Source organism: Aotus nancymaae, unplaced genomic scaffold (genome assembly GCF_030222135.1).
Source record: "Aotus nancymaae isolate 86718 unplaced genomic scaffold, 86718_ANA_hifiasm-v0.15.2.pri h1tg000053l, whole genome shotgun sequence".
In the NCBI taxonomy this organism is placed as follows: Eukaryota; Metazoa; Chordata; class Mammalia; order Primates; family Aotidae; genus Aotus; species Aotus nancymaae.
Window position 1 is genome coordinate 9,266,815 of NW_026988467.1, and position 574,604 is coordinate 9,841,418.

At 46.7% G+C, this 574,604-nt stretch overlaps 6 protein-coding genes, 2 long non-coding RNA genes, 1 other non-coding gene and 2 pseudogenes across 24 annotated transcripts in view; 5 read left to right on the top strand and 6 right to left on the bottom strand.

Annotated features, from left to right (window-relative positions):
- Positions 1-3,864: 3,864 nt before the first annotated feature.
- Positions 3,865-59,306, top strand: TNFRSF8 (TNF receptor superfamily member 8). Of its 2 annotated transcripts, XM_064363726.1 has the most exons (14): positions 3,865-3,946; positions 14,190-14,306; positions 21,769-21,921; positions 26,799-26,889; positions 27,276-27,439; positions 29,380-29,496; positions 34,678-34,830; positions 42,680-42,773; positions 43,273-43,385; positions 45,434-45,535; positions 45,655-45,708; positions 52,936-52,961; positions 54,839-55,052; positions 57,966-59,306. In XM_064363726.1, exons 3-14 carry the CDS (start codon positions 21,834-21,836, stop codon positions 58,214-58,216), a joined length of 1,467 nt encoding a protein of 488 aa, XP_064219796.1. In that variant the 5' UTR covers positions 3,865-3,946; positions 14,190-14,306; positions 21,769-21,833; the 3' UTR covers positions 58,217-59,306. The 2 variants fall into 2 exon arrangements, with proteins under 2 accessions (XP_064219796.1, XP_064219795.1); XM_064363725.1 differs by lacking the exons at positions 3,865-3,946; positions 14,190-14,306 and having other exon boundaries at positions 21,777-21,921; positions 54,842-55,052.
- A 43,888-nt stretch (positions 59,307-103,194) lies between these two features.
- TNFRSF1B (TNF receptor superfamily member 1B) lies at positions 103,195-123,233 on the top strand. Its single transcript, XM_012473711.2, has 9 exons — positions 103,195-103,336; positions 105,372-105,500; positions 105,951-106,100; positions 106,553-106,646; positions 106,915-107,150; positions 108,039-108,116; positions 108,641-108,675; positions 115,588-115,795; positions 120,755-123,233. The coding sequence occupies exons 1-9, from the start codon at positions 103,210-103,212 to the stop codon at positions 121,033-121,035; spliced, it is 1,338 nt and encodes a 445-aa protein (XP_012329134.2). The 5' UTR covers positions 103,195-103,209; the 3' UTR covers positions 121,036-123,233.
- Positions 123,234-141,279: 18,046 nt separating this feature from the next.
- On the top strand, positions 141,280-428,166 carry VPS13D (vacuolar protein sorting 13 homolog D). 7 transcript variants are annotated; one of them, XM_021669824.2, is made up of 70 exons: positions 141,280-141,366; positions 145,912-146,084; positions 153,486-153,563; positions 155,088-155,278; positions 155,379-155,459; positions 160,227-160,343; positions 163,730-163,834; positions 166,475-166,645; positions 167,442-167,542; positions 168,388-168,556; positions 171,069-171,170; positions 171,324-171,525; positions 172,283-172,462; positions 177,136-177,266; positions 178,095-178,170; positions 178,953-179,123; positions 181,605-181,735; positions 183,827-183,959; positions 187,809-190,022; positions 191,479-191,630; positions 194,740-195,768; positions 200,396-200,486; positions 202,898-203,024; positions 205,221-205,401; positions 217,242-217,424; positions 222,124-222,346; positions 227,128-227,338; positions 230,689-230,860; positions 231,048-231,160; positions 233,350-233,562; positions 236,938-237,203; positions 238,353-238,486; positions 240,707-240,862; positions 242,052-242,262; positions 243,191-243,265; positions 246,695-246,901; positions 248,934-249,023; positions 250,884-251,024; positions 253,634-253,756; positions 256,155-256,229; positions 259,695-259,800; positions 260,822-260,974; positions 263,278-263,413; positions 264,487-264,534; positions 266,430-266,580; positions 266,771-266,981; positions 271,359-271,606; positions 275,775-275,966; positions 276,269-276,395; positions 278,640-278,782; positions 282,862-282,992; positions 283,214-283,389; positions 288,393-288,516; positions 289,346-289,581; positions 293,613-293,721; positions 298,285-298,448; positions 299,411-299,519; positions 302,322-302,501; positions 302,670-302,783; positions 303,596-303,745; positions 317,551-317,700; positions 318,962-319,058; positions 321,151-321,299; positions 332,346-332,480; positions 333,924-334,091; positions 364,854-364,986; positions 369,243-369,438; positions 413,281-413,412; positions 423,076-423,316; positions 425,059-428,166. In XM_021669824.2, exons 2-70 carry the CDS (start codon positions 145,988-145,990, stop codon positions 425,188-425,190), a joined length of 13,164 nt encoding a protein of 4,387 aa, XP_021525499.2. In that variant the 5' UTR covers positions 141,280-141,366; positions 145,912-145,987; the 3' UTR covers positions 425,191-428,166. The 7 variants fall into 7 exon arrangements, with proteins under 7 accessions (XP_021525499.2, XP_021525498.2, XP_021525501.2 ...); XM_021669823.2 differs by lacking the exon at positions 141,280-141,366 and adding an exon at positions 141,768-141,858; XM_021669825.2 differs by lacking the exon at positions 141,280-141,366 and adding an exon at positions 141,778-141,858 and having other exon boundaries at positions 259,698-259,800.
- Positions 326,455-326,534, bottom strand: LOC135269583 (small nucleolar RNA U3; annotated as a pseudogene).
- LOC105731771 (protein S100-A10-like) lies at positions 386,922-387,251 on the bottom strand. The gene has a single exon (XM_012473655.2). The coding sequence runs from the start codon at positions 387,249-387,251 to the stop codon at positions 386,922-386,924; it is 330 nt and encodes a 109-aa protein (XP_012329078.1).
- On the bottom strand, positions 423,076-425,235 carry LOC110568057 (uncharacterized). 2 transcript variants are annotated; one of them, XR_010337699.1, is made up of 3 exons: positions 425,042-425,235; positions 424,824-424,884; positions 423,076-423,697 (listed from the first exon to the last, which is right to left on the bottom strand). It is a non-coding gene; the product is annotated as an uncharacterized LOC110568057 (long non-coding RNA). The 2 variants fall into 2 exon arrangements; XR_010337698.1 differs by having other exon boundaries at positions 424,739-424,884.
- On the top strand, positions 423,444-423,590 carry LOC135269581 (small nucleolar RNA ACA59). Its single transcript, XR_010337835.1, has one exon. It is a non-coding gene; the product is annotated as a small nucleolar RNA ACA59 (small nucleolar RNA).
- A 13,891-nt stretch (positions 428,167-442,057) lies between the features above and the next one.
- Positions 442,058-443,561, bottom strand: LOC105731733 (uncharacterized). The gene is made up of 3 exons (XR_001110810.2): positions 443,449-443,561; positions 442,580-442,681; positions 442,058-442,280 (listed from the first exon to the last, which is right to left on the bottom strand). It is a non-coding gene; the product is annotated as an uncharacterized LOC105731733 (long non-coding RNA).
- A 38,170-nt stretch (positions 443,562-481,731) lies between these two features.
- DHRS3 (dehydrogenase/reductase 3) lies at positions 481,732-539,474 on the bottom strand. 8 transcript variants are annotated; one of them, XM_064363289.1, is made up of 6 exons: positions 539,402-539,474; positions 495,925-496,068; positions 494,713-494,832; positions 494,136-494,374; positions 487,467-487,592; positions 481,732-482,245 (listed from the first exon to the last, which is right to left on the bottom strand). In XM_064363289.1, exons 2-6 carry the CDS (start codon positions 496,006-496,008, stop codon positions 482,161-482,163), a joined length of 654 nt encoding a protein of 217 aa, XP_064219359.1. In that variant the 5' UTR covers positions 496,009-496,068; positions 539,402-539,474; the 3' UTR covers positions 481,732-482,160. The 8 variants fall into 8 exon arrangements, with proteins under 8 accessions (XP_064219359.1, XP_064219358.1, XP_064219361.1 ...); XM_064363288.1 differs by lacking the exon at positions 539,402-539,474 and adding an exon at positions 539,273-539,356; XM_064363291.1 differs by lacking the exon at positions 539,402-539,474 and adding an exon at positions 539,329-539,350.
- Positions 484,269-484,368, bottom strand: LOC135269570 (U6atac minor spliceosomal RNA; annotated as a pseudogene).
- A 27,441-nt stretch (positions 539,475-566,915) lies between the features above and the next one.
- Positions 566,916-574,604, top strand: part of AADACL4 (arylacetamide deacetylase like 4) — a 23,669-nt gene continuing 15,980 nt past the window's right edge. Inside the window, 3 exon segments of the mRNA XM_012473608.2 lie at positions 566,916-567,045; positions 567,048-567,082; positions 571,819-572,035. Coding sequence (XP_012329031.2) covers positions 566,916-567,045; positions 567,048-567,082; positions 571,819-572,035 — 382 coding nt within the window.

Sequence of the window (574,604 nt, forward strand, 5' to 3'; positions counted from 1 at the left end):
TCCTCCCCCATTGAGCCAGGTGTGGTGGCAGGAGGCAAACAAAGCCAGAGTGCCCCCCACTGTGCCCCAGCAGAGTGAGCAGGGCCTGGGGCCATGGTCCCTCTAGACTCCGTAGCTGTCAGTGAGATGAGCAGGCAGGTCAAGAGGGGAGACCCAGGACAAGGACCCAGAATGTTCCCACACTCAGCAGGCCTAGCACGTGAGCCCTCACCTCCAGCCAGCCCCAGGTACAGGCTGCTGATGCTGTGGGTTAGGAGCACGTCAGGGGTCCTGGCAGTTTCTTACCATCTGGAGAGGCTCCCAGGAGCCCCCTGGGTGACTTGAGGGAGGACACCCTCCTCCCTACTGGAGGGAGGAGGGTGTCCCCAAGGCCCTGGGCTCTGGATTAAATGAGAAGGGAGACAATCCAAGCACCATGTGACTACTGGGCAAATATCAAGTTCATTTATTATTTCAAATTAATATGGCGACATGTTTCAGACGAGCAAAAAAAAAAAAAAAAAGAATGATATAGCCGAACACCCCATTTAGCCACCTTCCAGCCACGCTGCTGCTCTCTGCTGCTTCCTGAACATGCCGCGGCTTCACTGTTCCCTTAAGTGGAGACGAGCCAGGCAACCCCCTAGGCTGGCCAGGCCTCTCTCCTGGGGGCAAGTGGCTTCTGCTTCCCTTCCCCAAATCAAGAAAGCCCCTCATTGCAGCAGGGGCCACATCCTTTCTGCCAGGCACCATCTTGGATGCTGAAGACATGGAAATGTGACAAAGCTCCCTGCCTGACTCCTGCCTCACTTCCTGCCTGACTCCTGCCTCACTTCCTGCCTGACTCCTGCCTCACTTCCTGCCTGACTCCTGCCTCACTTCCTGCCTCCCTTCTTCTCCCCTTCCCCCACCCTAGAAGTTTCACATCCTGGATCACCCTAGAAAAGTGCTCCCCGTCATTTCATGTGGAAAGACAAAACTCCTTCCCTGGGATCTCAACAGAGAATTTCCTCTCTTGAACCCTTTCTTACAATGGGGCTTCACTTTCAAAGATCCCCTGAAACATGTGGGGGGCTTGTTAAAAACATCATCCTGAGGCCGGGCGAGGTGGCTCACACCTGTAATCCCAGCATTGTGGGAGGCTGAGGCAGGAGGATTGATTGAACTCAAGAGTTTGAGACCAACCTGGGCAGCATAGCAAGACTCAGTCTCTACAAAAAAATAAAACATTAGCTGGGTGTGGGGGCGCACACCTGTGGCCCCAGCTACTTGGGAGGCTGAGGAGAGAGGACTATTTCAGCCTGGAGAGGTCGAGGCTGCAGTGAGCCATGATTGTACCATTGCACTCCAGCGTGGGCAACAGAGTGAGACCCTGTTTCAAAAAAAAAAAAACAAAAAACCCACAAAACAAAAACCACACCTTCCTGAAAAGAGTGAGTTTCTCTGACCCCTGCTTTATGCACAAGAATGAAACTTGAATATGAAAGATTAAACAATCTCATTTAGAAGTTAATGTAGGAGAATATCTAAGTGACGTTGGGTGGGCAAATATTTCTTTTTTCTTTTTTTAAGACGGAGTCTCACTCTGTCGCCAGGCTGGAATGCAGTGGCAACATCTCAGCTTACTACAACCTCCGCCTCCCAGGTTCAAACAATTCTCCTGCCTCAGCCTCCTGAGTAGCTGGGATTACAGGCCTGTGCCACCATGCCCAGCTAATTTTTGTATTTTTAGTAGAGACAGGGTTTCACCCTCTTGGCCAGGACAGTCTCAATCTCTTGACCTCGTGACCCACCTGCCTCGGCCTCCGAAAGTGCTGGGATCACAGGTGTGAGCCACCGCTTCCGGCCTGGGTGGGCAAATATTTCTTAAACAGGACCAAAAAAGGAGCACTCACCATAAAAGAAAAGATTGGGACATGTACTTTATTAAAGCTAAGAATGTCCATTCATCAAAAGCCTCCATCAAGAAAGTGAAAAGGCAGAAGATGCAAGAAGATACTTGCAGTACATATATCAACAAATCTGGGTATCCAGGATGTGTAAAGAACTTGCACACATCAATAAGAAAAGCCAGACAACCCAATTAAAAAAAAAATGGCCATAAGACCTGAACAGGCATCTTACAAAAAGAATGCCTAAATGGTTAATAAACATGGGACAGGGCCAGGCACGGTGGCTCACGCCTGTAATCCCAGCACTTTGGGAGGCCGAGGCGGGTGGATCTTGAGGTCAAGAGATCGAGACCATCCTGGTCAACATGGTGAAACCCCGTCTCTACTAAAAGTACAAAAAATTAGCTGGGCATGGTGGCACGTGCCTGTAATCCCAGCTACTCAGGAGGCTGAGGCAGGAGAATTGCCTGAACCCAGGAGGTGGAGGTTGCTGTGAGCCGAGATCGCGCCATTGCACTCCAGCCTGGGTAACAAGAGCGAATCTCCGTCTCAAAAAATAAATAAATAAATAAATAAAAAATAAATAAACATGGGACAAGGTGCCCAACAACATTACTTATCAGAGAAATGCAAATAAAAGCCACAATGAGGTATCACTACAGACCCGCCAAGATGGCTAAAGTTTTAAAAACTGACATCAGCAAGTGCTGACAAGGATGTGGAGCAACTAGAATCCTCAGATACTGCAGGGAAGTGCCTACTGGTATGACTACTATAGAAGCCTGGAGGGAGAATCTATCAGAACTGAGCATATCTTATGCCCCAGCAATTCCACTCCTCAGTATGTAGCCAACAGAAGCATGTACATTGGGCATTAAAATATGTGTACAGAAATGTTCCCAGCAGCACTATCATAATAGCCAAAAAAGTGAAATATCTATTGAGAGCAGGCCCAGAGTGGTAGCTCAGGCCTGTAATTCCAGCACTTTTGGAGACTGAGGCGGGTGGATTATTTGAGGTCAGGAGTTCGAGACCAGCCTGACCAACATGGTGAAACTTTGTCTCTGCTAAAAATACAAAAACTAGCCAGGCATGGTGGCACACACCTGTAGTCCCAGTTACTTGGGAGGCTGAGGCACGAGAAACATGTAAGCCCAGGAGGCAGAGGTTGTGGTAAGCTGAGATCGCACCACTGCACTCCAGTCTGGGCAACAGAGAAAGACTCTGTCTCAAAAAAAAAAAAAAAAAAACCAGAGAGGGTAGATAAGACAAATAAATTGTGCATGTTTGTGCAATGCTATGCTGCAAAGCAATGGACAGAAGTGAGCGACTCTTATTTACAACAATGTGAATGATTCTCTCAATATAATGCTGAAATAAAGAGGCCAGTTGCAGGGAAACAGACTGTGTCATTCTACTTTATGTAAAATACAAAAGCAGACAGCATTAATAGAAGGATAGAAATCAGTTTAGTGGGTACCTTTTGGGAGGGAGTGTGTGGGGGGGGGGAGGAGGGAAGGGCAGGGGCTGCCTAGGTCCTGTTTGATGAGTTGGGTGCTGATCGCATGGTGTGTTCGCCCTGTAAAACTGCAGTGGGCTGTAACTTGAGATCTGCCCACTTTTTTGTACGGGTGTGTTAGACTTCAACAAATAAGTCTGCCAGAAATTTGTACTGGTGGGCGCATCCCAGAGACAAGGTAGGAAGCAACTATGTTAATGCTAGGGCGAGGGGATAGTGGTGATGATTATGGTATGAAAATGGCCGGGAGAATTTGCTGATGGGTTGTTAGAAAGGACAGTCGAGGGAGACGCTAAGGTTTAAGGTGGGAGAAAACCCAAGCGTGGTGTGGGTTGTGGAATCAGGAGTTCTTGCCCTGATTTCTCTCCTGTGGTACAAAGCTCCATCTCAGGCCTCCTGAGACTGGTGGGGACAGAGGGATTATGGATATCTGGGACCCACCTGGCCTCACCAGCTTGTCTGACCCGCCAGGATCGACCCTTCAAGGACACCTGTGGAAACCCCGGCCACTACTACAACGAGAGCATCAGAAGGTGCTGCTACCGATGCCCCGAGGGTGAGTGGGGGCGATGGAGGTGGGGACAAGGGGGAAGTTTGTCCTTAATGGATGACCCTCTGGGGGGATTGATGAGTGGGGAAATGGTGGCCAACCATCATGGTCATAACTGGCTGCAGTTTCTGCAGATCGTTCCCTGCGTCGCAGAGTCCAGAGACTCTCTCGGAAGGCTAGGGCTGTAGGATTGAGACTGTGTTTGTGCTGCCACAGGAAAGTCCATCTCTGTGAGTCTTTATTTTTAACCGAGGGCTGCCCCTTATTGGACACTTACTATCCATGAGTCCGAGACCTTTATATGCACTGTATCATCTCATTCAGTGCTTGCAATTACCCTTTATCACACTCATTTTGCAGATGAGGTTACTGGGGCTTGGCAAGCTTAAATTCCAGCCACTTCTCTTGATGACCAAGGTCACAGAGCTCGGAAATGCTGGAGTGATTAGGGCTGGAGTCGGGGCTCAGAGACCTCAGAGCCTGGGCTGTCAACATCCCCTGACCACCCCTCATTTCTGGGGCCGGGAAGCCCTTTGCAGTTCTCCTCCCTCCCTCCCTCCCTTCCTTCTTTCTTTTTTTGAGATGGAGTTTCTCTCTTGTTGCCCAGGCTGGAGTGCAGTGGCACAATCTCAGCTCACTGCAACCTCCGCCTCGTTCAGGTGATTCTCCTGCCTCAGCCTCCCAAGTAGCTGGGATTGCAGGCATGCACCACCACACCTGGCTAATTTTCTATTTTTAGTAGAGACAGGGTTTCACCATGTTGGCCAGGATGGTCTTGAACTCCTGACCTCAGGTGATTCACCTGCCTCAGCCTCCCAAAGTGCTGGGATTATAGGTGTGAGCCACCACGCCTGGCCTCTTTTTTCTTTTTTTGTATTAATTTAAAATAGAGACAAGATCTCTCTATGTTGCGCAGGCTGGTCCTGAACTCCTGGGCTCAATCAGTCCTGCCTCAGCTGCCCAAAGCACTGTAATTACAGCATGAGCCACCGCACCTGGCCCCTTTGCAGTTCTTAACTGCTCCAGCCCAGAACACACATTTATCTCAGAACAACCTGGACAATAGATTTCTCTGGGACTGGTCTTCTGGACCACAGCTCTCTTTCTGGAATACTCGATCACCCCCAGCACCATGACTGACTTCTAGTCGATTACCAGGAAATCCTTCTGGAGCAGGGGTGAGTGTTCTTCCCATTTTGCATGTGATGCTGAGGCCCGAGGAGGTGAGCAGCTGGAATAGGGTCATGAGGCATTTCTGCCCCTGTGGTTATCATCAAAAACCCCGAGGCACAACCAGTGGTCATAGATGGGTGGGGCAGGACATAATGATACCCCGTGGTCTGTGACCTCCAGGAACAGAGAGTGTCATGGGGACATCAGCATTAGCTGTGCTCGTAAGGGTGGGAGGAAGTCTGTGTGTGTCTGGTTCATCTTTGCTGCTTCTTGCTTTGAGGATGGTAGGCCATTGCAAGTGGGCGGGCATCGTCTGCGGGCAGAGGGGCCCATCCACCCATTACCTAATCCTCCCAGCTGTGCTGTCTGGAGGGTGGTGATGGGCTATGGCCATCAGGGGTATTCCACTGGAGCTGGGTGGGAACCTGGGTCCGTCTCTGCCACGAGATTCAGACCCCACTCGGGCTCAGGCCCCCAAAGGACAGAGAGAAACATTCTGGGAAAGAATTTGATGTTTTTGTATTTGATTTTGATTTGTTTGTACTTCCAACGATGATTTGAAGCAGTCATTGTGCGGGGGAAAGCAGTGGGTTGGATGCTATTGGACTTTCTTGCTTTTATTTTTGGTTGAGGGTTGATTTTGAATGATCTATCAGGTGGGTCCCCTGCTTTTTTCCGTGCTTCACTGGTCAGCCACTCACCCACCCATCCAAGTACCTGGCCCCCCTCACCCGCCCATCCATCCATGTACCTGCCCATCCACCCGTCTTTTCAACCACTCACTAACCCACCCCCTCCCATCCCCTTTCCATTTTCCTTCCCATCCAGTCCCCATCCATCCACTCATCTATATGAGTTTGCTGGGGCTGCCATAACAAAATACTGAAGCCTGGGTGACCTAAACAATAGACATTTATTTTCTTGCAGTTCTGGAGGCTTGAAGGTCCAAGATCAAGGTTTTTGCAGGGTTTGGTTTCTGGTGAGGGCTGTCTTCTTGGCTTGCAGATGGCAGTCTTCTCATGGTGGGGAAATCTTTCTCTCTTTCTCCCCCTTTTCACATAAGGCCACCAATCTCATTGAATTAGGGCCCCATCCCTATGACCTCATTTAACCTTAATTATCTCCTAAAAGTCCTATCTCCAAATACAGTCACATTGGGGGTTAGGGATTCAACACATTTAACATATGAACTTTGTGGGGGACACAATTCAGTCCATAGCACCATCTCCTTCCCATATCCCTCCAATTATCCTCCCTTTTACCCCCCACCCATACACCCACCCCTCTCCTGGCCATCTTCCCATCCATCCATCCATCCATCCATCTGTCCATCCATCCCCCATCCACAAACATTTATTTCTTTTTTTTTTTTTTGAGATAGAATCTCGGTCTGTGGCCTAGGCTGGAGTGCAGTAGTGTGATCTTGGCTCACTGCAGCCTCCGCTTCCTGGGTTCAAGTGATTCTCCTGCCTCAGTCTCATGAGTAGCTGGAATTACAGGTGCAGACCGCCACGCCCGGCTAATTTTTTGTATTTTTAGTAGAGACAGGGTTTTACCGTGTTGGCCAGGCTCGTCTCAAACTCCTAACCTCAGGTGATCTGCCCATCTTGGCCACCCAAAGTGCTGGGATTACAGGCGTGAGCCACCATGCCTGGCTTCTCATTCTTATGACGGGATCATCTTTCACCTTTCCAGCTGCTTCTCCCTTCGCTATTCTACAGGAACTGCTGCATGCTTTGAAGTCTCTGGGACTTTTCATTTATTTATGTATTTATTAGAGATAGAGTCTTGCTCTGTTGCCCAGGCTAGAGTGCAGCGGTGCAATCTTAGCCCACTGCAACCTTTGCCTCTTAGGTTCAAGCAGTTCTCTTGCCTCAGCCTCTCAAGTAGCTGGGACTACAGGCGCGTGCCACCACACCCAGCTAGTTTTTGTATTTTTAGTAGAGACGGGGTTTCACCATGTTGGCCAGGCTGGTCTCCAACTCCTGACCTCCAGTGATCTGCCCGCCTCAGCCTCTCAAAGTGCTGGGATTACAGGTGTGAGCGGCTGCAACCAGCCTAGTCTCTGGGCATTTGGACATGCCCGTCCCCATCTGGGATGCCCTCTCCACAGTCCCTACCTGCTGCAATCCTGGAACCCCTTCCTCCATGAGGCCCTCCCTTGCTAGCCTGGTGCCGGGTGGTGGCGCCCACACAGTTCTCCTGGGGCCCGCTTACCAGGGTTTTTACCCTCTGGAAAGGAGTGGCCACAGCGCTCTCGTTTTTTGTGGGACCCACAATCCCAGCCACAGGGAGAAAGAGACTTCCTTCTCATCCTCTTCTGGCCCGTTCGACCCCGGCCTGACAGAGCCTTGATGGGGACTGAATGGACAGAAAAGGACATCCCAGGTCCCAGGCTCCCTCCACTTAAAAGCTGTGACCTAGGAAGAGGGGGTCCCTTTTCCCTACTTCCCCTCTGCAAGGCCCAGTACTGGCTGGGGCTGAGCACCCCATATTGGTGTGGTAGGTGGGACATTTTACTGGAGTTTTATTGACCTTGTGCTTCTGGAAAGCCAGAGAGAAAAAATGAAAAACCCACAAAAACCCCTTCTTTGATCTCTTGGGGAAATTTCTTGACATTTTGCCCTCCATCTGCAGCCAGCACTCAGCTGTGTGACTGGGTTTGCGTGTGGGCGGGTTGGTGGAGGAAGGAAGCTGAGAGACCTTTGAGATTGAAAAGTGTAGATGTCATCGAATCCCTCCTTGCACCCAGGCCTGTGATGCCTTCTCCGGCATTCATGAGATCAGGTCCCCAGCCCTTTGTTTACATGCTCTCGGTGACGGGGAGCTCATTCACTGACTCATAACAGTGACCGTGATTCACACCAATGGCGCACGCTCTGTGCTGGCCACTGTGCTGGGCCCTTTACCCACCTTAGTTCCTTCAATCCTGATAAGAAACCCAGAGAGGAAACTTGGACGTCGATGGGTTCAGGGATTTGCTCAAGGTTATGTGCGAATCAGTGGCTCAGCTGGGCCGTGAACGTGCGCATCTAGCGAAGTCTAGCCGTAGTTGATACCAACCCCTGAGGCCTCGAATTTGGGAGGCAGAAGAGGTTACGAGTGAAGAGCTAATGCAGTGGCTACAGAGCCCTTCCTGTTCTCCACCTTCCCTCTGAAGGGGTCTCCCCTGTAGATGTTGGAGACCTGGCCAGGTTCAGCGGGGAGGATGTGAGGCCAGGCCAAGTGTGAGGTAGGGAGCATGGCAGGTGTATCCCATCTTGTCCCAGGAGCTGAGGGTTCCTCCGTGGGCTAGGAGGAGGAGGAGGGGGTTTGTGGGTTCCCCTAGCTTCCGCTGCCTTTGGGTAAAGCCCAGCTCTGTACATGGGCCCGCCTACCTGGCGTGACAGCTGCTGCCCCTGCTGGCACCACCCCCCCATCCCTCTTCATCTTGGGCTTCAGCTGAGTGTGTGGGTCCCCTGTGCCCTCTGACACTGTCCCAGCAGAGCCTCTTCACAGCACCTCCTGCCCTCCCGCCGTCCCTGTGTGCTTGACTCACCTCTGCATTCCTCATTCTCCGCTTAGTATGGACCCTCCCTGACCCCAAGCAAGCTCAAAGGTCTGGGCTCTGTGCTCCTGGTGTCTCCCATGGTTCCACTTTCCGAACACTCCTTCCACGTATCATGACTTGTCTATCGTCTTCCTGCAGGACCCTCAGCCCAGAGCCCAGAGCTTGGCACATAGTAGGTTCTCGATTTTTGAAAAAATGGATAAATGAATGAGTATGTCTGGCTTGCCCAGCACACTCTTCTGTGACAGCCAGCCCCTGCCTCACAGGGCCAAGCTTCCATTGTCCCCCTGGCACCTCCCTCTGCTGAAGTCAGACCAGCCTCGCTCACCTGCTCCCCTCACTCACAGGTTCATCCTAGTCTTGTCTTTATTTCAGCCTGAAAAATGCACCAGGGTTCTTTTGTGTAGGAGGAAGTATGTGGGCTGGGAGGGAGGAAATGGAAGGCAGTAGAAGGAATTAGGACTGGCCCAGTACAGCAAGCATTTATTGAGCTGTGTTGTATATAGGGTTCTTTCGGGGTGAGAAGGACAAGGTCCTGCCCCCTGGGAGCTTACCTACTGTAGAGGAGGTGACATGCTTATATATATCTGATACTTCAGAGGGTATCTGTGCTAAGATAGTTTCAAAGGAGGAAGAATGGGAGCTTATAGTGAGGAAAAGCCCCTATACCACTGGTCTGCATCCATCCATCCATCCATCTATCCATCCATCCACCCTTCCCCACCCATCCATCCATCCATCTACCCATCCATCTACCCATCTACCTGTCTACTCACTCATCCATTTTCCCCCATCTATCCATCCATCCATTCATCCATCATCCATCCACCCACCCATTCATCCATTCAGTCACCCACTCATCTATCCAGTCACCCCCACTCATCCACCTACTCATTTATCCATTCACCCACCCACTCACTCATCCATCCACTCACACATCTACCAACCCATCCACCCTTCCCCTATCCATCCATCCACTCATCCATTTATTTACCCACTCATCCATCCAGTCACCCACTCATTCATCCACCTACCCACTCATCCATCCATCCACCCACTCATTCATCCACCCACCCACTCGTACACCTACTCATTTATCCATTCACCCACCCACTCACTCATCCATCCATTCACCCATCTACCCACCCATCCACCCATCCACCCTTCCTCCATCCACCCGTCCATCCATCCATCCACTCATCCATTTACTCACCCACTCATCCATCCACTCACCCTCTCATCCATCCACCCACCCACTCATCTACCTACTCATTTATCCATTCACCCACCCACTCACTCATCCATCCATTCACCCATCTACCCACCTATCCACCCTTCTCCCATCCATCCATTCAACCATCCATCCATCCATCCACTCATCCATTTACTCACCCACTCATCCATCCAGTCACCCACTCATCCATCCAGTCACCCACTCTTCCATCCACTCACCTACTCATCCATCCAGTCACCCACTCATTCATCCACCCACCCACTCATCCATCCATCCACCCACTCATTCATCCACCCACCCACTCGTCCACCTACTCATTTATCCATTCACCCACCCATCCACCCATCCACCCTTCCTCCATCCACCCATCCATCCATCCATCCACTCATCCATTTACTCACCCACTCATCCATCCACTCACCCTCTCATCCATCCACCCACCCACTCATCCACCTACTCATTTATCCATTCACCCACCCACTCATCCATGCATCCACGCACCCCCTCATCCATCCACCCACCCACCCACCCATCCACCTACTCATTTATCTATTCACCCACACATTCACTCATTCATCTATTCACCCAATAACCTACTCATCCACCCATCTATCCATCCACCCACCCATCCACCCACTCTTTTTTTTTTTTCTTTTTTTTTTCTGAGACAAAGTCTTCCTCTGTCACCCAAGCTGGAGTGCAGTGGCATGATCTCAGCTCACTGCAATCTCCACTTCCCAGGTTCAAGTGATTGTCCTGCCCCAGCCTCCTGAGTAGCTAAGACTACAGGCGCACACCACCACGCCTGTCTAATTTTTGTATTTTTAGTAGAGATGGGGTTTCACTATGTTGGCCAGGGTGGTCTCGAACTCCTGACCTCAGGTGGTCCACCTGCCTCGGCCTCCCAAAGTGCTGGGATTACAAGCGCAAGCCACCACACCTGCTAAATTTCCCCTTTTCATGAGAATACCAGTCATATTGGATTAGGTCCACCCTAGTGACTTCATGTTAACTGGATTGCCTCTTTAAAACCCCTATCTCCAAATAAAGTCACATTCTGAGGTACCGGGGGTTAGGACTCTAGGTTATCTTTTTTGGGGAGATACAATTTAATTCATATCAACATTCAGGACGTATGAGGGGTGTTAAGGAAAAGATCAAGGTGCCCAGATTGGCTGCAGTAGAGGGTGCATGAAGTGAGCAATGTAATATAATGGTAGACTGGGAAGGTGCAGATGCAGCGGTGTGAGGCTGGGGAAGGCCATATTAATTAGGTTGGCAGAACATGTATTAATGAAATGTGTGTGAGGCCCTATGATAGAGGAATCATTGGTGAGCGGAAGTGGAAAGACTCATCCTCAAGGAGCTGACTTTTTTTTTTTTTGAGAGGAGTCTCGCTCTGTTGCCAGACTAGAGTGCAGTGGCGCTATCTCTGCTCACTGCAACCTCTGCCTCCTGGGTTCAAGACATTCTCCTGCCTTAGCCTCCCAGGTAGCTGGGACTACAGGCATGAATAACCACGCCCAGCTAAATTTTTTAGTTTTAGTAGAGATGGGGTTTTACCATGTTGGCCAGGATGGTCTCCATCTCTTGATCTCATGATCCGTCTGCCTCAGCCTCCCAAAGTGCTGGGATTACAGGTGTGAGCCACCATGCCTGGACTTTTTTTTTTTTTTGAGACAGAATCTTTCTTTGTTACCCAGGCTGGAGTGCAGTGGCACTATCTCCGGTCACTGCAACTCCTGCCTCCCGGTTTCAAGTGATTCTCCTACGTCAGCCTCCCAAGTAGCTGGAATTATAGGCGAGCATAACCACACCTGGCTAATTTTTGTATTTTTAGTAGAGATGGGTTTTCACCATGTTGGTTAGGCTGGTTTCAAACTCCTGACCTCAAATGATCTGCCCGCCTTGGCCTCCAAAAGTGTTGGGATTACAGGTGTGAGTCACTGCACCTGGCAGAGCTGACATTCTTATGGGGAATTTAGATACTGTGAAGATTGAGCTTACAAATAAATCTGTGATTACATCAGTTAGGTGTTGAAGGGCAAGGAATATGAGTCTTTGTTTTTATTGGGGATCCCGACCAAGGCTCTGAGGCAGTGATGCTTTGATGATGATGTAAAGTCTGAGTGGGAGTTACTAGGGGAGAGGAGCATTCCTGGCAGAGGACCAGCTTGTGCAAAGGCCCTGGGGTGGCGGAAGGGAGCATGGCCCTTTTAGGGAACAGGGAGATGCTGGTGTGGCTAGAGATGAAAGGACAAGGGGAACATGGGTGAGCTGAACCTCACTAGCCATGGTAAGGACCCATCCTGGGGGCCTTGAGAAAGTTTTTGCAAGTTTTCAGCAAGGAGTGATAGGGTCAGATTGACCTCTTGGAAAGCCTACTGGGGAACTACTGAAGTGTCTGAGTTAGAGAGTGACCGCCAGAAAGCTAGTATTTTTGAGAGGTTCTTGCATGTTGTTCTAGGGCAGAGGCTCTTACCCTGGGGCCTATGGACTCTCAAAGGCAGATTTCACGGGGACCATGAGCCTGAATGGATTCACTTATTTTAATTAGCCTCTAGCTAAAATTCCCTTATGAATTCCTTCTATTATGACTTAAGGCAACAAAGCACAGTGGTAATTGCAGTACACAGCTTTGTCACCAGCGGAAATCATGGATGTTCTCATATTATGATACAGTGACTGCAGATGTCATGAAATATTGTTTGGTCTCATCACTGCTTTGAAACTATGGAGTTATTTTACCTTATTATTTAACAGGTTTACAAAGAATCACGTTACTATATCCTATGTTATTTTATTTAATGCTTTGATAACCATATTCCAATATAGTTGGATTCCTCTGTATTCCTAAATATTTTATTTAGGAATTTATGATTCTATGCAGTGTACACAAGGCTTTCTTAGAATGATTAGGGGCACAAGAAATATTTGGAACCCCCAGTCTAGATTATTTTCATTGTAACTGGCAGAAGGGCTCAAATAAGACAAAGAGAAATAATTGGCTCCATCACAGAGAAGTCCATGGGTACCCTACATTCGGATGTTTGAATGATGTCCTCAGGAGCCCATTTCTCTCCAGCTCTGGCTTCTGCTGGCTTTTGAGTCACCTCCTTCTTAGGCAAGTCCTGTCCATACCATGCCCACGCTTAGGCAGTGATGACCTGGGTAGCTCTAGACTTACTCGGCCCTTTCAGCCAGGAATCCAGTAGATAAAGAGAGGACATCCTTCTGGATTGCTTTTGTGCAATTCTCAGAGATGAGGTTTATTGGCTGGCATGCCTGGGTCATGTGCCCATGCTAAACCAATCACAGTGGTGAGGAACATGGAGGGCTCTGATTGGCTTGCTTGTCCTGAGCCAATCCTGAGCCAATTATATTGATGGAAAGAAGTATTCTGATTGGCCTGCTTGGGTCACGTGCTCATCCTGGAAGCAAGGTAGGCAGCGATTGCTGGGTGACTTGTTTATCTCTAAATCAGGCTGAATTAGGGCCCTCCTGGCAGGGGTGTCTAATCTTTTGTCTTCCCTGGGCCACATTGGAAGAAGTGTTAGTGTGGAAGAAGTGAATTTAGACTAACACCAAGGATAGTGTTTTAGCTTATAGCTGATGAGCTTAAAGAAAAAAAAAGAATCACACATGCACACAACAAATCTCATAATGTTTTAAGAAAGTTTATGAATTTGTGTTGGGTCTCATTGAAAACCATCCTAGGCCAAACACGGACTCTCTTAGGTTGGACAAGCTTGGTCTAGACTTTCATGGTCTAAAGTTATGGCTTCCCTAATTCCTGTAGTGAGATAAGAAGACCCCTGCAGAGAATGATGACAGCCAGCGCTTATATAGTGCTTGTTGGGTGCCAGGGACTGCTGAAGTACTTTACACATATTTATCCTCATCGTCCATTCAGTCCTTTCGAGAACAGTAGGACAGAAGTCCTATAGTAACTTACTAGTGCTAAATATATACACTTACTATGCACCCCCCCCACACACACAAATAGTGCTGACAAGGTCATTGTAACTTGGCAAATGGCAGCCCTAGAATCCCAGGTCCAGCTTTTCTCTATAATTGTTGCTTTTCCTTGCCTGCCAGGTGACCTTAGGCTAGGGCTACCCCTCCTGTGTGTCAGGGCCTCCGTCTACAACACGGGAATTGGACTGACACATTTCTGGGGTTGGAGATGGAGCTGGGAGGGGCTTCAGGGATGAGAGGTGTGGGGCAGAGCTTGGGTCCTAAGGCCTTTGCTAAGTCAGCTTGGCTTGGAGTTTCTCTATCTCTTTCCTCAGGGCTGTTCCCGACACAGCAGTGCCCACAGAGGTCTGCTGACTGCAGGAAGCAGTGTGAGCCTGACTACCACCTGAATGAGGCCGGCCGCTGCACAGCCTGCGTGAGCTGTTCTCGAGGTAAGGGGCTTGTTCTCTCTCCAGGGCCTTCTTCTAGGGAGCATAAGGGGTCCTCAGAGGAGAGGTGAAGAATCTGGAAGGTGGAGTGCATCATGATTTGATGTTTGTTCTCTGAATTGTCCTCCTGGTACCTCAGTTTACCTCTCTGCATTTTGACTTGATGTCAGCCATGACCTTTTGCATCTGTACTTTCACGAGACTTACCATGTTTCCTGAAGAAGAGGACTCACATTTTTTTGAGTTTACTCCTCACCACAGTCCTAGGGAGGATTCCTTGCTTATCCTTCCTTTACAATGAGGAATTTGAGGATAGTGGGGTTAAGGGCCTTTTTAAAGTTACAAAACTCGGCCAGGCGTGGTGGCTCATGCCCATAATCCCAGCATTTTGGGAGGCCAAGGCGGGTGGATCACCTGTGGTCAAGAGATTGAGACCATCCTGGCCAACATGGTGAAACCCCATCTCCACTAAAAATACAAAGATTAGCTGGGTGTGGTGGTGGTCGCCTGTAGTCCCAGCTACTCGGGAGGCTGAGGCAGGAGAATTACTGGAACCTGGGAGGCAGAGGTTGCAGTGAGCCAAGATTGCACTGCTACGCTCCAGCCTGGTGACAGATTGAGACTCTGTCTCAAAAAAAAAAAAAAAAAAGCAACAACTCTGGTAAGCGGCAGAACTGGAGTTTGAATTGTGGCCTGACACCAAGAGCTGTGTTCTTTTTCTAAGACCACGGGACTTCCAGGAAAACTGTTTCAATATGGCCTTTTATTATTAGTTTCTTATTACGGTTAGAGAATGTGGTCTGTGTGCTATCTGGTGTTTATTTTTGTGTGAGTTTTTTTGGGGGGTAGGGTGGGGGAAATTTGTTGAGATCCTTTTGTGGTCTAATAAATACTCAATGATCACATTTTTTCAGAGTGTTCAGTGTGTGGGTGTTTTAAAATGTGTATTCTGTTTCTTGCATATAAAGTTCTCTATATGTCTATTAGGTTAAGTTTGTTAATTGTGTTTTTTAAATTATATGTGCTCTGTTTTCTTTTTTTCATAAGAGCAGTGGAGATATATGTGCTCTTATTTACTTTTATCACCTTTATTTCTTTTTTTTTCTTTTAGTTACATTCTAACTCAAGATATCACTTTATTTCTGAGACAGATGTGTTAAAATCTTATCTCCCAGTATACTTGTTCATCCATTAGATTTTCTTGGCTCACTGCAACCTCCACCTTCTGGGTTCAGGCAATTCTCCTGCCTCAGCCTCCTGAGTAGCTGGGATTACAGGCACACGCCACCATGCCCAGCTAATTTTTTGTATTTTTAGTAGAGACGGGGTTTCACCATGTTGACCAGGATGGTCTTGATCTCTTGACCTCGTGATCCACCCGCCTCAGCTTCCCAAAGTGCTGGATTACAGGCGTGAGTCACTGCGCCCGGCCTCATCCATTAGATTTTCGTTGCGTTCTATTTTTGCCTGATATATGTCAAAGCTATGTTATTAGGTGCATAAATGTTCATGAATATTATGGTTTTTTGGTGGGTTGGGCTTTTTATCCACGTGACTATGTCTCTCCACGCCTTGTGATGTCTTCTCCCTTAGTTTCACGTTTGTTTGGCATTAATATTACTATTCCTTCCTGGAAGAAATAGCAAAGGTTAAAAAGAAAGACAAGTAATAATATAATAATACTGCCATTTCTTCTTTCTTTACATTAGCATTTCTCTGGCATATCTTTGAATTTCTAAAAGTAATGACTGCATTTTATGAAATGAAAATTATAAGCAGGTATTATTAAAAATTCAAACAATAAAGAGAGTATAAGGAAAAAAATAAACATTGTCCTCCCCAACCCTCCATCTGGAGCTAACTACTATTATCATTAGATGTAGACATGCCTCTCTACCTCTCTGTATAGAGATAGGTAGGTTAATAACCAGACAGCCTGTACACACATACAAAGAAGGAATCTTAAGAGAATGGCAACATATTATTTATGGCATTAAAATGACATTTAATTTTAATCAAAAGTATCAGAAAAAGGAGAGACTCAAGTGAAATAGGAGAATGCCAAACCCCAGTCAGATTAATGTATTTTCAGCAAAATATATTGCAGTTCCTGTAAAAAGAGAAAAACCCGATAAAATTAAGAAAGGAGGTTATGAAAATCAGTAAGTGGTTAATAATCATTTCAGGAACTACTGTCTCTTGCAGTAAAGTCACAATCTACTTATTTTGAGTTTTGGACAGTAGAGAATAGATCGGCTCCCTGTAACGAAGGACAGAATAATTTTCCCCACCTCTGCATCCTCGACCTTTTATTGCTTACACAGTTTTTAATTTGTCATTATCTATAATGTTTATGTTCTCTTCTGCACCCATAAGTCCCTTGGCATGTTAGCCTTAAATTTTTTTATGATTCATGATGAGTTTATTTGCTACAGCTTCTCCATTCCTGAGTTTTTCACTTTGATTCATCACTTGAGTGACTGGATTTCACTGTCAGGTGGATTTTTCAAGAAGGGCTGGTCTTTGCAATATTCCCTGAGTTCTTTCATGTTTGAGGATACTTGTCTGTTGCCTGTATTTTTCTTTTCTTTTTGAGATGTAGTCTGACTCTGTTGCCCAGGCTGGAGTGCAGTGGTGCGATCATGTCTCGCCACAACCTCTGCCTCCTGGGTTCAAGCAATTCTCATGCCTCAGCCTCCTGAGTAGCTGAGATTACAGGCACACACCACCATGCCCGGCTAATTTTTGTATTTTTAGTAGAGATGAGGTTTCATCATGTTGGCCAGGCTGGTCTCCAACTCCTGTGATCCACCTACTTCAGCCTCCCAAAGTGTTGGGATGACAGGCGTGAGCCACTGTGCCCGGCCCAGTTTCTTATCTTTACATGTTAAGACAGGGTCTCGCTTTGTTGTCCAGGCTGGCCTTAAACTCCAGGGCTCAAGTGTTCCTCCTGCCTCAGCCTCCCGAGTAGCTGGGGCTACAGGTGCATGCCACATATTTTTTGTGTGTGTCTCTGAGGATATAAATTATAGTCGTGTATTGCTTAATGACAGGAATACATTCTGACAAATGTGTCATTAGGCAATTTTGTCATTGTGCAAACATCCTAGAGTTGTGCACTTACACACACCTAGGCGGTGCAGCCTATTGCGTACCTAGGCTCGATGGCAGATCCTTTTGCTCCTAAGCTACACGTCTGCACAGCACGTGACTGTTCCGAATACTGTAGGTAACTGTGACACAATGGTAAGTGTTTGTGTATCTAAATGTATCTAAGGCTAGGTGCCGTGGTTCATGCCTATAATCCCAGCACTTTGGGAGACCAAGTGGGTGAATCACAAGGTCAGGAGTTCAAGACCAGCCTGGCCAAGATGGTAAAACCCCATCTCTACTAAAAATACAAAAGGTTAGCCGGGCATGGTGGCGGGTGCCTGTAATCCCAGCTACTTGGAAGGCTGAGGCAGAGAATTGCTTGAACCCGGGAGGCAGAGAATGTAGTCAGCCGAGATCGCGCCACTGCACTCCAGCCTGGGTGACAGAGCAAGATTCCATCTCAGAAAAACAAGAAACAAAAACAAAAACAAGCAAAAAAAAAAAAAAAAATCTAAACAGAAAAAGTGCAGTAAAAATACGATATAAAAGATAAAAAATGGCACGCTTGTACAGGGCATTTACTGTGAATGGAGCTTGCAGGATGGGAAGTTGCTCTGGGCGAGTGAATGAGTGAGTGGTGAGGGGATGCGAAGGCCTAGGGCATTACCGTATACTACTGTAGACTTCAGAAACAGTGCTCACTTAGGCTACACTATATGTATGAGACATATTTTTTTCTTCAGCAATATATTAAACAGCTTACTGTAACTTTTTCACTTTATAAACTTCAACTTTTAAAATTTTTGGCTCTTGGAATAACACTTAGCTTAAAGCACAAACACATTGTACAGCTGTACAGAAATATTTTCTTTCTTTATAGCCTTATTCAATATACTTTTTTCTATTTTTAAATTTTTTTATTTTATTTAACATTTTTAAATTAAAAGCTGAGACACAAGCACCTCCATTATCCAAAGCCTACACAGAGTCAGGATAATCGGAATCAGTTTTCCTTTTTCTGAATCTTGTCCCATTGGCTGGGAGTGGTGGCTCATGCCTGTAATTCCGGCATTTTGGGGAGGCTGAGGTGGGTGGATCACTTGAGGTCAGGAGTTTGAGACCAGCCTGGCCAACATGGTGAAACCCTATGTCTACTAAAAATATAAAAATTAGCCGGGTGTGGTGGCATGTGCCAGTAATCCCAGCTACTTGGGAGGCTGAGGCAGGAGAATCACTTGAACCTGGGAGGTGGAGGTTGTAGTGAGCCGAGATCATGCCACTGTACTCCATTCTGGGTGACAGAATGAGACTCTGTCTCAAAAAAAAAAAAAGAGAATCTTGTCCCATTGGAAAGTCTTCAGGGGCAGTAAAACACATGGAGTGTCACTTCCTATGATGATGACAGTGTCTTCTGGATGCCTTCAGAAGGACCTACCTGAGGCGATATTACAGTTAACTGTTTTTTTTAATAAGTAGAAGGAGTACACTCTAATATAATGATAAGGCTCGGCTTGGTGGCTCACACCTGCAATCCCAGCATTTTGGGAGGCCAGGCTGGGAGGATCGCTTGAGGCCAGGAGTTTGAGACCAGCCTGAGCAACACAGTGTGACTCCCATCTCTACCAAAAATAAAATAAATTATCTGAGCATGGTGGCATGTGCCTGTAGCCTCAGCTCGCAGGAGGCTGAGGCGGGAGGACTGCTTGAGCCCAGGAGGTTGAGGTTGCAGTGAGCCGTGATCGTGCCACGGCACTCTAGCCTGGGCAATAAAGCAAGACCCTGTTTCAAAAACAAAATGATAGAAAGTATAGTACGGTAAGTGCATAAACCAGCAACGTAGCTGTTTATATCATTATCAAGTATTACGTACTACCCACAGTTGCATGTGCTATGCAGCACTTTTATACCACTGGCAGTGCGGTGGGTTCATTTACACCAACGTCTCCACCAACACGGGAGTAATGCGTGTGCTACGTCACTGCTATGACTATGACCTCACTAGGCAACAGGGATTTTTCAGCTCCGTTATAATCTTATGGGGCCATCGTCACGTACGCCGTCCATCACTGGCAGAAGTGCTGCTCTGTGGTGCGTGAATGCATCGTTGCTAATGTTTCGCTCTGTTCTCTCTCTTTTCTGCCTCCTTGAGTGTGGGTTCTCTTTGCATTCAGAACTCCTCTTCCTTGGGGCTGGTTTTCCTCTGATGTTTGGTGACTTTCGGTTCTGTGCACGTCGTGTCTCATGATGTGGGCAGACTGCAAATGGGGCTTCTGGAACCCACCTCTGAGGACCATGGGGCTGAGGTGGGGCTACAGAAGTCTCTCTGTGGGAGATGCGTGGCCTCTGCTGTGTGGCATGAGTAGATGAGGAGCTACCTGGCACCTCTCCCCTCTCTTCAGTGAGTTTCTCTTGGCTATATTCTGGGCTGTGGTCTCCTTTGCTCTGGTCTTGTCTGTCCTCTGCCTTCCGTATTTCAGGGAGTTGTCTTCGTTTCTAATCTGCCAGGGTTGCCCCTTCTTAGTCTCCAAGCCTGTTGCACATTAATTATTATTTTTACCAGTGATTTTTTTTTTTTTTTTTTTGAGATTGAGTCTTGCTCTTTCGCCCAGGCCAGAGTGAAGTGGTGTAATCTCTGCTCACTGCAACCTCTGCCTCCCGGGTTCAAGCAATTCTCCTTTCTCAGCCTCCTGAGTAGCTGGGATTACAGGTGCCCACCACACCCAGCTGATTTTTAAATTTTTTAGTAGAGGCGGGGTTTCACCATGTTGGCCAGGCTGGTCTCGAACTCCTGATCTCAGGTGATTTGCCTGCCTTGGCCTCCCAAAGTGCTGGGATTACAAGCGTGAGTCACCACGCCCAGCCTAGCTTTACTTTTTATGTCTGTTAGCCAACCTCTGATTTCCTGCTTTTCCTGCCAACACGTGTTATTAACTGTCTTTTTGATTCTAGTCATTCTAGTGGATATGAAGTGGTATCTCATTGTGATTTTGATTTGCATTTCCCTAACATCTAATGGTATTGAGCATTTTTCATGTGTTTATTGGCCATGTGTGTATCTTCTGTAGAGAAATGTCTATTCCAACTCTTTATCCATTAAAAAAATTAATAAACTATTTCTGGCTGGGTGCAGTGGCTCACGCCTATAATCCCAGCACTTTGGGAGACCGAGGCGGATGGATCACCTGAGCTCAGGAGTTTGAGACTAGTCTGGGCAACATGGTGAAATCCCATCTCTATTAAAAATACAAAAAATTAGTTGGACATGGTGGCGCATGTCTGTAATCCCACCTACTCAGGAGGCTGAGGCAGGAGAATTGCTTGAACCTGGGAGGGAGAGGCTGCAGTGAGCTGAGATTGCGCCACTGTACTCCAGTCTGGGTGACGGAGTGAGACTCTGTCTAAAAAAAAAAATTAATACACTATTTCTTAGAGCATTTTAGGTTTACAGGAAAAATGAAACAGAGAATACAGAGTTCCCATCTACCCTCTACTCCCTTCCCACTCTCCCGCAGTTTCTCCTATTTATTTATTTATTTGAAACAGGACATCACTCTGTTGCCCAGGTTAGAGTGCAGTGGTACAATCACAGCTCACTGCAGCCTCAACCTCCTGGGCTCAAGCGATCCTCCCGTCTCAGCCTCCCAAGTAGCTGAGACTACAGGCGCGTGCTACCATGCCTGGCTAATTTTTCTATTTTTTTGTAGAGATGGGATTTCGCCATATCGCCCAGGCTGGTCTGGAATTCGTGAGGGCAAATGATCCTTCTGCCTCGGGCTCCTAAAGTGCTGGGATTAAAGGTGTGAGCCACCATGCCTTACATTTGTGTGCACAGTCGTTAGAACTGATGACCTGATAGGGATGCGTTACTGTTACTAACTGGAGTCCGTAGTTGACATCAGGGCTCACTCTTGCTGTTGCAGATTCTAGGCTTTGGACAAACGGATGATGATGCGTAGCCACCATCACAGTGGCGTCTAGAATAGTTGCACTGCCCTGAATGTGCGCTGAGCGCATCGGTTCACCTCTCCCTCCCCCTGAACCTCTGGCTACTGATCTTTTTGCTGTCTCAATAGTTTTGTCTTTTCCAGAAATGTCGTGTAGTTGGAGTCAGAGTGTGTCGCTTTTTCAGACTGGTGTCTTCCATTTAGCAATAGGCATCTAAGTGTCCTCCATGCCTTTTTTTTCCATTTAAAAAATTGGTACATTAATTTGTTTTTATTTTTAATCCAATTGTTAGTAATCACCGGGGGGTGCGCTGGGAGGTGGAAGCTGCATTCCGGACTCTGCCTGCCCTCTCCTCCTCATCTCAAGAGCTCTCCGGAGAGATGCCTTCCTCCTGTTCCCCTCTGTGACCCCTGTCTGTGTCCCTTAGATGACCTCGTGGAGAAGAGGCCGTGTGCGTGGAACTCCTCCCGTGTCTGCGAGTGTCGACCTGGCATGTTCTGTGCCGTGTCTGCCGTCAACTCCTGTGCCCGCTGCTTCCTCCACTCCGTCTGCCCAGCAGGGATGATTGTCAAGTTCCCAGGTCAGTGTCCCCACCCTCGGCCCAGCACGGAGACCTATGCCATTACCACCTCACCTTCCGCCCACCCCAGTGCACTATTGACATCCGATCTCCCGCTTCCTGGAGGCTCCTTCTGCCATGGCCCAGGGATGTGCCCAGCACCCAGCGCCTCTGCTGCCCTCCCCAACCTTGTGTTCCAGGCAAAGAGAGACCCTGCTGTTTCCTGGCATAGACCTGGCTGCAGGAGGTCTTGGTTGGTTTGAGGCTCAAGGCAGAAGTTATCTGATGCCTCATAAGCAAGAAGCGACCCTGAAATCTCTGTCCTGGGAGTTGGCTTCCCGCTTTCAGATTCAGGGCTTTGGGAGTTAGAGGTGCTGAGAGATCGAGCCCCAGGCTCCAGACTGGAGAAACATGGGTTTCTTTTCCAACTTACCGTGTGATCTCAGACAAGCTTCTTACCTCTCTGACTTCTACTTTTCTGATAGTGCAAGGTGTCGGGGCTGCTCATAACCAGAGAGGGGTATGGGCCACAGAACCTGTCTGGGCGGCGTTAGGACCATCTTCCAGAAGGGAGGCATGAGGAGTGGGTGGTCTTGGAGCGCAGCACAGAATGGGTGCCGCAGCTGCGGGTACATGGAGCAGGGAGATGGGCTCAGAGGCAGCCCTGTGTCCCCTGGAAAGGGCCACCCTGGAGCCTGTGACCCCTCCCCCAACCGGGTCCTTCTCTGGAGTCCCATGCCCTGCTGTGCACACCGGGGGATTGGCAGTCTCCCCCATCGCCACCATTGCCTGCCCCTCCTCTTCCTCCCCCTTTCCCTCGTCCCTCACAGCCAGCCATCCTCGAGTCCTGTAGACAGTTACAGGACTCCATCTTCTCACCCCTAATTCCTTCTCTTATCCAGCCCCATGGCAGACAGCCAGAATGACCCTCGCAAAACCAAATCTGGATTTGATCCTCTCTGTCTCCCTCCCCAGCCACACACACGTATATACCTGAAATGCTTCAGTATCTTCCCGTTACTCTAAAGATAAGGACCCAAGGCCAGGCATGGTGGCTTATGCCAGTAATCCCAGCACTTTGGGAGGCTGAGGCAGGTGGATCACTTGAGGTCAGGAGTTCAAGACCAGCCTGGCCAACATGGAGAAACCCCGTCTCTACTAAAAATACAAAAATTAGCCAGGCGTGGTAGCAGGTGCCTGTCATCCCAGCTACTCAGGAGGCTGAGGCAGGAGCATCACTTGAACCTGGGAGTCAGAGGTTGCAGGTGGCAGTGAGCCGAGATCGTGCCATTGCGTTCCAGTCTAGGTGACAAGAGTGAAACTCAGTCTCAAAAAAAAAAAAGAAACTCCAGGGACTCAGCACTAGTCATTCTTCAGGTCCCAAGGCCCCCAGTCGACTTGCCTTCTTCTCTTCGTCTTTCAGAGTCTTCTTACATTTATTTGGTACATAATGTCCAGGGCGTTTAGCAGTTCTTAGCTGGAGGAAGAGGGAAAAGGGTGTCTACTCCATCTTCCCAGGATCACAGCCCCCTCCTTTCTCCCAGCCTCAGCTCTCAGCCCCAACCCCTCACTCTCTGCGCTCCACCTCGGCTGCCCTTCTTCCGGGTGGATGGACCTGTGCGCTCTCTGTCCCACCCGGCCTCTGCACACGCTGTTCTCTCTGCCGGGGACACCCTTCCCTCTCCATTCACTTAGTCAAATCCTACTCTGCCCTGAGCTCTCCATCCCACTTCCTCAGGAGGCCTCCCCTGGCCTCTCGCCAGGGAAGCTGGCAGCACCGTGTCCTTCGCAAGTGTGCATGCCTACCTCTCTCTCTGTCTCGTGGTTTGATCAATGCCTGTCTCCCTCCCTGGCTGGAACCTTCCCGAGGGCAAAGACCATGCCCAGGGTGTTCCTCAGCATCTCCCCACCGCCCGGTCAAACGCTAGGCATGGCATCTGCTCCCCATAGAGATTCGCTGAATCAAGGTATGGGGGCACCTGACAGGGAGATCCAAGCTGGGGGGTGGGTGGATTCAGATCTGGTCGAATTCCCCTTGGGTCAGGGGAGAGTGCTGTGCTAAGGAAATGATGAAGTCCTCCACCCACAGGCAGGGCGAGTGCTGGGGTGGACGTGGCAGCAGATACCTAGGGTTTTGCAAAGATTTGCAACTGTGGGCCGTGCTCCCACCTGTCTCTGGACCTCAGTCTCCCCATCTGTCAGATGAGGAGGTGTAACTGAAGGCCTTGGGGGCCTCTCCAAAAAGGCCAAACTTCCGAAAAGTTTCCAGCTCAGAAACTTGCATCTCTGGAGTCCGGTTGTTCCAGGCGAGGCTTCTGGCTGGAGGGACTGTCTGGGCAGTGTTCCTGAGACTGCCACACGGCGGCGCCAGAGGCCTCCCTTTGCTACCCAATGCGGTGCTACTGGCCCGCCCTATGTGGCCATTCACTTAAAATGCAGCTAGGGGCTGGGCTCAGTGGCTCAGGCCTGTGATCCCAGCACTTTGGGAGGCCATTGAGAACGGATCATGAGGTCAGGAGTTCAAGACCAGCCTGACCAATATGGTGAAACCCCGTCTCTACTAAAAATACAAAAATTAGCCAGACGTGGTGGCGCATTCCTGTAGTCCCAGATACGCAGGAGGCTGAGGCAGGAGAATCGCTTGAACCCGGAGGCACAGGTTGCAGTGAGCTGAGATCATGCCACTGCACTCCAGCCTGGATGACAGAGTGAGACTCCATTTCAAAAACAGAACAAAACAAAAACACAAAGCAATAAAAAATTTTTTTAAAATGCAGCTACGTCTGCATTGAGAAGTGCTGTGTATATTATGCACTGGATTTCAAAAACAGTATAAACAAGAATATAATTATTTTTTATACTGATTGCCTGCAAACATGATATTTTAGATATATTGGGTGAAATAAATATACTATGAAAATTAATTCCACTTATTTCTTTTTACCTTTTTAAATGTGGCTCCTAGAATATTTGAGCTGACATGTGTGACTCACATATTTCTGTTGGCTGGCACTGCTTTAGAAGTGTTCTAATCTCGGCTGCCAAACCCTGGTTCATCTCCGGGATCCCCTGTGGACTCACCCATGGGGCAGCGCTCAGGGCTTGTTTTTTTCCAGCTATAAAATGGAAAGCAGTTTCTGCCTCCAATCAGCTAAGCCTCACTGGCTCTCTTTCCTAAAATTCTCAAATCTCCCTAAGGCAGACAGTATTAGCCCTGTTTTCCAGGTGTGGAAATCGAGGTCCGGAGATGGGAGGTAAATCACCTGCAAAGACAGCAGGAAATATCTAAGCTTAGGTGTCGCCACCCCACCGTGCCACGGAACGCAAGAGGTCAGCATTGCTCACGCTCACCTCCACGGACAGTTTCAGAGTAAAGTCCCACACATCCCGTCACCTTTTAAGTGATGGGACAGGAGTCGAAATGGGGGCAAGGACACAGCATTTACCATATGTCACACGGTGTGATGGGCACCTCATGTACATTCTTCTGTTTATCCTGACAGCAGCCTGGTAAAGAGTGTCTCATTATAATCATTTGACTGGGCCAGGCACGGTGGCTCATGCCTGTAATCCTAGCACTTTGGGAGGCTGAAGCGGGTGGATAACCTGAGGTCAGGAGTTCAAGACCAGCCTGGCCAGCATGGTGAACCCCATCTTTACTAAAAATACACAAATTAGTCAGTCATGGTGGTGGGTGCCTGTAATCCCAGCTATTTGGGAGGCTGAGGCAGGAGAATTGCTTAAACCTGGGAGGCAGAGGTTGCAGTGAGCAGAGATTGCATCACTGTACTCCAGCCTGGGTGACAGAGTGAGACTCTGTCTCAAATAAATAAATATAAATAAATAGAATCGTGTGACTTGCCTGGCAGTTAGGATGTGGCAGGCAAACTCAGGGACACTGGATGGACGCTGTGTGTGCGTGTTCCTCTCCGCTCTGCTTCCATCCAGCACTCTTCAGACTCCTTGGATTGCAAGTGGCAAAATCCCCAATTTTTTAGCACATGTAGCTTAAAAGTCTGGAGATAGGTCTGAGAAGCTTCAGGCATGGCTGGATCCAGGACTCCGTCTTGCCGTATCTCTCACCTCTGTTTCCCTCTGTGTTGGTTCATCTGCAAGTTACTTACTAGCAGCTCTAGGTTAGCTTCCAGTCCAGCGCCAGTGGGAAGACAGCTTCCCTTTCTTACATCTTTAATATCCAAAACCAAAACCTTTAAATCCCAAACCAAAATCTTTAAATTCTGCCTCATGGGCTTGGGTCACATGTCCACTCCTGAACTGGCTCATCATGGCCAGAGGAAAGGGATGGATTGATTGGTCCAGCCTGGTCTCATGGCCACTCCTAGAAAGTGGGTTCAGTCGGTCCCGACTCCTAACCACAGATACTGAGATCACAGGGAGAGCAGTTCCCCAGGGCAAGTTGGGCTGCTTTACTCCAAAGGGGAACGGATGGCAGGCAGGCACCCCCTCCAGATGACCACTGCGTTTTCTTTTTTTTTTGTATGAGACATAGTCTTGCTCTGTTGCCCAGGCTGGAGTGCAGTGGCACGATCTCAGCTCACTGCAACCTCCGCTTCCCGGGTTCAAGCAATTCTCCTGCTTCAGCCTCCCAAGTAGCTGGAACTACAGGTGCACGCCACCACGCCCAGCTAATTTTTGTATTTTTAGTAGATGGGGTTTCACCATGTTGGCCAGGATAGTCTTGATCTCTTGACCTTGTGATCCACCCGCCTTGGCTTCCCAAAATGCTGGGATTACAGGCAAGAGCCACCGCGCCCGGCCAACCACTGTGTTTTCTAAGTGCCCCATCCCCAATTCTGGCTTGTGGTAGTGACGGGTGTATTCCTGGAGACTTTGGGTCCCCAGCACCGATTCTGAAGGCACTGCTGTCCCCCCTGCAGGTACAGCACAGAAGAACACTATCTGTGAGCCAGCTTCCCCAGGGGTCAGCACTGCCTGTGCCAGCCCAGAGAACTGCAAGGACCCCACCAGGTGACTCCCTGCCTCTGTCTGTCTCCTGCCCTTCCCCCAAGCTGACCTTTGGATGAGGCTGCCCTACCCCACAGGATGCCCAGGGTACAGTTGGGCTGGGGGCATAGGTGGGGTTCAGCTCACGGTGTCAGGACTCCTAGGTGCCTCTCTGCCAAGCCCTCAGATCATTTGAGGCCCTAGAGTGTGCCCGGCCCTGCCCTGAGCACACGGGAAACCCAGAAGGCCTAGAAAGCGCAGGCCTTGCTCCCAGGAGCTTACAGTGGGCCTGCCAGAGGCAGTGGACTGAGGCCCAGGACCCTGTCTCTGTGGAAACTGTTATCCCTGAGCACAGGCCTCCCTGGCCTCATTGGCAGAATTGTCAGTCCTGTCTCTGGCTTCTTCCCCAGTGGCACCATCCTCCAGGCCAAGCCCACTCTGGTATCCCCAGCAACCTCTAATGCCAGCACCATGCCTCTAAGCGGGGTCGCCCGCCTCGCCCAGGAAGCTGCTTCTAAATTGACAATGGCTCCCGACGCTCCCTCCTCTGCAGGATGGCCTAGTTCACATCCAGGTAATTTCCCCGTGAAGCTGTGGGTCGTCTCCCTGGGGTGCCTGATTGCTGGCTGGCCCATGAGTGGGGGTGTTTGAGGCAGGTGGGCACTGATCTGTGGTCTCTTCCCGGTGGGTGGAGAAGACAGTGGTAAGGTCTGATGCGGGGCTGAAAGCATCGAGGGCCAAAGGTAGACACAAGAGGGCTCATTCATTTGCCAGCAGTGCAGAGGGCCTGCCATGTGCCAGGCACTGGTGCCCACCTCTCACCTCTATTTCCCTCTATGTTGGTTTGTCAGAGGGAAATGGGCCCCACTCTACTGTTGTGCCACTTGTGATGCAGCTGGCCGGCCTCTGCACACGTCCACCTGATGCCCTTCTAGTCCCCATGGCAAAGGGCCGACCCTCAGTGTCAGGGTCGCCTCACATTGGGGTGCCACTGTCTGGGTCACTACTTGCGGGGGTCTGTCCTGCAGACCTTGACTTAGTGATGGGTGAATAAACTACACTGACAGATATTATGCTTTGCTAGTTGGGCTGAGGGTCTGGCGGCTTACAGACTCCCCAGAGAGTGCTGTAAAGCGATAGCAGCTGCCAACCCTCCTTAGCCAGCGAGACTCGTATTTATTTAGTAAAGTTTAATTGACAGAGGCTTGAGTCAACACCGCTAGAGGTTAAAGATCAAAGCACAGGTTCTGATGCTTAAAGCAAACACCATTAGAGGGTAATATCTTTGGTCTACTTCCTCTTGAGGGGACCGTCTGGCTTAAAGGTTAGTTTTAAGACTACATGAGTAAACAAGCTAGTTAGGTAAACTCCTTCACATACCTTAGCTACCTGCTTTACTAATTAACTAAATGTAAAGGGGATTTAGGCTGCCTTCAGCCAAGAACTATAGAAAAAACCTTTAGGCCTTCTAAAAGGGTTTGAGACTATATTCTACAACTTTCTCTAATATTTTTCCCACCACCCTGAGTTAATTCCCACAAGATAGTCCGTTTTTATTCCTGAATAGCCCTCCGTGGCGTAGATATGCCATGCTCTGTTTATCCAGTTTTTGGGTATTTGGGTTGTTTCTGCCTTTGGCTGTAATGAAGAATGAAAAATACATCCTCGTGTGCATGTGCTTTCCTTTTCTTGGGTTGGATTTGTAGGACTTCTAACAATTTGGGGTTTGAGCTCTTTTCCTACAGTTGTACCTTCTCCTGCCCTGTAGCTTGCCTGCTCATTCTTTCCATGGTGTCTTTTGTTTGTGGGGTATTTTTTTTTTTTTTTTTTTGAGGCAGAGTCTTGCTGTGTCGCCCAGGCTGGAGTGCAGTGGTGCGATCTTGGCTCACTGCAACCTCCGCCTCTTTGATTCAAGCGATTCTCCTGCTTCAGCCTCCCGAGTAGCTGGGGTCACAGGCATGCACCAACATGCCTGGCTAGTATTTTTTTGTAGTTTTAGTGCAGACAGGGTTTCACTATGTTGGCCAGGCTGGTCTCAAACTCCTGACCTCAAGTGATCCACCTGCCTTGGCCTCCCAAAGTCCTAGGATTATAGGTGTGAGCCACTGTGCCCGGCCCACATGGGACTTTAAAAGAGGGAGGCAGGAGAGGCACCCCCCGCCCCACCCAATACCATTCTGAACAGAAGTTATGCTAGTGTGCTGAGCTCTGAGAGAAGCTGTTCCCAAAGTTTTGAGCAGGGGGGTGACAGCACCATGAGACAGGGTTGGGGGAAGCTGTGGCATGGTGGGCTCAGGAGGAACAGTGGGCAGGGGCTGATGGGGGCAGTGAGCGCTCTTCACCCAGCATTCCTGTCCTCTCTGAGCTCAGAACTCCCTCTGAAAGGCTGGACTGAGCTGACGTGCAGAGTTTGGGAGCTGGCCATGGTGAGGGATGGGGGGCTTCAGGGCTGGGTGGGGAGTGAAGGCTTTGCCAAGGCAGCCTGGCCTGCAGCTTCTCCGCTTCTTTCCCCAGGTCTGTCCCCAACACAGCCGTGTCCACAGGGGTCTGGCGACTGTAGGAAGCAGTGTGAACCAGATTACTACCTGGACAAGGCCGGCCACTGCACGGCCTGTGTGAGCTGTTCTCGAGGTGAGAGCCTCATCCCTCTCAGAGTTCCTTTCAGGGAGCACGGGGCAGTCTTGGAGGGAAGGCTGAGACTCTGTGGGTGGAGAAACCCACCTTTGCTTTTGGCTGCTTGGTCCTTGGGAGCCTCAGTTTACCTCTCTGCATTTTTGAACCGTGAACCTCCAGTAGCTTGCCCTATGTCTGTGGGTTTTGATGGGGGTCTCTGCTTTTCAGAGAGCTCCCATCTGCATAGCCTTTCCTTCACAAAAGCATTTGTGAATCACCCGCCTGTTCCAAACTTGGCTCGTTAATGTTTGTAACCACTCTGTGATTCAAGGGTTGTGATCATTCCCGTTGCCTTTTTTTTTTTTTTTTTGATATGAAGTCTCGCTCTGTCGCCAGGCTGGAGTGCAGTGGCGTGATCTTGGCTTACTGCAACCTCTGCCTTCCAAGTTCAAGTGATTCCCCTGCCTCAGCCTCCCGAGTAGCTGGGACTACAGGTGCACACCACCACACCCGGCTAGTTTTTTGTATTTTAGTAGAGACGGGGTTTCACCATATTGACCAGGATGATCTTGATCTCCTGACCTTGTGATCCACTCACCTCGGCCTTCCAAAGTGCTGGGATTACAGGCATGAGCCACCACGCCCGGCCCATTCCCCTTTTACAGAAGAGGAAATGGAGGCTTTGGGAAGTCAGGGAACTTCCAAGGGCTGCAGGCTGGAGTTTGAACCCAGACAAGTGCCACCAGGTTCCAGGTTCTCATCCACCTCACTGGCCGCCTCCATGAGCCGTGTCTTTTTTTTCCCCAGACAGGGTCTCACTCTTTCACCAGGCTGCAGTGCGGTGGTGTGATCATAACTCACTGCAGCTGAGACCTCCCAGGATCAAATGATCCTTTTGCCCCAGTCTCCCAAGTAGCTGGAACTACAGGCGCACACCACCATGCCTGGCTAATTAAAACAAATTTTTTTTGGCCAGGCGCAGTGGCTCACGTCTGTAATCCCAGCACTTTGGGAGCCTGAGGCTGGCAGATCACAAGGTCAGGAGATCGAGACCATCCTGACCAACATGGTGAAACCTCGTCTCTACTAAAAATACAAAAAATTAGCCTGGTGTGGTGGCACATGCCTCTAGTCCCAGCTACTCAGGAGGCTGTGGCAGGGGAATCGCTTGAACCCAGGAGGCAGAGGTTGCAGTGAGCCAAGATTGTGCTACTGCACTCCAGCCCGGGCGACAGAGCGAGACCTCCATCTCAAAAAAAAAAAAAAATTTTTTTTTTTTTTTTTTGTAGAGATAGGGGTCTCGCTCTGTCGCCCAGGCCATTCTTGAAACTCCTGGGCTCAAACGGTCCTCCCACCTCAGCTTCCCAAACTGCTGGGATTACAGGTGTGAGCCGCAGCACCTGGCTTGGGAGCCACTTTGACCAGCACTTACTGAGTGGCCGCTGCACACAATGCAGGATGAGGGTGGGGGGCTTCCCTGTGCCCATCGCAACCTCCCAGCACCAGCAGCGCCCTGAGGGTCACGTGGGCAGGGGGAGTTGCTCAGGCCATGGCTGCTGGGGTTGTTAGAGGCCCCAGCTATTTACAGAGGCCACTGGGAATCCGTGAGTCTGTCTCCTTGTCCAGGGCTTTTGGGCAGCAAAGCAGACCGCAGAGTCTGGGGAGGCCAGAAAGAGCAACAGACCCTCTGTTGACCGGGGAGGTCTCTGTCCTAGTTACTAAGCCTGCATAGCAAATGGTCTTAAAACTTAGTGGTGAAAACAAACCATTCTTTGTACTCACAGATTCTGTGAGTCAGAATTTAGACGGCACTGCGGGGACAGCTTGTCTCCGCTTCACCATGTCTGGGGTCTTAGCTGGAAAGCCTGAAAGCTGGGAATCAGGATCCTCCGAACCCTTATTCCTTCACCTGCCGCGATGTTGGTGTTGGCTCCTGGCTGGGGCCTCGGGTCCTTTCCACGTCGGCTTCTTTACGTCTCACCTGGGGCTTCCTCGTGATCTGGTGGCTGGGTTCTAAAAGTGAGGTCTTTTTCCTTTTTTTGTATTTTTAGTAGAGACAGGGTTTCACCGTGTTGGCCAAACTCCTGGGCTCAAGTGATCCGCCCGCCTCGGCCTCCCAGAGTGTTGGAATTACAGGTGTGCGCCATTGCGTCAGGCCATAAAGGTCTTGAGAGAGAGACACGGGAGGGAAAGCGAGACAGAAACAGAGAGGGAGAGAGAGAAAGAGAGACAAAAAGAGGGAGAGACAAAAGAGAGGGAGAGAGAAAAGAGAGAGAGGAGGGAGAGAGGCGGCAGCCACATCTTTTATGACTAGCCTCAGAAGTCACATGGCAGAGCTTCTACCATTTTCTGTTTGTTGAGGCAGCCACAAATCTCACTTAAGACTCAGGAAAGGAAAACAGTTGTAATTCTTCTTTTTTTTTTTTGAGACGGAGTCTTGCACTGTCGCCCGGGCTGGAGTGCAATGGCATGATCTCAGCTCACTGCGACCTCCACCTCCCAGGTTCAAGCAATTCTCTTGCCTCAGCCTCCTGAGTACCTGGGATTACAGGCACCTGCCATCACACCCAGCTAACTTTTTGTATTTTTAGTAGAAGCGGAGTTGCACTTCTTGACTGGTAAGTGGCAAGGCTCTGGGAGGGCCAGAAACATCACTGTAACCATTTTTTGGGAAAATACAGTCGGCCACAACCACCGTGTGGACCCACAGAGAAAGAAGAGCTGGCTTTGGGCCCCATAATTCCTTTAGCTCTCCTAACTGAAGCCTACGAGGCAGTGGAGTGGAGTGTTAGTAGCTAAGGGCATGAGCTCTAGAACCCGAATGCCGGGGTTCGGATCCCGCCTCTCCCACTTGAGAGCCCAGAAGGCCAAGCAGGTTTCCTAACCTCCCTGTACCTCAATTTTCTCAGCTGCAAAATGGGCATAATGGTATCTGTCTCAGAGAACTGTGTGGGAATTAAATACATGATCGTAGGTTCATCTGGGTAGAGTGAGGAGGCTATAGTCTCACACATACTCAATTATCTTCAGATCTACCCTAATAATAATAATAGCTGCCGTTGTTCCACATGGTTTCATTCATTGCTGAGCTCACGCACACCCTCTGCACGAACTCCCCCAATCCCGCCCAGTTCCCTTGCTCTGGAGGTTGTGAGAAGAGACTGTCCAGCCCTCATCATTGTCATGTTGGATCCTTAAGTATCCTGCTGATTGAGAAATATTCTTTAGGAGAAGTCATTTGCCTAATCTGCTGATTCAGTTATTCTGCTTTACCTCTAAATGGAGCATGGCAAAATATTCCCAAACACATAAAAGTGTATTATTACACTTCTTAGAAATAATACCTCTAGCATTTTATTTTATTTATTATTTATTATTATTTTTTGAGACAGAGTCTTGCTCTGTCACCATGCTGGAGTGCAGTGGTGCGATCTCAGCTCACTGCAACCTCTGCCTCCCAGGTTTAAGTGATTCTTCTGCCTCAGCCTTGCGAGTAGCTGGGATTACAGGTGCGTGCCACCATGGCCAGCTAATTTTTGTATTTTTAGTAGAAACAAGGTTTCACCATGTTGGTCAGGCTGGACTCAATCTCTTGACCTCGTGATCTTCCTGCCTTGGCCTCCCAAAGTGCTGAGATTACAGATGTGAGCCACTGCACCCAGCCAACATTTAATTGTTTGCTTTTGGAGAAAAAAAAATCTTTTTTTTTTTTTTTTGAGATGGAGTTTCACTCTGTCACCCAGGCTGGAGTGCAGTGGTGCAATCTTGGCTCACTGCAACCTCTGCCTCCCGGGTTCAAGCCATTCTCCTGCCTCAGCCTCCTGAGTTGTGGAATTACAAGTGTGTGCCACCATGCCTGGCTAATTTTTGTATTTTTAGTAGAGACGGGGTTTCACCATGTTGGTCAGGCTGGTCTCAAACTCCTGACCTCAAGTGATCCACCCTCCTCGGCCTCCCAAAGTGTTGGGATTACAGGTGTGAGCCACCACACCCAGCCAAAAAATCTTTTTATCATTACAAGTTTCAAACATCGGCTGGGCGCAGTGGCTCACGCCTGTAATCTCAGCACTTTGGGAGGCCGAGGCAGGCGGATCACTTGAGGTCGGGAGTTTGAGACCGGCCTGACCAACATGATGAAACCCCATCTCTACTAAAAATACAAAATTAGCCAGGCGAGGTGGCACATGCCTGTAATCCCAGCTACTCGGGAGGCTAAGGCAGGAGAATTGCTTGGACCCGAGAGGCGAAAGTTGCAGTGAGCTGAGATCTCGCCATTGCACTCCAGCCTGGGCAACAAGAGCGAAACTCTGTCTCAAAAAAAAAAAAAAAAAATTTTCAAACATATTCAGATGTAGAGCGAGTCAGATACGGCTGTGTATCATCACCGAGCTTTAAACTGTTATGGAGTCATGGCCAGTCTCGGCTCCTCTGCACCCGTGCCCACTCACTCCATCCCTGGAGGACTTTCTTTTAACAGCTTTATGGAGAGGTAGTTGTCATATGGCAAAATGCACAAATTAAAGGATGTGATTTGATAAGTTTTGACAAATGCATGCAGCTGAGCAACCAGCCATATCCCCATATCCCCTTGTCACCATTTCCCACCCCCTACTTATGGTCACCATGCAATAGTATGCATTTTGTTTTTTCTTTTTCTTTTTTTTTTTTGAGATGGAGTCTTGCTCTGTTGCCCAGGCTGGAGTGCAGTGGTGTGATCTCAGCTCACTGCAACCTCCGCCTCCCTGGTTCAAGTGATTCTCCTGCCTCAGCCTCCTGAGTAGCTGGGACTACAGGCCCATGCCACCACGCCCGGCTAATTTTTGTATTTTTAGTAGAGATGAGGTTTCACCATGTTGGTCAGGCTGGTCTTGAACTCTCAACCTTGTGATCTACCTGCCTCGGCCTCCCAAAGTGCTGGCGTTACAGGCATGAGCCACTGTACCTGGCAATAGTTTGCATTTTCTAGAAATTCATGTAAATGCAGCATACAGAACGCTCTCCCTTTTGCCTGCCTTCTTTCACCCTGCGTAATTGTTTTGAGCTTGCGAGGAAAGCCGCTTGATGGCAGAGTCAGGCGAGTATTTGTTTTCTTGTTGGATGAACCCTGGACAGCTGCTTCTCTGTCCTTCTGGGGGCTCTCTGGACCCCCTGCTCTTGCCATCCTGATCTTTCCCCATGACCGTCGTCTGTGTCCCTTAGATGACCTCGTGGAGAAGACGCCATGTGCATGGAACTCCTCCCGCGTCTGTGAGTGTCGACCTGGCATGTTCTGTGCCGTGTCAGCCACCAACTCCTGTGCCCGCTGTGTCCCCTACCCGATCTGTGCAGCAGGGATGGTCACCAAGCCCCAGGGTAAGCAGTTCCCACCCCAAGCCTTGACCACAAGGCGATTCTGTGCCCCCACTGCTGAGCCTCTTCCCACCCCCAGCCAGGGGTGGGGGCAAATGATCAGCACCCTCAACTGTTAATTAGGTCAGATTTGGGCTGGGCGCAGTGTCTCATGCCTGTAATTCCAGCACTTTGGGAGGCCGAGGTGGGTGATCACCTGAGGTTGGGAGTTCAAGACCAATCTGACCAACATGGAGAAACCTCATCTCTACTAAAAATATAAAATTACCTGGGCGTGGTGGTGCATGCCTGTAATCCCAGCAACTCAGGAGGCTGAGGCAGGAGAATTGCTTGAACTCGGGAGGCGGAGGTTGGAGTGAGCTGAGATCAGGCCATCACACTCCAGCCTGGGCAACAAGAGCAAAACTCCATCTAAAAAAAACCAAAAATCAGATTAGGTCAGGTTTGGGTTCTGGTTATCCTCTGAGTGGTTAGACGCAGTGAATGAAATGATAAAATCAAATCCAGTTTTAGCATTCTGGTAAGACATTCTGTTGATTAAAAAAAAATTCTTCCTGAAATGATTGGGCTGGTAAGATCTTGCCCTGTTTGCAAGGCTGTTTTATTGACTCAGAGATGAATATCCGGTTTCTGAAGAGGTTTCCAACTCAGGACAGTTGGCTTTACCAGTGTGCAGGAAATTATAAAACACTGACACTTTGGTGTTTTTTTTTTAAGTGCTTTGAGAGATTTCAACAAATTTCCAGGTGGTTGAAAACAGGTGGAAGGGTGGTGACAAAACCAAGTGGAGGGGCTCGGCGCGGTGGCTCACGCCTGTAATCCCAGCACTGTGGGAGGCCGAGGCAGGTGGATCACGAGGTCAGGAGTTCGAGACCAGCCTGGCCAACATGGCGAAACCCTGTCTACTAAAAATACAAAAATTAATCTGGCATGGTGGTAGGCGCCTGTAGTCCCAGCTACTCAGGAGGCTGAGGCAGGAGAATTGCTTGAACCGAGGAGGCAGAGGTTGCAGTGAGCTGAGATTGCACCACTGCATTCCAACCTGGGTGACAGAGCAAGACTGTCAAAAAAAAAAAAACAAAACAAGTGGAGGAAAGGTCACCACGTCACCCCATGTGACTCTGTGAGGGCTGCTGGAGAAGTGAGGGGTGACTTGCTTCTAGGACCTCTAGAGAGTCTCTGGGCTAGGAACAGGCAGACACATGAAGAGCAGGAGGGAAGTGGAAGCTTTTAATCCCCAGTGTTGTCTTTTTTTTTTTTGAGACGGAGTCTCACTCTTGCCCAGCCTGGAGTGCAGTGGCGCAATCTTAGCTCACTGCAATTTCTGCCTCCTGGGTTCCAGCGATTCTCCTGCCTCAGCCTCCTGAGTAGCTGGGATTACAGGCGCCTGCCACCACACCCGGCTAATTTTTGCATTTTTAGTAGAGTCGGGGTTTTGCCATGTTGGCCAGGCTGGTCTAGAACTCCTGACCTCAAGTGATCCACCCGCCTCCACCTCCCAAAGTGCTGGATTACAGCATGAGCCACCGTGCCCGGCCAACAGTCATCTTTTGGAATCAGAACATTGAAGGAATACCTGGGGAAAGCTTGGGCCACCAGTGGCATGTTGTCACTCTGCTCGTAAAGCCCTCTTTATCTGGGTATTTGGAAGGGCACTTGTCGACAGGCTAGCCCCACCTTGTTATCCTGAAATGGAGGCTGCCGGCTCACACTCTCCGTCCATGGGCCCAGGGTTCCCAGGCTGACTTCCTACTCAGGGGAGAGACCCACTGCGAACAAGACATACTAACACAGCAGCAGCAGAAGCCCTCCCTCTCACTGGCTGGAATATTCAGTGCAGTCCTTAGGATTTCATTTTGTTTGTATAAATTTATGGGGTACAAGTGTAATTTTGTTACATGTTTAGATTGGGTGGTAGTGAAGTCAGGGCTTTTAGGGTACCCATCACCCAAATGGATACATTGTACCCAAAGCATACATTGTACCCCTTAAATAATTTCTCATATTTTTAGTAGAATTTTAAATCCCCAGTATTGTCTTTTAATCCCCACCTCTCACCCCCTCACCTCCACCTCTCACCCCCTCACCTCCACCTCTCACCCCCTCACCTCTCACCCCCTCACCTCCACCTCTCACCCCCTCACCTCCACCTCTCACCCCCTCACCTCCACCTCTCACCCCCTCACCTCTCACCCCCTCACCTCCACCTCTCACCCCCTCACCTCCACTTCTCACCCCCTCACCTCTCACCCCCTCACCTCCACCTCTCACCCCCTCACCTCCACTTCTCACCCCCTCACCTCTCACCCCCTCACCTCTCACCCCCTCACCTCTCACCCCCTCACCTCCACTTCTCACCCCCTCACCTCTCACCCCCTCACCTCCACCTCTCAGCCCCTCACCTCTCACCCCCTCACCTCCACCTCTCACCCCCTCACCTCTCACCCCCTCACCTCCACCTCTCACCCCCTCACCCTTCTAAGTCTCGTTGCCTTTTATTCCACTCTCCACCTCCACGTGGACACAGTATTTCACTCCCACTTAGAAGTGAGAACATGCAGTATTTGTCTTTCTGTCTGAATGTTCGCACTTAAGACAATGGCCTTCAGTTCCATTCATGTTGCTGCAAAAGACATGATTCATTCCTTATGATGGCTGAGTAGTATTCCATTGTATATAGAGGTCACATTTATCTATTGGTGGATGCATGGATGCAGCATAACTCTTCTTTTTTTTTTTTTTTTTTTTTTTGAGACAAAGTCTCGCTCTGTTGCCCAGACTGGAGTGCAGTAGCATGGTCTCAGCTCACGGCAACCTCTGCCTCCTGGCTTCAAACAATTCTCCTGTCTCAGCCTCCCAAGTAGCTGGGACTACAGGTGTGCACCACCACGCGTGACTAATTTTTTTATTTTTAGTAGAGATGAGGTTTCACCATACTGGCCAGGCTGGTCTTGAACTCCTGACCTCAGGTGATCCGGCTGCCTTGGCCTCCCAAAGTGTTAGGATTACAGGCATGAGCCCACACCTGGCCAAGCATAACCCTTTTAAAATAAATATGAATCAGCAGTGACTTATAAGGAAAACCAGCCCTACGAAGGAGAATAAAAAGGTATGAAACCAGAAATTCTTACCACACATGAAGCCATGGTAGACCCGGGAGTAGAAGAGAACTTAGCAACATGAAATTTGTGTCTACAGAAAAATTCACGAACTTGTTACATCCATAAGGTGAGCACAGAATGCTATGAAAAAGAACAATGGCCCCAGAACCTAAAATGCAATAATATATATAAAGAAAAAGAACAATGCAGGATCAGAGGACAAGAAACGGCTCTTTCGAAAGTGCTTGTGACCAGCCCATCCGCTCTAGGCTCTCCATTCACCTTTCCATCCCTGCCCTGCCATCAAGGACTGGGCTCCATGCTTGCCAGCAGAGGGCGCTGGAGGGCCATCGCGGGAGGAAGGAGGCTTCTGGCTGCGTTTCCTGCTGCTTGCTCCTGCTGCCTGGGCCTGGTGACCACCTCGATGTGACCAATGCAGACACTGGCATGTGCCAGGTCTCATGTCTGCAAAAGCGTCCTGACTCCCTCTGTGCATCCCCCACCAGCCACAGGTCTTTGGCACCCCAAAGTGCTCCAGGTATCTCCCCCACAGTGACAGCCCAAATTTGTCTATCTGAAGCATAGACTTCAGATCAAAAGGACCTCCCGAGAGCAAAGCAGGATCAGTGGAAGCTCCCCACGCTGCACGTGACAGATGTACCACCGTGTGTTCATCCACCTGCCAGCTGATGGCATTTGGATTGTTTCCCGTTTAGGGCTATTATGAATGAAAGCAGCTGTGAATATTTTTTAAAACATGTACGAATTTATTTTATATCTTTTATTTATCTATTTTTTTTAGCGATAAGGTCTCACTCTGTGTTCCAGGCTGGAGTGCAGTGACATGATCTTGGCTCACTGCAGCCTTGAACTCCTGGGCTCAAGCAATCCTCCCACCTCGGCCTCCCACAGTGCTGAGATTACTGGTGTGAACCACTGTGACTGGCCAATTCTTATACAAGTCTTTGGGTGGATGTATATTTTCATTTCTCATGGGTAAATACCTAGGAGGAGTGGTTGGGTCATTGTGCTGGTCACATAGTTAGAATGTTTCTGAGGACTAGTCAAAGCTGGTTACCTCTGGTCTGATCCAACCCTTTGGTTTTACACCCAGAGAGAAGCTCAGGGCTGAAGCTAGAGCCAGAATGAGGGATCCCAGGGGTCAGCCCTGGGTACTGTCCGCTGGAAGACACCACCCACTCACCTCCTTCTTAGTTCTGAACCTAGAATTTACCCAGCTAAATTACAATCACCCCAGCTGTATTACATTCAAGTTTGAAGGCAGTATTTTCAAAAGGTTCGGAAAGCTTTTCTCCCTATATTCTGTCTTAGGAAGTTATTTGAAGATGTAATTCAGCTAAATGAGGGGGCAAAAAAGAAAAAAACAGGAAGCCATGGAATCTAGAAAGCAGTACATCATCCTAGCAGAGCAAGGAAGGAGAGTCCCAGGATGGTGCGCCGTAGACCAGCTGAGCCTGATCAGAGCAGGAAACGGAAGGAAGGCTCCAAAGAAGTTTTCCTAGGAATGCAAGAGAGAATTGTAGTAAATTTCATTAGTACAGTTGAAAAACCTGAGGATATGGAGAGGGCACACTATCCTTTTATCAACACAAAAAAGAAAAAGAAAGGCAATTGAAAACTCCAGGGAAAAGAAAAAGCTGACAAGAAATATACAGTCCAGATATGAAGATAAAATTTCACCTGATTTTAAGCAATTGCTGGATGTACAAAAAGAGAATCCATTTGGCCTTGATGCTAAGACCATTCTTTAAATGGCCTAAGGATTGAGTATTTGGATTTAAAGAGAAGTATATCCATCTGGTAAATAATATCTTTTTTTTAGTTCTTAAATGGAGGCTAAGAGTAGGCAGATTCCTTTTTTCTCTTCCAATAGGCCCTTACCAGAGAACACAGACCGACTAAGGGCTAGACATTGCCTTCTCCTCACCTCCAAATCCAAAGGAGGAGGAAAAGGGGAGGATCACTAAATCAGGGGGAAGGAAAGTTACAAGTGAGGTATGGTCCATTCAGAGAGGGGATGAGAGGCACCCAAGGGTCTCCCCCTTCTGCACATAGAGGAGGGAGAGCAGATCTGTCGCTGGGTTTCAGCAGGTGTTTCAGTAGCAGCCGAGACCATGGGCCTGTCTAGTTACATCAGGCTGCCTTGGAGAGAGGGCAGGGGGCTCTCTCCTCTTCATGCTAACTGGGAATAGCCACACAGTTAGTGGGTTTGAGCACCAGAGCTCCAATCTCCTCAAAGTAAATGATCACTGAAACCCAGTGACATTTCAAACACTGATTCAAATACTGATTAACAAATATATAGAAACCATCACAACACATGGCATCATCTTCCCCATAGCCTCCAGGCTCCAACTGATTCAGCTAAGAGCCTAGTGACCTTCCTGAAAGAGGAGGATTCCTCAGAACCCTACAATCCAAGAAGGAAATTAATCCTGGCTTCACTTTTTTTGTCTGTTTCAGGGAAACTCTGAGAGGCATTGCGAGAACTTTCTAGAGGGGAGATGTGTGTATGTGTGGGGGGTTGCTTTGTACCACATCAAAAAGGGGTGCTGCCACCAGGGCTGTGGGGGCGGAGAGGTGTAGTGGCTGAGCATAACCCACTTCTAATGTGGGACAAACTTTCCTGCCCCAAAAAAGCAGGAAGCTTTGAAGAGGGTGCCCAGTCCCCAGGGAGGAGGCAGCGCTGGCCCGAGGAGAGTCCTGGGCTGCAACGCGCCGTCTCTGTTTCCTGGCTCTCACTCCAGCCCTGTGGATCTCTCCATCTGTAAAACAAGGTGGCTGGGTCAGACTAGTGGTGGCCAGCTTTGAACTGGCCTTCAAAGACGTTCCCTCTGGCCAGCACAGCGATCCAGCTACCCTTCCTGGGCACTCGAGGAATGAAATTCTATGTTCACACAGAGGCACGCACAAGAATACTCACAGCTGCCTTGTTCGTCATAGTTCAAACGGAAGCAACCCAAATGTCTGTCCACTAGTGAAGGGTATGTAAAGGGTGGTACATCTGTACCACAGGACGCCATTCAGCAACAGAAAGAAACGAACGTGAGTGAATAGTAAAAACAATATGCAACGTGAAGGAAGCCAGACCCCAGAGTACATACTGCATGATTCTGTCGACATGAAATTCAGATACGCTCCTCTATAGTGACAAAGCGGATCAGTGGTCGCCGGATCTGGAGGTAGGGGCAGAGTGAGTGAGGAGGAGCACTAGGGAACCTTCTGGAGGGATGAGAATGTTCTGTATTTATTTTATTTTTTTTGAGACGGAGTAGCTCTGTCGCCAGGCTGGAGTGCAGTAGTGCAATCTTGGCTCACTGCAACCTCTGCCTCCCAGGTTCCAGTGATTCTCCTGCCTCAGCCTCCCGAATAGCTGGGATTACAGGCACATGCAGCCACACCAAGCTGATTTTTGTATTTTTAGTAGAGATGGAGTTTCACCATGTTTGCCAAGATGGTCTCGATCTCCTGACCTAGTGATCTGCCCACCTCGGCCGTCCGAAGTGCAGGGATTACAGGTGTGAGCCAGCGCGCCCGGCCAAGAATGTTCTGTATTTTGATTGGAGTTACAGTTACCTTTATTGGAACTCACGGGGCTGTACACACTTAGGAACATTTTCTTTTTTATTTATTTAAAAATAGAGACAGGGTATTCCTATGTTGTTCAGTCTGGTTTAGAACTCCTGAACTCAAGTGATCTGCCCACTTCAGCCTCCCAAAGTGCTGGGATTACAGGTGGGAGCCACCATACCCTGCCATGGGGATACGTTCTTGTTTATAAATTATGCCTTTGGCTGGGTGCAGTGCTCATGCCTGTAATCCTAGCACTTTGGGAGGCCGAGGTGGGAGGATCATCTGAGGTCAGGAGTTTGGGACCAGCCTGGCCAACATGGTGAAACCCCCATCTCTACTAAAAATACAAAAATTAGCTAGGTGTGTTGACAGGTGCCTTTAATCCCAGCCATTCTGGAGGCTGAGGCAGGAGAATCACTTGAATCTGGAAGGCAGAAGTGGCAGTGAGCCGAGATTGCACCACTGTACCCTAGCATGGGTGACAAAGACTCCATCTCAAAAAATAAAAAAACAAATAATAGTAAATTAATTATGCCTTAACAAAGTTGATTTAAAAGAAAAAAACTTTAAAAATTGAGGCTGTATTTATACATTAGAAGATTTCAGGTTTCCCTTAAGTAAAAGCAAGAGGTCTAGCGTCACTGTCTCACCTTCCTGGGTGACCACAGCTGTCAGAGATGGGCAGTAGCTTCTCCACTTTGTTTTATTTATTTATTTATTTTGCGTCTTGCTCTGTTGCCCAGGCTGGAGGGCAGTGGCATGATCTCAGTTCACTGCAGCCTCCACCTCCCCGGTTCAAACGATTCTCCTGCCTCAGCTTCCTGAGTAGCTGGGATAACAGGTGCGTGCCACCACACCTAGCTAATTTTTGTGTTTTTAGTAGAGATGGGGTTTCACCATGTGGGTTGGCCAGGCTGGTCTTGAACTCCTGAACTCAAGCGATCCTCCTGCTTCAGCCTCCCAAACTGGTGTGATTATAGGTGTGAGCCACTATGCTTGGCCAGCTTCCCCACTTTGATCTTTTGAAACACAAATCTGACTGTTTTACCTCCCAGGGTGCTGCCTCCCTGGAAGCCACCAGTCCCTGCTGGTTAACTCTTTCCTGGACATACCAGCCTCCTTGGCGCTGGTTCTCAGCTGTTACCTCCCCTCTGCAGATATGGCTGAGAGGGACACCACCTTTGAGCCGCCAACCCCGGTGACCCAGCCTGACTGCATCCTTGCCCCAGAGAATGGCGAGACGCCCGCCAGGTGACTCCTCCGCCCTTCTCTCTGTTTGGCTGCTGCAGGAGGGAGCTGTTCCTGCCATGCCCAGGGGATTTCTGGGGGGCAGCTGGGCTGGAGGCAGCTGGGCTGGGGGTGGAGGTGGGGCCTGGGCTACTCTTTTTGGGAATGTGTGCCCATCTCTGAGCTGGCACCACTGGAAAGCCAGAAGACCTCAAAACCCAGTCTCTGCCCTCAAAACGCCTGGCAGAGGCTCGGCACAGAGGATCTAGGGACCCAGGCCCCGGCTGCACAGTCTCCGGGGACAGGGAATGATGCCTGGGCACACAGTTCCCTCTTCCCCTCCCTGTCCCTTCTGCCTTTGCACAGTCTCCAGGGACAGAGAATGATGCCTGAGCACACACTTCCCTCTTCCCCTCCCTGTCCCTCCTGCCTTTGCACAGTCTCCGGGGACAGGGAATGATGCCTGAGCACACACTTCCCTCTTCCCCTCCCTGTCCCTCCTGCCTTGCGCTTCTCCCTGCAGCGCCAGCCTCACCCTGAACTCCCCGGTGGATTCCCAGGCCAGTAAGACGCTGCCCATCCCAACCAGCGCTCCCATCGCTCTCTCCTCCACGGGGAAGCCCATTCTGGATCCAGGTAATGATCCCAGCCCACCCACCCCCATCCCAGCAGGGGCTTCCTCCTGGGGAAATGGGGGCCAGGAGGAGCCAGGAGGGAGCTTCTCCCTTGTGGTGTGGCCTGGGAGGGGGATCAAGGTCAACCCCAGGTTTCTGGCTTCTTGAGTTGGGGCTGTGACTCTGGCACTTGCTAGTGACTATTTTTTTTTTTTTTAAATAGAGTCTCACTCTGTTGCCCAGGCTGGAGTGCAGTGGCACCAATCTTGGCTCACTGCAACCTCCACCTCCTAGGTTCAAGAGATTCTCCTGCCTCAGCCTCCCGAGTAGCTGGGATTAGAGGCACTTGCCACCACTCCTGGCTAATTTTTTGTATTTTTAGTAGAGACAGGGTTTTGCCATGCTGCCCAGGTTGGTGTCAAACTAAACTCCTGAGCTCAGGTGATCCACCCACCTCAGCCTCCCAAAATGCTGGGATTATAGGCGTGAACCACTGCACCTGGCCGCTAGTGACTATCCTTTAATTCTTGTAGGCAGGAATTTTTTGCATAGCTTCATCCTCATGGCCCATAATTGCTACTCAGAAAATAGGTATTTGTTGATTGATTTCATGACGTTGACTAGTTGCTTAGTTCCTTTGAGGCTCAGTTGTCTCATCTGTGGAATGGTAATGGCAGAGAGCATGCAAGATTGTAAGCAGCGTAGCATTGTAGACAGTGCCTGTAAGAGTGCATCTTAGGAAATGATGCCAGGCTTTCATTTTAGGACTTGCAGTTCTAGTGACTGACACGAGGTGGCAGTAGTGCTCAGGCGGTCCTGAAAGCGCGGTCCTGTCTGGCAGCATTGGTACCGGCTGGAAACTTGTTAGGAAAGCAGATGGGCCCCATCCCAGACCTAGAGAATCAGAAGCATTTTAGCAAGGTCTCCAGGGGACTCATATGCACATTAATGTTTGAGAAGCACTTAACTGGCATATACTACTTTTTTTTTTGAGACAGTCTCGCTGTGTCACCAGGCTGGAGTGCAGTGGTGCAATCTCGGCTCACTAAAACCTCTGCCTCCCGAGTTCAAGCGATCCTCCTGCTTCAGCCTCCCGAGTAGCTGGGACTACAGGTGTGCGCCACCACGCCCAGCTAATTTTTATGTTTTTAGTGGAGACGGGGTTTCACCATGTTGGCCAGGCTGGTCTCGATCTCTTGACCTCATGATCCGCCCACCTCAGCCTCCCAGAGTGCTGGGATTACAGGCGTGAGCCACCGCACCCAGCCCATATACTACTTTTTTAACGTCTAAACATAGATTTCAATGAAGTGCAATAACTAGCTCTATGATCTCTGCATGCGACAAAAGGAAAAGAGGAAGCGCGTTTAGTACCAAGGTGTGAAGAAGGAGAACGAGATAGGGGTTAAGAAAGAACGTGGGCCCTGGGATCCACTCGGCCTGGGCTGGGCTGGGCTGGGCTGGGGCTCTTTATTCTTAGGGTGATCGTGGACAAGTTAATGAACCTTCATGAGCCTCAGTTCCCCTCATTTTGAAACTGGAGATAGGGAGGGTGCCTACGGCCTAGGGTTGTGGATCGTTTATCCGGGGAACGCTTGTAGGGGTGTTTTTGTGCAGGGGAGACTCTGCGCCTGACCTCATCACGCAGGTCTGGAGGGTTGGCCAGGAGGGGACTGGGTTCAACCCCTTCCTTCTCCTCACTGCCGGGCCTTCCCCACCCTGACCCGGCCATACCAGCAGCGCTGCCGGAGGCCCATCACACCAGGCCCTTCACAGTCCCCAAATTTTGGTCTTTTGAACCTCAATTCCTCCTACCTTCTGGCCCCTAGATGCCTCCGTTTCTCACCCTCTAGACACAGTTTGCCCTTCTCTCAGCTATGAATAGTTGATCAGCTTCCTGGAACCAGGTGAGGGAGGGCTGGATCAGATACAACCTTGGCTTGGAAAGGACCCGGTGTTATTAGCTATGATGGAATCTGTGTACCAGGGGAAGGAGGCAGTAGTCTGGGGCTGGGACTGTCCTGTGTGGTTATAGCAAAGCAAAGAGTGCAGAGCGTCTCTGTGTTTCAGGGCCGGTGCTCTTCTGGGTGAGCCTGGTGCTGGCCATGGTGGTGGGTGCCAGCGCCTTCCTCCTGTGCCACCGGAGGGCCTGCAGGAATCGAATTCGGCAGAGTAAGTGGCTGTGTCCTTGGGGCCTTGGGGAGGACAGGCTGCTCTCTGCCAGCCTGGCCTGGGTCCTTGCCCTGCCTGCTCCTGTCATCTCAGGCCTCCTCCTCCTGGTGTCGTTTCAGAGCTCCACCTGTGCTACCCGGTCCAGACCTCCCGGCCCAAGCTGGAGCTCGTCGGTGAGTGTGCGGCCATCCAAAGGGGCTGCCCGAGCCAGAGGAGCGAGCATATGGCAGCTCTGGGCCCGGGAAGTGGGCTCAGAGCATGAACTTCTAGCCCAGCCTCGGGGCTCCCTGTCTGTGGCTCCTGTGGCATTCTGTACCTCTGTAGGGATGTCATGCGGGTGAAAACTCACGCGGGTAAAGACTGCAGTGCGGGTGAAGACGGCACTGGGTGTGCCGACCGTGTAGCTCGCCCAGAGCAGCACCGGGATGGATGCTGGAATGAAAGTTTAAAAGTCTATCTTGTCTTTCATTTCTTCCTCCAGTACCCCCAGGGGGCATTCCTGCCAGCCTTCCCTTCCTCTCTACATTCTACCCTCCCTTTCTCCATCTCCCGTCTTCCCGTCTCTTTCCCTTCTCTCTCCCCATCTTCTATCACTTGGCAAGTCATCCCAGGGGCAGGAGGCATCCTGGTTCTGCCACTTACAAGCTGTGTGACCCCAGGCGAGTTACTGAATCACTCTGTGTCTCAGTTTCCTCATCTGGAAAATGCGGATGGCGGAGCCTCCTTCAGAGGCTTGGCCAGCGGGTTCGTGGAGGTCGGGCTGTTAAGTGCATGGTGGAGTGTCTGCCTGCAATTGGTGGCTGCTGCTGTTGACAGGCTGGCCTGGGCCTGGGGCTTTTTCCTTCCTGGAAGCTTCAGGCTTTCCCAAGTCCTGGGTGCTTCTGACCCACTCCCTGGTCCCTGCACTCTGATCCTTGACCAACGTCCGGACCAGCTCTTTCAGGCAGCCCTTGGGAGCTGGGACCTTCCCCACCTGTCCAGGCAAGGGTGTCTAGACAGGGTGTGTCTTCTAGCCCTCACCTGGGGCAGGGGGCTCCAAGCCATCATGTGTCAAGCACCTTTTCTCTCCTGGGCACCCCCTTTAAGGCAGGCTGGGGTCTTCCTCAGCACTGCACAGCATGGATTGAGTGCCTACTGTGTGCTGGGCTCTGATGGGAGAATTGTCTGAGCCTTCCTTTCTGATTGCAAGGTGGGCTCCCATAGAGGGTCTCCTGGACTCCCCCAGTGACAATCTTTGTTCTGCAAGGAGGATACAGGGCTCAGAGAGGTTGACAGCTGGCCCAGGGCCACACAGCCCAACAGTGGCACAGCAAGCCTCAGACACTGGTTCTAGGGGTTTTGGTTTGTAAAGGGCTCAGCCGTGTCCCCTTTTTCTTCCCCCGCCAGCTCTGCCCACCACCACAACGCCCACCCAAGAACCGCGTGCTCAGCCTGAGGCCAGGTCCTGGCCCCGACCCCCGATCTCCCCAGGACCTTTGGAGAGGTCCTTGCAGTAGGTTAGAGACTGTTGTCTTGGGCACAGAAACTCAGTCCACTGAGGCATGTTTTGAATTTGATGAGTTTCACAAGCAAGCACTTGTGGTCCCTGAGCAAGGGGAGTTTTTGTGTTTTGACAGTTTCAAGCCTGTTTCCATGAGCTGTCAGGCTCAGCGTCTCATTGAAACCGGCATTTGCTTTCTTGACATTTTTCTAGTATTAGAATTTCCATTGCCGTCAGTTTATTTTTTTCTTCAAACCTCTGTGAGAGCAGTTTTGTTACAAGAAGACGAAAAGAAAGACAGAAAACACCTTCCCCTAAGAAGCCAGATCTACAAAGCACGGAGCCCCGAGACTCCGTGGTGGACGCCCTGTCTCAGGCCGTTTTTGACCCTCTGGCTTCTGGTGGGCCCTTGGGGTCTGGGTTCCCAGGCCCAGGATGGATGGAACATGAAGCTAAGACAGGCAAGGTCACAGGGCACAGGGCGAGAACGGACCGAGCTGGCCGGATGCCCCTTTCCCTCCCGAGTCGTGGGTGGTTCGCTCATTCATCTGTTCACATGGTCTTCACGGAGCACTTCCTCCGAGCAGGCCCTGTGCTGGGCCCAGAAACTGTTCTCCGCAAGCTTTTAGACTAATTCAGACTGCATGCAGAGGCCAAAGGCAGGCAGGATGGGAGTGTGTGCCCCTTGGCTTCCCACATCCCAGACCTGGGGCAGGGGGTGCTCTTGGTTCCTTGAGCAGTGAGCGCATCAGGAATCTCCGCTCAGGAGTGATGAGATGCTCACCAACCAGCCCTCAAATTGATCCGACCTTCCCACATGTGTCCTTGGTGACAGGCATTTGCAAAGGACATATGTGATCTCATTCACTCCTCCAGTGGCCTGGGAGGTATCTACTATTATCCCCATTGCATAGACTAGCAGCCTGAGGCACAGAAGAGGAAGTAATTTGTTTAAGGCCACGTGCTGGGTGAGCAGTAGGACTGGGATTTTATCGTGGTTGTTGAGGTATTTGTAAAAAGGTTTTTCACCCTTGGCACCATTGACATTTGGGAATGAACCATTCTTTGCTGTGGGGGCTATCCTGGAGGAAGTTCTGCAGCCCCCTAGATGCCAGTAACACCCCCTAGATGGGACAACCAAAAGTATCTCTAGACACTGCCACATGGCCCCTGGGGAAAAACTACTCCTGGTTGAGAACCACTAATCTAAAATTCCTTTTTTTTTTTTTTTTTTTGAGACGGAATCTCAACTCTGTCACCTGGGATGCAGTGCAGTGGCGCGATCTCAGCTCACTGCAACCTCTGCCTCCTGAGTTTAAGCAATTCTCCTGCTTCAGCCTCCTGAGTAGCTGGGATTACAGGTGCCTGCCACTAAACCCAGCTAATTTTCAGTAGAGAAGGCGTTTCACCATTTTGGCCAGGCTGGTCTCGAACACCTGACCTCCTGATTCACCCACCTTGGCCTCCCAAAGTACTGCGATTACAGGAGTGAGCCACTGTGCCCAGCTTTAAACTTCTTTTAATCCTTCATTTTTATCAGCACTTGAATCATTATCAATTATTCCAGGGAGATTTAGGTTGAAAGAAATTTTTGTTCTGAAACCATTTCAAACTTATAGAAATGGTGTAAGCACAAAGAATTTATTTTGTCCTGAACCATTTGAGAGTAACTGACTGACTCAATGTCTATCACCCCAAAAACGTTAGTGTGTGTTTCAAACAGACAAGGAGGGTGTATTTTAATGATGTAGTAAGGATCGTCAGAATCAGGAAATTGACAGTGATATGTGACCAACAGCGAACTCTCAGGCCCTGTTCAAGTTTCTTTATTTGCCCCAATAATGTCCTTTATAGCAGAGGATCCAGCTCAGGGCCACGATTGCATTTGCTTGTCTGGTTTCTCGAGCCTCCTTCCATCCAGATCACTTCCCCAGGCTTTTCCTTCTTTGGGAAGAGTGCAGGCTGGCGATTCCGTGATGCTCCTTGCTTTGGGTTTGTCTGGTGTTTTCTCCTGAGTGGATTCAGGTCACACATCTTGGGCTGGAAGGTCCCAGAAGTGATGTTGGGCTCTTCTTTCTCGGGGCATCCTGCCAGGTTTCAGTTTGTCCCTTTCCTGGAGCTGTACACTTTGAGCACTTGGCCTCTCCACCGTGAGGTCTCTATTTGCTCCTCAGTTACTAAGTCTTTTTGGGGCGTTACTTTGAGACTGTCAATAACTCATTCTTCAGCAGACCTTCGTTTCCTTTTTTTTTGAAACAGGGTCAGGCTCTGTCACCCAGGCTGGAGCGCAGTAGCGTGATCTTGGCTCACTGCAACCTCCACCTCCCGAGTTCAAGTGATTCCCTGCCTCAACCTCCTGAGGACCTGGAATTACAGGTGTGTGCCACAATGCCTGGCTGATTTTTTTTTTTTTTTTTTGTATTTTTAGTAGAGACAGGGTTTCACCATGTTGGTGAGGCTGGTCTCCAACTCCTGGCCTCAAGTGGTCCTCCTGCCTCAGCCTCCCAAATTTTTGGGATTACAGGCATGAGCCACTGTGCCTGGCCCAGAACCCTTATTTTATTCATTGGGTTATATCTGTTACCATCAGTTTATATTTTGACGCTCCAGTTGTCCCAGATTAGGTCAGGGAGAGCCCCTGTGTTCTTTGGGGTATCCTCATCCTTCTGTGCTGTGAGCACTTCCCTATTCTGAGATGTTCCCAGCTTAACTTGTGCTCTCCTGCCCCGGGGCTGGAATCAGCTCTCTCTCCCTGAAGCCCGGGGTTTGCATCTAGGGGTGCCTGTTGCCAGAGCCTAGCTGAATCTCCCCACTTGGGCCCGTTCTGTTTCCCACAGCATTGGGGAATCACAGGCCAGAGAGGCGAGGGGACTGTAAGTGGAGAACAACAGGGAAGGAAGGGACCGAGAGCTTCACATCACGCGTCAGATCTCACGTGCTCCGTGAGCGTGGGCTTCAGAGCAGCCTATGACACCATGAACTTGCCCAGGCGGCCAGCCGCTGCCCAGCGTGTTCCTGGACTCATGGGGGGGTATCAGACGAGCTCACGAGAAGGTGGTGGTTATTCCAAAAAGCAAGGAAACGAATAAATAAGGCTAGCAGATTGAATCAACATTTTTAGGGGAAGAGCAGTTATGAAATCTGACCTCTGTACTTGGCGAGATTTGTCCTGTGTCTTTATCAAAATCCTCATAGGTTGTAACACAGCTGTAGTCACACGTCAGAGCCTTCCAGATGCCACTCTTTTGCCTCTGAGATTCTAACACTTGTTTGGGAGGGTCGGTATCGTACTCTGACTTACCATTCAATGTGTTGGAGCGCAGAGCTGTGTTAACATCCTGGGCTCTTCCTGCACCTGCTGTGGGCTGGAAAGCATCCTGGACACCTTCTTTTTTTAATACTTTAATTTTAAAAAATTCTAAGTAGGCTGGATGTGGTGACTCACGCCTGTAATCCCAGCACTTTGGGAGGCCAAGGCGGGTGGATCACTGGAGGTCAGGAGTTCAAGACCAGCCTGGCCAACATGGCAAAACCCTGTCTCTACTAAAAATACAAAAATTAGCCAGGTGTGGTGGTGGATGCTTGTAATCCCAGCTCCTCAGGGGGCTGAGGCAGGAGAATTTCTTGAACCCAGGAGGTGGAGGTTGCAGTGAGCCGAGACCATGCCACTGTACTCCAGCCTGGGTACCCCTGCTCCAGGGCAGCTAAGCGGCCTCATTGTTTTTGACATTTGGCTGGTTTTCAATTTGGCGGTTATTATAAACACCGCTGCTGTGCTCGGCCTTTTCGTTTTCTTTCGGGTTATTTCCTGAGGGTGTGTTCCCCCAAGAGGGGTGGCTGGATAAAGAGTGTGAGGTTTTCCTTGTGAGATGACTCTTGAGAAAATGGAACCAGCGCGTGCTCCTCTTCACCTACTTCGCTTTCGAGGCCGAGTTGTGTCATTTCTATTTATTTTGTTTTGTTACTTTGTCAAACATTTTTTTTTTCTGTTGGCCACTCCCAGTGACTTGGTACCAAAGAACAGTTGGCTGCTTGTAAAAGTCTGAATCACTCTGGAAGAACCATGAGTTAGTTTCACTGACATCATTTAAAAGAATGTGGCTCAGCCGAGCACGGTGGCTCAAGGCTGTAATTCCAGCACTTTGGAGGCTGAGGCGGGTGGATCGCCTGAGGTCAGGAGTTTGAGACCAGCCTGGCCAACATGGTGAAACCCCATCTCTACTAAAAATACAAAAATTAGCGGGGCATGGTGGCGCACACCTGTAATCCCAGCTACTTGGGAGAATCGCTTGAACCTGGGAGATGGAGGTTGCAGTGAGCCGAGATCGTGCCACTGCATTGCAGCCTGGGTGACAGAGTGAGACTCTGTATCAAAAAAAAAGAGAAAAAGGTTCCCCTAAGAGTGTTTCCCAAACACACCTAGTGTCCAACGTAGCATGTTCATACGGCCAGGCCTGTGTGTACTTCTCACCGATGCTTGTTGACTGAGCATCGGTGAGCATCTCTGCGAGGGTTCAGGGCTGGTGGCTCCCCAGAGCTGCTGAAATCCGAGACGTGTGCAGGAGGCGGTGTGGCTGGCATACAGGCATCTTGGAGGCAGAATTGTCTAGCCAGGGATGTGTGCCTGACACTAGCAGATTCCAGATCTCTGTAGGTGGCATTCTCGGGAGTGGTTGAAGGCTGGGCGTTCCTGGAGGATGGTCTGCTCTGGGAGTTGACTGGCCCCAGGATGGACTAGATGGCCGGGTGCCCTCTCACCTTTCTCAGATGGCTAGTGAGCCAAAATGTTAAATGTCAATGTGCACCTGGCCATGACCTGGCCCCTGTTTACTGTGGGAGAACAAGGAGAGTGGAGGGTAGGGGGTTGAGATGAGAAGACGGACCTTGTGGCCTGAGAATCTTTGCATCGGCGCCTCCTGAGCTCACAGAGGGATGAGTTGAAGGACATGAGATGACCTGAGAGCAGTTGTCCTCCTCAAAGGCTGCTGCCTGGGTGCTTTCAGGCACGTGAAAGAGAAAATCAAAGTCTGGCTGGAGCCAGAAGGGTTCCACAGTAGACTGGCTTCAGGCATGTCCCAGGCAGGGTCCAAGTAGCGTCCACAGGATCCCTCATCCTCTCTCCACCGCCTGCCTTGAGGTCCTCCATGTGGGTTTTGCCCGGTGTTACAGGGAGTTCGGGGCTCTCCACACCCTGGAGACAACAAGGTGTGGGGGCAGCATCCACAGACCAGCTTCTGACCCAGCGGAAGCCTCCTGGGCTCTGGTTGGGCCTGTGCTTCTCATGAACCAATCCTTGCATGTGCGCAGGGGTGGGGGTTGGGAGACGGTTTGGCGTGTTCATTGGTTTAGTCATTAGGAATGTGAGCCAGGCCCAGTGGCTCACACCTGTAATCCTGGCACTTTGCAAGGCCGAGGTGAGTGGATCACTTGAGATCAGGAGTTCAAGACCAGCCTGGACAACATGGTGAAACCCTGTCTCTACTGAAAATACAAAAAATTAGCCAGGCGTGGTGGCGTGTGCCTGTAATCCCAGCTTCTTGGGAAGCTGAGGCACGAGAATCACTTGAACCTGGGAGGCGAAGGTTGCATTTTGCTGAGATTGCCCCACTGCACTCCGGCGAGACCATCTCAAAAAAAAAAAAAAATTACAGAATGAGAGTGGCCAGGAGAGAGAGGTGGTCCCCTGTCCTCCATCTGCCACTGGAGGAGTAAGCATCGGGAAGTGAGCCTCCTTGCCTTGGGCTGGGGTGGGCACTGACTCTGAAACCCCTCCCAGTCCTCTCCAGACTGATGACCTGACCCCTAGGCTGAGTTCAGCGCCACCTGTGATCCAGGAGGACCGTTTGCCAGTAGGCGGGGCGGGCGGGGCCGGGGGCTGCCAGACCCTCCTCGGTGAAGTCGCTGCTCTTGCTTTTTCCAGATTCCAGACCCAGGAGGAGCTCAACAGTAAGTACCCGCCCTTGCCCCACCTCAGCTTCGTGCCCCTAAATCCGGCTCCTTCCCTAACATCTGCAGTTCAGAGAGCTGCTGGGGGAAGGGAGAGGGAGGGGATGGAAGGGCCTTTCCCCCTCCAGTGCCCAGGGTGCAGGCCCCTGCTGCAGGTTCAGGCTGAGTCTGCCCCACCGCAGGGACCTCTGTCACAGGGGCCTCGCCTGGGGCCGAGGGTGGAGAGCCCCACCCCCACAGCAGCCTCCAGCTCCTGGCTCAGCCTGCCGGGAGTTTCCAGAAGGGCCTGCAGACATTGGATTTTGTTTGCGCCACTTTTGGGTACCAGGTCTGGTCGGGAGGAAGACTGCGTTCATTTTCCTCTTCTCTTCACTCTTCATGAATCTCGTCCTGCAAGCTGGATGGCGGAGCAGGTGTCTACGGTCCACTCCTCTTTTTCTTTTTCCATTTATCACTTCTTCCATTACTTTCTTTCATTCAAGCATTGTACATTAAGAAGGGTTTCTATCCTTTCATTTTTCAATATAATATACAGAACCTCACACTAGTTCAGTTTCAAATTATGGGGCATCACATTCAAATATGCTTGGATTTGACAAGCGGCTGTGACAACGCTGAGAAATCCCACAAAAGAGGGTGTTCAACAATTTGTAAGGTGATACATTTGGTTTTGCTGCATAGGCCATTAATAGTAACTTGTTTTAAAATGCAGTCTTTTGGCCGGGCACGATGGCTCACGCTTACAATCCCAGCATTTTGGGAGGCTAAGGCGGACGGATCACCTGAGGTCAGGAGTTTGAGACCAGCCCGGCCAACATAGTGAAACCCCGTCTCTACTAAAAATACAAAAATTAGCTGGGTGTAGAGGCGCACACCTGTAGTCCCAGCTACTCGGGAGGCTGAGGCAGGAGAATCTCTTGAAGCTGGGGGCAGAGGTTGCAGTGAGCTGAGATTGTGCCACTGCATTCCAGCCTGGGCGACAGAGTGAGACTCCATCTCAACAACAAAAATCAAAACAAAACAAAACAAAAACAGTCTTTTAGCCTTCAAATTATTATAAAAAGTATTCAAGATGATGTATTAATAATGTTGGTGCCATTTGCCATTAAAAATAATGGCAAAAACCGTGATTACTTTTTCACCAATCTGAAAGATATGCTCTCTGTGCCTTGAGAATCATCGCATCAATATGGGCATTCCTGCCTCGTCTCTGAATTACTCAAACTCACTCCATTTTGAAGGCATCAGGACATTTAATGAGGCCACTTACTTGCATTTACTCATAAAAGTCAAAAAGTCAACCGGCACATTCCTCAATCCATAGCTGTTTTTAGAATGCATGAGTGTAATCATAAAAGACTGCTTTCCGGGATGTCGGGGCTAGGGAGCTGGAGGGCTGCTCCAGGAGGCGGTGGGTCTGGAGCTGGTACTTACAGACTTTGGTGCTCATGAGTGTGGATTGTGGAGCCAGATGCCAGGGTTCAAATCCTGGCTCAGGTGTTTACTGATGGTACAACCCTGGGCAAGTCACTCGACTCCTCTGTGCCTCAGTTTCCTCATCTGTAAAACGGGGAGAGGGCTGTTACCCACCTCATATGGTGGTTGTGAGGATTAACATACGTCAAGAACTTTAGGACAGGGTCACAGACATGGCAGGCGCCCTGTGAGTCGCTGACTGTTACCCTTACTATTTAGTACAAATTAAAAGCAACAGACTTCACCCAGAAAGCTGAGAAGCCCGGGGCAGCTCAGGGCAGCTTTAAAGCAGAAAGGGAGACTCACTGGCGTCTGTAGAGATGCAGAAAAAGGGGCCTCCCGGTTCAGAGAGTGGGGGAGGGTGGGGGTACCCTGCAGCAGCACCCATTCCTCTCCCACAGCAGGTGAGGAGTGGCGTGTCGGTGACAGAATCCGGCGCAGAAGAGCTGCGGTTAATGAGCCCTCCAGCGCAGCCATTGGAGATCTGCCACAACGTGGGGGCAGCCGGCCTGGAGAGCCTGCCGTTGCGGGATGCCAGCCCAGCCGGAGGCCCCTCGCCTCCCAGGGACTTTCCTGAGCCTCGGGTGCCCACGGAACACACCAATAACAGGATTGGTGAGTTGGCCTGTTTTGAGGGATTCTCTGCAGCCCAGGGGCAGAGGCGGGGATGAGTGCGGGGCCCTGGGTCCTGGAAGGGGCCTGGAGACTCAGCCGGAGCTGAAAGGCCCAGCAAAGGAGAGGTATAGATTCTTCACCCCAATTCAAGTGTCTGTAAGTAGGGTCAGCAAGGGCACTTACCTCATAGGCCCTTGTGCGAATTCATGAGCCAGTGCGCGTGAGGTGCCTGCTGTGATTCACATAAAAAGTGAAAGCCGTCCCAGCCCCCGACACCCGAGGGGACAGGAGGAGAACATGCCAGTGGTCATAGGACCTGCCACTTGTCTGGCACATTCCGGGCACTGTGCAGATGCCATCTCTTCATCTCCGATTGTCTCACCACCTTCTGAGGTTGGTGTCTTTCTCCCCATTTTACAGATGGGGAAACACCCGCTCCGCCTGGCAGGCCTTTCTGCTCCTATCCGTGTGCCTACAGCCAAAACCTGGGGTGACCAGCTTGTCCCATCTTTCTCAGGAACACTCCTGGCCTCAAGGTGATCTGTCCGCCTCGGCCTCACAGAGTACTGGGATTATGAGCATAAGCCGCTGTGCCTGGCCTGGGCAGTCTTTTGTAACAAACTGAAACTTTTGAAATTGTAGCTTTTAGTAAGTTTTATTTGAAAAGTATGTATTTTGGGAAATATCACCAAAGGCTTCTTCAGAATTCCTAAGAAGTCCTAATTGGAACATCTGAGTCCAGGCTGAGCGCAGTGCCTGGAATCCCGGGGGCGGGGTTCAGAGGGTGTTTGATGGGCAGGAGAAGGAAGTACCGGGCTCCCAGGTGGATGGCTTAGGTGTGGACTGACCCCCCACCCCCTGGCATAGCCTGCAGGCCTTGCTGGTGAGTGGATCAGATGGCAGGGAGGCCACCTCCGCTCCGCTGGGAAGTGGAAGGGCCTTGGAGGTTCTCTTGGGCACCCAAGATACAGACAACCCCCTTACCTTCCTGATGCCAGCCTGGGGGAGCATCCTCCCTTCCCATCCAGTTCCCAAGAGAGATCACACTGGGTTCTCCACATCACCCCTCTCCCCCTGGGAACCAGGCAAGGCAAGAACACCTTTCCCCCCAGCTTCCTCACCTGCCCTCCCCACCTGGCCAAGATGAATTCCCTGGACTCTGGAGCTCTGGGGAGGGGGCAGGAAACCCATGCAGCCCTTGGAAGCCAGCATCACAACCTGGGGTGTGGGAGGCCTGTGACGGGGGCAGAGCCAGACGGGGCAGACCCCTCGTGGCCGTCTCTGACATTTACTCTATCACCTCTGAGCTCGGTGGGAGTGGTTTCCTCACCTGGAGCAGCCAGTTCCGCTGCCTTGAATCCAGTTAATTCCGGATTTCCCAAGGACCCCTGCTTGTTTCCCTGAGGAATGTGAAGGACGAGCCTGTCTCCCAGCTTTGGCTCCTTCTCCCTAAACCAGCACCCCCCCCACCTGACCCCATCCGCTTCTCCTCTTCTCTGTCCATCCCCCTCTGGGCCTTCTCTCCCCTCCTGGGGTCTCCTCTCTCACCACCCCCAGCCCCCATCTTTTGCCCAGCCCTCTTCAGGGCTCCTAGGGGCAGGAGCCTGCAGGTCTTGATGGAGATGTGGGGGTGCTGAGGCCCTGCTGTCTGTTTTGGGGTCTGTGGGGGCACCCAGCCCACAGCCCATCCCACACTCTGGGCCTTCCCCTCCTCTCGCTGCAGTTCGGAGCACTTCTCTCTTTCCTGGGGGTATTTAAAACCAGAATAGGAGAGCCAGTGTCATGCAATAGAATTGAGGGTGCAGGGGATTTGAGAACATTTCTGGGGTTCCTGAATCCGAGGGGTGTAACCACATTACCCAGAGAGGCAGGGGTCCCTGCACCCCCACCCCACCCAGCTCTCAAGTTCCCTCTTGAGCTTCCCCATTCGGCCTCCAGAGTCCAGGGCAGAACAGCTGGGAGCCGGCCCACCCTGAGCCGGACGCCGTCAGCTGGGCAGAGGCCAGGCTTCCTCGGGCCACCGAACTCCCCTGTGCCTCTGTGTTCCCCTCTATCAGAAGGCCACAGCAGGAGCCCCCACATCAGACTGTGGCAAAGACAAGCCATCTGTTCAAGCTTCCACCGTGCGCTTACGGCACAGCCACACGGGCTGCAGGTGGGAGATCGGCTCTGAGCGGCAGACCCTGAAATTCACAACCTGAGCCAGGCTGTCTCGATCATGGGCTTCCAGGGGTTTCTGCAGGATGTGACCGGCTGGCTGGGTTTGCCCGGACTGAGGGGGCTCCCAGGACACTGGACTTGCAGTATTAGAACCAGGAATGTTGTCGGGCAAGATGGGACAGGTTGGTCACCCTGGGTTTTGGCTGCAGGCACTTGGATAAAAGCAGAAAGGGCTGCCAGGCAGAGTGAGGTTTTTTGTTTTTTGTTTTTTTTTTTATTTCTCCTAACTACATCTTGACCTTGGGCAGGTCATTTAACCTCTCCAGGCTGTAAGTGGGAATCTTGATGGGGTCGCCCTGCAGGAGGGCTGAGCACCCAGGAGCCGGTGCATGGCAGGTGCTCGCCTCTGCTGTGGCCGCCGTGCTCTGGTTATCCACGGCTTTGCCTGTTCTCTTCCACAGTTCACTTTCTCTCCCACTGTGTCCTCTTCTTCCTCACCCACCCCTGAAGAAGTGCCGAGAAAATCTTAAGTACAAGTAGGCTGGTTCTTAACGCCTCAAGGCCCAGCTCCTAGCTGTTATATTTCCTCTGAGCCCCAGGACGCCTGTAAGGTGTGTCAGAGAGGTTGTGCCATCAGCCTGAAGTCACCCAGAGGGCATGACAGCACTGGGCCTTGGCCCCTTCTCTGCCTCTTTGCTCCCATCCTGGCTGGCGCTCTGGCCTCCCTCGCTCACACATCCTTTTGTCTTGCAGAGAAAATCTACATCATGAAGGCTGACACCGTGATTGTGGGGACCGTGAAGGCTGAGCTGCCCGAGGGCCGGGGCCTGGCGGGGCCGGCAGAGCCCGAGTTGGAGGAGGAGGAGCTGGAGGCAGACCAAGCCCCACACTACCCCGAGCAGGAGACAGAACCGCCTCTGGGCAGCTGCAGCGACGTCGCCATGCTCTCGGTGGAAGAGGAAGGGAAGGAGGCCCCCTTGCCCACAGCCGCCTGTGGAAAGTGAGGCCTGGGCTGGGCTGGGGCTTGGAGGGCAGCAGGGTGGCCTCTGGGAGGCCAGGGTGGTACTGTTGGCACCAAGCTTGGTCCAGCATCTAGCGTGGACCGGCCCGTCATTGCAGGGGTCTGGTGGTCTCTGCTGGCATCCCCCACTTAGCTGTCCCCTGACACAGAGCCTAGGGGATCCGGGGCTTGTACAGAAGACAGTCCAAGGGTACTGGGTCCCAGCAGTGATGTTGGTTGAGGCAGCAGACAGATGGCAGGACTGGACCCTGCCAAGAATAGCATTGGCCCCAGAGACCTGGGCATCAGACCCTCACCACCAGCCCCAGAGCCCACCGAGGGAGAGGCCATGAGGCCAGCTCCCAGCACCCCCGAACCCTACTCCCTCTCTCCCTGGACATCAGAGACGACACCCATTGGGCCTTCCAGCATGCCCCCAGTTACTGTAAATGTGGTCCCCAGTGGGCACGGGGCCAGTGCCTGTGGCTGTCTCTCCTGAGTCAAAAGGGAAGTCCAGGGATGGGGTGTGGTCAGCTGGCACTGTCTTTGCTGCCACGGCCACACAGCACTCTGCACTGCCGTGAGGGCCCCTGCCCAGCCCCAGCCCTTCCTGGGCTGCGGGACCCTCCTGGTGCTGCCCACCTTCCCTCTGTCACCCCCTTGGTGGGCCCAGGATCAAGTCACTCATCTCAGAATGTCTCCACCAATCCCCAGCACAGCAGGCATCTTGGGACCCAGATGTCTGTAGCCCTCAGCAGCTGCAGACCGCCCCCCCACCAGCCCAGAGAACCTGCTTTGCTTTGCCCAGGGACTTCCTCCCCATGTGGACATGGGGAACTTGGGGTGCTGCCCAGGGTTCTTGATCACTGTCTGTGGACCCCACCCGCTCTGTCCTGGGAAATGAAGAGGCATCTTCCTTAGATCTGCCCTGCTTGCAAATCCACTACCACCGGCCCCGCCATCTGGTTCTGGCTCTGCACCCATTGGGGTGTGGGCATCGAGAGGCGTCACTGCCTCCCCCAGGCATCTGCCTTACTCTGGACCGTAGGAAACAAGACTGTTTGGAGGTTCCATCTGGATTTTGGGGGTTTCACATTTCACACTAAGGAGTAAATCGGCCCTGACTTCCAGTCCGCTGGCCGGCCTGCTCTCCAGGGCCTTCAGTGTTTAAGCAAAGGAGTGATGGATGAGGGTGAGTCTAGGAGTTGCGGGTAGCCTGGAGACTCGTGGACTTACCACCTGGAGGCAGGGCTGGGAAAGCTGCTGTTTACTCATCAGCTGGCCACGTGCTCTCTGGAGGAAGTGATAGTTTCTGAAACTGCTCAGATGTTTTGGGGAAAGTTGGAGAAGCCGCGGCATTGCGAGAGGTGGTTACACCAGAACCTGGACATTGGCCAGAAGTGTAAGTGGGCAGATGCTGTTTGCCCAGTGTTTTTGTGCAAGGATGGAGTGGGTGTCTCTGCATCACCCGCAGCCGCGGCTGTAAGGTACACTGGGCAGCACGCGCCTGCCAGGCAGGGTAGTCTGGCGCCCTTGACGGGAGAGATTGATACGTTTTAACAACGTAATGCACTTCTTCACCCCGTGGCCCTTCATGCAACTTTCAAATCCCTAAAAATCCATAAAATTCTTAAAAACAAAGAACTGTAAGGCTGAGGACGTGATCATTGAAATTGAGAGTATGTTATTAACAGAGCCTCTGAGCAGCGGTGGCTCTGGGGGTTTCTCTCCCCGCAGGGCAGGGATTCCCTCTGCACCCCCAGACACTGAGGTGGCTGGTCTCTGGTAGATTGGACATTTCTGGGTCCAGGAGCCCACTTCCTGCTGGGGCAGCCCTTCTCACTGCTGGAAGATTTCCTTATCACTCGAGGCAATCTCTTTCTCTGTGTAATTGCCGCTCCCTGGTTCAAGACTGGCCCTTTGAGGACACTTAGAATAAAGCCACTGATGGCCGGGCTTGGTGTCTCACACTGTAATCCGAGCACTCTGGGAGGCTGAGGCGAGTGGATCACCTGAGATCAGGAGTTTGAGACCATCAGGCCAACATGGTGAAACCCTGTCTCTACTAAAAATAGAAAATTAGCCAGGTGTGGTGGTGCATGCCTGCAATCCCAGCTACTTGGGAGGCTGAGGCAGGAGAATCGCTTGAACCTGGGAGGCAGAGGTTGCAGTGAGCCGAGATTGCGCCACTGCACTCCAGCCTGGGCGACAAGAGTTGAGACTCTGTCTCAAAAAATAAAAAAAAATAAAGCCACTATTGTCACAAAAGGGTCCCTTTAGGTATTTATAGAAAGGTTTCTGGGCCTTTCCATGGCCTTCTTCCCTCTGGGCTGGGCCAAGCAGCTCCATAGCTTTAGAGAAGGGAGTCTCTAAGGAACAGTTTGAGTGCCCAAGCCTTGGGAGGCAGGGGGAGGACCACAGTATTTGGGAGCGTCGGGCTTCTGTGTCTGAGCTGGGTGGAGCCCAGCCTGCTTCCCTGGGCATAGCTCAGTGGCCTTTGGAACCAGCCTCCACCCCAGGCAGCCAGCCTGGAGGCCCCCTCTGACTGTGGCTCCTGTGTGGGGTGGAGGAAACCCGCAGCCACCGACAGACCCTTCCCCCCACTCCCCAAGACGCCAGCCCACACCCAGACATCAGCCCGGCCATTGAACCAGCCACTGCCTGCCATTCACTCAGTCTAGGGGCCAGGGTGAATTTCCCCATCCTGCCCAGCAATGAGAGGACCTCTTCTATCCTCTGGCTGTGCTCGTGTCCAGGTTGGGAGACGGACAGAGCCCCCTGCTACTCAAGGTAGCAATTCCCAGGGTGTGACAACATTCCCACACACCTCTTCCTGGACATTTGTGATCAGAGCGGGACAGCAAGTGATAAGTATCAGATGGAAGCTGCTGCCTTCAAAGAAAAGCCATTGTTTCCCAAGGCACTTTTGTAAACCATTCTACAGTTCTTAGAATCTCCATGGCTTGGATCAGTCCCTAAAACGGAACGAGAGGACCTCCCTAGAGCGTCGCTCACTCCATCACAACCTCACCCTCCAACAGTGAGTTGTTAAAGACCCAAGACTGGGTCTCGGCCATCTTTGTTCCACGGTCACCAGGCACTGATTGGTTGAGCTAAGTAGAAATGAAAGCCTGTGACGGATGAGGTGGCTCTGCAGCCGCCGTTCCTCAGGTGCCTTCTCTCCTCCACCCACTTCCTTGATCCTCTGCAGTGAGGACCAAGTGTGGATGGGAGGGGCTTGGGCCCGAATGTACAGGGACACCAGATTCACAACCAGGGTGCAAGAGAAAAGCTTAGTGAAGGTGAGACTATCCAGCTTCAAGGGTGGCTCCTTGGGCCGAAGGAGAAACTGCTGAGGACACCTCGGGCCCCTGCACCCTGCATCAGGCCGCTCTGCCAGGGTCCTCCTCCTGAGCCGGCACCCCATGCTGGCCGAACACCCTGGGACCCTTGCCTGTGGGTGACCCAGGGGAGTAGGTCTCCAATGCTGTGGCCATGGGTGTGTCAGGCACTGGGCAGAGAGGCTTGCGCGCCATTCTCCGCAGCATGTGGATGGCGATGGCACTGTGGGGTCACACCCAGGTTCAAATCCCAGCTCTGCCATTTACCTGTTGCATGAGCTTGGCTATGTTCCGTGATCTCTCTAAGACTCGGTTTTCCTGTCCGTGAAATGGGGGTATCAATCTCTACCTGATGGGTCTGTGACACTTTCCTGACATGCCACCTGGTGTGTGGCTTTTGCTAAGTGGCAGGTTCTGTCCTTATTCCAGCCTGGTGGCCACTTGCCAAAAGCAAGCCCTTCCTATGTCTGCAGAATTCAGCCCCCTCAGACTTACAAGTGGGTCACCTTTAAAAGGGCACTGGGACCAGGCACGGCAGCTCACGCCTGTAATCCTAGCACTTTGGAGGTCGAGGCTGGTGGATCACCTGAGGTCAGGAGTTTGAGACCAGCCTGGTCAACATGGTGAAACCCCATCTACTAAAAATACAAAAATTAGCCAGGCGTCGTGGCATGTGCCTGTAGTCCCAGCTACTTGGGAGGTTGCGGCAGGAGAATCACTTGAACCCAGGAAGCGGAAGTTGCAGTGAACCAAGATCATGCCATTGCACTCCAGCCTGGGTGGCAAGAGCGAAACTCTGTCTCAAAGAAAAAAAAAGGAAGCACTGGAATCAGAACACTTTCTTCCCAGGAAAGCATTGTGGCTGCTGGTTGGTTCCAAGGCTAGCTCACCAAAGCTTGCTTTAGCCCATCAAGGTTGAGCAGAACTTTCAGATCAGCCTGGGGACCTGGCCGCCCTTGTGGCCACGTTGTTGTGGGAAGCCCTGTAGTGGGCGGGCCTCTTCTTGCTCTGTGGGCTACCTCAAGAACCCTTACATCACAGTCATATGGCTCATTATCCCACGTCTGTAACTCTGGGGATGTTGGCGAGGTGCTGTGGGTCCCTCCGGAGGGACGTCTCACTCGTGGTTCTAGCACATTCCAGATGGCACCATATTGCTGTTCAAGGTCTTTCCTCAATTAAAGAGTGGCCTCCCTTCCTCCCTTCCTTCTACAAACACCTCTGATGAGCCCGGCCCAGGTCTAGCTGCTGAGGACTCACGAGGCACAGACTTGCTCTTGTGGGTCCTGTGTCTGGTGGACGGGACAGACGGTAGCATCATCGAATCAGTGCACAAGGCCGTTGCAGAGTCGGATCATGCTGTGAACCACGAAAAGCCCTAGCCAGGTACTGTGGCAGAATGGGAGGGGAGGGCTACCCTAGCTAGGTGGTCAGGGCAAGCTTCCTTGAGAAGGTGCCCTTTGAACTTGGCCTGAGTGACGTCACGAGCCAGCGAGGTCTGGAAGGCAGAGCGCCACACATGCAAAGGACCTGAGGTGGGCACGCTCTGCCTCAAGTTTCAGGAAGAACACGGTGGTGGAAAAGGCACAGTGGGCAAGGCAGAGAAAGGAGGTGTGAAGGGAAGGCCTGGCCGTGGAGGGCCTGGTGTGCCACTGTGATTAGGCACTTCCATTTTACCGTAAGAGCACTGGTCTCTGTTTATTTCTGTTTTCTTCCTAGTAGAACAATGAACATCCTGGTATTATCTTAGCAGTGAGTGAGAAAGGCCAAGCCAGGGGCAGCAAAGTTTGTTTTAACCTATTTCAGAGGGAAGTTGGGCAAACAGGCAGCAGTTGCTCGTCGCCAGGAAGCAGTTAGATGTGTTTTCTCAAAAAGAACTAAGACGGCATTCCTGGCGATGATCACAGCTACGGGTAAAGTTAGGAGTCGGCCCGTCTAGCTTCCCCTTTCTCTGGGTGTCTTCCAGAGAGTAAAAACCAAACTGAAAATCCCTGGGAAGCCTGGAGGCCTCTGTTTATGTTTTGGTGTGCTGTTGGTTTTCCAGTCATGAGTCAGGGATTATTTCAGCATCACAGGGACAGCAGTGGCCTGCACTTCTTCTTCACGCTTTAGCCCTCATGGAGACAGTGACCATTTCCTTATGGTGGCCTGGAGCTGTGGCTTCCGGCTCGACCAGGTCCCAGCTCCTTGGTCCCAAGCAAAGCTCTTATATATGTTCACTGTGGGTTTTCTGGTCTGCAAAGTGGACCTAATAGGGCCAGGCACAGTGGCTCACGCCTGTAATCCCACCACTTTGGGAGGCCGAGGCGAGTGGATCACTCGAGGTCAGGAGTTCGAGACCAACCCAGGCAACATGGCAAAACCCCGTCTCTACTAAAAATACAAGAAGTAGCTGGGCATGGTGGCATGTGCCTGTGATCCCAGCTACTTGGGAGGCTAAGGTGGGAGAACTTCTTGAACCTGGGAGGTGGAGGTTGCAGTGAACTGAGATCATGCCACCACATTCCAGCCTGGGGAGCAGAGCGAGACTCTGTTTAAAAAAAAAAAAAGGACCTAATATTTGCCTTGTAAGATGGCTATAAGGCTGAGAGGAACTGTGGAAGCCAAGGTCTGAGCGCATATGCCATGTTCAGTAAACGACCAGGGCAGCATCTTAAGATCTGAGAGTTTGCCCAAGCCTTCCCACATTCTTTGTGCATCTGGGCTTCCTAATAGAACCCTGGACAGTAGACAGGCTGGGTGGCAGCACTCCATTTTACAAACCGAGGCTCAGAGGGGCAAAGCAACCGGCCCACTGCCACACAGCTGAGAAGTGCCAAAGCTGGAGTTCAACCCCCGACTCTGTGATTCTAAATCCCTGTTGGTGCCCAGGCAGCCTGGCTGCCTCTGTGGTCGGGTTGTGAGCATGTTGCCGTCATCCCCGGCACTTGCCTTCTAGACACGTTTCCTTTCATCTCTAGGTCGCCACAGCTGAGAGAGAGAACGGAGGCTGATTTTATTCCTCCCTTTACGGGAAGACAGGGACAGTTGCAAGAGGCTGGGTAACCTGCTCAAGGTCAAACTCCAGGCTGGGTGTGGCTTTCTGATTCCTCTGACTAGACAGGAAGGACACGGTGCTAACCCTGCCAGAGCCTCCTTCCTTGACACAGCTTTCTATGCATGGGTTTCTGGAGCCAACAACTCCAGGAGCAGGAAGTGGAAACATGCCACCATGCCCTGCTAATTTTTTTCTTTTTGGTAGAGACGAGTTTCTCTATGTTGCCTAGACTGGTCTTGAATTCCTGGGCTCAAGCAATCTTCCTACCTTCGCTCCCCAAAGTGCTGGGTTACAGGTGTGTGATTCTGAGGTCCAGGGAGACTTGGGGCTGGGTTGAGTCCAGAGAATCTCTGGGGGAGAACTGCCTGATGATAGAATTACCCTTTCCATCCCCAGTAACACCTCATATCCTGCTCTCTGCCCCACCTGAGGCTTCCTGAAGGAAGATGATCCAGAACAAGCATCCCATTTCACAGATGGAACAACCGAGCCCCATAGAGGTAAAGCGGTTTTCCCAAGGTCCCAGCTTGGTGCTGTGTGATGGAGACGGCTCTAGCTCTAGCTTTAAGTTGGGGCTGGGGTAGGGGAAATCACTCCCTAGTCCAAGGGAGCAGTAAATATTACTTGCTGATTTTCATTCTTCCTTTAAAAAAAATTGATGTTAAAAGTAACTGTGGTGAGAGGGTTGGGTTCTTATTTATAACGCAGCTTTGCAAGAATAAACAGTAGACAAATATATCCTATCAGCTGGGCTTCTGCAGCTTCACAAGCTACTGGTCTGTGCAGTCAGAGGGCCCCAGGTTCGGAAGGGCCCTGGGCTTGGTTTCATGTGCCACTGTCCCCATCTTGAAAGTGATTAATAACTTATGGCACAGGGCCCTGTGTTTTCATTTTTCATGGAGTTTTACAAATCATGTAGCTGCTCTTGCATGGGGGCAGGGAAATTGTTTATTCAGAATTCACTGGAAGCCAAAGCACTTTATTTCCATTGTCATGTGATCTCACAGGGACCTTATAAATGAGCATGCATGTCCGCATTTTTAAGTAAGTGTTAAATGACCAGTAACTGACAACTGTCCCAGTCATCTCTTGCTATGTAAAAAATCACCTCAAAACTTAGTGGCTTAAAACAATGGTCATTAATTTTGCTCACAAATCTGCAGTGTGGCCTGGACTTAGCCGGGAGGCACATCTTGGCTCACTCAGTACCAGAGGGGTGATGAGATGAGCTGGAGAATCCACCTCCAAGAGGGCTGGCAAGTTGGTGCTGGCTGCCAGTTTCTCTCCACGGAGCTGCTTGGGCTTCCTCACAGCATGGCCGCTGGGTTCCTGGAGCCAAAAACTCCAGGAGCAGGAAGTGGAAACTGCCAGGGTCATAAAATCTGGGCCTGGAAATATAATAACCCAGGGTCCTCTGGGCCTGGCACTGCATCACCTTTGCCACATTCTGGGTAGTCACAGAGCCCAGACTCAAGGGGAGGGGACACAGATCCCATCCCTCATTAGAAGGAGTGTCAAAGAATCTTGAGATCTTATGTGTCAACACAAACATTTCACATATTGTCTTATTTTAGCCTTTTGGTAATTTTGCCATTATTGTCCTTGAAGTTGGCTCAAGGAAGCTAAATAACCTGGTGGAATTGGAAATGCATCTGGCTGGAATTTGAATCCAAGCTGGTCTGTCTCCAGAGTGTGAGCTCTGGACTGAGTGGCTGACCTGTGCATTCAGGGACCCATGTAGTCAGAATGTGGCAGGACTGGAATGCAAGCTCACATCTGTCTGATTAGAGAACACTTGAGTCTGGTACCCACAAAAACTAGTCCCTATCTAGTTTTTAGATAGAGAAATCAAGGCTCTGAGAGGTCTTGCCAGGCCTCCCCTGAGGAAGAGGGCAGGGCCTGGCACCTTCCAGGGCAGGATGGGGCCTCCAACTTGGGCTGCATAGAACCATGTCAGGAAGTCACAGAGAGTTGTGGGCAGATTATGCATACAGGCTTTTGGGAGGGGTGTTGTTTTTCACTGCAATTACACTTCATTCAGGAAATATAGCTTCTGCACGTATCACGGGAGGGTTCCGGAGGGTTCCTCACCCTGTGCAGAAGACCTCCTGTGAATACTGGGGCACTCGCTGGGTGACCCAGGGTCCGCTGGGCCAATTGCATTCATCAAAAGTTCCCTGAGAGCCTCTCTGTGGCCATCTGGGCTGGGCTTTGACAATAGACTCGAAGAAGCTCTCTTCCCACAATGCACGGAGCCAAAGGTTAGTTTTAAGATGATAAGAACTAGACTTGAGGCTTTTGTGTGCTCTCATTTAAATCTCACAGTACACTGGAAAGTAGTTATTATATTACCCCTATGTTAACGGCGAGGAAACTGAGACACAGAGTAGCTAAGCCACTCTGTGTCTAAGCCACTCTGTGTCTTGCCCAGGGTCACACAGTTGCTAAGTGGTGCAGCTAGGATTTGAACACAGGCCACTTGGCTGGAGTCTGCATCCTCACCCACTTGGCCATGCTCCTCCGTTGTGGCTCAGGCCGAGGTCACCACTGTGCTGAGGCCCCAGCCCTGAGTCCCAGACTCTGAAGAACACTATGCAGGCATCCATGGGGTTCAGTAAATGCACAGGTAATGGAATTTGCCTCTTGGCTTTTATCCCACCTCTCCTTTCCAAAGCCCAGCTGTGGCCAGGCCACTCCCTCACAGAACCTTCGATGGCTCCCTAGTGCCTACAGGCCAGTGTCTGCCAATCCAGCCTTTGCTGCTACCTCCATAGTTCCTGTATCCAAACCCTTCCAGAGACCCAACTGTGTTCCCTCAGTCACCAAATACAGAGGGCATAGCCTCATCATGAAATCTCTGCTCAGTGCTCCAAGCCCTGAATTTCCAACCTCATCTTTCTCCTCCTCCTCCAGAAAGCCTTCCAGGACACCTAGGCCTAGGACCTCCAAACTCCCGCAGCACTGACTATGAAGGGGAACTGGAGGCCAAGTTCCAGAAGTCTTGCAAAAAATCTCTCTGAAAAAATGAATTCATTCATTCATTCATACAGTCGCTCATTTAATCACTCAAGCAACAGATCTCTATGGAACACGCACTATGTGTCGGGCACTGTGCTTGGCGCTGGGGAACACAGTGGGGCAGTGGCGGGGATATACAGCACTACTCTCAGGGAGTCACAGCCCAACTGGGAGACCAGCCTGGAGTCTGGTAATGGCTTAGAGCATGATATTTGCTTTGATGGAGACCAGCTTGGGGTTCATGGCCCCAGTGGATGGCACCTAGCTTAGATGTGGGCGAGGGGGGCGGTCTCTGCTTTCTCCTCTGTCTAATAAGAGCACCCACCCCAAAGAGTTGTTGTAAGGATTAATTTCATCCATTAATCTGTTCAATAAATATTTGTCAAGCTCAAACTATATGCTGGGGTGCTGGGGACACACAGCCCTGCCCTCTGCAGAGTGACAATGAAGAGTATTCGGGATAACACTGGCGGGTGGTAATTGCTATAAAGACAAAAAGGACAGTGGTATGTAGGCCCTGAGAGTGGGTGAGGTGTGCAGCCAGGGCTTGGGGATGCAGCACCTGCTGAACGAAGGTCCGGGAGAACGTAGCGATTCAGGGTGTGCAGGGGACAGTGAGTAGCTGTGATCATGAGTCTGGGGTAGACACTGCCCCATCCCTGTGTTTGCATCTCTGGGTTTCTACAGAAGAAACGGGCAAGGCGATGGGGAGAATTTCATGGGCGGAAATTGTTCTACGGGAGCTGAGGAGGGTGGCTGGCAGGACCGAGCCTGCTGCTTAGTGGGAAGTTGCGGCAGCCTCAGGAGGGGTGGGGAGCTGCAGGGGAATTGGAGCTCGAGGGGGTTTCCTTCCAGTATGCAGGGGAAAAGCAAGGCTGTGCACTTTGGGAACTTCTCAGGGAAACCCTTTCTTGCACCCCAGGGGACCCGGGCTCCATTCTAGGAAGGCAGAATGCATGGCGTCCATCAAGTTTTGGGTTTGCATTTATTAAGCACTTACTAAATGCCAAGCACTGCAGAGTCTCCATCTCGGATCCTTACAGCACCCCTGAAAAGCGGAGGTTATTTATCCCCATTCTACAGATGAGGAATTAGAGGCTCGGGGAGGTAAAGTGACTTGTCCAGGGTCAAGGTTGCATATCAGTCAATGGCCTGAGCTGAGACTTGAACCCAGGTCTAGGTGACGGCAGAGTTGATGCTATTTCTCCTTTTGATATGCCCCAACTGTGTAAAGCAACCCTTTTTTGCTAGGCTTCTTGGTGTTTGAAATTTTACCAACCATTCCTAAAGGTTCCTGGGTTTCTCCTTTGGGGCACATGTCTGGAGCAGGATCTCGAGATCTGCCATGTTGGCAGAGGGGCAGCCGCTGCTCTGTCTGCAGGGCAGGCAGGACAGGCCTGGGTTGGAGGAAGATCCAGTTTCCTGGGCTTGAGAGCTGCAGACCAACTTCACCTGGAGGACAAATGAGAGGTGGCCGAATCACTGCCACTTACTTCGGAAGCCCCCAGGGCACTTCAGCCAGGGTGGCTTGGTCCCTTTTCTAAGTCTCCTGCCCGCCCTGCCCCAGTTCCCACAGGGAGTGTGTCTGCTCTGACTCACCCACGTCCAGCCCTGCCCAGCTCTTTCGGGGGCTGCTGTAGGCACACATACTTGTAAATGTCTGAATAAGTGAAGATTGGGAAATTGCACTGGGGAAAAATTACTATTTATTCCTCTTTTGAATTGGGGAGGGAAACATTGCTCGGGAAATGAGGTCAGTGACGTGGCGAGCGTTGCCTGCTCCTTACTGATGAGCAGAGAGCCGCTCTCACGTGCTGTCTTCCTAGGAAGGGTTGGGTAGTGCGTCAGGGAAAGGGCCCAGAGCTGTGACTGGTCCAGTCTGGCAGGAAACTGCCCCCTCACTGGGCAGTTTCTTCTCTGCCCTCGCTCTAAGCTGCTCTCCTGGCTGCCCTCGCTCTGAGCTGAAATCTCACTAATGAGAAAAAAATGTACTGGTTTATGCCTCCATGGGCTGGCTTTGCTGGTGGGTCCCAGCGGGGAGGTGGCCCGCTGACATGGCCTGGAGGAAACAGAGTGCATGGGGCAGGGAGGATGTGCACGAGCAATTTGTGACTCCCAGGCCTCATAGCCTCATGCAGCCCCTCCCTCTGAGAGTACAGATGGGGAAACTGAGGCCTGAGAAGGCGAGAGATGTGCCTGAGGTCACACACAGAATCAGTAGCCTTCAGAACAAGCACCCAGGCTGCTGGTGACTTAAAGATAAAAATAAATTTTATAAATGGAAAAAATGAATGAAAGAAGAAACAAAGTACAAAGAATGTGATAAATATAATAACAATTACACACAATCTTGGTGAGTCACGGTGGCTCACACCTGTAATCCTAACACTTTGGGAGGCCAAATGGGCAGATCATTTAAGGTCAGGAGTTCAACAACAGCCTGGGCAACATGGTTAAACCTCATCTCTACTGAAAATACAGAAATTTGTCAGGCATGGTGGTGTGTGCCTGTGGTCCCAGCTATTTGGGAGGCTGAGGCACAAGAATCACTTGAACCCGGGAGGCAGAGGTTGCAGTGAGCTGAGATCGTGCCACTGCACTCCAGCCTGGAAAACACAGTAAAAGAATCAGTATTCCTTAAACAAATAAATCACACACAATCCCATCATCCATGATAGCACCTTTTTTTTTTTTTTTTTTTTTTTGAGACGGAGTTTCGCTCTTGTTTCCCAGGCTGGAGCGCAATGGCGCGATCTCGGCTCACCGCAATCTCCGCCTCCTGGATTCAGGCAATTCTCCTGCCTCAGCCTCCTGAGTAGCTGGGATTACAGGCACGCGCCACCGTGCCCAGCTAATTTTTTGTATTAGTAGAGACGGGGTTTCACCATGTTGACCAGGATGGTCTCGATCTCTTGACCTCGTGATCCACCCGCCTCGGCCTCCCAAAGTGCTGGGATTACAGGCTTGAGCCACCGCGCCCGGCCATGATAGCACCTTTAAACATTTTGGTTTCTTCCCTCCTAAGTAGTTTTTAAAAAGTATCCTCAATGGTTTATTTATTTATTTGTTTGTTGAATTTTCTAGAGATGGGGTCTTGGTCTATTGCCCTAGAGCTGGGGTCTAGATCCAGAGAACCAAGCAATCTGAGAAAGCTCTTACCTCTCCATCCTAAGATTTCATCTGAAAGGGTTTCATGGCTAGAAGTGTCTACGAATCTTTGGTTTAGCACATTCCAGTGCTGCTTCTCCAATGCCAGGCCACCTGCAGCCAGGGCAAGAGAACCCTGTGGGCTGGAGAGATCCTGGAGGGCTTTAATGAGGCGGTGGGGTTGGAGCTGAGCCATGAAAGATGGCTCAGCAGCAGGAATGGGAAGAGGGTGTCTTTCATTGTGGAGGACCGTTTGGATCTGAGCTGCCTAGGGGTGTAGGTGGGAGACCTCTGGGGAGGCCTTTGGAGGAAGCATCTGGGGAAGGTGAGGTGAAGACAGCCTCAGGAAAGCTGTTTGCCTTAGGAGAGTTCAGAGGGAGATGGGACAGGTGAGGCCTTTGCAGCCTGGCTGGGCTGCCTGCAGACCCAGGGCTGGCTGCCTCAGGGTGGGTGTACACAGCTGGGGATTGAGCAACGGAGGATGGAGCTAGAGGCTCCTGATAATTCGCCCCTCCCGAAGGCCTAGCCCTGGAGAAAGCCTTGTGTTCAGAGCTCATGAAGAACCCCTGGTTCCCCCTCTACGAAGTGGAACGTCTTTGTGATGAATGGAACAACTGCACCAGCAGCCCTTGCATCGGGGCCTGGCAGATCATTCATAAAACGGATGTTTGTGATTATAATGAGATTTTTTTTTTTTTGAGACAGAGTCTCGCCCTGTCACCCAGGCTGGACTGCAATGGCGTGATCTCCACTCACTGCAACCTCTGCTTCCTGGGTTCATGTGATTCTCCTGCCTTAGCCTCCCGAGTAGCTGGGATTATAGTCATACCACCACACCCGGCTAATTGTTTGTATTTTTAGTAGAGACAGGGTTTCACTATGTTGACCAGACTGGTCTCGAACTCCTGACCTCGTGATCTGCCCACCTCGATCTCCCAAAGTGCTGGCATTACAGGCATGAGCCACGGCGCCTGGCTATAATGAGATTTGCTGTAGAGAGATGTGTCCTGTATTCTGTGTCTGCACTCTGCTGACTGTGTGGACTGGGGTGAGTTGCTTAAAGTGGTCTATGAAATAGAACGATTAGGCCATGCCACTGGGCTTGCCTAGAGTTAGAAAGAATGTCAAATGGGGGCTCAGGTAGGGAGGCGATGAGTTAGGGAGGGGCACTGACACCTTTCATCCCTGCCACACCCAAACACCCAGAGAAAAGTGCAAACTACTAAAAGACACGGAGAAGCTCTGAAGAGATGAGGGGTGTGCCGTGTTCATGGACAGGTTAACTTAACATTGCAGAGATGTCCGTTGCCTTCCCAATTCACCTTAGCAACTCAGTGAAATCTCAAATCATAGCTGGAGTTTGAGGAACTTGACACATGGATTTAAAAATGTGTGCGGAAGAGTAAAAAGCCACATATAATTCAGTCCATTTTGAAAAATCAGAGCAAACAAGGAAAATTCACTCTACCAAATACTAAACATTCTCTAAAGCTGTAATAGTAAAAACCACATGAAACTACCTAGGAACAAAAGGCCAACAGAACAGAATAGATCGTTCAGCGATAGACCCAGGTACTTACGATAATGAAGGGATGAGCCGGGCGCGGTGGCTCATGCCTGTAATCCCAGCACTTTGGGAGGCCAACGTGGGCAGATTACCTGAGGTCAGGAGTTCAAGACCAGCCTGTTCAACGTGGTGAAAACCTGTCTCTACTAAAAATACAAAAAAATTAGCCAGACGTGGTGGCGCATGCCTGTAATCCCAGCTACTCGGGAGGCTGAGGCTGGAGAATCTCTTGAACCTGAGAGGCAGAGGTTGTAGTGAGCCGAGAATGCACCATTGTACTCAAGCCTGGGCGGCTAAGTGAGACTCTGTCTCAAAAAAAAAAATAAGAAGAAGAATGAAGGGTTGGACTCTTGGGCTGATAGGGTAGGAGAGACTGGCTGATTCTATGGAGAGAAATGAAGGTGGCTCCCTAAACCTTACACCCCATATGCAATCCTGACGTATTAAAGACCTGGATGTGAGATGGAAAATTACAAAGCTAGTGGAAAAAAATATAGAAAAGTGGCCACTCATGGTGACTCAAGCCTGTAAAGCATTTTGGGAAGCCAATATGGGTATATCACTTGAGCCTAGGAGTTCAAGAGCAGCCTGGACAATACAGCGAGACCCCATCTCTATGAAAGATACAAAAATTAACTGGACATGGTGGCATGTGCCTATGGCCCCAGCTACTCAGGAGGCTGAAGTGGGAGGATGGCTTGACTTAGGAGGCAGAGGTTGCAGTGAGTTGTGATTATGCCACTGCACTCCAGCCTGGGCGACAGAGTAAGATCCTGTCTCAAAAAATAAAAATAAAAAAAAAGAATAGACTCTTTAGTGACAGACCCAGGTATTTACGATAAAGAATAAAGAAATGGCCAGGCACGGTGGCTCACGCCTGTAATCCTAGCACTTTGGGATGCTGAGGCGGGAGGATCACCTGAGGTTAGGAGTTCGAGACCAGCCTGGCCAACATGGTGAAACCCCGTCTCTACTACAAGTACAAAAAAAATTAGCCAGGTGTGGTGGCAGGCGCCTGTAATCCCAGCTACTCAGGAGGCTGAGGCAGGAGAATCACTTGAACCTGAGAAGCGGAGGTTGCGGTGAACTGAGATTGCACCACTGCACTCCAGCCTGGGCAACAAGAGTGAGACTCCATCTCAAAAAAAAAAAAAAAAAGAATGAAGGGACAGACTATTTGGCTGATAGTTTAGGGGGAAACTCGCTCACTTTATAAGGGAAATAAAGGTTGGTCTCCAGACTTTATACTCCATATGCAGTCCCAGTGCATTAAAGACAAAGGCGTGAGATGGAAAATTACAAAGTTAAGGAACCTATGAGTAGCTCTACCTACAGGTAATGAAGATACTTTTCTGTATTTTCTTTTCTTTTCTACTTTTTTTTTTTTGAGACGGAGTCTTGCTCTGTTGCCAGGCTGGAGTACAGTGGCGCAATCTCAGCTCACTGCAACCTCCGCCTCCCGGGTTCAAGCGATTCTCCTGCCTCAGCCTCCGGAGTAGCTGGGATTACAGGCACTTGCCACCACGCCCAGCTAATTTTTCTATTTTTGGTAGAGACGGGGGTTTCACCATGTTGGCCAGGCTGGTCTCGATCTCTTGACCATGTGATCCACCCGCGTCAGCCTCCCAATATATTATCTTTCATTACCCAGAAGCAGGGAAATCAAATGGGATTCAAATGGCAAAACGCTGATGGATTCCACTGCATGAAAATTAAGGAGTTTTTGCCAACAATAAAGGCTACCATAAACAAGAATACCAGATAGGCGACAGAGCAGAGGAAGCATTTGTGATAGCTAAAAATGACAAGGGATTGATAACTAGAGTGTGCAAGGAACTATTGCAAAGCTACAAGAAAAAGACAGGAAATAGTAGAAATACGGTCAAAGGATGTGAATAGGCAGTTCACAGAAGGGGAAACCCAAATGACTAACAAGTAATGAAGAGGTGCTCAAACCCACGGATATTCAGAGAAATGCGAATGAAATAACGTGGCTTCCACTTTATACCCATCACATCGGCAACGCTGGCTAAGGGCGAGTTTGGGGGCAGAGGGTGATAGAAACTCTGTAGTCCTCCTAGTGGAGGCATCACTAGGGCGGTCATCTTGGAGAAATGTCTTTTCTTTCTTCCTTTTTGAAAAACCAGCTTCTACATCAAGAACCCAGTCCTGGAGGAATTTCCGGCAGTGTTAGTGAAATAGGTACACAAACCCTCCCCGATCCAGCAGTCCCACGCCAGAGAAATTCAAACATTTGCAAACACCACCACCATGTGTTTTATAAGGACGCATCAATTGTTGGAGAGGCATGGAGGAGGATGGGAACAGGGATGGAGGAGGATGGGAACAGGGATTGAGGAAAAAAATCGAGCCAGAGAGGAACCTTGTACAGCAATATCTGCGCAGTATGATTCACTCAGCCCTCTGTACCTGAGGTCCAAAATATGAGAGAGGAGTTACGCAAAAAAAAAAAAAAAAAAAAAAAGATTCCATTCAGACTCACCACAGAATTTTGAAATACCTAGGGATTATTGACAAAAATGAGGAAGGCGGGGAGGAGGAGGGACTACGTGAGGGCAGTCACGTTCCTTCCCAGGCCAGGGTGGCCTTGCTTGTGAAGAGATGGAGGAAAAGAGGGGAAATCAGGGGCAGCGGGGAAACTGAGGCCAGAGTTTGTAGAATATATGGGGGGGAGGCAGCTGTTGCTTGTCTTTGAGTCTTTGTCTAGAGATTTGTGGTCCACAGATGGGTCCAGCTGCTCCTTGGAGAGACCAGTGAGATGGGGAGGCTTTGGTGGGGCGGGGGTTTTCAAAGTGGGGGTGGGGGAAGGGGGACAGAGAGTGGGTTTGGAGGGGTTAGGGGTTGGGAGTTAGAGGTAGAGAGACCAGGATCCTGGAGAAGGTAATACTCGTTTGGTAGGGCCAGGGTGAGGCTGAAAGGAGACGGGAGAATTGAAAGCCCTTTGAAAATACAAAGGGCTGTAAAGGGAAACCCACTCACAAGAGCAGACACCCTGCCCCGCTGCAGATGCAGATGCCGGCACCAGGAATCTCACTCACTGCTGGCTGCCGGCAAGAGTGTCCATGGGCTCAGCCTCCTGGGAGAAGAATTTGGCAGGGGCCGGGGAAAATGAAAGCATGCAAACCCACGGCCTGCCGCTGCCCAGCAGGTTTACTTTCCAGGTTTATGACCTTGAGAAACGTTCACCTTGGGCCTCAGGAGACAGAGGCAGGAATGCACATCTGTGTGTGCAGCGGAGCCAAAGTACAAACACCCCAAAGGCCCATTCCAGGGCAGCGAGCAGTGGGTGTGAGACAGGCATGGGCGCAGCACCCGGCAGCAGCAGCAGGTAGAAACAATGAGCAGATCAACTCATCAATATGGAAAGTTCTCAGAAACACAGCCGAGGGGAAAAAAGCAAGGTGCAGGATGGAGCACCTGGCGTTCTGCTGTTCGTGTAGTTGTAGACCCGTGCGTCTAGAATAACACTCTACATTGGTACGTGGAAGCAGAAAACTCACTGGAGAGAAACACAACAAACCTAGAGGCATTGTTGTTTTTGGGGCAGAATCAAGGGCACGAACACTGGGGCCGGGGCTGAAGGACTCCATTTCAATTATAAAATAAAAGGATTTGAAGCAAAAAATAATTCAACGAATGTTTACTGGCAGCCTACTTTTTTCTTTTTTAATATTTAATTGATGGCCTGGTGCAGTGGCTCACGCCTGTAATCCCAGCACTTTGGGAGGTTGAGGCAGGCAGATCACCTGAGGGTAGGAGTTCAAGACCAGCCCTGACCAACATGATGAAACCCTGTCTCTACTAAAAATACAAAAATTAGCTGGATGTGGTGGTGTGTGCCTGTAATCCCAGCTACTCAGGAGGTTGAGGCAGGAAAATCTCTTGAACCTCAGAGGCGGAGGTTGCAGTGAGCTGAGATAACGCCATTGCACTCCAGCCTGGGCAACAGAGCAAGACTCTGTCTCAAATAAAATAAAACGAAATAAAAAGGCTGGGCATGGTGGCTAACACCTGTAATCCTAGCACTTTGGAAGGCAGAAGTGGGAGGATCACTTGAGTCTAGGAGATCAACACCAGCCTGGGTGACATGGCGAAACCCTGTCTCCATAGAAAACACAAACGTAAGCCAGGCATGGTGGCATGTGCCTGTGGTCCCAGCTACTCAGGAGGCTGAGGTGGGAAGATCATTTGAGCCCAGGAGGTTGAGGCTGCAGGGTGCTATGATTGCACCACTGCACTCCACCCTGGGTGGCAGAGTGAGACCCTGTCTCCAAAAAAAAAAAAGAGTTACTGCTGGGTGTAAAATACAGCAGCGTGGTTTGCGGTAGGATGAACAGGAGAATTTCCCATCAGGAAAAGGCCCTGTGTAAAGGGCAAACTCTGCACCCATCTACCTGGGCAGTCATTCCCATAGGTCAGCCAAGACCTACCTTGTGCCAATAAAGATAGGGGTTTGGAATCAAGCCTAGCCCTGCTGTGCCCCACTGAACACATCTGGTGCACTCACCCCACACATCTGCACCTCACTCTACACAACTTCAGGGCAAGAAGAACACCAGGTCTAATCCAGAGATGGCAAAGGCCAGGTGTTTGTGCTGAGGCCAGCCCCTTCCTGCCCAAGGCATGGCCTGGCTGCTCCCTCCGGAGTCCTTTCTTGTAGAGCCCACATCCAGGCTCAGAGTCCCCGACACAGAGCCCTAGGCAGCCACACACCAAGCGGAGCTGGTATATAGGGTGAAACCAGCCTGCTTCCCTTGAAATCCACTCCTCATGTTACAGATGAGGATGCCAAAGCCCAGAGAGGGGTAGGCACTGGCCCAAGGTCACACAGGAAGGGGGCTAGAATGGGGATTCCTAAGTCTTAGCTGGTCCCGCTTGCTGGGTTTAGAAACCAAGGGTCTTCTCCAGAAGGTCTGGGACTGATTCTGGGGGTCAGTCCTGGGAAGAGGCCACTCAGAACAGATTTCGGTGAAGCAAGGGGAGGAGGCGGCCTGCAGGCTTTGCCTGTGGTCCTCTTTGAGTGCTGGGAGAGAGGGAGAGCTGCACCCCCAGGCCCTGCTCTTCTTTGGAAGGGGTTGGGGACATGAGCGGGTGTTTCTCAGTCCACTGCTCCCAGCCCACAGCACGGTATGGCCAGTTCAGCCCAATATGTGGCCCCAGGGAAGGGAGGAGGGCAGGTGGGAGGGCCAGATGAAGCAGGCAGTTTTAGGGCTGCGGCTAACACCAAATGCTGCTTCCTGTTCGAGATTTTAGGACATGAGTCATCAAGGGGCTGGCCCGGTACATTCAGGGCGCTGAGATAAGCAGGACAGAGGGACAAGGAAAGGCTGCTTGCCCTGGCCGTGGGCCAGCCTTGGTGGGGAAGGAGCAGGGTTCCCACTGTCCAAGCAACCCTGCAAGACAGATTCCCACTGGGACCCTGAGGCCAAGTCAGATGAAGTTGGCTTTGTGGCTGGCTCTGAACGCTCACTCCAAAAAAAATATTGCGTGGAGACTTCCCCGCAGTGGAAAGCTTCCCCCCAGCACAACCACAGCTCAGCCTTCCAAACTGCCCTCAGCCACACACAACGCCTGCTGCACCTCAACCCTCTGTATGGTTTCTCAACAGTTGCCCCCAGTCACCAAGGGGTCCATTAAAAAGCCAGATCATCAGACCTTCAACAGATACGGGTGTGGGGCCCAGGACTCTGCATGTTTCACAAGCCTTCCAGATGATTCTTATGCTGGTTGAAGCTGAAAAGCCACTCCTCTAAAAGGTCCACTAGAATGCCCGGCACACAGTAGGTGTTCAATAACTGTCAGTATAGGTACACAGTAGGTGTTCAATAACTGTCAGTATAGGCACACAGTAGGTGTTCAATAACTGTCAGTAGACAGACTAGGTGTCCTCGCACATGTGGCCTGCCGCAGCCCTGCCTTCTTCCATCCTCGCTCGCAGGAGCGCAGTCATCAACCTGATGGGGTGGGAGATGGCAGGGGGCCCTCTGAGGGCTGTAGACTGAGCTAGGAAGTGAGAAAAGGCTCCAGGGAGCACCCGGCTAAGAATTCAGATTCAGCATCTGCCACCCCTGAGTTGGGGACCTGAAGGCCACAGTCCCATCTCTGCTGGAAGTCTGTGTGTTGTCAACAAGGAGCAAATGGGGACTTCTCTGCACTGTGGGACTGGGAGTCTACCAGATGCATGACTTGGGAGTCTGGGTTGGGTACTTAGGGCCTGGGAGTGATTGGGCTGGACCGGGTTCCTGAGCCTGGACCTGGACATCCATGTACTCATTCATTCATTCGTTCATTCACTCAGGTTTTCATCCGTTCATCACCTCCTGCGTACCCTTCGTCCTGTATTCGGTCCTTGTTCACTTCAACTTTACCAGGCCCCTCCTGTTAGGTATGTCCTGGGCCAGAGCATACAGGAGATGCACAAGAAGGTGCTCAATCAAGGGAAATAGACGGGAACAAGGCAAGTCCCCTACCCTCGGGTATCACACAGTCCAGCAGTGTGAGGGGCAGCCGTGCTCAGAGCTCCTTGGATATGGAGAGGCCACCAAACCCGGTTTGAACACACTGTGCCCCATACTAGCCAGATAAGCATACCATAAAGCTTGCTCCTCACCTGGTGCAAGGCAGCCTGTGTAAAACATCTTTCCATAACCACTAGTATCACAATTACTAAGAGAGGCCAGGGCCATGTAAGCGACTAATACCAGAGTGAGTGTTTTGCTAACGGTCTGTAGATATATCATGTTATCCTGCTCGGCTTGCTGGGTGGGGTATGGTCAAGGGTGGTTTCACAGAAGAGCAAGGAGTGGGGCTGTGACTGGAAGGAGAAGTAGGTGATCACCCAGCAAACAAAGAGGAAAAGACCCCTCAGGCCGAGGAACCTGCTTGGACAAAGGCATGGAGGTGGGAGCTCAGGGTTGCCCCGGACGCCCAGGAAGTTAGCGTGTCGAGCTAGGGGTCATGGCGGGGATCTGCCGGGCGGGCCAGCTGGGCCAGGACATGGAGGCCTTCAGTGTCTTGTGGGGGAGGCTGAACTCAGTTCTGAAGGCCGTGGGGAGTTACAGGTTAGGCTGCTTCTCAACCTTGGCGTTCTGGACAATTTGGGCTGGATGATTCTCCATGAGGAGGCTGTCCTGAGCACTGCGGGGTGTTCAGCAGAATCCCTGGCCTCTACCCACCAGATGCCAGCAGCACCTCTCCCTGCCCCCTGCAGCTGTGACCACCAAAATGTCTGCAGACATTGCCAAATGTGCTGGGATGGGAGAGGGGGCAAAATGACCTCTGCGTTGAGAATTCCTGGGCCAGGTGAGTGATATGAGGGGATGATGCTTTGCAGGCCTGGGCGTGGCCTGACCACTGCATGGAGAGGCAGATGCGGGGACAGAGCCCAAAGGCCAACACCTCATCGGGAGGCCCAGAGCATCATGGGTGGAAGGTAGAGCCAGGGCTGGGCTATGGGGCAGAAGGAAAGGGTCCAGACCCTCCACGCTGCCTCTGCTGGCACTGAGCTTTACCAGATTCCCCAGAGGCAGGTACAATATGATGAATGTTAAGATCTGTCTCTGACCTTGAAGAGAAAGTCCCGGACCACATGTGCAGGTCAAATGGAGATACGAAGTGGTTTGACCAGAACTGGCCATCGCCACCCCCAGCCTAAACAAGATGTGGGGTTGGAGAAGCTAAGAGAGAGGATTTGGGGGAAGGAGTCACCATTGTGCTGAGTGCTCCCTGCTGCCCTTTAGAGAGGAGAGGGTACTTCCTCTTATGTTGGGCTACAAGCAGGAGGGGATGCGAGGGACCCATCTGGGAACTTCATATCCCAGGAGTTGAAGAACCATAACACGGATGGGACATTCTTGTCTATTTTGTCCACTGCTGAGTCCCCAGCACTCCAGGGCTGGTTTACAGTAGGTGCTCAATAAAGGAACTTGTGGCTGGATGGCCCTGAGCTGGCATTGCTGGAGCGAGCCAGGGTGCATGGAGAGTGAGCTGGGCTGCTATAGGTGTGCAGCAAAGGGCAGGGCAGCCATGGACCCCAGGGAGGAGGCCAGCCTGGCCATCTCCATCCTAAAGTACTTCCTAGGAAGGGAGCTGGCCTCAGCAGGAGAAGCTTGCTGTACAGGAGGACACCATCCTGTGGGAGCTGAAGGGGAGGTGGTGAATTGTGGCCAGCAGGAGGCGCTGGCGTTTCTGATGCTGGGGAGCCATGGCCAGTGGAGTCAATGAGAAAGTCTCCAAGAAACCTGCACAGGAACCCCAGAGAGAATGAGCTGGAAACTGTCCCCCAAGGCCCCAATGCCAGCCGGGTGGCAACATTGGCTGCCATGGAACACTGTGTCCTTTCCTTCCCAAACCCTCATGCCTGGGTCTGACTCTCTAGGAGTCAATAAGTGCACTTGGCAGAGTTCAGAGAGAAGTCCCCTGTCCTCAAGCCTGGGTCGGCCTGGAGAAGGGGAGAAGCGCCGTGCTGCATCCACTGAAGCTTGAATTCGCTCTCAGGACAGGACCTAGGCCTGGGAGGAGCTCTACCTTCAGGAGGTGATGTGCCATTCATTGGGATCACTGGGATGGGGAAACTAGCAGGGGGAGCCGGCTGTAGGGGGGAGTCTGTTAGACCCATTGGTCTTGAGGTGTGTGGGGGCAACTAGAGAGAACTATTATCCTCTGCTTCCACCAGGTGACATCCCCCTTCTGCCTTCGGCTCTCTCTTAGGGATCAGGGAGTCCTCGGACCTGCTCCCAGATAATCCTTGTAAGGGCCAGAAGAACTCTACATGCCTGTCCAGCGGCTGAACCTCTCTGCAGAGTTAAGGCTGTGGGTCATACCAGCCACACCCTCAGCGTGGCCCATGTCATAGAAACATGTGGAATCCAGGTGATTTCCCAGACTCCTGATCAGGAGGCGGGGTTTTCCGTCCCCAAGAGTCACTTCCCAGTTTCTCACTCAGCACCTAGAAGCACCATCCCTGCAGCCTCCACTGTGGGGCTGGTGGCCCAGAGCAAGGGTCCCTGTACCTCTTCAGGCAGGCTGCAGTGAGGAAACAGGGAACAGAACCACCTCCTGCCACCCAGCCCACTCCAACCCTTAGAAATTCCCTGTGTGCTGGGGGCTAGGACTCCCCCTGTAATCCAGGGCTGGAGGAATGTGCTCTGGCCACACAGGGCTGGTCCTGTATTAGGGCTAGCACTCAAAGTGGGGATGGGGGGACAGATTGGGCGCTTGTCTTGGTGTAAATCCTAGGGAGCCAGTCTTCCTGGCCCTGGCCTCAGCAGCCCCTCAGGGCCCCACAGCTTCCCAGGTGACATTCTCTCCCAGCCTCTGTTCCATCTGCGCCCACTGCCTGGACAGGAGGCTTGAGCAGGGAAGTGCAGAGTCTCCTCACTCTGAGGAGGGCTGGGTGCATGTTGAAGGATAAATGAACACATGCAGAGCAGTAACAACAGCCGGGATTTATAAATGCCTGGCCGGGCGCGGTGGCTCACGCCTGCAATCCCAGCACTCTGCGAGGCCGAAGTGTGCAGATCATGCAGTCAGGAGATTGAGACCATCCTGGCCAACATGGTGAAATCTCTACTAAAAAATACAAAAATTAGCCGGTTGTGGTGGCGGGCGCCTGTAATCCCGGCTACTCAGGAGGCTGAGACAGAATTGCTTGAACCCAGCAGGCGGTGGCTGCAGTGAGCCTAGATTGCACCACTGCACTCCTGCCTGGGCAACAGAGCGAGACTGTCTAAAGAAAAAAAAAAAAAAAAGCCTATTGTTTTATATATATATAGACATATGTGTCTATATATATATAAAAGGCATTTTAATATACATATTTATTATATATAAAATATATACAAATATTTAGATATATAATATGTATTTTTATATTATATATATTTACTTAAGTATATATAAAGTACAGACTTCATTATGCATATTACATATCTTTAAATATTTGGAATAGTTCCATGAGGTCAGTTCAGAGATTCAGACCCAGATGGCCTGGATCTAGAGTCTAAACAGGCCGGGTGCAGTGGCTCACACCTATAATCCCAGCACTTTATGAGTGAATGATCTAGAATTCTCTTGGTTCCCCTAGAGCAGGTGTCAGCTTTGGGGGATGTTTTTCCAAATTAGTGCCTCACCCTCGAGGGACAAAGGAACCTGTGGGAGCTGGGAGGGCAGGTGGAGGCCGCGCAGGTGGAGATCAAGGCCTGGGGTCTTCTGGACCGCGCTGGGAATAATGACTCGAAGAGCAGGGGATGATAGGAGGAGGTAGAGGGGTCACTCGAGTGCTGGGAGCGACGGGGGAGGTATGGGGCGTGCTGGTGTGGTCGGGTGGGAGGTTCATCAGCTGGGGGAGGAGGCGTGCCCAAGGCCGCTTGCTCCGCCCCGCCCCGCCCCGCCCCGCCCCCCGCCCTGGCCTCTGGCCCGCTGGGGCTTTCGCTTTCAGTCGCCGGCTGGTGAGCGCAGCGGAGCCTGAAGAGAAGGTGCCGGGCTGCGAGGGCGCGAGGGCAGAGGGTAGCCGGACCCCTCGCACCCATGGCGCCCGCCGCCGTCTGGGCAGCGCTGGCAGTCGGACTGCAGCTCTGGGCCGCCGGACACGCCTTGCCCACCAAGGTGGGTGACTCGCGCGGCCCCTGGGGGGACAAGCCTCCCCGCATGCCCACCCGGCTGGTACGCAGCCCTCGGGTTCCCGGGCAGCGCTCTCCCAGGGCGCCGTCACGGGCTGGGAGGTTGGGGGTCCTAGTCGCCGCTCCCCATCCGCATCAGACACGCACCGCGCGCCTCTGGAGACCCGCCAGGGACCCCGGACCCGGCACACGTGCGCTCGGGGAGCAACTCAGGCCCCTGAAGCCCCGTCCGCTTAGTGACTGGGGCGCATCCTGGTTCCTCCGCGAGCGCAGGCCCGGGCGTTTGGGGCTGAGTAGCGGGCCCTGGGCAGACCCCCGCTGGACCCGGGACCCCTCTTCCCTCACCCCGGCGACTGCTGCGACAGCTCTTTCCTCCCACGCGGAGGAGAAGGGGCTGTGCCGGGGCGCTGCCCCACTGCCCACGCCGGGTACCCTCTTTAGAAGACTTCCTCCTCTTTTGGGCGACGGTTTTCCGATTTCTTAGAAATACCAGGGTCATGTGTCTGAAGAGCAGGGCCCAGGTGTGTGCCAGGCCCACTGAGGGCGCAGATGGATGGCGAGCTGCCTGCCAGCCCCCTCCGGATGCGTCCGGGCGCCACTGCAGAGTCTGTTCTCTGTGGCCTCTGGGGACAGGGGAGGCGAGGGAGGTCCTAGCTGGTAATCGAGCAAGGCAAATGAGGTCTCCTGGGGCCCCAGGAAAATGGAAACAGCAGAAACCCTAGGGCTGCCATTCAATGTGAACATCACTGCCACGATAGCAGCGGGTCTGCAAGGGACTGTGCACTCTTTGCTTTTTTTTGACTGTCTCCTGGTCTGGTAATGTAGGATAACTCAATTTTTTGACTGTCTCCATGGTTTGGTAAAATAAGATATAACCCCATTTTTCAGAGAAGGACATGGGGCTCAGAGAACTTGTATTTTCATGGAAGGGCATGGGGGAAGCTCTTCCTCCAAAGGGGGCCTCTCCTGCCTTTGGCCCCTGTGCCGAGGCTGCGAGGGAGGTGGGCGTTCATCCTTCCTCAGAGCCTCCCCTGATGGACACATGGCCCCTCTGCCCCGTCTGACGTCTTGACCTGGGAGGAAGGTGACAGGTGGCATTGGCTTCTGTAGTGACATAAGGCGGCTTGTTGATCTGAGGCCAGAGAGGCCAGTTCTTGTGGGTGGAGGATGGGGGCTGTCAGACTAGAATTGACTCATCCACAGTGGGTGTCAGGAGTGGGTCCTGGGGAACTGCCCCAGAGGAAGTCCTGGGTGGCCTTTGGGTCAGGAGAGTCCCCACTCTAGGCCAAGGGTGAATGGGGACGACCATGGTCCCCAGCTTGACTTTGGGGTCATGCCATAGACTCTGGCCTCAGAGGGGGTCTTCCTGCCACTGAGCTCAGGCCTGCTTGGGTGAGCTCTTGGGTCATGTGAGCCCCCTGATGGGAGAGGGGTGGCAGGCACAGGGCTCTGCAGCACACCAGGCTGCAGTCCTGGAGTGGGTGGAAGGGCTTTCCCCCCACCTTCCTTCCCCTCCTGACCAGCTCCTGAGGCAGCTCAGATTCCTTCCTCCTCTCTGCTCCTCCTACCCCACCTGGGCTATTGCCGCAGCCTTGTAGCTGGTCTCCTGGCCCTGCCCTCTCTTCCTGCTGACCCTCAGCAGAGAGACCCTTTTCAAGCATGAGGCACCTCTCTGTTTGCCTGGGGAGCCTCCTGTGGCTCCCAGTGGTCGAGGCAGAAGCTCCCCTGGAGATCCCAGGCCAGAGTAAGGTACCTGAGTTCTTCCTCCCGCCTGTGTGCACATGTACTCCCCGGACCCTGTGGAACCGATGATGGTTATTGTGTCTGTCATTGTGGAAAAAGCATTGTCCGTGCCGCCCCCTGTCCAAGATACACTCCTTGCCTATGTCCTTCGAGGCCTTCTGTAAATTCCATTCTCTCGGGAAAGCTCTTCCTCTTCCTCAGCTGAATTTGATCTTTCAACTGCCTGGGCCTTTGGCTCCCTTAGAGGACAGATTGCATTCTGCTTTTTATTCCAGCTGTGCTTCATTCCCCTCAATGGATAAAAGGTGCCTTGAGGGCTGAGACTGTGGGTTCCTCCTCCTTCTCATTAGCAGCACCACAATAGCTCCTGATTTCTGAACACCCACTAAGCACCAGACGCTGTGCTTGGTACTTTATCACAGAATTGCGCTGACACCTCCCTTGCAACAACTCCCAAGAGGTGGGTGATGCCATTCGTCTTTAGAGATGTGGAAGCTGAGGCCCAGAGAGGTGATGACATGTCCCAGGATCATGGAGCTGGGGGGCTGGGGAGCTGAGGGGGGTGGGATTTGAATGCAGGTCTGCCTGATTCCAAATCTCCTTTCACTGCCCCGTCCCAGTGCCCGCATCTGCACTCCTGCTCTCAGCTGGGCCCTCACACACAGTGGGTTCTCAGGATGGATGTCAACTGAGCTGCAGAAGGAGCCCCCAGGAGATCTGAGCTGGCCGTGGATGCAGCTGACTCACTTTTGCCCCGTTTAAAAGTCTTATTTGCCAGCTGGTGTGGAAATCATCATTCATTCATTTAGTTATTTATTCATTTGACAAATAAATGCCAGTAAATCTGGCAGTAGGTGAGCGCTTGGTGCCCTCTGATGGGGATGAGCAGGGCTTGGGCTGTCTGGGGAGGAGGATGAGGGGTCTCTGCCTCCTGGGCCTGGCCCAGCTACCCTGGAAGTCTTGATGCTGAGGGGCAGCTGTTTGCCTCCTCATCACCCAGGGTCTGAGGCCAGTTTGGCTTAGAGGAGAGGTTGGGGGCTCCCAGGCTGGACATTGGAGAGGAGTTGGGTGATCTGGGGTTCCTGCTGGCCCTGGGGGCTCTTCCCTCCTTCCACCATGTCTCTGTTTCTTTGCCCTCTGCCTGAAATCCCAGTGGGGAGCCTATGTGTTGACTGAGGGTGTGGTCTGGTGGTCAGGCACCTCTTCAGAGGGCAATGGGTAGGTGGTCAGGCACCCTGAAGCGGGGCCATTCATTCATTCCCCCAAAGTTCGTGGACACACCTACTCCAAGCCTAGCCCAGTGCCTGGCTCTGGGGACCTCGAGATGTCTCCAACTCCAGCTCTCCAGGAGCTACACTGCCAATACGTCACAGACCTCACAGACCTGGGCTCTGCCCCAATTGCCCCTGTGACCTTGGCTGAGCCAGTAAGCCTATGTTCTCATCTGTTGATATGGCAAGTATTCCCTGCCTGGTCCTTGTCACAGGGCCATGGGTGTGAAAGGCTGAGAACCTGCTGGGCATTCTTGTGTCAGAGGTGGCCCTGTGATCCTGGCGCCTGGCACAGCGGCTCCCTGTAGCATTGTCCCTCTCCAGGACTGGGTGACGCTTTGTGGCCCTTACCACTCAATGCTTCCTGGAGGAGTAGCCAGGACCGGTGTGTGGGGTGAGGGGAGGAGTTTTGCCGGAGCCATGGCATGTATGTTACATCCGACTCTACACTAACTCAGTTCTCTTTTTTGAGACGGAGTCTTGCTCTGTTGCTCAGGCTGGAGTGCAGTGGCAACATCTTGGCCGACTGCAGCCTCAGTCTGCCTCTCACATTCAAACGATTCTCCTGCCTCAGCCTCCAGAGAAGCTGGGACTATAAGGCGTGCACCACCATGCCTGATTAATTTTTTTTTTTTGTATTTTTAGTAGAGATGGGGTTTCACCATGTTGCCCAGGCTGGTCTTGAACCCCTGACCTCAAGTGATCCTTTGTTCCAATTTTAGTATATGTGTTGCTGAAGCAAGCACCAAGTGATCCTTGAGTGATCCTCAAGTGATCCACCTCAGCCTCCCAACGTGCTGGAATTACAACCATTAGCCACTGCACCTGGCCCATTCTCACTTTTAAGCCATGCTTTTCTGTTCTCAGATGTGCTGCACACACACCTGCCCCAGGGCCTTTGCGCTTGCTTTCCCCTCGCCTCCAGCGCTCCTCTCACTGGTGTCCCGTGGTCTCCTTACCTCACTTCCTTCTGCTGAAATGGACCATCTTGCCTGTAGCCACTCCCTGCCAGGCACTCTCACTCCCCGACCTGCTGTGTTTTCTTGTATAACACTCTTGACCTATTCTATTTCTTTCACTTTTATTGTGTCTTCCAACAAGAATATAAGTACCCTGAGGACAGGGACCCATTCACCACAGTAGACCCTCGCCTAGAACAGGGTTTTTCAATCTCAGCGCCCTTGACATTTAATTCTTTGTTGTCGGACTGTCCCGTGAGCTGTAGGATGTTTAGCAGCATCCCTGGCCTCTCCTTACCGAATGGCAGTAGTGCCACCCTCCCTGGTGACAAAAGTGTCTCCAGATATTGCTGAGTGTCCTTTGGGGTGGGGGGATTGCCTCTGATTGAGAACCACTGGCTAGGACAGTGCCTGGCCCGTAGTAAGTATTCAGAAAATATTACCTGACCTTCACCTTGATAATGCCCTGTTTTACAGATGAGGAGACAGGAGGCTTTGGAAAGTGAGTGGTCGCAGGGGTTCTGTCTGCCTCCATCTCTTAGGATATTTTTTCTGGGCTCCCCTTCCCCTTGAATGGGGTCTGCTGAGGTTAGGGGTCCTCTCCCCAAATTGTTCAACCCCCGACATCCCAAGTGTGTAGTTAACTAGGGATGGGACCACCCACTGGCGGTGACTCAGAGCCCCAGAATGCATGTGATGTGCCCAGAAGCAGGTAAGGAGGGAAGCTGGGGTTTGGGGTGCCATGGGGTGAACCGGAACAAAGGAGAGATGCTGTAGCTGCCAGTTCTGGACCCTCGTCTGGGCACAGGAAAGCAGTGCTGGTGACTCTGGGGACAGGCCGAGGCCTCCGAATCAGATAAGCCTCAAGTCCTTGCTCTGCCATTCACTGGCTCTGCAACCTTGGCCAGTCCTTCTGCCCCGGGAGCCTCTGTGTTCTTATCTGTAAAACGGGAGTCATCCTAGCCTCTCACACTGGCTGCCAGGATTCAGAGTGCTTTCTAGGCTCACTGGCAGCGATTTGAGCCATTGGTGGCTTTGCAGGTCTGACCAGCTCTCTGGGCCATGGGGCGGTGCTCAGGCTTAGGCAGGGACCCCTGTGGAGTCAGACTCTCTGCTCTGAGCCCCAGGGCCCGGAAGCTTGGCTGGCAGCCCTGCAGTTGCCCAGAGTTCCTGTCTAAGCGGCTTTGCTGCCCATCATCTGAGAAAGCAGCTTCTCTCCTCCCTGCCTTTTCCTGTCTATGCTTCTGCCCCGATGCCCCCTGGCTGGGCCTCTCTTACCCACCGCTTGACAGGCTGGTCTCAGGACACCGTATTGTGGCAAAGGCTGGGGGGTCAGGACATCACCTCCCCTCCCTTCGCCACCTTTTAGACAGTAACAGGTGCTGTGTGTTTTGGGCGTGAGTGAGGGGTACATTTAAGAAGCACAGAGAGGGTACGCAAGGCTTCAGCTTGCAAAATGGGCACGGGAAGGTCTCCAAAACCTCCTCCGTCTCCAGCCTCTGTGCTGCTGAAGGTTCTGTTTACTTGTGACTCTGAGAAGGGAATGTCCTGTGGAGGCTCTTCTGACGTCATGCTGTCCCTTTCCCTGCCTCCAAGTGACTAAACCAGCAGGGCTCTGAGGAAGGAGCACTGACCTGGGTGTTGGGAGATCAGAGTTCCCATCTGAGCACTGTCGCTGGCTCGCTGTGCTACCTTGCTCGGGTTACTTACCCTCTCTGGGCCTAAGCATCCCTATCTATGAAACCCAGCAGCACTGGTTCCAATGCTTTCCTAGAATATTGGGGAAGTGTCAGTTTTGAGTGTGCTTGACCAAGGCCACAGATTGAGTGGGGAATCTAAAAGTGCCCAGGACGGAGAGCCCAGGACTCCTGCTGTCAGTATCTTGGTTCCCTAGCTTCTCTTCTGCTTGCTGACCTCAATCTCGCTGGCTTTGCCTGGAATGACTTTCTGACTCAGGCCTCAGGGCATCAGGAATTCACGGCTGCCTTTCAGCCTTCATGAAGGACATGGTGGAGCTCCGTAGGCAGAACTGGATTTGTGGATGTCCTGCCTCTCTGCCCCTTGGTATCTAGGTGGTGGCACCTTTTCAAGTCCAGGAGATCTATCCTTTCCCCTTCCCCACGCTGTGGGAAAGTCCTCACTGTGGTCAGGTGCTGCAGGGCCTGCTGTCTGGGAACCCACAGACAGGTTCGAGGAAGCCTTGAGCAAGGAGGGCGTTTTCCTCGAAGAAGCCCTCTGTCGCCGTAACGGGCTCGGGCTGCTGTGCCCTGGTTCTGAGTCCTGCCCCTCCCCGGCCTAGGGCTTTGGGCCTTGATTCCTTCTGCCAAGCAGCTGACTGCAGGACTGGGGCTCTGACGCTCAGGACCCACCTCTCCGGGACTTATTTCCACTGTGGCGTGCAGTTAGTGATGTCACAGGTGGCAGTGATGTCACTGTGGTTTGAGGTACTTCTCTGTGAGCCCTGGAGGTGGAAGTGTCTGTTTTCTGATGGGGGTTTGGGAGAGAATTTACTTCTGCCCCAAGCGTGAACCCCAAGTGTGCAGGGGGAGAGCAGGGGGAGGGCTGTTGGCAGTGCATCCCCGGGCTCCAGCCCTGCCCTTGTATCTATCAGCCGTTCTTTCCTGTGGGCTGTGACAAGCCACTCTGCATCTCTGAGACTCCATTTCTTCTTCCTCTTCCTCCTCCTCCTCTTCTTCTTCTTTTCTCTTCCTCCTTCTCCTCCTTCTTCTTCTCCTCCTTCTTTTCTCCTCCTCCTCCTTCTTTTATCCTCCTCTTCCTCCTCCCTCCTCCTCTTCCTTCTTCCTCCTCCTCCTCCCTCCTCCTCCCTCCTCCTCTTCCTCCTCTCTCCTCCTCCTCTTCCTTCTTCCTCCTCCTTCTCCCTCCTCCTCTTCTTCCTTCTTCCTCCTCCCTCCTCCCTCCTCCTCCTCCTCCCTCCTCCTCCCTCCTCCTCCTCCTTCTTCTTCTTCCTCTTCTCCTCCTGCTTCTCCTTCTCCTTCTTCTTTCTTCTTTCTTCTTCTTCTTTTTGATGGAGTCTGGCTCTGTTGTCCAGGCTGGAGTTAGTGGCACAATCCCAGCTCACTGCAACCTCTGCCTCCCAGGTTCAAGCTTTTCTCCAGCCTCAGCCTCCCGAGTAACCGGGATTACATGCATGCGCCACCACACCTGGCTACTTTTTGTATTTTTAGTAGAGATGGGGTTTCACCATGTTGGCCAGGCTGGTCTTGTACTCCTGACCTCAAGTGATCTGACTACCTTGGCCTCAAAAAGTTCTGGAATTACAGGCGTGAGCCACTGTGCTCAGCCTCCATTTCTTCCTCTTGGCCACTGTCACCCTGGAGGTTCATGATTGCTAGATTATTGATTCTGTTGCGGATTCAGGAGACCTGTTAGCTGGCTAGTTCACAGCAAATGTTGGGTGTGGGGAGGGGAGGCTGCAGAGCCCCTTCTCAGCCCCCATCTTTCTGTAGCAGACACTACTGGGCATGTTCTGCTGGGAAAACAGACCGTGTCACCTGATTCGAGGGCCGCAGGGTGAATCTCTTTCAGGTGCACTGGCTCCTTGAGAGACCTTGCAGATCTCTGCTCTGTGGGTCCCTTTGGAGCTGGGGCTCTGGTGTGACCCAGCCATTCTGACCGGAGGTAGCGCAGAAATCCCCAGGGGATTTGTTTGCTGTCCTTTGCTGTCCGGACAGCAGCCCACCGTCCGCTTCAGTCCGAGCCTGGCTCTGCACTAGTGAGGCTGATATGGCCACAGGTTCTGAGCATCAGTGCGGGGGCGGGGAGAGCAGAACGGGAGGGGATTTGGACAGGCAGGATGTCTTCCGAGCTGTCAGTGGGAGGACTTTGAGAGTGTCTTTTAGGAACAAGGCCAGAGGCTGTGGGAGTGGACGGGGCCTCGGGCTGGGAGTCAGGGGTCCAAGACCTCGTCCTGCCTCGGCCTCTGCTTCCGGGAGATTTTGGCCAGTTCCCTTCTCCTCTGTGAACCTCGGAAGCCTCAGCTGTCACTTGAGATGAGCAAGGACCTCCCTGGCCCCAGCAGGAGTAAGTGGCTTTACGCAGGGAGTAGAGTGCAGATTGCACCACCGTGTCCCCCAGCTCGGAAGGTGCAGGTGTGGCCCAGCTGTGGACTTGATTGTGATCCTCTGGGGAAGGCTCTGGCCCTTTGCCTTAGTTAGTGGGACTCCCACCAGTGCCCTGGATGCCCCTGCTGGTCCTGCCTCCCACTGACCCAGCCCCAGTTTCTGGCTGCAACTCACAGAGGCCCCAGGCTCCTGTGGTCCCACCAGCAGCTCCTGCTCTCATGTCCTGAGCCTCGCAAGCCCCTAATCCTGTTCCTTCCTGTCCTGCCCCCCGGCTCCCTCAAGCCCCTCTCCTGCATCCCATTCTCCCTAGACATCACCCCTCCCACCCCACAGCTCAACTTCCTTCCTGACGTAGCTTGGTCCTTTGGTCACTGCCCTGGTCATTTCTTGTCGCCTTCCTGATTCTGCCCTCCTCCAGGCCCACACAGGGAACCTTCTAACTGCCAAGCCCTGAAGGGTAGGTGGGTTTAGGCTGAGTAGCTCCAGCTGGGAGAATGGTGTGGGGAGGGAGGTGTGGCCGGGCACTATGGCTCACACCTGTAATCCCAATACTTTGGGAGGCCAAGGTAGGCAGATTACTTGAGGTTAGGAGTTCGAGACCAGCCTGGCCAACAGTGGAACCCCGTCTCTACTAAAGAAAAAAAATAGCCAGGCATGGTGGCACATACCTGTAGTCCCAGTTATTTGGGAGGCTGAGGCACGAGAATTACTTGAACCCAGGAGGCGGAGGTTGCAGTGAGGCAAGATTACACCACTGCACTCCAGTCTGGGTGACAGAATGAGACCCTGTCTCAAAAAAAAAGAAAGAGAGAAAGAAAGAGAGGACAGTGTTAGACTGTCCTGTCCTGCTGTCCTAGCTGGAGGCAAAGGTTAGTTGGGGCCAGTGAGAGCAGCACGTGAGGCTGTAAGTTTAGGGCCAGTTTATGGAGGTAGTAGTAACAATTACATTCAGAAAACTGTAGCAACTATAATTTGGGAGGAATTTCCTAAACACTTTACATGTGTTATTGAATCTTCCCATTGGCCCCAGGAGGTATATGCCTTTATTAATCCATTCTACAGATGAAAAGACTGAGGTCTATGAACTCCTTTATTTAAAAACAAATGTCTTCAAGACTGCCTGCTAAGGGGGAAAGGAGTGTGGACTCAAGCGCTCTCAGCCCCCACACACCCCTCCTATCAGGAGTTGAGGCAGTGGGGCGCCATTATAGTTTTTGAGCAAGAGAATGACAGGGCAGAGATCACCGTGGCCTCGGTGTGAAGCACAGATGAGATGGAGAGACTGGAGGCAGGGAGGCCCATGAGAAGGCTGTCACCGTGGTTCAGGTGACAGCTCTGGGTTGGTGAAGAAGCAGAGAACAGGAAAGAAGGAGCGAGAGGCTGGAGGGAGGAGGAGGCAGCCTTCGGACTGGACAGTGGATGTAGGGTGGGGACACAGGAGGAGAGAAGAATGCTTTCTCCACCACTTTTTGCAACATGAGGCCCCTCTGGCTCTAGCACTGCCCAACCTGAGCCCAATGGACTGATTCTGTTTTGTTTTTTTGTTTTTTGTTTTGAGATGGAGTCTCGCTCTGTTGCCCAGGCTGAAGTGCAGTGGCATGATTTCGGCTCCCTGCAACCTCCGCCTCCCTGCAACCTCCCCCTCCCAGGTTCAAGTGATTCTCCCACCTCAGCCTCCCAAGTAGCTGGGACTACAGGCATGTGCCACCACACCTGGCTAATTTTTTGTATTGTTTTAAGTAGAGATGGTGTTTCGCCACGTTGGCCAGGCTGATCTTGAATTCCTGACCTCAGGTGATCCACCCGCCTCGGCCTCCCAAAGTGCTGGGATTACAGGCGTGAGCCACTGCGCCCGGCCCCAGTGGACTGATTCTGGTCAGTGGCAGCCCTAGGAGTCCCTGGAGCTTTGGCGGTCAGTCACAGGGCCAGCCTGGTCCTGGTCACTGCTGGCTGGTTACCCTGGCTGGATTGGGCAGCAGACTGGGCATGGCTGGTTGCTCGTCTCAGGTGTGAAATGGGTTACACCTGAGATGTAGATGGAGGCAAACACCACCCTCCGATGAGGTGGTGGAGATCTGAACACTGGCGCTCAGTCTGCCATTCTGAGGACGCCACTCCCTCTCTTTGTAAGTCAATTTCCTGCTCAGTTCTCATGCTAGCTCCAGCTCATTTCAACTAATTGCAAATGAAAACTGCTTGTGTTGAGCAATTTGGCATCTGTGAGATGGCAGCTGTGGGCTGTATGCTGGCCGTGTATAGGGCGATGAGTAGCAGAAACATGGGTGACACTGAGCTCTTACCACTGCCAGCCATGGGCACGGCACCAAGCACGCCACGCATGCTGACTTCATGAATCATAAAGCCCTGTTAAGGGGGCACTGTTTCTGTCCCCATCTTATACATGACAAAGTGGAGGCGGGGGAATGGCTGAACCGGGATCAAAGCCCACATGTCTGGCTCAGCACTCGTATGAGGGTGTCAACGTTGGGGGAGGCACAAGGGAACCAATAATTAACCAAAAACTGGTTGGGTCTGGGCAGAATAGAGATGTACCCGGGTTGTCACGGGAGCCCCCAGGAGGGAACTCTGATCCCCCTGAAACGGTGGCAGAGGGAACTCTTGAAAGAAGCTGAGAAGTCAGCCCTACCAGGTGGGGGTGTCGGTCAGGACGTTTGGGCAGAGGCAGCAGTAGGAGCACAGGCGTGGAGAAGGGGGCGGAGGAGCCACGTGCTCCTGTGTTGTGGCTTCCACAGGCCAGGTGATGAATACAGGTGGGAGATGCTGGCGGGGGCTAAGGATGTTGTGCAGGTGGTGGCAGCTGCTGGAAGCTTTTAAGGAGGGCCAGGCTTGATGGCAGGAAGGTGGCTTAGGTCCATCTGAAAGGGACAGACGGCTGGGGACCAAGACTAAGGAGCCTGTAGCTGATAGGTGGTGCTGAGGGCGGTGAGGAGGAGGAGTTGTGGGAGATGGAGCAGGCGACATCAGCAGGCCTCTGGGAGGGTTACAGTGGGAGAGGTTGGGGCGTCTCTCTCACTAGATTCAGGGTTCCTTGCAGGCAGAAACCATGCCTGGGCGTCTTTGTACCCTGGCATTTAGCACAAAGCCTGGCTTCAAGAACCGGATACCAGACCGGTCTTCCTGTCTGCCCCCAGCTCACTTCTAAAGCGACATCACAGGCAGAGAGCCGGGAGTGGGATGTGTCACCCCTGGGCTGCCCGCCTGTGATGTGGTCTGTCCTTCTGAACGCGGATGCTGTTCTTCTCCGTGATGGCAGACAGGCCTCTGCTGCCTGGCTCTTGCGTTGCTGTGACGATCTGGCCTGATGTAGCCGCACCCTGCAGTCCACAGGCCTCCTGTGAACCCCCAGGGTTGAGACCCAAACGCCTCTGCTGCCTCCCACCACATTCTAGGGGCCCCGTGACCCGCCATGCAAATGCTGTGGTTTCCGTATTGCTTGAAGACAATTTCCGCTGTGTGGGGGTCCCTGGGTCCTTGGACAGACACCTCTGCCCCTCCCCACAGCTTTGGCACCTGCCCTAAGACCCTGGAGACCCTTTCTCCTGGGAGAGTCACTGAGCCACCCGCCCCGCTCACAGCATGTTCTTAGAAGTGTCACTCCCCTCTCTGGACTCCTTGTCTGTAAAATGAGGGAAGAGAGGGCACAGTGTGCAGGGAGCGTGGAACCTGAGTGATCGGGTCAGCCTGACTATTCCAGCGGGGTCCTGTCTTCCTGGAGCTTGGCCCTTGGCAGGTCTCACTTCCTTTCTTTCTTTCTTTTTTTTTTTTTTTTTTGAGATGGAGTCTAGTTCTGTTGCCCAGGCTGGAGTGCAGTGGTGTGATCTCAGCTCACTGCAATCTCCGCCTCCTGGGTTCAAGTAATTCTCCTGCCTCAGCCTCCTGAGTAGCTGGGATTACAGGTGTGCACCACCATGCCCGGCTAATTTTTTGTATTTTTAGTGGAGATGAGGTTTCACCATGTTGGCCAAGCTGACCTTATGATCTGCCCTCCTTGTCTTCCCAAAGTGCTGGGATTACAGGCATGAGCCACTGCGCCTGGCCAAAGGCTGACTTCCTTGCAGGGCCTCACAGCCACGTTGTCCTCTGGCCGGGCTGCTCACAGACCCTGGCCCCTTGGCCCCCCGGCCCCCCGGCCCCCCACCCCCACCCAGACTCTTTGCTTTGGGGTCACATCACCCTTCCAGTGTTCCTCTGAGCAAAGTCCCTTTGAGCCAGCCCCAGGTCCCTGTCAAGGAGGATCCCCTCTGGCCTGTCGCACTCTCTGCCTTCCTCTGCCCCACCAAGGCCTCCTTCCTGCCCCCATAGCAGGGGCCTGCCTTGGTCTCTGGATGAAGTAAGGCTTCCTGAGGAACAGGCCAGCAAGGGGGTGAACTCCCAGCCCCACGAGTCACAGGTCAGCTTCCCCACACTTGCCCTTGAGGCGGAACGGAGGCCCCATTTTGGTAAGGCCACCTAGCACCCACTAAAGCCGGGCAGTTTGCTGCCCTGGGCTGTGTACTCGCCTTGCCAGTTCTTGGCTAAGAGCAAGGTCGGAAGAGCCCAGTTCTCAGCTTCTGTAATGTGGGTCTCTGACGAGGACCAGTGCATGCCCCTTGCAGCGCCCCCATGGAGCCCCTAGGAATCTGGGGGAAGATGACGTACCCAAGTGAAGACCTCCCCGCCTTTGCTCCTCACAAGAACCCTTGGAGGAGACAGGGAAAGGCGTATGACTCCCATGTTACAGGTGACAGTGCTGAGGCTCAGAGAAAGTCCATGACACCCCCAATCCCCCGGACCCTGACCTCCTGGCGGTGCACTGAGCATACCAGGCACCTCTCCATATGCGCATAGACCCTCTACCCTAAGTAAGCACTTCTGCAAGACTAAGTGTCCAGCACACCCAGGAAAGGGGAGAGTTCTGGCCCTTTCCTCCCAGAGGTCACCTGCTCGGGCTGCCCGCCCTGGGGGAAAGGGGATGAGGAGCAGAAGCTGAGCATGGAAGCCCCCCAATCCACCCTCCGCTCTCCCCAGAGATCCAGGGCCAGCCCAGCTCTGCCCCGCATCCCAGCCCCCACCTCCCAGCTCGTGCTGTTTCTCCACCTCTCATGTGGGTGGGCCACACACCACACAGCACCTCTGAGGTCTCACGAGGGACTGAGCCTTCGACACCCATCCTTAATAACCCAGACCCGGTCCTTTTGCTTACAGCATCAACCAGGCCCACACTGTCATTTTACAGGCAGAGAAACTGAGGCACAGAGAAGCTGGTTACTGCCCACAGCAGAGGGGACACCTGAGTGTAGACACGGAGGACCTTTGGGGTAGGGGCGGGCCTGGGGGTTGAAACCCAGTGTTCCTGGCCAGGGAGGAAACGCAGGACTTGAGGTGAGGAGGCCTCTTTGAGGTTCAGTTTCTTCATCTGTAACTTGGGAATAACAATAGAACTGACCTCGGTGGGGGCCATGGGAAGATTCAGAGAGGCTGTGATGCTGGGCAGCTCTTCACGATGCCTGGTGTGAAGCGGGCTCCTAGGAGATGCTGCTGCCCCTGCTGCTGCTTTTCATTTTGAGACAGAGTCTTGCACTGTTTCCTGGGCTGGAGTGCAATGGTGCAATCTCAGCTCACTGCGACCTCCACCTCCCAGGTTCAAGCGATTCTCCTTGCCTCAGCCTCCCAAGTAACTGGGATTACAGGCACCTGCCACCATGCCCGGCTAATTTTTTTTTATTTATTTTTAATAGAGATGGGGTTTCACCATGTTGGCCAGGCTGGTCTCGAACTCCTGACCTTGTAATCTGCCCGCCTTGGCCTCCCAAAGTGCCGGGATCACAGGTGTGAGCCACCGTACCCATCCCCCTGCTGCTGCTTTCATCCTTACCCTCACTGACCCACTCTGGCCCCGGTGCCCTGACCTCCTGGCCGTACGTACACTGAGTGTGCCAAGCCCGTCTCCCTGTCACCCTGGCCCCGCACCTCACATCACCCTTTTCCTTAGCTCTTACCACCACCTTGAATTCTCTACTGAATGTGCATGTGTCTCCCCAGCTAAGACGGTAGCTTCCCCTGGGCAGGGATTCGATTTGTTCAATGCTGCTGTTTACCGAGCACCTGCACCACTAGCTGCTCAGCATGTTGGTTGAATGAATGAATGAATGAACGAATCACTGCTTTCACCTTTGCCCCTGACTTTCTCCATGGACCCTGGACAAGTGACTCGATCTCCCTGAGCTGTGAAATGGGCCCATGCACACCTGCTTTTTAGGGTGGAAGTGAGATTTTATACAGTACCTGCAATCTGGCCCGGCACATAGTAGGTGCTTAACAATTATCCCATTGTTTTCCTTCCTCCCCGGAGGACCAAAGCCAAACCTGGAGGGGCAATAGGGTGGGCGTCTAACCCCTGGGTGACAGAGACAGCTCCCATCTGGGATGGAGGCTGCATGGCGGGAGGAGCTGCTGAGGTTGGGCCTGTTTGGCTCCTTGGCCCTTGGGAGTCCTGGGTCTGTGTCGAGGGGGAAGGGAAGCTCTCTGGGCCCCAAGAGAAGGGAGGCAGGATGGGGGGCGGCAGGGATTGTAGGATTGCAGCTCTTCTGGGATAGCCTCGGGCAGGCTGCTTTGCCTCTCTGAGCACCTGTGGACGTCAGTGAGAAGACCAGACAGCGGGTCTAACACGCACAGTTGCCCCTGGGAGATAGCAGGCGCTCTGCACCCATGAGCCACCCCTGACTGCAGGAGCTGCCTGTCTTAGAGGAGGGAGCCCAAGCTGGGACTCAGATGCGAGGCGGCTTAGAGCCTGTGGGTGGGCCCTGATGGGCTTCTTATCCACACTCCTCTATCCGTTTGCCGCCATCCTGGCCCTGAGATGGCCCAAAGTCTCTGGGAGACCAGGGGAGGTGGCTTGGCCTCTTTCCGGCTCCGTTATTTCATTTGTGAAATTGGCACAATCAGACCTGCTGTCTATCTCTCTATATTTTCTATTGTCTGTCTATCTGTCTATCATCTCTCATCTCTATCATCTACTGTCTATCATCTGCTTTCTGTCATCTGCTTTCTGTCATCTGTCATCTCTCTGGCTGGCTGGCTGGCTGGCTGTTTATCCTATGTGTCTGTCTGTCTATCTGTCTACCTATTTATCCAATCTATCTATCCTCTCCAGTCCCGTCACCACTGGGTCTCAGATTCCCTGCCTGTTAAATAAATGGTCAGTTAACCCTCATCAGTGGGTTTCAGGTTTTCACTGGGGGCCCCCATATTTTGGAAGGTTGTGCTTTGCTAAAGAAGCGTCTGAATTAAGTTCTATCCCACTGTTTCCTCATTTTAGCATGTCAAAGATCCCCCGTGGGGGTGGGTGAGGTGTGAACTGGAGCCTCCGCAACCCAAAGTGAAAGCACTGGAAGCTTCTGTAGCCCCTCATTTTCTAGAGAATGCTTGCCCTGTTTGGGGACCTCCTGGGGGGCCCCTGCACTGACTGGAGGCAGATGAGCTCCCAGGGCTGTGGCTCGAGCCCAGCCCCCTGCTCCTGGGGACCGCTGCTGTGGAGGGAGTGACCTTCTGTTCTGCTTTGCCAAGGGGCTTTCTGTTCCTCATTGTTTAGCGGTGACAGGGCTGTGGGGTTTTTCTTTATTGTCCAAGAGGATAAACAGGCCTCAGATTGCTCAAGGGAGCTGACCCCCTCTGCTGGCTACAGGGGCTGGAGCCACCCAGAGCCAGGGAGGAAGTCCAGGGAGGGCCAGTCACAGCAAAGCTTCAGACGAGAGAGGAACCTGGAGGGGAGGAAGTGGGAGGCCACCCCTCAAGCGGCCTATGGGCCATGGGAGTCCAGCTGCCTGCCTTAGCGGCCAGGAGCCCTTGGCCACTGTTGCTCTTGAGAGCCCAAACTTGGCCACGGTGGGGCTGTTTCCCATCAGGCCTTTGGACCCTGACAGGAAACCCGTCCCCAGATAGAGTGGGATTTCTTGCTGCTGCCTGGAGCCAGCCTGGCCCTGTGGATCTCAGGCCCTGGAGGAGTGAGGGGTTCCCCTGGTTACCCCGAGGGCACTCGTGGGGATGAAGCCTGTGGGATGCAGGATTCCCACGAGACCTGTGCTGGCCTCTCCGAGGGGTGGGGGGCTGCCAGGGAAGAGGTACAGCCCCTCCCTGCCTGGGGGATTCGATCTGAGGGAAGAGGCAGCTACGTCTGGGAGGCCGTGCAATCAGAGGGGGTAGGCACAGCCCCTGGTCTTGGGGAACCGCCCAGCAGCAGGGAAGGCAGTTTGGGGTTTTGCCGAGGGCCAGGCAGCCCCTCTGCCATTAGTGTTCAATGGAATGACTTGTGCAGAGGGAGCTTCGGAAGCTGCCGCTACTCTGGGTTAGGGGCTCCTGCAGCCTTCTGATGCCGGGTCTCGGCCATGAGCCCCTCCGCCACCCCCACCCCTCCCCCCCCTCACCTTGCTCAATCCAGGAGCCGAGATCCTCAGAGTGTGTTCCGCAAAGGGGCATGAGAATCAGCGCGATTTCCTTTTCCTTTTTCATTTTTCACCGGTACAGCTTTGGGCCCACCCCTGAGATTCTGCACTTGTTAGGGGGTGGGGGTTGGCATTCATGTCGGGCGCCCCCGGGTGCTTTGGACACAGGCAGTGAGCCCCCCCACACTGTGGGAAGCTCTGAGAAGGCTTCTCCTTTTTTTTAGGGTGCCTGGGAGTCTACTCCAGCAGCAAACAGGGGGTGAGGGGAGGAGTACTGGGGCCGAGTGGTCATGGGAGCCCCGTGCCCAGGCGAACTGAGACTCCAGACGGGCGTTAAAGTGACTTCTTCAGACCCTGTTATGCAGCATGCTTCCCACTGCCCGTGCCCAGACCTCACCGGAGCTGATGGGTATGGGGTGGGCCTGGGTGGGCCTCCGGGGCAGGTCAGGGTGGAAGGTGTGTCTGTGTTTGAGCTTTGTGGCCCTGGTGCTGGAGTTAGATCCCTCCAGGAAAGGACATTGTAACTCAGCCCACAGTTGAGACTAGCAGCTGCTGAGCGCTGACGCCCTGCGAGGCTGTGGGGAACGGCCAAGGGTAAGCCCCAGCCTGCAGCCTCAGGGAGGCTTCCCATCTAGCGGGGGGCCCAGGTGGGCAACCCCATGGCAGTGCTGTCAGCCGAGAGCCATGAGGGAGGAAGGTGGGGGCTCTGGGCCGGGTGACTCATTCAGGGTGGGGTGCGGGCTGGGAGCCTTCAGGAGGGAGGCTGCTGCCTGAGCAGGGTTCCTAAGGTACACGTGGAATTTGTCACAGGAAGCGTCAGGCCGTTTCAGGGGCAGAAGTCAGCTGGGGCAAAGGCCTGGGAGCCAGAAGAGCGGCAGATTGCTCTGCGGCCGGAAGCCCCAGCTCCTGTGGGTCATTCCCGCTGAGGACTTCCAGCTGCAGGCGCATGCAGCCAGGACAGGCTGGTGCTGCCTGCCAGGCAGAGGGGGAGACAGCTGGGTTTCCCAGCCTGCTTGTCACTCACTGTAGGAGCAGCCAAGGGCTCAGCAGCCCCAGACCCCGGCCAGTCCTGACTCCCAGGCAGTGCTGTGAGGAACGGGAGGAGGAGGCACGCTTAGCCCACCTGCCGCCTTGCCTGGTGGAAATTTGGCCAGGTCTGCACTGGTCCAGAGGTGCTGGGTGTCGTGGCTGGTGTCTGCTCGGACTGGCTTGTTGACAGCTCAGCTGTCCAGGGTGACAGGTCTGGTTTGTTAAATATTTTCAGTATCTTTTCTCCTCCTGTATGTTAGGTACTGGAGTCCAGAGAGGTTAAGGCACTTGCCTAAGGCCACACAGCCACTAAGTGGTAGAGTGAGGATTTGAAACCAGTTCTTTCTGACTCCCTCTATCCTAATCATCACTTGTTCACTAAAGGTTATGGATCTCAATCTTTTCTCCTTTTGTTTTGAGACGGAGTCTCCCTCTGTCACCCAGGCTGGAGTGCAGTGGTGTGATCTCAGCTCACTGCAACCTCTGCCTCCCGGGTTCAAGTGATTCTCCTGCTTCAGCCTCCTGAGTAGCTGGGAATACAGACGCACCACCACACCCAGCTAATTTTTGGAATTTTAGTAGAGACAGGGTTTCACCGTGTTGGCCAGGATGATCTCGATCTCTTGACCTTGCGATCCACCCTCCTAGGCCTCTCAAAGTGGTAGGATTACAGGCATGAGTCACTGCGCCGGCCTGATCTCAGTCTTGTACTGGCCACGTGCTTGCAGCTGGCAATACGGTGGGGAGTGTCCTGGCCCTGGCTCTGACCTCCTAGAACTGCCCTTTGGTTATTTCCAGGTGATGCATCTGTGGGGGGACCCTAAAGGACTTGGGGTGTGTGTACACCCTCTTTGCTTGTGCAGATGTGTGCACACCCATGTTTGCTTACACGTCAATGTCTCCGATCTGGGCTTGCTCTCAGCCTGGTAGAGGTGGCTAATTAATGCTTGTCCCCGAAAGCCTGGACTGCCAACCCCAATCTTTCAGGAGAGAGGGCAGGACTCAGGGGCTTGCTGCCAGGGGTCCTGGGAAGGCACAGTGGACATTGCTGCCACCCTGCACTCCCGGAGCGTCACTCAGAGACCCAGGGAGGAGGGCTCTGTGTCTGCCCCTCTGTCCAGGCCTGCAGCTTCTCTGGGCAGGTTTGCTTTTCTCTTTTCTCCCTCTTTTTTTTTTTTTTTTTGAGACAGAATTTCACTCTGTCAACTAGGCTGGAGTGTAGTAGTGAGATCTCAGCTCACTGTAACTCCTCCTCCCAGGTTCAAGGGATTCTCCTGCCTCAGCCTCCAGATTATTTGCGATTACAGGCAATCACCATCCCGCCCGGATAATTTTGTATTTTTAGTAGAGGCAGGGTTTTGCCATGTTGGCCAGGCTGGTCTTGAACTCCTGACCTTAAATGATCTGCCTGCTTCAGTCTCCCAAAGTGCTGGGATTCCAGGCGTGAGCCACCGCGCCCCGTTCTCTTTTCGTTCATCCCATTGTTCATCTCTTCACGGAGGCATCCAGCACAGTAGTTGAGATTGTGAGTTGTGAAGTCAGGCAGGACCCAGATCCAAACCGTTCTCTGTCCCTGGCTCTGGGACCTTGGCCAGGTGACCTGCCCTCTCAGGCCTCAGTTTCCTGTTCTGTAAATGGCTGCAATAGGGAAACCATCTCCATCTTCATTGGGTGGTTGGGAACTCTTGCTGAGACCACACACCTGTCTCAGGTAGGGTCTTTTAGAAGCAGAGCCCGAGGCAGGGATCATTGTGAAAGTGATTTACTAGGGAAGGCTCCCAGGAAGGCAGGCAGGACGGGGCAGGGGAGGGGGTCTGGCAGGGGCGTTGTCACCAGCTTCAGCCTGATACCACGGGGGTGGCTCTGGACCATGAATTGTACCAGGGTGGGTCCCACCTTGAGACTGTGGAGGATTCATTATCAGCCAACACCCGCAGCAGCTGGGGGAGCGGTGCCCTGCTGGCAGAAGGAGTCTCAGAGGGGTGCAACAGCACCCACCAACTCGAGCAGCTGAAGCACTTAGAACAGTGCCTGGCAATGATTGTCACGGTCATCAACCAACATTGATTTGATGAGTACCAGCTCTGCAGTGGGTCCCATGTGAGAGGTTGAGGGTCTAGAAGATGACGAGGCTGCCACCTCTGCTGTCTGCATCCCACGGGTGCGTGTGCACACATACCCACAGTGGGTGGAAGGCCAAGCAAGTAACCATTCCAGAACAATGAGATGACCGGTAGAGGGGTCATATTCCCACATTTAAAGAGAGCTCAGAGGAGGAGGAGGAGGAGCTTGAATTAGCCTGGGGGAAGTAGGGAGAGCTTCCCGGAGGAGGCAGCACTCAGCTTGAAAGACAAAGGGATGTTTCTGGCATCCTTGGCGGAGGGCGGCTTTGTGCTCAGGACTCCGGTTCTCTGTGACCACTGTCTTCTGGACATCTGCCCCATGTAGTGTTAGGGGTCACCTGGCACTGGAGAAGATCTGAAGGCAGCCCTGCCCTCTGACCAGCAGACTCAGTGCCTCCACCTGCAGACATAAGTATGCTGCACTGAGGCGGGGATGCAGGGGAGGTAAAAGAAGCCACAAACTCTCCTTCCTGTACCCTCCTCCAGAGGGAGAAACCTCCCCATCCGTCATCAGTACAGCCTGGCAGGGGGAGGGTCAAACATTTGCAGGGCGGGGACCTGGGCATCAGGCATGGCGGAACTCAGGGGTGGCCCTGCTGATGGCAGTCTTCCCCTCTTCCTTCCAGGTGACTTTTACACCCTATACCCCAAAGCCCGGGAGCATGTGCCAGATCAACGAATACTATCACCAGACAGCTCAGAGGTGCTGCAGCCAGTGTCCAGCAGGTGAGAGCAGCTGCTGGGGGCTCGGGCCGTGCCCTGGAGGAGCGCGTGTGTACAGGAACTGGGGCGCAGGGGTGTGCCCCTTGATTCGTACTGAACTCCGAGTTCTATGCATTGGCCCATGCTCCTTGTTGCTTCTAGGCCTGTGAACTCTGCCTGGCACACTTTCCAACTCCCTTTCACTGATTAACTCTGTACTTTAGATCTCAACTGAAGATGTCCCCGCTTCCAGGAAGCCTACCTGCCCCACACTGCCCAGTTGGAGGAGGAGGAGGAGGAGGAGGAGGAGGAGGAGGAGGAGGAGCCCAAATTAGTCCTGGGGGAGTCAGGGAGGGCTTCCCGGAGGAGGCAGCACAGCACTCAGCTTGAAAGACAAGTGCTGCCTCCTTTGAGCTCTCCCTGGCCCCCGATGTTCCCATGGCAGCTCTTTCCTTGCTGTGTGATTATAGTCCAGTCCCTCTTCCTGTTGCCCCCACTGCGTGTTCCCTCCAGGGCAGGGATTGTGGCTTGTTTTCTGCTGAATCCACAGCAGGTGGCCCAATGCCATGTAGGCACTTGGTGCATATTTGACTGACTCTGTGAATGCCTATCCATTTCACAGATGGTAGACCTGAGGCCCAGCCACAGTCAGGCCAGGTAACCTGACTCCCGGTGCCCTCCATCCATTTATTTGTTTCTGTATTCATTCATGTCATGTTTATACGGCACCTGCTGTGTGTTCTAAGTCCTGGGAATACACAGAGCACAGGGCAGACGAAACCCTTGCCCTCGTGGGGACGCAGACAGATACATTAGGAGATGTATGGTCCCATCTGTCTGAACGTGCTGTAGAAAGACAGGGTCAGGTAAGGTGGGGGAGACAGAGCGGGACATCTTGTTTTACACAGGGTGGTCTGGGAAGGTCTCTCTGAGGAGGGGACATTTGGGCAGAGCCCTGCAGGAGGTGAGGAGGCAGGTCATACACACGTACAGGGAACAGTGTGCCAGGAGGAAGCAACAGCACGTGCAAAGGCCTCGAAGTCGGAGGCTGTTTGGTGAGCTTGAGGAATAGCAGGGCCAGCGTGTGTGGCCCAGGATGAGGGAAGCCTAGTACGGCAGGTGAGGAGGAGGAGGAAGTGAGCAGGGACCATGGGGAGGAGTTTAGATTTTATTCTCTCTGGGAGCCAGTGGGAGGTTTTGAGCCATTACCTTGAGATGTAGGTGGGCATATGAGCACCTGTCACCATCCACAGCCATCTTAAGACACCACAGGGAAAGTGACTCTTCTTTCTTCTATTAACTGGAAGGGTCTCTTTATTAAGAAGTTACTAGAGAGGCTGAGGAGGGCGGATCACTTGAGTCCAGGAGTTTGAGACCAGCCTGGCCAACATGGTAAAACCCCATCTCTACTAAAAATACAAAAATTAGCTGGGTGAGGTGGCAGGTGCCTGTAATCCCAGCTACTCGGGAGGCTGAGGCAGGAGAATCGCTTGAACCTGAGAGGTGGAGGTTGCAGTGAGCTGAGATCGTGCACTGCACTCTAGCTTGGGCCACAGAGTGAGATTCTGTCTAAAGAAAGAAAAAAGAAGTTACTGAGTCAACTTTTTTTAAAGGTTTCCCTCGATGTGTCCCCATCCCTGGCATGCCTTCTCTGCAGGCCCATGTCCTTGTCCTTGATAGGATACAGGGGACTGCATTCTTACTACCTGTTCCAGCTGTCATTCATGCTCCTAGGTAGAGAATGTTAACCATCTATCAGGAAGGAAGAAACTGGCAACCTAGTTCTTAATAAAGTGTGATTGACTGATCATAGGCCTCCGGTGGCGGAGGTTCAAGCACTGAAAGAGCAGAGAGGAATGTGTTTTTGAGCAGAAAGGGTTCAGAAATGGCATGATAGCTGGTATAATACTAGATGGGGGATGATTCCGAGGAACTGGAACTCCACAGAATAGCCTCCCCAGCTGGGCTTCAGAACTCTGGACTTTGTGGGGACAGTGAATGAGCCCGGAGTCCCGGCAGGAGCCCACGCCGCTGAGACCTCCGGCCCTTGTTTCCACAGGCCAACATGCAAAAGTCTTCTGTACCAGGACTTCAGACACTGTGTGTGACTTCTGTGAGAACAGCACATACACCGAGCTCTGGAACTGGCTTCCCGAGTGCTTGAGCTGCGGCTCTCCCTGTAGCTCTGGTGAGTAGGTTGAGAGAGAGGGGCCCTCACACCCCTGCCTCCAGCATCCCCTCTTCCAGCTCCAGCCTCTGGCTTCCAGCTGTCTGGAGTTAGCCCAGGCTGGTTGTTGGAAGTGGCACAGGAGCAGCTGTTTACCCCTACCTCTGGCATTTTCCTCTTCTGTCTCCCAAAGCCTCTTCGCAGCCCAACGGGGTAGGCAGTGGGAGAACCGTGCCCACGTGAGGGTTGAGGAGGTGGTACGTGGGAGAGCGGTGCTCATGCTCGTGCTGCGAGGAGCAGGGCTGCGGGTTCTTCTCTGGGACTCTGGGTGGTGGTATGTGTGCCCCATGCTGAGGCGGTCCGCCAGCCTCCTGGAGATCAGTGCTGTCTGGGGGTGCTGGGCTGGCTGGGAGGGCAGTGTGGATGTGGCAGAGTCAGGCGTGACCGTGGGCCGCCCTCTTGCTCCTCTAGACCAGGTGGAAACTCAAGCCTGCACTCAGCAACAGAACCGCATCTGCGCCTGCATGCCCGGCTGGTACTGCGCGCTGGGCAAGCAGGAGGGGTGCCGGCTGTGCTCGCCGCTGCGCAAGTGCGGCCCGGGCTTCGGCGTGGCCAAACCAGGTAGGGGGTGGGGCTCACGGTCCTTGGGGATGCCCTGGGGCCTATCCTTTGTAGACATCCCTGCCGTGTCACGGCCATCCGCCCATTCATTAGTCCAGCTGGGAACACTGTCAGTGATGGCCGGGTTCTGGCTACCCATCTGTCTGTCCACCGTTTGTTCTTCCTGCCAGCATTTCTGATTAGCACTTCTTGTGTACTGGACCCAGGGGACCCAGAGATGGATGAGACCAAGCCCTAAGCTACTAGAAAGTTAGGTGATGCTGCAGGAAGATGAACTCACAACTCTACACACCAGTCGCGTGCATGTGTGTACAGGCGTGTGTGTGTGTGTGTGTGTAAGGGGTAGAGGTGCAGACAGAGGTCCTTGGGCCCCTTAGACCTCTCCTAGGGCTCTAATGCCAAGGCCCAGCTGTCCCACAGAGTGTTTGACAAGTTCCAATTGTTCCCCGAAGGAACTGAAAAATCAGACGTGGTGTGCAAGCCCTGCGCCCCAGGGACGTTCTCCAACACGACTTCATCCACAGATATTTGCAGGCCCCACCAGAGGTGAGTAGCTGAGTCCTTTGGTTCTGGAGGAGCAGGGAGGGGCTGTCACTGGGTGACTGTGGGTCCCGGACACAGAGCCAGGACCTTGCCCTGGAAGGCAGGACTAGGTGGGTGCATGGGGAAGTGGGGGAGGGAGAGGAGGGGGTGTCTCCGAGAAGGTACACATCGTCAGTCTCTCATCCTGCCCGCTGGGTCCTGTGAATGAGCCCAGCCACCCCGAGCCACTCTGTCCTCTGCTGCCTCCTGACCAAGCCGCCTCCTCCCCCAGATGCAACCTGGTGGCCATCCCTGGGAATGCAAGCATGGATGCAGTCTGCCTGTCGGAGTCCCTCACCCAGAGCACGGCCCCAGGCCCAGCACACTCACCGCAGCCAGTGTCCACACGATCCCCGCACACGAAGCCAACTCCAGGGCCCAGCACAGCTCCAAGCACCTCCTTCCTGCTCCCGATGGGCCCCAGCCCTCCAGCTAAAGGGAGCACTGGTGACATCTCTTTTCCAGTTGGTAAGTCACGAGAAGGCTCATTCATTTACTCCTTCTTTTTTTCTGTCTGCTCATCTTTCTTTTCCTTCCTTCCTTCCTTCCTTTTCTTTTTTCTTTCTTTCTTTGCTTTCTCCTCTTTCCCTTAGTTTTACTGAGCCCACTGTGAGCTGGACCCGGTGCCCTGTCCTGGGATACAGGTGGCAGTGAGACTGCTTTCTCCCCAACACCTGGTGCTATCATTCAAAATCCCTAAGTGGGTGGGCTGGATGCAGTGGCTCACGCCTGTGATCCCAGTGCTTTGGCTGGCCGAGGAGGCAGGAGGGTTGCTTGAAGCCAAGAGTTTGAGATCAGCCTGGGTAACATAGCGAGACTCCATTTCTATAAAAAAATTAAAAAGTTATTTGGGTGGGTTGGTGCCTGTTGTCCCAGCTACTCAGGAGGCTGAGGTGGGAGGATCACATGAGCCCAGGAATTTGAGGCTGCATTCAGCTGTGATTATGCCACTGCACTCCAGCCTGGGTGACCAGTGAGGCTCTATCTCTAAAAAGGAAAAAAAAAAAAAAATCCTTGGATTGGGGAGAGATGGGGTCAGCCATTCACCTGAATTTGCTGCTGTTTCTGAAGAGCCCCTTAGGCGGAGGAGACAGTGGGCTGGGCCAGGTCACCGCTGGGGCTTCCTTTCTGGGGTTAGAACTGCATCAGGTCAAGGGTCTCAAACTGGTGGCGCTGAGGCTGAATGAGGCCCACAGACATGATTGCTCTGGAATTGGATTTGAGAACCTCTGGCCTAGACTTGCCCCTCACTTGCAATGACCCGAACCACCTTGGGGACTCCTGACTTTCCTGCCTGGCCCCTGGTACGTTTGAGTTTGTTTTTTGTAGCTGTCTGAGCGTCTCATTTCTTTCTAGGACTGATCGTGGGTGTGACAGCCTTGGGTCTACTAGTAATAGGAGTGGTGAACTGTGTCATCATGACCCAGGTGAAAAGTAAGAGTCCATCCTTCCTTCCTTCATCCACTTGCTCAGGAAGCTTTGGTGGGGTGCCTCCTGTGAGCCCAGTACCGGGCACAGCCTTAGGGGTCAGGCAGAGGTGGACATGGGAGTCCTTGCTCTGTAGGAGCTTAGGGCCTGGGGTGGAAGGCACCTCTGCTAACGTAATTACTAAAGGCAACAGGTGATCAGGGTTTTTCAAAGAGTAGGAGTTCAGGATTCCTCTCCAGGAAGCCTGGGGCCTCTGAGCTGGGTAAGATCTCGATGGGTGGAGTCTGCGCAGGGAAGGATGTGCATCCTCAGTGGAAGTGTGGATGGCACAGGTGGGGGTTGGAGAGTGGTTGGGATGGTGGCAGGTAGAGTTGGGTGGGGATATCTGTGGACCTTGTCTGGTAGGCAATTGCTCCCCGCAGGGCCGGGCCTCTCTGCTGGTTCTATTGGGCCCGCTCTGCCCTCCTACTCAGGACAGACGTGCCCGAGGAAGTCACTCTCCCTTACTTGTCCCCTTCTCCTCTTTATAGGGAAGCCCTCCTGCCTGCAGAGAGAAGCCAAGGTGGTGAGTGTCTCCACTGCCCTCTCCCTCCTCTTCCCTGGGTCTCCTTCCTGGCGGGCTGGGCTGTCACGGAGGAAGCAGTGAATTCTGTCATTGGTCAGTCCAGTGTCAGGAGGTGGGCAGAGCCCTGGGAGCCGGCGTTAAGACTGGGGAGTCAGGCAGCCCTCCGTGGGCTAACAGAGACTGTGAGTGTGAAATGCCCCGGCAGAGAGCAGAGGCCTCCGTGGCGTTCATGGCAGGCACGTGGTGGTGGACCCACAGTGTAACCTTGGGCGGTTGTGAAATTGCTCTATGGCTACTTCCTTACCGTGAAATGGGGGTTGTGCCTGCTCGATCCGGCTTGCAGGGCGGTGCCATTCGGTCAGCTGACAATGATGCTTCTCATTGCCTCCAATGTTTACGGAGCACTTTCTCAGAGAGCAGTGGTTTTCAAACTGAATTCTGGGGTGGCCCGGTGTCCCACAGAGGGCCCTTGGGCATGAGGGACATGGTCCTCTCTCAGGTTTGAGGTAGAGGTTGTGTGGCTGGGCCCTGGGTCCTCCCAAAGCAGCTCACCTTTGATCTGTTTTTAGGGTCTGTGAAGGCTTTTTATTAGAGACAGACCAACAGTGTCATATCCTCGTATTTCATTCATTCTTCATTAGGAAGGCATTTGGCCGCAAGTAACCCCAAACCTACAGGTGACTTTAGACAAAAGGGCTTTATTTCTCTTTCATTGTAAGAAGTCAAGGGGCTGGTGTCTGCTGGGATGGCTTCCATTGTCCCATTGCATGGGGCTAGCAGGACCCCAGGCTCTGTCATCTTTAGTGTGTTGACTTTTGTTCTCTTGTGTGTGGCCTCATGTCATAAGATGGTGATCATCACTTCATATGTGACTGTAAGGTGTGAGGTGGGAAAAAGGGGAAGGTGGCCAGGCCAGCTATGGTGACCTTATCAGTAAATCAGACCCCTTCCCAGAAGCCCTGGGTAGACTTCTTTCATCTCACTGGCCAGACTGTGTCACATGACCACCCCTAGCTGCAGGGGAAGCTGGGGAAGGGGGTGCTTTGCTTTTCCAGCCTCCATGGAGGAGGAGGACAAGGGAGAGGGGTTGGAAGTGGGTTTGAGGTGAGCCAGAACACGGGTTTGTCAGCGCCTTGCACCTGATAGGCAGGTCGGGTTTTTTTACCCAATTTGACAGATGAGCAAACAGAGTCCAGTGAGTTTTCTCTACCTCAGGGTCAGGTAGAGAAAAAGTTTCTCAACCTCATGGATAGTCAAGACAAGATCTTACTTAAGGAAAGCCAAAGTAGGAGGATTGTTTGAATCTAGGAGTTCAAGACCAGGCTGGGAAACATAGTGAGACCCTATCCCTAAACAAAATTGAATTAAATATTTTTTAAAAAGATCTTGGGCCAGGCACAGTGGCTCACGCCTATAATCCCAGCACTTCGGGAGGCTGAGGTGGACAGATCACTTGAGGTCAGGAGTTCAAGACCAGTCTAGCCATCATGGTAAAACCCCATCTCTACTAAAAACACAAAAATTAGCCAGGCATGGTGGTGGGTGCCTGTAGTCCCAGCTACTTGGGAGGCTGAGGCAGGAGAATCACTTGAACTTGGGAGGTGGAGGTTGCTGAGATCATGCCACTGCATTCCAGCCTGGACGATAGAGCAAGACTCTGTCTCAAATAAATAAATAAACAAACAAACAAAAAATCTTACTTAGTTGTGGGGCCTGTCCCTGGCTGTTCTGCGGCATCCTTGGCCTTTATTCACTTTAGATGCGAGTCGCATTCCCACTCCAGTGGTGACGGCCACAAATTCTCCAAACATCGTCAAGTGTCCCCTGGGAGACAAAATCACCCCCAGATGAGAACCACTGCTCGAGGGAACAGCTCAGCCCTGGGGGCCCAATGCCTGAAATTTACACAAGGTGTTTGAAATCAGATAGGCTAATTTCATCCCCTGATTTTGCTGACAAGAAAAGAGATGCAGAGAGGGAAAGTGAGCTGCTCTAGGTCACATGGCAATGTGTCTCTGGACTCCCATCCCAGGGCTCTCTGCCCTGCCCTGTAGTATTTCAGTGGGGAGCAAACTTTCTCATTCCCCTGGCGAGTGAATTTCACTGCTCCCTTTCTCCAGCTTCAATTCAGTGACACTGACGGTTGCTGCCTGGTGGCGCGCATAGAGCAGGTGTCTGCCCCAAGCTCTACCACAGCAGGCCAGCTGCCTCCTTCCCTTTTCCCACCAAGCATTTCCCAATCCTCTGTGCACTGAGGATGTCCTGGGTGTGGCCCAGTGGCCTCTACTTCCCCTTTCCCTTTTTTTTTTTTTTTTTGAGACAGCTCTGTTGTCACCCAGGCTGTAGTGCAGTGGCGCAATCTTGGCTCACTGCAGCCTCCGCCTCCCAAGTTCAAGTGGTCACCCCGCCTCATCCTGAGTAGCTGGGACTACGGGCGTGCGCCACCATGCCTGGTTAATTTTTCTACTTTTAGTAGAGACAGGGTTTTGCCATGTTGGCCAGGCTGATCTCAAACTCCTGGCCTCAAGTGATCTGCCCGCCTCGGTCTCCCAAAGTGCTGGGATGATAGGCGTGAGTCACTGCATCCAGCCGCTTTTCCTTTCACTGTTCCTTTAGCGTTCACTGAATGTGAGTGAGTCTAGTATTTGTTAAGTACCCCAGTGGTGTGCTGATGACAGCTGTCTAGCGGGGAAAAAACCCCAAACCCTGAGTTGTGGTGTTTGCCGATTTCTGTGGTATAAACACTCCCACTGTGGCCAATTTCAAACTCCCAAGACCTTCCTGAATATGGAGTTGGGAAGAGATGTGCACAGACCTGGGCTCGTCACAGCATAGCCCTGGCTGAGCCCTGCCAGGCTCTTTGTCATTGAGTTCCCACGCATCCCTGAGGGGCAGGGAGCATCATCACCCCCATTTTACAGAGGAGGAAACTGAGACTCAGGGAGGTTCCGATTCTCCCGTAGGGTTAGATCATTGGGTGAGTGGCATAGCCCAGGTTTGAATCAGGTTTATGCCCGTGTCCCACGCTACTCCTCAACCAGCAGCTATCCTGCTAAGAGGCCAGTGGAGCGTCCTCTGGAGATGGGCTGCTGGGCTCAGAGTGTGGACTCACCACCACCTGCTCCTCCTGCCACAGAAAAAACGCCTAGGGCATGGGAGACAGTGGCGTCTCTTTGTTTAGAAAACACCAGTGGGTGAGCTTACCCACAGTCACCCCCACGGACACACTCATGCACGGACCATGTCTGATAACAGGCGCCAACATGTATTAGGGGTTGAACGGATGCCAGGCATTGTACCCAGTGTTCCTTATTCTCTCTCTTTTTATTTTAGACAGAGTCTTGCTCTGTCACCAGGCTGGAGTGCAGTGGTGAGATCTCAGCTCACCTCCGCCTGCTGGGTTCAAGCGATTCTCCTGCCTCAGCCTCCCAAGTAGCTGGGACTATAGGCATGCACCACCACGCCCAGCTAATTTTCGTATTTTTAGTAGAGGCAGGGTTTCACCATGTTGGCCAGGGTGATCTCGATCTCTTGAATTCATGATCGGCCCGCCTTGGCCTCCCAAAATGCTGGGATTACAGGTGTGAGCCACCACGCCCGGCACATTCTTTATTCTCACAGCCACGCTGCCACGTGCAGGCAGTATGATTCTTGCTCCCCGCCTCATATGGCCCAGGAATCATGGGCCCAGAGAAGTGAGTAACTTTCCCAGTGTGGCACAGCTAATGAGAGTGGCCTGGGACACAAACCTGGGAGTGCCCCTCCTTGCCACTCCGGCACAGATACTACGCCACTCACAGATAGGCACACATGCCCCCTGACATAGACATGTGTATGCATGCTTCACACACCTTCACGCCTGTAGACACGGGTGTGTGCGCCTTGTGAACACACAGACAGGAACCTGGAGGACCTGGCCGATGGCTCTGCTGGGTCTCTGCTTCTGCCCAGCGGGGCTGGGCCGGGAGCGGCTGGGCACTGAGGGTGCTGGCTGGCTGGCTGGCTGAGATCCTGTGTTTTGAATGAGGCTCCTCAGTACTTGGCCCTCTTGGGGTCCCAGCCCAAGGAACAGGGCGTGGGTAGCTTCTGCACTTGGGAGGAGGGAGGTGGCTGTGACCTTTGGGGAGTTTTGTTCTGCTGGTGCACAGGCCAGAAAAACCCCTTCTGTGGGGTTGTGAGGAGTGACGCTTGGATGCTCCTCCTCCCCTTCCAGGCTCAGAGCAGGGCTGGGGGGTGGTCGTGGGCAGCGGCTAGGGTCAGACCACCTGGGTGGAGGTTCAGCATGAACTTGAAATGTACTCCATGTCTCCAAAACTGGGAATCCAGCCTAGGGAGGGTGCAGGGATCCTGGAGAAGCTGGGCTGCGTTGGTCCTGCTCCTGCCACGGACCAGCTGTGTAATGCTGAGCGTAGCACTCACTGTCTCCAGGCCTCTGTGGCCTCATGGGGACGGCCTGCACAGGATCCCTCCAGTCCCGAGTAAGAGGTTGCGGGCTGGCCTCCAGGAACTGAGCATGCAGTCGGCGAAGCCATGGGAGCTGGGGCTGCAGTGATTGAACAGAGGGGACCTGGCACTCACATCTATTCTCAGACCACATCCGGAATGGTAGCTCCCTCTGGCGGAAGGCAGGAGGCCCCAGCGTTTCCTGGGGGACTGCGGTGCCTGCGCTGCTCTCTCCACCCCTGCAGCAAATGCCACTCCCCCTTGCCTCCCTCTGTCTCATCAGCCCTTCACTCGTCTCTACCCTCCTTCTGACTGGGACCCTTGTTTCCATCCTGGGCAGGCCAGGGGCCGGGAAAGCCATTGAGAGCGTGGCCCGTGACATCTCCTTTTTTGCCGGGATTGGCAGTCTCCCAGAACTCCCAGGCAAGGGCACGAGCGCCTGGCCCATCACTGGGAACAGACAACAGCCCGGGAGAGGAGTTTCCAGCCTCTCTCCAGCATGGGCATCTGGAAATGGGGACCTTGCTTTGAGCCCCCAGACCTGAAAGCCCAGACACCCAGGAAGGGCACTGTGGGATTTAGCCCAGCCATAGTATGTCCTCACCGTGACCTTGGGCAAGTAACTCAACCTCTCTGTGCCTCAGTTTCCACAAAGCAGTGATAACACTGGGCTGTTGGAAGAATCCATATAGATAGTGCCTGGAGGGACTTACGTACAGTGCATGGCATTGGGTGGCGCTCAAATGTCAGCTAATGTTATTATTCTGTGGGAAGAAGACATTGGGGGAAGTCTAGGAGCAGCCTGTGGGCGACTCTGGAACAGGGGGCTGAGGCAGTGTAGCAGAGGGTCTCAAATGCGAGAGCTCCCTGCCCCGGAGCGACTGAGCAGAAGGGTCTGCACTCTCACTCTGTTTGGGCCAAATGGGAGAAATTTTAGGGTTTGTAGCCTGTCTGGTCTCAGTGCCAATGACTCAAACCCGCCTCTGTAGCAGGAAAGCAGCCACAGCACAGACAGCACATGCCCAAGTCAGACTGGCGCGTCCCGATCTAACCGTGCTGCTGGACACCCAAACTTTCTATGTGTCACAATTTATTATTATTATTACTTTTAGACAGTCTCTCTCTGTCACCCAGGCTGGAGTACAGTGGTACAATCTTGGCTCACTGCCAACTCCGCCTCCTGGCTTCAAGCAGTTCTCTTTCCTCAGCCTCCCAAGTAGCTGGGACTACAAGGCGCGTACCACCACACCTGGCTGATTTTTGTACTTTTAGTAGAAATGGGGTTTCGCCACGTTGGCCAGGCTGGTCTCGAACTCCTGGCCTCGTGATCCGTCCGCCTCGGTCTCCCAAAGTGCTGGGATCACAGGCGTGAGTCACTGCGCCCAGCCACAGATTATTCTTAAACCTTTTTTTCAACCATTTAAAATGTGAAAACCAGTGGGGTGTGGTGGTGCACGCCTGTGATCCCAGCACTTTGGGAGGCCGAGGTGGGAGGAAGGCTTGAGCCCAGGAGTTCAAGACCAGCCTGGGCAACATAGCACAGCCCTGTCTCTACAAACAATCAACAACAAAAAATTAGCCAGGAGCAGTGGCACGTGCCTGTGGTCTCAGCTACTCAGGAGGGTGAGGCAGGAGGATCACTTGAGCCTGGAAAATTGAGGGCTGTAGTCAGCTATGATGGTGCCACTGCATTCCTGCCTGAACAACAGGGTGAGACCCTGTCTCAAAAAAAAAAAAAAAGTGAAACTGTTCTTAGTGGCAGGCTGGATTGGGCTCCTGGGCAGTCATTAACAAACTTCTGATTTAACAAACTCTTGTATGGAGTTTACTATGTAATAGGCATTGTTTTAAGCACTTTACAAATATTCAGCCATCTAATCTTCACAACAACCCTATGAGGTAGGTTGTTATTCTCCCTTTATAGATTAAAAAAAAAAAAGATTTGGGAGGAGTTAGGAATCAAAATTTTTATGAAAAAAAAAAAGAGGCACAGACGGGTTAAGTAACTTGTCCAAGGTCACACAGCAAGTGAGTGGTAGAGTCATGATTCGCACTTGTGTGGTCTGGGTTTAGAGTCCACGCTCTTGGTTGCTAGGCTGGGCCTTGGCTCCCTCTGCAGATGGGGTGAAGGAAAGTTGCTTTCCTTCTATTCTCTTAGGCAAAATGAGGATGAAAATCCTGCCCCACCTCTAAGACGATTTGGTGAACAGGGCCAGGTGGTCTCTGCCCTCATAGGGCACTCACTCCAGTAGAGCAGCTAGGTGCTAATAACAGAAACACAGAAACCACGGAGAATCACACTTCCCAAAAAGCGCCGTGTGTGGAAAGAATGTGCACGGGTGGGCGGAAGTGTCATGTAAACTCTGAAGTGCTGGGGCAAGAGGTGTAGATGGCAGTGGGAAGGAGGAGGGGAAGAAGGAACTGGCTGGTGGGCTGACCACTCTCCCCTGCTACTCCCCACCCATTCAGCCTCACCTGCCTTCTGATAAGGCCCGGGGTGCCCAGGGCCCTGAGCAGCAGCACCTGCTGACCACAGCGCCGAGCTCCAGCAGCAGCTCCCTGGAGAGCTCAGCCAGCGCTTCGGACAGGAGGGCGCCTACCCAGAACCAGCCACAGGCAGAAGGCGTGGGGAAGGCCAGCGGAGCCGGGGAGGCCCGGGCCAGCACCGGGAGCTCAGGTAAGAGATGGGAGCACACCTGGCTTCATTCCAAGCCTCCTTGGTCTTTCTCAGCTAGTTTCTGTCTTAGCCATCTCCTCCTGAGCCTCCCCGCAGGGTGGGACGAGGCCTGAGCCACAGGGAACTGTCTTCAGTCTGCTGACCCCAAGTTCCCTCCCGCCATTGCCCAGGCTGGGCCGATCATCAGAACATCCTCCCTTCTGTGATATAATCCCAGCTTGTCCATCCCCAGTATCTGGGAGAGGAGTTTTCCTGAAACCCCCTCCCCGCCACCACCCCCAGCTGGACTGGCTGCTCCTCCGGGCTCACCACACCCTGGCCTCCCTTTGACGAACTGTCAGACTGTGTGTACAGAGACTGTCTCCTCCCCTTCTCCCTCGCCAGGCTGTGGGACACCTGGTGAGCCTGGATCAGCTCATTCATCCCTGCATCTGCAGGCCCAACATGGCCCAGCTACTAATAATTAATCTTAACAATCGCTTCTGCTTACTGAAGGCTACGGTACAGCAGGCATTACACTGGACGCTTTACATGCATAACATTGACCTGCGTGTCAATGCTAAGAGATATTGTTGTTATCCCCATTTCACAGATGAGGAAACTGAGGCCCAGAGAGGTAAAACAGCTTCTTCAAGGGCACACTGCTAATAAACAGCAGAGCCAGACTCACCCCTAGGCTGTGGGGCTCCGGAGCCCTGGGGTTGGAAAATGAATGAAGCAATGATGGCCGCAGGGTTCCACTCACTGCAGCTTGCTGCTGAGTCCCTTTGAGTCTGAGGCACTGGGATTGTGGGGACCGTGTCCACTTCCTGCAGGCTGCATTTTGCCTTGGACCTGGTCTATGACAGATGTCACTCCTGGTTGTCATATCTAGGGCCCACACTGGAGGGGTCCCCAGTACGGGGTCTACTGGGCTGTGCCTCTCTCCCTCTTACCTGGCAGCGCCAGGTAGTGAGAATTCAGGGAATGACCATGAACTTGGGTCATTCTCAGCTCCCTGCCCAGCCACGCTGGTGCCATAAGAATTTGGGCAGGATGCTTAACCCTGCCAAGCCTCCGTTTCCTCCCCTAGAGGTGAGCTGTGTCGCCTCCTTGCAGGGCTAGTGAGAGATGAGTGACATTGTGCTCAGCTGGGTACCAGACTAGGGCCAGGCTCCCTCTGGGCCGCCACCAGGTGGGGACTGATGGCTGCAGCCCCCACCCCACAGCCCTCCTCTAGCTCACCGCACCCCTGCCTCTTGCCTGCACTCATGATGCCCCTGCCTGCAACACCCATTCCTACCTGTCCCCAACTGCCCACAGGAGCTGATGTGCCCATTTCGGTGTGCCCCATCATAGCCCCAGCCTCCTTGGTGGGATGTCTCATCAGTGCCCCTCACTCCAGGCTGAGAACTCCCTGTGAGAGGCCCTGGGCCAGTGCCTGGAAAAGAGCAGGGGCCCTAAACATTGTTGAATGAATGAATGAATGAATGAATGAATTCACTCCAAATATAAACTTTTAGTCTTTGCCCAGTTCTTGGATTCATCTGATTTTTTTTTTTTTTTTTTTTGAGATGGAGTCTCGCTCTGTCACCAGGCTGGAGTGCAGTGGTGTGATCTCGGCTCACTGCAACCTCCACCTCCTGGGTTCAAGTGATTCTGATGCCTTAGCCTCCCAAATAGCTGGGATAACAGGCATGCACCACCACGCCCAGCTAATTTTTGTATTTTTAAGAGGGACAGGGTTTCACCACGTTGGCCAGGAAGGATTTGATCTCCTGACCTGCTGATCCATCTGCCTCGGCCTCCCAAAGTGCTGGGATTACAGACATGAGCTACCTCGCCTGGCCAGATTTTTTTTTTTTTTTTTTGAGATGGAGTCTCGCTCGTCACCCAGGCTGGAGTGCAGTGGTTCAGTCTTGGCTTACTTCTCTGCTCACTGCAGCCTCCACCTCTTGGGTTCAAGTGATCCTCCCATTGCAGCCTCTCAAGTAGCTGGGATTATAGGCATGCGCCACCATGCCCGGCTAATTTTTCTATTTTTAGTAGAGACGGAGTTTCACCATGTTGGCCAGACTGGTCTCTAAATCCTGACCTCAGGTGATCCGCCTGCCTTGGCTTTCCAAAGTGCTGGGATTACAGGCGTGAGCCACCTGTGCCCGGCCCATCTTTCTGATTCCTTAGCTACACCTGGTGTGGCTTCCTCCTTGGCCCCGGGTACAGCCCTGACAACGTGTGCTCTCACCTGTTCCCTCTGCCTCTTCTGCTCTGTGCTCCTTCTCCCAAGTCCCCCAACCTGCCTCCCTGGCCTCCGCCCTCTCCTTCTCTCCCTCCCAGCCCTCACACCTGCCTTCACTGTGGGAACCTGCAGAGCCCAGGGCTGTGCCCCTTTGTGGTCCCCCATCCACCCCCGCAATGTCTCATGCTCGATGTGCAAAGGCCATGGTGACTTTAGGTGACATTTGGGTGCTGTGGAGGCTCAGGGTGGAAATTTCCTTCCGGGCCTGTGATTTCAGCCCTCCTCTCCACCACCTCCTGGGGCTGTTTTGAGCACCGCAGTTCTCCAGCTCCGTCTGCCTCCCCAGCTCCCAGGTAGTTGGAGTTAGGGGGAAGCAGGCTGCGGTGAGGGCACCCAGCAGGTCCCTGCAGCAGCAGCAACTCTCATTTTCTGAGGGGGCTACTGTGTGCCAGGGCCCTCACATTCATCTCCATTCATCTCGGCAAATCCACCCTCCAGTGTCTCCCCAGCCAGTTAGAAAACTCAGCTGCCCACGGGGGCTGGATGGGAGGGTGAGGCAAACCTTGGACTCTCCTTGGCTGGATCTCCTGCACCTGCCTCCCAAGGGAAGCCATAAATCCAGATTTTTTAATGTATGCCTGAATTTTAAATGTTGGCAATCAATTCACTTAAAAACATCACCAAGAACAAAACATACCTGTAGAAGCACAGCAGGAAATGGTCAGAAAGTCCCTGGTCTGGCCAGGAAAGGTGACTCATGCTTGTAATCCCAGCACTTCAGGAGGCCAAGGCGGGAGGATCACTTGAGCCCAGGAGTTTGAGACTAGCCTGGGCAACATAGCAAGACCCCTGTCTCTATTTAAAAAGAAAAGAAAAAAAAGTCCCTACCCTTGGGGGCTGAGAGTCTGGTAGGGCCCCCAGCAGAAATGGGGAGGGACCCAGAGAGTGGTAGATAGGATAGGAAGTACATGTCTCTAGAGAGGGAGGCTGGGGGGGCTTCGTGGAGGAAGTGGCCTTTGAGCTAAGGCCTGATCATTAGAGAAGAGCTCTCTAGGCTGGGGGAGCAGTCTGTGCAAAGGCCCAGGGGACCTGAAGGGCTCAAGGGGCTGTAGGGGGGCGAGTGTGGCTGGAAGAACCCCATCAAGGTCTTGGAGCAGCAGGAGAGGGGGCGGAAGAAGGCATACTCCACATCAGCAGGCTGTGGCAAGGACTGTGGGTTTTTGAGCCACCAAGGAAGTGATCTGCCAAGTTCCAGGGCCAGCTCTGGCTGCTGATGGGGAACAGACTTCAGAGGGTGGGGCCGAAGCCAGGACAGGTGGAGGCTGTTCACACCTGTCCAGGTGGGAGTGGCTGGAGGCTTCCATAGCTCCCTGCACCATGCAGCAGTGAGGCAGGGTGACCCTTGCGGAAGTCATCTTGGTTTTGTTTTTGTTCTTTTTTGTTTTTTTGAGATAGAGTCTGGCTCTGTCACTCAGGCTGGAGTGAAGTTGCACTATCTCGGTTCACCACAACCTCCACACCCCAGCTTCAAGCGATTCTCCTGCCTCAGCCTCCCGAGTAGCTGGAATTATAGTTACCTGCCACCATGCTCGGCTACCTTTTTATTTTTATGTTTTTAGTAGAGATGGGGTTTCACCATGTTGGCCAGGCTGGTCTCAAACTCCTGACCTCAAGTGATCCACCCGCCTTGGCCTCCCAAAGTGCTGAGATTACAGGCGTGAGCCACTGCACCTGGCCCAGAAGTCATCTTTTGAAGGGAGACAGGCAGGAATGACTGATGGGTGTGGGGTATGAGAGAGAGATGGGTTTGAGGCTCTGGACCCGAGCAGCTGGGTGGATGGCAGCAATGAGCCCCGAGACGAGGAGGAGCGGGTTGGATGGGAGATGGGAGTACAACCCAGAGTTAAGTTTGAGGCTGGGCACGGTGGCTCATACCTGTAATCTCAGCACTTTGGGAGGTCGAGGCGGGTGGATCACAAGGTCAGGAGTTCAAGACCAGCCTGGCCAAGATGGTGAAACCCTGTCTCTATTAAAAAATATATATATATAAAATTAAAAAAAAGTTAAGTTTGAGGCCAGGCATGGTGGCTCACACCTGTAATCTCAGCACTTTGGGAGGCCGAGGCAGGCAGATTCCTTGAGGTCAAGTGTTCAAGACCAGCCCAGGCAACCTGGCGAAACCCTGTGTCTACAAAATATTAGCAAGGTGTGGTGGTCTGTAGTCCCAACTACTCGGGAGGCTGCGGTGGGAGGATCACTTGAGGCCAGGAGGCAGAGGTCACAGTGAATCTAGAGAGCGACACTGCACTCTTTTGAGACCCAGTCTTAAAAAATAAAGATTCACTGACAAAAAGATGAAAATAAATAAATAAATAAAGAGAGACAGGGTCTCACTATGTTGCCCAGGCTGGTCTTGAACTCCTGGACTCAAGCGATCCTACTGCCTTGGCCTCCCAAGTAGACATCTGTCTTATATAATTGGCTCCTCCCATCTCTGGGGTGATTGGTGCTGGGTAGGTGGTGATGCTATTCTCATTCGGCAGAGGGAAAAATGAGGTGCACGCAGGTGAAGTGACTTGCTCAAGGTCACTCAGCAGAGCTGGGCTAGAATCTCCGTCTCTTGGCTCCTGGCCCAGTGCTCTTTCCCGCATGTCTGAATCTGCATCTTGGGCAGCGGTCCCAGAGACATCCCCGTCTCTGGGACCCCTGGACTGACCCCTGCCCCATCTTGTGCTTAGCAGATTCTCCCCCTGGTGGCCATGGGACCCAGGTCAATGTCACCTGCATCGTGAACGTCTGTAGCGGCTCTGACCACAGCTCACAGTGCTCCTCCCAGGCCAGCGCCACAACGGGGTACACAGATGGCAGCCCCTCGAGCTCCCCGAAGGACGAGAAGGTCCCCTTCTCCGAGGAAGAGTGCGCCTCTCGGTCTCGGCTGGAGACACCAGAGACCCTGCTGCAGAGCACCGGAGAGAAGCCCCTGCCCCTCGGCGTGCCTGATGCGGGGATGAAGCCCAGTTAACCAGGCTGGTGTGGGCTGTGTCGTAGCCAAGGTGGGCCAAGCCCTGGCAGGATGACCCTGGGAAGGGACCCTGGTCCTTCCAGGCCCCCACCACTAGGACTCCGTGGCTCTTTCTGGGGCCAAGTTCCTTTAGCACCCTCCACAGCTGCAGCCTCCCTCTGACCTGCAGGCCGAGAGCAGAGGCAGCGAGTTTTGGAAAGCCTCTGCTGCCACGGTGTGTCGCTCTCGGAAGACTGGCTGGGCATGGACATTCAGGGCACCCTGGGGCAAGTCCCTGCCTCTCCGTGAGCCGCCCCGCCCAACCGGACCTACGAGCTTGGCTTCCGGAGCCCTTGGGTTGTTTGTTCATTTGTTTCTTTCTCCCTCTGGGCTCTGACCCAGTTCTGGCTTCCAGAAAACCCCAGCATCCTTCTCTGCAGAGGGGCTTTCTGGAGAGGAGGGATGCTGCCCGCATCACCCGTGAAAAGAGGACAGTGCTTTGGCCTGATGCTGAGACTGCAGGACGGTCCCGGGGCTCTGTGCAGGGAGGAGGTGGCAGCCCTGTAGGGAACGGGGTCCTTCAGGTTAGCTCAGGAGGCTTGGAAAGCATTACCTCAGGCCGGGCGCAGTGGCTCACACCTGTGATCCCAGCACTTTGAGAGGCTGAGGCGGGGGATCACCTGAGGTTAGGAGTTTGAGACCAGCATGGAAGATGGTGAAACCCTGCCTCTACTAAAAATACAGAAATTAGCCGGGCGTGGTGGTGGGCACCTGTAGTCCCAGCTACTCAGAAGTCTGAGGCAGGAAAATTGCTTGAACCCTGGAGCTGAGATTGTGCCACTGCACTCCAGCCTGGGCAGCAGAGCAAGACTGTTCCCCGCCACCTCCAAAAGGAAGCACCACCTCCAAATGCCAGCTTATCCTTTTGTACCATGGTCTGAAAGTCAGATGCCCAGAGGGCCCAGGCAGGCCCCCATATTGAGTGCCATGCCTGGGCAAGATAACGCACTTCTAACGGGAAATCTGCCAATTTTGTAAAAAAGGAAGTACCGTACAGGCCAACAAGCCAACGACGAACAAAGCCAAACTCTGCCAGCCGCATGCAGCCCCTCGCCTGCTGTTTGTACCCTCCGCCTTCCGTCCAGTGTGCCCACAGCCCCGCCCCTCCTCCCTTGCTGTCCGGTGTGGTGTTCCTGGCCATGCCGTCTCATTTCAGGGAACTTCAGAAACTAGAGATGACTGAGTCCTCATAGCCGTCTCTCTCCTCCTACCTCAGCCCAGACCCTCCTCCTGCCTCCAGAGGGGTGGGCTCCTCTTCCCCACTCCCCACCTGCAATGCCCTGGCTCCAGTGGGGCTGCCCCGCCACTTTGGTACATGGCCAGTGTGAATCCCAAGTGCCAGTCTGTGTCTGTGTCTGTGTTGTGTGTTGTGAGTGTGTGTAGCCAAGGTCGGTAAATTGAATGGCCCACCTTGAAGCCACTGAAGCCAGGATTCCTCCCCTTTAGAGTCAGCCTTTCCCCTCCCCTCCCCAAACACACGCCCAGGGCTCTGCAGAGGGGGAACAAGTGTAGCCTTACCCAGATTCTGGGGGGAAGCAGGTGGAGGGGCTCCTGGAAAGGCTGGCTCAGTCTCAAGTGCATGGGGATAAAGGAGAAGGCATGGAATAGTCTATCTAGAAGAGCAGGGCAGGGTGAATTGCTGATAAATTCCACTGGACTTGAGCTTGGCAGCTGAGCTATTGGAGGGTGGAGAGTCCAGCCATTACCACGGAGACAAGAAGGGTTTTCCACGCTGGAATCAAGATGTCAGACTGACTGGCTGCAGAGGCTCGCAACTGTAATCCCAGCTACTCAGGAGGCTGAAGGGAGGATCACTGGAGCCTGGGAGTTTGAGGCTGCAGTGAGCTATGATAACGCCATGACACTCCAGCCTGGGCAACAGAGTGAGACCCTGCCTCTTAAAAAAAGGTCAGATTGCCGGGGCTGGCCAGGTTTCTGCCCACATTGGACCCACATAAGGACGCGATGGAGTGCACCTGCCCCCTGGCGGACAGTCCCGGGAGAACCTCGGGCTTCCTTGGCATCACGGGCAGAGCTGGGCAGCGAGGAGACTCTGGAGCCTCAAATCCCTTGCGTGTGTTGATGAGACAATGAGAGTTTGCACTGTATGCTGGACAGCATTCCCGCTTATCAATAAACTTGTTTGTTTTACACGTCAACCCCTGGCTCTGCCTGGGGTCTCGGCTTGGGTTTGTCCTGTTTCTCTGCCACCCCTGTGTAAGGGGAGATGGGGTCCCTGGGGTCTGGCCAGCCCATGTTGTGACTGGACCACAGAGGGACCCCAGTTAAAGCCACCCCTCAGGCCTGTGAACAATAAGAGAACTTCCCACTCAGGACCACACAGCTGGGCTCCAAGTGTGCCCTGGTCTCACGCCCTCATCCCCTCGGTCTCCTGGGCCTGCTTTCGGGACCAGGGTGGGGTTTCTGTAGATCTGCAGATCCCTAGCAGCCCAGGTAGCCAGACTCTGCCCTCCTGGGAACCCCACTTGGGGAAAGTGGGTGCCCCTGGGATGCTCAGACCAGTACAGAGCTCTGGGGGCACAGAGGACATCCCTGGGCCCAGGCAGGGGGTCAGAACAGGGTTCTGGAGATGACCTTGACCTCCTCCTGAGGAATGAGCAGCAGCTTTCCAGAACCAAGGGTTGTGGGGAGCTATCAGGCAAAAGGAATTCTGAGCTTAAAGGCCTTAGCCAGGCCCACATGGTGAAACCCCGACTCTACTAAAAATACAAAAAATTAGCCAGATGTGATGGTATGCGCCTGGAATCCCAGCTACTCAGGAGGCTGAGGCACGAGAATCACTTGAACCCAAGAGGCAGAGGATGCGTGAGCTGAGATCATGTCACTGCACTCCAGCCTGGGTGATAGAGAGAGGGTCATCTCAAAATAAATAAAGTCTTGGCCTGTGTACTGGTCCCACTGACCCCCTGGGTCACCATCCGCACTCCAGCTCCTGTGCCTCCCTCAGTGGGACCATTTTCGTTCTTGGTGATTGCAGGATCTGTGGATGATGGAACGCCCCGCCTCCCAGCTCCTAGCTCCCCTCTCCACCCTGTCTCAGTCGCTCAACCCTTGACCAGGGCTCCCCATACTTATTCCAGAAACAGCCAGGGAGCAAATTTATTTTATTTTTTTGAGACAAGGTCTCACTGTGTCACCAAGCTGAAATCGTGGCTCACTGCAGCCCTGACCTCCTGTCTCAGCCTCCTGAGTAGCTGGGACTACAGGCATGGAGCACTATGCCCAGCTACATTTTTATTTTTATTTTTTAAATTTTGAATTTTTTGGGGTTTCCCTATGTTGCCCAGGCTGGTCTCAAACTCCTGGACTCAAGTGATCCACCCACCCTGGCCTCCTAAAGTGCTGGGACTACAGGCATGAGCCGCTGCCCCTGACCAGAGTAAATATTTGATACTTGGCAGGCCTTATAGTTTCTGCAACAACTACTCAACTATGCTGTTGCAGTGTGAAAACAGCTGTGCACAGGACATAAAAGAAGCAGCAGATGTGGCCTTCGGGATGTAGCCAGACCAGTGCCTTAGACCCTGGCATTACTGAGAACTGCACCTAATCTCAATTTCAAGGATCCCACTTTCCCCCACCCCTACTTCCTCCTGTCTTTCTCCCTCACTGGCACCTGCAGCTGTTGGTTACGTTTTCTCCCTCGTGTGCACCCCCACCACTTTCTCCTGGTTTTTCTCTCTGTGGTTGAACCCGGCTCTCTGTGCCACACCTGCACCTGTGCACCTGGATGGGGCAGGATGATGGCATTCCACCATGCTGGCTGGTCTCATTTCCATTTCATGATTGTTAAACTTGGGCGGGGACGGTGGCTCATGCCTGTCATCCCAGCACTGAGGTGGGAGGCTGAGGTGGGCGGATTGCTTGAGCTCAGGAGTTCAAGACCAGCCTGGGCAACATGGTGAAACCTCATCTCTACAAAAAATACAAAAACTAAGCTGGGTGTGGTGGCGCACACCTGGAGTCCCAGCTACCCAGGAGGCTAAAGTGGAAAGATTGCTTGAGCCCAGGAAGTGGAGGTTGCGGTAAGCTGAGATCTTGCCACTGCACTCAGCCTGGAGGACAGAAAAAAAAGAATAAACTCTATGGGGGTGCTTGGTGCCTCCCAGCAGTGACAACATGTCCCCTATATTAGTTCCTATTGCTGCTATAACAAGCCATACAAACTCAGTGACTTAAAACAATGCAATTTCATTCTTCTACAGCTCTGGGAGTCAGAAGTATTAAATCAAGGTATTGCCAGGCCTGCTAGGCTCAAATGGGGAATTTGTGTTTGGAGGTTTTAGGGGAGAATCCGGTTCCTTGTCTTCAGCTTCCAGCTGCACCTGCATTCCTTGGCTTGTGGCCCCTTCGTCCATCTTCAGAGATAGCAATGGAGTCTCTTCGGTAGTCAGATCTCCCCCCACCTCCCAATTATAGGGATACCTGTAATTATAGCGGACCACACAGATAATCCAGGATACTCTCCTCATCTCGACATTTCGCAAGGTTTCAGGAATTCAGACATCAATGTCTTTGCAGGGGCAAAGACAACCGCTGGTTATCCAGCCTACCAGCTTCCATTCACTCAGTCTCCCACTCTTTCTATTTATCTTTTAAATTCATTCTTTTTTATATGGAGTCTTGGCTCTGTTGCCCAGGCTGGAGAGCAGTGGCACGATCTTGGCTCACTGCAACCTCCACCTCCTGGGTTCAAGCAATTCTCCTGCCTCAGCCTCCTGAGTAGCAGGGATTATAGGCACATGCCACCATGCCCAGCTAATTTTTGTATTTTTAGTAGAGATGGGGTTTTGCCATGTTGGCCAGCCTGGTTTCGAACTCCTGACCTTAGGTGATGGATTCACCTCAGCCTCCTAAAGTTCTGGGATTATAGGCGTGAGCCACCTCACCTGGCCTATTTTATCTTTTAAATAAAAGGATTAATTGAGGTTTTTGTTTGAGACTGAGTATCACTCTGTGACCCAGGCTGGATCACAGCTCACTGCAGCCTAAAACTCCTGGGCTCAAGCGATCCTGCCACCTTGACTTCCCAAAGTGCTGGAATTATAGGCATGAGCCACCACGCCTTGCCCTGCTCTTCTAGATGAACTATTTCATGTCTTCTACTTTATCCCCAAACCTCTGTCCTCACCCTACCCTTACATTCAGCTGGTTACCTTGCTGTCTATTTCACTGAGAAAATAAACACGAGAGAATGCTTCAGGCTCGCACCACCACATCTCCCCTCTCACCCCACGTCTGCGCCCACAACCCTGGCCTTTGCCATGATTGGGTCTGAGGACAGTTCCACCTCTGCATGGGATCTTAGCATCTCTCCTGGCTCAAGGACATTGCTTCAGTGAGTCTCCTGTCTCTTTCCTTCAGCATCAATTTCTCTGGCTCCTGGATCTTTCCCGTTTGCATATAGATACACAGAAGCTCCTCCCATTTATGAAACAACCTCACACCCATTAGGACGACTACTATAAAAAAATAGAAATTGCAGGGCGCGGTGGCTCACGCCTGTAATCCCAGCACTTTGGGAGGCCGAGGTGGGTGGATCACGAGGTCAAGAGATCGAGACCATCCTGGTCAACATGGTGAAACCCCGTCTCTACTAAAAATACAAAAATTAGCTGGGCATGGTGGCGCACGCCTGTAGTCCCAGCTACTCGGGAGGCTGAGGCAGGAGAATTGCTTGAACCCAGGAGACGGAGGTTGTGGTGAGCCGAGATCGCGCCATTGCACTCCAGCCTGGGTAACAAGAGCAAAACTCCGTCTCAAAAATAAATAAATAAAAATAAAAATAAAACAGAAATTAATAAGTGTTGGTGAAAATGTGGAGAGATGGAAAATCTTGTGCATTGCTGAGGAGAGTGCAAAATGGTCCAACTGCTGGGGGATACAGTGTGACAGTTACTCAAAAAATAGAACATAGAATTACCATCGGATCCAGCAACTCCACTTCTGGGTATCCACCCCAAAGAATTGAAAACAGAGTCTCGAACAGGTATTTGTACAGCAGTGCTCCCTGTTCATAATAGCCAAAAGGCAGAAATGACCTGGGTGTCCAAAAGGTGGAATGGATAAACAAAATGTGGTCTACAGGCTGGGCGCATTGGCTCACGCCTGTAAGCCCAGCACTTTGCGGGGCCAAGGAAGGCAGATCACCTGAGGTCAGGAGTTTGAGACCAGCCTGGCCAACATGGTGAAACCCTGTCTCTACTAAAAATATAAAACTTAGCCTGGTGTAGTGGTGCATCCTTGCAGTCCCAACTACTCAGGAGGCTGAGACATGAAAATTGTTTGAACCCGGAAGGTGGAGGTTGCAATAAGCCAAGACCACACCATTGCACTCCAGCCTGGGCCACAGAGCGTGACTTTGTCTAAAAAAAATGTGGTCTACACTGGAATATGCAACCTTAAAAAGGAAGGAAATTCTGACATGTGCTACAACACGGATGATTCTTGAGGACAAGGGTCCCTTGTCCCTTAAGCTAAGTGAAATAAGCCAGTCACAAAAGGACAAATTCTGTACGTTTCCCATACATCAGGTACCTAGAGTAGTCGGATTCATAGAGATGGAAAGTAAGATGTTGGATGCCAGGACCCAGGAGAAGAGGGAATGGGGAGTTAGTGTTTAATGGGTACAGAGTTTCAGTTTTTCGAAACAAAAAGAGTTCTAGGGCCGGGCGCGGTGGCTCACACCGGTAATTCCAGCACTTTGGGAGGCCGAAGCGGGCGCATCACGAGGTCAAGAGATCGAGGCCATCCTGGCCTAGTGAAACCTCCATCTCTACTAAAATATACAAAGTATCTGGGTGTGGTGGCGCACGTCTATAGTCCCAGATACTCAGGAAGCTGAGGCAAGAGAATTGTTTGAACCCGGGAGGCGGAGGTTGCAGTGAGCCGAGATTGCGCCACTGCACTCCAGCCTGGCGCCTGGTGACAGAACAAGACTCTGTCTAAAAAAAAAAAAAAATAGTTCTAGGCCAGGCACGATGGCTCACGCCTGTAATCCCAGAACTTTGGGAAGCCGAGGTGGGTGGATAGCTTGAGCTCAGGAGTTCAAGGCCAACCTGGGCAACATAGCAAGACCTCCATGTCTATGAAAATTAGCTGGGCATGGTGGCATGCGCCTGTGGTCCCAGCTACTCAGGAGGCTGAGGCAGGAAGATTGAGCCCTGGAAGTCAAGGCTCCAGGGAGCCATGACCTGCGCCACTATACTCCAGCCCGGGTGACAGAGTGAGACCCTGTCTGAAAAAAAAAAAGAATTCTGGAGATGGATGGTGGTGACGGTTGCATGACAATGTGAAATTAATTAATGCCACTGAACTACACACTTAATAAGGGTTAAGATGATACATTTTAAACAAAAAACAAGAACAACAACTACAAAAAGTTGATAAATTTTGTTATGTGTATGTCACCGTAATTAACAACAGAAACCTTGCTCACAATTCTTACAGGTGCTGTCGAATTTCTCATCTTACAGCAAAAACACCTGGAGAACAGCATATTCAGTTCCTCCAGTTTGTCGTCTCCCATTTCTCATGTGCTCACCACTCTGCTCCCCACCCGACTCTACTCAAACCATCTGTTGATCAGGTCTCTATGAAACTCCATATGGCTAAATTCAATGATCAGCTTCAATCCCCATCTCACTTCTCCTACAGGTGGTATTTGACCCGAGTGATCAGTCTCCACTCCTTGGAAGTCTTTCCTTGCCTGGCTTTCAGAAGCCCACATCCCTTGACTCATCTGCCATCTCAGGGACCCCTTCTGCCTTTCTGCCTGGTTCCTCCTCATCTCATCAATGTCTCACTGATAAGGGGGCCCAGGGCTTAGTCCTTACACCTTTCTCCCTTTCCAACTCATTTGCTGCGGATCCCATCCAGCTTTAAATACCTTAAATATATCCTGACACCTCCCAATGCTTCAAGGAACAAGTGTATATTGGACTCTAGTTGCTGGGATGCAGTGGTTTCTAAAACAAAGCTTATGTCGTGGGTAGGAAGAAAAGAAGCATAATATCAGACAGGGATGAAGAAAATGAAGCTGGACACAGGGGACCAAGGGATGGAAGTGCCCTTTTGCATCAGGGAGGGGACTGGGAGAGGCGACCTGGGAGAAGAGGCCTGAGGGAGTCAGGGATCAGTCAAGCCTGCCCTTGGCCTGGGGCAGTGAGCAGGAAATGAGGCTGAGGAGTGGCCAGGTCCAAAGGGTGGCCACTGTCCTGCCAAGGCAGACAACGAGACAAAGGACTCGCTGAAGAGGTTTCACCGATGGGGGATATGGCCAGATTTATCATTTGGAATGATGTCAGCAGCTGTTGGGGAGAGAGGAGGTTGGAAAGTACCATTGTGGGGGCGCTCACCAGGAGGTGGAGGGCTCCTCCTAAAGCTCCCTTGCTTTGGCTGCACTGGGGGATGGCTGGGGAGGGATGAATTAGAAGCAGAGAGACCTGCAGTGTGCTGGTTAGTCTCTATCCATCCTTCTGGTTCCTCTCTCTGCCCTGCTTTGTGCCCTGGGAGGCTGCCTTCTGCACACAGGATTCCTAGACCCCTTTCCCTGGGGCTCCCAGCAGGGCTTGGTCATCAGAGAGCACTAGCAGTGATGCAGAATGGCCAGGTTCCCGGCTAAACCCCATCCTTAATCCTGGAACCACGGCCCTAAGTGAAGACAGCTGACCCCATTTTTCTGCCAAAATGTTGCCTCTTTGGCCTGCCACGCCCCTATCCTGTGCCCATAAAAAGACTTCAGCTGGCAGAGAAACACAAACACTGACTGACAGGGATAACAAGCACCTGAACAGCAAGCAGAGAAGCAACTGAGCGTCAGAGACTACTAACCAGCTTCAGGGAAAGATCACCTTCTTCCCGCACCATCCCCTTTCCAGCTCCCCTTCCACCGAGAGCCACTTTCACTACTCAATAAAGTCTTCTGCATTCATCATCTTTCAATCCATCTGTGTGACCTGATTCTTCCTGGACGCCGGACAAGACTCTGGGTGCAAACATCTTACCAATAAGTACAGAGTAGTAAAGAAAGAAAGAAAAGACTCTGGATGCTGAGAAGGCAGGGACTTGAATGCTGCTGTGGGGCCTGCACAGAGCCTGCTCCTGCCAGAGAGGAGTGACCGGCCAGTTCCAGCATTCATTCCCTTGGGTTCCAAACTCACTGGCTTACAAGCTTCCTCTCATGAGGAGTGGCCAGCGGCGGCTGAGTGAAATGAGCCACTCCAGTTTCCGCCCATGAAGAGGGCCAAGGGAACAATCCCATCTCATCAGGAGACTGGAGGATGCGAGGAAAGTGGGGCTAGGTGTGTATTCCCTCCTCCCCTTCCCCTTCTGGTAGCTTCTCCTTGCCACCACTATCATGCCCCATAGCTTCCTGCTGGTGCTCCTCCTTGAGTGCTTCACCAGCTCTTGTGGGTTCTTTTAATGCTGGCCTTTCCCTGGCAAAACTCCCTTCCTTCAACTTGCCTGTGCCCTCTGCTTCCTGCACAGAGGCCATTGCAGCCCCAGCAGCTCCAGCATTCACTCGTGGCTCCATAGCTGGGGATGCCCATGTTTACCGAACGTCCACTCTGCAGAAGCTGGGGCTGCATTGAGCTGGAGTCCCCAGCTATACAATGGGGATAGTAACAGCACCAACCTGGTTGGGATGTTAACATATGAAACATGAGCTGAGCCAGCTTGTGGATGATGGAAACTGGAATAAACTCCCTTCAAGAGCAGGGAATTGACTTGGGGTTGGGGAGGAGGGGCAGCTTTGGCTCCTTCCTCTCACAGGCATTGGATACAGCCTGAGGGACCAGAGCCAGGGATGCCGTTTCCCAGAGCTCACCGCCTATCTGGAGACAGAGGAGGCACCAGATGATTCTGTTTGAGGAGGTCCCTTTGGAGCAACCACAGGCAGGCCCCTGCCTGGTATGATAACCAGTCAGCATGGGCCAGCTTTGTGGCTCCTCCTGCCCATTTCTTTGCTTTAATCAGTACAGAACATGGGATTTGGTTAAGCTAGAACCAGCCTGGAGGAGAGGGGAAGTCTTTCTGAGTTCTCTTTATTTGTTCTCATTCATTCGTTCATTCATTATTATTATGGAACACTCTGATGAACAAGCACAGAAGCCAAAAGTCGTGGGTCCAGCGCGGCGTGGTGACTCAAGCCTGTAATCCCAGCACTGTGGGAGGCTGAGGCGGGAGAATCGCTTGAGCCCAGGAGGTCGAGGCTACAGTGAACCATGACTGAGTCACTGTACTCCAGCCTGGGTGGCAGAGTGAGACCATGTCTCAAAAAAAAAAATTGTAGGCCCTTGAAGCCTACCTGCCCAGGTGTGAATCCTGGATGCAACAGTTCCTGTTGGTGTGACCTCAGGCAAATGAATGAATGAATGAGTGTCTCTGTGCCTCATTCACCTTATATGTGAAATGAGATTAAAATAGTACCTCCCTCAGATTGCAGCATTACCTGAGTTACTGTCTGAAATGCCTAGAACTGTGCCTGGCACATTGTCAGGGCTCCATACATGTTAATTGCTATTTTTTTTAAATTTATTATTATTTTTTTAAGACGGGGTTTCACCATGTTGGTCAGGCTGTTCTTGAACTCCCGACCTCAGGTGATCCGCCCGCCTTGACCTCCAAAGTGCTTGGATTACAGGTGTGAGCCACCGCACCCGTCCTTAATTGCTATTTTTTTTTTTTTTTTTTGAGACGGAGTTTCGCTCTTGTTACCCAGGCTGGAGTGCAATGGCGCAATCTCGGCTCACCGCAACCTCCGCCTCCTGGGTTCAGGCAATTCTCCTGCCTCAGCCTCCTGAGTAGCTGGGATTACAGGCACGCGTCACCATGCCCAGCTAATTTTTTTTTGTATTAGTAGAGACGGGGTTTCACCGTGTTGACCAGGATGGTCTCGATCTCTTGACCTCGTGATCCACCCGCCTCGGCCTCCCAAAGTGCTGAGATTACAGGCGTGAGCCACCGCGCCCGTCCTTAATTGCTATTTTTTAATGTATATATAGGTGCTGGGAATGCCGCAGATAACAGCGCCGACAAGGTCCCCGTCCACCTGGAGCTGACACGCTAGCAAGGACTATGTAAAGACAGAGACGTAGGCTATGCCTGAGGTGGTAAGTGCTAAGAAGAAAAATAAAGCAAAGTAAGCGGACAGAGAGGGTTTGGGTGCTGCCAGTTTGCAAGGTGGGTTGAGGAAGGCTTCTCTGGGGCGCTGGAGTTTGAGCAGACACCTTGGTGAGGGGAGGGCAGGACAGCATGGAACTATGGGTGGTGGGGTGGGATATCTGATTGGGAGAGTAACCTGTAGCCATGGAAAGGATGTTGACTTTTTTTTTTTTTTTGATGGAGTCTTGCTCTGTTGCCCAGGCTGGAGTGCATTGGTGTGATCTCAGCTCACTACAACTTCTGCCTCCCAGGTTCAAGCAATTCTCCTGCCTCAGCCTCCCGAGTAGCTGGGATTACAGGTGCATGTCACCACGCCCAGCTAATTTTTTGTACTTTTAGTGGAGACAGGGTTTCGCAATCTTGGCCAGGCTGGTCTTGAACTCCTGACCTCAGGTGATCCTCCTGCCTCAGCCTCCCAAAGTGCTAGGATTACAGGCATGAGCCACCATTCCTGGCTGTTGGGTTTTATCTTCAGTGTGATGAGAGGGACCCGAGCTGGGAAGTGTTGGAATTTCCATAGCATCGTCTGGTCTAACACCGAGAAAACAGGCTGGGTGTGGTAGCTCACACCTGTAATCCCAGCAATTTGGAAGGTTCAAGGTGGGAGGATGGCTTAAGGGTGGGAGGATCGCTTAAGGCCAGGAGCTTGATACCAACCTGGGCAACATAAGGAGACTACATCTCTGCAAAAAAAATTCTAAAAAATTTGCTAGATTTCTTGAGCTTGAAAGTTCAAGGTTGCAGTGAGCTGTGACAGTGCCACTGCACTCCAACCTGGGTGACAGAGCCAGACCCTGTCCAAAAAAAAAACCCCAAAAACTACAGTTGGGAAATTGAGCTTGCGCCATTTCAACTTGGTAACTGCCTTGAGAGATAGGCAAGGTAACCATTATCCCCGTTTTGCAGAGGAGGTCATAGAGCTGGCTGGGCTGGGTTTGACGCTTATCTAAGGATTGTGTTGGACAGGCTCTTTACTGTGGGAGGTTCCTGATAACCAGCTCCTTCGAATTTCACAAGACAGTCAAGGAAGCCTGGATTTAAAGGGGTAGATGTCTCTTTGTGGAAACTAGAGCAGCTTGTTGAAAGCTGGGAGGTTGGGCTGAGCAGCTGCTCTGGGTAAACCTAAAGGCTGGGAATCCTAGGAGTGAGTGTGCCTTGGTTCCACCACTGTTTTGCCTTGTGAACTTTGAGCAGCCTCTGTCTCTCTCTGGAGCTCAGACTCTCCATCTGTAAAACGAAGGGCTGGTCTGTGAGCTGTGTTCTGTTCTTTGCCTTTTCTCTTTTTTCCCCACAGGGGGACAATACCACCTTGCCCTGGGCTGCCTGCAATTTCACACAAGATTCTGGGCTGGGCACGGTGGCTCACACCTGTAACCCCAACACTCTGGGAGGCTGAGGTGAGCAGATCACGAGGTCAGGAGATCGAGACCATCTTGGCTATTAGGTGAAACCCCGGCCCTACTAAAAATATAAAAAATGAGCTGGGTGAGGTGGTGGCTACCTGTAATCCCAGTTACTCGGGAGTCTGAGGCAAGAGAATTGCTCGAACCCAGGAGGCGGAAGTTGCAGTGAGCGGAGATCATGCCACTGCACTACAGCCTGGGTGACAGAGCAAGGCTCCCTCTCAAAAAAAAAAAAAAAAAATTCTGGACCTGTGCTTCCAAATAGAGTAGTTACCAGGCACAGGTGCTTCTGAGTACTTGAAACGTGGCTAGTTCGGGTTGAGATGTGTAAAATACACCTCAATACCAAACACCAAATATAGAAGACTTAGTATGAACAACTGTGTATGCAACATCTTGTTAGTAATTTTACATTGATTTACACGTTGAAATGATCTTCTTTTGGATATACTAGGTTAAATACATTATTAACATTCATTTTACCTGTTTCTTTTTACTGTGATTTGGCTACTAGAAAATTTTAAATTTATGTATGTGGCTTGCATTCTATTTTTTTGTTGTTGTTGTTGGAGATGGAATCCTGCTCTGTAACCCAGGTTGGAGTGTGGTGGTACCATCTCTGCTCACTGCAACCTCTGCCTCCTGGGTTCAAGCAATTCTCCTTGTAAGGTCTGTTTTCACCGAGGATGAAACGGAGAAACTGAGGCCAGCACGAAAATAATCCAATGCAAGGGAATTTATTCAGGCTCCCGGACAAGGTTCTGCGGTCCGGACAGGAAGGGCCGGAGAAGTCGCACGGACGCCTCTCAGGCACGGGGTTTTATAGGGAGTGGAGGCATCCGATTGGCTGTGGCCAAGGTGGGTGGGACAAAATGGAGGGGAGTGGGACCCGGATGGAAGGAGGCGTGTCTGAGCTCCCGGCGAGGGGAGGGGGCGTGTCCGAGCTCCAGGCGAGGGGAGGAGGCATGTCCGAACTCTCCACGACGCGGCCAACCTTACACTCCTGCCTCAGCCTCCCTCCCGAGTAGCTGGGATTACAGGTGCACACCACCAGGCCCAGCTAACTTTTTGTATTTTTAGTAGACATGGGGTTTCACCATGTTGGCCAGACTGGTCTTGAACTTCTGACCTCAGGTGATCCGCCTGCCTTGGCCTCCCAAAGTGCTGGGATTACAGACATGAGCCACCACACCTGGCCTGTATTCTGTTTCTACTGGAGAGCACTGCCTTACAAAGTTAAAAACCTTCAAGAACTAATTACATTGATTCATAATTAAAATTGTAGCTCTCTCACCTCTGGGATCCGCCTGCTCCCCATGGGGCTCTCGTAGTACTTATCACCTTCTCAAATACTATATAATTTAAATATCTGTTGTATGTATTTCTTATTGTCTGCACCTCCTGCTAGAATATAAACTCTAGGAGGGCAGAGCTTTGTTTATTTTGCTCAGTCATGGGATTAGAACAGTGCCAGGCAGCCAGGCTCGGTGGCCAGTGGCTCACTCCTGTAATTCCAGCACTATGGGAGGCTGAGACGGGTGGATTGCTTAAGCCCAGCAGTTTGAGACCAGCCTACATAACATAGTAAGACCCCCCCAGTCTCTACAAAAAAATAAAAAAATTAGCCAGGACCGGGCATGATGGCTCATGCCTGTAATCCCAGCAGTTTGGGAGGCTGAGGTAGGTGGCTCACTTGAAGCCAGGAGTTCACAACCAGCCTGTCCAACATGGCGAAATCCCATCTGTAATAAAAATAGAAAAATTAGGGCCGGGCGCAGTGGCTCACGCCTGTAATTCCAGCACTTTGGGAGGCCGAGGCGGGTGGATCACGAGGTCAAGAGATCGAGACCATCCCGGTCAACATGGTGAAACCCCGTCTCTACTAAAAATACAAACAATTAGCTGGGCATGGTGGCGCGTGCCTGTAATCCCAGCTACTCAGGAGGCTGAGGCAGGAGAATTGCCTGAACCCAGGAGGCGGAGGTTGCGGTGAGCCGAGATCGCGCCATTGCACTCCAGCCTGGGTAACAAGAGCGAAACTCTGTCTCAAAAAAAAAAAAAAAAAAAAATTAGCCAGGCATGGTGGTGTATGCCTGTGGTCCCAGCTACTCGGGAGACTGAGGCAGGAGTATCACTTGAACCTGGAGGCAGAAGTTGCAGTGAGCCAAGATTGTGCTACTGCATTCCAGCCTGGGTGATAGAGTGAGTCTCAAAAAAAAAAAAAAAAAAAAAAAAAAAAACCAACTTAGTTGAGTCTGGTGGTGCACGCCTGCGGTCTTAGCTACTTGGGAGGCTGAGGTGGGAGGATCACTTGAGCTCAGAAGATTGAGGCTGCAGTGAGCCGAGATTGTGCCACTGCACTCCAGCCTGGGCAGCAGAGTGAGACCTGGTATCTACTCCTCTCACTGCAAAAGAACAGTGCAGCACATAGTGGGTGCTCAGTAGACAGTGACTGATGGATGAATGTAGTCAAGGAAGAATACAGTTTTCTTTTTTTAAGTGGACAGAAAGTAGGATACTTATTGGTGGGCATAATTTATTGGGGGCAGCACAGTGGAAGCCCTCGTGAGCACAGGGCCTTGCCACTTCTTCAGGGCCGTGATTGGAGATGTATTTGACTCTATAGACATCTGGGATGAGCGGTTGCTCAGCCACCACATCTTCAAATTCGTCTGCATTGAACTTGGTAAAACTCCACTTCTTTGAGGTGTGGATCTTCTGGGGGCCAGGGAACTTGAACATGGCCCTACGTAGGGCCCCAATCACATGCTCCTTGTTTTGCAGCTTGGTGTGGATGAACGTGATGATTTGGCCAATGCGAACCCTGGCACGGTGCCCTGGGGTTTTCCAAAGGCAACTTGCATGCCTGAAGCGTACAGTGGGGACAGTGCTAAGGTCAAAGACTGTCTCCACAGTCCCTTAGAGCGAAAATCAGGCTGTCTATGCAATGAAGGAAGCTGTTTGCAGCCATTACACATGGGGCCCTCAGCAGTTCCATAGTGGCCAAATCTTCAATTTTTCTAGAAACGCCCTAAATACAGATTTTCATGTGTAATCTCCAGATTTTTCTATGTTGTCAGTAATTCAAATGACCTTAAAGCATTGTGTACACCAACAGAGACATTTCTTTTCTTTCAATCTCCAATCCTCCCTGGAGGTCGGAGGCAGTTGAAGAGTGTGTGCGTTTTAGCGTGAGATAGGCCCACCCTCTCTAATTACACAGTTGTTCCCTCTGGCAACCAGCCCCATTCTGAAGTTATATTATAGGGGCTTTCAGTCACCAGTCATCTCAGGAACTATGAAAAGACACTTATCTCTCTGGAGACACCGGGGGTCCCAGGAACTCTTGGGTTGGGAACTTGGGGATGTTGACCAAAGAGTATAAAGTTTCTGCTGGGTGTGGTGGCTCATGCCTGCAATCCCAGCACTTTGGGAGGCCGAAGCGGGTGGATCACTTGAGGCTACGAGTTCAAGACCAGCCTGGCCAACATGATGAAATACTGTCTCTACTAAAAATACAAAAATTACCCAGGCGTAGTGGTGCATATCTGTAACCTCAACTACTTGGGAGGTTGAGGCAGGAGAATCACTTGAACCCGGGAGGCAGAGGTTGCAGTGAGCTGAGATCGTGACACTGTACTCCAGCCTGGGTGACTGGGTGACAGAGAGAGACTCTGTCTCAAAAAAAGAAAAAAAAAGCCACAAAACAAAGAGTATAAAGTTTCAGTTAGACAAGAGAAAGAAGCTATAGTGAGCTATTGCTCAGAATGATGACTATAATAAATAATGCATCATATATTCCAGAATTGCTAAAATAGTAGGTTTTAAATGTTTTCACCTAAAACAGTATGTTAGCTGATGGATTTGTTCATTAGTGTGGTTTAATCATTCCACATTGTAAATAGATATCAAAACAGTGCACTGTAGCCCATAAATATGTACAATTATTTGTTAATTAAAAATTTTTATTTTATTTCTCTCCTCCCTCCGTCAAAAATTTTTTAAAAAGCTGTGAGTAGTGTCTCATGCCTGTAATCCCAGTACTTTGGGAGGCCAAAGTGGGAGGAATGCTTGAGCTCAGGGGTTCGAGACTAGCCTGGGCAACATGGCAAAACCCCGTCTCTACTAAAAATACAAAAATTAGCCGGGTGTGGTGGCATACATCAGAAATCCCAGCTACTTGGGAGGCTGACGCATGAGAATCACTTGAACCTGGGAGGCAGAGGCTACAGTGAACTGAGATCGTGCCACTGCACTCCAGCCTGGGCAACAGAGCCAAACTCTGTCTCAGAAATAAATAAATAAATAACAAAAATTAACTGGGTGTGGTAGCGCACCTGTAGCCTGTAGGCCCTCTGACAGTTTTGTCTTGCCTGGAATTTCACAGAAATGAAATCATGATGGTATGCGGTCTTTGTGGTCTTTTTCCACATAGCCAATACTTTTGAGGTTCCTCCAGATCGTGTCTGCGTCAGTTGTTTGTTCCTTTGTATTGGTGAGTACTGCTCCATTGTATAGGTGTGTTGCAATTTGTTTCTCCACTCTCCTGTTGATGGACATTTTGGTTTTGTTTTTGGCTTTTATGAATAAAGCTGCTATGACCATTCATGTATAAGTCTTGGTGTGGGCATATGTTTTAATTTCTCTCGGATAATTCTAGCACTGGGATTGCTGTATGGTAAATGTACATTAAACATTTATAAGAAACTGAAGGCACCAAGACTTTCAGTAATACTGGTTGAATGAATGGTGCCCATGCATTTGGGTTTTTCATTTTTCCAGACAGGGTCTCTATCGCCCAGGTTGGAGTGCACAGGCATCATCATTGCTCAATGTGACCTTGAATTCATGGGCTCAAGCAATCCTCCCGCCCTCCTGCTTCCAGTAGTTGAGAGTACAGGCATGCGCCACCATGCCCAGCTAATTTTTTCATTTTTAATTTTTTGTAGAGATTGGGGTCTGCTTATTTTGCCCAGGCTGGTCTCAAATTCCTGGCCTCAAGTGATTTTCCCCCCACCTCGGCCTCCCAAAGTGCTAGGATCATAGATGTGAGCCACGGTGCCAGGCTATGTGCAGTTTTTTGTTTTTTGTTTTTTTTGAGACAGAATCTCACTCTGTTGCCCAAGCTGGAGTGCAATGGTGAGATCTCCGCTCACTGCAACCTCCGCCTCTCAGGTTCAAGCCATTCTCCTGCCTCAGCCTCCTGAGTAGCTGGGATTACAAGCACCCATCACCACGCCCAGCTAATTTTGTACTTTTAGTAGAGACAGGGTTTTGCCATGTTGGTCAGGCTGGTCTTGAACTCCTGACCTCAGGTGATTCACCCACCTCAGCCTCCCAAAGTGCTGGGATTACAGGCGTGAGCCACGGTGCCTGGCCACGTACATTTTTATTTATTTATTTATTTATTTATTTATTTATTTATTTATTTATTTTGAGGCAGAGTCTCACTCTGTTGCTCAGACTGGAGTGCAATGGCACAATCTTGGCTCACTGCAACCTCCGCCTCCCAGGTTCAAGAGACCCTCCTGCCTCAGCCTCCCGAAGAGATGGCATTACCGGCATGCACCACCATGCCTGGCTAATTTTGTATTTTTAGTAAAGACGAGGTTTCACCATGTTGGTCAGGCTAGTCTTGAACTCCTGGCCTCAGGTGATCCATCCCCCTTGGCCTCCCAAAGTGCTGAGATTATATGCGTGAGCCACCGAGTCTGGCCTGGGCCGTGTGCATTTTCAACAAGCTTCCCTGGTACAGCCAGGTATCTGTTAGGTGATCTGGACTTCGAGGTCCTTCACCTCTGAAGGGCTGCCTTCCTCCCTCCTTCTGTCTGTGGAGTTCCAGGTTTTACTCCCAAACATTAGCCCCAGAGGAGACCCAGCATCCAGATTCTGAGATTGATCCCACCGCACAGGAACCCAGGCCTTGCTCAGGAGTGAGTCAAGCCATACGCATACTCATTGTAAGGTTTGTTCTCGCCGAATTTAAAGAGAAGAAACTGAGGACGGCACAAGAAGATCCAACGCGAAGGAATTTATTCATGCTCGCGGGTAAGGTTCTGCGGTCCAATGGGCGGGGCAGAGAAGTTGCGCGAACTCCTCTCAGACGTGGAGTTTTATAGGGAGTGGAGGCGTTTGATTGGTTGTGCCCAAGGTGATTGGGACAAAATGGTGGGGAGTGGGGCCTGGATGGAACAAAATGGCAGGCAGGGAGTGGGGCGCGGATGGGACAAAATGGTAGACAGGGAGTGGAGCCCGGATGGGACAAAATGGTAGGCAGGGAGTGGGGCCAGGATGGGACAAAATGGTAGGCAGGGAGTGGGGCCCGGATGGGACAAAATGCTATCGGGTAGGTGCTGGTGGGGCTTTTTTCCCGGGCTCCCGGTGTGCCCGAGCTCCCGGGCGAGCTCCCAGTGAGGGAGGGGGGAGCGTCCGAGCTTCCGGTGAGGGAGGTGGGGAGCGTCTGAGCTCCCGGCGAGGGAGGGGGGTGTGCGTCCATGCTCCGGGCAAGGCAACCGGCCTTACACTCATTATCTTAGCATCATGAGAGTTGGTAATTATTATGGTAAATACATGACTATCACCTTGCCATCCTGCTTCCTGCAGCTTCTGACTTTGTGTGAGCCTGAGGTTTCCTTGCCCTTCTTGTGCTAATGCAAGGTGAAGTGTTCAGTTGTTCATTTATACACACTTATTGAGTCTTTTCTATGCCAGTTGATATCTAGGTGTTGAAACACTTGTGAGAGGGATAAAATATATTTTCAAGGTACTATTAGTCTGGAGAAAGAACAACATATGTATAAACAAGATAATCTCAGGGCATATTAGGTTCCATGAAGAAAATACAATAATATATAATAGAACTTTGTTTTTATTTTTGAGAGGGAGTCTCACTCTGGAATGCAGAGGTACAAGCTCGGCTCACTGCAATCCCCGCCTCCCGGGTTCAAGTGATTCTCATGCCTCAGCCTCTTCAGCAGCTGGGACCACAGGTGTGCACCATCACGCCCGGCTAATTTTTGTAGTTTTAGTAGAGATGGGGTTTCACTATGTTGGCCAGGCCGGTCTAAAACTCCTAACCTCAAGTAATCTGCCGCCTTAGCATCCCGAAGTGCTGGGATTATAGGTATGAGCCACCGCTCCCGGCCGATAATGGAACTGTAGATAGGGAAAAGTCCTCTCTTGAGTGGAATATCTGAAGCAAGAGGGAGTCAGCTATATGAATATCCAGAGCTATTCTGTAGCTCTGGAATGGCCACACGAGGCTATTGAGCACTGGAATTGTAGCTAGTTTGTATTGGGATGTGCCATAAATGTAAAATATACCCGAATTTCAAAACTTTACTATAAAAAAGTTAACATATTGCATTAGTAATTTTTTTTCTTTTGGCTACATGTTGAGATATTTTGAACACATTGGATTAAATAAAATTTATTAAAATGAAGTTCATTTTCTTTTTCATTTAAAACATTGTACCAACTAGTAAATGTAAATTTCCTACGTGACTGGCGAGTGTGGCTTGCATTGTGTTTCTATTGGTCAGCGCTGGCCTGGGAAGCGTCCTACGTAGAAAGAACAGCAAATGCACACAGTTCTTGGGTTAGAAACTGAAGGATGCTGGGGCAGAGCCAGACGGGGAAAAAGTGGCTGAAATGGGAAGGGACCAGATCCAGTGGGGGTCCTTGTCGGCAGCTCTGTAAGGAGGTGGGTTTTAATTGAAGTATGGCGGGGATGCCGTTTTAAGCAGAGAAGGGCAGGTTCCGAATTAACAGGCCCCTGTGGCTGCTGCGTGGGGAACGGAGTGTGGGTGCGTGAGCCAGACAGACGGCCGATTGCACCTCTCGCGTGGATGGAAGGCAGGGTGGTTGTAGGTGGGAAGAATCCTGGGTTCCCATGCTGTCTGAAGCAGAGTCATTTGTGACCCTGCCCTCCCCTGGGACTCAGTTTCTGCATCTATAAAATAGGCTTCAGTGTCCGCGAACCCGCAAGGGGCACGCAGACTTCAGAAGCGGCCGCAGGCGCCAGGGGCGCCTCCTCGATAACTCGGCGCTCGGCTGGCCAGGCGCCGGCGCGTCGCCCGCTCGATTGGTCGAGTCGGGGCTGGCCTGAGCACCGCGGGCCTGCGCCATTGAGGAGCGGCGGCGAGGAAGCGCCGCGTAGCGCCGGGCTGAGACTGGCGGCCCGGTACACCGACAGGTAGGGGCCGAGGGGCGCCGCGCCGGGCAGGGCCAGGGCGGGGAACTGCAGGGCCGGCGAGGACTCGCGGGTCGCCGCTAGGGCTCCGCTAGACCTGGAGGCCCGGGCCCACTCTGGGGAGAGCGATGCTGGGAGCCTGGAGACCCCGGCGTCCGGCCTCGGTCTGAGCCCCTCGGGGTAACCCTGGGGCGTCTGCTCCCCCGACAGCCCCGAGCCCATCACCTCACGGGGACCCCTGCTTCCGAGTTCCCGCTGGCTCCTCAGGCACAGGCTCGAGGCTGGCTCAAGTTCTGGGAACCCCAGCGTCCGTGTTCTGGGGATCCCGAGTCCCCGCTGGACCCCGACACCGTTTCTGGGGTCCCAGCAGCCTGGCGCCTTGGAATTGGGGGGTGTCAGTCCGCGTCTTGGAATTGAGGGGTGTCAGACCAAGTCTCAAGCGGGACCCCAGCTCGTAATGCGAGCCCCTCACATTACGCCCAGGAATGGGGTGTGGGGTGTCAGTTCTCCAGAATGCTTTAGTCACCCCCCTTAATCAACCACCCGAGGTCACACTTTCGGGTGGAGACATTAGGCCTAAAACTTCTCTTTACCTTTTGCCCCCCGCCCCCGAGTCACGCCCTGGCCCAGCCACTCCTCCTAGGTGTGGGACCCCGGCGCCGTTCCCTCCAGGTTTTACCTGGGTGGTGGGGTCTCCGTCCCCTAGAGGGGGCTGAGGGTTCTGAGAGCTGGGGGCGGGAGGGGTGTGGGAGTGTCGCCTTCCGGGCAGTGCCTTTCCTGTGGGGCCATCGGCTGGACAGCCGCCCCCGCCCCGGTTTTGGAGCTCCCTGGCACCGGCAGCGCTCAGCCCCGGCCGCCTCTGGGAGGGACGCCCAGGTCCAGTTGCCAGTCCTTCCTATTCCCGGTCTGGCCGATCCTCAGGGGAGGGGCCTGGCTCAAGGTCATGCCCGGCTGTCTGCCCGCCCGTGGGCTGAGCACTGATCCCTACTGTCACCCGCCCCACCGGGTGGGGGAGCCCAGGTGGGGGTTAATGCCAGGCAGTTGCCTAGAAGCCCTGATGGACCGGAGTGTAAACAGTTTGTGATTCTGGCCAGTCTGACGGCCCTTGCTGACACCTAATTCCTTAAGGGAATCCGTGAAGTGGCCTCAAGCCTGGTGTAGATGCTTAGCAGAGCAAATAATGGGTGCTTTCTGGTTTGGGCCTCAGTTTTACTGACCAGGGCGCCTTACAGTGCTAATCACTCATGCTTTTAAAATCTGTGCTTTGCATTCTTTTCCGTTTAGGGCCAGTAGGGTAGGGCCTGAACTTGTTTACAAACTGACAGTTGCTTCCCTCGATTTGGAGAGATAATTGGGAGTTGGCACTCAGAGAGAGTTGGCATTTAGGGCCAAAATTAGTGGCAATAACTACAAAAATAAAGAGTACTGTGACCTTGGCCTCTTGCCTAAGTTTGTTTGGAGTCCCCATAGTAAGATTAGTAAGTTTCACATTTGGTTTTCACAAATTTACCCCTTTAAAGGTACAATAGTGGCCAGGTGTGGTGGCCCACACCTGTAATCCCCACACTTTGGGAGGCTAAGGTGGGCAGATCACTTGAGGTCAGGAGTTCAGACCGGCCTGGCCAACATGGTGAAACCCTATCTCTACTAAAAATACAAAAATTAGCCAGCGTGGTGGCAGGTGCCTGTAATCCCAGCTACTCAGGAGGCTGAGGTAGAAGAATCGCTTGAATCCAGGAGGTAAAGGTTGCAGTAAGCCAAGATCCTGTCACTACACTCCAGCCTGAGCAACGAAGTGACACTCTGTCTCCAGAAAAATAAAAAAAGTTACCATAGAGATGTATTTCTTTTACTCAGACTGTTAAGCATTTATTTTTTAAAACATTGTTCTTATAACCTCTTCTTTAAACAAATGTACCCAATAATTAGTTTTACATAACTCTACCCTTAAAAAATATCTTTATTCCATTTGCAGAAAAAAAATCTTTGGAAAGAAATTGGGCAAATATTTTACCAAATGCTATTTTTTTCTTTTTGCTGTCACTGTTGACCAGTAAAAGTTAATCTTCTCTGGAAGTACAAGATATTGTTGACAAACAAAAGCCAGTTTTTTCAGGAGATTGCGTTCACTCTTCTGGTGGCCTTGTGTTTCAGGTGGCTGTTGGGTGGCAGCCTCTCAGTTGGGATAGGTATATCTTCTGGCAGTAAGATGAATCACTAGAGGTGGGGCAGCGTGCTTGGAAAGGATCCTGAAAGCAGGCTGGCTCCAGTGGGATGTCTGCCACAGCAAATCTGTAGTGTCTGGCAGGGTGGCTAATGACCAGCGTGGTAGATCAGAGCAAGACTTGAGGCTGTTTCCACTGGGATCTTCTTGCTGAGCAGTCTGAGAACACTGTTAAACTTCTGTGTCACAATTTCCCTCATGTTGACTTTTTGTAATACTAAAATCAATCTTTTTTTTTTTTTTTTTTGGTAATACGGGTAAACACCAGTTATTATAACAGGCCATAGTATCTACCAAATCTAAATACTGTGGCTGGAGCCAGAGGATTTCTGAAGTTTGTAGTTTGTAATAATTATCTAAGATTGTTTATTATATCAGCATCATCTGATGCCCGGGTACCAGTAATGCAGTTCAGGACACTTAAGAACAGTGATAAAGCACGCCGTCTGTATTATAATACTCCCATGTGTATTATTTTATATAATGAGTGATCCACACGAAAAAATTTGAAACATTTAATTTGGGTGACCTAACTGAGGATCATTAAAGAATGTGAACTCCCTGTACCACCCCCACCAACTTTATTCCGGTTTCTTTTTTTTTTTTCTATTTTTATTTTAATGAGAAAGTGCCTGCAGATATTTAGGTTTCTTTAATGAATGAATTTCTTTTTCTTTTTCTTTTTTGATGTGGAGTCTCACTCTGTCACCCAGGCTGGAGTGCAACGGCATGACATCAGCTCACCGCAACCTCTGCCTCCCGGATTCAAACGATTCTCCTGCCTCAGCCTCCCAAGTAGCTGGGATTACAGGCATGTGCCACCATGCCCAGCTAATTTTTGTTTTTTTGGTAGAGATGGGGTTTTATTATGTTGGCCAGGCTGGTCTCGAACTCCTGACCTCAGGTGATCTGCCCACCTTGGCTTTCCAGAGTGCTGGGATTACAGGTATGAGCCACTGCACCTGGCCTCTTTCATGAATTTCATTCATTCAATCTCTTAGGGCATTTTTTGTCTCAATCTAGGATAAAGTTTCTTAACGTCGGCTCTGTTGACATTTGGGTTGGATAATTCTTTGCTGTGGGAGCTGTCTTGTGCATTGTAGGTTTAGCAGCTTCTGTGGTCTTTACCCATAAGATGCCAGAAGCAGCCCCTAAGTCGTAATCAAGTATGTCTCCAGACATTACTGAATTATGCCCATATGAGAACCTGTGATCAGGGCAGTCTAATCCCAAGGTAAATCGCTATAAACAAACAGTGGGCAGTTACACTGGAAAGATAGACAGCTTTGAATTGTAGGTAATTTTTGGTAAATTTAAGAGTGACTATTCCCTGAAGCAGCATCAAAATGTAGATGTATTGGTTTGGCCCTCCAGTTACTGATAGGGGCATCTTACAGAGCTTCTTGCCTCATCTTTTAAAACATCTGTGGCCAGGCACAGTGGCTCATGCCTGCAAATCCCAGCACTTTGGGAGGCTGAGGTGGTGGATCACCTGAGGTCAGGAGTTTGAGACCAGCCTGGCCAAAATGGTGAAACCTGTCTCTACCAAAAATACAAAAAATCAGCTGGGTATGGTGGTAGACACCTGTCATCCCAGCTACTCAGGAGGCTGAGGGAGGAGAATCACTGGAACTCCAGAGGCAGAGGTTGCAGTGAGCTGAGATCGTGCCATGGCTCTCCAGCCTGGGCAACAACAGTGAGACTCCATCTCAGTACAACAACAGCAACACATCTTTGCTTTGCATTCATCCGCCTTCATGCAGGTAGAATAGGAAATCAGCTTAGAAAATCATCCAGTTTTTCTGTTCAGTTTCATTTTTTTCCTTTCATAGATTCTTCTGTGACCATGAAAGACAGAAATAAAGAATGATCCATGATTTCTAAACAGCTTTTCCTGAGGATATAGTCATGTTGGAAGGCCTTGTAGCCTGGGTTCTCAATACCTATTTGGGGAAATATGTCAATGACCTGAACACTGACCAGCTCTCGGTTGCACTTCTCAAAGGTGAGTATTTCTCAGTGGCGCGGTGTGGCTTTACAGGTGGCAGTTCTGTCTTTTGTATGTTTTTTGTTGTACTGAGAATCATAAAACCTAGTGCCAGATGGCTTTGTACTAAATGTATGTAAAAAGGTGATGATTATTACAGAGTAACTTAAGTATATAGCTATATTGTTGTAGATTTTAAGGAACTATTAAATATTAAAAAAAGAAAAAAAACAAAATAAGCTATACTACTGGTGACTGTGCTTTGTCCCAGTTATTTTTTCAGCTTTATGGAGGCAGCCACAATGTACTGACAGTGGCATTGACTTTGGCTTCAAATACTGTTTTGTCATGTAGTAGCTATGTGGACAATAGCTAATGTTGAAATTCTGAGCCTCAGGTTCTTTAGACAGAGGTAATATACCTCCAGAGGGTTGCTGTAAGGATCAACTTTAAATAACATTTAAAGCTCCTAACCTGCTTGCATTAGTAGACACTCAATAAAAGTTTTAAAATTTATTACTGTGAGGTGTTCAACAGAATTTCTGAGGTTTCGGCTTGCTTAATAGTAAAGTACCTGAAGCTTGTGACATGTTAGCCCTTACAGGTCTAGACTTGGTAAATGCAGCCTCTGTTTTGGCATGGGAATTCGAAAACTGCCTTTTCTCCCTTTTCTTGTTTGAATTTAAATACTCTTTGTTCAACTCAGTATGGAGCTTTTTAGCATATGTAGAAAAGATGAAAAAAGTCTGCAAGTGTGTAGAATCATAGGAAATGGGAAGGAGACTTCAAATACAGTGAGACCTCACCTTCGTGGGTGTGAGTTTTGGTGAGTGGACCAGGACAGCCTAGAGAGAACAGTGGTACCAGCTGTTTGCATAGTCTGAGACTAGGGTACCAAAGGTTCACCTATTCCTTTCAGTGTGTTGCTTTCCATGTTTTTCTGACCAAATGATTGTGGCAGCGGTAGGCATGGGAAGAGCTGTCATGGTCATGCCTCCCACTCTCTTCCTTTCCTTTCCTGTTCTCCTAGTTTTCCTCTTGTCCTTAAATGGGAGCTAAGTGGAAAGTGAGAGTGACCAACCTTTTGGGGAAGAAGATGTGTTCAAAGTGCAATATGGTGTCAAGTTCTCCTCTCTGGTCTCTTACTAAAGTTCTTTTTTTTTTTTTTTAAGACGGAGTTTCGCTCTTGTTACCCAGGCTGGTGTGCAATGGCGCGATCTTGGCTCACCGCAACCTCCGTCTCCTGGGTTCAAGGAATTCTCCTGCTTTAGCCTCCTGAGTAGCTGGGATTACAGGCATGCGCCACCATGCCCAGCTAATTTTTGTATTTTTAGTAGAGACGGAGTTTCACCATGTTGACCAGGATGGTCTTGATCTCTTGATCTCGTGATCCACCCACCTCGGCCTCCCAAAGTGCTGGGATTATAGGCGTGAGCCACCGCGCCCGGCCCCTCTTACTAAAGTTCTTAGACCCACTGTGAAGCTAACTACGTTGTATGAGGTATAGGCATCAGGGCCTAGAAAGAGAACTGCAGGCCACGACTTGCTAATCAAAGAGCTGGTTCTGTCAGGAGTGATATGGCAAGAGTGGCATCTGCTGAAGAAATAAATACATAGAAGAATAAACAGAAATTAATGATATCTGAGGTGTTATAGAGTCTGTACCAACAGATTTCTAATCTCAGCAGTTTTAGAATGTATCTTGTAGCAACAACTGTGTTTATCTATCTGGTACTTTCAACTGCTTTTCTGCCCTATTTCCTTTCTAAAAAACATTATTCTTTATGACTTTTAACGAACCTGTGGAATTTGAAGAATGTTTCTCCGCAGGATAGAAAAATGCTTTTTCTTTCATAACATGTTAGTATGGTACCTGATGCTTACGGGTCCAAAGCACACCACAGAGCTTGGCCAGAAAAATCTGGAGAGCATGGAGGTGTACTGAGGGAATGGCTTCGTAAAGAAGTTGATGCTGCTTGTTCATCTCTGACACAGTGAAGCAGTGTTTGGGGATAGAGAAGGTACTAGTTAGGAATGAGAATGTTCTTTCTTTTTTTTTTGAGACAGGGTTTCTTTCTGTTGCCCAGGTTGGAGTGCAGTGATTCGAGGTGTGATTTCACCTCACTGCCGCCTCAACCTTCTGGGCTCAAGCAATCCTCCCACCTCAGCCTTCTAAGTAGCTAGGACCACAGGTGTGCACCACCACGCTCGGCTAATTTTTATATTTTTTTTGGTAGAGATGGGGTTTTGCCGTGTTGCCCAGGCAGGTCTCAAACTCCCGAGCTCAAGCGATCCTCCCACCTGGGCCTCCCAAAGTGCTGTGATTACAGGCGTGATCCACCGTACCTGGCCAAGAATGTCATTTCAACCCATCTATAGATGTTTACTGTTCTGGATGGTTTGGGAGATGCAAAGGGGACTGCAATAGAGGTCAAGGATATTGATTTTTTAATCCAAACTGTGTGTTTGAATCCAAGTTCTTCCAATTACCAGTCACCTGTGTAGGTTACTCAATTTCTCCATGGTTCACTCTCCCCTTTTGTAAATTGAAGATGAAGTTCTAAGGACTAAGAAATTAATGTGGGTCAGAGAGCTTAGAGCTGTTCTTGGCATATTGTAGGCTCTCAGTCAATGTTAGTTATCATCATCCATCCTCATGATCATCAGTGTATGATTGGATTGGCTGATGGTTGGACTTCAAAGAGATTGTATAAAAAAAAAAGATTGGGCCAGGCGCAGTGGCTCATGCCTGTAATCCCAGCACTTTGGGAGGCCGAGGTGGGCGGATCACGAGGTCAGGAGATCGAGACCATCCTGGCCAACATGGTGAAACCCGGTCTCTCCTAAAAAATACAAAAATTAGCTGGGCGTGGTGGCACATGCCTGTAGTCCCAGCTACTTGGGAGGCTGAGGCAGGAGAATTGCTTGAACCCAGGAGACGGAGGTTGCAGTGAGCCGAGATTGCACCACTGCACTCCAGCCTGGCAACTGGTGACAGAGACTCTGTCTCAAAAAAATAAAAGAAAGATTGTATCCATATATGAAAAGTAACAAAATGCAAAGTAACATGAGTAGTTTAAGAATGGAGATGGCACTTAGAGACAAATAGTAAATAAAATACAAAGTAACATGAGTAGTTAAGGACAGAGATAGTCTTAAGATTTCACTCATTTTTTCTGAGCACTTTGGGAGGCCAAGGAGGGAGGATCACCTGAGGCCAGGGATTCAAGACTAGACTGGGCAACATGGTGAGATCCCTTCTCTACCAAAAAAAAAAAAAATTGCTTGCATTGAGCTGTGGGGACTGCAGTGAGCTGTGATATCACCACTGTACTCCAACCTGGGAGACAGAGTAAGACCCTGTCTCAGAGATATATATATATATCTGGACATGATGGCACATGCCTGTAGTCCTGGCTACTGGGGAGGCTGAGGGAGGAAGATCCCTTGAGTTTAAGATTTAAAGGCTACAGTGAGCTATGATCATGCCACTGCACTGCAGCCGGGGCAACAGAGTGAGACCCTATCTCTAAAAAATAGTAATAATAATAAAATTACAAAAAATTTTTTGAAAGCAAATTGCTTGTTCTCTGAGCCTTTTTTTCACTTCAAAAATTGAGAAGCTAATAATTATTTCTTTGTATTGTTGTGAGGATTAAATGAGATAATGTGTATGAAGTTCTTGGACCCATTAAGACCACACTAAATGGTAGCTCCTTTTTTTTATTTTGAGAGAGGGCCACACTGTCACCCAGGCTAGAGTGCAGTAGTAGGATCATAGCTCACTGCAGCCTTGAACTTTTGGGCTCAAGCAATCCTCCTGCCTCAGCCTCCAGGGTAGCTGGAACTGCAGGTGGATGCCACCATGCCTGGGTAATTTTTTATTTTTTGTAGACACAGAGTTTCACTGTGTTGCCTATGGTGGTCTGAAACTCTGGCCTCAAGTGATTCTCCCAAAATTCTGGGATTATGGACACGAGCCACTGTGCCCAGCTTCTTATTCCACCTCCACCTCTGTAGTCTCTGATCTCAGAGGACTGTTATCCTGTTTGGGAGATAAATTATGTAGTAACACAAGACAGTGTAGATTAAATGGTTATTCTGGAAATACAGGCATAATGTGATGGGATGTGAAGGAAGAGAGCTGTCCGTTCTGCCTGTAGGACTCTGGGAAGGTTATGGAGGTAGCTTTTGAGTGGACCTTTTTCTTTTTTTTTTTTTTTTTTTTTTTGGAGACAGTGTCTTGGTCTGTTGCCCCAGGAGTGCGGTGGCGTGATCACAACTCATTGCAGCCTCAACCTCTCTGGGCTCAAGCGATCCTTCCATCTCAGCCTCCCGAGTAGCTGGGACTACAGGCATGTACCACCATAGGTCCAGCTATTTGTTTTACTTTTTGTAGAAACGGGGTTTTACCATGTTGCCCAGGCTGGTCTTGAACTCTTGGGCTCAAGCAGTCCTCCTGCCTTGGCCTCCCAAAGTGCTGGGATTATAAGCATGAGCCACTGTGCCCAGCCTCGAGTGGATTTTAGCAGGATTTCCATACGTGGCACTGGGGAGGTCACCACATTTCAGGTGGAGTGCACCCTGTAAGCAGAGGCTGAAAACTTGTGGGATGTTTTTGAAAAGGTTTGGGGCCAGAAGGTCGAGGCTGTCAGTGCCACATCAAGGAGTCTGAACTTCAGTGGTGGGGCATTTCGTATATTTGTAACCCCAAACTTTCATTTCCCCTCCTTTTTGTTTTTATAAGCTCTGAACCTTAGGTTGACTCTTCAAATAACCTGGAGCAGAGGGAAGTTAATTCAGTAGCCATTAGAAATTACCAAGAAATGATCAACCTCTAAATTACTCCCAGTTTTAGTAGATAGATTTCTTGCTAGCCTGAGATGAGGAGTTTTTAGATGAGACATCCATGAATAAGTCTATAAATGTCTGCCTGGAAGTAAGTGAACGACATTATCATTTATAAAGCACTCAGTACTTTGGGTGTTCTCCTGCTTGGCTCCCTGGAGGGAGCTTTCCCTGCAGGGCCAATTGTGGGTGCATGTTTGAGTGGGTGGGGACTAGGCAACCGTCAGTCTTAAACTGTGGCTGTGCTGTTTCGCCGGATTCCTTTGCTTTCGGCTTGGTATAGGCTGTTGTTTCTTCTCATTTTTTCCTCTATATTTTCTCTCTCCTTTCTAGATCTTCTCCTTTGCCCTCTGGGCTTCAGCTTTACTTTTTCTGTGGTGTGAGTTGCCTGCAATTCCCTCTACTTACCCAAGGTTGTACAGCAGTCAGGGAAGCCCAGAGCTCACCTGCCTTTGTCACAGATTTGGGTATTGAAAAATAAGGTACTTTGAAGTGTAAATCATGCTCTTCAAAAGAAGAAACTATTTAATTGATCCTTTTAAATCAATCTCAACTAAGGAAAGCATTTCATGATTTTTTTTCCCCCTTATGTTCATTTTTTCCCCAAATGTGGAAATGGGATTGTTTCACTGGGGTTGTAAACTTTTCCTTTCCGTTAGACTTAAGGTATGGGTTGGGGGTGGCCCATGTGGACAAATGTTCCTGCAAAAATCAAAAAATAAATTGATTGTATTTGTCCAGAATCTGAACAAATTTGAATTTGAATTCTTTTTCTTCTTCTTTTTTTTCCTTTTTCTTTTTATTTTTTAGAGACAGGGTCCAGCTCTGTCACCTAGGCTGGAGTACAGTTGTGCAGTTATTGCTCACTGCAGCCTGGACCTCCTGAGCTCAAATGATCCTCCTGCCTCAGCTTCCCCAGTAGCTGGCAGCCTCTACCATGTATGCTACCATGCTTAGCTAATTTTTTTTTTTTTTTTTTTTTTTGAGATGATGTCTCATTCTGTTGCCCAGGCTGGAGTGCAGTAGTGCGATCTTGGCTCACTGCAACCTCCGCCTCCTGGGTTCAAGTGACTTTCCTGCCTCAGCCTCCTGAGTAGCTGGGATTACAGGTGTGTGCCACTATGCCTGGTAAATTTTTATATTTTTAGTAGAGACGAGGTTTCACCATGTTGGTCAAGCTGATCTCGAACTCCTGATCTTGTGATCCACCCGCCTCAGCCTCCCAAAGTGCTGGGATTACAGGTGTGAGCCACCGTGCCCAGCCAAATTTTAAAAAATTTATTGTAGAGTTGGGGTCTTGCTCTGTTATTGCCCAGGCTGATCTTGAACTCCTGGGCTCAAGTGATTCTCTAGCCTTAGCCTCCCAAAGTGCTGGGATTATAGGTGTGAGCTTCGGTGTCTGGCCTGAATTCTTCTTTAGAAGCCAGTAAACCTATAACTCAATCAAGACAGTTGCAGGTGGGTAAAGGAAAAAAAAAAAAGCCAGTAAACCACAAATCCTGAACAGTCATTTAAAGGAAAAATAATCAAGTTTTCTGCATTATTTTATACTTGGAGTAAAAGCCTTGCCTGCCTTTCTTACCAGTTAATGGTTGTTGTCTGTATTCCCTGTTCTTGAAAATGTATGTCCCAGACAGATTTAGGTTGCTCAGAAATTGCCTTGTGTTGTACAAACAGTTTTGTAAAAACAATGGCTGCCTCTGTAGTGATTTAAGGATGGGGACTCTGCCTTCTTTTTTACATTTCCAGTGGCCATCACAGTGCCTCCCACAGAGTAGGGCTCTATATATGTGAGGATGAATGGCTTGCATAGCCAGGAGTGTGACGGATCTAGCTGCCCTCTTGTCTATGCACTTTTGGGTTTAAGTCATAAAAGCTGGGTCTGAAAAGAATTTTCAGTGGCAGTCCTGTTCGTTCCTTTGCTTTCTGATCAGTGATTACACTTATGAGTAGAAATGCTAAGGAGTTCTCCAGAAGAGAAGAGAACTATAATTCCTTTTGAAGACTAGTTTCATATAATTAAATCCCATGGACTTTTAAATACTATATAGGCACTATACTCATTTTGGGGAGGGGTTGAAGGTGGAAGGGACTTGTTAAAAACTGCAAATTTCTGTGTTTCAATCCCAGAGATTCTGAGTTAGTTGGTCTGGGGGTGGGGCCCAGGAGCCTGCATTTCATCCTAGGTGAGTCACATTTTGATGTTCCTCTGGTAAACATTAGCCTAAGCGAGGGATCTGCAAAGGGGCCACCTGGCCACATCTGGCCTGCAGACAAAGAATGGCTGCATTTTTTAAAGGTTCATAAAAAAATAAATAAAAGGGGAATATGCAACATACGTCATATAAATCCTAAAATATTTACTGTCTGGCTGTCAGCTGTCTTGTACATATTAGAGTGGATGGCCTGGAAATTCGGTTAGGTGAAGCGCATGGGCTGGTGGTAGCACTACATATGATATAGCCTGTTCGAGATGTAAAGCTTTCCCTTTAACCTTCAGTGGTTGACACATAGTAGATGGCCTACTGTATTTGTTAAATGGATATTTCATGATGCTGTTTTTATTTTTAGGTGCTGTTGAATTAGAAAACTTGCCATTAAAGAAAGATGCCTTGAAAGAATTGGAATTACCATTTGAAGTCAGAGCTGGTATGTGGAACTAAAGGAGAGGGAGGAAGTTTGAGTCTTAAATTGTTTGCGACATGAAAACTGAGAGCCCTAGAGTTTGTATCTGTTTGACCACTTCGAGGAAGGACAGCAACTGTTAGAGTTTAGGCCGGTCTTAAAGTGTGGTCTTTGGGCCACTCTCATCAGGATGACCTTGTGATGGTAGTGGGAGGTCAGGTGATCCCCAGACCTACTGCATCAGAATCTCTGAGGGAATGTCATTGAACCTGCGCATTTAATATGCACTCCAGGTGATTCTTATGTTTACTAAAGTGTGAGAACCTCTAGTCTACATTCAGGGTTTCCTTCCTTTCCCCTTTCTCTTTTTCTTTTTTGAGACTGAATCTCACTCTGCCACCCAGGCTTGAGTGCAGTGGTGTGATCTCAGCTCACCGTAACCTCTGCCTCCTGGGTTCAAGTGATTCTCCTGCCTCAGCCTCCCCAGTAGCTGGGACTACAAGCATGTGCCACCATGCCTGGCTATTTTTTTTTTTTTGTATTTTTAGTAGAGGTGGGGTTTCACCATGTTGGCCAGGCTGGTCTCAAACTCCTGACCTCAGGTGATCTGCCTGCCTCGGCCTCCCAGTGCGATCATAATTCACTGCAGCCTTGAACTTCTGGGCTCAGGACATCCTCCTGCCTCAGCTACCCCAGTATCTAGAACTACAGCTTCATGTCACCAAGCCCGGCTAAATTTCTGAATTTATTACTGGATTACACAGTTGATCATTTGATGTTGTCATTAAAAATACCATCGTTGGTCTGGGCTTGGTGGCTTTCACCTGGAATCCCAGAACTTTGGGAGGCTGAGGCAGGAGGATCACTTGAGACCAGGAGTTCAAGACCAGCCTGGGCAACATAGCTTGACTCTTACAAATTGAATTTAAAGAAACCTTGTATTCTAGGAGGCGTGGCTAGAAATGGAAGAACTTGGGAAATAAGTATCACAATTCTCTCGAGCCATTTGGCTTTCTCATCAGCCCAAGTTCTCATGAAGAATCAGAATTCTTTATTGAGAGAAGGCTGGTGCCTTGTTACCTACATTTCAGTTTGTGGTGGGTGTGTTCAAGATTGGATATGTCATAGGTCTGATGACTCCCAGCTAGTACTTAACCAGACAATGAATAATTAACAAGAGATGAGTTTAGTGTCCATGGGCTAGTTCGGGGCTTGTGTGGGACCAGTGGGAAGAAGACACCCTAAGGAAGTGTAAGATGTGCTCCAGTTGGGAAGGAGAGTTCCTAGAGGAGGGATGCTACTGTTGATGTGGTAAAGTCTTCGCGAACTTTTTCCCGCTTACATAAGTCATTATGCCTTGTTCTTACAGATCTCAGCCACCTAATACTTGTTTCACATGTGCAAGAGCTTGCTGCCTGTTGTTTTAAATTAAAAAAATAAGTAGTAACAGCAATACATGCTCCTTAAACAAACTTGTAAAAATACCGAAAAATGGAAAGAATTAAAAATGTGTACAGACATTGAACAAGACTTCCCTTCTCCTTTTAGGCTTCATTGGGAAAATAACCCTACAGATTCCCTTTTATCGCCCCCATGTGGACCCTTGGGTGATCTCCATCTCCAGCCTTCACTTAATTGGAGCACCGGAAAAAATACAGGATTTCAATGATGAAAAGGAGAAGCTACTGGAAAGGGAGCGCAAGAAAGCACTACTTCAAGCCCTGGAGGAGAAATGGAAGGCAAGGCAGAGATCTTTTGGGCCATAAGAGCAGTTGTGGTGACAAGTGTAAGATGAGCAAGAACACTAGATTGAGCTAACACTGACCCTTGCCTTTGTAGAATGACCGCCAGCAGAAAGGGGAGTCTTACTGGTATTCCGTTACTGCCTCCGTAGTTACGAGGATTGTGGAGAATATTGAAGTAAGTCCTGCTGGCTTTTATAAAAGTATCAACGTGAAAGGGATTTCTCAGGCTTACATGTGTTTCTCTTCTTAGTTTCTCATTTCTTGTGGGCTCAGCTGATTCAGGGTGTACATGGGGCTGGCTGCTCAGGTCTGCCCTTTTGTAGGCTGTGCCAAGGGGAAAACTTGAAAAGCAAGTCCTGGGCGCTGTGGCAGACACAGAGTTTTCTTGCTTCAGCTGGCATGGGAAGGAGTTTTCACATCTCTTCCATTTCACTTCCTGCACTTTCTTTTTGAATGTTGGAATCCCACTTGCTAAAGGATTTATCTCCTGGAAGCCAGGTTACTTAAGCCTTGATGACTGTATGGTTTCAGGACGAATCACTTCACCTCTCTGGTCTCAGCTTCTTCATTTGTAAAATGAGAGAGGTTGGATACCTGGTGTTTAGTTGATTACATAGTGAGTTGCGAAATTGCGAACAGCTCACTAAGCTATCTAACCTCTTGCTGGTGTATCTGGAGGCAATTAGACGAGTTACAAGACTGGGGCTGTTGACCTTGGCCATGTTTTCTACTTCAATTATAATTTTGTTTCATCCTCAAAAACTTGATCAGGGTCCCACTAATTTTCACGAATGTTGTGAGAGTTTGTCCGTACTTACTACCTCTAGAATTTTCTTGCAGTGCCAATGTGACACAGGCCAGTGTGTTCAGTATATGCCGTGTTCCCAAAAATTACAGTCTGAGGTTTTGGTTTCATAACTTTCCTACCTTTGACAAACAAATTTATAAAAGATTAGTCATTATTTTTATTTTATCTTAGTTTAAAAAGTTTTATTGAGCTATAGTTCTTATACCAGAAAGTTCAGTCTTTTAAAGTGTATAGTTTAGTGTTTTTAGTATATTTACAAGGTTGTGCACTGGTCACCACTAAATAATTCCAAAACATTTTCATTATCCCCGAGAGAAACACATACCCAATTAGTAGTCACTGCCAAAGCTGGGCATGGTGACATGTACCTGTAATCCCAGCTACTTGGGAGGCTGGGGCAAGAGGATGACTTGAGCCCAGGAATTGGGCTACAAGGCTGTAGTGAGCTATGATAGTGCCCCTGCACTCCAGTCTGGGCAACAGAGCAAGACTCTGCATCTTAAAAAAATAATAATTTAAAAAAGTAATCATTGCCAATTCCCCTTGACCTTTAGCCCCTGCCAACCACGAGTCTACTTTCTCTTTGTATATGGAATCATATATGGCCTGGCCATTTTCATCTGACATGTTTTCAAGGGTCATCTATGTTGTGGCATGTATCAGCACTTCATTCCTTTCTATGACTGAATCATATATTCCACTGTATGGATTGTCAAAGATTAAACAAAGCCGGACCTTAGTCAGAGCGATAAAAACAGATTTTACTCAGTAACTACTGACAGTAGTGAGAAGAGCTGAGCTCCAATCTAACTGTGCAGAGGTAGCTGGGACTTTTAAAGGGGGCTTGAGAGTACAGGGAGGTGGCATGAGTGGGTACTCAAGTAAAAAATGACAAGGTGTTGATTGGTGTGAAAGGCTAGCTGTGTCTGCTCGCTGGCAGTGATCAAAGTTAGTATTCTGTCCTCCCTCAGACTAGGAGATTGAGGCCCTACCCTTCCTGATGATTACATTTCAAAGGAATAGCTTTCAGGTCCTTGAGAAAGACATTCCTGAGCTGTAGGAGATACAGGTCGAGCATCCCAAATCTGAAAATCCGAAATCTCCAAAGTCTGAAACTTTTTGAGTGCCCACATGATACTCAAAGGAAATGCTCATTGGAGCGTTTTGGATTTGGGAGACTTAGCCAGTTAAGTATAATGCAGATATTTCAAAATCCCCCCAAAAGTGAAATCCGAAACACTTCCTGTCTCAAGCCTTTCAGGTAAAGGATACTCGACCTGTACATATACATCTCTCAAAGAAATAAGTCACAGTTGAATTGCTCTCTTGCCCAGGCTAGAGTTCGGTGGTGTGATCTCGGCTCACTGCAATTTCTCCCTCCCGGGTTCAAGTGATTCTTTTGCGTCAGCCTCCCGAGTATCTGGGATTTTAGGCATGTGCCACCCCACCCGGCTAATTTTTGTATTTTTAGTAGAGACAGGGTTTTGGCACGTTGGTCAGACTGGCCTCAAACTCCTGACCTTAGATATCTGCCCCCTGGCCCACAGTACTGGGATTAAAGGCGTGAGCCACTGTGCCCAGCCTATAAGCCCTCTTCAGTAAATGTGCTATAAGAAAGGGAGGTCAGGGGCCTATGATGTCAGGTGTTGGCTGGAACAAAGGGTATGTTCTTTTTTTTTTTTTTTTTTTTTTTATGACGGGGTTTCACCACATTGGCCAGGCTGGTCTTGAACTCCTGATCTCAGGTAATCTGCCTGCCTTGGCCTCCCGAAGTGCTGGGATTATAGGTGTGAGTCACTGTGCCCAGCAGGGTATGTTCTTTTGACAGTCCTGAGCTTTACCAGGCAAGAACTCGAAAGGAGACTGTGTTGTCCCCAGGGACATGGCCTTAGGCTGCCAGAAGCCATATTAAAGTTTGGTCAAGCCTCTTTTGAATGGAATGTTCTTGCTAAGAGTTCTTGCTTTACTCAGGACGTACGACATTTTGTTTATTCATTCATGAGTTGCTGGACATTTGGGTTGTTTCTCCTTTTTGCTATTATGAATATATTGCTGTAAACATTTGTATATAGGGTTTTGGGTGAACATGTTTTCAGTTGTCTCAAATATATATCTTGGAGTAGAATTGCCGAATTATGGGGTAACTCTATTACTTTTTTGATGAACTACCAAACCTTTTTCCAAAGAGGCTGCACTGTTTTACAATATCGCCAGCAATGTATGATCATTTTGTCTCTCCATGTCCTCATCAGCATTTATTATTGATTATGGGGCCGGGTGCGGTGGCTCATGCCTGTAATCTCAGCACTTTGGGAGGCCGAAGCAGTGGATCACTTGAGGTCAGGAGTTCGAGACCAGCCTGGCCAACATGGTGAAACCCCGTCTCTACTAAAAGTACAAAATTAGGTAGACATGGTGGTGCCTGCCTGTGGTCCCAGCTACTCAGTGGGGAGACTGAGGCAGGAGAACCCCTTGAACCTAGGAGGCAGAGGTTGCAGTGAGTCGAGATTGCACCATTGCACTCCAGCCTGGGCGACAGAGCGAGACTCCATCTCAAAAAAAAAAAAGTCTGCGGAAATGGTGAGATAATGTTCTAATGCCATACAGAACAGAAAGAAAAAAAAAACAAACAAAACCCAAAAAGGAAACATTTACTATTGATTATGTACTAGTAGGTGTGAAATGATCTTGCTGTGGTTTTGCTTTGCATTTTCTTAATAGCTAATGATACTGAATATTTTTCCATATATTTTGTGGCCACTTGTGTATCTTTTTTTTTTGGAGAAATATCTATTTGAATCCTTTGCCACCAATTTTTTTTTTTTTTTTGACACCAAGTCTTGCTCTGTCACCCAGGCTGGAGTGCAGTGGTGCGATCTCAGCTTCTGCCTCCCGGGTTCAAGCGATTCTTCTGCCTCAGCCTCCCGAGGAGCTAGGATTACAGGCGTGTGCCATCATGCCTGACTAATTTTTGTATTTTTAGTAGAGACGCAGCTTCACCATGTTGGCCAGTCTGGTCTCAAACCCCTGACCTCAGGTGATCCACCTTCCTCGGCCACCAAAAGTGCTGGGATTATAGGCATGATCCACCATGCCTGGCCATGTCATCCTTTGCCTATTTTACAAATCAGTTTATCTTTTTATTGTTGAGTTATAAGAGCTCTCTATGTATTCCAAATAGGAGATTCTTATCAGATTTGCAAATAATTCCTTGCATTCTCTGGATTGTCTTTTTACTTTCTGTTATTATTATTATTGAGACATAATCTCACTCTGTTGCCTAGGCTGGAGTTCAGTGGCGCCATTATAGCTTACTGCAGCCTCCTCCTCTTGGGCTCACACAATCCTCCTGCCTCAGCCTCCTGAGTAGCTGAAACTCTAGGCTTGTGACACCATACCTAATTTTTAAAAGTTTTTAGTAGAAACGAGGTCTTGCTATGTTTCCCAGACTGGTCTCCAACTCTTGGGTTCAAGTAATACTCCTGCCTCAGCTTCCCAAAGTGCTGGGATTACAGGCATGAACCATTGTGCCCAGCCCGTTATTATTATTATTTTTCTTTTTTTCTTAACTACTCTGCACTTATTGGTAAGATATTTCATTATTATTTTTTAATTCATTGAAGCAGAGTGCCTTTTCTGTAGCCCACTTTCAGGGAGGTGCTAGGGGAAATAATTACATACATTATGTACATACATGCAAAGTTTATATGCCTTGCTGGTTTTCTTGGTCCAGTTGTAGGGACCTAGAGGCAAGATGAAGATATCAACAGAGCAGGAGGAACAATTGTCTGTATACAGTGGCGTTACTTTCTGTAATTGCTTTTTTAAGGTATCTTCTGAAATGATTTAATGAAAGTACTGCAGCTCTTTTGAAAAACTAATCACAAAGTAATGTTATTCATATGCAGTTTGTGATTGTACCTCTCTTAGGAACTTATTGAATGCTGGATATGTGTGTGATGTGTTTGTATAATGTGCCTGCTGTGATTTTCTTTAGTGGCACAAGGACTCAAGGGCAGTTTGACCCCCTACCTATAGTATTTTACCCTACAGCAGTTATCAAAATGCTTTTTCTTTTCTTTGCAACACTGTTCTGCAGGTACATTAGCTGCTTTTTCTTTTTTCTCTTTGCAGTTAAAAATTCAAGATGTCCATTTACGCTTTGAAGATGGTATCACCAATCCATCCCATCCTTTTGCGTTTGGCATCTGCATTAAGAATGTGTCCATGCAAAATGCTGTGAATGAGCCTGTGAGTATGAAATGTGACTACAAAGCAGGAAGAAATCCATGCTCTAGGAATTTGGGGCTCTGCCTTTTGCCATTTTGTGTTATGTAAATGAATTGCATTCTTTTCTATTGACTTCTGTGGTAGGCATGGGTGTCTCTTGTGTGTTTGCAACAAATCAAATTTGTGAAATAGAGAAACAGGTAATTTATCTGACCTTTAGTAATCACTTTTATTTTATACACGGAGAAACTGAGGGCAGAAAGGATTTTATCCTTGATTTTCTTCTCATGTTATGTACACTCCCTGGGTGAACTCACTCTGTTTCATAGTAGTAGCTACCACCTGGGAATATTTGATGATGGCTTCGACAGCTTGAACTTCATTCTCTACCCTTTGACCTTCATATTTGTGGTTTTCTTAAAACTACTACTTGTCTCAGAACACACTCTGTTTCTTCACACTCTGCACAAAACATTTTTGACACCAGATGTGTGAGGGTTTTCCCCCACATGCCAAACAATTTTCCGTCACATATCAACTCAGTGTCTTGTAGTTTAACTCAATTCTGACACTAATGGGTTACTACAGACCCCGCCAGATAAGATCTTGTCCCATAGGACTGCCCCCGACTTCAGATGTCAGTTGCAAGGCCAAGGTTGTGACCTGTGCTTCTGACTAGAAGTTGCAGTTCCCACAGTCCCCCTCCTCAGGTTTGGTAATTTGTTAGGATGGCTCACAGAACTCAGGGAAACACTTCACTTACATTTGCTGGTTTATGATAAAGGATGTTGTGAAGGATACAGGTGAATATCTAGATGAAGAGGGGCACACCCCCTCCAGTGTTCAGCACCCTGGAAGCTCAGCAGATCTCATTGTTCAAAGTTTTTATGCAGCTTAATCTCCAGCCCCACCACCCAGAGGTCAGTGAGTGGCACTGAAAGGCCCAACCCTCTAATTACTTGATCTTTCTGTGACCAGCCCCATTCTGAGGCTGTCTAGGGACCCAGTTGAAAGTCACTTAATTAGCATATACTGAGGTGTGATCATGAGGCTTTTTATGAACAACACTGACACTCCTATCAGGAACTTCATTTTAGGAACTCTGTGCCAGGAACCAGGGACAAAGTCCAAATATATTTCATGTTATACCACAGCTTGTCCTAACTAGAATGATCTCATGTATTCCATCTGCCCATTTTGCCCCCAAAGTATTTGTATTTTTCTTTATTCTCTGACATGTTATTGAATGTAAAAACCAATGATAACTAACAGTTTTGAGCCCTTTTATGTTCCAGGCACTGTTCTTAGCACTTTATATAATTTAACTCCTTTAATTCTCCTTGATTTTCCCCACTGCTCTTATCCTAATAACCCTACTGAGGACACTACGGCACAAGAGGGGAAGTAAAAAGTTGAACCCAGATGGACCAGCTCTAAATTGGGGCTTGGCAAACTATGGCCTGTGGCCAAATCTGGCTTCCCACCTGTTTTTGTAAGTAAAGGTTTATTTGATCCCAGCCATGTTAATTAGTGTTGTCCAAGATGGAGTACTGTAGTTGCAATGAAGATTGCGTGGCCTACAGAGCCTAAGCTGTTGACTCTCTGGCTCTTTATGGAAGAGTGTGCCATCCCTGCTCCTCAGCGTGTGCTCCTACCTGCCACACTGATCTCTAGAAGCTGTATGCTCACCCCTTCACTTCTTATGCTTCAATTTCCATATCCAGTTCTTCACAAAGGTAGCTCTTCTTGTCCATCGTCATATAACTGTCACCCTGCAGGATGCTGTCAGGTTTTACCTGGGCTAATGAATATCCTGTTCTGTGATCTCCAGGATCTTTCTGTTTGTCCTGTACCAATGCTTCCCAGTCTTTTCATTGTCAGGACACACATAGTAAAAAGATAGTATTTGTACAGTACACTGGGGCAAATGGCTGTGACTGCTTGGGGCTGGAATTGGCTAGCTCAGAGTAACCAAATGTTTCTAAAATGTAACTTGATCCCATACACTTGCTCATACTTGAGACACTCATAACTCATTTTTTCTGGCACTCTGAAGGGAAAGCCCTACTTTACACTGTCACCAGACCTCTTTTTCTGAAACACATTCCTGATCGTGGTATCTGCCTGCATCAAAACGTTCAGCAGCTCCCCATCACTTAAGGCCTGAAATCCAAATACCTTAGCATGGCATACACTTCCTTTCTTAATGAATTTGATAACTAGGGCAGCCCTAACACATTGCCATAAACCAGATGGCTTAAAACAACATACATTTATTCTCTGGATGAGAGGTCTGAAGTCAAGGGATTGTGGCAGGATCAGTCCCTCCTGGAGGCTCTGAGGGAGAAACTGTTCCAGGCATCTCTGCTTGTCTAGTGGCTGCTGGCAGTCATGAGGTTCCTCTGCTGGCAGGTGCTTCACGTAGCCTCTGCCTCCATCTTCACGTGGCCTTCTCCTTGTGTCTTTTTCCTTCTTGTAAGGAAAATACTCATTAGATTAGGGCTTCCACTAATGTAATTTGAATACATCTGCAAAGACAACAACAAAAAATTATACAAATAAAAAAATTTTCAGGGCTGAGTGCGGTGACTCACACCTGTAATCCCAGCACTTTGGAAGGCTGAGGCAGGTGGATCACCTGAGGTCAGTTTGAGACCAGCCTGATCAACATGGAGAAACCCCATCTCTACTAAAAATACAAAAATTAGCCAGGTGTGGTGTCGCATACCTGTAATCCCAGCTACTCGGGAGGCTGAGGCAGGAGAATCGCTTGAACCCGGGTGGCGGTGGTTGCGGTGAGCTGACATCGCACCATTACACTCCAGCCTGGGCAACAAGAGTGAAACTCCATCTCAGAAAAGAAAATTCAGTATAACAACGATTTACATAGCTTTACATTGTATTAGGTATTATAAGTAATCTAAAGATGATTTAAAGTATACAGGGAAGATATATGGGTAAGTTATATGCAAATACTATGCCATTTTATGTAAGAGACTTGAGTATTTGCAGATTTTTGTATTTTTGTGGAGTTCCTGGAACCAACCCCCTTTGGATACCAAGGGAGTACTGTATGGTTGACCCAGCCCTTTCCTCCTCCCCCACCATTTGCCTGAAACTTACACATCTTTTGACACTCATCTGCCCAATGACATTTTCTTGTTTGCTTATAGCATTGTATAGATTCTTCTTCTGCTTCCCTCTGTCATTAAAATTGTGTATTTGCATGTTTGTATCCCCAGGTAGCTAGATTTTATAAAAGCCGAACCGTGTTTTAATTGAGTTGTATATTCGCAGCACCTCGAAAAGTACCTGACACATAATTCTTTACAAATGGTTTGTTGAATGAATGACATTCACGCATAAAGACAATCATCCTATTTTCTTCTTTGTCTTTCTTACTTCAGGTACAGAAACTAATGCGGAAAAAGCAGTTAGACGTAGCTGAGTTTAGCATCTATTGGGATGTCGATTGCACTTTACTGGGGGATTTGCCTCAGGTGGAGTTACAGGTATGATTCCGGCAGGGGGCTTGTTGCAAGACACCATGGAAGGAACGTGGTGTGGGGTCACTGCCATAGAGGCTTTTGGCTCCTGCATCTCTGATTAACATTCCCACCCGCTCTTCCTCTAAAGGCATTCACTCTCAAGGGTGTTTGCTTGAGGCACTTGTTATGTATGTGACTTTGAACAATATGGAGTGCTTTCTGTATGTATTAAATTAATACTAGACTATAGGTTTCTTTGGTTTATGTTTCTCATGAACCTGCCATAGTTAAGGCTATGTTTTTAAGATGTTGCTGTTTGTACTTTCAATTAATTGCTCTGACTACTGCATCATATTCCACTCTTTGCATGTGTATGTAAGATAGTTATGCATCTAGATTTTTTTTCCATCATTTATTTATTTATTTTTGTAGAGATAGTCTCCCTATGTTGCCCAGGCTGGTCTCAAACTCTTGTGCTCAAGCAGTCCTCCCTCTTTGGCCTCCCAAAGTGCTGAGATTATAGGCATGAGCCCCCACACCTGGCCTAGGTATCCAGATTTTAAATGAACAAAGTACCAGGACTGATTCTTAAAGAGGAGCTTTCTTACTGCATTTATGTTTAAACTTCACCTTTGGTGGCAAAACCTTAAGCGATATTTAAAAAGTCATAAATCATTAGATATAAAGTATTTTTGAAAGAAAATCTCAGTTTAATTTTTTTTTTTTTTTGAGATGGAGTCTCGCCCTGTCACCCAGGCTGGAGTGCAGTGGTGCAATCTTGGCTCACTGCAGTGTCTCTGCCTCCTGGATGCAAGCAATAGCTGGGGTTATAGGTGCCTGCCACCATACCCAGCTAATGTTTGTATTTTTAGTAGAGATGGGGTTTCACCACGTTGGCCAGGCCAGTCTGGTCTCGAACTCCTGACCTCAAGTGATCCGCCTGCGTTGGCCTCCCAAAGTGCTGGGATTACAGGTGTGGGCCATTGTGCCCAGCCAGTTTAATCCTTCTGTAAATAAATTATAGGTGGTTTAGGAGAAATGGGGGAAAATGATTCATTTGTTTCCTCCACCCTGGGTTATCTTTCGCTTCCATACTGTTGTACATGATGTTTTTTTTATTTTCTTCTTCTTCTTCTTTTTTTTTATTTTTATTTTTTGAGGTGGCATCTTGCTCTCTTGCCCAGACTGGAGTGCAATGGCTCCATCTTGGCTCACTGCAACCTCTGCCTCCCGGGTTCAAGCAATTCTCCTGCCTCAGCCTCCCGAGTAGCTGGGATTACAGGTGCATGTCGCCATGCCCGGCTAATTTTTGTGTTTTTAGTAGAGACAGGGTTTCACCATGTTGACCAGGCTGGTCTCAAACGTCTGACCTTAGGTGATCCACCCGCCTCGGCCTGCCAAAGTGCTGGGATTACAGGTGTGAGCTACTGCACCTGGCTGGTTTTTGTTTTTATTCAGTTACATAAACACTGTATTCATACAGTAAAACAGTATGCAGTTATAAATAATAAAGGTAAAGACTTTTATGATGAGTATGTAATAGTCTCTAAGGTATAGTATAAAGTGAAACTAAGGTAAAAACGGCATATATAGCATTTGTGTAAGAAAATAGAAAATTAGGGCCGGGCGCGGAGGCTCACACCTGTAATCCTAGCACTTTGGGAGGCCGAGGTGGGTGGATCACCTGAGGTCGGGAGTTCAAGACCAGCCTGGCCATCATGGTGAAACCCCATCTTAAAAAAAAAAAAAAGAAAATAGAAAATGAGGCCGGGCGCGGTGGCTCACGCCTATAATCCCAGCACTTTGGGAGGCTGAGGTGGGTGGATCATGAGGTCAAGAGATTGAGACCATCCTGGTCAACAAGGTGAAACCCCATCTCTACTAAAAATACAAAAATTAGCTGGGCATGGTGGCGCGCGCCTGTAGTCCCAGCTACTCGGGAGGCTGAGGCAGGAGAATTGCTTGAACACAGGAGGCGGAGGTTGCGGTGAGCCGAGACCGCGCCGTTGTACTCCAGCCTGGGTAACAAGAGCGAAACTCTGTCTCAAAAAAAAAAAAAAAAAAAAAAAAGAAAATTATAGATTTATCTGCATATGATGTACATAATGACTTGGACAGGAGACATAAGAAGCTGGTGTCTTTGGTTGCCTCTGAGGAGGTAAGTGGGTGGCTGGAGGATGAGACCAGGAAGGAGATATTTCACCTTTTTTTGCCTTTAAAATTTTAACATGTGAATGTATTACCTATTAAGAAATATAAACAAAAAATTAAAAATATTAGAGAGCTTTATAACCCAGTTTTATACTGTTTTTGGATTCTGATGTAATACACTGTTGATTAGATAACAAATCAACATGTAAGTTGATCCTAAAAACATTTGCCAGACACCGTGACTCATGCCTGTAATCTCAGCACTTTAGGATGATGAAGTGGGAGTATCACTTGAGCCTAAGAGTTCAAGACCAGACAGGGCAATCTAGTGAGATCCTGTCTCCATATAAAAAGAATAAAACTGAGTAAAATCAAAACAGAAGAAAATATTTGCTGCCATGACAGAGTCTATGGCTGAGCCCCACTGTTTGTCATGTAATCCCAACATTATAAAAGAGTGATTACCAGAAGGAAAGCCATTCTGAGCAGAGCAGGTGTTCTTGTGACACACAGGAGGCCATGGCCAAAAGCATGGAGAGTCGCAGCCATCACTACGTCCTGGAGCCTGTGTTTGCATCTGCTCTTTTGAAGAGAAACTGCTCCAAGAAGCCCCTTCGGTCTCGGCACAGTCCCCGTATTGATTGTGATATTCAGCTGGAGACCATTCCCTTGAAACTCTCTCAGGTATGCCCTTTCTTCTCAGTGGCTTCTACTCACTGTCAGACTGATGACTGTGGTGAAAGTCTTGATATTAATGTATTGTCATCAGAAAAGAGTTCAAGTGAGACCATTTCCCTCCAGACCAAGTTGTGTTAGGTATAAAACTCACTATCTGTTACATAGTTAAATTGGGTTGATCTCAGGCTAGTTTTTTTTTTTTTTTTTTAATTACTTGGAGGTATGAATTGGAAAGCAGGCTAGTTTTGTTTTGATGCTTTTAAGAGCTGAACAAAGAATATAAAATATATGGTAATATATAGGCTTAACTGTCAGTGTTCAGAGAAACATGCCACTTGATGCTGATATTTTGGTTTTTCAGTTTGCACTGGCTTTCAGTTCAGTAGATCAACTAATGTGAATTGTTCTTAGTTATAGATCTTAACCGAGTAAAAGAAACAGACATGGCCGGGCGCGATGGCTCACGCCTGTAATCCCAACACTTTGGTAGGCTGAGGCGGGCGGATCACGAGGTCAGGAGTTCGAGACAAGCCTGACCAACATTGTGAAACCCCGTCTCTACTAAAAATACAAAAATTAGCTGGGCATGATGGTGCACACCTATAGTCCCAGCTACTCAGGAGGCTGAGGCAGGAGAATTGCTTGAACCCAGGAGGCGGAAGTTGCGGTGAGCCGGGATTGTGCCATTGCACTCCACTCTGGGCAACAAGAGGGAAATTCCATCTCAAAAAAAAAAAAAAAGAAAAGAAAAGAAAAGAAGTAAACCTATTCTGACCTAGTATCTCTTAACCTCTAATAAAAGCTGCAATACCGGCAAATCATGGAATTCCTCAAGGAGCTGGAGCGAAAGGAGAGGCAGGTGAAGTTCCGAAGGTGGAAACCCAAAGTGGCGATATCTAAGAAGTAAGGACTTCTCAGTGTGGTCATGAAATACATTTTAGAGTGTGTTCTTATTTTGCACATAGATCAGAAATATGCCTCACTGTCCTTTACCCGTGTTTGGAGATAAAAGTACAATTGATTTTGCTGGTCCTTGGAATGTCGTTCCTGTTGTTTATCATCACTGATACTCTTTCTGTATATTATTTGGTGGTATCAGTTTACTCTTTGAGTGTGGTGAAATTCAGAAGATTCTCTCAGTCTCGTTTAGCAAGTAGACTGATGTTGCTCTGGTGGGATGTGGTGTGTAGTATAAATACTTTAAATATTCTTTGAACCACTTCCCTGTGTTTTTTCTCCCGGGTTGTTTGGTCAACATTTACATAGTACTCTTTGGAGCCTCCATAGCAAAACTGAATCTTATTTTCTTGTTGTAGTGATAAACTTGACCAGTCTGATATAATAAAACTTTTTAAAGATCCTATGTATTTCCATGTCTTTAGTTTGAAGTATTCAATTAAAAGTCTTTAGTAGTCAAATCCTTGATAATTATCTTAAGATGGTATTTACTTTACAGTCAGCATTTGACATTCTGTCAGTGGACAGGACAGATACTGTAATTCAAACTGATTGAGAACTATGTTATTGATATATAAATTGGGGATCTATTATTTGATCTTCTTTGGCTGATTTACCTTCTCCACCTACGGGGTTTAGTTTAATATTAAGGTAAGCTTAAGATACAAACTGATGGCTCACAAGAGAAAATATGTCTCAGGAGAGGAGTGGTGTTATGGATTGTCCTGGACTGGTAGGCTTTTTGTTGCTTTTGTTGTAAGATGTGATAACATTGTTATGGACTATTTCAGCTGCCGGGAATGGTGGTATTTTGCTTTGAATGCTAACTTGTATGAGATTAGAGAGCAGAGGAAACGTTGCACCTGGGACTTTATGTTGCACCGCGCTCGTGATGCTGTATCTTACACTGACAAATATTTCAACAAGTTAAAAGGAGGCCTGCTGTCCACAGATGACAAGGTAAGTGGACTGTGGTCTTGTGATTCTTGTCTTATTCAGAAGATAAGAATGTTCTTTCAAAGACTAAAGAAAATGGAATCTGTGAGGATATAAAGTGCCATGCCAAAGGGGTTAAATATTACAGGATAGAGTTGGTCTTACTAGAGTGAGAACTAAGGCAGGAGCATCCTCCACCCTCTGTTGCCCGAGGAGAGCCAGACCAGGGGATAGGAAGAAGAAAAGATCACCGTGATTCTGCTATGCCTTTGTGCCCACACCCCTGCCCCCAGCTCAAGAGAGAGTCTCATGCAGTTACCCGCCTCTCTTCAAAGCCTGATCTCAGTCCTAATTCCTTTACTTCAAAGACTGTAATCTCTGTGAACTTTGGCCTACGTTTTCTGTAATCCCAGTCAACTTGATTGACCTTGGATATTTTGGTGGTAGAGGCTAGGCAGAAAAGGGTGAAGTACGTGCTGAAGGCAAGCTCATGTTTTAGCTAGTAGGGCTAAAGGCCGTTAGAATGCCCCCTCCCGGAGTCCCGGCATGGGACCCCACCCCTTCTTTACGTGCTCTCTCTTAGGGAAAGGTATTGGGGATTGCTTTGCATCTTGTTTTGTTTCAGTTTTGTGAGCATCATATTTTGCAGTAGCAACTTAGACTGTTTCTAAGATTTTGGCTCAGGTACTGCCCCTTGACTAACCATTTGTTTAGTAGACTCTTCCAAGCACAAAGGAATATTACTTTTCCCTTCAGCACCCACTGTGTGGTCACTGATGGCAATGTTGAATCCCTAGTTGTTCGTACCTCTCCTGCCGGCACTCTGAGGCCGTGACCCACTCACTTTGGTAATGCTTTTATCATCACTGTTACTGTTGTGGTTACTGACACAGGAACCTTATAAGAAGGATAAAATAAACTAGACATTTTGGATGATTTTCTTTTCTTTTCTTTTGTTTTTTTTTTGAGACAAATTCTGGCTCTATTGCCCAGGGAATATTGTTCAGTTGCATGATCTTGCTCACTGCAACCTCCGCCCTCCCCGCCACACCGGGCTCAGTCAATTCTCCCGCCACAGCCTTCCAAGTAGCTGGGACTACAGGCCTGCATAACCACAACTGGACATTTTAGTATTTTTGGGGGAGGTGGGGTTTGAGCTCAAGAGATCTGCCTGCTGCAGCCTCCATCACCCCCAGCCTACTTTTTTTTTTTTGAGACAGGATCTCCCTCTGTGGTCCAGGCTGGAGTGCAGTGTTGCAATCTTGGCTCACTGCAATCTCTACCTCCTTGGTTCAAGGGATCCTCCCACCTCAGCCTCCTGAGTAGCTGTGTGTCACCATGCCCGGCTAATTTTTGTGTCTTTTGTAGAGACAGGGTTTTGCTGTATTTCCCAGGCTGATCTGGAACTCCTGGGCTCAAGCGATTTGCCTGTTTGGCCTCCCTGAGCTTCTGGGCCCAGCCCTTGGATGATTTTCTTAAAGGCATAGACAAAGACATAGAGGGAGAGAAAAATCTCATTTACAGCTGAGATGAGCAAGTAAACATGTAAAATCTCCTTTTTTAAATTAATGTTACGGTGTAAGAAGCAGTTCAGGACAGCTAATTCTGCTTTTTGAAAATGTAGCTGGCTATCATGGTTCTTTCTTAACTAGGTGAGACAAGTGAAAATGACCGTGTTCTTGCTAATTTTCTACATGAAGTGTAAAAGAGCTGGGGCCTGCACACTTTCTGTGGAAACTTGGTCCTTGGTTTCAGGAAGAGCAATAACTAGGCTGCCTACCTGTCATCTGAACTAATGCATGTGGAAGCCCTTTGTAAACGGGGTCAGTGCTGTGCAAAATATGGGTGCTGCGACAGTCCATACGCTTTAGTGACTCTTAAAACTGAGTAATACTGTTCTTTGCTCCCTCTCCATTCACCATTTGTCTCAAATTTTATGCAAGTTGTTAGTGATTTTTTTTCCCTTCTTTCATAGAGCTTAATTTCTGGAGAATTGTTAGTGAAGTTGTTGAGACTAAAAAACATCTATTGAATTATATGGAAAAGCGACTTAAGCCAGAAACAGCAATCAGGGAATTATTTATCTTGTTTCTTGGCCTTCAGTGGAAATGCAGGGGACTTTGAGCTGGCCGCGGTGGCTCACGCCTGTAATCCCCGCACTTTGGGAGGCCTAGGCGGGAGGATTGCCTGAGCTCAGGAATTCAAGACCAGCCTGGGCAACATGGTGAAACCCTATCTCTACTAAAATACAAAACAAATTAGCTGGGCATAGTGGCATACACCTGTAGTCCCAACTACTCAGGAGGCTGAGGCAGGAGAATTGCTCGAACCCCGGGAGATGGAGGTTGCAGTGAGCTGAGATCGTGCCACTGCACTCCAACCTGGGCGGCAAAGCGAGACTCTGTCTCAAAAAAAAAAAAAAAAAAAAAGAGACTCAGGGGACCATGTGCTACAGTTTCAGTGGCTAGTGAGGGTGTCCAGTGTCTCTGGATCTACAACGTCTTGTTTTTGTTTGCTTCTGTTTTCACCCAAACAGGAGGAAATGTGTCGGATTGAAGAGGAACAGAGCTTTGAGGAATTGAAGATTTTGCGTGAACTGGTTCATGATCGATTTCATAAACAAGAAGAACTAGCAGAGGTAAGAAATCCTCTACAAGAGGACTTGTTCAGACCCAGCACAGCCTGAGTGCTGCAGCTTTGATGTGCTCATGCTCCAGTGGGGAACCAGCGGCATATCACAGCTTGCTTTTATCTTTGAGTACTCATCTTTGCTCCTTTGTGATTGACACAGAGTCTGCGGGAGCCTCAGCTTGATTCTCCGGGAGCCTCTCCGGGAGACCCAGAACCTGGTGGAGGCAGTGGGATGCTGCATTATCTTCAGTCCTGGTTTCCTGGATGGGGTGGCTGGTATGGGCAGCAAACCCCAGAAGGGAAGGTGGTTGAGGGACTGTCAGCAGAGCAACAGGAGCAGTGGATTCCCGAGGAGATCCTGGGTATGGTGGGAGCTGGCCTTCACTTGCTACATATAAATTGGTCTGTTATTCATGCAACAGCTTGTGGTACTTTTCAAGTTTAACTAAAGTAGATACTTGGAAAACAGTTCGTTTCATGTTCATAGAGGCTGAGAGAAGAAATATTTTGGGAGATACTCCATTTGTAACTCTGATACTAAATGTACATATTAATGTAGTTTCAGATAGAGCTGAAAGGCAGAGATTGTAAAAGAACTAAATTTGAACAGGTTCAAATATGTTAAACTCAGAAGTTTGAATACCAGTCCCTAGCCACTCTTAAACCTGCAGTGCCGTGTCTAATATCTAGCCATAGGCACAAATGGCTAACAGAATTTAATTAAAATTAAATAAAAGTAAAAATTAGCTTTTTTAATTGCAGTAGCCACATTAGCCACCTGTACTCCCAAGTGCTCAGTAGCCACGTGTGGATAGTGGCCACTGTACTAGACATCGTAGATGTGAACTGTTTCACCACACCGGGCAGCGCTGTTTATACCATCCTTCATCATGAACCTTACCCTCCTGGTTTGATAATAAGTTGATAATATCCCTTATAAAACAAATAGGATCGTTTTACCTTAGGAAATTATAAAATAGTCACCCATGACTTTGGAGTTCTTCCTTAACAAAGGAAAACTAGTTAAATCACATTATGGTAACTATGATCATTCTGCTTGCTGGTGCTTTTTTATTCTTCCATGTTTTTTCTTATAGTCTTTTCTCCCTTACCATCTAGGAACTGAGGAGTTTTTTGACCCCACTGCTGATGCCTCGTGTATGAACACATATACAAAGCGAGATCATGTCTTTGCCAAACTGAATTTGCAGTTGCAGCGGGGTACAGTGACTCTGTTACACAAGGAGCAGGGAACTCCTCAAATGAATGAAAGCGCTTTCATGCAGCTCGAGTTTTCAGGTATACTGCCCCCAAAAAACTACCTGCTGCTGTTTGTCTCTCTGTGGGCCCATGTCCAGTCGGTTCTCATTATTTGCTGTAGTGATAGTCTAGAAAGTCGGTGCGAAAACTCTATCAGCTAATGTGGAACCATTGCTTTTTGGGGAAGTACTGGGTTAGGTTCATGTGACCCTCTGGCCATAACATTCATCAACTGATCAATATATCACCTTATTTTGTAAAATGTGTTTCTGTATTTAAAGACATCTTATTTGCCGGGTGCGGTGGCTCACACCTGTAATCCCAGCACTTTGGGAGGCCGAGGCGGGTGGATCACGAGGTCAAGAGATCGAGACCATCCCGGTCAACATGGTGAAACCCCGTCTCTACTAAAAATATAAAAAATTAGCTGGGCATGGTGGCGCGTGCCTGTAATCCCAGCTACTCAGGAGGCTGAGGCAGGAGAATTGCCTGAACCCAGGAGGCGGAGGTTGCGGTGAGCCGAGATCGCGCCATTGCACTTCAGCCTGGGTAACAAGAGCGAAACTCCGTCTCAAAAAAAAAAAAAAAAAAAAAAAAAAAAAAAGACATCTTATTTAATATAGATGTACAGATAGTCCTCAACTTAGGATAGTTTGTCTTAGGATTTTTCGACTTTACAAATGGCACGAAATTTCTACACATTCAGTAGAAGCCATAGTTTGGATTTTGAATTTTGATCTTTTCCTAGGCTAGAGATAGGTAGTATGATATTCTCTGAAGATGCTGGGCAGCAACAGTGAGCCACAGCTCCCAGTCAGCCATGTGATCATGAGGTAAGCGGCTGATAGTATATAGGGACTATCATGCCAGATGATTTTGCTTACCTGTAGGCTAATGTAAGCATTCTGAGCACTTTTAAGGTGGGCTAGGCCAAGCTGTGATGTCCAGTAGGTTAGGTATATGAACTGCATTTTTGACTTAGGATATTTTATTTTTTTCTTCTTTTTTGAGACAAAGTCTTGTTTTGTCACCTAGGCTGGAGTGCAGTGGCGTGAGCTGTGCAGTGGCGTGAGCTGTGCAGTGGCATGATCTCAGCTCACTGCAACCTCTTCCTCTTGGGTTCAAGTGATTCTCCTGCCTCAGCCTCCTGAGTAGCTGGGACTACAGACGCCCACCACCATGCCTAGCTAATTTTTGTGTTTTTAGTAGAAACAGGGTTTCACCATGTTCACCAGGCTGGTCTTGAACTCCTAACCTCAAGCAGTCTGCCTGCCTTGACTTCCCAAATTGCTGGGATTACAGGCATGAGCCACTGTAATTTTGGGGTTGCAAATTTTAGCGAGTAAGCAAATGTGCAAATATGAAATCTCAGAATAATGAAGATTCACTGGACAGTATCTGCCTTCTTTTTGTGACTTTGAATTAAAGGTGTGTAAATAAATATGCAGATGTTGGTTTGGATATCTCACAAATATTATTTCAGGCCATGAAACAGCAGCTTATTTGAGATTCCTCAGTAGTTGAAGAAGGACAAATTATTTTTTAAAAAAGCCAGTTTGTTTGACTTCATAATATAGAAAATTGAACTGTCATAAACTTAGTATTAACTACAGATTGCTTGAACTGAATTGAAAAGGCTCTATTTAATATTCATTCCGCTGGGAAACTTCTAATAATAGTTTTTGTATGTTTAGATAGATATATACAGGCACACTTCATTTTATTGTACCTTGCTTTATTGTACTTTATAGATACTGCATTTTTTACAAATTGAAGAATTAAAATTGAGCAAGTCTATAGGTGTCATTTTTCCAAAAGCATGTGCTCACTTTGTGTCTCTGTGTTCTATTTTGGTAATTTTCCCGATATTTCAAACTTTTCTATTATTATCTATTATGGTGATCTATAATCACCGATTTTTAATGTTACTATTATATTTGTTTTGGGGTGCCATGAACCATGCTCATAGAAGATGGCTAACTTAGTAAATACTGTTCATGTTCCAACTGCTCCACCGACTGGCCATTTCCTTGTCTCTTTTCCTCTCCTTGGGCCTCCCTATTACCTGAGACACAACAATATTGAAATTCGACTACTAACTCTACGTTATCTACATAATCCCAGGCCTCTAAATGTTCAGGCAAAAGGAAGAGTCACACATCTCTCACTTTAAATCAAAAGCTAAACATGATTAAGCTTAGTGAGGAAGACATGTCAAAAGCTGAGATAGGCCAAAAGCTAGGCCACTTGCACCAAACAGCCAACTTGTGAATGCAAAGGAAAAGTTCTTGAAGGAAATTATTAATAAAAATGCTACTCCAGCAAACACACAAATGATCAGAAAGTGAAACAGCCTTACTGCTGTGATGGAGAAAGTTTGAATGGTCTGGATAGAAGATCAAAGCAGCCACAGCCTTCCCTTAAGCCAAAGCCTAATGCACAGCAAGGCCTTACCTCTCCTCAGTTCTGGAAGGGCTGAGAGAGGTAAGGAAACTGCAGAAGGAAAGTTTGAAACTAGCAGAAGTTGGTTCATGAGTTTGGAGGAAAGACCGCATCTCCATGACATGAACATAAAAGTGCAAGATGAAGCAGCAAGTGCTGATGGGGAAGCTGCAGCAAGATATCTAGAAGATCCAGCTACGATCCTTACTATACCAAATGGCAGATTTTCACTGTAGATGAAAAAGCCTCTATTGGAAGAACATGCCATCTAGGACTTTTCATAGCTAGAGAAGAGAAGTCAATGCCTGGCTTCAAAGCTTCAGAGGACATACTGACTCTCTTGTTAGGAGCCAGTGCAGCTGGTGACTTTAATTTGCTGATTTACCTTTCTGAAAATCCCAGGGCCCTTAAGAATTGTGCTCAATCTCTTCTGCTTATGTTCTATCAGTGGAGCAGCAAAGCTTGGATGATGACAGCACATCTGTTTACAGCATGGTTTACTGGATATTTAAAGGCCACTATTGAGACCTACTGCTCAGAAAAAAAGATTCCTTTCAAAATATTACTGTTCATGGATAATGCATCCAGTTACCCAAGAGCTCTGCTGGAGAAGTGTAAATAAATTAGTATTGTTTTCATGCCTGCTAACACAACATCCATTCTGCAACCCATGGATTCAGGAGTAATTTCAACTTTCAAGTTTGTTTGTTTCTTTAATTTAATGAATTATTTAAATAGAGATGAGATCTCACTTTGTTCGCCAGTGTGGTCTCAAAGTCCTGGCCTCAAATGATCCTCCCACTTTAGCCTCCCAAAGTGCTGGGATTGCAGGTGTGAGTCACCACTCCTGGCCTCAACTTTTATTATTTAAGAAATACATTTTGTAGGCTGTAGCTGCCATAAATAGTGATTCCTCTGATGGACCTGGGTGTAAGTATATAGAAAAGCTTCTGGAAAGGTTTCACCATTCTAGATGCCATGAAGAACATTTGTAATTCTTGGAAGGAGGTCAAAATATCAACATTAACAGGAGTTTCAAAGAAATCAACCCTCTTGGATGACTTTGAGGGGTTCAAGACTTAAGTGGAGGAAGTAACTGCAAATGTGGGGTAAATGGCAGAGAACTAGAATTAGAAGTGGAACCTGAAGATGTGACTAAATTGCTGTAATCTCATGATCAAACATGAATGGATGAAGAGTTATTTCTTATGGATGAGCAAAGAAGGTGGCTTCTTGAGATGGAATCTACTTCTGGTGAAGATACTGTGAACATTGTTGAAATAACAACCAAGGGCTGGGTGTGGGGCTCACGCCTGTAATCCCAGCACTTTGGGAGGCCAAGGCAGGAGGATCATTTCAGGCTGGGAGTTCACGACCAGCCTGGACAACATTGCAAGACCCTGTCTCTACTGAAAATAAAAAAATATTAGTTGGTCATGGTGGCATGCACCTGTAGTCCTAGCTCCTTCTGAGGTAGGAGGATCCCTTGAGCCCAGGACTTTGAAGTTACAGTGAGCTGTAATTGTACAACTGCACTCCAGCCTGGGTGACAAAGTGAGACTCTGTCTCAAAAAAATAAGAAAATAAAAAAAGGAAACAACAACAAAGTTTTTAGGATACTAAATAAACTTAGCTAGTAATGGCAGGGTTTGAGGGGATTGACTGTAATTTTGAAAGAAGTTCTACTGTGGTTAAATGCATGCTTTATCAGACGGCTTCACCTGCTACAGAGAAATCTTCTGTCAAAGAATAGTCAGTTGATGCAGCAAACTTTGTTGTCTTATTTTAAGAAATCACCACAGTCACCTCAACACTTCAGCAGGCACATCCTGATCAGTCAGCAGCCATCACCATATAGGCAAGACCTTCCATCGGCAAAAAGATTACAACTCGCTGAAGGTTCACAGGATTGTTAGCACTTTCTAGCAATAAAATATTTTAAAATTAAGGTATCTACATTGTAGTTTTAGGCATAATGCTATTGCACACTCAGCGGACTACTGTATAGTGTAAACATAACTTTTCTATGCACTGGGAAACCAAAGAATTTGTGCGTCTCGCTTTATCGTGATCCTTGCTTTATTGCAGTGGTCTGGAGCCAAACCTACAATATCTCCAAGATGTGCCTGTAGATAGATAGGGTTTGTTTGTTTAATTGCAAGGAAAAATAGTTCATCATCTCTAATAATCCTCTGTAAAATAGAAGTACTTTTAAAAACACATTAGACTCTCATAAGCATTGAATCAACTATTTTATTTGTCTTTGACAGATGTAAAACTTCTAGCAGAGTCTCTTCCTCGAAGAAATTCCTCTTTGCTTTCAGTCCGGTTGGGTGGACTGTTTCTTCAAGACCTGGCTACAGAAGGAACTATGTTTCCTCTTCTAGTCTTCCCTAATCCAGTATGTACAACAGTGGGGTAGTTAATGTATCTAAGGTGCTGGTAAATTGTTGTCTATTTTAGGAGGCAAATGATACCTGATTCATTCTGACACTTGATCGTCTTGAGACTGATGGGCTGGGATTAGATAAGTTTTTTTATATTTGTTAAAGGGAAAATGTTGGTGAGATTTATGGCTATGCCTTCTTGCACTCCTGCATTATAGCCACCATAGTATATTTTGTTATGATTTGGAAGAAAATGTTATAAGACCACTATTTTCAAGGTCAGTGTTTGGGTTTCTTCTGTATCTGACAGTCATTTTCGTGCCTTCTGACCGTTAGTCACTGACATGAAATATCATCTTGCCAGGGTTCCCAAACAGCCACATCTCAAGTTTTCTATATATATGTATTTTAAATATTTAATATACATTATTGACGATAAGGTCTTTGATCTTAAGTTGGCAACATACTGTCCAAATGGTTGAATAGTTGACCTCTTATTCTGTCTGTAGTTTTGTTTTGGTTGGGGGAAGGTTGTGGAGAGAGTGGGAAGGCAGACTTAAAGTTTAGAAAGTTAGACATGTTTAATTTTCATTTAGCAACTGTTCATTAAATGTGCTGAGTACAAAGTAGCATATTGTCAGTACAAAGGAAAAGATGTGGTCTCACTAGATTGGGAAAAGGGCAGAAAAGTAAACGATTCTGCAAGTACTCGATCTGCCGTGAAGTGAGTTTTGATTTTATTATGCTAACGGGCTGTGATGCTAACGGGTAAGATGTGTGTGTTTAGTGAATTGTTCCCTCTCACCCTGACGTTTATTCATTTTTGTGTGTTTGTTTAATAGCAAAAAGAAGTGGGCAGAGTCTCACAATCTTTTGGTCTACAGACTACATCTGCAGACAGAAGTGATCATTACCCAGGTATTTTGTCCTATGCTGTTTTTTGTTTTTAATTTAAAAATTTTTTGAAATAATTTTTTTTTTGAGATGGGGTCTTGCTCTGTTGCCTAGGCTGGAGTGCAGTGGCATGATCTCGGCTCATTGCAACCTCCGTCTCCTGGGTTCCAGTGATTCTCATGCCTTAGCCAGATTACAGGCATGTGCCACCATGTCTGGATAATTTTAGTATATTTAGTAAAGACGGGGTTTTGCCATGTTGTCCAGGCTGGTCTTGAACTCCTGAGTTCAAGCTCTCCACCCTCCTGGGTCTCCCAAAGTGCTGGGATTACAGGTGTGAGCCACCATGCCTGACTTTTTTTTTTTAAATTTAATTAAAAAATTCTTTTTTGGTGGGCTTCCAGCAAAAACAAGATCAATAGTCTTTAATCAGTAGTAAAAGAGGGATGTTTTCTGTTTTGTGCACAGTGGTTTGCTGTGTGGACCCGGATTTGAATTGGAGACAGCCTGGTCCTCTCTCAGTGGAGCTGCAAACCTGGGGCTAACTGGGCAACTTTGCAGAGCCTTCCGATCCTTAGTTTCCATGATGTGGGAGCTAATACAACAGACCAGTCTACATGATTCCAGTGGAAAATTAAACAGTCAATCTTTATTAGGCTTTCTATTTTAAAGATAGGCATAAATGTGAACTAATTGGAAAATTATTTAGAAAATGTCTTTTTTTCCAGAATTCCTCACATGTCTATTAAGAATAAGGTTATCGTTTTTGCTTTGTTCCATGTTCTTATTCCTATTCTTTCCTTTAGCTGCAGACCCAGATGACCCAGTTTTTGAGATGCTGTATGAGAGAAATCCAGCGCACAGCCACTTTGAGAGGCGGCTCGATGTCAGCACAAGGCCCTTGAACATCATATACAATCCCCAGGCCATTAAAAAAGTAGCAGACTTTTTCTACAAGGGAAAGGTTCATACCTCAGGTTAACTTTTTTGTTTGTTTGATCTTATGTTCTTTTTTAAAAACATCTTTACTGTTAGTTCTGGTGTTCAGGACAAGGATTATTATACATTCAAATGATCTGATAGTGACAGAAAAGGCCGGCAGAGTAGGTCGATAGGGTTGCCCTGTCCTGTTACTAAATCAGGGTAGAGGTTTGTGGACAGTCTTTTCCAAGAGAAATCTATATCCTTAAATATATTCTCTTTGTTTGTCTCCATTTAGCATGCATTTTTTCATACTTTTCATTCCTTTTCTTCCCCCATTTTTATTTCATATTATCATTCTGAATAATGGCACCAAAGAATAGCAGCTGTACTTTTTGAAAGCCACTACCTTTGAATTGGCACCTATCTTAAAATATTACCAGCTGGGCTAGGTGGCTCATGCCTGTAATCCCAGCACTTTGGGAGGCCAAGATGGGTGGATTACATGAGGTCAGGAGTTTGAGACCAGCATAACCAACATGGAGAAACCCCATCTCTACTAAAAATACAAAATTAGTTGGGCGTGGTAGCACATGCCTGTAATCCCAGCTACTCAGGAGGCTGAGGCAGGAGAATTGCTTGAGCCAGGGAGGCAGAGGTTACAGTGAGCTGAGATGGTGCCATTGCACTCCAGCCTGGGCAACAAGAGCAAAACTGTGTCAAAAGAAAAAAAATCACCAAGAGTAATTGAAAGGCAATAAAATAGTATTACTTGGTAATAGAATTACCAAGAGTCATTGAAAGGCATACAGTTCTATTGTATGGGGGAGTTTGCATCTCTTTTAGGTTTCTCAATTATAAAACATTCTTATAAAAATAGATGAAAGTACTACAGACATAAAATAGTTTCATGATTTGATTTAACGACAGCTGTATTTTCAGCCAGCATTGTAACTGGAAATCTCTATGTTGGAACTGAAAAGCAGTGATCTCCGTACTTTTCATTTCACTAGGACAGTGGTTTCCTTGGCTACCAGGATGTTTTAGACCAGTGACTGAGGAGGAATGTTCAAGAATTTCCTTCTAGGTGACAGGATCAGCGGTCTCTTTGACTTCTTTGGTGCAGCATTAAATACTGCAAAATTATAGATGTCATCACTGATTTGTTTATGCCTCCCTTTGTTCCCCAAAATATTTGAAAGAGTAGGTGCAGAAAAAGTATTTTTTATGGATAGGGAGATTTATAAAACAATAGTATTCTCCTAAATATCCCTTCCCCCTTTATTACAATGAAGCTATTTTAGTTTTTGGACTAGTGTTTTAGTCTCTTCGTGTAAACAGTAGCCGTAAATGCTGTGACTTCATTGCTTTGTTAATGATAGAATATAGAAAGTGGCCAGGCACAGTGGCTCACACCTGTAATCCTAGAGCTTTGAGAGGCCGAGGTAGGGGAATTGCTTGAGCCCAGGAGTTTGAGACCAGCCTGGGCAACATAGTGAGACCTCACCTCTACTAAAAAAAAAAAAAGTCAGGCATGGTGGTGTGTGCCTGTAGTCCCAGCTACTTGGGAGACTGAGGCAGAAGGATGGCTTGAGACTGGGAGATAGAGGCTGTGGTAAGCTATGATTGCAACACTGCACTCCAGCCTGGGCAACACAGCAAGACTCTGTCTTTAAAAAAAAAAAGAATGTTGAAAGGCTGGGTGTGGTGGTTCATGCCTGTAATCTCAGCACTTTGGGAGGCTGAGGTGGGCAGATCACTTGAGGTCAGGAGTTCAAGACCAGCCTGGCCAACATGGTGAAACCCTGTCTCTATTAAAAATAGCAAAAATTAACTGGGTGTGGTGGCAAGTTCCTGCAGTGCCTGTGATGATCTACTTGGGAGGCTGAGGTAGGAGAATTGCTTGAACCTGGGAGGCGGAGGCTGCAGTGAGCCAAGATCATGGCACCGCACTGCAGCCTGGGAGACAGAGCAGGACTTTGTCTCAAAAAAAAGAAGAAAAAAAAAGAATATAGAAGGCATTTCCTTTGAAATTTCATTTTCTCTTTCAGTCATTTTTAAGAATTTTGAAATACAGTAGTTTGGAATCTTTCAGAAAATGACTCAAGAAAGTCTGGTAACTTAAGTACACTTCTCTCACGTACCTCCTCTCCCCGCATGGCTACCCACTACCCATTCCCTCCCCTCCCCACTACCCATTTTTAATCTCATTCCTGTTACCCTGTATTATATCAGGTCATATTGGAATAAGAAACTGTTACTGATTTTTTTTTTTTTGGAGCTAGGGTCTTGGTCTGTTACCCCAGATTGGAGTACAGTGGTGTCATCACGCTCACTGCAGCCTCAGTCTCCTCAGCTCAGATGATTCTCTCACCTTGGCCTCCCAAAGTGCTGGGATTATGAGTGTGAGCCACCATGCCCAGCCTGATTTGTTTTTTTAAGCTTTGATGGAAATTCTTGGTGAGAATTGATGTCGCACTTTTGTTCATCCAGCTGTGTGAAAATTCTGACTCTCTTGTGTATTTCCCACCTTGCAGGTTTTGGTTATCAGTCTGAACTTGAGTTGAGAGTGGCTGAAGCTGCCCGAAGACAATATAACAAGCTGAAGATGCAGACCAAGGCAGAAATCCGGCAAACTCTTGATCGTTTGCTAGTGGGTGATTTCATTGTAAGTGGGCATCCATAAACACTTTTTGGGGATTGCGGAAGGGGCAGGAATTCTTTCCATCTAGTCACTACCTACTGTAGATAAGCTTACTTCTATCAGTTATGGTGATTGAATAAACTGAAAATATTAAATCCTTATCAGCCAGCATAAAATAAAATCTTGTGTGGTTTTTTTTTTTTTTTTTAGATGGAATCTTGCTCTATCTCCCAGGCTGGAGTGCAGTGGCATGATCTTGGCTCACTGCAACCTCTGCCTCCCAGGTTCAAGCGATTCTCCTACCTCAGACTCCCAAGTAGCTGGGACTATAGGTGCCTGCCACCACACCCGGCTAACTTTTGTAGTTTTAGTAGAGGCAGGGTTTCACTGTATTGGCCAGGCTGGTCTTGAACTCTTAAACTTGTGATCTGCCTGCCTCAGCTTCCCAAGTGCTGGGATTACAGGCGTAAGCCACCTCACCTGGCCTTGTATCTTTTATAGTCAGGGTTTAGCTAATAAAATGAATGACTATGACTAGATTCTGTGTCTTCTTGGACCAGATTGAGGTTACTTTCAAGACTCGTCTTTGGGCTGGGTGCAGTGGCTCATACCTGTAATCCCAGCACTTTCGGAGGCCAAAGTGGGCAGATCACTTGAGGTCAGGAGTTCAAGACCAGCCTGGCCAACCTGGTGAAACCCCCATCTCTACTAAAAATACAAGAATTAGCCGGGCATGGTGGTGGGTCCCTGTAATCCCAGCTACTCAGGAGGCTGAGGCAGGGGAATCACTTGAACCTGAGAGATGGAGGTTGCAGTGTGTTGAAATTGCACCACTGCACTCCAGCCAGGGAAACAGAGCGAGACTCCTTCTCAAAAAGAAAAAAAAAAAGACTCGTCTTTGTTTCATTTTCCAGACCTGATACTTTGTGTGCTTTTCACGTCAAGAGTTTCTAGGGTGTGATAATAGGCACTTTGTGATGCCAAATGACCAGGCGTCATGAGGATGCCATAGATAGAGCTAAGAGACATCTTCAGGGTACACTAGGTGGGCTGGGTGAGGTGACGCATGCCTGTAATCCCAGCACTTTGGGATGCTGATGTGGGAGGATCATTTGAGCTCAGGAGTTTGGGACTGGGCAACATAGTGAGACCCTGTCTCTACAAAAAATAAAAAATTAGCTGGACCTGGTCACTCATACCTGTAGTCCCAGCTGTTCAGGAGGCTGAGGTGGGAGGATTGCTTGAGCCTAGGAACTGGAGGGTACAGTGAGCTATGATCTGCACTCTAGCCTGGGCAACAGAGTGAGACCTTGTCTCAGGAAAACAGAACAGTCCAGTAAAGTACAGTTTCTAAGGTGGCATGGAGGTACACTGCTGCAATACAGCAGCAGGTGGCACAGTGAGAAAAAGTGTGGCTTCTTTTGGGCAGTGCAGAGTAAGTTATAGGTGTCAGGGACAGCAGAAATCATCCAAGTAAAATGGGGTGTGTAATATGGGGTGGAGAATTAGTCCTGTTTTTTGTTTTGGGGGATATGTGTGTTTGTGTGTGTGTGTGTGTGTTTCTAAATAAAGTACGACAATTAGTATTCTCATAAACGAAGGAGGTTTCTTTTTGGTAACATAAATGAGCTTTTGCCACATACATACAGTTGAGGCTGATTTTGTTTGGAGGGAAGAACAATGAACAAATCATGAATTGGTGTGTTACTTATATTTGAAATGTCAAAGCTTTTGTTTTTCACTAAGATATTTTGGCATGAAAGTTCATGCTGACCAATGCCCCCTAATAAGTAAAAATGTTTATTCGAATCTGATAATTTCTACAGTCCTTTAAAGTATTAAACCCTGTAAATGAGAAACAACATCTTAAGTACAGACTCCTCTCCCTATTTAGTTATTTACTGTTTTTTTCTCCCCTGTTCAGACATTTGCCTGTGGTAATTTCTCAGGTCCTTAAGCATTTGCATCTACTTTTGTCTTCGACTTTTTGCTGTAATACAGTAGACCCCTACGTCACTCCATAATCCTAGCTGTGGCTTCCAGAAACGCTTGAGCACCATGGGTAAAGCTGTTGGGTTTCGGCAGTCATGGTTAATGGCTATTTTACTTTTACAGGAGGAGAGTAAACGATGGACTGTGCGACTGGATATTTCTGCCCCTCAGGTGATATTTCCTGATGATTTCAAATTCAAGAATCCTGTGTTAGTTGTTGTGGATCTAGGAAGAATGCTTTTGACGAATACCCAAGGTATAGTGTGAGTGGGAAATCATGAAAACCTATCTGGTAGATCAACCTATCTATGATTATCTAAGTAAAGCTTAATAAAACATTTATATAACATTTTTAAACTTCAAGGTTCACGTGTAACTTTTAAAATAATGAAATAATGAAAACCTACCTTGGTAGATCGACCTATCTATGATTATCTAAGTAAAGCCTAATAAAATGTTTATATAACATTTTAAGGCCCCAGAGTTCACTTGTTATTTTTAAAATAATAGCTTTATTCATCACACACTGGGGTCTGTTGGGGGGAAATAGGGGAGGGACAGCGGGAGGTGGGAATTGGGGAGAAATGCCAGATATAGGTGAAGGGGAGGAAGGCAGCAAATCACACTGCTGTGTGTGTACCTATGCAACAGTCTTGCATGTTCTTCACATGTACCCCAAAACCTAAAATGCAATAAAAAAAAAATAGTGAAAAAAAATAATAATAGCTTTATTGAGATATAATTCTAAGTTTTAAACGTATAGTTCAGTTGTTTTTGGTACGTTGATAGGATTGTGCAGTTATCATTGTTACTTAATATCAGGTCTAATTTTTAAATGTATACTTGTTTTTGGTATGTTGATAGAACTGTGCAATTCTCACTGCTATTTAAAAGATACTTTCACATCCTCCGCTACTGAAACTCTGTATGTACCTGTTAAACACCAGTTCTCCTTCCCACTCCCCATCCCCTGGCAACCACTAATCTTTCTGTCTCTGTATTTGTCTGTTCTGAACATTTCATATGATGGAATAATGTCATGTGTGGCATTTTATGTCTGGCTTTCCCATTTAGCATGTTTTCAGGATTCTTCTGTGTTGTAGTATATACCAATACTTCCTTCCTTTGTATGGCTGAATAATAGTTCATTGTGTGGCTGTTCCGCATTTTGTTTATCCTTTCATTTGTTCGTGGCCATTTGAGTTGCTTCCACTCTGACTATTAGGCATAGTGCTGCTATGAGCATTCATGTACAGGTTTTCGTGTAAACATTTAAAAAAAAAATTTTTTTTCTTTTTTATACACCCCCATTTCTGCAATGTAGACATGACATATATTTTTAATTATCTTACATATATACCTAGAAGTGGAGTTGCTGAGCCATGTGGTAACTCTATGTTTTAATATTTTGAGGAAGTACCAAATTGTTTTTGTTTGTTTGAGATGGAGTTTCTACTCTGTCACCCAGGCAGGAGTACAGTGGTGTAATCTTGGCTCCGCCGACCTCTGCCTCCCGAGTTCAAGTGATTCTCCTACCTCAGCCTCCCGAGTAGCTGGGATTATAGGCGCCCACCACTATGCCCAGCGAAGTTTTGTATCTTTAGTAGAGATGGCGTTTCTTCACGTTAGTCAGTCTGGTCTCAACTCTTGACCTCAGGTAATCGCCCACCTTGGCTTACCAAAGTGCTGGGATTGCAGGCATGAGCCACTGCGCCCAGCCCAAATTGTTTTTCCAAAATGGCTGGACAAGCAGTTTAGGAGGGTTCCATTTTCTCCATATCCTTGTCACCACTTGTTACTATCTGTCTTTTTGATTATAGCCATGTTTGTGGGTGTGAGGTGGTATCTCATTGTTTTTTATTTGTGTTTCTTATGTAACACTGTGTATTTTATTTTTATTTATTGATTGATTGAGACAGAGTCTTGCTCTATTGCCCAGGCTGGAGTGCAGTGGCGCGATCTCAGCCCACTGCATCTTCCGTCTCCTGGGTTCAAGCAATTCTCTTGCCTCAGCCTCCCCAGTAGCTGGGATTACAGCCACACACCACCACACCTAGCTAATTTTTGTATTTTTAGTGGAGGGGGTTTTGCCATGTTGGCCAGGCTGGTCTGGAACTCCTGACCTCAAGTGATCCATCCACGTTGGCCTCCCAAAGTGCTGGGATTACAGGCATGAGCCACTGAGCCTGGCCACACTGTGTGTCTCAATAAACATTATTTACCAGCACTTAGTTTCAGGGATGGAGATTTAATCTGTTTGTGATTAAGAGCATATGTAAAAAGAGACACCTAGAAGGTAATTTTATTATTAATACAATTTTTAGGTCCCAAAACTGTTCATTGAGACAGGATAGAAGGATGAGGAGATTCATGGGGTAAAATAAATTGAAGAAGTTTATCAAATAATCTCAACCTTATCTTCACAGAGAAGACCTGAAAGAGAAGACGGTAGAGGGCCTGCACAGGAGTGGGAAGTTTGGTGCCGGGGGAATGTTAAAAGGGAATTTGCTCTGTATAAAAGGATCTTACAGCCACAGAAAGCGTCTAGGTGAACTTATAAAACATAAATACGGATCAGAGACATAGATGGTAGAACTTGGTGGTATATTTTTGTTGTTGTTCTTGTTGTTTTGAGATGGAGTCTTGCTCGGTTGCCCAGCTGGAGTACAGTGGTGTGATCTTGGCTCACTACAGCGTCCACCTACAGGGTTCAAGTGATCCTCCCACCTAAGCCTCCCAAGTAGCTGAGATTCCAAGTGTGTGCCACCACACCCAGCTAATTTTTTTATTTTTAGTAGAGATAGGATTTCACTATGTTGGCCAGGCTGGTCTAGAACTCCTAACCTCAAGCAATCTGCCTGCCTTGACCTTCCAAAGTGCTGGGATTGCAGGTATGAGCCACCATGCCCAGCCCTGGTGGTGTATTTTTATAGTTGTCTTGGCACTGCTCAGCTGGAGACAGAGGGGCTGAGTGTGGCTCTGGGGCTACAAAATTGCATATTGAGCAGTCATTGCTCACCAGGCACACTACCTCAGCACTGGGAAGACTGTGTTGAGCAAGAAAGATGAGACCTCTCTTCTCAGCACATTCCAGTGGATGCTGGGCGTGATGGTCACGCCTGTAATCCCAGCGCTTTGGGAGGCTGAGATGGGTGGATCACATGAGGTCAGGAGTTCAAGACCAGCCTGGCCAACATGGTGAAACCCTGTCGCTACTAAAAATACAAAAAAACTGGCCAGGCACAGTGGTTCACACCTATAATCTCAGTACTTTGGGAGGCTGAGGAGGGTGGATCACCTGAGGTCAGGAGTTTGAGACCAGTCTGGCCAACATGGTGAAACCTGTCTCTTTTAAAAGTACAAAAATTAGGTGGGCATGGTGGTGGGCATCTGTAATGCCAGCTACTCAGGAGGCTGAGCCGGGCATGGTGGTGGGCATCTGTAGTGCCAGCTCCCTGGGAGGCAGAGGTTGCAGTGAGCCGAGATAGCGCCACTCCAGCCTGGGTGACAGAGTGAGACTCTGTCTCAAAAAAGAATTAAATAAAAATACAAAAAATTAGCCGAGCATGGTGATACATGCCTATAATCCCAGCAACTCGGGAGGCAGAGACAGCAGAATCGCTTAAACCCAGGAGGCAGAGGTTGCAGTGAGCCAAGATCGTGCCATTGTGCTCCAGCCTGGGCGATAGAGTGAGACTTCATTTCAAATAAAATAAAAGAACATTCCAGTGGGGGAAACAAATGAACACACAGAAAAAGTAAAAGAGGTAAAGGACTCTAGAGAGTGACATAAGAAGGGTTGATGAAAGCAGCCCATGTCCATGGCAAGGCAGGGGAGAAGGTGGGGAGGCGTGTTGGGCCAGCAGGTGGCGCTCATGTCAGGGGGCCTCCAGCTTTTCTCATGTCCATATATTTTTACGTTTGTGTTTTGATTTCCAAATTAATAGGTAAGTTCACCCTTAGACAATGGTAAACACAGATGTTCTGCTTAGAGTTTCATCAGTTTTCTTAAACAAACTGGGGTTGGTTGATTCTCTACTTTTCATAAGGGAAAGAGGAGTGAAATAGCAGACATGTATTTGAATCTTCTCTTTTTTATCTATAGATGACTCCAAGAGGAAAAGTAGGGATGGGTCAGCATCTGAAGAGACCCAGTTTAGCGATGAAGAATATAAGACCCCCCTGGCCACACCTCCTAACACCCCACCTCCCGAGACAAGCAGCAGCAATGGAGAGAAAACGCCTCCCTTTGCTGGAGTTGAGTTCAGTGAAGAACAGCTTCAAGCACATTTAATGAGCACAAAGATGTATGAGAGGTACTCTCTGTCATTTATGGACCTCCAGATCATGGTTGGACGAGTGAAAGACAATTGGAAGCATGTCCAGGATATTGACGTGGGACCAACCCATGTGGTGGAGAAGTTCAACGTTCACCTGCAGTTAGAGCGTCGGTTGATTTACACTTCAGATCCCAGATATCCAGGAGCCGTGCTCTCAGGCAACTTACCAGACTTAAAAATCCACATTAATGAAGATAAAATATCTGCACTAAAGAATTGCTTTTCTCTCCTCACCACCCCAGAAATGAAAACTTCAGACACTCAGATTAAAGAAAAGATTTTTCCCCAGGAGGAGCAGCGGGGAAGTTTGCAGGACTCGGTAATGAATTTAACCCAGAGCATTGTGATGCTGGAGCAGCATACCCGGGAGGTTCTGGTGGAGTCGCAGCTCCTCCTGGCGGAATTTAAAGTGAACTGTATGCAGCTTGGTGTTGAGAGCAACGGCCGCTACATTTCCGTGCTCAAGGTGTTTGGTACCAATGCTCACTTTGTGAAGAGGCCTTATGATGCTGAAGTCTCTCTAACTGTGCATGGTTTGCTCCTGGTGGATACCATGCAGACATATGGTGCTGATTTTGACCTTTTGATGGCCTCACATAAGAACTTGAGCTTTGATATTCCAACAGGAAGCCTTCGGGATAGCAGGGCCCAGTCTCCTGTCTCTGGACCAAATGCAGCCCACTTAACTGATGAAGCTACACTGAACGACCGATCAGCTACTAGTGTTTCGCTTGACAAAATTCTCAGCAAAGAACAAGAGTCCCTTATTAAGTTGGAATATCAGTTTGTGAGTTCAGAGTGCCCATCGATGAATTTGGATAGCACTCTTCAGGTGATTTCATTACAGGTGAATAATTTAGATATTATCCTCAATCCAGAGACAATTGTGGAGCTAATTGGTTTTCTTCAAAAATCCTTTCCCAAAGAAAAAGATGATTTAAGTCCTCAACCTTTAATGACTGATTTTGAAAGAAGCTTTAGAGAGCAAGGAAGCTACCAGTCTACATATGAACAAAACACTGAGGTTGCAGTGGAAATCCATAGGCTTAACTTACTGCTTCTTCGGACAGTGGGAATGGCCAATGGAGAGAAATATGGCAGAAAAATTGCAACCGCGAGTATAGGTGGCACCAAAGTGAATGTCTCAATGGGTAGCATGTTTGACATGAATGGTTCTCTCGGCTGTTTGCAGCTTATGGATCTGACACAAGATAATGTTAAAAACCAGTATGTTGTCAGCATTGGGAATTCTGTGGGCTATGAAAATATCATCAGTGATATTGGCTGCTTTGAATCTGTGTTTGTCAGAATGGAAGATGCAGCCCTCACTGAAGCTTTGAGTTTCACGTTTGTTGAGAAATCTAAACAGGAGTGTTTTCTCAACCTGAAGATGGCTTCTTTACACTATAACCACTCTGCTAAGTTTTTGAAGGAGTTGACTTTATCCATGGATGAACTGGAAGAAAATTTTCGAAGTATGCTGAAAAGTGCAGCTACCAAAGTCACCACCGTACTAGCTACCAAGACTGCCGAGTATAGCGAGATGGTGTCACTCTTTGAAACTCCAAGGAAGACTCGGGAACCCTTCATCTTAGAGGAAAATGAAATATATGGGTTTGACCTAGCTTCGTCTCATTTGGACACTGTAAAGCTAATCTTGAACATAAACATTGAATCACCAGTTGTTTCTGTCCCTCGGAAGCCGGGGAGTCCTGAGTTGTTGGTGGGACACTTGGGACAGATATTCATCCAGAATTTTGTGGCTGGAGATGATGAATCCAGAAGTGACCGCCTGCAGGTGGAAATCAAGGATATTAAACTATATTCTTTGAATTGTACCCAGTTGGCAGGTAGAGAAGCTGTTGGGTCTGAAGGAAGCCGGACGTTTTGCCCACCTTCCAGGTCCGGCAGTGCCAACAGTCAGGAGGAAGCTCATTTCACACGACATGATTTCTTTGAATCTTTGCATAGAGGTCAAGGTGAGGAACATCGATCTTTTGTTCTATTTTGCTTAGTGATTGAAAACCCAGCTCATGGAGTCCTTTGCTAAAACAGCACAACAAAATCCTTTTCTTTTAGAATAATCCTCAGTTACCATGTAAGAAATCAAAAAGAGTTTTAATAGAATGCCTTGTAGTAGGTTGGCATGTTTTCACCCTTTTCCATTTAATGTAATATTTGGCAAAACAGGAATTTGTTTAATTTTTTTTGTTCGTTTTTTTTGTTTTGTTTTGTTTTTTGAGAGTTTTGCTGTTGTTACCCAGGCTGGAGTGGAATGGTGTGGTCTCAGCTCACTGCAACCTCTGCCTCCTGGGTTCAAGTGATTTTCCTGCCTCAGCCTCCCAAGTAGCTGGGATTACAGGCATCCACCACCAGGCCTGGCTAATTTTTGTATTTTTAGTAGAGACAGGGTTTTACCATGTTGGCCAGGCTGGTCTCAGGCTTGATCCGCCTGCCTCGGCCTCCCAAAGTGTTGGGATTACAGGTGTGAGCTAGCACGCCCAGCCAGGAATTAATTTTTCTAAAGTGTTCCAGTTTGAAATTGGATTAATGCTCATTCACAGAGGTGCTTCAGTGGATGGATGCTGTTAAAGTATTATTTAATTTTGTCAAATATATCTGATTTTCTTGATCCTAAGCTGTAGATCTTTCCTAGTTAAATATTTTAGCCCAAGATAGCTCAAGGGGTTGATGTAAATAGAAAATGAAATTTAGTTTTTGGATATTCTTTAATATTCTGCCATCTACTTCTATAATTGGTCCAGGGTTCTAAAAATAAAATGCTTGTGTTTGTATTCTGGATCTGATCAGCTAAAACCAAACAGTCCAGTCTGTTGGTCTTGGCACACAGAGATCAGGTAAGCCCTAGAGCATGGCTTTATTTATTGGTGAAGAAATTAATGCCTTTGAGAATTTATCCTTCTATGGTTGTCATATGTTAATTCACTGATCTGTTTTTATACTTACCAAAAGATTGCTTTCTCTGCTTGGATAAAACTTGTTTACTTAGAACTTTGTATTGTCTTAGATTCTGCTTTAGGCCTAATAAGAGGGATACATCTGTATCTGAAAGCTAGGTAAGGATAAATAATTTGGTTTGAAAAATGCCAGCTTTGGTGGCTCAGAGAAGCATAATGTAGTCTCTGGGCTGGATTAATGTTCACCACATCGTGTTTTGAAGCTACCAAATGGACCGTGGAAAACATTGTTTCTTTTTTTCTGTAAATTTATCTTGTACCTTGGCTTGCTATGAGTTTTGGCTTTGGGGTAGTTGTCAAAGTTTACTCTCAATCATAGACTCCAGGTGCCAGGCTAACCTGCCCTCCTGGTCTAAGAGTAACTCATGGGCTCTATATTACATACTCTATGTTTAATCAGCAGTAATGAAGTAAATATTAGGGTTTACGGTCTGTCATTTTGTGTCTTTTATGCCAGCTTTTCACATCCTGAACGATACCACCATTCAGTTTAAACTGGAGAAGATCCCTATAGAGAGAGAATCTGAATTGACTTTTTCTCTTAGCCCAGATGACCTGGGAACTTCTAGCATCATGAAGATTGAAGGAAAATTTGTCAATCCAGTTCAGGTAAAAACCTGATTTTCATGTCAGGGTAGTTGAAGTCATATGTTTATATTATTACTCTATTAATATGTTAGTTATATATTTATGTATATTACATGTTGGAAGGAAAATATATTTTTAGAGAGATTATCACTCATACATAATACCATTGTTGAAACCCTTGTTCCAACAATCATGGAATCCTTTTGTCTGGGGAATCCATCTTGTCAGCCTTTTTCATTTGGAGAAGGGGTGGGTTATATAGAGGAAAACAGCAGATTCTTAATTCCATTGACATTTAGAAATGGGGAGATGATTGCTAACAAAGTCGGAGTCTCCTTTTCCAGGTGGGTATCATTCTTGTCACACTTAGACATACTTAGCCCGCCCTATGAAACATTGTGATCATTTGAGCTGTGGACGGATCCTTTCAACAGAGAATTAGTCCTTCCCTCTCTGAAATGAAATGGGCCAGGATAGGGATTTCTCTTTTTTTGGGCATTTGTGTATGTATAAACCTGTTCTTTTTTTTCCTTCAAAAGTGTCATTTTTCCTGATTTCACATAGAGTAGAGCAAAGAATAGGACGTTATAAAACAGCAAGGACAGGCAGGCTCTTAGGACGGTGGACCACAGTCTTGGGTAGTTGGTCTGTGTCTGGCAGCTGCTGTGGAGTAACCCAGGAGTGCTGTTTATGGAGTGACCTGCCTTTTGACCTCAGTGGTTCCTCCCAGAGGTCTCTGGGACCCCTGAGAGAACTACCCCAAAGCTTTCCCTTCTTTGGCTAAGCTTTTGCCCCATCAGTGGTTAGCCACCAGGATGAATTTTTCACCTTAAATCTAGCATGTGCTGCGAATTCTATTGGATTATGTTGACTTACCCTTTTTTTTTTTTGAGACAGAGTCTCATTCTGTCACTCAGCCTAGAGTGCAGTGGCACAATCTCGATCTTGGCTCACTGCAACCTCCACCTCCCAGATTCAAGCAATTCTCCTGCCTCAGCCTCCCAAGTAGCTGTGATTACAGGCATGTGCCACCACACCAGCTAATTTTTATATTTTTAGTGGATAGTAGAGATGGGGTTTCACCATGTTGGCCAGGCTCGTTTTGAACTCCTTGCCTCAAGTGATCCTCCTGCCTCAGCCCCGCAAAGTCCTGGGATTACAGGTGTGCACCACCACACCTGGCCCATGTTGACTTATTCTTATGGTTACCATTGACTTAACTGTTGTTTTGATGAAAATCTTAAAAACATTATTTTAGATAATTATTTCTTTAAAAATAATTAAGATAATTGTTTGAATTAGTTAATATTTGATGATTAGTAATTAATACTTTAATTTTTTTAAAAGTTGATTATGAAAGCATGTAAACCTATACGAAAGTGGAATAGTCTAATGAGCCTTACCTGCCCATCACGTTGATTCCACTTATGAAGATTTTGCTACGTTTGTTTTGTCCATCTGTTTTTTTTTTTTTTTTGGTGAAATATTTTAAGGCAACTCCCAGATTTCATGCCGTTATCACCCCTATATATTTAGAATGTATTCTAAAAACTATGTGTGTCTTTTTATATAACCACAGTGGTATTTCATGTCTTGTAAAATTAATGAGCATTCTTTGATATTATCTAAATTTTAATCGATTTTCAGATTTTGGAAACATTTTTGATCATCTCAAAATGTCTTCGTTTTGGGTTTGTTGGAATCAGGATACAGACATTTGGAAACATTGCATTTGGATGATACATTATATAGGTCTCTGTTAATCTAGTTTCCCCCTCTTTTTTGTCCCTCTGTGTCATATTTTGTTGAGAAACTAAGTCATTTGCCCTGTAGAATGTCCCACTTTCTGGATTTGGCTGTTCATGTGCCGCTTAACTTGTCCCCCCTGGTATTGCCTGTGAAATCTGTAGAACAGGTTTAGTTCTATAGGTTTGACTGGATTCAGGTTTCTTTTTTGGCAGGGGGTTGGGGGCACGCTTCATGTAGGTGGTACTGTGTATTTCATATTACTTTATATCAGGAGGCACATGATCATGTCTTTTTTCTCTCTTATTGATGCTAGAATAGATAATTGTATTTAGGTGGCAAGATCCTTGATTTCTCCGTTGCAAAATTCCCTGTCAATCATTCACATAATGGTTTATTCCACTAATGAACATTGATGGCACACATTATTTAATTAGGGGTTACAAAACGGTCACTTTTTCTAATTTCATCATTATTTCTATATCTATTGGTTGGATTCCTCTGTTAAAAATTTCCCTTCATTAAATAAAAAACTTGCCTGAAAAAAGTTTTTGTTGTTGTTGTTGTTTTTTGTTTTTTTAGACAGGGTCTTGCTCTGTTGCCCAGGCTGGAGTGCAGTGGCATGATCTCAGCTCACTGTGTCCTGGGCCTCCTGGGCTCAAGCAATCCTCCGACCTCTGCCTCCTGAGTAGCTGGGACTACAGGCATGTGACACTACACCCTGCTAATTTTGTATTTTTTGTAGAGACAGAGTTTTACCATGTAGTCCAGGCTGGTCTTGAACTCCTGGGTTCATGTAGTCAGCCCACCTCGGCCTCTAAAGTCCTGAGATTACAGACATGAGCCACTGTGCCTGGCTGAAAATATTTTTAATAAGAAACTAATTTAAAATGAAGTAAAGGAGAAAGGAAACATAACTAATCATGGATCATCATCATTTTTATCTAAAAAGTACTACTAGTACTAAATATTGGTTGTTACACTAATTGGTGATGATCAGCCATTTTTAGAACCCTGAATCTTGTTTCTCAATCCTGTGGTGTATCCACACCAGACTTTTGTCAACACTGTCTTCAATTTCTGCATTTATTTTTGTGGGGTCAAAAGAAATGACTTCATCGATTCAAGCATAATCCACAGTATTTATTGAACTCTTATGGTGTGTAGATTATTGTGTAGGGTACTGAGGGAGGGCCTTGTGAATAGAAGTGGGGCAAAAAGAGGTAAGGACAGAAAAAATTGAAAGAGATATTCTTTGCTATCAACTAACTTACAACCTCGTATAGGAACCCATAAATATCAACTGTGGACATTTATGGGCATTAAATCTGCGTGCATTTAATAACAGTAGTAGAGTAACTGAATTTTTCTCTTTTCAATACAGGTGGTATTAGCAAAGCACGTATACGAGCAGGTTTTACAAACGCTGGACAATCTCGTGTACAGTGAAGATCTGAATAAGTATCCAGCCAGTGCTACCTCCTCTCCTTGCCCTGATTCTCCTCTGCCTCCCCTCAGTACCTGTGGAGAATCTTCTGTTGAAAGGAAGGAGAATGGATTGTTCAGCCACTCCAGCCTTTCTAACACTTCTCAGAAGTCCTTGTCAGTGAAGGAAGTCAAATCCTTTACTCAGATTCAAGCCACCTTTTGTATATCAGAGCTTCAGGTTCAGCTGAGTGGAGATCTGACTTTGGGGGCCCAAGGTCTTGTGAGCTTAAAGTTTCAGGATTTTGAGGTGGAGTTTAGCAAAGATCATCCCCAGACTTTATCTATTCAGATTGCCCTGCATTCTTTGCTGATGGAGGACCTACTGGAGAAAAATCCAGATTCCAAATATAAGAACCTGATGGTATCTCGAGGAGCTCCGAAGCCATCTAGTTTAGCACAAAAAGAATATCTTTCTCAGTCTTGCCCCTCAGTGTCCAATGTGGAATATCCCGATATGCCTCGTTCTCTCCCTTCCCACATGGAAGAAGCTCCTAATGTCTTCCAATTGTATCAGAGACCCACCTCTACATCCCGGAAAAAGCAAAAGGAAGTCCCAGACAAAGACTATCCCTTGACCCCACCTCCTTCTCCAACAGCGAATGAGCCCAAGATACTTGTTGGAAAGAGTAAATTCGATGATTCCTTAGTCCACATCAACATATTCTTGGTAGATAAGAAACATCCAGAATTCTCTTCCTGTTACAATCGAGTTAACCGGAGCATTGATGTTGATTTTAATTGCTTGGATGTGCTGATCACACTGCAAACCTGGGTTGTGATATTAGACTTTTTTGGAATTGGCTCCACTGCAGACAACCATGCAATGAGGGTGCCTCCTGAGGGCATTCTACACAACGTGAAGTCGGAGCCACATGCCTCCATGGAGTCTGGACTGGATCCAGTGAACACCAAGCTGGATCTCAAGGTATCATCAGTTCCCTTTGGCTCCCTTAAGTTCTAAAAACGGATTTGGGCTTGTTTATTTAAATGCAAGCATTTTACATTTACTCTGAAAAATAGCCCTTGTTGGCAGGGGAGCTATCTAGTCCTCTAGGTTTTTGTTACAAAAGGTAGACGTTAATATCCTGGGAAAGGTTTTACTGTAAATCCCATCTGGAGGCAGGGAATGTAAGTGGTTCAAGAATCTTGTCTGTCTTTGAGCTCTGTAATCAGTGGAGCGACTTTGCTTCTCTGAACCGTAGTTTCCTCATCTTCTGTCGTCTAAGATGACCAAATGAGGTGATGGTGTATAGTCTGTAGTAGCAACTTTATTTTTATTTCTTTACTCTTTTCGAGACGGAGTCTTGCTCTGTCACCCAGGCTGGAGTGCAGTGGTATGATCTCGGCTCACTACAACCTCCGCCTCCGGGGTTTCAAGTGATTGTCCTGCCTCAGCCTCCCATGTAGCTGGGATGACAGGTGCCTGCCACCACACCCAGCTAATTTTTGTATTTTTTTTAAGTAGAGACAGTCTTATCTTGAATTCCTGACATTGTGATCCACCCGCCTCAGCCTCCCAAAGCATTGGGATTACAGGCGTGAGCCACTGTGCTGGTCCATAATAGCAACTTTTAAAGTGTGGCTTTTGTTACTGTCTCCCCATTCTCTCAGAACATTATTTGCTTTCATTGAGGGCAACAGTGTAACTGTTAAGAATGGTCTAAAAAGTTGGACTGCCTGAGTTTGAGTCCTGGTACTTTCACTGTACCTATATAGCTACGTGGCCTAGGGCAAACTACTTAGCCTCTTTTGCCCTTAATTTTTTCATCAATAAACTACGAATGTTCAATGGTGCCCGCATCATAGAGTTGTTATAAGACCCTCCACATGGTGTGGGCACACAATAAACATTCAGTGAATGGTAGCCATTATTATTTTTATGTTACATGGATTACCATACTTATAACTTGCCCTTGATACTCATGCTGTAAATGTTAAGGAAAAAAAAGCATTTGAGTTTAACGCTATTCTGCTCTGTGTGATAGAACAGCAGGATGTGAAACAGTTAACCCAAATAGCCCATTCGAGGGCACATAGGCCTGTTGTACCTAGCACCAGTCCAGAGCCCTGGAACCCTGCGCTGGCCGATAACATTTGTGTGCCTCTAGGGTGTTCTTCATCCACCTGTCTTAGCATGTGTGGACTTGAACTTACTGCTGGGGAGAAGTCAGGGAGGAGAATCATATTTTATCCAGTTGCCATTTGCTTATTTCCTAGCTAACAATAGGTCTCTTTCCTCTAGAAATGGAAGGGATCTCAGGAGAGAGAGGGGAGAGGACCAGTTTACCTTTCTTGTTCAGTGTCTGGTGAATGAATGACTTTGTAGTTCTCCAAGGCCTCTGGTATCTTGGGTTTAGCAAGATGGATGGAAACTGGAGAGGCGTTAGCCATTTCTTTGGACTTCATGTGTCTGTAACTGGAACTTGGTTCCTGCAGTGCCTGTGATGACCTGCATCATGAACTCTTTGGTGTTGAATATGCAGTGCTTCTAGAGGGCTTTGCCTTGATTGACGTGGCTGGAAAAGAGAAAAGGACTGGATAAATGTCCCTCAGCAATGCGTTTTTAAAATAAGAATCTTTGAAAAACATTTTTACTGTGAAAAATTTCAAATATATCACAGAGAAACAGTATAATGAACCCCTATATGCCCAACCCTATAATTCATCACATTTACTTTATGACTTTTTTTCTTTGCTGAAGTATTTTATTTATTTATTGAGACGGAGTCTCACTTTGTCACCCAGGCTGGAGTGCAGTGGCACGATCTCAGCTCACTGCAATCTCTACCCCCTGGGTTCAAGCGATTCTCCTGCCTTAGCATCCTGAGTAGCTGGGATCAGAGGCGCCTGCCACCATGCCTGGCTAATTTTGTAGTTTTAGTAGAGATGGGGTTTCATCATGTTGGCCAGGCTGGTCTCAAACTCCTGACCTCAAGTGATCCTCCTGCCTCATCCTTCCAAAGTGCTGGGATTATAGGAGTGAGCCACTGCACCCGGCCTGTTGAAGTATTTTAAAGCAAATTCCAGACATATAATTTCAACTCTACATACTTCAGTATTTGTTTCTAAAAAATAATGGACATACCACAATGCATTGTCATGTCCAACTAACAAGAATTCCTTGGTATTTTCTGACATTCACCAGTTCATAATCAAATTTCTCTGATTGTCTTAAAAATGCCCTTTTATTGGTGGATTGTAGAGGAATGAATGGTTTAAGAAACTTCTTGCCTTTCTATTCTTTTGGTCTCTGTAATTCAGTAGAATACTGTGCTTTTTGAGCCAAAGTTTTCTCATTTACAAAACAAGGAGAATTAAATAAAATGATGCATGAATTTCCTTTTTTTTCTTTCTTTTTTGAGACAGAGTCTCGCTCTGTCACCCAGGCTGGAGTGCAATGGTGTGATCTTGGCTCACTGCAGCCTCTGCCTCCTGGGTTCAAGGTATTCTCCTGCCTCAGCCTTCTGAGTAGTTGGAACTACCGGCATGTGCCACCACACCGTGCTAATCTTTGTATTTTTAGTAGAGATGGGATTTCACCATGTTGATCAGGCTGGTCTCGAACTCCTGGCTTTAAGTGATCTGCCTGCCTTGGCCTCCCAAAGTTCTGGGATTACAGGCATGAGCCACTGTGCTGGGCCTGATGCATGAATTATTTGAATCAGGATCCAGATAAGGTTCCATGTTACATTTGCTCTCATGTCTTTTAAATAATCTCTTTTAATTAAAATGTATCTGCCTCCCCTCAACCCTACCACCAGTTGACTTGTTACAGAAGCTGGGTTAGTGCCTTGTAGAGTGTCCCACATTTTAGATTTGTCTGTTTCCTTGTTTGACTGTTAGACTTCTTTTATCCTCTATTTTAACAATTGGTTGTTAGCTCTGGAGACCCCATCAGATTCAGTTCAGCTTGGTAAGAACACGCCAGAGGGGCTGCTGAGTGCTTCCTATTGCATTGAGGGCAGGAGGCATACAGCGTCTGATCATCATTTGTTAGTGACACTAACATTCATGCGAAGAGTTGGTTCAAGTGGTGGTGGTGGTTGGATTCCTCTAAACAAAGCGTTTTTAAACCCAGTGTATGTGTTCTTTTGGTAATTAAATGACTAGAGGTTTTCATTATTTTTATTTTATTTTTTTGAGACAGAGTCTTGCCCTATCACCCAGGCTGGAGTGCAGTGGTGCGATCTTGGCTCACTACAACCTCTACCTCCTGAGTTCAAGTGATTCTTGTGTGTCAGCCTTCCAAATAGCTGGGATTACAGACGCATGCCACCATGCCTGACTAATTTTTCTATTTTTAGTAGAGATGGGGTTTCACCATGTTGGCCAGGCTGGTCTGGAACTCCTGACTTCAAGTGATCCTCCTGCCTCTGCCTCCTAAGGTGCTGGGATTACAGGTGTGAGCTACTGTGCCTGGCTAACTAGAGGTTTTTAATTCCCACCATGATGATCTTGCCTTGAGATTCCTTCTGTGTCTGTGTCAGAAATCATATTGCAAGGGAACTGGAGCTCCCACTGCAGTCATTGCTCCAACTACAATAACCCACTCCTTTTTCTGTCTTCTTATTTATTTATTCATTTTTTATTTTTCTCCACATCCAATAGTAAAGAACCAACCAACTCTGTCTTCTTCTATAATGATTTTCCTTCTTCCTTTCCTTCTGTTACATTCCTTTTTTCTTTTCCCATTTTTTTTCCCCTCCTGATTACTCATGCACCAAACATTTCCTGAGCACCTGCTTTGTGGTAGGCACTGAAGACAAAGACAAAGGGGTAAAGGCATGGTCTCTGCCGTTGGGAAGCAGTGGGTGTGAACTGAAGGTTAAATCTGCTCTCAGTCTTTTCCTCACTCCTTCCTTCTCTTCCATCAACGTTCTGTCCCCTGTGATGTTACTCAAAGCAAAAAAGGTTGTTGAGAACTGACTCAACAAATCCTAGACATATAAGATCTTTTTTAATAGCTGCAATTGTAGTATTGCATTGTGGAATTTATTTGTTACGAAGAAAGCTACTCCCAAGACAGAGGATTTTGTTTTTCTATGATTTATAGTTGTCTCTAGAAAAGAAAGTCTTTGATTATGGTTTCTAGGTGAAGTCTCAGTTGGTTGATGGTGGGCACCTATTTGTTCAAAGACAGTAAATAGGATTCTAAATCATATTTATCATTTTCTGAAACATTTCTTAAAATGAGACTTACTGTATCTGTTTGAGTTACTATAGAATTGTACAATATTAATGATGAATGCCAAAATGAGAAAAATAGTTTTATAATGTAAAGCATCTCGTGAACAGAAAATACACAAGGCAAGCATAGAGAAGGCCCCATAGACACTGAAATGTAGACTGTCCAGCTGAGTTCCTTTCTTATCCACTCTGTTCTCAGGTTGTGGTTTGTCTGGCTTAGGAAAGCTGAAGTGAAACTGGCATCATTAAAAGTATTACCTTCAAACTTCCCAAGCCTTTTTTCATTTTCCTTTTTCTGCTGTTTTCCTGAAAGATACCTTTTCTCCCCAGTAATATTGGCCTTGTTTTATCTCTTCCGTTCCTAGGTTCATTCACTTTCTCTAGTGCTGAATAAGACAACCAGTGAGCTTGCCAAAGCAAATGTGTCCAAATTAGTAGCACACCTGGAAATGATTGGTAAGTGGTGGGGGGCAGAGGGAAGCAAACTTGAAAAATCTGGTCAGCGTTTGAACATTATGATCACAAATTGATTGTCCTCACTTGCTGAGTGAGGTGTGGCAGTGGCTTGATTGTGGTTATTGGTCTGGCCAGGATTCATATTTGTGGTTCCCAAATGCTGGCTAATGGATCCGAATCATCTGGATAGCTTGTTAAAAGCGCAGCTGTTGGCACAGTGTCTTCCCTCCTCCTGTCTCTCATCTCCTTCCCAACAATCTGATTGAGTTGGGATGGAGCCCTGATGTCTGTGTTTTCAACAAACTCTATCCAGGGTGCCCATATAACTTTTTCTTTGTCCAAATTGGGATATTTTTGAGAGTGAAAGGGGACATCATTAATATAATTACACCTGGAAAACAGGCATACAACAGAGCTGTCTGGAAAACCAGAGGATATGGCTCCATCTAGAGTCATACACTGGAGGAGCTACCAGTAGAGGGCATGGTGTTAATGCCGGAGGATACTGTAGCAAAGCTGGCATTCTTTATTCTGTGTTTCTGAGATAGGGTCTGGCTTAGTCACCCAGGCTGGAGTGCAGTGGTGCAATCTTGGTTCACTGCAGCATCCACCTCCTGGATTTAAGTGATTCTCATGCTTCAGCCTTTCAAATAGCTGGAATTACAGTTGCATGCCACCATGCCTAGCTAATTTTTGTACTTTTTGATAGAGATGGTATTTCACCATGTTGGCCAGACTGGTCTTGAACTCCTGACCTCAAGTGATCCTCCTGCCTCTGCCTTCTAAAATGTTGGGATTTCAGGTGTGAGCCACAGCACCTGGCCAGCATTCTCTTCAGTGGGACTTTGTAGGTTAAAATTCTTAGTTGAATACAAGTGATCAGCTACATCAGGTCCTACATAGTAGGAGTTTTAAAAAAATAATATTTTAACTTACTATTTTTTTAAACTGTAGAGACAAGGTTTCACCATGTTGGCCAGGCTGGTTTCAAACTCCTGGACTCAAGCCGTCCATTCACCTTGGCCTCCCAAAGTGTTGGGATTACAGGCGTGAGCCACTGTGCCCAGCCTAAATAGTAGAGATTTGTAAAGTGTGAAGTAAAACATTTTTCCTTTTCTAAGTATTGAAGATTACAAAGCTCACATGTTGATGCTGTAGTAAAAACAAGAATGTCTTTTGGGGCAGGAATGAACTGAGGCTGAGGTTTCATGCCTTGTACAATTATTTTAGAAAAATTTCTTAGAGGAGATTGGCTTTTTTTTTTTTTCCTACAGTGTATCCCTGTTGTTAATGGTCTTTAAGATTGGTAAAAGCTTGGGTATTTTTGTTGGATGACATTAAGTATCTAAAATAAGTATACGGCTGGGCATGGTGGCTCACACCTATAATCCCAGCACTTTGGGAGGCTGAGGTGGCAGGATTGTCTGAGGTTAGGAGTTTGAGACAAGCCTGAGCAACTTAGTGAGACCTCATCTTTACAAAAAATAGTAAAAATTAACCAGTTGTGGTGGCAAATGCCTGAGGCCCAGCTACTCAGGAGGCTGAGGTGGTTGGATTGTTGATCCTGGAAGGTCAAGGCCTGCAGTGAGCCATGATTGTGCCATTGCACTCTAGCCTGGGTGATAGAGTGAGACCTTGTCTCAGAAAAACAAAAAAATTAATAAATATCTTTGATTCACTGGGAGCTGAACTAGCATGCCAAATATACCTTAGTAATTGTTTTATAATGATAATTATGATAATAAGTTTTGTTTTACAGAGGCAACAGTTCAGAATATTCCTATTTAGTATCCATACAGTGTTAAGAATGACTCATTATAGGTTCACATTCTAGTTGTACATGTTTCAGTCACCCCTTCTTTCTTCTTTCTTCTTCCAGGAACTTCGCTCATGTATCAGAGTAGTTTCAAATTCGTGTCTCCAGTGTCTTTCTACCTCATTAATTTTGGTCTTTCATTAAATCACACTAAAACACAATGTTGCTTGAGTACGTGACATGTTTCTGGCACTTCCTCCTCTTCTTTTATCCATAGTATAATTAATAGACCTAATGATGTTTCACTAATTCTAGTTAGCGGTCTCATCTTAGAAAGCATCAAGCTTCTGTCTGTATTTATAAAGATTTTATCCTTTAAATGCATGATGTTGCTATATTATTTCAGTCCCCTTTGGACTTCCACATTGGGACTTTTTTCTTGTTGTTTTTTTTTTTTGCATTGAGACTTTGTTTTACATATTACATAAAATATTTTTCTGGATATATTGGAATATGAAAATTTGCTTTCAATGTTTATTTTGATTACAAAGTGAAAAGTCTCAGGCATGTGTATACCAGCTTTTGTTCCAGACATATTTAAGTTGTATGACAAAAAAAGATACATAGTAACATGATCTAATCTTGTCATCCATAGAGGGAGACCTCGCCTTACAGGGCAGCATTGGGAGTCTGTCTCTAAGTGACCTCACGTCCCATGGAGAGTTCTACAGAGAACGGTTCACTACAAGTGGAGAAGAAGCACTCATCTTCCAGACTTTTAAGTAAAAATGTTGACTTGATATTTTATCATAATACTTGCAGTTTCAAATTTTTATTGGCCAATGAAGAAAACTTTAAAAAAAAAATTTACCTTTTTAGACTTGAAATTGAAAAGTTATGATTGTGAGGAGTTCTTCCTGACTTACATTACATTTCATTAAAATGGATCTGTGTTGAAGTGGGCTACTTAAAGCTTCATAAACAGATGGGGTATAGGTTAGGTGCAGTGGGTCACGCCTGTAATCGAAGCTCTTTGGGAGGCCAAGGCAGATGTATTGCTTGAAGCCAGGAGTTTGAGACCACCATGGGCAACACAGTGAGACACTGACTCTTATAGAAGCAAAAAATTATCTGGGTGTGGTGGTATGTACCAGTAGTTCTAGCTACTTGAGAGGCTGGGGTGGGAGGATCCCTTGATCCCAGGAGTTGGAGGCTGCAGTGAGCCATGATTGTGCTACTGCACTCCAGCCTGGGTGATGGAGGGAGGCCTTGTCTCAAAACACACACCCTAGATAGGGTATGATTGAATAATTCTTATTATTAAAAGCCCTGGGCTGTCATGCTGGTTTTCCACGAACTTGCTGTGTGTCCTGAGATAAGTCACGTAGTCTTCATTCATCAGTTTTTCTATGTATATATTAAGGGGACTGAAATCATTAGAACATTTCTAAGCTTCCATGTAGCTCTAAAAGTTCTAGAATGATTTCAGCCTCAGAAGGTTGTTGATGATATGAGTGTTCGTTATGCATTTTTGTTTATCCTCTACATATTCTGATTTAATTGGTCTAGGGCCATGCTCAGTCTCTCTCTTTTTTATTTTTATTTTTTTATTTGAGATGAGGTCTCATTCTGTCACCTAGACTGGAGTGCAGTGGTATGTCATCTCAGCTCACTGCAACCTCTGCCTTCCATGCTCAAGTGATTCTCCCACCTCAGCCTTCCGCATAGCTGGGACCACAGGCATGCACCACCACACCCTGCTACTTTTTTGTATTTTTGGTAGAGATGGGGTTTCACCATGTTGCCCAGGCTGGTCTCAAGCTCCTGAACTCAGGTGACCTACCCACCTTGGCGTCCCAAAGTGTTGGGATTACAAGCGTGAGCCACCGTGCCTGGCCATTTTTTTTTTTATTTTTTAACATGCTAATGTTCAGCTAAGGTTGAGAAAAACTGTTCCAAAAAGATGTCTGAGGACTTTTTCATTTTTAGGGGGGTTATATTATACCCTACTGAGAATTGATTTGTTTATAATATGTACCTTGGTGTCATGACTCTAAAATAAATGAGATAATTAATGTAAAACTCTTAATTTTCTGCCTAGTACAAAATAAGTACTCAGCGATGTTGGTTGACTGTGTCCTATATAATAATGTTTTTATGGCATCATGCTCTTTTTGAGACGGAGTTTCGCTCTTGTTGCCCAGGCTGGAGTGCAATGGCGCAATCATGGCTCACCGTAGCCTCTGCCTCCTGGGTTCAAGAGATTCTTCTGCCTCAGCATCCCTAGTAGCTGGTATTACAAGCATGTGCCACCATGTCTAGCTAATTTTGTATTTTTAGTAGAGACGGGGTTTCTCCATCTTGGTCAGGCTGATCTCGAACTCCTGACCTCAGGTGATCCGTCCATCTGAGCCTCCCAAAGTGCTGGGATTGATTACAGGCATGAGCCACTGCGTCCATGGGAAGTCTTCTAATTTGTCTTTGAATATGGATTTCAGAACTCTTTGACTTGTATTCTGCTGAAGTAAAAAGATACCTTTCTGCCTCCAGAAGATAGTTTTTCCCAGAAACATTGATTCTGATGCCTAATTTTCTTTATTTATTAATTCATGGCCTTATTTTTATTGTTTTTCTCACTCATCCTCACCATCTTTGCCAGGAACACAGTGTGCAGGAATACTTACCTTAAAGTCAGGGAAAAGAGGCAGGGAACAAGGTCAGAGCCTCAGGTGGCCTCTGCGTCACCTCAGTGCTAGAGCTGTCCACCTGTTTATACTCCTGGCTACCACACCTGTATCACATCACAGAAGCTTACAAAGGGAGTAATTATTAGAGTTTGCTTTGTAAAGCCTAATTTTTGATTTCTATTTAATAGTTAAAGCTGTTTTTAGGGAAGCCTCTAAATCAACCTGAGTTTTTGTGAAATACTAATTTGTGTCTTGCTGTTATCTGAGTCACATTTTTATCCTGATTCTCAGATATGGGCGGCCTGACCCACTGCTCCGGAGAGAACATGACATTCGCGTGAGCCTCCAGATGGCCTCTGTGCAGTATGTGCATACTCAGCGTTTCCAGGCAGAGGTGGTGGCCTTCATTCAGCATTTCACTCAGCTGCAAGATGTCTTAGGGCGCCAGCGAGCTGCTATTGAGGGGCAGACGGTAGGTAGCCTAGGTTTCTCCAGGCTGCTTTTCCAGTTTGATCAATAGAACTTTTAGGCCTCTAGAGATAAATCTGGAAGATGAAAGGTAATTTATTCTTGCTAATATGTTCTCTGTGTAGATTAGCTACAGAAATCTTTGTGTAATTGGAGAGCTTTATTCCTTATTTATTGTATCTTACTTAAATTACCTTTAAAGTTTAGCTTTTGCTTTCTGTAAAAAGATAAGGGAGATTTACAAAGAACACTTAAGACTTCTGTTCCCTTTTTAGGACTTTAGTGGGGATGTTTCTTTTGGAAAGTGGTAGGTTTTTTTCTAAATGAGGTAGATCAGAAGTTCCAAACCGAGTTCATGGCACCCATGGTGTCCTGGTAGTTTATTCATGGCACATCCTGGGCCAAAAGAAACACCTAATGGTATTTCCATTTACAAAGTAAGTAAGTCTAAACAGCTTAACAAGTACATATGTCCCAGCAAGTTAGTAGGTGTTTGAAAAAATCATAACACGTAAATGGAAAGAATAATATTTTATTTCATTCTTGAATAACCACGATGACTAGTAGGAGGTATGTGCCTCTTGGGCACTGCATAACTTCTCAAACTTGGAATCAGGTTGTACATTACAACCCTCCTTTCCTGTCCACATTTATCTTCTTTTTTAAAATTTAAAAAAAAAAATTTTATTTTTTGTATGAGACCTTTTGCATTGACACATTTATCTTCTTACGGTGCTTTTTATCACAGCAACTGCTGAAGACTCAGCTTCACAAAGCTAAGACCTTACTGAGAAGAGTATGGCATGCTCTATTAGTGAATGTGAACTACCACAGCGACTAGTTAGTGCAGTGTCGGCAGATGTTGTTTTTCCTTCAAAAATTTAAAATGTCCTGGCAGTGCCAACCCTTCACCACCCTGTGGTGTCTCAGTGCAGTTTGGGAACCACAGAAAATAACAATGTACTTTCATAAAAACATGTTATTTTTCCTTTTTAAAAAAAACTTTTATGGCTGGGGGTGGTGGCTCATACCTGTATTTCCAGCACTTTGAGGGTCGAGGTGGGCAGATCACTTGAGCTCAGGAGTTTGAGACCAGCCTGGGCAACATGGTGGAACTCTGTCTCTCCAAAAAATACAGAAATTAGCCAGGTATGGTGGCATGTGCCTGTAGTATCAGCTACTTGAGAGGCTGGGGTGGAAGGATGGCTAGAGCCTTGGAGGTTGAGGTTGCAGTGAACTGAGATCGTGCCACTGCACTTCAACCTTGGTGACAGAGCCATATCCTTCCTCAAAACAACAACAACAACAACAACAGCAACAACAAAAAGCCCAACTTTATTGGGTAAAAAAAAAAGATAATTTAATAAATACTATTTTTATAGTAGCAATATTTTTTTAAATTACATTTTAATATAAATAGAAAGTGTTTGACTATGTTAGATATTAATTTGGTACAGTAGCAAAGTGAAAAAGGGCATTTGGAGAGAAAGCTCCTCGATTACTTTTCTCCAGCCATCTAGTTTCTCTCCCTGGGAGCAACGAGTGCTGACAGTGTCCTGTGTATCTTCCAGGGAAAGTATTTTTAAAAATTATAAAAGTAGCATAATCAAATTATAGAAAATCTGGAAAAAAGAATCATACCAGTATCTCTGCACCATAGCATGTTTTAATTTGTTTCTGTTGTTTTCTTTCTGTACATTTTTCTGTGAATTTACTCATGGAATATATAACCGATTTTTCTTTCTATAGTTTTAACTAAAAAAAATATATATAGTGGTTTATACCTGTAAAAGATTATCTGTAGCATGTATATATATTATGAAGTATAATAAGATAAACATCTATGAACCCACCTCTAAACTGAAAATTAAAACGTCAGGAAGACAGCTACCTGCATATGCTGTGTTCCTTCCCTATCTCGTTCCCCTGTCAGCTCCTCACATAACCACTCTGGTGATTTTTGGGTCTATAAGTCCCTTTAAAATTAAAAAGAAAAAATTCCCAAACAGTATCTTTTGCTTTGCTTGTGATCTTTATAAAAATGGTATTAAACTGTATTTAATGTGCCATGACTTGCTTTTTATCCCCGCTTAGTGTGTTGGTAAGATTCATTCATATTGTTAACATACGATAGCATTTATTTTCACCGTTGCATTTCATTCTGTGTATAATGTGATTTATCCATTTTCCTTTTGAACATTTGGGTTGTTTACAGGGTTTTGCTCTTGTGTACTGTGACTCCTAATGCACATGTTTGAGACTTTCTCTGATCTCTGAGATACCTAGCAGTGGAATTACTGAGCCATAGGGTATGCACAGAGTTATCTTCACTAGCTAAAGCCAGATTATTTTCCAAAACAGCTGTCTCAATTATAGTCTCCCATCAGCAATGTATAAGAATTTCTTTTAATTCATATCCTTCCCAATACTCTTATTGTTGGACTTTTTATTTGATATAAAATGATATACATTTATGGTTTGCATATGCTTTTATAGAATAATTTAGATTGAGAAATAGCATACAATGTATAAACTATGTAAAACACAGTAATTTTATACATGCACTTTTAGAATCCAGCTATTTTTCCTAGCCTTTTTAAGAATCTTTTTCCATCTTGCTTTGCATTTTTCATAGGTAGCCTATGTAGTAACTATATAATCTATTAGCTTAACCATTTTCCTATTTTTAACATTTAAATTGCTTTCAGCTTTTCATTCTTATGACTAATGCTTCCATGAATATCTTTATAGAAGTGAAGGCTTTTTTTCATTTTTTGAATTATATTTATAGGACTGATTCCTATAAATGGTACTGTTTTATCAAAGTTATGAATATTTTTGTGACTCTCAATACAACTCTGCTAAATGTCTTCTGTTGGAATTGTTATATGCATTTAAAACAATTATTTTTACATGTGTGGTTTAAACAGTAGTAAGCCTTATGTTGGTGAGTCATATGGGTTAGGAAATGAGATGCGTGTACATTACTGAGTAATTGGGTTTAACTTCCTGGGTTAAGCAGAGTTGAACAGTAAGTCTCTTAAGTTTTGCATTTTCAAATTATATAAGATAAGTAGGAGGTTAAAGGAATGTCTTTCTATTTTGAACATTGTTAAATATGTAGGCTTTGAAGAAAAGCTGATCTTCTCAAGAATGTTTAATTCTAGGTGTTTGAATTAGGTTTATATAGAGCTAAGATCTACTTTTATTTGCCTATAAGGTGAAGAGGCCATTTTGTTTGAAATTTAAATTCCTTTCACCTTGCATTGGTGACACGTGTTTTTGACATGTAGCTGGATTTTTATTCCTATGTTTTCTGAGGTCTGTAAATAATGATTCAGTGGGACTTTGAATTTCTTTTTATTCTTGATGTTTCAAATTATAAGAGTATCAGTTGTACCTGATGTGTTTGGCCAAATATAAATTATTTCCCTTATGTTTTACCCCAGAAGTATGATGCAATTTTCCCATGCCTTCCACTTTACATGTAATCTCTTATATTGGTTACACTTCTTCATTCACTTAGCAACTGATATTGTAAAGTAATACTGCATCTTAGAAATCTTGGGACAAATATTTTGAGTCTAGGTTTTGCCACTATAAGCTATGTGACCAGCAGGGAGTATTTTTCATACTCTTCTTCCCTTGATTCAGTTATAGTAGGAATATGGAGATAGCAGAAATAAGTAGCCTGTACATTTGGCAGTTGTTATTTATATTAATGATGCTTTGGAGTTTTCAAAGTGCTTCCCTATATGTTATCTCATTTGATCCTTACAACAACCCTGTTTGTTCATTTCTTCAGTAATTTCAGAGTGAATGTGTCATGCAACTTGCCAGGTGCTAGAAACATAGTGGAAAACAAGAAAGATAAGGCCATTGCCTTCATGGAGTTTATATTTAAGTGGGATGATATAATCAAGGAAAAAAAGATAATTAGTTATGATAATACCTAATGAAGGGTTGGTCAGCAGATGTGTTACTTTCATTTTATAGGTGAGGAAACATTGTCAGCTCTTATTGTCTGGCTCATGATTCAGTATTTTTTTCCATTAACATATAACTGAATGCCTGTTAAAGATATAAGTGCTCGTCAGGATGCCTGTATACGTAAAAATACATGGCTGTGTGTATAGGTAATAAAGACTGAAAGGATATGGTGTTGATGTGATACTAATAAGAGCTGTTACATTTTCACTCAGTTTTTGGGTGTATTGTCTCATTTAATCCTTATACCTCTTTGAGATAGGGCTTAGGGCTTATTCCTATTTTATAGATAAGGAAACTGAGGCACAGAGACTTTAATGACTTAACCAAGATAACCAAGCTAATAAGTGGCCAGGGGTTTATTAGTTTTATCTTTTAAAATAACCAACTTATTCAGGCCTGTATTGCCCAGGCCTACTCTCAGCAAATATACCACCTGTTCTTATAAAGAATGTATGTTCTGGACTGGGCACTGTGGCTCACCCCTGTAATCCCAGCACTTTGGGGGACTGAGATGGATCGATCACATGAGGCCAGGAGTTTGAGACCAGCCTGGCCAACATGGCGAAACCCCATCTCTACGAAAAATACAAAAACTAGCTGGGTGTTGTGGTGTGTGCCTGTAATCCCAGCTACGTGGAGGCTGAGGCATGAGAATCTCACTTTAGCCCAGGAGGCGGAGATTGCAGTGAGCTGAAATTACACCGCTCTACTCCAGCCTGGACAATACAGCAAGACTGTGTCTCAAAAAAAAAAAAAAAAAAGTTCTGGGGTGCAGTTCCCATCGAGAGCAATGCAGAGGATGAGTGATCGCCACATTTCCAACTGAGGTACCAGGTGCATCTCAACCAGGGACTGGCTGGATGGTGGGTATAGCCTAAGGAGGGCAAGCCAAGGCAGGGTGGGGCACTGCCTCACCCGGGAAGTGCAGCGGACCGGAGGACCCCCCCCCTCCTACCGAAAGGAGGCCATCGGTGGCTATTCTGGCCACTCCAGCAATCTGGTTCCGATACTGTGCTTCTCCCGCGGTCTTTACGGCCTACAGACCAGGAGATTTCCTGCTGGCCGACAGATGCTGCGGGTTTCCAGCACAAAAACCTGCACAAATCTGGGCAGCTGTTTTAACTGGTGCCTGGAATGCCTGTGAGACAGAGCCACACATTCCCCTGAAAAAGAAGGGGCTGAAGGCAGGGAGCCAGGGGATCTGGCTCGGTGGGTCCCACCCCCACAAAGACCAGCAATCTGAAATGCACTGGCTTGAGAGTTTCATAGCCAGTGCTTGACCTGGGATGGTTGAGCTCCATGGGGGGAAGGGCATCTGCCATTACTGAGGCAGTCTGCCATTACCAAGGCTTACCAAGGCAATCTGCTATTATTACTGAGGAGTCTGCCATTACTGAGGCAGTCTGCCATTACTGAAGCAGTTCTAACCTTACCTGTATAAACAACACTACAAGGACGTTTACACAGCAGCTGGACAGAGCCTGCAGCAGCTCAGCAATGCTTCTGTAGGCAGACTGTGACTAGACTTCCTCCTTGCTGGGCAAGGCATCTCTGAAAAAAGGCAGCAGCACATTAGGGACTTATAAATAAAGCCCCACCTTCCCAGGACAGAGCACCTGGGAAAAGAGGCAGTTGTGAGTTCCACTGCAGCAGACTTAAACGTCCCTGCCCAGCAGCTCTGAACAGAACAGCGGAGCTCCCAGCATAGCAATTGAGCTCTGATAAGGGACAGACTGCCTCCTTAATCAGCTCCCTGACCCCCATATATCCAAAGATGCACCTCATAAAGGAGAACTCTGGCTGACATCTGGTGGGTACCCTTCTGGGACGAAGATACCAGAAGAAGGAGCAGGCAGCAACCCTTACTGTTCTGCAGCCCCTGCAGGTGATTCTCAAGCAAGCAGGGTCTGGAGTGGACCTCCAGCAGTCCTGCAGCAGAGGGGCCTGTTAGAAGGAAAACTAAAAAACAGAAAGGAATAACTTCAACATCAACAGAAAGTATGTCCACTCAGACCCCATCCAAAAGTTGCCCACTTCAAAGACCAAAGGTAGATAAATCCACGAAGATGGGAAGAAACCAGCAAAAAAAGGATGAAATCAGCAAAAACCAGAATGCTTCTCCTCTAAGGGATCACAACTCCTGACCAGCAAGGGAACAAAACTGGATGGAGTGTGAGTTTGATGAATTGACAGAAGCAGGCTTGAGAAGGTGGAAAATAACAAACTTCTCTGAGCTAAAAGAACATGTTCTAACCCAATGCAAAAAAACTAAGAACTTTGAAAAAAGGTTAGAAATGCTAACTAGAATAGCAGCTTAGAGAAGAACATAAACGACTTGATAGAGCTGAAAAACACAGCACGAGAACTGTGTGAAGCATACACAAGATTAAATAACAGAATTGATCAAGCAGAAAAGGATGTCAGAGATCGAAGACCAACTCAATGAAATAGAATGAGAAGGCAAGATTAGAGAAAAAAGAGTGAAAAGAAATAAACAAAGCCTCCAAGAAATATGGGATTATGTGAAAAGACCTAATCTATGTTTGATCAGTGTACCTGAATGTGATGGGGAGAATAAGTCCAAGCTGGAAAACACTCTTCAGGTTATTATTCAGGAGAACTTCCTCCAACCTAGCAAGGCAGGCCAACATTCAAATCCAAGAAATACAGAGAACACCACAAAGATATTCCTCAAGAAGAACAATCCCAAGGCACATAATTGTCAGATTCACCAGGGTTGAAATGAAGGAAAAAATGCTAAGGGCAGCCAGAGAGAAAGGTCAGGTTACCCACAAAGGGAAGCCCATCAGACTCACAGTGGATCTCTCAGCAGAAACTCTACAAGCCAGAAGAGAGTAGGGGCCAATATTTAACATCTTTAAAGAATTTTCAACCCTGAAATTTCATATCCATCCAAACTAAGCTTCATAATTGAAGGAGAAATAGAATCCTTTACGGACAAACAGTTGCTGAGAGATTTCACCACCAGGTCTGCCTTGCAAGAGCTCCTGAAGGAAGCACTAAACATGAAAAGGAATAACCAGTACCAGCCACTGCAAAAATGTACCAAATGGTAAAGACCATTAACACAATGAAGACACTGCATCAACTAATGGGCAAAACAACCAGCTAGTATCAAAATGGCAGGATCATACTCACACATAACAGTATTAACCTTAAATGTAAATGGGCTAAATGCCCCAATCAAAAGACACAGACTGGCAAATTCAGGAGACCCATCTCATGTGCAAAGACACACATAGACTCAAAATAAAGAGATGGAGGAAATTTTACCAAGCAAATGAAGAGCAAAAAAAACCAGGGACTGTAATCCTAATCTCTGATAAAATGAACTTTAAACCAGCAAAGATCAAAAGAGACACAGAAGGGCATCGCATAATGGTAAAAGGATCAATGCAACAAGAAGAGCTAACTATCCTAAATATATATGCACTCAATACAGGAGCATCCAGATACATAAAGCAAGTTCTTAACGACCTACAAAGAAACTTAGACTCCCACACAATAATAGTGGGATACTTTAACACTTTGTTGTCAATATTATATCAATGAGACAGGAAATTAACAAGGATATCCAGGACTTGAACTCAGATCTGGACCAAGTGGACCTAATAGACGTCTACAGAACTCTGTACCCCAAATCCACAGAGTATACATTCTTCTCAGCACCACATCACACCTACTCTAAAACTGACTACATAATTGGAAGTAAATCACTCCTCAGCAAATAGAAAAGAACAGAAATCATAACAGCCAGTCTCTCAGAACACAGTACAGTCAAATTAGAACTCAGGATTAAAAAACTCACTCAAAACTGCACACCTACATGGAACTGCATACCTACATGGAAACTGAACAATCTGTTCCTGAATGACTACTGAATAAATAATGAAATGAAGGCAGAAATAAAGATGTCCTTCAAAACCAGTGAAAATGAAGACACAACATACCAGAATCTCTGGGACACATTTAAAGCAGTGTCTAGAGGGAAATTTATAGTACTAAATGCCCATATGAGAAGTGAGGAAAGATCTAAAATTGACACCCTGTTGTCAAAATTAAAAGAGCTAGAAGAGCAAGATCAAACAAATTCAAAAGCTAGCAGAAAACAAGAAATAATTAAAATCAGAGCAGAACTGAAGGAGATAGAGACACAAAAAACCCTTCAAAAAAATCAGTAAATCTAGGAGCTGGTTTTTTGAAAAGCTCAACAAAATAGATAGACTTCTAGCCAGACTAATAGAAAAGAAGAATTGAATAAATGCAATAAAAATGATAAAGAGGGTATCACCACTGATCCCACAGAAATACAGACTACTATCAGAGATTACTACAAACAACTCTATGCACTTAAACCAGTATATCTAGAAGAAATGGATAAATTCCTGAACACTTACACCCTCCCAAGACTAAACCAGGAAGAAGTTGAATACCTGAATAGACCAATAACAAGGTCTGAAGTAGAGGCATCAATTAATAGCCTACCAACCAAAAAAAAGTCCAGGTCCAGACAGGTTCACAGCCGAATTCTACCAGATGCACAAAGAGGAACTGGTACCGTTCCTTCTGAAATTATTCCAAACAATACAAAAAGAGGGAATCCTCCCAGCTCATTTTATGAGCCCAACATCATCCTGATACCAAAACCTGGCAGAGATACAACTGAAAAAGAAAATTTAAGGCCAGTAGCCATGAACATTGATGCAAAAAATCTTCAATAAAATACTGGCAAACCGAATGCAACAGTACATCAAAAAACTTATCCATCGTGATATAGTAGGCTTCATTCTGGGAATGCAAGGCTGGTTCAACATACGCAAATCTATAAGTGTAATCCATCACGTAAACAGAACCAAAGACAAAAGCCATATGATTATTTCAATAGATGCAGAGAAGGCCTTCCACAAAATCCAACAGCCCTTTATGCTAAAAATTCTTAGTAAACTAGGTATCAATGGGACGTATCTCAAAATAATAAATGCTATTTATGACAAACCCGCAGCCAATATCATACTGAATGGGCAAAAACTGGAAGCATTCCCTTTGAAAACTGGCACCAGACGAGGGTACCCTCTCTCGCCATTCCTATTCAACGTAGTATTGGAAGTTCAAGCCAGACTAATCACGCAAGAAAAAGAAATAAAGCGTATTCAGTTAGGAAAAGAGAAAGTCAAATTGTCTCTATTTGCAGATGACATGATTGTATATTTAGAAGACCCTATCATCTTAGCCCAAAATCTCCTTAAGGTGATAAGCAACTTCAGCAAAGTCTCAGGATACAAAATCAGTGTGCAAAAATCACAGGCATTCCTGTATACCAGTAACAGACAAACAGAGAGCCAAATCATGAGCGAACTCCCATTCACAATTGCTACAAAGAGAACAAAATACCTAGGAATACAGCTAACAAAGGACGTGAAGGACCTCTACAAGAAGAACTACAAACCACTGCTCAAGGAAATAAGAGAGGACACAAACAGATGGAAAAACATTCCATGCTCATGGTTAAGAAGAATCAATATCATGAAAATGGCCATACTGCCCAAAGTAATTTGTAGATTCAATGCTATTCCCATCAAACTACCATTGACCTTCTTCACAGAACTGGAAAAAAACTACTGTAAACTTCGTATGGAACCAAAAAAGAGCCCACATAGCCAAGGCAATCCTAAGCAAAAAGAACAAAGCTGGAGGCATCACACTACCTGACTTCAAACTATACTATAAGGCTACAGTAATCAAAACAGCATGATACTGGTACCAAAACACAGTTACAGACCAACGGAACAGAGCAGAGCCTCGGAAGTAACACCGCACATCTACAGCCATCTGATCTTTGACAAACCAGACAAAAACAAGCAATGGGGAAAGGATTCCCAGTTTAATAAATGATTTTGGGAAAACTGGCTAGCCATGTGCAGAAAGCTGAAACTGGATCCCTTCCTTACACCTTATGCAAAAATTAATTCCAGATAGATTAAATATTTAAACATAAGACATAACACCATAAAAACCCTAGAAGAGGCTGGGCGCGGTGGCTCACGCCTGTAATCGTAGCACTTTGTGAGGCTGAGGTGGGTGGATCACCTGAGGTCAGGAGTTCAAGACCAGCCTGGCCATCATGGTGAAATCCCATCTTAAAAAAAAAAAACAAAAAAAAAAACCCTAGAAGAAAACCTAGGCGATACCATTCAGGACATAGGCATAGGCAAGGACTTCATTACTAAAACATCAAAAGCAATGGCAACAAAAGCCAAAATAGACAAATGGTATTTAATTAAACTTAAGAGCATCTGCACAGCAAAAGAAACAATCGTTAGAGTGAACTGGCAACCAACAGAATGGGATGAAATGTTTGCAATCTACCCATCTGACAAAGGGCTAATATCCAGAATCTACAAAGAACTAAAACAAAAAACCAACCCCATCAAAAAGTGGGCAAAAGATATGAATAGACACTTTTCAAAAGAAGACATTTATGTGTCCAACCAACGTATGAAAAAATGCTTATTATCACTGGTCATTAGAGAAATGCAAATCAAAATCACATTGAGATACTATCTCATGCTAGTTAGAATGGCGATCATTAAAAAATCTGAACAGCAGATGCTGGAGAGGATGTGGAAAAATAGGAACGCTTTTACACTGTTGTTGGGAGTGTAAATTAGTTCAACCATTGTGGAAGACAGTGTGACGATTCCTCAAGGATCTAGAAATAGAAATACCATTTGACCCAGCAATCCCATTACTGGGTATATATATCCGAAGGATTATAAATTGATCTATTATAAAGACACATGCACACACATATGTTCATTGAGGCACTGTTTACAATAGCAAAGACTTGGAACCAACCCAAATACCCATCAAAGATAGACTGGATAAAGAAAATGTGGCATATATACACCATGGAATACTGTGCAGCCATAAAAAAGGATGAGTTCATGTCCTTTGCAGGGACATGGATGAATCTGGATAACCATCATTCTCAGCAAACTGACACAAGAACAGAAAACCAAACACTGCATGTTCTCACTCATAAGTGAGTGTTGACCAATGACAACACATGGACACAGGGAGGGGTACATCACACACTGGGGTCTATTGGGTGTTGGGGGACTAGGGCAGAGATAGCAGTGGGTGGGGAGATTGGGGAGGGATAACATTAGGAGAAATACCTAATGTAGGTGATGGGGGGATGGAGACAACAAACCACCATGGCATGTGTATACCTATGTAACAATCCTGCAAGATCTACACATGTACCCCAGAACTTAAAATAAGAAAAAAAACATGTTCTGTGGTTTATGGATGCAGTGTTCTATAAATGTTTAATTGATTTTTCTGTATTGTCTGTTTCCTATGTCATTGACTTAATGCTTTTTATGTTCTTCCTTCTACTTTAGATTTAATTTACTTTTCTTTTTCCAGCTTCTTAAGGTGGAAGCTTTCAATTACTGATTTTTAAGTCTTTATTGCTTTCTAAAGTAATGGTGTACATCTCTCTGTAAGCATTGTTTTAAATGTATCTCACAAATTTTAATGTATTATGTTTTCCTTGTCATTTTAGTGAAAATGTTTTTTCTATATCCCTGTGATTTCTTCTGACCTAGGGGTTATTTAGAAGTGTGTTGTTTAGTTTCCAAATATTTAGGGATTTTCCATTATCTTCTTGGTACTGATTTCTAATTTAACTCCATGGTGGTCATAGAATATGCTCTGTATGATTTTAATTGTTGTATAAACTCATGAAACTTCTGGGAAACTGAGGTTATTTGATGGTAATGTTAGGGAATTAATTATCCTCTGAGTCAATTTTCCTTCCTCTTTCAGGTGAGAGATCAAGCGCAGCGCTGTTCACGGATTCTCCTGGATATAGAGGCTGGTGCTCCCGTTCTCCTGATCCCAGAAAGTTCCAGGTCAAATAATCTGATTGTAGCAAATTTGGGGAAGTTGAAAGTCAAAAATAAGTTTCTCTTTGCTGGTTTTCCTGGCACCTTTTCCCTACAAGATAAGGTAAGCAGTCAGTATCCATTTCCTTTTCAGTTCAACTAGTATTTGATCACTAATTGAAAAATTTGTATGCTGTGTAAGATGATCCATAATTGCTATTACTTTTGTAGGGTATGTGGCTTGAAGAATTTTTTTTTTATATTTTATTGACATTTCAGTTAACCTTATGAATTGAGGTAGTGTAAATTACAACTGTTAGTAACTGCAGGTGGTAACTTGTTTTAGCAAACAAACTAATGGAACCAACCTTCCATTACTTTCCTTATGTAAAAGCATTTCTTCTATAATATCAACTTTTTAGATTCTGTCGCTTTTTTCAGAGGATGTGATTGGCCCATGTTTACTTGAAGCCATCTAAAAATGTCTTGATAATAACATCTTTTATAGTATATTGCTTTACAGTTTTAAACTGTGACACCTTCTTTTTTCAACTTTTATTTTAGACCCAGGGATACATGTGCAGGTTTGTTAGATGGGTATATTGTACCCAGGTAGTGAGCAGAGTACCTAATAGGTAGTTTTCTCACCCATTCCCTTCATCCCCCCAACCCTGCTCTAGTAGTTTATATCAAACAAGTACATGTGTTTCCCTGAGTTTTGTGAGCTACCGTAGCAAATTATAGAACCTCAGGAGGGCATCTATTGTTCCCATATTTATGTCCATGAATACTCAATATTTAGCTCCCACTTCAAAGTGAGAACATGTGGTATTTGCTTTTCTCTTCCTGCATTAATTCGCTTAGGATTATGGCTTCCAGTTCCATTAGTGTTTCTGCAAAGGACATGATTTCATTCTTTTTTATGGCTGTGACTTATTTATAACTTATAACAGTGTTGGAGGTAATTAGGATGAAGACTGTTATTTGTGTTTTATGTTAGGGAAAACTAGGATTCTTTGAGAATAAACAATAAAAAGGGAAACACCTAATAATTCACAGACTCTTAAAGCTGAGAGTACCTTTTAGATGGTCTCATTAGTCCCCCTTCATCCCCTGTTTTTCATTTCAGGAGACCGAGTGACGTTTCTGGAACTAGAGATGAGGCCTTGTCATTCTCGGTGTATGTTGTCATCATTTCTTGTTGGTTTCCACGGCAGCTCTTCAGTCTATTTGCTTATTCCTTGCAAACTCATTTTAGTGTGTCAGAGAAGCACTTACTAAAATTCCCAGCTAGTTATGCCTATTTTTAGTATAGTAGCTAATAATATAGGGAGAGAGATGGCCTTGAGATGTATATAAGATTTGATTGTAAGATCTTAAAACTGCCAAAAATAGCAATACATAGCTGCCATTTGCTGAATGCTCATTATACATCAGCCAGTGCTGTGCTCTTTACATATAAAAGGAAACTACTCCCAATGCTTCTGACACCAAATGTGTTGGGTTTTACCCCATACCTACCATTTTCCAACTCTGCATATACCAATTGGGTGTCCTATAATTTAATTATGACACTAACCACTTGGAGTTATGCTGAGACTGCCCTTCACTTCAGACAACAGTCGCAGGTCCAGGTCTCCTGTACATCTGACGGACTAGCTATAAACTCAGGGTTTCCGTGGTGCCCTCCTGAGGTTCAATAATTTGCTATAGTGGCTCATAGAACTCAGGGGAACACATTTACTGGTTTAGTATAAAGGCTGTAATAAAGGATACAGTCAGCTAAGAGGTACATAGGGTAAGGTCCAGAGGTGTCCCAAACACAGGAGCTTCTGTGCCGTGGAATTGGGGTGCTCCATCCTCCTGGACTGTGGATGTGTTCAACCTGGTAGCTCTCTGGACCCCATTGGTTAGGCTTTTAGTGGAGCTCCCATGGGTGTAATTAATTAAATCATTGGCCATTTGTGATTAGACTCAGTCTCTAGCCCCACTGCTCTCCCTGGAGGTCTGGGCACTGAAACTGAAAGTTCCAACTGTCTAATCACATGGTTGCCTATACTTCTGGCAACTCCCATTCTAAAGCTATTTAGGGGCTTTTAGCCACCAGTTATCTCATTAACATACACAAGGACATTTTATCACTCTGGAGATACCAAGGGTCTTAGGAATCTCTTGCGTCAGGGACTAAGACCAAATACAGTCATGGTCCCTTAGCTACAGGGAGATCCTTGGGAGAATGCATCCTTAGGTGATTTCCTTGCTCTGTGATCATCGCAGAGTGTCCTTACACAAACCTACATGGCTTAGCCTACTACGCACCTAGGCTCTGTTGTATGGCCTGTTGCTCCTGGGCTACAAACCTGTACAGCACAGTACTGTGCTGAATACTGTAGACAGTTGTAACACCATGGTAAGGTATTCGTGTATCTGAACATATCTAAACATAGAAAAGATAAAATAAAAATACTGCATTATAATCTTATGGGACCATCATAGTATATGTGGTCTGTAGTTGACTGGAATGGCATTATGTGGTGCATAACTGCATTTGTTTGAGATAAGTCTTTACTTTGAGGCCACACTAAAATTTTTAGGAGGAAATCAGTTCTAGCCAGAATGTGTGACCAAGTTCACCAGGACCATGTTTGTTTCTCTGTCCTTCCTAAAAAGGTCATGGACTGAATATCTTTATCAGATACATCTATATATGGATTTACCAGCAGACCCTGAAGTTAGCCTTGGCAGAAGAATTGCCAAAATACTTCAAGAAATTTTTGCAAAAGGTTCCTATTTTTTAAGCCAAATAATAGCACAGAGTTTGTAGCATTTTAATGGAAAAAAATTTCCCTGTATTTGTTTTTGAGGATTTGATTTTACGTGGCAGTGCATACAAGGACCGCTTTTTCTTCAAGGTATAATGTGCTTTTTTTGCAACCTGACTATTCAGAAAAACCTTATGGGATTCAGCAGTCAATTCATATTCACATGCTTAAAAAAGAAAATTAAAACTAACCCTTTAAAATACCTCATTACTTGAGAAAGCCTGCTTATTAACTTTTTTTTTAAGTGTTTGAATTACTTTCCTACTATGTAGAGAAGTTCTTCTTAAGGCTCATTAAAAAGAATTTCTTTTTTTAGCCATCAGTAGTACTTTTTTGGTGATCTTGCTTTATATCCTTAAATCTTAGAAAAACTATCTTATTAGGTACCAGTGATTGTTCTGTAGAATTCCATAAGGGCTATTTGGAGTGAGTTGCTTGTTGAAGTATTTATAATCAGATAAACACATCTGTGAAGTTTACCTCCTCATGCATACAGTTAAATATAATTGATTACAATGTATATGAAATGAATAATTACCTTTTTCACCATCCATCATTTTGTATTTACATTTGCCCTTTAATACATTTGCATGTGTGAGGTTTGTCTAATATGCATTCCAGTGGTTAAAGAACAGGAAATAATCCTGAAATCAAAGCTTGCAGAGGGGTTATTTGCCCTTGAGTTCCATGACTCCTGTGTGTTTGGAATTGTTTTACATAAATCTGTGTCTTAATGGGTACAAGATTGAGTTTTTTTACATATGCTTTTATTTCATTCTTCTCAACCATAGCTTATGCTTAAACCACAATTTCTAAGTCAAAGTCTTTCAAAAGCTTTGAATTAATCTCCTCAAGCCATTGATTTTTTTAATCCAACTACAGAGAGGATGTAGAGATGAATCAAATGAAAGGGCAACAAACATTTTACAGAGTTTAAATAAACTAAGTGAGAGGGAAAGGTTTTAATGTTGAATACTTAAATAATGACATTTACCTAGTAATCTGCCTTGCAAAAAAAAAAAATTGCAGAAAGCAAGAACTAGTTTCTTTTACTTGTAATTACTACTCAAGAGAACTGTGAAAGGGAGCAGTATTTTCGTATTCTTTTCCAAAGCTGAGAGGAGTAAACATATAAGGCAGGCCTAGAGGGAGAACCATCCTTCCTCTCCTCCCACATACAGATGAGAATGGCGAGATGGGAGCAGTGATGCCACTGAAGCTGTGCAGATATGTAGCTCTGAGGCCTCCATGAAGAAGCCCTGGGAAGCTTAAAAGTCAATTATTGAAGCGTTCTGGTGAAATAGATTTTCCTCTGTTAGTAATTAACTGAATGAAAGTATTGAGTGTGTAAGGAAAGAGTAGTATTTTCAGCAGAATTACAGAATCTATTTTATTCTCTGTTAGCCCTTCTTAGTTTTCATGCCCGTGAGCAGAAACATCATAGGAATGGCTGACTTCTTTTGTTTTTCATTTTGTTTTCATTTCCACAGTTACTTAGAGAGATGGAAATGTAAACCCATGAGGGGAGACGTCTACAAAGTACAAACACATTATCGTGGCCTCATTTCGTTGGAGCCATGTTGCCATTAGATATCTTTTCTTAGAACAATATGCTTCTCCCCAACAGCAAAGCAACAAGCCATCTTATAGCTGAGAGACTTGCATTTGCTGCATTTGACCTTGATTAAACCACTTGAAGCAACTGGCATCTTCAGATTTGGTCTTGAGCCAAAAGATGCTTATCTTCCTGCAGAAGTTTTCAACAAGTATTGAACTATATGTAACATCTTTGCTGATAATGTTTTGTGGCAGTAAATGTCACGATCCTGGTAGCCTCTTGTATATGGGATCTGGGAGGCTGAGGAAAGTGCAAGTATTACAGAGTCTTTGAAGACCCTAGGGACTGGGATAGGACTTCAGAGATATTAAAGACAGAGTCCTACCATCAGTGCTCCCCCCTTTCCATTTCCTGTATTCTAGTCTTATTTTGTTTCTTTCCAGGAATCTGTGCCTTCAGCTTCCCCAACGGGTACTCCCAAACACAGTCTGAGGAAAACAACAAGCTCAGAGGAGCCCAAGGGAACCCTTTCCCAGGGGCAGTTCACGATGCCTCTTGCTGGAATGAGCCTCGGCAGCCTGAAGAGTGAGTTTGTGCCCAGTACCTCCACCAAGCAGCGAGGGCCACAACCTGCACTGTCTGTTGGCCAAGTGTCTAGTAGTCCAGGTAAAAGAGGAGAAAAGCCGCATCATACTGAAGGTGGGGAAATTCACAGGACTGTTGAGGAACCTGAGCAGGGCGGGCATTGTGTTCAAGCAGATGTTAATGACGAGATAGCATTTCTTTAACGATGATTAGATTTTGATTTTGTTTTAGAAGGTTTAAGAATTTTAAGTATAGAGTTATCATTGGATGACTTCTACAGTAGCGTTAAATTAGCAAGATGCAGTGTAATTAAAGAGATTTTTAGATCGTCTATTAGGACTTTTTTCTTATAGCTGAAAATAGTAGAAAGAGTCCTGCATCCTTGCAAGCCACTACCCAGACACTATCCTGGCAAGCCACTAATTCTAAAAAACATAAAAGAACTCATTAAAAAATATTAGCATAAATCAGGCAACAACAGAAATGCTGTAGCACAGTTTTTAAAAGACATGATCCATCTGGTCATTGGTGTTCTCGCCAACATAAGAATTAGTGGGCAAAAGATATGAACAGGCGCTTTCCAAAGGAAGACATTTATGTGGCCAACTAACATATGAAAAAATGCTCATCATCACTGGTCATTAGAGAAATGCAAATCGAAATCACATTGAGGTACCATCTCATGCCAGATAGAATGGCAATCATTAAAAAAATCTGGAGACAACAGATGCTGGAGAGGATGTGGAGAAATAGGAACGCTTTACACTATTGTTTGGAGAGTGTAAATTAGTTCAACTGTTGTGGAAGACAGTGTGGCGATTCCTCAAGGATCTAGAAATAGAAATACCATTTGACCCAGCAATCCCATTACTGGTTATATACCAAGAGGATTATAAATTGATCTATTATAAAGATACATGCACACATGTATGTTCATTGAGGCACTGTTTACAATAGCAAAGACTTGGAACCAACCCAAATGCCCATCAAAGATAGACTGGATAAAGAAAATGTGGCACATATACACCATGGAATACTGTGCAGCCATAAAAAGGATGAGTTCGTCTTTTGCCAGGGACATGGGTGAATCTGGATAACCATCATTCTCAGCAAACTGACACAAGAACAGAAAACCAAACACTGCATGTTCTCACTCATAAGTGGGTGTTGAACAATAAGAACACATGGACACAGGGAGGGGAGCATCACATACTGGCGTCTATTGGGGGTTGGGGACTAGAGCAGGGATAGCAGGGGGTGCGGAGACTGGGGAGGGATAACATTAGGAGAAATACCTAATGTAGGTGATGAGGGGATGGAGGCAGCAAACCACCATGGCATGTGTATACTTGTGTAACAATCCTGCAAGAGCTGCACATGTGCCCCAGAACTTAAAGTAAAATAAAAAATTAAAAAAAAAAAAAAGATTTAGTCATTCCAAATGAGAGCATTATTTTGGAGACTTTTCTGGTTTTATGTATTTTTTCTCCCCTTGAGACAGCATCTCATACTGTCTGCCAGGCTAGAGTGCAGTGTTGAAATCATGGCTCACTGCAGCATTGACCTCCTGAGCTCAAGTGATCCTCCCACCTCAGCTTCCTGAGTAGCTGGAACTACAGGCACACGCCATCATACCCAGCTAATTTTTTTTTTTTTTTTTTTTGCATTTTTTTGTAGAGATGGGGTTTCACCAGGTTGTCCCGGCTGGGTCTTAAACTCCTGAGCTCAAGTGATCCTCCTGCCTTGTTTTCCCAGAGTGCTGGGGTTACAGGCGTGAGCCCCCATGCCCAGCCTCTTTTCTATTGTTAAATGTGTTCTGGATGAGTGATGCACTGGATAAGTGGGAACTGCTTTGAGCTGCTAGAGAGGGAGGCAGAATATGATGAACTGCAAAGATCAGTCCAGTGTGATGGGACTTTTCAAGATTCAGGGCACTAGCTGAGAGAGGCTGCGGAGTGTCTTGTTACATAGATCCGAGGAATCGTTAACTCTCTCTGGTACCTTATAGTCCTAGAGGTGATAGGATAGTGGTTTTAATTATGTTGATCCTGCAACAAGATAATTTTAATCACCTTAGTAGTAGTTGTGGAACACTTACTGTGTGTTAAACATTGTGGCGCATTATTTACATTAATTATTTTGTTCACATTACACTACTGTAGGGTTTTTTTTTGTTTTTTTTTGAGACGGAGTTTCGCTTGTTACCCAGGCTGGAGTGCAATGGCGCGATCTCGGCTTACCGCAACCTCCGCCTCCTGGGTTCAGGCAATTCTCCTGCCTCAGCCTCCCGAGTAGCTGGGATTACAGGCACGCGCCACCATGCCCAGCTAATTTTTGTATTTTTAGTAGAGACGGGGTTTCACCATGTTGACCAGGATGGTCTCGATCTCTTGACCTCGTGATCCACCCACCTCGGCCTCCCAAAGTGCTGGGATTACAGGCTTGAGCCACCGCGCCCGGCCCTTACTGTAGGGTTTTTAAAAAAATCCCCATTTCACAGATGATTAGGCGAAGCCTTGGAGAGATTAGGTAACCTAACTTGCCCAAGGTTATGTAGTTAGTAATGGAAGAGTTGGACTATAAATTTTGGCAGTCTGACTCCAGAACCGAATTGTAACACAACATGATGCTGCCTGCCAGTGTGTCTGCATGCACAGATAAAGCACAGAGGGCTGCACCTGAGGACCACTCAGCTCATGGCGCCCGCTGTCACTGATGTTATAACATCTGTGATGACTAAGAATAAGGCCAGTCTTACATCTGTAGAGGGTGGGTGCCTTTAAGAAGTGATTTGGGATGTTTTATAGAAAGAAGGTCTCTTTTTTAACAGTGTTTCTCCTACTGATTTGCTATTTGTTTCTAAAATTTCACTATTCATGATACAGTGCCTTGGATTAAGACAGTGGTTTTCACGCTGTTTCCATAAATCCTAGGATTCCATAATAGTACCCTAGGGAAGTAGTCCCCAATCTTTTTGGCAGGGACCAGTTTCATGGAAGACAGTTTTTCCATGGACGGTGCTGGGGATGGTTTCAGGGTGAAACTCTTCCACCTCACATCATCAGGCATTGGATTCTCATAAGGAGCACACAACCTAGATCCCTCGCATATGGAGTTCCCAATAAGGTTTGCACCCCTATGAGAATCTAATCCCACCACTGATCTGACAAGGGGCAGAGCTCAGGTGGTAATGCTCACTCACCTGCCTCTCACCTCCTGCTGTGAGTACCTGTCCGTGCCTGGGGGTTTGGGACCCCTGCCCTAGGGAATCTCCAAAGCCTGCTTCATTCCCATTCCTTACCCCCTTCTACCAGATCAGCTCCACTTTTAACTATTTCATGTATTTATCAGTATAATTAACAAATCAAAAACTCATTTATTCAGTGCCCACTTAATGCCAGGTGTTATATTTTGTTCCCTAGTTTATTAACATTCTGTTAGACGTGGCTCCTTCTACAGTGCTACTTATAGACTAATGAAAAAGACATTGAACAGTTAAATATTGATAGACTATAATACGTGTTATCATGGGAAAGACAGGAGAGAAGACTGAATTTAGATGAGATGGGAGGGCCACTCCACCTGTAAGGCTATTCAGGCAGCAAGAGCTTGGCATTTTGGGGAAAAGAAAGGACAAGTAAGCCTGAGGCTGACCAGGCCTGGGGCTTAGTGAGCAGGAGAGAGGATGGCTTGAAATGAGCTTGGGAAAGAAGGCAGTGGGCTTGTGCAGGGCCTTGTAGGGATTTGGGGGAGATTTACAGAAATAATTTTGTTGTTGTTGTTTTTCTTTTTGGGACGGAGCCTTACTCTGCCACCCAGGCTGGAGTACAGTGGCACGATCTCAGCTCACTGCAACCTCCACCTCCTGGGTTCAAGCCATCTCCTGCCTCAGCCTCCCAAGTAGCTGGGATTCAGGTGCCTACCACCATGCCTGGCTAATTTTTATATGTTTAGTAGAGACAGGGTTTCACCATGTTGGCCAGGCTGGTCTTGAACTCCTGACCTCAGGTAATCCACCCGCCTCGGCCTCCCAAAGTGCTGGGATTACAGGCGTGAGCTACCATGCCCGGCTTACAGAAAGAATTTTGGATTAAACATAGCCAGTAAGTGTATAAAAGAAGTGAATGTTATGGACTGTTTATTTTTTTAAGGATTATTCAGGTATTTTGTGGGGAGAATGGTTTTGTGAGGGCTAGAATGGAATTATGTAGGTCTAATGGAGGAGAGTGTTTTTGGTCTAGGCAAGAATGAAGGTGGTTTGGATCTGGTCAGTGGAAATGGAAGTGGTTACATGTGGCAGTATTTGTTTGAAAAAAAATTTTATTGCTGGGAAAAGTTTGTAAACCTTTAGGTAGCGTTGTCTCTAGGGAGGGATTGCATATGGAGTCAAATTTAGTCATCCAGCCCCCATTATTGTCACAGCATAGACATGAGACACTGAAGAACTGTGACACCGTCTGTGCTTGGAGAGGAGGGCAGGGGGGCAAGGTGTGCACATGGAGCTGTGCATAAGGAGCTCTTGCTGCCATAGTGGAGACACTGTGGTGTCCTGGATAGCCAGTTTTCTGAGTAGTGGACAGTAGGGGAAGCAGGCAGCTGTAAACATTGTCAAAGCCACAGTGAGCTTTGCATTTAAAAAAATTTTTTTAAATTATACTTTAAGTTCTGGGGTACATGTGCAGAACGTGCAGGTTTTTTACATAGGTTTACACATGTGCCATGGTGATTTCTTGCATCCATCACCCCGTCATCTACATTAGGTATTTCTCCTAATGCTATCTTTGCATTTTTAATTTTGCTTGGGGCAAGCCCTTTTTGAGTCCCATTTTCTTCATTACCTCTCTTTCCTTGGGTCTTTGTAGAAGACCATGTCTGCCTGCTGGATTGCATTGTCGTGGATCTCCAGGACATGGACATCTTTGCTGCAGAGAGACATCCAAGAGAATACTCCAAGGCACCAGAGGACAATAGTGGAGATCTCATCTTCCCTTCCTATTTTGTGCGACAGACAGGAGGAAGCCTCTTAACCGAGCCTTGTAGGCTGAAATTGCAGGTGGAAAGGAATTTGGATAAGTGAGTTTTTTTGTTTTGTTTTGAGATGAAGTCTCGCTCTGTCACCCAGGCAGGCTGGAGTGCAGAGACATAATCTTGGCTCACTGCAACTTCCACCTCCCAGGTTTAAGTGATTCTCCTCAGCCTCAGCCTCCCAAGTAGCTGGGATTATAGGAACATGCCACCATGCCCAGCTAATTTTTGTATTTTTTGTAGAGATGGGGTTTCACCATGTTGTGGTCTCGAACTCCTGACCTCAGGTATTCTGCCTGCCTCGGCCTCCCAAAGTGCTGGGATTACAAGTGTGAGCCACTGTGCCTGGCCAGTGTTTTATATCTGAATAATTGTGTATGATAAGTAGAATCTTAACTTGGAAATCAGTGCCATTAAGATAAGTTTGGAAGAACTAGTTATTCGCTTATTTCTTCATCTAACAAATGTTTATTGAGTACCTACTATGTGCTGAACATGAGGGCTACTATGATGAAAGAGAAAACTAATTCCTTTGAAGGAACTTATGTTTTGTTGAGGGATACAGGAAGTTAAGTAGATGATTCTAATTTAGTATTTGATTTGATCTGATAAACTGTGTTGTAAGATTACAGCAAGTGCCTTGGGGCCGGGCATGGTGGCTCACGCCTGTAATCCCAGCACTTTGGGAGGTCAAGGCAGATGGATCACCAGGTCAGGAGTTCAAGACCAGCCTGGCCAACATGGTGAAAACCTGTCTTTATTAAGAATACAAAAATATTAGACGAGCGTGGTGGTGGGTGCCTATAATCCCAGCTACAGAGAATTGCTTGAACCTGGGAGGTGGAGGTTGCAGTGAGCTGAGATTGCACCATTGCACTCCAGCCTGGGCAACAGAGTGAGAGTCTGTCTCAAGGAAAAAAAAAATACAACACTCGCCTTGGAAACAAAGAGAAGGGAAGCAAATTTAGCACGGATTGGGTGGTGATAGGAGGGTAGTGATGGCAGGCAGTGTATTCTGGAAGAGCTATACATTTGAATTATGTGTTCCAAATAGATTAGATTATGGACCTGCTATTGCTGTTTACCATGGAACTCCATTTAATCAGTATAAATATTTAGGTGCTGAGTTTCCCATTTCACTCCATTAAACAACGAAAAGTACTCCATAAAGACTGATGAACTGACCCTGGTTTACCCTGGCTGTTGGCCTTGAAACACAGGGTGCTTATTTCTGAAATCCAGAGCATGACTTCAGTTGTCATTAGTTCCATATCTGGCTGAGAAACTTCTTGAAAATGAACATTCCCAGACCTACCTGGGACCAACAGAATGTGACTCTCTGGACTGACACTCAGGTGTCCATTTAACAAGGCCCTTTGAGGGGCCTTCTGCTTGCCTGGCCCATGTAGGTGAACTGGGATCCACTGATTACAGTGTACTGCATCTCTCAGTTGGGTGCATTGATTTTGGAGAAAGCAGCAACATTTTGTATCTCTTCTCCAGGGAAGAGTGAGATGTGGCTGTGTAGAGATTTCCATTTGTAGCATTTATAAACCAGTTTTGGCTGGGCAGAGTGGCTCATGCCTGTAATCTCAGCACTTAATTTGAGACCAGCCTGGCTAACATGGTGAAACCCCCGTCGCTATTGAAAATTAGCTGGGCATGGTGGCATGTGCCTGTAATCTCAGCTACTCGGGAAGCTGAGGCAGGAGAATCGCTTGAACCCGGGAGGCAGAGGTGGCGGTGAGCTGAGATCGTGCCATTGCACTCCAGCCTGGGTGACAGGGCAGGACTCCATCTCAAAAAAAAAAAAAAAAAAAAAGAAAAACAGCTTTGTTATTTGTCTAGAGCATGATTGATTTGAATGTCTTTTTGGCCACTCCCTTCACAGTTCTTGGTTTGGGCAAGTCATTTAATGTCACTTTTTTAGTTTCTCTCTGGATTAATGATACAACTTAGCTGTTCTCACTGGGATGTTTGTGTTTCACTCTTACGTGTTATTCAAGTGCTCCCTGGCTGGCGTTCAGTTATGGTTGGCATGGGCTATATTTGGTTTTACTGGCTAAGCAGTCTTAAGAAGAGCTTCATTATTTAGAAATCGAACACTTTGTTTTCTTTTCAAGCAATGCTTTCCAAAAATAAATAAATAAAGAAAGAATGCTTTGCTACTCAGCTTATCTAAAGTTCCCCCACTCCCATCAGTGATTACGTGCAGATAATTGTACTCTGTTAGGCCTGTTAGAAGGTGATGCTGGACGCAGGGTGTCCTGTCAGGCTTTCACACCACACAAACAGGAACCTGAGATGGCACTTGGTCAGCCGCCTTCGTTTTTCTTTATTATTGCATCATTGGTCTTTTAAAACTCTGTTGTATGTAGGCTTTTCTCTACAGACAGAATAGTTTTTTATATACCTCTGCCATTTCAAACACTAGCCCTGTGTATACTCAGAGCATGGTGTCTGTAGGATTCATGATGCCCAGTTCACCCATGGGAGGTTAGAGAAAGCTTTTTAGTATTGAGATAAAGTATAGATGTGTACGCTTCCCCTCATCTTCAACTTTACATCTGCCCATCCCAGCTCAGATGACGAACCTATTCAGAGTTTATACTAATGTCCCATCTGGACTCAGTATGAAACATTGGTGTCTGCGCTAAATCCAAAGAGTTAAATAAAGATCTTGGCATCTTTATTGCTTTCCCAACTTAATATTTAAGCTCTTTCTGAGTCTCATGAGGTTTTCCTTATTAATAGATCAGTTAGTTAGCTCTTATTAGGTTTAAGGATGTCCCTCCTCCCTTCCTTCCTTTCCTCTACCTTCCTCCCTTCTTCCCCTCCTCCCTCTCTCCTACCCTTCCTACCTTCCTACCTGCCTACCTGCCTACAGGGTCTCACTCTGTCACACAGGCTGGAATACAGTGGCATGATCACAGCTTACTGCACCCTTGACTTCCCGGGCTCAAGTGAACCCCCAACCTTAGCCTCCCGAGTAGCTGGTACCACAGGTGCACAGCACCATACCCAGCTAATTTTTGTATTTTTTGAAGAGTTGGGGTTTCACTATGTTGCCCAAGCTGGTCTCAAACTCCTGGACTCAAGTGATCCTCCCACCTTGGCCTCCCAAAGTGCTGGGATTATAGGTGTGAGCCACCACACCTGGCCTGGTTTGAGGATTTTCTAAATGTAAATTTTTGGGGAAAAGGGGCTTTTTATAGTTGAAGCATGGCAATCATATTAACTTGCTTCATTTGGAGCTACATGAAATTTTTGTCATTGGAAGTAGGAATTACCTACTTGATAATGTGGGTGAGTACGCTTTAGCCCCCATTTGGGTGTGAGGTATGTCAGTGTTAAGTTACTGACTTATTTGTGTAAGTGATCTTTTTTCTTTTTCATAGAGAAATAAGTCATACTGTGCCAGACATATCTATCCATGGCAATCTCTCCTCAGTCCACTGCTCTCTGGATCTATGTAAATACAAGCTGATACGTGGCTTGTTAGAGAACAACCTGGGAGAACCCATAGAAGAATTTATGCGGCCTTACGATTTACAAGATCCAAGAATTCATGTGAGTGAGACCTTATGTTCTTCTGTATCTCTCGTAGTCTCAGCCGATGGTCACCCTGTGTATATGTTCCTCAGATTCACCTGGAGAAAGAAGGTGGAGCAACAAGCAAATTAGATTTCTTGACATATTAACCTGTTTTTAGGTTGGCATCATCAACTATGGATTGACGGGCATTTTCCTTTTGTAGACTGTTCTGAGTGGAGAAGTGTACACTTGCATGTGCTTCCTCATTGATATGGTGAATGTAAGTCTGGAGCTTAAAGATCCCAAAAGAAAAGAAGGTGCTGGGTCCCTAGCCAGGTATGGCTTTAATTATATCATTTTACTGTTGGTAACAGTATCCAAATAATACACGTTTTGCATTGACATGGAGCAGAGGTTGCAGAGTGGCGGCCCACAGGTGGAGTGTTGTCTGCATTGTCTTTTGGTTAGTCTACACAGTGCTTCTGAAAAGTTTAGATTCATTGCTCTATCAGTCAGCATAGGTTAGGTTACGCTATAGTAACAGACCACCCCAGAGTATCAGTAACTTCAAACAGTGAGGATCTTCTTCTCCCTCATACTGTGTGACCATTGTGGGTCTCAGGCTGCTCTGCTTGTTATAGTCACTTAGGGTGACAGAGCAGCCAGTGTTGATGTGCTAGAGAGGAAAACGAGTTCTGGGGTCTTGAATGGCAATTAAGTGCTCTGGCAGACCTTGTACTGCTAAAGTGTGGTCTCACACAGTGTGATGGAGGCAGGAAGTACCGTCTTGCTGTGTGTCTGAGTCGTTTTGGGGTGGGAGATGCAGAACCATTTGATGTGCAGCACTGATGACTGCCTCACTGGCCAACATTTGAAAAATTAAGGGCTGGGTGCAGTGGCTGGGGCCTATAATCCCAGCACTTTGGGAAGCCAAGGCAGGAGGATTGCTTGAGGCCACGAATTCGAGACTAGCTTGGGCAACATAGTGAGAGACCCTGTCTCTACAACAAATTAAAAAGCTAGCTGTGCATGGTGGTGCATGCCTGTAGTCCCAGCTACTCAGGAGGCTAAGGTGAGAGGAAGAGGATCACTTGAACCAGGAGGTTGAGACTGCAGTGAGCCATAATCATACCACCGCACTCCAGCCTAGGCAACAGAGAGAAACCTGGTCTCAAAAAAAAAAAAGTTGGGAGATTTTATATAAAAGGTTTGTATTTAGCTTCTTTTGAAAAATTGGAAGCTTTGGCAATACTAGGTCCATGTTCTCACTTGGAAGCATCTGGAAATGGAGTAGTAGCAACTGTCCCCTTGAAATGGGATATATGCTTACCTAGCACTTCACTTATTTCTGTCACATGCTTGGTCAGTATAGATATATGCATTTGTGATTACTGCTGTTGAACTTTAAAGAGTGCTTTTCACACTTAATAACCTTTTCATTTTGATTTCTTACCAGCCCTGGAAGCTGGGCATACATTACTCCTGTTTTCCAGATATAGTTTCTGACTAGCTTAAGGTCATATGGCTGGGAAAGTGGTTTGGTATTTGAAAACAGGACTTCAAGGCCAGTAATTCCCTGCTGAAGCACTTTATCTTCTAGTTTGTCTTCCGTTGAAAGTCCACCATGGGCTGTACCTAACTCAGCTGAGGAGAGCATTGTATACTGAAACTGTGGTCCCAGACTGGTGGTCTTGTGAGCCAGCAAAGTTTTTCTTTTTCTTTACTTTTTTTTTTTTTTTTTTGAGACAGACTCTCCCTCTTGCCCAGGCTGGAGTGTAGTGGTGCCATCTCGGCTCACTGCAACAACTTCTACCTCCCTGGCCCAAGTGATCCTCACACCTCAGCCCCCCAAGTAGCTGGGACTACAGGCATGAGCCACCTCACTCAGCAACTTTTTTCTGATGATTGGCTATGTCTTTAGTAATATGGAATAATTCTGTATGTATTGTCATAATGGTACAGAGTAACTATTAATTGCTCATTGCAGCCTTCTCTGTTTGTTATGAAAAAAAGGTGGTTCCAAATGGATTTCCTGTTGGTAGATTAGTTGAATTATTCTCCATGTGAAGAGTATTATTTGTTCCCAGTACACTGTAACAGTTTTACATAAGCAGTTGGACAGACCCCGGAGAGTGAAACATCCAGGCAAACTAGAGGCTGACAGATGAAGGCCCAGAAGGACCCTTGGCATCCTTTGGGGATATACAGCCTTCTTAGACTTCTGATGGGTCGTGGGAATGATAACGGATCAAGAATATACTTAATATGTGGTATTGTTACTTATGCAGTTCCTATGAACACTATCATCTCTCTGGAACTGGAAAAGTAAGATCCAAGGCACAGTGGCACTAACTCCATTTTGAGGAGTCTATTAAAAAATCAACAGAAGAACTCAGAATGAAAGTTATTCTCCTTATGGGACTTAGATATATTTTTGATTTTGTTCTTGTTATCTCAAACTTATATACTTTTGTAAAATGGAAGAGTTGTGTTTCACATCTTGTCTGCTTTCTTTTCTCTCTTAGATTTGACTTCAAGAAATGTAAACTGCTCTATGAAAGTTTTTCCAACCAAACGAAGTCCATTAACTTGGTTTCCCATTCCATGATGGCTTTTGACACTCGTTATGCTGGGCAGAAGACCAGCCCTGGGATGACGAATGTGTTCAGCTGTATCTTTCAGCCTGCTAAAAACAGCAGCACCAGCCAAGGATCCATTCAGATTGAACTGCATTTCAGGTAGCAGGGCAGACCTTGACTCGGCCTGTCTTTATGGAGACATTCCCTTTTGGGTCAAGTCTTTGTTGGCTTTAGAACATCAAAGAACCAAGGAATCACTAGAAAGATAAACAGATAATGGCTTTATCAGTGCAGTGTACTACTGTATATTAACATATTATTCCTATAATCTTGCAGTTTCATTTATTGGCCAGAAGATGTCTCTGTTGCCTTTAAAAGCAAAGTAGTTCAGAATTGAGCCTTAAAATCAATCTCCTTGTAAGCTGTAGACTGTTTTAATTTGTAAAGTGGCTTGGAGAAGGAAGAAATTATGCTGGCTTAAGGAAAAAAGTAAAAAGACTTTTGGTCTTTACAAATAATGGAAGGGAAGGTGGGTTTGACTTGAATTACCCATTTATTCAAGTCTTGCTGCCTCACTTCTCCACGTATAAGATGTATAAGTAGTTTTTACCTTTTCGAATTAGGTTATGTTTTTTTTTCTGGTATTATGGGAGGCAGTGTTATATGTAGAAAGAACATATATTTTGGGATCAAACAGATCTGGGCTCAAAACCTTGGTCTACCACTGTCTAGCTATATGTCCTCAGACAAGTTGTTTAGCCTCTTTGAGTCTCAACTTCCTCCTATATAAAATAGAAAAAAAATCACCTATACCCTCCTCATGGGGTAGAGGTAATAATTAAACAAAGTAATTCTGGCATAGTTGGTAGTTACTATTGTTATTGCTGATGTAACATGTTATTTTATGATAATACCATTGGCTGATGTTACGGCTGAACACAGACCTTAAAACTGAAAAATTAGGCCTGATTGAAAGAAGTCTTCCAGTGCAAACCTAAAAAGGAGACCTTTCCTTCTATTAGTGCTTCATGTCATCAGACATGTTGTAAGTATAAACCATTGTGAAAAACTTTGTGGTTAAGCAAAAAGTCGTAAGGATTATTCTTATATGTTTCCATGTGCCTGACATTTCAATATGCTGTTCCGAATTCCTAAGGGTTTAGGTTTTGTTTTGTATTGCTGTGTTTTTTGAGAGAGGTCATGATTTCTCCATATGCGTCATATGCCTTTAGGAAATCTAGCAGAGTAGACATTTACATTTTTGTATGAACTTTAAAAAATTTGGGAATAAGAATCCTAATTGCCTCTTATTGGGCCCTGCCCCTGAGCCAGGCACTTTAGCTAAGCTCATTGTAATCCTGACAAATCTGCAAGGTGAGTGACTTCTTCCTCATTTTGCAGTTAGCAAGTTAGAAACTTGGAGACGGGTTAGATAACTCTTATTGGGTCGCACAGCTAGTAGGTCAAGAAATCAGAACTCAAACCTGAATCTGTGATGTTAAAGCCCATGATGTTTCTAACAGTCTTTGGACCTACCAGGTTTCTCGTCACTGGGCTGATTGCAGTCATATATAAGATGGTTGTGTTTGCAGTTCATTTGGTTGAAGATGTTTCCTTTGAACATGAGGCTGGCATCTATTTGGTCCATTTGCAGAAAAATTTCTTTTTGAGTTTATTATTATTGATCTGGCTTCCTAAACTGTCAGGTAGTTGTCTCCTTCCTGTCATATTTTTAATATACAAGGAGCCTGGAAATATTTATATATTATAGGTGTACATTGGAGTCGAATAATAAAGTCTTACCTTGGCTCTTGCTAACAGAAATACGTTGTTAGCGGGAGGGGTGAGATGTTCTTTTGATGGGAATTTTTGAACGCCTTTCGTGTCCGAAGAAGAATTACTCTTCTGTTGGGATCTTGTGTGTCAAATATAAATCACTTCACAGTGTTTAAAGGCTTGAAATATTTTCCAGAAAAGGGATCCAACACACTGTGACTTTCCAGTTAAATACAGAACTTGACAATCTATGTTCAAAATGGGGTGGAAACATTTTACTGAGGGCAACATTTTTTCTCTATTACAAAAGAGTAGAGTGTTTCTGTGAAAAATGCTGTGTCTGTAAGAAGGAGACATGCATCATGATGCCCTTTTGTAGAGGCAGTGAGCCAGGTTTGGGAGAAATGAGAAAATAGAGAAGCCAGCCTTAGAAATATTTCTAAGTTAGCTTTTCCCAAATAGGAGTACCTCTTAGGGCGGGGAGCCAAATACATGTAGTAGCTAGAACCCCATAGTCTCTTTTGGGCTTACAGAACCAAGTTCAACCCCATCTAAGTGCTCCAGCCCCTGTTTCTCTTGTCCTTCTCATCTGAGGCCTATCTAGTAGTAGGCCTTCCCTGGATGAAGCCCCTGACTAGGTCATGGTTTGAGGTCAGGCCTGAGAGTTCTCGTTAGATTTTCACTTCAAATACAGACTTAGGAGTAATGGGAACTTGACCCCCCAACCCCCACCCTAACTGTACCCCTAGGTTGCTTAGGGGACATATCCCTGGTAAATGTCATCTTACTTGTTCTTTTTGGGCCAAAAGATCTGGGCTGTCAGGTCAATTTCAACTAGAGAAACAATTTAGTACTAGTATGTATCAACTTGGTATTATTTATAAAGAAGTAATCCTAGATGTCAAAGAAAGAGTGCCTCATTGAGCTGCTTGAAATAGCCTATAGGGAAAGAAAGTGATGTTTATCAAATACTTGCTATGTGCTTGGTGCTTTATTTCTTATGATATTAATATTCTTCATTTTATAAGTGGGTAAACAAGCTGAGAGAAGGCAGGTGACTTTCTTAAGATAACACAACTTGTAAATAGCAGTAATTAAGTCTGCGTCTCTGACTTCAAAGCCTTTGCTCTTCTACCATACCAGAGTTTCTTAACCTTAGCACTGTTGACATTTTGAGTCAGATAATTCCTTATTATGGGCCTGTCCTGTACATTGTGGGATACTTAACAGCATCTCTGGCCTCTACCTATACTAGATACCAATAGCAACCCCTTCTCGTTGCAGTTACAATTAAAATGTGAATAAAAAATATCTCCAAGGGCCAGGTGCAGTGGCCCACACCTGTAATCCTAGCACTTTGAGAGGCTGAGGCAGGAGGCTCACTTGATCCCAGGTGTTTGAAGTTACAGTGAGTTATGATCGTGCCACTGCATTCCAGCCTGGGCAACAGAGTGTGACCCTGTCTCTTAAAAAAAAAAAGAAATAATGTCTCCAGAGGAGCAAAACCATCTGATTGAGAACCACTGAGCTATGCTATCTGTGCTACTTTCTTATAAATATTCCTTGTTGTTTGAAAATATGATTAACTTATTACACTGAATGTGTTATTCAACCAGTGTTCAAAGTTTACTGATACTCAAAGCGGGCAATTTAGAAAATACTGGAATACCACCTGCCAAAACCGAGCAGTACATTTGCAGGTTATTGAGATACCTTGTTTCTTTTTTCCTACTTATTTTCTCTTTCTTCTTTTTGTAGATCTACCAAGGATTCCTCCTGCTTTACAGTAGTTCTCAACAATCTCCGTGTGTTTCTCATATTTGACTGGCTACTGTTAGTCCATGATTTTCTCCACACTCCCAGTGATATTAAGAAACAAAGTCATGTTACTCCTTCTCGTCACCGTAACTCTAGCAGCGAATCTGCTATAGTTCCCAAAACTGTGAAAAATGGAGTAGTTACCAAGCGGTCTTCCCTTCCTGTGTCCAACGAAAGGCATCTGGAGGTCAAGGTCAATGTAACAGGTGATGATATGTTGGTGTGATTCATTGGTGCTTAGTTGGGACATTAGGCTCCATATCTGTCTTACCAGGATTTCTCTCATTTTTTGACATGAGCACTTACACATTTGCATCTTTTACAGACCTGCAAGCATCAGAGGTCTTGACCTCCATTTTCAGGTGTGAGCTGCCTGGCCCACTGAAGGCTGCGGGGTCACTTGTCCCTCTCTCCTGCCTGCCTTGTGCATGTGCCTGGCCTGAGCACCTGCCTGGGCAGTGGTCTTTTTTTCCAATGTGCAGCCTGGCTTCAATTTTCTGTTTGATCTTTAGGGCCCTAACAGATGTGCTTTATGGAGTTTAGGCAAGTTCAATATGTGAAAATCTCAGTTTTGAAGATAGTAAGTGAGGAGATTTTTATTTTCATTACAAAAAGAATATTTTTCTTGATATAGATGGATTTACTATGGCTTTTGTTGACTAGTGAACCCATCTAGTGCCTCTGTATGTGTTTGTGTATTTATTGCTATGTTTCTGGTACCCGTACCTGCTTCTCAATGGTTTTGATGAAGCTGGCTAGCACAATGCCTTTTACATGAGTTCAGTTACAAAAGCTTGCTCTATATATGGTTTTTGATAAAAACACAGTGTAAAGCAGAGTGAATTTGCTATTAAATATATACAAATAAGTTGAAAACATACTGATTTCAAAAATCTCTACATTAAATTGGTCTGCGTTCTTTGTACACAACTTTGTAAACAGCTACTTAGGTGCATAGTGCCTGACCAACATTAGTACCTGAGTCCTATTCCTGGAATTTTCAGTCAAGTCACCACATAGAGAGAAGTTGACTTTGTGAACTTCTGAATATCTCTTAGGCCTCCCAGGAGGACTGGGGTGCAGTTTCTCTATCTAGTTTAAATGTATTCTGAAGAGAGAAATCACATCCCAGTCTTTCCTGCTGCTGTAGGGCTCTGTGAGCTCAGCTGTATGTGGCCAGATGCAGAGAATTGGTTCAGAATGACAGTGTAGCAAATGTCAGCAGACGTTCCGGAGAACACATCTTACTGGTTCGTGTGGTTGCCTGGTGGAGATGTGCTGCTTCGTTTGCAACAGTCTGCTGTTTTCCAGCTTCCCAGCAGCCCTGGCTTGATTGACAATGTTATCCTTTCCAGGCACGGAGTTTGTGGTCGTTGAAGATGTGTCCTGCTTTGACACCAATGCCATTATTCTGAAAGGCACCACGGTGCTCACCTATAAGCCCCGGTTTGTTGATCGCCCCTTTTCAGGAAGTTTGTTTGGCATCGAGGTAAGAAGTCTATGTGTTGATCACAGCACTGCGTGTTGGCTCACAGGCAGAGCATCTGAAAGAGAATTTTGCCTCTTAAACTTTCACTAGGGGAAGTAATTCATGGAATTGGAAGACCCCTGCCCTCTTCTCCTCTTTGTTTTCTCCCCAAATCTACCTGGCTGTTCTAATGCATGAATTCAGTCTTCCAGGGTTAAGCTATGAATATGCAGAGGGCATTTGCCTCTTTCTGTTACATTCTTTCTTCTTCCAGAAGTTCAAGGAGACTTTTCCAGTCCCCACTGCCCTGTCAGGCACCTTGTTGTGTCCTCTCGTTCTGTAGACCTTGTCTGTGAAGAGGAGGCCGTGGGTCTAATGTCCCCTGTATCCCCTCCTCACCTTGAGTGCAGCCCTGTGAAGAGCGAGGGCTTTGGGAAGAGAAACCTATTTATAAAAAGTGCTAAGGATTTTATATGTTATCCTTTCAGGAATACCTGATCTAGAAAAGGGCAGCTCTGCAGAGTCATGCCTGGCTGAAAGGAGCACATGTATATGTATAATAGTAATGCTTTAGGCTCTGAGGTCATCTCATGAAGAAGATAGTTTGTGCTGGAGTGGCCTTTGTAGCTTGAAAATGTCATTATGCAATATTAGGCACAAAGTGCTTTGTCTCTTGTTAAGCCATGGGCTGGGGAGACAGAAGGGGAACCGTGGCAGGTTCTTGTTTCTATCAGATGTTTGTACTTCACTGATCTCAGCTAACATTCCCCATGCGATACTGTTAGGATATTTGGTCAGAGTTCCTTTTGCTTTGTGATTGGACTTTTCATGCCTTTTTCTTTTCAGTGGTATTGCTCAAAGTTTAAATGAATAAAACTTAATTTCACTGTTAGCAGTATATGGCCCCTTTTTTTGAGACAAACATAGTGGAATAAGGCCTGTAGGGACTCTACTTCTTGACCACTTGTTTCTCTCTTGTAAAAAAACCTCTGTTTGAGAGGAAGGATTTGCATGCTGGTGTGATGTGAGTTGATCATGAAATTGCAATTCATCTGCCTTCCAAGCCACCACAATACTAGCTTTGAATGCAGAATCTTGGTGATTGATGAATGAACTGTCAGGTACAATTGGGTTTTGTGTAGCAGAAACCCCTGAAGGAAAAAGGAAAATGAAACTTTTCTGCTTTAGAGTCTTAGGATAACTACATGGCAAAATATTTGAGATCGCTGGAAACTCCTTTCAGTCCTGCCTTCTAGGCAGCACAATTGGATCTGAATTTTAAGACCAGCTTGATAAATCATCTGGGAGAATTTATAAAGTATGAATTTTGAATTTTGAATATGGCAAAGGACCTCAGTGTCACATGTTATTCAGCAGCACTGGGGTATGCCCCAAAAAAGCAGCAGAGGGTTGAAGAGGGTAAGAAGGGCCAAAGTGATTGCTCTTTTCTTTCCTCTGTGCTCTTCCTGAGCAGGCAAAATAATTTGGTCCTGAAATCGGAATCCTTTCTCCTTCTCTCCCTTCTTTCTCTCTCCCAACGAATGTATTTATTTTTTAAACTTTTATTATAGAACATTTCAAACATATACAAAGTAAACAGAATAATACAATGAACTCCATGTGTACCTATCACCCAGCTTTAATAATTAATGTATTTATTTTTAATTATGAAATTATTGAGGGGAGGGAAAATAAACTATCAGAAATCGTATATGATTTCTGTTGACATTTTGGTGTATTTCTTTCCTTAAAGTCAGGGCATAACATATTCTGGGTTGTACTTTCATATAGTCTGTTTTTTAACTGTCTTCTTACAATCCATATGGTCTTTTTTGTCATTTTTAAATGGCTGCAAATATTTCTTTGAGTAGATGTGATATAACCTTGGCTGCTCTTTTTTTTAACTATTGAATAATGGTTTGGATAATTTTTTAGTGTATATATCATGCTAGTTTCTAGAGAGAAGTAGAATTATTGGATCAAAGGGTGTGAGATTTGTAAGCCTTTCGGGATGTATTGCTAAACTGCCTTTTCCTCTGGGTGAACTATTGCATGTGCTCTCAGCAGTGATTGGTGTGGTGGAGGGGAGGGGCTCACTTTTCACATTATTTATTTCAGCAGTTGTTATGGGTCTTGTGATAACACATGGCTGACTGCTTCTGAGATAGCCTCTTTGTGCTGTTGGTTGGACCCTTCCTAAATCAGACATTAATTCTTACCATATTGCATTTGATTCTCTAGGTGTTTTCATGCCGACTAGGGAATGAGCATGATACAGCTCTTTCAATTGTGGATCCTGTACAAATTCAAGTGGAGTTGGTAGGGAATTCTTCTTATCAAAATAGTTCAGGATTGATGGATGCATTCAATAGTGAAGATTTCCCACCTGTCCTAGAGGTAATGATGCAAAATCTGTGCAATACATTGATATGCTCTCAAACATTTTCCTATGCAGGCACTCTTAATTACTCTGAGCCCAACAACCTCCTACTTACTTCAGCAGATACAAAGTAAATATGGCATTGTCTCTGTCCTAGAAGATCCTACAGTCTTGGGGAGGATAAAAGACCTGAGTTGTCTCATATAATCTTGAAGTTCTATAGAAGCTTATAAAAAGCAGAGCCCAGCATAGGGAGGAATATAAATCTTGAGTGAGACTCCAGGTAAGGTTGATTTGGGAGGAAGGGTAGGATGTAAATAGACAGAGAGGAGGAGGGAGAGTGTTCCATGTGAATAACCTAAATTGATTGGAAGGAGGACGGTCTAACTAGAGTGAAGAACAACCACACAGGGAAGTCAGGAGACTTCAAGGTGAAGCAAGGGAAGGCAGGCTTGAGAATTGGGTGTTTGATTTCTTTGGTTGAAGGGGGATAATTAATTAATCAATCCATTTGAACCATAGGAGGTTAAAAGAGAGGGAAAAGCCATTCTGATTTTTGGTCTTTTTTTTACCCTCACACGCAAAAAATTAATAAATAAAGCACCATTGTCAGACATTGAGACAGTCATCACGAGTGCCCATTTGTGCCCTAGTCTGGTTTTGGTGTCTGTGCTGCCTGTACCGGACGTAGCTGTACTGCTGATTTCTCAGGAAGACTGGATTTCAGGAAATAGCGTCGAACTTGACTCATTTAAGTTATGTTTGAATAAAGAAGAGATAAATTTTGTTGGTTGATCATTTTGTTTTAGAGATTTAAAAAATTAAATAGATCCATGCAAAAGGGATTAACAAATGTTACTGATAGGTGATCCTTTCTCCCCCAGAGCCATCTTTGGTCCTCCGCTTTAATGATTAATATACTTGTATAAAAATCATCCTGCTGAAATACTAATTGCTCTAGTAATTATCCTAGCTTAGTGTTTTTTACGAGGTGCAGTTTTGTGACCATTTGACCTCATAATTGAGACCTCTTACCTTATGACTATTAGTGCTTAATTTTAAGATCTTTGCAATCTTTTAAATGAGAAATTTGATGCAGTCTCTGTTGGACTTTTAGAATTTGAAATAGGAATTATTTATCCATATCTGTAAGAGACATGGATGCAAAACCGATGCAACTTTAAAAAATTTTTTACATTTTGTTAGATTCAGTTACAAGCCCTGGATATCAGACTCTCCTATAACGATGTTCAGCTGTTTCTTGCCATTGCAAAATCCATCCCAGAGCAAGCTAATGCTGCAGTGCCAGACTCAGTGGCCCTGGAGTCAGACTCCGTTGGCAGTCACCTTCCAGGTGCATCTCGCGTTGGAGAGGAAATCAGAGAAGGGACAAGACACACCTTAGATCCTGTCTTGGGTAGGTGTTTAAGTATAAAACCCACTCAGTCTTGCTAATAACGCTTCTTCTTTTTGACTCTTAAAATTTTCTTTTGCACAATTGAATTGTTCAGACTTTGTTTGTCGTTAAGTATAATTGTAAGTCATAAGTATGACTCTCTCATTTTTTAAAGTTTAAAAACAAACAAAACACCCCTAACCAACTACTCTACTATTTTTCCTCTTTCAGTTTTTTCCAGAGTTACCTGGATAATGCCAAAGTTTAGTTTTAAGCTTTGAGAGTTCTCCTATGAAGTTATATGAATAACACTTGTTTTATTTTTAAGCTTTTATTATTAATTTATTGGTGTATTTTGAGACAGGGTCTTGCTCTGTCACCCAGGTTGGAGAGCAGTACAGCTCATTGCAGCCTCAAATCTTGGGCTCAAGCTATCTTCCTTCCTCAGCCTCCTGAGTAGCTGGGAGGGACTACAGGTGTGTGCCACCTCGCTAATTTTAAAAATTTTTTTGTAGAGACAGGATCTTGCTGTTTTGCCCAGGCTGGTCTTGAGTTCCTGGCCTCAAGGAGTCCTCCTGCCCTGGCCTCCCAAAATGTTGGGATTGTAGTTGTGAGCCACTGTGCCCAGCCCTAATTTTAAGCTGTTTAAAATCTAGTCGGGAAAATTTAGGGGTCAGATGGTGGAATGAAGGGGCCAGATGGGAAATAGACCTTTCCCTGCTAATTCCCGGCAAGGACACCAATTTAAAAACATAGTCAATATGAGGAAAAGACTCAAAGACGTCAGGGTACACTGGCCAGAACTCTCCAACTAGGAGCCCAGTTTTGCTTAGAGAAATTAAATGTTTTAGTCATGGGTTTTGAATTTCTTTTCTTTTTTTCTAAAATTAGTTTGTAGATTAATTGACATAAAATTATTTATGAAAATTTTATGTTATTTGTTTTCTAGAGTTACAACTGGCTAGACTGCAGGAGCTGGGATTCAGCATGGATGATTGTCGCAAAGCTCTTTTGGTGTGTCAAGGTAATTTGAACGGGATTCTGTTAGCTATTATTTATCTTGATGATATACTTCCTTCCCATTTCCTCTCTTACTGCCACAAGGCGACATAGAGAGCTGAGTTTGTTTGGACCCTTTATGTGTCTTCTCTGGACTGCATATCATCCTGGATCAGTAATAATAATGTTGCCTAGGCTGGAGTGCAATGGTGCGATCTTGGTTCACTGCAACCTCCACCTCCCGGGTTCAAGCCATTCTCCTGCCTCAGCCTCCTGAGTAGCTGGGATTACAGGCATGCATCACCATGCCCAGCTAATTTTTGGATTTTTAGTAGAGATGGGGTTTCACCATGTTGGTCGGTCTGGTCTTGAACTCTTGACCTCAAGTGATCCACCCGCCTCGGCCTCCCAAAGTTCTGGGATTACAGGTAGCAGCCTTTTTGGGCTCTGAGGCTTGGTACAGTGGCTCATGCCTGTAACCCCAACAGTTTGGGAGGTGGAGGTGGACAGATCACCTGAGGTCAGGAGTTTGAGACCAGCCTGGCCAATATGGTGAAACCCTATCTCTACCAAAAGTATATAAAAAAAAAAATTAGCTGAATATGGTGGCACATGCCTGTAGTCCCAGCTACTCAGGGGGCTGAGGCAGGAGAATCGCTTGAACCTGGGAGGCAGAGGTTGCTGTGAACCAAGATCATGCCACTGCACTGCAGCCTGGGCAACAGAGTGAGACTCTGTCTCAAAGAAAAAGAGCTCTGGAGCTGACTGCCTGGGTTCAGATCCTTACTCTCTGCTACTAATTAATGACTGGGAAAGTGGCTTAACCTCTGTGAACCAGTGCTTCCTTATCTGTAGAAAGAAGGTAAGAGGCTGCCTCCCTCAGAGATTTGAATTAAGTAAATTACTATATGCAAAGCACTAAGAAAGTGTTAGCACACAGTAAGTGCTCTATAAATGTTAACCACTGTTACTAGTGGTTGTGCTAATAGTGGTGATACTGATGATTATGACCATTTATTGAAGTCCTGGATGCCTGTCTTTGTGTTTTCTTGTTGCATCCTCTTCATAGCCCTTGGAGGCAGACATTATTATTCCCACTTGAGATGAGGAAACCTGCTCAGATTGGTCAGGTGAAACTTCTTGAGTAAACTTGTTTGAGATCACATCTTAGTCCCCTAAGATGGGCTTAAAGCCAGGTCTACCTGACTCCTAAACCTGTGTTCTTCTACATCTCACTTCCTTTCCAACTCCACATTTCCCTTTCACTTAAAAAAGAGAAGTACAGCATAAGCTGCATTTCCTCCCATCTTTTTTTCCCCTTTTTTTAAGAGACAGGGTCTCGCTCTGTTGCCCAGGCTGCAATGCAGTCATAATCGTGGTGCAATCGTAGCTCACTGCAGCCTCCAACTCCTGAGCTCAAGCAATCCTCCTGCCTCAGCCTCCTTTCCAGTCTTTATACATGTGTGCACTTTCTCTCTTTCTACTTCTCTACATACTGTGGACAGTATATCCATACACACACATACATACACACATGTAATTTTTAATATATTGATAGATTCTGTTGCAAATATAATTTTTTAGTCTTTTAAAAATATTTTATTGAATTATAATTTTCTTATGATATACTTTAATATATCAGCAGCATTTCCCCGTGTCATTGAAATTATTTATCAACACTGGTCTTTTTACATTGACTCTAAGGATATATTATAATTTACTTAATCATTCTTCACTTGTTATTCATTCATTATTATACACACTTCTATAGTAAACATTTTTTGGTGTGAACTTTTGTCTATGTCTTTTAAGTATATCCTTTGTAGAGAGATCTATATTTTAAATAACAGACCAAAGGGTATAGATATATTTTTCAGGCTCTTAATTTCTTTTTTTTAAAAAATTTTCTTGGGGCTCTTGAATTGACAAATCTTTTTCTTAAAAAATTGTATCTAGGTTTAATTCCAGCCAATTTATGTGTGAAAAGACTTGTTTCATGACATGCTTGTTTACATTAACTTACCTTTTGCATTCTGAAAAAAATGAAGGTAGATCTAGTTCTCATGTGTTCCTTGGTTTTGTTTTACCCAGTCATCATTAGTTTTTGGTTTAATTAATTTTATTACCCCTTAATATTTAGTTTTCCTATGCTTTTTACTCTTTCTTTAACAATTCAAGCACCCCCACCCCCTTTTTTTAAGTTCTGAGAATTTTTTGGATTTTTTTTTTTTTTAATTTTAGATACTGGGTTTTGCTCTGTTGCTCAGGCTGGAGTGTAGTGGTGGTGCACTGATGATGGCTCACTCTCACCTCAAACTCCTGGTCTCAAATGATCCTCCCACCTAAACCTCCTGAGTAGCTGGGACTACAGGATGCGCCCCCATGCCTGGCTAATATTTAAATTTTTTGTAGAGACGGGGTCTTGCTGTGTTGGCCCAGGCCGTTCTCAAATTCCTGACCTAAAGTGATTCCCTTACCTAAACCTCCCAAAGCATTGGGATTATGGGCATCAGCCCCTGTGCTTGGCCTGTCTGGTAGTTTTTATTTCTTTAGTAAATAAAACTTAGTTCCATCAGTAATGAATATGATAATAGCAACTAATGCTTATCTGTAATGTAGATAATAGCAAATAATGTTTATTCCATGCTGAGCTTCACTCTGAGGACTTTCCATGGACTCATTCTTTCCTCTTCCTGTCAGTCCTTTTAAGTGGGTGCTGTAGGGCACAAAGAGATCGAATTACTTGCCCAAGAGCCAGCAGCTGATAAGGGCAGAATAGGACCTAAAGCCAGGCCATCCTGCTCTAGAGCCCATGCCCTTGACCACTTACACTGTCCCTGGTACTGGCCTCTGGTGACTTAAAAGTATGGGCTTGCATTGCTTCTCTTTTCTTTTTTGGGAGGAGGGGGACTTTAGCAACCTGGTTGTATTCAAGAGGCTTTTAGTAAGGGCTATAGATTACACACATGCAATTCTCGCATTGCTCTCTGTTCTCAAGACATTTGCGACTAGCTGAGAAGACACATTTTAGTTGCTAAGTAAGACATTTGAGAACAATTACAAAGCAGCACATCAATATATACGCAAAACTACATGGCGAAGATTAAGTACCCAGCCTCTGGATCCTCTCCCGTCCTCTTTTCTCCTCTCTTTCAACAGATGGCATGGCAGAGAGGGATGGCTTCCTGGGGGCATTTTGGGCCAGATCATAAAAGGTGTGGTAAATTTGAGTGGAAGCTGTGCAACAAAATGTTTGCTTAAAAGCAGGATTACTATTATGCTGAGATTCCCTCCCAACCCCTCTTTTTTATTAAGTCTAAGAATACTTCTGGGATCAAGACTCTCTTGGCTTCCCAGTAGGTCTCTAGAGAACTTTATTTCTCTGTTTCCTCTGTGAGTGGCCAGGGTAGCTGTGGAAGCTGGTAGAACTGATCACTTCTTAATTTCTTTGAAGGCCAATTGAAAAAGGCAGCAAGTTGGTTGTTTAAGAATGCGGAACCTCTGAAGTCTCTTTCCTTGGCCTCCACCAGCCGTGATAGCCTGGGGGCTGTGGCAGCACCGTTGATCTCTGGCGTAGAGATCAAAGCTGAGAGTGTGTGCATCTGTTTCATCGATGACTGCATGGACTGTGATGTTCCTCTCGCTGAACTCACCTTTTCCCGTGAGTGTCATCCTGATTTTCAGATTCATGTTGAATATTTTCAGTCATTGCTGGATTATTTGGGGCCTGTCTTTTTTTTTTTTTTTTTTTAATGTCATTCATATTCTACTTAGTCATTTGGGTGAAATTTAGATAATAGTTTTACATATGTTTTTCATTATATATATTTTAAAGAAACTTTTATTTGCCATATGTGGCCTTCAGCCTATAGCTTGGGAATAGGAATGGTCTTTGATAAAATTTCCATTATATTAACATCTCTAGCTAAAGAATTCCTGATCTCTTCAGTTTTCTTATCTTTTTATGTATCTAAAGATTGTAGTGAATACTACTAGGCATTTAACAGATAAGCTCAGAAAACAATGGTTCTGTTGTATTATCTCTTGAAAATCAAAAATAGGAATCTTACTAGAAAGTGCACTACAGGGCCGAGTAAGAGTAAAACACTTTATATGTGAACTGTCCTTTGCTAGAATGGGGACCAAAGTAGGAGTACTCTATCCGTTTTTTTTGTTTTTTCCCCCAAAGGTGAGTCTTGCTTTGTTGCCCAAGGTTGGTCTCGAACTCCTGGGCTCAAGCAGTTCTCCTGCTTCCCGAGTAGCTAGGATGACAACGGTCCACCACCACTTCTGGTGGAAGTACTTTATCCTTAAGTGCATCACTGCAAGCAGTGGGAGGATGAGGATTTTGTTTTGTTTTGTTTTTGAGATGGAGTCTCGCTCTGTCGCCAGGCTGGAGTACAGTGGTGCCATCTTAGCTCACTGCAACCTCCAGCTCCTGGATTCAAGCGATTCTTGTGCCTCAGCCTCCTGAGTAGCTGGACAGGCACATGCCACCACACCCAGCTAATTTTTGTATTTTTGGTAGAGACAGGGTTTCACCAGGTTGGCTGGGATGGTCTTGATCTCCTGACCTTGTGATCTGCCCACCTCAGCCTCTCAACCTGCTGGGGTAACAGGCGTGAGCCACCGTGCTCGGCCCTGAGGGTGAGGTTTTGAAGAGAGTAAATGAAAATCTCACTCTGTCTACCATGCCATTTACTAGTGGTGAAACCCCATCTCTACTAAAAATACAAAAACTTTAGTTTTAATTCTCCATTGTTTCGATCTTGCCAGCCTCTTCTCTCTTAAAGTAAAATTTGCTTCTGGGGCTTGAATCTGACCTCTTGCATAGTACAGAGGTGTCCTTTCCCTGTGCTTCTAGGGCACTACCAGGGCTACTTGGTTAAAAGTAACAACTAGAATTTTGACTATTTCCCTGAATATCTTTTCTACAGAGACCAATTAGTTGATTTCTTATTTTTCTATGACAATCTTAAAATTCTGAGCTAATATTTATCAGAACATGACTTCTCTTATCAGTCTGCCCTCTTGTCCTTATTCAGGTAGAAATATCTTTTTTAGGCCAAGTGTGGTGGCTCACTCCTGTTATCCCAGCACTTTGGGAGGCCGAGGCGGGCGGATCACCTAAGGTCAGGAGTTCGAGACCAGCCTGACCAACATGGAGAAACCCCATCTCTGCTAAAAGTACAAAATCAGCTGGATGTGGTGGCACATGCCTGTAATTCCAGCTACTCGGGAGGCTGAGGCAGGAGAATTGCTTGAACCTGGGAGGTGGAGGTTGCAGTGAGCTGCGATCATGCCATTGCACTCCAACCTGGGCAGCAAGAGTGAAACTCTGTCTCAAAAAAAATTTTTTTTTTTTTTTAATGATGTCACAGGCTTCAGATACACCTGGGTGTCAGGGCTGACACTGTGGGAAGGCAACTGAGGCATTTGCCTCAGGCACAGCATTTAAGAGGGTGCCAAAAACCTCTGTCATTAAGATAAATAATATTTCAATGACGTATTTTGAAAAATTAAAATTGATGCAAAAACATGCATGATGAACAAAATGTCAGAATATTGCATGCTCTCCTATGTGAGTATTAGCGCTGATGTTTCTTTAGTGTGATTTATCTGCAGAAGGCAGTTTTGGTTGCTCCTGCCCTGCCGCTGGGAAAATTCATTGCATTCACCTGCTTTCCTTGCAGGTCTGAATTTTCTTCAGCACGTGAGAACTAGCTCTGAAGGCTACGCCCACTTCACCCTTTCTGGAGATTATTATAACCGTGCTCTTTCAGGTCAGTATAAAGCATACGTTTTCATGGGATTTAAAAATAAATTTAAATATTTGCCTGGACCTACATAATTTTACATTAGGGCAGGGGTGGGGTGGGACAGGGAAAGATGAAAAGCAAGTAGACTGCATAAACACAGAAAGCAAAGATTTTCTGTTGTGCTAAAAACATATCTGATATATTGCAGCTAAAAAGATGTTTTTAACTGGGTGCAGTGGCTTATGCCTGTAATCCCAGCACTTTGGGAGGCCGAGGAGGGTGGATCACCTGAGGTCAGGAGTTCGAGACCAGCCTGGCCAATATGGTGAAACCTTGTCTCTACTAAAAATACAAAAACTAGCCAGGCACAATGGCAGACACCTGTAATCTGAGTTACTTGGGAGGCTGAGGCAGGAGAATCACTTGAACTCGGGAGGCAGAGGTTACAGTGAGCTGAGATCACACCGCTGCACTCCAGCCTGGATGAGAGAGCAAGACTCTGTCTCAATCAATCAATAAAGAGTTGTTTTCATAGTTAATTCTTTTTGATCCTGTAGTTTGGCTCATTCAAGAATATGCCATTGCCCAATAGTGAAGGATCATTTGTTTGGTCCTGAGAATACCTAAATTTCGAGGGAGATTTATGCCTACAAGCATTTTTTTTTGAGACTCTCGCTCTGTCGCCCAGACTGGAGTGCAATGGCGCAGTCTTGGCTTACTGCAACCTCCGCCTCCTGGTTCAAGTGATGAACCAGGAGAATAATGGCCAAAGTCTTTCTAGTTAAGAGAAATTCTTACATGTGGGAGATATTTTTCTGAGAATGATTTGTTTTCTTAAACTAAATATTGCTTACTTTAAAGTTGTATGAACACATTCAGGTCACTAAATGGCAAATGGTGTAAGGAGACTAATGTACCTACTGTGTGTTACATACTGGTTTGGATTTGCTCTATGGCTGATTGTGGGAGTCTGTTTAAAGATCTGTTAAAGATTAATGGGCTTTGAAAAGTTAAGTCTTTTAACTTTTCAGAAGTTAAAACAGTGTACCACGGTGACCTGCATCAATGTGGTATAGCAGTATGCTCAACAGCATGCTCAAAGACATGCTGGTGAGCAAGAAGAGAAACTTGAAAAAGAATGTCCATGGGGACTCCATTTATGTAAAGACCACAGTCTAATTAATATGCTCTTAAGAAAGGTATATATGCATGGTAAAATTATAAAGAAGATCAAGGAAATGATTAAAAATTCAAGCTAATGGTCACCTGGAGTTGAGTGGGAGAGGGTTGGTGGGAAGGAGGGGAATGAGATGGTGGGGAATGGCCCTTCGAAGGAACTTGTAATTTTCTGTTTCTTAAGTTGAATAGTTGGGTACATGAGTGTTTGTGGTATTATTTTTTATGTTGTTTATATATTCTTTGCGCATATTTTAAGATAAAAAGAAAAAGTTAATTGGCCTTCATTTGTACCTATTTATTCAACCAATGTATTAGTCCTGTAATCAGGAGAATCAAATTTAATAGCTATTTAAACCACTTTATTATTTTTCCAACCTTAGTCTAAGACTCCTTTTTCTGTCTTGAGTGTCACAAGAACACAACCTGCCTGTTCTTTAGTGGAAGAGGGCAATATGCTCCCTGCCCTCCTTCCTGCCACCTCTGGAAGACCATCGTGGGGTATAGATATGCTCTTCCACTTGTCCTCTGGACAACACAGTAGGGTGACCTGTAGCTAAAGGTGGTTGGTGTTTTTGTTGTGAAATTGAATTGGAAGTAGAAAGCTATTAAGCTCCAGTTTGTCCTTGCTGAACATTTGTGAACAGTGTTCCCCTATAAAGTTTTGATATCTGCTGAACAGATGTCTTATTTCCTGTGTTCTTTTAGGCTGGGAGCCATTTATTGAGCCTTGGCCATGCTCTGTATCCTGGCAACAGCAGGCAGCTAGTCGTCTCCATCCTCCTCGACTGAAACTAGAAGCCAAGGCCAAACCCCGTTTGGATATCAATATCACTTCTGTGCTAATTGGTGAGTAGATTCTGTGCTAATAGATGTCTTTTGTAGACTGATACCTTTCCGTATCTAAGTTCTGAGTCTGGAAGACTATTAATCCTAGTTTAGCAAACACTTGGGCCTGTACCGGGCATCACTTCTTTATCCTGACTGCTTTCCTGATCAACCCTAATAGGCTTTTTTTTTTTTTTTTTTGAGACGGAGTTTCGCTCTTGTTACCCAGGCTGGAGTGCAATGGCATGATCTCGGCTCACCGCAATCTCCGCCTCCTGGGTTCAGGCAGTTCTCCTGCCTCAGCCTCCTGAATAGCTGGGATTACAGGCACACGCCACCATGCCCAGCTAATTTTTTTTTTTGTATTTTTAGTAGAGACGGGGTTTCACCATGTTGACCAGGATGGTCTCGATCTCTTGACCTCGTGATCCACCCGCCTCAGCCTTCCAAAGTGCTGGGATTACAGGCGTGAGCCACCGTGCCTGGCCATAGCCTCTTGATTCTCAACCTGTTGCTCCAGCGCTGGCATCCCATAATGATGCTATCAGTGGTCAAGCAAGAACATAGATTACTTGGCAAACATAAATGACCACAATGGACTTTCTCCTCATAATGCTTGATCACTATTATTAAATGTCCTGGAAGTGAGTTTAGATTAACTTTGCTCAAGCTATTCACAGAATAATTCTTACAAGGTATGTTTTGACCATATCTTTATGGTAGAATAAGTTGCCTTTGTTGTTTCCCGTTATTATTTTGACCTAACTCTGAAAATGTCTTGCTTAAGGGTTGCTAGGTTCATGGTGTGTCATCTAAAAGTATCTTTGGCAACACTGAAATGTACATCTCTGGATTAAATGTAGGGAATAAGAACTCTATTCTTATATTTCTGATATCTAAAAGGAGAGCAATATAGTCATACAATCAAGTAGTGTGTACCTTCACTGTGAAAACTTACATTCACTATTTGATTTATTGATCTACATGATTTGATTTTGGAATTACTATACTTCATCTTTGAGTGATGACGCATACTATTGCAAATCGTGAACTTTCTTTGGTATGTATGTTGAATTGAGGCTGTGAGAATATCCACTTCCTTATGCATGTCAGAGTAGGATGGAAAGAAGGTATTGTGTCATGAGACCATAAGTTTGTTGATCCCCCCAATCTAAAACCACTGTTTTATATGATCAGATTTCATTCACTAATTTACCAGGTTATTAATATCCCCTAGATGATTGTAAACTGACCCTATGATCTCTTTAAACTGTATTGATTCCTACATTGTTTCTCACGATGTCTTTTACTCTAGACGGTTAGAGAAAGTTTGTGGTAGTCTTTTGAAAAGCTGCAGTAAACAAGAGCTTCCCTAAAGAGTTCTTGCTGGTGTTTCTTATGAGCACAATATATGTCTGTTCAAGAATATCTTCTGGCCGCATACGTTGGCTCATGCCTGTAATCCCAGTACTTCGAGAAGCCGAGATGGGGGGCTCACTTGCAGCCAGAAGTTCCAGACCAGCCTGGGCAATATTGTGAGACCTTGTCTCTACATAAATAAACAATGAACTGGGCATAGTGGCATGTGCCTGTAGTCCCAGCTACTCAGGAAGCTGAGATGGAAGAATCACTTGAGTGCAGGAGTTCAAGGTTACAGCAAGCTATGATTGTGCCACTGTACTCTAGCCTCAGAGGCAGAGCGAGACCCTGTCTCTAAAAAACCAACCAAACAAAAAAATCTTCCAAAAGGCATTCTTGTCAGTGGTAAAATCTGTTTTGTTTTTTCACCTTCAATTCCTTATTCTGAATACAATTCTGAAACCCAGAAACGTTGCTGTGACCTCTTAGTGTTTAAATAAATATTACTTCTATAGCTAAGTGTTGTAATTGAAAACCAGAAACCAATAATTCTTGTTCCAAAAAGTATAACATCTTAATTAGAATAAAAGATCTTCATCCAGGTGTGGTACACTGTCATTATTTTTGTTAACCTGCTATCCCCGTTGTAATTCTCTCACAACAGTAAAACTACCTGTGAAGAACTGTCAGCTGAATTTCAGCCTCTGGAGTATAGTGACGTGATCTTGGCTCACTACATCCTCCACCTCCTGGGTTCAAGCGATTGTCCCACCTCAGCCTACTGAGTAGCTGGGACTACAGGTGCACACCACCACACCTGCATAATTTTTGTATGTTTAGTAGAGATGGGTTTTGCTGGTTTCAAACTCCTGGCCTCAGGTGATCTGCCTGCCCCAGCCTCCCGCTGGCATGAGCCACCATACCTGGTCTCCATATAAATTTTAGATTTAGCTTTTTAAATTCCACAAAGTGCCCTATGGGTATTTTGATGGGGATTGTATTGAATCTATAGATTGGTTTAAAGAGAATCTACATCTTTAATGTCTTTCACATTATGATAGAGTTTTATGGCGATGGTTATCTGTTCACACATTAATATCTCTTTGAATGGAGTGTGAGGCTCTCCAGGGCACAGACTTTCTCAGAATCTAGCACAGGCCAAGCATGTAATGAGACACTCAATGAAAGCTTGTTTTGCTGAATTGAAATTATTTGACTTGAATCCTCAGTCTTTTTTACTTCTCTTAATATCTCTGTGGGATTCTTTCTAGACCAGTATGTAAGTACCAAGGAATCGTGGATGGCAGATTACTGTAAAGATGAGAAAGAAATAGAGTCAACTAAATCAGAAGACTGGATGGGCTCTTCGGTGGATCCTCCATGTTTTGGACAAAGTAAGACTTTTCACTACACATGTCTAACTAAATCACTTTTGACCCACAAAGCAATGCTTCAGTGAGAAATTCAAATGGAACCATCATTCTGCATGGAAAAACCCACTGGAAATTCTAACTATCTTCTGTAGTTCTGTTTTAGTCTTTGCAGGAGACAGTTTTCTGGAATGAACTACTGAACTTATAAATGTGGGCTCTAATTCCACCTTTGCGGGGGAGGAAAGATCTGCAACATGTAATTCCTAAATCCTGGTAATACTGCATATGAGCTGGTGTACCTGAGAATGCACCAGGATCAGCTGTGGTTTGTGTTTTACTCTGCATAACATTGGTTTTCTAATTGATTGGATTTTTTTGACTGGATTTTTAAAAGCATCTTTTTGGTCTTCTAAATCTAGAGGTAGAGGGTTTGGACATATTCTTGAAAAGACGGCGAGCAGGAGCCCATGTGGAAAAAGTTGTTAAAAAGGGAGCCCTGTGCTGTTTATAAAGTATAAAAGAATTGAATACCCTGCCTCTTGAAGAAAGAGGAGTCAGCTTGCTCTCTGTTGATGATGCTTTCTTTCCTTATTTAATGCCTCACCAGCTCTGTTTTCCTCAGAGCTGGAGAGATGGTGATGGACAACTGCATGGTCTTAGTTGTTCCACAAGCCATTGTCATCCAAATTCAGTTCAGCTCCAGCTCTTTCAATGTGGTTTCTTCGGGGAGTCTTGGCTGGACTTCACATGGCTCATGAATACTTAAATATTCCATCTGGTCTGCAAACGTGTCATGGGAAGATGGGTGTTCTTAGTGGATGAAGTAATTGTACTGGTTCATCTCTCCTCAGGGTGTATAAGTGGACTTTCTGTCTGCCTTGTATTTTTAGAAAGAGACACAAAGAAACGTCAGCTGTGCTTGTTCTCTGTTTTCCCAGGCTGTTGCTTCTGAGTCTCAAGGTCATTGCTTAGGAGCCAGGGCTTTTCAGATATTGTCAGCTTTGATTTTGGCTCCTCCTCCAACCTTCCCAATTTGTGTGTCAAGAAAATGTAACATAGTCTACCCAGAAGACTCTAAGTAATCTTTATAATATGTCCAAGAGAATGTATTTCTAAAACATTATTCATGCCGGGGCATCTTCAGTTCAGAGTCAAACTCCAGCAAGGGCTAGTCTGCACCATTCTGATGAAAGATTTTCTTGTCCCTGTCTTTCTTCTTTCGTTCCTCTCTCCCTGCCTCCCTTTTTTCTTCCTTTTTAAAATTTTTGTCCCTCTTTCTTTCTCTATAGTTAAATAGCTTCCTCGTCTATATTAAATGCTGGTGCTGAGTTAAAGCTTCATTTTTATTTACTTAAAGATTTTTATGGATATTTAGGCTTATAAAAGTGTAATATATGTTTTTAATCAGACATAACTTGAATATATGTAAATTTCCAAACCTCTTTTCTTATTGGAAATTCCTGGATGGTAGTATAGCACATTCCAGGATTGTATTCTTTTAGCAGGCCTACTAAAATGATTGTTGGGAATTTATTTTGAAAGCAAGTAGGTTTCAACCTTGTTGAACTAATCAGAAACTTTCAGGTCTTATTCAAAAATAGTTAATCATATTTCCCCAAAAGTTACACTTTTTATTCAGACCAGCCTTAAAATGAGCCTTTGGAATAGCCCTTAACATGAAATTTAGCCTAAGGGACCTGCTGATTTCTCACTGTTTCTTTATCAGGGGAAAGAAAATATCAGCCTCACTTTGACAAAATTGTTGGCTTTGTTCAGTCGGGGCTGAGATTTTACAGGTGAACCTGGGCAGTGTGACACTTCATTGAATTCGTTAGTTTTGTATTCCAAGGACATTTTATGAAAATATCAAATATTCTGGAAACTTCCATGTTTGATTTAGAATTTAAATAAACACTATGAGACAACTCCTTGGTAGAGATTGTTTAAATTTGGAATACATACTGACTCTTCCCTGAATTTTTGAGATCCCCTGAGACTGGCATTTTACTGCTGTGTTTTCCCAGTTGGAATGGAGCAACCTCCACTAAAATCTGTACTGATTGATTTTTGTAACTTTTTTATACCATTTAAGAACATGAAAGCTTTAAATTAAAAGTCTTCAAAAGGGCTTGTCATTCTGTTCAAGAGAATGTTCAATACATATTCTTCTAGTTCAGGAAAAAAAAAAAGGAGCATGCTACTTTGATCCAGCCTCCACAATAAAAACTAGCATAAAAATATGTTCACTGTGTCAAGTACATCCTTAGCTCTTAGTAATCACTGATGGGAATGATCCTGTACTTGCATGATGCTTGCTATTTTTGTAATGCTCTCTATTTGTGCTTATGGTTTGGAAGTGAGTCTTCTTATTTCACTGTATTTATTCTTAGCCTCTAACTTTGTCTCTCCTGTCTACCAGGCCTCCCCCTTGTCTACCTTAGAACTAGGAGTACAGCCAGTCTGACTAACCTAGAGCACCAGATCTATGCTAGAGGTACAGTATAGCCAAGCGAGGGCTTGCTTTATTTTCCTGTTTTAAGAACTGCCTTGTACATATATATACAATGAGTGGGAGCTGACTGGGGATATTCCATGTTGTGAGTACTTTAGTGATGGGAAAGAACATTTCCAACTGATGAACAGAGAGGTGCTTTATGTCAGCTGATTCTTTTATTGTTTCTCTTCCATCTCCCTTAACTTTGGTGGAAATGGAACAAACTCCACAGTGTATAATGCAGAAATATGTTAATACAATATCAGTTAGAGGTGCTTTCTCATATTGAAAAGCAAGTGGATGGAGGGACACTGTGCTCATCAAGCAGTGGTGCCACATGTCTTAAGTTTATGAAATACTCACCGAAGATTCTCATGGGGCTCTGGAATAGGCACTGTAATAATAGGGATACCGCTAAAAAACATTTCTCAGTAAATAATTGCTTAGACACAAATGTCAGTTTCTTTGGATGTGAATGTTTGTGTTTAGGAGATAAAGAAAATGTTCTTTATTTCTCTATCTCTGACCCTCGAAAGTTTCTTGAGAATTTCACTAGTAAGTGAATATGATAGAAAACACCATAAACATGGAGGCATTGGAGTCCCAAGGTGTTCGTGTTGTGTTTTAGGGAGTGCAATTTAATCTGTATGATTGATGTGTGTACACGGCAAATTCTAGATCATGCATCATTATTTTTTTTTTTAAATAAAAAAAGGCCATAGGAACTCCCTCTACCAGGAATACAGAACAGGGATGTACATACACATGGAGCATTGCCATGGGTTTTTTTTCTGGACAGTTTTATCAGGATGGATGTTTGAGGGAGGGCTCATGAAGAAAGTCCAGAGCTGAATCTTCATTTATTCATGTATTTCTGCTTCTAAACTTTCTATATGTTACTTAATCTTCAAGGTTTAGCCAAGCATTATTCCTGTTTAGCTGATAAGGACAGTGAGGCTCAGAGATACTATGTGATTTGCCTTTATTGACTTGACCAGCTGATAGCAAACCTAGGACTTTAATCTGTTTCTTACGATTTACAAACCAGCTCCTTTCTGGTGTACGGAGCCGCTTATATAGCATAACAACCTACACTGTTTATAATGGCAAAATTACTGTGTGAAATAAGTCCAAAGGGGTAGAAATTTCCTTAGCTGGAGCTGTTTGAAGCTGAACTTGGATGTGAGTAGCTTTAGATTCTCTCTCAGCCCATGAAGAAATTGGGTTTGGTCACTAGAGGCAGATTTTCTGAGGCCACTAGGGAATAATGTTCTCTTTGATGGACTTGGGAAATTTTGTCTCTGGTGCTGTGCCAAAGGCAAGTACATAGTTTATTTGGACCCTGGTGCAGGAGATGTCAGATTTGTTGCCTGATGTTGAGTTTGGATTTGCGTGCATGCTGTGTATTTTTATTCTCAGAGAAATGGGCATGCTGTGTATTTTTTATCCTCAGAGAAATGGGTTATTGAAGCCTGTGCTGTTTTGTCTAATCAATGCAAGAAGCTTGGAGACCTAAGCACTGTGCCTACTCATGCTATTTAACTCCAAAGCAGTGTACTTGTGAATATATTTGTATGGATTTGCAGCACTTTATTCTGTATAACAAACTGATCAAAGCCATCTGCCACCTGTTCTTTTTAAATCTAATTTGCAAATGGAAACTTACAGTCTGGCTCACAGTGGGATATGAAAGCACATCTGGCTTCTTTTTCTCTTGGGTCCTTTATCTACTGTAATAAAAGCAGCTCTCTCATTGCACTCATAGAAGAGGGAGGTGCCTTTCAAAGTGCCACAATAAATACCGTTTACCCTGCAGACAGCTCTTAAATTTTTTACTCCCCCTCTGCTCTTGTCAGCAGCCTTACAGCTACTCCTTAATTTTCTACTTGATGAGCAATATTTTTTTTTTTTAAAGCAAACTTTGGGAGCTAAGTAAGGCCTTTGGGGTGAGAAAGGGACGTATTCCTAGGGGAGATTATCTTTAGAAGTATTTGGGGTATCTCTAAATGACTGACCACAAAATTGTGGGAACATGCTGGAGACTGCTCATTTATTTAGCAGATTACTGTATCTTAGACTGCCCAAACTATTGTCATTATCAACATAGAACTTGCCTTGACCCGAAGTTGCTTGATTTGCTTTGTTTACAGTACTAATCTCTGAAAACTTTAAAAGATATAAGGGAAAAAAGGAAGTGATTGCTTTTTAAAAGGCAGTGATAATTACTGTCTGTTATGATACAGTCCCATGCCTCAGTCTGGAGGTTGTAGAAGGCAAGACATGTTGCAGTTTGTCCTCTCGATTTTGTTGGCAGAAAATATCCTGTAGGATGAAGGCAATTTTGCTCTAGTGTTCTCTGCAGTTAGCATTTGCAGCTTCCTCTAGATGTCATTTTCTCCCAGCTGCAGAGCATATGGGTCATGGTCTTTCTCAGGCTGTCTTTGTACTTTAATGCTAGACGCACAATAAGATTGAGCCACACGTCCCTTTTTTTTTGTTAGTTGTGTACGCGTGTTGTGAACATGTCAACCAGGAGGCTTTCTCACACTGGTTTGCTGCTGCTGCTTCCCTATTTGTGTGGCCAGTGGAGAAGACAGGCCCTTGGTTAGAAGAGCTGCTGCCCCTCCTTTTGGCACCCTGTGTTCCACGCGGAACCACACAGCACGGGCAGCGGCGCCTGCAGAGGGATCTGTCTCCCAAGGCAGCTGGGGCATCAGAAAGCCTGCTTTCGTTTCTTACAACGTTTATAGTCAGGTCAGCGCTCTCTAGAATTTGGTTACTTACAGTTTTGTGTTGATTGTTGTTTCTTTCCACTTTCCCTAATTAGAAGCTCTTTTGTGCAATGAAGCCATATTTTATGTTCCTTTTATAGCTTCCATGGTACTGGTATCTATGTTTAAAAAATGAGCTAACAATTTTGTTTGGAAAGCTTTGAGATAGTATACTTCTGACTTTCCTGGGAGACAAAAACGACCATTAGTAGAAGAGAATAGGAAAGAATGTTTTTTATTTTGTTACAGAATGCATACTATGACTTAGGGTAACTTATATAAAGGGAGGTTTCCTTAAAGTAAAGGCTTTTTGGACAAAGTTTAAGTACATATGATATATCTTGCTACAGTTTAGGTTACCTACTTAGAATATAGTTTTTGGGAGTAATGGGGAGGTCCATTTTTATTTCTTTCGTGATTCCCACCAAGTTAGGTCCTGATGCCTTCTTCGGAGAGATAAGGCCTGTCAGAGTTGTGGAAGAACTGGGGGCTGGGAATAGTCAGGCAGGGACCAAATTACCCCATAGCAGCCAGCTAATACATGGAGCTTTCATTTGTCCTGTTCCTTCTCTCTTGCTTCCACCTTCAGCCCCTTTGCAAAAGAGACAACTTTGGGCACTGTCTCCAGGTAGGGGGAGGGTCTCTGCCACGCAGATAGAGGCATCTGCTAATAGCCTCCTTCTGTTTGTCGTAGCAGAGGTGAAGACCCCTAAGCGCCGGCAGCCATTTGTCCCCTTTGCGCTGAGGAATCACACGGGGTGCACTTTGTGGTTTGCCACCCTGACCACCACACCCACCAGGTAAGCAGTCAGTTTATTTTACCCCGAGTCATCTCTGCCACCAAGCCTTCTTGTACCAGCCCAGTAGAGCAAGGTGGGCCCCTTCTTGAGGCTCTTGGGATGATATTTGAATGAATAACTTGCTGTCTTGCTGAGATTTATGATGGCGGTTCTGGTTTTGTAGAGAATCTGTAGTCAGAGAAGCAGGTCCTAAGTCTGAAATAGTTTAATTATGATCTTGATCTTGGTTTAATTATGATCTTGATCTTGTTTAAAAGCCAAGCAAATTAAGGATGTGAGTAGGAAGTGTGAAAAAGCCATTCCGTCTTCTCTCCTTAATCTCTACCTTCTTTCCCGTTTTAAAGAAGCTATGTACGGTTATTACACTAAATGTTTTGCCGTTTTCTTCCAAGACTGCTTTGAAAACATCCCCATCCTCCCTCTATCCCTGTAGGATTCTTTCATATCTAAAACGCACTTCCCCCCAGATGGAATTGGGTGGAGTTTGGAGAACAAAGGAGACTTTACCTAAGCCAGGCGAGAACCTTTTCTAACAACTTTCCGCCTCTTTAGGTCTTGGCTCAGCCTGCCAAGTACATGGTGATCGTTCCAGCTTAGGTCATGAAGTACATGGCATAAGTAGCAGAATCAGTTGATTTGAAATCACGTTTCTCCGGCCTCCCTCAAGTATGAGACTGCTCTAGAAGAGAAGCTTTTTTGTTTAACAGTCTAGGTTTGTTAAATTCTAACTAGTCACTTAAATGCCACTTGAAAAAGTCATGCCTTAATTCACATGTACCAGATGCTACTTCTTGAGGTAAGTGACTGTAGAGTGACAGCTTTCAGCTATTTCTAAAATTTCAAAGAAGTTGTGATTCAGCCGAAGTTAGCGACCCTCAGGGTCATTCCTTGTAGCTAGGTCATGCAGCCTTTTATTGCTGGGGGTTGAGTTGTGAGAAGGTTCTGCTCCTCAGCATGGGGCTCTGTGAGAGGGAGCTGGGAAGAAAGAGGGACAAGCTGGTGTCATCTGATTTGGTTCCAGGGCTGCACTGTCTCACAGTGGGAGTCCAGGGGTAGTTCCAGAAGGGAATGGAACATTTCTCGATGATGCTCACAATGTTAGTGAATGGCGAGAAGTCCTCACAGGTGAAGAGATTCCCTTTGAATTTGAAGCAAGAGGAAAGTTAAGACACAGGTAAAGTATGGTTTATTCTTTTCCCTAAAAAATAAAAAGTGGATGTAAGTGAGGATCCCTAATGTTTTGCCTTTTCACCATCCTTATTACTGATTTTATTTTATTTATTTATTTTTGAGACAGGGTCTTGCTCTGTTGCTCAGGCTAGAGTGCAGTGGCACAATCTTGGCTCACTGCAACCTCTGCCTCTTGGGTTCAGGCAACTCTGCCGCCTCAGCCTCCCAAGTAGCTGGGATTACAGGGATGCTCCACCACACCTGGCTAATTTTTGTATTTTTAGTAGAGATGGGATTTCCCTATGTTGCCCAGGCTGGTCTCGAACTCCTGACCTCAAGTGATCCTCCTTGGCCTCCCTAAGTACTGGAATTACAAGTGTGAGCCACCCCACCTGGCCCCTTATTAATGATTTTAATGTCTTCTTTTTAAAAGATATTTAGAAAATCAGTGTTTCCTTTTATTTTTTATTTTATTTTTGTAGAGACGAGGTCTCACTGTGTCACCCAGGCTGGTCTCAAACTCCTGGGCTCAAGCAGTTCTCTCACCTTGGCCTCCCAAAATGCTGGGATTACAGGTGTGAGCCACTGCACCTGGCCTCCTTTTAAAAAATAAAGACTTTGTAGCTATCTTGGAAATATATATCTTTCCATTAAATTAAATAAATTAAATAAATCTTTCCACTTATTTCACATTTGAGGTGATAACCTGTGTGTTTCACATAATTTGGTGGAAACATAGATCATAACACTCAAGTTTATTGCATCTTGGCCTGATTTTCGTGATGGATTGGTGACATGGTATTCTTAAAAGGTTCTCAAAGCATGTTGATTTCAATTTTAATTTACATATATGCTGCATAGTACTTTTAGCAAGCAGATAGTTTCAGGAAGCAGAGCTAATAATAAGACAAATTCTCATTCTAAAAAGAATTGATCTGGGCAGACTGCTAGCTGATTCATTCCTGAAGTAACCAGACTCAAAATGGTATGAATGTGGAAAAAATGTTCTATCTGGTTACTGAGAGATCATAAAATATCATAAAATAAAATGTTCTATTATTTACAAATATTTTTCTGTGCACAGGCCATCCAGTGGATATGAATAGGTTAAGACAGCATTTGAACAGGTTAAGATTTAGTATTTGAGCCTCATACTTGTTTTCAAGCTCAGCTGAAATTGAAGAGATTGGCTTTAGCTTTCTGTAATTATGTGCTTTTTGTGGTGCATTCAGTTATTGAATGTAAACCTGCTCGAGTTGAACAGATTTCCTTTTGCATAGCTTTGGTACCCGCGCACATTATTTCCAAGAAGCAAGAGTTCTGAACCTGTGGGACTCCAGGGCTTTTATAGGAAAAAATAAACACTATGCTGGACACACATGTACTTGGAAGCCACTTTAGAGTTTCCAGGTATGAGCAGTGGGCATTTTCCTGTCAGTCCATATAGTTCTTGGAAAAGCTAACTACAGAACTGTTGGGAACATTTCTTAATAAGCCTAGCCTCTGTCATATCAGAGTTTGACCTCTTCGTCATTTCTGTTTTTGTTTCTATGTTTCGTAACCCATCTCAAGTCCCACTATTCTGCTTGAGTTCTTCAAAATAAATGCCTTTTCTGGCTTTTTCCCCCTTCGGCACACTACACCCCACTCCATGCCTCCCTCCCCCCTTCCTGTCAGCCTTAAATCCAGTTCCCCGTTTCACTTCTGGCTTGAATTAGGCAAAATCTAAAATAGAATTAAATGTGCAATTTCCTCCTGTTCCTCCTGTTCTGCCCACTGCCTTCTGCTCCAGTTTTAGTCAAGCACAGGAGCCCTGACGTGAGGGCTGTGCCTCTCCTGCCCTGCCTGCAGTCACGCAGGGCTGGAGCCAAACAACCATGTGTGGTTCTGAGAGAAGTGAGATTTCAACAAAGGAACCAGGAAGAAGAATTTTTTATGCATTTCCAAGAGTATGGTTGTATGATTAAAATGCTAGTGCATTTTTCCCACCTCAGTGACATCAGTATAGAGGTTGGGGTAAGGGTTGGTGGGAAAGACCTGGGCTCGTGTACAGGATTTGTGTGGTTTGTACAATGGAGGATAAATGTCACTCTTAATCAAACTTTATAGATCTTGCAGTTTGTGTTGTAAGTGTAAAACCCAGTTAAACCGTGCTCCTCATTTCTCTTGGATTAGGTAATCTCCAAAAGGTTTAGCCAACTGGGTTTTTGCATCATTATATACTAAATCAGATTTGTGTCTTTGCTTCTACTTTTCATCCCTTCTGAAGATTGTGCTTAATATCTTTTTCTGTGTTCTGCCTGACAGACACACCCATGACCTCCGGATTCATCAACTGCAAGTGAGAGTAAATGGCTGGGAGCAAGTGAGCCCAGTGTCTGTGGACAAAGTCGGGACCTTTTTTCGATATGCAGCACCAGATAAAAATTTATCTTCCTCTACGGTGTGTGGCTGTCAGGAAGGCAGATGGTTAAGCCTGTAATGAGCTTACTCTAGTGAAACTTTCTTGTTCTTTCTTTCCCCTAATTCTAGGAAGAAGATTAAGATCATATTAGGACAGTCATAGGCATTGGTAATCAATATGTAGATAAGCCAGGCAATGGTTAGTTTCAGTAGAAAAACAAGATTTAAAGTCAGCGGTAACATTTCCTCACCTGTGCAGATCCATTTCATGCTAACTGACTGGCAGTTTGTTAGTCTGCTGAACCTGAGTCTTGGCTTTATTTTACCAAGTGTAATGCTTTCCATATGCACTGTCTTTTTAGTATTTCTTATAATGCAGCACCTTGATCCTTTTAGCTCTTTGTCTCCAAGTCTTTCCCTGTGGCACAAGAGAGATGTCCACTGTCGTTTATTTTCTGATCACACATGCTCTCATGCACCCTTCCCCTAATTTCATCCCTGCCTGTAGTCCTAGTGATTGGAGGAACAGCCCAGGAAATGATGCAGATAGCATCCCTGCTTGTACATGCAGATGGAGGCTGACATCCTGGCTGACAGAGCTGCCACAGGTGCTCTTGCCCCATCCTCATTCATACTTCATAGGATACTTGCACTTATTTTTGGGTAGCCGGTGGTGAGGTGGAAATGCAGATTTGCAGAGATAATGCAACTTTCTTCATGAAAAATATTCTTAGAGAACACTGTTGCACAAGTGTTCATTTTTACTGTTGCTCTTGGGCCCCAGGTTTCTTAGAAAAAAAACAAAAACAAAACCTTTTCAGAATTACTTTTCAGCCTAAGTTTATGTCTGGTAATGAAAGGACCAATTCCCTCTTAGGTACCTTTCCTACTGCACTGATGTGTTGGTGAGAAATTTGGCATATGTTGAAAGGTTATAAAACGAATATTGTTTTTTCCATATCTTTAATAGGAGATGTTTTATCTTCATAATAAACTATGCTTTACCTGAAAGTATTTACAAACACCACCCTAAGCAAATTATGTAGTCATTGAATTTAATGATGCCACTGATCTTAAATCTGTGCTGACGCTAACTTTTGGAATCTTTCTTAGATTGGCAGCCCAAGCAGCAGAACAAATATTATACATCCCCAGGTTTATGTAAGTATGATTTTCCTGTTGTCATTGTGTTTATTGAGTATATACACTGCACCTGAACCATACGGATGTGTATTTCTTAGTGATTAGAGGACTTTATGACATATATGCCATTTAATTTATCTCTGCCCTTTTCTATTAATGATAACCGTCCTTTTCCAAAAACTTGCAAGAAAATGTTTTTACCTAACTTGGTGTGTGAGACTAATATTACAGGGAAGGAGAAGAAAAGGCAAATGTTTGGTCCAAGGTCTCCTTCTCATTCTAAGTTAAAATAGAAATTAACTCTGGTATGTATTTCATAGGTTTGAGTCCAAAGATAATGAAAGTAAATAAGAAGGAAAAAGTAGCATTTATTTCCTATTTGGCTTTTGAAACATCATCACAAGATGACATTAACAAACTTATTCGAGGCTTTTATTTATAATTTCTCCTCCCTGAAGATTGTAGGTTTTGAAATGTAAAATTTCAGGTAGGCCTTAACAATATCAAGGTTTCAAACAATTGTTTGAAATAACAATATCAAGATTTCAAGCAATTCTTATTGGCTTTGACTATTGGGGCCTTATTAGGATTGGGTCACTGGAAGCTTGAGCTTCGATGATGATTTATGCCTAGGATTGTGTCCCTCTAAAAACACTCTAGAAAATTGTAGTTTGCCTTTTCATTTGGACTTCCTAGCAGTCTTGGTTCAAAACATGGAGCTCTTCATTTTATTGTTTATTGGGTTGACTTTGACATGCTGTTTGTCTCAATAAGAAAGTTGGCAGAATGAAAAGCTTGAGTGTCATGCCATTTGTTCCTCTAGTAAAAAGCGTTGTTAATACATTCTGGACACTCATTCTAAGAGTAATACTTTCAGAAACTTTTTCTTTGGTGTACCTAACATGGGATTTTCTACTTTTAAGAAAATTTCCTGTCACATGGTATTAGCACAAAATGTGTGTTGAATGTGTGATGAACATATGGAAAAATAACGTAATGGCTGTAACCCAAGACCAAAAATAAATAATTTCCTTTCATTATGTTGAGTTTCTGAACCCTAGTGTCCTTTATGAACGAGCCATTATTGAACAGAACCTGGAAGGTTATTGTGAAGAAAGAAAAGTGTGTTTTTAAAGTTCTTTAAAATACAGACGTTGGTTTTTATATAGGCATGTCAACAAATAGTATATGGACCTTAGAAACAAAGAAGTTATTCTTTGTTCCCATGAAAGGCACACCAATACAGACAATTCTTTTACACTTTCTGGATTTTACAAAGACAAATGTTAATCTCAGAAGACTTCCTTCTGTTTTTCTGTATTTGGGCAGTACTCAACCTATTGTTTGGATATTAATCTAGGAGGAAAATAACACAGAAAGTAAATCATTTAATGTTTTGCAAAGTCCTACCTCATTGTTTTTAACTTTAATTGTACTGGATGCTCTTTATTTAATTCCCTACCAGTAGAGTAGAAAACAAGCCTTTTTCAGTTTTCTTATAAGGAATTCAGGGGCTTTATGAATCAAGGATAATTTCCAGCAGATACTTTCTTAACAAATTACAGGAAGTTTGGAAAATTGGATAGGTTATTATCACAGTCTCAGGTGAATGTTTTTTATAATGTTTCTAGAGGCTTAGGATTGGTTTTTCTTAGTGACACACTTTGTGATATCACATCTGAGTGGATTACCTATTTTTGTAGAACTTTTTAGAATTAATGTTTTTTATATTGAATATGTATAGGATGTTTACTCCCTGTAAAGCCAAATGGCTTTAGGATTTTATGACTGATTTCACTGCAGAGCTGTAGTAGTAATAAGATGCTTTTAAGTTAGACATTCTGATCGATATTATTGTATTTTGTATGTTTTTTCAGAAACATAATTATTTTGTCTTTATCTGTCTTTCACAGTTCTCTTCACTCCCACCAGTGCGGGTGGTCTTTGCAGTGACTATGGAAGGCAGTGCACGGAAGGTGATCACTGTCCGGTCAGCCCTCATTGTGAGGAACAGACTTGAGACGCCAATGGAACTACGACTGGATAGCCCATCAGCTCCAGACAGTATGTTTTCATTGTCTAGAATGTAGTAAATGCTGATAAATATTTCTTGACTGTTGTCAAGTCTCTTTTTCCCCAGTGGTGTCTTCCCCAGCAGTCAGTATATATGGTCTGTCTTCTTTTGTCCTGAGATGGTCAATCTTTGGGGTGGAGGACCATTGCCTGAAAGTGCTAACCCTTATTTCTGTGGCAGAACCAGTGGTGCTTCCTGCTGTCATGCCCGGGGATTCGTTTGCTGTGCCTTTACACCTCACTTCTTGGCGGCTACAGGCTCGGCCCAAAGGATTGGGTGTATTTTTCTGTAAGGCTCCTATTCACTGGACCAATGTAGTGAAGACTGCAGAGATTAGTAGCAGTAAACGAGAATGCCACTCTATGGACACAGAAAAAAGCCGATTTTTCAGGTATGTAACACCACTACAGTGGCATGTCACTTTTGCTTTTTTTTTTTTCTTTTGGAATGACTTCATTACCATTCTTTCTCTAAAGACCCTTAGAGATTCAGTTATCCTTATTTAAACTCTGGAGTTCTTATTCCTTGAGTTATTAAGTTTGGGTTCATGAGAACTCAAGTGCTAACTCTTGGTGGAGTCTGGGGAGGCTTATGGGAGAGACAACCAACTCACACACTATTTACACAAGTGAGGGCACATGGAGAGGGGAAGGAAAACAAACAGAAAATAATGAGTTCTCATTCCACAATTGGAAAGCAAAATCCTGGGGTTTGGAGTTTTTTGAAAGAGAGATTTCAAAATAATTTGAAGGTTTATGTACCTAACACTGACTTTCTTGAGAACATTGACAAAATTGCCTAACCATTTAAATTCCTTTTTTCCCATTATACAAGAGTATGTTACTAGATTCAACGTTGGAAAAAATACTGGATTGCTTTTGTTCTACCCTCACAAATTTAGACTTCAAATTTATTTAAAGAGGATTAGCTTTAGTTTCTTTTATAGTGAAGGCAGACATTCATTTGATTTAGAGAAGAGATACAAGAATAGCATAAAGAATTCCAGCATACTCCTTACCCAGGTTTGTGAATTGTTAACAGACTAAAGGAAGAAATACATAAAATATGTAACTGGAGTTGGTAGATTTGAACACTTCCATTTCAGTGATTTATAGAACAAAAAAATGAATAAATATGTAAAAGATTTGAACAATGTTATCAATGAGTTTGTTCTAATAGATATTTATAGAACACTTTACTCAGAAACTCCAAATTATACATTCATTTCAAGTATGTCTGGAACACTCATCAAGAGAGATCATCTGTTGGGCCATAAAGCAAAGATCAATAAATGTTAAAGAATTGAAACCATACAGAATATATTTCCTGATTACAATAGAAGTAAACTAGAAATCAATGGCAGTAAGATACCTAATAAATCCCCAACTATTTGTACATTAAACAGTATATTTCTAAATAACCCATGAGTCAAATAAGAGAAATCACAAAGGAAATTAGAAAATATTTTGAATTGAATGATAATAAAAGTTAGACGTGTTAAAATATGGGGGATGCAGCAAAAGCAGTTCTGAGGGGGGGAAGTTACAGTTTGTAAATCCTCATATTAGAAAATGGGGAAGATCATTTGGTTAAGACTCAATTAATTTTAAAAAAGAAAAGAAAATGAAGAAACCATAAAATCACTGATTTAATCTTCTACTTTCAGAAGTTAAAGAAGAGCAAATTCAAAACAAAGAAATAGGAAAAGGAGACAATAAAAATGTGGCTGGAAATCAGTGAACTAGAAAATAGAAAATCAACAATGTCAAAATCGTCATCACTTTGATAAACTTCTAGCAAGACTTGCTCAAGGAGAAAAGACAGAAAATACAAATTACCACCATAAGGAATGAAAAAATGAGGCATTATTACAGATCCTATAGACATAAAAGGGATGAAAAGGAGATAAGAACAATGTTATTATGCCAGTACATTCCATATGTAAATATGAAAAACGCAAGTTAACAAAACTGACACAGAGAAGAAATAGAAAAGCCAGTTAGCCCAGTGCCTGAATTAAAGTATCTAAATTAAAAGAACTTTAATTCTTAGAAAAGCCTTTGTCCACAAAGAACACTGTAGGCCCATTTAACATTGCTAGTGAATTCTACCAGATGTTTAAGGAAGAAATAATAACAGTTTTACACAAGATCTTTCAGAAAATAGAAGAGGAAAGAACAATTCCTGATTCATTTTATGAGGCCAACGTATCCCTGATACCAAAACCTGTTATATCTACTATGTAAAAACTATGAGCCAGTGTTCCCCATGAAGAGGTGCAAATATCATTATCAAAAAAAATTATTTTATTTTTTTGAGATGGAGTTTCACTCTTGTCACCCAGGCTGGAGTGCAAGGGTGCAATCTTGGTTCACTGAAACCTCTGCCTCCTGGGTTCAAGCAATTCTGCCTCAGCCTCCCGAGTAGCTGGAATTTACAGGCGCCCACCACCACACCTGACTAATTTTTGTATTTTTAGTAGAGACTAGGTTTTATCATGTCGGCCAGACTGGTCTTGAACTTCTGACCTCAGGCAATACACCCACCTTTGGCCTCCCAAAGTGCTGGGATTATAGGCCTGAGCCACTGTGCCTGACCAAATTTTTTTTTAAATGGAGACAGAGTCTTGCTATGTTGCCCAGGCTGCAGTGCAGTGGTGTGATCTTGGCTCACTGCAACCTCCACCTTCCGGGTTCAAGTGATTCTCCTGCCTCAGCCTCCTGAGTAGCTGGGATTACAGGCACCTGCCACCATGATTGGCTAATTTTTGTATTTTTAGTAGAGATGGGATTTCACCTTGTTGGCCAGACTGGTTTTGAACTCCCTCAAACTCCTGACCTCAAAAAGTCCATCCACCTTGGCCTCCCACAGTGCTGGGATTACAGGTGTAAGCCACTGCACCCAGCCCTTTATCAGAATAATAATATTATGAAATGCAATCCAGCAAGTGGTTTATCCCAGAAATTTAACATTAGCTTAATATTTGAAAATCAGTAAATGTAACTCATCATATTAAGAAACTGAAAGAGAATTGGGTGCGTTGGCTCACGCCTGTAATCTCAGCACTTTGGGAGGCCGAGGTGTGCAGCTCACTTGAGGTCAGGAGTTTGAGACCAGCCTGGCCAATATGGTGAAACCCCATCTATACTAAAAATACAAAAAATTAGTTGGATGTGGTGGTATGCACCTGTAATCCCAGCTACTCGGGAGGCTTAGGCAGGAGAATCGCTTAAACCCAGGAGGTGGTGGTTGCAGTGAGCCGAGATCTTGCCTCTGCACTCCAGCCTGGGCAACAGAGTGAGATTCTGTCTTAAAACAATAGAAAAGGAGTAGACAGGCCACAGAATTGGAAAAAAGTATATATCTGACAAAGGATTTTTACATAACATACATGAAGAACTTCCTACAGATCAACAATAAAAACAACTTAATAAAAGGAATAGACAAAAGACTTGAACTGACAATTTACAGAAGAAAATATACAGCCAATAGATAAATGAGAAGATGCTTAGTGTGATTATTCACTCAGGAAATGCACACAGTGGGTAATGTTTTACTCTCACTGAAATGGCTGACATAAAAAAGAATGATAACACCAAATGTCAAAGATGTGGAGCCACTGGAACTCTCATAAGTAGCTAGTAGGAGTCTAAAATGGTACAACTGCTTTGGAGAAATGTGTGGCAATTTCTTGGCCAGGCACAGTGGCTTACACCTGTAATCCCAGCACTTTGGGAGGCCAAGGCCAGGGGATCACTTGAGGTCAGAAGTTAGAAACCAGCCTAACTAACATGGTGAAACCCCGTCTCTTCTAAAAATACAAAAAATTAGCCAGACATCGTGGCTCATGCCTGTAATCCCAGCACTTTGGGAGGCCGAGGCGGGTGGATCACAAGGTCAAGAGATCGAGACCATCCTGACCAACGTGGTGAAACCCTGTCTCTACTAAAAATACAAAACTTAGCTGGGCGTGGCGGCGTGCACCTGTAGTCCCAGCTACTTGGGAGGCTGAGGCAGGAGAAATGCTTGAACCCGGGAGGCGGAGGTTGCAGTGAGCCGAGATCATGCCACTGCACTCCAGCCTGGTGCCTGGTGACAGAGTGAGACTCTGTCTCAAAAAAGAAAAAGAAAAAAAGAAAAAAAAAAGAAAGTGGTTCCCTGAATGGTGGAGGAGAATATTGGTTGGAAAAGGCCATCAGGGAACTTTGTGGCGTGAGAGAAGTTTTCAGTCATTTATTTTGGATGGTGGTTATAGAGGTGTGTAGAATTGTCAGAGCGCTCATCAACCTGAACATTTAAAATCTATTATTGTATATTATATCTTAGTAAATGTATTGAATTGTAAACTGCAAATAATTACTCATTGAACCATTTTAATGTTATTCTTTCTTTTTTTTTTTTTTCTTTTTTTTTTTGAGACGGAGTTTTGCTCGTTACCCAGGCTGGAGTGCAATGGCGCGATCTCGGCTCACCGCAACCTCCGCCTCCTGGGTTCAGGCAATTCTCCTGCCTCAGCCTCCTGAGTAGCTGGGATTACAGGCACACGCCACCATGCCCAGCTAATTTTTTGTATTAGTAGAGATGGGGTTTCACCGTGTTGACCAGGATGGTCTCGATCTCTTGACCTCACGATCCACCCGCCTCGACCTCCCAAAGTGCTGGGATTACAGGCTTGAGCCATCGTATTCTTTCTTATACTTAGCTAAGGAGAAAAAAAATTGAATTATTCATTCAGTCTGATGATTTTCCCACCATTTTATCTTCATAGGTTTTGTGTGGCTATAAAGAAAGAGAATTATCCAGATTATATGCCCTCAAACATATTTTCTGACAGTGCAAAACAGATTTTCAGACAGCCTGGGCACACCATATATCTCCTACCAACTGTGGTAATCTGCAACTTGCTACCCTGTGAACTTGATTTTTATGTTAAAGGAATGCCAATTAATGGGACGCTGAAACCTGGCAAGGAGGCAGCCCTCCACACAGCTGATACATCCCAGAACATTGAACTGGGTAAGGATTTAGTCAAATGATCATTTGTCATAATTCTGTGAAATTATCCATGAGTATTTTGTGATTATTTGGTAAGCATCTTGGAGAAATTGGGGCACATGTAATATCTCAGTGAGCCAGCTCAAAGGAATTTGTGCAGTTAAAAAAAATAAACAACCTTTAGCTGGAGGTGGCAGCACACACCTTGTCATCCCAGCTTCTCAGGAGGCTAAGGCAGGAGGATGCTTGAGTCTAGGAGTTTGAGGCTTCAGTGGGTTATACTCATGCCACTGCCCACCAGCCTGAGCAACATAGTAAGACCTCGCCTCTTAAAAAAAAAAAACTATAAAAAATGATAAGAAAATAACAAACCAAAAGGTTCACAGAGGAAGCACTCAACAGAGCCTTTTTTCTTATATTGCTCACATGACGTATGATCGTAGGAAGTCATTTCATCTTTTTTTTTTTGAGACAGAGTCTTGCTCTGTCGCCCAGGCTGGAGTGCCGTGGCATGATCTCAGCTCACTGCAACCTCTGGCTCCCAGGTTGAAGCAATTCTCCTGCCTCAGTCTCCTTAGTAGCTGGGACTACAGACACAGGCCATTACGTCTGTCTAATTTTTGTATCTTTAGTAGAGACAGGGTTTCACCATGTTGGTCAGGCTGGTCTCGATTTCCTGACCTCGTAATTTGCCTGCCTCAGCCTCCCAAAGTGCTGGGATTACAGTTGTGAGCCACTGCACCTGGCCATCATTGCATCTTTTTAAACTATACTTTTCCCAAGCAAAATCTTATGCTTCTTCTCTTTTTAGTGAAAAGATAAATGTTTGCTAAGTACTCACACTCACTGTATTCCAGGCATAGCTGGGCTTTTTCATACATGTAATCTCATGTAATCCTTACAGAAATAGTTGTTTGCCCCATTTTACTGATGAAGAGATGGGGGTTTGGAATGCATCAAGTAATTTTCGGTTGTAAGGATTGTTAAAAGGAAAACTTCAGCCAAATTAAATGAGTTTAATTGAGCAATGAATGATTCGCAAATTGGGCAGCCCCTAGAATCACAGCAGATTCAGAGACTCCAGGGATGCCTCATGATGAGAACAAATTTATAGACAAAAAAGGAATTGACGTACAGAAATCAGAGGTGAGGTACAGAGGTGAGGTTACAGGTTGGTGTTTGCCTTCTTTGAACAGTTTGAACATTCAGCAGTGTATGCGTGGGTTGAAGTATGGCCTTTGGGATTGGCCAAGACTCAGCTATTGTTACAGCGACATACTCCTAAATCAGGTCTTCACTCTTGTCTACCTATTAAGTTAGGTTGCAGTTCATCCACAAGGACTCATATAGAAGAAGTACGAGTCCTCAGGCCATATTTAGTTTGCTTTAACAGGTGAATGAAGTCAAAGTAGAGAATTACCATATTTGCAACACTTGAAGAAGGGTGATTATAGTTAACAATCCTGTATGATATATTTTATAATAGCTGGAAGAGAGGATTTTTAATGTTGTAACTACAAAGAAATGCTGAATGTTTGAGGTGATGAAAATGCCAACTACCCTGATTTGATCATTTCACAATGTATATATGTATTGAGATGTCTCAGTGTACCCCCAAAATATGTACAATTATTATTATATGTTGATTAAAAATTTAATTACCTCTGCCTCCCGGGTTCAAGCAATTCTCCTGCCTCAGCCTCCTAAGCAGCTGGGATTACAGGTTCCCGCTACCACACCCAGCTAATTTTTGTATTTTTAGTAGAGATGGGATTTCACGATGTTGGCCAGGCTGGTCTCAAACCCCTAACCTCAGGTGATCCACTCTCCTTGGCCTCCCAAAGTGTTAGGATTACAGGCATGAGCCACTGCACCCAGCCAAAAATAATTTTTTTTACAAAGCAAAGAGGTACTTTTGGAATTTGGGCAGAAAATATGTTCCTTTAAGACTACCATACACAGGTTGAAGTAATAATAACTTAGATATTTATGATTTTACGGTTTTGTAAGTGCTTTTGCTGTATTATTTCATGTTATCTCCATTTTACAGATGGAGGACCTGAAACTCATTGAACTTTAGCTATGTGTCTGTCCCACAGTGACAAGATTACGTTGCAATTACCATATAACCCTTGAACTTAATTTAGAAAAGTAGTGCAGTGCTATTCATTCTAAATAAAATAGGTCTTTGGCATATAAGAGGTTAGTTTTCTAATATATTTCTTCAAGTACTTATTAAGCCCCTGTACAAAATAGAAATGTCTGCCTATCCCATCACCATGTGAACACCTAGCACTGCTTCTCCTCAGCATTCTGCATTCCATGGCTTCTCACTTTTCATAACAGTTATCTACATTGTGCACGTGGGCCCCAGAGAGTTTAAATAACTTATTCCACATGATGAAGGTAGTAAGGACAGACTGGAGTTTTGAAGCCAGTCAGTTTGGCTGCAGAACTGTGCCTCTTACCCTGCACTTGCGTTCCTGTGTTTCAGGCATCTAGCACAGAGCCTAAAGTATAGCAAACTCCTAAGAATCATAACTATTATTGATAGTTTTCTGATATTCTAACCCTTTTGATTATGCAGTTTAGACTTCCTAGCATGACTTCCAGGCCATCTGGTATGCTTATATTGATTCTTACCCCAGCTAGTGGGAAAGAGCCATTCTTTTTTTTTTTTTTTATTGCATTTTAGGTTTTGGGGTACATGTGAAGAACATGCAGGATTGTTGCATAGGTACACACATGGCAGTGTGATTTGCTGCCTTCCTCCCCTTCACCTATATCTGGCATTTCTCCCCATGCTATCTCTCCCCAACTCCCCACCCCCCACTGTCCCTCCTCTGTTTTCCCTCAACAGACCCCGGTGTGTGATACTCCCCTCCTTGTGTCCATGTGTTCTCATTTTCAACACCCACCTATGAGTGAGAACATGCAGTGTTTGATTTTCTGTTCTTGTGTCAGTTTACTGAGAATGATGGTTTCCAGGTTCATCCATGTCCCTACAAAGGACACGAACTCATCATTTTTGATGGCTGCATAATATTCCATGGTATATATGTGCCACATTCTAGGGAAAATCTAAAGTCCAGTCTATCATCGATGGGCATTTGGGTTGGTTCCAGGTCTTTGCAATTGTAAACTGTGCTGCAGTGAACATTTGTGTGCATGTGTCCTTATAGTAGAACGATTTATAATCCTTTGGATATATACCCAGTAATGGGATTGCTGGGTCAAATGGAATTTCTGTTTCTAGGTTCTTGAGGAATCGCCACACTGTCTTCCACAATGGTTGAACTAATTTACATTCCCACCAACAGTGTAAAAGTGTTCCTATTTCTCCACATCCTCTCCAGCATCTGTCATCTCCAGATATTTTAATGATCGCCATTCTAACTGGCGTGAGATGGTATCTCAATGTAGTTTTGATTTGCATTTCTCTGATGACCAGTGATGATGAGCATTTTTTCATATGTTTGTTGGCCTCATGTGTGTCTTCTTTTGTAAAGTGTCTGTTCATATCCTTCGCCCAGTTTTGAATGGGCTTGTTTGTCTTTTTCTTGTAAATCTGTTTTAGTTCTTTGTAAATTCTGGATATCAGCCCTTTGTCAGATGGGTAGACTGCAAACATGTTTTCCCATTCTGTTGGTTGCCGATTCACTCTAATGGCTGTTTTTTTTGATTAGGTCCCATTTGTCTATTTTGGCTTTTGTTGTCAATGCTTTTGGTGTTTTGGTCATGAAGTCCTTGCCTACACCTATGTCCTGAATGGTTTTGCCTAGATTTTCTTCTGTGATTTTTATGGTGTTAGGTCTTATGTTTAAGTCTTTAATCCATCTGTAGTTAATTTTAGTGTAAGGTGTCAGGAAGGGGTCCAGTTTCTGTTTTCTGCACATGGCTAGCCAGTTTTCCCAACACCATTTATTAAACAGGGAATCCTTTCCCCATTGCTTGTTTTTGTCAGGTTTGTCAAAGATTGGATGGTTGTAGATATGTTGTATTGCCTCCGAGGCCTCTGTTCTGTTCCATTGGTCTATATTTCTGGAAAGAGCCATTCTAATGAAGATTTTTACCAGTTAGATACTTAGTTATTGATTTTTTGAAAAGGAATCCAATTTACTTTTGCTGTGAGCTATTTTAACAAACTGAAGTGAGAACTCTGTAAATTAATAGTTTGTATCTTCTTTAGGGGTATCACTGGAGAATTTCCCTCTCTGTAAAGAATTGCTCATTCCACCTGGAACCCAAAACTATATGGTGAGAATGCGACTCTACGACGTCAACCGTCGGCAGCTAAACCTCACCATCCGGATTGTGTGTCGAGCAGAAGGATCCTTAAAGATCTTCATTTCTGCTCCGTATTGGCTGATTAACAAAACAGGTACATACAGGGGCTGCTCAAGTAGGTCTTTGGCATTAGTCATGGGAATTCAGATTTATTTGCTTAGCTAACTAAATGGAGCCAATGCAAATAGATTACTTCAACAGTCTGAGCTGCTGGAACATTCCTGCTTCCATCATAAATGCTTAATCATGCTCAAAACTGTCCTTTTAGACAAGGAACTGAGCCTACTAAATAGATTAAGTTTTTACTCCCCCTTGATGATTTTATTCATACACATCTGCATCTCTTTCAGATAGACTGGGTGGTATTGATGTAAACTTTTCTCCTTCTTCATAAAGGGTTGCCGCTGATCTTCAGACAGGACAATGCCAAGACAGATGCTGCAGGCCAGTTTGAGGAGCATGAGCTGGCCCGGAGCCTGAGTCCTCTCTTATTCTGCTATGCTGACAAAGAGCAGCCAAACCTGTGAGTACAATTATTTATGGGAAGGGGAAATAAGCTCCCAGGGAAGGGAAGAAATTAGTAAAGGCCATAATATATCCGTGTAAGTAGAAATATACTATAGATAACAATCCTGACTTGGCAGGGGAATAGAACCATGACCTAATGGGATTTTTGGGGATCTAATTTCTGTGTTATTTGATACTGAAAATAAACCATTTGGTTGGTTTATAATGAAAGCTAGTTTTATTTTACATGCATTGAAGTAGATTTCCTATTCATAACTCTGCCAACGAAGAGAAAGCCACGTGTTCTCCTTCTCTTCTCTGCAGTTTCTCTTCCTCTGTAAACTTTTAGCACAGGCACAGGAGCTGGCCTCAGAATGGATGTAGACTGGTTCTTTGGTAAAGCCATCAGCCTCATAATTCAATCCAGGATTTGTATAACATTTCGAAATTCCTCCCTTTTACCCTCGAAGTAAAATATGCCATTTTAAGTTCTCAAAGAACTCATTGCGTGTTTAAAAGCAGGGACAAAAAACAACTGTGAGGATTAGATGACATGTGCTTTTAATGTATAGTAGGAGCATTAATTCACTTTTGTTCTTGGTTTTGACATTCTGCTTTTTCAAGAGTCTTTTAATAGAGCTCTAATCAAAGATAAATGGGTGTATCCAATAGTGTTAAAATGCCATACCCTGTTATCGGTAGAATTATGCTGACAGCTTAACAGAAAGTCTTCTGGAGTACCACACTTCAGTGGGTACTGATGTTTACCAGGGAAGGTTGGAGTGTAGATTGGTGTTTGAGGCCAGGAGAGAGGATTGACAAGAGTTCTGGATATTGTAGGGGATGCAGCCAGCCTCTTGGCATGTGCAGCAAGTCCAGTCTCATTTTTCTCCTGAAATGATTTGGACAGTTTTAGATTTAGGACTTGACATGTGTTACACAGTGTGTTTTATCTATGAATTCCACAGTTCCCAAAGTATTTTCACATACACCATCTCATTGGTCTCTTCCCACCATCCCAAGGGTTTAGGCAGGGCAGGAAATAATGTGTATTTTTTGTTTGTTTGTTTTGTTTTCTTTTGTTTTTTTAATGGAGTCTGGCTCTGTCGCCCAGGCTGGAGTGCAGTGGCGCAATCTTGGCTCACTGCAACTTCTGCCACACCTGGGTTCAGGCGATTCTCCTGCCTCAGCCTCCTGAGTAGCTGGGATTACAGGCACGTGCCACCACTCTCGTCTAATTTTTGTATTTTTAGAAGAGACAGGGTTTCAGCATCTTGGCCAGGCTGGTCTTGAACTCTTGAAATCATGATCTACCCATCTCAGCCTCCCAAAGTGTTGGGATTACAGGTGTGAGCCACCACACCTGACCTAATATTGTTGTATTTTAAGATGAGGAAGTTGAGGCTCAGAGAGAGTGCTACCTGCCCAAGTTTACATCGCTTGTTAGTGGTAGAGCTAGAACACACATTCAGAAATTATGTTGCCAAAATCTGTGATAAGACAATGGCCAACTAAACAGTGCTTTGCCATTGTAATAGTATCCTCATACCTGTATCTTCTGTACATATGCTTCTTGTGCTTTTTTAAATGAACCCTTGAAACAGCAGTCAGGAAAGGATTAGTTTGACTTGAATCCTTGAGTTTTAGGGGAATAACAGAAATTGCTAGCCAGGCGTGGTGGCTCATGCCTACAATCCCAGCTCTTTGGGAGGCTGAGGCGGGTGGATCACCTGAGGTCAGGAGTTCGAGACCAGCCTGGGCAACATGGTGAAACCCCGTCTCTCCTAAAAATACAAACATTAGCTGGGCATCTTAACACATGCCTATAATCCTGTAATTACTTGGAAGGCTGAGGCAGGAGAATTGCTTGAACCCAGGAGCCAGAGCTAGCAGTAAGCCGAGATTGCACCATTGCACTCTAGCCTGGATAACAAAAGCAAAACTCTGTCTCAAGAAAAAAAAGAAAAGAAAAGAAATTACAGCATTTTCCTCACGTGTTATGCTCGTAGAATCCTAATGTTTTCTCTTAAAGCATTTAGTTGTAGATGTCCGTAAATTTCACACACTGTTACCTTTAAGATACAGTTTTAACCACTGATGAATTTTCTCACTGTGCTAGGGAATCACATGAGAATGAGGAAGAGAGTCAGTAGTAGAGATGGAATTTCAGTGATAGCTGTATTAGTGTTTCCCAATTAGAACACGCAGATGAGACTTTCTTGTGGATGAATATCTACATCTTTGCTTTTCTGCCCCACAGCTGCACGATGAGAATCGGAAGGGGGATTCATCCAGAAGGCATGCCGGGCTGGTGTCAGGGCTTCTCCCTGGATGGTGGTAGTGGTGTCCGAGCTTTGAAAGTCATCCAGCAAGGAAACCGCCCAGGGCTGATCTATAACATTGGTGGGTTACGTTTGGGGCAGTGGGAGAAACAGAACCTTTGGCTGATGACCTCAGGCTTGGAGGAATGAGCTGACCATGCATTTTGGCCTGGCTACAAGTGCTGATTTTCTCATTTGGCATTGGGTCAGGTATCTGTTCTCTGAATGCTACACTGATGTCAACACAGATCTATTCTCCTAGGGATCTGAGGAGCGACCTAAACACTGCCCTTTTGAGGTCTGTGGCTCTGTTTAATTTCAGACTCACCTGTGTCAGGAAAGTATCAGTTTGGCTTGAATCCTTGTTTTTCAGGGCAATAATAGGAACACTTAGCATGCTTTTCATCCTCCAAGTATTCCCACGCATTCATTAAAATTTGCAAGCCCTCAGAGGGTAAGAAGCATTGTTCTCCTTGAAACTGAAGGAGAGAGGTTAAGTGACCTGCCTAGATGTAAAGGGGAAGCCTGGGTCAGAAGTAGGACTACGATTGGGGCATACAAATAAAATGCACTTGGTGGTTGTGGTAATTAAAGAAATCTCCAGACTAATTTCGCTTATGGAGATGGGAAGGGTGGAGAGGGGAGGGAAGAATACTGGGCCTATATGCTTCATAGCGACTTGGGAACACTCAAAAGATTCTCTAAAGGGTTAAGATAATTTGATTTAAATATGAATCAGGTTGAAAATGTAGCAGTGCATCCTTTTAGTATATAATTTCCAAGCATCTCAAAGCAATGTTAGTTTTGAACACTGGAGCACCATCTAGAACTGCATGGCCCTGTAGAACTTTCTGTGATGGTGGAAATGTTCTGTTTTGCACTGTCTATTGGTAGCCACTAGCCACATGCGGCTGCTGAGCCCTGGAGAGCACATTAGTGAGATATAAGGCAAGTATGTCCGAGGAATGGAATTTTTCTTTTTATTTAATTTTAATGAATTTCAGTTTAAATAGCCACATATGGCTACTGGGACCGTATTGGACAGTATGCACATAGTCATAGTTCCTTCCTCGAGCAAGGAAAAACTGATGTGATATCATTTACATATTTATCCTGAGTCCCATGGAGAGTCAAGGATATGTTTAAATGTCTGAGAATTTATTAATAAAAGAATCTTCCAAGTGTAGTTTCCTTTTTGGATTTTTAATCATAGGTTTGTGTTCATTCTCCCTTGACATGTGAACTGTCTTTAAAGTTCACATTAAGATTTTTAAAAGAAATAAACTATATTTGATCTTGTAGCACAAGAATAGTTATCTTAACTTTTTCTCACTTTGGTTTGCTTCACCCCTTGAATAGGCAAAGGCTGCTTCATGCTGAGTTTGGCTTTCTGCTGGGGTATTTTGTCCTTGATATATTTTGCAAAGCAAGCTATCACAGGTTGGCTGGAAGCTGTAGTTGGGACAAATTGAGGTGGGAGGAGCTTGTTCCTTTTAAAGCAGCTAGCACTAAGAACCGCAGAATATTTGCAGAGGCCAGTTGAGCAGACTAATCAGACATATGCAGTGTTTACCCGTAATGTGCTATGTTTACCCATTTAAACTGATAAGCTGGGAGCATTCACTAAAGCTGATGGCATATTTTTTGAGGGATAAGACTATGATTTGAGTTTTGTTGCTCCACCTAGGGAAGGGATAGAGGGGAGTGGGCTAAGATAGGACTTTTTAATTCTTGAGGATCATGAACTTTTGCCATGTATTCCCACAAGGGAATTTGTGGACTCTACTGCTTGAATATTTTGAAGAATAGGATAGATAACTAGCTCCCTATCAGGAAAGTTTAAAGCACAGTCCAAACTGAAAAGCCAGGGACAGCCTTGCCAGTTAGCTTCACATAGATCTCCAAAAAGAATGATTTTGTGCCTGTTGATCTTATCAGCTTATTGATTTATCAGGGGTTTCCCAGCGCAATATAAGCTATAAAAGGGACAAAAGCCCACCTTTTTCCAAACATTGAGAGTCTGTATTGTTTCAGAGCATCCTAGACTCTTTTTGTAATATTAAATTAGATACATCTTTTGTAGTCAGACTTTATATTAGAAACCACCTAACTATGATAATGTTGATTTCTGACAATGAAAGCTTCTCTGTATGTCACAGAAGGAAGTCATAGGGCATTATCTCCCTATCCCAGTATTACATAGCATTTCTTAGACACGGAGTTTCAGAGAGATTTTTTTGTGTAATTTTTCTCAGTCTTTCAGGTATTTTCAAGGCTTATATTAAAGGAACATCAGAATTTTCAAGCCAGTTTAAGTGAATTATGGCATTAACAGATTGGAATATTTATAGTTGGAATTATGTTGAGAAATCTAGGACACCTGGTTGTCAAATCCTAAGTTGGAGTTTTCCATTTTCATGGTTCTCTTGATACTTGGTGACTGCTGAGTGGAGTGGGGACCTTATATATGTCCCGTCACAATACAGGCAAGCCTCATGAGGGTGCTGACTCTGGAGGCTGACTGCCTGGGCTTGAATCCCAGCTGTGCCACGTACTAGCTGTGTGTCATAGAACCAGTTACTTAGCTTTCCATGCCTTAGCTTCCTCATCTGTAAAATGGAAATAATTAAAATATCTAACTTAGAAGGTTGTTATGAGGATTCAATGTAAAGCCTTTGATAGAGGGCCTACCATGTGTTAAGAGATCAGTAATTATTATTGTTATTGTTATTCTTTCTATGATACATACTTTTATCAGTGGGTGACCAGAGCTCAGCCCAGTGCCTTGAATGTCATTGCTGTATTTATTGTCTGAATGAATGAGTGAATAATTCATCCCACTGAATTTTTGCTTTTGAAAATTGTTACCAGTTTTTAAGATAATTGGGTGCTTTTCTTTAATTGGAACCAGACGTCTTGAGATTTCCTTTGGACTGTTCTGTTATTTTCTCCTAGTACATAGTAGGTGCTGAAAACATTTATTTTACAAATGAATAAATTATTTTATTTATTTATTTTTTTTTTAATTTTTTTTATTTTTTGAGACGGAGTTTCGCTCTTGTTACCCAGGCTGGAGTGCAATGGCACGATCTCGGCTCACCGCAACCTCCGCCTCCTGGGTTCAGGCAATTCTCCTGCCTCAGCCTCCTGAGTAGCTGGGATTACAGGCACGCGCCACCATGCCCAGCTAATTTTTTGTATTTTTAGTAGAGACGGGGTTTCACCATGTTGACCAGGATGGTCTCGATCTCTTGACCTCGTGATCCACCCGCCTCGGCCTCCCAAAGTGCTGGGATTACAGGCGTGAGCCACCACGCCCGGCTTTATTTTATTTTTTGAGACAAGTCTCGCACTGTCACCCAGACTGGAGTGTAATGGCATGATCTCTGCTCATTGCAACCTGCGCCTCCTGGCTGATTCTCTTTGCCTCAGCCTCCCGAGTAGCTGAGACTACAGGTGCGTGCTACTACACCTGGCTAATTTTTGTTTTTTTCCGTAGAGACGGGGTTTCACCATGTTGGGCAGGCTGGTCTTGAACTCCTGACCTCAAACGATCCACCCACTTTGGCCTCCCAAGGTGCTGGGATTACAGGCGTGAACCACTGTGCCTGGCCATGAATAAATTCTATACTACTTAGCATTACGTTTGAGCTGGATTCTTGAGCAATGGGCTAAAATAAAATACTAGAGAAGAGTCAGTGGAGTTTAGAAGATTACAAAATCCAGCTAAGTAATCTGAAATTTCTACTATATCCTGTAAAAGTGGCAGGTTCCCCAGAAGGAAATTTTGTGTCCCTGTTGTAAGTAAAAAAGTATCATGTGAAACTGTTCTAAGTATTCACCTTTATAAATGGAAACCTAAGGTATATGTGACTGGAGACCTATATGTTTTAGTTGCTATTAAATGGTATACACTGTGTGAAGAAACTAGGAATTAAGGGGATATTGATATTGCCCCTGAACCTTTTTAAGGCCTAAATGGGAATAAGGAGTAACACTTGGAGTACAGTTGCTATTTTCATTACATTCCTAGAAGGTTCAGTATCCTCTCTGGGTGATACAGTTATTTTCTAAGAGAAACTAAGTAATTATGAAGGTTGTTTGTCAGACCAAGAGTTTTCTCTATGGTTAATTCATAAAAGTGGTTCTTATTATTTGTAGGTATTGATGTCAAGAAAGGCCGAGGTCGATACATTGATACCTGCATGGTCATCTTTGCCCCCCGTTACCTGTTAGATAATAAGTCATCTCACAAGCTTGCATTTGCACAGAGAGAATTTGCCAGGGGACAGGTGAGCAGTTTGCTTTTGAAGGATGAGAGTGCCTATTTAATAGCACGAGTTTTAATGTCATCTTCCGTGAAGACTGTACGTTTTGTGATATGAGTAACTACTCTGTGCCTTTGGTACCCGGATAGCTCCTGATAGAGGGTAAGGCTCAGAGTAGGTACTCTGTAATACTTGCTGTTGTGAATCGACTTGTTGACTAAAGCCTGTGATTCTGTGTGTTTTAGGGAACAGCCAATCCCGAAGGTTACATTTCCACCCTTCCTGGTTCCAGTGTGGTGTTCCACTGGCCTCGGAATGACTATGATCAGCTATTGTGCGTCAGACTGATGGATGTTCCCAATTGTATTTGGTCTGGAGGCTTTGAAGTCAACAAGAATAATTCCTTCCATATCAACATGAGGTAAGTTTGAGACTCTAAATATAGACAAAAAAGGAACCCCCGTTTGAGATGCAGAACTCTAATAACAAGCCCTTATTGCCTTTGTAAAATTGGCACATATATTCCTGACTCAGACAGAGGTCTTAGAACTTGCAAAGTCCAGGGATATGAGTGGATATTTTGATGGAATAAACTAAAGGAGGTGTTGCCCGTTTTGACCATGGTATAATTGCTGTTTAATCCAAAGAGTAACACTGAGCTCGTATTTTGATTACCTACAACTTTGAAAGGTCTGCATTTAGATGGTAATGCTCATTATAAATATTTTTGTACATTCTGATGTATTTATACAGTCTTCTTTCGTTTGATGCTGTTCTAGTAAATCATCTGGCTTTCTAAACCTAACCCGGTAACACTCAGTCCTTGTTAAGAAAAAATAACCGGCTGGCTGCGGTGGCTCATGCCTATAATCCCAGCACTTTGGGAGTCCGAGGCAGGCAGATCATGAGGTCAGGAGTTTGAGACCAGCCTGGCCAACATGGTGAAACCCTGTCTCTACTAAAAGTAACAGTTAGCTGGGCACAGTGGCACATACCTATAATCCCAGCTACTTGGGAGGCTGAGGCAGGGGAATCACTTGAACCAGGGAGTCAGAGGTTGCAGTGAGCTGAGATTGCACCATTGCACTCCAGCCTGGTGACAGAGCAAGACTTCGTCTCAAACAAACAAAAATAAAAAAATAAAAAAAAATAACCAAAATCAGCCTTAACTAGCCCAGGATGATTTAAACTTTCTTTCTGCTCTCATCAAATGCTTTAAAAAATTATTTTAAAAAATTCTAAATTGTGGTAAAACAGACATAACATAAAATTTACTCTTTTAACCATTTTTAAGTGTCTACAGTTAACTGGTATAAGTACATTTACATTATTATGCAAATAATTCCCCAAACTCTTTTCATCTTGCAAAACTGAAACTCTGTACCCATTAAACAACTTACTCCTCATTCCCATTCCCCTCAGCCCCTGGCCACCATGTTCTACTGTGTGTCTATAAATTTGACTACTCTAGGTACCTCGTGTAAGTTGAATCATAAATCTTTGTGTTTTTTGTGACTGGCTTACTTCACTTAGCATAATGTTGTCAATGTTCATGTTAATATTTTTGTTCATCTATTAATGGACACTTGGGTTGCTTCCACCTTTTGGCTATCACAAACTGCTATGAACATAGGTGTACCAGTGTCAGTTCAAGACCCTGCTTTCAGTTATTTTGGGTATAGACCCAGAAGTGGAATTGTTGGAATATATGATCTTTCTGTTTTTAATTTTTTGAGAAACCACCATAGTTTTCCAAGTCATTGCCCCATTTTACTTTCCTGCCACTGGTGCACAAGGGTTCCACTTTCTCCACAACCTCACCAACACTTGTTTGCTTTGTTTTTGGCGCAAGCCGTTAAGTGATACTCCCGCCTCTGTATAATGGGTGTGAGGTGGCGTTGCACTGTGGTTTAGATTCTTACTTCTTTAATAATTAGTGATGTTGAGCATCTTTTCATGTGCTTTTTGGCCATTTGTATATCTTAATTAGAAAAAATATCTATTCAGTTCCTTTGCCAATTTTTGAATTAGGTTGTTTTGAATTATAGGAATTCCTATTCTAAGAGTTTTATAGTTTTAGCTCTTACTTCTAGGTCTTCGATTCATTTTGGGTTGTTTGTGTATGGCTTAAGGTGAGGGTGCAACGTCATTTCTTAGTATGTGGATATTTGGTTTTCTTAGCACTTTTTATTGAAAAGACTCTCCTTTCCCATTAAGTGATCTTGGTACTGTTGTTAAAAAATCATTTGACCCTACATGTCAAAGTTTATTTCTGGGCTCCCTAATCTATTCCATTGGGCTGTCTGTCTTTATGCCAGTACCATACTGTTTTGATTATAGTTGCTTTGTATTAAATTTTGGAATCAGGAAAAGTGAGACCTCCAACTTTGTTGTTCTTTTTCAAGGTTGTTTTCTCTATTCAGAGTTCCTTAGAGCCATATGAATTTCAAGATGGATTTTTCTATTTCTACAGAATAGCTGTTAGGATGTTGATAGGGATTGCATTAAATCCATAGGGTTTTGTGGTATTGACATCTTAAAAATTATGTTTTCCAGTCCCTGATCATGGGAAATCTTTTTGGTTGTGTCTTTTTTTTTTTTTAGAGACAGGATTTCACCATGGCCAGGATGGTCTCGATCTCCTGACCTCATGATCCACCCACCTTGGCCTCCCAAAGTGCTGGGATTACAGGCATGAGCTACCGCACCTGGCCTTTTCAGTTGTGTCTTTTAACTTCTTTCATCAGGCCGGGCTCAGTGACCCACGCCTGTGATCCCAGCACTTGGGAAGGCTGAGGCAGGTGGATCATGAGGTCAGGAGTTGAAGACCAGCCTGACAATGTGGTGAAACCCCGTCTCTATTAAAAATACAAAAAATAGCCAGGTGTGGTGACGCACACCTGTAATCCCAGCTACTCAGGAAGCTGAGGCAGGAGAATCGCTTGCACCTGGGAGGCATTGCAGTGAGCTGAGATCACACCATTGCACTCTAGCCTGGGCAACGGAATGAGAAAAAGTCTCAAAAAAAAAAAATTTATTTCATTAAATGCTTTTGAAGTTAAAGAATCTTAAATCAGTTATATTTGAACATGTTTAGAAGCAAATTTTAATCTTTTATACTTTATGGTCAGCTCTCTGTTGAGAACACTATTACAAAAGAACAGAAATATGATAATTTAACAGTAGATGATCCAAAATAATTCTTCAAAATAATGTTTTTATTTTTGTTTTTGTTGGAAATAGAGTCTTGCTCTATTGCCCAGGCTTGAGTGCAGTGGTGCAATCATAGTTTACTGTCACTTTGAACACCTAGGCTCAAGTGACCCTCCTGCCTCCTGTAGGAGTACAGGCGTTCACCACCATGCCTGGCTATTTGAAAACAAAAAAAATTGTAGAGACAAGGTCTCACTATGTTGCCCAGGCTGGTCTGGAACTTGTGGCCTCCTGCCCTGGCCTCCCATAGTGCTGGGATTACAGGTGTGAGCCACCACACCTGGCCCCAAAATAGTATTTGTATTTGACTTTTAAATATATTATCTGATTGAGTGGTGAGCCCTTCTTGATTATACTTTGCCCTGACCTTTATTAGTGTGAGTTGCATCTGGATATAGTGGTTTTCATGCTGTTTTTTTTAGGAGCTGTTTGATTTTAAGGACATCACTCTAGTGCCCAAGGGAGCCTACCAGGTAGGGCTCTAGCACTCTTATCCCTACCTCAGCCAGCACTTTCGTCAGTAGCATAATGTGTTCCCTGCAAGATTTTATTTGGGCGAAGAAGTGGGGAGGGAAAAGGGATTCTGTAGTTAAAATCACAATTGTTTTATATATTCCCTGGATAGAGGCAGCCCCTATCTGTTGTGTGAGAATTGGAAGCCAGTTTTGAATTGAATGAAAAAGAATTCATGGTTATTAAAAAAAAAAAAAAATAGAGGGGGACGATGATTTGGGTAATTTTTGTTAATCCTTTTAAAATGATTTTAATGTGCAGTCCTAAACTACTGAGAACAGACCTGTGCCATCCATTTCATTTACTTCCCTCAACTTTTCATTTGGAAACAATTTAAACTATAGGAAAGTTATAAGAGTAGTAAATGAATATCCCTATATCGTTTACCTAGATTTACCAGTCTTCAACATGTTGCTACATTTTCACTCCACACATACATAAATACACATTTTCCTTTCTGAACTATTTGAAAGTAAAGTCGTCATGATACTTAAGCCATAAAAACTTCACTTACACCTAAAAATCAGGACATTTTTCTAATTAAATATAATACTATTATCACGTACTGAAGAAATTTAACCTTGATATGTTTTCTAATAAATGGTTTTCATAGACCAAATCAATGACTAATATGTCCTTCATAGCAACTCCCTTCCCATTGATCTAGGATCCAGTGAAGGATCATTTATTTTACTTGGCTCATGTATTCTCTTGTCTCCTTTAATCTAGAGTAGTCCCACTTTGCCTATTTTGTCTTTAGTGACATTGACATTTTTGAAAACTGCAAGTTAGTTTCTTATAGAATGTCCTATTTTCTGCATTTGGGCAGTGATTTCCTGTCTGCAGATTTGGGTCAGTTATTTTTGATAGCTGTACTACCTATGCGATGCTGTGTGTTTCCCACGGTATCACATCAGGATGCCTTGATGTCTGTTGGTCTCATTATTGGTGGTGGTAAGTTGTTCATCACCTGGTTAAGGTGGTGTCCAGCAGGCCTCTTTTTTGCGAAGTTTCCTCTGTTCTTTGTAAATAAGAATAATCCACTGAGGGAATAAGACTAAGTGAATATTCTGTTTCCCAAAAACCTTTTGGTGGTTTAATGGTTCTTGAATCACTTATTACATGGGTGGTTGCAATGCAGATTTTTTTTAAATTACTTATTTATTTTTATTTTTAATTGAGATAAGGTCTCACTGTGTTGCCCAGGCTGATCTGGAACTCCTGGGCTAAAGTGATCCTCCCATCTTGGCCTCCCAAAGTGCTGGGATTACAGGTGTGAGCCATCATGCCCAACCAAAAATGCTGATTTTTAATTCTCTAATTTCTTCTGCATTTATTCACTGATATTTTTCTGTAAAGATAAGCTTTACATTTCCTTCAGCGATTTATCTATATCTAAATGTATACACACACACAGACATACATACACATACGTTACAGACATCCATTTTCTTCTTTGCAGCAGAATATCAGTGTATAAATGTTGAAGAAATAGGAGAATTAGAAAATCACCATTTTGTAATCATATTGCCAGTTTCTACTTTTTTAAGGTGATCAAAGAACACACAGTGGGTTGTAAGTTCAGTGGTATTGACTGAGGCCCAAACAGTGTCATGATTGTCAGAAATATGAGAAGTAAGTGGATTGCAGATGCTCTCCTGTATTTTATGCAGCCTCTTTTGTTTCCTTGTCCTGCAGGGATACCTTGGGAAAATGCTTCTTCCTACGAGTGGAAATTACTCTCCGAGGAGCTACGTATAGAATCTCATTTAGTGACACAGATCAGTTACCGCCTCCTTTCCGAATTGACAACTTTTCTAAGGTATCAAGTAGAGTTCAGAGCCAGTTTGTTTCATGTGTGGGAGTGTGTACTGCCCTTAACACAGTGGTACAATTTATTTTAAACTTGCATTTGAAGGAAGCTATATGGATAGGTTCTTTATATCTGGGCAATCTTAGAAATCCTTAGCCTTAAGAGGTGTTTTCTGCTGGTTATTTTGATTGCTCGGCAGCCTGGTCCATACAGAAGTAATCTTTTAGCCCCCAGATTTATTTATTTTAACTAGAGTGTCTGATTGACACTGTCCTTTCTGTAGACATCACATACAAACAGAGAAAGACATTGGATTGTCCAGTGGAATGGGAATGGGCAACTCTACTGTTGCTTAGTTATAGTGGCCATTTTAATGAATTTTTCAGGAACGTCATTATGGAAATCATTAGATTCTATTTTAATTATGGCTTCAAATAATAATAGGTCTTAAATGTGGTGATCTGTAGCCACATTCCAAATTCTTATTTTTTTCTATATTCAAAATATATCATAGGGGGTTTGGGCTAGAAAGATGCCATTGAAAGGATAGAATTGCTCCCCCTATATATTTGACTTGGCAAAGCTTTTAAAGCCCTTCATTCAATTGTGCGTGTGTGTGTGTGTGTGTGTGTGTGTGTGTGTGTGTAGCACATGTCTTTTAAATAGTGAGTTTTTTTGAATGTGTGAGATGATTAGAAACATTTGAAGAGGTGAAATGATGAACCTCACTGGGGTTTATTCCCTGGATCTGGAACTCAAATCTAGGAAGCACTGACTCACTTTTCAGTAATCCTACTCTGAATGAAAGTCCTCTTTGTCCTCCCTGCCATCACTCTAGGTCCCGGTTGTCTTTACTCAGCATGGCGTAGCTGAACCCAGGCTCCGGACTGAAGTGAAGCCCATGACTTCATTGGATTATGCCTGGGACGAACCCACCTTGCCACCTTTTATCACTCTGACTGTTAAAGGGGCAGGGTCCTCCGAGATCAACTGCAACATGAATGATTTCCAGGATAATTGGCAGCTTTATTATGAAAATTTCATTTATATTGCTGCTACATATACATTCTCTGGGTAATTCTGGATTAAATTACTGTTCTTATAAAGCAGAAGGTTCTAATTATTAACATGTTTTAAATGTTAAACAGTTTCTCAGGAGACCAAAGTACAAAGGAGATTTTTTTTTTTTTTTTTTTTTTGCAATGGAGTCTTGCTCTATCGCCAGGCTGGAGGGAAGTGGTGCCATCTCAGCTCACTGCAACTTCCACCTCCTGGCCTCAAGCTATTCTCCTGCCTCAGCCTCCTGAGTACTTGGAACTGCAGGCGTGTGCCACTATGCCCAGCTAATTTTTTGTATTTTCAGTAGAGACAGAGTTTCACTATGTTGGCCAGGATAGTCTGGATCTTCTGACCTCCTGATCCGCCTGCCTTGGCCTCCCAAAGTGCTGGGATTACAGGCGTGAGCCACTGCACCCGGCAGATTCTTTCATTCTTTACCAAATCCTAGGCTCAGTGTCTGTCTTAAGAGGTCATGTAATTTAAACTCTTGTCTTTTGGCTAGATTAAAATTTATCCAAAGAGTCAAACCTCTTCTCTTGTTAAAGATCTCTCCCAAGAATTCATTCTAGTATTTAAATTTTCTTTTTACTAGTTATTAGTGTGCTTTGTCTCTTTCCTCTTTTGATACTAATCTTTGTCATAATTATTCAAGTCATCATTCTCACTCTCCTCCCCCACCCCGTTGAGAATACTGATTAAGCAGACACCTAAGGGTCTGTCTTAATATTCACCTAAAGCCAAATATAGTAGCTTAATTTCACACAAATTCCATTGCCTTAAAATTATAATCTTCACTGTTGTTTGACTAGTTGTATTTAGAAAAGTCAGGTGAAGAGTATCAAGCTCATTTTAATTTTCCTGTTAGTTTGCCACACAGAGATTTAAAACACTAGGCTGTCAAAAACTAGTCATTCTACCAACATGTAAATACAGCTTATTGTTTCTGTCCTGAAGTTACAGGGCCAATTTTAAAGTGTATCTGTGAAGAAATGGAAAATAACTTAATCTTTAACATTACAAATATAAATCACCTGATGAACAGAGCATTTAAAGTCACATTCCTTTCCAAAATGTTTGGAACATTTTTGCATATGAGTAAGATTTATATACATGCCTGGGGCCCAGAAAATAATCTCTGGGTTTTTGTATTATCTCTCTCATCTGCTTAGAGTCCAGATTTCACTAGTATTAATTGAAGTTGCAGAGATAACCATTCCTTCTTTGTCTGTTGACCTTCCCTTTGGTAATGATGGTGCTAGGATGTTTATCTTGTTATAATTGAGTCAATATGTTGTTTGCTGTTAATTTGTTTTTAAAGATTATGACACTTAACAGTGGGACATGCTTAAGGTTTAATGCCTGAAAAACCAAATCTAAATCTGGTTGTTAGTCATGTTTTTCTCCTTATGTTGTATAAATTCCAGTAGTTACTAAGCTTTTTAACTGAAGAATCCTAGTGGAGGATTATGGGCTTAATGGGTTGAACCGATATGGAACAGATATAAAGAGAAGCTCCTGGAATCTTGGTGTGCAGAATCTAACAGCAGAATTAGAATAATCTTGCTGTGCTAAGAGGTTGAGCCATCTTTTGGCAAATATTAGATACTAATTCTTTGCATTCTTGGAAGGAATAAATGATGAGGAAGAATAGTTTTTTTAATTTTGTTTTTGAGGTGAAACTCACATAACAGTAACTATTTTGAAGTCAACAGTTGAGTGGCATTTGGTACATTCATAATGTTGTGCCACCACCACCTCTGCCTAGTTCCAGAACATTTTTATCTCCCCAAAAAGAAACCAAAACCTACTGAGCAGTCATTCCCCATTCCTCCCTGTCTCCAGCCTCAGGTAGCCACCCATTTGCTTTCAGTCTCTATGGGTTGACCTATTCTGAGCGTTCATAGAAATGGAATCATAGGAGTGACCTTTTCTGTCTGGACTCTCACTTAGCATAACATTTCTGAGATTTGTACACATTGTAGCATGTGCCAGTGCTTCGTTCTTTTTCTGAAAAGTACTCAGTACTTTTTGTGGCTGAATACTATGCTATTTTATGTATATATTGCATTTTGTTTATCCAGTTATTGGTTGATGGACATTTGGTTGTTTCTACATTTTGGCTGTTGTGAACAGTGTTGCTATGAACATGTGTTTGAGTACTTGTTTTCAATTCTTTTGCTTTATACAGAAGAGTGAAATTGCTGGGTTCTATTATAATTCTATGTTTAACTTTTTGAGGAACTGCCATACTGTTTTCCGCAGTGGCTAAAGCATCGTACATTCCTACCAACAATGTACAGAGGTTCCAGTTTCTCCACATCTTCACCAACATGTGTTGGTTTTTGTTTTATTTTTTATTTTTGAGACAAAGTTTCACTCTTTTACCCCGGCTAGAGTGCAGTGGCACAATCTTGGCCCACTGCATCCTCAACCTCCTGGGATCAAACGGTCCTCCTGCCTCAGTGTCTGTCATAGCTGGGACCACAGGTATGCACTACCATGCCCGGCTAATTTAAAAAAAAATTTTTTTTTTTTTTTTTGTAGAGACAGGGTCTCACTGTTTTGCCCAGGCTGGTCTCAAGCCTCTGGACCCAAGTGATCCAACTGCCTCAGCCTCCCAAAGTGCTAGGATTACAGGTGTAGCCACTGTACCATGCCTGGTTTTGTTTTGTTTTGTTTTGTTTTAAATGATGTCCATCCTACTGGGTGTGAAGTGGTATCTTGTTGTGGTGTTTGATTTGCATCCTTAATAACTAATGATGTTATGCATCTTTTCATGTGCTTGTTAGTCATTTGTGTTTATTCTTTGGAGAAAGTGTATTCAAATACTTTGCATATTTAAAATGGAATGATTTGCCTTTTTATTGTTGAATTGTCAGAGTTCTTCATATCTATCAGTCTCTTATCAGATCTATGATTTGCAATTTTTTCTCCCATTATTTTTGTGAGATTTTTTACTTTTAGATTGTGTCCTTTCAAGCACACAGTTTTCTCATATTGATCACATATAATTCATCTGCTTTGGGGGAAACAGATCACTTGTGCTTTTGGTATCATGAAGACTTAGTTTTTAACTCTGAATTAATCCATTACCTTTTTTTCTTTTTCTTTCTTCCTAAAAGGGGTTAATAGAAAGAGGAAAATAATCTAAATAAAAAACGTCCAAACATCCCAAAGTATAGCCAGACTGCAGCATTCCATAAAGCTTAAGATTCTTTAACCTCAGAGAAACGTAACATGATTGAATTGGAGGGAGTCGATTATGACCCCTTTGTTTTCTTTTCATCCTAAAGGGACCTCTGATTTCTCGCCAAGACTTGGGGATGCAGTGATGCTGATCATCTGCTTGGCAGAGTAAAGCTAATTTTTGGTCCCTTGAATTGTCTGGCTTGGTTTTTTTGGTTGTTGTTTGTTTTTTGCTTTTCTTGCAGGGTGACACAGAGTCTCATTCTGTCACCTAGGCTGGAGTGCAGTGGCGCAGTCTTGGCTCACTACAGCCTCTGCCTCCTGGGATCAAGCGATTCTCATACCTCTACCTCCTGAGTAGCTGGGATTACAGGGGCATGCCACCATGACTGGCTAATTTTTGCATTTTTAATAAAGATGGGATTTCACTACATTGGCCAGACTGGTTGTGAACTCCTGGCCTCAAGAGTTCCACCTGCCTTGGCCTCCCAAAGTGCTGGGATTAGAGGCATGAGCCACTGTGCCTGACCAAACTTCTTACCTTTTTTTTGGGGGGGGCCTCTAAAGGTATATGGTTATACTTTTGCATTTGAATTTTATGTCACTAAAATATTAAAAGAAAAAATGTCAGCATATGTCTTCTGAGAGATGAATCTTAGAACTGTGTAGCGAGAAACATGCAACCCTGATATTCCTGCTCTTGTGTCAGATTTTTTCTTCTATGCTTTAAAACATTTTCTTCTTTAATAAAAGTTTTGGACATTTGCATATTAATACTTGAATACTTGTGTGAGTATGTATGTACACCTATATATATATATCTATATATAATATAGATATTTTTAAATTTTAAATTCTAGCTTGCAGGAGGGAACAGGCAGGCCTGTGGCTTCCAACAAGGCCATTACCTGTGCGGAGCTCGTCTTGGATGTCTCACCCAAGACACAAAGAGTCATTTTAAAGAAGAAGGTAAGAGACCTTACATTCAGAGTTTAGAATATGAGGCATTTAGTACTGGACGGGACTCAGGATCACCCAGTTCAGTCAGAGTCCTTGTTTCATGATGAGGCCATAGGGACTTGCCTGTCGTGTGGAACCCAGGCCTCTTGGTTTCCAGGTCAGCATTAGGGTGGATGAGTACCAGCTCAGGAGTAAGACGACTTCTGGAGGGGGATGTGATCACCAGATGTGATCAGCAAAACATGAATAATAAATATATGTGGAATTACTAAGGGCTGGGTGACTGTTAAGTAGACAAGAACAAATTTCTAAAATTAAGTAGCAATAATTGTAACATTTTATATAACATTTTATAACTTATAGAACATTTTCAGTTATTTCACTTGATAAGGATGAAAACTAGTAAATAGGAGAGTAGATAAAGAGTTACGTTGACATTAAAAATTAGGTAAAAGTGTATGAATTGCCATTAAGAAATAGACCTCTCCTTTTCAGTTGGAAACCAAGTGTAGAAAGTTTGATGTTTTAGGTTTTTGTTTTATTACTTTTTATTTGGAAGGAATCTCAAATTTCCGGAAAATTGACAGGAATTTTACCAAAGTAGCGCTGTGATGCTGATTTGTCCCCTTACTGGTGACGTTAGCTTGCTGCAATTGATTAAGGTGTGTGATAGCCTTTTCCACTGCGAAGTGAAGCTACTCTTTTTCTTTTTGTAATTAGTCAAGATTCTGTGGCGTGGTACTTGGAGACTACATAAATTTCCTATTCGTCATCATATTTTCTATTTATGCGTGTGTGTGTGTGTGTGTGTGTGTGTGTGTGTGTGTGTGTGTGAGTCAGTATGGGCTGCTGTTTTATTCAGTGTGTTATCTGTTACTGTGTCAGTATTTATTTATTTTTGAGAAGGAGTCTTGCTCTGTCATCCAGGCTGGAATGCAGTGGTGCAATCTCAGCTCACTGAAACCTCTGCTTCCTGGGTTCAAGCGATTCTCCTGCCTCAGCCTCCCAAGTAGCTGGAATTACAGGCACCTGCCACCATGCCTGGCTAATTTTTATATTTTTAGTAGAGACAGGGTTTCATCATGTTGGTCAGGCTGGTCTCGAACTCCTGACCTTAGTGATCCACCCGCCTCGGCCTCCCAAAGTTCTGGGATTATAGGCGTGAGCCACCACACCCAGCCATTATTTATTTTGATGCTCAGTTTTTCTCATCTTTGGCCAGTGGAAGCTCCCTTAACCTTCTGTGTTCTTTCAGCATGTACCCTCAGTTCCTTACTTTCTGACATAGCAAGTTATCCTGGGCCCATCTTATATTTTCCCTGCACCATTCCTGGAATTTGCCATTTCTCCATGGAGGCCTCATCCCTTCCATCAGAGAATGGAATTTAGAAACCTGAGATTCATGAATCAGGTGCACTTGTCGCGGTTGTGGTGTTGTGGTTCCCAGGCTCTCTCAGAAGACAGAGCTAGGGGTTTTTAATCTATGTATGCACAAATACACATATGTGTGTTTTATGTATAAATATTTAAATATGTATAAATATTTGTATACTGTACATATTTATTTCTATATCTCTCTATATATCAAAAACCAGCAGTTCACGCCAGTATTTCTGATTCTAGTCCAGTATGACAAAGTTGTTTCTAATTTTGTCCCTTTCTATATTTGTACTTCCCTTGTTCAATACTGAGAATATATTTATTGATTGGATCAGTTACCCTGAATGTAACTCATCCTCCATCACCGCAGTTGTCCCATGTCCTGTATTCACACCATGGTTGCCTTCCTTGGGCTCTGATCTCCATGTACTGGGCAGCCCAGCCCCCTTCTCACCCTGCCCTTTGCAGAAATACCCACCTCACCTCCCTCTCTGATGCTCCCATTAGGCCCCTCCCAAACCTCCACCTTGACTTCAGTCCCTGCTCTGGGCTGCCCCATTACTTAGGTGAATGCCTTCTTTGTTCCACATGCGCTTTAACAAGTCCACATTGGGGCACCACAGCCCCCATCCCCAACACACACACAAGCCCCATGGAGTTCTGCCTTCCACAGTCCCATCTAAAGATTTTAGGACTGAATGATTAGGGAAGTGAGGAAGGGAACTGGAAGGAGAATGGTGCATCTCAGATTTTCAAGTGGAAATTTAGGTATTTTCCAAATTATGATAAGCCTGTACAAATGGGCAGGCAGTAGAGGATTCCCAGTATGGAAACTTGATCTCACCTGGGTATCTGTGTATTGATTCCCAATCTGTAGCATCTACAGGATAACCTAGATGCTTTTCCAGTTGTTTCTGGTGCTGTAGAGAGATGTATTCTCTTATTGTGAACAGAGAAGCAAGCATGTGGAAATTAGAGATGGGAAAGTGCAGCTCAGCTTCATCTCTTTTTGCAGACAGAGGAGGCAGTAGCACCCAGCAGAAACAGCATGATGCCTTTCTAGGTTTGAGTTCTGGCTTTGCCACTTAAAGATATATAGTATCCGATATTTCCCCCATTTCTCTCAGAGTTTCATTTTTCTACTGACCTCCCAGGTTTGCTGGAAGGATTAGCTAAGATAATGTACATAAAGTACTATGTAAAGAGATGTAATGATAGTAACACAACAAACATTTATTGAGGCTCTACCTGGTGCCAGGCATGTGCTAAGCATGTTACATTTATTACACTATCACAAAAACCATGAGGCAGTTTCTCTCTTTGACAGATCAGGAAATAGAGGCTCTAAGAGATTAAGTAACTTGTCCAAGGTCATTGAGCTCATAAATTGTGCAGCTGGATCTCAAATCCTGGCATTTTGACTCCAGTGTTCATGCTACTTTGTTAGTTTTTACCTTGTAGAATGTGATGAAAAGCTATCTATCCAGCCACAGGTAGCATGGAAATGACTTTGTGGTACCCTGATATGTCTGTTGCTCTGGAGGAGTTCCTGCCTGGTGGGGGTGTATGTGATCTTGACAGGTCTAGCTGGAATATAGGTGTGACTGAAAAGGAACGACACAGATTGTGCTAGAGAGACAACATAGCAGAGCAGTTAAGCATGCTGACTCTGGAATCAGGCTGCAGAGATTCAGATGTTGGACCCACCATCTAACTAGTTATGTCACTGTGGGGAAGTTACTTCATGTCAATGAGCTTTAACTTCCTCATCTGTGAATAGGAATAGGAATAGTGCATATGTCACTAGATTGTAGCATTAAATGAGGTTTTTTTTTTTTTTGCTTTGTTTTGTTTGAGATGGAGTTTCACTCTTGTCACCCAGGCTGGAGTGCAATGGCGCAATCTCAGCTCACTGCAACCTCTGCCTTCTGGGTTCAAGCAGTTCTGCCTCAGCCTCTCGAGTAGCTGGGATTACAGATGTGCACCACCACGCCCGACTTGTTTTTGTATTTTTAGTAGAGATAGGGTTTCACCATGTTGGCCAGGCTGTTCTCAAACTCCTGACCCCAGGTGATCCACCCACCTTGGCTTCCCAAAGTTCTGGGATTACAGATGTGATCCACCATGCCTGGCCTTAATGAGTTCTTTTATGTAAATGTTATGGACCAATGCCTAGCACATAGTAAGTTCTCAGTAAGTATTATGACTTCTAGTATATAATGGATTATATAGACTTTCATAATTGACCTGGAAGCCCAACTGCTTTTTACAAAATATTTCTAAAGAGAAAATATATTTAGAATTACTAGCAATCTGACTGGGCATGGTGGCTCACACCTGTAATCAAAGCACTTTGGGAGGCTGAGGCAGGTGGATCACCTGAGGTCAGGAGTTTAAGATCTGCCTGGCCAACATGGCAAAACCCTGCCTCTACTAAAAATATAAAAATTAGCCAAGTGTGGTGGCACATGCCTGTAAGCCCAGCTACTTGAGAGGCTGATGTAGGAGAATCGCTTGAACCTGGGAGGCAGAGGTTGCAGTGAGCTGAGATGGCACCATTGCACTCCAGCATGGGCAACAAGAGCGAAACTCTGTCTCAAAAAAAGTATTGCTAGCAATCAATTAGCATAACCTTTGAATGCAACCAGCTTAACATTTAGATATAATCAGCTCATGAAAATTGGAAACTATCAATATAGTAAACTTTCCTTATAAACTTTGGGGATGGGGAGGAAGACCTCTGGTAAATTCTGATTGTTTGAAAGTCAGATATTGAGAGTATCATATTATTCTTTATGTAATTGCACTCTTCTTTAAGATAAGGGCACTGGAGGGTTGCCGTCTGGAATGGCAGTGATCATGGCAATATATCTAGTGTAGGAGACTGCCCAGCCATTTGTTCCTAGTTTCTAAAATGGAAAAAAAAATAGGTTATAAAAAGAATACATTGGTTAAAATGCACATTATTTGTAATTTTTGGTTGTTTGATTCAAGAGGTTAGCATATTTCATCCTAAGAACAACTAGGGATAGACGTCCATGGACGTTTGAATTAATTTATAGAATGTGGAAAATATCTAAGTCAACTTCCTGCATGAGAACTATTTAGCCCTAGAGGAAGCTCTTGAAGTGAGGAGCTAGCTGTGGCCACACATAATGGCTCTTTCCCTCTTTGCTTGTATCTACTTAACAGGAACCAGGAAAGCGTTCTCAGCTATGGAGAATGACAGGAACAGGAATGCTGGCCCATGAGGGCTCTTCAGTTCCTCACAACCCCAATAAGCCCTCAGCCGCCCGCTCCACTGAGGGGTCTGCCATCTTAGATATTGCTGGTCTCGCTGCAGTGACTGACAACAGGTAATTTTCTAGGTAACTTTTGATTCAAGCTCATTGCTTTCAAATTCAGACTCAGAGGAAATCTATACCAAAAACCAAGAGTTCTATAAATGAAGTAAAAATGTGTTATAGCAGTTCAATTTAGCTGGCTTAGTAGTTAAAAAAAAAAAAGGAGAAAAAAATGTATATTTTTTTCAATGACAAAAACCTGTCATATTCCCAAATATGAGTATTGGGCTTTCCCTTTAATTTTTTTAAGCTATGATGACAATACCCATGCAGATGTTAAGAAGCTTCAAACAATAAAATGGGTATGATATGAAAAGTGAATATTTCTTTCACCCAAATTCCAGTCCACCCTTATTCTGAGGAAGTGGTTTCTTTTTTTACATCTTTTTAATGACTTTGTTAAATCCTTCAAAAGCAGAAATCAATTATTAAGAGAATAATCAGATGTGTTTTTATGAGTAAATCCCTGGATTCAAATCTACTCTTTAAGTTGTAATAAGTTACTTTATTTTCCTGTGCCTTAGTTTCTCCATAAAAATCAGTGTTTTTGTTTTTAGTTAATGCCTTATTTCCAGAAAAACTTTAGATGACTTACAAGTTAATACAGAAAAGAGTTTAGAAAAACAACAGAAAAAAGACTGTTGGAAAGATTTTACATATATTTAGCAGATACTCCTTCCTTACTGCATAAGAACTTGCCATTTTGAGAATGTGAGAAGCTGTATTATCATGTATGATGAAATCTTTCGTGTCTTACTTTGTGTCCCCTCTTCATTTTTTTCCATGTTGCTTTATTCCTCTTTTCTTATCGAGAGATACCTAACTGCCCTAGGATTCAAGCTAACTACCCATTCGGTTTTAAAGGTGGAGGGTATTAGAAGGAAGAACAGCAAAGCCATGATTCTCATGTTCTTTTTGGGCATGAAACAGTTGATTCAGAGGGTTCATGGTTCATTGTACTTTCCATTTTCCAGATATGAACCGCTGATGCTAAGAAAGCCTGATCGCAGGCGAAGTACAACTCAGACGTGGAGTTTCCGAGAAGGAAAACTGACGTGTGGGTTACATGGGTTGGTCGTCCAGGTCAGTCGTTTTTGATCCCCAGTTGCAGCAAGGAGTGGCTGAGACTTCTTTGAAACAAAGTCTACTGAATTATATATGATAAAATTGTTCAATGGGAAAACTAATTACAGAGCAACACTTATTCTATTCCATTTTAGTTAGAAGGAAGTCAAGAACGTTTTGTTGTACATTTGTGTATATTTACATGGGAAAAGTTCTTGGAGATGGTATGCAGTACATGTGTTAAGAGTGATTGCCCTGGATAATAAGGCATTTTTTTCATGGCTTACCTGGACTTTTTCTTTGGTGATATATATTACCTATGTAACTTTAAAAAGAAAGAACGTGTAACTAAAAGTCCAGCACTAGAGGTGAATTAGATTTAGACCTGTGAAGTTAATGTCATAGCTGCAAGTCTTCTGTAAAGACGTCTATGAGATGGTGAGCAGTCATCAGGCATCTACATGCTCTTGATTCTGTTCATTTCTGCCTAAGTAAGCATTTAATTGTTGTAGCAAATGTCAGAATGAAGACTGTTGGACAGTTTCCTCTGTCGTCTTCTCAGCCAGTCTACCTCATGATAAACTCCCAGGCACTTTCTAGGCAAATATGTGTTTGGCGAATTACCAAGGGTTTGGATTTTCTGCCCTTTCTGGCTTTAGGCTGGGAATGAGAACAGGGGTCTGAGAAGTAGGAAGGTGTCTGGGAGGTTTGGGCATATAGGAGAATAGCACTTGCCATTGTGTGTGCAGTTCTGTCCAGCCTGGGGTTTACACAAAAGGGAAACATGAGACTATCAGACTTAGATTGTTCTCCAGGGCGGTTAGCAAAAGTGGAAGGAGCCTCTGACTGCTTTTGGTGAGATTTATTTTCTTTATCTCTATTGCCCTGAGCTTTTTTCATCAAAGATAAACTACTTACTTATATGTAGCACACATCTGGAATGGATTTGTGATTTTCAATTAGCAATACAATTCAAACTTCTAGAGGCAAAGAGGGCTTGTTATAATTGGTGGGTCTCATGTCTGACCCTGACTTCACTTCTAGTTTGTTTCTAAAACCCATGTAATTCCAATGCTCTTGGAGCTTTCTTCCTTAAAATCTCTTTCTGCTGTTTGTTGTTTTGTGAATCTGTTTCATCATTTCCCTGCTTGTTAGTGACCCTATAATAACAGTATTGAGCAGAGCAGAATGTGTTTTGGTTAGGGAAGTAAGCTTGTTTCAATCTTACTATACTGAATAAAATCATTGAAGACATTAAAACATTTTCTGACACTGCTCTTACTAGGTTGTATATGTTCTTTCTTTCTAAACTTATAATAGCTATAAAGAGCTTTCTTTGTGTTGAAACCTGTACTATAAATCCTGCTCAGAGTTTGCTTTTCATTACTCAGTATCTGAAAGTTAACAGAGGGGATTTAGATGCTCTTTGCCTTTGTCTTCTCTAGCCTGTGTTTGCTTTCCCACAACCATCTTCCTGTAGACTTGATTGGGACATATAGAGGAAGAAGGTATTTTCCTCCAAACGCCTGTTAAAGCAAACTAATAGGGCCTGAGAAGAACTCCGTACTTCTATAATTGAATCCCTGTGGATGAACTGTAACCTAGCTTAATAGGCAGGCAAGATTGAAATCCTAACTTAGGAATATGTGCCTGTAACAATAGCTAGTCTTGGCCAGTCACAGCTGCCATACTTCAACCACTTATAGACGGCTAAGTGTTCAGACTGTGTTCAAATAAGGCAAATGCCAACTTGTAACCGATCCAGCTGTTCACTTCTAATTTCTGTACGTCACTTCCCTTTCTTTGTCTATAAATTTGTCCTGACCATGAGGCGTCCCTTGGAGTCTCTGAATCTGCTGTGATTCTGGGGGCAAATTTGTGAATCATTCATTGCTCAATTAAACTCATTTAAATTTAATTTGGCTGACTTTTTCCTCTTTCTCTCTCTCTCTCTTTTTGTTTTTTGAGGCGAAGTCTTGCTCTTGTTGCCCAGGCTAGAGTGCAATGGCGTGATCTCAGCTCACTGCAACCTCTGCCTCCCAGGTTCAAGTGATTCTCCTGCCTTAGCCTCCCTAGTGGCCGGGATTACAGGCACCTGCCACCATGCCCAGCTAATTTTTGTATTTTTAGTAGAGACAGCGTTTCACCATGTTGGCCAGGCTGGTCTCGAACTCCTGATCTCAGGTGATCCGCCTGCCTCAGCCTCCCAAAGTGCTGGGATTACAGGCATGAGCCACTGAGCCCAGCCTTAAGTTCTTCTTTTAACAGCCTGAATAAACTGGGTACCAGGTGACATTCTCAACACTGTATTCCATTCTAGAAGAAACACCATCTTTTGAGTATTTGGGTTGGTTGTCCAGCCATAGGCCTGTTTGGGGAGGTTTTCAACTCTAGAATTTGCCTCTTACTGGAAAGCTGAATGATTATAATAATTATTTTATTTTCAGAATATTTCAGATTTTTAAGCAAACTCTAGTGAGAATACTCAAAGAAACAGCTAGTTTTGTCTACTTTTTTTAGAAGTTTATTTTAATGATGAGAAGTTAGTATTAGTAAAAGGCAGAATTAAACTGATAGACTATTCATGAAATTATCTCTTATTCATGATTACTCAAATTTATGAGCATAACTTTTCATCTTACTCAAGTAATTCTACTGTTTTTCATCATCTGCAAAGCTGAACAAATAGTAAAGGCTTTGTTGCACATTGATCATGACCCTCCAGAGGAAAATGTAAATTTAGGAACTTGTTTGAAATGATGTGTTAAATCGTCAAAGTCACCATCTTTCCTTGCATGTCTCTACCCCAATGTTTTTTAGGCCAAAGGAGGACTTTCTGGTTTGTTTGATGGCGCTGAAGTTGTTCTGGGTCCTGACACTTCCATGGAGCTTTTGGGGCCAGTTCCACCTGAACAACAATTTATTAATCAAAAAATGAGACCTGGTTCTGGAATGTTATCCATCAGAGTCATCCCAGATGGACCAACTAGAGCACTCCAGGTGATAATTTGTCATAAGGGTTTACCTTAGCAGTGCTTTGGAAACCATTCCCTTCCATAGGATTCTTGGTTATATAGTGACTGTTGACCTACACAGTTGTCCTGGATTAGAATGGGTTTCAATAAGGAAGAGTGAATCATCTTCATGTGGTGTTTTATTTGACTTCAGATTACAGATTTCTGCCAACGGAAAAGTGACCGTTCATATGAAGTAGATGAACTTCCTGTCACTGAACAAGAGCTGCAAAAATTAAAGAATCCAGATACAGAACAGGAATTGGAAGTAAGGTCTAAATATTGTAAATTTATTTCTTTGATCATCAGTTTTTTTAGAATTTTGCTTGGTGGTAATTTAGACCTTCTGCTTTCTTTCTTTCTATCCTGTATGATTCTAAATATGAGTTATGTTTGACAGTGTTTACCGTTTATCACAACATGAATGTGTGAATGTGTTATGTAAATGACAACAAAGTTTATGTGGAATCATAATGTAACAAGCATTGCTACACTATGATTACAGTAAAGGAAACTAAACTATTTGAATTTCATTAAGCTTTAAGATAAACAATTTTTTGGTTTTTGCTTTAGCCATCTCTGACATCTCTTCTATTTTCTCTGTTTTGGATTGGAGAGTGACAAGTTTAAAAAGGAAGATGAGATGAACATGAAAAAGTATATTAATTTGATGTTCGTTAGTAATTTTTGAAAAAATCAAATGCCTATGTGTAAAGCACTGTGTTGGATATTATGGAAGTGTAGTGGACAACAAATGATAAGCTTTCATCCCAAATAAGGTGAAAGATTTCCAAATAATTAGACTTCTATAATGAAATGCAGAATGTCATCAGTCCTCTGATAGAGGTATCATCACATACCCTGGAGTTGTTGGGGTGAAAAGGATATGCCTAGAAAGCAAGGCTTCCAGTGAAATGATGGCATTTGAGCCATCCAGGTAAATAATAGGACTCCCCTAAGTAGTTTCCATCTGCTGAGAGGTAGGGAGTAGAGGGATGTAAAGCGCTTTATTTTCTTATACTCTCCTGACTGCTATGAGCTATGTTTTAAATAGGGTACCATATTTTCTTTTCCTTTCAGGTGCTTGTGAGGTTAGAAGGTGGAATAGGGTTGTCCTTAATTAATAAAGTTCCAGAAGAACTGGTCTTTGCAAGTCTTACGGGAATCAATGTGCACTACACACAGCTGGCAACCAGTCACATGCTTGAACTCAGCATACAGGATGTACAGGTAAGGGGGAAGTTCCAAAGCTATTAATCACCTTGTTTTCATGCTGATCACCCAACCAGATCTAATGTTTGATGTTCGAAGAACTTTAATGTTTTGGAGGAAATATTTTGTGGCCTTCAAAAAATCCTTCTATGAAATAGTTGTTTCTACCTACATTCGTCTCATTAATTTTTCTACATACAGCAGAATTCCACTGTAACTCAGTCAAGGTGGCGTAGAGGAAGGTGACCCATAGTTCACCATCTTGGCAATATAAAAAACAACAGAAAGTCATCTAACCATCATTTGGAGGAACAGAGGTCTGTCATAGAGAGAACAAACTAAAGAACTGGACTTTGCTTTCAGTCAAGGTGGAGTAACAGGAACTAAATTTACCTTCTCACCTGAAACAACTCCAGAATCCAGATAAATAAAAAGACAACGGGATTCAGACATTAGACATCAGACAACGAAGGACAGTGCTCTGAGAGGTGGGAAACAAAAGAGCTGAGCCCTGTAATTGCCCTTTCTTACCAACCTGAGAAAGTTTCCAGAGAGGGGAGACTGAGCAGGTACCTAGTACAGTGGAGAAGTTGAAATAACAGAGCTGAGAGTCTAGAGAGACCAAGGCATCTATAGTTCACAGGACAGTACACTTGGGCATAGAAAGCTGTACAGAAAAACTCTGAAGATCTTTAGAGGGTTCCTCTTGAGTATTTAGCAGAGTATTAGTGATGTATGTGAGGAAACTACTCATCTGAAAGGATCAGAGGGAACAGTGCCTGCTGCCCGCATAAGGCTAGGAGTAGTGCTTATGCCCACCAGCTGGACTGGAAAAACTAAGAATTTTTGAGACGTTGGGAAGAGTCTCTGGAAAGTCTTGCCTTGAAGATTAATTAGCCCTAAACTGAGCACTGCCCTAGACCTGCCTAAGAAATCATAAAAGGAAGATCCGAAAGAATCAACCTCTTCCCAAGTAAATTAACTGTATCATTGAATAAAGCTCAAGAAGATGTATTGGAATACAACAGTAGCACCCACCAAAGTAAAATTCACAATATCTGACATCCTATCAAAAATTACCAGGTGTGCAAAGGAGTAGGAAAACTTTCTATATAATGAGGGGAATAATTGATCAGAACTGATCCACAACTGGCACAGATGTTAGAGTTTCTGGAGGACATTAAAACTGTTAATCTAACTGTATTCTCTATGTTGAAGAGGTTAAGTAGCAATATGGGAGAAAAAAAAACCCCTAAAGCTTGTAGAGATTAAAATGTGATCAAAACTATACTGGATGGAATATAGCACACAGCAGTGAAGGAAACTATACCAAGGTACATCATAATCAAATTACTCAAAACCAGTGTTAAAGCAAAGGAACAAGAAAAAAAAAAGATGTGGAAAGGAACAAAGATAAGAATGACAACAGATTCCTTTTTGGGAACAATGGAAGTGGGAAGACAATGAGCAACATCTTTAAAGTACTGAAAGGTATCAGCAGACCCATGCTACAAAAAAATGTAAAAGAACATCACCAGGCAGAAGGAAAAAAAATAGTATCAGATTGAAGTGTGGTTCTACACAAAGTAATGAAGAATACCGGAAATTATAACTACCTGGGTAAATATATAAGATTATTTTCTTCTTATTTAAAGTAAGTGAGATTCTTATCAACAATAGCATAAAGGCTGAAGGGGGGAAATGAAGTCTGTTACTGTAATCTTATATGTGATGTGGTATGATACCACTTGAATGTAGACTTATAAAGATAAGTAACATAAACTCTTAAAGCAACCACCAAAATAACAAAGAGTTATAACTAATAATTCAACAAAAGAGATAAAATGAAATCAGGCCAGGTGAGGTGGCTCATGCCTACAATCCCAACACTTTGGGAAGCTAGGGTGGGTTGATCACTTGAGGTCAAGAGTTTAGGACCAGCCTGGCCAACATGGTGAAACTCCATCTCTACCAAAAATACAAAATTAGCCAGTGTGATGGCATGCACCTATAATCCCAGTTACTCGGGAAGCTGAGGCAGGAGAATCACTTGAAACTGGGAAATGGCAGTAGTAGTGAGCCAAGATTGTGCCACTGCACTCCAGCCTGGGTGTCAGATGGAGAGTATGTCTCAGAAAAAAAAACTGAAATCATAAAAAATAATCCAAAAGAAGCAGAAAACCAGAAAGCAGGGAAAAGAATAGATGGGACTAATAGAAAATAAACAGCAAGATGGGAGAGTCAAACCTAATGGTATCAATTAACTAAATTTAAATGTAAACACCGTAATCAAAAGGCAAGAGGTTATCAGATTGTATAAAAAAGCAAGAAACAATTATATGTTGCCTACAAGAAACACACATTAAGGATAAAGACACAAATAGGTTAAAAGGAAAGAAGATGAAAAAAGATATACCATGTTGACACTTGTCATAGGAAGTGGGAATGGCTAGATTAACATCAGATAGAGTAGATTTCAAAGCAAAGAATATTACCAGGTGTATTAGTTGGGGTTCTCTTAGAGGGACAGAACTAATAGGAGATATATATATATATAAAGGAGAGTTTGTTAGTATTAACTTACAAGATCACAAGTTCGCACAATAGGCTGTCTGTAAGCTGAGGAGCAAGGAGAGCCAGTCTGAGTCCCAAAACTGAAAAACTTAGAGTCCAATGTTGGAGGGCAGGAAGCATCCAGCATGGGAGAAAGATGTAGGTGGGTGGCTAGGCCCGTCTCTCCTTTTCATGTTTTTCTGCCTGCTTTATATTTGCTGGCAGCTGACTAGATTGCATCGACCAGTTTAAGGGTGGATCTGCCTTCCCCAGCCCACTGACTCAAATGTTAATCTTTTTTGGCAATACCTTTACAGACACACCCAAGATCAATACTTTGTATCTTTCAATACAATCAAGTTGACACTCAGTATTAACCATCACAAGTCCACCCCTTGTCAACTTGAACCCATACACATCTGCTGAGATCATAATCTTCAAATAAAGACAATAATAAGGTCATAATTACGCCTAACATAATACAACCAGAAACACACCAATCCTCAATCCAAATACTATTACATAAAGTTAACAATGCTTAAATGCTGATATGAAATCAATAAATCTTATGTCACATGATAAAGAAGAAAGGAAATAAAATGAAGATATTTTCTTAGTACAAGTGTATACATGCACAAACATGTTTTTAACAAAAGAAGGAGGAAATACTCATGACAATTACAGTCTTTGTTTCTGCAGCTGGTCATGTGGTCATAGCTAGTATTGATGACTGTCTTCTGCCACCTATTCTATATTCCCTTTACCTTCAGCAAGCACCTCAGCAGGTTGTGTTTTGTGGGTTTTTTCATGTAAAGTGACCCAAGCGTTCATTCCTAAAGAGTCTGGACCATTTGTAGTCCTGCCTGGATTGGGCTGTTGTAGTTTCCCATTGCCTTAATCACAGAGCATGATAATACTAAGAGACGCCCTAATGGGTCTCCTGTATTCCACACATACTCTTCCTTACCTTCATTGTGGAGTAGTAGACTGATTTCACCTAGATAGTCCAGGTCAGTCACCCCAGCCAACACTGTAACTCCCTTCTTAGCCTGTTGACTTAAAGGTAGGAAGAACCCAAAAGTGTCCAGGTCACAGTTTAACTTAGAGTTTAATGGAATCATTGTGTCTCCTGGTGGCAGCATTCCTCCCTCTGGAACTAAGACCTCTAGGCCACAGAACGTAACGTCGCAGGAACAGGAAACAAAAATTTTGCTAGTGGATCACTAGGGGTGATGGTGAGTCATGCCACTTCCACTTCCACCCCTTAATTCCTGGACCTGTGAATCCCGGCTATGGGAGAAACAGTACCATATATTGGATGCTGATTGAGAGCACACACAGCCTTCTGGAGAACTTTGCCCCTGAAAAGTTCTGTCACCTATTTGGCATTGTAATTGTGACTTTAAAAGGCTGTACCACCATTCTGTCAATCCAGCTGCTTCAGGATGATAGGGAATATGGTAAGACCAGTGAATTCCATGAGCATGAGCCCACTGCTGCACTTGTTTAACCATAAAGTGAGTGTCTTGGTCAGAGGCAATGCTGTATGGAATACCATGACAGTGGATAAGGCATTCCATGAGTCCATGGATGGTAGTCTTAGCAGAAGCATTGTGTGCAGGATAGGTAAACCCATATCCGGAGTAAATGTCTATTCCAGTGAGGACAAACCTCTGCCCTTTCCATGATGGAGGAGGTCCAATATAATCAACCTGCCACCAGGTAGCTGGCTGATCACCCTGAGGAATGGTGCCATATCACGGTCTCAGTGTTGGTCTCTGCTGCTGGCAAATTGGGCACTCAGCAGTGGCTGTAGACAGGTCAGCCTTGAGTGGAAGTCCATGTTGCTAAGCCCATGCATAACCTCCATCCCTGCTACCATGGCCACTTTGTTCATGGTCCCAGTGGGCAATGACAGGGGTGACTAAGGAAAGAGGCCGAGTGGTGTCCACAGAACGGGTCATCCTATCCACTTGATTGTTAAAATCCTCTTCTGCTGAGGTAACCCATTGGTGAACGCTCACATGGGATACAAATATCTTCACAGTTTTTGACCAGTCAGAGAGGTCCATCCGTATACCTCTTCCCCAAATTTCTTTGTCACCAATTTTCCAGTTATGCTTTTTCCAAGTCCCTGACCATCCATCCAGCCAAACCATTGGCTACAGCCCATGAATCAGTATATAATCACACATCTGGCCATTTCTCCTTCCATGCATAGTGCACAACCACATGCACTGCTCAAAGTTTTGCCCACTGGGAAGATTTCCCTTCACCACTGTCCTTCAGGGATGTCTTAGAAAGGGGCTGTAGTGCTGCAGCTGTCCACTTTCAGGTGATGCCTGCATATCATGCAGAACCATCTGTGAAACAGGCCCTAGTCTTCTCTTCCTCTGTCAACTGATCATAGGGAACTCCCCTTGAGGCCATCGGTGCAGGCTGGGGGACAGAAGGCAGGGTGGCAGGAGTTGGAGATCATAGGCATTTGAGCCACTTCCTCATGTAACTTACTTGTGCCTTCAGGATCTGCTTAAGCCCGATCACATATATACCACTTCCATTTGATGATGGAATGCTGTTGTGCATGACCCACTTTATGGCTAGATGGGTGGGTCAGAAAGCACCCAGTCCATGATAGGCAGTTCAGGTCACATGGTGACTTGATGACCCATAGTCAAAGGTTCAGTTTCCACCAAAGCCCAGTAACAGGCCAAGAACTGTCTCTTAAAAGATTAGTTACCTGCAGAAGATGGCAGGGCCTTCCTCCAAAATCCTAGAGGCCTCTGCTGTGATTCATCTATGGGGGCCTGCCGAAGGCTCCAAACAGCATCCCTATCTGCCACTGACAGCTCAAGCACCATTGTACCTGCTGGGTCATATGGCCCAGGTGACAGAGCATCTTGCACAGCAGCTTGGACCTGTTGCAAAGTCTCCTATTCTGGACCCCACTCGAAACTGGCAGCCTTTCAGGTCACTCAATAAATGGGCCGGAGTAACATATCCAAATGAGGAATGTGTTGCCTCCAAAATCTAAATAGGCCCACTAGGCATTGTACCTCTTTCTTGGTTGTAGGAGGGATGTAGGAGGGGACAAATGCAACAACTTATCCTTTACCTTAGAAGAAGTGTCTCGACAGGCCCCATACCACTGGACCGCTAGAAGTTTTACTGAGGTAGAAGTTTCTGAATTTTAGACGGATTTCTTTCCCATCCTCTGGCACGCAGATGATTCACCAATAAGTCCAATGTGTTTGGGTCCAATCCACATAATGTCATCAATGTAATGGACCAGTGTGATATCTTTTGGAAGCAAAAAGTGATCAAGGTCTCTCCAAATTAGATTATGACACAAAGCCAGGGAGTTGATATACCCCTGAGGTAAGACAGTAAAGGTATATTGCTGGCCTTGCCAGCTGAAGGCACATTGCTTCTCGTGGGCCTTGTGGACAGGAATGGAGAAAAAAGCATTTGCAAAGTCAATGGCTGCATACCAGGTACCAGGAAATGTGTTAATTTGCTCAAGCAATGAAACCACATCTGGTACAGCAGCTGCAATTGTAGTCACCATTTGGTTACACTTACGATAATCCACTGTCATTCGCCAATATCCATCTGTCTTCTGCATAGGCCAGATGGGAGAGTTGAACAGGGATGTGGTGGAAATCACCACCCTTGCATCTTTCAAGTCCTTGATAGTGCCACTAATCTCCACAGTTCCTCCGGGGATGTGATATTGTTTTTGATTTTCACTTTTCTAGGTAGGGGCACCTCTAATGACTTCCATTTGGCCTTTTCTACCATAATAGCCCTCACCTTACCAGTCAAGGAGCCAATGTAGGGGTTCTGCCAGCTGTTAAGTGTGTCTATGCCAATTATGCATTCTGGCACTGGGGATGTGACCCCAAGATAAGTCTGGGGACCCACTGGACCCCCTGTAAGTCAGATCTGAGCTAAAACTCCATTAATCACTTGACCTCCATAAGCCCCTACTTTAACTGGAGGACCACAATGATGTCTTCGGATCCCTGAAATCAGTATCAGCTTAGAGCCAGTGTCCAGTAGTCCCCAAAATGTCTGATCCTTTCCCTTTCTCCAGTGCACAGTTAACCCTGGTAAAAGGCTGGAGGTCTCCCTGAGGAAGAATGGGAAAAAGATTCACTGCATAAATTGTCAGTAACGTAGTAGGGTTCTTCTCAAGGTGACTCAACTCCCTCTTCATTCAAGGGGTTCTGGGTCTGTAAACTGACTCAAGTCTAGAAGTTGACTGAGAGGCCGTGATTCTCTATGTTTATAATTCAGACTAGTCTTTTGTCTGTTCAACCTAGAATTGTTCTGCTTGTATAAATTAAGTAGGAATGCAGCAGGCTTCCTATCAATTTCATTTCTAGGAACACCGTGATTAATTAGCCAATGCCAGAGCTCTACACGAGTCAGACTATTCTGATTGCCACTTTGCCTCTGCTGTGCATTATGGTAGCTATGCCCACTTTGCCTTTGACAATTGAGTGCTGCCACTTGGACCCTGCCACCCTGGGATCCAGTTATTCCCATTGTATTTGAATTTTGTAGTTGAGTGACTATGGTTCCCACTGTTAGATCTGACATACGGAGAAGAGCAATTACAGGGTTCTTCAAAGAAGCAGATGCTGCTCTTACAAATCTGTTTCAAAGGGCATTGGTCAAGGGTATATCTTCTGGACCCTCTCAGCTGGGATGAGTAGGTCTAAAGTGACTGATCCACTCCACTATCCCAGTCTCCCTAAGCCTTTGGATCCCTTCCTCTACGTTAAACCAAGGGAGATCAAACACATTTCCAGCTCACTCAAAGTGGGCCATCTTTTAATCCATATTTCAGCTAACCAAGCAAATAAATTATTAGAACCTTTTTTTTTAACCTCCCCAAGCTGCAACATTAAAAGCAGAGTCCCTACTTAGTGGGCCCAGATCAATAAATTCAGCCTGATCCAACTCTATGTTCCTTCCACCATTATCCCATACCCTTAATATCCATTCCCATACCTGTTCTCCAGATTTCTGTCTATATAAATTAGAGAACTCAAACAGTTCTTTTCAAGTGTAGTGCACCTCCTCTTGGGTCACACTTTCAACCTCACCTCTAGAGGCCCACCAGGATTTTAGTCTAGTTATAGGTCTAGAAGCAAACAGGGATGTTGGGGGTGGCTCTTGAGGAGAATCAACATTATTTTGCCTAGCACCTGCCTCAAGGGAGGGCATCACTGATGCCTCAGGTAGTGCAGGGTTTATCTCCTCAGACAAAGGTGGAAAGGCTGATGACAGCATGGGTCAGGGAGGGGATGTTGCCACTATTGGGGATGGGGAAGCTGTTCCTTCTGGTAAAAAAAGTTTCATCAGAGTTTACAAACTCAGTGTCCCCAGCTTCATCAGGGTCCTCTCACACATCCCGATTCCAAGTTGCAGGGTCCCATTCTTTTCCAATCAATGCCCTCACTTTAACAGTAGACACCTGATGAGGCTGTGCATGCATCTTTCATTGCAGATCAGCCATTCGCATGATAAGAGTTTGTGTCTGTTTTTTCACAATTTCAGCTCTTTCTCTGCAGGAGATAATACTCTCACTCAGGGCAATCTTAGCAGATTTGAGGCTCAGTATCTGCTTCTGAAGCCGGGAGAGAGAATCCCTGAGCTCATTATTTTCTTTCATCACTTGTCCACTGAACTTAGGCGCAACCAACCAGCTTCATTGTGGTCGTTGGTTTTCCTCATATGGTCAAAGGTATTAATATATAGAGTCACTAAACTCCTTGCCTCTCATGAGTGGTAAATCAGGAGTGTCAAATGCATTTATTTTGCATAACTATCCAAACAGTTCATGCCAAGGACTATCAGTGTTCTCCATACTATTAGAAGTAGAGTCCTAGCGTTTTTGGGTCTAATTAGATTAAGCATCCAACTCTAGAAACCTCAAAACCAACTAAAAAACTCCATCCTTGGCCGGGCACGGTGGCTTACACCTGTAATCACAGCAGTTTGGGAGGCCGAGGTGAGTGGATCACTTGAGGTCAGGAGTTTGAGACTAGCCTAACCAACATGGCAAAACCTGGGCATGGTGGCACCTGCCTGTATTCCCAGCTACTCGGGAGACTGAGAGGAGAAACACTTGAACTCGGGAGGCAGAGGTTGCGGTGATCCTAGATTGCGCCATTGTACTCTAGCTTGGGCAACAGAGCGAGACTCCGTCTCAAAAAAAAAGAACTCCATCCTTAATATTCTGTTTCTCTAGAACCATTCCTGGTACCAAAATCTGTATTAGTCAGGGTTCTCTTAGAGGGACAGAACTAATAAGGGATGTGTTCTGTCCCTATTAGTTCTGTCCCTCTAAGAGAACCCCGACTATATATATATATATATATATACACACACACACACACACACACACACACACACACACACACACACACACAGAGAGTTTATTAAGTATCAATAGGCTGTCTGCAAGCTGAGGAGCAAGAACAGTCTAAGACCCAAAACTGAAGAACTTAGAGTCTGGTGTTCAAGGGCAGGAAGCATCCAGCATGGGAGAGAAATGTAGGCTGGGAGGCTAGGCCCGTCTCTCCTTTTCACATTTTTCTGCCTGCTTTATATCTGCTGGCAGCTGACTAGATTGCGCCCACCAGAATATGGGTGGATCTGCCTTCCCCAGCCCACTGACCCAAATGTTAATCTTTTTTGGCAACACCCTCACAGGCACACCCAGGATCAATACTTTGTATCCTTTAATCCAAACAAGTTGATATTCAGTATTCACCATCACATGTGGGAGAAAGAAAGTAATTTCCTAAAGATAAAAGAGTTAAGAAGACATGACAAATCTGAACTTTTTTTTTTTTTGAGATAGAGTCTCACTCTGTCACCCAGGCTGGGGTACAATGGCATGATCTCGGCTTCCTGCAGTCTCTGTCTCCTGGGTTCAAGCGATTCTCCTGCCTCAGCCTCCCGAGTACCTGGGACTACAGGCATATGCCACCTCGCCCGGCTAACTTTTTTTTTTTTTTTTTTAAGTACAGACAGGATTTCACCGTGTTAGCCAGGATGAGTCTTGATCTCCTGACCTCGTGATCTGCCTGCCTCGGCCTCCCAAAGTGCTGGGATTACAGGCATGAGCCACCGCACCTGGCCTGAACTTTTTATGTAATCACCAGAGCTTCAAAATACATGAAGCAAAAACTGATAGAACTGAAAGAATAAATTGACAAATATGCTAAAGCTTTTGATAACACTTTCTGAATAATTGATAGAACAAATAAGCTGAAAATCATCAAGATGTACTAGATTTGAACAGTGGTATCAACTAACTAGACCTAATTACCCACATTCTGAATCATAAAACAATTCTTAACAACTTCTAAAGGCTTCAAGTCATACACAGTACAGTCTCTGGCTACAATGGAATTCAAGTAAAAAGAAGAAAAAGTTTAGGAAACCTCCTGAAGATTTGAAAACTAATACTCTTCTAAGTACCCATAGGTCAAAGAAGAAATCAAAACAGACTTAGAACGTATTTTGAACTGTTGAAAATGAAAACACAACATCTGAAAATTTGTGGAATCATGCTAAAGTATTAAAGAGACATTTATAGCACTAAATACTATATTAGAAAACGAGAAAGGTCTCAAAACTGTGAGCCCAGTTGTCATTTTAGAAACTCGAAAACAAAGAGCAAATTAAAACCAAAATAAGCAGAAGAAAGGAAATAGTAAGGATCACAGTGGAAATTAGTGAACTAGAAATCGGCAACCACAGTGGACAAAAAAATCGGTGCAATCGAAAGTTGTTCTTTAAGATCAACAAAATTAATAAGCCTCTAACCAGTCTGATCAGGAGAAAAAGAGAAGACACAGATTATTAATATCAGGAATGAGAGAGGTGCCTGATAAGCCAAAAACTGACAAGTCGGCGATGGGGTTCTTGGGGGTACTGCAAATTCCTTCTGGCCCCTGTAGTGTCTGCTAGGACTGCTTTGTTTTCACTGATTGTAGGGCCATTGGTTTTCCAGGCTACCGTGGAGCTGGGGTGGAGATAAAGAGAATAGGGCAAATTAAAATGCCACAGAGCTCGCTGTTCTTACTGAGTTTCAACTTACTTTCTTGAATTAATGCTCCTTAGATTGTTGGAAGCCTTTTATTAACTTTCAGAGTACTGAAAAAGTTGATTTGACCATTTTTGGCAGAGTACTGTTAAAACAACTTCTATATCTATATCATTGTAACATCATAATTGGAATGCTTTTCCTTTATAACCTTCACCAAAGTTTAAATATGTTCATGAAACCACTTCCTGGTAAACATTTCCAAAAGAAGGACCCAAAGCCCCAGACCGTGGTTCTTTTCCCCAAATGGACAAACTGCATTCTTACTGGGAGTGTGCAGTGTGTCTCTCGTGACTGGGACTCCTTCTCTCCCTTAACATGTCGTGCAGTTCCATCCAGATTATTGATGCCAGAACCTCTTTTCAGAGGAAATTTTTCTTTTTGTTATATATCACGAATAACAAAGAATTCAGGCTAAGCTAACCATATCCTATTTGTTTGTGCACAGATAGAAAGTATCTTGCAGCTATTTCTCTTTGTCCTTCTTTTTTTTGACCTTACAGAGATGATTCAGGGAACCATTTACTGTTCGTTATTTTCTTTAACTTTATTCTTTACTTTAAAAAGTTGTTTTTTTTTTTTACTATAATGCCTCTTTATTTGATGTGTGCTGCAAGTCATAGAAAATAAGCAGGTTTGTGTTTCACTGTGGCTACAGTGCTGTGAGAAGGAATTTTTAAAAATAGAAAATAGAGATCCTGTCCTTAGGAAACATCTGATCTAATTGGGGAAATAAAAGTAGCTGGAATTAGTAATTCTCAGTTACTACAACTTGTATCAGATGTGTTTAGTGAAAGAAAGAAGAAGACAGTATGGTTGAGCCTGTTATTGTCATTTCATATATTGGATGAGATAGGTAATGATTCATTCATTCAGTCCATTCTTACTGAGCATCAAATGTGTGCCTGACACTGTACTACATTCTGGAGATAATGGCTATGACTTAAAAAACACAGGCTCTGCTCTTCTTGAGCCAACAACCTAGAGAGAAAGTCAGCCAATCAATAGGTAGGCAAGCAAGCAAGCAAATGAATAATGACATTCTGTGATAACTGCTGTGAAGAATGGCGACTTTAGATAAAGTACTACTTTAGAAAAAGTGGCTCGGGAAGATCTTCCTGAGGAAGTGAGAGCTGAACCGACACTTGGAGGAATAGAATAAGCAAACCATAGAGATGGTTACTAGGAAAACCATTTCAGGCAATTCAGAGACCCTGAGGAAGGAAGGACTCGCCCACATTGTAGAAACAATAAGGAGACTTGGGCGAGGATGATAGGGAACTGGAAGGGTGGTGTGTGAGGAAGTTGGGGAATTTGGTGGTAGCCAGTTCATGCAGGCCTTAGAAGCTGCAGTAAGGAGTCTGGTTTTATCCTAAGAGAAGGGGACACCACTGAAGAGTGTCAAGGAAGGAGGTGCATGACTCGATTTCTATTTTATTGAAAGATCACTTTGGCTGCTATATAGAGAATACACTGTAGGAGGCAGGAATGAAAGCAAGTCTCTTGCCCTTATCCCTGCCCTGAGAACCAACAGAAGGAAAGTCAGTTCCGGTTGTACAAAAATGCCTATGTGGAAATCTGTGCAATACAAGGGAGAGGTCAGAGGATTCGGCACCAGAAATTTCTGCATTTGTATCTCACCTCTTCCACTTACAAGCTGTGTGAATGAGGGCAAGTAATTGAACTCTAAGCTTCTGCCTACTTGTTTCTAAAATGGGGAGGAATAATACCTAGCCTTTAGGGGTTTAGGAAGCGATATGTTAGGTGGCATGTGGAAAACACCTGCAGATAGTCTCTTAGAGGTACCCAAAAAGATGGTCTCTCCTCTTTCCTCTTCCTGGTGATGACCTTTGATGTGAGACAGAACATGAAGGTGGCTGCTTCCTGCAGGGAGCCTTCAGACATCCATGCACGTCTGAGTGTGGTGATTGTCTGTTACGGCACTGATCAGGGCTGCGTAAATAGAGTCAACCCTAATGCCACTGACTTAATTGTTTCGTTCCTGAGAAGGGAGATGACTCTAGTAGAGGGAACTGTTCCCATTTGGTAGTCATTTGAGCCACTGGTTCTCTAAATTGTTTTCAAGGAATTTGGAGCTAGAGAGAAGCATTGATAGCATTATGTTTAAGAGTGCTGGCCTTGGGGTCAGACGGATCTGGATTCAAGTTCTAGCTCTGCCATTGACTAGTGGTGTGACCCTACGCAAGGGCCTCTCTTCTGAGCTTCTTCATCTATAACATAAGGACAGAGCTCATGAAATTGTCATAAGGACTGCAGCAAAGCCCTTAGTTTAACCACCAGCATTATAGGTGTGGTGTGACTTGAGATCATGTATATGAAGTGGCTAGCATGGAGCTTCGCACTTAGTGTCACCTGTCTTATTTTTTTAATTAAATTTTTTTCATTCAGCAGGTCATGGACTTAAAAAAATTCCTTTTTTCAAATAGTTGATTTTTTAACCAATGAATAAAAATTGTATACATTTGGCCAGGCGCAGTGGCTCACACCTGCAATCCCAGCACTTTGGGAGGCTGAGGCAGGTGGATCACCTGAGGTAGGTGGATCACCTGAGGTTGGGAATTTGAGACCAGCCTGACTAACATGGAGAAACCTCATCTCTACTAAAAATACAAAATTAGCCTGGCATGGTGGCACATGCCTGTAATCCCAACTACAGGCAGGCTGAGGCAGGAGAATCACTTGAATCTGGGACGTGGAGGTAGAGGTGAGCTGAGATCGTTCCATTGCATTCCAGTCTGGACAACAAGAGCGAAACTCTGTCTCAAAAAAAAAATTGTACATATTCATCATGTACAACATGATGTTTGGAAATATTTTCATGTTTTGGAATGGCTAGACTGAGCTAATGTATGTGTTACCTCACATACTTTTTTTTTTGTGGTGAGAAAACTAAAAATCTATTCTGTTAGTGAAGCACTCCCCTAATGAAGTTTAGCGTCTGTTACTGTGATGCCAACTTTATTATGACTGCCCTTTTGTGAGTTGCTATTGAGATCAAGTGAAATGACAAGGGTGCTTTCTGAGCAACCTGCACATTATGAGGCCCCACTCAAGCACAAAAATGAAAACTGAGCCACTGTTCTGTTTTTGTTTTTGCTTTGTTACCTTTTCATGGTTGTAGGTGGACAATCAGCTCATTGGCACCACGCAGCCCTTCATGCTCTATGTGACTCCCCTGAGCAATGAGAATGAGGTCATCGAGACTGGACCAGCCGTGCAAGTCAACGCAGTGAAGTTCCCCAGTAAGAGTGCACTGACCAACATCTACAAGGTGGGCTGGTGGGGGAGGCTGGTGGGTTGATGCCATGCTGGAAGGTTAATTTGTTCTCTCACAGCCAAGTCTCAGAGCGCAGTGCTGGATGCTGATGGGAATAGCTCTGCAGGGTTAACCCATGTGTGATATAATAGATTGTTTGGAGGAATTGACAGGAACTACTCCTTTTGGCACTTTGTATTCTCAGTTGTGTTTTCAGTGACCTTGCAGGTGATAGTTTGATAGTACTGAATCCATATGGGCCAGAGTCTGTATTCATGAGAGTGAAGTCATTATAGGAAAGTGCAGCATCTTCTAGATTGGTCTGGACCAGGCATGATCCAGATCTATTATTAAAAATAGAATGACCCCAGCTGGGCTCACTGGCTCTCACCTGTAATCCCAGCACTTTGGGAGCTAAGGCGGGTGGATCACTTGAGCCCAGGAGTTTGAGACCAGCTTGGGTAATGTGGTGAAACCCCATTTCTATAAAAAATACGAAAATTAACTGGAACTGGTGGCAAGTACCTGTAGTCCCAGCTACTTAGAAGGCTGAGGTGGGAGGCTCTGAGCCTGGGAGTTTTCGGCTGCAGCAAGCCATGATAATGCCACTGCACTCCAGCTTGGGTGACAGTGAGATGTGTGTGCATGTGTGCACGCAAACACACACACAGGATAACCCTGAGATATTGGGCAGGGGCTGTGACGGGTCTGACCTTGAGACAGACATGCTGCTACCTAAGTGACCACACTGTTTACCAAAAGCAGATAGTTACAAATCATAAACTTTCTTTCTTGGAGGGGTCTCCATGCACAAGCTAGCTGTTCCAGCAGCCAACTCTGGAAAAGTGGGAGCTGACCAGGGGTTGCTTTCCATATTTCTGGTCCTTTGTCACCAGTGCTGCTGGGACCAAACCTGCCTGTAACCCTGAGATCCACAAGCCCAGCCATGCTGCTCCTTAAACTAGCTGCCATCCATCTAAGCATACACCATAAAGTTCTTGCACCACAGGGCATCTGAGGCTGGAATCCTGACTAATGAGGCCCAGATTTCCTGGGAACCAAACAGTAGAATGGCAAACCATCTATTAAACATCTTTTGGGAGTTTTTGGTTAATCGTAACAATATATAGAGAGATAAGCCAGAAGTAATTTGGCATTATGGTTATAAAGCCATATGATTAGTGAAATCATACCATGTCATTGAGGCCTTCTTGATGGCACAGATGAATGTTCCTTCTGTTGTTCACACTTTAAATCAGAATTTCTTTATCTCTAGCATCTGATGATCACAGCTCAGAGATTCACAGTGCAAATTGAGGAGAAACTGCTCCTCAAGCTGCTGAGTTTCTTTGGCTACGATCAAGCAGAATCAGGTAATGTTGAATGTTCTGTGTCTGTGTCTGGGAATTGGTCCAAAGATGATATTTTTGAGCCTGTTTGTAAAATAGGTGGCCCCTTGGTGTCTGAGAGTCTCCCTCTCCACATCTCAGCCTGAGCTAAGAAGCTAAGGCTTGTGTTTCAGTTGTGCTTTTTCAAAGTATTACTTGTTGTCTGAGTTATCTCTGTGAACTAAAGGAGCCATTCAGAGGGTCTTCTGGAATCCTGGAGTATGCAGTGGTACACCTTTGGGAAGCAGTATACTATTCCTGTTTGCTTTGCATTTTTTGATTCATCTGCTCTAGGATAACAGAAATGATGTTAGTCATTTAGCACGCCACTTTGTTTCCTAACCTTTGTTTATTAAACAGACTCCAGGCCAAGAATCAGAAATCCCTTCGGCAGTTCCTTTGGTTTAGTTGAGAAAATAAAATTGGCTAGCCTCAATTCGTCAACTTTTGACATCCAAACCCTTGTGCCTTTCTGTAATTACAAAGGTTTCTAGTTACTTTACTCTCTTCTTTGTAGAAGAGAGTAAGATAAGCTGTTGAAAAACCCAGGTTTCCAGCAGTGCTCCAGAAATAATTGAACGGTTGCTTCTTTTAGATTCCTCCTCATGGGCTTTCCTCCTGCTTTTAGATGGGCTTTTCAGGACTGTGTATACAGCTTAGAAAAAAATTCAATAATACTCAGTCTTTTGAAGCCTAAACTAAATATTGAGCCTGAAGAAATGATAAGAAAGAGGCTTTTATGTTTGTCTGCCCATGTTGGCTAGAGAAAAAAATTACTGGGAATGTGTGTACACATGTACATCCATACACACAATGCAAGAAAAATATTTTTGTTCTTTTTATCCCAGATTTAGAATTTAAGCTTTAAGAGTATTTGGGATCAAGAGCAAGATCCTGTCTGTTTAATGCTGTGTTTTCCACTTTGGGTTGGAACGCCAGTGTTTATTTGTATTCAGACAGCCACTTGGGAGCCTGCCTGCCAGGTATCCCTTCTGTTTTGGTACCTTCCTGGGAAGTTTTATTTTAAATTTGATTCGACATGCTTTTCTTATAAATTTGCTTATAAATTGCTGTAATAAATTTCTCCTCAAGCATGGATTTAGACTTTTGTAAAATCCTGGCCTGCCTTTCATTGGAGTGGGAGCTAAGAGGTTGCTTCCCATATGTCTAGTATGTTGTCACCAGTGCTGATGGGATGGGACAGAGGCAGCATGCAGCCCTCAGATCCACAAGCCCAGTCCTGCTGCTCCTTAAAGTACCTCCCATCCTGTCTGTAGCTGTTTCTGCTTCCTCAGCACAAATGGGCAGGTCTCTGTCGCAGTATCATTTTTCTGTGAGTAGCACTGATAATAGCTTACAACATAAATGTGTTTGATAAGTAGGTACGTGCCAGCTCTTAATTTCCAAGGCACGTGATGCCAAGGCAAAATGTGCTGGCCAGTTGGATGTGCATACATCAAGTGCAAAGAGCACATTGCTGTGTTGTAGCCCGTGCTTCTCCTTTTATTTCATGGGATGGCAAGTAAAAAATCTGCCTTGATTGTCCTATTTCAATGGATGTCCACCATTTGGGAGACAGGGTGCTTCTTGAAGTGATGTTAGCTCTTTATAGCCTGTAGCCTGATTCTTTCTGAGGCGTTATGTTTCATTCAGATTCATTAATTGGTGATATTCATTTTGATTCAGTTTCACTGCACTCCAAGACCATATTTGGATATGATGCTAGGAAAATCAATGTAGATAGTCTGGGTCATTGATAATAATAATGTTGCTAACAAATATACCTGTGGCCTTGGGCTTTTTCATCTGGATTATTTTTTCTGAAGATGACATCTGTTGGATCGTATAGAGTCACAAGTTAAAATGCTAGTCTTCTTTTCTGATAAACAACACAAAACAGATCTACTCTCACAAAGAGTGGCATCAGGATACTATACACGTCACTGTACCCTCAAACTAAATTGAGAGTGATAGGTAGTTTACTTTTTTTGATGAATTTTTTCAATGTGAATATAAGTGTTTGGGTCATGAGACTAAGAAATTCTTTTTTGTCTTTTTAATTTTGCCTTTGTACCAGAGGTTGAAAAATATGATGAAAACCTCCATGAAAAGACAGTTGAGCAAGGTGGAACACCAGTTCGATACTACTTTGAAAATCTCAAAATCAGCATTCCTCAGATCAAGCTAAGTGTGTTCACCTCCAACAAGCTGCCACTGGATCTTAAGGTGAGCTGCTATTTAGGTAAATTTTTTAAGATGACTTTTCCTTGGAAAAGAATGAGTGTGTTTACTATTTGTTGTTTGTTGTTGTCTTTTGTACCTCATCATTCATAGCAGACATTTTATTTTTACAGATTTTCTTTTTCAGAAGGTTTATTGACTCACGTATATTTGTCTTTTTTTAAAAAAAAATTTATGACATTGCTAGAGATCAAGGAGTATCTCAAGAGATTCACAAATAATTCTGTAAAACCCATTTGCTCTCTGTTTAGCTCCTGGCTTACCTCAGTGAGATAAAAGCCTTTTTTCTAAAGTTGTGTCTAGGATCAAGACAAAAAGCAAAGTCAAGACAGCATCTTCCTTTTGTGCCCAAGATCTGCTCACCTTCCTACTTCTCTCTTCCTAAGTATTCACCTCTTTTTGAATAATCGTCACTAGGAGCATCTACTGCCTTCAAAATAGCCCACTTACCCACTGGGATGTGGCCTCCTCTACCACCACATCAGGATGAAACCCTTAGACAAACCATCTTGATGACTACTTACTAGACACAGCCTGACCACCATCTTCATTTTTAGCAATAAAGTATATCTTAAGGAAGAGAGCTGGGACTCAAATCCAAGCCTGTCTGACTCTAAAATCTATATATTTTTTTCACTATACTATGCTTCCCCATAGAACATAAAGAACCAGAGAATTTTAGACCTGTGAGTCCTCAATGATGTACTTGCTTGGTCGACAGGGAAATTGAAGTTCAAAGTGTTTTGTTAGTCGAGTCTGTGTAACTAGGTAGTGACAGAAGCAAGAGTGAATCCAGGGGTGTTAGAAGGTCTTTCCTTAGGTTGAGTTAAAGTTGGCCCCCCTGCAGCTTGCACCCATTGGTTCTAGCTCTTCAATCTATTGCACTTGAAGATGCTGCTCAAGACCTCCATCTTCCTACTAACCACCAGTCCAGGACTCTTCCCACTGCCTCGTGCTGCTTCCTCTAAGATGCTACAAGATAGTCATCTTGCTGCGCAGGAACAGAGATATGAGCAGATAAGGAGTAAGTCTAGGGTCCTAACTTAGATGCCAGCAGGGCCGTGCTGGCGATGCAGCGGGTGGAGCAGCACAGCGGGGCAGTGTCATGTCTGTCCTACTGGGAGTGCTTGCTCTGTCTGAAGGGGCTGCCACAGCCCGCTCTAGCCACTTGCTGTCATGGGGGAATGTGAACCCCATGTTGCCAGATTTTTAAAGAGAAGCCGGAAATCTGGATTTTTATGTGGAATCTCCTGGTTTTTAAACATTGGCAACCAATTCAAGTTTTTTGGTTTTTTTTTAAACTTTGTGGGCCTAACAAAACACATGTGTGGGCCTCATGTGGCCGTGTCTGCCAACTCACAGCTTCTAAAATCGACGTACAGGTAATGAGACAGTAGTCTGGTCAACATCAGATCACATTTGGGTAAGGGTATGGCAAGGGTGACTGCACTGGGATGGCAAACTGGGGACGAGCAGCTGGGAGTGCTGGTCAGGACCTGTAGCAGGAAGGGCTCTTTCAGTCATCTCCAGAAGAGTGCAAGGTACCCTTCACTCACTGCCCTGTCTGCTTAATTCACTTTAATTTCAATTTTCCCAGGAGATTAAAGATGCTTAGAGTTAGCATGGGAGTAAGGGGAAAACCATGGGAAAACCACTATCTTGCTAATATCCACAAGTATCCACTTGACTTGTGTGACCTTTGGAATGGGTTTGTTTGATAAAGTATATATTCCCCCAGAACACTTGGCACTTGCCCAGCAAACCAATGTGAAGCATTTCCTGAGGGTTGAGGACTTCTTGTTTTTAAAATCATCTTACCAAGAAACACAGATACCTAACTATTCCCTTCAAATTGCTCCCAGCAGAAAACTTCCCCAGACTGATAAAAGCAGTCTGATTTTCTGCAGTTGAAGTAGCTCCAACCCCCCAGTTATATGGTAGTGATGGTTGTGGTGCACTCGGCATACAATCAACGGAATCATTTCAGTTGAACGTTTCATCTGGCACTGAATTGAAGGAACATTTTCAGGGCATTTTTCAAATCATTGTTAAACAAATTAAATGGAGCTGCCGTTATGATGAAGTGTGTGGGGGGCATGCTGAGTGCCGTAAGTTCAGGTTTCCAGCAGGGTGCGGGGAATTGGTACTAAAGAGTTAAATTCTCAGCTCGTGGAAGTCGCATTTTACTGTGTCTTGAGTTCTCCTGGTGGAGTCTGGGACTCATAAAATAATGTCATTTATTCAAAGAGTTTTCTAACAGAGTAATATGCCTTTATTAGTAGCTCTTAGAAAGGGTACTCTGCTCTTTTAGATGAATATATAATGGCTAAAAGTGTGTGCTTAGAAAATGGAGTCCTGTCCCTGAACAGGAATCACAAGAGCCTGACTAAAAGGTAAACCATGTCTTTGGTATTGAAGGAATAATTATCTTGATTCTCCTGACTCCAGGCCAGAAGTGAGACTGTCAGAAATCTCAGAGGGAAGTCTCTTCAGGTTTACACTGAGGGTACATTGTTGCCAGATATAGTGTCTGTTCAAAAGTACTCAAAGCAGTTTCACATCTGCTATCTCAATTGGATGCCTTACTCTGCTATGGAAGAATGAGGAGATAATAATCCCATTTCACAAATGCAGAGACCAAAGCACAGCATTCCTCCCTGACTCCCCATTCTCTCCATTCTCCCAAGTTTGCATGTTAGAGAGTGGCATGGTGATATTGAAAATGCCAGGTAGCTTATACGTGTTTTTGGCCTTTTTTAAAGATCAAAAGAGGCCAGGAGCCTTTAAAAGGTTTCACGAGGTGGCCTACAGCAGTCCTTTTTCCATTTAGAGCATTGGGGTATTACAAAAGAAGGGCTTTAATTGAGCAATCTAGTTTGGAAGAAAACTCACATTTTAATGGTCAGAGTGAGAGGGTGGGGGTAATGGGGAGTTTCAAACAAAGACACTATTTAAAAAGCCTAAAACTGTCTTCTCAAAGGCTTGAAATAATTTGTTGGGAAACTTCAGACCCTTTACTTTTTTCCTCCCCTCACTAAATAAAAACCAGATTTGTTAAAAGGAAAAAAGATCCAGTATTGTTAATTGTATTTCAGAAAGTGCCAGAGAGGGAAATATCCCTGTAGTTTTAAACACTGTCCCAAGAGGGAAATAGGCAAATACCCTGCTTCACATAAACAGTCTCTATGTACCATAAATAAACCTTTAAAGAATGAATTCCAGACAGTTTTGTTTAGTGCAGGATAAACTAAGAAAGGAAAGGACGTGGCTGAGGGAATAGCTTGGGATCTGAGACCTTATGGTATATAGACAGGTATTTCTTCTTTCAAGTCTATAAAGTTTCTAGAAGACTTCAGCAGTTTTCGTGTGCGGTGTTAGAAATAGACAGTTTCCTATTTTTGTTAGGAGCTTATAAACACAGGATTGCCTCATCCAAAATCCATTTTATAACAGGAAACTGTCTGCTACTTGTGTAAATAAGCATCAACTTTGTATACTACTGTATTTGAGTAGCTATTTAGTTACTACAAGAATAAGCCCTGTTTGGCTTGTTCCCTCATCTCATCAACTTTGACTGACCAGATTAACCTGAAGGTGGCAGAATAATTCATGCCATTGAGCTGTATCTCAGCTTTTTCAAATGTGGAGTCCCAAAAGCAGTAAATGACTAGGTAAGCATAACTTTTACTTAAGGGCCAGAGTAGTTCCTTGAATAAGACAAAGCACCTTAGTCATTCCAAAAGGTGATAGTGTTTATGATGAAGGCTTTGACAATTTAGTAGAGGTTTCAAAGTCTTTGCTACTTTGTGTGGTTCTTCTTCAGTATTTAGTTGCAGTAAGTTGGGGCATAAAAGCTTTTACCTTAAGCCTTTGTTTTGATCTCATTTTCTGTTCTCTGAGAATAAAGTAATGCTCAAAGTAGTAATGGCAAAACCGAGTGCTGAACTGATTGTCAGTACCCTGTTTTCCCAGCATGTTTATTTTATGGCTCTAAGCAAAGCAGTTGAGCTTACTGAACCTCAGTTTCTCTGCCAGTGAAATGAGGAAAATAAGGCCTGCTCACATACTTTATCATCACTCACCATAAGGTGGGGTACGGCATGGGTGAATGAAAACAGAATGTTTTTCAGGAGAAATAATATAATCCTCCATTCTGGCTCTCTGGCTTTCATACTTCCTAGCTAGTAGGTAGTTGCTATTGTGAAAATGAACATATTCACGTCTAAAATCAAATAGCTAGTTATATGACTTTAGGCCATCCACTTAACTTTTCTTGTTTTATTTATACCAAAGAGAGAGAGAGAGAGCGAGCGAGTTAGGCTGAATTAACTTGACGTTGGACTTTTTGGGGGGATGGAGGAGAGAGGGTCTCACTCTGTCACTCAGGCTGAAGTGCTGTGGCATGATCACAGCTCACTGCAGCCTCAACCTCCTGGGCTCTCGTGATCCTATATCCCAGGTAGCTGAGACTACAGGTGCATGCCACCACACCTGGCTAATTTTTGTATTTTTTGTAGAGATAGGGTTTTACCATGTTGTCCAGGCTGGTCTCAAACTCCTGGGCTCAAGTCATCTGCCCACCTCAGCCTCCCAAAGTGTGGATTACAGGCATGAGCCACTGGGCCCAGCTCAACTTGAGGTTGCTATTAATCTCTAAAATATTCTGAAATTACTTAGCAGGATGTTATCAGTAACTTCCCAAGCCACCAAATCCAGTGGCCTTTCTCTCTAGCCTTACCTTTGTAGCATCCTCCACCATTTTGACATTGCGGACTTCCCTGTTCTTGACATCTGTCCTTTCTGGTTCTCCTCTTGCTCTGTTGCTTCTCTGCCTATTTCTGTTTTCCTTTATTCTACTTCTTCTTTTCCTGATCTGAATGTTAAAGGTCCAGATTTTTCTCTGTGAACTGCCTGGTATGTCACTTGTCTATTTTTCTGTCAGATCTTTTATCTCTTCTAATTTTAGAAGCTTTTTCTAAACGTTATGTCTTTGATGAAAGTTGCAAGTATTTTTTCTTCAGCTTGTTGTCTTTTTACTTTGCTTTTGGTGTGTGTGTGTGTGTGTTTGTGTTTAATTATACAAGAGCTGTTTATTTTTATGTTGTCAAATTTATTATTAGCCTTTTGCTGTTTTGAATCTAATTTTTTTTTAAACTCTACATCTTCAGAGAAACTTCTGTAGTAACAAACTATAGAAATGATCCCTGAAAGTATAGTCTTGAATCTGAATTTTGAGTAACAAAAAAGTTTTCCCTCCTCTCTAGTTTTAGAAAATTTTACTCTTTCTTCCATTATGTAATTTAAATTCAATTAAACATATTCTTGTCCCAAAATAATTTAAGGCAGCCTCAGAAGACACATACAGAAAAATTATAAGTAAGAAAACAGAATGGAAATGTCATTAAGTTGCACATGAAATTTAAATATATAATGAGATTTTAATTCAGTGGGGAGTATATAGACTTTTCAATAATGCTATTAGACTAAATCACAGTATAAAAAATATTAGACTTATTCTTGACACTTTATGTAAGGATAAATTCTAAGTGAATCAGAGATTTACTGGTAATATTAGCATGAAAAAGTGTTTTTATATTTAATAAGGAAGAGTATTTGACATGCCTTCTAAACACCTAGAAATATTAATCATTTTAAATAAAGATATAATCAGAAAATAGAGCCATATTCAGAGATTGTTAACCAGCTTATAGCAGACCCATGTTAGCTGAGAACTTCAAGAAAAGACAGATGGTGGGGGCTGGGATGGGGAGTGTCCATTTGAAGCCATTGGAAAGCTACCAAAACAGCCAGGACTTGAGAGTTCAAGATTTATGAGAGGAGAGAAACTCAGTAAGGTGAGCCCAACATTTATTTTGCTTTTATTCTTGAGACTTTTTCTGATTTGTAAGCAGTGTGGGGAGAAAGGTGAAGAAGCCAAGCACAAAAAGCAGCTGCCAACAGGCAGAGAATGCAAGTAAAGCTTTTGGCAGTCTCATGGGGCTAGCAAAGCAAAACTTAGACTTCATTGCTACTAAAAGAGCTGGTAATTGAAGGGCTAATATTTTACAGAGAAGGGACAGGCAGAAAACAGACCCCAATAGCCTGAGCTACTTTGTTTCTTGAGATATTTGCTGATTTCTAAGTGACACAGACAGAGAAACCAAGCAAAAAGTGGCAGCTAAGAGGCTGAAGAACTTAAACAATCTTTTCAGCAGTCATATGGTACTAGGGAGATTAAAAGTAGAGGAGTGGCATTGGTTTTCACTGAGACTGCTATAGGACTACACCAGGACTTATAAGGACTGAAATACACCAGAACTTTAAGACTAAAACGCAAAAACTCAAACCCTGGTTGATTTAGGCATTATGCTTCTTACTCTAACTGCCTGCCAGAAGCTAAAAACTCATCCATAGTCTCTATAAGTTTTCATACAGAATGTTGCATTCAGTCACAAATTACCAGCCCTGCTTAGAGATGGGACCAAGAGAAAAAACAAACACTAAAAACAGAACCATAGATAAATTGGATGTTGATATTTTTAGATGCAAAATTTAAAATAACTATGAATATATTTAAGAAGCTTCCAAGAAAACTGTAATTTTTAAAAAATATATCAAATAATAAAGGAAAATTATTGACCACTTTTTCATGAATACAGAAGAAAGAAATCTGAACAAAACATTAATAAATGAAAAACAGAAATATGTAAGAAGGATAATATAACCAAATTGGGTTTATTCCTGGAATGCAGGTTTAGTTTAACATTTGCAAATAAATTTGGTGATTCACCACATCAACAAAATAAAAGAAAATAGAATATGATTATTTAAAAATACATAAAGCCATTTGACAAACTTCAACACCCATCTACAGTAAAAATTGAGCAAGCTAAAAATAGAAGATAACTGCTTTAATTTGTTTACGTGTATCTATTAAAAAGCTACAACAAACATCATACTAATTGGTGATACAGTAAAAGCTTTTTCTTGAGATAAAGGAAAGATACCCATTATCACCACTTCTTTCACGATTATACAAGAGTTCAGCCTGTGAAATAAGTCAAGGATGATCTTTTTGACAAAGAAATAAAAGGTATAGGAGCTGGAAAGGAAAGTAAAAACTTTGTTATTTGTAGAAACATGATTATTTACTAGAAAAATCTAAAAGTATTTACAGATAAGTTATTAGAATAAGTAAATTTAGTAAGGTCACTGGAAACAGTATAGAAAACAGTTGTATTTCTATATGTCAGCAATAATTACAGAAAAAAGAACAAATTGGAGGATATTAAGAAAACAGGGCTGGGTGTGTTGGCTCACACCTGTATTCCTAGCACTTTGAGAGGCCTTGGTGGGAGGATCACTTGAGCCCCAGGAGTTTAGGACCAGCCTGGGCAACATAGGGAGACCCTGTCTCTACAAAAACGGAAGGAAGGGAGGAAGGAAGGAAGGGAGGAGAGGGGGAGGGAGGAGGGGGGAGAGGGGAGGAAGGGGGAAGGGGGGAGAGGAGGAGGGGAGGAAGGGGAAAAGTAGGGAAGGGAAGAAGGAAGGAGGAAGGGAGAAGAAAGAGGAGGGAAAGGGGAGAGAGATGAGAGGGAAGAAGAGGGAGGGAGAGAAAGAAAACATTAAATACTGTATTATTATCTATTACTGTGTAACAAATGACTCCAAAACGTAGTGCTTTAAAACAACCACCATTTTATTTCTTTACAATTCTGTGGGTCAGTAATTTGGGCTAGACCTAGCTGGGTGATTCTTCTGCTGGTCTCACTGGTGGTTATTCATATGGCTGTAATCACCTGAAAGTTAACGGAGACTGAATGGCATGAGATGACCTCAAGTCCCATGTCCAGTGGGTTGGTGCTGGCTGTCAGCAGAACCCCTTTCCACAGGGTTTCCCAGCTTCTTCACATGGTGGAAGCATTAAAACAAGCAGCGCAGAAGCTCCAAGCTCTCTTGAGGCCTAGGCTCAAAGGTCACACATTATTATATCTCCCACCTCCTGTTGGCTGAAGCAAATCACAAGACTAGTGAAGATTCAGGTGGAGGGGACATAGACTTCACTGCTTGACGGAAGATGCAAAGAATGTGTGGCCATTTTTAATCTACCACAGGTATCTAGGAATAAATCCAACAAAAGGTGTATAAGACCTCTACACGAAAACAGTTAAGCATTATTGTGAAAAAGACCCTCATAGATGAAGGGGCATACCATTTCAGTAAGTTGGAAGATTCAGTAAAGTTGTCATTGCACCTCAAATTGATCTGTAGATTCTGTGTCCTGATGAAAATTCCAGCAATTTTTTTGGTGGCAAACTGACAAGCTGATTCTAAAATTTCTCTGCAGTTGAAAAGTGCAAAGAGCAGTTAAGGTAATCCTGGAGAAAAAGTACAGAGTTGGGGAGAGCTTACACTATTCAACTTCAGAAATTATTACAAAACTACAGTAATTAAGACAGTGTGGCACTGGTAGAAAACAGAGCAAAGTGAAACAGAAGAGAGAATCCAGAAATGGATGTGTAATACCATCATGTGACTTATGACATTTATACCATACTGCAGTAGTGGAAAGGATGCTCTTTTCAACAAGTATTACTTAGTTTAATATTTATCAGGAAAAAAATGAATCTTGGCCACTCCCTCGCACCATACATAAAAATAAATTCTAGGTGGAGTATAGATTTAAGTGTAAAAGGTAAAACAATAAAACTTTCATAAGTAAACATGGGAATATCTTTATGACCTTGATGGAGATAATAATTTCTTAACCAGGGCACAGAAAGCTCTTACCATAAAGGAAAAGATTGACAATGTAGATTTCCTTAAAATTAAGACTGTCTGATCATTAAAAGATATCATTTAAAGAATAATAAGTCACAGAATGGAAGAAGATATTTGCAACACATCTGTTCAACAGAGGACTTGATATACAGAATACATAAGAACTCTTAGAAAGCAGGAAGAAATAAAAAGCAGGAGCTCACTATAAAAGTGAGCAAAAGACTTCAATAAGCACTTCACAAAAAGGTATCCAAATGGCATATGCATATTAAAAGTTGTTTAATCTCACTTCTCAACAGAAAAGAGACTACACTGAGGTACCATTACACACCCATCAGTTAATCTGTCAAAACTATACTGAGATACACACCATCAGATTATCTGGGGGTTTTTTGTTGTCGTTTGTTTGAAGGATCAGCCATGGTAATCCCAGCACTTTGGGAGGCTGAGATGAATGGATCACTTGAGACCAGGTGTTGAGCAACAGGGCAAGACCCTGTCTCTACAAAAAAAAAAGAAAAATTAGCTGGGCGTGGTGGTATGCGCCTGTAGCTGGAGGCTGAGGCAGGAGGATCACTTGAGCCCAGGAGGTCCAGGCTGGTGTGAGCCAAGATCCCGCCACTGCACTACAGCCTAGGCGACAGAGACTGTTTTTGAGACTTTTTTTTTTTTTTTTTTTTAGAGTGAGACAGGGTCTTACACAGGCTAAGTACAGTGGCACAATCTCAGTTTATTGTGGCCTTGACCTTCAAAGTCCAAGTGATCCTCCTTTCCCAGCCTCCTATCTGAGACTACAGGTGCACGCTAGCATGCCCAGTTAATTTTTAAACTTTTTGTAGAGACAAGGTCTTACTTTGTCACCCTGGCTGGTCTTGAACAGCTGGCCTCAAGTGATCCTCCCACCTCAGCCTCCCAAAGTGCTGGGATTACAGGCATGAGCCACCACTCCTGGCCAGACCATCTGTTTTTTTAAAAAAGCTATCTATACCAAGTGCTGATGAGGGAATAGAATAACAAGGGATTTTGTAGACGGCTGAATGGAGCATAAACTGGTTTGACCACTTTGGAAAACTGTTTGGCAGAATATATTAAGATTGTATATGTACATTCTTTATGACCCAATTCCACTCCCAGGTGTATGTCCAAGAAAAATGCATAAATGTGCCCCAAAAGATAGCTGGGCAGGGAACGGTGGCTTACACCTGTAATCACAGCACTTTGGGATGCCAAGGTAGGCGGATTGCTTGATCCCAGGTGTTCGAGACCAGCCTGGGCAACATGGTGAAAAACCTTCTCTGCAAAAATGCAAATATTAGTAGGGCGTGGGGGTTTGCACCTGTAGACCCAGCTACTAAGGAGGCTGAGGTGGTGGGATCGCATGAGCCCAGGTCAAGGCTGCAGTGAGCCATGATTGTGCCATTGTATTCCAGCCTGGGCAACAGAGCCAGACCCTGTTATGTAGTCTGCCTTAGACGTGTCTAATATTGTTTATAGCAGCATTATTCGTAATAACAAAAAGTCTGAAACAACCCAACTTTTCATCAATAGTGGTGGTTAAATACATTGTTTTATTAGCGCAATGGAGTATTATATGGCAATGGAAGTTAACAAACTACAGCTATATGCAACAGTCTAGGAAACTCACATATGTAATGTTGTCTATGAGAAGCCTCCCACAACAGAGTGCATACTGATGATTTCATTTATGTGCAGTTTAAAGCAGGAGAGCTCACCTGTGGTGATAGATGTCATCACTGTGGTTGTCTGGGAAAGGAGGGAGGAGGGAGTGGGAGGTGCTCATGGTGAGTGGGCTGCTTCCAAGACGGGGATAACAGTCTGCTTTCTGATCTTGTGGTTGTTACATTATTCTGTTCACTTTAGGAATAATCATTTGGGTTTTGAACTATACATTTGATTAGTATACTTTTCTGTATGTGTGGTATACATCAGTCAAAAAGTAAAACATATCAAACAGATACAAAACAGACTGAAAGGGATTGTGACACAAACTAATAGTGTTTATCTCTGTGTGATGTATGTGACTTCGGTGATATATGTCTGTCTATATATGTATTTTTCCCTAGTATTTTACTTTTATAGTTACAGGGAAAATCCTTATTTATAAACATCAAAACCTGACCCTTGTTGGAAAGTTAACATGAATTGTAGCTTTAATGGAATCTAGAATTATAGTATCCCAGAAGGCCATCATATGACTTAAGTATGTCATTTCCTTTCTCCCTTAATTAGGCCCTAAAAAGCACCTTGGGATTTCCTTTGATACGATTTGAAGACGCTGTGATTAATCTAGATCCATTCACTCGGGTACATCCCTATGAGACCAAGGAGTTCATCATCAATGATATCCTCAAACATTTCCAGGAGGTAAGGCTTAGAGAAGTTCTCATTGGCTGGAGCATAAGCACAATGTTTGTTTTAGTTGTTTGGGAATTTTGGTTACTAAGACATTACTATTGAGAACCCAGATAAACATTTCAACTTGGTTGTGTTACAGGTCGGGTCATATCCCAAGAAGCCCATGAAATCCTGAGACAGTACATTTGACCTATGAGCTGTTAGTTTCATCCCTCAGAGCTAGTCTGAGCAGTTTCTGCTAGATTAGGCACAAGTCTTAATGGTTGAATTGATGCTTTAATAATAACAAAATAATGTTTTTATTTACCAAGCATGGACCTTCTTTCAGCAACTACACCCATGTACTTGGGAGTCTATGGGATCCTGCCCTTGGGTTGAACTTGAAATTTTTTAAATCAAATTAGACATTTTCCATTTCGTATTTATTATGCAGACTGCAAAGATCAAAAAGTAAAGCCAAGGAATATTCTTCAATGAAGAGACAGATCAAGATAATATCAAATTTAGTAGCTTTCAAAGTTAAAATATATTCTGTTCTCGCTTCCTTTTCTCCATTCCTCCTTTCCTTTTTTGACTTTCCTAATTGGTGATATTTCTGCCTAACTAAGGAAAGTGATAGAACAGATATCACTGGAACCTGGATCAGGCAAATGGAAGTATAGAAAGAGTGGAGGGGGCTGGGCATGGTGGCTCACACCTGTAATACCAGTACTTTGTGGGAGGCCAAGACAGGAGGATGACTTGAGCTCAGGAGTTTAAGACCAGCCTAGGCAACATATTGAGACCCCTGTCTCTACAAAATGTAGAAAAAAGATTAGCCGGTTGGAGAGGCACTCACCTGTAGTCCCAGCTACTTGGGAGGCTGAGTTAGGAGGACTGCTTGAGCCCAGGAGGTCAAGGCTGCAGTGAGGCATGATAGTGCTACCTCACCCCAGCCTGTGTGACTGAGACCCTGCTTCAAAGAAAGACAGAAACAGTGGAGGTTTGCTTGATAAGTCTATCCATGCCTTCTTCAGACCCCCCACCCACACCACATGTGGAGAGGAGCTGCAAATCTACCTCTCTCCTCACTTTTCTTTTATAATTCTGTCTGCTGGTGATTACTTCTCTATTTGTAGGCATAATGAAAAGAAGAGTGTGATTTATATAGTAGCAAATACTCATAAGAATGCCTCCTGTTTCATAGCTATTTTTATTCTTCTAACTGGCTTTGAATGTTATTTCTGAGAGTATTGAAAGCAATCTCAGGGATATGTATATTGGGAGAAGCTTGGATGGTGTTCGTGAAAGGACAGAAGATGATTTTGCAGTTGATGAAGATTAAAAGCTAATTCCTGGTTGTAATGGGAATGGAGGACAAAACAGACTTCTTACCTTTTCACTTGGGACACTGGTATCTGCAAATATAAGTAAATGCTGATTGGACTTTTTTCTTCCTATTCCATTTGTCAGGAACTCCTCAGCCAGGCAGCTCGAATCCTGGGATCAGTGGATTTTCTTGGCAATCCTATGGGGCTTTTGAATGATGTTTCCGAAGGGGTTACTGGACTGATAAAGTATGGAAATGTTGGGGGCCTCATCAGAAATGTTACACACGGTGTATCAAACTCTGCAGCCAAGGTAAGGAAATAGAGGTGAAATTCCATTATAGTTAACCTCATGAGTCCTCCACAGTACTACCATTTCTTTCATAGTTAATAGGCTGTGAGAAGTTATACTCATGACCTTTGCTTCGCTGCCCATACAACTTGCCTTTTCCTCACCTCTGATCACCTGCCACTAGGGGCACTGAGTCCACCTCTAAAATCTCTCTTCCTTCCTCTCCATTGCCACTGCCTTAGTCCAGGCATTGCATATCTCTTACCTGGGTCACTGCAATAGCCCCTGACACCCTGGACCTTTCACGGTGACCCCTACATCTTTCACTGTGCAGAATGAACTCATGCCATTCTCTTGCCCAAAATCTTCCAGTTGTTACCCATAGTTTACAGGGAAAGTCCAAACTGAAGTACAGCCTTCTATAATGACACAACCTTTTTAGCCGTCTGAATCTAGCAGCAGACAGACAGTGATGTCATTCTCCAGTATCTTGCAGCTAGTTGACTTGTTTGTTCACTGGCATCTTAATTCGTGGACATTTTTTAGTTCACTCTGTATTTTCTAGCAGGAGCGGATTATGTGCGAAGATGGAGACGGTGAAGGGAGTTGAAGGGTGGTTGCTATCTGACATGCAGGCCTCCAAAGAGCTCTGCTGTTTTGTTCTTCCTTTCATCTCAACACACATTTCTCACAGAGACTGACTTTTTCATGGATGAGCTCATTTTGAGAAAACACCTGTGCTGTCTGCCTATTTACTGTAGAGACAGCATTTATTTTAGTGAGATCGTAGATGTACTTGTGCCACGGGCTGACAAAATGTGAAGGTAGCTTTACCAAAGACATCTTTGTGGCACTGCATAGACATTTGCCTTGAAGAGCAGGTAAGTGAGTAGAGTTAAACAGCATTTCTATGTGGTGTGGTATTCTTGTTAATAATGTGTGAGAGCTGAGAATTTACCCTTTTTTTCCCAAACTATTTTCTAGGGATGATAGATAGGTCAGATCAATTCTGTAGGATTATCAAACCAGACCAAAGTGGACCTTTTTCCTTATGGTTCAAAATAAGCAGCAGTTCATTTGTTTGTTCTTTCTTTCCTTTCTTTTCTTTCTTTCTTTTTTTTTTTTTTTTCGGAGACAGTCTCAGTCTGTCACCCAGGCTGGAGTGCAATGGCGTGATCTCAGCTCACTGCAACCTCTGCCTCCTGGGTTCAAGCAATTCTCCTGCCTCAGCCTCCCAAGTTGCTGGAATTACAGGTGCCCACCACCACATCCAGTTATTTTTTGTATTTTTTAGTAGAGACAGGCTTTTTCACCATTTCGCCAGGCTGGTCTCAAACTCCTGACCTCAAGTGATCCACTGGCCTTGGCTTCTCAAAGTGCTGGGATTACAGGCGTGGGCCACCATGCCCAAGTACTTCTATGAATGTGATTTATTTAAGAAAATGACAGCATTTCATATTCCAAACCCATGTCAGAGGAGAAAGTTTCTTTCTGCAGCATGAGTTGCAAAAAGTGTACTTTATTCTAGTGTAAGTCATGTGAATATCTGCAAGACCCTCTAATATCTTTCAAAGGCAGAGAACTGGGAAGGCCCTCTATTGATTAAATTTCTGCTCTAATAGACTCTGGCTTCATTTGTATGTTCATTCTTGTGTGATATTTTCACATACATAGCTATCCTAAAACAAATAAAAGTACTTTTTAAACTAATAAAATCTCAGATGTTAACAATAGAGCAAATGATTCCACTGTCTTTTCTACCCCTGTGGAAACTATGTTTGCTCTGCACAGCTGTCATCTGGTCTTCCTAAGGGAAGAAAGCCAACAGCATACTTAATTTCTTCCAGCAAAGGAGGGAACCACTTTTGGTCATCACTAATGGACCCTCTGCTCATTCGGTTCTACTTTCCATCCCCTTTTTTTTGAGATGGAGTCTCACTCTGTTGCCCAGGCTGGAGCACAGTGGTGCAGTCTCGGCTCACTGTAATCTGCCTCCTGGGTTCAAGCGATCCTCCCACCTCAGCCTCCAGAGTAGCTGAGATTACAAGCATGTGCCACCATGCCCGACTAATTTGTATTTTTAGTAGAGATGGGGTTTCACCATGTTGGCCAGGCTGGTCTTGAACTCCTGACCTCAGGTAATCTGCCCTCCTTTGTCTGCAGAAGTGCTGAGATTACACATGTGAGCCACTGCACCCAGCCTCATCTCCTGAATTATGTCTTTATCAAGTCAATATAAGATGCTTTTGATTCTGGGTACCTTTGTGATCTCACATTTGTTTTGATTCTGTGCTTAGGAATACAGATATTTTCATAATTTGTCATGTTATTAACTGAAATTATTTTCATAATGGTCATTTTCTGTTCATGGAAATTAGAATTCATTATTCATTGTTTGCTACATGTTAATTTTACTGATAACTTTTGTAGTTGTATGGTAGTTTTCTTTTTTTCTCTTTTGCTTTGTGGTGTTTATTTCTACCAGGCCTAAATTTCCCAGCTCAAATTCTGTGGATCAAATTTATGTCAAGAAGATGTGAATTTTCTGTCAGTTTTTAGTTAATGTGTTTTATTTTATGTTGTTTTAGCCATTGTTTCATTGTCTTAAATCAGTTTTGTTTTTTATGAATTTGATAAAGATCTGGTTTTTTAGATGATTTCTTGGCATAAACAGCATTAGTAGGAAAAGGTGTAGGAACAGGGTTGAAACATTGTACTTCATTGTGGAATACATACTAATTCACAAACATTTGTTGAGCACCTTCTGTTTGTTAGGCTTGATGAGAGACTCTTTATATACATTGTCTTAAGTCTTGGGCCAGGTGCGGTGACTCACCCCTGTAATCTCAGCACTTTGGGAGGCTGAGGCAGGCAGATCACCTGGGGTCAGGAGTTTGAGACCATCCTTACCAACGTGGAGAAACCCCGTCTCTACTAAAAAATACAAAAATTAGCCAGGTATGATGACGCATGCCTGTATTCCCAGCTACTCAGGAAGCTGAGGCAGGAGAATCGCTTGAACCCGGGAGGCAGAGGTTGTGGTGAGCCAAGATTGCACCATTGCACTCCAGCCTGGGCAACAAGAGCGAAACTCCATGTCAAAAAAAAAAAGAGAGAGAGAGAAGTTAAGTCTTCAAGGTCACACAGCTAGAGATGGATTTGAATCCAAGTCCAGCTAATTCTGAAGGTCTTGTTTTGTTTTGTTTTGCTACAGGATGTTTTTCCTTTTTGTTTGTAAGGCATTCTTCTAGGCACTGCAGAGAATATGAAACATTAATTACTGCTGACTTCCCACCAGAAGCCTCTTTCTTGACGTCACTGTGTAGCTGGTCAGTGGCCACTATCATAGCATTGTTGGCACGAAGCAGGCCCTCAGGAAGTGCTGGTGCTCGCCGCCATTCTCATGTTCGGTTGTTTGTGGCTGTCACCATCTCCCTTATAGGCAATAAGAACCTTGGGGATTGCAAGCGTGGTTTTACTCTTGTGATATCGTTTTATCATCAGAATTACCTGTTCAGTAGCTGGATAGGCATTTTTCGCCCCGTTATGTAAATTAAGAAACCGAGGCCTAGAGAGGTCAGGTGACTTTCCAAGATTAGCCAGGTTACTGCAGAGCTGAGACATGGCTCTTCTGTACTGGCATCTCAATTCTCATTTTTAATTAGACTTTTGAGGTATCACTTAACTATAAGATTTATTCTAGACATGTCTCTATATGTTAAACAAATAAAAACAACAGAAAAAATAAAAAGTAAACCAAACAAAAAGCTCTACCTAGTTCTCACAGTGAACTTTGATAACTTTTAGGAACACCATCTGAAGATAAATACAAACAAGTTGAGACAGAGAAAACAAGAAATTCAGACTGTTTAGATAGTTCAGTAGAAAATCTAGCTAGGACTTTAAATAAAATTTTGTTCTATTTCTTTGGTTTCTATTTGGGACAGCAGTGCAGAGGAGTTGCTTCTCTCTGAAGCAGACCTTTCACCAGCCCTTTGTCCCGGGACACCAGATTTGGTGCCTAGCAGTAATCTAGTGGAAACTAACTTTCCTGTCCCTGCACAGAGACTCTCAGCCAGCCCCTGCCATCAGCCAACTTGATATATACTGTGACCTTGTTGAAGGGAGAGGGGTCCATCTGCCTTTAAGAAACAGCACTTTTTTTGTTGTTTACTTTGCAGTCACCATATTTATGAAGCTCAAACAAAACTAAGAGCAATGTTTATTCAAGGTGAAAGTTTTATCTTTGCACAAAGGAATGCACTGAGTGAGTCCCTGCATGGATTCTGAAGGCAAAACGGCAATTGATGGCTTGTATCTGTTTTTGTCATTATGTATGACTGCTCCATTTTATAGTTGAGCTGATTATCCCCATAATAGCTTTTCCATGTACCTATAAGCAAGTAATAGGTGAATGCCTTCTCATAAGCATTGGGGTTTTAGTGTATTTAAGTTGGCACAAAACTTCAGGGTAAATGAAATTCACTTCAGACAGTGATCTTTCCCTTAGAGAATGTAGGGCTTTCTAGTTGCAAAAAGACTTTGATCCTAAATAAGTCACCCAAGGGATTTCTTTTCCAGCCAAGAGGAGGTACCTTCAAGTTGTATGTAGGGAAATGACTCAAATTTTTGGCATCAGAATTTTTGTTTTATTTTCCTCTGATAATCTTGACTACTAAAATGATTCCCTTAGTCTGAGCTTTTTTTGGTTAGAAACAAATTTTAGATGCTGAATTACCCACCCTAATTTGGGCAAATCTCAGCTTTCTGGGGGAATCAGACAAAAGTATATTTGTGGGGGCTGGGGTGAAGTGGTGTCATGAGAACTGCAAGTGACCAGAATTCACAGGCAGTCCCTATGTACCCTACTTAGCAGCCTTGCTCATGAAGGAGCTAAGTGAACAGGGTTTAGCTTTCTCCTCCTTTCCCACCCTAATCAGGCCGCTCAGTAGCCAGAAGTGCAGAGCAGGGAATGAATGATGCCACTATTGATGTCCTGTTTTTGAAACAGAAAGACAGAAAAAGTTCAAAACTTCCTCATTTCCTAATAGTAGTTCAGTTAAGAACAAGCTTCTTAAGATTTTTTGTTTTTTAGGCCTGAACATGTCATATTTGAGAGGAATTCACTTGATCTTCCAAAACTGGAGCCTGTGTGGTAGAAAAGTATGTTCAGTTGCTAAGTTGAAAAGACAGAAAATATTTGTGTCCCCCAAGAGTAGTGGTTTTCTACCCTAGAGTAAACATGATTTATAAAGGAATCATATGTTCAAGCTTTCTTAGGTTGGCTGGTGACCCTCAGCGTTGTGGTCATGCATTTCTTTTCTGTAATTCAGTATTCTTCATATCATTCTTTGGCCTTTCTTGAAAAATTGTGATGAACTTCAGGTGAGATACAATTTTCAGGACACTCATTCTGTTTGGAAGGTTCTATTTTTTTAAAAAATTTCTTTCTCTCTTATAATTGTTCTTTCGAAGTCTGTCTCCATCTTGAAGAAAAGCTAAATCAAAGTATATTCTTAGGAGAAAGGGAATATCTTGGTCAGCAATAGGCTTAAAGATCAGAAAGCAGGCTGGGTGTGGTGGGTCATGCCTGGAATCCCAGCACTTTGGGAGGCTGAGGCAGGCAGATCAGCTGAGGTCAGGAGTTCGAGACCAGCATGGCCAACATGGCGAAACCCTGCCTATACTAAAAATACAAAAATTAGCTGGGTGTGGTGGTGCATGCCTGTAATCCTAGATACTCAGGAGGCTGAAGCAGGAGAATTGCTTGAACCCAGGAGGCGGAGGTTGCAGTGAGCTGAGATCGTGCTACTGCACTCAAACCTGGACAACAGAGCAAGACTCTGTCTCAAAAAAAAAAAAAAAAGAAAAAAACAGAAAGCAATGTGAAGAGTGTAGCCATCATTTATTATGTCAAATATGTGCCTAGGATCTTTCCCTATGCTGTCTCATTTAACTTTCACATGTATCCAATAGGAAGGGAGGGAGGGAGGGAAGGAGGATTAAGCCCATTTTTCAGATGAGAAAAATTAGACTCATCAGGAACCTTGATTTAAGTTTAATAATGACTCACTATTGGAGCTGGAAGTTTTAGAAAAAAAATAATTTGAGAGGCAGTCTCTATTTTTCCTCTACACAATGCAACTTCTCAGGTATAATCTTTTACCAAACTGAAAACATAGTAGAAGCAAAACCACAAGCCATTGGAAACAACGTTATTATTTAAAAGGACTGCTCAAGCAGTCCTCTGTGTTGGGCCTTGGAATTTTCCAGCTGAATTTTTTTTTTTTTTTTTTTTTTTGAGAGGAAGTTTCGCTCTTGTTGCCCTGGCTGGAGTGCAATGGCATGATCTTGGCTCACTGCAACCTCCGCCTCCCGGGTTCAAGTGATTCTCCTGCTTCAGCCTCCCAAGTAGCTGGGATTACAGGTGTAAAAGGGTTGAAATGAGAGAAGAAGATTGGGTAATCTAGTGTAAAAGGGTTGAAATGAGAGAAGAAGATTGGGAGATTTTTCTTCACTCAAATAGAAAATGTGTGACTCGGCCGGGCGCGGTGGCTCAAGCCTGTAATCCCAGCACTTTGGGAGGCCGAGGCGGGTGGATCACGAGGTCAGGAGATCGAGACCATCCTGGTCAACATGGTGAAACCCCGTCTCTACTAAAAATACAAAAAATTAGCTGGGCACGGTGGCGCGTGCCTGTAATCCCAGCTACTCAGGAGACTGAGGCAGGAGAATTGCCTGAACCCAGGAGGCGGAGGTTGCGGTGAGCCGAGGTAGCGCCATTGCACTCCAGCCTGGGTAACAAGAGCGAAACTCCGTCTCAAAAAAAAAAAAAAAAAAGAAAATGTGTGACTCAAAAGCATTTGAGTAAGCTGACCTACCTGATGTTCCTGATGCAGGATTTCTTCAAATTTAAATCATGTGGGATGTGCAGTCCCCAGGCCTTCCTCCTGTTTGGCCCAGGGAGCAGAGCGGAGCTTTGGACCACTTTGGTATAAACTGAGAGTGATCTTCAGACCACTTTCCCGATGACTGTCTTCCTCTGAATGCTATATGTTAAGTTTTAATTTCTTTAAGCCATTTCCTGAACTTCACTCCTTTAAGCATTTTTAAACAACTAGGATATCATTTCAAAATAATAGTATTTAATTTTCGGGGCAGAGTACCCAGAATTAGGGAGAGATGTGCATTCCCGCTAGCAATTACAGGTAGAAAATAAACTCATTCCCAATAGTCCCTTTCTTTCCTTACCCTTTTCCTCTTAGACTGTCCTATAGCTTTTCAAATTTTGTAGATTTTTTTTGTCTCTCAGTTCTGCTAGCAAATTGGCTTTCAGATGCTTAGTGAAACCATTGCTTGACTTAAGAAGCCAGAGGGAGAATGTTGGGGGTAGAGTGTTATTCCTGAGAGTTTTAAATTTAGTTCTGTTGAACTGAACTATGGTTTGCTTCTTGGAGGTACAAAGCAATATGATTAACTTGTTAGAGTTTCATCATTCCTTATTGGAAGAATAATAATACCACTGTATGTTTATCTTGATTTTTAGTTGTTGGTAAGGCATTTACGTATCTTTGATCCTTTCTATAAGCCTCAAACTAGCTAGATGGTGTTATCATTGTCATTATTATTATTATTATTATTTTGAGACAGAGTCTCGCACTGTCACCCAGGCTGTAGTGCAGTGGTGCAATCTCTGCTTACTGAAATCTCCACCTCCTAGGTTCAAGCAATTCCTCTGCCTCAGCCTTCCGAGTAGCTGGGATTGCAGGCATGCACCGCCACGTCCAGCTAATTTTTTTGTATTTTTAGTAGAGGCAGGGTTTCACCATGTTGGCCAGGATGGTCTCGATCTCCTGACCTTGTGATTCGCCCCCCTCAGCCTCCCAAAGTGCTGGGATTGCAGGCATGAGCCACCGCACCCAGCCTGTCATTATTATTATTATTACTCCTAGGAGACAGAGGTTGCAGTTTTTACCATTTTATAAATGAAGAAACAGAGACGCAGTGGAAGTAAATAACTTTGCTCAAGATGGCCAGACAAAAAGTGGTAGAGCTTTGCACTTCTCCCTAGCTCTGCTGACTCCTGGAGCATTGCTGGACAGCACAGTCAGCCCTCCATATCTGTGGGTTCTGTATTCATGAATTTAACCAACTACAGATCAAAACCAAAAAAAAAGGATAGTTGTGTCTGTACTGAACACGTACATATTTTCTCCCTTGTCATTATTCCCTGAAGTACACAGAATAACAGCTATTTACATAGCATTTGCATAGTAAAACAATGCATTATAAGTAATCTAGTGATGATTTATATACAGGAAGATGTGTGTAGGTTGTATACAAATAACACACTATTTTGTATCAGGGACTTTAGCATCTGTGGATGGGTGGTGTCTGCTGGATGTCCAGGAACCAGTCCCCAGTGGATACTGAGGGACAGCTGTGCTTCTTGAATCTTGATAATACAGGTTAAGATTCACAATATTGTCTCCATATTATAGTTGGCTTTTCCATTGCCAGTGTTGTGTGTGAGCCTTGTTAGCCTGTCCTTCCCTGCAGAATGAGTTTCAGAGAACAGAGGTGGAGAAAACGTATCTTCCCCTCTTAGAGGTTTGTTGCATTGTTCATTCACCATGCTGCCATTTGTATGAGATATTTCAGAGTCATATATCTGAGAGTTCACAAAGAAGCAATATATGACAAGAATAATTCTTGTAGCAGAGTTTTCGTGAAGTAGAAGATGGTTGGGAGAAAAATTTAAGCTTATGTCAGGACATTACATTAAGTAATTTCTACAGTGTCTGAGATGAGGGAGAATTCCCCCTAAGAGGAAAAGGAAGATCCTTCTACAAGCAGGTGAGAGTCTGGCTTTTCCTTAGCTTTCCTCATAGCCAAATGATGGCGTGTCTGGCCTGACTTGGGAGGCCTCGGCATGAAGAGGCAATGTGGAGGCACAGTTGGTCCCTGGATATAAGTAAAGGCACATCACACTCACCTCCAGCAGTCAAGGGGGATTTACAGCTTCACTTTTCCTTTTCTATTACACACCAATGAGGAAGCCCTCCAGTGCCATTTCTAAGAACAAGGAAATTTGCTAGTTAGGCACATGAGGATGATTGAGATAAGCTCAAAAACTAGGAGCCACACTGGGGAAGTCAGGCTTAAAGTGTGAAGGGAACGTGGCAGAGAGTGGACTGTGCAGCCGTTTCCCTAGTCGTGCTCGTGCTGTTATCCCTTACACTCGTACTCAGTCTTGCCTTTGATTGGGATGCCTGTCTCCATTTCTGGCCAGAGGCTCCAAATTTGTAAGGTCCAGGCCTCATGCCATGGTAAGAACGTGATCATTCCCCACCCTGAGCTCCCATGGCCACTTGTGCTTCCGTGACAGCACAGACCGGATATTACCTTGAAGCGTGACCATTTGTGCACCTGTCTCCAATGTCTATAAACATTTATCATCACCAGTTAGGTGCTGGGCACTGTGAAAGACTGTTAGAAAGGAAGACTTAGAAAATGTGTTCTTCTGCCGGGCGTGGTGGCTCACGCCTGTAATCCCAGCACTTTGGGAGGCCGAGGTGGGTGGATCACGAAGTCAAGAGATCGAGACCATCCTGGCCAACATGGTGAAACCCCGTCTCTACTAAAAGTACAAAAAATTATCCAGACATTTAGCATGTGTTTGTAGTCCCAGCTACTCGGGAGGCTGAGGTGGAAGAATCGCTTGAGCCTGGGAGGCTTGAGGTTGCAGTGAGCCGAGACTGCGCCACTGTGCTCCAGCCTGGCGACAGAGCAAGACTCCATCTCAAAAAAAAAAAAAGTTTCCTTCTTTTTGTGAGGACATGGAACAGGTAAGGCAGAGAAGGAGTAAGTGTAATGAGAATCCAGAGGAAAGAAGTATTGCAGTGGGATCTGTGCACACTGTACAGTTCCATGAAATAAGTGCTGTGGGCAAGGGCGAGAATACTTTATTCTGTTTCTCAAGGATTGAGAGTGGCCGGAGACAAAAGATGGAATGCAACGGTCTGTATTTATTTGCATCCCAGAGTAGACTTTTAAAGCCTGAGAGGGGGCCAGGATTTTTCTGACAACATTTTTTTTTTTTTTGCCAATTTCCCATGTAACAAGCCATAAAGAGTTATTGTAAGGGAAATTAAAGTGACCCAGATTGTATCCATGTGGGCCCTCTTTTATGTGGCATAGCATTTTTCACATGGTATACAGTATACATTCAATGAATGTATAATTGTCTAGCTATTTCTGTTTTTTATGGGAACAAGCTTTTTTTTTGAGATGGAGTTTTGCTCTTGTTGTCCAGGCTGGAGTGCAGTGGTGCAATCTCGGCTCACTGCAACCTCTGTCTCCTAGGTTCAAGCAATTCTCCTGCCTCAGCCTCCTGAGTAGCTAGAATTACAGGCACCTGCCACCATGCCCGCCTAATTTTTATAGTTTTAGTAGAGATGGGGTTTCGCTGTGTTAGCCAGGCTGGTCTCGAACTCCTGACCTCAGGTGATCCACCCACCTCGGCCTCCCACCTGCTGGGATTACAGGTGTGAGCCACTGCACCTGGCCCAAACAAACTTTTTAAAAGTTGATTTACAACTTTCCCCCCAAACATATCTGTAAGCTGGTGACTAGCCAAATCGTACTATAGCAATATAGATCGGAAAAGGACATTGACTTTTAGGGTCCTATTTCTTCTCCTCCCTTCCCCATGTCTCAGGTCTAGCATAGAACTGGGGCACAGCAAGCACTTAGCAGATACTGACCTGGCTCTGATAAGCCCAGAGTTGTACACTATTGATAGGACCCAGGCTTGGCTTAAGGTAGCAGGAAACTTAAGGGTTTAGGGGAAAGAGAAAACCCTAGTCCCTCTTAATCTAATGAATTAAAAGAATATTTATGGGAAATATTTGTTTGCTTTATTTGAGGAAAATATTTAAGTAAACATTTCCTGCAAGCTATTGAATTTATATCATAAGACATTGGTTTGGAAACCTTAACTTTAATTGTTTTCAGTGAAATGAAAATTAAGCAGAACATGCTTCCCAAAACAGCCCCTTGTCTCAGTTTTGTTCCCATTGTAATGTTCAAAGCAGGATATTGTGGCCATTGAGGTAATTTTCTCTTTATTGGTAACTTTGAAATTAGCAAGGATCATGTCAAAGTTAGTTACAAAAGAAGAGGCACTAATGGCACCTTGTAGTTTTATAGCAATTCAACCTTTGTAGCATCTTCCTGTTATTATTTAATCTTCACAAACTTATGCATTAAAGAGTCAAGTATTATCCCCATTTGACAGATGAAGAAATTGAGTCACAGTGAAGGTAATTAACTTCTGGAGGGTCAAACAGGGAGCTGTGGAAAAGGACCAGGATTCAGGGCTCCTTTACAGCCCCAGGCTCTTTTCCAAAGACCACACTGCTGCTCTAGAAAGCACTCTTTCCTCCTTCAGGAATTAAAGCACTTTCATGTTTCAGATAATTTAAACTTGCAACATCCCAGTGGGGCCAGCAGGTCAGGTATGATTATCACTTCCCTTCCAGTGATGGGAAATTAAGTTATACAGGTTAAAAGGTTTTGCTAAGTTCATGCAGTCAGTGTTAGAACCAGGGGCTGGTGCCCAGGCTTCACAAACTCTGAGCCCACTCTTTTCCTGCCTTCTCAAAGGAGAGCCAGAAGAGCTTCTGACACCTTGAAGACAGCTGTGAAACATCTTGCTTCCAAGAGGGCCTTGCTTCCCTAGCACCCATGCCAGATTGTGTGAACGCTTGGTTCTGCAATCTCAGTGGGTCATGCAAATCTCCAGTCCTATAGTCACCAAGAAACAAAGCAAAAGGGAGAAGCCAGAGACATTTTACAAGTCTGTTTGGATTTTGTGTCCAGTAGAATCAGCAAGTGAAAGTTGTAGGATTGCTACAACAGAGTTGCTTAGAAATCAATTAACGCGACAAATTGAGGTGCCTCGGTGAATAAATCATATGGAGAGATAAAAGTTCTTAGGACTAAACACAGGGAGAATTTCCCACTTGTTTCTCTGTAAAAGGTAAAAAACCTAACAGTGAACCATGTCTAACTTATGTTAAAAAATTGAATTTGGTGAGAAACCTAGTTGTTTGTTTGTTTTTGAGACAGAGTCTTACTCTGTCACCAGGCTGGAGTACAGTGGCATGATCTTGGCTCACGCAACCTCCGACTCCCTGGTTCAAGGGATTCGCCTGTCTCAGTCTTCTGAGTAGCTGGGATTACAGGCGCGCATCACCACACCCAGCTAATTTTTGTATTTTTAGTAGAGACGGGTTTTACCATGTTGACAAGGATGGTCTCGATCTCTTGACCTCGTGATCCACCTGCCTCAACCTCCCAAACTGCTGGGATTACAGGCGTGAGCCACTGTGCCCCGCCAAGAAGCCTAGTTTTAATAATATTTCATATAACTTAAACTCTCTCACTTCTGCCTGTCTATCTAACCCTATCTTGTATTCTTCCTAAGAGATGTCTCAGCACTAAAACTTTTCATAGTTACTCCAGCAGAACATGACAAAGCTACAATAGGTTTTCCCAGATGCTGTCTCTTATAATCTCTGATACTTCAGTAGAAACTCTTTGGATAGCAGATTTGGGAAAGAACCTTAAGGTCAGCCTTTAGCCATCTCAAATTATAGGTAGAGAAACTGAGACCCTGTAAGGTTCTCACAGCTAATTAGTCGTAGGGCCAGCCCTCAAACCCAGGCCTTCTGGCTACAGATCTAGTATGATTGTTGACACTGGGCCAGCAGCTTGTGGGCACCTGCTTCATAGGAGTGAGGAAGAGAAAAGTAGTAGAGTGTAAGCCTTGCCTAGTATATATTTTCTCATCAGTCTTTATTATTTTTTTTATTTTTTGAGATGGCATTTTGCTCTTGTTGCCCAGGCTGGAGTGCAATGGTGCGATCTCAGCTCACCACAACCTCCGCCTCCCAGGTTCAAGTGATTCTCCTGCCTCAGCCTCCAGAGTAGCTGGTATTACAGGCGTGCAGCACCACGCCCAGCTAACTTTTTGTATTTTTAGTAGAGATGGGGTTTCTCCATGTTGGTAAGGCTGGTCTCGAGCTCCCTACCTCAAGTGACCTACCTGCCTCGGCCTCCCAAAGTGCTGGAATTACAGGCATGAGTCACTGTGCCTGGCCTCTGAATCCTCCTTCTAAAAAGAACTCACTGCACAGCATCTGGCTGCTGCCAACAAAATGACTTCCCGGCCAGCCCCATAAATGATGAGAGTTTGCAATTGCCTTTTTCACAGCTTAGTACCTTAGTACTTTTCTCTCCCGGTAACTTAGAGTGGAAGCCCCACGGTGGCCCACACATGTCTTCGAGGGTGCACAGGCATGTGGCAGAACGAACCAGGGAACACCCTCTTGTTCTGGTGGTGCCGAGGAGCTGGCCTCGCTGGGGGCTGTAACTGTCAGGCCAACTCCCGGTCATACTGTCCTTACATTATAGAGTAGGTAGGTGCTCGAAACCTTTGCTTTTTGCCTTTTTACTTTAATCTGGAACACTTAAAAAAAAAAAAAAAAAAAATGTAGACCAAATGGTGACAGTCCAACCTTCCTTCAGGCCAGATGAAATCATGGTCCCTGCTGGCGCCGTTCCTCCATCTCACAGCCCCCATTTGGGTTCAGACTCTCAGTCACACAGGGAGCCCTGCCACAGCTGAAGTGTTTTGTCAGAGCAAGATTGCAAAGAGTTAACACTTTTGCTTTTTCGGAAAGTTATCTGTGAAGAGTATTAGTTGTTTAATAAAGCGTGCCTGCCCTCCCGATGAACCCGCCAGTGACTCTGCAGCTGGGGTCATTCCAAGTTCACGCAGTGGACTTTTGACTGCCTTCTGTGTCTGTGAAAACAGTCGGCAGCTCCTGCGGGGATCATTCATTCAGGCCTGTAACACAAAACTATTGCCAATGGGCACCTGCTGGGGCAGCTTCCCGGGAGGGCTGGGAGGAAGATACCAAACTCATCAGGCATCTGTGGAGATAAGAGCGGCAGGGGATCCGCTGGGATCCTGCTAATCAGGCCTGCACTTAGACCCCACTGCCTGGCCAACAGGCTGGTGTCAGAATGTATTAGGCAGCCCTAGTCAGGATAGGATGTGAGCTAATTAAAGGCCTTTTACACAGAGGAGGAGGTGGAGGAGGAGGGTGGAAGAGAAAAGAGAGAGAATGTGTGTGTGTGTGTGTGTGTGTGTGTGTGTGTGTGTGGAGGAGGAGGAGGAGGAGGAGGAGGAAGAAGAAGAAAGAGATTGAAGTGCATTCCCCGAATTTCCAGCACACTCTTTATTCCTCTGTTTTATCCCTCAATACAGAAGAAAACAAGTTAGAGGCTGAGTGTTTGGTTATTTCTAACCTGAAATTGTCATTCATTCTGCCTGATGCTGTACTGGTTTTAACTGCTATTTTTGTGGAATTACATATACTCTGAAAGACATCTTTTGCCACAGTCTCCCTGGGAACATCCTGTTGTTAAAATAGTATTGGTCAGCTGCTTGAATTTTGCCCTTTTCTCTGACTGTGACATATCAGGGCAAAAATAGGGACCTCCTTGTGGTGTGTTGTAGGTTTCTCCCTTCTGCTTGGAACGTCCATTTACCAGCTGTGGAGGGTACTGCTGGGAGGATGGAGTGAGTCACTGTACAGCGTGTGCTCTAAAGTTTGGTTGTTGAGGTGGCAATGGTAGTAGCTTGGTGCTGTGGTTTAAAATGCCCAAGCATGCACTATCTTGAAAATACTGGGTAGTCCTAGCATACTACTGGATTTGAGTTATACCTACTTAAAGAAAAAAGCTCATTTGAAAATGTTTGATTTTCCTGCACTTTTGTTTGTTTATTTAGCCTGTATATTCCTCCCACCCCCAGTCAGCAGCAAACTAACTTATTTATAGGCCTAAGAAACATTTAAGTCTGTGGTATTTTCTTAATCAGCCTGGTAATGATACATTTTTGAAAGTGGGTTTGTTCACACAGAAACCTAAGCCTTTATTGTATTATTCTGATACATTCCACATAAGTTTGTTGCTGTGCAAAGAAACATTTAGATTAATCTTGTACTACATGGTAACAATCCTAGGAAATTCCAATCAAAAGCCAACAACCTGTTTCCTTCATTCTGGACTGTTGGCGTCTGGCTTTGTCTGTGGTCTGATAAGGAGTAACAACAATGTTAATTTTGTATTTCCTTGGCTTTTGTCTCACATAATCTTTTGTCAGAGTCGACCAGGAGGCTTGTCAGGCTTTCCGTGCAATTTATGAAATAGTTACAATAGCGTAATTAGCCCTGTGGAATATGTTAGTGTATCCTTACTGTAAATGTTCAAAATGTTAATTACATTTATCTTTATTTCTAAGCATTGTTATATAGAAAACATAGGCTAGACACTGATACTGATTGCCCAGTTGAAATAAGTTTTGAATTTAAACTAGTAGCTGAATGAATAGCTTTAAAAATGGTACTAACATTGGCCGGGCACTGTGGCTCACGCCTGTAATCCCAGCACTTTGGGAGGCTGAGGTAGGTGAATCACGAGGTCAGGAGTTCAAGACCAGCCTGGCCAAGATGGTGAAACCTCATCTCTACTAAAACTACAAAAATTAGCCAGGTACGGTAGCAGGTGCCTATAATCCCAGCTAATCGAGAGGCTGAGGCAGGAGAATTGCTTAAACCTGTGCAGCAGAGGTTGCAGTGAGCCGATATCATGCCACTGCACTCCAGCCTAGGCGACAGAGTGAGAATCTGTCTCAAAAAAAAAAAAAAGATACTAATATTCTGGGAGACTGAGGTGAGCAGATTGCTTGAACCCAGGAGTTCAAGACCAGCCTGGGCAATGTGACCAAAAAACCCATGTCTACAAAAAACACAAAAATTAGCTGAGCGTGGTGGCACGTGCCTGTCATCACAGCTACATGGGAGGCTGAGGGGAGGATCACCTGAGCCTAGCAAGTTGAGGCTGCAGTGAGCTGCGTTCGACCACCACATTTCTGCCTGGGCAACAGAGCGAGACCCTGTCTCAACAACAACAACAAAAAGATACTCATATTTATTGACTGCTTCACTATATGCCAGGTACTGTTCTGAGTCTTCATTCAAATTGATTTGTTTAGTCCTCATAACGACCCTGTGGAATGCTAGTTTATAAACGGGGACACTGAGGTTCAGAGAAATTAAGTAACTTGCCCAAGGTTACAAGGAAAGCCAGTAAGAACCTAGATTCTCTGATTCCGAGCCCGTCCTCTTAGTGCCAGTGCAAAAGCTACACTCTATCTAGTAGGCTTCATTCTTGAACCTCTCTGCAATATTGTGTTGGCAGGGATTAACCATGTAAAGATTTATTGTCAAGGGGATACGGAGAATTTGAGTCACAGTTTAAAGTTATTTCCTGTGCTACCCTCTATTGTATAATTAGCTCTTTTGTAGATGCTATACCATCCAGACCAAAGCGTGTGACTGAAACCAGGAAATTGTTCTAACCCTGTCTGAGACACTAGAAGGAGTTTCGACTTTGTTCTAACTCCACACATAGAGCTGACTATAGATTTAGGTGCAAAAAGCATAACCTCATGTTAACAGGTCAGTTAATTATTGTGTCTACAGAGCAAGTTCACTATATATGGACAACTAGAAATGCCAGGTTCTGTGCTAGGCACAGGTGACACAGAAATAAACAAAACAAAGCCCTCTCCCCTCTCCTTGGGGTCACCATCAAGCGGGGGAGGAGGCTTTGCAGTCACACACATGTGGGAAAGTATTCCAGGTTTGACGCTTGGCATCGATGCAGGTTCCCGTGGGGGATCTTAAGAAAGGGCAGACTCTTCTACCCAGGGCAAGGAAGGCCTGCACAGCGGAAGGCATGGCAGTGCCCGATCCTGAAGTCCAAGGAGATGCTTGCCATGTGGACAAGAGACAGGTGGGGACAAGGGGAAGCACTCAGGGAGCAGCCCCAGCAGGAGGGAGCCTGGGATGTGCAGCAGCAGGGCCTGGGGAGGGTCAGTGGTGCCGGAGCTTAGCAGGTAGGCCTCTGGAATGAGGAGCTGGCCTAGTGGGGAAAAGACTGGCCCATTGTACATCCCTTTGTTTCCCCTTGTTTCACCCCCACCCGCCGCTTGAGTTTAAAGGAGAAAAGACTAAACTGAATGTTTCACTTTTTGAGCCTAGTATTGTTGTTTGTCATGATCTGACCGTCATCTGCATATATACAATGTTAACTATTAATTTTTTCCAAGTATTTTTATGTGGACAGAACAGTTACACCTTTCACTGAGAGGGCCAAACAGACAAAAACAACAGCCTGTCACACCCTGAGTAAGGGTGGGGGGTACCCGAAAACCCTGACTCACTTTTTATATAATTAGACCTAAAACCAAACCAAGTCATAGCTTGTTTGCAGTAGGTAGATTGCAGAGTTACCAAACGGTTCTTTCTGGCCAGAGGGATTCAGTCTAGTACAAAGTCATGAACTGCCTCCAGCATTTCTCATTAACCTAATATCTCCATCTAGAATAGAAATTCACCCTCCCTAAAGCCAAGAGCAAACAAACTAAGGGTCCTTGATAAAGGAAAAGAAGGCCTTTAGACCTCAAAAACAACTGACTAGAAAGGCAGGACAAAAGGAGGGAGGGGCTCATTCTTTGTGCTTTCCTGCATAATTTGAAGCTCAGCAGATGGAGTGTTTACCATTGATCCCAAACCACATTTTGGGGAACTAACTTTTCTTTCTTTTTTTTTTTTTTTGAGACACTCTCTCTGTCCCCAGCCTGGAGTGCAGTGACGTGATCTCGGCTCACTGCAACCTCCACCTTCTGGGTTTAAGTGATTCTCCTGCCTCAGCCTCCCAAGTAGCTGGGACTACAGACACACACCACCACGCCCAGCTGATTTTTTTATTTTTAGTAGAGACAGAGTTTCACCATATTGGCCAGGATGGTCTCAATCTCTTGACCTCCTGATCCGTCCGTCTCGGCCTCCCAAAGTACTGGGATTACAGGCGTGAGCCACCGTGCCCAGCTGTTCCACCATTTCTTTACACAAAGCTAAACTAGATATGAGCTAAATTTGAGAAAGAAGAGCACATTCCATATGAGAATGTGGTTCATGATTTTATAACCCAACCCACCCCTGCCCCATCCATTCCAATGAGTAGATTTTTCTCTGAGAAATTCATCCTCTTTTTCCATTCAAGGCAACTGTGTCCAATTTTTGATTAGTAATTTTAGTTTTTCATGTATAGACTAAAAGTGGATGTTTATCTTGAGGCAGGAATGACCACTGTTTTTCTGCAATTGTTTAGAGTAAGGCTAGGTAGATTTCCTGTGGACTTCTTGGAACCTTTGAGCCCTAATGTTTTCCCTGCACTCAGAAATCACAGTACTAGATGGCATCTTTCCAGCTGTTGGGATGGGAGACAGGCTGAGCCCTTTGACTCCCAAGGTTGAACTTAGGTTGAGCTAGTTGGCAAATTTGGCAAATAAAGGGTTCCTTGAGCAAAACCTGGGAAAATGCCAATCAGGATGGACTCTCCCAGCCCTGGCTTTCTTAGCATATCTTTATCTTAGTGTGTGTTCTGCAGCAGTCCCCCCACCATCCCCTAAAACTTGAGCATTTGTAGCTCATCACTTATGTCCTCAACTCAGTAAACTGAGTCACTGTTATAGGACTTAGAGAAATTTGCATATACTATGGACTGAAAATTAGCATCCCCCTAAAATTCATATGTTGAAATTCTAACCTCCAAGGTGATGGTGTTAGGAGGTGGGGCTGTTGGGGGTGATTAGGTCATGGAATTAGTGCCCTTATCAGAGAGACCCCTGAGAGCTATCTCACCTCTCTACCATGTGAGGTTACAGTGAAAAGATGGACCCATGTCTATGAAGCAGCAGGCCCTCATCAGACACCGAATCTGCTGTCACCTTGATTTTGGACTTGCCATCCTCCAGAACTGTGAGAAACAAATTCCTGCTGTTTATAAGCCACCCAGGTAATGGTATTTTATTATAGCAGCATGAACACACTGAGACAGCCCGTAACACAGAATGCTGTTTCTTTCAAATTTTCTTGAGTTCTTACCATGTGATTTACTTGTCTTTTTCATTGATCCTTCCCTGTTCAGTGGGGAAACACAGATCTGCACCCAGCCCTTGCTGACCACATGAAGCCTAACATCTCACCTTCTCCTCCCTGGCAAAAGAAGAATTAGATAGTGAGAGGTGTTCTGAGTTTTGGAGAAAGTTCGCCATTGTTGGGATGCTCGCATGGCAGAGCTAGCTGCCTGTGCTCTGAGTCAGAACTGACATTTTGAGATGTCTTTGGACAATTTTGGAAAATTCTTGGCCAGTATCACTTTCAGTATTGTTTCTGCCCCCTTTTCTTTCTTTCTTTTCCTTCTGTGACTCCAGTTATGCAGAATTTGGACTGTTTTACTATGTCCCGTATGCCTCTCATGGTCTTTTTTGCATTTCACTCCCTTGGTTTTTATTCGTGTTTCATCTGGATATTTTTTACTGCCTTATTCTCTAGTTTGCTAATCCACTTTGGTGCTCTGTCAACTCTGCCGTTTCACCATTTATTAAAATCTTAATGTTACTTTTCTGGTAAAACTCTCCATCTGATTTTTCTTCTGAAGATAGTAATCATACCATACTGGTGATTATTCTTGTCTTTTTTTTTTTTAGTTTTCATCATTTAGTCCTGTTTTCCTACATATCTGGAAATTTTAATTGAATGCCTGACATTGTATAAGAAAGATTTTAGAGATTCTGGCCAATATTATTTTTCTCCAGAGAAGAGTTAATCTTCTTTCCTTCTACCTCAGGTGCCCAGTTTTTTAATCTCCCCCCGTGCATACCTCCCCTGCATTTTTAACCTTTAATGTGCAGCAAGGGGTAAATAACAGCAGGAATTTCCCAGAGGGACTTGTATTTTCAAAAGGATCAAAGCCTGATGCTTAAAGAGAAGAGTCTGGAGGAAGGATTCTTTTTCTTGGGATAGACAATGGAAAGACGAGGGTGGGGACAGTGTGTGTGAGGTAGAAAGTAATCCGCTTCAGCTCCTGGAATCATGACAGAGGACTTAAGGAAACTGAGTCCTAAAGAATCAGTTCTGTTTAAGCAGGAAAGTAGGTGAATCTTTTTATAAACAAGGGTTAATTAGCTCTCTTTTAAGTAAAAAGTACATTGAGGCTGGACAAGGTGGCTCACGCCTGTAATCCCAGCACTTTGGAAGGCCGAGGTGGGTGGATCACCTGACGTCAGGAGTTCGAGATCAGCCTGCCCAACATGGCAAAACCCCGTCTCTACTTAAAAAAAAAAAAATACAAAAATTAGCCAGGCATGGTGGTGGGCAGCTGTAATGCCAGCTACTTGGAAGGCTGAGACAGGAGGATCGCTTGAACCCGGGAGGCGGAGGTTGCAGTAAGCCGAGATCACGCCACTGCATTCCATCCTGGGCGACAGAGCAAGACTCTGTCTCAAAAAAAACAACAAAAAAAAAACAAAGGTACATTGAACCATCTCTCTCATTTTGCTTTCTAGTCATTGAAGGTTTTCCCTTAAAAGCAACAAAAGGCATCAGAATAGGCCAGTGTAGCCACCTTTGGAAAGGGCAGATGTTGAGTTAAGTGGATTCTGTTGTCTTCCATATTCCAGGACTTTTCAGATCTGAAATCAGTTAACCTGGATATGGCTAATTCAGGCTTAAGACACCAGATCTGCTGGAAATAGACATGAGTGTGCATTTTTAATGTCCTTTCCCAGGTCACCCTTTGTGGGTTGAGAGATAGCAAAGGTTGGAATGCTGACTGAAAGGCCACTGAGGAATCCAAGGGACATCTAGGCAAATCCTAGGCAAAGACCAGAGGTTTCTAAGGAACTGTTGGGATTTAGCTAAGCTGCAAGTTTATTTTTATTTTAGCCCATCTGAAAGGTGGGAACATTTGAGTTCATTTTTAAAAGAACCTCCTTTTGACCTTTCATTTGAGCCTGGGATCAAGTCAGTTTTCTGCAGAAACGAGACAGGACTTAATTTAAATATCTTAGATTTGAACTACCTCCCATTCCCATTCTACCTCCTCCGAAAAAGACAGTTCAACTTCTTTGTTCTCCCAGATGCTAAAGACCAGTTCCCAATTGGTGGTCTTACCCAGATACATCACACTTGCATATAAGTAACTTCCCTGGGCATTACTAGAAGTAAAATATTGGCTTTGCATATGTATCTTTCCTAAAATGCAGGTCTGTCCTACCCACCATCATAAAAAGTAAGTTGTTAGAAACAGTAGCTTAGTTTCCACTGCAAATGGTATATTACTCTTAGATGGGTCAGGGGTATTTCAAATAGCAGAAGACTGACAAAGATCGGCCAGGCATGGTGGGTCACACCTGTAATCCCTGCACTTTGGAAGACTGAGCAGGCGGATCATGAGGTCAAGAGTTTGAGACCAGCCTGGCCAGCATAGTGAAACCCCATCTCTACTAAAAATACAAAAATTAGCCAGGCATGGTGGTGCGTGCCTGTAATCCCAGCCATTCGGGAGGCTGAGGCAGGAGAATTGCTTGACCCCAGGAGGTGGAGGTTGTAGTGAGCTGAGATCACACCACTGCTCTCCAGCCTGGGCAGCAGAGTGAGACTCTGTCTCAAAAGAAAAAAAAAAAAAACTGGAAAAGATGAAGAGGAATGAAGACTGAACCAGAGGAGCTTTCAAAATCTTTTTTTACTCTAGGAGCATGGTTGGTTTTGCCTGCTCTCTCCCCATAGTCCTTTTGCTTTCACCCTCCTTCCCCCATATCCCCCTATATTTGTATCTCCATGTATGTTTAGTACTGGCACATGAAACAGGCCTTTCCAGAGCAGTAGCTTCTTTGGGAGTTAGTTTGTTTGACCAGACAAGCTCTAACTAAGCAAATGTTTTAGCTTTGGCACCCTACCTCCTTCAAGAAATCATTCTCCTATAAGAAGCTGAGGTGGAATAGGAGACTTCTCCTCCATAGGTAGGACCTCTTGAAATCACTGGTCCCAGTCTCCACTGCAGTCTGGCCTCCATCTTCTTCCTAGTATAAACGGTACACACTAGTAATGTAAGCTGGTGTGGTGTGAAGTGATCCATGTAACAGACATGTACCAAGCCTCCTATTTCTTTGGGGCCTGCTTCAGATAGAGTAGTAGCTTCAGGAAAAGAGAAGTGGATCCAGGAAAGGTCTCCGTGATGGAAGTGGGTCAGGTGTCTTAGTGAGAGATGTGTATCAAGAAAGAGCACTGGAGCCTGACTCCTCTTTCTTGTCCAGATATTTGCGTGTAATTTTTCAGAGATCTTTTAATATACTTTTGTCAGCTGCCTTCCTTTGTCAGTTCTGCTACTTGGGAGAGAAAAGAGATATGCCTGATGTCTCTGTATAAAATTCGCTGGCATTTAGGAAGGAATTTTTCTACGAAGACGGTAGCAAAAGTCGTGGTTGGGTTCCCTCTCTAAGTTACCCAGTATCACACATAGATACTTATCAGACTTTTGTTGGAAATGCTCATGGTCTTTCCAGCTTTATCTGTAAATTGAGCATAATAATACTACCTCACAGGATTGTTGTGAGGATTAAGCTAGTTAAATATTTCATTGAGGCGAGGCCCCAAAGAGTGGCTGGCACATGATGAACATCGTTGGCTAATGATCATGATTCCAGAAGTTACACTGTGGTCTTCAGTAGTTGGAAGTTTGCCCCTACCTCCTCTGCTGCACACTCATCTAAAACTTAATTTATTTAAAGAAATAGTTGGGAACAGATTTCTTTCTAAAAACCTCAAAAAACTTATTCCAAACCCTTGGAACCTATTTTACTCTTGCCACAAGAAGCTCAGTTTATACTGGTGCCCAGCATCTGTGATTATTGTCTCTGACATCACCAACCTCCTTTCTTCTAAGCCGTTGGTACTAAAGTGAATATAGCTATTCATTTGAAATACAAAGTACTTTGCAAGAATGGAGTTCTTGTGACTAGGAAGGAGATAATCTTGAACTTCTTTTCTGTTGAGTAATGTTCAGTTTCATCTCTGAAGTTCTGTATTTTGAGATTATAATTGACATGTTTATGCTTTCCTTTGTTCTAGAATGGGCGTGAGGTGATAGTTTAGGATGAGACATGCAAGACCCCTTCTGTCAAGAAGGCCCACAGTGGATCCTAGCTGAGTAAGACCTGAAAGGCGTGACACAATTCTGTCCACAACTGGGCTTCAGGATTCATCCTTCCTTCATAATTCTTTATAATCAGTGTAGAAAAATCATAGGGAAAGTAGGATTTGACTGAGACCTGACTTCATGTTGATGATCAGTTGTCTTGATTCTACCTGTGTACATCCTGCTTATTTCTGTGCTTTTTACCTTAAGACATACTCCACCAATCCTTTTTAAGGAAAAAGCAAAATCCTATTATGGGAATGCTTTAAACCACTCTGAGCTTCCAGATTAATCTGAAACAGCATCTGAGTTCATAACTGGGTCAGAGTTGCAGAATAGCAAGAGAAACTCGCCAGTTCAGCAGGCATGTGTCTTGGGTTAGTTAAGACAGCAGGACAGTCCTGAGGTCTGACTGCCTTGCATGTGTTTCAACCTTGTGTGTTGAGATAATTCTGGGTGGCTTTAGATAACTTTGTTTCTTAACTGCAAAGGGAGTGTCTGTTGCCTGATAAGTGTTTATCTGTGAAATAGCAACATGGTGCACATCTTAAAGTAGGAGGGCTTTTAGATCTCCAGAGACCAAAAAACAAAAAAAAAAAAAAGCAAGGTCATTGGCTTAGGCATGTTACTGGAATGGGATGTCAGTCCCAACTTTAAAATGCCTTTATTATTTTTATTCAGGGACCCCTTTCTGGATTCCTCCCCTCTTTTCACTTTGGCTTAAGGGCTATATGTAATCTATAACCAAGTGGAACTGAAAACAGACAAACGCGCTCTACTTCTAGTGGATAGAAATCTGGAATCCAGAAATGGTTCCTTCTTGCCAAACCTCAACTTGTTCCGTGCCTTTTTTTTTTTAATGTCTCTTCCCAGTCTCCCCACTCCTTCATGATTTGGCTGAGTGAGGACTAGCTGTTTGGTTTGCCTTTTATTAATAATAGACATTCACTGATTTTCAGGTCACATTTTCCTTTAACTCTTCTCTGTTTACGTGTTATAACAAAAGGGTTCTTCATCATCAGGGCAAAACTCACACTCAGAATAGTTTTTAACTGTGAATATTTTAGCACTATCAAACAGAAGTCAGTGGTGAAGACTCGTTTTGAAGTGATTTAGGTCTTACATGACTCAAAGGTGGTTTTCCTAGTAGTACACCAGCAGAGTTAAAAATGACTCTGAAGTTGAAGGTCGCAAACTACTTCTAAGAAACTTGTAAAAAATTATGGCCAAATGCTATACCAAGCATTTTGCATTAATTATACTCTTAACTCCAAAACAGTCCTTTACAGACCAAGCTTGATGGCTCACGCCTATAATCCCAGTACTTTGGGAGGCTGAGGCAGGCAGATCACCTGAAGCCAGGAGTTCAAGACCAGCCTGGCCAACATGGTGAGACCCTGTCTCTACTAAAAATGCAAAACTTAGTCAGGTGTGGTGGCGCATGCCTGTAATCCCAGCTACGGGAGGCTGAGGCAGGAGCATTGCTTGAACCTGGGAGGCGGAGGTTGCAGTGAGCTGTGATCACGCCACTGCACACCATAACAGAGTGAGACTCTGTCAGAAAAAAAAAAAGCAATTCCTTAAAGTAGAAAGAATGTGATTTTAGCAGATGGATAAACTGAGGTTCAGAGAAGTTAATCCTCTTCCACCAGAATGCGTATTTGGTAACTGTCAGGGTAAGATTAACTCTTTTGCCCCTGACTGTTTGACTATATCATGGCAGCCCCCACAAAGTAGCAAAGTTCATGGCAGCCTTACTTACAGACACAATATATAGTTGGGTTTTCCAAATTTATGGGTTTAAACATAGCTTATTGTAGACGGTGCTGATTAGAATGAGAAATGTGCTGGCAGCTGAGGTTCACAGCTGTACAACCTTGTACAGTCTCTGACTTACGGTGGTTTAACTTACAAGTTTTTTTGACTTTACAATGGTGCCAGAGCTATATGCATTCAGTAGAAACTGTACTTCACATTTTGAGTTTTGATCTTCTTGAGCTGGTGACCTGTGATCTGATTACCTCACAGTGCTGGGAAGCAGCAGCCACTGCAGCTCCTAGTCGGCCACGCGAGCAGGAAGAGGGAACACATACTCTACAGTGGGCCCTGCTGCCAGGTGACTTCACCCAGCTGTCAGCTAGTATAAGTGCTCTGGGCATGTTCAAATATGCTAGGTGTATGAATTCCATTTTTACTTACAGCATTTTCAACTTAAAAATGGGCTTACCCGACGTAATCCCATCCTAAGTCAAGAAGCATCTGTACTTGGAAGGATGTAAAACTTCTCCATCACACTACAGAGTCCTGTCACTTCTCTCTCTTTTCCTGTTGTATTTGGTTACCATCTTCCCTGGTGACAAGGAAGATACTGCCACCAGCAATTACTCAGTGAGGCAGAGATATTAAAGAGGAAATTTCCATTAGGTAAATAACTGTGAAAGAAGAACCCAAGAGAAGGGAGAGAAATTCAAGCCCCAGCTCCTGTTACACTGGCCAAATACCTTTGGCACCCCATGCTTGCTAAAGATCATAAAAGGGTCAGGAAAACTGATAGGACAGAACAGAGGGAAACTGTGTGAATTTTTCCCCTTGCCCCATTCCAGCGTCTACTTAAATTTCAGTTTTATGAAATCAACCGTTCAGAGCCAGGCCCCAAACCCAGGCTAATTTGCAGTGTCTCCATTTGTATAGACAATGGGATTATTTTGGGAAGGGGGGTGTTGACAGAGTGTGTGTTAGCTATTCAGTAGAACTGGCATCTTGAACTACTTCTGAGATTTTTACCCCCTTGATGAAAATATTGCTGTATAGAAGTTAATGACCTTGGACCGTGGCCAGAATTCACAAGTGTGGTGTGTGTTGAAGTGGAAGGAAGGGGAAAATCATTGTCTTTGTGAGTGTAATAGCAGATTTTCTGAAGAACATTTTGTTTCTTGGAAACTTTCATTTTAGCTGGAACAACATGCACTTGAAGCCTTAAGTATTTGGTGGACTGGAAATTGCTACAAAATGAGGTAGGCAGATTTAAGTCTCTGCAGATGCTCCTTCTGGTGTTGAGGTATTATGACCAAAGACAATTACAAATTGTCTGCAAATTACCTTCCAGTTGCTAGTCGTTTTCCCAGTTTAGCAGCCTAGCACACCCTGGTGCTGTTATGCCTGCTGCAGATAGCTTCTGCTTTGCTGGGGGGAAATGCCATGCCAAATGTTTTCCACGCACACCCTCCCTGAATCTTCAAGACAACCCTGCAGAATCTGCATATTCCCATTTTTGCATATGAAGAAGTTGAAGTTTAGATAACATACTACTGTTTTTGTTGCATGTCTTGTGTGTTTCAAACTCGGTGTTACATGCCTTACACGTATTACCTAATCCTTACAACGTCCTTGTCGGCAATATTTATATCCCATTTTGAAAAGGAGGAAAACAGAGGCCCGCAAAGATTACTTGTCTGTGATCTCATAGCTGTTGGGTAGCAGTAAGAATTCAAACTCAGGTGTGATAATCCTTCTGTTATGCCACATCCATACTTCCGTACTGAGGTCTTGAAGGCAAGAGGCAGAAACCACTTCTGATTTCTGATTCTCTGTCTCTAGCCTGGCACACGGTAGATCTTCTGCACATGTTGGATTGCTTGGTTGACTGGATGTGTAGTGGATTTGCACTTGCTCACATTGGAACTCATTTCTCCTTTGTCTAAATAATCTAAACCTCTACCTCCAAGCTTCACTTGTCATAATACAGTGAGAAGATGGTATCATGAAGGATGGCCTGGGCCAGGCACTCCCTACGTGATGGTGTAGCTCTTTTGGGTATCTCTGCCCTGTTTTGATGACCATCTTCAAAGTCAAGGACCTGGGTAAAATACTGCTTCTAAGCTTCAGAGAAGACCAAGGCCAGAGGGCACCCAGGATGAGCGCCACTGGAATTCCCTGCCCCCATAGCCCACGTGTTTTCTGCTGTCTTTAAGGGAGAAATAACAGCTGGGCAGGACTTAACCTTCCCACTGAGTTGGGGAAAGAGGTGGAATTAAGGATACCTAACTAAATGCTCCCACAGTAAAAGGAGCCCACATGCTTTATGGTAGTCTGGATTCAGTACTCAGAGTACAGTGAACTGGCCCAGGGTCCTGCCTTTACCACCGTATCCATCATCTAGCTGGCTTTGGTTTAGTTCCTGTAAAACATCTTTCCCGGCAAAATCTGATTAACTTCTCATCAGTACAGGTTTGGTTGGATCACAGATTTCAACATCTACTCAAGTTTTCTGGGTTCTCAAAGCTGTATTTCTAGAGATGAAGACTTTTGTAATGGTTGACTGTTAACAAGTGACAAAGGACAAATCCGGTTGGCTTGCACAAGCCATTTTTTATGGACAGAGAAACAGGAATTCAGACGCAAGTCCTACAGTAAGTTCAGATAGGTGTAGGTACCTTTCCATGGCAAAGGTCTTCACCTTATGGAAGAATCCAGCATTACAGGGAAGAGTGATCTCTTAGGTCATCTCATCCCATCCTCCTTGGGTCAATACAGTGTCTCTTTACAGAGAACACCCAGGACCCAGTTGGTGCCAGGGAGCTGAGGCTGCCACAGCAGACCTAGTTGAAATTAGGCTTTTGGCATAGGCTCACTCATCAACTTCGGATATTAAACTCGTTTAACTGATGGGAGTAGAAGAAGAGAGAGTGATATTGAGCATTCTGCCTAGATGATTCTCCCATATTCTCTTGGAGGGGGAAAGTATTATGGGATTTTTAACTTGCTCCTAGTTAGCTGCCAGCAATAGGTAAAAAGCGCTTTACTGAGTCTCTCTTCCAAGGAAGTATCTCTTCTCAAAGAATGTAAGAGCTTGAGAGAAACAGGAAAGACCTGATTAAGACCCTCAATTGACTGCAGTGCTCCTGGGTCTCTTCAGGTGGAGATATATCCCCTGGAGACACAGGACACGGGCACACCTCACATAATCGTGGTTCTCACTGCTTCTGGGGCACCAGAGAGACACATTTTTGTCCAGAACCTGAAGAACACTGGCAACCTATGAAATTCTAAAACAGAGCAGGGACTCTTTGATTCTTTCCAGAACAAAGGTCACATTTCCTCTCTCTGCAGTTTGTGTCCTGGGTTCCTGCTGACTGTTTCATGTATATGATTCTTACCTTCTCAATGAGATGGTCAGTCCTTGAGAGCAGGGTTCAAAGCTGTTCTTGTTTGTATCTTCAGCAGTACCTAAATCTGTCCTGGGCCCAGAGGAAGTACTTGATAAAGACATTCTACCTTGGGTCATAGATCACATACTGCCAGAGCTGGAAAGGATTTTGGAGACTGTAGAGTCCAGCACTCTAATTTTGTAGGTGGTACCACTCCAAAAACTTACTTAGGAGGCTGGTGTTTATCTGCTAGAAAGAGAGGATTTTATTATATTAAACTGTAGTGCAAATGACCATAATTCTAAATCTTCAAGAGGCTTCCTTCAAACAGTACAGCATGTTCCTCCTTGGACTAGTAGCAGAGTAATAAGAACAGTAAGAATGTTAACTAGATACCAGGCCCTGGAGCCATTGTCCAGAATGCTTCCAGCCACATGGCAAAATAGGTACTCACTATTTTCCATATGCAGAAGGAGGCTCAGCAGTAGGTCACCTCGCTCAGGGTCATGTAGTTACCAGAATGGTTGAGAGAGGACTGCAGCCTGGTTTGGTCAGATGCCCCAGCTTGTGGCCCTTCTGTCCTGTCCTGTGGTGACTCACAGGTGGGGTCTTTGACTGAAGCCACTCCTTAGTGATTCATGGTGCTAGCTTTGCAGCATCCCTTGCTGTTTCCAGTTTTCCTAAAGGAAGCTATGAAATTAATTTTCATTAACTTTAATTTTCTCATTAGACAGGGAGTAATGTGGAAGGCAAAGCAGAAAGTGAACAAATAATGATAGGGGTTTTATCTCCAGCAAGGTCAGGAATCACTGCTCTAGGTTGTAAAATATTTGGACTGAGTAAAAGGCATGAGCCTTCCCATAGCTTCTTCCAGGAACCATCACTTTATGTGGAATTGCTGCTCTGTTCACTAGTCCCTCTTCTGTGCCCAGAACTCACGTGTCACTTGTGTCAAGAATCCTCATGACTGACGGTTTCCAGGGCAGATCTGATCTGTGTAACACGCACCCCAACCCCCTTACCAAAGGAGAATGAAATTGGCCCCCAGATGGCCACCCAGTTCCTGGCTTCCAGGCAGGCAGCTTGCCTTGAGGCTTTCCCCTGAGCTTTATATCTAAGGAACATTCCTGTGAGTTTTCTAAGAGGTTAGTCCTGGGTCATTGGCACTTAAACCACTTGTTTTGGTAGATCCTTCCTGAGAAGGTTAATTATATATTTGATATCCTTCTTTTTTTATGCCTGAATGATGAGGATAAGTACTCTGTGGTTTATTCACTGTCACTTTAAACCTTTTCAGATTGTCTTGTGACAAAACAGAGTTTTATGTCCTTTTTATCCCAGCTTTGATGGATGAGACAGCTTTTCTGGTTAAAGTATGTCAGGATAAATAAAATCTCTGAATTGTGGGGGAGGATGGGTTTGCATTTGAAATCATGAGTTCAAGTCTGCCACCTCCTATGAAAGGCGACCCAACCTGTTAATCTTTCCATCTACTTCATTTTTGGCTTTTGACAAATGGAGCTTGGCACCTCATATAGGTACTCAGTAATTGTTGAATGAATGAAAGAGGGTATTACTGGAGGGAGTTTGATGTCTCCAAATATTTGATACCAAACCCTAAAGCAACAATCTGACACATTTCCTATTTTGAATTCTGCTGATTCTTAGAGCAAAGAGCTTATGTTCTTACCATGATACAGTCCCGAAGCTCATTCTCCTCCCCAAAGCCATTTTATTATACCTTTAATTTTTCAGTAAATTTGGAATGGTATTCTGGAAAGTGAAATCATTAGAGATTTTTAGTAGTTTCTTTGCAACAGCTAGTGTCCCCCATTGCGTGCATCATACAATTTGTATGTGTCCAGTGCTTTTGAGAACCACTTACCTGGGGCAGACCGTATAGGTAACTGCATTTAAAATACTTAAATTTATTTATATTTATATTATTGGCCAGGCACAGTGGCTCACACCTATAATCCCAGCACTTTGGGAGGCTGAGGTGGGCAGATCACTTGAGGTCAGGAGTTTGAGACCAGCCTGGCCAACATGGTGAAACCTCATTTCTACTAAAAATGTAAAAATTAGCCAGATGTGGAGGTACGCACCTGTAATCTCAGCTACTCGGGAAGCTGAGGCAGGAGAATCACTTAAGCCTGGGAGGCAGAGGTTGCAATGAGATGAGATCATACCACTGCACTCCAGCATGGGCTTATCTATCTATCTATCTATCTTTATTTATTTAGTATTTTTGTAGAAACCAGTTTCACTGTGTTGGCCAGGCTAATCTTGAACTCCTGGCCTTGTGATCCACCCGCCTTGGCCTCCCAAAGTGCTGAGATTACAGGCGTGAACCACCGTGCCCCGCATATCTAAATGTGTTTAAGTTTATTTAATTAAAATAGTAAAAATAGTGCTGAGACTTTAAAACTCTTCTCCTGTTTTTAACTCATTCTAGTTTGCCGGGACATTATCAGACGGCTTAGGGAAGACGATGGACAATCGGCATCAGTCAGAGCGGGAGTACATCAGGTACCACGCAGCCACAAGTGGTGAACACCTCGTAGCTGGCATCCACGGCCTGGCTCATGGTAAGTTACGGGTGAATCAGACTCTGCTGCTGCAGGTCCTCAGAGGTGCCTTTGTACCAATCTGATTGCAACTGTAAAAAAGAAAGCTGGGCTGGGCGCAGTAGCTCACGCTTGTAATCCCAGCACTTTGGGAAGCCAAGGCAGGTGGATCACGAGGTCAGGAGCTTGAGACCAGCCTGGCCAACACGGTGAAATCCTGTCTCTACTAAAAATACAAAAATTAGCTGGGCATGGTGGCAGATGCCTGTAATCCCAGCTACTTGGGAGGCTGAGGCAGGAGAATCGCTTGAAGCTGGGAGGCGGAGGTTGCAGTGAGCCTAGATCACACCACTACACTCCAGCTTGAGCAACAGAGCTAGACTCAAAAAAAAAAAAAAAAAAAAACCTCACAACAGAGGAAATCCTGTATTGGTGTACCTGATAGCCTTCCAAGCTCTCTTGCTTTATCCTCCTTGCAGTTGAAATATGACAGCCTGTGAGAACTCCTCATGCGTTTTCTGAATGTTGCACACATTGCAATTCGTATTCGTTCTCTGGCTTCTGTTCCTAAAGTATCATAAGGTGTAATCAACCAGACCTGTTCTTAGAATTGTAACTGCCGCTTTTCTTCTTAGAATTGTAACCTCTGCCTTCTCCTTACTGATCATTCCTTCCAAAGAAATTGAAATGGGGAATTGGTGGCCAGGTTTGTGGCCCAGGTGTTTTTCAGTTTGCATTAATATACATTTACTGAAAGTATACATTTATCTGCCTAAGAGATGTTGGTGATGGCATGAATGTATTTGGTCTTTGACTTTGAATTCTGATTTTTAATGCTTTAATTCTGAGTCACTTGCCTTTTGTTGCGTTTTTCTTAACAACTTCTTAGTACAGCATTCAAGGCCCTTGGAACTATAAATCCAGCCAATTTTTCCAACCACCGTCCCTCAGCCATGCTGCGCTTTGGCCACATAGAGCTATTTACTGCTTCCTAGGTGTGCCTCCAAGTCCTTGTTCACACATGGTCCTTCCGCTCTCCCTCCTCTGCCTCATTTCCTTGTCTACCAAAATCCTACTCATAATCTGTAAGTCCCAACTCAAATACATTTTCCTAGCTGCATTGTCCCAGTTAGAGTTAATGACAGAGCACCAGGGCAGTCTGGATTGTGTATGTCACCAGCTTTGTACATTGAGTTCTCTGATAAATTGAGAATGTGAGGAGGGGAGAAAGACCATTTTGCATTCACCTTTATCCTTGCATACCTCACATGACACCTGGCATGTAGCTCACGCATAGTAAGGCTTAGTAAATTAAACTCTTTGTACCATATCCTTAGGAACCATCCAAAGCTATCAGAGTCACATCAAGACCAATCAGTCTTAATTATCTGCATTTGGAAGAAGAGGAAGGAATATAGACAGTACAAGGTTATATTTCTAATTGTGCTTAGGACACAATGTTTAGAATAGAGTTTTTGTTTATCAGCTTTCCTAATGGCGAGGTTTGGATCAAAATGCCTTTGCTTTTCCTAAGGCTGCCCAACCGTAAAGGAAGCTGTCTAAGGAGACATCAGGCCAGAAGTGAAATTTGACTGAAAGTAATTTGTTTATGGATTTTAAAAGTTGAGTGTTAAGCAATCATTTGGGGTTAAAGGTTCAATCATTCTTTCTAGTAATGGTAATGACAGTACATTAGACTCTTAGAAGACTTTTAAAATGAATATAAAATGCTTTGTTATGTATGGTGGCCTTTATCTGGCCAGCATCCTTGCGATGTGGAGAGAGCATGGCTGTCCTTACTTTCTAGATGAACACACAAATGTGCTGAAAAAATGCATGATCTGTTCAAAGTTGCAAAATCACCTCCCATCAAGAATCATTCCTAGAATATGTACAGCCTCCCCAGGAGCCAATGGCTTCATCCAAAGAGGATCCGTTGAGCTCTGGGTTATATGAAGGCAGTATCCTAGAGTGAGAGTCTTCCTTTAGGATGAAGAGATCTTTAGAAGATGACAAGAACCAGAATCCACTCAATCCCCCTGATTTAAGAACTGGGAATTGTGCTCAGTTCTCTCTGCAGGCCCTACTGGACCCAGGTTCAGTCGTGTTCTGTATCTCGGGTCCCAGTCTGAATTCCTATTCTGTTTATTTTTATTTTTATTTTATTTTGAATTCCTATTCTGTGTGTGCTCTGCCAAGAACTTTGTTTAAAAGTTTGTGAAAGGGCTGGGTGCGGTGCCCCAGGACAGTAATCCCAGTACTTTGGAAGGCCTAGAGGGAGGATCACTTGAGCCCAGGAGTTTAAGGCTACAGCAAGCTGTGATCATGCCACTGCACTCCAGCCTGAGTGATAGACTAAGACCCTGTTTCTTTCTTTTTTTCTTTTTTTTTTCTTTTGAGATGAAGTCTCGCTCTGTCTCCCAGGCTAGAGTGGCACGATCTCGGCTCACTGCAGCCTCCGCCTCCTGGGTTCAAGTGATTCTCCTGCCTCAGCCTCCCAAGTAGCTGGGACTACAGGCACATGCCACCATGCCTGGCTAATTTTTTGGTTTTGTAGTAGGGACAGGGTTTCACCGTGTTAGCCAGGATGGTCTCAATCTCCTGACCTCATGATCCGCCTGCCTTGGGCTCCCAAAGTGCTGGGATTACAGGCGTGAGCCACTGCGCCCAGCCTGAGACCCTGTTTCTTAAAAAAAAAAAAAGTTGGGAAAGGGTTATTACCTCACTGGAGCAAATGGACCCAGAATCCAAAAGAAACATTGGGAATTGTTAATACATTCTCGCCCAAGGAGTTTCCTTTACCAATTTGTCTCACTAGAGCTGAAGAGTCCTGAGAGCTTCCTCACACCCCACTGTCAGAGGGTAAACATCCTGTGAGTGTCCCTGGCATAGGTCCTGGAGATGTTCCCCAGACCGAGCTGCCTCTTCCTTTCAGTGACTGTGACCTCTTCAGCCTCTGCCAGCTTCTGGCCTCTTCTAAGGCTGGCCTTTTTAGCCATTGCTGTCAACTTGCAAAATTTTGGAATGGGTTTTTGACCTGGATTGGTCTTTTGAACTGACTCGATTGAGGGTCCCAGCCAGCTTTCACAGCTTTTTGGGATGCTCTCCATGAAGGTTTTATCACTTACTATAACCACCTATAACGAATTTCTTCAGAGCATCTAGTAGCTTTTACCTTAGTCCAAGCATCCAGTGGGGTTGGCCAGTCACCCACATAGTGTTCTTTGAAAACTGCAAATGTATACAGTCGGCTCTCCATATCCACAGAATCAGCCAACTGTGAATGGAAAATATTTGGGAAAAAAAGATTTCACAGAGTGCCAGAAAGCAAAATTTGAATTTGCTACATGTTTCAAATACTCTGTTAATTTCACACAAATGAAGTGATATGTGGGCATTTGCTACCATAAATAATCTAGAGGTGATTTAAAGTATACAGGACAATGTGTGTAGGTTATATGCAAACACCTACAGCACATTATGTAAGGGACTTGAGCATCCTAGGATTTTGGTATCTGCAGGGGATCCTGAACCAATCCTGCATGGATACTAATATTTCTCTCTTTTTTTTTTTTTTTTTGAGACAGAGTCTCACTCTGTTGCCCAGGCTGGCATGCAGTGGCACCATCTCAGCTCACTGCAACCCCCTCCTCCCAGGTTCAAGCGATTCTCCTGCCTCAGCCTCCCAAGTAGCTGGGACTATAGGTGCGTGCCACCGTGCCCAGCTAATTTTTGTATTTTTAGTAGAGATGAGTTTTCACCATGTTGGCCAGAATGGTCTCGATCTCTTGACCTCGTGATTCGCCCACCTCAGCCTCCCAAAGTGCTGGGATTGCAGGCATGAGACACTGCGCCCAGCCTCTGCTTTGTATTTCATAGGATGCCATCATTTTCAAACTTTCCCCAAAGGCCCTCTTTTCTAGTGTCCTATTGATTAAATCCTCTGTCTGTATCCTCTCCTGATTGTCCATAGGCTGCCCAAGTTCTGGAATTGAAAACTTGGCCACTGTTAACCTCTCAGCTTTTCTTTGATTCTTTTTAAACTGGAACACACTTTACTTCTGACTAACATGTAACATATACCCTCTGACTCTGGACTTCATGGGCAAATCTGCAGGATTCCCTGTCTATAAGTTGGCCTGTCTGTGGCTTCTCTGGCACAGAGATTAATAGAATGCCCTTAAGTTATTCCAGGTGCATGGAATCAAGGGGTTTGGCTTTAAATGCTTTTGCTTTTGTCCTTGTCAGGTTACAACATCCCTTGTCTTTTTCACTAGGTATCATTGGTGGATTGACCAGTGTTATAACTTCAACAGTGGAAGGTGTGAAAACAGAAGGGGGTGTCAGTGGTTTCATATCTGGCCTTGGAAAAGGACTTGTTGGCACTGTAACCAAGCCAGTGGCAGGCGCCCTGGATTTTGCATCAGAAACAGCCCAGGCGGTGAGAGACACAGCCACGCTCAGTGGCCCCAGGTCAGTGGTTGTGGGGGGAGTGGCTTTTGCAGTTTCCAGCCTAGATCTGCTGCTTCTCCTAATCCATTCTGATGTGTTTAATTGTGCACTGTCTTGGTTATAGGATTTTTACTTCAAATCCTTGTAACTGAAATTTCTGACCTGTCTAACGTAAAAACATGAAAATGAGGTACAGAAACTTGGCATTAATTTCTTCAGATAAATATATATATAGCATATTTTATGTATGCTATATATATTTTTTAAATATATTTGTATATGTTGCATGTTGTATATAGGTATATATGAGTATATTATGTTGTTGTTCTGCACTAGAGAGGTCAGAAATAGGATTAAATTGTTAGAAGCTTCTTCTGTTCACCAAGCCAACTGGATCCCTACATGCCCATGAAGAAAACTGTCAGATTGTCAGTTCTTCCTCCTGCACCCTGTGGTATAGTTCTAGAATCCTTGCAGTTGCAGTTTACCACATGGGTCTGTTCCTTCTTCATCTTCCTTTCGCTTGAAAGTGCCAGCCTCAACCTCATAAAGAAAAGTGCCACCCCCGATCCCCCAGCAAGTCGGCAGTTCTGCTGTGCGATTGCTGTCTGCCCTTGATACCAGTTGAGACTGGAAATCAAGGACAGCCCATATGGTTCCAAACCCCACAGAACCCAACCACTTTAATGTAGCTAGTTGTTTGAATGGCCTATTTTAGCCTCCCTTTTCCAGAGTGACTAATTGGGGATTCTTATCAACAAAGGGTATAATGAATGTTAAGGGCTCAGCCAAGCTAGACTCAACTTAAGCCCAGAAGGATTTTGCTCAATAATAGATTTTCCTTCAGTGAATTAGTACACCCTTTTAGAATGCCTAGGGCCTGGCCCACGCCCACACCCTATCACTCCCTCAAATAGGATGTGAAGTGAAATTGTCCCCAATTGAAGTGAATCCATTTGTCTGTCACCAGGAAAACTTACTGAAGACACATTACTGCAGTAGGGGAAATGCTCAGATTGTGGACTAGGGCCAGGCAGTGTGTTGTGCCAGAATGTCTTCCATCTGGAAGCAGCTGAGTAAACTCTGTATGGTTGACTTTAGTTAAGTTACATTCTATTCTCAGATACAAAACTAAAACAATCTTTGAGTCTATTTTGAAGTATTTATGAAGTTGTGGGGAGGGGCAGGCAGTGAGGAGGTTTCAAAAGTATTTGCAGTTAGTTTTTCCATCTCTGCTCGAAGCCCAAGAAGTCTACCTCCAGTATTTGTTAAGATAATAAGACTAAATGAAGTGTAAAGCCGAAGACGCCTAAGAATTCCCAGAGAAGTATCCGTATTCTTCAAATGTCAAAATAGCTGAGGGATTGATTGATAAAAAGGGTTCAAGGTATATGTGATACATTTTTTAAAGATTATTTTGTACTGTGACGTTTAATCATGTTGACAAGAAAGAAATGGGTTGAATTTTATACATTATCATCTTGAAAGTCTTGATGAAGTTTTTCATTCTTTTTAGGAGCACAAGTAATATAGCCAAGGTGCAGAAAGAAAGGCGTTCTTGTCATTTTTGTGAGTTGTTCAGTGGAAGTTTGATTTTGTGTCAGCTAGTACATAGCCATCATTTATTCATTCCCTGTCAGTAAATAGTGATTGAAAATTGCCTATGAACTCAGGGTTGGGAATAGCAGAAACCAAAACTGTCCCTAGTTTTAAAGAGCTTATAATCAAGCAGGGCAGCAAACATAAAACAATCATATAAACACTTAACTTGCTGAAATTGTGACAAATGACATAGAGGAGACCTACAGGGTAACCTCTAGACCATGATCAGAGAAGGCGATGGGGAGGAGGAGCGTGGCTAACCTAGTGATCAGGGGAGTCAAGGCAGGCTTTTCTAGGGAAGTAATGTTTGAGATGAAGCCTGGAGTGTGAAGCAGGAGTTGGCCAGGTGAAGAGAGAATCACCTTCCAGGTTAAAGGGAACTACTGTGTGTGCAATACCAAAAGGAGGAACTTATCACTTATTAAGTATCAGGCATTGTCTTTGTGCCTCCACGTATGGAATCCTGTTTAATCTTCATACTTCATTTACAAAGAGGACAAGACAGTCCAGAGAAGTCATGGAGCTCATCCACAGCCACACAGCTGGTCAGAGACGGTAGAACTCGACTTAGACCCAGCCTGTCTCCTGACCCTATGCCCGGCACCACTGCATCGCACCATGCTGCCTGGGCCTGCGAGAGGGTGCTCATTGGATTTCTCTTGTACATGTTTCAGAGTCAGTTAGTGTAAGGTATGGCATTCCACAGTTTCTTCCCTGCTGACTCAAGATTTACTTTACTATTACCTACACGCTGACATGATTCAGCGTCTTGGCCAGCACTGCATTCTTCTCTGTCTGGTTCCTCTGGCCTGCCACCTCAGCATTATCCGGACCTTAGCAGCAGAGACAATGCCCTAATGAAAGCACTGGGGAGCCATTCACTGTCAGCACTGGTCATTCCTCATCTCAGCCCAATGAAGTTTTACATTTCCATATAGATGAGGCACTCGGGATATAGAAAAGTTGTGCAGCTTGACTCAAAAGCAAACAGTAATTGGGCAGCCTAATTGAAGTTTAACTGAAAGTTCCAACTTTGTAGGCTGCAGAGAAAAAGAAAAAACCATGAAGTTTAACTGCAAGTTTCATGGGATAGCTATCTGCCTCACCATTCATTTCTCCTAGAAACAAAAGCTACGGTGATCATTGAGGCACAGTCTGGTCTTCATATATCCTCAAAGGAGAGGGATTAAGCTTCCATATCTCTTCTCTATTCCTGGAGGTGCCAGTAGTGGGAGAGTCATGGCAGAAGTTACCAGAGGCAGTTGGGGCAGATGTTTGGATCAGTAGATCAATGTCCTTTATTGTGCTGAAAAAGCTAAAATTACAGATTGTTCTGAAGAGATAAATAGTAGCCCTTTCATCAGTGTCCTTCAGTCCATTTGACTAGGTCCAGAAGTATTCATGAGGAGCCATGCGTTAGAGAGAAGAGAGCGCTTGGGCTGGGCATGGTGGCTCACACCTGTAATCCAGCACTTTGGGAGGCCAAGGTGGGAGGATCGCTTGAGCCCAGGGGTTTGAGACCAGCCTGGGCAACATAATGAGACCCCATCTCTTAAAAAAAAAAAAAAAAAAAGCTGGGTATGGTGGTGTGCACCTCTGGTCCTTCCTATTTGGGAGGCTGAGGTGGGAAGAAGATTGCTTAAGCCTGGAAGGTTGAGGCTGCAGTGAGCTATGATTGTGCCCCTACACTCCAACCTGGGCAACAGTGAGACCCTGTCAAAGAAAAAAAGAGAACACTTGATCTGGAAAACAACAGGCCAGAGTCCCAGCTTCCTTACTTATTAACTTTGGGCCCTTGGTCAAGTCAAGACATCTATGTAAGACTCAGTTTTCATTTTTTCATCTATAAATTGGAGATAAGTTTATCTGTCTGTTTATTCTGCTTCTCAGGAGTTTGAAGCCCAACCAGAGTTATTTTAATGTTGAAGCTATAAAGAACTATAAAAATGCTGGGTGCTGTTATTTTAAAGTCATATTAAAGGAGTGCAGAGATCCTTGCAGGTGGAGAAATGTTTCAGTGCCAGTTTGTTCTGATGACACTGTATCTCTTAGGAACATACCGGCTCTCACATTATCACCGAGGGATAAATCACCCTGGTTTCTTGGAAGTGAGTTATAACCATCTCCAATCATCCCAGTTGATTGAACAGGATCCAGGGGTGTTACTCAGGGTTTTTCCCCACTGTTTAGACAACAGGGACTAACAAATGATTTGAAGGGATTAGAAGTGAGATTCTGACCGGGGGTTGACCTGAGCCCAGGGACCAAGCCAGGAATAGAACCCAAGAGTCCAAGAGTTCTGCCTCTCAGCCTGCAATTGGAATGAGAGTTTCTGCTTCCTTTGTAATATTTCATCCAAGTAAAGGCTTAGATCTTAGCATCTATGTTTTAAAAGACCCAAATTTTAAGCAGATGATAGGAAAGTAAGCCATAAAACTGTGAAAGAGTACTCCTTCCAGTAATCCATCTGAAAAGTGGCCTTACAGGAAATATTGGCTCCTTTTTTGTGTTTATTTGAACATGATTTTATTTATAGGGAACCCCCCTCCTTATGTTCTTTTAGATTAAAATACTTCCAAGTTCCTCTCCTCGGAGTGTGCCGGCATTCCAAAACGACAGCCACCTAACTTTCCTCTGAAATTTCCAGGCAACCCAATAGTTCTCGGGAAGGCAGGTGGGGGTGGGGAGAGAAGAGGGCGGAGGACTGCAGAGCCTTTGGCCTCAGCATGAGTGTTGTGGACCAATATCCCCCGCTGCATTTGTTCACTATACAAGTATGTGTGGTTTGGAACTGAAATAAGAAACCTTTTCCAAGGCAACGTTCTGCTGGCTCAGGTTGCATCTTCTGGCCTACGTGTATAGGGCCAGATTTGTCTGTTCCCAAGTAAAGTTTATGAAAATGGCACAGTTGCAGCCACACTTGAGGTGCCACTGAAGCCATGTGAAGAGCCCACTACCCTTCAAACAGACCAGGCCCAAGCAGGGTGCCAAGCTATGTGAGAGTCCCCAGTCTACTGCATAAATGTGGTGGCATCTGATGGTAGTATTTGAAAAGACACTTCAGTAGAAAGTTGCAGAGACCCAGGAGCGGCCATTTCACAAAAGAAGGCAAAAATTCCTTTGAAAAGAGAGGAATGGCCGGGCACAGTGGCTCACGCCTGTAATCCCAACACTTTAGGAGGCCGAGGCGGGAGGATCATGAGGTCAGGAGTTCAAGACCAGCCTGGCCAGCATGGTGAAACCCTGTCTCTACTAAAAATACAAAAAATTAGCTGGGCGTGGTGGCATGTGCCTGTAATCCCAGCTACTCAGGAGGCTGAGGCAGGAGAATAGCTTGAACCTGGGAGGCAGAGGTTGCAGTGAGCCGAGATGGCGCCACTGCACTCCAGCCTGGGTGACGGGATGAGGCTCTGTCTCAGAAAAAAAGAAAGAAAAGAAAAGAAAGGAATGTATGCCTCTGCACCATGTATTTGCTTGTTTGTTTCTCCAAATACCATCTGTTGCAGACTATGGGGTGCATGACATTTTAGGGAAGTAGCTGATGAAGATTTATGAAGCTGGGCCCTGAGGTTTCCTCTAAAATATTTCTTCACCTTTTAAGTCAAGACCCAAAAGCGGGGAGAGAAGTAGAAGCTGGCAGAACTTGAAATATTTAAACTAATTTAGCAAAGCTCAGGAGTGTTGGAGCTTATCTTGTTATTTAAGTTAGATAAGGAGGAAGGGGAATTTGAAGGATAATGATAGATCAGTGTTTAAGAATATAGCCATCAGGACTGATAATGTTCTGGAATCCCAGGACCCTTGTATTGTGCACGTAGAAGTAAATTCCATTTGCTCTGAGAGCTATTGAAAAGAAACTTTTTGGTTGATTTCACAGAAAAGATTTATGGTGGGCATATTTGACTTTTTCAGTAAAAACACTCCCAAAGCACCACCCAAAATCTGTTAAGACACTTCTTGTGAATGACCTCTTAGATGTGAAATGGAAATGGGTTTTCTTAAGGAAAGGCTCCTTTTGTTAATAGTGTTCATGCCTTACTCATGACTTTCCAGGATAAAACACTAAGACCCTCTTGGGTCACCGGAGCCTGAATGTGTCAGGTTGGACAAGTCAGCAAAAAGTCTGCAAAGAGAACTTAGGAAATGCTTTCATTAACTTTTTCATCACAGTTGGATAATACTGCATCTAATTACTCTGCTCTGAAAGCAGGCGTATCTTATACTTGTTATTACACATAGCACATCAAGCAGAATTGGCTTGAAATGAGCCTTTAGTGAACTCCTAAAGGTAAAAATTGAGTAAAGATTCAAATGTTTATTAGGATATACCAGTGGTTTTTTTTCCACTAATATTCCATTCAAGGCAGGAGAGTAGGCTGATATCCCATGTATCTGGGAGTAGAGCAGGTCCAATATTTCAGAGTTCCTCTTCCTTAAAACTGTACATGGTTTTATATTTTATTCCATGTTTAGCTTAATAAGAAAATATCTTTAATTGCTACCCAGTAAAATTAACATTTCAGAAAGATCTAACATGTCATCCTGTGGCTACTGCGTCATGCTCATCTAGGAAGTTCCAGCACGCTTCTTCTAGACGAGCCCTGTATGCTGTAGTAGCATCGATATAGAGACATGTATGTGATAATGGTGAAAAGCTGGAACTTGTTCCTGTTGACCCTAAGGCTCTGGTTCTGATCTTTGGGCATATCTGTCTTGGCTTGGTCACCATCTGCTGCTTGGGACAGCCATTGTGTTAGTTAACATGTCAGTTTCATCATGAAAAAGGAATACACTTCAGTGAAACTGAAAAATTATTGCTATATCCAGCTGAAGGGAAGGGACTGTCAAATCTCTTCTCTGTTGTCCAGTGGATATAGTGGATACAGTGGATGTAGTGACAGCCCCTTTATCTTCTGCTCACCCTTGCTTATATATTTGTGAGATGAGAGCCATATATTCTCACTCTGATCTTGCCAGACCAGGTCTTTCCAGAGAATGCTTGAAGGTAAATGGGTCATTTTCTCATTCCTTCCTCTACGTGAGCAACCCCCGAAGAAGAAACGTTAAGATCTGTGTTGACGACATTGGATGTCTCACTTGGCTCTGAAATTAAGCTGATGAAATTGTAGGATCAGATATTTTATTTTATTTTTATTTTTTTCAAGATGGAGTCTTGCTCTATCGCCCAGGCTGGAGTGCAGTGGTGGGATCTCAGCTCACTACATCCTCTGCCTTGCGAGTTCAAGCAATTCTCCTGCCTCAGCATCCGGAGTAGCTGGGATGACAGGTGCACGCCACCTCGCCTAGCTACTTCTGGTGTAGAGGTGGGGTTCTTGTAGTAGAGATGGGGTTTCATTATGTTGGCCAGGCTGGTCCCAAACTCCTGACCTCAGGATCCGCCCACCTTGGCCTCCCAAGGTGTTGGGATTATAGGTGTGAGCCACTGCACCCAGCCAGGATCAGATATTTTAAAGAAACATCTTAACAGTCCTCATGCCTTATAAGTTAAACTTCCTCTCACAGGAACATAAGCAGAGAAATTGTATTTTCTGAGACAGACTTCTTCCCTCTTGCTGAACTCTAAATACTGTACTCCCCTTTCACTCAAAGACCCCAGACGATGCCATTCTCATTATAACATAACTTACAGAAAGCTCAGGTCTATTGTTGGAAAAAATGCAAAGTGTGTGTGTTCATGCACACACGTGTTTGAGAAAAGCCTTTCCATTTCTGAAATCCCAAGAGTCATTTTTATGCAAGATTATCTGTTAGGAAAAAAAAACACTTTTTTGGTCATGGTACATTATAATCATTTCTAGAAAGGAAAGCATCTAATTTTTGCCATTTTTGGCATGCAGAGATGACTGACTTCATAGAAACCACACAATCCTGCTTCTAAAAGTTCAAAAAAAAAAAATTAACTGAATTTACATCTGAATCAACATCTCTTCAAAGTCCAGTCCTTGTATTTCAACGAGCAGGTCTTTATGCAAAGAAAATGAATGGAAAGTGTAATTACTTTCTGATTTGGGGTAATGCCATTTAAAAATTAAATAATGTAGCCATTATATATCTGTAGTCCCTTCCCTTCTGTGTTCACTGAATTTGTTTTTAAAATTCTAAGGTGACACCTAATATTATATACATAAGATAGACATTTGAGATTTTTGGTTTGAACTTCAAGAAAAATAAAACATATCTATATTTCTTTTTGAGAAAAAATTTGTATTTTGTGCATTAGAGAAGGTTGAAGAGCCATTTATATTTGTGGAATTCCTCTGTAAAGGCATTGGATTTACTTATTTTTAGATTTTCATTACTATCCCATGTCTCTCATGGTTTTCCCTTACAGAATCATCCATCTTTGCCCAAGATAAAATTGTAACAAGAGGACCCAGGTCTGAGTTCATCTCCCCTGCTGCCAGAGAGCTTTAGACTATAAGATAATTCTGAGATACACCGAGGACATATGGACTAGCAGGGACTTAAAGACTCAGTATTATATTACAAATAATGGCTCGTAAGCACTGAGGGAAGGAAAGATAGGTTTTGGTGCTATAATTCATCCGTGGTTTTCTTGCCCTGTTATGTTTACCTGGTACTGTGTTGCCAGACTCCCTCTCAAAGACATTTTCTTGCTAAATTTCTCACTAGCTTGTCAAATGGGGGGAAAGTAAGATTGGCTTAGTAAAGCATTCTGATCACAATATACTCTAAAAGAGGCTGAGCGCAGGTGGCTCAGGCCTGTAATCCCAGCACTTTGGGAGGCTGGGGCAGGTGGATCATTTTAGCTCACAGGTTCAAGGCCAGCCTGGGCAACATAGTGAAACCCTGTCTCTACAAAAAAAAATACAAAAATTAGCCGGATGTGGTGGCCCGTGCCTGTGGTCCCAGCTCCAGAAGCTGAGGCAAGAGAATCGCTTAAGCCTGGGAGGTCAAGGCTGCAGTGAGACAAGATTGTGCCAGTGCACTCCAGCCTGGGTGATGGGAGTGAAACCCTGTCTCAAAAAAAAGAAATTGTTATATTGGGCTTATATAATTCAAATTAAGTTAATAATGTTACTTATCTATATCCTTAGTGGATTCACTTTAATACATAGAGGAAACCAATTTCTGATTAGCAGAGAGAATTTGTACGTACAGGTTCTTTTAGAACAGAGGGTCTCAAAATGTGGTCTGGGGACCCCCTGGGAAACCCCAGATCCATAACCCAAAACCTATTTGTATATATTCATATACTTATATATGAATTTACATATATAACAATTTTTACAATAGTATTCTCAAATGAATGTACAGTGGAGTTTTCCAGAAGCTACACAGTGTGTGATATTGTAGCAGATTGGCTATAGAAACAGATAAGAGAATATAGTGGTTTCCATTTAGCAAAACTTAAGAGATTTGCGAAAATGTGCAGGTGCCACTCTCCCCACTCTCCTCACCTTCTGTGACTCTGCATACACGCTACCAGCCAACAAATGTACCTGGTTAATTTTTTTGACAAGCTATTCTATTTGAAAATATGGTAATTGATAATGCATCATCTTGCTGATGAGTAGCACATACCGACAATGGTGGGCTAATTCAGACTAAACCATAGGAGCTGCTGTAATGTGATGCTTCCCTTTGGCTTCCTGCCAACACTTGTCAGCCCTCCTGGTTTGCTCCTGACTTTTACTGGGTTTCTGGAAGTAACAACTGGAAAGATTTTATCACATATCAGAAAGACCTCTTACAATAATTTACCTAATTTAGTCCTTCACCTTAACCTACCATCCCAATAAATTTTAATTTCAGCAGGATAGTAAGTGTAGAGCAGCTTACTTCCAAGTGCAGGATCTTGTCAAAAGGCTGCTTGGTTGTGTTAGCACTGCCCTGACTCTTGGAGGTACTTGAGAAGGTGTATCTATTTCAGAATTCACTTGCCAAAACCTCAACTTTCTCCCCTAGCAAAGTTGGTGGAGTAGGATAAACCCACAATATTTGGATAAGCTCCTTTGAACTCCCTGTAGAAAGCAGTTTTTATGAGGCAGTTGTTCTGTGTTAACACCAGAGATAACTCCTAGCAGATATCCCCAAACATACTTCAAACATCAATAATGGCAGGGGTGACCCAAACTGTATCATAAAATCCCAGGGACTGCAGGACACTTCAAAGGGGAGACAAAGCAAAACCTCACCTCTCGTTATGAGGAGTATGGGTCACAGGAATCCTGGCTAGAATCCATGGTAACCTCCCTGGGTGATGCCAGGATGGACAGAGGCCAGGGCTCACCGGTTCCCGACACTTTACTGATTGACCCCAGAAGCACAGTTAGAGTGGTAATATCTGGCACCTGCCCACCTCCTGAGGCGTCAGAGGCCAAATTACCACATGTGAAGTGCTTTTCTATCCGTTAGTGAGAAGGTGCAGACCTCAAAGTGTGTTTATATTTTTGTTTGAACTATTGAGGGCCCAGTTAATCCAATTCTGATCTTGTGGTACTCAGATCCATCACTTAGTAAGTGTAGGCAAGTTGACAATAGAAATGTATTAATTAAGTCTTGAGCTCCTACTATATTTCAGGTTTCTTTGTTGTTTTTTTTTTAAGATAGAGTCTCACTCTGTCGCCCAGGCTGGAGTGCAGTGGTACAGTCTCGGCTCACTGCAACCTCTGCCTGCCGGGTTCAGTCAATTCTCCTGCTTCAGCCTCTCGAGTAGCTGGGATTACAAGCACCCACCACCATGCCTGGCTAATTTTTGTATTTTTAGTAGAGACGGGGTTTCGCCATGTTGGCCGGTCTGGTCTTGAACTCCTGACCTCAGGTGATCCACCTGCCCTCAACCTCCCAAAGTGCTAGGATTACAGGTGTGAGCCACCTCGCCTGGCTATTTCAGGCATTTAATATGTATTAAGTACTGGGGATGTTTAAATAATTGAGGACAAACTGCTCTGAAGAGTCACCAAGCTGTTTGGTTTGTGTGTTAATATTCTTAAATCACTCTTACATGTTCATTAAAGTAAGTTTCCTGTAGCTTTATTGAAGTACCCATTTTTTAGTGATTTGACTTACTGTTTATTCTTGAAAACAATAAAATTGCATTTGTGTGTATGGTATGTATTTAAGGGGGTCATTACAGGCATTTTTTTTCCCTCATGACCAGGTCTATCACAACTCTTTGAAAACAAATTGTTATAGTTTTACTAATTGTTGATAAAATTAGTTAATGATTTTTTAGTTTTTTATACCATAGATATATTTAATAAATATTTAGTACCTTCGTGCAATTAATATGAACGGTGTTGGCCAGGAATGGTGGCTCATGCCTGTAATCCCAGGACTTTGGGAGGCTGAGGCAGACAGATCACTTGAGGCCAGGAGTTCGACACTAGCCTAACCAACATGATGAAACCCCATCTCTACTAAAAATACAGAAATTAGCTGGGTATGGTGGTAGGCGCCTGTAATCTCAGCTACTCAGGAGACTGGACATGAGAATCACTTGAACCTGGGAGTCAGAGGTTGCATTGAGCTGAAATTGTGCTACTGTACTCCAGCCTGGGTGACAGAGTAGGACTCTGTCTCCCCCGCTCCCCCAAAAAAAGAACAACAGTGTTTTAAAACTTGAGATTTTTTACCTGAATTATTTTGCTCTGACAAATTTTTTTTATCTTTCAAATTAGATTTTATCAAAGTAGATATGTATTCACTTTTTTAAAGTTGAAGTCTTTCTAAATGTCTAAAAGCAAAAGTCAATAATCGCCTGCCCTACCTTTCCCTGATTCCTGCTCCCTCAGAGGCAAGCACTTTCAACACTTTGGGCTGTTTTTTCAATGTGGAAGTATTTACCTTTATATTTCATAAATAAATAAACTGCCGTTTCTTGACATCATTTCACTTCATGTTGTTGTATATACATGTTCCCTTTCCCCATTTATCAGTATAGTTATATGATCCTTTTTGAATAACTTAGTATTCCGTTTTTACATTACTGTGGCTGTGTAAATAGTATTCCCAGTGAAGCCAGCCACCCAGGTCACTGTGATGATGTTTCCTTTTTACGTTGTGCTTTGTTTTTTTCTCCCTGGAGTTAGTAACTGCTCTTTTGGTATTATTGTCTGCTTCGTTTTCTACATATACATTGTGATTTATTCTCAAATGCTTATTTAGTTTCAACATTTTTTTTTACCCTGGGCTTAGTAACTCGTTTTTCTTTTTTTAAAAAAAAGTTTGTATCTTCCTATTGCTAATTTATGCACACACACTCTTCTGTATGTTTACAAATGCATTGAGTAATTTATTGGTTTCTTTTTTTTTTTTTTTTTTGAGATGGAGTTTCACTCTTGTTACCCAGGCTGGAGTGCAGTGGCATGATCTCGGCTCACCGCAACCTCCGCCTCCTGGGTTCAGGCAATTCTCCTGCCTCATCCTCCTGAGTAGCTGGGATTACAGGCATGCGCCACCATGCCCAGCTAATTTTTTGTATTTTTAGTAGAGACGGGGTTTCACCATGTTGACCAGGATGGTCTCGATCTCTTGACCTCGTGATCCACCCGCCTCAGCCTCCCAAAGTGCTGGGATTACAGGCGTGAGCCACCGCGCCCGACCCGTAATTTATTGGTTTCTAATTAAATTCTCCCTCAGTGCCCTCTGCTCTCATCTGACAAGTTGTTGTCTAGATCTGCTCTAAGCTATTTGTCTATAGGAGTACTGTCCTGAGTTTCTTTCTTCCATTTATTTGTTTTGGTCTTTTTCTTTCATGAATAGAGACAGTCCCCAGATGTCTGGTGATTCTTGACTATCTGTTCTACTCCTCTTTAAAGAGGAGGCACTAAAAAGCCAATTGGGAGCTCTTGGTTTGAGGCTGAGGGGGCCTCACTGTGGAATGATCAAGTGGGGACCTGCTGACTCTGGGCTCCTGTTGAGAGGAGCAAGCTGAACGGGGATGAGAGAGGCGACCTGCAGCTCTAACTGCTTCCCATGCCTCCTTTTAACTAGTCTTCCTGTTTTCACCTCACTCTAGGCCTACCTGTTTCTCCTTTATGCCCCAGGCCTTCAGAGCTGTTTGCTGCCTCCATCTTTCTGAAATGCAGTGGGCACCACCATCCTAATTAGCTTCCTACCTTGTGGCTTCCACCCCCTTAGGCCTACATTTCAGCGCCACGTGTCCATCTGCTTTTCAACTTCTAAAGTATTGTTGGCACCTTCTCTTTATCCTTTTGGATTGGTGCCATTTGTATCCCTTTGCTCTCCCTTTAGAGGGGTACCTGGACTAGATCTGTCACGTTTAATCAGAAGTCCTGTAATTCAGACTTTTTACTCGTTTATGTATCCTTCCTTGGTGTTCTTTCTGCTTTACCTCCAACTAGAGGCTCTGAATTAGTGTGGTTCTGTGAAACCCATATCCGTCCAGCCCTGGTTCTATGTATTATCTCATTTAGTCACCACAGCAGCTTTTGCACAGCGTCTGCTTGGGCAGTCTGTGGCCCTTCCTTCCCTGAAACATTGAGAATACATCTGGTAAGAAGCCGTTGCCAGTCCCAGCCCCTGCTTGGAGTCTGGTATTGCTCTTTAATCTCTCATTCTGTGTGTTGTAAAGAAACAGGTTGTGGAAGGCTCTTGTCAGATCCCAGGAACATGAAAGAAATAGCACACCCTACGGTAGTGACACGGCCCTGTCACCACCCCTCACTGAACCATAAAAGCTTTTCAGAGGGGCCCAGCAGCTGGGGAGCGACTGTACTTAGATCCTGGGTGCTGATGGGTATTTTGTAGTTTCCAAGGGAAGTTGCTGAAAGTTTTTCTTATCTCGACACTCTAAGGGCAAGAGGTCTTTCTTCAAAGAGAAGCGCTTGTTTCAGAAAAAGATGCGGAAAGAACGTACAATCACAGGTTCTTCCCCAGTTCTGAAAAAATAGGAAGGAGCAATGTGACAGTTGGTGTGAAAAGAAACCACGCATTTGCAGAAAGCAAGAAGGGGCTCCGCAGCACTGTTTGGTTCCCACATCTGCAGTGCAGTGGCAAACAGGCCTGCTGGGGAGTCGCATGGCCCTGGGTTTGAGTCGTTGGACTGCTGCTTGGCTGTGGCCTGGAGCAAGTTCTTCCCCTCTTAATCTCTCTGAGATGAGATTCCTTTGAGTCATATGCCTACCTCGGTGGGTGGTTACATGGATTAAATTATATCATGCATGTAAAGCATTCAGTCTGGCATGTGCCATGCAGATAGGGCTCAAGAAATGGTGTTTGGTGTCAATATTCTCCCCCAATTTTGGAATGTTGTGTGAAAGTGAAACAGGGATTGTGTCCACAGCTCTTATGTAAACTCAACCCTGTCCCCAGATTCTTGCTGACCACTTGCTAGAGTGCTAGGACTAGGAGTTCATATGCTTTGCTGGGTTTTTGTTCTTCCCATTCTCTTTCTTCACATAAAATGAACACTTAAACTCAGGCCTCCAAACCCGGTTGAATTGTGGGGTGGAGGGACTCTCCTGGGTTCTGAGCCTTTGTGTATGGGAATCCCACTGGAAAAGGTGTGCAGAGGCCACGAACTTGCTCTGAACCCACTTGTGAAGAGCAGGTGATCCCAAACTATTGTTAGTGTCTGCTGTAAATGATATGCCTCTGGGTTCGAGCAGAGTTCAGCCAAAAGCCCCACATGACATGGAAATCTGTCCTGGAGCCAGGTTTGTCGGGTAAAAGTTATGTAGCGAATGTCTCCAAACATTGGCATCTGTTGTCTGCCGAGACTAGGACAACCGAGAATGATGGAGTGCCTAAGGAAATTAGGATGGGGCATGCGACCCCGAAACAGCTGACAAACTGTTTCGGGCCACCATGGCTCATCCAGCTCTTCTGATAAACAGCTTTAAAAGCATTACGTGCTTTGGAAAGCATCCTTCAAAAATGGTTATATTTTCCAGACGCATGACAGTCCACTGTTCAGTATTATTTAAGGGTATTAAATTGTAGAATCAGATTCCTTTTCAGTGGGGCTCTTGGAACTGTCGAGGGCTAATCTGTCTGACTCCCGCCAGGACAATCTCACAATAGTATTATTATGTAGGTTGGGGTTCCCTATGCCTGTAAAAAAAAAAAAAAAGTTCTGGGCTAAGCGTTTAAGACGAAAAACTATTTCTTTCATTTCTAGCTAAGTATGATGGGCTCTTTAAAACATTGCTTTCATCATGCACCTTTTATTTCATGATTTCTGCATAATGAAAATATGATATAGATAGCTGTGGATTATCGTAACGCCTTGGGCCTTTGAAAATGAACATTCTCTAGATTATAAATGATCTTTTTCTCATTCATTCCAAACTTCATCTTCCCATTTGTCCTACTTCCCGAAATTTAACTGTTGCCTTTTGAGCCTCCTAGGAAATTCTGGGTATCATTTCGGCAAGGGAGGTAGCTCTTGGGGGAACCGCCTTCAGGCCAGGCAATTCATTTGTGACTTGGGCTCTTCTTATAACTTATGATAAGTACAACACAGTGTGGTGACAGATTTTTTAAAACTCTATTAAAGCCTAATATACTAGTGCAGATTTTTCTTAAGTTTTAGAGAGATTCATGGGATTTTATTCTTTTTCCCAAAAGGCAGAGGTAGAGCTGACAAAGTAGCATGGAGCATCATCCTGATGTATTGTGCTGAAGTGGCAGCAGTTCACATTCATTTACTCTGTCACTGTAGGATCAGTTCCTTCTTGACTCAACTCTCTATGATCAAAATAACCTATTGGATGTTCCCTTTGGGTATTTGAAGCAGCTTGGCCCCTTGGCAGGAGAACAGGATTGCAAATCATGAGAACAGAGCCCCGATTCCAGCCCTGACACTACTGTGCTTCGTGACCTTGTGTAGACAGCTTTATATCTCCCCCTCAGGTCATTTTCCCCCATGCAAAAGGGGAGAGGGTCATCCTTGCCCTGGTCATGCCTGCATGGCTGAGGTGAATAACTAGCGGTGTAACTTCCTGGAGGAGTGGCACAGAGGAAGCTCCCTTCCTAGGGCTGGCTCTGCCATCAGGGAGGAAGCTGGATATTAGAACGAAGAAAAAGCCCATGCAGGATATATAACAGCCCAATAATGTATTCTAAAAATAAAAAAGCACTAGGTTAATCTGCAGCTGTAATGTATGTACCTAAAGTATTCTTCAGCAGGTTGTGGCCCTAGTCTAAGCCCCAGCTGGACTTAGCACCATTTTAGTTAGTTACATCTCATCACCACAAGGGACTGAGTCTGTAGCCAAGTTGGCCTTGTCACCACTTCAGCCATCCCTCTGATTTCACCTCTGGGAAAACTACAAAGTGGCCCCAGACATACATAGCAGGCTTGGCCACATGGGTGGAGTGTGTCAGGACAGCATACATAAAATCAAATGTCCAGGGAACCTGTTGTAAATCGACCACTTCCCGCATGCTCAGTCATCGTGGAGGTACTTGAATGTTCAGTTTCTTTTAGTTGATGGCCAAGAAATCAATGTTTAAAAAAAACAAAAAACTTTGACAGAGGCATTTTGTACAAGAATGGTGTGTGGGTGTGAAAAAGTAAATTCCAAAACACATTTCCTTTTAGTTCCCCAGCCCGTATTAGATGAGTACCTCTTAGCCTTGGCCACAGTGCTAGAGTAAATAGCAGTGTCACGTAGCTCATGGAGCAGGCAAACCACAGAACGTACAGGAGAGAAGTGTGCACACCAGCGAGTCTGCTATGGCAGCTCTCTTCATCCTGGCTTCTGCATCTCATTTGTAAGCAACTTGTGTTCCTGCATTTTCAGAGTTTGGCCACTTTGTTTACTTATAATTGCATGTTCCCGGAATATTGCCATAAAAGTGATCCTGGGATAGAAAAAGTCCACAGGAAGCAGGGGCATTGAGTTTATAAGTTCTCAAAGTCTGTCTTGGCCCATAATAAAGTCTCATTCTCAAGGGTAGGTCCAGCTTTCCAAATTTCAATATATCAGAGACTCTTGATGCATCTGGGCTCGTGATGGGCCAAAGTAGGCCTTCAGGAGTCCTCGTGTTACACACTCGATGCCTAATGGAGACTGGATTCATTTATGTGTATGACTGTAACCTGCGTGATAATGTGAGTGCAAGTGCTTTGTAGATTGTCCTGGGAGATGTGAGATGTTATGGCTAAAGACTTAATTGAACCCTGAACATGTATATGAATAAATGGAGACAGATTGACTGGATTACACAATTTTCTTGAAAATGTCCTGAATTAGCATACCTCTCTCTTTCTTGCCTCTTGTTTCCCAGCTTACGTGGTTCTCTGTAACATCACATTTTAAACAAACCAGAACAAATAGTATACAAAAGCATTACCATAGACAAGAGGGATATAGCAAGAGATGGTTTTCTGTGATCCGTGGCACCTCCCATCTACCCCTCCCACCACCAAAAGGGGCTTTAAATTAAGATTTGGAATGGTAAATTCACTTACCATCTCCACACATCAGCATAGTAGACAAGGAAACCTCATGGGGAAAATGTAAGAATATATTTATGGTTTCTATTCAGAAATACATGGCTTACTTTGAATAAGGAAGCATGACTTTTCACCTTCAGATAGAACCAGGGTCTGATTTGAAACAGACCACTGGCTTCCCTAGACCCCACTAAAGAAATCTGCTTCTCCCCAGAATTGGAAAGTCCCTGTGGGCATATAGTTGCTAGTATGGGATTTCTGTTGGTTTTTTTTTTTTTTTTTTTTTTTTCCCCAGAACTAGAAAAGAACTTATTTATTGAAGGCAAGGGGATGCAAACAATACAAAAATCCAAAGCTTGTCTGGCATTTAACTTTTCTTTCTCTTCTCATCAAATGGGAGTTAGATTTTATTTGTACACTTGCTAAGGGTCCTGATCTGCTCATGAAATCCTTATATGGGGGAAGGTGTGGGGAAGATTCCTTAAGTAACTCACCCTTCAGGGCCAGGGGAATTGCTCATTTCTGCCTGGTTCTTTCCCTTCTGCTTCATGTGTACTACAAAACAGTCATTGCATGCAATGGTGAGGCCCGCAATTAGGGAAAAGCAGCTCTGGAAGCCCACTTTGCCGTCTCTGCACTGGTCCAGGTCCTTCATTATTTTGTCCATGGCCAGAGGGTCTTTTTGCTTTTCCAAAAATCCAGGGAACTCCTTTTCCATGAGTACTCTCAGGTCCTCCAATGTTAAGTAGCCTTTATCCCCAGCAAATTTGTGAAATGTAAACATCATGGTTTCCATGGCATGTTCCATTTGAGATGGCATTTTGGTGTGGTCTGTTGAAGCCTTGACCAAGGCGCAGCGGACGCTGGGCTAGCTAGACATGGGGCGGCGAAGCCTTCTGTTTTTATTTTTAACAAGCTTGGGCCTGACTCTTAGTATTGTATCAAGATGAGTGAAGCCAAAACTGGCCAGAAAAACATGTATCAAGTCAGCAGTGGCTCACCCCTCAGAGGCCATTTTTCCCACCTGCTCCTCTTATTATATCTTTGGTTTTGGTTTTGTTGTTGTTTTCTCTATTTTCCTCCTGCTCTTTCTTTCTCTATTTTGCTTGGGCCTTCATTAGAAGAGTTCTGGTAATCATTTCAGACTTCCAAAATTCAACCCAGTAGCCTCATTTTACAGGTGGACCTACTGAGATACACAGCAGTCCTATGTGACAAACCATAGACTCACAGTTAATCACTTTTAGAGCCTGGCTTCACCTCCGGGCTGAGCTGCCTTTCCAGCCCTCCAGTGGCATCCTCTGTAGTGAGCTGTAAATGTGCCACTCTAGAACATTCCAGGAGAGCTCTCCTCTTGGGCTAAACCAAACTAAAATGAAGTCCTGCCCATGTGAGCTGCTTGTTTGACATTTTGGATGCTAATCAGAATATTAATGAGAACACATGGATAGATTCAGTGGTCTAATGCTTAGGACCTTCTCCTGTCTGATTCCATAAGACCAAATCCCCTATAAACACCTCCCTCCTGTGCATACACACACATACATTCACATACAGTACTCCTGTGTCCCTCCCTTATAGCCAGAGGCCAAAAAAGTAAGTTTTGTGTGTGTGTGTGTGTGTTTCTTTTCCGTATTAAAAATAAGACCAGCTAGTAGCCAGGGTTGGTATCCCGTCTCCTATGGAACCTGGGAGGACTAGCAGATGGTTCTAGAAATCTGTCTCCTTTTAGTGTGGTTGTATTAAGGGCAAACTTGCCTCCCATGGCACCCCAGAAAATCCATGAGTTCAAGTGGGGGTGTGCTGTAGGAGGACTCAGCAGCTGTTTTATGGAAGATTCGTCAGGGATCAGACTGAAGATTTTGCTTTTGTGAGAACAAAGTGAAATGTGACATTCAGGAGCAGCTCGGGGCCTATATATAGGGGCCCAGGGCCTGCTGGGATGGGGTTTTACACTTGGGCTGTCCTTTTGCCCTTCCACTGAACTCTCTTCACTTCAGTCATGAGCAAACAGTCAGTGCCTGAACTAACAACCCTGTAGTCCTCCGAAGCACGGCTCGCTTACAGTACCGAACAAAGGGAGGGAGGGCCGCGTGGGCCGGCCCAGGCCAAGGAATGCGGCTTCAGGGTTCTGCTCCATAAATTTAACCAGCACGACGAAAAGGAGATAATATGAGCCTTCGTGATGATCTGAAAGGGGGAGGTTCTGTGTCCCATTGATTGCGGTCTGGCCCAGTGCCAGGCCCAAGCCTGACCGACAGTTGAACCATATCGTTAAGGCGTGTAATACAGCTCGAGTCTTGTACTGCCGCCAATGAGTGCATATCCACAGGGCAAAAGTTTATAAAGAGTCGAGGCTGTCCTGTTTAACCCTCTCACACTGCATGTAATAGACCCAGCTGCCATTCAGAACTTGCCCATCTGAGGTCATAAAGGAAAGCCTGCACGTTTCTTCAAACAGCTTTTCAGGACTGGGGAGAGGGAAGGAACGCTGTCTAGAGAAGGTCAAGGCACGGTGATGTTTCTCTCTGGAGAAGCAAAGCAGTCTGCCTCCCTCCCCCAAGCCAGAAACGGGACACCCTAGTGCTTTCTTCAGAGTAGCTCTCTGTTTGCAGTATAATGTTGCTGGAGGAAATGGGGCTGACACCACAGGAAACCTGCCCGTCTCCAAGGAGGCCGCACCGGTGGCAGAGGTGGGTCGGATGCCGGCCACGGAACGCTCTTGTCAAGCTCGGGATGATGCCATTTTCCTTCCCCATCACCTCGAAAGCTGTTAATAGCCTTGCTTGTTGGCCTTCTACAGCTAAACCCAGGTGCTAAAACAGAGTGAGTGGAAGGCCGCCCCACAGGGTGACCTGTGAGCCTAGAGTTCTCACTGTCCGAGGCCAGTGGCCCCATGGGAACTCTGTCCCTTCATCAGGGAGGGCATGTGGGAATAGGCACATTGTCACAGCAAGGCCTGGAGTGGCCTGGGTTCTTATGGTGGGCACTGCATTGAGGAAACGGGCAGGCAAACAAGGATTTAGCGTAAGTGTAGTCAGAAAGAGAGGGCTGCCTGTGTTCAGAGGACATAAGGAAGAAAGTGGGTGGAGGGGTAATTTAGTCTTGTCCGTTAGCCGGTCACGTTTTTTGGCCAAACTCGAGACCTGCCCATGCTTTGTCCATGGTGTCCAGGAAGATATCTATGTCTGTCACTTTCAGATTGCTGCTTGTCTGCAATGGACAGTGCTCTTAGGCGGCACCTGCTCGGGATGACAGTGCTGCAGAAATAGATCCAAAACATTGACTAGCTTGCACAGTATCACTGTCATTAGTATTCAGTCCTCACAACCACCCGATGAAGTGGGTGCTATATTTTCCCCATTGTACAGATGGGAAAGTTGAGGCACACGGTCTAAGACCTCAAAGGTAGTAAGAAAGGGAACCAGAATGCGAACCCAGGCCAACTGAACACAGAGTACATGCTCCTAATGTCTGTGCTGCTTCTAGGTCTTCTTTTGGTCCTGTGCATCAAAAGACCTCATGATTTTAATCCAAAGCATCTGACCAAGTATGAGGTCTACTTCCTTTTGATCCTTGGACATGAAGGGTAGGAGTTGAATATCTGCCTATAACCAAGAAGATTTGTGCAAAGGCATTGGTTCACTTGGAGGGAAGGTACTATAAACTTTGGACCTCACAGTGTGAATGAAGGGTATGTATTGAATTCTCTCAGCCCACCAGCTTAACAGAGAGACAGCGTGAGATATATACCATAGCTGGAAAGCTTGGAAGGGCTCATGTTCAGGGGCTTCTTTGGGCCAAACAGCAGTGTGCCTGAGCATGAAGAGACCCTGGCCTTTTAGTGCCAGTGCCTGGAGAACCATGTCACTAAGCTTTGTGCCCAGGAGCTGTGCTGTCCCCAGTCCTCCCCTGTGTACTCCTTCCACTCCCCAGTTGATGAACTACTGCAGCCTTCCAAGTTCAGAATGTGCCAGCTTGTCACAAAATATCAGTGACACTTCTCCACTCCAACCCATCTTTGCTCTGCCATCCAGGCAAAACCATCTTCACCAGGCGGCAACCTGGGAACTCCAGCTGGTACACAGTACAGGAAGCCTCCACAGTAGACTGTCCCAGGAGCATACACTCAGTATGTCATAGCCATCTCCTTTTGGAAGCCAGGGAGAACTTGTTTATTTTGGTGCCACAGATCCTGGACACAAGCTTCCTAGACATAGGAGAAGAGACTAAATGGCTGGCCAACCCAAAAATTGTTGGATTCCATATGCTTCCATGGTCAAAGTGTTTTTAAAAACCTAGAAATTGGCTCTGGTAGTGAGTCCCAGGATGGAGCTAACTTATGATCTGGACTCTATTACGTGATGGCTAATCCTGAAGTTTAGCAGACGTTGGTACTGGCTGACTTTTAATGGAGTACCTATTTGAGGGTTCTCCTCATCATGTATTTAAGGTTAAATTATATAAAGAAATTCTGCTGCTTTTATTTGTGTGTGTGAGAGAGTCAGAGTTTCTCTCTTGTTGCCCAAGCTGGAGTGCAATGGTGCGATCTCGGCTCACTGCAACCTCCGCCTCCAGGGTTCAAGCAACTCTCCTGGGATTACAGGCGCACGCTACCATGCCCGGCTAATTTTTTGTATTTTTAGTAGAAACAGGTTTTCACCATGTTACCCAGGGTAGTCTTGAACTCCTGACCTCGGGTGATCCACCCACCTTGGCCTCCCAAAGTGCTGGGATTACAGGTGTGAGCCACCACGCCCAGCCAGTTCTGCTGCTCTTTTGAAATTTTTTGGTTCTGTTTAACAGTGACTGAAAATGCCATGAGGTAGCCATATGATTGACTAACTGGGATTTGTGGAAATTCTTATCTGCAAAAATCTCAAGACAAAGAGGATACTAACTAGAAGGTTCCCAGTGCTTTACGTAACATGCAGAAGGAAATCTGGTATCAGCCTCTTGGATCTGAGCAATCCTTTGGAAAGGGAGTAATGAAGAGCAGTAACTGAAGATTCATTTCCTGCCTTCTGTGTGACTCACTCTTCTTTGTCAACTTCAAGTGTGCCCCAGGCCCGCTTGCTTCTCTCCACCCCAAGGAACGTGGTCTTTGGAAGACACTCCACCACCTTCTCTATCTGCCTTTTGCCCCCAGGTCCAGAAGGAGAAACAAACCCTCAATTGGAGGAAAGTCTAGAAGAACACAGGCTTTTTGTTACTGGTGAAGCATGATAGGAAGTGGTGCTGTTGCCTCTGCACAGGCTGACTGCTGACTGCACCTGCTTTTCCCAGAGGCATGATGAGGCTCAGGCAAGGTCCTGGTGCCTGCTGCTGACCGGTTCGTCCTGCCTGCAAGTCTGCATCCCAGTGCCCAATGGGGCCAAGTAGAAAAGGCACACAGTGGAGTATGAGCCATGGCTGTCACCAGATGGGTCTTTCCCCACCATGTCCAACCCCTCCCCCAACCTAAAAGGGTCTAGCCTCTTTCCCCACTGGCTTCCAACAAGTTCTAACACATTTTGTGTACACGTTGATTTCCAGGCCTGTAGAGGCAAGCCCTGCAGTCCAGGAGCTCAAATGGATTCAGTCTTGTTGGTTCTTGTTTCCTAGGACAAGTGCTCTGAAGGTTTGGTGTCAACTCTGACCCAAGGGGTATATCTGATTTTTATGAAGGCCCAGAAATGCACCTGAGGTGACCCCAAGTCCTTCTCTTTCATTGTTTGATTTCCCACCACCTGGATCATTAATTCTGCTTTCAAGGGGGGTGGGGAAAGGAGAACATTTCAAAGCAAAGTCGATTTGGTCTCTGAACCAGCTTGTCTTCTAGGCTGTACTTCACCCTGATGAGAATCAGAAAGGACAGTCTGTAAACCCCTTCACTCTAGTGGCTCTGCAGCTGGGGAGCCTCAAAACCAGTTCCAGATGTTCTCTCTCTCTCTATTGGCTGGAAGAGAATTTCAGGCAAGCAGGGAGGCAGAGGGCTTTTGCTTTGGCCCATTCATTGAGCACCACTACCTGCAAATTGTGTCTTGCCTTATGGCACTTAAGGGAGAGTGCTGAGCACCTGGGTCCATTTGGGTCTGGCCAGCTCTTCCTGCTCCTCAGTTAGAGCATGCTGCTGCAAGCTGGCTGGTTACTGCAAGCAAGAGAAGCCCACCCTCCTGCTGTTCAGGGTCAGAAAGCAAAACCATGCAGGAGACCATGTAAGTCAGGCAGTCTAGGAAGAAGTCCTGCAGATGACCCTTGGGTTAACAAAGCAACATTCACGGCCCTCTTCACTACCAGCTAGGATAGTACAGGGCTTTGCCTCCCAGTCTTGGGAGAAGAGGCATAGATAGTAATGGTCAACTCATGGCCCTTTACTCTTGAGAAACTCTACCCAGCCTCCTCTTATCCAGAAGAAAACCATTCCTGACTAAGCCTGGCCATTCTGATGCCTTCCTTCCTAGTCTGCACCCAGCCCGTGCTGTATGCAATATATGATGATAGAGATTTGTACTCTTCATGGTTTGATTTTAAATGCACATTTAGACATTTTGGCGTTTGTGCGTGACTGCTCTCTGAATCATCTTTTTAAAAAAATAGTTTGATTGTGAAAGTTTTAAAATGTACAAATGTAACCTGTTCTGAAAATACATACAATATATGAGCTCTTAGAGTGTGTGGACACTGCTCCAGAGACCTTGCATGAAGTATCTCTTTAATCTTTACAAAACGAATGTGATGGATACTGTTATTCCCACTTCAAAGAAGAAAATAAAAAGGACTCACTCTCCCTGGGCATTGACAAGCACTAAAAGATAATAATGGTGACCATACCAGACATCTCTATGCATACATATGTATATATACACAAGTGTGTACATATATATGATTCGACATGAATGGGAGCACATATGCTGATGTCTAATCTTTTTCATTCTACAGAGGCTCTAGAACATCTTTCCATTTCAAAAATCATTTTTAACATTTCATATAATATATTACAAATATACCATAAAGTACTTAACTGTCCCCCATTGATGGATGTTTGTAATTTTTGCTATTATAAGCATCCTTTACATATATCCCATCATACTTGTATAATTCTGTTCTTAGGCTAAAGTCCTAAAAATATGATTGCTGGATTTAAGGATATGTATATTTTCTGCTTTGAAACACATTGTAAATTCCCTTCTAGGGAGTGGAAACAATTTGTACTCCTACCCACAGTGTGTGAGAGGTCTTACTTCTCCAACCGCGTACCAGCTCTGACTATTCATTCATTCAGAATTCAGTCAAGAATTTTATGAAGTAGCTGCAGTGTGCCAGATACTATACTCAGAACCAGACATTGTTCCTCTTTTAAGTCTTTGCCAATCTGAAAGAGTGAGTATCTGTGTTACTATTTGGATTTCTTTGATAATTAGAAGCATTGAAACATCTTTTCGTATTTCAGTTGGCCATTTAGATTTCTTCTTTTGTGAATTACATCACATATTCTTTGCTTCAGTCCTTTTTAAACCCGTTAAGGTCAGAGTTTGTCTTTTTGGTGTGTGTTTTTTAAAAATTCTTATCAATTGTTGGTCTAACCCTTCCAACAATTGTCTGTTTATCATCCATGTAAGTACATGTCTTAGCCAGTTTGTCATCCATGTAAGTACATGTCTTTCTTCCAGGTATTGATGAAGTCTATATCAGTCTCTTGGTGAATTCCGTTCCTGTAAGCTAGAATCTGCGTCATAACTTTATGAAAGACCATCACTGTGCCTACAGTTCTTTAGGAATTGCTTTAGCAATAAGAATGAGGCATCAGCCAGATGTTTTTGGATTATATGTGGCGTGGCCTATTAAATGGCTTTTAACTTTGTTTCCTCCTATTTCTCAGTGTTTCTTTCCACCAGTTCCTATTGTAAAACGTGACCAATTAGTACTGATGCCATACATCCTTGTATTAGTAAAAGTCCTGCTGTGCCTTGAGGTAGGACCCTGCTTGGGCCAGACTTTCCCAGGAAGCCTGTCCTGCCCTCTGTAGCATAGAATGCCAGACCTCCCTAGCACTCCCACTTACCTCCTTCACTCTTTCATTATTGATACATGGGCTAGGTTTCCTACAGAGTCATTTCAAGGATGTAGATCTTATCCTCCCAATTGGATTGTGAGTTTGTTGTTATTGCCTTTTTTGGTATTCCTCAAGGATGTCCAGATGCCTCACATAGTAATGGACTCAGAGTACATATTAAAGTGGTTTTCATCAAAATCACACCATTCAGTAAGTTTACTGAGTCCAAGAGAATCTTTCTGAGTCCAGAAAGACCTAAGATCTAGTTTGGCTTTGCTAAGCATAGCTCCCTCATCCATAAGATGAAATACTAGGAGGTGGATCCAAGATGGCCAAATAGGAACAGCTCTGGAGTACAGTTCCCAGCGAGAACAATGCAGAGGGTGAGTGAACACTGAATTTCCAAACGAGTTATTACTGCCCACAGACCAGGAGATTCCCAGGCTGAAAAGTGCCACGAGTTTCCAGCACAGCTGTTCAGCCAGCACAGCGGGTCTCTGCACAAAAACACACAAATCTGGGTCGCCATTTCAACTGGCGCCTGGAACACCTGGGAGACAGAGCCGCCCATTCAACTGAAGAAAAGGGGGCTGAAACAGGGAGCCAGGTGATCTGGTTCAGCGGGTCCCGCCCCCGCAAAGACCAGCAATCTGAAATGCTCTGGATTGAGAGTTTTGTGGCAAGCGCAGCTGGACCCAGGACGGTCCAGCTCTGTTGGGGTGTCCACCACTACCGAGGGTAGTCCGCTATTACCTAGGCAGTCCGCCATTACTGAGGCAGACTGTCATTACCAAGGCAGTTCTAACTATACCTCTATAAACAAAACCTCAAGGAAGTTCACACAGCAGCTGGGCAGAGCCCATGGCAGCTCAGCAATGCGTCTGCTGGCAGATTGTGACTAGGCTACCTCCTTGCTGGGCAGAGCAGCTCTGAAAAAAGGCAGCAGCATGTCAGGAACTTAAAAATAAAGCCCCACCCTCCCAGGAAAGAGCACCTGGGAAAAAAGGCAGTCATGAGTTCCACTGCAGCAGACTTAAATGTACCTGCCCAGCAACTCTGAACAGAACACAGAACTCACAGCTCAGCACTTGAGCTCCTATAAGGGACAGACTATCTCCTCAAGCAGCTCCCTGACCCGCATAGATCCGAAGAGTTACTTCATAAAGGAGAGCTCAGGCTGACATCTGGCGGGTATCCTTCTGGGATTAAGATAACAGAAGAAACTAGCAGAAACCCTTATTCTTCTGCAGCCGCCACAGGTGATCCCCAGGCAAGCAGGGTCTGGAGTGGACCTCCAGCAGTCCTACAGCAGAGGGGCCTGACTGTTAGAAGGAAAACTGAAAAACAAATAAATAACTTCATCATCAACAAAAAGGACATCCACTCGGAGACCCCATCCGAAAATCACCAGCTACAAAGACCACAGGTAAATAAATCCACAAAAAAAGGAAGAAACCAGCACAAAAAGGATGAAAACACCCAAAACCAGAATGCCTCTCCTCCTCCAAGGGATCACAACTCATCACCAGCAAAGGACCAAAGCTGGATGATGAATGAGTCTGACGAATTGACAGAAACAGGCTTCAGAAGGTGGGTAATAACAAACTTCTCTGAGCGAAAAGAACATGTTCTAACCCAATGCAAAGAAAGTAAGAACCTTGAAAAAAGGTTTGACGAAATGCTAAGGAGAATAAACAGCTTAGAGAAGAATATAAATGACTGAATAATGGAGCTGAAAAACACAACATGAGAACTTTCAGAAGCATACACAAGTTTCAGTAGCTGAATCAACCAAGCAGAAGAAGGAATATCAGAGATTGAAGATCAACTCAATGAAATAAAAAGAGAAGGCAAGATTAGAGAAAAAAGAGTGAAAAGAAATGAACAAAGCCTCCAAGAAATATGGGATTATGTGAAAAAACCTCATCTACGTTTGATAGGTGTATGTGAATGTGACAGAGAAAATGAATCCAAGCTGGAAAACACTCTTCAGGATATTATCCAGGAGAACTTCCCCAACCTAGCAAGGCAGGCCAATATTCAAGTCCAGGAAATACAGAGAACACCACAAAGATATTCCTCAAGAAGAGCAACCCCAAGGCACATAATCATCAGATTCACCAGGGTTGAAATGAAGGAAAAACTGCTAAGGGCAGCTAGAGAGAAAGGTCAGGTTACCCACAAAGGGAAGCCCATCAGACTCACAGCAGATCTCTCAGCAGAAACCCTACAAGCTAGAAGAGAGTGGAGGCCAATATTCAATATCCTTAAATAAAGGAAATTTCAACCCAGAATTTCATATCCAGCCAAACTAAGCTTCATAAGTGAAGAAGGAATAAAATCCTTTATGAACAAGCAATTGCTGAGAGATTTCATCACCACCAGGCCTGCCTTACAAGAGCTCCTGAAAGAAGCACTGAACATGGAAAGGAACAACCAGTACCAGCCACTCCAGAAAGGTACCAAATGGTAAACAACATTGAAACAATGAAGAAACTGCGTCAACTAATGGGCAGAACAACCAGCTAGCATCAAAGTGACCAGATCACACATAGCAATATTAACCTTAAATGTGAATGGGCTAAATGCTGCAATCAAAAGACACAGACTGGCAAATTGGATACAAAGTCAAAAACCATCAGTGTGCTGTATCCAGGAAACCTGCAAGGACACACATAGGCTCAAAATAAAGGGATGGAGGAAGATTTACCAAGCAAATGGAGAGCAAAAAAAAAAAAGCAGGAGTTGCAATCCTAGTCTCTGATAAAATAGACTCTAAACCAACAAAGATCGAAAAAGACAAAGAAGGGTATTACATAATGGTAAAAGGATCAATGCAACAAGAAGAGCTAATGATCCTAAATATATACGTACCCAATACAGTAGCACCCAGATACATAAAGCAAGTTCTTAATGACCTACAAAGAGACTTAGACTCCCACACAATAATAGTGGGAGACTTTAACACTCCACTGTCAATATTAGATCAATGAGACAGAAAATTAACAAGGATATCCAGGACTTGAACTCAGATCTGGACCAAGCAAACCTAATAGACTTCTACAGAACTCTCCAACCCAAAGCCACAGAGTATACATTCTTCTCAGCACCACATCACACCTTCTAAAATTTACCACATAATTAGAAGTAAATCACTCCTCAGAAAATGTGAAAGAACAGAAATCATAACAGTCTTTCAGAGCACAATGCAATCAAAGTAGAGCTTGGGATTAAGAAACTAACTCAGAACTGCACAACTTCATGGAAACTGAACAACAGGCTATTGAATGTTGACTGGATAAACAATGAAATGAAGGCAGAAATAAAGATGTTCTTTGAAACCAACGAGAATGAAGACACAATGTACCAGAATTTCTGGGGACACATTTAAAGCAGTGTCTAGAGGAAAATTTATAGCAATAAATGCCCACATGAGAAGCAAGGAAAGATCTAAAATCAACAGTCTATCATCAAAATTAAAAGAGCTAGAAGAGCAAGATCAAAAAAAACCTAGCAGAAGACAAGAAATAAGATCAGAGCAGAACTGAAGAAGATACACAAAAAAAAAACCCTTCAAAAAATGAATAAATACAGGAGCTGGTTTTTTGAAAAGATCAACAAAATAGACCACTAGAGAGTTTAATAAAAAAGAAAAGAGAAAGTAATCAAATAGATGCAATAAAAAATGGTAAAGGGGATATCACTACCAATTCCACAGAAATACAGACTACCATCAGAGGTTACTACAAACAACTCTATGCACACAAATCAGTAAACCTGGAAGAAATGGATAAATTCCTGAGCACTTGCACCCTCCCAAGCCTAAACCAGGAAGAAGTCAAAACCCTGACTAGACCTATAGCAAGGGCTGAAGTTGAGGCAGCAATTAGTAGCCTACGAACCAAAAAAAGTCCTGATCCAGATGGGTTCACAGCTGAATTCTACCAGACATACAAAGAGGAGTTGGTACCACTCCCTCTGAAACTACTCCAAACAATCCAAAAAGAGGGAATCCTTCCCAAATCATTTTATGAGACCAACATCATCCTGATACCAAAACCTGGCAGAAACTGAACAAAAAAAAAAAAAAAAGGAAAAAAAAAAAACTTCAGGCCAATATCCATGATGAACATAGATGCAAAAATCTTCAATAAAATACTGGCAAACCGATTGCAACAGCACATCAAAAAGCTTATCCATCACAATCAAGTAGGCTTCATCCCGGGGATGCAAGGCTGGTTCAACATACACAAGTCTATAAACAAAATCCATCATATAAACAGAACCAAAGACAAAAACCACGTGATTATCTCAATAGATGCAGAGAAGGCCTTCGACAAAATTCAACAGTGCTTTATGCTAAAAACTCAGTAAACTAGGTATCGATGGAACGTATCTCAAAATAATAAAAGCTATTTATGACAGACCCACAGCCAATATCAAACTGAATGGGCAAAAACTAGAAGCATTCCCTTTGAAATCTGGCACTAGACAAGGATGCCCTCTCTCACCACTGCTATTCAATATAGTATTGGAAGTTCTAGCCAGAGCAATCAGGCAAGAAAAAGAAACTTAAAGGGTATTCTGTTAGGAAATGAGGAAGTCAAATTGTCTCTATTTGCAGATGACATGATTGTATATTTAGAAGACCCCATCATCTCAGCTGAGAATCTCCTGAAACTGATAAGCAACTTCAGCAAAGTCTCAGGATACAAAATCAATGTGCAGAAATCACAGGCATTCCTATACACCGATAACAGACTTAAAGAGAGCCAAATCATGAACAAACTGCCATTCACAGTTGCTACAAAGAGAATAAAATACCTATGAATATAACTAACAAAGGATGTAAAGGACCTCTTCGAGGAAAACTACAAACCACTGCTCAAGGAAATAAGAGAGGACACAAACAGATGGAAAAACATTCTGTGCTCATAGTTAGGAAGAATCAATATTGTGAAAATGGCCATACTGCCCAAAGTGATTTATAGATTCAACACTATCCCCATCAAGCTACCTATGACCCTCTTCACAGAACTGGAAAAAACCACCTTAAACTTCATATGGAACCAAAAGAGAGCCTGCATAGCCAAGACAATTCTAAACAAAAAGAACAAAGCTGGAGGCATCATGCTACCTGACTTCAAACTATACTACAAGGCTGTAGTAATCAAAACAGCATGGTACTGGTACCAAAACAGAGATGTAGACCAATGGAACAGAACAGAGGCCTCAGAGGCAAAGCCACACATCTACAACCACCTGATCTTTGACAAACCTGACAAAAACAAGCAATGGGGAAAGGATTTCCTGTTTAATAAATGGTGTTGGGAAAACTGGCTAGCCATATGCAGAAAGCAGAAACTGGACCCCTTTCTGACATCTTATACTGAAATTAACTCCAGATGGATTAAAGACTTAAACATAAGGCCTAACACCATAAAAAGCCTAGAAGAAAATCTAGGCAAAACCATTCAGGACACAGGCATAGGCAAGGACTTCATGACTAAAACACCAAAAGCATTGGCAACAAAAGCCAAAATAGACAAATGGGATCTAATTAAACTTCAGAGCTTCTGCACAGCAAAAGAAACAATCCTTAGAGTGAGCCGGCAACTAACCAAACGGGGAAAAATTTTTGCAATCTACCCATCTGACAAAGGGCTAATATCCGGAATCTACAAAGAACTAAAACAGATTTACAGGAAAGAAAAACAAACAAACCCATTCAAAAGTGGATGAAGGACATGAACAGACAGTTTTCAAAAGAAGACATTTATGAGGCTAACAAACATATGAAAAAATGCTCATTATCACTGGTCATTAGAGAAATGCAAATCAAAACCACATTGAGATAACATCTCATGCCAGTTAGAATAATGATCATTTAAAAATCTGGATACAACAGATGCTGGAGAGGATGTGGAGAAGTAGGAACACTTTTACACTGTTGGTGGGAGTGTAAATTAGTTCAACCAGTGTGGAAGACAGTGTGGCAATTCCTCAAAGACCTAGAAATAGAAATTCCATTTGACCCAGCAATCCCATTACTGGGTATATATCCAAAGGATTATAAATCATTCTGTTATAAAGACACATGCACACATATGTTCATTGCAGCCCTGTTTACAATAGCAAAGACCTGGAACCAACCCAAATGCCCATCCATGATATACTGGACAAGGCAAATGTGGCACATATACACTATGTAATACTATGCAGCCATAAAAAGCTATGAGTTTGTGTCCTTTGTAAGGACATGGATGAATCTGGAAACCACCATTCTCAGCAAACTGACACAAGAACAGAAAATCAAACACCGCATGTTCTCACTCATAGGCGGGTGTTGAACAATGAGAATACATGGGCACAGGGAGGTGAGCATCACACACTGGGGTCGGTTGTTGGGGGAATAGGGGAGGGACAGTGTGGGGTAGGGAGGTTGGGGAGGGATAACGGGGAAAAATGCCAGAAATAGGTGATGGAGGGATGGAGGCAGCAAACCACATTGCCATGTATGTACTTATGCAACAATCCTGCATGTTTTGCACATGTACCCCAGAACCTAAAGTGCAGTAAAATATGTATGTATGTAAAAAAGATGAAATACTAGTAAGATATTTCCTTATATGAATGTTGTGAGGCTTAGAGTGTCCAGTACGCGGTCAGCACTCGATCAGTACAGCTGTAGAGACATAACGTGGACCCTGGTGGCCCAGCAGTCTCAATCCTGGTGTCTTATGACCTAAGATTGATGGGAAAGTACAGATGAAAGAGCTGGTTGAGGAGGTGTTGATAACACAGAGTTTTTTATAGAGTATCCTCAGAGGGTTACATGCTCCTTTTTGTTGAATCCGAATCTTTTTTTTTTTCCCAATATGAAGCCATATAATCATTCAAGGACTCAGCCTGATGCCGTAAGTTTAAAACATGCCAGTTCCTCTCTTATGTTCTGCCAATTTTTCTTAAATGAGAATATGAGCGCATGTGCACGTGTACACACACGTGTGTGTCTATGTGTATGTAAAATGCTTGGGATAAAAAACGATGGATAAAATTTTGCCTGGCATGGCATAGCAGTTCTCACCTCTAGTATCCTCTAAGCATTTAACCAAATGGACTTTAACTGGTTTACTTCAATTCTATTTTTATTTTAATAGTCATTTAAATGTATGGGAAGCCAACTCTTTCAAATGAGACATTTTGTCATTAAAACATGTTATTTAGTTTAACCACATGGGCCCGGCTTCAGCAACATTGAAGACTGTGAAGAGGGTTCTGAGTGGCTGTTCCGTCATGACCTGACCGCAGCAGTGACCCACCAGCTTGCGATGCACACTAACTGAAACAGGCAGGGTGGGCCGCCTAGGGGTGTCTGCACAGTGATCTTGGCATCTCCACCTCAGGATGCCAGCTCCTGGCCCTCCCTGCCTGCACTTGGTGGCCCTTGGCCCTGGTGTGTCATGTGGCACAAGAGCCCTTCTGGCCCACATCGCCCTGTGTACTGATTAGGCAGGAATCAGCAAATCCATTGAGTGCATGTTTAATGTGACACAGATGTGGGACATACTGCAGATTTTTCTGCTTTACAAATTTTTAGCTTTTTGCATTTCATCAGTGTTGCTTATTATTTACAGAATGTAACTTGAGACGTCAGAACAGATTGTAATTTTTAAAAAGGTTTGCAGGGGGTGGGGCGACAGGGGATCTGGGAGAAAAAATCCAGTAGTGTGGAATGCTGTTTGCTGTCCAGACCAAACAAACCAGTTTGCCAAGGGTTGATGGACTATGACAATCAGTCCAATTCATGTTAACACTGGCAGCACTTAATTAAAAGGCAGCTTGACCTTCTTATCACCAAATAAAGAATAATCTTTTGTTACCAGGTTGACTGTCGAAGCACCAGGCAGAAATGTACCCCTTGTAGAGGCACTGAAGGGCACCACCGAGCTGCCAGCTCGTGTCCTGCCTCTTTCCTGTCCCCAGAGAAAGGATACCACTGAACCTAGACACGTGGATGTTCTTGCCTCGTGCCTGCTATGGCTTTACACCCAGGCGCTATGGCAAGAGGCGGAACAAAGAGAAGTCTCTTCCTTTGCCTAAAAATCCAGGATACTCTCGAGGGCATTGGAATGATGGGCCAGGGCCAGTTTGACACAAGTTCAAGGGAAAGCTGCCATCTCTTGCTTCTAGAGGGGCAGATGTAGCTAGAGGTGGCCCTGGCTTCTGAGAAAGCTCAGCCACAGGTTACATTTGAGGACAAAGCACCGGCTGTTCAGGAGGAAGATGAGGAGGGATGGCTGATGGGTTGCTTCCTTCGTGCATCTAGTTCTAAATAACCTAAAACTTAGGTCCAAAATAACAAGAGCCATTTCGTAAAAATCCTCTGAAGAGAGTTCTCCTTGGGATGTGAGCTAGTGCGGTGACCTGATCCCTTGGTCAGATGGTTCTAAGCTGTTTAAGTTCTGCGTGTCAACTGTCCACAGGGAGCCAGGCCCTTGAGGAGCCGCCAGGATTCCAAGCCCCACTGTTCTTTTCCTTTCTGGAAAAGTGCAGACAGTGCACGTTCCCCTGAGGCCACCAGGCAGCTCTCCAGTTGCCCTCTGGGTGAATGTGACCCAGGTCAGTAACTTTCTAGTGTGTTCTCGAACCGCGCCCCTCCCCCGCCAAAACATTGGAATGATCAGGATTCCTATACTCCAGGGGTTCTTGAGTTGTTACCAACACCCTGCCTTTCTCTGACTCGGATTTGGAGGAGGAGTTCCACTATACACTGCCGCTTCTTCACCTCCTGGGCTTCAGCAGCTCTGAAGAGCTCAGTCCTGTGGCTGCTGGTCTGCTCCTTTATCACATGTCTTGAGCACTGTCTCAGCACCTGGCACCGTTCTGAGTGCTGAGGTGCGACCATGCACAGAAGAGACAAGAATCCCTGGGTTCACATGGCTTTCCTCAACACCTGTGTTTCCAGCCATGGCCTGGGTTCAGGAGTCCTCTTCCCTGGAAGAGATGAGTGGCTGGAAGGCGAGCACGTCACTGGCTCCCCTGAGACCCTCCCAAGAGTCTCAGTTTCTCTCTCTACCACCAGAAGTCCAACTGCAGGGCCTGAAACAGATTCTCTTTAAAAACTCATGAATGTGGTGACCGCATAAGCTTTCATTCTCATGAGTTGTTAATATCTGTGTCCCTAGCACTTTTTGAAGCATCTGCTCCTGTTGCCCCTTTCTTTTCCTCCTCATCCTCCTCCATTATTTCTGTTTGATAGCAGAAGGAGGTATAAAACCTCCAGGCTGAGTGAACAGGTGGTCTTGAAAAAGGAAACAAATCACAAAGCAGGTCCCCACTGGGGGCTGGAGCATCCCCATATCTGCTTGGCTTTGGTCATCGAAAAAGGCCCTGGGGGAGGGGCTTCAGGGCTTCCCAGTGGAGAGGTGATAGTAAGGACACACGCCTCCCCACTTCAGTCAAGGCAGCTTCATTTTCAGCACTTGTACATGCTAAGATTGTGTTACAAACTTCGTTTGCAGAAAGTGTTTTACCCTTGAAATTCTCTTTTGAAAGCGCCTCCTGTGAGTTTTATTAATGGCACTTTTCTAAAACTTCATTAATTGCAATTCTAAGAATTTGATATCTGGTATAATTCATTGAGCTGCTAGTTTGATTCACTGTAGCTCTTTTTAAAAAGCTTTGTCAGGCAATAGGATATGGATGGGAGTGGGTCAGGTGAGTAAAGCTTTAAGTAGTCATTTCTTTAGAAAACACCTCTGTACCCAATATGTGATGTGCTCTTTATGAGTCATTCAGATAGATTCAGGAAGTCTTGTCCCCCAGGGTGCTCTGTCAAGATAAAACTTTGATTCTGCAATTTTGCATTTTGGTATTTTAAATGGACTTGACACCCAATAATTCTGAATAAAGGTAGGAAAGAGGGAGATGATCAACTCTCACAAGCACCTACTATGTGCCAGGCACTATGCTACACACTCTTCATATTTTATCTCAACATTATCAACCAAGTAGGTATTAAGTTCTCGACTATTGATAAGGAAAGTGAGGCTAAGAACAATCTAGTAACTTCTTCAGTATCACCCAGCTAGTAAGTGACTGGGATTTCAACCTGTATTTGTGTTTTTTCAGTCTATGTTCCTTTATACTACCTTGTTCTTATATATATATATATATATAAAATTTCACTTTAGGTTCTGGGGTACATGTGCAGAACATGCAGGATTGTTGCATAAGTATATACATGGCAATGTGGTTTGCTGCCTCCATCCCTCCGTCACCTACATCTGGCATTTCTCCCCATGTTATCCCTCCCCAACCTCCCTACCCCACACTGTCCCTCCCCTATTCCCCCCACAACAGACCCTAATGTGTGATGTTCCCCTCCCTGTGTCCACGTGTTCTCATTGTTCAACTCCCACCTCTGAGTGAGAACATGCGGTGTTTGATTCTCTGTTCTTGTGTCAGTTTGCTGAGAATGGTGGTTTCCAAATGCATCCGTGTCCCTACAAAGGACACAAACTCATCGTTTTTTATGGCTGCATAGTATTCCATAGTGTATATGTGCCACATTTGCCTTGTCCAGTCTATCATGGATGGGCATTTGGGTTGGTTCCAAGTCTTTGCTATTGTAAACAGTGCTGCAATGAATATACGTGTGCATATGTCTTTATAACAGAACAATTATAATCCTTTGGATATATACCCAGACTACCTTGTTCTTAAATTTAATCTCTTCTCTTAAAATAGGTCAACTTTGGGAGAAGGTAGATAATATAAACATTAAAAGAAAGAGATTTAGTAATCACTAGCCAGAAATAAATCTGAAAATATTGGGCTGGGCACAGTGGCTCACATCTGTAATCCCAGCACTTTCAGAGGCTAAGGCAGGAAAATAATTTGAACCAAAAAAAAAAAAAAGGTGAAAATATCTGGTTTATTAGTGTAATCAGCTTGTTGTTATTAGTGTTTGTATTTAATAGCTACAAAATAAAGCTTACCAGAGATTATGTATTTTGGTCCATATGAAATATCTTGGAATTGGCATTAGAGGTGACAGGTTAGCAAGGAATTTGATAATACCTGGAGAAATTTCAGTAAGCACTGCAGTCTCTGACTCAGAATGTTCTACTTAGAACACAAAGAAAGCTTACATTTGTAGAGCACCTTGTTCTTCCATGATGTTGAAAGTTGCAAACTACTTTATAGGTTGTCTATTATTTTGTAAAAGCAAAGCAAACCCAGAATGCATGCAACAATTATGGCCTTCTAAGAGATCCAAGCCTTTTAGGATCTATTCTTACTATAAGGTGATCTACTTGATTGAAATTATTTATAAAGTAACTGCCTTGCCCCTCCCCACCCAGCTATTAACAGGTAGTCTTGCCCCTGAGGCAATTGACTGAGAATCAAAAAAAATCTGGTGTATTTTTGTCTTAGAGTTTAAATCCCAGTAGGCATATCTGTTGGCATTAGTCCTACCAGCTGTCACAGTTGCAGTGTCATGGGGTCCCCAAAACATGTGTTAAATTATGGGAAGCCTTGACCCCTATAAACAAGTCAGGTGTGAATCCCACTGATGGAAGAAAGCTCAGCCCAGGAAATGTCGTCCCTGCTGCTGGATGTTGAATTGCTAGAAACTTAACAATATTAATATAATTTCTAATGATTTCTTGAATCAACATATTTCTCACATTTTCAGTGGCAGTGGCACAACATGGGATTTTATGTGTGTTATACATGTATGACTTCAGAACACTAGGGAGAGGTAAATAGGATGTTAACGAGAAAGCAAAGGGGAAAGGAAAATACTTCAGTTTGAAAAAGTGAGCCTCCCCAGTAGGAAAACTAAGTGCAAGAGGTTGAATGTTGTACCCTAGCCCAACTTAGATCCCAGACACCTCAACTAGGGCTCCTCGTGTACACCCATGGCACTCTACATAATGCACTAATAAAAAGAATAGGTAGCATTTTATCGAGTGCCTGTTATGTACTAGGCTCTGTTCTAAGCACTGTGCATGTATTGACTTACCTTCTCCTCACAACAACCCATTATTACCTTCATTTAGATGAGAAAACCAACACTCCAAGAAGTGACATAACTTGCCTATGGTTACAGTTCATAAGTGATGGAGCTGGGATTCAAACCCACTGGGCAGCCTGGCTCCAGAGCCGATCCTCTCAGCCATTATATTACACTGCCTACTCTAGTGCTCCGTCTCTCCTAGTGCTCCCTGCTATGTCCTCATTGCCTGTTTCTGTTCATCTTCTCCATTGAATTGCCATAAGCTCCCTGGGTACTTAATTCACCCTGGTCTTCCTCAGGGCCTAGTGCTGTCCCATGCATACGATAGTTCAGGAAAGGTTGGTTGAATAGGAGACTGGAGGAGGCAGGCACAAACCATTCTCAGGGCTCTAAGTAGGCTCGTTTTTTCTGGCTACCCTAGTTTGGATCCTCAGTAATTTCATTTAAGAACTAATCTCTACTAACATAGGATTTCTTTCTACCCAACCTATTTTCTGTGTGTTCAAAATCCAAATTGTCCCCACCTATAGATTGAATACTGTCTTTGAGTGGGTTCTCCAAGATGTATTTCTGTTTGTTTTGAAACTATGGGGAAGAATTTCTCATGTAAACAGAGCCAAACTTTGGAAATTTTCATCCTCTAGTAAAGTCTTCTCTGATTAGAGTTTGCACTGAAAGGAGTAAAATCTGTTTGTGGAGAAGAAATGCTTTCCACTTCATCTTTTCCACTTCATCTTTAGAAAATGCTTTTCCACTTCATCTTGCATGTGGCTGAGAGGAGGGAGCTGCAGGTCCGAGATAGATGCAGCCCATGGCATGGTGGGAGCTGCAGGTCCCAGACAGATGCAGCCCATGGAGTTCAAAACTCAAGTTGGCATGGTGAGCTTCTTAGGCTTGCAGACATTGTACTGCTGTGGATACCAGAGGGTTTTTCACCAATTCATCTACTCCAGTGCAGACAGTACTATTCAGGCAGACTGTGGGGTTCTCTTAGAGAAATGACAAATGTTTCATTAGACCATTTGGTCAAGAACCCTGGTATCTTATAGCTGTTATCAATGACCAGTATTGGAAGAGGTAGTCTGGGTTGACCTTTGTTCTCAGTCAGTTGTGCACACTCGAGCACAGGATATATGAGTAAGATACTTGATTAAAACAAAAGCCCTGGACACATACATAAAGTGAGTGCAAGCCCAACCCATCACTTTGTTGCCTTCAGAACACGCAGCCCTTAAGGAAGATGGCAGCCATCAATTGGATAAACATTCTATTATGCTAACGTCACAAGTGTGACATACACTTTCTACTCACTTACTTCTTGTTTTTGAACATCACTTGGTTGATAGACACTGGCCATGACAAACTTCTCAACCAAATTAAGCTGTGTAGGGGTATGTGTATGTGTGCACAGCATCTGTCTTAACTGATAGAACTATGATATACTCATCATATAAGCTACAAATAATTGATGGCTGGCTAGCTGTTGACTCTCAGCTGAAAGGCAAGATCAACCAAGTGGAATTCGCTAGATCTCCCTGTGTCACCTTGTTTGGATTTACTGTTGCTTTTTTAAAAAAATGACATGAGTTGTTGTTATTACTCTGATCATTGGTTTTGGGCCTCCAGTGTATATCAGATAGCAGTGGCCAGAAGCAGGCACACCCTGTATTGATTGTCCTCACTGGATGGATATCTGCAGAGTATCAGCCACTGTATCCACAGCCCCTTCCCTGGGGGAAGAGTCCTCCATGCTGTTCAGCAGACTCCCTGACATTTTCATGGAGTTCAAAACTCAAGTTGGTTTGGTGCTGACATTCTGGATTAGTTGGTTGACTGGAAGGACTGCTTCTTTCTATACACTGTGAAATTTATAAACCACAGCAGCTGAGGGCTTAACATGGCCGACAAGCTCCAGCTGGCAGCAATTAAATACACCGCAGACCTTTGGCCAAACAAAGGTTTGTGGAGGCAAAACTGCTGCATGTGCTGAGGGGAGGGAGGCATGTGCTGAACAGACTCTTAGGTTGAACGCTGGTTCATAAGAGATGCTGTTGACTAAGGAGAGGTGAGTGGATGGGGTTTGGCCACCTCTTGTTCAGTGATCCATTGTCCCCAGGATTGTGGTATCAAGACCCTGCCCAAGTGGCAGCAAAGGTGGTCAGAGGAAAGGAGCAAAGCCACCAGGGAGGCCACAGGCCTTTCTAACAGTGGTGGGCCAGAGTCATTTAGACGTCGATCTGCCGCTCTAGTGCCAATGGCAGAATCCACAGCTACTCCACTTTTATTTATTTATTTATTGGATACCACTGTGCTGTAGGCTGAAAGGAGAAGATGGGAAGGAAAAATGGTAAAAAGCCATTTAATAACCATTCAAGCAGCGAATATTCAAGAGTCTAAACCAGTGCTATCCAAAATACAATTTAAATTTAAAATTCAGTTCTTTAATTACAACGGCCACATTTCACATGCTCAGTAGCCACGTGTGGTCAGTGGCTATGTATTGGACAGTGCTGTCCTAGACAATACTGAGTGTTCGATGCAGATCACTAGAGCCTCTTAAATGCCTCATTGGCAGGAGTGTAAAAATAGTTCAACCACTTCACACACAGGTTAGATTATCTTGTTAAGTGAACATTTATATCTTGTGAGCCAGCAAATTCCCCCTAGTTAAATTCTCGAAGTTCACCAGGAAACACGTACAGGAAGGTTCATAATAGCATCATTTGTAATAGCAGAACCTGGAAAAAACCCACGTGCCATCAACAGGAAGATGGATATATCATGGGATAGACATACAGTGCAATATTAATAAAGCCGAGACACGGTGAATTAATCATAGCTGCACACAGAAGAATGCCTGAATCTTAGCAATCTGACAGTGACATCCTTTTTCAAAACCCCAAAACTAAACCCAAAGAACATAACAAGAATGTACTGGAGCGTCCTTTGAAATGTGGTAAGACTACATAAAAAAGAAAAGCTCAGGAATGAGAAACTCAAGATTCAGAACAGCAGCTGCCTTCTGTAAAGGTGGAGTAGGGATTTGGGGTGGCAGAAGACCAAGTTGTGGTCCACGATGGAGTGATGGAGTTTTTTTGCTTTCACAGATGTTTATTTCAAATAAATAAAGAGAGGCCAATGATGAGACGGGGCCTTGAATGGAGGATAATGATGAGTCCAGTTCTAAAGTCCAGTTAAGAAAAAAAAAAGGACTAGAGTCCTTTCCCTCTGGGTACTCATAGGCTCACTGGAACATACAGGAAAGTCACTTAAAAGTGGACACACTGTATTCTTGAATCACCGGGCATGGACAAAGGTAGGATTGCTGTCACATGGTCATACTAGTTTCAAAGGCCTACTTGAATGTACAGTGCCACATTAATAGATGAAGAAAATCACGTCATCACACAGTGGCCTGGGTGGAAGAACATCACGTGAAACTTTCTGCTGGCTTACAAGGTTTGAGAACACTAGCCTACTGTTGGTTTTTTAAATTATTTTGGTAATTCTTTGATTGAGATTAGAACTAAATTTCTTCATATGCAGTGACTTTAAATACTCCCCTGCTACCCCACAGCCTACCAGCTTGGACCTGAGAAGGTAAACTTTTAGTTGAGCTTTGGAGAGGAAAGAAGAGTTTTTCAAACACTGACAGTGATGAGCTGATAGGGGAGTGGGGGGAAATTCCTTTAATCCAGCTTTCTGCTTCTAGGAAGAGTGTGCCTTCTGGAAGTCCTTGTGTTCATAAGACTGTAATAGAAGACATTTCCTTTTAGGGTAAAATTGAACTCATCTGTCTTTTCTTCCATATTGAGGTGAAACGTTAGCCTTGAATGCCATAGTGAGCTCCCTAGTCAGCAGTGCTGAGCACTGAATCCAGCCTTGCCCTTGACAAAAAAATGAGAACCCTGGAAATGGGAAGACAGTTTGTGGCCTGTGTGAAGACAGTCAAGAAAGGAAACAAAACAAATAGTCTGTGTATCCCCAGGGGGGCCACTCTGCTTTTGTATTCTCTGATGTTTTTGGTGGGTTTGTAGTTTGCAGGTTGAAAAGTAATGTATTGGGAGTGGGGTGAGGTTGGATCACTGAAATCTGGGGAAGGCTCTGAGGGAGTCCACTGAGTCAGGAAATAACTGTTGACACCGGAAAGCTGTTTGATCGTGTGAGAAGATCAACAACGTGAGTGCATTTACTCCCATTCTCAACTATTCTGGAGTTGTCATGGGATGTAATTTTTAATTTTTAATATCCAGAAACAAGCCGCCTTTTCTTACCTTCTCTGGCTTCCTCAGATCCACTGGAGGAGTTTAGGACTGCGGCAAGTGTTCTCCTCCTGGTAGCATGTTCTTCCTCAGCTTCGGGTACTAGTGGAAATACTCCTTCATGTGAGGGAAGAGGCCTGTCAACCGTGTCAGCTTCAGGACATTGCCTTCATGTCCCTTTCCTTGTTTTGATCAGTAGAGTAGACAAGAGACACCCTTGACCTTTCGTCAGGAAGAAGGGGTTCTAGCTGATTCACATTTTGCCTCAATGTTGATTTTGCTCTCAGTGCTCAAAATCCCTAACCTTCAAACTGTCCACCAAAGCTTGCATATCGCCTTTCCTTTTTAGCTCAATTAATGGCCCTTATGCTGTCTGCCAGCCACCAGGCACTCACTCGCTTCTTCAGCTTATCCTGACTGCCGCTCTGCCATAACCCAGACACTGTTCTCCATCCCAGGAATGCAGTGAATGAAACAAATTCCTCCTCTCCTGGAGTTTCCAGTCCACATGGAGCCAAGTAATAAATAACATATTTATCCACCTGAGATGGAAAGCAAATGTGTTTTGAGCAGATGACTGACTTGATGTAAGTCATCATTCTCATTGCCATGAGGAGAGTGGACAAGGAGGGAAGGAAAGAACAAGTTACACGGCCACTGTCATGATACATGTTAGATCGAGATGGAGAAATAGTCGGATTTGGGATATATATTGAATTTGAGCCTTCAGGCCTCCCAGTTGATTGGGGAGGATGCGTTGAGTCTGAATCAAACCTTACATGGAAAGTGATGAGGAAGCAGACCCTGCCATATTCCTCTTGGAGAGACCTTTGGGTATCTGCCATGTGGTATGGCAGAGAGGTCAGCAGGACTGCCTTGGGGGGAAGCATACTTTATTCACCTGTGTAGGCAGTATTTGGAATGACAGCAGGTGTTTTTCTAGGCAAGGAGATAAGAACAGAGCTCTGCTACCGAAGCACACCAGGCTCCTTCCCTCAACCCCCTGTCTGCAGAGGTTGCCAGCGTCCTTTCGCCATCAGTTGTCCAGCTTCTCTGCTGATGCGTTAGCCGTGGTCCCTATGCTGCCCTTCCCACTTTAAATCAATTGTTGGACTCTGAGTAGCCAACTGTAAGCCTGTGTCTTAAAGGAAGAATTGAGACTGGCAGAGTATGTGAGTATGTGATACAAATACAATGGGTTTTTTACTCTTCCTCTTATTGCAGATCATTGAAACTTCTGTACAGTCTCTTTATATTACCCTTGAAGTGTACAATTAACAGTACTGAAAACATCCTTGTAACTGAACTTTTCTAAAATGATTGCTGGATTTCTGTCTTTCCAGCACGTAATCAAACCTCACCAAGGTATGGGGCTGTCCTTCAGATGGCACAGCCTGATGAACTGAGTGCTGACCTGGATTTGGGAGCACTTCTCAGTTATCCCAGCTTTGCATGGCCTGTGGCAAGTTTCTGGGGTTGTTTCTGTCCATATTACTAACTTGACTTGCCCACCAGAGTACTTGCTGCCCTTGTAAGCAAATATCTATATTTCTGTTAGTTCATGTTTCTGAAGTGCTGATTCAGTGTGTAAGCCTTCCCCTCTCTTTTAGATATGTCTAGAGAGGGGTGTTTCGCTTCAGTGGGCTCCAGGAACAAATAATAAAAAGTACAGCAAGTACAAGGCCGAGGACAGACCCAGTGTACTCTTATCAGTCATCTGAAATATGCACAGCCTTTCCAAGACGAATGTGCACTCCGGTTTCTAGAAAAGCACCAGAAAGTACTTATCAGTTACCCTGTATATGGTGTGTGGAAAAAGATAATCAGCCTACCCTGAAAGCCATAGCAAAGCAGATTCCTCCAGGCTGCTGACAGCTGAGTGTCCTTTGAGCCACTACAGAACCCCAGCCTTGGCCTGGGCCAGGTCCAGGGGGTCTTTCTTCTCCTTGAATGATTGCCATGTCCCTCACCCTTTGCCCAAGCAACTGACCTCATCTTAGGAGAAGTCTCAAGGGTTGGTGTGTTCTTACTGAATGCCCAGGATTTTCTTCCAGACCCATCACAAATCCCAAGATGGCTCTCCTGAAGAGAAGCATAGAAAAACAGGGCCACGGGGGGCTCTATTATAGTAATAGTGGCAGGAACGAGAGCTGCCACTGGTGCGCCGCTCACCATCGGCCAGGACCAGGCTTGGCAGGCACTGTTTTATTTCATCTTCACAGCAGTCCTGTAAGGTAGGTGTCATCATCATGTTCAGAGAGGAGACTGAAACTGAGGGTTAAGGAAGTTAACCAGCTTATCCATGATCACATGGCCAGAACATGGTAGAGGCAGGATTCAAACTCAAATAAGGGTCTTTAACCACTATTTCATGGTGCATTCACAGGAAATACTGTAGTTTAATTCTGTTCACTAAATTTGGAGTATGTCTTGTATTACAGAGTGCTTTTAATTTAGTGAGAAAGGAAAAGCATTTTAACCTTCACATTTCACCTCTTGGCTTTTTGTCCATTTACGTGTCTAGGACTCAAGCACAGAGGGTTCGGAAACCGCGGTGCTGCACAGGGCCCCAGGGGCTGCTTCCCCGATATTCAGAGAGCCAGGCAGAAGGACAGGAGCAGCTCTTCAAACTCACGGACAACACTCAGGACGAATTGTAAGTCAGACCATGGGAAACCAGCCCTATGGGTCTACTGAGTTGCCTCTTCTCCTTTTGAGCCTGAGAAGTTTCCATCTGATCTAAGTTATCTTCCTGACTCTCAGACCTTAGATCTGGTCAAAGAATTCCTTGCCCCAAATGTGTTTTAGATTTAGATGTAACTGATGGTAAACAGCCTTTTACTCGAAGGAGTGGTCCTCAACTGTGTGCCATAGCCTGGCCTTAGTGTTTTGTTTCTAGAAAATGACAGTCTCATTCTAGTTAGTTCAAAGAGAGAAGATAAGGAGTAAAATGTTCTCAATTTTAAGGTTTTTCTCCTATAAAAATTTCTTAAACTTTGATATCCTATTTTTGCTGCAGAATGCTAGCAAAACAAAACAGAAAAACAAATAGCAAACAACTAGTAGTTGGACATTTTAGAAATGCATTTTTCTTAAGATTGCTTTGTTACTCTTTAAATATGGGGCTTTACACACCTGGGATCTTGTCATATCTTCAGCTAGCGATATTATTCCTAGTTGACATGGTAGAATTAAATATTTCACTATGTTAGGATATTTTGCAGAGCTCCTTGTAGCGTAAAAGTGCCCTATAACCTGAACAGGTCTTAGAACCACCAGCCCAGAGAAAGCAGTTAGTTGTGTCTGGTGAGTAGCAAAATGCTAGTTTAATTTCTTCTGATGCTTACTTGTCTCCTTTAAGGTAAAGCGAGCTTGGGGGGATTCTGAGTGCTGTGAGTGTTTTTGGTGGGTGGATGAATGTCTGGAATAGAGGTCAGCTGTCAGGATAGTCTTAGAGTCACTGTTAAAGACAGTGTTAAGGAGATCTCATCTCATAGTTTCATAGCAATATTTGAATGGGGATATCAAAAGTCAAATCCAGAATGTATTTGTTGCTTGCCAGATAGAATGGGATCTCCCTACATGTGCCTTGTGTAAGTCCTGTGGTATTATTAGAAGGTCTCTTGATAATGGAGTTGCATTTTGTTGTTTTGTCTACTTGGGTTGCCATTTATATCATAGACTGGGTGGCTTAGGCAACAGAAATTTGTCTTCTGATAGTTCTAAAGGCTGGGAGGGAGGTCCAGGATCAAGGCATCAGCTGATTCTGTTCCTGGTGGGGGTTCTCTTCCTGGCTTGCAGACAGCCCTCTTCTCACTTGTCCCCGTATTGCAGAGAGAAACAGGGAGCTCTCTGGTGTCTCTTAAAAGGGTACTAATCCTATCAGCTCAGGGCCCCAACCTTATGACTTAATTTAACTGTAATTACTTACTCCAAATGATCATATTGGGGTTGGGGCTTCCACATATGAATTGTCAGGGAGGGGTAACTCTGTCCACAGCAGGTGTCACTAATAGGTTCTGCTGTTCCAGTCCAGTGCCCAGAGTGCCCATGCAGTTCACTCCAGGGAGGACTTTATATCCCTGCCTTTCTTGGGGCAGGGATTTGGTACCACGGCTGCTCTTGATACTGCTTTGTAGATGGAACTTTTAGCCTTCAGATGGGAGGTCTAGAGAGTCATTTCTCAGGACTGGCAGGACATGGTGCAGAGTCTACTAGAATGACAGCCCTGTGAGGCTGGGATTTTTGTCTGTTCATTCACTAAAGAATCCTCAGTACATAGAACAGTGCCTGGCATCTAATAGGTGCCCAATAAATATAGTCAGATAGCTGCAGTTCAGCATTTGTGTTCACATGTGTCCATTTTCCAATCATCTGGGTGTTTTTTAGTCAGAGGCTTAATGAGATTATAAATTATTGCATGTTATGTTTTCACTTTCCTCTCCAACTTACCTCTATTCAAGTCGAACCATCTCTGGTCACTGTGAAATTCATTTGCAATAGAAGAAATTGCATAGTACAGCCAACATAGGATTGCTCCCAGTGAGATGTACGCATTGAAAAACAGAGCCAGAGAGAGCTAAAAACTGGAATCAAAATGAAATCAGTAAAATCAATTTCATGAAACTCGAAATTCATATGAACCAGGAAGAGATATTGGCATGAATGAATTTTGACTTTAAAGATGAAAACCATGTGTCTCCACCCAAGTTGTGGGTTGAGTCTTGCCAGTAAATGCTGAAGGAGGCACGTGACCACAGCCTTCCTAAGTATACAAGGAAGAAGCCATCAGGGAGTCTGGTGAATGTGCTCTGAAGTGCCCTCAGTTGTCAGCCTGTGTCTTCAGGGTGAAGTGAACGTTACACTCACCACTTTGCAAGAAAGGAGTTTTCAGGGAAAGCACGCGAGCACCAAATCATACCTCTGACTTTTATCCTACATTTGTAATTAAAAACATGTTTAAAGACCTAATTATTTGCATATTTTCCTCCAGAGTTAACCCTTTTAAAGGGTCTTTAATACCCTGCTCTACTGTTCTAAGTAAATGTTTCCACATTTTTTCCAGTTAGGCTCACTGTTTCACTTCTGGAAAATATTGTGTAATTATTTCCCGATGGAGTGAAAACCCCACAAAGTCCCCAGCCCCATGGTGACTTCAACTTTGTTCTCCCAGATCTAGTTGCATTTAATTTTTTCATTCTATCTAATTAATTAGTATTAAAAAGAGAGTTGCCGACATGTGATTTCTGGTCTGGCCAGCTGAAAAGGCTTCACTTTCAAGTTAATCACATATTCCTCTGATAAGTTGCACAATTGTCATTGCTTCCCATCTTTCTCAATTTTGGTTTTGAAATAGGATCTGGGTTAAGATGATGTTAAAGTAAAATTCCTCCTACATGGTTAAGTTTTCTTCTAGCTCATGTCTCATTGTAGCCAGAAACTCATTTTCATTTTTTTACGGAACCTATTTTATTTCTAATGCTGCATCATATATAGTGGTGCACACTAGGCTGGTGAGCAGCCAGGTGGTTCCTACCTTTTAAAAAAGACTCATGAGCAACCCTCGTGACCTAGGAAGCTGCTTTAATGACTATTTTCTGGAATTAGACAATTTAAATTGTACTTTTAAATGCAATTTTAGAAAGTAAAATTAATGAGATTTTGTTAAATACAGAAAAGTATAAAAAATAAAAGTAGCCTATACATCCACCAGCCAGATAAGTCATTCCTCCTTTTAATTTTTTGTAGAGATGTGGGCGGGGGGGGTCTCGCCATGTTGCTCGGTCTGGTCTTGAACTCCCGGCCTCAAGCGATCCTGCCACCTCAGCCTCCCAAAGGGCTGTGAGGCCAAAGTGGGAGGATCACTTGAGGGTGGGAGTTCGAGACCAGCCTGAGTAACATGGCAAAACCCCTTCCCTGCAAAAAATACAAAAATTAGCCAGGCATGGTAGCACACATCTGTAGCCCCAGCTACTTGGGAGGCTGAGGTGAGAGGATTGCTTGAGTCTGGGAGGTCGAGGCTGCAATGAGCTGAGACCATGCCACTGCACTCCAGCCTGGGTGACAAAGTGAAACCCTGTCTCAGAAAGAAACATATATGCATGGTTAGCAAATCCAAGAATATAGAAGAAAATAAAGTCAAGAGTAAAAGTCTCTTTTCTTGTTTACTTAGTAAATGTGCTGTTTACGATTTTTGTATCTTGTCTCTTCTTGAGAAATTTCAGAGAGAGAGAGAAATCAGGAATATTATTGAGCATACCATATAATATTTATTCTAATAGCATATAATTATAAATACAAACCTTATAGTAACATACACAGTCTCAAAATAAGAACAATCCCTCCTTCTGAGGAATGGAATAGAATTCATTAGCCTCCATTTCCTAAACCAGGAAATAATCTATCAGTAACTATTGACATTTACAGACTTGGCCATTTTTCGATATGCCCCTGAATTAAAACCTACATTTGGCAGATGGCTCAGCTCCTCTGGTAAAGCTAAAGGTTTGCTAAATCTTTAATCAGCTAAATCAGCAGTTGTTGGAGAAGTTTTAAACTTTCCTACTGGTAACGTGTCTAGCATCCAAAGTTGCCTGTATGCTGGCAAATTCCTTGCCTTGCTGCAATGCCAGTGTCACTTTCTGAGACACCCTCACGCATACGTTTATTGAATCCTACTATGTACCAGGGTGAGTAAGAAATTTCCTCTGTCCTCGGTGCGTAGCAGGGGAAGCACACTGTATTGCCAATGACCTATAACATATATTGCTGTTAAAACAGAAGTGTGAGCAACGTGTCATGGACCCACAGATGGGAAGTGATTAATTTATACTGGAAAGCCAGGGAAGACTTCGCAGAAAAGTCTCTGGACAAGTCACCTGACCTTGCAGGAGGCAGAGGAATGTGCCAAGGAGAGAAAGCGCATGGGCAGAGCACAGTGCTGGGCAGAGACACGGGGCAGAAGAGATCACGACAGGTCTGGAGAATTTGGGGTCAGCCTTTTGTGGCAGCAGTACATGTGGAGGGAAGGAGCAGAGGCTGGAAAGGTGTGTTCCCAGGCCGGATGCTGAAGACTGACGTCCGTGGTCATGCCAAGGAACTTGCCTCTCCCGTAGGTGGTAGTGAGATTGTGAGGGAGAGGATCCCACTCATTAAAAATCAAACCTCGACAGCGGCAGGTAGAGAAACTGCAGGCAGGAAGCCAGTTAGGAGGCCCTTGGAGTAGCCCAGGGAGAAGGTGGAGCGGCCTGGACACAGTGGCCGTAGCGATGACTAGAAGGGGACAGATTGGAGGGTATTCAGGAAGCAGCGCTAGTGGATCCCCAGACTGCTAGGTTGGAATCTGAGTGAGGAGGAGGGTTGAGAGAGGTTCTGGGCTCCTTTCCCGGAATCAACTATAGTATCTACAGATACTATAGTATCTGGTTGATGGGGATGCCATCAGCTGAGGCTGGGGGTGCTGAAGAACAAAGGTTGGAGAAGAAGCCGCTCCCCAGTGGACGTTGAGGTGCCCTGAAGAGGGCCAGGCACTCAGAGCAACACTGAGCCCATACAGTCGGGGCCACAGATGGACCTGGGGTGGGGGCTAATACCTAGGGGTAGAGGGGTCTGTTCCAGGAGCGCTAAGTCAGGCGACTCAGAATGTTTCTGATTTTGAAATGACTCCAGAGGAAGTAGAATCAGGTATGTAAATTAGTTAATATAGCTTTAAAAAAAAAAGAGCAGGAGAAAAGGAGAAAAGTCAAGTAGAGTGTCTGAAACAGTTACTGGCAGGTTTCTCCCTGAGAGAAGTTGGTCATGAACCTGTTTTCCATGTGGCCTATTAGAGGGACGTCTCTCTCTCCAATCTGCTGATAAGAAGATGTGGGGGGGAAGGGGAGGGGTCATCCCCATGGGTTTGGGATAGCTGGGCACCTGTTCTCAACAGAAGAGCCACCATTAACTTCGGGTCTCTTCTGTGTAGGGCATGTGGATTAGCTCACACCATCACAGTGGCCCTGCAGAGTAGACCGATGGGGTTCTACACATCAGGATGGGGAACTCTGGGCAAAGTAAGAGGCGGAGGCGACTGGCACCAGGGCAGCCGGCTCCCCTGGCAAGGCTGCAGTGTGATGTGGGAGGACGTTGTTACCTGCCCCAGAGGAGGCTTGAAGCTGCTGTTGGTGTTGCCGTGGCTGCTGTTGAGAATGCCCCGTGGTTTGTGGTTTATGGTGGGTCTGCTTCAGCCCTGTGGTTCATGGTTTATGGTGGGGTCTACTTTGGTGGCATTGGCTTTTGCCAGATTCACCCACTCTTAGCACCTGTCGTCTTGGAAAAGGGTGTAACAGTGCCGCAGCCTTCCCTTCCCTCAGAAGAAACTTTCTGACACCCCCAAGGCCAGAGTATCCTCTTTCTCTCCTTAAAGGGGAGTTAAAACTTTTTTTTTTAATAGGGATGGGGTCTCACCATGTGGCCCAGGCTGGTCTTGAACTCCTGGGCTCCAGCAGTCCTCCTGCCTCAGCTTCCCAAAGTGCTGGGATTATAGGTGAGAGCCACCATGCTCCGCCCCAAGAGTTAAAACTTTTAACCGAGGTTTAAGAATAGTATAAAAATCCTATTTTTTAAATAGAATCAATTATAGTATCTACAGCAACCTAAAATGTGTCAGCCAAATACTGGGTGACTTCTCTAGGTCTCAGATTTGAAGGATAAAGCTTATCTGGATGCTGTGTGTTTCTGGCTGCGCTTTTTTGTTCCCCTTCCCTCTCAGTTAATAACAGATCAGAGAACAGAAGGAGTGGGCTCAGGACCACCTGAGACCATGGTGGCATTCTTCCCTTGAGGTTTTTCAAACAGTCACCCATTTGTAGACCAAAAGTAGGCCTTGCGGGAAGCTTGATTCTAAGGGCAGTGAAGAGAGGAGAGCCGGGGTCGAGACTGCAAAGCAGTGTGAGCACCAGAAGCTCAAGTGAGGCAAAGGAAAACCTGAGAGAACTAGGCCAGGGAGGGAGGGGAATGGCCTGCGGCTTTAGGGAAAGGGAACGGAGGAAGGTGCACAGGGGCAGCAGGGCAGGGCGGGGAGCATGCTGCGTTTGCCAGGCTTTGCTTACCACCCTGAGCTTTGCTGCTTCTCTCACAGAGTAACAAGTTTGGGATCGGGCTCCAGTAGATAAGGGGTCTGGAGCTGTTTAATTATTATTTGATGTGGTTGCCAGATTTTGTGAAAAAAAATAATAAAATTAATAATAATAACGATGATGATGCAGCCCAAAGCCCTGGCCATTGTGGGTGCAGAAAAGCCGGAGGAGGACGATGGGGACACAGCTGTGACTACCTGGTCCCTGGGGTCACTGCCCAGCTCCAGCTGTGGCCTCACTATCTCCCTTCTTCCTTCAGCCAGACCCTTGGCTCTGATCTGCTTTTGATTCGAAAAGACTTTAGAACATTTCATGCAAATTTCCAAAAATATGTTTTATCAGTAGCAGCTTCAGGGCACGCACAGGGCCCTTGACTTAAAGGACAAAGATCCATGGGATTGACAGCACTGCCTTCCTCCGCTTACCTTTCTGTATGGCCAGGAATTCTTTGACCTCTGTTCTCACTTTGTGAAGAAAGCTGGCAGGGATTTCCATCTCCATCAGAGAGATGAAGGGATCTGAGCTCCTAAGAAGGCAGCGGACTCAGCCAGAGTCAGCCAACAGGCCAGGCTTTCCTGCCACTCGGCCCGTGTTTCCCTTGCTGTGCCCTCTACCTTTCGGAGGGCATCCCGGCCTAGAGCCACCCTCCTCCAGAAGTGGTTCTGGCCTGAAGGAGGACTTATAGCATCTGGGGCATCTTGGAAGAGACTGTGTTAAAGCCTGTAGAAGTTTTCCAGGGTGGAAAGCACACTGGTCGTGTTGGCCAATCTGGCCTGGGTGTGAGAGCAAGCTGCCCAATGGAAAGCCCTTGGCTGACATGCAAATGTTAGCTGTGGCGAGTGCCCAGTGGGGTGGTGCTGGGGGCTGAGGGCTGGGCCGTGGGGTGGAAGTGTGTGTGCTATGCTCACCTAGAAGAAAGGACCTCAAATCTCAGTTGGATTTTTCATACACATTCCTGCTGTCACCCCAATCATGGTGGCCAACTTTGGAGTCTCCTTGGAGAGCCCATGATGACCTCAGGGGCTGTGCACCAGGCGCACCAGTGCTCAGGAGTGTAGGCTGCTCCGAGGTCTCAGCTCGGGTCCCTGCCAGTTCTGGCTGGCACCATGTCGCCTCTTCTCTGTGTCAGGATTATCTTTATCCCTCTAAGTCTGTCTTTCTGTCTGTCCCCGTGCCCTCCCTTCTTCCCCAGACCAGCTATTTCAGATTCCATCTAACTCTGTTCAGTGACGATGCCGTGCCCAATGCTGTCAGAGCACGAGATGTGAGACTGTGCCGAGTGGCCTGAACGCTGACGGCTGCGGGTCTTTCTAATTCTGGCATTGAGACTTTATAAGTCTACATTCTTGGCATTGCCAACCAGTTAGAATAGAACAATAAACCCCAGTTTTTGTCACAGGTGTCTGTAATTAAAATGGCACTGGAACAAGGCAGATACTTACTGAGTGCTGATGGGGTGGCCAACTCCGTGGGGTGCTCAGGGAGACACGGGGCTGTGAAATATGGACCCCACTTATGGGGCTCACCTCGTAGGCAGAGAGCAGAGACTCATCCAGGACACGTGGAAAGAACGAGTTGGTGCTTGGCTATGCTTTGGGGGCATCGCAATTAAATGCTCAAAAGTGGAGAAGGGGCTGGAGTATGTGGGGGCGGCTTCACAGAGAGACTGGAACCTGTGATCCTTGCGGGGAGGGGACGGGCTTTAGAGAATTTGAGAGAGCAGGTGTGTGTCCTCATGGACCCCAAGTGAGCGGGGGCCCAGCAGCCTGTTACCCGCAACAGGCAGGCGACCCCCCGGGCTTCTGCCTCCTTCAGAGGGCCCGGGAACAATGGCTCTGGACCCAGGTTTCACAACACTTCCAGATGGTGCTGGGCTCTGAGCAGTTCCGCTTGGCAGCGGGAGCTCGACCGCCACTCTGTCGTCAGCCTTTAGTATTCCTGCCATCCTTTTCCACTGTCCCTGGACACTGCAGCCCCATTGTGAAGGGCTGTCACAAGATGCAAGGGAGGCAGCCAGGCCCAGGGAACTGTTACGCTGTTCCCAAGGTTCACTGGTCTCCATTCAGTGGCCAGAGAGGTTTGACATGCATAAATTTCTACTTCAGTTATGTGAGCTCCATGATAGTGGAATTGGGTTTTTTCAGAGTGGCTCTAATGCTCCTGAAGTAACAACTCAGAGTTTCAAAAACAAAGATGATAGCTTCACCCAAGAAAGTGTTGTCTGACTCTGAGAGTTTTCTGAACCTGAAGTGGACGGGAGCGTCCTGTCCCCAGACGTGCTGAGCTTGGGGAGGGAGGAAGCAGATGCGGGCATGCAAGTACTCGAACACCAGGCCATCTCTTCATGGTGTGCCATTTGCTGAACCTGTTTTTTTTTGAGACGGAGTCTCGATCTGTCGCCAGGCACCAGGCTGGAGTGCAGTGGCGCGATCTCGGCTCACCGCAACCTCCACCTCCGGTTTCAAGCAATTCTCCTGCCTCAGCCTCCCGAGTAGCTGGGACTACAGGCGCACGCCACCATGCCCAGCTAATTTTTGTATTTTTAGTAGAGACAGGGTTTCACCATGTTGGCCAGGATGGTCTCAATCTCTTGACCTCGTGATCCCACCCACCTTGGCCTCCCAAAGTGCTGGGATTACAGGCATGAGCCACCACGCCCGGCCTGCTGAACCTGTTTAGTGCTGCTTTTTCCCCTTCAGCCTCCATAACCCCCAGCCACGTCCTCTCGCCCCTTCGTGTTTGCCTCCCCTCTGCCAGGCAGTGAACGGTTCCAGCTCTCCTTCAGTTTCACATTGAAAGGCATCATGTTTTCTCTCGTGTCCAATAGAGCATTGTTACAGTTTTCTGTAAGCTTTCAGCTATCCAAACATGCAAACACCCGACAAGATACAGTTTCAGGATGCAAAATTATTTCTATTGTTGAAATGGTTGGTGGTCTGACATTTCTTAAGCGCCCTATGGAGTGGTGAGGGGTGCCGTGGCCATGGACCTCACAACAGCCCCCTGAGGCCAGGCTCACTTTTGTTCCTAATTTACAAAAGAGGAAGCTGAAGTTCAGCGCGATGAAGCCACCTGCCCGAGGTGTAGTGAGCGAGGGGTCTGGATTCGCACTCAGGGCCCAGAGCCACAGAGCCCGCAGTGGGCCTCCACCGACGCTGGGCGAAGCGCGGGTGTCACTCCTGTGTTCCCGTCTCGCTTTGCAGCTTCATCGCCGTGGAGAACATTGACAGCTACTGCGTGCTCATCTCCTCCAAAGCAGTTTACTTCCTGAAAAGTGGAGACTACGTGGACCGAGAAGCCATTTTCCTAGAAGTCAAATACGATGACCTCTACCACTGCCTTGTCTCCAAAGACCATGGGAAAGTGTACGTGCAGGTGACCAAGAAGGCCGTGAGCACGAGCAGTGGAGTGTCCATCCCAGGCCCTTCCCACCAGAAGCCGATGGTGAGTGTGCGGGCCTGTTCTCAGGATCCTGAGGGCCCCATGCATCCACCCTGCTTCCCCCTCTTCAGCAGGAGCTCAGGCTGGGCCCTCCCGGGAGTGCTGCCTCTCGGTCCTGAACGCGGGAGGGGCCCAGGGTACGTTCTCACGGCGATGCTGCCCTCGCAGCCCGTGGATGACCCTGGGAGCGTTACTGCCTCACAACGTTTGTGCCTCAGTTACCGATTGATGTAGTGAGGGGAGCGATACTTACGCTCATTGGTGGTAAGGAACAGCTAACGCAACACACAGGGTTTTTCTGCTCCTCAATTGGGATTCTTCGGCGCACTGAATCGTAGAAAACGCTGGAGCTCCCACTGGGTTCTCCATCATTTCTCCTTAACGCTGGAAACAGAAACGTTTATTCTACGCATAGAATAATATATAGCATGTGCAATAAGTACTTATAAATTAAAATTATACTTTGCCTCCAAAGGGGACCAGGTATTGTTATGACAAAGCTTTTAAATAATAAAGCTCCTGTGAGTCACTGATGTTCCTGGGGGGCTGGTGTCTTGTGGGTTGTCTGAGAACTGTGTTACTGTCTTCCCCACTTCACTATTGGTGAGGGCAGGTTACTCATTCGAGGCTACATAGCCAGCTGGGCGTGGTGGCTCACACCTGTAATCCCAGCACTTTGGGAGGCCAAGGCAGGTGGATCACCTGAGGTCGGGAGTTCGGGACCAGCCTGACCAAAATCGTGAAACCCCATCTCTACTAAAAATACAAAAATTAGCCAGGCATGGTGGCACATGCCTGTAATCCCAGCTACTCGGGAGGCTGAGGCAGAGAACTGCTTGAACCCAGGAGGCAGACGTTGCAGTGAGCCGAGATCGTGCCACTGCACTCCAGCCTAGGCAACAGAGTGAGACAGTCTCAAAAAAAAAAAAAAAGGCTACACAGCCAACCTTGAGGAGCTGGGGTTCAAATCCAAGTGGCTTGACACCAGCTGCAGAGCCCCTTGCTGTGCTGTCTCTGGCCAGTCTGCCCTGGTGGCTTGTCATGGCACCCAGGTGTTAGTCCTGCTCATTCTCACCTGGGATGCCAGGATTTTGACATTCAAATTCAAGAATTATACATTAATCAAAAGGGCCTGCCCACCTCTGCTCTCTCCGCGGATCAGAAATAGCTTCGCCTCATTGGGCCTCTCTCCTCTGGAGTCCTTCACACCCCCGACCCTTGCTCAGGAATGCACTTGGGCTTGAGGAAGGCTCCCCCGGGGCCACTGGCTTCAGTTAGAGCTGGCTGATGAAGACAGCGAGCACCCCAAAGTGTTAGTATTTCTCCAGATCCCTTGACTGTAGCAGGTGGGCAGCCTCGGCCACTATACCTCTGCCCCTTTCTAAGCAGGTAGGCAGGGAGGTGTTTGTGGTAAGAAAGACCTACAGGCTTTTGTTTGCTGATTATTCTTCCTTCGTCGGCCGTCACCAGACCTTAGATGTGAATCCCACATTCTTGCTGTTGGTCTCACCTCTGCAGATCAGTTCCGTGGTGTCCCAAATGTCAGGTGAGTATGGGTTGGCTGCACAGTCCTGTGGAATGTTTGAAAAGACAGATTGCAGGACCCCACCCGAGACTTGTGAGTACGGGTGAACTAGGAGCAGGCCCCGGCATCTCTGTTTCTTTGACGTGCAGCTGGGCTGGGAGCCACCGCCTGGGGTCTCCCCACCCTGGGGGCAGGTGACTCACCCTGTTCTCCTCTTTAGGTCCACGTGAAATCTGAGGTCCTCGCTGTCAAGTTGTCACAAGAAATAAACTACGCAAAGAGCCTCTACTATGAACAGCAGCTTATGTTGAGACTCAGCGAAAACCGAGAGCAGCTGGAGCTGGACTCCTGAAGCTCCTGCTGCCGCGGCCAGACCCCGGAGGAAAGAGGCCGAGCTCGCAGCTTACGTTAGAGGTGGAGCCAGAGTTGGCTTTAGGGAAGTTGTCAAGGAATGAGGGAAAGTAAATGCTCATGAGGAAAAATACAAATGGAAATCATATTAATTTGTGAGGCAGGGAGTTATTTTAGATTGTGGGAAGTAATTTTTAAAAATATTGGTTAAATAACATTTAAAAACATGTACTGAGATGAATCTAATTTTTAGATTGCCCTGTATTTTGTTAACATGTATATATGTACAACTGTGTGTTTGTAAATATATAGGAACATTTCTGAACAGGGCCTGTGCTGTGTGTAAAGGTTTGTTAACTGTAAAGTAATATAAAATTATATTGGATCTTCTATTGCACTAATTCTACATGTCTAATTCAGGATACTGTCTATAGAAAGTCATTCTTAAAAGTTAAAGAATGTTATGTCTTAGTTTTGGAGACTAAAGTATTCCCAGGAAAGTGGGTTGAGGTGAGAGCTGTGTCCCTGAGGAGGGACGCCTTTGACATCGTGGCTGTCCAGTTGGGCCGTGAGCGGCGGCACCCGGGACTGGTGCTGGCCCTTCCGAAGGATCCAGGAGAGGGGCTTGGGAGCCCACCTTCAATTTCTCACCCCCGCTTTACAAAGAATGCTTAGATTCTCACAAATGATGTAAGTTACCTGTTTGACTTTTTCCTAACTAGTCTTAACCAAACTTGGAGGGAAACCTGCATTCTGTTACCACACGCATGCAAATCAGCATTCTCAGTTTTCTCAGGTTATTACTAGAGAGGTTTGAAACATGGGTAAACTCTGTTGATTGAGAAGGAGAAGAAAAATCCCATTGAACTGTTGCAACAAATCAGAAATCCACATAAGCGTGCTCTCCTTCCTGGGCACCAAGACCAGAGCCCTGGGACTCTCTTCTTTTTAATAAAGCCACATGCAGGCATCACAGCTCCACAGCCCAAGGGGACATAGGGATGGTAACCCCAGGATGAGAAAGGATGGGGGAGAGTTCCAGAGAGGGGGATGAAATAGGAGTGTTGAAAAGCTGTATTTGTAAGCTTTTCGTGGAACCAAGATTTGACAAAAGCATCTCTTATCCTTGGTTTTAAATTCCGGCTGGGAGCAAGGCCTGATGTGAGCGCCCTGGGTCTTGTTTTTGGCGTTTCTCTTTTCTATAAGGATTAAGCCAATAGGGAGAGGGGAAAAGGGGCCTCACTTTAGAATGAATGACTCACCTTGTGATTTTTAAATTTTTATTTTAATAAAGCTAATCAATTTCTACAACCTTGTCACGTGTAGCTGAGTCTGGGATGACTCAGTGGATGCGTGGAAGGTTTTGGTGTTTATAACTCATGACCCAAATCCTTCCAAGACACAAATGAAGCTAATCTCCTTCCCCCTTTCCTCTCCCACTTCCCCTCCGTGTCTGTGTGTGTGTGTCTGTGTGTGTGTCTGTGTGTGTGTGTCTGTGTGTGTTTGCCCACGTGCACGCATGCAGAGAGGAAGGAAGGGAGCTTTAGCACAAGTGCTTTAGCTACCTTGTGTTCAAGGATCAGCTTTCTTAAACTGAGGCTTGGAGAGCCGTCACTGAACTCCAAGTGAGTGGATTGCAGAATAGAAACTTGGCTTTTGCAGCATTGGGTGGGTTTTAGTTTGTTTGTGTCTTGCTGGGGGGTAGTCATGATTGTATCAGCATTCATGCACTGCTCAAGATCGCAGCAGAAGGCAGCCAAGTGGCAGCTCCTCCCCAGCTTCCTCCTCAGCCTCCCTCCTTGCACCCCCACGAGTTTGGCTTGTGGTTTTTGTCATCAGTAACCCACTGCCTGAGATCATGATCTCTTAAAAGATGAGACTCTCGGAAGGGTTGATTGTATGTGTCAGCGAGCTTTCTGTCGCCTTCTGGAACAAAGGCACTTGAGATTTCTTGATGAGATTAAGTTTAGTATTACTAAAGAATCTGCTTCGGGCGGGCCGCAGAAGCTCGGGGGATTCTCAGATCTGACTGCAGGAAGCTTAGTTGTGGGCTGCCCTGTGGGCTGGTGCTTTAGGAAGAATCCAGAGAAGTGTTTAGATGCCCTCCTCAGGCTCCTTTCTAATTTTAATCAGCTCTTTAAATAGCTGCCCATCTCCTGTGATTGCACAACCAAGCACTTTGACATTTGCACCTTAGGAGAGGCAGATGTTAAAATGGAATCCAAAGACCAACTAGGGTGGGGCTAGGTGGGAGGTGGAAGGGCCACTGCTGGCTGCTCCACTTCTCAGCTCTCCCTGCTCTGCAGCCCTGGGCCAGGCATGGCCAGAAGGTTTCAGGGGCATTTGACATCCCCTCCTGGTTCTCACCAGGAAAACATCCAAAGCTTTGGAGGAAGCAGGCCCTGCCCCTGGCTCCTTGAATGCCCGTTTCTTTGTAAGTTGCTGTTCAGACAGCGATGTCTCAGATTTTGTTATGATCATTTCTACCGCCTTCCTTTCTGCCTCAAACACACAGTTCATCTCTGAGGAAAGTAAAATAAATGGAATAAGGGAAAATTGGGTAAGGAGCTCTCCAAAGCCACCAAGTCCTTTGACCCAGCACAGTTGGCTGACCCGTGTCGCTGCCTGGCTGTCGCTGCTTCTCTGTGCTCACTGAAAGGCAAGCCAGGCCCTGGGCCTGGTCACTACAGTGGGAAACAGACAAGCAGCCCCTCCCCTAACCCTAGAGTGTCTCGCTGCTTGGTGGGGACTCACCTCAGTGTTCCAAAGGCTCCAGGGCCACTTTGTTTGTAAGTATCATCTGTGCCTCAAAATACCATAGTAGCTGCTTGATAAAATTCTAAAAATAAAATACCTGGTTCTCTATTATGTAAGCACTATTACAGTCACCAGTGTGTTAAGACTCTGGAGTCTGGTTCTCATAACAGAGTCATCACTTTTCTTCCTGTGGAATAAAATGCTCTGTGGACTTTCCAAACTTGTCCTCTGTTTTCTTCTAGTCTCTTGGTGATCCATAGCTTCTAGAGCTATCAGCAGTGACAAAAACCAAACCTGGTACAATGTTCACAATAAAATGTGGCCTCTCCCCGAAGGCCCAGGGAGGCAACCCCACACCTTGATCGGTCTCAACTTCCCAAGAGTAAGTGGCAGTCTCCGCACTGCACTGGCTGCTGCTCAGCCCACTCTGAGGTCCCTGGTCCAAGCTCCAGCAGGACGAAAGTCACACTTAGGATTCAGGCAGCTGAAGAAGGAACGGCAAAGGAGACTCACCAGGATCATCCAGAGACAGTGACAGCAGGAGGGGATGGATTCTAGAAGCCGAGGCCAGAAGGGTTTCAAAGACTTGAGTGCTACTGCTAAGCCGGGGAATGAGGACCAGCAGTTATCAATGGACCTAGCAACGCTGAAGTCACTGGAGACCTTTCTGAGAGCGGTTTCAATGGAGCATTGGAGGTGAAAGCCAGGTTGGAGTAGATTCAAGAGGAAAATGGAAGGAGGGAAATTGGAGAGAAATACCGAGAACTCTAGAGGAATCTGGCCGTAAATGGAGAGAACTGACCAGAAATTCAAGAGGCAGGGAAGGAAGAAGGGAGAAGAGGGCCTGGCAGGCCAGGAAGGTGAGTGGAGATGGGGAGCTTAAGACTCGGATGATTGCTTCGGTGTTCTCACATCAGGCAAGAATGAATACAGGACAGGAAGTGTTGGCGATCTGGAGAGAGAGAAGGTGCACAGTCCTGTAGGATAACGGGAAAGTGAATAGGCCAGAGAAGTATGGTATGTTTGCCGGGTGGCATTCAGGACCTGTTTGAGGTTGATGACCGTGAATTTAAAGTGGGAATGGCCATCCCGGTTGCGTTATTGTCCGGCCACATTTAGCTGCACAGCTTCAGTGTAGAATAGGCAAAGAATTGGCTTTAATCAAGTCAGCTATTCAAACACCTCATCCACCTTTGCCCAGTTGAACTGGGAAAGAGCCAGTCAAAAGAAAATGGCAACAGAAATCCAAAAGCCTAGAGAAGGGAAGGGCTACGCTTTCCAAACCAAAGCACTTAGTGGCAGAGACAGTGGGAGGTGTGGTTAACAACCCCCCAAATGAGCACAGTTAAGACTCTTTTCTGGGGCTCCCAGATGCAGTGGGACAGTCAGTGCTTGACTGAATCAGCCAGGCGCTCCAGGGCACGGGAATGTCATTGACACAGCAAGGGTGTGTGTATGATGATCTTCCATTTCCTCAGCCAAGTTGAGCATGCTGCCTTGAAGGTATTGGTTGACTGGGAAGACAGCTCTCACCCTAGTTCTTTAGACCAAGAATGTGGTTTCTAGCACAGGAGAACATACTCAGTGTTCACTGGACACTGCATCCCAAGACCCTAAGAACAGAACCCTGAAGTGCTTCCCAAACACAGACCCAAGCGTGTTCATGATTATTACTTAAAGTTTGGATTAAGCTGGAAGAGCACACACATTCAGGAAATTTGAAGTGAGATTTCACTCACACCTGCAAGGGTCTTTTGAAGATCATCCAAGTTGTGGCTCTCTGACTGGGAGCATGATAAAAGCAATCAAAGACCAAAGAAAGGGCATGTGATCCTAGCCCTTTAGGAAGCCAAGGCAGGAGGATCAAGACCAGCCTGGGCAACATAGGGAAACACTGTCTCTACAAAATAAAAAAAAAAAAGCCAGGTATGGTGATGCATGCCCGCAGTCCCAGCTACTTGAGAGGCTGAGGCAAGAGGATCACTTAAGCCCAGGAGGTTAAGGCTGCAGTGAGTTATGGTTACACCACTGTACTCTAGCCTGTGCAACAGCAAGACCAGGTACCAAAAAAAAAGGCCGGGCGTGGTGGATCACACCTGTAATCCCAGCACTTTGGGAGGCTGAGGCAGGTGGATCACGAGGTCAGGAGATCGAGACTATCCTGGTCAACATGGTGTAACCCTGTCTCTACTAAAATACAAAAAACTAGCCGGGCGTGGTGGTGTGTGCCTGTAGTCCCAGCTACTCGGGAGGCTGAGGCAGGAGAATGGCATGAACCCGGGAGTTGGAGGTTGCAGTGAGCCAAGATTGTGCCACTGCACTCCAGCTTGGGCGACAACAAGACTCCGTTTAAAAAAAAAAAAAGGAACTCACTGTTGAATAATCCTATTGACATGGTTTAAAATTAGTCTTCCCTCTTTGCTCCCCCCGATATATCACCCCCTCTATTCCACTGCAACTCAAAATGAATAACCTTGTGTGTTGCCCAAATTTTCACCATGCTAATGTAATTATAGATAGATACGCAGATATACATATTCATAGATTTCTAACATTTGTGTTTACAAAAATGGAATCCTATTAAACACACTTTTGCAACTTGCTCTTCTCGCTGTTCCCTCAGGCTGGCATCCCTCTAGCTTATTCTCTGAAGTGCTGCATGATAGTTAATGGTGAAAATGTTCTATAGTTTACTCACCGATTCCTGCTTTAACGGGCATTCACTTTGCTTTCCAACCTTTTCTACCCTTCCCCCAAGATCAACCCTGCCATGGATGCCCTCCTGTGTATGCATTCATGCACCGGTTCTGTTTCTATGCAGTTGCTTCCTGGGAGCTGATTAGTTAGATGTATTCCAGATCACTTTCTCCAAGCGCTGGCAGGAATGTGAAGGGCACACCCATCTCCGTGCCATTGCCCTGCGCCTCTTACCTGTCTGATGGGTACAGATACTTTACTTGTTACTTGTTACTTTATCCCCAGCAGCAAATTTGACCATGATAGTTTTGTTTATTAGCTTTGCATTTACTGTTAGAAACGGCATTTGCTGTTCAGCAAATGCCTTTTCAGCATCTATTATTATGAACTGTATATTATTATACTGTTTCTTCTCCTTTAATTTTTGTTTAAGTAACATGTTGCTATATTTCCTAATAGGGAACCAGTCTTAATCCCTGGGTTAATGGATCCCACTTGGATAAAATGTGTTAGTTTGTTATTCTTTGATGTATTTCTGGCTCTTTTTGCTAATATTTTGAGTCTTGGCATTTTTTAAGTGCAAGGGGCCTATAATTTTCTTTTTTTCAGAGTAACCTTTTTTTTTTTTTCTTTTGAGACAGGGTCTCACTCTGTTGCCCAGGCTGGAGTGCAGTGGTTCAATCTTGGCTTACTGCAACCTTGAACTCCTGGGCTCAAGCAATCCTCCCACCTCAGCCTCCCAAAGAGCTGGGGTTATAGGTGTAAGGTTTGTTCTTGCCGAGCTTAAAGAGAAGAAACCGAGGCCAGCACAAGAAGATCCAATGCGAAGGAATTTATTCAGACTCCCGGGTGAGGTTCTGCGGTCCAACAGGAGGGGCCGGAGAAGTCGCATGGACTCCTCTCAGACGTGGGGTTTTATAGGGAATGAAATAGCTCGATTGGTTTGGGAGAGCAGGGTGTGGGAAAAGCAGAACTACCATTGGGTATGGTTACAGGGCTTTGTTTGCATACAGGACTTGGCTGCTATTGGCTAGTAAGACTCAACTGCTATTGGTCAATAAGAGTTGACTGCTGTTGGTTAGCAAGAGGCTAGGGTTACAAGACCTTGTTTGCATACTGGGCTCTTTAAGGGAAGGCCAGGCTGTGCGAGCATGGGAGAAGGGAACATGCCTGAGCATGTCTGAGCTTGCCTGAGCTTGTCTGGGCTTGTCCAAGCTTTCGAAAAAAAGCGGGGGATGGGGTGGGATTTGTGTCTGAGCTCCCAGCAAGGCAACTGGCCTTACAATAGGCATGTGCCACTATGGCCAGCTAATTTTTTAATTTTGAATAGAGATGGGGGTCTCACTATGTTGCCCAGGCTGGTCTCAAACTCCTGGACTCAAGTGATCCACCTGCCTCAGCCTCTCAAAGTGCTGGGATTATAGGCATGAGCCACTGTGCTGGTCTCTTCATCAGACTTCAGGATTAAAATTATGCTGCCTTCAGAAAATGGACTGGGGAGCTTTCCACCATTTGGCTTACAGTACTTAAATTACTTTAGAATTTTCTGTTCTGATTGTCAAAGCTTGGATAAAAGTGGGCTGTAAACCCTTAAGTTATAGAACTCTTTTTTTCTTTTTGTAAGAGACAAGGTCTTACTATGTCACCCAGACCGAGTGCAGTGGTGTGATCATAGCTCACTGCAGTCTTGAACTCCTGGGCTCAAGCCATCCTCTTGCCTCAGCCTCCCGAGTATCTGGGACCACAGGCACAAGCCACCATGCCCAGCTAATTTATTTTATTTTGGGGAGAGTCAGGGTCTCTCGCTTTTTGCCAAGGCTGGTCTCAAATTCCTAGCTTCAAGCAATTCTCTTGCCTCAGCCTCCCAAAGAGCCACTGTGCCCAGCCTAGAACTCTTCAATAGTCCATTAATCATCATCCCACACTCTACTCTGTTTATTGGACTATCCAAGTTTTCCATTTCTTCATGGGTCAATTCTGGTAACATTTGTTTTTTTTTTTAATCATTCAGTTCTCTTAACTTTTTAAATTTGTTGCTGGCACAGTTGCATGTATTCTCAACATTATTTTAAGGCCTCATATCTGGTTATTTCTTCTTTCTCATTCCTTATCTTGCACGTTTTTACTTTTTTTCATAACTAAACTTTCTGAGGATGTTAGTGTTCTTTTCAAAGAACCAGTTTGAAATGTACTTTTCTTTGCTACCTTGTTTTTGTTATTTTATTGATTACATCTTTAATATTTTGGTCCCTGTACTTGCCCTGTTTTGACTTATTTTCTTGTTCTTTTCTTGCTTTCTAAGGTAAGTATTTTGTTTTGTAGTGTGTTTTTTTCATCTTTCCTCTTGAATAATAATAGCATTTTTAGATTTTAAATTTTCCTCTGGTACTCGGTTTGTCTCATTGATTTTGGTATTAAGCATTCTCCTTTTATTGCTTTCTATGTAGTCTTTAATTTTGCTTTTAATTTCTTCTTTGATCTAAGGATTGCCTACTTGTTAATTTCCAAATATTAAATTATTTCCTTTATTTATTTTACTTATTTATTTTTATTTTTTTGAGATAAAGTCTAGCTCTTGTAGCCCAGGCTGGAGTGCAGTGGCATGATCTCAGCTCACTTGCAACTCTGCCTCCCAGGTTCAAGCGATTCTCCTGCCTCAGCCTCCTGAGTAGCTAGGACTACAGGCGTGTACCACCGCGCCCAGCTAATTTTTTGTATTTTTAGTAGAGACAGGGTTTTACCATGTTGGCCAGACTGGTCTTGAACTTCTGACCTGAAGCAATCTGCCTGCCTCGGCCTCTCAAAGTGCTGGGATTACAGGCATGAGCCACTGCACCCAGCCAAATTATCTCCTTTAAATTAGTGTTTGGAATTTTATTGGATTATGATTAGTAAATAAACTGAAGTTTAATAAGTAAGTAACCCGAAGATGTCTACACTCTAAAACAATCTGGGCTGCGCACAGTGGCTCACGCCTGTTACCCCAGCACTTTGGGAGACCAAGGTGGCGGGGGCGGCGGGGAGGCGGTCACTTCAGCTCAGGAGTTTGAAATCAGCCTAGGCAACATGGCAAAATCCCATCTCTGCAAAATATACAAAAATGAGCCAGGCATGATGGTGCGGGCCTGTAGTCTCAGCTACTTGGGGAGATGGGGTGAGAGGATCCCTTGAGCCATGGAGGTCAAGACTGCAGTGAGCCATAGCCACTGCAATCCAGGCTGGATAGCAAAAGTGAGACTCTGACTCAAAAAAAAAAACTATTGTGATTTTTTTTTTTGTCCAAGTATGTTCCGTAGCTGGGCGCGGTGGCTCGTACCTGTAATTCCAGCACTTTGGGAGGCCAAGGCAGGTCAGATCATGAGGTCAGGAGTTTGAGACCAGCCTGGCCAATATGGTAAAACCCACATCTCTACTAAAAGTCCAAAAAAACTGTAGCCGGGCATGGTGGCGCACTCCTGTAGTCCCAGAAACTCGGGAGGCTGAGGGAGGAGAATCTCTTGAACCCAGGAGGCGGAGGTTGCAGTGAGCCGAGATCGAGCCACTGCACTCCAGCCTGGTTGACAGAGCCAGACTCCATCTAAAATAAATAAATAAATGTTCTATGAACATGTCAAACAAAAGCATACTGTCTCTTTGAGGCATGCAAAGATAGACAGACACATGGAACTCTGTAGACTGTTTGAATTAAGTCCTGTAGGATCTTCTTTTGTGTGCATAAGGGACTGACTTGCATCTTCAAAGGGCCGGAGGGGCAGCGGCTAACTTGAGCTCTATCCTTTGGAACCACAGTAAGTGCTTAAAGTAAACAAAAGTTAGAAGAAAGGAAAAAGCAGAAAGAGCACGGCAGCCTTAATTAAGCCTCCTCCAAATACGCCAGTTGGACCTTCAGAAGGATTTGACGCTGGAACAATCGCACCACAGAGCCGCCTGCCCCACGCCCAGGAGCGGGGCCAACCCATTTGTTGCTGAGAGGAGCCAGACCCTGTTCTCCCACAGTCTTACCCAAGCAGCACACCCGGTGTAAGCAGTTCCCAGGGGCTCATAAAACTTCACACCTCATGCTTATTCTGGTCTGACTCAAAAGCACAAAAAGGTCATGGGTACATGTTGACTTGGAGGAAATGTATGAATCTAGAGCAACTTGGCTCTTGGAAACCCTGGACGAGTGAGCCCTGCCCCCCACCCCCAGGAGGGAGTGTGTGGGAGACAGGAGGGGGCGGGTGCTGAAACAGCTCCTAGGGCCACTTTAGAGGGAAAATTCCTGCCTTTTGGGTGTATTTTCCCCAGACGCTTAAGGGGTACACAGACTTCTGGGAAGTTCGGCTGAGGCCACAGAAAGGCAACTCTCAATTCCACGGTTTGTCCACAGAGACCATGCATCCCAATCATGCCTAGTTGTTTCCCAACAGCACGGGTGACTGTGATGCTGCAGAACCTAACCCTCTGCCCCTCCAGCAACAGGGAGGCACTGCCAGCCCCTGCTCTTGAGCACGTACTGGGTGCCAGGCTTGGTACTGGGTGCCTGGAGGTATGGTGAATAGGATGGCATTCTTGCTGCCCTCACTGAGCTACGCTAGTAGTGGACATCACCGTGGGACAGGGGAGACTCAGCTGAGAAAGAGGCAGATGGTCTCAGTCCAGCAAGACAGAGAAGAGTTCATGAGGCACAGGGACGGGGGCACTGCCCGTGCGGAGCCCCAAGGCAGGGACCTGCTTAGCACAGCCGGGTCCCAGGATCCCTAGACTGGCCGGATCACAGTGAGAGGAGATGGGAAGCGCAGCCTGGGGCCAGGTCACGTTGGACTCTGTAAGCCACGCTGGGAGAGGCTAGAAGCAGAGGATTCCACAGTGAGGTTGGCATCGCAAAAGAAATACCTGTGTGGCTGCAGATGGAGACAGGGTAGCGTGTTAGTAGTGGAGAGCAGCTGCAATCGTCCAGGTAAGAAATAAGGGGCTTGGATGAGGATGGGAGAAGATAGACGGAAGGAACGCAGTAGAGTCTGGATATGTTTTTGAGGGAGAACAGAAAAACCAGTGAGATGGATTTCATGCAGAGATTAGGGGCCAAGCATGGTGGCTCATGTTTGTAATCCTGACACTTTGGGAGGTAGAGGCGGGAGGATCACCAGAGCCCAGGAGTTTGAAACTTTGAAAACACCGTGGGCAACATAGCAAGACTCCATCTCCACGAAAAAATAAAAATTAGGGCTGGGCGTGATGGCTCATGCCTGTAATCCCAGCACTTTGGGAGACCAAGGTGGGTGGATCACCTGAGGTTCAAGAGTTAGAGACCAGCCTGGCCAACATGGTGAAACCCCATCTCTACTAAAAATACAAAAATTAGCCTGGTATGGTGATGCATGCCTGTAATCTCAGCTACTTGAGAGGCTGAGGCTGGACAATTGCTGGAATCCACTCTATTGCACTCCAGCCTGGGCCAACAACAGCGAGACTCCGTCTCAAAAAAAAAAAAAACAATTAGTCCGCCATGGTGGCACACGCCTATAATCCCAGCTACTAAGGAGACCGAGACAGGAGAATTGCTTGAATCCTAAAGTCAAGGCTGCAGTGAGTCTAGTTCACACCACTGTGCTCCAGCCCGGGAGACAGAGTGAGACCCTGTCTATAAATAAATAAATAAGAAAGAGAGATTAGGGAAAAAGAGATATGAAGGGTAGCTTCTGGGTCTCCATCTTTAGCAACCAGGTAACAAGGGATGTGTTTAAAACCATGGGGGCAGATTTGATGATAGTGAGAGTAGAATTTGAGAAGAAACAAGGGCCTGGACCAAGCCCTCAGGAGCTCCAGCGTGTAATGGATGCTTGTAGAACAGGAACAAAGGAGACTTCGAGGGAGCAACCGGAGAGGTGGGTGGGAAAGAAGACAGTGCTTCCGGGAGGATTTGGCCAACTGGATTGACTGGCGCTAAAACGCCAAGTAAGATATATGTTGTTTTCTTTTGTTTGTTTTTTTTTTGAGATGGAGTCGCTCTGTCGCCCAGTCTGGAGTGTGTGATCTCAGCTCACTGCAACTTCTGCCTCCTGGGTTTAAGTGATTCTCCTGCCTCAGCCTCCTGAGTAGCTGGGATTACAGGCACGCACCACCACACTCAGATAATTTTTGTAATTGGGTTTTCACCATGTTGGCCAGGCTGGTCTCAAACTCCTGACATTGTGATCCACCCGCCTCGGCCTCCCAAAGTACTGGAATTATAGGCATGAGCCGCCGCGCCCGGCCGACATATGTTGTTTTCAACAATGTAGAAGACATTGCCTGTAAGTTTCGCTGGAATTTCAGAGCGAAGTTAGAGAGGATGAAGCGTCAATGGCAGGTTAAGGAGACATCGTTGAGTATGACAGAATGGTCATGGAACTTTGGCCCAGGACAGTGACTTACAAGGGCAGTCAGTGGGAGTAGGAGCCTGTATGCTAGCAGAAAGAGTGCAGACCCAGCACTGCAGACAATTAAAAAACAATAAGAAAACTAGGACTAAAACCAGCTGCTTTTTATTCTCACCACGCTCTTGGCAGTTCTAAACAAAATCTGGAGATTTGGAGTGAAGATAAAATTCTCCTCCCCTCAAAATTCTTTAGTGAGTTTTAATTCCAGTGGGTTTTAATAGATACATAGGCAAGCTTTAAATTAGCACATTGTATGACTTTTCCTTTAGTAAACCTTGCACAGAACACAAACATTAATTCCAAGATCTGCCGCTTATGTGCTGGGCGCCCACCAGGTGTGGACTCAGCTAATGCACCTTCATTTCAAGAGAATGTTCTAGTGGTTTGGAATTGTTCAGGCTTGCTCAGGGCACTGTTGAGTCTCTAACCCCCCTGTTCCAACATATTCCTGCATTTAAACAGATTTTAAGACAAAGTTTTGGGACTTGCATTGCTTCAATTCTGTCATTCTGTGTGACCACTTGTGTTGTATTTTATTTTATTTTATTTTTGAGATGGAGTTTCACTCTTGTTGCCCAGGCTGGAGTGCAATGGTGCAATCTCGGCTTATTTCAACCTCCGCCTCCTGGGTTCAAGTGACTTTCCTGCCTCGACCTCCCGAGCAGCTGGAATTACAGGTACCCACCACCATGCCTGGCTAATTTTTTGTATTTTTAGTAGAGATGGGGTTTCACTATGTTGGTCAGGATAGTCTTGAACTCCTGACCTCATGAACTGCCCGCCTTGGCCTGGGATTAGCCACCATCCTGGTTGGTAATTGCTGCTTCTGTCATTGAAAGTAGTTTTGTCATATTGAGAAAGGGAGAAGAAAAAAGAAAACTCCTGTGGTCTTCCAGCCTGCGAAGCACGCCACTGGTCCAAGGTAGGGTTCCTGGGGGATGTCCAACGTCCGTCCTCCCTGGAGATGGGAGAGGAATTGGGTGTGACAATTAGGACCACCAGACTAAGCCAAGGCCCCTCGTGGAGTTGCTGAGAGAAGTTCCCAAAAGGGCTGAAACATCTTCAGTACAACCTGAATTGGGGAAGGGAAGGGCAGGTGGGTGAGGGGAGATCTAGCATGAAGAGTCTCGAACTGGAGTTTCATAGGAACTTGGAATGAACTGTTTTCCAATCCTGTGCCCCACCGTGTCCCATGCCACAGGAATCCTGTCCCCAGAGGCAGCTACTTTGAGCTTTTTCCCAATGTCTTCTTGTATATAACTCTATTTTTCCAAATATCACGTTTCTACCACCTATTTTTCATTGTTTTCCAATTGTGTGGTCTATGGATTCTCTGCTGTGGAGGGTTAGGCTTTGGCTGTCTCCATCTGCACCACAACCTCCCCAAAATATCCCACACTAGGGAGAAAGGAGACGTCATTACAGGCCCTAGGCATATATGGATAGCAGGGGAACATTCTGCGTGTGTTTTGCCTTTAAATCTAATAATGCAGATAAAATGGACACAGGTCTTGAAAGGCACAAATTACCAAGATTGATAGAAGGAGAAACGAGAAATTTGAATAGACCCGTATCTATTAATGAAATGAAATTTTTAATTAAAAACTTTCCCACACACACAAAAATCCAGGCCCAGATAGCTTCACTAGTGAATTTCATCAAACACTCAAGAAAAAATTAGTATCAACCCTACACAAATCCACAATGGAGAAGAAAGCACTTTCCAACCCATTTTATGATAAAGAAACTGTAGTGTAACATAAGGTTGGAATACTACGCAGTAATGAAAACCCACAGACTACCGACACACACAGCCACCTAGAGGGGCTCAGAATCATGCCGGGTGTGAGGAGGGTAATGGCCAAGCTAAGCTTCAAAAAAACAAGTTAGTGGTGTGAAGAGGCATGAATGGCAGTGAGCGGAGGGAGATAACAGGAAGCTGTGACCTAGATGAGTAAATGGGCCTCTGGCCTTGGCCAGGCCCTGAGATGGAGAACTGGGAGACCGTCAGTAGGTGATGAGTTTCCCTCTGGACACACTGAGCGTGGGGTCCTGTGGAGCATCCAGTTAGCAGCACTGGAAAGGCGGAGCTGGGAGCCATCCTTTTGGAAACAGTAGTTTGTTTGTTTATTTATTTACTTATTTATTATTATCATTTTTTGAGACGGAGTTTCACTCTTGTTGCCCAGGCTGGAGTGCAACGGTGCGATCTCAGCTCACTGCAACCTCCACCTCCTAGGTTCAAGCGATTCTCCTGCCTCAGCCTCTCTAGTAGCTGGGATTACAGGCACACACCACCACACCCGGCTAATTTTGTATTTTTAGTAGAGATAGGGTTTCTCCAGGTTGGTCAGGCTGGTCTCAAACTCCTGACCTCAGGTGATCTGCCCACATCTGGGCAGCAGAATGCCCTCTGCTGCCCAGGCTGGAGTGTAGTGGTGCGATCTCAGCTCACTGCAACCTCTGCCTCCCAGATTCAAGCAATTTTCCTACCTCAGCCTCCTGAGTAGCTGGGATTGCAGGAATGTGCCACCACGCCCCGCTCATTTTTGTATTTTTAGTAGAGATGGGGTTTCACCATGTTGGCCAGGCTGGTCTTGAACTCCTGACCTCAAGTGATCCACCCACCTTGGCCTCCCAAAGTTCTGGGATTCCAGGCCTGAGCCACCGCGCCCAGCCTGGAGACAGTAGTTTAAATAAGTCCTGGCGTGAATGCCTTACCCAGAGGGGACATAAAGTGAGGGAGAAATGGCAACGTAAGGATGGGGCGGTGGGGGCAGGGGAGGGAGGAGGAGCCAGGAAGGGTCAGTAAAGATGATGGCAAAGGGGGTGTCTCAAGGAAAAGGGCAGAGGAAGAGGGACTCGTGCCCACCTCTGCTCTGAGGTCAGGTGGAGCAAGTCTGAAAAGAGGCCAGGGATTTGGAAATGAGGCCATTCGTGGCCTTGCCCCCGCGACTCTGGGATGTGGGCCAGAAGCCAGTTCCTGGTGTTGAAATAGGATCCAGAGGTGCAGAAGGGAGTGCAGATGTGTCTTAAAATGTGACTGTGGTGGGGAGGGTGGTTTTGGCTTTTGCCATGTTGGTGTTTTAAAGGCAGCAGGGAGGTGAGCTGCTTGTGGATTGGAAGGAAGGAGCCAGCGACAGGAAGGAGGAGGAGGGGAAGTGGGAGCAGCCAGGGGTGATGGGCAGAAGGAGAGGAAACCGGGCCCTAGAGGCCTGGGAAGGAGGCCTTCTACTGTCGAGCTGCGGCCTCCCGTGTTTTGAGACCTTCACCTTAACCTTCTCAGCCGTGTTAGATGCGGCCTCCAGAGGCCTGGGAGAGGTGGGGATCAGACAGGGTTAAACACAGAGCCAGAACCACGAGATCTGTCATGGAATGAAGGCTGTGTTCCAGGAGTCAGGCCCCACACAGCTGTAGCCCAGGTAGAAGCCAAGGAGGACTGTGGAGGGGACCAGGGTGGCATCTGTGGAGGGGCCAGGGATGTCGTCTGCGGAGGGGGCTGGGGGTGGCATCTGAGGAGAGGGCCGGGGGTGGCATCTGAGGAGAGGGCCGGGGGTGGCATCTGAAGAGGGGGCCGGGGGGCGTCTGTGGAGGGGACCGTGGGGGGCGTCTGCAGAGAGGGCCAGGGGGTGTCTGCAGAGGGGGCCGTGGGGGGCGTCTGCGGAGCGGCCAGGATGGCGTCTGTGGAAGGTCCTTGGTGCTTGGCGTCTTCTGTGAGTTTGCAGCAAAGGGTCTGGGGTGGGCTTGGGTCGGTGTTGGTCAGCAAGGCCAGCCTCAGCTTTGCCTCCCAACTCTCGGGTGCCTTCCCTCTTGACAACTGTGCCCTGAAACCTACAGGAAGGAGATTCTGAGAAACATGGCTTCCACCATTGCCAAGTGGACCGGCGCCGTCCCATATAAACAATGTGTCAGCCGGGTGCCTGGAATCCCAGCACTTTGGGAGGCCGAGGCGGGCTGATCCCTTGAAGCCAGGATGAGACCAGCCTGGCCAACATGGCGAAATCCCGTCTCTATCTCAAACATCAGCTGGCATGGTCATGCGTGACTGTAATCCCAGGAGGTTTCAGTGAGCTGACGTGGGGCTACTGCACTCAGCCTGGGTGTCAGAGCAAGAATTCTGTATCCCAAAAGAAAAAGAAAGAAAGAATGCAAGTCACACATGTAATTTAAATTTTTCTAGGCTGGAAGCAGTGTCTGGCACCTATAATCCCAGTACTTTGGGAGGCTGAGGTGGGAGGATTGCTAGAGGTCAGGAGTTCAAGACCAGCCTGGGAAACATAGTGAGACCTTGTCCCTACTTTAAAAATCAAAAAAATGAGCTGGGCATGGTGGCACATGCCTGTGGTCCCAGCTACTTGTGAGGCTGAGGCTTCGTGAGCCCAGGAGGTAGAGGCTGCAGTGAACTGAGATTGAACCACTGCACTCCAGCCTGGGCAACAGAGCAAGAAAATATAAATAAATATATTTTACTTATTTATATCATTGCTAAAAAATAAAAATAAAAAATAAAATTTTCTAGGTGTCACATGTTTTAAGAAGGAAAAAGAAATGGAAAGTTAATTTTAATAATTAAATTCAATATGTCCAAGATATTATCATGTAATGTATAATCAATAGAAAACATTGTTAATCAGGTTGGGTGTGGTGGCTCACGCCTGTAATCCCAGCACTTTGGGAGGCCCAGACGGGCGGATCACATCACCTGAGGTCAGGAGTTCGAGACCAGCTTTGCTAACATGGTGAAACTCTGTCTCTACTAAATATACCAAAAAAAATTAGCCGGGTATGGTGGTGGGCATCTGTAATCCCAGCTACTCGGGAGGCTGAGGCAGGAGAATCACTTGAACCTGGGAGGCAGAGTTTGCAGTGAGCAGAGATCGCACCATTGCACTCCAGCCTGGGCCACAGAGACTCCATCTCAAAAAAAAAGGAAACATGAATGAGATGTTTTATGTTGTGACTTTGCACTAAATCTTTGAAATGTGGTGCATAAAGCGTTTTACGCTTACAGAACATCTTAACTCCAAATGGGCGCATTTCCATAGCCGCTGTAGCTGGTGGCCGTCACAGTGGACAGCACAGTAGAGGTGGGTCAGTCCGGCGTTGGCTGCTACTCAGAAGCGTCTAGATCCTGGGCCCTCGGGGAGTGCAGGGCCCGGGTCTGACGTGAGGAACTGGTTCCCGGAGCCTATGCGTATCGAGGGGCCTCCGTCCTCCTTCCTGGCTGGCGTATCACCTGCTCTGTCCAGTCCCAGAGGAGCACCTGTGGCCCATGCCCGTGACCCTGCCTGACCTCCCCAGGTGCGCATCCCCCTCTGTGGCAGCCCGGGAGACGCACAAGCTCCTTGGGAGGGCGGGTGGGTAGACTTTGCAGCAGGGGCTGGAGGTGATCTCCAAGGCATAAGGGTTGGAACTGAACCATCCACGACAGGGGACAAGGGTTTGGTCGGAGCCCTGTGGGAAGGCCCCCCGCTCCAGGCCCTCCAGGATCTCCAACCTTGGTCCCGAAGGTCACCATGAAGGGGCAATACCCACCTCCAAGCTAAGGCTTTGTCACTTCGGGAGTGTCTTGCTGGGTGAAAGGCAGGTCGCCATCAGATGCATCTGTTTAATTTCAGAGGTCCGTGGAACACGCATCTGGAGAGGAGGGGGCCAGGAGCTGTGAGAAGAGGGAGCCGGGAGGTCTACGCATCGTAGAGCCCGTGGGCCACAGGAATACACGGCCCACGTATGGTGTAGGGCAGCATCAGGCATCTGAGGAAGGGGTGTCAGGGACACATGGCCAGCCCTTCCCAACCCACAGTCCACCCCGGGCCAGCTCCACCAGGAGTGACCCATTTTCTCCTAGCAAGACTCCTTGCATGGGCTGGCCTGGCCCTGTAACTCTCACTCTGAGGATTCCCTGTCCACCACAAAGGTTAACTCCAGTTTATTTATTTGACCATGAAATTTTGGGCCATCTCACGATGCTTCTTGGGTCCCCTGGAGACCCCTGGGAGCTCAGAAGAGGCAAGAGGGCCCTACTTCTCCCTTGTGTGGGCTTTGTTTGCTAAATACCAATATTAGATTAGGCAACTCTGCAAACAAAACCAGGGCCTGGCCAGCTGCCCAGGGTGTTTAAAGTCCAGGGCATGAAGGCAGGACTCACACAGGCAAGCAGGCCGGCGGGAGAGCAGCCTGGGGGGGCCTTGGTGGCCCAGGGCTGAGCAAAGGCTTCCCCCACCAGTCCGTCCCCGAGCGCCCAGCATGGGAGTTAGCAGCCACACATTGCAGCCAACTTCTTATTTCATAAGGTGACATCCATGATGGTAATAAAAGCTGAGGAATTAGGGGAAAGGTGACATCTGTCCACTTTTTATCAGCTCACATTTTGACCCTCAGCTTTTCCCCCTTCACCTAGTTACCATATCAACGGCGTTCTCACTGTAAGGTTTGTTCTCGCCAAGTTTAAAACGAAGAAACTGAGGCCAGCACAAGAAGATCCAATGCGAAGGGTTTATTCAGGCTCCCGGGTGAGGTTCTGCGGTCCGACAGGACGGACCAGAAAAGTCGCACAGACTCCTCTCAGGCATGTGTTTTTATAGGGAGTGAAGGAGCTTGATTGGTTGTGGGAGAGCAGGGTGTGGGAAAAGCAGGACTACTATTGGGTAAGGTTACAAGCCTTTGTTTGCATACAGGACTTGGCTGCTATTGGTTAGAATTACCCGGCTGCTATTGGCTAGAAAGACTCAGCTGCTATTGGCTAGAAAGACTCGGCTGCTATTGGCTAGAATTACAAGACTTCGTTTGCATACTAGGCTCTTTAAGGGAAGGCCAGGCTGTGAGAGAAGGGGAGAAGGGAACATGCCTGAGCATGTCCGAGCTTGCCCGATCAAGTCTGAGCTTGTCCAAGCATGTCTCAGCTTTCAGAAAAAAGGTTGGGGGGTGTGCGTCCGAGCTCCCAGCAAGGCAACTGGCCTTACACTCATGAATGATGAAAGGCAGTGTTGGTGGCTCTTAGTGTTTTAACATAAAAATTGATAATATTTTTAAAATGTCAACAGACTGAAAACAGGAATGGTGAATCATAGGTTGTAAACTGTCTTCTGAGCGTGGTAGTTCCATCTCCATCTTAAGCAGAAAAAACATACTTACCCTTGAACCCCGGGACTTGCCCCAGCACACCTCTTGCCCTCTTAGCCTACTTGATGGTCAAATTATTGAGTGGGGTTTCCTAAATTTTTATTTATTTATTTATTTATTTATTTACTTATTTATTTATTTGAGATGCGGTCTCACTCTGACACCCATGCTGGAGTGCAGTGGCCTGATCTCGGCTCACTGCAACCTCCCACCTCCCGGGTTCAAGCAATTCTCCTGCCTCAGCCTCCCAAGTGCTGGGATTACAGGCACCTGCCACCATGCCCAGCTAATTTTTTTTTTTTTTTTTTGTATTTTTAGTAGAGATGGGGTCAGACTGGCCACAAACTCCTGACCTCAGGTGATCCACCTGCTTCGGTCTCCCAAAGTGCTGGGATTACAGGCGTGAGCCACGGCGCTTGGCCTGAGTGGGGTTGAAATGCCCTTCGGCCTTCGGAGGTGGAATTCCTGAAACGCATCTGTCTGGAGGATGAGCGGTAGTACTGGAAAGCGAACAGGAAGTAGACAGTGCGGACTGTTGTTTGTTAAATGCTGGCTCTTACCTTCTGTGTTTGTTTTTACTTAGGGTTCCTTATCTTTCTCCTCCCTCCCACTCTGTCATTCAACGACCCAGTTCCCCGCCCAGGTTTCTTGTGTATTTATTTCCAGGGAGACACACACACACACACACACACACACACACACACACACTTATATAGATATAAAATAATCAGATCCCATCCCTCCTGGGTCCACCCTTCCTGGACAGCCCCTCCACCTAGCACACAAACACGTGGTGTGGATTCTCCCATCTCAATCCACCCTTGGTCTCATACCCCAATCCAGCCACCGCTCAATTCTTTGCTCTTTTTTTTTTTTTTTTTTTTTTTGAGACAGAGTTTCACTCTTGTTACCCAGGCTGGAGTGCAATGGCACGATCTCAGCTCACCGCAACCTCCACCTCCTGGGTTCAAGCAATTCTCCTGCCTCAGCCTCCTGAGTAGCTGGGATTACAGGCACGTGCCACCACACCCAGCTAATTTTTGTATTTTTAGTAGAGACGGGATTTCACCATGTTGACCAGGATGGTCTCGATCTCTTGACCTCGTGATCCACCCACTTCGGCCTCCCAAAGTGCTGGGATTATAGGCGTGAGCCACCGCGCCCGGCCTCTTTACTCTCTTTAAAATACTGTTTGTCAAATTATATGTGTGTATGTTGGCAATTACATACGATATACTTACTCTCCCCAACCTCCCCCCATTTTTTTTTTTTTTTTTTTGAGATGGAGTCTTCCCCTGTCACTCAGGCTGGAGTGCAGTGGTGCAATCTTGGTTCACTGCAAACTCCACCTTCTGGGTTCAAGCAATCCTCCTAGCCCAGCCTCCCGAGTAGCTGGGACTACAGGTGTGGGCCACTATGCCAGCTAATTTTGTTTTTTGTATTTTTAGCAGAGACAGGGTTTCAGCATGTTGCCCGGGCTGGTCTCGAACTCCTGACCTCAAGTGATCTGCCTGCCTTGGCCTCCCAAAGTGCTAGGATTACAGACATGAACCACCATGCCCAGCCTTTCTATTTATTTATTTATTTCAAAGATTTTAGCATAGCACTTCCTTACATTTTTCACGTTGTCTGGGAGATCATTCCTTATCAGCACATGATGTTTATTTTATTTTAATTATTTATTTATTTATTTTTGAGACACAGTCTTGCTCTGTCGCCCAGGGTGGAGTGCAATGGCACAATCTTGGCTCACTGCAACCTCTGCCTTCCGAGTTCAAGCGATTCTCCTGCCTCAGCCTCCCGAGTAGCTGAGATTACAAGCATGCACCACCACGCCTAGCCAATTTTTGTATTTTTAGAAGAGACAGCATTTTCCCATGTTTCGCCTTGTTGGCCAGGCTGGTCTTGAACTCCTGACCTCATTATCCGCCCACCTCAGCCTCCCAAAGTGCTGGGATTACAGGCGTGAGCCACAGCACCTGTCCTGTTCTCTTTAAAATACAATTTCTCAAAAGTGTCTCCTCCACTTTCTCCTCTCATAGTCTCTGTTGCAAACCCTCTACATTGCTATTGATTTCTTTCTTTTTTTTTTTTTAGACAGAGCTTCACTCTTGTTGCCCAGGCTGGAGTGCAGTGGCGCAACCTCAGCTCACTGCAACCTCTGCCTCCCGGGTTCAAGCGATTCTCCTGTCCCAGCCTCCCAAGTAGCTGGGATTACAGGCATGCACCACCACACCCAACTAATTTTGTATTTTTAATAGAGACGGGGTTTCTCCATATTGGTCAGGTTGGTCTTGAACTCCCGACCTCAGGTGATTCACCCACCTCAGCCTCCCAAAGTGCTGGGATTACAGGCATGAACCACCACACTCCGCTGGCTGTTGATTTTTTGTGTATGCTTGTTCCGTCAATGTCTCAGAGGGCAGTGTTAGAATTTCCAGTTATGATGGTGGAGTTCTTGACTTCTTCTTTGAGTTCTGTCGGTTTTGGCTTCATATATATATATATTTTGAGACAATATATTAGAGTTCTCTAGAGGAACAGAACTCATAGGATAGATATATATATGAAGGGGAATTTCTTAAGCAGTATTGACTCACACAGTCAGAAGGTGAAGTCCCCCCATGGGCCGTCTGCAAGCTGAGGAGCAAGGAAGCCAGTCCCGAGTTCCCAAACCTCAAAAGTAGGAAGCTGACAGTGCAGCCTCAGTCTGTGGCCGAAGGCCCGAGAGCCCCTGGCAAAGCACTGGGGTAAGTCCAAGAGTCCAGAAGCCGAAGGACTTGGAGTCCAATGTTCGAGGGCAGGAAGCCTCCAGCATGGGAGAAAGACGGAGGCCGGAAGACTCAGCCAGTGTTGTCCTTCCACGTTCCTCTGCCTGCTTTTATCCTGCTTTTATCCACACTGGCACCTGATTAGATGCAGCCCACCCAGATTGAGGGTGGGGTGGGTCTGTTTCCCCCAGTCCACTGGCTAAAATGTTAATGTCCCCTGGCAACAGCCTCACAGGCACATCCAGAAACAATACTTTGCGTCCTTCAATTCCATCAAGTTGACACTCAGTATTAACCATCAGGCAGGGTCTTGCTCTCTTGCCCAGGCTGGAGGGTAGTGGCACAATCTCAACTCACTGCAACCTCTGCTTCTTGGGTTCCAACGATCCTCCCACCTCAGCCTCCCGAGTAGATGGGACTACAGGCACATGCCACCATGCTTGTCTAATTTTTGTATTTTTTATAGAAACAGGGTTTTGCTATGTTGTCCAGACTGTTCTCAAAATCATGGGTTAAGTGATCCTCATGGCTTGGCCTCCCAAAGTATTGGGATTACAGGCGTGAGCCAGTGTGCCCAGCTGCTTCATGTATTGCAGCTGGATTCATGTACATTTAGATGATGTCTTCTTGATGAATTTATTTTTTTAATGAAATGTTCTTCTTTATTTCTGGTGCTATTACTTGTCCTGAGGTATTCTTTGTCTGATATTAATATAGCCACACAAGCATTCTTTTGATTGGTGTTTATATGCCATGCCTTTTCCCCCCATTCTTTTTTATTTTCTTAATTTTGGTGTTCATATACAAAGAAGAGCATATCGTCGGGTCTTGTTCTTGTATCCCATGTGATATTCTCTGCTTTTCACGTGTAGTCCATTTACATTTAGTGTCACTATTGGCGTGCTCGGGTTTAAGTCCACCATTTACATTTAGTGTCACTATTGGCGTGCTCGGGTTTAAGTCCACCATTTACATTTAGTGTCATTATTGGCGTGCTCGGGTTTAAGTCCACCATTTACATTTAGTGTCATTATTGGCGTGCTCGGGTTTAAGTCCACCATTTTCCTGTGTGTCTTCTATTTGTTTCATCTGTTCCTTGTTTTTTACTTTTCTTTCTTATTTTGGATTAAGTGTATTTTAGAATCATCTTTTATCTGCTCTTTTTTTTTAAATACTTTTTTTCGTGCAAAATAAAATTTATTTATAATCATAGTTTATAATTATGCAATGTTAAATTTATTGCACTGTGAATTTTATTAGAAGCATTAAAACGGAATTAGAAACAATTTTGCTACAATTTACTGACATACTGTTTTTTTTTTAATTGCATTTTAGGTTTTGGGGTACATGTGAAGAACATGCAAGATTGTTGCATAGGTGCATACGTGGCAGTGTGATTTGCTGCCTTCCTCCCCTTCACCTGTATGTGGCGTTTCTCCCCGTAGACTTTATTTTTGAGAGGAGTTTCATGTTCACAGCAAGATTGAGTAGAAAGCACAGAGCATTCTCATATGCCCCTGCCCCTCCCCGCCCACAGCTTCCCCCACTACTGACATCCCATACCACTGTGATTGACAGTGAACCTACATTGACACTTACCATCTCCATTGACTTTTCAGCTTCCTTACGTTTGTTTATGTTTGTTTGTTTAAACATTCTTGTTGCTTATTTGTTTAGTGTGCTCTAGAGATTACAATGTTTATCTTTAATTTCTCGTACACTGCCTTGAATAAATGGTATATAATTTCCCATAATGTGTGAAACCTTTGAGCAGAATAATTTCATTTACGCTTTTTCTTCTCTTTGTGCAATTGTCATACATTCTATTTTTACCTTTGTTATAAAAGCCACTATTCATCATTATTATTTTTGCTTTCACTAGTTGGTAGTTTTTTAAATAAATTTTCATAAACACCCACATATTTACCATTTCTGGTGTTTTTTATTCCTTCCCAAAGATCTAAGATTCCATTTGGGTCACCTGAAGAATGTATTTAAACCCTAACCTTAACCTACTTTAGTATTTGTGTGTGTGTGTGTGTGTGTGTGTGTGTGTGTGTTTTGACAGAGTCTTGCTCTGTTGCCCAGGCTGAAGTGCAGTGGTGCAATCACTGCTCACTGCAGCCTCGGCCTCCTGGGCTAAAGCGATTCTCCCACCTCAGCCTCCTGAGTAGCTAGGACTACAGGCACGTGTCACCACACCTGGCTACTTTTTTAGATTCTTTGTTACGATGAGGTTTCATTTTATTGCCCAGCCTGGTCTTGAACTCCTGAGCTCAAGTGATCCTCCCACCTCGGCCTCCCAAAATGCTGGGATTACAGGCATGAGCCGCTGCACCTGGCCTATCTCAGTTTTTGTTTTCCTGAAAATGTCTTCATTTTACCTTGAGTTTTGAAGGATATTTTCACAGGATGAAGAATTCTGCATTCTTTCAGCACTTTAAAGATATCATTCTATTATCTTTGGTTTCCAATGTTTCTGATCAGAAGTCAGCCATAATTCTTATTTTTGTTCTCTTGACTATGATGTGTCCATATTTCTCCAGTTGATTCTTAAGAATGCTTTCTTTGTCCTTAGCTTTCAGCGGTGTGTCTGTGGATGGCCTGGTACGGTATTTCTCTATTTATCCTGTTGAGGATGTGCTGAGCTTTTTGAACCCACAGGTTGCTACAGTTTATCCATTTTAGAAAGTGGCCATAACCTCTTCCAATATTTTCTTTGTCCCATTTTCTCTCCCGTTCATTCTGCAACTCCAAATAAAAGCATATTAGCTCATTTAATATTGTCTTACAGATGTGAATGCTTTGTTGTGTCTTATTTAATCATTGTTTCTTTCTCTGTGTGCTTCAGTTTCAATAATTTCTGTGTCTTGAGTTTATAGATTCTTTCTTCTGCTGTGTCTAATATGCTATTAAGCACTTCCAACAAATTCTTTATTTCAGATTCTGGATTTTTCAGTTCTAGAATTTCCGTTTAAAAGTTTCCATTTCAGCCAAGTGCAGTGGCTTCTGCCTGTCATCCTAGCACTTTGGGGGGACTGCTTGAGACCAGGAACTCAAGACCAGCCTGGGCAACACAGGGAGACCCCATCTCTACAAATAAATAAATACATATGTAATTTTCAAAATAATTTTTATTTATTTTTAATTTTTATTTTTATTTATTTATTTTTTGAGACAGTTTTGCTCTTGTTGCCCAGGCTGGAGTCCAATGGTGTAATCTTGGCTCACCACGATCTCTGCCTCCCAGGTTCAAGCGACTCTCCTGCCTCAGCCTCCCGAGTGGCTGGGATTAGAGGCATGTGCCACTGCATCCGGCTAATTTTTTGTATTTTTAGTAGAGATAGAGTTTCTCCATGTCGGTCAGGCTGGTCTCAAACTCCTGACCTCAGGTGATCTGCCCACCTCAGCCTCCCGAAGTGCTGAAATTACAGGCATAGCCACTGCACCTGGCCTTCAAAATTATTTTTGAAAAGTTTTTGTTTCTATGTTGAATTTCCCATCTGCTCACATGTTTTGTCTCCCTTTCCACTAAATCCTTTAATATTTTTTTATATTTTAATGCCTTTTGTCTGCCAATTCCAACATCTGGGTTATATTGTGTTTGCTGCTACTGATTACCTTTTTTTCTCATATTAATGGGTCATGCTCCCTGTTCTTTACATGTCTAGTAATTTTTTGTTATATGCTAAACATTTTAAATGCTTCATTGTAGAGACTCTATGACACCATCCTCTGAAAAGTGTTGAACATTTCTTTCTGGCAGTTAAGTAACTGGTGGATCATCTTGATTTTGTTAAGGACTGATTTTAGACTTTGTTAGAGTGGGTCTATTTCGGTTTTACTCACAGTTTTAGGTTGAAGTCCTAGCTGGGCATGGTGGCTCACACCTGTAATCCCAGCACTTCGGGAGGCCAAGGCGGGCAGATCACAAGGTCAGGAGATCGAGATCATCCTGGCCAACATGGTGAAACCCTGTCTCTACAAAAATATAAAAATTAGCTGGGTGTGGTGGTGCATGCCTGTAATTGCAGCTACTCAGGAGGCTGAGGCAGGAGAATTGCTTGAACGCAGGAGGCAGAAGTTACAGTGAGCCCAGATTGTGCCATTGCATGCCAGCCTGAGCAACAGAGCAAGATGCTGTCTCAAAAAAAAAAAAAAAAAAAAAAATTAGAAAATGAAGGCTGGACCCATTCTGGAGGCTGTAAGCCACTCCCTGCCTCTAGCGAGTGAGCTGTTGGCGTTATCCCCTGCGGGTGTTTCCTGGGGTGGCTGCAACACAGCACCACACCACTGCACTCCAGCCTGGCCACCGAGCGAGACTGCCTCAAAGAAAAAAAACGACCACGAAGTCCTTACTCCTAAGGTACGGTCTTTACTTCTGAATGGTAGTCTTTCTAGATTTCTCTGCGGTTCCCTCTTTTTCAGTAACATGCCCACAAATTCCAGCTGTTTTTGCTGCCCTAAACCCGGAGCTTCCTTTTCTCCACCCAGAGAGGCCTCAGCTCTCTGAAATCTTCTTCCTGGTGCTGCAGTTTGAGAAGTACCCCAAGGCAGAAAGTCAAGGTGGATGTGTAGTTCAGCCCTGTGTGTTTCCTTCTTTAAAGGACTGCAACATGGCATTGCCTGTGGTCCAATGCTCAGTAACTGTTTCATAGATTTTGACCATTTTTGCAGTTATTTCTGACAGGCAGATATGTCCAGTACCAGCTACTCTGCCATGGATAGAACCAGAAATTTCTCCTCTGAGCCCTTGCCTTGAGAGCTTGTTTGGAGGCTCTACAGGGGAACGCAGCTACTCGTATACCCTTGACAGAAGACCGGCCCTCCTCTATCGGGGGTGGTCGTCTCTTCCACGGAGCGCGCAGCTTCAGGAGGGACACACATGGGGCGGTGAGGAAGAAAGGAGACACCTGCCTGGCCAGCCAGATCAGCCGAATCAACCCTGACGATCAATGGGGTGACAGATGTGCGGCCAGATCGCCCTCACATCCTCTGAGCCCTTTCCATTAAACTTTCACCCCCACACCCTCACCCTTTCCAGATAATCAATGGCATCCATACTTCAAACTCTAACCTTCATTATAAGGCCTCATCTAATGTGAATGAAAGCTGTATTTGTCTTTTTTTGAGACAGAGTCTCACTCTGTCACCCAGGCTAGAGAGCAGTGGCGCGACCTTGGCTCACTGCACTGTAGCCTGGGTGACAGATCATCCCTCTCCCGGGTTCAAGCGATTCTCCTGCCTCAGCCTCCCGAGTAGCCGGGACTACAGGCGTGTGCCACCACACCTGGGTAATTTTTTGGACTTTTAGTAGAGACAGGGTTTCACTGTGTTAGCCAAGATGGTCTCGAGCTCCTGACCTTGTGATCCACCTGTCTCGGCCTCCCAAAGTGCTGGGATTACAGGCGTGAACCATCGCGCCCGGCCTCTCTCTTCTTAAAACATTTTTTTTTTCCTTTCTTCCAGAAAACCGAACTCCTTCCCTTTCCTCCTACTTCACTGATGTCTCCTCTTTATTCTTTGTTCTCATCTTCCTGACCTCCACATGTTGGAGGGCATCAGCATTCACTATAAAACCGCTTGCTTTCTTCAGCCAGACTCTTCTTGCTTACCTCATTGGGTCCCATGGCTTTAAATATCATCTGTATACGGACAGTTCTCAAAGTCTGATCTCCAGCCTGCATTTCTGCCCTGAAATTCAAACTCAGCGCTCCATCTGCCTCTCAATGTCTCCAGGTAGAAGCCTAAAAATCATCCCTTACTTAACACGTCTGAAACTGACCAAGGCTGCCTCTCCCTTGGTCTTACCCATCTTGATAAATAACTCCATTTTCCCAGTCGCTCAAGCCAACCATTTTGGAATCATCTTGAAAACTTCTCTTTTATTCAAACCCATATCCAATCCATCAGAAAAATCCTGTCGGCCCGACCTTGGAAAGCTACCCCACCATCACGTCCCTCCTGGATTACAGCTGTAGCATTCTCCACGCTTCCTCGCCTCCTCCCCTGCCTCCTGTGCCAGCTGACGGCCCCTCTAGCCACCACCCCCGCAGATGACGGAGCAGATGATTCACCTAGGTGAGCCCTCAAATTCAAAAGCGATCATCAAATGGCTGAGTGGTTTTTTTTGTTAGTTCGGTTTGGTTTTTTGAGAGAAGGTCTTGGTCTGTGTCCCAGGCTAGAGTGCCTTGAACTCCTGGGCTCAGGTGATCGTCCTGCCTCAGCCTCTTGAGTGGCTGGGACTACAGGTGTGCACCATCACATCCAACTAATGTTTTATATTGTTTGAAAGAGATGAGCTCTCACTGTGTTGGCCAGGCTGGTCTCGAACTCCTGACCTCAAAGCAATCCTCCCACTTTGGCCTCTCAAAGTGCTAGGATGACAGGCGTGAGTCACCATGGCTGGAGATAATTGTTTTAAGCCATAAAGCGTTGGGGTGGTCAGTTACATTGCCACAGATAACCGAACAGCAAGCCAAGCCTGCAGTGCCTTCCAGTTGGGGGAGCTGGAAATTCAAAGCCGCAAGTACCCACCCCACCCACCGCTCACACAGGCAGGCTTGGGAAGGGAAGGGAAGGGAAGACAAGGGCCGGCTGCCCTGGGCGTGTCGCAACCAGACACGCGCTGGCCCTGGATGGAATTCTCTAGGCATCCGTGGTGGGGGAGACCGGCTCCTGCCCCTTGGCAGAGGGGGCTGAGCTCACTCCGCATCTCCATTCCTCTTCTTGATTGGCACTTTAATGAGGGCAGAAGGGGCTGACCCCCTGCCAGGGGGCCGGTTCATGCCCCGTTTATCTCACAGCCCGAGTCAGACTAAAACAACACTGCAGGCCGAGCGGCCAGGAGCCAGCAGGGCCGGGAGCCCCCGCCCTCGGTGATGGATTGAGTGACCGCGGCGAGTTGGCAGCTGAAGTGTGTGGTGGCCGCACCGTCCTGTCAGCCTGCAACAAAGGAGGCCGGCCTGGCCCGGCCCTCACGCCAGACGGCTCCCCTCCCCGGGACAGCTCCGAGGGTCGCCTTCCCTCCTTCGCCCTCCCCCAACTCCAACGCCAAGTTCTCAGAGGCAGGCCGGGTGGAGCCCAGTGTGCAGGGGCACTGTCCTGGGGTCCCGGGTGTGGTGTGCATGGGGCAGGGAAATTCTGGGCTTGGAGGCAGAGCTGGTGCTGAAAACGTCCTCTCAGGATCCTGACTTCAGGGTCCAGCACTGGACCCCTCCTGACGGGCAGGGGACAGGCTTCCGCTCCAGCAACCCCTGGAGGATCCCAGCTGTTTTTTTTTACTTGCTGTGCAACCCTGAGTGAGTTTGTGAGCCTCTCTGAACCTCTCCTCCTCTGTCAGAGGTGAATCCTGCTTCTATCTGCATCCCTAGGTTCTTGTGAGGATGGAATGAGACTTGCTGGCAGAGCCTCCCCTCCAGAAAGCAGGCCTCAGTTTACCTGGTGGCACTGACCATCTCCCCTGCGCCCATGGCTGGGTTGACTGACTCTGAGAGGAGCCACTGGTGGTAAGGAAACCCCAACTCCCACCATCCAGAACTGTCACCAGCTGTCACCATAAGTCCCACAGCTCTGCAGCTTAGGCATAGACCCCTTTTTACACATGGAGAAACTGAGGCTCCGATAGGTAAATGTAAATGTGCCCCGTGTCTTGCAGAGAGTGAGACAAGTCGGGGACTCCAACCAGAGCTGCCTGGCTCCGAGGTCTGTGCGGCTGCTCCCAAGGCCCCCTGAGCTGTGGGCTGGAATTTCCCTGTAAGGACAGGGTCGGAAGTGACAGCCCCCGATGCTTGCAAAGGCAAAGCGCCAGAGCCTTGGTTTGCAGCATGAGCCTCGCCAGCCAGGAAGTGCTCGAGAGGGCAGCCTTTCCCATGCCCTGCTGGGGCCACAGGGTATAGCTGAACTCAGCAGCTTGGAAGAGGTGCAGGGGTCCAGCCTCAGCCCTTGGGTCTCCAGGTGTGGGGACCTACATTGGGGACAGGACAGTCCTGGCAGGCCCAGCTGCTCTGTCCCCAGAGCTGGGAGGGGAGAGGACAGAGCTGGACAAATGGCTCATCGGATCCCAGAGATCCCTGGAAGGGGAGGAAGGGGCCTTTCTGGGCCTTGTCTGGACAGCTCAGTCCTCCCAGGAGGGGAAGAAACCAGCCTCCGCTTGCAGATTTCACCTCCCTGTGAACTCCCGAAGGGCGAGAGGCCAAGCCGCAGCTGAGGTCAGAGAAAGTAGCAGGGTGACCGTGGGGCTCCACGTGGCCCTCCCTTACTCTCTGCCATGGGCCCTCTAAAAACAGGCTTCTGCTCCTAACTCCCCCAACAGCCCTTCCCCACCACCAGACAAAAGATGGGCTGCCAGGGCAGTGGATCAGGGCTCTGAGGGTGGGCTAAATCAGGAGAGGCTTCCCCCAAACTCTGATTCAGCAGACGAGGACAAACCCAGGGTGCTCCACCCTGGACTCAGCCCTGAGTGGGCCCTTACCGCTGTTTCTTCCCGCTCCAAGTGCTTTGCATGTATCATTCCCTTTGTGTCAAAAAGTCTTGTTTCTGCCAGGCGCGGTGGCTCATGCCTGTCATCCCAGCGTTTTGGGAGGCTGAGGTGGGTGGATCACCTGAGGTCAGGAGTTCGAGACCAGCCTGATCAACAAGGAGAAACCCCATCTCTACTAAAAATACAAAACTAGCCAGGCATGGTGGTGCATGCCTGTAATCCCAGCTACTCGGAAGGCTGAGGCAGGAGAATTGCTTGAACCCGGGAGTCGGAGGTTGCGGTGAGCCGAGATTGCGCCATTGCACTCCAGCCTGGGTGACAAGAGTGAAACTCTGTCTCAAAAAAAAAAAAAAAAAAGACTTGTCCACATTTGCCTGGTTAATTCTGTCAGCTATCAGAGCTCCTGGCACATGTCACTTCCTCCAGGAAGCTTTCCATGACTGACACTCCTTGTGGTAGACCCCTGGTCAGAATAAGCCCCTCACTGTGCTGTAGCCACGGTGCTCTGCCAGCCCTTCCTTTGCAGCTTGCATGTGTTAAATGTTGTGTTTCACGGATTCGTGTTGATGATGAGCTCCCAATGGCAGGGGCTATCTCTGCTCACTTGTCTGTCACCAGGCCCAGAAGACAGCCCAGCCTGGCCGAGGCGGGTGCTTGATGAGCACTTGTGACTGGATGGCATTGCCCAGTGTGCCTCTCCCAAGAAACTGTGAACTCCACTGGGGCAGGGACATGTCTGTTTTGTTCACCGTTGTGTCCCCAAAATTCAAAGTCTTGCACCTAGAACGCTCTTCTTGGAGAGTTGATAAATGAATTAAGTTTGCTGCAAAAGAAAAGAAAGCAAGAATAATAAAAACTACCACCATAAAATCAGAAAACCGACCCAGAACAGAGTTTGAGGCAAGAGGCCCTCTGAATGAGAAGATTCTAAGTCCTGTCATTTCAGAAGAATTATTCTGTGTGCTTCAATGAGCCAAATCCCCAGGGCACCAATGACATCAGGGAAAGCTGCCTGAGCCCAGGACAAAATCAGCTAAACTGCTCCAACTGCTAAAGCTCCTGGCTGTCATTCAGCCCGCTGGATCTTAGAGAGCTGGCGGGAGGTGGGGGGAAGAGCAGCAGGGGTGTGACTCTGAAGTAACCCAGGACCTGAAATATTTCCAATATTCTAAATTTTGTGAACAAAGTAAAATGTCAGGGACCAGGAAGCAAAAGAGTGGCTACAATATATAAAGAATCCATTAAAATAAACAAGAAAAGCATTGAGTTTAATATAGATGAACAGAGAACGTGAAAGAATCACATGTGAAGACATCAGAGTTGGGCAGTCAGTGTTCATTAAATGCTTATCTGTCTTACACACTGAAGAAAGTTTTACAACTCACTTAATTATCACAGGGAGTATAGCAAGAAAATCCAACCAAATGGCCAGGCATAGTGGCTCCCACCTATAATACAGCACTTTGGGAGGTTGAGGTGGGAGAATTACTTGAGCCCAGCAGTTCAAGACCAGTCTGGGCAGCATAGCGAGATCCCAGCTCTGCAAATAAAATAATCAGCTAGGCATGGTGGCACGCACCAGTGGTCCTGGCTACGGGGGAGGCTGAGGTGGGAGGCTCATTTGAGCCCAGGAGGTTGAGGCTGCAGTGAGCCGTGATCACACCACCACACTTGGGTGACAGAGTGAGACCCCGTCTCAAAAAAAAAAGAAAAGAAAAATCCAACCAACAAGTGTACGTGTTTCTAATTTTTTTCTATATTATCTATGAGGTTCTATAATCCTTTAGTTTGTCCCAAGAAAATTCCTGCATTCCTGTCTTAATTAAATCTCTCCAACCAGCCAGTTTTCTGCAGAATATAATTCATTCATTCAGGTATGAAGTGATGGAAACTATTTACAAAGTCACAACCCCTGATAACTACATCTGGGATAAAATTAATTTGTTTCTGAGGCGTCCGGGTTCCGCAGATGATGTCATTACTATTGTATATTCAAATCACTCCTAAGACTCATTTAGGGTGGTTCTGAGAGACACTGGCAATATGGAGATAGGTCGTGAGTTCTTGGGACAAAGACCATGTTTGTTTTGTTTTTAAGTTTTGTTTTTTTGAGATGGAGTTTTGCTCTTGTTGCCCAGGCTGGAGTGCAATAGCACGATCTTGGCTCAGCGCAACCTCCGCCTCCCAGGTTCAAGTGATTCTCCTGCCTCAGCCTCCCGAGTAGCTGGGATTACAGGCATGCACCACCACACTCAGCTTATTTTGTATTTTTAGTAGAGACAGGGTTTCTCCATGTTGGTCAGGCTGGTCTCGAACTCCCGACCTCAGTTGATCGGCTCTCCTTGGCCTTCCAAAGTGCTGGGATTACAGGCATGAGTCACCTTGCCCGGCCAAAGACCATGTTTTGATTTTGGTATTCTGAAAGTACTGCATGTATCTAAAGCTCCTATAAATAAACACATAAAGATCAAATGATTGGCTGAATTGGACAAAAAGAAAAACTTACCGGCTGGAAATGGCATTATCCCCAGTTTATAGCGGACACAGTTGGAGCTCAGAGGTAATTAACATGGCAAGCTCACGTGCTCAGAGTTCACGTTATTGTCCTCACTCGTCATCAAAGAGGGGACGACTAAGGCAGCATTAAGGGACTATTTTATATTTACAACATTAACCAAAAAAAGGTTTGGTTTTGTTTTTTTTTGAGACAAGGGCTTGCTCTGGCACTCAGGTTGGAGTCCAGTGGTGTGATCATGGCTGAGTGCAATCTGCCCACCTCAGTGGGATCACGGATGAAACCACAGGCACGTGCCCCCATGCCTGCCTAATTTAAAAAATACATTTTTTTTAGAAAAAGCATCTCCCTATGTTGCCCAGACTGGTCAAACTCCTGGACTCAAGCAATCCTCCTGCCTCAGCCTCCCAAAGTGCTGGTATTACAGGCATGAGCCACTGCCCCAGGAAAAAAACAAAATGTTTTTAAGGGCACACCCATGACTGTGAAGCATGCAGAGAAATCCAGGCACTCACTCTGCTGTTGAAGGTATTGCAGATTGTTGTTGTACTTAGAAAATAACTAACACCCAGAGAAAGAACGTCGTGAAGCGATATTTCGATCCCAGTAATCCTGTATCGGAGTTCATCCCAAGGAAAAGGTTTATGAGATGCGGAAGGCCAGAGCCGCACAAACACGCACGGTCGTGTGACTGTCAGTGGCAAGCACTGGGAACAACGTAAGCATCCACTACCAAAAAAACTTTCCAAAGATACGGTAAACTGTGTGAAGGAATAGCGGAAAGCTATTCAAATGCTATTTAAAGGGAGAAGTGCAAAGATTATGTGGAAATACAAAAAACATCTATGAAAGTGTTAAGTAAAAATCATAAATTATAAAAATGAGTGAAAAACCTGGGTACTTGGCGAGTGCCCAATTTTTTTTTTCCATTTTTTCCTTTCTTGTCACGATACCATCTTTGTAATAATACTGAATAAAGATTTTAAAATAATGAGCCCATGGACAGACCATCTTCTCTGGGAAGCCCCTGGCCGGAGAACTGTGGGAAAGACAGGAAGTAGAAAGGTCACAGTCCTCAGGGGAAGTCCCACCGCGCGGTTGGCAGAGCTTCAGGAAGAACCTGTTTCTCTGGGGAGCAAGATGGTGACCACCACCGTGACCCATTTTTAAAGTAGTCAGCTCTGTTTGAAGGATCACATCAGTTTAACTTGTGATCTTCTCCTTCCTTCCTTCCTTCCTTCATCCGACACATCTGAATGGAGCGCTTCCTCTGTGACAGATGCAGGGTGTTTTGTTTTGTTTTGTTTTTGAGACGGAGTCTCACACTGTCACCCGGCCTGGACTGCAAAGGCATGATCTCGGCTCACCACAACCTCCGCCTTCCAGGTTCAAGCAATTCTCCTCCCTCAGCTTCTTGAGTAGCTGGGATTCCAGGCACACACCACCACGCCCAGCAAATTTTTGTATTTTTAGTAGAGATAGGGTTTCACTATGTTGGCCAGGCTGGCCTCAAACTCCTGACCTCGTGATCCGCCCTCCTCGACCTCCCAACGTGCTGGGATTACAGGTGTGAGCCACCGAGCCTGGCTGTATCATTTTTATAATTAGAAAACACAGAGCTATGGCTGGGCACCGTGACTCATGTCTGCAATCCCAGCAATTTGGGAGGCCAAGGCAGGTGGATCACCTGAGGTCAGGAGTTTGAGACCAGCCTGGTCAACATGGCTAAACCCTGACTCTACTAAAAATACATAAAAATTAGCCGGGATGGTGGCGTGTGCCTGTAATCCCCTCTACTCCAGAGGCTGAAGCATGAGAATCACTTGAACCCAGGAGGCGGAGGTTGCAGTGAGCTGAGATCACGCTACTGCACTCCAGCCTGGTGACAGAGCTAGACTGTCTCAAAACAAACAAACAACCAAACAAAAAACCCAAAAAACATACAGCTAATCTCATGTTAGTAAACAATGGTAATGGGCCAGGCATGGTGGCTCACACTGTAATCCCAGCACTTTGGGAGGCCGAGGCGGGCGGATCACTTGAGGTCAGGAGTTTGAACCAGCCTGGCCAACATGGTGAAACCCCATCTCTACTAAAAATACAAAAATTAGCTGGACAAGGTGGAGGGCACCTGTAATCCCAGCTACTCAGAAGGCTGAGGCAGGAGAATCACTTGAACCCAGGAGGCGGAGGTTGCAGTGAGCTGAGATTGCACCATTGCACTCCAGCCTGGGCAACAGAGCAAGACTCCTTCTCAAATAATAATAATAATAAAATGATGATGATTTATGGAGTCCCAGGAAGATTCCCTGAAATCAGACCTCTCTTCATAGGAGAGCCAGAGTCACATCCTTTCCACCCTGGGCCCCAGTTCCCCATCTCCCTGGCCATAGCCCATGATGACGGGTGATGACCCCAGCGTTCATCCCGATAGGTCCCTGTCTAGGAGCTGGCAGGCTCCTGAACCCGGGAGGATGGGACAGGAGGGTGTGACTAGGCTGGGCAGTGAGCCCCACTCTTAGGAACACAACTCAAGGGACTGGGTTCTTGACATGATTGGCTTGAAACTGGGTACATTTGTTTCATGAGAGAGATGGCTCTGGGTCTAGCGGAAGAGCAGGCAGCCTGTGAGTCCCGTTTCAGAAATACAGACCTTGGGGGTTAGAGGGCAGCAGGGATGGTTCAATCCTCCCTTCCTACAGAGACCTCAGGCCTATCAGCACCAAATGCACCCCCAGGGAGAGAAGAAACTTACGGGGGGCAGGGACAAAGCATTCAGCTTTCCGTTTCCTCCACGGGGTGCTGGCCACATTTGCACGTCTGTAACTTGGAGAACAGGGCTGAACGCTCCCGCCTGCTTGCCAAGCTGCAGGCTCAGTTTCTCCTCCTCCACCCTCTCTCCAGGGCATGCTCACTTCCCAAGCAGCTGCATTTTTTTCTCCTCCTCAGTCCTGGAGAAGGTTGACATTGAGTTCCCATTTCACAGACACCCAAACTGAGACTGCAGGGCCTGAAGCCGTGATGGCAAATGACAGAGCCAAGGTCCTGACCGCAGCCTCCCAGAGGCTCGTCTGCTCTGGGTCCTCCCTGTGGACAGGATCAGAGGGTACCCTCGTTAGGGAGATGGGGTCGCCTCAATTCGACAACAGGAGGACAATTTGCCAAGAAGTCCAAGGGCAAATCTCAGCTCATGAACTTGGCCTGGTCCTGCTACTTTCTGGCCCATGACACTGCCCCATGGCCCTATGCATCTGCTCCTCCCAGCTCTCGACCTCGCCTCATACCACCCTCTTTACACAGGTGTCCCTCCTGTCATTCGGACCTCAGCTCAAAGGCCACCTCCTCTGAGAGGCCTCTCCTGACAGCCCCCACCAAGGTCACCCTCCAAGGATTCCATCCCCCTGACATTTGTCCTGTGGCTGGTCTGTGCCCACTCTGTCCACCCACCTCCTGCCCCCTCTCTGTCACTCTCCCCTCTGTGGACACAGGCACCGGTGCAGTGCTCAGCATGCCACAGCCGCCCAGTACCGTGGAGTGAGGGGACATCAGGCCTCTCGTAGGGCCCCGAGGCATCCTCCTGTGCCTACCTGGGTCGCCCTTTGTCCCAGCCCAGCTCCCAGTGCATTTGGACCCTGAATCTTCTTGGGGCACCATCTGAGGATCTGGGCTGGGCAGCCAGCATCGGAGGAGATGGGCCAGGATGGCGGCGGGAGGCCGGGGCCTGTCACCAGCCCACCAGATCTCCTCCTGCTCTCCCGCCGACCCTCCTTCCTGGGGGGATTGGAGACTCCCACTCTCTCCCCCAAACCCACAAGCCACCCACTCTGTGGCCACCTAGAGATTTCCATCCACGCTGCCTGGCCCAGGTGGGCTCCAGTGAGTGAGCGACAAACCCTTTGGGGCAGGAGCCTGGAGCCATGGCCACTGCCTGGGGGTCTCTGAACCCACTTTTCCAGAGGGAGGGCCTCTTCCCTTCTTCTCTGAAGGTGGAGCTGGCCCCTAGGGGTGGCTCAGGTTGGAAACAAGCAGAGAAGAAGATTGTGCGAGAAGGTCACGCCTCGGAGCGCCAGGGTCAACTTCAGGGTCCCCTGTCCCCACCAAGGGCAGATGCCAGGGTTCGCCAGGGTTGTGTGACCGGCCCAGGTGAGGGCATTGGAGAGGGAGGGAGGGAGGGAGGGAAAGAGGGAGCTTGCCACCCTGCCCAAGTGTGGACCTCAGGCTGGGCCAAGCCCTCAGCTTCCAGATGAGGTCACGGCAGCTCCTCGCTGGGCCCTTGGCTGGGGAGTCTGTCCCAAGCCCTCCATCCTCAGTCTCACCTGGGCTGGCAGTGGGGGAAGAGGCAGGTGACAACCCCCCCGAGAGGTGACAGCCCCGGGGCGGGAGCCGCCGCCACCTGAGAGTGGGTGAGGAGCAGGTTAGCTGGGTGAAAAGTTCACAGTGAGGGGAGCTGTCTGTTCCCTCGCTTAATTTATCCACTATTTGGCTAACCTTGCTCTGAACCCAGGCCCTGAGACCCCTCTCCCCTCTCCCCCGCCTCCCCACTGGGCTTCCAAGCCACCACCAGACCTCCCGCCCATGCCCCGAGGCAGGGACATGCTGGCCTTGAGGAGGCCTGGGGCCCGGGCTCGGGGAGAGACTGGCTGCCTGGCCGGGCGGTTATTTATGACCGGAGCCTTCCCATCTTCAGTAACCAAAATAAAGTCCGGTTGCCTGCGAGGTCCAGGCCCCCGAACGCCAGACATCCGCCAGCCTCGGAAGGCGCCCCGCCCGCCCGCCTTCGCCAAACACACAACTGCTCGGGAGACAGTGACCTTTCCTGTGGGGGCCATCTGTCATCCTGGCTCCGGGCGGGAGCCAGACACATGGACCAGCCAGCCTCGGAAGGGAGGCCAGCCTCCTGCCCTGGCCCTGGAGTAGCCTCCGGGCCTTCTGTCTGCCTCTGATGGCTCAAGGTCTGATCTCCGAAGACTCTTCCTAGTCCCCGTCTCCCTTTCCCTTGTGGGGATATGAAGAGAAAGTTCAGAGGGAGTCGGGTTGGGGGTGGAGGGCAGAGGACAGTCGTGGCCATAGTGACAGTGCCGCTGACCACGAGAGGTCCCAGGCTGTGCAGAGCGCCTGGCACATGTGACTTGTGACTTCCACCATCCATGAAGCAGCTTGGTCTTCCAGCCTGAGAGACGCGGCTCGGGGCACGGCTGAGTCACCTCTTTAGTTCTCCGAGCTGGTGGTGACAGAACAACCCAGGTCACTCCGACCCCAAAGCCAGCGCCCTCGGCCCCTGGACTCTTTCCCATTCTCACTTTTCATGCTTTCATTAAAATCCCTTTTTTGGCAACTATAAAAGTCACTCGTGTTGGCAGCAGCCAGTGGAAACACGAAGATAGACAAAGAGTGAATCACCCCGGCCGCGGCCCCGCCCCCGTATCTCAGGTGACGTTTCCTCCACGGTCTCCGCTCTCACCAATGCACACGGCGTGTGGACACCTGGGTGTGTGTGTCCACAGGGAATCGCTTGTTTCCACAATAACACGATCCCCAGCACAGATTCCTCCGCAGCTGTTTACTAACCGCGCCTCGCGGGGCAGCCCCGGCTCCAAGACATCTGAGTCATTCTTATTAATAGCTGCATGAGATTCCTGATCTGGGATGAATCTCGGCTATATTACTTGCTTACTTTTTTTTGTATTTTGTTTCTTTGAGACAGGGTCTTGCTCTGTCATCCAGGCTGGGGCTCACTGCAGCCTTGAACTCCCAGGCTCAAACGATCCTCCCACCTTAGCCTCCTGACTGCTGGGACTACAGATGCTCAACACTACGCCCTGCTAATTTTTAATGTTTTTTGTGGAGACAGGGTCTCACTATGTTGCCCAGGCTGGTCTCAAACTCCTTTTAGAACCAGCCCCAGCCTCTCCAGCTACCATTTTTCTCCCCATAGCTGGGGAGTGGTAGAGCAGGCCTAATTCTACTCCTGCAAGGACAGCCAGAGGCCGAGCCAAACGGGGTTGACCCCAGGGGTTCCACGTCCCTGTCCCAGGGTGGCCTATGATGGCCTCCCAGACAGGCCTGGTCAGCTGCCAACACTACGCTGCCAGTTGCCCACCAGGGCACCCACCAACTGCCAGTCAGGAGGTCCAGCAGTCAGGAGGGGTCATAAGCAATTCTCCTGCCTTGGCCTTCCAAAGTGTTGGGATTGCAGGCATGAGCCACCGCTCCCGGCCACTTGCTTGCTTTTGTAAGGAGGCAGGGCCTACATACAGTGACAACTCTGAAGTGTACAGCTGGGTCACTGTCACATGGGTGTAACCACCCATCTAACCACCCCTCAGGTCATGACACCCAATGTTTCCTGCCCCCAGAGGATTTCCCCCCAGCCATACCAGCCCTAAAGGTGACAGCAGGGCTACCTTGATCTCACAGAGGGGTCACACTTGTCTTTCATATCTGGCTTCCTTTGTGGAAATGTTTTGGTGGGTGTCACCCATGTTACTGCATGTGGCTGGGATGTGTTCCTTGTCATTGCTGAGTAGTGTTCCCTCGTATGAGGACCCACCATGATTCATCCATGCTCCTACTGATGCAAATCGGCATCACTGCTTGTTTCTTTCCCAACACAAATAATGCTTCCAGGAGCATTCGTAGGCATTCCCCTTTATGTGCTAGCACTTTTATACATAAAGGAGAGATTCCCGGCCAGGCACAGTGGCTCACGCCTGTAATCCCAGCACTTTGAGAGGCCGAGGTGGGTGAATCACCTGAGGTCAGGGGTTTGAGACCAGCCTGACCAATCCAGTGAGACCCTGTCTCTACTAAAAGTACGAAAAATTAGCCAAGCGTGGTGGCATGTGCCTGTAATCCCAGCGCAAGAGGCTGAGACAGGAAAACTGCTTGAACCCGGGACGTGGAGGTTGCAGTGAGCTGAGACCGCACCACTGCACTCCAGCCTGGGTGAATCCAGATTCTGCCTCAGGAAAAAACAACAAAACAAACAAACTAAAAACCAAGGAGAGACTCCATCTTCCCACGTATTGATGAGAATTCAAGTTTTCTTTAATGCTCGTCCAGGGAGATAATGTTTCTTCCACTCTGGAAAATCATCCAGCAAAATTGATGGAGCTTCATTGGCTAAACCAGGTCAGAAAGAGCCTTTTAGGCCTTGCTGAGGAGTCATATAAGCTTTATCCTGTGGGCAATGGGGAGCTATTGAAGGTTCCACACAAGGGATGGCACGGTCAGGTCTGTGTTCTGGAAAGGACTCCCTGGCTGCATGGCAGGGGACTCAGAGTCCATGGAGTGGGACACTGTGGAGGCACTTAGGAGACTGTCCAGAAGTGCAGGTGAGGCAGAGGGGAGGGGAGATCGAGGGGAGAGGGAGGGGAAGAACAGTCAGGACTTGCTGAGAGATCAGACAAGGGCGCAGCTCAGGGGAGGAAGAGCTGGGAGAAAGACGGTGGTGTCCAGGGAGCTTGTTCCTGCCTCCCCTGGGGCCCCAGGCTGCAGCAGGGCAGCCTCATCTCAGAAGCCCAGCCCTGGAAACAGGTGGCAGGGGCCAGGCCCCGCCCGTTCTTCCGTGTCGGGTCTGGGTGCTGGCCGCTCCCTGAATCCTGATTCCTTCATCAGGCAGGGGCCACAGCCCCACCTCTCAAGAGTGAGGAAGGAGGAAATACACCATGTAAACTCAGCAGCGCCCCAGAAGCGTCACAGCGAGATGGAATCATATGGTGTTATCACGGCGACATTCGGCTCTTCGAGGTCTGGGCCCTGGAGCTCCTCCGATTGGCCAGTCCTCCATGACACACACTGGCCCTCAGCCCTCTGCCGTGTCCCTGTAGTGGAGGGATGACCTGCTGCTCCCCCATCCTACCCTGGCCCTGGGCCAGCACCCCACCCCACCCTCAGCCTCTCATTGCCCACCAGGACTGGCCTTTCTTCCCTGCCCTGTCAGCCCCTCCCAGCCCAGGCACCAGGACCCGTTCTTTTTCCTAAGGGGCTTTCTTGGCCTGGGGGGCTGGCACGAGACACAAAGCACTGGTGAAGCGGGCACCCGCCCCATAGTGCCTGCACAGAGGGGCCAGCCTTCTCCTTCAGCCACCGGGCCCCCTCCGGGCCTGTTCACCCTGCTCAGATCTGCCCACTCCTTACAGCAGCCCTTCCCACCCTGGCCATCTCCTCTCTCATCTGGATGGTGAATGGGCTCCCTGCTTCCACCTGCATCCTCCACTGTCCGGGCTGTCTGCATCCGGAACCACCTTTCTCAAATGCAGGTCTCATCATGGCTCCTCCCTGCTCTGGCACCTTCTCCCTTGGGAAAAAATCGGAAATCCCTGCAAGGCCTATTATGCGCTCTTCAATGTGGCCTCTCCCGAGCCGGGGCCCTGGCCTGCATGCCCTCACTCCAGCTGCTCACCGCCTTCCACTGCCTGGAACACCCTTCCCTCCTCCCCAGCTTCGCCTGCGTGTTGGCTCACACATTGCTTCCCCCAAGACCTTCCCACCCCATCTAACATGCATCATGGCCCCCCTTCACGATCCGCTGAAAGCTCAGTGCCCACGAGCCCCTGCCCAAGTTCACGGCCTCACCCTCACTGCCTGACCCACAGTTGGCCCTCAAGAACTATTTGTTGGAAGTAGAGTGACACTGAATGAGCAGGGACAAACCAGGCACCCATTCCAACATTTCCTGAATTCCTCCACCCCAGGGCCACTGGCTCCAGCTCCCAGAGGGCACTGCTGGCCCCAAATGGCCTCTTGCTGTGGCAGAACAGGGGCTCCTGCTGCCCCGTGAGGACAAAGGGCTTTTAGAACCAGCCCCAGCCCCATCCCCGCCAGCCGCCATTTTTCTCAGGGATAATTCCACTCTTGCAAGGAAGGGCAGAGCCAGAGCCAGAGCCAGATGCGGTTGACCCCAAGGGTTCTGTCCCTGCCCTAGGGCGGCCCACGATGGACTGCCAGACAGAACTGGTCAGCTGCCAACAGCACACTGCCAGCTGCCCACCAGGATGCCCACTGACTGCCAGTCAGGAGGGGCCAGCAGTCAGGAGGGGGCCGCCAAGGATCTGTCACCGTGCTGGCCAACTGTCAATCAGGAGAGGACAGAGACTCGGGAGCTCAGGACGCCCTTCAGAGCACAGGCCAGCTGTCACTCAGAAAGGCCCAGGGGCAAGTCAAGGAGTCTACCCATGGCCATTCTGGTGACAGCTATTGCTTTTAGTACCCAGCATCCTTTCACTCTTCCCCTGGCAAGAACATCCCATTGGGCTTCCAGGGACCCTCCCTGCTCCAACTTGTAGCCCGGGTGTCTCCACGGCCTGATTCCCTCCTTGGCTGCAGAGAGAGAAGACCACAAGACTCAGGGCCGGCCAATCAGAGCATTGTATTCCTCTGGCCGCTGTGATTGGCTTATACGTGGACATGTGACTCAACTCAAGCCAATCAGAACCAATTAGAACTAACTCTGGGTCACTAGAGAGAGACTCTCTTCCTGCTGCCCTGGTACCTGGTCAGATGGAGCTGACGCAGCCAGTTTGTCATCCTGAGAGTAAGATGTCTGAGGATGAAGCTGGCCCGGAGGATGTGGACATGAAGGACAGAGAAAGAGAAATTGGGTCCTGGCTGCATCCTGGAAACACTGCTTGCACCCTGGATCCAGCCATAACTGAAACAGGTGATCATCGGCTTTCCAGTTACATAAATCAATAAATTCCTCCCTCATGGGGGCCCATCTGCTGGTCAGGGCTCCAGCCCTTGTCTGAGGCGTGGGATGTTTCCAGAGGAACTTCTGACTGAAAGCACGAGACAGGCAGGCCCCGTACCTGCTTCCCCGCCCCTGGCTGCTAAGGCGTGGGCATCCTCATGACTCGATGGATCGGATGCTCCCCCAGCCTTTGACTCAGCAACGAGGGAAGCAGAGAAGCGGGGAGGGTGGGGGTTGCAGCAGCAGGGAGCACCCAGGGCCAGCAGGGTCTCCTAGTTTTCAGTGGTGAGGGCTGCAGCCGGGGTATCTGCGCCCACTAGACCAGCCTAGGGCAGGATTTGCAGGCTGGGGTCTGACCGCATCTTTTGGGGTCTGCCTAGGTTTTGAGCTCCCTACATCCATTCCAGACACTCTGCAGGTAACATCGGTGTCCTTGCCAGGGACTAGGATGCCCTGGGGAGGGAGTCCCCGACTTGAGGCTGCCGAGCCCCTGGTTGGTTTACTGCTGCTCACACACTGAGCAGGAACCCTGAGAATGCCACTTCCTCACTCATTTCTCTTCTTTTGAGATGCAGTCACGCTCTGTTGCTCAGACTGGAGTGCAATGGCATGATCTCGGCTCACTGCAGCTCAGTGATGGGCTCAGGCAATCTTCCCGCCTCAGCCTCCTGAGTAGCTGGGACCACAGGCATGTGCCAGCACGCCTGGCTAATATCTTTAATTATTTTTGTAGAGACAGGGTTTCCCTATGTTGCCCAGGTCTGAAACCCCTGGGCTCAAATGATCCTCCCGCCTTGGCCTCCCAAAATGCTGGGATTACAGGAGTGAGCCACTACACCTGACCTCGTTCTTATTAAGTGTCCCTCAAAGCACCTGGCAGAGGGCTGGGTGCATTTTAGGGGCTCCAGGAATTGGCCAGGGGAGCAGTCTGCCTGGGGGCACTGCTTTGTGCCAAGCCTTGGGGCCTGGAGAGGGAGAGAAGGTGGGCAAGTGTGTATTTTGAGGAAGGGCTGGAGCACTGAAGATGTGAATGCTGCTTCCTCCGGGCCCACAGTTAAGAGGGTAGGGCTTCCCCCAGCAAGCTCTGGATGGAGGAGATCCATGCCTCATCACAGAACGACAGGGGACCCAGCAGTCAACCTGAGGCTGACCTTGGTCCCCCTGCGTCAGGCAGCAGACGGTTAGGCAAGGGTGTGTTGGAATCTGGCAGCAACATTGACGTGGATTGGGCGGAAAGAGGCCAGGTCCTGGACTGCATACAGATATTGAGGCATAATGGTAAGTCGCGTTACAGCACTCTTTACATAGTTGGCTTCTTATTCAAGAAATCGCAAAACTCAGGGATTAAGAAACGGGATTTCACAACTAGCTTTTGAGGTTCAACTCTCAGCTCTACCAGCTACTAGTTGTAAGTAAGCCCTGGGAAGATGACTTCGTCTCTCTCTACCTCAGTTTCCTGTAAAATATTGGGAAATTTTAATTATAAAATGAATAAAACTTAGGGTCTATCACATATGAATCATACAATGGATTATTACTTTTACTGTAATAAATAGAAGATGTAATACAAATTCATTGATTTCTTACTTGGTATTAATACCAAGCACGCAGGCATTATTGTATGTACTAGTCCCTTGATCTTCTTTTTTGAGACGGAATCTCATTCTGTCACACAGGCTGGAGTGCAGTGGCGTGATCTCGGCTCACTACACCCTCTGCCTCCAGGGTTCAAGAGATTCTACTGCCTCTGCCTCCCAAGTAGCTGGGACTACAGGTGCCCGCCACCATGCCCAGATAATTTTTGTATTTATAGTACAGACAGGGTTTCACCATATTGGCCAGGCTGGTCTTGAACTCCTGACTTTGTGATCCCCCACCTCAGCCTCCCAAAGTGCTGGGATTACAGGTATGAGCCACCGCGCCCAGGCTACTCCCTTCATTTTCACAAGCGACTTTATGGAGGACAGGCCTATAAGTCCCATCCTACAGATGAGGAAACTGAGGCTCACAAGGTTAAGTTAAGGTGAAGGCTAAGCTCCAGGTCCCACAGAGCCAGGACTCGGAATCTTCTCCGCAAGCTCCAGGGCTCCCAGCTAGGCTCGCCAAGTTGGTTTGCAGCCCGTGTGGATAGCAAGTGAGGTTGGCCTGGCATGGCTGAGAAGGGTGGTCTGGGCCAGAGCGCCACCCACCCCCACCAAGAAGCTCATTGCCTGAGGAATCCACAGTGGCATTTGGGGGATGTTTAGCCTCCTCTCATGCCCACAGCCAGGCCCCAGGCTGGGGCTCTGCCCACGGTCCCTTGTGACCTTCCCAAGCAGGATCCAGTTACATCACAGCAGCAGCTCCAAGGAACAAACACAGCTCGTGTCTTCCTCCAACAGCTTATTTCACTTGTGTTGTGAATACTGAGCAATGAAAGGAATGGTAAGGATTTGCGGGCTGGAGGGGGCAGGCCGCCTGGAAAATTCTGCAGTGCTGGCGGAACTCACCAAGAGGGTGGAGTGAAGTTTTCAAACCAACTCCAAAGTGGGACAGATTCAAGTGGTTGCACAGATGACCCGAGAGGTTTCCTGGCTCCCCCGTGGCAGGCTAAGGGCCCAGCCCTGTGGCAGACGGTTCACCTCCGGGTCTGCTGCTGGCCTCTCTGTGGTCAGGCCCTGGACGCTCTCTGGGCCTCAGTCTCTTCAGCTACTCAGTGCCAATAATGACAGTTCCCACTGCTCCGGGTTAGGAAGAAGAAATGAGAAAATGAGTGTGGACCAGGGGTTCTTGATGGGATGATTGAAATCCTTAGGTCGGGGGTCCCAAGGTACTCGTCCATGGCCCGTTAGGAAATGGGCCGCACAGCAGGAGGTGAGTGGAAGGCACAGGAATGAAGCTTCCTCTGTATTTCTAGCTGCTCCCCATCGCTGGCATCCCCGCTGAGCTCCATCTCCTGCCAGATCAGCAGCGGCATTAGATTCTCGAACCCTATTGTGAACTGCGCATGCGGGGATCTAGGTTTCTCGCTCCTTACGAGAATCTAATGCCTGATGATCTGTCACTGTCTCCCATCATCCCAGATGGGACCGTCTCGATACAGGAAAACAAGCTCAGGGCTCCCTCTGATTCTACATTGTGGTGAGTTGTATAATTGTTACGTTGCGTCACGACAATGTAATAACAATAGAAGTAAAGTGCGCAACAAATGTAGTGTGCTTGAGTCATCCCAAAACCATCCCCGCCACCACTGGTCCGTGGAGAAATTGTCTTCCACAAAGCCAGTCCCTGGTGCAAATAAGGTTGGGGACCGCTGCCTTAGGGGACTTTTGGTTATGTCCAGAGACCCTTTTGATTGTCAGGCTGGGAGGGGAAGGTGCTTGTGGCAACCAGTGAGTAGAGGTCGGGGAAGCTTCTAGCCCCCACCGCAGAGAAGAATCCCATCTGGATGCCAGCAGAGCTGCCGTTGAGGAAACGCTGATATAGATGACAAACACTGAATAATCTGGGTTGCTTTTCTTGTTCAAGGGCCCGTGTGAAGGTTCATGGGAAAATGGGGTGTTTTGGGTAAACAGCAAAGCACCCACGTTGGCCACCTCCAAAGAAGGATTTGTTGCTCTTCATCCAGACAGCAAATAGTCACTGTTTAGTCCACACCTGGCACTCTTCAGGGTGCTGAGAAAAATGGCCACCCCTGCCCTCCTGGGGTGTCTGATCCAGACCAGGAGAGACTCAGACAGAGCGAGAAAGGAATTGGTAAAAAATAGCCCCAAATATCCATTAATAGCAACAAATAAATGGATGAACAACTTGTGGGAGAGCCGTGCCGTGAAGGAACCAAGTCCTGATCATGCTGCAATGTGGATGAACCTCAAAAACGTGACGCTTGGTGAAGGAAGCCAGTCGTGCAAGGCCATATGCTGCAGGCTTCCACGTATACGAAGCGTCCGAAACAGGCACATCCATAGAGACAGAAGCAGACTGGGGGGTTCCAAGGGCTGAGTTGGGGGACGATGGAGAGAGGCTGCTAACGAGCACAGGGTTTCTTTTCGGAGTGAAGAAAATGTCCTGGAATGATCATGGCGATGACCACATAACTGTGAATATGCTGAGTGTCGTTGAATTGCACGCTTCAATAGGTCAGTTGTGTGGTATGTGACTTACATCTCAAGAAAGCTGGTAAATATATAAAATAGACAGGAGGCAGTGACTCACGACCGTAATCCCAGCACTTTGTCATCCTGAGGCCGAGGAGGGAGGATTGCTTGGGCTCAGGATTTTAAGACCTGCCTGGACAACATTGTGAGACGCCTATCTCTAAAAAAATAAATAAATTAAAAGAGAAATACATAAAAAGTAATCATGGCAAGTGATGAGATGATTGATGGATAAAATAAGCAAAAGGCTGAGATGGGGCAACCCAGGGCCAATGGAGTTGGCTGGTACATTTCCAGGAGGTGATGTCTGAGGCAGGGCTTGCAGGCTGGGATGGGAGAAGATGGAGACAGAGTTCCAGGTGCAGGGGACTGCACGGTGTGTGCGGGGAGTCCCAGGTGCTCTCAGCGAGAGCTCAGCATCTTCTCAGAAGGGAGAGAGAGCGCCTGTACCTTGGAATGTGACCCACCAAGACTACTGGAGTGGTGTCGGGGGGCCTGACCATGTACAAAGAACCCATTGACCTTTGTGACATGGCCACCATGCCAGAAACCCTCAGAAATATTTCCTCACTGTTGCTCAACACCTGGACAGATAGCCCAGCTTCCCTGCATAGGGCAGATTGATTGGTTGACTGACTGATTGATTGAAATGAAATCTCGCTCTATTGCCCAGGCTGGAGTGCAGCGGTGCGATCTCGACTCACTGCAACCTCCGCCTCCCAGGTTCAAGCGATTCTCTTGCCTCAGCTTACTGAGTAGCTGGGACTACAGGTGCGCCACCACGCCTGGCTAATTTTTTGTATTTTTAGTAGAGACGGGGTTTCACCACGTTGGCCAGGCTGGTCTCGAACTACTGACCTCAGGTGATGCACTCACCTCAGCCTCCCGAAGTGTTGGGATTACAGGTGTGAGCCACCATGCCTGGCCAGGGCCGATTTATTTGCAAAGTGCTTTTTCATGATTCTCATGAGAGTCCTCCAAATCCCCAGGGGAAAGATGGGCAGGGGATGGGGTACCAAGGGGCTCCTAGTAGTTCAACCCAGAGAAGTCAGTGACCCCTTGGGGTTACACAGCCAGGCACTGTCACTGTCTGGGCAGCCTCCTGGGTCAGCCCAGACCCCCCTGAACAGGCCTTCCTAGCTAGCAAGGTGATGAAGCCTCTTTGAGAGCCCTACCTTCGAGGCCTGCTGCCTCCCAAGGGGACTTGCGTGCTGGAGCAGCCCCGAGCAGGGCAGGGTAGTGGCGATCCTACAGTGGTATGTGACTTATATCTCAATAAAGCTGGTAAATATAAAAAATAGACAGGAGGCAATGGCTCATGCCTGCAATCCTGGCACTCCTGACGGTGGCTTCTACAGAACTTCTTTTATTCTCTTCCTGAGCCATAGAGATTTGGGTACCAAAGGGCTGCCCAGAGCCAGAGATGGTGGGAGGTGCAGAGAAAGGTCCTGAAAACATCCTGCCCTCCTGCTATCTGCTGGAGGACCGTAGTCCCGTTTCCATGTAGACTTCCCGCCCTGCAGGTCCCCTTTGCTCTGCCCTCCCCAGGGACCTCCCCTACCCCTCCTCACTCACCACCATGTTGGGTTTGTTTGTTTGTTTTTGAGACAGAGTCTCTCTGTTGCCCAGGCTGGAGTGCCGTGGCATAATCTTGGCTCACTGCAACCTGTGCCGCCTGGTTTAAAGTGAGTCTAGTGCCTCAGCCTCCTCAGTAGCTGGGATTACAGGTGCTCACCACTGCACCAAGTTAATTTTCGTATTTTTAATAGAGACAGGATTTCACCACATTGGTCAGGCTGGTCTTGAACTCCTGGCCTCAAGTGATCCACCCACCTCAGCCTCCCAAAGTGCTGGGGTTACAGACGTGAGCCGTGGTGCCCAGCCCAAGTTGGTGTGTTCGGAGCCACAGCTCCATCCCGCCCCAATCACAAGGGAACCAGCCAGGCTTTGCAGGATGCTGCCGTCACAGGCCAAACCAAGGTATGACCCCATGTGTCCTGGGGGACAGCTGAGTCCTGGCTGGGAGCTGTGGGAGCTGTCAGCATCACACCATGCCTTCAGAAGTTCACAGGGCCTTCTTACATCCCATGAGCACTGGATGTTTACCACAGCCCCGGGAGGCAGGTGGGGACCAGCGTCACCTCTGCTCTGCAGGTGAACAAAGTTGACATCACAATAAAAGGTGGTAGAACCAGGATTGGAACCCAGGCCAGTGGAACTTCAGAGTGTGAATTTCCTCTTTCCAAATATCAGGGCCTCCTACCTCCTGGGGAGTCCCCTGGCCTCTTGGTGGGTCTGGGAGAACTGGGGCACTCTGGGAGGGCATCTGAGCACCAGGGCTGCTGTGCAGCTGGGAGCTGAGTGTCTCAGGGAGTTGTGAGAGGTGAGGGTGTGGGCTGGACCTGGTACAGCTCAGGGGCACTGGCCCCCTGGCCCAGGCTGAGCCAGCTCTGGTTCACAGTGGGCAGCCCTCATTTGTGGAGAGATGTGTGGTAACAAGTATCTGTAAATCACATCAGTGTGACAGCCCCACTCTCAGGGAGCTCAAGCCGGGGATGCCCCCAAGCCTTCCTTTTGGGTTGAGGGATGACATGGCTTGGCTCTGTGTCCCCACCCACATCTCATGTTGAATTGTAACCTCCAGAATTGGGGGTGGAACCTGGCAAGAGGTGTTTGAGTCATGGGGACAGCTTTCCCCTTTGCTGTTCCCATGATAACGAGTGAGTTTTCACGAGATCTGGTTGTTTAAAAGTGTGTAGCCCTGGCTGGGTGCAGTGGCTCGTGCCTGTAATCCCAGCACTTTGGGAGGCTAAGGTGGGTGGATCACAAGGTCAGGAGTTTGAGACCAGCCTGGCCAATATAGTGAGACCCCATCTTTATGAAAAATACAAAAATTAGCCAGGAGTGGTGGTGGGCGCCTACACTACCAGCTGCCCAGGAGGCTGAGGCAGGAGAATCGCTTGAACCGGGGAGGCGGAGGTTGCAGTGAGCTGAGATCACTCCATTGCACTCCAGCCTGGGTGACAGAGTGACTCTGTCTCAAAAAAAAAAAAAAAAGTGTGTAGTCCTTACCCCCCTTTGCTCTCTCTCCTGCTGCCATCTGAAGATGTGCTTGCTCCCCCTTCACCCTTCCACCAGGATTGTAAGTTTCCTGAGACCTCCCCCACCATGCCTCTAGTACAGCCTGTGGAACTGTGAGTCAATTAAGTCTCTTTTCTTAATAAATGATCTAGTCTCAGGTAGTTCTTTATAGCAGTGTGAGAATGGTACTAAAATTGATACCAGACAAGTGGGGTAGTGTTATAAAGATACATGAAAATGTGAAAGCGACTTTGGAACTGAGTATCAGGCAGAGGTTGGAATAGTTCCAAGGGCTCAGAAGAAAACAGGAAGATGAGGGAACATTTGGAACTTTCCAGAGACTTGTTGAATGGTTCTGACCAAAATACTAATAGTGTTATGGACAGTAAAGTCCAAGCTGAGGTGGTCTCAGATGGAGATGAGGAACTTACTGGGAATTGGAAAGGTCACTCTTGCTGTGATTTAGAAAAGAGACTGGCAGCATTGTGCCCCTGCTCTAGGGATCTGTGAAACTCTGAGCCTGAGAGAGATGATTTAGGGTAACTGGCAGAAGTTTCCAAGCAGCAAACCATTCAAGACATGACCTAGCTGCTTCTAACTACATATGGTCATGTGTGTTCACAAAGAGATGGTCTGAAATTAAAACATATTTAAAAGGAAAACAGAACAAAGAAGTTTGGAAAATTTGCAGCCTGACCATGTGGTAGAAAAGAAATTCACCCCACTTTTTTTTTTTTTTTTGAGATGGAGTCTTGCTCTGTTGCCCAGGCTAGAGTGCACTGGTGTGATCTTGGCTCATCGCAATCTCTGCCTCCCATGTTCAAGTGATTCTCCTGCTTCAGCCTCCTTAGTAGCTGGAATTACACGCATGCGCTACCACACCTGGCTAATTTTTGTGTTTTTAGTAGAGATAGGGCTTCACCATGTTGGTCAGGCTGGTCTCGAACTCCTGACCTCATGATCCACCCACCTTGGCCTCCCAAAGTGCTGGGATGACAGATGTGAGCCACCGTGCCTGGTCAAAAAAAACAATTTTTTTTTGGTGTGTGTTAAGGGGGAGATTCAAGGTTGCAGAAATTTGCATAAATAAAGAGAAGCTGAATGTTAATAGCCAAGATAATGGGGAAAATGCCTCCAGGGCATGTCAGGGATCTTTGCACAGCCCCTCCCATCACAGGCCTGGAGGCCTAGGAGAGAAAAATGGTTTTGTGGGCCAGGCCCAGAGCCCTGGTGCCTTGGGACATGATGCTCTGCATCCAGCGGCTCCAGCACCAGCTGTAGCTAAAAGGGGTCAATGGGCCATTGCTTCAGAGGGTTCAAACCCAAGCCTCGGCAGCTTCCACGTGGTGTTGGGCCTGTGGGTGCACAGAGGGTAAGAGTTGAGGCTTGGAAGCCTCTGCTTAGATTTCAGAGGATGTATGGAACACCTGGATGTTCACACAGAAGTCTGCTGCAGGGATGGAGCCCTTATGGAGAACCTCTGCTATAGTAGTGCAGAGGGGAAATGTAGGGTTATAGCCCCCACACAGAGTCCCCACTAGGGCACTGCCTAGTGGAGCTATGAGAAGAGAGGCACTGTCCTCCTGACCCCCAAATGGTAGATCCACCAACCACTTTCACTGTGTACCTGGAAAAGCCATAGGCACTGGACACCAGTCTGCGAAAGCAGCTCTCGGGCCTGTACTCTGCAGAGCCATGGGGTGAAGATGCTCAAGGCATTAGAGCCTTCTCCTTCTGTCATTGTGGCCTGGATGTGATACATGGAATCAAAGGAGATTAATTTGGAACTTTAAGATTTAATGACTGCCCAACTGGGTTTTGGACTTGCGTGGGGCCTGTAGCCCCTTTGTTTTGGCCAATTTCTTTCTTTTGGAATGGGAGCATTTACCCAATGCCTGTACCCCACATTGTATCCTGGAAGTAATTAACTTGTTTTTGAGTTACAGGCTCATAGGCAGAAGGAACTTGCCTTGTCTCATATGAGACTTTGGATTTGGACTTTTGCGTTAATGCTGGAATGAGTTAAGACTTTGAGGGATTGTTGGGAAAGCATAATTGGTTTTAACATGTGAGAAAGACGTGATTTGGGAGGGGCCAGGGATGGAATTATATGGGCTGACTCTGTGTGCTCACCCAAATCTCATGTTGAATTGTAATCCCTAATGTTCGGGAAGGGATCTGGTGGGAGGTGATTGAATCATGAGGGCAGATTTCTCCCTTTCTATTCTTGTGATAGTGGGTAAGTTCTCATGAGATCTGGTTGTTTAAAAGTGCGTGGCACTCTCCTCTTCTGTCTCTCTCCTGCTGGCCATGTGTAGATATGATTGCTTTCCCTTTGCCTTCTGCCATGATCTTAAGTTTCCTGAGGCCTCCCCGGCCATGCTTCCTGTACAGCCTGTGGAACCATGAGGCAATTAAGCCTCTTTTCTTTATAAATTACCCAGTCCCAGGTAGTTCTTTACAGCAGTGTGAGAATGGACTAATACAAGGGATTTGTCACCTCCTGGCTTTTCCTGAAGTGAGGGGTGCCCAAATATAGAAGCCCTCTTCACAGGCATAGACCTCCGGGTTCTTATCACAGACCTGCTTCTCCTGGAAGGCCCCTCCTGAATATTAGAGAAGACCCCTGAGTGGCAGAAGTCCCAGATGTGCTGTAGTGGGTGGAGATTGCTTCTTACCTCCTTGCCCACCACCCACAATCATCTTCTTCCCCTGTGCTGATCAGGACTGGGGCAGCAGGTTTCTTTGTTGGTGACCTGGCTCCTTTTTTGGTCCCCACTGAACTGGGAGATCCCCAGGGGCAAGGGCTGTCTCCCTTATCAGGCAGGGCTCACCATGTGATCAGTCCAGGAGCTTTCTGTCACCCTGGTCCCTTCCGGACATCAGTTTGGCCCAAGAAGAAGAAAGTCCATTTGTCAAAGCATTCTGTGCCCCAGAAGCAGGGTAGTGGCCACAAGACTCAATTCCTGACCATTCAGCAGGCCAGACAGCCCAGGCCCCAGGAATGGTGCCAGCATGGGGCTTGTGTCTGGTGCCCCTGGGCTAGAGCTCTACCTCCAGTCTGGTTTTCCTTGAGGTTAGGGAGGAACCCTAAGCATAGCAACGAGGTTATTTCCCAGGACCCAAGTCCCCTTCCCAGGGTTGGCCTGCCCCCTCCTGCCCCTTGGGGATTTGGCACTTGTCACTCTTCTTTGCATGGCCAAGCAAAGACAGAATTAGCTCTCCACTCTTCACTCTCAAGGCTCTCTGAGAGCCAAACCATCTGGGAGAGGGACCAGAACGGGGCCTCCTGGGATTCTGCCCAGCACTTTCTTTTGGTTCCTCTGGGAAGAGATCCAGAAAAAGACTGACAGCTCCTGGCTAAGAGGGAGGGGGTGGGGTGGGACCAGGCCCTGCCCTGCTGTCAGCAGCTTCTGGGGCTCTGGGAAGCCAGGTTCCCTCTCTGCCAAGACAGTGATTGGTTCTCAGTGCGCTGGGGACTGGGGGGGCGGGGCTTGCAACTCCCGGGGTCCAATCAGACTTCAGGGATCCTTTCCGCATTCCTGGCCTGCAGGCCAAATGCAATTTCAGGGAAAACTCAGGAGTCAAATCCTCTCCAAAAGGCTGGGCTGGGGCCACACCATGAGGACACAAATCTGTCTGCAGCTCAAGGATGGACAGAAAAATCAGGACTCAGCAGACAAAACTCCCACTTCATCCTCCTCGTTTATCCCTGCCCACGGAGATGTGCTCATCCCCAATCTGTTTCCTGGGAGAGCCAGTGAGAGGCATCTGCTCTCACTTAGACACCTAAGGTGGGGTGATAGGTGGGTGTGGACATCCCAGGAGGATCCCTTTAGCACCCCACCCCCCCACTTTGGTAACATGTCCTCAAGGACCATGAGGACGTGGTCCTTGGACAAAGAGGTGGGGCCCTGGCTTGGGGCCTTGTCATTTGCTGTCACCTGGTGCTGCAGTCAGCGAGGGGACTTGGGGGTCAGGGAGAGCTGGGTTCAAACTCTAGTTCTAGATCCCTTTAGCCCAGGAATTCCAGGCTGCAGCGAGCTATGATTGTACCACTGCACTCCTGCCTGGACAACAGAGCAAGACCCTATCTCTTAAGAAAAAAAAAAATTCTGGCCACACTGCTGACAGGTCCACTAACCTGAGAAAGGTCTCCCCTGCTGAATCTGTCTTCTCACTTAAGAAATGAGCTTCGTAATACCACCTTCCCAAAGGTTAGTGTGGGCCGGGTGCGGTGGCTCACACCTGTACTCCCAGCTTTCCTTTCTTGAAGCCATTCCGAAGCCAAGGCAGAAGGATTGCTTGAGCCAGGAATTCCGGACTAGCCTGGGAAACATAGCGAGACTCTGTCTTTACAAAAAGTGAGTTAAGTGAGCCAGGTGTGGTGGCGCATGCCTGTAGTCTCAGCTACTCAGGAGGCTGAGGTGGGAGGATTGCTTGAGCCTGGGAGGTGGAGGCTGCAGTGGCCATGATCACGTCACTGCACTCTAGCCTGGGCCACAAAGTGAGATCCTAAAAAGTTTAGCGTGAGGGAACCCTGACAGTTGCCTCTTTTTTTTTTTTTTTTTTTGAGACAGAGTCTCCCTCTGTCACCCAGGCTGGAGTGCAGTGGCATGATCTCAGTTCACTGTAACCTCCACCGCTTGAGTTCAAGTGATTCTCCTGCCTCAGCCTCCCAAGTAGCTGGGATTACAGGCAAGCACCACCATGCCCGGCTAATTTTTGTGTGTGTGTGTATATATATATATATATATATATATATATATATTTTTTTTTTTTTTAGAAATGGGCTTTCACCATGTTGGCCAGGTTGGTCTCGAACTCCTGACCTCAAGTGATCTACCCACCTCAGCCTCCCAAAGTGCTGGGATTACAGGCATGAGCCACCAAGCCCGGCTGACATTTGCCTCTTTAGGGCTCTGCTTAGCACCTTCTGTGCCCTCCGAAAAGTCACTATGTCCTTGAGCGTGCAGCTGGAAGCCACGCACGGTATGTCCTCAACCTATATTCTGATTTTGCTCATGACGTCTTCCTCCCTGGCGTGGCAGCCTGCTTTAGAACTAGCGACTGCTCCTCCACGCGTGATTGCATTTCCTGCTATGTTAATAGCAGGCTCGCTCCAGCCCAGGAGGCAGAGGTTGCAGTGAGCTGCAACCTTTGAGCAGAAGTGACAGTGTTGTTTCCAGGCAGAAACTTCAAGGGCCAGTGCACAGTTCAACAGGCGTGTCTACCCTGTGCCACAAGGCATCCTCCCAGACAGGCCCCTGGGCAGCTTGAGTTTCTGAGCGAAGATGACACGGAGCAGACCTGTAGTCATTCTTGAAGGACGAGTAGCAGCAATAAGGCAGAAACCTTCGCTGTGGGATGCCACTGAGATTTGGGCGTCACATCCTGGCTGCTCCACATCAAAGATGTTGGAAGTCTTCAGAGCAGTCTCAAAGTTGTGTGTGTGTATGTGTGTGTGTGTGCCTGTGTGTGTGTGCGTGTGTGTGTGTTTTGGTCTTCAGCTGCTGCCAAGTGGCATGGATAATGAAGAATTGATTGAAATGTTCTGCCTGGGGACTGGCCTCCATTCTAGGTACTCAATCAAGAGTGGTTACAGGCCGGGCGTGGTAGCTCACACCAGTAATCCCAGCACTTTGAGAGGTTGAGGGAGGAGGATTGCTTGAGCCTAGGTGTTCGAGACCAGCCTGGACAACATAGCGTGAACCCTGTCCCTACAAATAATAATAATAAACAGTTGGGTGTGGTGGTGTGCACCTGCAGTCCCAGCTACTCTGGAGGCTGAGGTGGGAGGATTGTTTGAGGTTGGGAGGTTGAGGCTGCAGTGAGCTGATTGTGCCACTCCGCTACACACTCCAGCCTGGGTGACAGAGCGAGAGCCCATGTCAGAAAAAGAAAAAAAGGCATGGATATAATCATGACTTGGCATTTCTGCACATAGACCAGACTGATCACCTTAGCTGTATCTAATATCCTCTAAGCTGGAAGGGTTCAGCCTGAGGTTTGCATGTAGGTTAAGACTATGTGACTCTTGGGGCAGCTCCTGGGTTGGGTCAGAGGGCCATGACCTCCTTCATCTCCCGGGAACCTTGACTGCTCCCCTCCCGCCACCCTGCCCCCCACCTGCAAGAGCTGTATGAATGGAGGCCACTTAATATGGAATGACGCAGCCCACTCTTTTCCCCACTGCACAAGGTGAGGTTTACTAAGCTTGTGGCAGCAGGGAGTGCACACACCAGGGGAAGCAGGGGGCATCGCTGCCAGGTCTTCTTGGTCATGAGTTTGCCCCATGGATGGAGCTTGTGTCAATCTCTTCTGCCACTCCAGACCTCTCCCTGTCTGTCCTTGTGATCAAATGGGACTGGGTCTGTAGCACCCTTCGGCACTGGCCTTATGGCGAGTTCTCGCTGTGTTTCTGGTGATGTGCGATCCTTTCCCAAGCAAATTACTGGCCTCTTGTACTCTTCTCAACGACGTTCCCGTCTCTGCACCAAGCACACCCTAGGTGGACAGTGGGTGCTCCGTAAAGACTGGTTCTACTCTCCTGAGTTGGTGGCCTGGGGGCTGGTGGTGGCATGGCAGGACAGAGGACATCTCTAGCTGTGGCTGGTTCTCTGCAGACTAGTTCATAAAGGTCACACCAGGGAGACAAAGCGGCCTCAACCCATGGCTACTGGGAGGAGCCTGGCAGAGCCGGCAAGGAACCCTGTACCTCCCTCTGCCCCTAGGCCTGGGCTCCACTTTCTCTCCTGATTTCTGCCCCCTTCTCTCCACCCTTGGCAGCTGGGGACCCCGAACAGACCAATTCTCTCTCAAAGGATGGAGTTTTGTGGTTGGGACTAGCTCCCTCCCAACTGATCACCAAAGATTTGAACAAAGAAACTCACAAAAGCCATCTCTCTTTATTTTTCATTCCTGCCGTTCAACCAGTTTGCACAAGCCGAGGATGAGTGGGTTTTGGAATGGGAGGCAGAGCATCTGGGGACAGACCCTCCTGGAAATGGTCTATGCACACTGCTGAGGCTGGTTAGACTTGAGAAGCAATTGAACAATAAACTCTACAGAACTGGAAATGTACAAAAGTGTCGAGGTGGCTGCTGGCTGGTTTCCTGCCTCCCCGTGGGTCAGTTACACCCATCAGTCCTGTGCAAAGGTCCTGGGACTGGCTCGGGGGCAGTTGGCTTCTTTGCTGGGGACAGGAGCTGTCCTGCTCACTCAGCAGAAGTGTGCCAATGGACAGGCGCTTGGGTGTGTGCCCAGGTGCCGTGGCCCCCAAACTCCGTGGCTCCTCGAGCACGTCTTCATCCTGCTTCTATGTCCGCCCCTTGAAAGTGTTCATGCAGGTGTAGGTTCCTGAGAATTTGTGGATCTCCTCGAGTGCAGCCTGTGGGAGTATGCTGGGGGAGTGGGAGGAAGAAAAGAAGATGTCAGCACAGCGGGATCCAGGGCCTGGGTCGCTGGCGGCCATGTGAGACGGGGCAGCAAAGGGCTGTTTCTGAGAAGTGCTCCCCACCCCTCCAAGCCACACACCAGTTTCTCCCCAAATTCTCACCCTCTCCAGGGGAAGAGCTTTCACATAAGTGGATAAGCAGCTGTTAAAAAGGCAGGGGAGACTGGGCGCAGTGGCTCATGTCTATAATCCAAGCACTTTGGGAGGCCGAGGTGAGAGGATCACTTGAGCCCAGGAATTCAAGACCAACCTGGGCAACATGGTGAAACCCCGTCTCTACTAAAAATATAAAAATTAGCCAGAGGCGGGTGGATCACGAGGTCGAGAGATCGAGACCATTCTGGTCAACATTGTGAAACCCCGTCTCTATTAATACAAAAAAAAAAATTAGCTGGGCACGGTGGCGCGTGCCTGTAATCCCAGCTACTCAGGAGGCTGAGGTAGGAGAATTGCCTGAACCCAGGAGGCCGAGGTTGCGGTGAGCCGAGATCGCGCCATTGCACTCCAGCCTGGGTAACAAGAGCGAGACTCCGTCTCAAAAAAAAAAAAAAAAAAAAAAAAAAAAAAAAAAAAAAAATTAGCCAGGCACGGTGGCATGTGCCTATAGTCCTAGCTACTGGGGAGGCTGAGGTGCGAGGATAGCTTGAACCCAAGAGGCAGAGGTTGCAGCGAGCTGAGATCACACCTCCGCATTCCAGCCTGGGTGACAGAGCCAGATCCTGTCTCGAAAATGTTTTTTAAAAAGTCCAGATGTGGTGGCTCACGCCTGTAATCCCAGCACTTTGGGAGGCCAAGGTGAGTGGATCACCTCAGGAGTTTGAGACCAGCCTAGCCAACATGGCGAAACTCGATCTACTAAAATACAAAAATTAGCCGGGCATGGTGGTGGGCACCTGTAATCCCAGCTACTCAGGATACTGAGGCAAGAGAATTGCTTGACTTGGGAGGCGGAGGATGCAGGGAACCAAGAGATCATGCCATTGCATTCCAGCCTGGGCGACAAGAGTGAAACTCTGTCTTGGAAAAAAAAAAATTCTTTTTAAAATATATTTTTTAAAAAGGCAGAGGGTGGGTGGTCAGAGCAAATTTTTTTTTTTCTTTTTTTTTGATGGAGTTTCGCTCTTGTTACCCAGGCTGGAGTGCAATGGCGCGATCTCGGCTCACCGCAACCTCGGCCTCCTGGGTTCAGGCAATTCTCCTACCTCAGCCTCCTGAGTAGCTGGAATTACAGGCATGCGCCACCATGCCCAGCTAATTTTTTGTATTTTTAGTAGAGACGGGGTTTCACCATGTTGACCAGAATGGTCTCGATCTCTTGACCTCGTGATCCACCCGCCTCGGCCTCCCAAAGTGCTGGGATTACAGGCGTGAGCCACCGCGCCCGGCCCTCTTTTTTTTAAAAAAAATTTTTTGTGGATACATAGTTGGTATCTATATTTATGGGGTACGGGAAATACTTTGATACAGGCATACAAATGTATAATAATCACGTCAGAGTAAATGGAGTATCCATCACCTCAAGCATTTATCTGTCATGTTACAAACACTCCAATTATAGTCTTTTAGTTATTTATTTTTATTTTTCTTATTTTTTTTTGAGACAGGTCACCCAGGCTGAAATGCAATGGTGTGATCTTGGCTCACTGCAGCCTCTGCCTCCTGGGTTCAAGTGATTCTCCTGCCTCAGCTTCCCGAGTAGCTGGGGTTACAGGCACCTGTCACCATGCCTGGCTAATTTTTATATTTTTAGTAGAGACGGGATTTCACCATGTTGGCCAGGCTGGCCTCGAACTCCTGACCTCGGGTGATCTGCCTGCCCCGGCCTCCCAAAGTGCTAGGATTATAGGTATAGCCACCGTGCCTGGCCCTTTTAGTTATTTTTAAATGTACAGTTAGATTAATATTAACTATAGTCACCTGTTGTGGTGTCAAAGATTTGTTCTTATTCAATCTATTTTTTGTACCCATTAAAAAAATGATAGTTAGATGCCACTAAGTAGGTGGCAATGCCTTAACCTGTGTGTGTTCCTTGTCAGGGGGAGTGCTGACCTTCTGTCCCTTATACAACGCACACTTTTAAAACCAAGCTCTTGGCCAGGCGCGGTGGCTCACGCCTGTAATCCCAGCACTTTGGGAGGCTGAGACGGGTGGATCATGAGGTCAGGAGTTCCAGACCAGCCTGGCCAATATGGTGAAACCCCATCTCTACTAAAAACACAAAACCAAGCTCTTAGCATCTTGGTGCCCACAGGCAGCTCAGAGATCCATCAATCCCAACTGCCACTGATTCCACAAAGGTTACATACAGTGTGGATCTGAGGAATCAGGTACGATTTGGGTGTCACATCCTCCGGGGAAACGTCCTGGGCTCACCCTCAGGCTTCTCCTCGTGGAACCCAGAGCCTGGCGCTTCCCCAGCAAGCCCTGGTGCAGTCCTCGTCTATTTCCTTGTCAAGCCTGTGGGGGCCTTCATGGCGGGTAGTTCATCTCTGATCCCTAGCCCCTTGCATGGGCCAGCACAGAGAGGGCCCTATGCTGTTTGGTGAATCAAACTGAAGGTCCACTCTAAGTATAAGATGAAAAAGGTTCACGTCTAGCTGGAGCATTCTGGAAGGCTTCCTGGGGGTGGTGAGAAAGGATGCCGCTTGGGGAATGGGGAGGGGGTGGCTCCTGCTTCCTGTTGAAAAGTAGTTTAGGTTGGAAAATGAAGGCTGAGGGCTACTGTGGAGAGTGCTGAGATGTTCGAGACCAACTTTTCTCTAGAAAGTTCTGGAAGGCTGCTGAGAAGCTCCCTTGAGGTGGAGGGTGGCAGCTTGGCCTCGGTGAGGACCTGGGCCCCTGATCAACTAGGGGCTCCTAGAGACGGCCGAGGAGCATCTCAGACCCGAGGTCAGGATGGACCGAGGGAGGCCGGGGTGTGGCCTGGATGCCCCTGGGCGCCACCATCCCTGTGCTGCTGAAAGGGCTTTGAGTTTGCGGGAGGATGGCGATCGGTCTTTCCCCTTGGTTTCGAGGTGTCTGTGCCCTGTGTGTGTTGGGGCAGCCCCTCAGCTGGGGCTCACCATGTCCCAGCAGCCAGGGCAGAAGCTGGCTTTCCTGGGACTGCGTGTCGCACGAAAGCAGGAGCCAGCCTGGCACTTGGGGGCTTCCCTTCCTGAAAAGGCCTTCCGGGTCAGAGGGGCTCAGTCAGGTGGGGGTCGGGAACCGGAGCCCCAAGGGAGCCAAGAACCATGGTCACTTGTGGCTCCAGGGACGAGGCTCTCCCGCTGTACTAAGAGGCCTGAGAAAACTGAGTGTGGGACTGGGATGGAAAGGGTTTGCCGCACAAAGTCTGGAAAGTTCTAGGGGAATAGGATGCCAGGCAAATTCTGGAGGAGGAATTGCTCCTTTATGAAGCCTACCTCCCCAAAGTGCTCTGCCCTACTACGTCCCACCTGACTGGCACTATGATGCTTCTGTGAATTCTGAGCTCTTGGCATTGAGATCCCGTGTTTCCTGTAACAGTAAACTCCCTGAGGGCAGGGGCTATGTCCAATAGGCTCTAGAACAGTGGTTCTCAAAGTGAGGTCCAGGAACCCTTGGGGGTACCCGGGATCTCTTCAGGGCTCTCTGAAGTCAAATTGTTTTTATAAAAATCCTAAGATGTTATTTGCTTTTTTCACTTTCATTCTCAGTGAATGGTAGAATTTTCTGGAGGCTATGTGACACAAGATATCACAACGAATTGAAATCAGAAGCACATGTAAGAATCCAGTTGTCCTCAATTAGACCAAACAAAGAGATTTGCAAAAATGTAAAACAATGCCTCTCCTGGCTGGGCGCGGTGGCTTACGCCTGTAATCCCAGCACTTTGGGAGGCCGAGGCGGGTGGATCACGAGGTCAAGAGATCGAGACCATCCCGGTCAACATGGTGAAACCCCGTCTCTACTAAAAATACAAAAAATTAGCTGGGCATGGTGGCGCGTGCCTGTAATCCCAGCTACTCAGGAGGCTGAGGCAGGAGAATTGCCTGAACCCAGGAGGTGGAGGTTGCGGTGAGCCGAGATCACGCCATCACACTCCAGCCTGGGTATCAAGAGCGAAACTCCGTCTCAAAAAAAAAAAAAGCCACTCCTGACTATATTTCTTTTGTTTTAGAATATATAACTAGTTGCCATAAAAATATATTTATATTAATGTAATGGGTTTGTCATGGCTATTTATAAATGAATAAATATTATAAATAAATATATACATCTTATGACATTTTTCTGGCTTTTAATTTCTTTTTTTTTTTCCTTTTTTTGAGACATTGTTTTGCCCTTGTCGCCCAGGCTGCAGTGCAATGGCTTGATCTCGGCTCACTACAACCTCCGCCTCCTGGGTTCAAGCGATTCTCCTTTCTCAGCCTCCCAAGTAGCTGGGATTACAGGTGTGTGCCATCATGCCTGGCTAATTTTTTTTTTGTATTTTTAGTAGAGACAGGGTTTCACCATGTTAGCCAGGACGGTCTCCCTGCTGACTCCATGATCTGCCCGCCTTGGCCTCCCAAAGTGCCGGGATTACAGGCATGAGTCACCACGCCTGGCAACTTCTAATATAGGTTAGAATAACTGTGGATACCCGCAATTTCTAATACAGTAAATAGTGAAGACACAACTCACATTGACAAAAGCTCTTTGGGTTCCTCCACACTTTTTTTTGTGTGTGTGAGACAGAGTCTCACTCCGTCACCAGGCACCAGGCTGGAATGCAGTGGCACGACCTTGGCTCACTGCAACCTCTGCCTCCCGGGTTCAAGCAATTCTCCTGCCTCAGCCTCCCGAGTAGCTGGGACTACAGGCACACGCCACCACACCCAGCTAATTTTTTTGTATTTTTAGTAGAGACAGGGTTTCACCATGTTGGCCAGGATGGTCTCGATCTCTTGACCTCGTGATCCACCTGCCTCAGCCTCCCAAAGTGCTGAGATTACAGGCGTGAGCCACTGCACCCAGCCTCCTCCACACTTATTAAAACTCACAGGGGCCCTGTGACTAACAGGTTTGAGAACTGCTGCCGCAGGTAAGCACAGCACATCAACAGCAGATGTGCCGCCACTCCTCATGCTCATGCCCGCAGCAGACATGACTAATTGATCACATGCGTACTTTCCCCTGACCCAGAGCATTCTCTCCCAGCCCCATACCTTTTCAAGATAATGAGGGCATGCATCGTCCAAGGAAGGAGGAGGAGGGCCTGGTTGAGCTGCACGGCTTCCACTGTCCTCCGGGCCACTGTCTCCGGTTTCAGTGGGGGAAAGAGGTTGGGAAACCTGAACACAGGAAGAGACACAGTGGGTTTCTCCTGGAGAGGCATGTGCTTATCTGGAAGCCTCTATGAGGCTGACATGTCTGGGTCACCCTTTGACCTTTCCTATCTGAGAGACTCGAGGCCTGCTTGGAATATTCCCTCTACCCGACACTCATCAGGAGTGCCACATTCCCTCACTCCTCCAGGCGCACAGGGGTCTCTCTTGAGTCAAGGACTTCTAGCCCACCTACTGGGGACCCATTCTCCCAAGCCCTCCAAGGGTTCTCAGCGCCCCAGGGCTTGGCCTCTCCACGGCCCCGTGCAATCCGGGCTCTGCCTGTCCTCCTGATTCCTCTTCCCTACACTCTGCTCCTTCAGGACCGGTCTTTCTCTGTTCTTTTTTTTTTTTTTGAGATGGAGTCTCACTCTGTCACCCAGGCTGGAGTACAGAGGTGCAATCTCGGGTCACTGCAACCTCCACCTCCTGGGTTCAAGCGATTCTCCTGCCTCAACCTCCTAAGTAGCTGGGATTACAGGCATATACCACCATGCCTGGCTAATTTTGTATTTTTTGTAGAGACGGGGTTTCACCATGTTGCTCAGGCTGGTCTCGAACTCCTGACCTCGTGATTCACCCACCTTGGCCTCCCAAAGTGCTGGGATTACACACATGAGCCACCACTCATCTCTATTCTTGTCACATCACACTCTTGGGTCAGGGATTTTTGCCAGCTCTCTCGACGGTCTGGCTTTCTCCTCCCAGCTCCTCCTCTGGGAGGCATCTCAGGCCAGTCCACCGAAAGTGACCTCTGCTTTCGTCCCCTGCTAATTTCCTTGATCATGTTCACCCCACCTGGGAAGGCCTTGCTTGTTGGGTTGTTTTCTTGTCGGTGGCCTGTCTCCCCCATCAGACTACGAGTTGCCTGAGGGTGAAGGCCTGGTCGGTCCTGCCCCCTGTTGCATCCCCAGCATCTAGCACAGCATCTGATGCATAGTAGGTGCTCAATAAATACTTCACAGACTGAACACACTGACGACTTGCTGCTTTCCAAATGTGTCCTGCTCATTTTGTCTGGAGGCAGGGGCTGGGCTAGCAATGTCTTCAGCTCAGTTTGCTGGTTCTAACTCACTGATTGACTCATTCAAACATTTGCATAGTGCTTTCCACGAGATTTTAAAATGAATGAATGAATGATTGCATAAGCAAACATCAGGGGCTTCTCATGACTATTTAGAAGCATGTGACCCTAGACCCAAACCGTGATGATGTTCCCTCAGTGCCAGATTCAGGCGCAGATGATCCTCCCAATTTACAGATAAGGAAACTGAGGCTCTATTGAGTCAGAGGGACACCCAAGGATTCAAACCAGTCCAATGCTCTGTCCTCTTTGCTCACTGTTCTTCCTGCCCCTCCTGGGTCTATAGGTGCAGGGCTTATGTTGCTGGCTCTGACCCAATCCCACAAAGAGCTTGTGATCCGCTGTGGCACCAGGAAGATTAAGGTGATGAATCACCCAGGTTTGATGTCATTCCTGAGCAACAGGGAGCCCTGGACTCCCAGCGTGGTCTTGGCCTCAGAGGACACATGGATCTCAACCCCTGCCCTGTGATTCCTTTGTCATCATTATGATGGTGATTCTTTTTTTTTTTAATTTTTACTTTTGAGTCCTGGGTCTCACTTTGTTGCCCAGGCTGGCGTGCAGTGACATGATCACAGCTCACTGCAGCCTCAACCTCCCTGGGCTCAAGTGATCCTCCCACCTCAGCCATCCGAGTAGCTGGGACTACAGGTGCACACACCATGCCTAGCTAATTTATATCTGTTTTGTAGGGCCGGGTTTTGTCATGTTGCCCAAGCTGGCAACTCCTGGGCTGAAGTGATTCACCTGCCTCAGCCTCTCAAAGCACTGGAATTACTGGTGTGAAACTGGCTATCGCGCCTGGCCCCGACTGTGATTCTGAGAGGCCCGAAGCCCTGTGGTCAAGAGGAGCTGGCCTCTGTGGTTCTCCAGAGATAAGCATGTTGAGGCAGCTCACTGATACTGGAGTCCTACAGGGGTTGCGGGCAGTCTGGATTGTCTGGCTTCCACCTGTGGCCTGTCCGGTCTCTTGGGAAAGGGAAGACAGGATGGACAGACCAAAGTCCATGGGCTTGAGGGAGATCCTTCTTGGTAAGACCCCCGCCAGGGAAGCCAACAGAGGAGGCCTCAAGCACGTCTGCACATAGGATTTTCTCCTTCCTCTCCACGCAGAACTGGCAGAGCTATTAACTCCCACGGAAGCAGTGCAAATTCCTGGAAGAAGCATGCTCAGTTAGCCAGTTTCGAGCTGTGCGGACTTGGACAGGTAACTTTGCTTCTCTGAGCCTCAGTTCCCTCATCTGTAAAATGGGAATAAAAGCTTTCTTGCAGGGTTGCTGTGTGGGCCAAATGCAGCAGCCACCGTAAAGTGTCTAGTGGCTCCAGACTGGTCTATGGCCGGAACATAGAAGAGGCTCAATTGGCCAGGCGTGGTGGCTCACGCCTGTAATCACAGCACTTTGGGAGGCTGAGGTGGGTGGATCACTTGAGGCCAGGAGTTCGAGACCAGCCTGGGCAACGTGGCAAAACACCGTCTCTACTAAAAATACAAAAATTAACCAGGCATGGTGGCAAGTGCCTGTAATCCCAGCTACTAGGATCACAGGCAGGAGAATTGCTTAAACCTGGGAGGCGAAGGTTGCAGTGAGCCAAGATCACGCCACTGTACTCCAGCTTGGGTGACAGAGCAAGACATCGTCTCAAAAAAAGAAAAAAAAAAAGAGGCTAAATAAATAGCAATTTATAAACAACGACATCCACTGACGCGTCCAGTCTTGCTGAGAGACTCACCATTTTGTCCTAAGCGTGTCTTCACATTTAACCCATTTAACCCTGGGAAGCTGCCAAGCATGGTTGTAGGAGGAAACCAGTGCTTTTATTCACGTTTTGTTCTTTTGGAAATGGGAGTTGGTACCATCTTCCTTCTACTACTCTTCTGGTCAAGCCCTCGGGGCTCCCTGGCACAACCACAGGTAGCTAATATTCACCAAGTGCTTGCTACTCGCCAGGCATGGCCAGATGATTCACACACAGGCGCTCACCTAACCCATGAAAAGGGGATACTGAAGCCGGGCGCAGTGGCTCACACCTGCAATCCAAGCACTTTGGAGGTCAAGGTGGGCGGATCACCTGAGGTCGGGAGTTGAAGACCAGCCTGACCAACATGGTGAAACCCCATCTTTAAAAAAAAAAAAAAAGAAAAGGGGATACTGTTATTATTATTATTATTTTAAGACAGTGTCTTGCTCTGTCGCCCAGGCTGGAGTACAATGGCACAATCTCGGCTCACTGCAACCTCCACCTCCTGGGTTCAAGCGATTCTCCTGCCTCAGCCTCCCGAGTAGCTGGGATTACAGGCACCCGCCACCATGCCTGGCTAATTTTTGTATTTTTAGTAGAGATAGGGTTTCACTATGTTAGCCAGGCTGGTCTTGAATTCTCGACCTCAGGTGATCCACCCACCTTGGCCTCCCAAAGTGCTGGGATTACAGGCGTGAGCCACCATGCCCAGCCAGGGATACTATTATTATGAATCCCTTTTTAGAGGTAAGGAAACTGAAGCAGAGAAAAGTCAAGTAACTTGCCCAAGGTTACGCAGAGCTGGAATTTGACCCCAAGCAGTTTGGGTTCACACTCTGAAAAACTGTCGCGGGAAAACCTCGAATTTCCTTCTTAAAGTTGTAGAGAGGAAACTATGCTAGAGGGTGAAATAGACACACACAGTCAATGTCTGCAATGCCCTGCTCTTTCCTGTGCTCAGGACACCCAGTTAATACTGCAGATTGCCACTGATGCACTTCTGTCCAGGACACATTTATTGAGCACCTTCTGTATACTCAGATGAAAAGAAACCAAACCAAGACCCATGGGGGAAAATGCCCACAGGAAACATCAATAGCCATTAGTCTAGCCTCCTCAAAATTCAGAATTTATGACTATTTGTACGCCAGCCAGGTGGTCTGCTAGGAAAATTAATGACATGCATTTATGAAGATGTTTATTGTTAGTAAAAAATAATGGGCAGCAGCTACTTTTTTTTTTTTTTTTTTTTTTAGACAGAGTCTCACCCTTTCGCGCCCATGCTGGAGTGTAGAGGGGTGATCTCGACTCACTGCAACCTTCGCCTCCCAGGTTCAAGCGATTCTTCTGCCCCAGCCTCCCGAGTAGCTGGGATTATAGGTATGCGCACCACCACGCCTGGCTAATTTTTTGTGTCTTTAGTAGAGACGGGGTTTCACCATGTTGGCCAGGCTGGTCTCGAATATCTGACCTCAGGTGATCCACCCACCTTGGCCTCCCAAAGTGCTGGCATTGCAAGTGTGAGCCACCACGTCCGGCCAGCAGCTCCTTATAGCGCATCTGCTACCTGGGCTTTGCAGATGTGTTACGTGTATTATTTCTAATTTCCTGGGCTCAAGCAGTCCACCTGCCTCAGCCTCCCTAAGTGCTGGGATTACAGTCATGAGCCACCAAGCCTGGTATTTCTGATTCTTGACAACCAACATTGCACTGCCCCTATTAACAGTAACTAAGGCATAATGAGTGACTCCCACGTGGCATGCCCTACACAAAACAGCCTCATTGAATTCTCATGATGACCCTTCCACGTCATCCTCATTTGTGGAAGCAGCTTAAGTATATAATTCAGAAGGTGAAGCGTTGTACGCTGGACTGCAAAAAACCAGGGAGAACAGTATTTGAGTAATTCCCGGTTTTCATTCATTGATGACTTCATGCCCCTACATGACTGCATATCATTATAGCACCGTTTATTGGGCACTTAATGTGTACCACATATGGTGTTCCCTGCCAGATTCCATTTTGTCCTCACCGCAGAACCTATGATGGAGACATTAACTTCTTACAGATCAGCCAGAGCAGTAACGCATGGACCTAATGTCACAGAGTACATCACAACTATGAGAGGGTCACCACCCCAGGTGGCATGAGCTCTAGACCAGTGGTCCCTATTCTCCTTGACTTAATTGGTTTGGAGGAAGAGTGGCTGGACCTCCCTATTGCTTATTTTAAATTATGCTACAGCCAGGCACCATGACTCATGCCTATAACCTTAGCACTTTGGGAGGCCAAGGCAGGTGGATCACCTGAGGTTGGAAGTTTGAGACCAGCCTGGCCAACACAGTAAATCCCCGTCTCTATTAAAAATACAAAAATTAGCTGAGTGTGAGCGCACGCCTGCAGTCCCAGCTACTCGGGAGACTGAGGCAGGAGAATCACTTGAATCTAGGAGGTGGAGGTTGCAGTGAGCCGAGATCGTGCCACTGCACTCCAGCTTGGGTGACAGAGAGAGACTCCATCTCAAAAAATAAAATAAAATAAATAAATAAATAAATTGAGCTATAATTTGCATACAACAAAAGGTATAAATCTTAAGCAGACAGTTTGACTAACTTTCACCTATTTAATGACTGCTGCCATCAAGAAGGGAGGACATCTCTGAAAGCCTTACAGTTCCCTTGGCCTCCCTTCCAGGTTATATCCCCAGTCCTCCAGGGGCAGCCACAGGTCTGATTTCCATCACCCCAACCCCGTTTTGCCTGTTTTGGAGCTTCTTACAGGTAGAACCAGGCAGAACCAGGCAGAACCAGGCAGAACCAGACATTCCCCTATATCTCCAGCTCCCTTTGCCCTGCACGATGCTGTGGAGGTTCATCTGCTTCTTTTGACCTTTGAGCATACTCCCTTGCATGCCGGTAGCTCTGGTAGTTTCCTACAAGCTCCCTGAGCAGCCCCACTATGGCATCACTGCCTTGCAGACAGAGAACCAGGTAGGACAGCGTCAAGCAGAGGGTAGAGGCTCCTCAGTGACTTTTTTTTGAGACAGAGTCTCGCTCTGTTGCCCAGGTTGGAGTACAGTGGTGCAATCTCAGCTCACTACAACCTCCTCCTCCCAGGTTCAAGCAATTCTCTGCCTCAGCCTCCCGAGTAGCTGAGATTACAGGCACCCACCACCACGCCTGGCTAATTTTTTTGTATTTTTAGTAGAGAGGGGGTATTACCAGGTTAGTCTTGAACTCCTGACCTTGTGATCCACCCACCTTGGCCTCCTAAAGTGCTGGGATTACAAGCATGAGCCACTGCACCTGGCCAACTTTTTTTTTTTTTGAGACAGAGTCTCACTCTGTCACCCAGGCTGGAATGCAGTCACACAATCACAGCTGGCTTGCAGACTCAACTCCCTGGGCTTAAGCAATTGATCCTCACACCTCAGCCTCCTGAAAAGCTGGAACTACAGATGTGCACCACCATGCCCAGCTAATTTTTTAATTTTTGTAGACATAGGGTTTCTCCATGTTGCCCAGGCTGGTCTCGAACTGCTGGGCTCAAGCGATTTGCCTGCCTTGGCCTCCCAAAGTGCTAGGATTATAAGCTTGAGCCACTGCACCCAGCCTGATTTTTATATCAGAGCTCTTTCTGCAGTTGGTTGACTGAACGTCCCCGAGGTGGGTCCCCTGCTCACTGACCTGACCCTCATGCCCTGGAACATCTCGGTGCTGGTGTGGAAGGGCAGCACCGTGGTGGCACTGACGCCCGGACAGTCCAGCAGCCCCAGGGTCAGGCTCTCCATGAAGGCGAAGGCTGACGCTTTCGATGTGCAGTAGTCGATGGCGCCGGGGATGGCAGACAGAGCCAGCACGGAGTTGAGGCACACGATGTGGCCGTTCTGCAGCTCCAGCATTCGCGGCAGGAAGGCCTTGGTGGTCTGAGGGCGGATGGGGTGTCAGTGTGGAGCAGCTGAGGCTCTGACAACCCCTCCACCCTTCTCTCGGGGAGAACAGCCCGCCCACCCCAGACACTCATGATGCTCTAGTGCCCGAGCCTTCCTTCGAGGGAGAGGGCCAAGGGCTCCTTGCCCCAGGACACTGAGCACATGTCACAAAGCCTGATGTGTCCTGGGGCTGGTCATTCCTCTTGTCCGGCCACCTCGTTTGTGGACATCCCTGCTGGTCTGAGCCCAAGCCCTGGCAAGCGTCCTCTCCCTTCCACCCTGCCTGGGGTCCCTATATGCCCAGGGCTGGCTCTGGCCTGGGATAGCCTTACCCAGAACTGGCCCAGGGTGTTGATGTGCTGGGACTTGAGGAGGGCATCGTCGTCACTGTCCATCAGGCTCTTCCCGTGGACCACGGCAGCATTGTTCACCAGGATGGTGATGTCACCCACCTGCAGGTGAGAGGGGGCCATGGGGCCATGAGTGCAGCCAGCCCCAGACCAACAACACATGTTTTTTGTTGTTTGTTTTTGATATGGAGTCTCACTCTGTCATCCAGGCTGGAGTGCAGTGGCGCGATCTCGGCTCACTGCCGCCTCCGCCTCCTGGGTTCAAGTGATTCTTGTGTCTCTGCCTCCCAAGTAGCTGGGATTACAGGTTCCTGCCACCATGCCTGACTAATTTTTATATTTTTAGTAGAGATAGGGTTTCACCATGTTGGCCAGGCTGGTCTTGGTCTTCTGACCTCAAGTGATCCACCCACCTCAGTCTCCCAAAATGCTGGGATTACAGGTGCGAGCCCACTGCACCCGGCCAAATATACTTTTTAAAAGGGATACAAGCTACTCCTAAGTGAACGAGTAATTTCTGAGTTAATTTATGATCAATCAACTGATGTGTTATTTACAAGCTTTCTTTATTCCTTCCTGCAGGCTACTTTCTGCCAGCCCAGTTCCAGTCAAATTGCACACATAGAGCCCCACCACCAGCAGCCACAGGGCCTGGGGAAGAGAACTGCCTCTCTGAGCACCAGTCCTGATTTGTGGATGAAGCTAATGCCCCACCAGGACTGTTCTGAGGAGCAGAAATAATTTATGGCACACACTGTACCTGGCACACAGCATATTTATAATAAAGGAGGTTACTGCGACATAAAAACAGTGAACATTACCATGTGCCAGACACTCAGGGTGGGTTTCCCTCTCTTGGAGTTCACTGATATATTTAGTCCAAACAGATGACTGGAGTCAGGAGAAGGATTTTCCCAGAGGCCAATGGGACATGTGCCCCGCCACGGTCCTGGAGTGAAACCCACGTGGTCTACATTTCCAAGGAAACAACAGAGGATGGCTCCTGTTACGTAATCAACCTAATCCCTGCCTACGTCACTGGGGCCAGCTTCATGGGAGAGTCCCCAAAGGTGCCCCAGACAAAGCCACTCTGCCATACGCAGAGCTGTCTTCCAGGCCACATGAGAATGTTCTCTCTGGCCAGAATCCGCCTGTGGTCAGCTGTGCTAGGAATAGACCCTCCCGGCTACGGACCTTCTCCCGGACAGCCTTGGCGGTCTGGTACACCTCCTCCCGGTTGCCCACGTCGCAGATGAAGTAGTGGCACTCAGTGCCCATCTGCCGAATCTCCTCCGTCGTCTCCTTCAGGCATTTCTCAGTCCGGCCCCAGAGAACAATCTGGAAGAAGAGAAAAACAGCACAGAGCAAATGGTCATGAAGCAAGCCACAGTGATGCAATGATTGCCATCAGAAATTCAGCATTTCGAGTGATCTGTCTTGAAATTACTGGCCTCTCTGATTCCACCCAAAGATAAAGAATACAACATAGATTAACAATATAACTTTTTTTTTTTAAGCAGGATCTTGTTCTGTTGCCCCGGCTAGAGCACAGTGGTGCAATCATAGCTCATTGTAGCCTCAAACTTCTGGGCTCAAGAGATCCTCCCACCTTAGCCTCCCAAGTGGCTGCGACCACAGGTGTGTGCTACCATACCTGGCTAATTAAAAAAGCAATCCTCCCACCTTGGCCTCTCAAGTGGTAAGATTACAGGTGTGAGCCACTGCCCCCGGCCAACAATATAACTTTTTTTTTTTTTTTTTTTTGAGATGGAGTTTCGCTCTTGTTACCCAGGCTGGAGTGCAATGGCGCAATCTCAGCTCACCGCAACCTCTGCCTCCTGGGTTCAGGCAATTCTCCTACCTCAGCCTCCTGAGTAGCTGGGATTACAGGCATGCACCACCATGCCCAGCTAATTTTTTGTATTTTTAGTAGAGATGGGGTTTCACCATGTTGACCAGGATGGTCTCGATCTCTTGACCTTGTGATCCACCCGCCTCGGCCTCCCAAAGTGCTGGGATTACAGGCATGAGCCACGGTGCCCAGCCAATATAACTTTTTAAAGGGACAATCTATTCTAAAGTGAACCAGTAGTTTCTTTTTTTCCTTTCTCCTTTTTTTTTTTTTTTTTGAGACGGAGTCTTGCTCTGTCACCCAGGCTGGAGTGCAGTGCCACGATCTTGGTTCAATGCAACCTCCGCTTTCCGGGTTCAAGTGATTCTCCTGCCTCAGCCTCCTGAGTAGCTAGGATTACAGGCAGCTGCCACCACGCCCGGCTAATTTTTTTTGTAGTTTTTAGTAGAGACAGGGTTTCACCATCTTGGCCAAACTGGTCTTGAACTCCTGACCTCGTGATCCACCCGCCTCGGCTGTGAACCAGTCGTTTCTCAGCCCACTTATGATCAATCAATTGATGTGTATTTACAAGTTTTTCTCATATATTCCTTTCCGCAGGCTGCCTCCTGCCAGTTCGTTTCCTGCAAATGTGGAGGCAATAGCAGAGCTCTTTCTGCACAATGTTCCAGAATGCTCTCTGTTAGGGATCAGCTGGCTTCACCAATTAGGTCTAGAGCCAGGATTATTAACATCAGCTGGCAGCGTAGACTGGACCATTCCAGCCTCAAGGCTCACAGGAGCTAAGCCAAGCCTCCCATCTAGCTGCAGTCACGCCCCTAAGGAAGTTCTGGAAGGGCCTCGACAAGGCTGCCGCTGAGAAGGAAGCATGGCCTCACCTGGCAGGTAATAAACATGGACTCATTACGCCAGGAGGTGACCTTGGAGGGTTTAGGCCCATTTATGAATGGCTGGCCCATAAAAGGTTCAGAAGAGAAGTCTGGCAATTTCTTACCCTTGACACCTCCCCACGATGTGTCTGTGGGGCCAGTGAGGCTTCTATTGGTAAAAGGGCCTGGAGTGGGATGACAGGGGGACCAAGAGCCCTAGGGAAGAACCACCTTCACCAGCACAGAGGGAGAAAGGCAGAGGGCTGAACACCGCCCAGAAGAGAGAAGCAGAGACAAGAAGAGCCAAAAGGCTTCGTGGGGATTCGTCTCGCGGGTTTCTATTTTTGTTTCTTTTCTCTCTCTCTCTCTTTTTTTTTTTTTGAGACAGTTTCACTCTTGTTGCCCAGGCTGGAGTGCAATGGTGTGATCTCTGCTCACCGCAACCTCCACTTTCCAGGTTCAAGTGATTCTCCTGCCTCACCCTCCTGAGTAGCTGAGATCACAGGCATGCACCATCATGCCCAGCCGATTTTTTTTTTTTTTTTTTGAGATGGAGTCTCATTCTATCGCCAGGCTTTTTTTTTTTTTGAGATGGAGTCTCATTCTATCGCCAGGCTGTAGTGCAGTAGTGTGATCTCGGCTCACTGCAACCTCTGACTCCCTGGTTCAAGCGATTCTCCTGCCTCAGCCTCCCAAGTAGCTGGGACTACAGGCACCTGTCACCACGCCCAGCTAATTTTTGTATTTTTGGAAGAGATGGGGTTTCACCATGTTGGCCAGGATGGTCTCGATATCCTGACTTCCTGATCCCCCTACCTTGACCTCCCAAAGTGCTGGGATTACAGGCGTGAGCCACTGCGCCCGGCCTGATTTTGTATTTTTAGTAGAGATGAGGTTTCTCCATTTTGGTCAGGCTGTTCTCAAACTCCCAACCGCAGGCGATCCGCCCACCCTGGCCTGCCAAAGTGCTGGGGTTACAGGTGTGAGCCACTACGCCCGGCCCTCTTTTCTCTTTTTAAGATTATCAATGAAATTCTCCCTTAAAAAAAAAAAAATCCAACATGGAAACCTCAACATGTGAAACCAAGAAAAGGAATAAATGATATGCCTGGCTCCGTAATCTTTTCTTACCGTAAAGGCTGCTACTGAGAACAAAATGGCTGCTTTGGGAAGGCAAACGTTTTAAACTGGGGTTACAGATGGCGGCTCCAATCACATCAGACCCAGGTCCAGCTGATTTCTCTATTTTGCTTTGTTACACAGTATAGAGAAACGTCACATTGATAAGGAGTTGCTAATGGTAACGGTTTATCAGCTGCTCTCCTTGAAATCTCAGAACTGTCACTTAAGCAGAGAGGGCACAAAACAGGCCAACTGGGGGACACTCAGGTATTCCAGTGGCCTCCAACGGAATTGATTTTTTAAATTAGAGTTTAAAAAACTTTTAAAATATTTTACAAAAAAAATAAGTGTTCTCTTAAACCCAGTTTGAAAACCCCACTTAGACTAGCCACTGTATTTTAATTAAGGTCTTGAAACATAGGAAGGGCTTAACAAGTGGGTCCCCTCAATTCCTCTCCATGACCATACAAGTCCGTCAAAGGCAGATGGACTGCAATCAAACAGGCTCCAAGGGACACTTTCTTGTCTGTTGAACTAAACACAGAATGTGCTCCTCCAGGAGAAGCTGGGAGGTTCAGTTCATGGAAAAGAAAAAAGACAAACATTTGCTCCAGGAAGGCAATTTTTGGTGTGGGCTCCTCCACTCCACTGGACCACCCCCTTTGCCTTGCAGCCATTGTCATCCAGGTTGCCTTTCTTCCTCCCTTATCACCCCATCTATACAGCCGCCCATCCATCCATCTGTCCATCTGTCCACTCTCCCACTCACTGGTCCATCCATCCACCTACCATCTACCCACCCCATCCATCCATCCATCCATCCATCCATCCATCCATCCCTCATCTACCCTACTCCATCCATCCATGTGTCCATCTGTCCACTCACCCACCATACTCCATTCATCCATCCACGCACCTACTTCTCCATCCATCCATTCCTCATCTACCCTACTCCATTCATCCATGCATCCATCTGGTTTCTGAGTATGTCAGCCTGAGGGGGAGTCAATCCTTGGTTTCCATCTATCCACTCCATCCATCCACCCATCTACCCATCCATCCATCCCTACTCCATCCATACATGCATCCATCCACTCGTCCACCCCACTCCATCCATCCATCCCTCATCTACCCTACACTCCATCCATGTGTCCATCCATTCACTCACTTACCCCACTCCATCCATCTATCCATTCACCTGCTTCTCTACCCATCCATCCATTTATCCATCCCTCACCTACCCCACTATACCCACTCACCTACCCACCTCCATCCACCCATCCATTCACCTACCCCATTCCATTAATCTATCCACTCACCTATCTCACTCCATCCATCCATCCACCATCCATCCATCCATGCATTCATCTGCTCACCTACCCTACTCCATCTATCCAACCATCCACTCATCTACCCAACTCCATCCATCCATCCATCCACCCACCCACCCCACTCCATGCATCCATCTACCCACTCACCCACCCAACTCCATCCATTCATCTATCCATTCATTCAACTACACACCCACCCACCAGCCCCACTGCACCCATCCATCCATCTGGTTTCTGACTATGTCAGCCTGAGGGGGAGGTAATACTTGGTTTCCATTCTTCGGTTCTGGTCCTGGCCTAACCCCATCCCACCTCTGGCTCATATGTGTGACAGGAACATGGGCCTTGTGTAGGCCCCTGGGGTCTGGCTGAGGCAGGGAGAGGTGCCTCTGGGGGCCCTAGGAATTGCTGGGCAGGTTGACAGAGAGGAAAGCTTAAAGCTGGGGGCTTGCAGGAAGGCATAGGGTTCAGATGTCCGTGGGGACAAGTGGTTACCCCAGTGCTGTCTACTTGGCTGGAAGACGGCCCTGGAGAGGAAGTGGAGCAGGGCTGAGGGAATGAAGAAGGAATGAAGGCTTCCATGGGCCAGGAAGCCCCTCAGGCAGGGCCCTAAGGCTTGGCTGTTTCCTTTCAAGCGTCTGTTGAGGGCGCCCCAGGTGGACTGGGGGACAGGCCTCACCTCTCCCCAGCACCATAATAGGTTTACCTTTCTGCCTCCTCACCACCCACCCCTCTGGACCCCAATTCTAAGCTGTTCACCTCCTAGTGCCCAGCACAGCACATTCTGTTTGTTGAATGAATGAATGACAGTTCAGGTACACAGGTGGATGGGGAGGGAGGTGGTTAAACCGTCTCTAAGAGGAGAGACCACCCATCCCCTTGGCTAAGCCATTTAGGGCCGCAGAAACTTCCATTCAGTTCCCCTGAGCCAAGAGTCAGGAAGACCTGGGTGCCTCAGAGCATCAGCACCGTCCTGGCCAGGCCTCGGGTGAGGAGCAGCTTCCACAGGGCAAGGCTTCAGTCTCAGACAGAGGCGAGGCTCCAGCTGCGCATGTCCTGCCCAGCATCTCTGGGCCAGGTTCTGTGTGTTTTTATAAGTGGGTTTCTGAAGTGTGTCTGTGAGTGTGTGTGTGTGACATACACAGACACACACACACTCTTGCACACAGACACATAGTAGTATGTAGTGTCTCTGTGAGTGTGTCTGTATGTGTCTATGAGTGTTTCTGTGAGTGTCTGTGTCTGTGTGTCTCCGTGTGTCTGTGGGTGTCTCTGTGTGAGTGTATGTGTCTATGTGTGTCTATGTGCATCTCTGTGTGTGTGTGTCTCTGTGTCTGTGTGTGTGTCTCTGTGTGTCTGAGTTTGTGTCTCTGTGTGTCTGTGTCTCTGTGTGTCCATGTGTGTCTCTGTGTCTCTGTGTGTCTGAGTGTGTGTCTCTGTGAGTGTGTCTGTGTGTGGGTGTCTGCATGAGTGTATGTGAAGGCATGTGTCTGTGTGTGCCTGAGTGTGTGTGTGAGTGTGTCTGTGTGTTTGTGGGTGTCTGAATATATGGGTCTGTGTGTGTGTGTCTCTGAGTGTGTGGGTGTCTCTCTGTGTGAGTATATGTGTCTGTGTGTGCATCTCTCTGTGTGTCTCTGTGAGTGTCTGTGTGTCTGTGGGTATCTCTCTGTGTATGTGTCTGTGTGCGAGAGTGTGTGTGTCTCTGTGTGCAAGAGTGTGTGTCTATGTCTGTCTCCGTGTCTCTGTGAGTGCGTCTGTGGGTGTCTCTGTGTGGATGTGTGTCTGTGTGTTTGTGGGTGTCTGTGTGTGTGTCTGTGTCTCTGTGTGTCCATGTGTGTCTCTGAGTGTGTCTGTGTGTGGGTGTCTGCGTGAGTGTGTGAGTGTGTCTGTGTGTTTGTGGGTGTCTGAGCGTATGTGTCTGTGGGTGTCTTTCTGTGTGAGTATGTGTCTGTGTGTGCATCTCTGTGTCTGTGTGTCTCTGTGTATCTGTGTGTGTGTCTGTGGGTGTCTCTGTGTGGATGTGTGTCTGTGTGTCTGTGTCTGTGTGCAAGAGTGTGTATGTGTCTATGTCTGTCTCTGTGAGTGTGTCTGTGGGTGTCTCTCTGTATGAATGTGTGTCTTTGTGAATGTGTGTGTCTGTATGTCTCCGTGTGTCTATGGCTGTGTGTGTGTGTCTGTGTATGTCTTGTGTGTCTCTGTGTGTCTGTGGGTGTCTCCGTGTGAATGTGTGTCTGTGTGTGTGTGTGTATGCGTGCATCTCTGTGTCTGTGTGCGAGAGTGTGTGTGTGTCTGTGTGTCTCTGTGAGTGTGTCTGTGGGTGTCTGTGGATGTGGGTCTGTGTGTGTGTGTCTGTGTGAATGTGCATCTATGTGTGTATGTGTCTGTGGGTGACTGTGTGAATGTGTGTGTCTGTGGGTGTCTCTCTGTGTGACTGTGTGTGAATGTGTGTGACTGTGTGTGAGTGTGTGTGAATGTGTGTGTGACTGTGTGCGTGAGTGTGACTGTGTGAATGTGTGTGTGAGTGTGTGACCCTATGTGCTGTTGTGTTTCCTTAGGTCCTTGGTGGATGCTTGGAGTCTTAGGGAAGCGGGCTGGGCACCTTCCATCTTAGGGTCTGGCGGCATCTCTGAGGTGATGGGCTGGCACTGGAGTGGGCCGAGTGGAGGGAGGGCCCCTTTCCCTGGTAGGTGGAGCTGCCCCCGCCACTGTCCCTTCCTGGCTCCTCTTACCCTCCAGCCCCTACCCTGACCCTTCTGGAGGTCTGAGTCACTGACCAGGAAACTGGCAGGTGCCATCTGCCTGCCTGCCCGGGGCTCCTGCCCAAGTCCCCTAGAGGTGACCTGCACAGCTGACAGGACAAGAGTCCCACCCAGGGCAGCATGAGAGTGAGGACTGGGCGGGTGGAGGCCTGCAGAGGGGACTGATTTCTGAGCCCCTGGAACCAATGCGGCTACCTCTTAGTGAACTGCGTGCGGACAGGCAGAGGCTGGGAAGGCCAGAGGCCTGGAATTCACTCTTAAGCAGGGTTGATAAAATACGGGCTGGGATGCTCAACACCTCCTGGCCTCCCCTCCTCTGCCCTCCCCTCTGGGCAAATGGCAGTCTTCTGTTCCCTTCTGTTTCCTAGTGACTGGCAGGGAGAGGCAAAGACCTCTGACCTCCGGGGTGCCGGCCTGTCCTGCCCTCACCCAGAGCCACAGCCAGCCCGACACCTCCTCGCTGAAGGCCATTGTTATCCACAGTCACAGTGGAGAAAACCATGGCCCAAAGGGGTTACATAACTCACCCCATGCCATCCACTGTGAAACAGGATTTGAAGCCAGAGCCCTGGACCTTCGCAGAGGCACCCCTAAGCCCCCAGGCACGGTGGGATCGTCTGAGCTTTGAGGGGTCTGCTGTCATCCCCGCCCTGGCGGCCGTTCTCCTGCATCCTCTCCCCCAGTGACCACAACAGCCCCGTCCACCCAGGACCACACGGAGAGCCAGCTATGGGCTGAGGTGGTCATCCAGCAGAGAATGAAAAGGATGTCATCTTGCCTCAAGGAACCCATATTCCAGTGGGGGAAGACAGAGAAGGAACCAGAAAACAATCGGTCACACATGACAGTGAGTGGGATAAAGAATGAACAAGAGGCCAGCACGGTGGCTCACATCTGCAATCCCAGCACTTTGGGAGGCCGAGGCAGGTGGACGTGAGATCAAGAGATCGAGACCATCCTGGCCAACATGGTGACACCCCATTTCTACTAAAAATACAAAAATTAGCTGGGTATGGTGGCATGCACCTGTAGTCCCAGTTACTTGAGAGGCTGAGGCAGGAGAATCGCTTGAACCCAGAAGGTGGAGGTTGCAGTGAGCCGAGATTGCGCCAATGCACTCCAGCCTGGCAACAGAACGAGACTCCGTCTCAGGAAAAAAAAAAAAGAAAAGAATAAACAAGATAATCTCATTATTTTCACTGGGGAATTGAGAAGGTGGCCATATTATGCCCATTTTAAAGATAAGGAAATGGCAGTTCAGAAAGGCTAAGCAACTTGTCTGAAGTCACACAGCAACTGAGTAACAGAGCTGGGATTTGAATCAAGGTCATGTCTCCCTCCACAGGCTGCCGGGGTGGCATCACCACTCACTCTCCTGTAAGAAAAACACACCTCCTCTCTTCAAGGGGTCCTGTGGGGATTAAGCTGGCAGAAGATGGCACCCACTAACTAACTGCTCAGTGCCCACCCTCTCCTGGTATTTCCCATGGGGAGGAAGAGCTGAGAAAATCCCAGCACTGCCTCTGCTACGCCCTCTTCTGCAGGCTGTAACGACATGAGAAAATGCTCAGGAGTCTAATGTTCAGACACTAGAGGTTCAGCACTATTTGAATAAGATAACTCAACTCTAAACTTTTTTTTTTCTTTGAGACAGAGTCTCTCTCTGTTGCCCAGGCTGGAGTGCAGTGGCACAGTCATGACTCACTGCAGCCTCCATTTCCTGCACTCAGGTGATCCTCCCACCTCAGCCTCCCAAGTAGCTGGGACCACTGGTGCAAGCTACCACTCCTGGCTTATTTTTATATTTTTTGTAGAGATGTAGAGATGGGATATTGCCATGTTGCCCAGGCTGTTCTCAAGCTCCCAGGGCTCAGGCGATCCTCTCACTTCAGCCTCCCAAGTAGCTGGGGCCACCGGTGCAAGCTACCACTCCTGGCTTATTTTTATATTTTTTGTAGAGATGGGATATTGCCGTGTTGCCCAGGCTGGTCTCAAGCTCCTAGGGCTCAGGCAATCCTCCCACCTTGGCCTCCCATAGTGCTGGGATTACAGGTATAAGCCACCAGGTCAGTGGAAGTCAGCAGGCTACACAGAGATGGTGTCTCGAGGCAGGATCGCAGCTGACTATTGTTTCTGTGAAAAATGTCTCTAAAGAACAAGTATTGTTATTTATGATCTTAAAAATAGAAGGCGGGGCCAGGTGTGGTGGCTCAGGAGGCTGAGGTGGGAGGATCGCTTGAGTCCAGGGGATGGAGGCTGCAGTGAGCCGAGATCGCACCACTGCACACCAGCCTGGACGACAGAGACCTGGTCTCAAATAAACAAAACAAAAACAACAGAAGGTGGAATAAAAGCTTCCCTACGGATCACTCCCCAAATAGATTCTTTACGCACAGATAACATCCCTCAGCCCTGTGGGTCCCCTTCAGGGGCCCTCATCCATTGTGAAGTGACTATTCACATTTCCCCTCCCATTGCTGAGTTAGGGAGGGAGTCTGCCAGGTGACCCACAGCTCCCAGTTTCCACTCACTCATTACACAGTGCTCTTGGCCCTGCGTGTGCTTTCACATCCATTTGGGGTCTATATCCTGTCTCTTGGAGGACAGGGACTAAATCTCTCAAATTCAGGATTCCCCTGTGTTTCTACCTAGTGCCCAGCCTGGGCTGTTTTTCTCTGTTTCAAATGCCAAAGCTACTTTTGGACTCCTATTCATCCTGTAAAACCCCACTTGAATGCTCCCTCAGTTCTGAAGCCTCCCTGGCTGCTCCTTCCAGCCTCCCACAACAACAATGCCACCACTACACAGTGGCTAAATCTGTGGAGCCCTTGCCACGGGCCAGACACTGCGCTGAGTACGTGGATATATTTTCTTTAACTCTCACAACCCCCTGAGGGGGTATGTTTACCATCCGCATTTAATAGGTGTGCCTCAGACAGACAGTGACTCACCCAGGGTCACGCAGCTCACAACAGCAGATCAGCCTGACTCAGGACACCCATTCCTCACTGCTAACTCTAGTCTGTGTTCAGCCTCCACTTGTGCACAGATGTGAGCATGCCGACCGATTTGTGAACACCCCGCCTCTCCCACGAGCGTGCAGGGTCCTCCAGGGAATCTTCCTCCTCTCGTAACCCTCACATTCAGACACAAGAGTAAAAGCTTGGCTAACTTCACCACAAGACACCGGCCCCAGGAGGCCCCCGATCAGAGGATACCCAAGTGCCTTTCTCTACTCAGCCCTGCCTTCCTAGCCCAAAGGGGCTTGCCCTAATGCTGGACTTGGCTTTCCTTCCTGGGGTTCAGCTGTGGAGCGCCCTCCCACCGGCGACATGAGCTGGGTGGTCTCTGGGTGGATCCCAGGAGGAGCATCTGTTTATAATTGGCAGTCCCAGAAAGACTGGAGCCCCTGGGCAGGTCTCTGATAGGCCAGCTCACGTCCCATGGGCTCCATGTTTTGGAGCCGGGTCGGTGCTGACTTGGCTTCTCAGAGGGAAAGAAAAAACCCGCCAGAGACCCCAAACCACAGCAGGCTGGGTGGTGGGGTGGGAAGGTCACAGTGTGGAGGGTGCACAGCCCTCTGCTCCTGGCCTCTCCAGCAGGAGGCTGTTAATAAAAATCCACCCCTGTGGCCAGATGAGCAGGCAAGCAACCCCCTAGCTTGTAAAACATTAGGGTTAGAGCGGTGTGCTAAACCGCAGGGGAGGAGTGTGAGCGTGGCGTGGGTTACGACAGGAATGTCCCCCTTTTACATCCCTGTCTATTTCCAGAAGGAGAGACCCTATCTCGAGCAGAGCAGCTTAGAACTTGGGCTCTGGAGCCAGACTGCCTGGGTTCAATTCTTTAATCTAACGGTTACGAATTACATGAACTTAACCGCTATGAATTCAGATTTAAAACACCCACTTTTTTCTTTTCTTTTTCTTTCTTTCTTTTTTTTTTTTTTTTTGAGATGGAGCGTAGCTCTGTGGCCTAGACTGGAGTGCAGTGGTGTGATCTCGGCTCACTGCAACCTCTGCTCCCAGGTTCAAGCAATTCTTCTGCCTCAGCCTCTCAAGTAGCTGGGATTACAGGCCTGTGCCACCATGCCCGGCTAATTTTTGTATTTTTAGTAGAGATAGGGTTTCACCATGTTGGCCAGGCTGGTCTTGAACTCCTGATCTCAAGTGATCTGCCTGCCTTCTTCTCCCAAACTGCTGGGTATGAGCCACCACATGCAGCGTAAAATACCCACTTTGAAGGGTAGTTGGGAGGATTAAGAAAGGGTACGATCAATGCCAGCTGTGGGTTGGACATGGTGGCTCATGCCTGTAATCCCAGCACTTTGGGAGGCCGAGATGGGGGATCTCAGGTTTTCATCCCTCACATACCTCAAGTGTATCTACTTCTGCCTTCCACAGTCCCATGCTGGTCCACGTCACATTGTTCTTTCACCTGGGCTATGACAAACACCTTCCTCTGCTCCTTCTCCCCACTCCAAATCCAGCGGTCTCTTGTACCCTCATCAGTTCACCTCTGGGCAGCCTGAGGGAACGTTAATTTTTAATTTAATTTTTATTTATTTCTAGGGACAGGGTCTTGCTCTGTCATCTAGGCTGGAGTGCAGTGGCATGATCGAATTCCTGGGCTCAAGGGATCCTCTTGCCTCAGGTCTGCCAGGACCACCCCCCTCCCCACCCCCCACCATCTGTGAGCCACACAGCTGAGCTTCTCAAGTCTCCCACCCCGCCCTGCTCTCAGAGCCTGCAGGCCTCGGCCTAATGGCAGCCTGAGGCAGGGGCCTCCAGGGTTCAAGCGATTCTCCTGCCTCAGCCTTCTGAGTAGCTGGGATTATAGGCGTCTGCCACCATGCCCGGCTAATTTTTGTATTTTTAGTAGAGACGGGGTTTCACCATGTTGATCAGGCTGGTCTTGAACTCCCAACCTCAGGTGATCCACCTGCCTCGGCCTCCTGAAGTGCTGGCATTACAGGCCTGAACCACGGCAGCCGGCCTAGAATAGTCATTTCTACAAAGACTGTCGCTAAAAAAAAAAGATGGAAAGTGACTCTGAATACGCAGGCTGTTCCTCTCCGGCACAGCCCTGGAAAGAAGCCTGCCTTCTCTGAATGGACCCTAGTGGGATCCCTCGAGCTGTCACCCATTGAGAGTGCTGCCTGCCCCCTGGGCACGCCCAAGAAGCCTACCAGCCCTTCTGCTTCCAGTACAGATCCACGCTGATCACGCTGATCTACAACGATCAGGGTACCGCCTTGCAACCTCTCCTCCCCAGACTTTCTGATCCCTTCCACCTTTTCTCCCCGGAGGCCTCTTCCACACTCTACACAATCCAGTCTGCATGCTGTCAGGCAGAAGGATGGGGACAGAGAGATCGTGAGATTCTGTGGTTTTGCCCCACTCAAGGCTGTTTCTAGGGGAAGCCAGACACAGAGCTTCAGAAGAGGTCTTGCAGGCAACCGTTACCCCAACAGGGTACTGGATCTTCCACTAGCAAGGGGGACGATGTGTTGCTGTGCTAATAAAAATAATAACAGCTGGCCAGGCGCAGTGGCTCACGCCTGTAATCCCGGCATTTTGGGAGGCTGAGGCAGGCGGATCATGAGGTCAGGCGTTCGAGAGCAGCCTGGTCAGTGTGGTGAAACCCTCTCTCTACTAAAAATACAAAAAAATTAGTCAGGCATGGTGGTGCACACCTGTAACCCCAGTTACTTGGGAGGCAGCAGCAGGAGAATCGCTTGAACCCGGGAGGCAGAGGTTGCAGTGAGCTGAGATCGTGCCACTGCACTCCAGCCTGGGCAACAGAGCATGACTGTCTCACAAAAAAATAAAGAAAAAAGAAAAAAAGGCCGGCGCTGTTGCTCACACCTATAATCCTAGCACTTTGGGAGGCCAAGGTGGGTGGATCATGAGGTCAGCAGTTCAAGACCAGCCTGGCCAAGATGGTGAAATCCCATCTCTTAAAAAAAAAAAAAGTAACAGCTAACATTTATTGGTGCAGCCCCAGCTTCATTACAGGCCGGGCGCGGTGGCTCACGCCTGTAATCCCAGCACTCTGGGGGGCCAAGGCGGGCAAATCACTTGATGTCGGGAGTTCCAAACCAGCCTGACCAACATGGAGAAACTCCATCTCTACTAAAAAAATACAAAATTAGCCAGGCATGATGGCGCATGCCTGTAATCCCAGCTACTCGAGACGCTGAGGCAGGAGAATAGCCAACCCTGGGAGGTCAGAGGTGACAGAAGCCACTGGGCCTCTGTGTCAGGGACTTAGGCTAGTGTCCTTCCTGTTCCTGCCCTGCTGAGCTGCTGAAGCCTGGGCGGGTCTCTCCCACGTAGCCCTGCGAAACAGGCTCTCCCTGGCTCCAGGCCCCTGTTTCGGCCTGCCGAGAATGTTTTGGCTACCGCTGGCTCAGCTGTTGGGGAGGATTGTGATGAAGCTCCTCAAATTAGATCGGCCAGCCGTGGTGCCCTCCCACAAGTCCCTGACCGCAACCTGGAGCAGGGCAGAGACTTTCTCCAGGCGGACGTCCAGCCTGGAACCGGCCCGCTTGGGAGGCACAGGAATGACAGTGGCCCTGACATGCACGCGGGGCTCACTAGCTGGCCACACCGCCTCAGCATGGGTGCAGTCAGGTGTCTAGTCCTCTGTCAGCTCTAGAATGACTCATACGAGAGAAAACTGACACACGAAGGGGCTATGTAACGTAATTCCAAGTGGTCAGCGGTAGCGCTGGAACCCCAGCTTATGCAATCTGTGCCGTTGGCTACTGACTTCACCTGCAGGAGCAAAGTGACCCCAACATATCCATTCATTGCACAGGTACACGGAGCACATGCCATGTGCCAAGGACTGGACAGAGAGGTGCTCACCTCCCAGGGAAGGAGGGGAAGGTGCGGTCATCATATGGTCCTGATAACCAAGTGGTTATGAAAGGGGTGACAGAGGCCGGACGTGGTGGCTCACGCCTATAATCCCAGCACTTCGGGAGGCCAAGGTAGGCAGATGACCTGAGGTCGGGAGTTCAAAACTAGCCTGACCAACGTGGAGAAACCCCGTCTCTACTAAAAAAATACAAAATTAGCCAGGCATGATGGTGCATGCCTGTAATCTCAGCTGCTCGAGAGGCTGAGGCAGGAGAGTCGCTTGAACCTGGGAGGCGGAGGTTGTGGTAAGCCAAGATCATGCCATTGCACTCCAGCCTGGGCAACAAGAGCAAAACTCCATCTCAAAAAAAAAGGGGGGGTGACAGAGATGCTCCTTGCCCCTCTGCAAGGACACTGGGGGGCTTATGGGGCTCAGGTGGGAGGATAGGTGAGGACAGAGGCTGTTCTGAGCATGGGTCAGCACGGTGCCCAGGGCTGGTGGCTGCTGTGAGGGGCTGTGGGGTGTGCCTGGAGCACCCTAGGTCTCCAAGTGGGTGGGGAGGGATAGTGGCAAGCAGTCACCACCACCTCAGTGAACAATCTGTGGACTTCCGCTGCATGCTGGGCCTGCTCTGGGCACTCAGACTGAGTCCTCTTAGCTACCCAGGGTGGTACAGTCGGCTGATTAGTGTCCCCTGAAAAGCTGTGTCCAAGTCCTAAACCTTGGTACCTGTGAATGTGACCACATAGAGAAAAAGGGTCTTCGTAACTGAGTGGCTATAAGTGAGCCGGGATCTCAAAGTGAGATCACCCTGGGTTAGCTCTGAATCTAAGGACTGGTGTCCTCATGAGAGACAGAAGACAGACACACAGAGAGGAGGGGAAGGCTGTGTGAAGCCGGAAGCAGAGACTGCAGTGAGGCGGCCACAAGCTGCACGATGCCAGGAGCTGCCAAGAGCCACCAGGAGCTGAAAGAGACAAGAAAGGGTCCTCCCCTAGAACCCGGGAGGGAGCGGGGTCCTGCTGACACCTGGGGTTTGGACTTCCGGTCCTCAGGACCGTGGCAGCAGTGCTGGTGTTTTGGGCCACACAGCTGGTGGTCATTTGTTGTGCTATTGACAGGAAACTAACACAAGTGGGCTCCGTTATCCTCATTCAATGGAGGAGGCCAAGTGAGGCCCAGCCCCAGGCTCCCGAGGCTGGGAGACAAAGGAGGCTGCATCCCCTCCATGCCACTCCATGTTTTCAGATGCCCAGGTCTTTTTAACCTCTGAAGCCTCGTCACTGTCCTGCAAGTGTTTTCGCTCACCGTATGTCCACTCCAGCAGGCACCCTGTCAGCCTGACCTCTGAAATCCAGAGGCTTCTCACCACTGCTCGCCACCTCCGTGGCTGCCCCGCAGGGCCCTGCCACAGCGCCCCTCACCTGAACTACAGGTGGACCCTTCACCTAGTCCCAACACATCACCCGGCTCCTACCTTTGCCCCAGGGCCCTGCCTCAGTCTGTTCTCAACACAGCAGCCAGAGATCCTTCTAGAATGTATCAGACTATGTCACCCTGCTCATGACTACCGATGGCTGCCCATCTCACAGACTGGAATCTAGTGTTTACTGGGATCGCAGGCCCTTCTTGGCCTGCCCCCAGCTCCCTGCCCTGCATAAGCACCGGCCTGCTCTACCTCAGGGCCTTTGCACTGGCTGCTCTCTGCTCTCTTTTCCCAAGTATCCCTCTCCTTGTAGGGCACCCTCTTTTCTTTTAAAAAAATTATGATGATGATTATTTGTAGATGCAGGGGTCTCACATTGCTGCCCAGGCTGGTCTTGAACTCACGGCTTCAAGTGATCCTCCTGCCTCAGCCTCCCAAAGTGCTGGGATTACAGGAGTGAGCAACCACACCTGGGCAGTTTCTCTTCTCATAGGTTCTGCTCAAGCGTCTCTTTACCCAAGAGGTCTTCATGTAAAATGCCCCAACCCCACAAACATTAGCTCTGATTTGATTTCTACCCTTCTTTGATTTCCCAGACTCCTCCTTCCCAATTGCTAAGACAGGCATGTGTCCCCCTGTAATGAACACCTCGTGTTCCTGAGGACACTCCCTCAAACCCTAAAACCACGCCCTGCCAAGGGCCAGTGCGTGACAACTGGGCAGAGTCTCCACCTCACCCCTGGGTGTGATTCTTGTGAACCTTTTTGGGACCACTCAGAAAACCGTCCAGAGAAACGGTCACAAAGGCTGACCTGGGGCAGGCAGAACACTGCTCTCCCGCAGCCAGAAACCCAAGGGCTGATGTTTCTTTTCACAAACATCCACAGCCCACAAGACTGGCCGGGGCCTGCACCTCCATCTGACTCCCAGGGCCGCACTTGGCAAAACACGGAGGCAGAGAAACTCAGGCTAGAGTTCCTGGCTGACGCCCCACAGTCTTTGCCCCATTCCCCCGACTGGACCTCTTGCTGGAGAGTGCCAGGTGACCTTGGGATGGGGTGCCAAGGAGGGGAGGGAGGAGCCGACACCTACAGACCACCCTTCCCACACAGCCGAATCTCCAGATTACCGTCCAGCAGGTTGGGATTTGGACAGTCTAAGTGACTCATGCAGGTCGCACTACTAGAAGTTTCAAAGCAAGGCTTGGACCCCAAAGCAAGCTCCTTTAACAGCCCTGTCCTGCCTCATTCATTCATTCATTCATTCATTCATTCATTCATATCCGTGGCGCTGTGGCACTTCGGAGGCCCTGGGATCCAGCGGGGAATACAGTTATCCCACTTGGCGGAGTTTGCTTGCCTGTAAATCCAGGGACAACCAGCATGAACACTTGTTCACATGAACGAATGACTATATTAACCAGAGGAGGCTGGAAGTGCATGGAAGGAACACATAGGTTTGTAAAGGGTTGGAGGGAGTGATTATGGGGTGGGAGTGGTATTTAGATGGGGGGCAGGGAAATCTTCTTGGTTAAGGTAATGTTTTGGAAGAGACCTGAGGGATGTGAAGGAGGGAGTGATACAGACGCATGAAGGAAGAGCATCCCTGGCAGAGGGAACAGCTGGTGCAAAGGCCCTGGGGTGGGAATGAGCTTCCCCAGCATGGAGACCAGTGTGGAACACCAAACACTGCAGGACTTTGAATTCTATTGTCAGGTGGGGTAGATCGGGAGTTTGTAAGCAGAGAAACAACCCCCTCTGACATGAAGCTGGATGGGGCTGGGCTGGGGTGCTTAGGTCATGGGAGAAGCGGGATTCAGGATGTCTGCAGAGCTGGGTACTGGAGAAAGTGAGCTTCCCAGAGGATCCCAGAGGGTTTGGCCTGAGAAAATGGAAGAACGAGGTTGCCATTACCTGAGCCCCTGCGCCTCCCTCTCCAGGAGGGTTGGCTCTGGCAAGCCCCAGGTGTGCAGGAAGAGACCCCGTCCCTTCAGCTCCCAGAACAATTGGTTTACGCAGAGGGAGGGGGAGGGGAGGCGGTGAGCGAGAAAGCAGTTCCAGGTGGCAAGGCCAGCTCCCGGGGAAGAGGCTGCCCCAGCGCCGCCGGGGACCCACCTAGCGCAGCGGGGGCGAGCCCAGTTTCCAATAACAAAGTGGCCGGGCCGTCCCAACCCCGGCCCTGACAGCTAACGAGCTGCAGCCGGCTCGGTGCGCGGCCGGGAGGCCAGCCTGGCTCACATGATGGCGTGAGGGGGTGGCAGGAGGAGCCGCCAAGCCCCAGCGGGTCGGGCAGGAGGCTCCAGGAAGTCTTTCTGAAAGTGGGCCCAGGGGCGGGCGCGGGGCGGGGCCGCGGGGGTCCCGGGAGGGGCTGGGCGGGGCTGCAGTGCTGGGTGGGGATTGGGCTGGGATCCCACGCGGCGGATGGGAAAGGGGTGGAAAAGGGATGGGAAGGGGTGGGAGAAAGATGGGGAGGGGGCGGGGCGAGGCTGGGGTCCTGGGTGCAGATGGGGAGGGGACTGGTTGGAGCGGGTGAGAACGGGGCCAGTTGGTGTCCTGAGGGCTTTGAGGGCAAAGCAGGGGGACAGGTTGGGGTCCTGGGGCGGGCGGTGAAGGAGGGCCGCGGTGGGGTCAGGATACTGATGGGGGGCGATGGGACAGGCTGGGGGCTGTGGAGGGGAGCTGGGTTGGGATCTCGGGTGCAGATGGGGAGGGGGCAGGGTGGGTAGCTACAGAAGGGGGCTGCGTTGGGGTCTCAGGTGCAGACGGGGCGGGGCTAGGCCGAGGCGGTGAGAGGGGAACCGCTCTGGGGGCAGGGGTCCTCCTCCCCCCCCGGACCGCCCGCTCTTGCCCAGACCCTGCGGTAAACAGACGCCGTGATGTCACGGGCGCCGCTGACCTGTGGCTGAACCCGGAGCTGTAAATGAGATGCAAGGTGCCAGCAGCCTCCGGCCGCAGGGCCTGCGAGCCACACGCGCTCCTCCGCCGGCCCGAGGTTACCCCAGCTGCACACACGGACAGGATGCTGCAAACGCCACCAGACATTGCAACACGCAGCCAGTCTGTTGGCCGCCGCGTGAACCGTCCCGGCAGCAGGCACCCGCCCAGCTGGAGCGGCCTCGCGCCCCTGGAGCACCCCGGGGGACTAGCAGCTCCCACCCCTCTGAGGCAGCCTCTCCACGAGGGTCTCTTTCTCCACCTCCCCAAGGAACCTCTAAACCCGAGGGCTGGGCCTCTGGGATCAGCTTTGGGTTTTCGTGGGAAGAGATCCGGGAGGTGCCTGCCTTTGCTCTAGGCGTTCTGGGAAGCTCATTACTTCTCCTTTGCAAAGTCTGGATGGGGGGCTAGGGGGCTGGTTTCCAGGTATAAAGAGGTGTAACGTGTCCCGAAGGCCGCGCACCGCCCCTCCCTTCCGAAGCAGGGGGCCTGTTTATCCCGCGGAGCTCCCAGAGCAGCCCTGGCCCGCAGTCCCTTGGCAGGCTCGGCGCTCAGCGCCTGCACTGCCCTTTGGAATGAAAAGCAGCCTTGGTTGGGGCCTCAAGGAATCTGCTCTGGAGTTGATTTGCTGTGTGACTTCTGGATGAGTCACTTGGCATCTCTGAGCTTCACCATCTCCATCTGGGGAAGTGGCGACACTGAAACTGGCCTCCCTGGGCTGGTGTGGGAAAGGTCAGAAGTGCAAGAAAACGCTCACCAAGCCTCAGGCTGGTCAGAGCCTCAGGTGCCAGGGGCCCGGCGTGGCGAGAGCTTGGAAACCCTCAGAGAAACCAAGGCTGTCCTTCTCCTCACCCAGTGCCCCTCAGACTTGGCCTCTGGGTTTACTGTGAGAAGCTGGGGTGACCAGGTCTTGGGGATGAATAGTCCCCCCTGGCTCGAGGAGACCCCCACTGACTTCCCTACTTGGACTCCGTTAACTAATGACCACCCTGCCTTGTGAGGGGTGGGGGAACCTAGAAATGACCCCATATCTTTAGCGAGTGCAGCAGGGCACAGCTGAACTCCAGCCCTGACGCCAGCTTCTCCTTCACTGAAGCCCATCTTCACACCCTGCTGCCTCACGCCACTCTGTTTTCTTCTCTTTACAGCACTTAGGCACTCTCTGAAGCGGTCGTCGTTATTTGTTTGCTTAGCTTTTGCCTATTTTCCCCATTCTCAAACACACATGCTGTCTAGAACGTAGGATCTCCAAGGAATTTCCAGACCTGGCTGGGTAATCAGGTGCTGGGTGACTGTGTGAATGAATGAATGAAATCGTCTTGCCTCTCCTGTGAAACATTAGTAACTTCCCTTTGAGGGGACCGTGGGAGGGATGAAGTTGACAACCCATGTAGTGTGGCTGTCGTTAGGACCAGCCACATCATTCGCAGGGTCTCTTATTCAAAAATTGAAAAGAATTTCAAGATGGTGACATCAGGGGCTCAAACCAACTGCAGGTGCTTCTGAGTGCAGGGCCCAGTGGGAATCCCTGGGTCACACCCAGGAAGCCAGCCCCAGCCATCACACATAGGGTGCCCAAGAGGAACACCCAGTGGGACCTCATGCCAAGTCACGAGCCTCCCACACTTCCCTGGGCAGCAGGAAACACAAACATAGCTCCAGCAGAACCACTCCAGGGGGAACGTATCACACATCCCCGGGAGACAGGTGACACTTGGCAAACTAAAAGTCGCCGCACATGCAATCTCTATACACGCAGGGATGCAGGGGCAGTAGATACGGCAGCCTATTAGCTGTAGGGGAAAGAGGAATAATAACAACAGCGAACCCCGGCAACATGGCGAAACCCTGTCTCCACTAAAAATACAGAAGTTAGCCGGGCCTGGTGGTGCGCGCCTGTAGTCCCCGTTACTCGGGAGGATCACGTGAGCCTGGGAGGTTGAGGCTGCAGTGAGCTGAAGTCACACCACTGCACTCTAGTCTGGGTGACATAGTGAGACCCTGTCTCAAAAAGTAAGATAGGCTGGGTGCGGTGGCTCACGCCTGTAATCCCAGCACTTTGGGAAGCTGAGGTGGGTGGATCACGAGGTCAGGAGTTCAAGACAAGCCTGGCCAAGATGGTGAAACCCCATCAAAAAATTAGCCGGGTGCAGTGGTGTGTGCCTGTAATCCCAGCTACTCAGGAGGCTGAGGCAGGAGAATTGCTTGAACTTGGGAAGCAGAGGTTGCAGTGAGCCAAAATCACACTACTACACTCTAGCCTGGGCGACAGAGCAAGACTGTTTCAAAAAAAAAAGTAAAAGAAAATTAAAAGAAAAAAGACAGTCCTCATCATAATTAGGATTTATTTAGGAGCTTCTCTGAGTTCAACAGTGAGGTTTACGGCCCCTTACCTTCGGTTCTAGAATCCAAATGGCTCTAAAATCCCACATTTAATTTTGACGCACATGTTTAGAGCAAGCCCTAACTGGAACTATCATGAGGCTACTTCTGGTCACTTTATCCCACTGTGGTGACTATCACTGTGGTTATGGGTGGCTGTCCCAGGCCTTGCTGTGCCCATCACTAGGTATCGGTCTATGCGCTGTATTATATTGCTAAAGCCCAACACATCGAACTATCAGATACAACCAGCCTTAAGGGTTTCAGATAAGGGCGTGTGGACTTGCTCTGGGCTTCTTTTTAGAGATAAGGCACTGAGACCCTGGGAGTATCAGTAATCGGTCAAGAGCACCGCCAGGGACTAGCTGAGCAGAGACCCCCACACCCGGTGGCAGCACCTCTCAGAGCTGCAAGCAGAGGGAAGCATTCAGCTCTTGTTTTGGAAAAGGGAAGATAAACATTGACTGGAGTATCTCAGCTTCTCCTTCAGATTCCAACATGAAATTCAGAGGTCACTGAGCTGGTAGGCTCAATCTCACACCGGGGCTGATGTGTCCCAGGGAGACCTTCGGCTAATTAAACGTAATTTATGGATCAGCCTCTAAGGACAAGCCTTAAATTACTTGCAAGCTGTGCCAAGGTAGCTATCCTACAGGCTATTAATTAGGAATCAGTTTAATCTCTGCTAGGACGAGGGTCAACTGCCTTGGAGTTGGCCCTTCTGGCTGACTGGTTTCGTGCTATCAGGCTGTGGCTCTGGGCCCAGAGGGCCAGGGGACTCAGGGGCCAGGGGACATTCAATGGAAATGACCCAGCCAGCACACCCCACAGAGACCAGGATGCTGGGAGAAAAACCAGGCCCTGGGCCCATGGGGCCAGGTGAAGTGGGACTTCTCCCGAGCACCAGCCTCACAGAAAGTGATTTTCAGTGGTCCTCAGAGAGCATCACATCCCTCCGACATCAGAGAATTCTGTGGACTATCAGGCTTCCGTCACCTTCCATTAATGTGGGCTGGTCACGCACCCTGTAGGAAGCCTTCAGTGGCTCCCTAGTGCTCTCCCAATCACGCCCAAACTTCACCCCACGACCACCAGGCTCTACGAGGTATGGCCCTGTCCATCTCTCTCCATTCCCCACTCACACTTTCGTTCTGGCTAGGCCAGGGTCTTTTTTCCAAAGGAAACAAACTGTCTCATCTCCCATTATCTAGCCCCACTCTCTCCCTCTGCCTGGGATATTTTCCTTCGGCTGCTTCCACCTCATCCTAATGCCTCAGCTTAGACCCCAAGCCTAGGCACAGCCACGTTTCCTTTCCTACAAGCCAGACTGCCTGGATTCGAACCCCATGGCTACCTGGGCTGTGTGACCTCGGGCAAGTATTTAACCTCTCTGAGCCCTAGTACTTCCATCTTTAAACTGGGAACAGTCATAGTTACTGCATCACAGGGTTGCTCTGAGGAGGAAATCAGATTGTCCATGTAAATTGTTCAGCACGTGGGTAGCACTTTGTTAACAACAAAGACTGGTTGGAACCACAGGTCTGTGCTCACAGCTGCCTCCAGCCACGGTCCGCCCCCCAAGGCACCCATCCCACCAGGGTCACTGCAGGCTACTGGTCAATCTCCCCAGCAAGACCGAGGATGGGTGTCTTTTCCCCTTGCCATATCTATGCAATGTCAACCATGTGCTTGTGACCAAGGGGAGCCCCTCTCCCCCAAATGCCCTTCGCTTCTGTCAAATCCACTCTGTAGGAAGCCATCTGGGATGACCCAGAGTTTTCTCTCCTGTGGAAAAGCTGCCCACCGAGGTGGAGCACAATTAGGATCCCCTGTTTTGGTTTTGCTCTCCAAGGGTAAACCCTCCCTGATGACCAGCTGCACTGCCAGCTTCCCTACCCCAGCGACTGTGACAGCTTCCCTTTCTGTGTGACACTGGGAACAGAGCTTTGTGCTCAGGACAGACCCAACCAACATTTTTCATCCCCTGCCGTGTTCAATAATCTCCTGGAATCTTCCCAAGGTCCCTGGGAGGCTGGGACTCGCACTGCCACTTTATAGATAAGGATACTGAGGCCCAGAGAGTGTAGCCGACTGAACGACGCTCCTTCTCTGAGATGCCCGTGTTTCAATCCCAGAACCTATGAATATGTTACCTTCTATGGGAAAGAGGAATTCAGGTTGCAGATGGAATTAAATGTGCTAATCAGCCAGTTTTCAGATAGAGAGATTATCTTCAGTTCTCCAGGAAGACCTGATGTCATCCCAGCAGACTACGGAGGCAGAGAGTCGCATGGAGGTGTGATTAGGATGTGAGTGGTTGACTTTGAAGATGGAGGGGCCATCTTCAAAGGGGCTACGAGCCAAGGCATGCAGCTAGCTTCTAGAAAGAGCAAGGACATGGATTCGGCCCTAGAGCCTTGCAGAGGAGTGCAGCCTTGACCCCTTGATTTCAGCCCAGTGGGACCCGTCTCGGACTCCTGTCCTCTAGAATTGGAAGGGAGTAATGTGTGTTGCTTTCAGCCACTCAGTTTGTGATAATTTGTTACAGCAGCAACAGGAAGCTGATACAGAGGTGCTAAGGGATGGGTCGAAGGCCTCCAGCCAGAAGAGCTGGGACTGAAACCTGAATCTGCCTGCTTCAAAGTCTGCGGTCTCTCAAAGGCACGGCATCTCCTCCCCAGGCGAACCTATCAGCAGCGCTTACGAATAAAACAAACACAACGAGCCATTCCCGTCTTAAAGAAATGCCCTGGAGACTTTTGTAGAGAGTGCAGTTATGATCTGTAGCCTCACCATCACGGCCAGCACTTACTGGGCATTCATTTTGTGCTCTGGACTTTAAATGTATTATCTCATTTAATCATCTGACAGATGAGGCAACTGAGGCTCAGAGAGGTCCAGTAACTTGCCCAAGGTCTCACGGCAAGTGAATAGAAGAGCCAGCATATGACCTTCAGTGTGCTCGACTCCTGAACTTAAAATCTGAATCTCCCTGCTACACTGGCTCCTTGAGAAAGAAAGGCACATCTGTGTGGACACACACACGCTCACAATTCCACGGACGTGAAGGCTCAGGAGACATCCCCAAAGCCAAGGCATGGATCTGCCGGCTGAGGAGGTGTGAGCCCTCGGAGGGCACCGTGTGTCCAGCCCACACTGACCTTGCGTCCTGCTATCCCTGAAGGACCCCGTCTCCTCTGCTGTGTGCAAACAGGGAAGTGGTCCAGAGAGGCCAGGTCAGACTCTTAATTCTTTGGCAACTGAAATGTAAGAGCATGGACCGTGCAGCCAAGGGTGGACACATGCCACGTGGGTGTGTCTGGCAGGACTGCCTGCCTGGGTGAAGGTCATGCCGCCCTTGACAGTCCCACTGGCCCCAGCTCCCCACGGTGACCGGCCACCAGGTCTGTGAGAGGGGCCACTGCTTGCTGGGCTGGAGAAACTCTAAAAGGACTCCAGAGACCTCCCCCCAAAACCACCTCAGAAGGACCCAGTATCATCTCTCTTCTGCTCCCCTGCAGCTGGAGACGGGGGAGAGCTGACCTTGGCACCTGAGAAGTATCACTAGCAACTGTGACCTAGCAAAGGGGCTTCCTTTCCTCTCACATCACACCGACCTTACATCTTCTAGAAAAGCTTCCAAAATCAGTCTGTTGACAGCCTTTGGATGTGGCTGATGGAGGGACCATCTTGAAAGGGGCTACGAGCCAAGGCATGCAGCTAGCTTCTAGAAGCCGTAAAGAGCACGGACATGGATTCTCCCCTAGGGCCTCACGGAGGAGCGCAGCCGTGTAGCCCCTTTGAAGGGGCCCCTTTGAAGCCCCGTGACCCCTTGATTTTAGCCCGGTGGGATCCATGTCGGACTCCTGCCCTGTAGAAATGGGAAGGGAGTAATGTGTGTTGCCGGACCACTTTGGTGGTTGAGCATTTTGTCTCTTTGAACTATAGTCTCCTTGAAGGCAGAAATTTCAGTTTAACCCTGAAAAGTCCATTCTATCTTTTTTTTTTCCCCTGGGAAGATAGAAGGGGTTAAGGCATCAGCAAATGACCTGATAAGGTCTGCAGGATTTGACCTGGAGGGCTGCCTGATACAGGCGGGCCTGGGTCTCCTGGCTGTTTCCACGTGGCATGAATGAAAAATGAATGTTGTCCTTCCACAAGAAGGTGTACTGGACATCTGCACCTGAGCCCCTTGCTCCTGCTGACGGTCCCCCCATCTCCCCTGCAGAAGCCCACCTCCCCACTCTCAAACCCTATGGCTTGGCTGGGGCTGGTATACCCGTGGCTCAGAGTCCGACCGTGACCCACAGGTCGCCAATTAGAGCACCATTTCTGGTTCAGGCTCACCCAGTCACTGCCAGAGAGACTTAATTCCTGGACCCTTCCAGGACCTCTGGGCAAAGAACACCTGTCTGTCCACTCGGAGGGGAGCTGGGAGAGTTAAGTTAGGAGCAGCAGGGGTAGCTGTGAGCAACCCGCGGCAGAGAGGTCTGCCTAAAGGTGAGGGGAGAGAGAAGCAGAGAGACTGACTCCTGACAGCACTGTGCCCAAAGTCAACCCTACCCAGGGACTTCTGGTCCCATGAGTCAATAAACCAATCTGAGGAACACCTCCAGAGCCCCCATCAGGAGAGCTGGAGGTGACGCTGTCTGACCCATGTAGACACTCAATCTACAGACTCCTCTAGGTGCCACCAATGCCGTCTCTTCCATGAAACTATTAACCAGGAGGCAAGACTCACTGGTTACAAGCACACGAGACACCCCAGGTTCCAGTCCTGCTTGGCCATTTACTAGCTGTGTGATTCTAAGTTACTGACCCTCAGAGTCCCGTTGGTAAGGAAAGGATAACCGTATCCAAGCTGGAGTACCCACTTCGAGGAGTAAGTGACCGTGTGACATGTCAGGACTTTGAACAGTGCCTGGTACACAGTAGGTGCTCAGTAATTACTGGCTCTAACTAGCTACACTGAGTCAGTCATGCATTCATTCAGGCAGCAACCATTTAATAAGTATCTACTATGGGCCAGATACTATGCCAGGTGCCAGCTATCTGGTGAGTGGGGAGGGTATGCCCCCTGCCCCTGTGGATATAAACAAGCAGCCACAGAGCTGGTGAGTTGCTATGGTAACCCCTGACTTTGGCCTCACCGCAGCCCAGTCCTGACCAACTGAGCTACTTGGATGCACAGATAAAAATGACTAATGCCTTGTGCGGGGGAAGTTGGATGGTTGTGGGGGTTGGGCAGCCAGGACCAGCATGGAGGACAGGCCCCTGACCAGCCTCAGCCCCCGGGTTGCAGAAAGGCCTATACTGGACCAGCCCCTGCCTAGGAAGATAGGGGCTGTGCCACTGGTCATCTCAACAGGGGTGAGGCCTCGGATGGAAGGGAGACGGCCAGACTCTGAGAACTCCCTGTAGGGAGCAGTTCCCTCCCACAGACTTCTAGAAAGAGTCAAGGGCTCAAATTCCCCCGAGGGCTTCTGTGGCAGGGGCACAAGGCTCCCCTTCCTGGGGGAGTCCCAGAACCAGGGTGAGTCAGGCCAGCGGGTCCTTTGCCTTCTGTCCCTGGTGCCCTGAAGAGCATCTGATCTAACATGCAGAAGAAGGGCTGGGGCAGAGGCGCATCCACACCCCCACCCCCGCGGCCACAGCCCCAGCGGGAAGGAGTGGTTATCTCTTGTGAGTGCTCTCGCAATCACCCAGGGGGTTCTAGGAGCTATTTCACTACATTCTCACATCTTCATTTTTCAGATGAGGGAACCAAAGCCCAAGAGAGTCACTCGCCCAAGGTCACCCAGCAAGTCACTGGGAGGCCCTCAGAACCTACCGCATTAGGCGCTGGATTCCAGCAGCCCTGGCTGGCACTCTAAATTGCGTGAGTGCTCTGGCCAGAGCCGGCCTCTACCACCCAAAGGATCTTGGCTGCTGTGACACAGCCTGTGGGCCAGGTCTGGGCTTTGGGGCTGCGGTTGTCAAGTCACACTTTTCCAGGGCGGGGTGCTCTGGAGGCAGGGAGGGCCAGGCAGAAGCCTCCTGCGCCCTTTCTGGCAGATGGATTTCAGCTGGGACCTCTTGGAGAGGCAGTCTCAGAAAGTCTGTTGGGCATTCAGAGCTTCTAGCTTATGGGCACCCCAGTGGGAGAGGAGGTGCCCAGGCTGAGGGCAGAGCAGGACCTGGGGTGGGAGTGTGGGCGCCTCCCCTGAGGGGCAAAGACCCAAGAGAACTAGAAGGCATTGGTCCAGAATCCACAGCACCTTGGAGTAGAGAGCCAAAGGTGGTGGTGTCATTAAAGAGGTGACATCCAGCAAATCCAAGAAGGCTCCATCGAGGCAAGGAAGTGGGCGGAGTCATTTCCTAGAAGCATTATTTTCAAGCCTGATTTTTTTCCTTTCTTTAAAACAAGGACTTTCAGCTGGGCGCGGTGGCTTACACCTGTATATCTCAGCACTTTGGGAGGCCAAGGCGGGTGGATTATGAGGTCAGGAGTTTGAGACCAGCCTGTCCAATATGGTGAAACTCCATTTCTACTAAAATATACAAAAATTACCTGGGTGTGGTGATGCACGCCTGTATTCCCAGCTACTTGGGAGGCTGAGGCAGGAGAATCGCTTAAACCTGGGAGGCGGAGGCTGCAGTGAGCCGAGATCGTGCCAATGCACTCCAGCCTGGGCAACAGAGTGAGACCCCGTCTAGAAAGGCTAGAAACCAGTGGCCTTTGCCAGGCTGACCATTGGTGGCCTTAAGCACCAAGCCACACATCTGTACTCTCCACCCTGAGCTTGCATGGCTGTTGCGTCGCAGGACACCAGAGCGTTCCCTGCCTCTCATATGAGCTCTTGCCCTGGACCTACATCTGAGCATGTAGGACTCGGATGGGTTTTAATCGTATCTAGTCCAAGCCTTCTTAACCCAGAGACCAGGATAGGTCGGGTACATGACCCCTTAAAAATACAAAACTTTGGCTGGGAGTGGTGGCTCACATCTGTAATCCCAGCACTTTGGGAGATTGAGGCAGGTGGATCACGAGGTCAGGAGTTCGAGACCAGCCTGGCCAAGATGGTGAAGCCCCGTCTCTACTAAAAACACAAAAATCAGCTGAGCGCGGCGGCGGCGGGCGCCTGTAATCCCAACTACTCAGGAGGCTGAGGCAGGAGAATCTCTTGAATCTGGGAGATGGAGGTTGCAGTAAGCCACAATCACACCACTGCACTCCACCCTGTGCAACAGAGCAAGAGTCCATCTCAAAGAAACAAACAAAAAAAACCTACAAAATTCTGAGTGCACATTCTTCTTGGGATAGAGTTCATATTTTTGTCAGAACCTTGAAGGGCTCTATAACTAGCAAAAACTTCAGACTTACTGCAACCCCCTCAGTTGCCACCTCCTTCGAGAAGTCTTCTAAGATTTTCCTTAATTTACAGTGATCAAAGCTCTCAGGCCATGCAGAGCTCAGTGACCTCAGGCTTAACTAGAGGGAGCTGTCACTCACTCCTCTGCAGCGGGGTCCCTGCATGTTAAGCTGTCTCACTGGTTGTCAAATGACAGAAATTCAACTGTGCTATTCCCTTGCTTGTCAGTTTACTCTTTAAAAGAAACCCTGATAACTGAGGACTACTTTATTCCTTTGGCAAGTCTCCCATTCATTGTATGCAAATACTGCTACTCCGTGCTCTAAATGGTGTTTGTGTAAAAGCGGATTTCACTACATCCCTGCCCGCATCCTGTTGACTCACTGACTGCTTATCACAGCTCTCTCCAGAACCCTCCGTGTACTAAGCCCCATTACTTAACAGCTTGTCTCTTGACCTCTCCATGACCCTGAGTGAGGCAGGCCAGGCCAGGCTGAGATTATTTGTTGCAGTGGGAAAAGATGGAGTGTTGAAGCTGGGAAGCCTGGGTTCAGAATCCATCCCCAGCGACGTGTCCCAGGACGCTCACTTCACCTGCATCTCAGAAATGGATGCTGGTGGCTGGGCCCGGTGGCTAACACCTGTAATCTCAGCATTTTGGGAGGCTGAGGCAGGTGGATCATGAGGTCAAGAGATCGAGACCATTCTGGCCAACATAGTGAAACCCCATCTCTACTAAAAATACAAAAATTAGTTGGGCATGCTGGTGTGTGCCTGTAGTCCCAACTGCTTGGGAGGCTGAGGCAGGAGAATCGCTTGAACCTGGGAGGCAGAGGCTGCAGTGAGTCGAGATCGCTCCACTACACTCCAGCCTGATGACAGAGTGAGACTCTGTCTCAAAAGAAAAAAGAAAAGAAAAGAAAAGAAATGGGTGCTGGTTACACCTACCTTAGAGGACAGTCAAGAAGGTCAAGGAACTGGGTGCAGTGGCTCATGCCTGTAATCCCAGCACTTTGGGAAGCTGAGGCGGGCAGATCACCTGAGCTCAGGAGTTTGAGAACACCCTGGGCAACGCGGTGATACCTCGTCTCTACTAAAATACAAAAAATTAGCCAGGCGTGATGACGCGCACCTGTAGTCCCAGCTACTCGGGAGGCTGAGGCTGAGGCACAAGAATCACTTGACCCTGGGAGATGGAGATTGCGGTGAGCCGAGATTGTGACCCTGCACTCTAGCTTGGGAGACAGGCGAGACTCCATCTCAAAAACAAGAAAAGAAGGTCAAGGAAGACAATGAATGTGCAAAAGCACCATGCAGTCATGTAGAGTGCCAAGTCACATGTGTTACCATCATCACATACATTGCCACAGCCACATTCGGTGCGGGTCACCTACTGTATCAGTCTTGTATATCACCACGGTTATGTACAGTATCAATCTCGTATATTACCATGGTCATGTACAGTGTCAATCTTGCATATTACTATGGTCATGTATTCATCTTGTATATTACCAAGGTCATGTACAGTATCTTGTATATTACCAAGGTCATGTACAGTATCTTGTATATTACCATGGTCATGTACAGTACCAAAGTCATGTATAGTATCAGCCATGTATATTACCATCCATGTGTGTTACCATAATATACACTACCACAATCATGTACAGTACTGCAGTCACATACAGTATCAGCTATGTATGTTACCACAGTTATGTATATTAGCACAATCATGTACAGTACTGCAGTCATGTATATTATCAGTTATATGTGTTATCACAGCCATGTACAGTACCACATCACTTATGGTACTACAGTCACATACAGCAACACGGTCATGTGGAATGCAACATCGTGTACAATACCACGTCATGCACAGTTTCCATCAGACCACAGTCATTAATAGTACCATGGCCATGTATATTCCCAGTCATGTATATTCCTACATTCATGCTATAACCACAGTTATGTACTAAAGGTCTTCGAAAAGTTCACGGAAAATGTGTATTATGAAAAAACTAGGCATATATTTGAGATTTTTTTTTTTGCACCAAAATAACTAACTTGTTATAACATGACTAAATGGGATCTAGTTTGAGGCACTAAGAAGGATAAGACATCAATTTGAAAAGAGCTCCTATCAGAGCAACATGAATTCTACTAAAACTGAAACAAGAACAGACATCAAATATATAGTGAAGCTTGCTTAGATGGAAGAATGGTGAAATCACTGATGCTTTATGGAAAGTTTATGCAGACAATGCCCCAAAGAAATCAGCAGTTAATGAATGGATAATCTGATAAAAAGGGATGAGACGATGTTGAAGATGAAGCCTGACGTGCCACATCATCCACATCAAATTGCAAAGAAAAAACTCCTGCTTGTGCCCTAACAGAAAAGAACAGACGATTCACAGCAGAAAACAATAGCCAATATTGTAGACATCTCAACTGGTTCAGCTTACACGATTCTGACTGAAAAATTAAAGTTGAACAAACTTTCCATTCGAAGGGCACGAAAACTACCACACCCAGATCAGGTGCAGACAAGAGCAAAGCTTTCAATGAAAATTTTAAACAAATGGGATCAAGATCTTGACGTATGTCTTCAAAGAACTGTAATAGAAGATGAAACACTTACCACTACAATCCTGAAGACAAAACACAATCAGAGCAATGGCTACCAAGAGGTGGAAACGGCCCAGTCGAAGCAAAAGCAGACTAGCCAAGAGCAAAGGTCACGGCCGTAGTTTCTTTGGGATGTTCAAGGCATTGTGCTTGGTAACCTTCTGGAGGGACAAAGACAATAATATCTGCTTATAAGGAGAGTGTTTTGAGAAAGTTAGCCAAAATTTTCACAGAAAAACACCCAGGAAATCCTCGCCAGATGGTCCTGCTCCACCAAGACAGTGTTCCTCTTCATTTCTCTCACTGAACAAGCACAATTTGTGAGAGTTTTGATGGGAAATCATTAGGCGTCCACCTTACAGTCCTGGTTTGGTTTTCTGACTTCCTTTTGTTTCCTAATCTTAAAAAATCTTTAAAGGGGGCTGGGCGCGGTGGCTCACGCCTGTAATCCCAGCACTTTGGGAGGCCGAGGCAGGTGGATCATGAGGTCAAGAGATCGAGACCATCCTGGTCAACGTGGTGAAACCCCGTCTCTACTAAAAATACGAAAAATTAGCTGGGCGTGGTGGCGCGTGCCTGTAATCCCAGCTACTCAGGAGGCTGAGGCAGGAGAATTGCCTGAACCCAGGAGGCGGAGGTTGCGGTGAGCCGAGATCACGCCATTGCACTCCAGCCTGGGTAACAAGAGCGAAACTCCGTCTCAAAAAAAAAAAAAAAAATCTTTAAAGGGTGCTACGGTTAGGCTTTCTGTCCCCACACAGATCTCATCTTGAATTATAATCCCCTTAATCCCCACGTGCCAAGGGAGAGACGAGGTGGAGGTGTCGGATCATGGGGGTGGTTTCGTCTGTGCTGGTTTCATGGTAGTGAGTGAGTTCTCATGTGATCTGACGGTTTTCTAAGTGTTTGACAGTTCCTCCTAAGTTCATTCTCCTTCCTGCCACCTTGTGAAGAAGGTGCCTGCTTCCCCTTCTCCTTCCACCACGATTGTAAGTTTCCTGAGGCCTCTTCAGCCATGTGTAACTGTGAGTCAATTAAACCTCTTTCCTTTATAGCAACGTGAGAAAGCACGAAGACAAAGGGCATCCATTTTTCTTCAGTTGATGTAAAAAAAGACTGCATTGACATGGCTAAATTCTCAGGACCCTCAGTTATTTATTTATCTTTTTTTTTTGAGACAGAATCTTGCTCTGTCACCCAGGCTGGAGTACAGTGGCACAATCTTGGCTCACTGCAACCTCCACCTCCCGGGTTCAAGTGATTCTCCTGCCTCCCGAGTATCTGGGACTACAGGCACAATGCCACCATGCCCGGCTAATTTTTTGTATTTTTAGTAGAGACAGGGTTTCACTGTGTTAGCCAGGATGGTCTTGATCTCCTGACCTTGTGATCCACCCACCTCAGCCTCCTAAAGTGCTGGGATTACAGGTGTGAGCCACTGCACCCAGCAGGACCCTCAGTTATTTAGGGATGGACTAGATGGCTGGTATCATCGCTTACAAAAGCGTCTTGTAACTTGATGAAGCCTATGTTGAGAAATAAAAATATATATATATATAGAGAGAGAGAGAGAGCACGCATGTGCACGTATGTGTGTTTGTGTGTGTGGGTAGACATAGAGAGACGCAGTCTTGCTCTGTTGCCCAGTCTGAAGTGCAGTGGTGCAATCTCCACTCACTGCAACCTCCACCCCCCAGGTTCAAGTGATTCTCCTGCTTCAGCCTCCCAAGCAGCTGCGATTACAGGCACACACCACTATGCCTGGATACTTTTTGTATTTTTAGTAGAGAATGGGCATGTTTCACCCTGTTGGACAGGCTGGTCTTGAACTCCTGACCTTAAGTGAGCTGCCTGCCTCGGCCTCCCACAGTGCTAGAATTACAGGAGTGAGCCACTGCGCCTGGCCTATATTTTTTATTCTCATCCTTTAATTCCATTTTCCACAAACTTTTTGAAGCCCCCTTGTATATTACCACAGTCACATATATTATCAATCACGTATGGTACCACAGCCATGTAGATTACCACAGTCATGAATATTACTAGGAACCCAAAAAACCCATCAGCATCCAATTTGGAAGCCACAGGAGTCTCAGCCTGAGGGAAGGACGTGAATCTGTGCCCACCCTGCACCCTCCCGCCTCCTCCCTGCTCCAGCACCCTGGAAAGCCTGGACAAAGGAATGACATAACTGCTGGAGGATGGTGCTGCAGTCATGCTGAGAAGGGCTGCCTCCTTTTAATTTGCAAGTGTTGGTTGATCTGGTGTCCTCTTTTCCTCCTGCCCCCTGCCCCTGCCTGGGTCATTGCCCTCACTGACATCATGACAATGACTCATAGAATCAAAAGGTAGAAGGGACCTGCGAGGTTGTCCAGAACCTAACCTCCCCCGATGCAGAAATCTCGACACCATGTTTGCTTAAAGATCAGCCTGTTCCAAAGGGCAGGAAGGTGTTCCTCTTGTGGTGCCCAGGTCTGCGTTTCCAAGCTGTCCCACGGGCCTGCTGTGGGCCTCCAGAACCATCTGGAACAGGTCCCATGCCTCTCTGGTACTGTAGTGCAGCTGATACCCTCTCCTGCCTCCTATGCAGTCAACTAGATTCCCACGGATGTATCACCCAACCCAAGTCATGGCTTCCAGCCCTCGTCACCTTGAGCCTGCTCCTTGGATACCCTCCAGTTGCCCAGGACCCTCTCAAAGTGCTGGCCCACATGAACCACAATGCCCCAGAAGTCATTTGACAAAGTCGGACTGAAAAGCATCTCCTTCATTCCGAGTCCCAGCACAGTCGATCTGATTTTATCTTAGAGGGAGTTAAGCACTACTGCCATCAGAGGCCTGCTAGCAGGTGTCAACCCATCCTTCCATAGTGTCAGGAGCTTTTTCAGTCTGGGGAAGGTGGCCGCTCAGGAACACTAAGTACCACAAGGAGAAAACCTTGTTTATGCAGCGCTAAGGCCTAGTTTGCTGAATCAATGAACAAAGCCAAGGTAGTCTTGATTCCTTGGAGCCGTGTCACCCTGAAGCTGGTTGTCACTCCTCACCTAAGTCACCGGCAAGAAAGATCAGGGTCCGGCTGGAAACCAGGCTCCAGTAGAGCCCCGAGGGCTGGGTGCCAGCTGCCTCCTGCCCCCTCCAACAGTGGCCCCCCGGCCTGCCTAGATTCTCCATTCCCCTCAGTCCAGACACTTCCATCTTGACAGCAAAGATCTCGGAGGCCTTCAGCATCCTCTGAAACTCTAGGGCAATGCTGAGAGCATTCCCCGAGCTCTGCGAAGCTCTGAAAGAAGGTGGTGAAGCAAGGCTGGGTGATATTCTTGGAGGAGTCACGGAAACCCAGCAGGTTTCCCACCCCTGGCGCGACACTTGCACCGCCTGCCTGTCACAGCAGCCAGGGGATCCTGCTGAGGCTTGGGTGAGGGCATGACGCCTGGGTCCTGGGGTCAGCTAGGTCCACATGCCCTCCATGGGAACGGTTTCCCTCAGTTCTTCCTCCCCACGCACTCACTGCTCCAGCCACGCTGACAACCTCTGGGTCCTCAGACACTCCAGGCGCACTCTCTCCTCAGAGGCCTTGCTCTGTCCTCTCCGGGAACGCTACCACTCCCTTCCCACCATGCCCTCGCCTCCTCCAGGTCTCTCCTGCGTCCCCTTCTCAGCGCGGCCTTCTACACACCCTACCTGGCATCTCAGGCCCTGGCCTGCCCATCCTCTTCGCTCATTGGTTTTCTCCTCATTGCTTCCTGTGACAATCCAATGTACTGTTTTTATTTATTTATTTATTTTGAGATACAGTCTCCCGCTGTTGCTCAAGAGGGAGTGCCGTGGCACGATCTCTGCTCACTGCAACCTCTGCCTCCTGGGATCAAGCTATCTCATCCCTCGGCCTCCTGAGTAGCTGTGGTTACAGGTGTGCCCCACCACAACCAGCTGATTTTGTGTGTGTGTGTGTGTGTTATTAGTAGAGACAGGGTTTCGGCATGTTGGGTCAGGCTGGCCTTGAACTCCTGAGCTCAAGTGATCCACCCACCTCAGCCTCCTAAAGTGCTGGGATTATAGGCATGAGAATGTACTGTTCTATGGAACTTGCTTTTTGTCTGCCTCTCTTACTAAAATGGCAGCTCTCACTACATGGGTGCGGATTTTTATCTGCTTTGCTCCCTGCATGACTTCAGTGCCCAGAACAGCGCCTAGTATATAGTAGTTGCTCAATAAATGTGCTGAACGTATGAATGAGTTCCCACTAACTATTCATTTGCTAACCCAGCATTCTCTTGTTGAGGATCTGGGCATGTGCTCATTTTCAGACTCTAAGATCTCACTCATTTCAGGGTGCCACAGCAGATAAGCACACATGTGGGCATGCTAGTGTTGAAATAGACTCACTTTTCTCCTTTGCAATGGGCTTCAATGGTTTCCTAATCCTCATGGTCCATGTGAATAATATGTTTGAAATGTTTCAAGTATCTTATGGACTTAAATATATATATTTTTGTTGCTATTTTTGAGATGGAGTTTTGCTCGTTGCCCAGGTGGAGTACAATGGCACGATCTCGGCTCACTGCAACCTCCACCTCCCGGGTTCAAGCGATTCTCCTGCCTCAGCTTCCTGAATAGCTGGAATTACAGGCATGCACCACCACACCCGGCTAATTTTGTATTTTTAGTAGAGACGGGGTTTCTCCATGTCGGTCTAGCTGGTCTCGAACTCCCAACCTCAGGTGATCCGCCCGCCTCGGCCTCCCAAAGTGCTGGGATTACAGGCGTGAGCTACCACATCTGGCCAGACTTGTATTTTTAAATTGTGTCTCCTGAAGGTGGCAATGGGGACAACCTCATAACATTCTAGCTGTTTTCCCGCTTTTGTCCAAGGATAAGGGGGAACGTGTCAGGTGTGGGACCCATCCCTCACTGATACTTAAAACTGTGGTAGGATATCGCTGGTAGTGGCAAGTTAAGACAAGGCCTTTTGTTACGGCGATTGTGACAACCAGATACGTTTCCTGGGTAGAAAGGATGCCTCATAAATACAGCTGAGATCACTTTCTCAAAGTAGATGGCCTCGGCAAATATCAAGATGGAAATGGACCAGAGAAGGTAACCACAATGATAGAGAGATCGGAAGAGCTTGGAAGGGAGCTGTCCAGCCATAAACAAGCACGCTTCATCTGAAAAGATGGAAGTTCAGAAGAGCTTGAAGTCTAAATGAGAATTAGCAGAAGGGCTAGGCAGACTGAAAATGAACCTGACTCACATTCAGTATTACTAGATGGAGGAGGCATTCTTGAAAGCCCAAATAGACAAACTGGTGATTTTAGGAGAGAAAAAACAGGACATTTTGTCTGATATGCTAGGGAGGTAACTTGGGTCTCTTATTCCCTTAGGAGCGATGGTTTGGAAATATGAACGTCTTCTGCAAACGCTGAGATACATCCACAGCAGACGCTACCTGTTGAGGGACTTTAAGATGGGTGTGGGGTTCTGTGGAGCTGGAGCGTACCACATTTTCCAACTTAGAGTTGCTTCTTTTTCATTTTGTGGCATCTGATGACTAGCAAAGGCTGAGATCATCAGTGATGGGGAGAAAGGCTTTCTTCACCCCAGAGTCTCCTCCCTACAACTCAGGAAAGCTTGGCCATCCACTGCTTTCACGGGTTGACTGATCTATAAGATGAGAATTTTCGAGCATGCCAGGATCTTAGGGATCATTGTAACCCTTCTCATTTTATAGGTGTGCTTCTCAGCTGCAAACCGGAGAAGGTAGTAACTTTTCCAGGGTCAAGAACCCAGTCTCGGCCAGGCGGGCCAGCTCACACTTGTAATCCCAGCACTTTAGAAGGCCAGGAAGGGAGGATTGTTTGAGCCCAAGAGTTCAAGACCAACCTAAGCAACATAGCGAGACTCCCGTCTCTATTTTTAAGTAAATAAATAAATAGAAAGAACTCAGTCTTGGGCTTCCCGTCCAGGTGAGCAAGACTGCAGGAGGGCGTGGTCCCAGAGGTAGACACCTTTGTTTCCCAAGGGAAGGGCCTGGGGGAGTAAGAAGGAGGTGTTTGTCTGTTGATGAGATAGCCTGATTCGTAAGGCCAGTCGTGACCAACGTTCCAAGTGGAAACACTTCTCCTAGATGTCACAGGTGGAACAGGTAGCCCACCTGCCTGCTTCCAGGCTGCACAGAGTGACGATGGGAGAGACGGGCCACTGCTTTCTCCCCTGTAAACTGGTTAGTGTAGCTGTTTTGGCCTGATGACTCCAGGGACCCACAGATGACCTGTTTGGACCCTTTTCTTCTTTCTCTGTTTTCCTCTTCTCACCAGCACTGACCTGACTCAGAGTCTGAGGTGTCAACTCCCTGTTTACCTCCCTATCCCACAACATGGTATTTTCTTGCTTCCCTTTCCACTTCCCTCCTCTAATTCCAGCCAGGTAGAGTCTTTTTTTTTTTCTCGAGACTGAGTCTCGCTCTGTTGCCCAGGCTGGAGTGCAGTAGGGCGATCCTGGCTCACTGCAACCTCCACCTCCTGAGTTCAAGTGATTCTCTTGCCTCAGCCTCCCAAGTAGCTAGGACTACAGGCACGCACCACCAGGCACAGTTAATATTTTTGTATTTTTAGTAGAGACGGGGTTTGGCCAGGATGGCCAGGATGGTCTTGATCTCTTGACCTTGTGATCCGCCTGCCTCGGCCTTCCAAAGTGCTGGGATTACAGGCATGAGCTACCGCGCCCGGCCCAGGTAGTCTCTGATCAGGTGGTTTGTTTCTTGCATCTAGATTGCCCTTGTCACACCCCTTCTGGTTGAAACTCTTGACCTTCCTCAAGGCTCAGTCAAAGGCTCCTTCCTTCATGAAGCCTTCCATGAGCCCTTGCTATAAATTAACTGCTCCTCTGTGCTTCCACCACGCAGCATCCCCCAAACTTCACGCCCATCCAGAACTTCGGAAGGCCACCGTATTTGGAAAGAGAGTTTTTGGAGCTGTAACTAGTTAAGGATCTTGAGATGCAGTCACGCTGGATTTAGTATGTGCCCCGAATCCAATACTAGTGTCCTTATAAGATGATGATAGGGGCCGGGCTTGGTGGCTCACACCTGTAATCCAAGCACTTGGGAGACTGTGGCGGGCCGATTGCCCGAGGTCAGGAGTTCAAGACCAGCCTGACTAACATGGTGAAACCCCCATCTCTACTAAAAATACAAAAATTAGCCGGGCATAGTGGCGAGCGCCTGTAGTCCCAGCTACTTGGGAGGCTGAGGCAGGAGAATCGCTTGAATCCGGGAGGCGGAGGTTGCATTGAGCAGACATCACATTTCTGCATGCCAGCCTGGACAACAGAGCGAGACTCTGTCTCAAAAAAAAAGATGATGGGACCCAGACACACACAAAGCGAGGAAGATCACGTGATAATGAAAGGCGAGATAGGAGCCATGCTGCCATCAGCCAAGGAGCATCAGGAGCCACAAGGAGCTGCAAGAGATGATGAAGATTCTCCCCTAGAGTCTTTGAGTGGAGAGGAACCTGCTGACGCCTTGATTTCAGACTTCTGGCCTCTAGAACCACCAGAGAATACATTTTGTTGTGGTAAGCCATCAAGTTTGTGTTAATTTGTCATGGTAACCATAGGAAGCACATACACATGGTCATCTGTGCCTTCACTGTAAGTACCTGGCCACACTCTAGGCTTTCTTCATCTTTGCTACATTTCCCCACAGGCCCAGAGCTGTACCAAACGCTAAACAGACACCCCAGGCGGGCTTGCTGAGCTAGGTCTCTCAGAGACTGTGTCAAGGGACTTAGGAGCTTGGGCTGGCCCCAGGGCTAGGGATGGGAAGGACACAGGACTTGCTGAATGGAAGTGCTGGAGAACGGGATTCATAAATCTACTCACAGGGCTAGCCTGGCTGGATGTGTACCCACATGCTGTAAATTCACTGATAGCAAGACAGAACTCTAAGCCAGTCCCCATGCTACCTCCCTGAAATACCTCCTCTCAGACTACCTCTCCGAAATGGGTCCTTGAGTTCTTTTCCTTTTTCTTTTTGTTTTCTGTTTTGTTTTTTTTTTTGAGATGGAGTTTCGTTCTGTTACCAGGAGGAGTGCAATGGCGTGATCTTGGCTCACTGTAATCTCCACCTCCTGGATTCAAGCAATTCTCCTGCCTCAGCCTCCCAAGTAGCTGGGATTACAGGCACTCACCACCACGCCTGGATAATTTTTTGTATTTTTGGTAGAAACAGTGTTTCACCATGTTGGCCAGGCTGGTCTCAAACTCCTGACCTCAGGTGATCCACCCTCTGCTGCCTCCCAAAGTGCTGGGATTACAGGCTTGAGTCACTGCATCCGGCCAAGGTCCTGGAGTTCTTGATGTGGTATTGGCCCATGTATGTTGTCCCACCTCCCCAGGTTTGCAATCATGGCCCAAGACTCTAGTCCAGCCACTTGCTTGATACCAAATCAAAGGCTGGAATGGTCACGACAGATACTTCTAAACGAACGGTCCGCTTCTCCTCCCAGGGGCTCCTGCTAACACCATGTCAAACTCAAAGACTGAAGCCTGGGCTGACCGCTAGCCAGAAGTTAGTTCCCTTGGAGGGAAGGGAACAAGCTTAAGCTTTGTGAATGCTTTTGTGGAAGGAATGCTAGGAGGGCGTAGAAAATTAAAAAGCCAGACTTTATGCCTGGAGACCCTAACCGTGACTGGCCCTGCCTCAGTTTGCCGCGATGCACTGTGGGTAAGGAGAGATGTGTCCTGATTAGAAGCTTTCCAGTTCTTACAGCCTTAGTGTCCCTTTAAGAAAAACCCTCGCTTATCTGGGCCACCTTTGCACCCTAAGGCTCACCACCACCCACAAATATTGCCAAATCCTATTTAGCTCAAGGTCATTATGGGAAACTGGGTTGTCAACTCTCATTCCTTCCCAAATAAACAGGCAACTCCTGGACATGTCAGCTATTTGCAGACACTCTGGTACTCTATTTTTAATTTTTTTTTTCCTTTTTGGGGGTCTCTCCTCTCCAGATCCAATCCCACCAGGTCTGCACCGCCGCCTCCCCTAATATCACTGCACGCTGCGGGTGGCACTGGCCCTCTCTGGTCCAGTGCTCTTGGGCCACCCCCAAGCCCCACTGTTCACACCTGTCCCCAACCCATAAATCCCCCACTCCCTCAACACTGGACCCTCTGTTCCCAACCCCAAAACACTCCTATCTCTGGGGGTTGTCCCAAAGTCATCTCGCTGGTCTCAGGCAAGAAGCCACAATTCCAAACTCCCCACCATGACAGCAAACAGAAGCCTCATTATAAAGTAGCTCCAGTAATTGGTCAGATAATGACGAGTTACAGGGAGCACTGCTGGTCATCCTTACGAGTCGGATGACTGAACCGAGCATGAATGGCACTCAAAGTTTCACAGGCCCCCATGGATCCCGTTTTTGTTTTCGGTGACCCTGACACCAATTTCAGACATATTTCTAATTGGCCCTGGCTGGATTCCCTGGAAGAGGACGTCCAGTCCAAGTTAGGTGGGCTTTGGTTCCCGGTGTGTGAACTTGCAGGCTCCACTCTGTGCTATCACACCCACCCCCCAGTGCCACACACTTCTTTCAATTTAGGATTGTTTATAGTCAGTCAAGTTTTTCCAGATTGACTAAGAGTTCCTCATCTGCCTACTGCAGTCAGCTACAAGAACGGTAAAAGAGACCCAGGACTTGGGCCAGCTGGAAGACTCAGAAGAAAGTCTCTGTGGGATGCAGACAGCTAAAGAATGACAATCACATGCAATTGTCCCAAACCCCACATCCCCCCCAAGGGACACCCTCATCTGCCCTTTTGAGACCCCTTCACAAAGAGCCTCGGGAGCCCTTTTATGGGGCATCGCCTCAAGGAAATGAAACTGCTGAGAACAACTCTTACTTCCCCTTATTTGGTGTGTCCAAGGGTTAAAAACACTTCCGAACTCCCCCTCCAAATGCAAGGTCAAGCAGCTGTCCAAACCACCCAAGGAGAAGAGGGAGTCCTGGACAGCCAGACCCCCGCTAGCTCGGCCACCATGGGCTCCGGCCAGCCCGGCTAGGGAAGAGTTAATCGGATCGGCTTTGGCTGATAGTTCAGGCTCCAAAGTTCAGTCCCAGTCAGAGCCACCCCAGAGGAATTGTAAATCTCAGGGCAGTATTTAACAAAACAAAAGCAACCTGGAATTACATGCAGGTTTGGTTTTCTACAGTACATATTTACTTAATCCCCAAGGTATGCGGCTCCATGTCAGATCAGCTGGCTTTGCGGCCCTTTCACCCCCCTAGTTCACAACAGTTTAAGTTTCAAACTAATTCCCTGTTTTCACTCTTCCTCTTCACAGAGCTGGCTGGAGACAGCCTGGCCGGCCTCCCTCTCCCGATGGCTCTGGTCACCGGGTGAGTCAGCCTGGCCTAGGCTGGGAGTTGGGTGACAGCCGGCTCACCCTCCCCACTCTCCAGCACCAGGTCTCCAAAACCTGGAGCAAGGGGTGCTGGGACCACCGAAAGGTGAAAGACAGTGTCTGGTGGGCAGGACCCTCCCTGTAGCACCACCTTCCAGCTAAATGGGGAGGGATCCCTGTGGGGTGTGATGGGGGGAGGGGACAGGGTTGAAGGTGAGAACAAGGGCTCTTTATCAGTAGCTGCTTACCCTGGCCTCCTCTTTCCTGCTTTCCAGACACCTGGGCCTCCCAGTGTCGGTCCGGCCAGACTACTACATCCAAGACCGCTCTTCCCTTTTCAAACCCAAACCAGTTACCCCCTCTCTTGTCTTCAGAGCTGCAGCCGCCCAGGTTGGGGCTGGGTAGCGGGTTGCCAAGGAAAATACGAGGCGCCAGCTAGCAGGCGGCTCCCAGCTCTACCCAGGAGCGCGCACACCCTGCACTCACCAGGGTGGCGGCGAGAAAAAGGGGGGAAGGCGGGGGAGGGGGGCACAACACCTTCCTTTGGGAGGCAGGAATGTGGGAGATGGGTGGGTCTCCTAAGTTTCAGGGTGGGGGTGAATAGCCAGCCAGCCACCGATCCCCAAGGAGCGGATCAACTCTGAACCTGCCAAAAAAGACAGTCCGGTGCCCGGGAAATTTACAAGGTGAAACCGACTAGCTCAGCACTCGCGGGTGGCGCGGGGGAGTGGGGTGGCCCGCGACTCTCAGCTCCCGGGCGCCTGATCCCGCAGCGGCAGCAGGTGGGCTCACCCCTGCCCCTGCGGCCCCCACTCCCCGGAGTCGCAGTGCCTGGTACCTTTCTGGCGCCGCGCTCCGCGAACTCGCGGGCGAGCTGACGCCCGATGCCTCTCCCGCCGCCGGTGATGAGGACGTTCTCCCGCGACAGGTCCCGCAGCTTGGCGGGCAGCACCAGTCCGACGGCTGCTTTCGCCACCAGATAGATGATCTGCAGAGGGAACACCACCAGCGCGCCCAGCCGTTTCCACACCATCCTACGCGCTGCGGAGCCGGGCAGGGGGCAAAACTCCCCGGGCCGAGCAAAACAGGAATTTAAAAAGAAAACACCCCAAACAATAAATAGTAAACCGAATAAGGAGAGAGGCGTCCCACCTGGCCACTCTTGAAATCACCTCTTCCCAAATGCAAAGCACCGGGTGAGAAAAAAAAAAAAAAAAAAGATAAATTCTCCTCTGGGGGAGAAAAAGCGTCTCCTAAGGTTGGGACGGAAAAAGAGGTGAAGGGGGAAGCCGGAGGTGGAAAGTTCTAACAAGAAGTTTCTTGCCCCAGCAGCCGTTTCGGCTGGGGAATTCTCAGGTAATGTTTACAGACTGACAGAGAGGGGAAGGAAAAAAAAAAAAAAAAAGGCACCAACCACACGCGCGCACCCTGCCTCGGTCCCGCGGTTTCAAAGTGCAAGATTTAAAAAAAAAAAAAAAAAAAAAAAAAAGCTGTTTCCAAATTGTAGCGCCCCCACCCCCACCCCGTCTCCAGGAAAAAAAAAAAGTGGGGGGAAAAAGTGCTTGGAGCTCCCAATTTCAGCCCGCGAAAGTCTCCCGACTCATTGCTATTCTTGGGCTCAGGAAATTGCTTAAACGCGATCTGATTGCCAGCAACGTGCAGGAGAAGTGGGGGGTCCGGGTGTCAGTTTCTTTACGTGCAGGGCTCGCCCTCGCGCGCGCTCGCTCTCTCCGGCTCCCTCCCTCCTGCTCTGTTCCAGCAGAGGCTGGGAGTTGCCGCTCGATCCGGCTCCCCTTCTCTCCCTTTTTAGCATTTATTGCCTTCTTTTTGTCCTTTCCAACTTGGAGAGGGCCCGGGTGTGGAGCGCGCGTGGATCGGACGCCTTGGTCTGAGCGGCCCTATTCATTCGCTCCCCGGGCAGCCGCGGCACGGAGAGAGAGGGCGGCCCTTTTTTCCCCCATTTTTTTTAATACCCCATTAAGTCTGATTGACAGTTAAAGTTGTTGGGAGGCTTCACTACCGTTCCTCTGAGTGGCTGCTGCGGCCTCCCCTCCCCCTGCGCCGTCGCGGGGCGCGCGCATAGGCGCGCACTCGGGCTCGCCGGGACTGGCGCTCTCCCGGGACTGGCTCCCCTCTCTGCAAGCCGGGACTTGCCGCCGGTGTCCCTGAGGGCTCGCAGCTGTAACTCGAACACGCTGGAACCGACTCCTGCGAGCCGGCTGCCTTCCCGAGACATTCCTCCTTGCCCGGGCCGCCCGCGGGCCAGGTGACCACCCCTGCGTGTGGAGCAGGCCTGGGGGAGCCTGCGCATGCCTTGATCCAACCAGATCGCCCAGGGTCTTATTTCAGGTCATTTGGTCATCCCCTGCCTCCAGGTAGGCTCCGGAAGCCACTTCTCACCTTTGCCCGGACCTCTTCTGTCTTCGCTTAGAGTGGACCTTTAAAAACCTAACCCCAGTCCCTCATGTTGCTTGCGGGGAAGCCGCTGGGGAACCGGCCTTTGCTTTGAGAGGAGGGGGTAGTCAGGGTAAAGGAACCTCTGCTCCGGGAGCCAATAAAATCCCCATAAGATTAGCTGGGAGCATATTTATTGCTCATCTGAGCCAGAATTACCTTGACTGACAGCAATTTCCTTAATAACCAACGCCTGTAAACAAAACGGCCTCTACCTGCGCCCCTGCGCTCTGCGGGCAGCGTCTCCTGTTCTTGGGTCTCCCTGGACTGCCCTGGCATGGTACCCACCTTCTAACCTCCTGCCCTCCCCGACCGGAATGTCTCCCTTGCTGGAGGGTGGGACCGAGCTGCTATTTAGAGTTGTCTGTTGCAGGAAGTCTGGGAGGTGAGTCACTAAAAAGCAGCCCCAGTTCAAAGTGCTGATGGGACTTGCCTCCCGCCCCCTGCACGCTCCCGGGGCCGGAGGAGCGAGAGCGAAGCCGGGAGCTGCCCTGTAATCTGGGGCAGCCGTTTCCAGCCCGCGACTTGTTCAGACGACGATTCCTGGGCCTCACCCCGGAGATTCTGATTCAGCAGGGCTGGGTGCGCTGGGATCGGCGCTTTTACTGCTGCGCCTGGGTGAGAAAGTCACTTCGAAAAACGCTGATCTGCGGGGAGGGGAGGCTGAGATTGCCTCGTCACCTGCAAAGACCTAGATGGGGGAGAGGTTCTGCAGGTGAGGATCTTCCTTCTGGGTGAACTGGGTAAGGCCACTGGAAGAGCAAAAGGCTGGAGAAGCTTAGGATGAGAACCTGCCCTGCCCTGAAGGCCTGGATTTGGACACTTAGTCCTTCCCGTGACCTTGTCATGGGGGTACTATTACCCCATCTTCCAGGTTACCCAGCCAGGAAGTGCAGGAGGGAGGAATCCCAATCCCGACCTCTTCCCACGCTGACCAGACGGGAGAAATGGAGGATGGAGCTCAGCTAAGGGTTGCAGAGACTTCCCACCGCCTCCAAGAGTCTGACCCAAGGGCGGACCACTGTCCCCATCTGACCCCAGGGCAGGACTCCATTGTGGTGACGGCCTCCTCCCATCTTCGAGGTCTGTAAAGATGGGAAAGAGATTCCAGCCTGGGAGTGACAGGCCTTTCCCACCCAGCAGCGGCTGGTGTCCGCCAGGCCTGCGAAGAAGCCTGGAAAGGTCTGAGGACAGAACCAGGCAGCAAAAGCGGGCTTTGCTCATCTGTTGTCCTTGGAGCCGCCTAGTGGCCCAAATAGGACACTGCGCCTCCAAGCTGCCCAGCCTCCAGCCTCCAGCCTCCCGGCGCTCCTGCTAGCTACCTGTGCTTTTCTTCCAGGCATTTCTCTCCTGTAAGGTTAACACCCCAAGTCGAAAAGGGCTTGTGAAGATCGGAGTCTTCCACCCCCGCCCCCCGACATACTTTTATGGCTGGGGAAACTAAACCCAAAAGATATTAAGCAACTCATGTACAGAGATGTGTGTTCACCCAAACTAGCCCACCATGGACAGATGCCGGACCAGCTGGGTAACCCCTAAATCCTGCTTACATATCTCCAGTTTTGTTCCTTGGAGGGAGCGCAGACAGTGGGTGGGAAGAAGGTCGAGAACCCAAATTGACCTTTCCTGCCTCAAGCCCTTGACACAGTTTCTGATTTAATTTCCTTAACAGCCTAGGGAGGCAGGCGTCATAGTGGCCATTTATCCCAGGAGGAAACAGGCTGGTCAATCTAGGTAACTTGTGCAAGGCCATGCAACCCACTTCCCAAAAGGCTTGGGATGAAATCAGAGGGAAAAAGAACATGTCATCCGTTCTCAAAAGGAACTGATAGTTCCAGAAGCTGGCCTGAGGTGGACAGTGGCCTTTTTTTCTACTTGGTCCATCTTGACGATGTGGTTTTTGTGGGCCTGGAGGCTCTTCGGGCCACAGATGCCTCTCAGCATCAATTACTCAGAGAGGAGCCGTCACCTCCTCTATTGCCCTCCTCCCTGGGAAGATGGGTCCAAGGAGGCCGTGTGTGTTTGTGTGTGTGTGTGTGTGTGTGTACGCGCGCGCACAATTCAGCAGGCTGGCCCTGGCCTGGCTTCAGTGAGAACAGCATGGGACACATCCTCCCTGCCTTTTCCTCCCTCCCCCAGGTGCCCCCTCCTGGAATTTAACTCAGGGCAAAGTTTGAAATTTCATATCCCAGGCCCGTCCCTGAAAATGTGAAAGGAGCCTTTCTGGGCTTAAGGGAAGAGGTGAGCTGCAGTCGGGAGAAATTTTTTCACGGCTCAACCCCCTCAGTGGAGCAAGGTTCCACACTCACCCTGCAATTCCTACACCAGAAGCCTGTTAGTAATGCAGAATTTAGGCCGGTGTGGTGGCTCACATCTGTAATTCCAGCACTTTGGGAGGCCGAGGCAGGTGGATCACCTGAAGCCAGGAGTTCAAGACCAGCCTGGGCAACACGGTGAAATCTGGTTTCTACAAAAAATTCAGAAATTAGCCTGGTACAGTGCACCTGTAATCCCAGCTACTAGGGAGGCTGAGGCGGGGGAATCGCTTGAACCCAGGAGGTGGAGGTTGCAGTGGGCTAAGATCACACTGCTGCACTCCAGCCTGGGTGACGTGAATGAAACCCAGTCTCAAAAAACGAAAGAAAACAAAAAAGAAATGCAAAATCCAGCTGGGCAATCACAAGGTCAGGAGTTCAAGACCAGCCTGGCCAACATGGTGAAACCCCATCTCTACTAAAAATACAAAAACTAGCTGGGCATGGGGGTGTGTGCCTGTAGCCCCAGCTACTTGGGAGGCTGAGGCAGGAGAATTGCTTGAACCCAGGATGCAGAGGTTGCAGTGAGCTGAGATTGTGCCACTGAACTCCAGCCTGGACCACAGATTGAAACTCTGTCTCAAAAAAGAAAAGAGGCCGGGTGTGGTGGCTCACACCTGTAATCCAAGCACTTTGGAGGCCAAGGTGGGTGGATCACCTGAGGTCGGGAGTTCAAGACCAGCCTGACCAACATGGTGAAACCCCGTCTTTAAAAAAAAAAAGAAAAGAGGCCGGGCGTGGTGGCTCACGCCTGTAGTCCCAGCACCGTGGGAGGCCGAGGCGGGTGGATCACGAGGTCAAGAGATAGAGACCATCCTGGTCAACATGGTGAAACCCCGTCTCTACTAAAAATACAAAAAATTAGCTGGGCATAGTGGCGCGTGCCTGTAATCGCAGCTACTCAGGAGGCTGAGGCAGGAGAATTGCCTGAACCCAGGAGGCGGAGGTTGCAGTGAGCCGAGATCGCGCCATTGCACTCTAGCCTGGGTAACAAGAGCGAAACTCCATCTCAAAAAAAAAAAAAAGAAAAAGAAAAGAAAAGAAACACAGAATCTCAGGCCCCACCCTGGCCCTCCTGAATCGGGCTCTGCATTTTACTGAACATGATGCCCGGTGTTCCTTTGCTCACTGCGGTTTGAAAAGCGCAGAGGCCAGGTCCTGCACGCCAGGAGGAGCACTTTGGGTTTCATCTGCAGTGCGATGGGGGGCCTTTGGGGGGCGGTGTGGAGCAGAGGGCAGATGTGATAGAATCTCTGTTTTTCGAGCTTGCTCTGGCGGCTGGGTCCAGGATAGCTCTGGGAACTGAGCGGATGTGGGGAGAACAGTGAGGAGGCCATTGGTACTCAGGCCAGGGATGGCCACGGGCTACCAGTTCATGATGGGTGGACAGTGACACCTGGACCTCTGCTGCCATGAGCCCTCAGCTCAGGGACCTTGGGGTGAGGATGGGGCCCCTTCCTTCCTCTCCCCTTCCCTCCCCTCCCAAGGGACTGCAGTCATGGAGCCAAAGCCCAGCTCAGCTCACTGCTGAGCTACTCTGCCCCCCTTCTTATCCTTCCTCCAGCTCTTGAGCAGGATTTTAATACCAACAATTTGGTGTGATTGACACCCACAGATGCATGTGCACACACAGACACACGTGGACTCACACACATACATGGCTTTATGGGACGATTGGCTACTTCCCCTGAGCAGAACAAGCTGGCAGTGTTCAGCCAGGGAGATTTGGAAAACCTCCTGTCTGGTGGAAAACTGTTCCCCAAAGTTTAACATTAGCTGCTCTGGAGGGGCTCTTCACGGAGACAGGTTCCTAGGAAAATATGAGTGTATGTGATGGCCAACGGGGAGGCTTGCCTGGCCAGAGGCAACAGAGAGGAAGAAACAGGCGTCAGGTGAGTGGAAAATTCCCGTAGGGAGGGGACCGATGGGGGCCAAGGTCCAGGAAAGCAGATCTGCAAAGGCCAGAGATGGTTTAAACCCCTCATAAAACACCTCCCCTTCCTAATATAGAACATGTGCCAAGAGGACCCGTTTTCTCCTCGGCGAGGCCTGGTGGACACATAGAAGAGGGTAGGAAAGCTCCTCTCAGTCCACAAAACGCCTCCCCCGCCCCCGCCCCCCGCCACAGGTGAGTATTTTCCATGGAATTGCATCTGTCTCTTCTGGGCACTGCCTTTTTTTTTTTTCTTTCATTATTGTTTGGAATCCCAGGCTGCAGCAGCAGGGAGGTAGGTTCTTTTGGCTCATGGGAGCGGGTGCTGGGGCAGCCGTGTTTATTCTGGCTGCCAGGGTCGGGTGAAGACACAGGCGGGAGCCAAGGCTGGAACATGGCAGGAACACGGAAGGGTGGGAGGGATGTGCTTAGCAAGGGAACAGGCCCCAGGGTGTCACTGTGTCACCTGAGAAAGCTTGGGCCAAGGCCAGAGGGCACCCAGGGGTCCTCACCTGCGTCCTGCCTCTGGGTCAGTCATGTAATTGTAAACCAGGGTGTGGAGGATGGGTTTGAGGTTAGCATGGCTGCGGTCAGATCCAAGCTCTGCCATTTATTATCTGTAAACTCAGGCAGATGATTTGCCTCTCTGAGTCTCAATTTCTCCATCCCTTAAAGTGGGAATGTTGCCACTACTAAGATAACATCTTTGCAGGGCCTTGGGTGGCGCCTGTCAGGGAGATTTATGCCCCCCAGTGGGCATTTGTGTCCCTCCCCTGGCTTCGCATCCTCAAGAAACACACTCTTTGGGGTGGGAGCTAGGGTTGAGGGGGGACCCTGGGAGGCAGAGGGACAGAGAGTCATGGGGGTGGGTGGCAGAAAGAACTGGGGCCGTGGGAATACTAAATCCTTACCCTAAACCAGGAGTCCGCAGACCTTTTCTTTCTTTCTTTTTTTTTTTTTTTTAGACAGTCTCACTCTGTCACCCAAGCTGGAGTGCAATGGTGCAATCTCGGCTCAGTGCGACCTCTGCCTCCCAGGTTTAAGCAATTCTCCTGCCTCAGTCTCCGGAGTAGCTGGGATTACAGGCATGCGCCACCACGCCTGGCTAATTTTTGTATTTGTAGTAGCGATGGGGTTTCACCATGTTGGTCAGGCTGGTCTCAAACTCCTGATCTCATTATCCACCTAGCGGATCTTTTCTGTAAAGGGCTTTGTGGGCCACATGGGTCTCTGTCGAAACAACTCATCTCTGCTGTTCTAGCATCAAAGCAGTGAGCAACCGGACGTGCATGAGTGTGGTTGTGTTCCAGTAAAACCTATTTACCGACACAGGCATTTGAATTTCATGCAACTTTCACATGTCATGAAATATTCTTGTTTTGATTATTTTCCAACCATTTAAAACTGAAAACCACTCAGCTTGCAAACTGAACAAAAAAAGGCGGTGGTCTAGATTTGGTCTGTGGACTGTTTTCAGTTTGTCAACGCCTCCCCTCTACCACTAGCAAGCTACCAAACCAACTTCAGTCTCTCAAGCCCTAAGAAATGAATGAAGCAGCCTCAGGAAGGCAGAATCTACCTTCCTCGCTGGGCACAGTGGCTCATGCCTGTAATACCAGCACTTTGAGAGGCCGAGGCAGGAGGATCACTTGAGTCCAGTAGCTCAAAACCAGCAACATAGTGAGTTCAAGGGCAACACAGGGAAACCCCATCTCTACAAAAAATAGAAAAACTAGCCAGGTGCAGTGGTGCATGCTTGTAGTCTCAGCTACTCAGGAGGCTGAGTCAGGAGGATCGCTTGACCCCAGGAGGTGGAGGCTGCAGTGAGCTGTGATTGTACCACTGCACTTTAGCTTGAGTGACAAGAGTGAGACCCTGTCTCAAAAAAAAATACATTCACAAAGGCTCAAGTTTTTTTTTTGTTGTTCCTTTTTTAACAAAGTCTTATTGTCACCCAGGCTGGTGCGTGTCATGGCTCACTACATCCTCCACTTCTGGGGCTTAATCCACCACAGCTGGCTAATTTTTGTACTTTTTTGTAGATATGGGGGTCTCCCCATGTTGCCCCGAACTCCTGGGCTCAAGCATTCCATCCGTCTTGGCCTCCCAAAGTGCTGGGACTACAGGCATGAGCCAGCACACCCGGCCTAACCCAGGTTTTAATAGCCACTGGAAGACGAAGCTCTTAAAGAGGTCATGCCAGAGACTGATTTCATTGAGAGGTTAAAAAATAATAATAAGCAGGAGTGGTGCCTCATGCCTGTAATCCCAGCACTTTGGGAGGCTGAGGCAGGTGGATCACAAGGTCAGGAGTTCGAGACCAGCCTGGCCAAGATGGTGAAACCCCATCTCTACTAAAAATAGAAAAATTAGCTGGGTGTGGTGGTGGGCACCTGTAATCCCAGCTACTTGGTAAGCTGAGGCAGGAGAATCACTTAAACCCAGGAAGCGGAGGTTGCAGTGAACTGAGATCACACCATTGCACTCCAACCTGGGCAACAAAGCGAGACTCCATCTTAAAAAAAAAAAAAAAAACCACCAAATGCGTGACTCTAGTGATGGATTTGTCATCACAAGGAGCTACCATTTATTGAGTGCTTCCCACAGCATGGAACTTCATCTCCTTAAAGGTAATGTCTCATCTGGTCCTAAGTGAACCTAACCTCATCTGTGATGAGGACAGACACCCCCAAATGTTCAATAACTTGCCCAAGGCCACTGCTTGGAGTGGCGGAGGTTGTAGTGAACCAAGATAGCACCATGGCACTTCAGCCTGGGCGACAGAGCAAGACTTTGTCTTGAAAAACAAACAAACAAATAAACAAAAACGCGCACGTTGGCCAGGCATGGTGGCTCACACCTGTAATCCCAGCACTTTGGGAGGCTGAGGCAGGTGGATCATTTGAGGTCAAAAGTTTAAGACCAGCCTGGCCAACATGGTGAGACCCTGTCTCTACTAAAAATTGCAAAATGTGGCCAGGCATGGTGGCAGGCGCCTGTCATCCCAGCTACTTGGGAGGCTGAGGCAGGAGAGTTGCTTGACCCCTGGAGGCAGAGGTTATAGTGAGTCAAGATGGCACCACTGACTCCAGCCTGGATGACAGAGCCAGACTTTGTCTTAATAAACAAACAAATAAAAACGTGCACACTGCCCAGGTATGGTGTAGCTCACACCTGTAATAATCCCAGCACTTTGGGAGGCCAAGGTGAGCAGATTGCTTGAGTCCAGGAGTTTGAGACCAGCCTAGGCAACATGGTGAAACCCTGTCTCCACTAAAAATGCAAAAATTAGTCTGGCGTGCTGATGTGTGCCTGTAGTCCCAGCTACTCGGGGTGTTGACGTAGGAGAATCGCCTGAGCTGGAGAAATTGAGACTGCAGTAAGTCACGTTTGTGCCACTGCACTCCATCCTGGGCAACCGGAGTGAGCTCCTGTCCAAAACAAAACAAAGACGTGCACACTATGGACATGATACTGCATTGTTAGAAATTTAGAAGGCAAGGTGTAATTGGGAATTGTGCCTGGGAATAGAAGTCAATTTTTCCATATTTATAGGAGTGAAATTCTTTTTTTTTGAGACAGAGTCTTGCTCTGTCTCCCAGGCTGGAGTACAGTGCTATAATCTCAGCTCACTGCAACCTCTTTTTCCTGAGTTCAAGCGATTCTCCTGCCTCAGTCTCCCGAGTAGCTGGGATTACAAGCGCCTGCCACTGAGCCCAGCTAATATTTGTATTTTTTAGTAGAAGGGGTTTCACCATGTTGGCCAGGCTGGTCTCGAACTCCCAACCTCCGGTGATCCGCCTGCCTCAGCCTCCCAAAGTGCTGAGATTACAGGCATGAGCCACCACGCCAGGCTGACAGTGAAATCCTTACAGTGTTAGGATACAAAATTGAATCACCAGCCGGGCGTGGTGGCTCAAGCCTGTAATCCCAGTACTTTGGGAGGCCGAGGCGGGTGGATCACGAGGTCAAGAGATCGAGACCATCCCGGTCAACATGGTGAAACCCCGTCTCTACTAATACAAAAAAAATTAGCTGGGCATGGTGGTGCGTGCCTGTAATCCCAGCTACTCAGGAGGCTGAGGCAGGAGAATTGTCTGAACCCAGGAGGCGGAGGTTGCGGTGAGCCGAGATCGCGGCATTGCACTCCAGCCTGGGTAACAAGAGCGAAACTCCGTCTCAAAAAAAAAAAAAAAAAAATTGAATCACCAATCTGATCCTGTTTTTGGAAAGAAATGGCCCGTAGTATATATTCATATTTATTTAGTTACCGTTTGGTTGGGATTTACTGTGTGTCAGGTTGTACACTAAATGCTTTATATTCATTTCATCTCATTTAATCAAAAGAACTCCCTGGAGGTCAGACCTATAGCCCCATTTTACATTGGTGGAAATGGAGGGTACACGGAGCCGGTGAGTGGCAGATAGGAGATTAGAATTCAGCTCGGTTTTACGTCAAAGCCCATCCTCTCTGCTTCTGTCTCTGCTCCCTGCTCTGAAGCTGTCTCTGTCTGTCTCTCTGTGAGCACACGCATGACTGCCCACAGAAAAAAGACAGGAAGGAAACAGAATGTTTACAGTGGCTGCCTGTGGGTGATGGCAGTACACGTGATTTTTATCTTATTTTAATGCCTTGTTACATATTCTCTATGTTTTATAATGAGTTTCTAGTAAGAAAAATCCACCATATGATCTTTCTGTAAAAGCATGCTTGTTTTGCAGTCCTGGGGTGAGGCCATAGAGCCCCTGACCACTAAAACACTCTCCTAAAAAGTAAGGCAGAGAGGGGAGCCAGGACCTGGCTTCTTGGAACCGCCTAATCCATCCTATAATACCTTGCTTTGTAGGAAAGTTCTGTGCATAAATCCCATAAAATCCCATAATGTGGCGCTGACACTGAGCCTCCCCAGAACAAAATCTGCTAATGATCACGGCTTGCCAGGAGCCTGCAGAAAGCGAGCAGACCTGTCGCAACCCCCACGCCTGCCTCCTGCCTAAGCCCTTTCTAATAAGGACTCTTTTCATGAGTTCATAAAAACACTTTGTTCAGATCATGTTGGGTCTTTACTTCATCTTAGTCAAACACTGAACGTCTATGAGGCCGGAAGGGGTTGAGGCCTGCCCTTCGGTTTTGGGACCCAGAGAAAATAAAAGCAACAGGTTTGTAAAACCAGAAATGAACACCTCTCTCCTCACCCCGTTGCCTATCCTGTTGCCTCACCCCAGGACGGGACCTTTCTAAGGTTGCTTTAGAAACTGGAACAAAAAGTAGAACAGGGAGAGTGTGAATATTGGCTGCCGCACCCGGCAGGGGTACCTGGAAGTGGATGCTGCCCTTAACAAAATCTGGGCCGGGCACGGTGGCTCACGCCTGTGATCCCAGCACTTTGGGAGACCGAGGTGGGTGGATCACGAGGTCAAGAGTTTGAGACCAGCCTGGCCAACATGGTGAAGCCCCATCTCTACTACGAATACAAAAATTGGCTGGGTGTGGTGGCATGTGCCTGTAATCCCAGCTACTCGGGAGGCTGAGGCAAGAGAATCACTTGAACCCAGGAGGTGGAGGCTGCAGTGAGTCGAGATTGTGCCACTGCACTCCATAAGACTCTGTCTCAAAAAAACAAAATCTGAAATGACTGAGCATCAGAGCGAAGCGCTGTGTGTCTCAGTTTCATTGGGTTTAAAATGAAGGTTGAATTCATTACCTTACAGCGCTGGTGTAAGACGGTGGAGGCTGCCTGACGCTTGATAGATGTTTTGATCGTCCTTCCCTTTCTCCCCTGCCTCTGCCATATTGCCCCTGGCAGTTACCTACTGTGGAGTTTTTCACAGCTCAGTGCTGAAAAGTTTTAAACTCTAAGTTTGAAGACACAGAAAAGTTGCAAAAATAGAACCAAGAAGTCCTGTATCTTCCTCGCTCGTGTTAATTAACATTTTGCATTTGCGTTATTTATCCGTCCATCCACCCACACAGCCACCCATCCTCTACAACCTTTTACGCAGCAGACATGATGGCCTGAGTCTCCAGTTTTTTTTTTTTTTTTTTTTGAGACGAAGTTTTGCTTTTGTTGCCCAGGCTGGAGTGCAATGTCATGATCTCGTCTCATCACAACCTCCGCCTCCTGGGTTCAAGTGATTCTCCTGCCTCAGCCTCCCAAGTAGCTGGTATTACAGGCATGTGGTACCATGCCCAGCTAATTTTCTATTTTTAGTAGAGATGGTGTTTTTCCATGTTGGTCAAGCTGATCTCAAATTCCCGACCTCAGGTGATCCACCCGCCTCGGCCTCCCAAAGTGCTGGGGTTATAAGCGTTAGCCACTGTGCCCGGCCAAGTCCCACATTTTTAAGTGTATATCTCTTTTCTTTTCTTTTTTGAGATGGAGTCTTGCTCTGTTGCCCAGGCTGGAGTGTAGTGGCACGATCTCAACTCACTGCAACCTCCGCCTCCTGGGTTCAAGCGATTCTCCTGCCTCAGTCTCCCAAGTAGCTGGGATTACAGATGTGAGTCACTACACCTGGCTAATTTTGTATTTTTAGTAGAGATGGAGTTTCACCATATTGGCCAGGCTGGTCTCGAACTCCCAACCTCAGGTGATCTGCCTGCCTTGGCCTCCCAAAGTGCTGGCATTACAGGCATGAGCCACCGTGCTTGGCCAAGTGTATAATGCTTAAAAATAAGAACTGCCTATGACACACCACAGTACTTTTTATCAAAATCAGGAAATGGATGTTGATACATTACTATTATGTAATCATCTACTGACCTTATTCAGATTTCAACAGTTGTGTCACTAACATCCCTTATGACACAAGAAAGATAATGTTTCAAGTGGCACTTGGTTTCCACGCCCTCTTTCGATTCTTTAGTGACCTTGAAGTTTTTGAAAAGCACTAGTTGTTAGGTGCTGAACGGTGTCCCCTAATTTCATGTGTTGAAGCTCTAACCTCAGAATGTACTGAGAATGTGGTCGCTTTTGAAGATAGGGCCTTTAAAAAAGCGATTGGCTGTTCTGGTGAATCCCGATCCAACCTGACTGGTGTCCGAACGGGAAGAGGAGATTGGGACACGCAGAGGCACTAGAGATGTGCATGCTCAGAGGAAAGACCAGGCGAGGACACAGCAGAAGGTGGCCATCTGCAAACCAGCCAGAGACCTCAGGGAAAGCCAAGCCTGCCAGCACCTTGCTCCAGGACTTCCAGACTCCAGAATGTGACAAAATGAATTTCTGTTGCTGAATCCCCCGGATTGTGGCATCAGGGGTCCTGGTAAAGTGATACACAGATCACTATTTTGCAGACTGTCCCTTAACTTGGCCCCAGCTCATTTTTAATTATTTCTCCTTACTACCCAATATATACTCCTGGATGCTTCCTCCAACTAAAATTATCTGCTATCCCTATGGGCCAGCCTGTGATAAGGAGTTACATGTGTGACCCCCCCAGCAACCCATCCAGGTGGATACTGTGAAAGGAAAATATCTTGGGCCCCCACAACTACTAAGCTAACAGGAAAAGTCAAGCTGGGACCTGCTTAGAGCAAACCTGCCACCCATTCTATTCAAAGTCACCCCTCCACTCACTCAGATAAATGCATAGCTGATTGCCTCCTTTGGAGAGGCTAATCAGAAACTCAAAAGAATGCAACCCTTTGTCTCTTACCTACCTATGACCCGGAAGCGGAAGCTCCCTCGAGTTGTCCCGCCTTTCCAGACTGATGTGTATTTTGCATATGTTGATTGATGTCTCAAGCCTCCCTAAAATGTATAAAACCAAACTGTGCCCCTACCACCTTGGGTACCTGTCGTCAGGATCCCCTGAGGCTGTGTCAGGGGCACCGGTCCTCAACCTTGCCAAAATCAACTTTCTAAATTAACCGAGACCTGTCTGAAATTTTCAGGGTTCACAATACCATCTATTATTATGTCCATTTTACAGATGAGGAAAACTGAGCATGGAGGAGGTGAGGCTATACAGGCAGTGGAGGAGCCTGTGGGCCAGAAGGCGGACCCAGGAAGGGTAAACTAATTTGATCAATCACATAAACAAAGCCCGAGGAAGAGGCATCTGCAGCTCCAAGAGTCCCATAAATCAGGTGCCATCACTGTAGAGTTTGTCTCTGTGGGGAACACTTGACTGTATTTCAAGGCTCAGTTCATTCAGCACCACTTCCTATAAGCTATTCTTGGAGCTGCTCTCTTCCTCACTTCCAGGACTGGGTCCTTCTCCCCCTTTTTGAACCACTTGGAATAACAATAGCTGTTACTTGTTGGGGGTCTACTATACCCTCGTTTCTGTTTTAGTGAATTTGTAAGTACAGTTGTCCATTGGTATCTTCGGGGGATTGGTTCTAGGACTTCTCAGATGCCAAAATTTAAAGATGCTGGCCAGGTGTGGTGACTGACGCCTGTAATCCCAGCACTTTGGGAGGCGGAGGTGGGTGAATTACGAGGTCAGGAGTTCAAAACCAGCCTGGCCAACGTGGTAAAACTCCCTCTCTACTAAAAATACAAAAAAAAATAGCTGGGCATGGTGGTGCGCACCTGTAGTCCCAGCTACTTGGGAGGCTGAGGCAGAAGAATTTCTTGAACGGGGACCCGGGAAGGGGAGGTTGCAGTGAGCCGAGATCACACCACTGCATTCCAGCCTGGGCTACAGAATGAGACTCCGTCTCAAAAAAAAAAAAAAAAAAAAAATAGCTCAAGTCAGAAGTCAGTTCCTGATATAAAATGGCATAATATTTACATATAAGCTATGCGTCGTCCCTTATACTTTAAATCCCCTTTGCATTACTTATCATAATACCTACTACAGTTAGACGCTATGTAAATATTTGTTGTACCATGTTGTTTAGGGAATAACAATAAGAAAAAGAAAAGTCTGCACATGTTCAGAATGGACACCATTTTTCCCCTGCATTTTTTTTTATCTGAGGATGGTTGATCCCCAGATTGAATCTATGACTGAATCGCTGCACCCAAGGATGCAGGCACAACTATGACAGGAAGAGAAATCTGACATGGCTGACTCCATCTCGCTTCTAGCCTCACAGTCTGGCTGTCTTGGATCATTACTCGGCATAGGCCAAGTTAACTTTGGGAGAAACTTAGTTTATAGTGTAAATGATAGTAGCCCTTTGGAAAAACTAAACTGCCTTGTAAAATTAATGAAAGGCCATCAAGTTAGGAGGGCAGAGGGGCCTGCATTCTGCTAAGATGTAGGCATAGTTAAATGATTACCAGCCATTATTCCAGAGGCCACAAGATGTGCAACTTTCCCAATTACTCCTGCAGATGACATCACCATTGTGGAACCTAGGATTGGCATTTGACATGTCTTCAGGGTTTTGTATTTCTGACTGCCAGATGGCCCCACCCAGTGGTTTTTGGTGGTCCCCACTCAGAAACAGACTTAACGCTCAAGGACTGTTTCCCCAATTGCATCCCCAACCAATCAGCATGCCCCCTTCCTTAGCCCCAGCCTGCCAAACTACCCTTGAAAAACCAGCTGGGTGTGATGGCTCGCACCTGTAATCCCAGCACTTTGGGAGGCTGAGGTGGGCAAATCACCTGAGGTTGGGAGTTTGAGACCAGTCTGACCAACATGGAGAAACCCCATCTCTACTAAAAATACAAAATTAGCTGGGAGTGGTGGCGCATGCCTGTAATCCCAGCTACTCAGGAGGCTGAGACAGGAGAATCGCTTGAACCCGGTATTAAAATTTGCACTTTGAATGAAGAAACCCCCCAAACAGGCTTTGTGTGAACAACATGGCTGTTTATTCTCTTGGGTGCAGGTGGACTGAGGCCGAAAAGGGCATCAGTGAAGGGCTGTGTGATAGGAGTTGGTTTTATAGGTTGGGGCAAATCTTTTGGGGAAGGGGCAGGGGTGTTACGGAGTAAGATCATTTACAGTGGTGGGGGTAGGGGCAAGGAGTACACATTACCATAAGTTCAGTTACAGTGGTGGGTGGGGTGAGGCGTAAGAACAGTTAAGATGGCAGGGTGGGGTGAGGAGTATTCACATTATTATAAGAACAGTTAAGACGGTAGGGTGGGAAGAGAAGTTTAACGTCTGGGGAAAGCTCTGCTGGGTGATTAGGGATCATGGCAAACGCAGGCGGGGGGTACGGGGGCGATCAGGCAGGACTTCAGACTTTCTGGGTCCAGGCTTGCACATGGAGTCCTGACACCCAGGAGGCAGAGGTTGTGGTGAGCCGAGATCGCACCATTTTACACAGCCTGGGCGACAGGAACAAAACTCCATCTCAAAAAAAAAAAAAGAAAGTAGAAAAGAAAACCCGCTAACCTCCAAGTCTTCAACAAGATTGATTTGTGTAATAACTCTGTGTCCTGCATGGAATGGCCAGTCCGGCCCAATGAAACACTTTCTCTACTGCAGTGCCACGGTCTCAGTGGACTGGTTTTGTCTGTGCAGCAGGCAGGAAGAACCCATCGGGTGGTTACAAAACAACCCGATGTAAGTGGCATGTACCGACTCACTTTTCCACATGAAGAAACTGAAGATAGAGTGGAAAAATAACCTGCCCAAATCTTGTTTCTCATTGGGAACTTCTTGAAGAGTGGGAGCCAGATCAGCTTTGTGGACAAGTAACCTGGACCGTCCCACTCAGGAGGGCCCCGTGCTTGTTTCAGCGGTCTGCTGTTGAAATCTTCAATTTTTGAATGAGGTGCCTGCGTTTCATTTTGCACCTGCAAACTATGTAGCCAGTCCTGCATCTGGCCCTTTCCCCAGACTTTGACTATTACGGCTGTGCACCCAATGAAGACGGCGGCTGTCAGAATGCCAGAAACACTTTATGGCATGCGTTTATTTACTTGTCGCTCTCCCCCGACTCCACCCCTTCCAGTCTCGGGACTACTTGGGGGCAGCACAGAGGAGATGTGCAGGAAATGTTTGTTGAATGAATTTTCTCATGAATGAATGGATTGTTGGTTCAGCCAAGACAAAGGGCGACCAGGTGCCCGCTGGTGGAGGTTTTCCCTCAGGCTGGCCTGGGAGCAAAGCAGACGCTTGCCCTGTTCCGCCTCTCTCCTGCTCCCAAATTTACTGTTTCAAATCAGCTTCTGGTTGGTGGCCTTGGCAGGTTGGGAAGGAGGATGAGGGGAAGGCACTTGGAGGAAACAAAGGCTTCTGTTAAGATTAGGGGCGGGTGTGGAGCAGGGAGCTCTGCTGCTTTGCATAAAACCAGGAGCTGCCCTCTCCTCTCCTGAGCCTCAGGAACTCCTCAGAGACAGCCTGGCTTGGGGAATCCTGGGGCAGCTTCCATGCTGGACTCCCCACTGATCCATCTGAGCCTCCCCTTTGTCTCCTTTCAGAAGGGTGCAGAGCCCCCCCAACCCCACCAGAGCTTCTTTGTGATAGGGGCTGGATAGTCAGCCAGACCCTCCTCATTTCTATTTACCCTTCAAGCCGCAGCCAAATGCCACCTCCTTCCAGAGTCCTCCCAGATTTCCCCAAGGCCGAGTGTTTTCATTACACTCTGCATGTTCACCACCCTGAGTGTCTAATGAATTTAAAATAATGTTTCTGGGCAACATTCACAAGAATTGACTCCCAAGATGGTGGGGACACAGATAATCAATGTGGCTGCATTCAGTTCTGGCAAAAAGATCTGGTGAGCAGGGACGATTGTGATCCACCCAACCCCAGCATATCTACAAGGCTCACTCCCCCACCTTCTACAGGCCTCAGCTCAGTGCCACTGAGGGCTTCAACACTGTAACGATGGCAGTGGCAGCCCATCTGGAGTGACTGCTGCCATCACGCCAGCTACTGCAGGGAGGCAAGGCTGGGGCTGCATGCTCCATGGAGCTGGTGGGAGCTGGGGACAAGCAGGAGTCCCACCCCTTCTGAGTTGGGCAGGAGCTCCCCAGGTGCTGCTGCAGCCATTCAGGCCAAAGCTGTGGACCCAGGCATCCCTGTGCTCTCGGGGCCTGGGAGCAGGCAGGAGCCCTGCCCTCTGGGGACAGCTGCAGCTGCCCAAACCTGGGCCACAGAGCCAGGCCTCATGTTCCTCAGAGCAGGCAGGAGCCCCATACTCCTGGGCACAGCTGCAGCTGCAGACCCAGGCATCCCTGCACTCTTGGAGGCCCAATAAGGCCCCCCACCCTCACAGGCTCGGAAGTGCCTGCTCCTGCTGCCTGGCTTCTCCCTGCTGTTGATGCCAGCTCTGATCTTGGAGCAAAGTCGGGGCTGAGCATGGGTGCTAGCGCAGCCCATCTGGGTTTTCTCGCACTCAGGGCAGTGCTGACATGCTGGCCCCTTGCTGCCTTGGCCCCCTCTGGACTTTGGGTACTGACAAGCTTAGGAGGGAAGCCAAGGGGAGGCTGAGGCAGCAGGCACCCACTGGCACGTACCAGCCTAGGTGCCAAGAACAGCAGCAGGAGGCAGACAGTTTCCTTGGCGGAAGCGGGTGGTGGGTCCCCAGCGAGACCCCACCTTCAGCCTGGGGAGGGTCTGAAGGCTGGGGTCTGGGCTGCCAGTTCTGCAGAGTGGGAACTTGTGGTGCCTTCTCCGGCCTGCCCATGGCTGCCCGTGGACCATTCAGCATGCAATTATTCCCCTCTGAAGCCCTTAAAAGCCCCGAACTCAGCCAGGGCTGAGCAGATGTCAGGACGACCAGCTGCAGAGTAGCTACCCACTCCAGGGCCTCTTCTCTGTTGAGAGCTACAGAGATGATGGGATGACCTACCTGCAGAGAGGAGCCACCCACTCCAGGGTCTCCTCTCTGCTGAGAGCTGCATAGACGACTGGACGACCAGCTGCAGAGAGGAGCTACCCTCTCCACTAGGAGCTGGACTGCTGTGGGGACACCCTGGCTGCAGAAAGGATCTGCCCCCCACCAGTTTCCTCTGAGCGGTTCTGTTGCTCAATAAAGCTCCTTTGTCTTACACTTCCACTTGTGTGCCTATCTCATTCCTCCTGGTTGCAGGACAGAACTCGGGACCCACCGAGTGGTGAGGCTCAATGAGCTTTAACACAAACAGGGTTGAGACATGCCCCTTGCTTGCCATGCTGTGGGCAGGAGAAGGAGAGAAGAGCTGCAGCCCTTCGGAAAGCCCAGACCTGAGAGCTCCCAGAGCCAGGGCTGTGACTCCCTCTTCTGGGCCCTGCAGTTCCTGGTGTCTCCAAGCTTCCGAGTGCCACTGTTCCCCGGTGCCAGCTGTGGAAGCAGCTTGCAGTGTGCCTGGTCTGGCTGCAGCCTTGCAGAGAGCCAGCGACTTTGCCAGCACCTGGAGCTGCTCATCCTGCTGCAGCAGCTGGTGTGTCTGTGTGCAATGGCCGCACCCCACACTTACCCACACACCCCTTGCTATTCCACGTCTGATTTGCCCTTGGCAGGTGTGGGGCCCAGGCCAGTAGTGTGAGCTAAGCTCAACCTGCCAGGCCGAGTAGGTGAAAGAAGCCCAGTGGAAAGAGCAAAACTTGGGCAAAGGCACCCCCAGCTACAGAGGTTTCTGGCCAGAAAAAGGACAACCCAAAGATCCCATAACATAGTACCCCCCACTCTGCACCCCACGTCTCCTCCTTTGCCTTTTCTCCAGCGCACTTCTCATCGACTTACTATATTTAATTTGTCTGTTTATTGTCTGGCTCTCCCTTTTGGAAGTCAGCTCCCCAAGGACAGAAATTTGTCCCAGAGCCCAGAACAGGGCCCAGCCCATAGTCTGCATTTAATAAATATTTGTTGAGTGAATCCATTCTCGTTATACAGGTAAGAAAACTAAGCCTTGGGAAGGTCAAGTCTCCAAGCCAAAGTCATGGTGAGAGGCATTGAGTCTTTCACTAAAACCCCCCGGGGGCCTCAAAAGCTTCCACACGATGTTTCCACGTGACCCAGCCATTCCACTCCTATGTATAAACCCAAGAAAGATGAAAACATATTGCAAACAAAAACTTGCACATGGGCCGGGTGCGGTGGCTCACGCCTGTAATCCCAGCACTTTGGGAAACTGAGGCGAGCAGATCACCTGAGGTCAGGAGTTCACGACCAGCCTGGCCAACATGGCAAAACCCCGCCTCTACTAAAAATACAAAAATTGGCTGGACGTAGTGGCGCATGCCTGTAATTCCAGCTACTAGGGCGGCTGAGGCAGGAGAATCCCTTGAAACTGGAAGGCGGAGGTTGCAGTGAGCCGAGATCACGCCATTGCACTCCAGCCTGGCAACAAAAGCCAAATTCCATCTCAGAAAACAAAACAAAACAAAACAAAACAAAAAGCTTGCACATGGATGCTGCTTTAATAGTTGTGTTATTCATAATCTCCAACAAAGAAAACAACACAAATGTCCACAGATTAATGAACAGATGAATAAAATGTGGCAAGTCCATACGGTGCAATATTATTTGGCAATGAAAAGGAATGAAATGTACTGTACAGGCTGTGACCTGCATGAGCCTTGAAACAAGCGAAAAAGCCAGTCACAAAAACCACACGTTGTCTGCTCCGTTTCTATGGAATGTCCAAAACAGGCTGCTCCGCAAAAGCAGACATCAGATTAGTGGTTACCGGGAGATGGGGGAGGGGAAACGGGGGTGACTGCTAATGGGGGCAGAATTTAAGAGGGTGGTCTAAAAAGTTTCTTTTGGAGATGGAGTTTCGCTCTTGTTGCCCAGGCTGGAGTGCAATGGCGTGATCTTGGCTCACAGGTTCAAGTGATTTTCTTTCCTCAGCCTCCTGAGTAGCTGGGATTACAGGCATGTGCCACCATGCCTGGCTTAATTCTGTATTTTTAGTAGAGACAGGGTTTCTCCATGTTGGTCAGGCTGGTCTCGAACTCCTGACCTCAGATGATCCGCCTGCCTCGGCCTCCCAAAGTGCTGGGATTACAGGCATGAGCCACCGCGCCCGGCCAAAGTTTGAAATTGATTGCAGTGATGGTTGTACCACTCTATAAATATACTAATAACCATTAAATTGTACACTTAATTTTTTTCTTTTTTTTTTTTTGAGACAAGATCTTGTTTTATCACCTAGGCTGGAGTGCAGTCATGGCTCACTGCAGCCTTTGCCTCCCACCTTAAGTGATCCTTCCACCTCACTCTCCTGAGTAGCTGGGACCACAGCCTCTCGCCACCATATCCAACAAGTTTTTGTATTTTTTTTTTTTTTTTTGGAGACAGGGTCTCCCTATGTTGCCCAGGATGACTTTAAACTTCTAGGCGCAAGCAATCCATCTGCCTTGGCCTCCCAAAGTGCCGGGACTGCAGGCATGAGCCACTGCAATGGCCCCGTATTGTACATTTATAGGGTATGTGAATTACATCTAAATAACGCTGTTAAAAAGAAAGAGAAAAGCCCCACTGGGGCCGTACACCAGACGCAGGAGTGTGACGACCACCTGAGTAGTTGTAGACTCTGCCCTTCTCCCTCACATCCAGCTGGGGGGACAGACAGAAATCACTGACCACAAAAGTGGATTCACACTTGTGAGATGTCCCACAGGAAAGGACAGAGCGTAGCGTGAGTGGCAGATAAGTGGGGGATTTGCCAAGGGCAAGGTTAGGGGAATTGAGGAAGTTTTATTGGAGGAAATCCTGGAGGGGAGAAAACCACCCAGGTTTCTCTGTCCCAAACACTTGAACTTTTAGGCTGTACTGTCTCTATGTGACCAGGCGTCTCAAGGAAGTGGGCTTTCTGTGCTTTCAGCTCTACTGGGGGTAAGCAGGAGCCCCCCACCCGAGGCGACGGTGCCCCGGGTACTTGATGGATGTCTTACGTTTTTATCTTTTTTACTTTTTCACTTTTGTGGGTACATAGCCAGTGTAGATATGTACACCTGAGATATTTGGATACAAGCATACAGTCTAATAATCACATCAGGGTAAACGGGGATCTATAAACTTTAGCATTTATCCTTTGTGTTATAAACAATCCAATCACACCTTCAGTTATTTTTCAATGTACAATTAAATTATTATAATTTGTTCTTTAGAAATGGGGTCTCACTATGTTGCTCAGGCTGATCTCAAACTCCTCCCGAAGTGTTGGGATTACAGGCATGAGCCGCCGCACCAGGCCATTAAATTATTACTGAGTATAGTCACCCTGCTGTGCTGTCAAATACTAGTTCTTATTCATTCTATTTTGGACCCATTGCCTCCTCAGGCTCATCTACAAAACCACAAATGCGCCCAGCCGCATTATGTCATTTTAAGCCACCGAGTTTGTGATAATTTGTTCCGCATCAATAGGACACGGATATTCCTCCCTCACTTAAAGGATGCCTCACCTGGAGCATAGTTCTTAATGTCCCTGGGCCTTGGCTTCCACAACTGTGACATGGGGACAGCTGAAATGCCTACATCGGGGGTGTATAAGGACTCGATAAGAGTCGGGTGCAGTTGGGCGCGGTGACTAACACCTGTAATCCCAGCACTTTGGGAGGCTGAGGCGGGTGGATCACCTGAGGTCAGGAGTTTGAGACCAGCCTGACCAACGTGGAGAAACCCCGTCTCTACTAAAAATACAAAATTAGCCGGGTGTGTTGGCGCACGCCTGTAATCCCAGCTACTCAGGAGGCTGAGGCAGGGGAATTGCTTAAACCCAGCAGGGCAGAGGTTGTAGTGAGCAGAGATCACCCCATTGCTCTCCAGCCTGGGCAACAAGAATGAAACTCTGCCTCAAAAAATATATAGAGAGAGTCGGGGGTAGAGCTCTCAGAGGGAGGCTTGGCACCCCTTAAGTGCCCCTCACCAGGCAGTGAGAGCTTAAAGTAGTGTCACCACACAGCTCTGGCCCTGACTAGTTCTGTCCTCCTGCAAGGGCACAAGTGGACATTAGATAAACCAGCCTCAAGGTCTGTTTTGTCACAGCTAAGACAGGACCCCGGCTAATCACGGGCTGCCTCATGGGAAATGGTGCGAATGACTCCATCTCTGTGATGTCTTTTTTTTTTTTTGGAGACAGAGTTTTGCTCTTTCACCAGGCTGGAGTGCAGTGGCAGGATCTCAGCTCACTGCAACCTCCATATCCTGGGTTCAAGCTGTTCTCCTGCCTCAGCCTCCCAAGTAGCTGGGATTACAGGCGCGCATCACCAACCCTGGCTAATTTTTTGTGTGTTTTTGGTAGAGACAGGCTTTCACCATGTTGGCCAGGATGGTCTCGATCTCTTGACCTTGTGATCCGCCTGCCTTGGCCTCCCAAAGTGCTGGGATTACAGGCGTGAGCCACTGCACCCGGTCGTGATGTCATTTTTAACCCTGTTAGTTAAAGGGAAGGCAAACCTCACAGTGACCAGACGCAGCCTCTGGGGTGGCCTCCCTTGGTTTAAAGTCCAGTTCTGCCACTCACTTGCTGTGTGCCCGTGGGCAAGTCACTTCACTTCTTCCTACCTTGGTTTCCTGGCCTGTAAAATGGGTAGAGCGTCCATTACGCCACTACCCCTTCGTGTTTCCTGATGCTTAGACTGGTGCTGGAAAATGCTGCCCGGTCATGAAATAGATGTCAGGATCCTGACCGAGGACCTTTCTTTAAATTTGAAACCCAACCAAATTTCCACCTGAGATGAAACTGCCACTTCACCGCCGGCTCCCACCCTGCCTCCCAAGGGAAGTCCTCAGGCTGCACGTTGCTCAGCTGTTTACCAGCCAGCGCTCCAGGAGGCTGGGGGGAAGTGGATGAGTACCTTGGCCCTTGCTCCTGCGTGCCTGGGTTTCTTCCGCAGGAAGACAAACCCAGCCTCCCGGGGTGAGTCCTCCCAGGCCTGGGATGGAAATGCTGCTTTGGCCCAGATATCAGGTCCTGTGGCCTGTTTTCTCAAGGGCTTTCCCCTTGAATTCTTGGAATTCTTGGCTAGCCGAGAGTGCCCCAAGGGACCTGCTCCCAGGTCTGGGTTAGCTGGGCTGGTTTACAGCCTAGGGGCGCCGCCTGTGGCCTAGGGAATAGGACGGGTGGGGAGGGCTCTCAGGGTGGGGATTTCCACGGCCTGGTGAGGCCATGGGTGTTCTGGTGAGGGACTGGCCTCACCCCATCCTCCCAGATAGCTTGGGGCTTCCTGGGGATGCAAACACAGCAAAGCGCTGAGAAATGTTGGCTCTCTCACCTCTCTCCCTCCTGCCCCTTCTAAGGTTGTGGACATTGCAGGCTGGATTTTCGCTGTGAATGACAAAAGGGTAATTCTCCGGTGAGCTGGCTGTGTGCTGTGTGCAGGGAGGGGATCCACCACCCAGAACACCTCGTGCTGTTTTTCCCCTCTGGTCTCTGTTTTGGAACGTTGTTCAACCCCCACCCCGCTCCGTTGTACTTGCTGTGTTTCCAGTTTCTAATTCCAGAAAGGCACAGCCTCCGTAAGTTCAAGTCTGTCTGTCCATCCATCTGTCAGACCTGATAAAAGAAAAGCTTGAGCAGAATTAAATTTAAAGCAGTTTAATTGAGCAATAAATGATTCATGAATCAGGCAGTCCCCAGAATCACGGCAGATTCACCGAGACTCCAGCACAGCCACGTGGTGGAAGATTATTATTATTATTTTTTTTTGAGAACCGGTCTCCCTGTGACACTCAGGCTGGAGTGTAATGGTGCCATCTCAGCTCACTGCAACCTCTGCCTCCTGGGTTCAAGTGATTCTCCTGCCTCAGCCTCCCAAGTAGCTGGGACTACAGGCACGCACCACCACACCAGGCTAATTTTTATATTTTTAGTAGAGGCAAGGTTTCATCATATTGGACAGGCTGGTCTCGAACTCCTGACCTCAAGTGATCTGCATAACTCAGTCTCCCAAAGTGCTGGGATTACAGGCATGCCACCAAGCCGGCCATGTGGTGGAAGAAGATTTATTGACAAAAAAAGGGAAGTGATGTACAGAAATCGACAGTGAGGTACAGAAACAGCTGGATCGGCTACAGGCTGGCGTTTGCCTTATTTGAACACAGTCTGAACACTTAGTAGTCTCTGACTGGTTGAAGTATGGCCGCTGGGATTGGCCAAGCCTCAGTTACTGTTAGAAGCTCATACACCTTAGTAAGGTTCTCAGTCTTGTCTGACTATTAAGCTACTTTACAGTTCGTCCACAGGGACTCAAATATGGAAGTACGGAGTCCTTCTCAGGCCGTATTTAGTTTGCTGTAACAGACGAGAGACAGGGCAGTGTGTGGGCTCTGAGCTGAGCCCTTCTACCTCTGGCTCTATGAGTGTGGGTGAGTGAGTCCAGCATTCTGGGGCTTGGCGTCCTCATCTGTGAAGTAGGGATCACGCCAGTACCTTCCTCTAGGGTACTGCAGACGCTGAACAAATTCATACGGGTGAGGCACTTCACAGCTGTGAGCTCACCGCAGCCTTGACCACCCCAGCTCAAGTGATCCTTCCGCCTCAGCCACCCAAGTGGCTGGGACTACAGGCATGCACTATATATATATATATTTTTTAATAGAAATGGGCTTTCACCATGTTGCCCAGGCTGGTCTTGAACTCGTGAGCTCAAGTGATCCACTGCCTCAGCCTCCCAAAGTGCTGGATTACAGGCATGAGCCCCGGTGTTCAGACCTTCTTTGTTTGTTTAATGATGTGGATAAACTATTTCAGTCAAGTCTGTTTCCTTTGCAGTGTGCAGCTTCTAATGTCACACCTCAGGTGGTACAGCCTTAGACATGTGTGCAGTCACCCAGAGAATGCAGCGCTTTCTACACCGCTGTCTTTGACTTGCTCCTTCCCTGATCTCTCTGTTAAGCTCTGTGCGGTCTCACACCCAGCTATTAGCCTCCACTAACTGCAGGCTAATTGTTCTACTGTTTTCAAAAATGCTCGGGGGTAATAATTGCGCTTCGTGCTTCTCCAGGCCCAGCTCCTCCAGAGTGTGAGATCTTCCGAGGTATCCATAAACACGCTTAAGAAACCAAAAATTATATTATTTGTCATGAGTTTTAAAAAGGTAATTACCCCTAACTAGTATAGTGAATCTTGTAACCCCTTAAGACAAACCTAAGTAAAATCTTACAAAGATACAATGACATAAAAATCTGCCATGCATACACTCACCGGGGTAACGCCTCTTCTATAACTTTCATTTTCTGTAAAAAACAAAACAAAACAAAACAAAGCAAAGCAAACCCACCTAAACTAAAAACAGAAACCGTAGGCGTTAACAAGGGGGCCTGCCTTCTAGTTCCCAGCTCCCGCAGCACTCGGAGGTCAGTAACTTTCCCTTCCAGTCCCCTTGGGTGGTTTCACTGCAGAGTGGCCTCCAGCAAAGCACCTCCCTGTGAATGAACGGCTTTCCCTAGCACCCAAGAGGGCAGATTTTCAGCAAATTTGTTGAGTGTGTGTGTTGGGGGAAGACACCAGCGAGTCCCACCGGTGTAGCAGCAGAGCAAATTCTTTGTCAGTTCAGCGAGTCACACCATGCCCTTTCCAGCAAGAGCTGGGTCTCAGCCCTATGGGTGGGAACTTTCTTGGGTGCGCTATTTAAGCCCTAGGGATAGTGGTAGGGGTAGTGGTATTTCCTTATATGTATGATTTCTCTATTTTTTTTTTTTGAGACTGAGTCTCGCTCTGTCACCCAGGCTGGAGTGCAGTGGCTCCATCTTGGCTCACTGCAACCTTTGCCTCCTGGGTCCAAGCAATTCTCCTGCCTCAGCCTCCCGAGTAGCTGGGATCACAGGTGCCTGCCACCATGCCTGGCTAATTTTTGTATTTTTAGTAGAGACAGTTTCACCACATTGGCCAGGCTGTTTCTCGAACTCCCAAACTCAAGTGGTCCACCTGCCTCGCCCTCCCAAAGTGCTGAGATTACGAGACATGAGCCACCGTGCCCAGGGTTAATTTCTATATTCTTTTGAGCTCTCTTTACTTCTTGTGAGCCAAGACCTTGTCACTCCAATACCCTGTGGAAGATCAGAATTCCTGATGTGAAACTTTCCTTTCCACATGCAGATGCCGGGCGCTGTCGAAGCTTTAGGCGCTGCAGGATCCAGCTGTGTGAGCACCTGAAACCGGGAGGCAGAACCCTTCTCTTCTGTGATGTCTCTCCAGGACCCTTTACCGACAAAGCACAGGCACCAACAGGAAAAGGCAAAATATGTAGAGGTTCCAGCCCCATTTTCCCAGAGCAGACCCAAATTGTGCGTTTGGAATGGAGAGGTACTCACTGGAGAACTGGCAAAACCTCAAATGTCTGTCAGTAGCAGAAAAGGAAAAAAATTGTGTTATATACATACGGTGGAAGGATACATATGAATGAGAATGAATGAACAGATATGCACAACAGGGAAGAATCTCACAAACATGATGTCAAGTGAGAGACACTAGACATAGAAGAATACTATCTGGACTGGAGTGCAATAGTGCAATCTCGCTCACTGCAACCCCCGCCTCCTGGGTTCAAACGATTCTCCTGCCTCAGTCTCCCGAGTAGCTGGGATTACAGGAGCCCATCACCACATCCAGCTAATTTTTATATTTTTAATAGAGACGTGGTTTCACCATGTTGGCCAGGCTGGTCTCAAACTCCTGACCTCGTGATCTGCCTGCCTCGGCCTCCCAAAGTGCTGGGATTACAGGCACGAGCCGGTGCACCCAGCTGGACCCTGTCTTTACAAAACAAACAAACAGAAGAATACTGTCTGCATGATTCCATTTATTTAAATTCAGAAACCATTCTGAGTCTCTGCTAATGGGGGAAGGAGAATGGCTACCTTTGGTGGGTGCAGTAACTGGAGAATGGGTGGTAGTGGGGAGAAGGGAACGTGTGGGTGCCAGAGGTGTTCGTGTCCTGATTTGGGTTGTATAGGCCTCCAGGGCCTGATCCTTCAACAGTAAGATAGGCCTTGGCCAGCTTTCCTTGTCAGGGTGTGGTTCGGGTGAGCACAGCACAGCTCATCCCAGCTCCCTAGCTAGCTGCCCTAACCCTACTTCTGTTTCGTTTTGTTTTGAAACAAGGTCTCACTCTGTCACCCAGGCTGGAGCGAAGTGACGCAATCTCAGCTCACTGCAGCCTCCTCCTCTCAGCCTCACGCGATCCTCCCACTTCAGCCTTCTGAGTAACTGGGACTATAAGTGTGCATCACCACCTTGAGCTAATGTTTGTATTTTTTGGTTGAGATGGGGTTTTGCCATGTTGCCTGGGCTGGTCTTGAACTCCTGAGCTCAAGTGATCTGCCCACCTTGACCTCCCAAAGTGATGAGATTACAGGTGTGAGCCACTGTGCCTGGCCCCTAACCCCAATTTAATGCTCCAATTGAGGCCACAGGGGAGGCACAGAGTAGCTGAGTGGTTAAGAGGTTCATCTCAGACCTGAATCTGCCAGACTTAAACCCTACCTCTCCCATTTATTAGCTCCATGGCCCTAGATGAGTTCTCTGCTGTCAGCATCTCGGTTTCCTCATCTGTAAGGTGGACATCATTATAGTGCCTGAGGAGTAAGTATTCATAAAAGAACTCAGGGGCCGGGTTGCGGTGGCTCACGTCTGTAATCCCAGCACTTTGGGTGGCCGAGGTCTGGGCAATACAAGGTCAGGAGTTGGAGACCATCCTGGCTAACATGGTGAAATCCTGTCTCTACTAAAAATACAAAAAATTAGCCAGGCGTGGGGGCGGGCGCCTGTAGTCGCAGCTACTCAGGAGGCTGAGGCAGGAGAATCGCTTGAACCCGGGAAGCAGAGGTTGCAGTGAGCCAAGGTCACGCCACTGCACTCCAGCCTGGTGTCTGGCGATGGAGTGAGACTCTGTCTCAAAAAAAAAAAAAAATAAGTAAAATAAAATAAAATAAGGACTCAGAAGGGGACCTGTCATGTGGTCAGCACACCAGTGTTTGTCAAATTAAAATATCTAACATTTTCAGGCTCAAAGTCTATTTCCCAAAATGGTTCTGATGATTTCTTTCTCTCTTAGAAGGAAGCAATGTGGATAAAAATTGTCCCCACCCCAGCCCTGGGCACCATTTGTCAAGGGGGAAGATGAGGCTGGATACAGCCTAGTTTTGCCTGCAGTGACATTCCTCCCTCCTGGTCCCAGGACCCCAGAAGATCATCACTACCAGAAAACACACCAACCTTTGCCCTGGTCCAGCCAGAAGCCCAGAGGATGCAGAGGCAGTGACAGAGTGAGACCTTATTTTAAAAGCAAAACAAACCAGGGGTTAGGGCAGCCAGCTGGGGAGCCGGGATGTGCTGCGCTCACCCTCAGCACACTCTGACGAAGAAAGCCGCCCAAGTCTCCTATCTTACAGTTGAAGGATCAGGCCCTGGAGGCCTATACAACCCACGTGAAATCTCTTCCCAGGGTTCCCAGGAGCTGAGATAGATGCCCATTTGAGCCTGATCTTCCTGAAGGTCTTTGTGAAGCCCACCTCCCAAGACTCCCCCCGATGGGCAGAACTGGTTTTTCTGGGTCCTCACATTGCCTAGGGAAACAGGTTCTTTTAGCTCCCCGTTGGCCCTTTTGTGCTTACTCTGAGAAGCCAGGTCAGGCCACTGTGTCAGGCTTAGCCCAGAGGGAGTGGGGTGGAGGAGGCGGAGGGTGTAACCCGGCCGGGTCCTCTCCACGCAGGCTCTCAGGCAGGCTCCCTGGGGCGGCAGCTCCTTGAGGCCCCAGGAACATGGCTGTCCCGTGGCCGGTGCTGCTCTTGGCATTGCCTGTCTTTTTCCTGGGAGCCTTTGTCTGGGCTGTCTTTGAGCACTTCCTCACCGCGGATGTCCCCGCCACCATGCAACAGCGCGCCAAGTTAGAGCCCTGCACCGCATATTCCTGTATCTGCTCACTTTGGTGAGTTTACTCTCAGGCCATATCATAACCTGGGGGCTGTTTCTCTTGTTCTCAGTACCTTACCCTCTTCTTCCTCTTTCCCTTCCCTTCTGTCTCTCTCTCTTCAGACTCCCTCAACATACACTCGTCTCTTCCGTATCTGCTGTTCTGTTTCCCTCTCTCCCCTCCGTTCCTCCCCCCTTCCCATAGCCAGCCTTCCTCCCTCCTTCCCTCTGTCCCTCCCTCCCTGCTTTTGTTCCTTCCTTCCTTCCTCTCTCCTGCTCTCTCTAACTCCCTTCCTTTCTTTCTTCAGCATCAAACATTTACTGAGTGCCAATCACTGGCTCTTTTCTGAGAATTCAAAAACAATTTCAGACCTAGTCCCTGCCTTCCACGGGCCTGTGACCCGACAGGGCCCTGCACCTCCTTCAGCCACACCATCTTTCACCCTCGGTGCGCTGACTTGCCTACAGGTTTTCTATTCTATTTTATTTTATTGAGACAGGCTCTTGCTCTGTTGCCCAGGCTGGAATGCAGTGGTGCAATCATGGCTCAATGCAGCCTTAACCTCCTGGGCTCAAGCGATCCTTTCCGTCTCAGCCTCCCAAGTAGCTAGCTGGGACTACAGGTGTTCACCACCATGCCTGGCTAATTTTTGTACATTTGGTAGAGACAGAGTTTTGCTCTGTTGCCCAGACTGGTCCAGAACTCCTGAGCTCAAGCGATCTGCCCACCTTGGCCTCCCAAAGTCTAGGAATGACACGTGTGAGCCACGGTACCTGCCTCACAGGTGTTTTCTCCTTGTTAATCTCTGTAAGCCCAGTCCCACTCACAGCGCCTGGCATCTGGTAGATGCTGACTGTTTGTTGATATAGTTATACATGAATTTACGCAGCATTTCTGAGTGGCCGAGCCAGCTAGGCTCTGAGCCCGGATTGGGGGTTGGAGGTTTGGTGTGGCTCAGCCCACTCCCGGAGTTGCAGTGGATTTGAAAACAATGGTTTGGCATCTTGCTTGTGGCAGGCAACCTGAGTTAACCCCATGGCTCAACCCCGGGTGGAGTCAAACAGCTCCTGCCGATTTCAGGGCAGCTGTGGAGGAGGATGGGGAGGCCAAGCTTAATTGACAGCAGGGCTTAGGGATAAGGAACAGAGACTCCAGCCAGACTGCCTGAGTGTGTGTGGGTGTGTTCCAGCTCTGTCACTCACTCGCTGTGCGGTCCCACACCGTTTACTTACCCTCTCCGTGTCTCAGTTTCCTCATCTGGGAGGGTTCATGTGTTTAGAGATGTTTAGTGAGTTCATAAAATATGTTTCTGTGTTGCCGGAATTGTTCCCCACGGGTAACTAACATTCTCTAATAGAGAAATTGTCTTTCATTGAGACAGGGTCTTGCTCTGTTGCCAGGCTGGAATGCATTGGTGCGACCGTGGCTCAGTGCAGCCTTAACCTCCCGGGCTCAAGTGATCCTTTCCATCTCAGCCCCAGGCTGGTCTAGAACTCCTGGGCTCAAGGGATCTTGTCTTGAAATTGTCTTTTAGAGAATGTTTGTTACCCATGGGGAAATTGACAGAAATGAACGAGTTCAGTTTGCAATGGCAGAAATGCTGCTGGCTCAAGGAGGCAGGCCGAGGTCGTAGGAAGTACTCTTGTCTCTCTCATTTGGAGAACAGACTCAGCCTGGAATCAGGCTGACTCAAGCTGGTGGCTGCAATCCATATGGAATTACTGGCTCGGTTAGGGCCCCAGGATTTAAAACAAGGGTCTAAGATGTTCAAGTAGCCCAGAGACATTAAGATTTTTCTAACCTTCAGTGTTTCTCCTCCAAAGTAGCCCACAAGCTAAGCGTCTACTGTGATGGTGGCTACAGGCTGCTCACAGGAGACTCTGAGATGGGTCTGCAGCGGCTGAAAGGGTGGATTTGGCTTGTGACATCCTCTCTTGATCCCTCCAGCCCTGGGCCCCCCGGGGCACACTGCCCATCATGGGGTGACGATGGTGAGGATGAAGACATCCAGTAGTGAATGTTCATTCCGTTCCAGAGGACAGGTAGACATCACAGGATCAAGAAGTTTGGGGAGGACGAGGAAAAAGCTAACAAGAGTCTACGGCCAGGAAATTAAGAGCTTTGTTTTGGTATCAGAATACCCTGGGTCTGAGCCCTGAAGCCTTCACTTACTCGCTTTGTGGACTCATGATTTTGTGCCTTTATTTTCTTCTCTGAAAAGTGAATTTTTTTTTTTTTCTCAAACAGCCTCACTCTGTCACCCAGGCTGGAGTGCAGTGGCGTAAACATGGCTCACTCAGCCTCCACCTCCTGAGCTCAAGTGATCCTCCCACCTCAGCCTCCCATGTAGCTGGGAACACAGGCATGCACCATCACATCACACCTGGCTAATTTTTTGATATTTTGTACAGATGGGGTCTTGCTATGTTGCCAAGGCTAATCTTAAACTCCTGGATTCAAGCAATCCTCTTGCCTTGGCCTCTCAAAGTGCTAGGATTACAGGCATGAACCACGGTGCACGGCCCAGGGGAGGCCTTTTATAGGGTGATGTGGGGGTTAAATGAGAAAAGCATCAAAAGTGCACGGCACAGTGCCGGGTGCTTAGAAAGGCTCAGTAAAAGTTGATTATTCATAGTATGCTTATCAAGTCCCTGAAGGCAAAGATGTAGCATTTCTTGAAGTTATTATAGATTTAAAAGTTGCTATGAATGATTTCAGCCTTACTAAAATATATAAAGAGTAATATAACAAACACTATTGGTTTTCTTTTTCTTTTCTTTTCTTCTGGCTGAAGTGCAGTGGCACAATCATGGCTTACTGCAGCCTCGACCTCCGGGGCTCAGGTGATCCTCCCACCTCAAAGTCCTGAGTAGCTAGGACTATAGGCACCTGCCACCACGCCCAGGTAACTTTTTTTTTTGTATTTTTTTGTAGAGATGGGGTTTCGCCATGTTTCCCAGGCTGGTCTTGAACTCCTGGGCTCAAGAGATCCGCCTGCATTGGCCTCCCAAACTGTTAGGATTATAGATGTGAGCCACTGCGCCCGGCATCTATAGCTTTTCTTTTAAAGGGCAAATGATGCAATATTTGTCAAGGAGTTTCAACAGCTATCTAAAATTCTGAACCTCAGATATTTATTTTCTGTAGAGATGGGGTTTCTCCATATTGTCCAGGCTGGTCTTGAACTCCTAGGCTCAAGGGAGGAGAATGGCCCCACTTGAACATGACCTTTGAGCCTGGATATGAAAGTCAGTTTGGTGTCCAACCACCTGCTGGACAGGTAAGAAAGGCTTCCAGGAAACAAAGGGAGGCGTGGAGAAGCCCTTAGCGTGTAGGTGAACAGGGCAAACAGCTGGGGAGATTAGAGCTGGAGTCAGCCTGTCCCAACAACAGGTGCCATGACCTCAGGGAGCTCATAGCTGAGCAGATGAAGGTTCATCCTGGCACAGCATAGAGGTCTGGGGTTTTCAGATGTGAGTCAGGTAATGGAAAAAGCAGGTGACCTCCACCTTGCGGATCAACTCGTTCTCCAACCAAAGCAGGGAAATCATTATTTTGCTTGGAGCTCCTTTTGGGGAACCCCTTCATGGAGGGAATCGATTGGGGTAGTCTGTGGGACCTTGGACAAGACCCAGTGGGTGCAAGCAAGAGAAAGGGTGGGGCTTGCACTGGCCAGGACCCACTGGGGAGACACTCAATGGAGGTGGTCAGATCCCAACCTCACACCTCATCTTGGACCATAAATACCATGCTTCTGATTTCGTAAACAAGGAAAATTGAAGCTCAGAGACAGTAATGCCCAAGGCTTTTCAGTTAACTAGAGCTGGGTTCAGACTTGAGCTTGGATAGGCTAGGCTCCAAAACCCAAGCTCTTTCTCCTTTAGCAGTTGAGAACACAAAATTTGCATCTTACTTGTTGAACAACCCTGGGCAAGGAACTTGACCTTGGCATGCCCTAATTTCCCGATTTCTAAAATAGAGCTGGTAATTGTGCTTGACTTAGAAAGGTTACTGAGAAGTTTAATCAAGTCAATGATCCAAGCCACTTGGGGCAGTACTGGCACATTGTAAATGTCTAATAAGTATCAGCTGTTATTCTTTTCATTCTTACCATCCCTTGCTGTTTTCCTTATGACAAAGACACTCTCCAAATGTGAAGTCTGTGGGAGAGATTATCCAGAATGGCTGAAATGTACTTAGTACGTGAAATATGACACCTTGTAACTATATTTCATGAAACATTCAGATGTTGACTTGTTTATAATTAGAGTGGCCATGTTAATTTAAAAACACATTATTCCCTTGACCTGAGCCCACAACAGACATCCCTAATGAATCACGTTGCTCTTTTTAGTTGAACACAGACACAGTTAGGAATCCTTCCTAACGTGGAAGAAGAATGTGTTGATGCAGGTGAGGAACTGTCTTTGCATCCCAGGCTGGAGAGAGGCCAGCACAGAGCTATAAAGAGAGAGGTTGCCGGTCAGTCGCCTTGGACAATTGGCATCGCTAAGTCAGTGGCTTCTTCCCACTCAGCCCCAAACTAGGCTATCCTTTGGCAAATTCACACCATTATTCTGGACACTACCTGGGCACAATCCAGAGCCCATTGATTCCTGATGAGCCTCCTTTACCTACAGGAGGCAGATGAGAAACTATGAAAATGTCCTACCAATTCTAAGTGTCGGGGAATCTACCATCTGGACTCTAACCCCTTCTAATGCCTGGCTTTCTTTTATGACTTCCAACAGGGGAACATACTTGAGAAGCTGGGAATTTGCTCCATGCCCAAATTTGTCCGTTTTTTACATGATAGCCTGAGAATTAAAAAGGACCCTGAACTTGTGGTGACTGACCTGCGCTTTGGGACGATACCTGTGAGGCTGTTCCAGCCCAAGGCAGCATCCTCCAGACGCCGGCGAGGCATCATCTCCTACCATGGAGGGGGCTCAGTATTTGGGAGCCTGGGTAAGGGGCTTCCCTGTGGCTTTGTAGGGGTAGGGCCTCACATGCATGCGTAGCTGAGCTCATGCCTCCCGCAAGAACCCTTCTGCAGTAGCTCAAAGGAATCAGTTGTTGGGATTTTTATAAGGTTAATAGCCCAGACTAAGGGCTTTGGGCTCAGGTCAGTAGATGGTGTGGCGGCCTACGTGGGAAACGTTTTCCTTTCTATAATATGATAGTCTCGGTCAAGATAGGGACAGCAGTGTCATGGTGGGGCTGTCACAGAGGCTGTTGACACCTCTCTCCCCTTTCTGCTCACAGTCATTGGCCTGCCCTGTCTCATGTTAGTGATCCCAAACCCATGTATTTCCCTCTAGCTCTGCAGCGTCACCATGACCCAGGACCCCATCCTTGCTTGCCTGTCCCCTTGCACCCAGCCTCCCAGCCACCGGTCCCCCTGGTTCACCTCTCGCTCTTCACATCTGGTCCCCACCCAGAAGGTTTTTTTTTTTTTTTTGAGATGAAGTCTCGATCTGTCACCCAGGCTGGAGGGAGTAGTGCAATGGCATAATCTTGGCTCACCGAAACCTCCGCCTCCCGGGTTCGAGCGATTCCCCTGCCTCAGCCTCCTGAGTAGCTGGGACTACAGGCCCATGCCCGGCTAATTTTCGTATTTTTAATAGAGATGGGGTTTCACCATGTTGGTCAGGATGGTCTCGATCTGCTGACCTCAGGTGATCGAGGCCTCCCAAAGTGCTGGGATTACAGGCATGAGCCACTGTGCCTGGCCTTAGAGGGATCTTTTAAAAATACAAGTCAGAGCTTGTCAGTCCTGCACTTAAATCTCTCCTGTGCCCTTCCATGAAACCCAAACTCCTCCCACAGCCTCGCCCGGGTCACCTGTGTGTCCCTCACCGGTTCACTCAGCTGCAGTCCTGCTACGCATCGATCCACTGCAGACACTTCAGCTCCTTCCCACCACCGTTCTCCATCTGCTGTTTCCTCGGCCTCAGAGGACATTCTTCCCACCCCTGACACGGCATGGCTGACCACCCCTGGCTCTTTCAGTTGTATCTCAACTGTCCTTCCCCCGAGTGGCCTTGATACCAGTGGGCTGGGGGAGGTCCCAAAGGCCAGTGGGAACTCAACTCCAGCTGGTGTCCCTGCTCTTGACATCATCATGAGAATGGATTCAAGGACGAGTCAGAAAATAGTGAAAATACAGAGATTTGTTGCAAAGAGAAAAGCAAACACTGAAGAAAAGAGAGTGGGGCGGACTCAAGAGAGACGCGCAAGGGGGTTTGGGGCTGCTACCTTTATGTGTTTCTTTAACCATGAGGTGGAATATTCAGGAAACTTCTCGAACTGCGATGCCACCCATTTGTACACCAAGTATGGGTGTCCCCGTAACTGTCCTGGTGCTGGTGGATGTGTGCGTAATATGCTAATGAACACATAAGGAGGTCCTAGGAGAAACCCAGGTCTAATCCAGAGCCATGTCGGGTCCAGTCGGTCTTAGCCAACTTGGTCCACACCCTGGCTTTTCAGGGTTTTATCAGCTTCTGCAGCTATTTCTTTTCTTTTCTTTTTTTTCCTTTGAGACGGAGTCTTGCTCTGTCACCCAAGCTGGAGTGCAGTGGTGTGATCTCGGCTCACCACAACCTCCGCCTCCCAGGTTTAAGCAATTCTCCTGCCTCAGCCTCCCAAGTAGCTGGGACTACAGGCACGCGCCACCATGCCCAGCTAATTTTTATATTTTTAGTAGAGACGGGGTTTCACCATGTTCGCCAGGATGGTCTTGATCTCTTGACCTTGTGATCCACCTGCCTTGGCCTCTCAAAATGCTGGGATTACAGGCATGAGCCACTGCGCCCGGCCTTCTGCAGTTATTTTAACAGTTTCTTTTTACTAGTTGTGTGAAACTGCTCTCTGGAATGTTCTGGTCTTCTGCTACCAGCCTGTGTAATTCCTATCTCATTTTTTCCCCTTAGAGATTTCTGTCTCTTATACTTAGGGGTTGACGAGGGAGGAGGTTAGTCTTCAGTATCTATTTCTTGCTGATTGGGGTGTCAGCCCTGCCTAGCGTGGGCTTGGCAATCTCTGGATGCCTAGTGTATGGGTCTCAAGGGTGGGTCATCAGGAGGATCTGAATCCGAGGCAGGGATTGGTTGGAATCCTGAAGGACCATCCTTTTGACATGGAGCTGTTGCAATCTATTAGGTTGGTGCAAAAGTAATTGCCGTTTTTGCCATAAAAGGTGAAAACCATTTGCACCAACCTAATAGAAGACATTCTCTTTTCTCTCTGTCCCTCTTCCTGTCTCTCCAAAGACTCCTAACTAGACAGGCCGATCCTCCCCAGCGGCACTCCCTTTCATTCTTCCCCTTCCACCACACACACACACACACACACACACACACACACACCCGGACCCAGACAGCCCACTCCACTTTCCAGACGCCCACCTCCTACATATTCCCCTCCCCTAAACAGACATTCACCCACTCACCATCTGTAGCCTCTTTCCGCCCCCCGCCCCGCGCACCCGCCCGGCTCCCCCTCAAAACAAAACAAAACAAAAAAAACAGACAAA

What these genes read in the sequence shown, in the direction of transcription:
- LOC105731771 (XM_012473655.2), bottom strand. Translation starts at nt 387,251, where the DNA reads ATGCCATCTCAAATGGAACATGCCATGGAAACCATGATGTTTACATTT.
- VPS13D (XM_021669824.2), top strand. Translation starts at nt 145,988, where the DNA reads ATGTTGGAAGGCCTTGTAGCCTGGGTTCTCAATACCTATTTGGGGAAA. An exon ending in CTGACCACCACACCCACCAG is followed by an intron (nt 259,801 to 260,821) that starts GTAAGCAGTCAG and finishes ATTTGGTTCCAG; the next exon opens with GGCTGCACTGTCTCACAGTG. An exon ending in CACTGACCAACATCTACAAG is followed by an intron (nt 317,701 to 318,961) that starts GTGGGCTGGTGG and finishes CTTTATCTCTAG; the next exon opens with CATCTGATGATCACAGCTCA.
- DHRS3 (XM_064363285.1), bottom strand. Translation starts at nt 537,692, where the DNA reads ATGGTGTGGAAACGGCTGGGCGCGCTGGTGGTGTTCCCTCTGCAGATC. An exon ending in ACACCCTGGGCCAGTTCTGG is followed by an intron (nt 494,375 to 494,712) that starts GTAAGGCTATCC and finishes ATCCGCCCTCAG; the next exon opens with ACCACCAAGGCCTTCCTGCC. An exon ending in TTCCAGGGCATGAGGGTCAG is followed by an intron (nt 487,593 to 494,135) that starts GTCAGTGAGCAG and finishes TCCTGTGTTCAG; the next exon opens with GTTTCCCAACCTCTTTCCCC.
- TNFRSF8 (XM_064363726.1), top strand. Translation starts at nt 21,834, where the DNA reads ATGTTCTGTGCCGTGTCTGCCGTCAACTCCTGTGCCCGCTGCTTCCTC. An exon ending in CTGTGTGAGCTGTTCTCGAG is followed by an intron (nt 29,497 to 34,677) that starts GTGAGAGCCTCA and finishes TGTGTCCCTTAG; the next exon opens with ATGACCTCGTGGAGAAGACG. An exon ending in GCCCAAGCTGGAGCTCGTCG is followed by an intron (nt 45,709 to 52,935) that starts GTGAGTGTGCGG and finishes TGCTTTTTCCAG; the next exon opens with ATTCCAGACCCAGGAGGAGC.
- TNFRSF1B (XM_012473711.2), top strand. Translation starts at nt 103,210, where the DNA reads ATGGCAGTCTTCCCCTCTTCCTTCCAGGTGACTTTTACACCCTATACC. An exon ending in TGCAGAGAGAAGCCAAGGTG is followed by an intron (nt 108,676 to 115,587) that starts GTGAGTGTCTCC and finishes CCACCCATTCAG; the next exon opens with CCTCACCTGCCTTCTGATAA. An exon ending in GGCCAGCACCGGGAGCTCAG is followed by an intron (nt 115,796 to 120,754) that starts GTAAGAGATGGG and finishes TGTGCTTAGCAG; the next exon opens with ATTCTCCCCCTGGTGGCCAT.